At 38.7% G+C, this 538,559-nt stretch overlaps 7 protein-coding genes, 1 long non-coding RNA gene and 1 other non-coding gene across 14 annotated transcripts; 3 read left to right on the forward strand and 6 right to left on the reverse strand.

The window, feature by feature from the left end:
- Window positions 1-32,905: 32,905 nt before the first annotated feature.
- LOC134797040 (protein PALS1) lies at window positions 32,906-255,031 on the reverse strand. Of its 5 annotated transcripts, none has more exons than XM_063769250.1 (21): window positions 254,229-255,031; window positions 252,667-252,761; window positions 252,506-252,526; window positions 251,674-251,731; window positions 221,694-221,827; window positions 217,596-218,041; window positions 150,411-150,526; window positions 146,682-147,325; window positions 138,081-138,209; window positions 48,621-48,816; window positions 46,224-46,447; window positions 45,608-45,775; window positions 45,005-45,110; window positions 44,688-44,785; window positions 43,934-44,180; window positions 42,289-42,421; window positions 41,484-41,647; window positions 36,174-36,338; window positions 35,032-35,163; window positions 34,062-34,243; window positions 32,906-33,764 (listed from the first exon to the last, which is right to left on the reverse strand). In XM_063769250.1, exons 1-21 carry the CDS (start codon window positions 254,362-254,364, stop codon window positions 33,582-33,584), a joined length of 3,777 nt encoding a protein of 1,258 aa, XP_063625320.1. In that variant the 5' UTR covers window positions 254,365-255,031; the 3' UTR covers window positions 32,906-33,581. The 5 variants fall into 5 exon arrangements, with proteins under 5 accessions (XP_063625320.1, XP_063625324.1, XP_063625322.1 ...); XM_063769254.1 differs by having other exon boundaries at window positions 147,234-147,325; window positions 254,229-255,028; XM_063769252.1 differs by lacking the exons at window positions 251,674-251,731; window positions 252,506-252,526; window positions 252,667-252,761; window positions 254,229-255,031 and adding an exon at window positions 232,837-233,118.
- On the forward strand, window positions 238,800-250,024 carry LOC134797035 (odorant receptor 85a-like). The gene is made up of 5 exons (XM_063769238.1): window positions 238,800-239,635; window positions 242,474-242,573; window positions 243,174-243,275; window positions 244,949-245,104; window positions 249,934-250,024. The coding sequence occupies exons 1-5, from the start codon at window positions 238,800-238,802 to the stop codon at window positions 250,006-250,008; spliced, it is 1,269 nt and encodes a 422-aa protein (XP_063625308.1). The 3' UTR covers window positions 250,009-250,024.
- A 77-nt stretch (window positions 255,032-255,108) lies between the features above and the next one.
- Trnaq-uug (transfer RNA glutamine (anticodon UUG)) lies at window positions 255,109-255,180 on the reverse strand. The gene has a single exon. It is a non-coding gene; the product is annotated as a tRNA-Gln (tRNA).
- Window positions 255,181-256,297: 1,117 nt separating this feature from the next.
- On the forward strand, window positions 256,298-378,607 carry LOC134797078 (mitogen-activated protein kinase kinase kinase 11). The gene is made up of 11 exons (XM_063769302.1): window positions 256,298-257,347; window positions 345,095-345,234; window positions 360,751-360,943; window positions 365,229-365,404; window positions 366,779-366,968; window positions 368,274-368,444; window positions 369,283-369,432; window positions 375,133-375,243; window positions 376,031-376,166; window positions 376,765-376,885; window positions 377,634-378,607. The coding sequence occupies exons 1-11, from the start codon at window positions 256,660-256,662 to the stop codon at window positions 378,459-378,461; spliced, it is 2,904 nt and encodes a 967-aa protein (XP_063625372.1). The 5' UTR covers window positions 256,298-256,659; the 3' UTR covers window positions 378,462-378,607.
- A 2,260-nt stretch (window positions 378,608-380,867) lies between these two features.
- On the reverse strand, window positions 380,868-381,820 carry LOC134797093 (uncharacterized). The gene is made up of 2 exons (XR_010145038.1): window positions 381,777-381,820; window positions 380,868-381,673 (listed from the first exon to the last, which is right to left on the reverse strand). It is a non-coding gene; the product is annotated as an uncharacterized LOC134797093 (long non-coding RNA).
- Window positions 381,821-402,294: 20,474 nt separating this feature from the next.
- On the reverse strand, window positions 402,295-404,219 carry LOC134797036 (ELAV-like protein 1). Its single transcript, XM_063769240.1, has one exon. It carries the CDS (start codon window positions 403,860-403,862, stop codon window positions 402,717-402,719), a length of 1,146 nt encoding a protein of 381 aa, XP_063625310.1. The 5' UTR covers window positions 403,863-404,219; the 3' UTR covers window positions 402,295-402,716.
- A 450-nt stretch (window positions 404,220-404,669) lies between these two features.
- LOC134797075 (large ribosomal subunit protein bL33m) lies at window positions 404,670-406,121 on the forward strand. The gene is made up of 3 exons (XM_063769298.1): window positions 404,670-404,796; window positions 404,880-404,983; window positions 405,952-406,121. The coding sequence occupies exons 1-3, from the start codon at window positions 404,756-404,758 to the stop codon at window positions 406,008-406,010; spliced, it is 204 nt and encodes a 67-aa protein (XP_063625368.1). The 5' UTR covers window positions 404,670-404,755; the 3' UTR covers window positions 406,011-406,121.
- A 3,176-nt stretch (window positions 406,122-409,297) lies between these two features.
- On the reverse strand, window positions 409,298-524,717 carry LOC134797041 (1-phosphatidylinositol 4,5-bisphosphate phosphodiesterase). Of its 2 annotated transcripts, none has more exons than XM_063769256.1 (22): window positions 524,536-524,717; window positions 478,870-478,979; window positions 465,045-465,158; window positions 447,876-447,935; window positions 443,886-444,023; window positions 440,092-440,171; window positions 432,838-433,074; window positions 429,191-429,357; window positions 428,212-428,422; window positions 425,927-426,185; window positions 424,096-424,275; window positions 422,212-422,365; window positions 420,924-421,081; window positions 420,237-420,443; window positions 418,844-419,008; window positions 418,012-418,216; window positions 417,367-417,498; window positions 415,004-415,181; window positions 413,392-413,595; window positions 412,206-412,362; window positions 411,107-411,196; window positions 409,298-410,166 (listed from the first exon to the last, which is right to left on the reverse strand). In XM_063769256.1, the coding sequence occupies exons 2-22, from the start codon at window positions 478,924-478,926 to the stop codon at window positions 410,098-410,100; spliced, it is 3,222 nt and encodes a 1,073-aa protein (XP_063625326.1). In that variant the 5' UTR covers window positions 478,927-478,979; window positions 524,536-524,717; the 3' UTR covers window positions 409,298-410,097. The 2 variants fall into 2 exon arrangements, with proteins under 2 accessions (XP_063625326.1, XP_063625325.1); XM_063769255.1 differs by lacking the exon at window positions 440,092-440,171 and adding an exon at window positions 438,670-438,749 and having other exon boundaries at window positions 409,301-410,166.
- Window positions 513,344-518,765, reverse strand: LOC134796982 (uncharacterized). Its single transcript, XM_063769174.1, has 2 exons — window positions 518,757-518,765; window positions 513,344-514,048 (listed from the first exon to the last, which is right to left on the reverse strand). The coding sequence occupies exons 1-2, from the start codon at window positions 518,763-518,765 to the stop codon at window positions 513,344-513,346; spliced, it is 714 nt and encodes a 237-aa protein (XP_063625244.1).
- Window positions 524,718-538,559: the final 13,842 nt, after the last annotated feature.

Here is a 538,559-nt window from a genome sequence, read left to right on the forward strand (position 1 = left end):
TACCACGATGAAATGCACAATGGTTTCCCAGAAAAGTTATGCTAAGTCCGAATTCGATAGTCTGCCACGGCGGAACTTGCCGAAAGTACGAAAAAGAAGGCCACTTCCGGTGCGAAAAAAGGGGCTGATTTAACCCATCTGATACCGAGATAGTAGTTATGGCAGCAGTTAGAAATTTACATGTAGACACAGAAAAGCGAAGTCTGCCACTATTTTTTTTGCCGGAAGTGCTTGGCAGACGCTCTCAAAGGTGACCATCGGGACCCCTAAATTAACCCATCTGATACCACCATGAAACCAATGCCAGTCGGTAGGTATGAACTCTCATGTCAGGAATATATAAGTCTGCCAAGGCTTTTCCTGCCGAAACACCATGGCAGACGAGATTATGTAAGCAAGGTCGCCATCGGTTACCCTACACTAACCCATCTGATACCACCATGAAACCACTTCCATTCGGTAGGTATGAACCCCCATTTTAGGAATATATAAGTCTGCCAAGGTTTTTCCTGCCGAAACACCTTGGCAGACGAGATTATAAGCAAGATGACCATCGGTTACCGTACACTAACCCATCTGATACCGCCATGAAACCAATTCCAATCGGTAGGTATGAGCCCTCATTTCATGAATATATAAGTCTGCCAAGGCCTTTCCTGCCGAAACTCCTTGACAGACGAGATTATGTAAGCAACATCCGCATCCGTGGGACCGGTATACGTGATTACTGTAGGCTTATTTATTACTTTATGCTTTTACATATTTGTATATTATTATGTTATTAATGAAATATATTTATAATTTATTAAACCTAATACATTGGGAATTCATTAACTGCTTACGGCAGTAGTAGGGAGTAGTGGGTGAGTTCTGGCTCACTTAGCCAGGCCAACAGTCCCTCCCCCTTTTTTCCCTTGTTGAGGCCCTGCAACCTTACCTTGAACCCAACCTAATGTCATTGTAGCTCGAATCTAACCTAATCTTCTCATTTTTATTGCTTTTAGAAAATATTCTAATAACAATTATCTACTTTTGCAAAGTTAAATGTTGAATTCTATATTTCGCAAAATGGAATTTTAATGTGACTATAATGTATGTGTAATCTACTTAGAAACTGGGTTTAGAAATATAAAAACACACATTTGAGATATAGTAACATCATTACTTATTCTGTGTACAGTGGAGAAAACATGCAAGTTGACATTTTTCGTTTTAAAATAAAGATAAACTAAACAGTATTTGCCACAAACCGATGTTAAAAAACTTTGCAGTTGTTGGTTGGCATAATACCATCTCTTACAATTTCTCTTCATTAACATTTTATGATACCTTCCTGTTTTTATTTACTTATTTTAATTTTTTACTTTTTATGTGATCGGTACTTCATTTATTTTAGATTTTGGGCTAATATTAGTTTGTTAACCGACTTCCAAATCTCAAAGAAGGAGGTTATCAATTCGGTTGTATGTTTTTTTTATTTTTTATTTTTTTTATGTTTGTTACTCTATATCTCCGTCATTCCTGGACCGATTTTGAAAATTAGTTTTTTGATTGTATGTATATGCATACAGATTGGTTCCGTTTTTGTCAAAACCCAGTTCTGATGATGGGATCCATGAGGAATCAAGGGAACTCCTCAAATTTTAAACGCATACATATAGTGATTTTTGGGTTTTTATCATCAAATTAAGCATACACATTCAAAAAAGTGACATTTGATGAAGTGCAACTGCTGATGATGATCAGAACGGAACTCTTCAACGACGCATAGTTCACGTTTGGCGATTTGTCGTCTTCGTTATGTTTGTTAAGCAAGTCAAGTTTTTAAGCCACATTTTTGTCAAGCTCGAGTTCTGATGATGGGATCCATGAGGAATCGAGGGAACTCCTCAAATCTTAAAGGCATGCGTATAGACATTTTTGTATTTTCATCAGAAAATCAAGGATTTTCATTAAAAACTGGCGCATTTGATGAAGTGGAACTGCTGATGATGACCAGAACAGAACTCTTCAACCACGCATAGTTCACGTTTGGCGATTTTTCCTCTTCGTTATGTTTGTTAAGCAAGTCAAGTTTTAAAGTCACATTTTTGTCAAGCTCGAGTTCTAATGATGGGATCCATAAGGAATCGAGGGAACTCCTCAAATATTAAAGGCATAAGTATAGATTTTTTTTGTATTTCCATCATAAAATCAAGCATTTACATTAAAAACTGTCGCATTTGATGAAGTGGAACTGCTGATGATGACCAGAACAAAACTCTTCAACGACGCATAGTACACGTTTGGTGATTTCTAATTTCGATTTTGACTTGGACTGCGACCCGGACTCGGACCCAGAACCGGACTCATACCCGGATCCGGTTCGGACCCGGACTCGGACCCGGACTTGGAATCGAACTCGGACCCGGACTTGGACTCGGACACGGACTCGGACTAGGACCCGGACTCGGACTCGGACCCGGACTCGGAACCGGACTCGGACTCGGCCCCGGACACGGACTCGGACACGGATTCGGACCCGGACTCGGACTCAGACTCGGACCCGGACTCGGACCCGGACCTTGACCCGGAAAACCACTATAATATATATTATATTATAATTATTATTATTACACGTAAATTTGTTCACGAAGAAACCGTGTACCGACTCTTCATGCCATTATATTTTTAATTTGCTGTTATTCTCTACAAATCGACACTAAAAGTATCAAAATATCAAAATATGGAGTTCCGTTTGAGAAAGAAGCAAAACAATTTTGTCTTTGACAGTAATTGAATTATTGTGTGATTTTGAAAGCTAGACAATTCAAGATTTATATTTTTACTCACAAAGACAACACAGAAATTCAATCTCAAATGTAAACCTTCGAACAATTTCCATACATTGACGACATCACTCAAAATTCTTCTTCAAGTCAGATGCCCGCTGGGGCTGCACCGGAGCACACGTATAATTCTTCAAATAAAAATGACAGCTTGATTTGACATTAAATCATATACGCACACGAGAAAGTATACCAGTAGATAAATTGTATTTCAAAAAATAGGGTACATAAATATCAGCTCGCGTCTCCTTTAAATTTGATTTGCTGTTATTTACGGGTCATAATGGTTGAAAACCTCAGTAAACTATCTTAAAACAATACGATTACAGTCGAATTTAAGTATTATGTTCCTTCAAATCAAAACTCGCTTAAAATGAAAAAAGTTTAAAGACTCATCCTTTACTGATTGGGATTAATTTTCATTTTGCGTCATTTTAAAAACGTATTTGACTTCTGTACGTCAATTAATTTTGATGACAATTGTAATCTTGTAATATATTATAGAACTTTTATCTTAAAATATTGCCTATTAACAGGAAGCGTTATGTAATTCGTATAAGTAATACCTGAAAGTCTTGTACCTAGATCTGTAATACCATGGATTGCGACGAATAAATGATTATGATTATGCCGTTCGTTCCGTCTATATGTATAATGCGTGTACGTGCTGTTCTCTGAAAATCTTCAAGAAAAAATAACGGCTAGACCAGCACGAAGTACTAGCGAGTTTTTGCGGCTTTGGAGACCGAGATAAAGCTTACAGGCCAATACCGCTGTGGCCTGGTTATTGTTATGTATACCTATGTATCGAATGTTTTTAAAAAAAAAATACTATAAAAAGCAATGTTTTATTTCGATTAGGTCTACATTTTGTGCATATTGTATATCTGAAGTATTTTCGTACTAAACTTGAAACTTTCGTTGAAACTAAATAAAATAATTATTCCTAATATACAGTCACCTGCAATTTATGTTACACAACACACAACGAAGGCCGCAAAAATATCTGACACGATCTTATTTGTAGAACCATAAGAGCATGTCATATATTTCTGCGGCCTTCGAAGAGTAGGTACCGGTCATTATCACCAACTTTGCCCGCATTTAAAAAAAAACACGAATTTCTCAAAAAAAAACAAATCTAGACACGCGGCAGCGTGTCAAGCCAAGTTCAAGCAAAGGAACTGGCTAGCCAGCGCCGAGTGTATCTTTACACGAACCACTTGGTGCCACTTTTGACCCTTCTATAACTCAAAACATATTTAACGTAAACACATAAAACTACGTGTGTTTAATTATATCCATAAGGACATCTAGAAGCCTAAATTTCATGAAGCTAGCTCAAACGGTTATAAAGATATGAAGGTCAAAAAGTCGTAAATTTTGGGACTGACTGACTGACTTATAGTACCTAAACCTAACCTACTTCCAGATGACCTAGAAGGATGAAATTTGGAATCCAGCTCGGTTATTGTGTGTAAGCGTAGGAAAAAATCTAAAAATAAAAAAAAGTTAAAAAATAGGGGGGGTCCCCATACAAAAAAAACATTTTTTATTGTGACTGACATATAAGTACCTAAACCTAACCTACTTCCAGATGACCTAGAAGGATGAAACTTGGAATCCAGCTCGGTTATTGTGTGTAAGCGTAGGAAAAAATCTAAAAATTAAAAGAAGTTAAAAAATAGGGGGGGGGTCCCCATACAAAAAAAAAACATTTTTTATTGTGACTGACATATAAGTACCTAAACCTAACCTACTTCCAGATGACCTAGAAGGATGAAATTTGGAATCCAGCTCGGTAATTATGTGTAAGCGTAGGAAAAAATCTAAAATTTAAAAAAAGTTATAAAATAGGGGGGGTCCCCATACAAAAAAAAAAATTTAATTGTAGCGTTGGAACCGTTACAAGCAGATCTTTGAAACTATCCCAATATATGTATTATTATATTTGCTATATAAAAGAAATATAAAAATGAAGTTAAGTCAAAAAATAAGTGGTGTCCCCATACAAAAAACTTGTAATACGCGCTAAACGACCGGCCAACGGTGTGTCGTTGGCGGCGCGCGGCACCACATAATTAATACAAAGAACAGAAGTGAAAAAACATGCGGCGGAAACACAAGAAAAAACATTAAATCTCAATACCTGCCTTGTTTTCTTTACAAAAAGTATTGATATCCCATCAAAAACATAAATGTAAAAAAGGAGAGCCAAGTTCAATACAAAAATTATGCTTGGCTGTGGGGTTCGCCGCAAAAAGAATGGAGATCTAAATGAGTGCCAAGTTATATGCAAAATCCAAATATGTATTTATAAGAACAAAATAACATTATAAACAAGTATTAAACTCTATTTCTTTGCTTTATTGGATACCTATAACAATTGCTGTTATTTAAAAAAAATGTGAGATCTTAAAGTAGGTTAGATTTGGCTTGGCTAGTTTTTATCATAATTACAATATATATATATATATATATATATATATATATACAGGGTGAAATTTAATTCACTGGCCAAATTGAAACAACCGAAAGAACTCGAAAAAATATTAAACACGTGTTTTTTCTTTTAATACCGCTCAGTACATTTTTTTCGAAATAACTCATCATCAAGTTGTCCTAAAAACCTCGTACGTTATGGTGAACCGACAACTACCCACTACACCCGCTTCTCTCTTATCAGTTAAGGTCATTGACACCCCGCCCCTCCCGCTGTTTGCAATCGCGTCACCAATTATGAACCCTATTGCAGCGAGATTACCTACATAAGTTGCTAATTTTTCCTTTCATACTTTAACGGGCTTAGAACCATCAAAATGCAAAGGCAACCCATTTTTAATCTAAAATGTTATTTCTGACTAATGATTATTAACAAAACGTCCGTGGCTTAAAAACAATGAGTAAAAACTAGGTCAGGAATCTTTGCATTCAGGCGTATTTAAAAAATTGAATCAACTTACGTACATTTGATTAAAAATCGACGCAATTAACGAAAGTCCCACGAGATAAAAAAAAAATAAAAAAAAAAATAAAAATATTTTTATTGACAAAAACAAGTTACAGGTAGGTGTTGAAGTCCCTGACTTCTGAGCTAGGTAAAGACCTGTGTTACAGAAGTCAGTGTCCTCTCCCAGACAATAGAAACAGAATGAAGATTATCAAATCTTATTATTAACTACTAAATTTGAGATGGTACTCTTGGATTCAATCCTTGTCTGCGAAGGCGTGGAACGGATTCCATTTCGTATAATCTTTGTGCACCACGTAAACACTCACCACTTAATAAATAACACCGTACCACTTCGTAATATTCCCGGTTCGAAAACATTTTTTTAACCTTAGTACGCGCGCGATTATTATTTTAAGGTTGGCGAGTGACGAGTGACTAATCATTTATGCTTACCGTTATGTTTACCGCTAGCGCGGAATGGTTTAGTTTAGACTACCCTCGAAATTGATAAACTTGCCTACCATCGCCAACACTAACTGGGTGGACCCTATTGCAACGATTATAAGGTTTAGTGAAGGTCAGATAAGGGTTTTGCTGATGTTGTTGTTAAAACCTACTATTAGGTTTGTTTACATTTGTGGTAATAGGGTGACCACGACTCGTGGAAAATATTTAAAAATTGAAAAATTAAAATTAAAAAAAAATGTACTCTTTTTTTTCGCTAAATATGACTGATGTAATGAAAACTGGCCAAGTCAAATCTAACCTGCTTTAAGATCTCACATTTTTTTTAAATAACAGCAATTGTTATAGGTATCCAATAAAGCAAAGAAATAGAGTTTAATACTTGTTTATAATGTTATTTTGTTCTTATAAATACATATTTGGATTTTGCATATAACTTGGCACTCATTTAGATCTCCATTCTTTTTGCGGCGAACCCCACAGCCAAGCATAATTTTTGTATTGAACTTGGCTCTCCTTTTTTACATTTATGTTTTTGATGGGATCGTAATTACTTTTTTTGCTCAGCACGTCCATTGTGATCAAACGCATCAGTTTATTTGAAGAAAAAATATTTTTATCGTGTTTTTACCCATTTTTTTGCGTTTTAGAGGGTGGGCAAAGATATCCGGAGTTTTCGCCAACATTGCCCACGTCAATTTGGTATTCAAATACAGTTCGTATGATGATGATGTCTAAGGATCACTGGTTTTGGGCAATCCTACCATTCCCTGTTAATAACTTAGCGATAAGTGTAAAAACTTTTAAATAAATTTGCTGGGCAATGTTGCCTACCCGTTTTTGCTCATTTCCATATAAGGCTCGCCTAAGCATTTTACAAAGGCTAGGGTTGTCACTTTTGAGAAAATCTGTTACAATAGTTTAATGGCCAAAAATATGATTTTTGCTGTGTTTTCATTAGTTAACGGGATAAAACATCTAAGTAAAGGATAATAAGACAAATTAAATACAGTATATATTTATAAACTTACTTTAGTGTACAAACATAACCTTATTTTACATGCGAAGTTGGGTAAATTAGATGAAAGTGACAACCCTAATCCGTTTTTGGTGGTGGGCAATGTTAGAATGGATGCCAAATCACCGGATTACTTTGCCCACCGCTAAAACTCGCTAAAAATTACAAATTAAAGATATCTTATTGATACTGTTTTAACACCCCCTGGCACTGATTAAAATAACCGACTTGGTTTCACATTACATCTCAAAACTTTTTGAAGTGAAAATTTCTTTAGCGGCGTGTAATAGTGCCCTTGCGGCCTATTTGCTGAATAAATGTTGAAGTTTGAAGTTTGCATGCCAAGTTTCGTGCTTTCTGCCGGATGGGACAGGATTTAGGATGGGTCAGACCAGGACCGCATTTTTGCAGGTTCATCTTTTATTAGCCAGACTCTACCTCCATACTAAATCGAGCTAAGGAGTCGCACTATAAAGAAATATTGAACATTTTCTTTCAAGTTGATATACAGGGTGTCCATGCATTAGGGTATTTATATTCAATATTCAATAATTTATTCATAAAATCAATACAATTTTACACGTCAATGGTATTTAGAACCAGTATACAAAGTATCATAACAAATTACGATTTTTTTACTTTGGAGCAACCTGTATGTGTTAATAGCTCCTGAGGTAATAAATAGTATGACTAGATTTTGCCCTGTGCGCGGGGCCCGAGGGCCCCGCGGTCTTCTTGTAGTTTGTTGTTGGTGCTGTTGTTTTTGTTGTAGTAGTAGTAGTAGTAGTTTGTTTTCCAAAGGGAAAAAGAAATAAAGTTGTACTTTTGCTAGGACGAAAAGATCCGCGTGAAAGCACTACATTCCCGCAGCTCGGCCTGGCCTCGCGTGCTTGGGAACTCGTAAGGGACGCTCCGGGCCTTCGGCCCTACGCGGAGCTCGGCCTTCGTCCTTCGCTGGGTTTCGAAGCTCAGCGTCGGGCCTTCGGCCCGCCGCTTCGCTTATTAAAACAGTTGGGAGGGTTGGTTTTGCTTCGGGGCTTAAGCGGGAAGTTGGAGCTTAAACACGACCCAATAGGAAAAGTGTCTTAGACAAGCGAAACGGCGGGCCGAAGGCCGAAGGCCGTAGGCCAACTTCCCCCTCTCGTGTGACGCTTCGGGCCTTCGGCCCTACGCGGAGCTCGGCCTTCGGCCTTCGCGAGCCTCGACGCTTCGCCGTCGGGCCTTCGGCCCGCCGGCTTCGCTTATCAAGACAGTTGACTTTGTAGAACGCTTGGGGGAACTGCATTCACGCAGCTCGGCCTTCGGCCTCGCGTTTTGGGAGTCGGAATGGAGGCTCCGGGCCTTCGGCCCTCCGCCGGGGTCGGCCTTCGGCCTCCCGGCCTGAAGCTCGCCCTTCGGGCTCGCTTAACACACTTTTTGTATAGGGTTTTGCTTTGTTCGTCATTCCCGCAGCTCGGCCTTCGGCCTCGCCCAAAATTACTGGGGGCGGGGCACGCTTGGATATTCGGGGTGAAGCTCCTGACGGCCTGAAGCTCGCCCTTCGGGCTCGCTTAACCTACTTGGAAATTTGAATTTTGCCCGCCATTTTGGATTTTTCCAAAATTTTTTTTTACATGGTAATGCTGGGCCCCCTAGCTCGCCGCATGCCAAATCTCAGCGCACTCGGACCAAATTGAAAAATTAAAAAAAAAAAAGTCGGCCATTTTGAAATTTTTTAAATGCAGTTTGCTGTGTTTCGGGGCCCTCTATGACATTTGGTCGAGCACCCCCCACCTACCTCGCACCGTTTAAAAGTTGCCATACAAAATTAAAATGACCATTATTTCCGCCATCTTGGATTTTTTCCAAAAATTTTTTTTTCATAAGAATCTAGAGGCTTCTATCTCTCGCCATGCCAATCTCAGCGCGCTCGGACCAACTTGAAAAAAAAAAAAAAAAAAAGTCGGCTCGTTTGAAAATTTTTAAATGCAGTTTATTTTGTCTCGGGGCCCTCTATGACATTTGGTCGAGCACCCCCCACCTATCTCGCACCGTTTAAAAGTTGCCATACAAAATAAAAGGGGCCATTTTTTCCGCCATCTTGGATTTTTTCGAAATTTTTTTTCCCATACGAATCTAGAGGACCCCGAGATTCCGTGACCAAAATTTCAGCGCGCTAGGACAAACTTGAAAAAATTAAAAAAAAAAGTCAGCTATTTTGAAAAAAAATGGCGGCGTCAAAAACTGCCAGGGACCCTCTATGACATTTGGTCGAGCACCCCCCACCTACCTCCCACCGTTTGGCCGGGCCGTCGAACATTTTTCTGACCGGAAGCGGTAGGCCAAAAGTCGGAATTTTCTGAAGTCACGAGACCGCCCTCTATACGACCGTACCAAAGTCTAACACCCGACGAACCTCCTTCTGGGAGAACAATCATGTCAATTAATCAGTCGTGTTGCAGCTTTAAATAAGATTAACTAGTATTTGCCCTGTGCGCGGGGCCCGAGGGCCCCGCGGTGCGCGTCTTGTTGTTTGTGCTGTTGTTGGTATTGTTGTTTATGTGTTGTTGTTGTTGGTGCTGTTGTTTGTGCTGTTGTTGGTGCCGTAGTTTTGTTTTCCAAAGGGAAAGAGAAATGAATTTCTACTTTTGTTAGGACGGAAAGATCCGCGTGCGAGCACTTCATTCCCGCAGCTCGGCCTTCGGCCTCGCGTGCATGGGAAATCTAAAGGGACGCTCCGGGCCTTCGGCCCTACGCGGAGCTCGGCCTTCGGCCTTCGCTGGGTTCCGAAGCTCAGCGTCGGGCCTTCGGCCCGCCGCTTCGCTTATTAAAACACTTGGAGGGTTGGTTTTGCTTTGGGGGGTAAGCGGGAAGTTGGAGCTTAAACACGACCCAATAGTAAAAGTGTCTTGACAACCTCACGTCGGGCCTACGGCCTTCGGCCTTCGGCCCGCCGTTTCGCTTGTCTAAGACACTTTTCCTATTGGGTCGTGTTTAAGCTCCAACTTCCCCCTCTCGTGTGACGCTTCGGGCCTTCGGCCCTACGCGGAGCTCGGCCTTCGGCCTTCGCGAGCCTCGACGCTTCGCCGTCGGGCCTTCGGCCCGCCGGCGTCGCTTATCAAGACAGTTGACTTTGTAGAACGCTTGGGGGAACTGCATTCACGCAGCTCGGCCTTCGGCCTCGCGTTTTGGGAGTCGGGGTGGAGGCTCCGGGCCTTCGGCCCTCCGCCGGGGTCGGCCTTCGGCCTCCCGGCATGAAGCTCGCCCTTCGGGCTCGCTTAACACACTTTTTGTATAGGATTTTGCTTTGTTGGTCATTCCCGCAGCTCGGCCTTCGGCCTCGCCCAAAATTACTGGGGGTGGGGCACGCTTGGACATTCGGGGTGAAGCTCCGGGCCTGACGGCCCTCCGCGGGGTCGGCCTTCGGCCTCCCGGCCTGAAGCTCGCCCTTCGGGCTCGCTTAACCTACTTGGAAATTTGAATTTTGCCCGTGTCCGCCGCCATTTTGGATTTTTCCAAAATTTTTTTTTCACATGGTAATCTTGGGCCCCCTAGCTCGCCGCATGCCAAATCTCAGCGCGCTCGGACCAACTTGAAAAAAAAAAAAAAAAAAAGTCGGCCATATTGAAAATTTTTAAATGCAGTTTGTTTTGTCTCGGGGCCCTCTATGACATTTGGTCGAGCACCCCCCACCCATCTCGCACCGTTTAAAAGTTGCCATACAAAATTAAAATGACCATTATTTCCGCCATCTTGCATTTTTTCCAAAAATTTTTTTTTTCATAGGAATCTAGAGGCCTCTATCTCTCGCCATGCAAAATCTCAGCGCGCTCGGACCAACTTGAAAAAATTTAAAAAAAAAAGTCGGCCCGTTTGAAAATTTTTTAATGCAGTTTGTTTTGTCTCGGGGCCCTCTATGACATTCGGTCGAGCACCCCCCACCTATCTCGCACCGTTTAAAAGTTGCCATACAAAATAAAAGTGGCCATTTTTTCCGCCATCTTGGATTTTTTTGAAATTTTTTTTCCCCATACGAATCTAGAGGACCCCGAGATTCCGTGACCAAAATTTCAGCGCGCTAGGACAAACTTGAAAAAAAAAAAAAAAAAAAGTCGGCCATTTTGAAAAAAAAATGGCGGCGTCAAAAACTGCCAGGGTCCCTCTATGACATTTGGTCGAGCACCCCCCACCTAGGTTTCACCGTTACGCCGGGCCGTTGAACATTTTTCTGACCGGAAGCGGTAGACCAAAAGTCGGAATTTTCTGGAGGTCACGAGACCGCCCTCTATACGACCGTACCAAAGTCAAATACCCCACGAACCCCCTTCTGGGAGAACAATCGTGTCAATTAATCAGTCGTGTTGCAGCTTTAAATAAGATTAATAATTATTAATTATTAAATTATTAAATTATTAAATTAATTAAAACTTTCTTCGACCGTTTTGATTATCTTTTTTATTTATGACATTAATAAGATTCTGACTTTTGACAAATGTCATCATTGCCGCACATTTTCAAACAAATTGTCAAAAGCACTGCCAATGATTAATACAGTATGTTTCTTTTTGTTGTCGATTATTGGAATTAACTTTTGTTTGATAATTTAATGTTTTATCTTTTGTTCTAATTAAAAAGAAATTACCGTTAGAGCATTTCTGAGAAGTAACCCTATGTGGGATTTCAGGGTTTGTCCAATGGCTAAGGTCACCCTGTATTTAAAAACGTAAACGTTAAAGTTTTTGGGATATATGTATAGTAGACTATTTATACTCCACATTGATACCATAAGAAGTTAATAAAACTGCCTGAAAGTTAGAGAGGACTATGGAGGAGATTACTGTTTACTAGCTTTTGACTTAACTCCTGGCCCCTGTTTCACCAACGTGACAGGTGCGACGAATTGTAAAATCACTGTTGCTGACGTCACAGGCATCCATGAACTACGGTTACCGCTTACCATCGGGCGGGCCGTATTCCTGTTTGCCACCATCATTGTATTATTAAAAAAAAACTTTATGATATCGGAAAAAAACAGATATTTCTCTTGCTAAGTTTATGACAATTGTCACAGAAACACTGCAATTGTCACGAAATTCCGACATATAACTCATTACCTGTCAAGAATTACCTACAATTCTTCTAGATCTTTGACAATTGTCAGAAACTTCACAGGAGAAATATCTGTTTTTTCCGATATAATAAAGTTCTTTTTTTAATAATACAATGATGGTGGCAAACAGGAATACGGCCCGCCCGATGGTAAGTGGTAATCGTAGCCCATGGATGCCTGTGACGTCAGCGATAGTGATTTTACAATTCGTCGCACCTGTCACCGATGTGAAATTGGGGCCTGGCCTCTATTTCACTACGGTGGCAGGTGCGACACTTGTCGACATCACAGTTGGTACTGACGTTACAGGCCTCCATAGGCTACGGTAACCGCTTACCATCAGACGGGCGGTGTGCTTGTTTGCCACCAACATGTTAATAAAATAAAAACTCCATTATATCGCCAAATACTAAGTACTTATTTTGCGAAGCTAATGACAATTGTCACAAGAAACACGACAATTGTCGGTAATTCTTGACAGCAAATGAGTTCTGTGTAACACTATATGAGTAAAATGAATATAGGCGTGGAATCGAATGTATTTGCAGCCAACAAAATGCCAATGTTTGTTCAGCTACCTGTTCACCTGTTTAAATTGCTTATTATCAATTTAGATCCGGATTTTAAACCTGGCTGACATCGGATAGCCATTTATATTGATGTCCATGGTGTTGGTGAATATTTTAATTCATTCGGGCGAAAACCGGAAGGTTGGTTGGGTATCATAAAATGTTCATGGAGAGAAATTGTAAAGGCCCCAGTACACAATGGGCCATTGCCGGCCACTCCAAGGGACGCAGCCATGCGGTAGAATGAGATAGCAATATCATTTGCTCCCTCTAACGCATAAATGCGTCCCTTGGAATGGCCGGCGATGGCCCATTGTGTACTGGGGCCTTAAGATATGGTATTGTAATCAACAACTGCAAAGTTTTTTTTACATCGGTTTGTGGCAAATACTGTTTAGTTTATCTTTATTTTAAAACGAAAAATGTCAACTTGCATGTTTTCTCCACTGTACACAGAATAAGTAATGATGTTACTATATCTCATATGTTCAGAATATTACTTGAATAAACTTATTATCCTATATAAAATGTGTGTTTTTATATTTCTAAACCCAGTTTCTAAGTAGATTGCATTATAGTCACATTAAAATTCCATTTTGCGAAATAAAGAATTCAACATTTAACTTTGCAAAAGTAGATAATTGTTATTAGAATATTTTCTAAAAGCAATAAAAATGAGAAGATTAGGTTAGATTCGAGCTACAATGACATTAGGTTGGGTTCAAGGTAAGGTTGCAGGGCCTCAACAAGGGAAAAAAAGGGGGAGGGACTGTTGGCCTGGCTAAGTGAGCCAGAACTCACGCACTACTCCCTACTACTGCCGTAAGCAGGTAATGAATTCCCAATGTATTAGGTATAGGTTTAATAAATTATAAATATATTTCATTAATAACATAATAATATACAAATATGTAAAAGCATAAAGTAATAAATAAGCCTACAGTAATCACGTATACCGGTCCCACGGATGCGGATGTTGCTTACATAATCTCGTCTGTCAAGGAGTTTCGGCAGGAAAGGCCTTGGCAGACTTAAAAATTTCCGAAATGAGGGTTCATACCTACCGACTGGAATTGGTTTCATGGAGGTATCAGATGGGTTAATGTAGGGTAACTGATGTACACCTTGCTAACATAATCTCGTCTGCCAAGGTGTTTCGGCAGGAAAAGCCTTGGCAGACTTATATATTCATGAAATGAGGGTTCATACCTACCGACTGGAATTGGTTTCATGGCGGTATCAGATGGGTTAGTGTACGGTAACCGATGGTCATCTTGCTTATAATCTCGTCTGCCAAGGTGTTTCGGCAGGAAAAACCTTGGCAGACTTATATATTCCTAAAATGGGGGTTCATACCTACCGAATGGAATTGGTTTCATGGTGGTATCAGATGGGTTAGTGTAGGGTAACCGATGGCGACCTTGCTTACATAATCTCGTCTGCCATGGTGTTTCGGCAGGAAAAGCCTTGGCAGACTTATATATTCCTGACATGAGAGTTCATACCTACCGACTGGCATTGGTTTCATGGTGGTATCAGATGGGTTAATTTAGGGGTCCCGATGGTCACCTTTGAGAGCGTCTGCCAAGCACTTCCGGCAAAAAAAATAGTGGCAGACTTCGCTTTTCTGTGTCTACATGTAAATTTCTAACTGCTGCCATAACTACTATCTCGGTATCAGATGGGTTAAATCAGCCCCTTTTTTCGCACCGGAAGTGGCCTTCTTTTTCGTACTTTCGGCAAGTTCCGCCGTGGCAGACTATCGAATTCGGACTTAGCATAACTTTTCTGGGAAACCATTGTGCATTTCATCGTGGTATCAAGTCGGTTAGAAATTTTGCGGCCGGCTCTTCTACCATACTAGTGGCTCTGTGAGCTGTAGACCTCGCGAGCAGAGCTTGAAATAACATGGTGCTAAGAGCTTTAAATACACCGTGTTTTTTTTGATTTCCGTTAATTTCAAGGGTGCATTCCTGAGCTTAAATCAAGTAACTTTCTCAAAGACACCGATGTTCTAATTAAGTCCATTTCGGAGATAATCCATAATTTATTTTTTTACTATAAGGCCTCTACAAGCGTGTACACTTGCCTTAGGGCCGGCTTAAATATTGATTAGTGTTTAGAATGAGTTCATACATTTGCTACTAAACTTAAGTACAATCTCGGTCGATTGATGTACGAAATGACATTGATATGTCACAGATTTCAATTGTTTGGTTGAGTTAAATGTAATGCCCGTGTTACAACAACGCTATATGCTACATTTAATTACTTTTTAAACAAAAAAAAAACAAAAAAGAAAACAAAAAAAAAATATTTTTTTTGAAAATTAACTATGCCATTTAGTTCTTATAAACGTACTTAACTATACCCCGAAGTTAACGGAATTCAATAAAAACACGGTGTATAGTAAATTAAAGAAAAACAATACGAAATTTATGTGTAAAAAAATACAAAAAGTTATAATATCCCAGCATACAATTACTGGGGATCGAACCCAGACCCTCTGTGCAAACAGAAAAAGCGAACGTTTACAAACTGAGCCAAATAGTTCTTAGATGGGTTGACGAAATTTAGCTACTCCTTCTCAAATTAAAATTAGTTAAAATTAAATATCTAAATACCGCCTAAACCAGCGATAATTTTTTTCTGCATTTTTTGCTATTAACTCTGTAAACATGTTTCAAAAAGAAAAAAGTCTTATGATATCGATACGACTATTTGTTTAGGCGCCAGGTATCACGACTCCGCCATTTTTAAAAATTTCCAAAAACCGGATTGACAAAAAAATTTTATTTAGTCATAAAATTCGGTCACAAAATTTCACGAGAATCGGTTAAGAATTGCGACCTGTAGAGGAGAACATCCGGACATACGAAAGCAAAATGTCCGAGTCAAAACGTAGACCTTCGCTTCGCTTCGGTCAATAAAGCGCCCTCCAGACTATGCGCGTGAATCGCGAGCGAAGCCGCGAACGCGAGTGTGGCGTCGATTTCGCAGATTGTTCACGCCTTCGCGCCTTGTTCTCCGTTTTTTGTCGGTATTTCGGCCCGCGTCAAAGGAGACGCGAAGCGCGAACTTGCAAGACTCCACATTACACAATATTTTGGCTCCTCTGTGATAAATATTAATTATATTATGATATATTATATTAAGCAGCTATATTATACGGTTTTACAATAAAACAAAATGGAAAAACAGCTAAATAACGTATGATGCCATAGATAACTAACAGTTAAGAGCGCTCTTACAAGAAAAGTCGAAATAATGCAAAATTGATGATACTAGTCGACGAAATTCAGGACTTTGCGCTCATTATTAGAAACAATGAGTGCTTGTTCCAGTAAAAGCGTCTTCTTATCTTTATAAATATCGTTGTAAATATTAGAAAAAGGACTTATTAAATTAGTAATGATTTTTTTTCTGATGGTCGTTTCCGAAAAACCCCGTGAAGCACTGAATGGCGAGCTCTTATTTGGAAATGTTGAGAATTTTACTATGCTAAACCTGGCTATTTTGTATTACTAATACCCTGTACTTTAGGCATATCAAACTATATTTTTCCTACATACCTTTGAGAAAGAGAAAATCAAAGTAAAACGAACTCGATTTTCTCTCCGAAACAAGTGTCAATTCCTACGAAAATCTACTTAATATCGAAGTCATTTTCATACTCAAGCAATCTGCAACGTTTGCTTATACTGTTGGTATACATTAGTGTTTATGAAATTCTACTATAATTTTTTGGCAATTTTTTGAAAACTACTCTATATTACCGATGACGCGCGCTGCGCCAGCTCAGTGCCGCGGCAGAGCTTGTAGAGGCAGGACGTGTGTCGGTCGGCTCCGCACATTTTCAACGGCGACGACGAGGTTTTTTATCATTGTGTGCGGCGGGCGCCGTGTAAAACGCTATACTGTGTGCGTGTAAACCGCAACGAGAGACTTTGATCCTAGCACTGTTTTTATAGTATTATAATTTATAATGGTACAGTTTAATAAACTACCGGACAGGATTAAAAATATTTGAAACGACCTGACATTCTATATGTATTTATTTGACTCAAGATAGTACTCAGGGTCTGATGATGGAGCCGGAAGGTGGTCACCGGTACCAATCAACCATGCAACTAAACCACTTCGTGTTTAGGCTCGTTTTATTCATCTCAACAAGATCTTTGACACAAGATAGTACTCAGGGTCTGATGATGGAGCCGGAAGGTGGTCACCGGTACCAATCAACCATGCAACTAAACCACTTCGTGTTTGGGCTCGTTTGATTCGGCTCAACAAGATCTTTGACTTAAGATAGTACTCAGGGTCTGATGATGCAGCCGGAAGGTGGTCACCAGTACCAATCAACAATGCAACTAAACCACTTCGTGTTTAGGCTCGTTTTATTCGTCTCAACAAGATCTTTGACTTAAGATAGTACTCAGGGTCTGATGATGGAGCCGGAAGGTGGTCACCGGTACCAATCAACCATGCAACTAAACCACTTCGTGTTTGGGCTCATTTGATTCGTCTCAACAAGATCTTTGGCACAAGATAATACTCAGGGTCTGATGATGGAGCCGGAAGGTGGTCACCGGTACCAATCAACCATGCAACTAAACCACTTCGTGTTTAGGCTCGTTTGATTCATCTCAACAAGATCTTTGACACAAGATAGTACTCAGGGTCTGATGATGGAGCCGGAAGGTGGTCACCGGTACCAATCAACCATGCTACTAAACCACTTCGTGTTTGGGCTCGTTTGATTCGGCTCAACAAGATCTTCGACACAAGGTAGTACTCAGGGTCTGATGATGGAGCTGGACTGTGGCCACGGGTACCAGTCTACCATGTAACTGAACCACTTCGTGTTTGGGCTCGTTTGATTCGTCGCAATAAGATGTTTGACATAAGATACTACTCAGGGTCTGATGATGGAGCTGATGATGATAGACAGGTACCCGTCGCCACCTTCGCGCTCCATCGTCAGACCCTGAGTACTATCTTGTGTCAAAGATCTTGTTGAAACGAATAAAACGAGCCTAAACACGAAGTGGTTTAGTTGCATGGTTGATTGGTACCGGTGACCACCTTCCAGCTCCATCATCAGACTCTGAGTATCACCTAGTGTCAAAGATCTTGTTGAGACGAATCAAACGATCCTAAACACGATGTGGTTTAGTTGCATGGTTGATTGGTAATGGTACCTTCCAGCTCCATTATCAGACCCTGAGTACTGTCTTGTGTCAAAGATCTTGTTGAGACGAATCAAACGAGCCCAAACACGAAGTTGTTTAGTTACATGATAGACTGGTACCCGTGGCCACCTTCCAGCTCCATCATCAGACCCTGTGTATCTTCAGTGTCAAAGATCTTGTTGAGACGAATCAAACGAGCCTAATCATGTTACTACATGGTTGATTGGTATCCGTGACCACCTTAATCATCATCAGATCCTCAGTACCAGTTCGTTTTTAAACCCTCGTTGATACAAACTTTACAACCTATAGGTACCAAATGCAATGACGAAACATGTAAATAAGCGAGTAGGTACCTATAATTTCTTTCGAATATTACTCGATGGCGATTACCTTCATAAGTACGAGTATGGGGCTATTCATAAATTACGTCGTTTCAAATGGGAGGAGTGGGGGGGGGGGGTCTGGACATCGGATGATGGTAACATGACGTAGGAGGAAACAGATTCATCCGAAGCTTGATTTTTGGATGATTTGAGGGGGGGGGGGGGGTCAAAAATCGTCAAAAATAGATGACGTAATTTATGAACAGCCCCTATGTACATTTGCACTGCATTTAGTATTTTCGTACTTACCAAATAACAGTTTTAGAACTTTAAAAGTTAAGTACAGTTAGTGTTGTTATGGTTGATTTCAATATGCTTCGCGAAGGATCAAGAATGTTTAATCCATCATTGTAGTGCGAGTGTGGTAGAAGGGATCGGCATACTGAGCTCGCACGGCCTGCCGCAGCGCGTAAAATACCTAAACTCGCTCAACGCCGAAATGTAATAGCGCTCTTAAACTCGATCAGCTGATGCTTTTCCGCCATATTGCCGCAAACCAAACTGCGAAATCGCCGTGAAGCGTGCGAGTGTGGAGTCATACGTCAACTTCGCGATATGTTCGCTCCGCGACGTCGCGCCGCGATTCACGCACATAGTCTGGAGGGGGCTTAATACTCACTAGGATTATCATGAAGTTATATTGTTTAAACTGGAGCGAGTTGTCACTTTTTTTTGCCATACTAATTTGAACCTTATCACCGAGACAGAATGTTGTTCGTACCAGACTAGAGAAAACGGTCCACATGAGATAGAAAAACCCGAGCCCTGTGTCTCACTCGCACAAGTTGCCAATGTTAAAAAGATACCATTGTGGTAGAAATTATATCAATATACTACTGAAATTCATTACCTTCTTATACTATTTTAGTGCTATATTCCAATTACAGTTCTGATATCTTTTAAGTAATTTGTTAATTATATTGATGTTAATATTATTAACTGATTAAGCCAAGTATGTGCGCAACAAAAAAAACAGTAAATTGAATATGGTAGAAATTGTAGTAACTTTGAATATTAATTGGTATCCCCAGCTTGATGACGATTAGGGTGACCATGATGTCGGTACGATTTGGATCGGTCTTACAAAATTGTTATTTCATACTTAATGTAAAAATAACTTTACCTAAATAGTATACTAATAAATAAATAAAGATGTACTTACTTATTTCGGCATGTTTAATTATTCGGTTCACGTAATGAGAGCTACATAATTGCCAAAAATTAAATCCGAAGTCCTTGGACATTACAGACTCATATTTATACATAAAGCCCCCTCCTCACTCGTGCGCGAATCGCGGCGCGAAGCCGCGAACGCGAGTGTGGCGTCGATTTTCGCAGACAGCGAAATCGACTCCACACTCGCGTTCGCGGCTTCGCCCGCGATTCACGCGTATAGTCTGGATAGCGTATAGTCGGGGACTTAATATTTAATTACTGGAACGTTAATTCTAACTATTTATATTAAGGCCGTAACAGACTATCGCACCGCACCGCGACCTTGGAGCGGTTCTAGGAATAGCTCGTACTGGCGTGGGCTTCCACACTATAGCACAGAACCGTCAAAACGGTGCGATCCTAGCTTATGCCGGCTACATACGTAACGATAAATCGTTGCGATAAAACTGTGCAGTCCGACTGTGCAGATAAATCGAACCGTGTGTATGACAAATCGTTACGATAAATCGTTGATCGGTGGCAGTTGCAAATTATATCAGAAAAATCGTTGTCGAAGCGAACTGCACAGTTTTATCGTTGCGTGTGGATGACGACCGTTCATTTCGGCAGTACTTCACGTCGCTCGCTTGTGTGCGCACGTGGGTTACCTATTAATCCTATTATTCAAGTATGTACATTAATGAAAAAAATAAACTTTAGAATTTGGAAAGTAAAGAAAGTGAATTAAACTAACATTTATTATGTGTAATCAAATATATATACTGTTACTGTCTATCCTTCGGGGCCCCCTGAGGAACGGGGCCCTGTGTGCACGGGCCCCGTGTGCCCTTATGGTCAAGACAGCATTTAGTGCCAGTGACCCGATAGTAGGGTTCTCTGTTCGTAGTCGCTGTTTTTACAAGCTTTTATTTAGTTTCACCTGACTGTTGTCTGTCTGTTTGTCGGACTGTAATCAAATCTAGCAAGTTAAATTTGATCCACTTCCCGGTTTCCGATTGAGCTGATGTTTTTTTGTATTTGCATTGTATTTGTAATTTGCATGTATAAATCGGATGACAATCCAATATTATGGCACCATTGAGCTGATCTGAGGATGGAGACAGGAGGTGGCCATAGGAACTCTGTGATGAAACAACGCAACCTAATAGTGTTAGGGGTTTTTATAATTGTCTTGATGAGTATTAGTTGTCTGTTGTAAGAAAAGTACAGTCAGCAATAAAAGCTTGTACCAAAAATGAAATTTTTGGCAAAAACTTATTTATGTACTTACGGGATTTTTCATGTTTTCCTACGCTCATACTATAATTTTATTTAATCGTATGGCTTTACCTGCATTATACATCTGTATAATAGAGAAATCATAAATCTAACTCCAAAGCAGTGCCATTGTGGATGACATGTTGTTTCTGATGAGCTTTGCGGAGAACTGACGATCGGCTCCGATATCGGAGGCGTGTGGAGGCACTAGGAACGTTCGATTTATCGCACAGTCGGACTGCACAGTTTTATCGCAACGATTTATCGTTACGTATGTAGCCGGCATTATAGACTGCCGCACACGTGCGCCAGTGTTGCCAAGTGTCCCATATTTCCGTGTTTTTCAACGAATTTTTGCAATGGAATCCTTTAACACTTTCGCAACCAGGCAAAATTTCAAACAATACCCCAGAAACCGACAGTACTCGCTAGTCGGGCAACGACGTGCAACTCAATGCCGCACGCCGCGAACCCGCCAGTCGGGCAAGCGGCGGACGCTCAGGGCTGTGCCAAGTAACTTTCGTATAGGTACGTGGATAAAATTAAATCTGCTGTCTCATCTGTTTAGGCTCCCCGTTTTGTTCTTCTCCTAATTCTAACTCCTATTGATACATACCCGTGTATGCAATTTCACGTAACCAACTAATAAGAATTTTTATTTTGTAATCGCATTAGGTAAAGTAAGTAAAAATACAAAGTGAAGTAATAAAATATAATAATCAACTGTACCAACTTTTCGACCACATAATAATCAGAAGACTTACAATTTTTTCTGTTAGTGGCAGTGGCAGCCCTGAGGTAGTGAAGATGCAATGCTTGCCCGCCTGTCGGGCACTTCGGCGTCGCGTGTAGGTTTATAGCTCTTGCCCGACTAGCGGGTATGCCGGCATCTGAGTAAAGTTTACGAGTGCCCGAGAGTCGGGTACGCGGTGTCGAATCAGTCGAATGTGTTAAGATTGAATTTCAATTAATGTGGTTCCGCTTTTTTAGAGGTAGATGAAGGGCGTGAGGTAATATAATGCACCTTTTTCCATGAAAATCTTAAAAAATCTGTCTTTTTAAAGCACTGCTTCCACATTTTTGTTATTTCATCGACTGGCTACATTGCCGTCCCTGTCATAATTTGAAAATGACAGCTGTCAATCGGTGCGATGGAGCTTACACACTAGGGAAATTGGTACGGAGCGCACCAGTATTATTATTACCTGTCAGTTGGTGCGACGTGCATGCCCACCGCACCGCTATTAATAATAATTATGTGCGATGGAAGCTTACACACTATCGATAAATGCTCCGCACCGCACCAAGGTCGCGGTGCGGTGCGATAGTCTGTTAACGCTTTTATATATGTAATCGATTCTATATAGGTTGGGCCGACATTTCCGTCAGTATACAAAAGCGGCAAATTTGAAAATTTTGTTTCAATTACAGATCTACGATGACGCTTACGCTTAAAGAATAGCTAAAGTATGCAAAAGGGAAGTCATCACGTATATGAACACACCATGAGTATGATATTGATAGTGATAGGTATTTTGTTAAATTATGAATTATGAAGAGCATAAATAGTGTAGAATGCCGGTTTACACAGTTAAATGTAAGTTTTTATTTCGTCGTGTGCTAATATTTTATCATTTTAGTCAATAATCAAGATAATTTCGTGTAAAAAAATAAATTGTTACGCTACGCTAGGGCTTGACAAAATGACTAGTATCGATAACCAGTGGGCATAGTAATAATATAAATTTATTTGCGTTGCAAGTGTTGAAAGTAGGAATTAAATTCGCAACGAGTGGTGATAAATTAAAACACGACCGAAGGCAGCGTTTTTAATCAATACGATTTGCGAATTACCAAGTACAACTACAACCTTTTACCCGACCCTGGATATCTGTCTCGCTCTCTCTTATAGCTGTCTTTGATAGAAATAAATAGAAATAGAAAATATTTATTTGGCGTACAAAAACATACCTACATTACGGTAAGTACAACATAAAGTTAACAATACAGTAAACATACACCAAATAGGATGCCGCTCAGCATAAGCAGTGTCTGTAAGACACTACGCTGGTTTTCACCCAATACGTACGATGGACGTACGGCGGACCACCTTCCTCACAATCAACCATGATCGCATTGATCGCGATCCAATACGCCCATCCCATCTGTAACAGCTTTTATAACGACTAAAAGCTTTATAACGACTAAATTAAGTAAGGTTGTGTGAAGCGTTTTACAGAAGAGAAAAAAAACTATATCCATCTCTTTTCTGGGGCAATTATACTAGCATAGGGAAAATACAGTATGATTCTCTCTGATTATGCACGAATGAGAAAAGATCCTGGCCAAACTATACATTCCATCTTATGCTAATAATATCCCACATTCATAAGACTTATGGTCACCCTAATTAGAAAGAGATGGAGGGCTCAGGTTTGACCTCTCATGTGGACACACTTTTTGGCCAGTGTACACTATCCAGTTTACTCTCTACGTCCGTGAGGATTATTCGAGCAACGCCACGGACCTAGAGAGTAAACCGGATAGTGTACATTAGCCAAAAAGTGTGTCCACATGAGAGGTCAAGGTGGGCCGTTGCATCTCTTTCTAATTAGGGTGACCATAAGTCATATGTATGTGGGATATTAGGATAACATTGAATATATAGTTTGGCCAGGATCTTTTCTTATTCATGCATAGTTATATCAGTTATAAAGAATCATACTGTCTTTTCGCTGTACTAGTATTATGGCCTAAAAAGGGATGGATATAGTTTTTTTTTCTCTTCTTTACAACGCTTCACACAACCCTAGGTACTTAATTTAGTTGTTCTAAAAACTGTTATTAATAGGAGTAGATGCTGGACCACAGCATATATTGCATATATGGATATATGGATGCTGGTATAGTCATAGGTTAAAACAAACCATAATTTGCATGCCTAGATTATTGGCGAAATGTGCTGAACTCGCAAAATTGTATGTTAACATCAAATTTCTGTACCTACCACATTTCTAGCAAATAAATTTCTATTTCTATTTCTATTTCACAAACATGGTCGATCCTCAGGAAGGTGGTCCGCAGTAACGTCTGTCAAGAATACAGGTATGAGTGAGAGAGATAGAGAGACAGATATGCTGACAGAACCAGAGGGTCTACCGCGAACCGCATTCGACGTGTCGCCCCTCTGTCACACTTACGTACGAAAGTGCTACAAAGAGGCAACACGTCGAAAGCGGCTCGGGGTAGGCTCTCAGGACACCCCCACTGTCCTGAGAGCTTTTTACAGTATTTGCCGCGTTAGGTCCCAGGCCCTTTATAGCAAGCACTAGCCGCCCCTTTCTCAGCACCCATCATATAGACTGCCGCTTAAAATATCTGGCCGCCCTAGGCCCGGGCCTACTCGGCCTAAGGGCAAATCCGCCACTACCACAGGGTCGCGTGGGACCGCTACGCCCGTTTGCTATAGTTTTTAACTAGGACGCTTGTCACTGGAGCATAGACACCGAAGTTTGCATCGTTTGACAAGCATCTTTCTCTGTCTCTGTGATTACTCCTTTATAGGAGTAAAAGAGAAAGATGCCCGCAATTTGCGAGCCTCGGTGTTCACGGTGGTAGGGCATCTGTGCGAAAAGAGAAGAGTCGTGAAATGTAAAGAAACTAGTGATGTGCCGTTCCCAGTAAATTTTTCAAAGAGGGTAAATTCCTAGTAACGTTTCTGGTATCGTCCCAAAAGTCAGTAAATTACCATAAAGTTCTATTTTTCTTTTATTATCAATGTGTTTTTTTATAATTATTATTATAACAATGTATAAATGTGTCTGTAATGTTTTAATTTAAACATGCCGAAATAAATACATACCTATTCATATAAACTTACTTTTAAGTACGTAATAAGAATTGTGTAACACTGATTCTCATCGTGCCGACATCATGGTCACCCTAATGAGTTTGACAATGTTGACTTGTATTTTTATCGCAAAATGTAATAATTGTGGCTTCCTTGTGAAACAATATTCCACAATTAGAAATTCTTTCACTCCTACAACCTTTAACGCAACATTTATTCACCATTTTTAAGAAATTTTTCATTCACGTGTTTTGATAACATGTCATCACACGTTAGGGATACCAACAAAGTTACTATAATGTCTACCATATCAAAATTAATGTTTTTTTTGTTGTGCACATGCTTGGTTAAATCAGTTAATAATATTGACATCATAATTATTTACAAATTTCTTAAAAGATATCAGAACCTTACTCTAAATATAGCACTTAAATAATATAAGAAGGTATTTAACTTCAGTAGTATATTGATATAAATACTACCACAATGGTATATTTTTAACATTGGCAACATGTGCGAGTGAGACACCGCGACCCACCTTTGCTATCTCAAGTGGACCGTTTTCTCTAGTCTGGTAAGAACGTCTTTCTGGCTCGGTGATAAGGTTAAATTTAGTATGGCAAAAAAAGTGACAGTTCACTCCATCTTATAACTTCATGAGCAACGCCGGCTTCCGACTTCCGACATGTCGGAAGGGAGTAGCCCAAGCGATATCTTACCGTACAAATCGTACCATTTTTTCCGGGGGGAAACGTGCGCAGAGTCGCACTTTTCACTCACTACATATAAAATCCAATCTGTAATGACGACATATACTTACATAGAAGATGACACACGACAAAGACAAATCTTGCAAATCTCGATGTCTTTTTGTGTACAGATGAGTCACTTATTCATTTACACTGATTTACGCGCATCGCCATAGATACAGTTATAGAGTTACGCAAAAGTATAAATAACACTTGCACTGCGTGGCCTATCAAATCCCCTGCAGACTTTTCTTGGTCCGACTCTATCAGATGTTTCCGTCCTTATTTCTGCAGGTCTTCGAGCAACACCGGCTTCCGACACATCGGAAGGGAGGGGCCCAAGCGATATCTCATCGTACAAATCTTTCTGCCATTTTTCGCGGGGGGAAAGGTGCACACAGTCGCACTTCTCACACACTTACATACAAAATCCAATCTGTAATGACGACACAAATACATAGAAAATGACACACGTCAAAGACAAATCTTGCAAACCTCGATCTCTTTTTGTGTACGGACGAGTGACAAGTGTCACAACACGCACACTAACACATTTTCGTTGAAGTATGTTATTGTATTCTGAGAGATGAGAAGTCGGATTTGTTGCTCGACCGATCCGCAATTTGTACTGAGCGAGCAAAATCGATAAATCCAACAATTACATGAGACTAAAATATAATAATTGTGTTTGAATGTAATTAAACGTATGATATGTAAAAAAAAATATTACATGTGAAATGTAACACTTTCTATTTGTAAATTTGATGTCCCCGACCTCTTTTTATAACAAAAAACCGAGCAAAGAGGCATTTTTGTGCAGCAGTGTTCACGCGCGCGTCTGGACTCGGTCTAGTGAAAAATCCAAGTGCAACTAGTTTTATTACCCGCGCTAGATTAGATTGACGCGCTAATCTTGTACCTCGGCAGAGGGGAAATAGTGCGAATGCCGCCTCCCTTCCGTGTTGCTCGAAGCTGCAGGTAATCGCTTATAGAGTTAGACCAAGAAAAGTCTGCAACGATTTTGATAGCCCACGCCTTAGCCCAGCCCAACCCATAGGCAGTGTTATTTATACTTTATACGTCATAGTTTCATATTAAGTTTGACGTTTAAAATAACACTTGCACTGCATGGGCTATCAAAATCACTGCAGACTTTTCTTGGTGTGACTCTAATAAGTCGCACACTTTCGCATTAATACTATTAGTATGGAAGTATGGAGGAAATCCAATAGTAACTTCGAGCAACACCGGCTTCCGACACATCGGAAGGGAGGGGCCCAAGCGATATCTCACGAGCGAGCAAAATCGATAAATCCAACAATTACATGAGACTAAAATATAATAATTGTGTTTGAATGTAATTAAACGTATGATATGTAAAAAAAAAATATTACATGTGAAATGTAACACTTTCTTTTTGTAAATTTGATGTCCCCGACCTCTTTTTATAACAAAAAACCGAGCAAACAGGCATTTTTGTGCAGCAGTGTTCACGCGCGCATCTGGACTCGGTCTAGTGAAAAATCCAAGTGCAACTAGTTTTATTACCCGCGCTAGATTAGATTGACGCGCTAATCTTGTACCTCGGCAGAGGGGAAATAGTGCGAACACCGCCTCCCTTCCGTGTTGCTCGAAGAAATAGTAATTATACGTACGAGTATGCGGAGTATGACATACTCCTATAACTTATTTCCTCCTTATATATTAATCATTCTTTTTACTGGTATTCATAAGAACAGTCACAAAAATTGTAAGTACCTATATCATCTCTTTTGTAAGTTTCTGCATAGTTGATTAATTATTTATTATTATGTAAATCACATAGAACAAACGATAGCGCCTTCTATCTTACATGCAGAGCCATCTGTTATTAAATATTGTTACTAAAATATTAGTTTTAAGCCTGTGCCAACCACAACCACACAACCACAGTTTCTGCAACATGACCTTGGTAGAAAAACAGTGGTTTTAAGCCATGTAGCATGTGGTTGAAAACTAATTCTGCATGACCTTTAAACGCCCTTGGTCGACAGGCGTGCTCTGCCAACCATCTAGCCTATTGGCCATTTAAGAGAAAAGGGGACGACAGCTTACAAAACCTACACGTGTTTAACTTGTAATATCCGTTTTTGAAGTTGTTTCTTGTGAAAATCCCATTTAGATCCACTATCCAACTTACTGTATAATATTGCATGCGGTAGTTGGCGGCTTCCTTTCATGTGCCGCCTGAAGACGTATTTGGCCGTACCCGTAGGTCTCTCACCCTATTTATTCTACGCTATGTCACAGTTGGTAATCTTAATACATAGAGGTAATAGAAGTTCTAAAATATTTTGAGCCATGCCTGGATTGCCCGGCTTCCTGGGCCGTCATAATTAATCAATAGGTATCTATTAATAAGTATAAAGTAGGTACATAAAGAGATAATGTCAATATTATTGCGGATTCAGATGTTTTTGCATCAATATTTGCGTAACACGACGTTGATGTCGTGATAATAATGAAAGGATTTACCATCGCACTGTCAACTGTACATCAATGGACCTTAATACATTTTGTAATAAGGTCCACCGATGTCCAGATAGGAGTGTTGCAGTTTGTAGGCCGAGAAAGGTTATTCAATAATAGGGTACCAAATAAAACCATTGTTATATCTGATATTAAATTTAATATTCTATTATTTACATTAAATTGTTCTCTATTAACATGTTATTTATAATATTTATTTATCATTTATTCAGTTGTTAATAAATTATTTACAGGACTATTTATAAATTAGATAATATCAATACAATGAACTGACAAATCCACGTTTTATTGACCGGATGCATGACAAAACCTGTATACTTAGAGCCCGGCAAAAAAGAGTAGGAATTTAAAAGTGTTGCACTGTAGTGTCGTCTCGTTCTCTTATATATATTGATTTGAAAGGGACGACATTACAGTGTTGCCACTTTTTAATTACTACTTTTTTGCCAGGCTGTAAGTAAGTTCGTAAAGTAACAGCCTGTAATACCTAATATTTAATGACAGTCGAGGCATGCACCGCGCCAATACTTCGAATACAGAAACTGGGGATATATTGATGGTCTAATATAAGTACTTAGCACCCCTGCAGGTTACCTCCGATAATCTAATACCATTACAGTGTTACCAAAACGAGTCATCAGAATGTTTTCAGTGCAAATAAATGGGTTCAAAATTGGCAGAGCACATATAGGTACAATTATAGTCCGGCCAGCTAAAGAAATTCAAGAAATATTACATGGGAAGTCGACAAAGACTGAGTTTTTTGAATTTGTTTTTTTTATTGACAGCAACGGCTGGCCGGATTATAAAGTCCCTATGACACGGGGTATGGAGGGCCCAGTATCTAAGGCGGTGGAACTTGCATGGAAACTTCCTCTAAACTACGCCATCGTATGGTGTATTGGGCACTTAAGTAAATAATAATTGGTAGAGCCTCTTTGCTTATTTACCAATTGCTGCGTTTTAATTGGTACCTAACCAATTAAAAACCCAAATTAAATTTGCATCCGTGTTGATGCTTGTAATTTGTAGGTAGATAGATAGACAGAATACTCTTTATTGGAACACCTCAGTAAAATAAACAGCTTAAGGAAAAACAATAGATTAATGATAAAGGCAGAAAACAGGTGGTCTTATCGCTAAAGAGCGACTTCTATCTATCTATCTGGTTATCCTATACTCTGTATCATTAAGTATTTAAATAAAAGTAAACAAAATCTACTCTCAAATGGCTCCAAGCCAGTTGAGGGTAGATGAAAACATTACACGATCAAATAATGTAGGTCAGGTCAAGTCGTTCAGTGACAAATCCAGACGGTTTTGTATTTGGTTGGTTAACCAATAAATGTTATAACTACCCGAAAAGGTACAAATTGTTTGTTTACTTTTATTTAAATACCTAAAGATACAGACTACAGGAAAACGAACACTAGACAAACACTTCAAACGACTCGTCAATATATCACAAACTTAAAAACGAATACAAAGTTATGAATATGTTATGTCGAACAATAAAACATATGACAGGATCCCATTATCAGCATAACGTGGAATGGTAATGGTAAAACGAGCTATACAAATATAAATGAACATATTTAATTGTGATTACAATAAAGATGAAACGACCCTATTTCGGCCTAATATTTGGCACTAAGTTATTTGGAACGTACAATCTATCTACAAGATATATTGTAATGAAAATAATTCCAAGTTTATATCTTATCTCATTTATTACCGGACATTTAGAATATTGTGTCGTAAAGTTTAAGTATTGCATTAATTCACGCCATCTAAAATAGTGATGTATAAGTACGACTATAAATGTTAAAAACTTCTGAATCGGTCAAGCGATAACACAGTAACGCAACTACCCTAGTATCTTGTAAAGAGGTAAACGCGCCTAAAAGGAATCGATAACGTAGCACGGCACTATTTTTAGAAGTTTTAGTTTTGGGACCTTTTTAGTGCTTGATTTCAAACCTGCCAGAACTGAACTCTTAGACTTGTAGTACAAATCATCGGTGGACCTTGTGCATTTTGTAATAAGGTTTACGAACTGTCAGTTAACAGCTTGGGCGATAGTACTTGACTTGACAAGAGTTTTTTTTTGTACCTATATATACTTAATTGTGAAGAATTACATTGCAAGTATAGCAACGGAAGAATATTAAGCATAAATAATTTTCTACTTTTTTCCGCGGATAAATTGCGTATCAGATAACGGCTCGCAATTTGTACCATACGTAGAATCCCGAATTAATAGCTTTTTTTAAGTGCCTTGAAGATCTTAAAGACGGCACGAAAAATAAAACTTTCATACGGCCCCTTGACACATTTTGTAAAGAGTGGCGGAAGTGTGCATCGGATAGGATCAAATGGCGGGAAAGAGGGGAGGCCTTTGCCCAGCAGTGGGACACTCCTATGGGCTAATAAAAATAAATACGGTCCCTGGTTTTATCACTTCTAAAATCAGTGCCATTAGACATACTTTTATTATTTGAAATAGACACTATAAAAATCAGATATGTCGTTGTACAGTAGGCATCGGTTATACGGATACAAATTATTGCTTTTCTACTCACTAACAGCAGTGTTCGGTATATTTATTGTTTTTTTAAGACTTTTTTTTTAATTTTCCTACCACCAATTCATTTCTTTAAGAGAAGACCCACAATAGACTACTGGAGAAATCTTTCAAAAATCCTATTTAAGATCTAAAGTATAAATTTGGCAATAGAGAAATAGGTATTGTATTGTATAATCTTAGTGTCATTTATAGCGGTATTAATACTAACGATTTTGATCTAATTAATTCCGATTCATTTATTGTTTTTTAAGACTTGTCTGAGCAAGTCTAAGGGGATAGACACTGTCAGTCATAATGACAGTTCATGTTACGTCAGAACGTCACTGTCATGTAAATTAATACACGATAACTATGCCATTGCAACAGATATTGTCTAGCCACCTTAAGTATTATTAGTTTTTTAACGTTTTATTTTACGCGCAACGTTTTGAACATACGATTACAGAATGAATTATTCAATAGATTTAGATACTATGACGGATATTTGATAAGTAAAAAAAATCCTAATGATTGCTACTGACATTTCAATGATCAAACATAAAAAATGCAGCTTTACAACACATCGTTTCCCCCACAGAAAATACAAAGAATAATTTGTAAGTAATAGTTTAAATTCACATGTGAATTCGCTAGTAATGATCGCTTATATTTATAGGGGATATAAGACGATTTCATCAGTATTATTGACAGCGTGCATCCTATTTATTCACTATGACTTTAATATTTATAAAAATGTTCTAGCATTGCCAAGGTCTTATTTTATAACGCTCACAGTTACGAATTTACTCTAAACTGGCAACGTTGAAACAATTGACACGCACTTGACCAATCACGAGAGACTTCGTGTCCAGTGTTGCCAGTTTCTGGTAAACCTGTAAGTTTATAAAATGAGGCCCGTAAAAAAGATTTATCGCCACGCCAACTATTTATTTTGGCTACGCCAGATGGAAGGAATTATTGATTCAAGTGACTACTTGTAAACTACACGCCCTGTTTTAAATAATAAACTACGACTCTTACAGCAAAGGGTTTCTCTCTTATTTTCACCTACCGAAGTGAGTTATCGACTTAATATCCGCATACGCAGTCAAAATTAACTAAAGTCTGTCAAGCAATTTCCGTCAGTAGATATAAATGGCAAATTTAAAAAATGGAGGCGCGAAGGGTAATCGCCCTCATAGAAAATCTGTATTTCGCGCCTTTTTCTACTGACAAAGTTGTTTGACCGTCACAAATGCTGGTGAAACATATTGAAAGGAAAAGTAAGTCATATTGAAGAGTATTTATTACCTATATAGAAAAATTCTTCGCCCTTAAAACTTTGTCATCAACTCATCAACCTTAACATTCAAAGGATCTTTTAAGTTCGGTGATAGTTACCTGTAAAAGGTTTGCTTTTGAAATAAAGATATACTTTTACATTTAGACATAAAGATGCGAAGTGCCTCAAGTGCCTGAGTGAGTACATAGACCTGTTATTATACTCTGTATCTTTAGGTAGGTATTTAAATAAAAGTAAACAAAATCTACCCTCAAATGGCTCCTTAAGCCAGTTGAGGGCAGTTGAAAACATTACCTACATGATCAAATAATGTAGGTTAAAGTCAGGTCGTTCAGTGACAGATCCAGGCGGTTTTGTAGGTATGTGGTCGGTTAACCAATGAATGTTATAGCTACCCGAAAATTTACAAGTTGTTTGTTTACTTTTATTTAAATACCTAAAGATATAGACTATAGGTATATTATGTCCATGAGATTTATAGGTTGATCGATGTGTCTTTTTTGTGTTTTAGTATAGGTACGCTTTAATATGACTTACATATTTGAATGTGTTCATTTTCTATAAACAGATGGAAGACAGTGGTGTAATATTAAGGTGATCTATTAGACAGTTATATCAAAACATGAAAATCAATTGTTTATGTTATATAGATGTTCAAGCAAATCTTGTCAGTAGAAAAAGGCGCGAAATTCAAATTTTCTATGGGACGATATCCTTTCGCGCCTACATTTTTCAAATTTGCCGCCTTTTTCTACTGACAAGATCTGTATGACCCAGTATAGTTTATTGTATTTAGTTTTAAACAATTTCTATCCAGCTAATTGTCACCGTAATCCACCACTGGCTAAGAAAAGAAAACAAACTAAACTCGCATGATTATAATAACCTACCTATTTCTAACAGTTTGACGCCCAAAATTCCGTACGATATTAAAATTACATAACTTTTTATTCAGTAAGGCAGTATATTTTGTTAAATATCCAAAAAAATCCGCGTCACGTATGACAAATCCCTTATTTATACATCACGTATGCCCAAACTTAACCTAATCCGACGATAATGAATATTATTGCCCGTAAATTATGAAATGGAGACTATCGACTTACGAAACGTGGTCAACTATCATCACTGAATATAAATACGACTCTATTTCTCTCGTACATTTTATACAACTTCTATTCATTCATAAGCATCGCACCTTATTCTACACACGACATTAAAAACAATCGAACGGAATTGTCCAAAATCGAAACCACCAAACCGTCACGAACGAAAACACGACGATAGAAAACAATCACGCGGGGGACAACCTCCGCTCCGTACAGGAAGCGCGGACACTATTACCTACATCTACTTTAGAATCCCGCCCGAGCAGCCGACCCCACGAATCGTGGAGGTAGACGAGCAAATGTAAAACCATTCGCTTTATGATACCTATAACCAGGATGAGTTTGAACGCGTCGATCGCGCCACCGAGCTCGGTGTTGCTGATAGTCCTCACGGCGCGGGTGGGAGTGGCGCCGGCGTCACTGTGCCCGCCGGCGTCACTGTGCCCGCCGGCGTCGCTGTGCCCACCGGCGTCACTGTGCCCGCCGGTGTCGCTGTGCCCGCTGGCGGCAGGCATGGCACGGATGCCCCCGGGGACACGGCGCTAGGTGTGCTTGAGCCAGTGCGCCGGCACCCACTGCGGCTCGCGCTCCAGGCTGTTGATCTCGTTGAGCAGCTGCTGGTAGGCGCGCTGCGTGTCGTTGTTGATGATGATCATGTCGAAGAGATGGCCCCAGCGGAGCTCCATGTCTCGCGCTGTCGCTATTATCTCTTTTAGTTCCTCCTCCTGCAAAATGATAGAGGTAGTGAGCACTTGATGGCAAGGTTTCACAGTCCTCACGTTTAAGAGAGGTTGCGCATTAAGTTTTCGGGGTATTAATGGAGTTTCAAAACTCTGGGTGCAGTTAGGCCCGCCACACACAGACCGCTTGTAGCTGTCCGACTGCTTTAAAAACAACTTCTTACGAGAAGATCCGCGTACAAGAAAACTATTAAAAAGTAAAACTCGCAACACACGAGAAGTTAAGGGACCGAGTACTCTCCTATTCGGTAACTTTCCTAGATTATTCAAACAAAAATATACCTTAAAAGCCTCTCCATTCCTAATCTTCTTCTGCCTCAGCTTCTCCAAGCTGGGCGGCGCCACGAACACCGTGTAGGGCTTCAGGTCCGACGTCCGCAGGATCTTGAGCGACTGCGGGTGCAGGTTCAACACGCAGATCTTCCCGGAGTTGACTACTTCGCGGATCGCTTCTAGGGATGTGCCTGGAATATTGGATAACCTGATTAGATGTTGACAGGAAGAGTAACTAATATCAGTCGGCAGTTCAGGAAGCCATTGATTTTCTTGTAGTGAGAAAAAATAGTAACTCACGCACTAGACTAGACGTAATAACGTCGGTACCTACATATAATATACAGTTGTGTATTTTATTATACATTATATTTTGGAATACAACAGTAGGTAGGTACTGAGTCTTCTAGCCAGAAAGAAAATGAAATTTAATAGAACTTCGTCGTACTTTATAATAAACTTTCAGGGTCGAGCATCGGAAACTGAAATAATACCGTACATTGCAGAATAAGTGACCAAGGCATCCAATACCCAAGGCCAGATTTTAACCGATGTCTTCAATATTCACAACTAAAAATGGCCCAAAGTTTTTTGCCACACGATCACGTCGGCACTCATCCCCCATTTTCAGAATATAAAGTATGCAATCTTGAAAGGCTTCAACATATCAGCCGAAAGACGTCCACTGCTGGACATGGGCCTCCCCATACGGTCGTGCGCTGCCCTCATCCATCGGCTCCCTACGACTATAACCAGTTCGTCGTACCATCTTGTTATAGGTCTTTTCCTGCTGCGTTTTCCGGTTCGCGGTCGCCAATCAAGAACTTTTCTGCCCCATCGGCCATCGGGCTTACGAGCAATGTGTCCCGCCCACTGCCACTTACTCGTAAGTCTGGTAACTCTCTGAGCTATGGCAACAACCTTTCTCTTCCGGATTTCCTTGAAAGGCTCAGTGAATGTGTTATAATGTGTTTCTTACCATAATAAGCCTTCTCGTACTCTCCATGCTCGACGAACTTCCTGTTCAGTATGTCGGCCTCGAACTGCGTGCGCGAGATGAAGTGGTAATCCTGGCCCGGCACCTCGTGGTCTTTCCGCGGCCGTGACGTGTCTGAAATATTGGAGAAGATTCGTAAGAAATCTATTGTCAAAGTTAGAGAGGTGGAAAGGTAGGTATGAAAATGTAGCAGCGGCATTCCAGAAAAAGCCGATACTAAGTTGACATTTTCGTGGAATGTCCCATAGGTCCCAGCAGATGGCGTGGCGTAGCGAACTTGAATATCCTAAGATGCCTGTTCTTGCCAAGATACCACTGTACAAGGATAGACGGTGTTTGAAGTCTGGTATTAAATACTAACAGGTTTATTGCTCACACAAATCAGGATTTACGAGTATCAATTTCTTTTCAGGATAAAAATATTTGTTGGTTCAAAACTATGTGTGCTAAAAAATAGGTCCACAGTAAATGAGACAATACTTCAGGAAAAGTCTTAGTGGTACCTTAATAACAAATTTTTGGTGATGGATCGTTTTTAACGTAGTTAATGTTTAGCGAGACACTTACGCGGTACGGCGGCTGCGAATCACTCACTGTCTTCCATCGGCCTCTGTCTAAGCTCGTGCCGGCCGATGTTTGGAGGCCCGATTAAGACTATCGGCCTCTTGTGTGACGCACAAGTAGTAGAGCAGTAAGGAGTCTTTCGTCTCGTACCTCAGAATCTCTCCCAGTTATAGTGGAACACTTACGTGGTACGGCAGCTGCGAATCACTCACTGTCTTCCATCAGCCTCTGTCTAAGCTCGTGCCGGCCGATGTTTGGAGGCCCGATTAAGACTATCGGCCTCTTGTGTGACGCACAAGTAGTATAGCAGTAAGGAGTTTTTCGTCTCGTACCTCAGAATCTCTCCCAGTTATAGTGGAACACTTACGTGGTACGGCAGCTGCGAATCTCTCACTGTCTTCCATCAGCCTCTGTCTAAGCTCGCGCGGGCCGATGTTTGGAGGCCCGATTAAGACTATCGGCCTCTTGTGTGACGCACAAGTAGTATAGCAGTAAGGAGTCCTTCCTCTCGTTCCTTAGAATCTTTCCCAGTTCATAGGTGGTTATAGTGGGACACTTACGTGGTACAGCAGCTGCGAATCTCTCACTGTCTTCCATCAGTCTCTGTCTAAGCTCGTGCCGGCCGATGTTTGGAGGCCCGATTAAGACTATCGGCCTCTTGTGTGACGCGCGCGGGTAGTATAACGCCACTTCTTCGTATGTTAGGATCTCTTCTTGTTCGTAATCTGGAAGAAGGTTGATATATTAGCTTAACATATAGGTAAGAAATAAGAGAAAACGATAACAATCAAATAAACAGAAATAAGGACAGGTGAGTACAAAAAAATAAGCAAGAAGTTGACTTTAATGAGTCAAGATCTGATACTGTGATGGCAAAGATCTATAGCAATGATTCACGAAGACCAGTCCTATAAACGAATAAAACGTTTGCAAAACCCCTCCCCACCAACAATGGATTATCCCACCAAGGAAGAAAGACGCATCGATTGATTTTATTATCAAAATTAGCTCGGTAATTTAGACGAATCCATACATATTTTCTGCGGTTATAGAAAGAAAAGAAAAGAAAAGAAAATATTTATTAGTAACATCGTTACAAGTCGGTTTGTAAGTTTGCATTTAAGGCATTATAGTTATAACTAACATATCATTATAAGCATTAGTGTATAAATAACATCAGCATTAATGTAGATACTCGTATTACAATTTGTACATATATTTCATACATTTATTTATTATTTACTAATTCATTTACATCATAAAATTGCGCCTGCAGGAGCCATTTTTAAAGTTTGCTTTTAAATAAATGTGAGGAAGGTGCATCCCTGATACTGTCCGGTAGCTTACTGTATATTAGAGGGCCGAGGACGTAGACTGATCGTTTGGATTTCGCGAGCTTGTGGGGCACGGGGGCAAGCTGGTCCGCGTTTTTATTACTAAGCAGACTATATTTTGTGTTAGCTGATTTAGTTGCAAACTCTTTGCTATTATTGTGCGTAAATATTGCCACATTTTGGATTAATAAAGATGGAAGTATTAGTATGCTAAATTGTCAAAAGTACTCGCGAGCAGAGACATCGTCAGGGACACCTGCTATTGCCCGAACAGCTCGCTTTTGGAATACAAATACCCTGTGCCAGTCTGCCGTTGTAGCCCAAAGTTCGGTACCGTACGTGATATACGCGTGTACTGTGGCAAAGTAGCAGCTCCTGACGACATCTCTGGTCGCAGTACTAGCGAGGCGCTTCAGCGCGTAGCACGCGCTCCCCAGCTTGGCGGATAGCAGTCGGATAAAACAAATGAGCCCATTTCCAGTCATACCTAACAAAATCTGCATCTCTGTTCCCTCCTTCAGAAGTTTTATACATCCATAGACCGGGCCGGGGCCGGGCCGGAGCTTCCAGCGCTTCGTTTTCTATGGAAAGCACCACGTGATCACCAATCAACCGTCATAGATAATGCCGTATCGGACGCCTCGGCCCCGGCCGCAGCCCGGTTTAGTGAGGGTTACATATCAGAATACCGAAAGTTGATTTACCTAATGTCGAATCACCTATGCTCGATTGACCTATTTTTTTAAACACCTAATGGTTTATTAACCTAAGCTCATAACACCTAATGAACGAATTACCTAATGCACGTTTCACCTACAATTGTTTTACCTAAGCTCAGAATACCTATGGTCGATCTACCTAAACTTTATACACCTAATGCCTGAAATACCTAAAACCAATTTACCTAATACATGAAACACCTAAAGCTGACATACCTAATGGACGATTCACCTAAAGCTGATATACCTAATGAACGATATACCTAAAGTTGATTTACCTAATGGATAAAATACCTAAAACTGTTATACCTAACGAACGAAATACCTAAAGTCGATATGCCTAAAGGACGGAATACCTAAAGTCGATATACCTAATCCACGTAATACCGAAAGTCGATATACCTAATGTACGATATCCCTAAAGTTGATTTACCTATTGAACGAAATACCTAAAGTTAATATACCGAATGCACGTAACACATAAAGTTGATATACCTATTTACCTATTAGGTACAGTCAACTGTAAAAATATGGATGCACAAATCATCTCCTCCAAAAATATGTCCCATAGCTCTTATGTCAGCGAATTAAGAACTATGGGACATATTTTTGAAAAAGTTGGCTACACCCATATTTTTACTGTTGACTGTATCTTATGAACGAACGAACGAATCATTTACTGCAGATAATCTAAGTAAATATAGCATTAATAATAAAAATAAAAATAATATTATATGTAATTAATGGGGTCCCTTTGTTACCCATAAAGTTTTAAGTCATAATGTATTGTATGTCATATTATCGTTAGTCATAAAACTGAAACCGTTAACTTTTCAGGATTTTCGTAAGATTATTCTATAGATGGGTTAGGTTAGGTTAGGTTTATATTATGGCAATCCTGAAAAGTTACGCGTCTCTGAGAAAAACCAATTATGACTAACGAAAATTCGGACAATACATTAAACTTAAAACTATTTGGGAAACAATAGAGACCCGTAATTAGTAGATACCTATAATAAAATTATTAAATTAAAAATGATAAAATCTATACATTTATTGATTAAATTTATAAACGGGCTTCAATCATCAATTAGCTAGTAATCGTTTGTTTTTTCTGTCATTTTAACTTATGTATTTGTAAGAAAGCTGCCACTTCAAAGAAAACGAAATATTGCTGGAAAAGTGAGGTTAGGTTAGAACTACGACTCCCAAGAAAACGAACTGTTACCAGAAAAGTGGGTTAGGTTAGATTAGACCTGCGACCCCAGAGAAAATGAACTGTAGCCAGAAAAGTCGGTCATTCGATGTAATAAAAGTCGGTTCGCTGTTTGGTCGTAGTTCACCTAACACGCTCCTCCTCGCTTCGCTCGTCGTCGCACCTATCTTGACTCTGTGAACTCTGTGAAATGACTAGACGTTATCGTATTAATAAATAGCCAACTGAATAATTTGACCAAAGAAATGTACTTATTCCAAACGTTGTACACATAAAAATAATCTACTTAACAATAATTCTCTCAAGTAAAACGTTGTCATGATGAAAATTTGGCAAATGTTAGTTGCCAAAGTAAGTCATCTGCGAAAAGTTGGTTGGCAAGTGAAATTTGGACAATAAAACTTCGGAGACAAAGCAGAACACCGTAGTAAATATTGGTCCTTAAATAAATCATCTACTCCGTTATACACGGTGTAACATGAGGAAACCGAATAATTTTAACAGCGTATTCCTGATCATATTTAGAGATAAAAATGTCCTATAAACTTTTTTGAAATTCGCCTAGTTTCAGAGATAATATTAATTAAAAAAAATACAAGTTTTTATTGTTACATAGTGTAAAAGGCCTTTTTGATGGTGATGTTGCTGCTATGGGACGTGGTCTAAATATCCTTCCTTATTGATAGAACTCAAAAAGTGACAAGTAACACTGTGCAAAAAGTAGGTTTTACGAAAAAAACATGTAAAAATCAATTTTAAGTGACAAGTTTACCAATAACATTTATTTTTTATGTACAAATACATTCAAAAAATTGAAAAACCAAAACAAAAAAAAATTTTTTTTTGGCGAAATTGATCTAAACTCATATTACATTTTTTCCTTCTTTTGACCTCAGAAATGCGTGGTTAAAATTATTCGGTTTCCTCATGTTGCATCGTGTATACCTAAATATGTATTATGACATTCAGTCGACTTATAATTGTATTACGATTTCACACTAACTAATAAGAAGTCTCAACTGATATAGTTCTTAAGTGAAAAAAAAACATATTGGCATTGTTAAGTAATTAGCACGAACGGTAATTAATACAATAGAATCGGAGTCATTACTAAAATATTATTCAAGTGTTAGATCGCAACAAACTAGCATTTTTAGCAACAATATCCATATTAATTTAGTCAATAAAGTCTATACGATTTCAGTCAATTTCTGTACTATAATGGATTTGGGTTTTGTCAAGTTTTGTCCAAATAAAAGCTAAGTTCAGTTCGCATCTGAACCTTATCAGTATAGGCTTTGTAAATTCGCTACCCTACCTGTCTATTTGAAGGTAGTTAGGTATAATCTTAGATAAAATTAGCTATAGGTATTTCGTTCGTTAAAACATATACCAGCCTTAGGTATTTCGTGCATTAGGTATATCGACTTTAGGTGTTACGTGCGTTAGGTATATTAGCTTGAGATATTTCGTTCAATAGGTAAATCAACTTTAGGCATATCGTCCATTAGGTATATCGACTTTCGGTATAACATGCATTAGGTATATCGATTTTAGGTATTCCGTCCTTTAGGTATATCGACTTTAGGTATTTCGTTCGTTAGGTATAACAGTTTTAGGTATTTTATCCATTAGGTAAATCAACTTTAGGTATATCGTTCATTAGGTATATCAGCTTTAGGTTGATCGTCCATTAGGTATGTCAGCTTTAGGTGTTTCATGCATTAGGTATAATAGCTTTAGGTAAAACGTGCGTTAGGTAAAATGTGCATTAGGTAAAACGTTCATTAGGTGTTTCATCCATTAGGTTAATTGAGTTTAGGTATTATAAACTTAGGTCATTCAATGTTTAGGTAAAATGATCGTTAGGTAATTTAAAAATAGGTGAATCGAGCATAGGTGATTCGACATTAGGTAAATAAATTTTCGGTATTCTGATATGTAACCTTAGTGAGTGATCCTTTAGTCAAGTCTTGTCTTCACAGCGCATTTTATAACAAACGCTATAAACACAATCCAGACAACAGTAATATGAACAATGCTTTGAATAATTTTACAGTTTAGATTCACTTGTTTTAGTCACTCGCGCGACATGTTTCGGAGAGCCTAGGTCTCCTTTCTCAAGCACTAACAGTGCGAGCAGCGTTCACGACGGCCGTGTATCGCGTACTGCGGCGCACGTAAACTTATTCAATGTTAGTATGTCTCACAACAGTTTAAATTCGATTATGAACAATGGCCTCACCCTCACCTTCGCCGGTGGACGTGGAGTAGAGCGGGTAGCCGGCCTCGCTGGTGGCCTTCTTGCCCTTCTTGCCCGGTGGCTTCTTGGCGCAGAGCAGCGTGCCGCCCTTCCGCGGCTTGTCCCGGGCCACCACTTCCACATCGCTAGACAGTAATATGTACAATGGTCTCATCCTCACCTTCGGCGTTGGACGTGGAGTACAGCGGGTAGCCGGCCTCGCTGGTGGCCTTCTTGCCCTTCTTCTTCCGCGGTGGCTTCTTGGCGCAGAGCAGCGTGCCGCGCTTCCGCGGCTTGTCCCGGGCCACCACTTCCACATCGCTAGACAACAGTAATATGTACAATGGTCTCATCCTCACCTTCGGCGTTGGACGTGGAGTACAGCGGGTAGCCGGCCTCGCTGGTGGCCTTCTTTCCTTTCTTCTTGCGGGGCGGCTTCTTGGCGCAGAGCAGCGTGCCGCCCTTCCGCGGCTTGTCGCGGGCCGCCACTTCGCCGGCTAGCGTCAGCTTCATGGACTCTCGTCTGGAATTACAAATGTCGATGGCATTAAATTAAGAGATTTGTATAAAGTAGTCTGTAACTTTTTCACCTTTCAAACTAAGGGTCGGTTGCACCAACCACAGTTGACGGACTGATCAACATCACTCAGCACTGAACTAAGGAACTTTCCATAAAATAAGATTCAGCGAACGCTTTGACGGTGACAGACGGTTTCATTTCATTCATTTCCATTCTTATAAATATTTGTATGTCTCTTTCCAGCTAGGAATTTTATACCTACTTTTGTGTGTTGGGTCTTGAAATGTGAAAGAAACACAGTGTGTAAACTTCATTATGAGGTACCTAAGGGCGACAAGGGCGAAACACGTTTTGTCTTTCAACCGACCAAACTATTCATGACTTTCAATGCTTTCAACTCTGACTTTTCTTGCATTTTTCCTAACCAGAATTGTTAGGACTATTAACCCTTTACCATGCTAAGGGATATATATTTCTCACATACGCACTTCAAACATGTGTTCCATTTTCGATGAGTAAGACTGACATTCGATTGTCATTTTTGAAATGTTAGCCTGGTAAAGGATTAAGTAACAAAGAGTCGACTTTTTTTCGTTGCCAAATTAAAGGTTATTTGCCAAATTTAGGGTAACAAGAATACTAACTGATGCTGGAAGGCCTGGCTAGGAATGAGTCCGGCGAGGGTCTGGTCCTCCTCGCCTTCTCGGAAGGCCTGCCACCAGTTCGGGTCTTCCCTGCTGATCACGTGCAGAACGTCGCCCTTTTGGAAGCTGATACCTGTAAAAAATCGCTGGTTAGATCCTGATTGTAAGGTGACAATAAAGCAGGATTTTACTAGGGATTAAACCACTACGTGAGGTCAGAAATTAACCCTTCGACCAAACACGTCAACTGACGCGTGCGGCTACAGCCCAAATCAACCTTCGTACAGTCGACTGTAAAAATATGGGTGCACAAATCATCTCAAAAATATGTCCCATAGCTCTTGTCAGCGTATTAAGAACTATGGGACATATTTTTGAATAAGTTGGCTACACCCATATTTTTACAGTTGACTGCACATTCCGGCAAGGTTGACGGTGAAAAACAGTTCAATTGTCATAATTTACCTACTTATCTGTCATTATAGTACAACATTGTTACAATAGCAGTATTATCTAATTGACCGAAGCGTAGCGAAGGTCTACGTTTTGACTCGGGCATTTTGCTTTTGTTGACCGGAGCGTAGCGAAGGTCTACGTTTTGACTCGGGCATTTTGCTTTTGTATGTCCGGATGTTCTCCTCTACAGGTCACAATTCTCAACCGATTCTCGTGAAATTTTGTGACCAGATTCTATGAGTAAATATTTTTTTTTGTCGATCCGGTTTTTGGAAATTTTCAAAAATGGAGGAGTCGTGATACCTCGCGCTTAAGAAAATAGTCGTATCGATATCATAAGAGTATTTTCTTTTTGAGACATATTTACACAGTAAATGACAAAAAATGCGGAAAAATTGCACTGCTGGTTTAGGCGGTATTTAGATATAGTTTTTACTCGAGAATGAGTAGCCGAATTTCGTCAGCTTAGCTAAGAAATATCATGGCGCATTTTGCAAACATTCGCTTTTTTTTGTTTGCACACAGAAAGTCTGGGTTCTATCCCGTAAGACATAAGTTTTTGTATTTTTTCACTTAAGCTTCGTATTTTTTTTTAATAAATTAAAAATTTCGTATTGTTGACTGATCAAACCGCTGTGTGGCGCTGTCATCGTGCACGGTCCCAATAAGCTATGCTCGCGAGGTCTACAGCTCACAGAGCCACTAGTAGTACATCAGTCAATCAAACTGTCCATCTGTCGGTGTAGTGACTGGGAAATAAAAACAGTAAGTAGGTAAAGTTGACGAAATATAAAGTGAGCCGATCTTGTTCGAGAGATCGGTTCACTTTATATTTCGTCAACCTTACACTGTAGTGTGTGTACTACGCCTTAGGGCTCATTTAGACGATGCGAGAACTCGCATGCGAGTTTCATTACATTGCGGGTTTTGATCGGTCCGTTGAATTGGACGTAACCAACAGTCCGCAATGTAACTAAAATCGCATGCGAGTTCGCGCGCCGTCTAAATCAGCCCTAACTCACACACGTGCATAGCTTAGTATATAATGGCTCGTACTTTTTACTTAAGACAGAATAAACCCACCACACCACCACCACTCCAGAGATAGTTTTTGTCTTTTCGTCCCACCTCACATGGCGACCCTGCCACGATCAGATCAGGATCAGGTCTGTAACCTATTAACACTCACCTAACTCTCTACACGGTATGTAGACGTCGTCCTCGGGGTCGTAGTCGAAGTGCGCGCGCACGTGCAGCACGCGCGGCGCGGCGGCGGCGCGCGCGCGCTCCCCTCCTCCCGCTGCCCCTCCCCCTCCCCCTCCCCCGCCACCCCGCGCCGCCACCACCATGGCCAGCGTGCCCGACAGCGCGCCCAGCACTTGGCACACTTCGTGCACTGACTTCCCTCGCATGGCCACGCCGTTTACTTCTAAAAGCTGCAACGGATCAAAAATCATCATTAATAAATTTGTTTATGGAGACTTGATTGCTAAGAATACAATAAATAAAGATGATGGATGGATACTACTAATTTTGTCATCTTGGTTGATGTAACATTTCAATTTATATTTAAATTCATCTTCAAAATAATCTTTATAATTTCAAGCTTATTTATTAACTTACTATTCCTAAATCCTAACCTTTATTGTCATCGTCGTCATCACTATCGCAATCATTATCATCAACGATATAAAGTCATTTTCCATACTCATCATCTTATTCATCAATTTCATCATCATCGAAACTATATTATTTTTCTTACCGCCTTAATTACTGTCACCATCATCTCATTAATCTTCAGTATCTTCACCCTATTCTTCTTGATCATAAACTATAACATTTATCTTAACGCATACCCCTCCATCATCACCATCGCGTTTGTCAACGTCATCACATTAATCGTCATCTTCATCATCATCGTTATTAGCTATAGTTTCCCTTACCTCGTCTCCCTCGTGCAATAACCCTGACTTTTCGGCCGCGCCACCGCGCACTATCCTACCGATAATAACCGCTTCTCCTTCGTTTCTCACTGTAGCACCTGGAATCGACGTTTATATTGCTTAGTACAACATTTATTATATTGCAAAGAAAATCCAAGTAGCTTTTAACGTGATCCAACGTAAAACATCGTTATTACATTAAGCCCCCGTAACGTGCAACGAAAATTTACATTACCAATTCCATACATTATTTCACATTCAATTGGTGTTTTCTATTAACGATTGTGTCACTTAATAGGTATTAGAAAAAAACTTACCAAGTGGTTCATTAGTCTTTTCTATTTTGATGATTTTAATGTGCTCGCCGGGGTCGTCGGGCGCAGTTAAAGCTTTGTCGTCTTTGTGATTTAGATTGTTGCCAGTCTGCGGACAATATAAACACATTGTAAGTTTCTTGAATATTCTAGGTTTAGGCATTTCAGTACTTTTACCTGTGAGGGTGTTCTGCACAGAGGTGAATGGCTGGTTTACCGTGTTAAATAATAGGTGGGAAATGTTCTTGGTAATGGTGTCTGGGAGAATAAATATGCAATCGAGACCTAACTCTACTATGCAATTAAGACCTGAGCACGTGTAAAAATCCTGAATTCGGTACGCTTGATCAAAATGCAGAACCTCTGTGAGGCTTTCAAGTTTTTCTTTCTTTTCATAGCCTGCGTTTCCATAAGATAAGATAATATATTATTGTCAAAAATCTCTTTCTCGAAAAGCTCGAAGATCTTTTGCTCGTGAAGCTTGCAGGTTCCAACAGCGCTGCGGCCTGGTCTTGCGCCTGTAGAAGCTACTCTGGTTCCAAGCTTGCCAGTGGAGAATCAAGGAAGAGGATCATATGAAATTGATACTTCAGCCCACTATCTTACCTTATTTCTCTTCCTCGTGAAGCTAGCCGGGTCCAGGAGCGCTGCAGCTTGGTCATGTGCTTGTAGAAGCGACTCTAGCTCTAGCCCACCCAGCGCGGCTAGAAGTTCGGCACAGAGCGCCGCCGCCACTCCGCCGGTAGTTGTATGAGCGCCTACTACGTCCATACACTGAAATGAAACAATGAGGTTAGCAAAGCTGCTGAGGAGTGAGTGACGCGGCATGAGCTCGTGAAAGTTAAAGGTGGAAGACGACTGGAATACCATTGAAACAGCAACAAAAGTGTTGGATAAAGCCGCCAGAAAGAAAAGCCGCCTCAATAATTGTTTCTCTGGGCCTTGGTCTCCGATTGATGTCGTACGCCGTGAGACGCTTTCTTTGGCAATATTTCTCTCCTGCTTACGACCTACCTACATCCACTCTGACGTTGAAAGTAGTAGTAAGACATCAACCAGAGACCAAAAGCCTCCCGTACTATAAATCTTACGGGACATCTTTAGTTCAGGGCAGAGACTTTCTAGCAGATCCTAGTGCTTTTCACACACGATACTTTATGAATGAATTCATAATGTGTCAATGCAATTTTGCAGCTCACCGCTACTTGACTTATGTACTTACTTCTTTTAGCCGCTCCGTGGCCCTATGTGTAACCGGCGGCGCTAGCCCAGGCCGTTCATGCCTCGCTGTCGTCAGCACAGCGGTCCTCGTGCCTAACGCAGTACGCAGCTCGGGACATAGCAGAGCGCTGGCCGCGCCCGCCACCCGCGCCGCCAGCGCCGACTCCCCGGCTGCCCCGAGCGCCTTTTGGATGCGAGTGAGAGCTGATGATACTTCTTGGTAATCTGGAAAAAAGAGATTGAATAATTTAGATTTCTGAAGACTGATTATGATAGGAGGATTCACGAGGATTATAGTATTCCAAGAACAGTAATTACATAACATACATCATTCCCTACATTGCTGGAACAGGTATTTGCATAAATGTTAGACTCATGGATTCTAGGAAACATCACACAACCATTAACCCAGAGATTAATTGCCACATATTCGCACGATGGGATATTTTGGCTTCGTTAAAACAAGAACTTGATATGATGTTCCCTTAGTTAGCAGAAAAAATACGCCAGTCACGCGGAAGTAAGATTCACGTATTATTTTTAACAGATATCGTTATTCATTTTTACAAAGGAAAATTGTAATCGATTTATGCTGATTCTTGGATTTAACGAAAACCTTTGATATAGTCTCAATCCTCGTGTTGGTCAGGAAAATAACGGTTTAAAATGGTATCCATTCAACTTCTTAACACGTATTGGTATTTTAGTTATTCTAAGATAACTAGAATACTGATAAATATACAGAAGACAGCGTAATAAAATATTGCATAATGTGACAAGCGCCTGAAAGTCGTATTTAATGGGTGTACTACAGGGTAGTGTATTGGGCTCAACGACATTCATGTCTTTGGAGCTAAGAAATTGTCGTGGTGATTGCAAATGCAAGTGTGCAGTAACAAAACAGGTACAGATTAACTTACAATGAACATTGAAGTATTAACCTAATTAACGCCTTAAAGTCGTGACAAACAAATGACAATCGAGTCGTGACCATACTGTTGTTTACAATGATAGCAATACCATATGGCAGTCCAGATAAATATGGAAATGCATTTACACACAAAACAATACGAATCTAATTATAAAACAAAATCGCATTTGGTCTGCGTTTTATGATGAAACAAGTTTACTGACCCTCCATAAAAGGCATAGGCGTATTATATCACCATTAACAGTTCAAGGTTTGAAACTTGTGGGAAAACAATTATGATCATGTTTGTTCTATTTTGTTCGTTGTGTTCGGTTTGCACGGTTTGATACTGCCTACACTGCGAAATTAGCATAAGATAATAAGGTTTCTAATGTTATTATGTCTATCCTTATTAATGATATACATTGTTATTTAAATGAAGTCGAGAAAATAACGGTATGTTACTCGTACTCGTTCATTATTGAATATTCAGTTTTATTGTTTATTAAGATAAATAGGTATAGTACTCATAGATAAGATACCTATAAAATTATACTTAAATGAGTTAAATGCTTATTGCACGTTAGAATTTAATTAATTTTGTGATTTCGTCTCCGTGAAAATACTAAAAAGAAAAAGAATCTGGGTATTAAAAAGAAAAAGATAGTATCGGCATTTTGGAAGAAAAAAACTTTAATAATCAATACGAAATTACATCAGAAGAGGACTAGTCAGTGATCTGGAAGTGTAAACCTACTACGAATATTGTTTTCCTTGTAAACGGACCAGCGGTCTAGGCGTTAGACAGCCTTTGACAACCGCTCATGTGGATGATTCACATATGGGTCAATAGTTGCATAATTTAATGAGTCTACGTGCTGTAAATTATTGAGCAAAAATAACATACATTTCGAAAGTAACGGCAACGATGACAAAAGAGAAAACCGTACGCCTGGGGTCTAGCCAAGATGACAATCTTACATCGACAAACGGCATCGGGATGACAGATGAACGAAAATTCACGTAATCGTTGGCGTTTTCTATCAAAGATTGTCACTTATTTAGGCCCCTAGGATTCTAACGTGTTTAAAACAGAACTCACCAACAATATTAGTCGACTCGCCATCCAACTCGTCATCGTAGGGGTCGTAGGCATCGTTGACGAAGGCGGTCCCACCGCTGGCCGTGGACTCTAGCGCCTGGAGCTTGTTGAACCCGCTGAGCGAGTTGGGTAGGAACTCGCTCTAGACCATAATCTTCATCATTGGCCGCTTCATTTGAACATAACTCACCGACAATATTGTAAAGCGTCGACTCGCCATCCAGCTCGTCATCGTAGGGGTCGTAGGCATCGTTGACGAAGGCGGTCCCACCGCTGGCCGTGGACTCTAGCGCCTGGAGCTTGTTGAACCCGCTGAGCGAGTTGGGTAGGAACTCGTTCTAGACCATAATCTTCATCATTGGCCGCTTCATTTGAACATAACTCACCGACAATATTGTAAAGCGTCGACTCGCCGTCCAGCTCGTCATCGTAGGGGTCGTAGGCATCGTTGACGAAGGCGGTCCCACCGCTGGGCGTAGACTCCAGCGCCTGGAGCTTGTTGGACCCGCGGAGCGAGGTGCGTAGGAACTCGTTCTGGGCCGCCGCGCGTTCCTCCGCTTCTTTGCGTTGTCGAAGTTGTTCCTGGAAAGAAGAAAGAAGGTTTAGTCGTTTGTCGTACAACTAGAAACGAGAAAATGTGTTGAGAAATTATAAATAATTTGCGATAGAATATCTACCTACCTACTCGTATTATAGTAATTTAATTTTTAACAAGCAGTAACGTCTGCGAACGATGCTATTAAGCTTAGAATAAATTTAAAAGTGGAAAAATTATTGTCTTGGGTGAGACTTGAACTCGCGGCTTCTGGATCTCACCCAAGACAGTAATTTTTTCACTTTTAAATTTATTCGTATTATAGTATTTTTAAAACTTGATGGGTAGGTATGCTGACACCTGTCAGTTTTTTTAGGATACGAAAAAAACTGAACTAAACTGTGAAAAATATGCCACGTAACCACAACAAGTCCTGTTTATGACATTGATAGATAGTCATATTAATAATGACAAGGCACCAAAATATAGCATTAGCGATAGTGATATACTTAGGTACGTTAAAAAATAGAGATATATCTCTGCAGTTTGGGTTCAAAGAATCTGATACAAGATACACTCCACTACTATTAACAAAAATGCTGTTGATAATTTGAACTTGTTAGCGTTTGTCTATCATATTACTCTACATAATTGCGATACAGTTTGGCGTTTTTAGGTTATAAATGATATGGAGATGTCACCTGTCACCTTACTTATCGAATTTGAAAGTACTATAGACATCAGCGTCAAGTGCTGAAATGAAAAACTAACGTGTCCAAAAGAATGTCAAATTTGCGAACACATTGGGATATCCTTGCGGTGAGTAGTAGTTACATGTCATCGCTAGGATCCATAAAATAAAGTCGAACTACTCGTACTTGTCTTGTTGGCTTCGAGTGTATTTATTTAAAGACAACGTCCATTTGCGAAAACAAAAGCAAGTAGAGCAGCAACAACATTTGAAATTGCACATGCTTTATGCATTAAAGTGGTTGCTAAGTGAACGCAATTTCCTACAACTATGTAGGTGGTGTGCTGACGTGCCCAAAATGCGTTCGAGTATTTAGCTAGAAGATAGCTAGAAGTACGTGAGCCACCTAAGGGCGCATCAGAGAGTGGATCAGCTACACTCTAATAACACGAGCTAAAAATTGCTTACTCCAGAGCACACAGTCGCTGTGGCCGAAATCGGTCAGGAGAGCATCATCATCAGTGAACGCAAGTCCATCTCTCTTTTGACTATTATTTTGTTGTCATTTTATAATCGCAATTGCTTTTTAATTATTATCAGCTCTAAAATAAGCATGTAGTATTAAATAAATTCGATTGCATTAATTTGTCTGTTCGATCTCTTACTTTAGTACCTACGTGATTAAATTTTTAACAAGCAAAAACGTCTGCGAACTATGTTAAAAATTACTGTGAGCGCCGGAGTATCGATCCAGAGGCCGTGAGTTCAAGTCTCACCCGAGACAGTATTTTTTCCTACATGATTGGTACAAAAACAGAATAATTAAATAGTAAACTGGCCATTGATCATTTCAGTATTCCGGAATATTAAAACACATTTACACAACTTGCCATAAAACGTAAACCAATTTTGTAGGCTGTAATAGTGTTGTTGCATACAAACAGCAACACTCCTTATTGCCCATTGGTGGACCTTTATGCCTTTTGTAATAAGGTCCAATGACGGACAGTTAAAAGTGGGCCATGGTACAAAACATTCCATCATACCTCATCTTCTTCCTCGCGTTATCCCGGCATTTTGCCACGGCTCATGGGAGCCTGGGGTCCGCTTGGCAACTAATCCCGAGAATTAGCGTAGGCACTAGTTTTTACGAAAGCGACCGCCATCTGACCTTCCAACCCAGAGGGTGAACGAGGCCTTATTGGGATTAGTCCGGTTTCCTCACGATATTTTCCTTCACTGAAAAGCGACTAGTAAATATCAAATGATATTTCGTAGGTACATAAGTTCCGAAAAACTCATTGGTACGAGCCGGGGTTCGAACCCGCAACCTCCGGATTGAAAGTCGCACGCTCTTACCGCTAGGCCACCAGCGCACATCCATCATACCTAATGCAGCATAAAAGCATACGAAGATTTATACATTACCCCATAAACCGGAAGTGATCGATGGACCACTAATGGGTCCGTGTTTCCGGATGCGCATGTCAATTAACTGAACCATGCCCGTGACGAGGCCCCGGTCTGACAATGATCTATTATTAGAATGGCATTCAAACCCTAATCAAGTCTAGCCCTGATAACCTGATTTTTTAACCCTTTGTATATCCGCGGCGAAACTTAGAAATTATTTGACCGCTAAAGACGTCAACCAACATTCGTGCTGCTAATCGTGCAATCCTACAAGGTTCACAATGACACGCCGCACACGATATGCGTGGCGTTCATTTTTAGGGTTCCGAAACCAAAGGGTAAAAACGGGACCCTATTACTAAGACTTCGCTGTCCGTCTGCCTGTCACCAGGCTGTATCTCACGAACCGTGATAGCTAGGCAGTGGAAATTTTCACAGGTGATGTATTTCTATTGTCGCTTTAAAAACAAATACTAAAAACAGAATAATAAATATTTAAGTGGGGCTCCCATACAACAAACGTGATTTTTTTGCGTAGGTAATGGTACGGAACCCTTCGTGTGCGAGTCCAATTCGCACTAGGCTGGTTTTATTTTTCAACAATCATGGCCTAGATGCAAGTCCTTTAAGCCAACGTGGCGTTCAAAGGGTGAGCAGTTTCAATTGTTTAGTAAGATGAGCAGAACGAAAGACCATCAAAAATTTCGATTCTGCTGGAACGCCATCAATACGTTTAATTTGAATTTATTGTTAAATCCATTCATAAATATCTCTAACCTCGACTGTACCTTATTCTAGTTGTCGTAATCTACCTGCTCTATAAAACCAGTCTAGTATCACGTAATTTTGCGTAACAGTACAAATGCAGTAAATTGCGTTTAGTAATTGCATTAAAGGACCCAGTCCTTGGAAGTAAATTAATAGGACCGGTCCACTATTCCAAAGTTTCCAAAGGAAAAAAGAACTATTTATTTATCAATCAATCAATCAAAAATATACTTTATTCATGTAGGCCTAGCAACAAGCTCTTATGAATCGTAATTAATCTTAATCTAATTATCAGAGCAATTTATTGATGTTAATATTATTCCATAATAAAAGTTTAAGTGGTAGAGAACGGTAGAGGGCGGCTAACAGACATAAGAGGCCCACAGATTACCAGTTTGCCGGACGATATCAGCCTGTCTGTTATACGCAAGAAGTGACAGTCCCGAACAACTGACAGGCTGATATTTTCCGGCGAACTGGTAATCTGTGGGCCCCCTTAAGATATTTAGTCTAGGGTCAGCTGCAAAGTCGACATGGTTAGAGCATGACTCATTTTTGATAACTATAACTTATTTACCGCTTAATTTGGACACGTATACAGACATGACAAATATAATATTGTTAGACGGATAATAGAGGGAAAAATCGAAGGGATAAGGGGCAGAGGGAAAAGAAAAACAATTGGATGGATAACCTTAGGAGTTGGACGGGAATCGACGCTGCCACGCTAGGCAGAAAAACTGCAAATAGAGAAGAGTTCCGGACTGTGGTAGCCGACATCCGTAGAGGATATGGCACCTAAAGAAGAAGATAACTTATTTATTAGTCAGATATTGAAGAAGCGATATGAATAATGGATCTGTATAGACTAACAAAAAGTCAACAGTCTAGGTCATGCTTGGGTATTAAAAAAAATTGAGGAATAGGCGGAAAACTATTACCCCGAACATTTTTATAAACTAATTTCGGGTAGTTTAGTGGTGTTTTATTAATATCTCCGTTGACATTTGTTGGGACGTCAGTCTTTCCGTGACCACAGCTGGTGCAACTCAGCTGAAACGTCGGAATTAAAGGTAAACACAATGAAATTATATCGCGGTAGACCCGTTTGTGTAATTAAATATGGAAAACTATTCAACTGCCATAGCATTACACCGGCATTCCGGCACCAGTAAGTCCGCTACAGATGTAGTGCATAATTTTATTATTTTCCATCGTATTTTCACGGAAACGTAAGAACGTGTTTTGCTATTTCAGTCAGTCTCGGAACAAAAAGTACTGAGGTTGACTGAAGTAGCATGAGAAATACGAACGTTTCCGAGAAAATACGATGGAAAACAATTATGCACCATGGTATAATAATATACTCCGCCTGGTACTCCATTCCGAGATTCGCGTATGACCTAACTGACACGCGCCTACGTCATCATGCTGTTTACAGGTTCTCAAACTTTGAAATGTGGGAGAATTTTAACCAACGGTGAAAATTATTTTAACGGCATTAATTTTAAGTTATTCATGTAGAAACATAGTAAAATAAAACAAATCTAATGTATTAAATTAAACTTTATTTATCTATACAAGACAAACGTTTGAAAAACTAATTCACAGTTACACATTAATTACCAAGCTTACGGCGTGAAAAGTTTGGAAAACACTGCGACTGCTGACACTGAGCGAGAAGGAAATAACAATTAACACGCGTTCGACAAGGATGACGGTCAGGGCATGAAGTTATCTAGATCCGAATTGTCAAAAGTGCACAGCGCTATCCTGTGTTGCCAGTAGTATAAACAGAATTACCCGAAAGTCTGAAATTTCTTTCGTGAATCGGAAGATATTGCTAACGAGTAATTAAAAATGACGTGTTATTGTAAAATTTAAGCTAAAATACATATAAATGAAAATTATAAAATTATAAAGAAATATTTTAACTTATTAACTATAGGTATAATGTACCCATGTAACATGTTATGTTGAAATAAAGTGGCAATGTTATTGTGACGTAGGCCCGTGTCACTCTGGGAATGGAAGACCATGTTTTATTAGACCATGTTATGCACTACATCTGCACAAACTGTCATCAATTTCGAACGATTCTGGGCGTCGTATTTCGCAACCCCGCTTTCGATCATACCGGCTTTAATGACGTCCACTGTCTTTTGTTTACCGGGTACACACGACGGTAGTCATAGTAACATGACATCATACCAAACGCGGTGAATACAAAACATTCCCAATTCACAAACACAAGCCATTTTCAACCTTACCTAATTGGAATAGTGTTGAAAACAATTGTGTATGTGACTGCACATTATACATGCACATAATCATATGTTGTCCGTACCCCATTTAAATGAGGTTAGCCCTTTTTTTTATTTTACGATAATGTGAATAAGTTTTTTATTTTAAAAAGGGTAGTACATGGTTAGATGTTTAGGCTCGGCGAATTGCTGTATTGTATACTGTTATCAAGATTTATTTACGTAATTTAGACCCCTTTTATCTTCAACACACATAAACCCTTATAACATTACGCTTTTTTTGTTGGACAGACGTACAAAAAGGCAAACGGACAAATCTTGCTAGAGTAATCTTTCTATCTGTTTATTAACTAAGTAAGTATATGGCTATATGTGTTGTATTGCGAATTTTGTTATGTTTAAGGCGTGACAAGCAACGTCAATCACAATTATAATGGCGTACATTGAAGATAATATTTATTTCGTATGAAAAATAGAAATTCTAAAGACTACATAATTTTTAAAAGATATTGAACAAAAGTGTCACCGTTTGAGGAGTACAATCTATGTTTTGATTATTTGCTCGTGTTACAGGCCACACCGTGTATTACTATGTATATTAATTTATACTGTTTTAGGAGGTTGTTGCGCATAAGTTCGTATTCTCCAAACAAACTTGTCCTAACTACTGAACGTGTTGTTTTAGTTTGCAAAATGCCAGAAGTTTGAAAACCACACGTACGGCGTACGAACTCGGAGTGAGCTAACTTCAACAGCATGCGTTATGAGCTTACGAGCGGAGGTTTCCATCACGTTCTAACGGCTTGAGGAGTACCAGTTTATAATAATAATAAAGCCTTTATTCTCACAAAATATTACACTAACATTTAGGTTTAACACATCATACATTACGGTGAGGTACCCATTTTTGGGCAAAGGCCACCTCCAAGCCTTTCAATGATCTCTGTCTTTAGCTTGCCGAGTCCATGTATTTCCAGCTATCTTCGTCTTCGCTATATCATAGCGGCGTCTTGGTCTTTTCACCTCGCGAGGGTGCCAGTGTATAATATTCTCTCACTCCATCTATCATCATCATCTCTGATTCTCGCAACATGACCAGCCCATTTCCATTTCATTCTGCAGGCAAGTTCAGGAGTACCAGTTTACGGGTACAAAATCTCACTTTTGACACTGACAGATCGGTATCGTATCACTGTGACATCTTATAAGTATTGTTCGAATTGGGCCGTTAATGGCCTCTACTAACGTCACGGATAATAGCATGCGATTTGCAATACATTGCGGTATTAAATTAATCTATTGTACCTCCTTGCCCCTATTGAGCGTCAATTATCTAAAATCGCATGAACGAAAAATAGTATGAGCAACGTTAACTGGCGCGGCCCTTCTGACGCAGCATGCACCAGAGAAATAAACATAACATATTAAATGTATGAAACCTTTCTCATGCGACTAGAGACAGACAAGTCAGACGAATGTGAATCCGGCTTGTGCCGTGTATCGACAGCCGATGTGTTAGCTTATGTTGTAATGTTGTACATACTATGTTTACGCAACAACATAAGCATTAACACGGCGCGGCTACGCGGGGCCATACAACGCTCGTATTATCGAAAGGCATGCCTACTTGCCTAGACCGATTTTTTTTTATAAATATAAATATCAAATCGTACATAGATAGATCGACTTAGTAAACCTGAAGCTAGTTCCACAGTAACCAAGTGAATAGAGTGTATAAAGGTTATGGCCTTATGGCGCCATCGCTCGAAAAGATTGCGCCATATCTTTGGCCTACTATCGAGTAGATGGCGTTAATTTCAATATTTAACAAATTAATACATATAAATGAAAGAATAAGGATCGAAGTCAAATGGCGTTCTAACAGTTTTAATCTTCTGTCGAGAGATGGCAGTAAATTGACTGTGGCTACATAACTTACTTTGACAATCCGCCTCTATTTCAAATTTTCTTTGACGGTAAGTTCAATTATACTTGTGTTGTACTTGCTGGACAACGATATCTATAATAAATAGATATACTCGTACGAGGTTAAAATCACACCTCGGTATGACAGATACGAAAACTCACGTGTTTATTTCATACATTACTAAAAACGAGTGCCATCTTGGCTAGACCCTCTGATATGTGACCCCTATTTGCGTGCAATGTGAAGGTCGTCTTAGCCGTTTATTATTAATTTCAATGTCAATTGTTTTTAAGAATGTATCAATTGAAAAATCATTGTGAACCGCTCCGTGAGCCTTTGTATGCACGCGATTTCGCTCGTTCTCAGGCCCCACACGGATCACGTAATTTTAGTAATGTTTCAATAAGCCAGTTAGCTACATGACAATCCATTATTACCTGCTAAGTATATTGTTCAACTGTGTGAAACAAGTGGAAAAACAGCCAATGGCGAGGAATTTTACTATTGTTGTTTACAACATAGGTACGAATTCTTTTTAGCTTGAAAGAAAAAAACTAATTGTGATCTACTCCCTTACCTAATAACACAAGTATATATTTATGTTAAATCCGTTTTATTAAACGTAGGCTGGTAAATAACCCGTAATTATTATTTATTACTAGATTTCGCTCACTACCTACTTCACTTTGCAAAAAATCTTTCTTATACATATATAGAAGCTACTACAAATTGCAATGCCCTCGATGTTTTGGCTTTCCGTTGTATATTCAGTATAATTCCTACTAAATTATAAATGCAAAAGTAAAGTTTCCGTCTGTTCCTACTTAACGCTTAAACTGATGAACTGATTTGATGAAATTAGTGTAGAGATAGATTGCACGCAGACGAAGTCGCTGGCAGAAACTAGTGTCAATATAATTATAATATATATAGTAGTATACCCTATAATGGACACGGAACCAGTAATGGGACAAAAAAACACAATTCCTCTAAAATAAGTATATAAAAGTAGTTTATAAACACTGGATATATTTTTATCATAAATAAGAGTCCTAGAGCTGATTATGTTTGAATTTTTATTAAATTCGTTTATTTTTTAAGAAATGTGCGTCAACCCAAAAGTTGTCGTGCCACTGAAAAAAAATATCACTAAAAATTCTTAACAACTTCGCTAAGAGAGGTGAGTTAATTTATTAAATTTGAATTAATTAATACTTGATGAAAACTAGAATGTGTTTTGTTAATTGCATTTACCATGAGATAAGGTATACAACACACTATGTTGTGACTCCACAGATGTAAAAAAATTGTGGTATTTGGCCCAATCCCATTATAGGAGCTGTAAAACTGCATACCTCCTATGATGGGACAATTGACATAATGATGCTTGCCATGCCATAATTTCATGTTTTAAACAATACAGAAGTAAAATGTAGTTACGAAATATGTCAACCAGGAGGTATTCTCGGACTTAGGATAAATTAATATCGTTTTTGCAAACTTTTATTTAACTTGCCTTGTTAGTTAGTGTGGGTCAAATCTTGGTAGCTGAATTTGACCCACTTTTCGATTTCCGATTCAGTTGAAATTTTGTGTAAGTACGTAATTAAGTATGCAAATCGGATGATAATGCAATATTATGATAACATGGACTTGATCTGATGATGGAGACAGGAGGTGGCCATGGGAACTTTATCGCAATAAACCCTAACTAATTGTGTTTGTGTATATTAGAATTGTCTCGGTGAATCTAATACAATAATAATTGGCTGTGGAAAGAAAAATACATTCAGCGATAAAAGCTTATACCAAAAATTGATTTTTTTGCCATAACTTATTCCCCATTTCAATATTTTATACTGATAGAGCAATGTCCATTATAGGGGGCCCATTACTGGATCCACGTCCATTACCGGGGGCCCATTACTGGAGCTTTTGGTGTCCATGACTGGAGAAAAAAAGCATAGTTTTAATTTGTTAATTATGTGGAAACTCATTGCAGTATCTTTGATACAACACGCCTAAAACATGAAAGGCGGATAGGACTTTCATCTTTTAACACGCTAAGCGGAGAGAGTTTACATGTACAAGGGAAATATCATAAATACTCCAAATTTGCTCTTAAATGTCCCATGACTGGTGCTGTTACTATATAAGTGTCAATATAATTATATATAACACAGTCGTGTTTTATATAAATATTTTGCGAGGACTGTAAATGCTGATGAGCACAATACACCGTGTTTTTTTTTATTTCCGTTAATTTCAAGGGTGCATTCCTGAGCTTAAATTGAGTAACTTTCTCAAATACACCGATATTCTAATTAACTCCATTTCGGAGATAATCAATATTTTTTTTTTCCTATAAGGCCTCTACAGGCGCGTACACTTGCCTTAGGGCCGGTTTACATATTGATTAGTGTTTAGAATGAGTTCATACATTTGCTACTAAACTTAAGTACAATCTCGGTCGATCGATGTTCGAAATGACATTGATATTTCACAGATTCCAATTGTTTGGTTGAGTTAAATGTAATTCCCGTGTTACAACAACGCTATATGCTACATTTAATTAATTTAAAACTTTTTTTTTTCTAAAAAAAACAGCTAAAAAATATTTTTTTTTTGAAAATTAACTATGCCATTTAGTTCTCTTAAACGTACTTAACCATACCCCGAAATTAACGGAATTCAATAAAAACACGGTGTATATACGTAGGTATTCATAATCAGCAGATTCATTTTGTTAAACAATTTGCAATTTAACAAATTCCATCATGATTATGACATAATTGTCATACACACGCATATGTTAAAATTAGCGGTAGGTCATCATGTTTACGTGTGAAAATTCTAACATACATAGGAGCCGTCTGCCGTCTTCCAAACAGTTAACAGAGACAATTCAAACCTTATTGTAAACATGTAAGGTCTATTATTATTGACATTATTATCTACTAATGGTCAGTTAAGATTAGAGTGTTACAGAGTTTTATAGCTACAAGCTAGTGGTAGTGATTTCGTCCGCGTGGGATGATGATGATTGATATAAACTAACTATCCTATGTCGTTCCCGGGTTTAGATTTAAGACTATCTATAATATCTTTAAATACCAAATTTCATCTACATGAGATGCAGTTTCAGTAATCAGACCACACCCAATACCAACATATTCATAGATGGCCAGCCTTTGCCCAAAGTAAATCAACTTAAATATCTGGGATTTAAAGAGCCAACCCCAAATGAAGGGATAAGGCAAGGAAGAAGAAGAAGACCAAATTTCATCTACATACTTAAATCGATTTAGCGGTTTGAAGAGGTAACAATTAAGTACAGACAATTATAGCAAGGATAACCTAACCGCGAATTCGTCATACTTAAATGTTAAAATTACGAAAAGTTATAATTTCGCTCTGATTGCGGAAAAAAGGAAAAAACTTTATCCATTTACGTCGCGTATCAAGTATGAAATATAAGCAAAAATTTTGTTTTTTCCTGACCTTTTCAAGTACAGTTAGTTACCTGCAATAATATTTTACATAATTAAGGCCGCAAAAATATCTGACACGATCTTATTTGTAGAGCCATAAGAGCGTGTCACATATTTTTGCGGCCTTCGAAGAGTAACATATATTATTGGAGGTGACTGTACATAGAAAAATTAATTAAAACTGTATGATTACGAATCATGACGATTTTCACGACTTGTCATAGGCAATTTTAATGCTACATAATTAATGGGCATAAAACGACATGTAGTTAATTAATTAATAATCAAATTCGCGCTGTCATAATAGCCTGAAATTGGCCATTATCTCTTTAACGGCATGAGAACGGGAAATTGAACTCTACAACATTGAAATAATGTTCAAAATCATTGTGTGAATATATTCCCCTCTGCTTTGTAAGGCTTAACTCTAATAACCGTCCAAATCACCCATTTAGAGGTCCATAATTCCAGCCAAACTTATACAGGGTCATTTTTGGACCGTTAGCCATATTGTGCGAGGTGATTAGGTAGGCCATACTGAACAACTTTTTCTATGGGATCAACTGCGAAATCACAAAAATGTTTTCTGTCCGTTTCATACATTTTGGTCTACCTAGACTAGTGGATGTCGACGTTTTCTATGGGGAGCCCAAATTTTTTTTGGGATTTTGGGGTTGGTCCCGTAGAAAAAGTTGTTCAGTATGACCAACCTAATCACCTCGCACAATATGGCTAACGGTCCAAAAATGACCCTGTATAACACAGGCAAACCAAATTATTTTTCTAGATGTGATGGGATATGACTTTGAACCTTAATATATTGTCCATCCAAATGGTATATTAGTCTGAAGCTGGACAAAAGCAATGTTTTAACATGAAATGAGATCCAATTACAGGTTCCATTTACTATAACAACAAACTTAATACTTTGAAAAAAACTCGTATCTTGTCCTGTCAACCAAAAGAAAAATATCTATGTATTAGATGGATACAGAGTTTTTTTTTATACCACATCGGTGGCAAACAAGCATACGGCCCGCCTGATGGTAAGGGTACGGACCGTAGCCTATGGTTAGAGTTACTGCCTTTCGACTTTGAGTAGCAGTGTTAGATACGAAATTTTTTCAAAGTAGTGCCGATATTTCTGTTTGGCCTAATCTGTGACACAGATTCTGAATAATATTGACATTGACTAGCGAGATATTCAAGGATCGGTCAGTGACCGTGACGAAACTGAAAGTTATGTCAAATTGGTTAGATCAGAAATGGAAAACTCGGCGCATGGGTGTCATTTTAATTAGATCGATATAAACACAACTGGACAATTTGGTTCCAAATGGGCAATGTGGCAAATAGGTGTGATATTTTAAAAAACTTTTTTACCGAGACCTGGGATGACTGTTTTTTTTATAATATAGGAGGCAAAGAGAAGACTAATCGCCCGATTGTAAGCAATAACCGTCGCCAATGGATACCTGTAATACCAGAGGGGTTGCTATTGCGTTGATGGTCTGAGATGGGAGTAGTATTGTAAATAAATTACAGGCATATTTCTCAGAGACCGTTTTAAGTAAGTAGATAGCTAAAATTTGGAACAATTAATAACAACCACTAGCTGTACACCAGTGACTAAATCATATCGTTTTATTCTCTTTAAATGTCTACCTCATGGATTTTTTAACGCCATTGTATTGTGTTTTTTGCAACTGTGTGCTAATTTGTCATTTTGTTCTGTTGCAATAAAATTGTTTCCATTATATTATGAACCATAATTTTAAGGCTACACCGATGTTACTGCCATATTGGTTAACTTGCAATGTTATAAATTCATTTGCAAATTTTAAGCGTTAATACAATTCTCATATGATTGGATAAAGCTCGGACACGTTAAATGCAAACAAAACAAGCAATTTATCTACATAATTTATGGCCGCTAGCGTTTGTATAACACCAGCATTAAAATTAAAACAATCCCGTGAATTGCACACCAAAATGGGTTATAATATTGTTCTCTTTATGGCACAGTTTCCTTTCATTAGTCCAGTTCATAACCCAGTTAAATTTAGAAACAAACTTTCATACTGCATTATGCAAAGACTCATAACAACCTATAGAAAGTTGTTCCATTTTCATTCATAAGCTGCATAAAAATACAAACACAATAACAAATACTCACAGAGTAGGCTTTTATTCTTTCTGGGTCGACGTCATGTTGAGAGCGCGCCTGCGCGCGCGGCGATGACGACACCATGATCTATGGATCACGATTTAAAGATCCGCCGCTAATGGTTTATCCAGTATGTGGCGCCATCTTGTCATTTCGTAACTATCGTTTCATTGCACTGGCACTGTTTTGGAGGTTTTTTTAGTATGTTTGGCTGTTGTCGATCAAGTTAAAATACACGTGTAAGTATAACGACGTAATAATTATGTTTATCGCGTTATAATCACGTAATAAACATGTTTATCAATATCGTTTCTATTATGGCTTAATTAAAGCCAGGAAATTAGAAAGGAACTATAATTATGGCCCATACATTTGATTGTTCCTTGCAGTGCCAATAATATTAAGGCTGTACGAATATTGGGTTGCTGATTGGATACTAATTAACGTGTGAAATAAATGGTGATGTAAATGGAGTGTCGGCTTTTAATTTGTCGCAGCGAATACCAAATTGCATTAAGAAGTAAGTTTATGGAAATTAATATAACGGTATCCACAAAATTAAGTAAGTAACTTAATTGTAACGGGTTAAAAGAACATACAGTTGCAAATGTTTTAAAATCGTCTCTCCATTCCTTTATAGTTTATACATAATATTTATGTATAAACTATAAAGACACAATACACAAATAAATAGAAGAGGAGGTATATTTAATTACCTCTACATTAGATTTTATTTAAGAATGTGTCTAATTTGTGTCGATTACATGATTACTAAGAAAACGGATACATTTATTTGTCTAATAACTATTAAATTCCTTTTATTTCTAATAGATTAAGGATAAATGTTACAATAGTCGACAAAATACATGCTCCTCGTAGTTGTATGATGTATTGAAAAACTATAAAGTGTATTTATACATTATTACAAGACTATTGCAACTGTGAAGTAATCTTTATACACACAAGTGTGTTATTTACACCACACACACTAATGTATTTCTTACAATACTGAAGGTCACCAGTAGCATCTGACACTACGCATATAAATGTCCGGAGGTACCTAACATCACACAGGTAACTAACTAACTGACAATTGTGAGCCATATAACCAAGGGTTAAGGTTCATCTATGGTTAATAGTTGTTGGTAGAACTTGTGACCACAATCGTTACGTTTACAAGGTTGGTTAAAGAAGACGGTAAGGTAAACTGGGGTCTTGCAACTGGTATTGCAAGAACATTGGCAGTTTTAGTAACTATTAGGGACCCTCCTTGGTGCTTACGAAGCTGGCCGTCCAACCATATTTACATAGATAAAGTTAAGTTACATAGGTATATACCTACGTAAAATATGTACATATTGTGATAAGACTATTCAATTCGGCTATCACTGCTATCAGTCATTACATTGAGGTTGGAGGTAGAGCTTCACCATCGTTGAAGCAGAAAAACTGATCGTTCAACCTGTATAGTCAGTCAAAAGTATTTCTGTAATAACTTAACAAAAACAGATAGAGTCTGTGCGGAAAGAGAAGAGTCGTGGAATGTATGGGGCCCAATACATTCCACGACTGTTCTCTTTCCGAACAGACTCTACTCGTAAATATATGTAGAACAATTAGACTGAGACAGATACTTTTTGACACGAACTGTGGTAAAACATCCCTATTTGAAAAAGTTTTCCAGGATGCAGATACTTTTGGATCATTGTTTCATCCGCTACTATTTATACTATTAAGTTTATTGAATTTCGATACTTAAATGTTACGAAGCTATCAATAAATGCACTAACATAAAACACAATACATAAAGGTAAATACAAAAACATAAAATCGGTGTGTTTTACACCGCTCACGGACCGTATACGATTGATTTAATCGAGAGAAGATCGTAAAACACGCCAGAACTGGGTCAGGCGGGAGTTCTTCATGTTTTATACTTCAACCTAGGCTAACCAGAGTACGTTTGTAGAGAGTAGTCCAACTCCAACTAACCTAGAGCTAGACCTAGATAAGAAGCAACGATTTTGATAGCGCACGCAGTGCAACTGTTATTTTAAACGTCAAACTTCTATGAAAGTATGACGTATAAATAAATTAAATAACACTTACACTGCGTGCATGTGTTTTCAAAATCGTTCCAGACTTATCTTGGTCTAACTCCACATAAATATAGAGAACATACGCGGGCCACAAAGCAAGTGACAACACGCTACATGGAATATATGGACATGTTAGATAATTTTTAGGTGTTGTATTCTTAAAAATTTTAATATGTTATTTTCTATAAAAAAAATTAGACAGAGTTGAAAACATGCACTTGCATCAGCACTTAAGCCGAAGCAAAAGTAAAATATTATAATTTTATTAGCTATTTAATAATTTTATTCGTATTTACGATAGTTTTGTTGTTGATAGTACATAACAAAAACACATAACATAGCTTAACATTAATCACAATATATGACAAAACGTAACATAAAGAAAAGCTAATAAGAAAATTTACGACCATGAATAATGGTTAATTCTGGACCGTGACAAAAATGCTCATGGTGAAAGAACGCTGATGTTTTCATCTAACGTCGGATAATATGACGTAAGCAAACTCATGTATGCCTACTTGACAGCGGCATTAGTACGGCCAGACGGCCGTACAAGTGATAAAGAGACCTTTATCACTTGTCGCGTCTTGCGTCACTTTCGCACTCGCTTATTTTTTAGAACGTGACAGATATGGTAACAAACGATAAAGAGGCGGCCATGCTAACGCCGATGTTATGTTATGTTACTGTCTTTGTCCCTACACTGTGGTAGAACCAAAGGTAGTACGAATGCATAGGAAGGTATATTAAATTAACAGTATCTCGTATAGCGACGGAAAACCGAAGGTAAAAATCGAACGATGAAAGATTCTATTTAGTTAGGTATCCGTCGGGTTATCTTTAATATGAGCTAGATATGGCAGATATATCTATGAGCTTTTCGAGGGTCTAATTAGGAAGTTAATTATACTACAAGATAAATATAGGTAGTTTTAAGGTAAGTAAAACCATGTTAGAGAAGAGAAAACATATTAAAAAAGCGCGCACATCGAAAGAAACAAAACTAAAATGTCATTCTATGGAACTTGCTAACTATGTAAACAAACCGCCATATTGCTAGTCTCTGAATGATGAATTTACTAGTGACTTTTGTTTACATAGTTAGCAAGTTCCATAGAATGACACATTAAAGTTGGTACTTTCTCGTGTTAATGTGCGATGAGGCTTATAAGTATTGTAAACATTCGATAGCGTGACGTACGCGTTTGCGCTGTCTCATTTTGTATGGGGTTTTGAGTTTCCAAAACGTCCCGCTGGGCGCGCTGTTCAAAATCCTATACAAAATGAGACAACGCAAACGCGTACCTACGTCACGTCACGCTATCGAATGAAATGTACACGAGGGGTTAAGAATACAGCGGATGTAAATGTATGTATGTAGTTACTCTGCAGGGGCAAATTTTAAAAACCGGGCAAGTGCGAGTCGGACTCGCGCACGAAGGGTTCCGTACCATAATGCAAAAAAAAAAAAACGAAAAAAAGCAAAAAATAAACGGTGACCCATCCAAGTACTGACCACTCCCGACGTTGCTTAACTTTGGTCAAAAATCACGTTTTTGTTGTATGGGAGCCCCATTTAAATCTTTATTTTATTCTGTTTTTTTTAGTGTTTGTTGTTATAGCGGCAACAGAAATACATCATCTGTGAAAATTTCAACTGTCTAGCTATCACGGTTCGTGAGATACAGCCTGGTGACAGACGGACGGACGGACGGACGGACAGCGAAGTCTTAGTAATAGGGTCCCGTTTTACCCTTTGGGTACGGAACCCTAAAAATGGCTTATCCCCGTCCACTTATTTGTATTCGCTGCTTAGAGTATTTAGTAACTTTAGGCTGTCATTTTCTGTACAGTCAACAACAGAGCTATGAATACAGGCAAAGTGCCAAAAATATGTATACACGACCTTAATGTACAGGCAATAAAGTACTGTATACATATTTTTGACACTTTGCCTGTATTCATAGCTCTGTTGTTGACTGTACGAAACAGTCTGCCGATTTTTGCGGGGGAGGGGACGTCAAATGTGTTGCTATTTCTACATGATTTGTACGTAACGTACAAATAGCCATGTCAGTCCATACAAAAGATTGCACAATTGTGCAAGTTTTTCGGCAGCGGGGTAAGCTCTTAAAGGCGACTCCAGTTATTAAATGCTCTAAGATTCGCTGTCACCAAACTGTAATTTTCTCTTCAACAAACAACCTTCAAAGCGAATTTTGACATTTACGGTTAAATGTCAGTCGTAAAGTGAGTGAAATCTTTTACGCAGATCTTTCATCTGATGTGCATGGTGGCATCATAAAGGAGCTTGAGTAAAACTGCATTTTTAAAAGCTGAGCTGTTGGCATCTAAAACTTTTAAAACAGTTGTAAAACTATCGTTTTATGAAGTAACTGTTTTAAGGGGCAACACCTACACTGGAGAGCAATGAATATGGGTCATTTAAAATCTAAATTTAAAACTGAAAACCTCCAGATAATGTTATAACATTGCCAAATTATTATTAATAATGTTATCCAATAAATAATGCTTTATAAAGTGTCATTCTATGTAAACAAAAGTCACTAGTAAATTCATCATTCAGAGACAATTTCAATATGGCGGTTTGTTTACATAGTTAGCAAGTTCCATAGAATGACACTTTATGCACTTATACTTTCAGCCTACATTTATACTTTCAGTTTTGTAAATATTGTAAAAAATCCTTTTTCTCCAATTATCCTCAAAACAATGCATTACCTCTATTTAAGTATAGCTTCACTGTTCAATTAAAACTAAATTATGTCCCCGCCGCGCCGTTTCATAATTAAAAAGAAAACTTAACCACAGACTAAATTCGAGTCCAATTCCAGCCCGTCTGGCAGGTCTAATTAAAAAAATAAAAACAGGATCTGACGAGGACTTCATTTCCTGGGAGTTGACGCTTTTTTGCAAATTACAGCGATGAGTGGGCGTTCGTGAATGGACGGGTTTCGAATTAAAAACTGAGAGTTTGTAGCCATATAAATAGAATTTTAGTGGAGCTGAACTTTTTGAGCTAAGTGTAGAAAAGTGAAAAGTTGTAGCTCTTAACTAAAAGTTCAAAAATTTTGAGGTACGCCACATCTGGCGAACGCGACGCGAACGCCAAAGTGTTATTCGCGATTTTCGAGAACCATCTAAGCCAGTCAGGAACATAATGATGTGTTAAGGCTGTACACAATGGACCAGCGTGGGCCAGTCTGGGGGACGCATTTATGCGTTAGAGGGAGCAAGTGATATTGCTATCTCATTCTACCGCATGGCTGCGTCCCTTGGACTGGCCGGCGCTGGCCCATTGTGTACAGGGGCCTTTAGAAAGCTCGAATTAGAGTTCGAATAAACTAACTTTGCTCCGCTTTGGCAAACGACAGAGTATGGAAGCGCCACCATAAGCATCAAATATCTATGCAAACATGGCACTATATTTCGCTGCCAAGTCGGTACATTTAGCGTAGAAGGACACGGACTCCATATTGCGAATTCGGAACTACGACTAATGGTAAGCAGTCTCCGTAGCCTATGGACGCCTGCAACTCCAGAGGTGTTACATGCGGGTTGCCGACCCCAAAAACTCTGCACCCTCGTTGAGCTCTGGCAACCTTTCTCACCGGCAGGAACACAACGCTATGAGTGGGATCTATATAGTGTTTTTGTCATTATTTGGCTGCGATTATTCTTTTTCCTAGCTACAGATTTATTTATAAATTATAAATTTACCAGTTAACTAAAGGTAGAAGTAGAACAAGTCATCGTACGGAGCATAAGAGGAATCTCTAGATATCGGTTAATCTTCGGTCCGTTATCATTCGATTCTACGATAACTCTTATCAGTTTTATCGAGTGCTTATGCATTATTGCTCCCTGCTGTACCAAATCCGACCTTATTGCTATTTCGCTAAGTATTACATTTGTCAATTCAGGCAAGTTAGTTTGTACCTGATGGAATGTCTCGAAGAAAATTTAAAGGTCTTTTGAAGTTAGTACATATTCTGTATTGGCAATAATTAGGATACCACAGAGAATTAGTAAGCTAAGAGAATTGATGACTACAACTTGGAACCGTCTTCGTACCTAGGTATATACAGCAAAATATGTTCATGTACTTATATGTTTTCATTTAATTGTTTAAAATATAAACTATAGCAGATCTTGTCAGTAGAAATAGGCGGCAATTTGAAAAATGTAGCCGCGAAGGGACATCGTTTCATAGAAAATTTGAATTTCTCGCCTTTTTCTAGTGACAAGATTTGCTTGACCATCTATAATAAGAAGTTGGAAAAGTACAGCATCTTTGTTGTAGAATATGATTGATCTTCGTCGTTAGTTATGGAATCTATCAATACATATTATAAAACAAAGTCCACCACCGCGTCTGTATGTCTGTATGTATGTTCGCGATAAACTGAAAACCTACTGACAGGATTTTCACGCGGTTTTCACCTTTCAATAGAGTGATTCTTGAGGAAGGTTTAGGTGTATAATTTGTAAAGGTTTTGTTTAAATTACATGAACTACCCGTGCCAAGCCGGGGCAGGTCGCTAGTCAACAATATTTTACTTGTAACTCATTTGTCCTTATCACTTTATTACAAATATAATTTAAATATTATAATCGGTTAGGGCTGATTTAGACGGCGCGCAAACTCGCATGCGATTTTAGTTAGATTGCGGACTGTTGGTTACGTCCAATTCAACCGACCGATCAAAATGTAATGAAACTCGCATGCGAGTTCTCGTATCGTCTAAATGAGCCCTAAAATTTCACGTTTTGGTTTGACAAGAACCAGCCTGAACCAGTTATAGTATGATGACAATGACAGCTGTCCATCTGTCACGCTGTCAGCTGCTGCGCGGACGCAGAGGAATGCGAGAGGCAATTGTTTTTACAACCACTTTAACAAGAAACCATACTCAGATGACAGATGTCAATACTGAACCCCTGACTTTATTTATAAACTTTAAAGTCTATAACCGAAGACTGGAGATATTATGACAGTTAGACCAACTGGCATACGCTGTGCAAGTGTTGTTTAGTATCTTATAAGATTTGCTTGTGTATATAGATAAGAAAATGTATATGTATGTAAATTAATTTCAAACACAATGAAAATTGTTTATGAATAAACTATGACTATGACTATGACTACATCATAATTTTATAGAAGTTTGACGTTTATAATAACACTTGCACTGCGTGTGCTATCAAAATCGTTGCAGACTTGTCTTGGTATAACTTTACCTAATGAAAGTGATAGGTTCCAATATTGGTTGCTTTCAGAAACCATTTTCGATAAAGGCAATGTTAAATTCGTTCACATTTATTATATCTTAATAATGTTACTTATGGATTCTTTATAAGTTCGCAGTTATATTATCACACTTTTCTTATTGAAGACTGCAAAATAACATCTTGTTTTGAACATTTAACAGTTTATTGCAAACTAGAATTCATTGTATTACCATCTTCAATGATTTTGGACTAAAATAATACAATCGCAAAGACAACCCAAGTAGCACAGATTAGCTGTATAGCAGCCGCATAATGAAGTACGAATACGCTTGAAGCTGGAATATAAAAGCTGCATAAGAGCTGTATAAGCGTCTTTTCAGCTTTTATAACTCTTAAATGGGCACAAATTAGGCAGCCTTAAGTTCACATAGCTACTTAAGAGCATTGTAGCAGCAATTTAACGGAATTATAAGGGGTAACAGGAGTTATAAGAGATGTATATTGACTGGGTAAGAGACCACCAGTTACCCTTTATTCAGCTAATATGTCACATGTGCGCCCTAATACCGGGAAAGACTGACGTTGGGCTGAATAAAAGATAATTAATAACATACTTTTACACCTCTGCCTTAAAAATCAGCTATTATATTTCGTATAGTGAGGACGAACGCAGAGGTGAACATATTTATATTGAATCAAAAACGTTAAGCGCAACGACACCATAAGTCATTTTGTTAAAGTGTTTAGTTAAATGTTTGTACATGATCTTTTATATATTAATGCGAAAAAGATGTTTGGGAATGCAAGTTTATTGACATTATATATATACATTATCTAAGAAAATTTCAGTGCGCCACGAAAATAATCAGTATTTATTTAAATAAATGATATAAATAAGCTATGTGTAAAAACTATTTCAGTGGTTTGGACAGAATTATGACATAAAAAGTTAATAATACGTTATAGAAAGTACTAAACTAATGATTTAGGTTAAGAACTCAGGCAGAAAACCTTATTGTTACCCTTAAAAGTTGGAAAAGCAATTTCAATTTTGTAGGTTATATACAATAAAATGGCGGTCAATGTTAAAAAGCAACGTGAACCTTTAAAATTCTAATATGCAGCATAGGACTGTTATATATCTGACAAAGATACTTAAGTGAACCACTATACAGTCCAAGTCGTTATTTCGATACACGAGTGAACCTCTAAACAATTATAAGGCATCTTGTGGACGTTTAAACAGCCGCTATGCAGACAGTCCCAATCGTAGTATAATAGGCTGCTTAGCGGTAAACATGTTCAGCGCTAAGCCGTATTATGCGCCACATGTGTTCGATTATACGTCTATTGGTTCCATAATAGTTCACTCGTTCTCCCTTATAATAAGTCAGCGAAATAAAAGCTGCTTTAGCGGTAAACATGTTCAGCGATAAGCTGTATTATGCGCCTCATGTGTTCCATTATACGTCTATTGGCTTCATAATAGTTCATTCGTGCTTCCTTAAAAAGTCAGAATAATAAAAGCTGCTTAGCGGTAAACATGTTCAGCTATAAGCTGTATTATGCCCATGCCCCGTGTGTTCCATTTATACGTCTATTAGCTTCATATTAGTTCACTCGTGCTCCCTTAAAAGTCAGCGTAATAAAAGCTGCTTAGCGGTAAACATGTTCAGCGATAAGCTGTATTATGCGCCACGTGTGTTCCATTAAACGTCTATTGGCTTCATAATAGTTCATTCGTGCTTCCTTAAAAAGTCAGCGCAATAAAAGCTGCTTAGCGGTAAACACGTTCAGCGATGAGCTGTATTATGCGCCACTTGTGTTCCATTATACGTCTATTGGCTTCATATTAGTTCACTCATGGCCCCTTAAAAGTCAGTGTAATAAAAGCTGCTTAGCGGTAATCATGTTAAGCGACAAGCTGTATTATGTGCCACATGTGTTCCATTATACGTCTATTAGCTTCATAATAGTTCACTTGTGCTCCCTTAATAAGTCAACGTAATAAAAGTCCACAATTACCTCCTTATACAGCACATGGCGTAATTTTATCCACTAAACAGACCTTATAACGGTTAAAGCATTTGATAACCCTTAAAGCTGTATAGGGTCGTAGCAAATATACCTTTATATCACTCTTTGCATATTAATGGTAGTTTTCAGAGCCGTAATGCAGCTTTTAATCAGCCCTAAGCTATATAAATATTACTGAGATCTATTATACAGCTGTAGGACCACGAGTGTGCTCTTATAAGTGTCTTAATACGCACAGAGCGTTAGATAGAACTAAAAGTGAGTAGTTATAGAGCTATCTGTGCTACTTGGGAAGTGCTTATTATTTCCACAATATTGAATTCAGAACTGAATTGAAACAAAGAAAGATAATCAAGAGGAGAAGCGATACTTTCAGAGCAACGACACACTTCGAAATAGTTTCAACAATGTTTCAGAATTTGATTACCTATTTTATCTACAACGAGAAACGGTTTCCTTCGTCATAATTGATTTAAAAAGAAAATTACCTCATTCCTGTTACGGCATAGACAAAATTGCTTTAATCTATCAACAGTGATGCAGCACTTCGAAGGTTCTAGGATGAACACGTTCAAACTCTCAAAAACCTTGGTCATGATGCACGATTAAAAAAAAACACTGCCACCATATTCCCGCCGTATTTTCGAAAATGGAACGCGTGCTAGTGATGTGAAAAATGCGGTGTAACTAGCGTTATCAGAGAGTAATCTCGAGTTTGCCACGCCAGATATTATAACGCCTGATGTGCTGTGACGACGATAATTCTATATACATATACTGGGTTAGTTCAGTTTATGCAGTTTGCAGGGGCGTACGTATTAGATTATATGTGCTAATTTTCGCAAATAGTTATGAATGAAGGAAGAATTGTTTATGTTTATGACATACTCTTAACTTTAATATATAATCTTGTTGTGTGTGCTAAATTACTTTTGAATATAATCATATCAGTGAGATTCTGCCTTGTATTTGCGCAAAAACAGACAGACACAGCTACCTACCAACCAGAGAGTTACGTCACGCATTTATAATATGTATAGGTTTCAACAGTGTTATATATAAGTTTGATTATTAGAGATCAAAGAGGTTTTCGTAGCTACTTGAAACATACGTAAATTAATACATTAGGTTTAGGAAAGTAAGTATCGTTTATGGGTAGGTCTGCCATCCGTCCGGGTTTCCCCGGATTTGTCCTAATTTGGAGGCCGTCCGGGAGGGGTTTTCAAAAAGTGTCCGGGAAAAAAAGGACACTTTAATTGTGAGGAAACTTCTTATTGAATTTAATTATTTACCGGCATTATTATTGTGTACAAAGTAGGTAAAAACCGTATAAATAATAGGTACACGTCCGGGGAAAAAATGCGATTTACGGCAAATGTTCCGGGTTTTTATAGTCTTTGTCCGGGTTCGGCGAATTTAGAGATGGCAGCCCTATTTATGGGTAACCTTAAGAATGGCAAGCTCATATTGTACAGGTAGTCGCCATCAGATATATCGGAGCGGCCGAGGTGCTCGCACATATCTGAACATACGCCTCTATTGTCAAGGCGTTAGAGTGTGTTCAGATATCTTTGAGCACCTCGGCCGACTATACTATATATCTGATGGCGACTGTAAATATTGTTCTACAATCTAGGCAATTAGTTACTGAAATTAGACATACCTACATCGCAAAATGTACATTTTCAATATTGAAAATCATAATTATTAGTATTTATTAGTCTTGTATAGGTATAGATGGTCAAGCAAATCTTGTCAGCAGAAAAAGGTGCGAAATTAATATTTTCTACAATACCCCTTCGCGCCTACATTTTTCAAATTTGCCGCCTTTTTCTACTGACAAGATCTGCTTGACCAACTATAAATATAGTTTACAAGTTAATTTATTTGTTACATCACGTAATAATAGGTACGAGGAAATACTTTCGTTTTTTATTTCCCATACATGAATACATGAGTTCATTTTCATTCCATTGTTTACAATTTTAGTGAAAACAGACATTTGCTGATGCCGTTTTAATTAATAAGTTAATTAGGCGAGTTACTCAAATGTACGTGTAAGAATGACTGAAATGTAGACGATGTTTATGCGTACGGTATATCTCAAGGAAGGGATCTCCATAACGCATATGCATACCTATTTATTAACATACGTTGTAATTAATGTAAGTGTTGTTTTATCTCTGTTATCGATGTTATGAAAATCCTTGATAAGTATGGAGAAAATATACATTCAGCAACATTAATAGTGTAACGGTGCGTGTAACGGAACGTTACACTACCACCTTTCCTATTGCTACTGGCACATCCAAATTCTAAATTCCCTTTTAAATCAAATCCTTCTTCAAATTCCATTCCATGATTTTTATTTTCAGTTCGATCCAATACTTCGATCGATAAACATCATATTTTATTCTAACCGACTATACTTCCTAAGTTCGTAAAATATGGCCTAAAGCCTATCTAGTATTATTTTATTTAGTGAAACGTAAAATATATAGATGGTCAAGCAAATCTTGTCAGTAGAAAAAGGCGCGAAATTCAAATTTTCTATGAGACGATATCCCTTCGCGCCTACATTTTTCAAATTTCCCGCCTTTTTCTACTGACAAGATCTGCTTGACCAACTATATAAGTGCTGTGCAGAACTATAGTGCTCGTTTAGTGGCCCTGCGCACCTTCCAGATATCTACATCATCGTCAAGGCACATATTGTAAGTTATAGTAACTTTTCTAACCTTCTAAGTAAATTACGACAGTGTTTTCATACATATCTGTTATTTAGTTAACACGTAACCTGTATTGTTACAGGTGCCTTTTTATTAAAATTAATAAACACCTATCGTCGACCCTGCATGGTACCTGCCTTTAATTCCCATCATCCCTAGTGAGGCTCCAGCTGCCCCCTCACAAATAGCAGATGATTAACCTACTTATACCTACCTATAGTTACCTACTATTGTCACTGTAGATTTGCCCCTATTAGTACAATAGTTAGGAGGAAGCAAATACCTAATTTTGGTGCGTTGCTCTATCCGCTATTATTAAAACGTAAAGGGAATTTGGAATTCGTTTTTCGCTCCTAACTCTTACAATCTTCTTCCTCGCGCTATCCCGGCATTTGCCTGAGCCTGGGGTCCGCTTGACAACTAATCCCATGATTTGACGTAGGCACTAGTCTTTACGAAAGCGACTGCCATCTGACCTTTCAACTCAGAGGGGAAACTAGGCCTTATTGGGATTAGTCCGGTTTCCTCACGATGTTTTCCTTCACCGAAAAGCAACTGGTAAATATCAAATGATATTTCGTACATAAGTTCCGAAAAACTCATTGGTACGAGCCGGGGTTTGAACCCGCGACCTCCGGGTTGAAAGTCGAGCGCTCTTACCACTAGGCCACCAGCGCTATAACAAGTCATCGCTCCTATCACTTACAGCAGCGATCGGCAACCAGCGGCCCGCGAAATTCTCATTTGCGGCCCGCGAGCCTTCCTGGCTATTTTGTATGTAATATTGACAAATGACAATGTCTGATAAAGTCATAAATATTAACAGGTTGCGGCCCGCGTCCACTTCGTTAACTGCTATGTGGCCCTTGGCTGCTAAAAGGTTGCCGACCGCTGACTTACAGTAATCAAAAAAATCAAACGAAAGTTAATTTGTAACATAAAATTACGGGAAATAATTTCCATAATGTCAATATCCAGAAAGGAAAATGCGGACTACGTTTGTATGGAGAGCGGTCTTCCACTAGCCTCTTAACTCTCAATTTCGCGAGTGTACATTTAACACTGACTGTACAGTGTACAGTTAAGTGTAAAAATATGTGCACACATCATACTCAAAACTAGTGCCATACCTTTTATGTCAGTGAGTTAAGAACTATTGGGACATATTTTTGAATAAGTTATATGCACCCATAATTTTTACACTTAACTGTACAGAGTTTACAGTGTATAGTGCGACATAAAATAGTAGAAATTAAATAAAATGGAACTAAAATAATTCCATACTTCTTGCCATGTTTAAACATTTTACGTCAAAAATGAGACAGTTACGTACGAAGTGGCGGTCTCAATAATTTTCTACAATTTCTTGTCGGAATACTACAGTTTTGAAAAACTCCTTTGAATTAATTCTCGCGTAAACCAATCAGAGCCCGCAGTAATGAGCCCTCAGACATTAAATTAAAACGCGACACACGTAAAACCGCAAACGTTCCAAACGTAATTAAATAATCAAGCGATGCATTAAGAAACGTTTCGGTCATATTTCCACATGTCTTTAAATTTGAACTTTATATATTAACAGATAAAGTAGCTTATGCAATGGTCCTCATATTGGATGCGGACGCGGTCTGTGAGCGAGACAGCTATGCACGTATATAACAATGTCCCGCTCGCACGATACAATGTGAATACCGCCATATTGCTCTACGAAACTACCCTCATTTCGGAATCGGAAATTGGACTTTATACATAGTCTGATAAAGTAGATAATGCAATAACGCATATCGCTCGGTTCAACTATGTTAAAGCAACTCTTGTTTCTCTAGGCAACGAAATATATGAATATTTGGTTAAAATAATACGGCGTTTGGAAAATTGCGGTGAGATAGTCAACGTTCCGAAACATCACAAGTATTGACTACTTCACTTGAAATATTAGGCTTATGGCTTAAGAAATAAAGTAGTTTATGCAACGACGGGATCTAAGGTGATATGACGTTTTAAAATTGGGATTACCTTGATTAAGTATATTCCAGCTAAATTCTTCCGCTTCCGTTTAAATAAATAATAAGACAACTTAAACAGAATCCTTTGTTTAATAAGCAAAGTGCTAAAAGGGTCATTCCATAATAAACGCTACCAAGGGTTCAAAAATGAAAAATAGTTTAAGAAGTCAACACTAACCTATCCATAGAAAACATACCAAACCTTCATGTCAGAAAAAAAAACCGGAAAAAAATCAATTTTTACATATTTTTCATGTACTTGATCGCAACGTTTAAATGATAGGCGTAAAACTAATTTTATACAGCGATATTGGCAAGACTAATTAAAAAGAAAGTAACTGTAAACTGTTACAAATTTCCCGCAGTTATTTCAGGTAAAATATCGTAATTTTATAATTTGTCTTTAAAAATATTAAAAAGCATGGATTAATCGGTTTTTAGAAGAGTATTCTAGACTGTGGTCTCAAAGCAACACCCGAAACGAAAAAGAGATAAAAGTATGTGTAACTTTTCCCGTAATTAACTATAGCCAAACATGTTTTGCCAAAGAAAGGCTATGATGTGAACCTATGCAAATGTGTAATAGTTATTGTTTTAGCGTCTGCTTTAGTCGTATGTTTTAAAGTTTGAAGTTGTGTAACACCCGAAACGTGTTGATCGTCCGCCTGTCATTCCCCGGCTTTTCTCCGTGATGGTTAGTGCTAGAAAGCTGCAATTTGGCATGGATACATAAATCAATCATGGCGACAAAGTAGTAACACAAAAACTACAAAAAGAATTTTTTTTTAGGTTTGCTCCTGTACAAAATATTTTTAATTTTTTTGCGACTTTAATCCTGTGATGTGGGGTGTCGTTGGATAGATCTTTCAAAATGAATAGGTGTCACCATCAACCATTTTTTGATTAAGTGAATATTTTCGGTAATATTCGCATCGAGAGAAAAATAATTATGATATCTTCGAGAAACAGTTTTTATTGTTAAGATTAATGTATTTTATAATAATTCAGCATTTATTACTTATGTTTTTCATCGAATTTATTAAAACGACAATAATTTCAATAAAATGTGCCATAATTTCGTATAAATCTGTCTTAATTTCGTACTCGTAACACCCGAAACGAACCATGAGTAACACCCGAAACAGGTAATTTATTTTATTAAAATTAATTGAAAAGTGATACTAAGTGTTACTTCAGTGTTTCAGTAGACTATACTAACTATTATTACTTGACATAAATAAAACTGGAGGTTACTTGACAAAATTCGCTAAATTATGCATTTTGGTACTGATGGTCAGAAGGTATAGGCCAATTCCTGTAACGCCCGAAACAGCTACTTTTTAGTGATTCTCTCGTTATTGCTCTTATACTTTAATTATGTGTGTACAGGAAAAGAAAATATTATCAAAGTAGTAGATGAATCAATAGTTATAACCTCCTAGTTCCTGTTACAATATCGAATAAAACCTTATTTTAAGAGTTCAAGTGTAACACCCGAAACGGTGGAATGACCCAAAACAAGTGTAAATACCTATTGCAAAAAAAAGATAAAATCTTAAGCCCCTGCTACACGGTCGCCGACAAGCCTTCTAACCGTCTGACCTTGGTCTGTCCTTGGTCAGTTTTGGTCAAATTTTGTTGGTAACAACTGTCTACACGGTCCGGGACAGACCAAGGCCACGCGGTCTGAAGGCTTGTCGGCGACCGTATAGCAGGGCAGGGGCTTTAGCCCTTTTTACGGTGCGGTGGCAAAAGGCCTCTACAGACCATGCAACAAATCGCATGCGATTTTAGACAATCAATATCTGGGAAACCGAGCTTTGCTCGGATAAACATATAAAAACTCAAAAATCATCATCGAAATAGAGCCTTTTCCGAGATCCCCGAAATAAATAAATACTTAAACAAGAATGCTAGTTTAAAGGTATTAGATATATCAAATGCAGCATTGCAACGCAAATCGCATGCAATTATTGATAAGGTTAATTTTTCCAATTCAGGATGCCTAGCCAAGATGACATTCACATATTTAGTGCGGTAGTGACAGTTGCGTTTCTTTCGCTACTTAGAGGCACGTAAACGATTGGCATGTTGGCTACGCACCCAGGTGACAAAGGTTATGTTTTAATCGACTTCTAAAAATTAGAAGGTTCTATACAAAGAAAAAAAACCGTAGTTGGGATTCAATCTTTTTTTTAGTCTTATCTAGTTGATTTTAGACACCTATATAAAGGCTACTAAGCAAGAACCCGAATCCATCCAAATAACAAACTCCTTAAAGAATTCAGTAAGCAATCCCCGATTCCAGCCAAGAAGCATTTTAGACCAGGGAGTTTATGGTAACGTTGCGTTTCCATTTCTCCTTCTGAAAGCGTCGAACTCACTCGTATAAAACATCGTAAGTCACAAAGTAATCTGAGGCAGTTACGCCCTTTTTAAAACAAGTATGTGTCCTAAAACGTCGTAAGCGTCTTGCAAATATAAGGCACTTAAGTCGCTTTGATATAGAAGTGGCTAATAGTTAATGAACAGGCTATGGTACGCGTTCATTATTTACAAGACGTAATCCTAAAACCGTTGTAATATTTTATCCGGGATTATCATTTTGTTTTTGGGATTGGATTCGAGCAATGTAGGATGCGGAAACTAGGTATACAGTGGAACCTGATAGTACGAATCTCAATGGAAACGCCAAAAACTTCGTGTTAACGAGGATTTCGTCTTATCGAGGTTAGAGTTAGTGAGGTTCCACTGTATCTATTCTAATGGACTGGCCGTTGTTTTAGGGCAGGTACATACGGACTGCAACCCGACTGCAACTTGTATGGGAACTGCACGCCCACGCACATGATTGCACATTTATAATATTTAAGTAACTATGTAAGCGTAATATGATGGTTTTAATTTTTAGATATATTTCAATAAAATAAATTTCATCTTATCTTATGTGTCAAACTTTAGTAAAAGGTCCCATTTTTGCCGATACACATAGAGATTCTCCTCTTTGATCACTATTGATATATAATCTATCTATCTATATACGTAGCTTTTCATCAATAGGTACGTAGTTTTATTAGAAACTACTAAAACTCCATATCGACCAAGTCGGGCTTTCAACCAATAAATGACATTATGAAAGATTCTTTGTTTCTTATGATAATTTCCTGAAATTTCCGAGATATTTCGAAGTTTTTGGAAACTTTCCGCAAGTAGCGGACGTGACGTACTCGTTTGCGTTAAGTCTCATTTAGTATGGGATTTTGAATTTCAGGACGTTTTGGAAACTCAAAATCCCATACAAAATGAGACGTCATGCTATCGAATGAAATTGACACTAGGGGTTCTATAGCTGAGACGAACACTCGAAGACGTGCTGTTTATTTGACAGTCGGCAGCTGAAATAGTAGTTTATGTGACTGCTACATAATGAGAGGCATTAAAATACGAGTGTGGGTTTAAGAAACGAACGTTAGTGAGTTTCTTAATAGGATCACACGAGTGTTTTAATGCCTAATTATGTACAGTTACATACACTACTTACTTTATCTAAACACATACTTAAAACTAACTAAAAGATAAACTGTATTACTGTACGTCAAATGGCGGTGAATGAAAACTTTTTTCACGCATGTCACACATCCGTAGTTTTTTTTAATTCCTAGACAAAATAATGAAGTCCCTATTCTCATGTCACTCGAGATCAAATATCGTGCGGTTTATATTTAAAAAACATACTAAATTGACGTTTCAAATCGATAACTGTTTTAATATCTATGGATACTAGAATAGAGACCTACTTGAGTTTTGACTGCTGTTCCAAATTTAAACTCATAACCTACAAAAATCTATAATGTTATGTACATTAAAGTACAAATTTTCCTACTACCACAGATAAGAAAGTTCTCATAGTAAAATTGGTTGTAATAAAGCTTGTCATTTCCTACGGTTTCTGAACGCATTATAGAGCACTAATGACATGTGTGTAGATAAAACGAATAACGCAACCGCGGTGGCCCGTTAAGAGAGTTGCTGTTTCGCGAAACTTAAGTAGATTCCGCACTGTCTCAAACATTTTGTCATCCCAAGCCCCTTGGAGCACTAAATAGCCGGAATAGTTTCCGAGCGGTATGCTTCGCGCGCTCACCTTTACCGCATTGTTAAAGTTTTACTTGAAGAATCCCGGGACTTTGCAACTGTTTAGTTAATCCTTTTACTATCAAAGCTGGTCTTCAATGGAGTTGGCCGGTCGAAGTATTTAGTCTCTTCTTCCTCGCGTTATCTCAGCATTTTGCCACGGCTCATGGGAGCCTAGGGTTCGCTTGACAACTAATCCCAAGAATTGACATAGGCACTAGTTTTTACGAAAGCGACTGCCATCTGACCTTCAACCCAGAGGGAAACTAGGCCTTGTTGGGGTTAGTCCGGTTTCCTCACGATATTTTTCTTCACCGAAAAGCAACTGAACCAAACGCGCATTTTTGAGTTTTTATATGTTTTCCGAGCAAAGCTCGGTCTCCCAGATATTTTAAATTCAATAGGATATCCATTTAACTAATAATCAGATATCAACATCACATAGATACTGCAGATACAGAATCTAAAATCAGCAAGACACTAAAAGATTGCATGTTGCAATTTCTTTCGTTGTTCATCAGCAACGACGACGGACCAGGTACCATTAGAATGATGACGTTGCATTTGCAATTTTCTGGGGGAAAATAGAGATTTTCAGGTAGCAGGTTAAAAATTCTTTATAAGTATATCTATTGATTGGCAGAAGCGGAGTTGTTTATAATTTTTAGACTTAATTCATCACTATGAATATTATGTATAAAATTATTTTTTAATGACGTCATAAATGTCTACGTTATTTCATCAACAACACTTTCTGACCCAATTGGTTTGTGAACCCTCAAAGTAACAATTAAATAAGTCAATATACTAGCATTATACTAGCTTAACCTAGAGCTCCAGTTCTATACCCAAGAACTGAACACAAGCGAAGTGTTACGACAAAACTAGTTTGAAACCACCACAGTCCAGTTAGACGACGTCGAGACAAATGTGAGTCTAGCGGAAAATCGAACAGACGTCATTTCGGAGGCCATATCATGTGAAACGAACAAGGAACTTCGTACCTAGTTGGGAAATATTTTCACCGAATATTGGCATAAAATGTCAGTGTCATGGTACAAATTTACCCGCTTAGATGAAGAAAATGGAGCGAGCAGACGTCATTTCGGAGGCCTTGTCATCTACAAGGAACATGGTAGCTGTGGGATATTTCCACAGAATAATGGTATAACATGTTAGTGTCATAGTACAAGTTTACCCGCTTAGAAGCAGAAAATGGAACAGAACAGACGTCATTTCGGAGGCCTTGCCTTGTCATCTGTTTTGATATAATTTGTTTATTTAAATTATAGCAAAGACTATTGAATGACAGTGACTGACAAGCCATATTAAGGTAGTTGCGGGATATTTTCACAGGAAATTGGAATTAAAATTAAATGTATGTGTTATGGGACACAGGTACATATTTTTCTGATTAACTAAGCAGTACCTACCTATTAAGAGCGCTATTACATTTCGGCGTTGAGCGAGTTTAGGTATTTTACGCGCTGCGGCAGGCCGTGCGAGCTCAGTATGCCGATCCCTTCTACCACACTCGCACTACAATGATGGATTAAACATTCTTGATCCTTCGCGAAGCATATTGAAATCAACCATAACAACACTAACTGTGCTTAACTTTTAAAGTCCTAAAACTGTTATTTGGTAAGTACGAAAATACTAAATGCAGTGCAAATGTAAGTGTGTGCAGTGTTCATAAATTAATTTTTCATCTATTTTTGACGATTTTTGACCCCCCCACCCCTCAAATCATCCAAAAATCATGCTTCGGATGACTCTGTTTCCTCCTACGTCATACTACCATCATCCGATGTCCAGACCCCCCCCCCCCCCCTCCCTCCATTTGAAACGACGTAATTTATGAATAGCCCCATACTCGTACTTATGAAGGTATAAGTATTACTCGAAATAAATTATAGGTACTCGCTTATTTACATGTTTCGTCATAGCATTTGGTACCTATAGGTTGTAAAGTTTGTATCAACGAGGGTTTAAAAACGAACTAGTATTGAGGATCTGATGATAATGATGATGATTAAGGTGGTCACGGATACCAATCAACCATGTAGTAACATGATTAGGCTCGTTTGATTCGTCTCAACAAGATCTTTGACACTGAAGATACACAGGGTCTGATGATGGAGCTGGAAGGTGGCCACGGGTACCAGTCTATCATGTAACTAAACCACTTCGTGTTTGGGCTCGTTTGATTCGTCTCAATAAGATCTTTGACACTGAAGATACACAGGGTCTGATGATGGAGCTGGAAGGTGGCCACGGGTACCAGTCTATCGTGTAACTAAACAACTTCGTGTTTGGGCTCGTTTGATTCGTCTCAACAAGATCTTTGACACAAGACAGTACTCAGGGTCTGATGATGGAGCTGGATCTTCAGTGTCAAAGATCTTGTTGCGACGAATCAAACGAGCCCAAACACGAAGTGGTTCAGTTACATGGTAGACTGGTACCCGTGGCCACAGTCCAGCTGCATCATCAGACTCTGAGTACTAACTTTTGTCAAAGATCTTGTTGCGACGAATCGAACGAGCCCAAGCACGAAGTGGTTTAGTTGCATGGTTGATTGGTACCGGTGACCACTTTCCGGCTCCATCATCAGACCCTGAGTACTATCTTGTGTCAAAGATCTTGTTGAGACGAATCAAACGAGCCCAAACACGAAGTGGTTTAGTTGCATGGTTGATTGGTACCGGTGACCTCCTTCCGGCTCCATCATCAGACCCTGAGTACTATCTTGTGTCAAAGATCTTGTTGAGATGAATAAAACGAGCCTAAACACGAAGTAGTTTAGTTGCATGGTTGATTGGTACCGGTGACCACCTTCCGGCTCCATCATCAGACGCTGAGTACTATCTTGTGTCAAAGATCTTATTGAGACGAATCAAACGAGCCCAAACACGAAGTGGTTTAGTTGCATGGTTGATTGGTACCGGTGACCACCTTCCGGCTCCATCATCAGACCATGAGTACTATCTTGTGTCAAAGATCTTGTTGAGATGAATAAAACGAGCCTAAACACGAAGTGGTTTAGTTGCATGGTTGATTGGTACCGGTGACCACCTTCCGGCTCCATCATCAGACCCTGAGTACTATCTTGAGTCAAAATTAATACATATAGAATGTCAGGTCGTTTCAAATATTTTTAATCCTGTCCGGTAGTTTATTAAACTGTACCATTATAAATTATAATACTATAAAAACAGTGCTAGGATCAAAGTCTCTCGTTGCGGTTTACACGCACACAGTATAGCGTTTTACACGGCGCCCGCCGCACACAATGATAAAAAATCTCGTTGTCGCCGTTGAAAATGTGCGGAGCCGACCGACACACGTCCTGCCTCTACAAGCTCTGCCGCGGCACTGAGCTGGCGCAGCGCACGTCATCGGTAATATAGAGTAGTTTTCAAAAAATTGCCAAAAAATTATAGTAGAATTTCATAAACACTAATGTATACCAACAGTATAAGCAAACGTTGCAGATTGCTTGAGTATGAAAATGACTTCGATATTAAGTAGATTTTCGTAGGAATTGACACTTGTTTCGGAGAGAAAATTGAGTTCGTTTTACTTTGATTTTCTCTTTCTCAAAGGTGTGTAGGAAAAATATCGTTTGATATGCCTAAAGTACAGGGTATTAGTAATACAAAATAGCCAGGTTTAGCAGAGTAAACTTCTCAACATTTCCAAATAAGAGCTTGCCATTCAGTGCTTCACGGGGTTTTTCGGAAACGACCATCAGAAAAAAAATCATTACTAATTTAATAAGTCCTTTTTCTAATATTTACAACGATATTTAAAAAGATAAGAAGACGCTTTTACTGGAACAAGTACTCATTGTTTCTAATAATGAGCACAAAGTCCTGAATTTCGTCGACTAGTATCATCAATTTTGCGTTATTTCGACTTTTCTTGTAAGAGCGCTCTTAACCAATAAAGTCTCGTGAGTCTTTATGTTACCTAATGGACAAAAGTATCACATGATATTTTTTCTAATACATCAACGAAAAAAAAAATTTTCTCTTTTTTAGTGTATACCCAAATTCGAACGAAAAATAAATAAACGATTACCTTTCAATTCTCTTCCTTAAATTATTCAACTCCTCAATAAATAATTCTTCAGCCGCCAACTTTCTGTATATCCGTAGTATCCGTACCTATCGTACCCCCAAAGACATGTATAAACGCAAAGTTGTTTTCAGAATAAGCATAATAATGCAAGCATAACAGTTAGGAGTTTTTACTCAGTTAACTGTCCGTTTATTATTAAGAGGAAAGTGGGAGACCGCATCTCCATACAAAGGTCGCCGTTTTCCGCTCTGCTCTGGATATTAACATTAAGTATTAAAACAATATTTTTACACAATCTGATGTGTATTAACAACAGCTATGAGAGATAGGAGCTTTCAAATATGTTATATTTTTTATGTGTTTAATATACAAATAATATATTTTTTATAATAATATATTTTTCTAAAAATATTTTCTTTTATAATAATTAAAAAATTGAAAAAATGGCCAATTGCTATGGTGACTGGGTAATATATTACCCATACAATGTATACATCTAATTCTGTAATAATATGTCCTATATGTCAATATCCAAAGAGGAAAATGGGGTCTACGTTTGTATGGTCGTCAACTACCCACGTTTTAACTGCCCGTTTATTCTTAAACCGGGTTTATTCCGCTTTAGAGCGGGAAGACGTCCTTTAAAACGGACATGAAAATTTTAGTAACCCGCAATATGTGACACAGGCTTATAGCTCCGCAAATATGATTGCGTCATATATTTTTGCGCGCTACTGGTGCAAAATATAATAGCGGAAAGCATGGGCCTGTATAAAACTTTAACTTTATTTTAAGGATATCCAGGACTCGAATCTCCATCCGGCACTGTCTTACGTGACGTACACTCACGTCTGAAAATATCGATACGGACAAAGTGCCAAAATATGTATACATGACCTTATTGGCACTTTGTCTTCCGTATCTATATTTTCAGACGTGACCGCACTAGTTGACTGACCTAAAGTTTGACCGTCCACTGTCTTCCTCTGCTAATTCCTCGGCCCTACTATTCTGCCTCACTACTCACAGTACTCACTATTCTGCCGCTGTGTAAAATCGGCAGTAACGGTCAAAACATTACCGTGGTTGAAAACCAATGATTCGAGTATTTTCTGCTAACGTACTTATAATCGTAGCATAATAAGGCCCTACGCCAGTAGCATTGAGGTCAGCACCAAATCCGGCCTCGACCACATCACCGTCCATATCGCACACAAAAACTATAGTACATTCAAATAAAACACGTTTTTATACCAACCGGGCCCAGCCACAGAACTGTCATGAACAGCACTTTATCTCTGAACAAGCCGCGAACGAAGCAAAAGTACTGTGATTTTGTGGACGCCCTAGATGTTTTCCTTGATATACCTATTCTTTGAATGTAATTTAAATCAAAGCTGAAATTTAATAAACAACAACATATGTATAACCTTACAATAAAAAGTAACCTAAAATTAAAACTACCTGCAAAACTAATAAGTACTAAAAAAAACTAAAAATCTATATCTAAAGAGGGCCCCTGGGGCATAGTGCCAAAGATACTGGCAGCATTTCCTCGCTGAATCGCAACGCTTATTCGTTGAGCGAGGAAGCTGCCAGCTTTTTTGTCCCCAGTGACCAGCGACCTCAACCAGCCGTTTGGCCAAATCCCCAAATGAATGTAAAGTTAGTAAAGCAATGTTCTATTCCTATTAAAACACTGTCGTGATTCGTCAGTAACAATGCAAATAAATTGGAATCATTATTTTTATTTATGACATGTTTACATTGATAATTACTAAATAGGCCGGTCTACCTTGACATAATGATGATACGATGACATCATGACAAACCGACACGAACAATATTTTTTGTTAACTTTATGCAGTAGCCCTTTAATCATTCAGTTTGTGGACATACCGTAAAATGTTCTTCTCCAACAGTTTTTATATATGAAAACTTATCGATAATACAGCCTCATTTAAGTGTTACAAAATGATAGAAGAGAAATTGGTGAATATATATCAACATACATAGAGTTAAACCAAGATAAGTCTGCAACGATTTTGATAGCATACACAGTGTAAATGTTATTTTAAAAGAAAAAAATCTATGAAATTATGACGTATAAATAACACATGCACTGCGTATGCCATCAAAATAGTTGCAGATTTATCGTGGTCTAACTCTACCACTATTTATAATAACTTTAACTAATATTAACTCAGATTTATAGACGTACTTTATTTACCGACGTTTAAAATAAATCCCGTCTATAAATGTGAGTTAATATGAGTTCAAAACGCGAAAGTTTTATATATTAAACTTTAACTAAATTTCTAATTTTGGAGCAAAGGAGGCAGATTTTACGGTAACTTATATTAAGTGCCTATTTTTAAAGACACCCGAACCAAGTCAAGCTACTGGCAATCATTTCACTGTACAGTAGAGCCAGTGGAGCAAATGTACGTCATGTTCGTCATACGTTTTTATGGGACGACTCGACTTTATGTCCCTATCTCTTCCGCTAAACCTAGCCTCGCAGAAGAAACCGGAAAAATCTAGAGATACATATATATAGAAATGCTTTTAGTTAGTGTTCCTTATAAAGGAATTCCCTTGTTATGATTGCAGAAAAACTGGCCTTATTCTTAGATTAGGACCTGATTGTTGTTTGGTCAAGTTAGACCTTAGCTGATAAGTAAATATATGTCATGGTATAATAATATACTCCGCCTGGTACTCCATTCCCGTCTTTTCTAGGTCACCTAACTGACACGGGCTTACGTCATCATGCGACAGCGCTATATGATAATATGCGATAGCGCTATATATAGCGGCCATGTTGTTGTGACGTAGCCCCGTGTCACTCTGGGAATGGAAGACCATGTTTTATTAGACTATGATATATGTATAATGGTACCTACCCTAAATCACCCAAATTTACAGGGTGTCCCTAGCCATTGGGCAAAGCCGAAATGTACATATGCATTAGGGTATTTAGAACCAGTATACAAAATATCATAACAATCGGTGTAGCGGTTACGAAGAAATTAACAAATTACGATTTTTTTACTTTGGAGCAACCTGTATGTGTTAGTAGCTCCTGAGGCAATAAATAGTATGAAACCTTCTTCGACCGTTTTGATTATCTTTTTAGGGTTCCGTACCCAAAGGGTAAAACGGGACCCTATTACAAAGACTCTGCTGTCCGTCCGTCCGTCCGTCTGTCACCAGGCTGTATCTCACGAACCGTGATAGCTAAACAGTTGAAATTTTCACAGATGATGTATTTCTGTTGTCCGGTTTTTTATTTATGACATTAATAAGATTCTGACTTTTGACAAATGTCATCATTGCCGCACATTTTATGTTTCTTTTTGTTGTCGATTATTAGAAATAACTTTTGTTTGACAATTATTTTTTTTATCTTTTGTTCTAATAGGGAATATTAGGCAAAGCTCTGCGTAGGTGGGACCTTTGTAGCACATATAGTAAACAAACCACATTGACACATCACACGTCACGTCAATCACATGGCCTACCGCGAAACAAGAAAATCGAAATTTCGTTATCTAATCTCTCTATCACTCTTGCATATTCGAGCGATAAGGGGCTATTCATAAATTACGTCATTTCAAATTAGGGGGGGGGGGTCTGGACATCGGATGACGGTAGCATGAAGTAGGAGGAAATGGGGTCATTTGAAGCATGATTTTTGGATGATTATAGGGGGGGGGGGGGTCAAAACTCGTCAAAAATCGATGACGTAATTTATGGACAGCCCCTAAAGAGGCAGATAACTAAATTTCGATTTTATCGTTTACCGGTAGGACCTTTTTAACTAACCGCCTTGATGCATCAATGTCATATTTTATTATTGTCTGTGAAAACTTGTCAAAAAAAACAGTTTTAAGGCATAGTATGTATAAGTTAGTCTATGAATTTACTGAGTCGGTATATAGTGCTGCACTCTGGCGGCAGAACATTGCAGTAATATCCCCTATAAAAAAAAATATTACTGCTAGAGCATTTCTGAGAAGTAACCCTACGTGGGATTTCAGGGTTTGTCCAATGGCTAAGGTCACCCTGTATAATAGTCCAGTGGGGCGATTTTTTTATATTTGAGCGTTCGATTTCGTGTGGCTCCCTATATATCTCCACTACTAGGCATTTAAATCCTATATACAAATAGAATAGAAGACGAGTGGTCAATACAAAAAATATCTGAACACGCACTCTGACGCCTTGACAATAGAGGCGTGTTCAGATATTTGTGAGCACCTCGGCCGCTCCGATACATCTGATGGCGACTGTGTTCCGTATCCAAAGGGTAAAAACGGGAGCCTATTACTAAGACTTCGCTGTCCGACTGTCTGTCTGTCCGTCTCGTCTGTATGTCTGTCACCGGGCTGTATCTCATGAACCGTGATAGCTTAGGCAGTTGAATTTTTTACTGATTAAAAACAGAATAAAATAAATATTTAAGTTCGGGCTCCCATACAACAAACGTGTTTTTTTTTTTTGCCGTTTTTTGCGTAATGGTTCGGAACCCTTCGTGCGCGAGTCCGACTCGCACTTGGCCGGTTTTTTTACTAAACACAAAATACGAAAACTAGGTACATAAGAGCGTGTTCCCTCAACATTTCGTGTATTCATATCCCTCGGGGTGCTATGATCGTAAACCTAAAGCAGAATTCACATAAACAAAAGAGAGCAAATTGCAAAAACCGGGCAAGTGCGAGTCGGACTCGCGCACGAAGGGTTCCGTACCATAATGCAAAAAAAAAAACAAAAAAAAAGCAAAAAAAAAACGGTCACCCATCCAAATACTGACCACTCCCGACGTTGCTTAACTTTGGTCAAAAATCACGTTTGTTGTATGGGAGCCCCATTTAAATCTTTATTTTATTCTGTTTTTAGTATTTGTTGTTATAGCGGCAACAGAAATACATCATCTGTGAAAATTTCAACTGTCTAGCTATCACGGTTCGTGAGATACAGCCTGGTGACAGACGGACGGACGGACGGACGGACGGACGGACGGACGGACGGACGGACAGCGAAGTCTTAGTAATAGGGTCCCGTTTTACCCTTTGGGTACGGAACCCTAAAAATGACTAGTGGAAATCCAATAATAGCCACTGTGTTCGATTTTCCCTCAGGATATTAGGTAGCACAGACCATTTATTAAAGAGATAGGGATACTAGGATATGATGATTTCATGTAAAAATGTGTGGTAGTCACATAACCGTAGGTAATATAATAATGCTTTAACATTCACAGCCAAACGAGTAAAGTAAATGTGTCGTTTCCAAGCAAAAAGTCCCGCTTTGTCGCTTGATATAAGGACGATATGACAGATTCTTCGTATAAAGATACAAGCACGCGCCGTAAGTCGCTTACCATAAAGACGAGATTTCTTTATGGTAAGCGACTTACGGCGCGATTCGGGAAATGAATTAGGGATTCACTAGATTATCTTTACTATTTCATATCCAGTGAATCTCTAATTCATTTCCCGAATCGCGCCTAAAGTGGGACCTTTGACTAGCGACTGACCTATTACGCATTGCCTAATAAGTAATAAATGTATGTGACTAGACTTCGACACAAATAGTACCTATCTTGCTTTATAAAGTTGCCAAAGTACTCAAATTCAATTTTCAGGTTAGCTATAACATTTTGGTTGACTTAGTAAACTTTACTTCAAAGTGACAATGTTTCTAAATGAACACAACGGCAAGTCTTATATTTTTACTAAATGTCAGCAAGTCCAATGTCTACAGTATTTTATGTAGCCCAACGTATAATTGTAGAATACACCACATTTTTCGAGGCTTAATAGACAATCGTGATAATTTCTCCTCGTACTGACAGCATTGATTGATCGACCGTCAGTAATGGTGATTGGTCAATGTTTATTGATGAAGTTTGGAAAGTCGTAAGTGCGAGAAGTCTTTGAGGAAATGGATCCCCATTGATTGAAGGATATTTTTATTGTGAATAAACTACTGGAACACGAATATTGATTCTAGACATTATTGTTCAGGCGTTTTGTTATCTTTTGTAGTGCCAATAATAACGCTGGTGTCTGTTTCCTGATAATAAACGATTTTTTTAATGAGCTATGTGTCACGTAACACCAATAATATTTTTTGTTAAGAAAGTAGCCTATTAAGCTTAAAGTGTCATTTATGAAATTGGGTACTAATTTAATTACAACAATTTTTTCTCTGTAATTATAGTACGAGCGTGCAATCGATATTTAAGTCTCACGGGAGTAGGTATAATAGTTAAGGTGGATGTGTAGGGCTGTCCTGCCGACTAGCCACCAAAAGATGGCGTGATTGTGCACAAATTGCGGATTATCACTATTTCTTTCAAAACCCAAACAATTTTCTAAGATGTGTTAATATTGGCGCAAACAATAAAAAATATTACGTCTAAATCGAAATATATTCCACTCAACAGTGTCTCATTTCATCAAAATCTGACAAAACTGCAAAATATTGCAATTTCATGCATTCACGCACACTACCATATCCCCCAGTGTCAGTCTTGTGACCATTAAGCCAAAACAGACTAGAGGTCGCTAGTACAGAAGATGGCTTTTCTGATTACTCTCATTAGCTAACTAGGGACAAAAGTGTAAACTAGATGGCGCGGTGTAAGAGATGAATTTTTTTGCAAGATTAATTTAAGGTAAAGGCGCATCCAGACGAACTGAATTTAGCACCAGAATGGGCGGATTGTCTATGGTCACGGACGGTATATTCTGTAAGGCCTCGACAGACCTTGCTACAAATACCGGAATGGAACGGAAATCACATGCAATTATCGGTGAGGTATATAGAGGTCCATACAATAAATTCGTGACCGTATGCAGACCTTTATTATTCTTTTTTGCTCGACGCTGCCTTCGACTGCCATACATTTGTTATACTACCTACATAAGCAATACCCACATTATATGCACGTAGCGTACGTTTCGTGGCTCCTGGCCGAGGCGTTAGCTTGGTCCGATTTTAAGCTACCTACATTCCAAATTGTAAATTTCAAAGGTCACGATTACATACTTTCTACAATGTTTGTTTTCACACCGCAATGAATGATGAGTGTTTCCAAATGGTCCAAAAGAGCTTTTTCCAAAAAAAAAATAGACCTGAGTCTCACAGACCCTATATATTATAATAATTTGTTTATCTAGTTCTTCCAGCTCAAAATCACTGGCATATTCAATCCTGATAGTAAAAAAATCCTCTAAATATTTGTGGCTTTCCATTACAAATGGGTCCTTATACTTCAAGTGCAATAAGGTCCTTTCCAACTGAAATTCTTATAAAAAGGTTCTTATTGCACATGAAACATAAGGACCATTGCATTGTCTGAATGGAAAGCCACATTTGTATGGAAATTGTAGATTCCACTAAGTAGGTACGTCAAACCATGAAGTTATATTGTTTAAACTGGAGCGAGTTGTCAGTTTTTTTGCCATACTAATTTGAACCTTATCACCGAGACAGAATGTTGTTCGTACCAGACTAGAGAAAACGGTCCACATGAGATAGAAAAACCTGAGCCCTGTGTCTCACTCGCACATGTTGCCAATGTTAAAAAGATACCATTGTGATAGAAATTATATCAATATACTACTGAAATTCATTACCTTCTTATACTATTTTAGTGCTATATTCTAATTACAGTTCTGATATCTTTTAAGTAATTTGTTAATTATTATGATGTTAATATTATTAACTGATTAAGCCAAGCATGTGCGCAACAAAAAAAACAGTAAATTGAATATGGTAGAAATTGTAGTAACTTTGAATATTAATTGGTATCCCCAACTTGATGACGATTAGGGTCACCATGATGTCGGTACGATTTGGATCGGTCTTACAAAATTGTTATTTCCTACTTAATGTAGAAATAACTTTACCTAAATAGTATACTAATAAATAAATAAATATATACTTATTTTGGCATGTTTAATTATTCGGTTCACGTAATGAGAGCTACATAATTGCCAAAAATTAAATCCGAAGTCCTTACATTACAGATTGGACATTACAGACTCATATTTTTATACATAGTATTTAATTACTGGAACGTTAATTCTAACTATTTATATATATGTAATCTATTCTATATAGGTTGGGCCGACATTTCCGTCAGTATACAAAAGCGGCAAATTTGAAAATGTTGTTTCAATTACAGATCTACGATGACGCTAACGCTTAAAGAATAGCTAAAGTATGCAAAAGGGAAGTCATCACGTATATGAACACACCATGAGTATGATATTGATAGTGATAGGTATTTTGTTAAATTATGAATTATGAAGAGCATAAATAGTGTAGAATGCCGGTTTACACAGTTAAATGTAAGTTTTTATTTCGTCGTGTGCTAATATTTTATCATTTTAGTCAATAATCAAGATAATTTCGTGTAAAAACATAAATTGTTACGCTACGCTAGGGCTTCACAAAATGACTAGTATCGATAACCAGTGGGCATAGTAATAATATAAATTTATTTGCGTTGCAAGTGTTGAAAGTAGGAATTAAATTCGCAACGAGTGGTGATAAATTAAAACACGACCGAAGGCAGCGTTTTTAATCGATACGATTTGCGAATTACCAAGTACAACTACAACGTTTTACCCGACCCTGGATATTTGTCTCGCTCTCTCTTATAGCTGTCTTTGATAGAAATAGAAAATATTTATTTGGCGTACAAAAACATGCCTACATTACGGTAAGTACACCATAAAGTTAACAATACAGTAAACATACACCAAATAGGATGCCGCTCAGCATAAGCAGTGTCTGTAAGACACTACGCTGGTTTTCACCCAATACGTACGATGGACGTACGGCGGACCACCTTCCTCACAATAAACCACGATCGCATTGATCGCGATCCAATACGCCCATCCCATCTGTAACAGCTTTTATAACGACTAAAAGCTTTATAACGACTAAATTAAGTAAGGTTGTGTGAAGCGTTTTACAGAAGAGAAAAAAACTATATCCATCTCTTTTCTGGAGCAATTATACTAGCATAGGGTAAATACAGTATGATTCTCTCTGATTATGCATCGAATGAGAAAAGATCCTGGCCAAACTATACATTCCATCTTATGCTAATATCCCACATTCATATGACTTATGGTCACCCTAATTAGAAAGAGATGGAGGGCTCAGGTTTGACCTCTCATGTGGACACACTTTTTGGCCAGTGTACACTATCCAGTTTACTCTCTACGTCCGTGCGTCAAACACGTACAAGTGAAGTACTAAAACGTGACGTAATGGAACGGACATCTCGGGACATTTTTTTAAGTGGTAGTACGGAATGCTGACGGTGTAGAATGAGCCCAAAAATGTGCATGGACACAAAGTTAAATTTCAATGCAGAACTGAAATATTCATGTTTTAGTTTAGGGGAAAGTACCTACCTAACCTAATGCAAGCTTTAAAGCTACTAATATTCCATTCGCTTACCGAGCGCGTCGAATGGGATGACCGCTTGGGCTAACCAGTATGGTCGTATTTTCCGATTATTCACAGTTCTTAGATCTCTAGAGGGTTCAGCCAAGATGCCAATCATTTGCGACAGAGAGACGTCAGGGTTTCGTTCGCTATGGCGCAAACGATTGATATCTTGGCTAGGCACTCAGTTCACACTACGTTGGACAGCGGTGAGAGAAACTCAATTCCCTAGTACTCGCCCGATATTTGTTTTACTCTGCCTGCTTATTAATTAACGATTGATCCGACTTTCCTTCTTCAAAGAATAAGTATTTCAAGTTAATTACTAAAGTGATACAAAAAGCTTAATATCACTAATAGATATTAGAAGTACTTATACATGCAGAGTGTAGTCTAGTCGACAAGTTCAAAATGGTGAAAAATAGAGATACTACTAAAAATACGTGTGATACCTGGATTCGGATGATGTATAGAAAAATGTATTCGAAGCGTTTATTAGAACACAAAAAAAATCAAAAGTTATAGACATAAAAGGCGGAAAAGAGAAGATACCGTCAACCGGGATGAATAGGGATGATAGGGGTGATAGGGAAGGTCTTCTAATAAGACCGCGTTTTCGCGTAGCAGCACGGGATATGGTAGCTGCTCTCACTGACCCAAGAAGAAAATCCACCCTGTATGTATACCTTTTCGTTGCCTGACCTAATATTAAGTAAGTTTCAATAATTGGTCAATGCACAAATTTATAATTCTTACGTGCTATTTAGTAGCTACTTCATAATACCGCATGAGTTTGTGCCGCACCATAACGATAGTACCTTGTAGTCGACCGGGGTACCACATTACGATATTATATAATAATAGTAGACAGTATTAACAGATTCTGCCCCATGTTCCGGCCCTGCCCAACCTTACGTGTAGCAGAGGAAGAAAGTTGGAAAGGGGCAGAATCTGTGAATACTGTCTACTATAATATAATAATGTGATACTCCGCTCGACCGCAATGGTATAATGGTTATATATTTTTTGATTCATATATATTTTATATAATTGTCACAAGATTTAAAAGAATTTTGGGTAATTCTTAACAGGAAATGAGTTCTGTGTCGAAACTTCGTAACAATTGTCATGTTTCTTGTGACAATTGTCATTAGCTTCGCCAAATAAGTACCTACCTACTTATTTATTGTATAATAGTATGCTGACTAGGTATTTTTTTACACTTAAATTTCATAGTTTTTTTAAATATTTACTTATCTTGAAAAAATTAAAAACTTCGTAATGTTGATTGATCAAGTGCGGGCTAAGCGTATTCAGTGCACTCCGCGAGCTCTTGAGATTTGCCTCAAAAATGGCGTGAATGGCCGCTAAGACCGAAATACTTGTTTTTAAATAATTATGTCATGCGTCGCCTGTTTGGGTTTGGATATGTATATGTAGGGCACATACTGACTGATACCATGGACAATATTGTATGTATGGCCATGGGACAAAACGGAAACGTACACATGCATTAGGGTATTTAGAGCCAGTAGACAGTATCATAACAACCGGTGTAGTGGTAGTGGTTACGAAGAAATTAACTAATTACGATTTTTTACTTTGGAGCAGCCTGTATGTGTTAGTAGCTCCTGAGGTAACCTTCTTCGACCTTTCTGATTATCTTTCTTATTTATGACACTAATAAGATTCTGACTTTTAATAAACGTCATTATTGCCGCACATTTTCGAACAAATTGTTAAAAGCACTGCCAAGGATTAATACAATACAGGGTATATTGTTTCAAATAAATAAATCATTCATTATAGGGCATCAGGGCGAAACATTATTCCATACTTTATTCATTTTAGGCCCTGGGTAATGTTTAAGTAATCATAACTATTACAACACAGTAAACTAAAGAAAATAAAAGTATTTTCTTATTGTACTATTAAATTAAAAAAAAAACAACATATGATTTTACCAAATTTGAGTATATTTACAAATAGGTACTTATTTTTTTCATTTTCACTGGTTCTGTTGTGGCCAGGTGATATTTAGGAGTTCACTCCCGTAGGCAGGATATCGGTAGCGGATGTTTGTGTTTGATGATCAGCTAAAAAGGATCAAAATAGATAATATTAACTAATAAGGAATGAGGATAATAAATTTTAAGAAAATCTAGTTGAGACTGGAATAGTTTTAAAGTTACTTAAAATGAAATTACTATACTTAAGTTTTTATATTATTTACAATTAATAAGCTTATTTATTTATTTAATAACATTTATACAACTTTATAACAAAACACTAAAACTTATATAAAAAAAAACAATTAATTAAATTTGCCCTGTTACTATGTATGTTAGTTAGTGTATCTAGGTCAAATCTTGAAAGCTAAATTTAGGCTTACGGCTCGATTCGGAAAATGAATTAGATTTCTACTAGACTTCAACAAGTTACAATACGGATAATTTAAAGATATTTGTAAGGTAGATATGTCAAAGGTCATTGGGCGTTTTGTTCGGACATATGACCCACAGCGTACACAAACGAAATAGGGCTAGGTATGTAGGTAAATGTATCTGCTACCCACTGGTACAGTCGCCATCAGATATATCGGAGCGGCCAAGGTGCTCACAAATATCAGAACACGCCTCTATTGTCAGGGCGTTAGAGCGCGTGTTCAGATATTGTGAACACCTTGGCCGCTCCGATATATCTGATGGCGACTGTATGAGTCGCATTCTTGCAAGACATGGGAGAATTGAGAAAAAAATAAAAATAATTTCTCATCATTATAGCATTTTTGCAATGAATTAAGTCAGAACTATTGGAATTATTTCAAATATACTTTGAATAGCTGCTGTTAGATTACGTTGCTGTTGTTATATTGTTTAATATCAATAGGAACAAAAATAAAATCCAGTTCTAAAAAAACAATATTTTTATTCTGCTTGATCAAAATCAATTGTTAATTCGTCTAAAAAGGCAGCAGCAGGCGCGTCAATCACTTCTTGATGCCTGGCCCATGATAAAAAATAGACTACGCTTGCAGCATGTGCACAGCTTCCGACGGTTTAGGCGGAGTATGTCACTTTCTTAAGAGGGCACTTTCGAGTTAGGTCACGTTCTAAGGACGTCACTTTCTGAGGACGTCACATTCTGAGTTCGTCACTTTCTGAGGTCGTCACATTCTGAGCACGTCACTTTCTGAGAACGCCACTTTTCGTGGGCGTTACTTTCTGAGTACGTCACTTTTTTATAGTAAGATTTAAGCGTATACTTACACGAACAATGGATACCAGCAATCAGCTGTACGGCATACGGCCGCTTTTATGTATGACATATACAGGTTGTTTTTTCAGTCGCCATTGAAGGAAAATATGAATCTATAGAGGATAACGGGCGTCTGAATCCAAACGGCAACGACAGTTTCCTGTTATCGTCTATAGATTCGTATTTCCCTTCAATGGTCACTGAAAAAACATTCTGTATGTCATACATAAAAGTGGCCTTATACCGTACCGCTAATATAATTTCTGGTATCCATTGTTCGTGCAGGCGCACGGTGCACGTGCATGCTAAAAAAGTGACGTACTCAGAAAGTGACGAACTCCGAATGTGACGTCTTCAGAAAGTGGCGTTCTCAGAAAGTGACGTACTCAGAATGTGACGACCACAGAAAGTGACAAACCCAGAATGTGACGTCCTCAGACAGTGACGTCCTCAGAAAGTGACCTAGCTCGAAAGTGACCTCGTAAGAAAGTGACATACTCCGCCTAAACCCTTCCGACGGTAGTGCGATGGCCTTGTATACACGAGCAGTAATAGTTTTGAATACTATTTCTTCCAATAACAACACACAACACTAAGGGCCAGTTGCACCAACCACATTTGACAGACTGATCAACGTCAGCCGGCGCGCCCCGGCGCCTTACTATGAAACTTTCCATACATCAAAAATTAGCGAACTCTTTAACGGTACGAACAGTTTGGTGCAACTGACCCTAACACTATCTCGTACACATACTGTTGAATAACTTTTTTCTGCCGGTTGATACATAAAAAAAATTACATATTTAAAAAAGTGAGATTAAATCGGGGGGCACGGCAGTGCCCCCGCCAAGTCGAGCGCGAAGCAAATACTGCCGTACCATCCTTTACTGGAACCATTTCGCCGCATTTTCAGGTCCCTATTTGAGAACCTCTGGATAAGACCAGAACGCAGAAATTTTCGTCATCCAGTAAGCTATAATCACATACTTAAAATCCAAAATTTCAAGTCTGTAGGTCATTTAGTTCCGCAGTTAAGCGAAAGCAAAGTTTCGCATTTATGACACACACTCACTCACTTATGATCATCAGAATAGAACTAGTACTTCCCATAAACTCAGAGAGCTGAAATTTGGTACAGAGTTAGGGTTTAATGGCCACATAAAGGGAAAACTATAAAAACTAGGATAATCAAAGATCTGGAGTACCTGGTGACCCTGATTAGAAAACACAAGAGCCCAACCAAACTATTGGAGATCGACATACCTACCGCCTTTACAAAAAATATTCAAATTGGTGGGCCGCTTCATTTGATGTCAAAAATCGAAGGTCTGAAGTATCTGATGAAGAACCCTCAGCTGGTCTCAGCTGTATTAAGGCTCCGTCAGACATAGGCGTTTTGCTTGGTGCAACATATGTACACACTGTTTTGGTCATCCGACACGCCTTGATGAGCCTTTGGGAAAGTAGTACCCAAGATGGAGCTGATGCTGAACCCTGGCTGTACTTAGTGGAACTCAGGCTTGGTGCAACATATGCACACACTGTTTTGGTCATCCGACACGCCTTGATGAGCCTTTGGGAAAGTAGTACCCAAGATGGAGCTGATGCTGAACCCTGGCTGTACCTAGTGGAACTCAGGCTTGGTGCAACATATGCACATACTGTTTTGGTCATCCGACACGCCTTGATGAGCCTTTGGGAGAGTAGTACCCAAGATGGAGCTGATGCTGAACCCTGGCTGTACCTAGTGGAACTCAGGTTTGGTGCAACATACGCCCACGCTATTTTGGTCATCCGTCACATCTTGATGAGCACTTGGGAGAGCAGTACCCAAGATAGAGTTGATGCTGAACCCTGGCTGTACCTAGTGGAACTCAGGTTTGGTGCAACATAGGCCCACACTATTTTGGTCATCCGTTACATCTTGATGAGCACTTGGGAACGCAGTACCCAAGATAGAGCTGATGCTGAACCCTGGCTGTACCTACTGGAACTCAGGTTTGGTGCAACATAGGCCCACGCTATTTTGGTCATCCGTCACATCTTGATGAGCACTTGGGAGAGCAGTACCTGAAATAGAGCTGATGCTGAACGCTAGCTGTACCTAGTGGAACTCAGGTTTGGTGCAACATAGGCCAACGCTATTTTGGTCATCCGTCACATCTTGATGAGCACTTGGGAGAGCAGTACCCAAGATAGAGCTAATGCTGGACCCTGGCTGTACCTACTGGAACTTAGGTTTGGTGTAACATATAGGCCAACGCTAGTTTGGTCATCCATCACATCTTGATGAGCACTTGGGAGAGCAGTACCTGAAATAGAGCTGATGCTGAACCCTGGCTGTACCTAGTGGAACTTAGGTTTGGTGCAACATAGCCCCACGCTATTTTGGTCATCCGTTACATCTTGATGACCGCCTAGTGGAACTCTGCAACAGGCACACGACGACAAGTCGGTTAACCAAAACAAAGTGTGCCTATGTTGCACCAAACCTGAGTTCCACTAGGTACAGCCAGGGTTCAGCATCAGCTCTATCTTGGGTACTGCTCTCCCAAGTGCTCATCAAGATGTGACGGATGACCAAAATAGCGTGGGCTTATGTTGTACCAAACCTGAGTTCCACTAGGTACAGCCAGGGTTCAGCATCAGCTCTGTCTAAGGTACTGCTCTCCCAAGTGCTCATCAAGATGTGACGGATGACCAAAATAGCGTGGGCTTAAGTTGCACCAAACCTGAGTTCCACTAGGTACAACCAGGGTTCAGCATCAGCTCAGATCTATGTATACTAAAACCTTTACCAGAATGTAACAAACACTTTTCTGAAAACCGCATCAAAATCGGTTCAGCCAAACGCGAGATAATCGCGAACAAACATACATACGGGTCAAACTGAGAACCTTTATTTTAAGGCGGTTAAAAATACATCAACTTTGACATTTTTGGCAGTAATGCAGTCGGCAGCTATACTGCAGCAGGATTGCAGCATGCACTACTGCCGGCTGAATTACTGAGGTAAATATCAAAAATTCGGTCAGCATCATCGTATTTGACATTTGCTGCAGTAATGCAGTCGGCAGTATTGTCGCAATATACTGCTGCAGGCTACAAAACGCTCGTGAAACTATTCAACGTCCATGATCATGCTTTCCAACGTCCAACGTTCAGTAATCGAGTGACCGCCCGCAACACGCGCTGTGTTGTGTGTGACTGCGGGGGCGTGATCAAAGCGGGTCGCGCGCGCAGCGCGCCGGCGGGCCGCTGCGTCCAAGCGCAGATCGCGAGCGCCACGCGCTCGCGTCACGCTCGCATCGTGCCCCGCTCACGCCGCGCTTTGAAAACGCTCATGTGTGACGGAGCCTTTAGAGATATGGTAATAAAAAACTACTCCTAAAGAGAAAAAAAATGTGTCAAATAAGAAAATCTAATAAAATAAATCAATATGCCCACGTTTCTACAAAAAGAAGTGAAATCCCACCAAAAACATTCTGTAAAAAACTAGCCAAGTCTCGATGGAGCTGCTTGTTTATCTCTAAAAAGTAATGAAATCTAGACAAAGTCGTGCCAAGTCTAAGGTTCCTTACTGCGATTTCTTTATTATTATAGTTAATGTTGTGTGACTTGGCCGTTGAAGGGTACACAAGGGTACAAAACCAGGTGCTCCATGACACCAAACATACAGTATAAAAAATTATTTCCAGTACAGACGGACTTCTAATCATCGATAGAAGTCCGTCTGTACGTCTATTTTATGTTAGATCGATGGTCGATTTGACGCTTCAAAAAGAAGTGTTTGTTTCAGGCTCGCCTATACATAAGTATTATTGAAATACGCAGCTTTATCAAGCCTACAATTGACTGGTTATTGAATCAACGTTTTCCAAGTGGCAATTTTCCATCGTCAATGGGTAGCGGTTCTGGCGACAGATTGGTGCAATGGTGTCATGGAGCACCTGGTTTTGTACCCTTGTGTACCCTTCAACGGCCAAGTCACACAACATTAACTATAATAATAAAGAAATCGCAGTAAGGAACCTTAGACTTGGCACGACTTTGTCTAGATTTCATTACTTTTTAGAGATAAACAAGCAGCTCCATCGAGACTTGGCTAGTTTTTTACAGAATGTTTTTGGTGGGATTCTCTATTTTAAAACTAGTTTGGTCTCTGTACGGGAAAGTTCATAAAGCGGGTCAAAAACGCCCAATGACCTTTGACGTTTCCGCGATTCTGGAGGTCCTCTTGAACGATTTCGACAAGTTATGACTTAGATATCCAAGTCACATCTAGTCGATATCTAATGTAGATCTAGTTGATCTCTAAATCGTTGCAAGATCTTGTGATTATCTCGAAATCCGAATAGGCCTGTTACTTCCCGATTTCCGATTGAGCTGAAATTTTACATTCATATGTAACTTGGAGGTTATTCCCACTAGTTACCACCATGTTGTTACCACCATCGAACTTTCCGTTTTGGTTTCTTGTGAACAATATGATAAATAATTATTAAAGCGGCAGCTGCACGACGACGTACGTCCATGGTTCCTGAGTACAAACTGGTCGATCGTCGGATTGCTTGCCGCGCGCGGCTGCCGCGCTATAATTCAAGATGGTGCCAAAAATGGCTCGCGAGCCAAAATACAGATTTGCCGCGGTCGAACAATGCTTGCGCGGCCGCCGCGCGATATCGAGACGCGGCTTAAGAAAAAGTGACCAAGGCCTCCAGTGCCCCGGGGTGGAATCGAACCAGCGTCCTCTGCTAGGTCACGGCGGCAAGGGCGAATTTTTCTATGTACAGTCGACGTCTTTGATATGTTTACATTTTTCGGTTTATTACAAGGGAGTAAGGTGCAAACATGTAAACATATCTTTGACGTCGACTGTATGTACATATTATTATATATTTTAATGTTTGTTATTACCTATTTTAATTTGTTTGACATGCCTAGAATTAATTTGTTATTTTAGAATAAGAATTGCTGTGCCCTTACAGGGTCCATGTCACTGTACTCGAAATTGTATTGTAACACCTTTATGTAGCAACATGGAAATGCAATACACAATAAACAATGATGATCGGCCTAGCCTAGTCAAAAAGAATCTGAAGTAGATATGCATGATGCAGTTTGCAGGACAGGACCAGGTGCAAAAAAATATAAAGAATTAAATACGAATGTCACACATCGTGACAAACCATAAACGTTTATCGATTATATTATATATTCCTATACATATTTATACTCGCGCACGAAGGGTTCCGTACCATTAGGCCGCCGCCCCACTGCTGCGCACGCTATGTACACGACCCACGTTCCTATTAGTAGGAGATCCCACATATATGGTCGACCTTCACCAAACTGTCTGACGGATGAAACTATGAAAATATGAAAGAAAATATGTTCCAGAACATAAATAAGGGGTCATCCATTAATTACATCACACGTTTAGGAGGAGGGAGTGGGTCAAGAAAATGTGACATGTTGTGACAAGGGGGAGGAGTCACAAACTTTGTGACGTCACTTTAACTTCATCAGTAACCGAAAATTTATTTAAATTATTTTATACGCCAATATACATTTAAATAACAAGTCTTAGAAACGATAATCGTTTTTATTCGTTTAATTTTATTTCTTAATCAGTTTTGGGTTATAAAATTACTAATATTTCTTTTGTCAAAAATATTTTGATAAAATATTAAATAAATATTTGCCGATTTCGTTGATGTGACGTCACACCAGGGGGGAGGGGTTTGCCAAATGTGACCAAGTGTGACAAGGAGGGGGGAGGGGTAAAAAAACCTAGAAATTCGTGTGACGTAATTAATGGATGACCCGTAAATAGGGTTGCCTAAAGAAATATGGTCAAGGCTATTTTTAATAAACTTTTGAAAAAAAATTTTTTTTCGTCAAATTTCACCGATTTGTCTGACGAACGAAATAAGTTTCAATGGAAAGTATACAACTTGTACAACATAAATAAACTAGGTTGCCTATCTTTTTCCGGTCACTATTATGTGGTTGCCGTGTTTAAAGAGGTGATTTTATATCGATAATTGCACTCATCTATCTGACGCTTGAATTATACATCAAAATGATGGCAATTTTATTGCAAATACAATGGTATAGGGTTGCCTGCGAAAATCCGGTCACAAATAAGGGTTGCCAGGATTTTAAATAAAATAAGAAGGGAAGACTTTATCGATAACTCATAAACGGCTTAACTGATCAAGTTTGTTTTAATTTTATTTGAATGAGTTTTTTAGGCACTATTTTCATGATTTTTTTCATATTTTTTGTTTATATATATTATATTGTTTGCATATTTATCCAACGACATGTCACACTATGGGATTGAAGCGAAAAAAATGGATACATACATTTTTTTATTTTTCTTCGGTTGATACCTATGTTGTGATATGTCATTTGATATGAATTTTAAAATGAATAAGGTTCTTCAAAAATTTTTTTTGCTAAAGTGAATATTTTAGGAAATAATCGCTTCGAAAGAAACAAAATGTATGTGAGGATTTTTTTTTTTTCGTTTCAACCCTATGGTGTGGGGTGTCGTTGGATAGGTCTTCCAAAATTAATAGGGGTTTTGGAAGAACATTTTTTGATTAAGTGAATATTTTCGGAAATAATCGCTTTGAAAGAAACAAAATGTGTGTGACAATTTTTTTATCGTTTCAAACTTATAGTGTGGGGTGTCGTTGGATAGACCATTCAAAATAAATAGGGGTATATAAACAACATTTTTTGATAAAGTGAATCATTTCGGAAACAATCGTTTAGAAAGAAAAAAAATGGCTTTTCCTTCTAACTTTTGAACCATTAGTCCAAAAAATATGAAAAAAATCATGAAAATAGTGCCTAAAGAACTCATTCAAATAAAATTAAAACAAACTTGCTTAGTTAAGCCGTTTATGAGTTATCGCTAAAAGTCCTTCCTTCTTATTTTATTTAAAAGCCTGGCAACCCTTATTTTTGACCGGATTTTTGCAGGCAACCCTATACCATTCTATTTGCAATAAAATTACCATCATTTTGATGTATAATTCAAGCTTCAGACAGATGAGTGCAATTATCGATATAAAATCACCTCTTTAAACACGGCAACAACATAATAGTGATCGGAAAAAGATAGGCAACCTAGTTGATTTATGTTGTACAAGTTGTATACTTTCCATTGAAACTTATCTCGATCGTCAGACAAATCGGTGAAATTTGACGAAAAAATGTTTTTTCAAAAATTTATTAAAAATAGCCATGACCATATTTCTTTAGGCAACCCTATTTATTTATGTTCTGGAACATATTTTCTTTCATAAAATATAAGTTTCATCCATCAGACGTATTGGTGAAGGTCGACCATATATGTGGGATCTTAGACCATATACAAAATTTCGTGGGCTTGCCCACGGTTTGTATTAAAACGTGGGCCGTGGATGTAGCGTGCGCAGAAGTGGGGCGCCGGCCTTAAGCAAAAAACGGAAAAAGAATCACGTTTGTTGTATGGGACCCACTTAAGTATTTATTATATTCTGTTTTTAGTATTTGTTGTTATAACGGCAACAGAAATACCCGGAATGGTGGTGTGGTCTGGCCTAGTGGGTAGTGACCCTGCCTATGAAGCCGATGGTCCCGGGTTCGAATCCTGGTAAGGGCATTTATTTGTATGATGATACAGATATTTGTTCCTGAGTCATGGTTGTTTTCTACGTATTTAAGTATTTATATATTATATATATCGTTGTCTGAGTAGGTACCCACAACACAAGCCTTCTTGAGCTTACCGTGGGGCTTAGTCAATTTGTGTAAAAATGTCCTATAAATGTCCTATAATATTAAATACATAATTTGTATGAAAATTTCAACTGTCGGACGACAACGGAAGACGGACGGACGATCAAACGGACAGCGGAGTCTTAGTCTTCGCCGTATTCCTTGAAAGGGGTTATTCTATGGGTCATTTGCAATGATTTAAGTCCAGTCAACCAGGGGTCAAAACTCATTGGTTTTCAAGTTATATGAGTTTTTAGTTTTTTGTTTACAAAACCCGCCTTTCGACTAAAAAGTGGTAATTGTGAAAAAACTACTCAAATTTGGACGTAAAAAAACATTCACCTAATAGCCAATAAACTACTGATTACGTGAAATAAAAAAAGATTGCCAAAACTTTCCAAAATTTTCAAAAAAAAAGGATTTGAAGTCACAATGTTTTTGTAATTTTCCCCAAACTTTGTAACATTTTAAGGCATTACTTTAAAAAAAAGTATGACACTTTGCGTACAAAATACAGAAATGAGTTCCTCAGCTTTCCAAAAAAGTACGAATGTCGACATGTTCTCTTAAACTTTTTAAAATAATAATAATAATAGCAGAGCAGGTAGGTACCGAAGACAAAAAATGCTTACGTAGAAACTAATTACCGTAATGACTTGACATGTATTAGGTACTTACCGAAAATGTAAAATAAGTTTATGGCAAAAATTTCATTTTTGGTACAAGCTTTTATCGCTGACTATACTTTTCTTACGACAGACAACTAATACTCATTATAAATTCTAAAAACCCCTAACACAATTAGGTTGCGTTGTTTCATCACAGAGTTCCTATGGCCACCTCCTGTCTCCATCATCAGATCAGTTCGACAGTACCATATTATTGTATTGTCATCAGGCGGCTTAGCACGGTCGGTTTATCCCTTGTCACCATGCCTGTCACGTTCTAACAAGTATGTAAGTGCGAAAGGGACGCGCATAGTGATAGTCGATAAAAATGGAACCGTGCTGAGCCCGCAGAACTACATACAGCTGTAAATTTTCATGACGCTACGATCCTTGGAAGATGGTTAAATTAGTTACCTTAGATTCCATTACATAGTTAGTTACATACAGGTCGAGAGTTCCTATGGCCACCTTCTGTCTCCATCATCAGATCAGTTCGACAGTACCATATTATTGTATTGTCATCAGAACTACATACAGCTGCCAATTTTCATGACGCTACAATCCTTGGAAGATGGTTAAATTAGTTACCTTAGATTCCATTAAGTACATAGTTAGTTACATACAGGTCGACCTAATAAAAGCCTGTTAATGAGTTTTAGTTTAGGCGTCCGTATAAATAAATCCAGCGAGTAAACCACAACCACAATACTCTTGCGTACAATAGTCTAATTTACGGTGAACGGGAAAAAAATAGAGCGGTAGGTAGGTAGTTTAAAAAAACGTATGCAGAAAAACGCACAGCTTATCTATGGAATAAGTACCCTTCACACTCTCGCGGACTTAAAAATAATTTATTATAAATGTTATGATCTTATAAATTTGTAAAATCAATGAAAATTCATTTATAATTTATGAATATATAATTTTTATTTAAAATCATTGAAAAATTATCACCTTACTACCAATCCCAGTTTTGAACTGATAATTGATTAACAAAAATTCCTAGAAACCCTTAGAAAGCAAATCTGGCCTGACCTCCGATTAGGTAGTTACATGTACTAATGTAGGGATCAAATTTTAACGGAAATGGTTTGTAAGCTAAACTATTACAACATATTTTGTGAATTATATACCCTTACGTTATTACCATCTATTGAGTAAATTAGACACTACTTAGTTAGGTCACCTGTGTTAAAGTGACATCTATGTTGGTTATTATTAAACTGAATCTCGCCATCTTGTTTTACATGGATAGTGTAAAGATCACTCACACAAACAAGCGCTTAGCTAAAATCTTCGCATTTTTCAAATGGTTTTTAATTAAAAATATTGAATAATTGGTCATTATTTTTAACTTGGCGACGACAGACGATTATGCACTACCTAAACATCAAGGTTGTAAGTGCTGTAAATCTACGTATTAAGAGAAAATTGACCAATAAAATTGTATGAAATTCGCATAAGGAGAACCACCTTAAAGTCACGTCGTTATTTACTGTAATTAATACTGACAGTGTTTGTTCTACGTTAGACAATCATAAACAAACAAAAGATTTCTGTAACAAACATTCGTAACATCACACCTATTTTAACATCATACCTGATCATTCAATAGAAACATAAAAAATGGTTAGAATTGTTAGTTACTAATAACAACGGCAAAGTGAACAATGCTACCGAGTAAAAGTAACTTTATTCCCTATTCAATATCGAACCAATGCAGCCGGAAACGGGACGTGGCCATGGTGACAGAGACAATCCAATCTCTACTGTCCCCCTCCCACCAACCGGAACTAGCACTGGAGAGATAAGGGCAGTTGCGCACAATTCCAGTCCTCTCTCGAAGTTATGAATGGGAACAGAGCTATTTTTAGTTCGAAAGTTTGTTTGAATTAGTTCTTTATTGGAAAACTAGTTTAAAATTCCGGAATAGTTGAAAAATGTTCGTTTTGTGAAGAGGCGTTTAGAAATGATAATTCAATTAGTTTTACTCTCGTTTTCCTGATGTTTACAAAGTACGAAATCTATGAGATGGTAGCGGTACCTATACCTATGCCCATACTTGTCATAGTGATAGTGTGACAGCGTCTTTGTATGGTACATTTTTTCTGCGCGATTTTATTTCAAATTCCAGATTTAGATTATTGCAAAATAAACAACGTTGCTGAGTAATTACTAAAAAACTTAAATTAAGTATCAATCATCGATAACTTTGAAACACTTATTGCGCGTTTATCTATGAATCATAATTTAACTTCGTCACTAAAAATGAATCACATAAATATTATCGCAGAACAAAAGACAATAGATTTTACTTCCTCTTTTTATTGCCTATATTTCTTTCTACATGCTATAAACATTTTTATTTATTTATTGATAATAACGGTACATCTATGCTGTGGCAAAATGCCGGGATAACGCAAGGAAGAAGAAGAATAATGGTACATCTATCATAACAGTTGCCCAATGCGATAATGTAACAAAAAGAAATCTAGAGACATATATTTATATATGTCATATATTGATGTAATAGAGAGTCGCTACTATATTTAAATTTTAGTAACTTTACATAAAGCTAGTTTGTACTATAAATTTAAAACTATTTCAGTATATGTAAATTCTAGTTTCTACCAAGAAATAAACAATATAAATCCACCATATACACTGCAACCGAAAAGTTTACACAAAAGACCAACGTATCTCGGAGATACGTACGCCAAGCTTACCTAAATAATGACAGAGCGCGACATAACTCATATTTCCTAGGAGAAGATATTTGAGAATATTTTCGCAATTTATTTTACCGAATATCTTGGCCACTTGGCCGTTCAGCGTATTCGATGCGAGTAACCTCAGTATGGGAATTTTAAAAATGTATTTTAACATTTCATCTAGATAACTTAATCTTACGCAGTTGTAATAAATACAGGTGCATATTTAAAATTCAGTTTCTGCTAGATGGCAATAATTAATTTCATGTTCTACCTCGGAGTGTTCCACATTGGAGAAACAAAATAAACTTACCGATCTTTTTGTGAGTTTCTGCTATTTTTAAGGAAAAATAACATGTAAATTTTCAATCAGAAATAAATATTATCTATCTATGTATCTAAAAGTTAATATTTATAACACGCCGGTCAGTCGTATTTTGCTTGTAATATTTGATTTTATGATTAATAATTGCAACAAGGTAGACCATCTACCTAAAGATAAAAGCATTGGATTTCAAACAAAAGCGTTCCAGAATAACAACAAAAGAACTTATGGTCAAAGACACAAAGAAAGCAGTATTAGAAAATTTTATTGACTGTTAATTAAAACTTTAATCTTAATTTTTTTAATTATGTTTGGATAGAAACGTTGAGGCGTGACGAAGAGTATGCAGTCAAACAAGCCTTGGCCATCCCAGAGAAAACGAACGGCAAGGGGAGGCCGCTTACCACGTGGTGGACAACCGTTACCAAAGACATGGAGCGGGCGCAGATCAACACATCGACAACCCAGGACAGAAAAACCTGGCGCCTTCGTACGAGGAGGGCCGACCCCAAATAACGGGACATGGCAAAGAAGAAGAAGATTTGGATAGAAATCACTTCAAACTTCTTCTTGGACGCACTCTAGTCGCTCCCCAAGTCCCCACATTACACCGCTACGTCAAAAAATTACAAAAAAAACATTGGATCGACGAGCGTCTATACGACGTTTCCAATTAAGTATTACAGGTGGGCACGCGCTACACTGCCTTCATAACAAATATCTTAAGCGGCACAGTAATATACTGCACATATGCCCTTTTTTATTTAAATTTTCCAAACCATTATAAAAATGATTTAGGTACCGCTGTACTGGTTGGATATAGGACGTTTTCAAATAGAAAGGTTGTAAGGGACGGAAGCGAACACGGACGTCGCACGCGCAGCTCGCGTCTTCCATACAAACGCGATCATTACTGCATGAGACTGATTTATGACTGAAGTACAAGTAAATATATTATATTTAATTCTATAAATAAACCATGACTTAGGTCGCAGAAACTGATAGCCTACCTGACGTTGCCAATTACAATATATGTTAGTTAAATAGTACATTAGTACGTTTAATATAATCTAGCAATGCTTAAAGTACAGGATACAATGTGGCCTTCCGAGTCCCAGTTTCATTTTTGCAGTTTTGATGGAACCTTCTTTTCTTCCATTATAGTTTAAAACTCGATTAATTTCTTTCCTTTTTAATGAACATCGGGATCGGGACTTATGATGGTAAAGTACCTGTACTTACATAGAAATATAAATTTATTTGCTAGAAATCGATTACAAATCGACTCGATCGAATCGATTTGGATTATAATTAATAGATTACATTAAACAATGACCACCAGTGATTTGAAAGAAAACCGATTAATTACATATTTATGCCCTTTCAGCGGTGGTATCATAGTCGCATTTTTAACATTTGTCATGTCATGCGTCACTTTCGCACTTACATACTTGTTTGAACGTGACAGTCATGATGACAGATGATAAAAAACTGACCATCTTAGGGTCGGTTGCACCAAATCGCTTGTCACCGTTAAAGCGTTTGCAAAATTTTATTGTATGGGAATTTTCATAGTTCTCTTCCGAGTGATGTTGATCAGTCTGTCAAATGTGGTTGGTGCAACTGGCCTTTAGGCCTACAGATCCGTTTAGGCTAGGTTAGCTTCCTAAGTTCGGCGTCGAATGCTTCGTACAACTTTCTCTTTAAATCAAGAATGTCTCTGTTCTGTTATCTACGTATACAGTATCCATACTGTTTACCCCAGCACCGGATTTAACCCAACTATTTATTACCAGCAGGTTACCCTTATACGTAAGTAGACACGGATAAAGTGGTGGATTAATAAGATTTCACGGTTCGATTCGAAGTTCGACGGCGCGTGGCTGCAGTATTTGTTTAGTTTAGTTTATGGATCACAGTTACTTACGCAAGTGAAATATTCAGGTTGTTTTGTAAATAAGAAAATGTTTTGAAGTGGTTTATACGTTTATTATAACTAACAATTATTTCGGTTTTCGAGTCCTTTGCAACTTCGTGTGTATTTTATCAATTATATCAGGTATTGTGTTTTTGTAATGTTAATCCATCCTATTTTTAGTAAGCATTAAAATGAATCGAAGTAATTTATTGCTTTTGTAAGCTTGTTTATACGTTATATTTCAGAAATTTGTGAGTTAATAAAGTTACGTATACTTAAGTATTTTTAATATTTTCATTTTTAATGGGATTCTTATAGTTTTATGCCTGTATGACAAGCCACTGAAAAAGCTTTACAATGTAGGTATTTATTTTCATGTCCTAACAGTCGGGAGAACTGACATATGTTAGCATTACCGTAAGGTTCAATTTCCCCTAGCCCATTTTCCTCTAGAGCCGGCAAAGGGCACCGCATGTAGGTCTCCGTGAATAGGTTCTGTATCGGGACTAGGTCGCGCGGAACCGGTCCGCCCACTCGCTGGCCGAGGGCCCGAGCGAAGGAATTAAACTCTTCTATTGGCCGATTTGTACTTGATGCCTCGTAATGCACTTACAAATACACGGTTTGTCTATGCTGATTATTAAGACGAAACAGGAACTGAGTTTTAAATATTTTAGGTAAATATACCCGTCTCGCTAACGGAAGCGGCACCTAAAAGTAGTGCGATAAGGACAAGGCGAAAAATCCTGCGTAAAAATATCAAAAATCGAGGTTTCGTACTCCTCTGTTTCCTCCTCCAAAACTTAACCAATCGTAACCAAATTTGGAAATCTAAATGATTATGAAATTATCTGTGTCGGACCGTTTTGCTTTTTTGGCTAATTGATATCAGTTTTGAATGCCACGCCTCTCATTGCGGCATAGTCAATTAGGCCATTTTGGCCATTTTTGAAGGGCTCTAGCGCCTTAAAAAACAAAAATATCAAAAAAAGCAAAACGGTCCGACACAGAAATTGACAATATTAATCTGTGTTGAAAAAATCATTGCTCTAGCTTCAAAAACCACGGAGGAAAACTAGGAGTACGTTTGTATGGAGAAATGACCACTCCCGTTGGCTCTTAAAAATCATAAATTCTCAGATGAGCTGTTACACTTGACAGCTACGCTCATCTTCGAGGTAGCAATATATACGCAAGTCTAAATTAAACAAAAGTTTGGCGCATCTACGTTCCGAGTTCTGGGTGACTTGGCTCTTTAAAATGAAGAGTTGGTCTTCACTATCAGTCATTAGCGAACGTTCGAACGTTAAAGTACTCTCTGTTATTTGTACAAAAAACAAGATCAACAAAGCTAAAAACACAAATCCAGAGATAAATTAAGACAACACAACATAAGCTCAATTATGTGAATAGTAGCGGATGTCATATTGCGATTTAGAAATGAAGGAACAGATTGAGATGTAAAGTCAAGGGTCGTGAAAAGATGTCAAAACAAAGCTATTTCAAAAACTATGTCAGTGACCAGAGAATAGAGGCCTGTAAAGATGTAACATTAGTTGAACCCTTTTTTTCCATATCAATTATTGCTGCATACAGTTCTAAATGATAACCAGTACGGTTATAATCGTTCTTATCTACGTGACAGCGTGATAAAAACCGTTTTAATCTGTCACTTTCAATTGCGCTCTGTTAAAAAGTGACGGATATTTTGTCACGTGGTTAAAGCCATCCCAAATAGGCCTGCTGATTGTTTTTATTACACATACCTGCAAAGTAAACATTCACTCTCATTTCATGACATAAAACCAGAGCGGATATTAAATTGAACTCATTTGGTTCAGCAATTGAGCCAAATCCCGATATTAGACGAAGTCAGGCAAATCCTGCAATTTCGGCTGATAGCCGTTATTTTATAAATCTCCGAGTCAAATGTTTCGTTCATTAACATAACATCAGATATAAAGAGTAAAAGAGAATTAGGCCATTTGCTTTTCAAATTCCAATATCGGATTTAATTTCGGCGAAATATCACAAAGATAAAGAAAAAGAACAATTTCATTTCCGGTAAATGAAATGATAAAATATGGGCAAAGTTTAGGATAACCCGTAGGTAATAATACCGGTCTGTGCAAATAGCGATGTACTCGTATTAAATACACGTGGAGAAATAACTTTGGCATTCCCAATTGGATAGGGGTAGTAATGAGGCAAAAGGGAACTTGGTAATTCATTTTCCATCCACTTACAATGTTCAGAGTTCAATGTGCATTGAATATTTGCTAAGATGGAAATATATTGTACTAGCGACCCACCCCTGCTTCGCACGGGTTATACACTTACACTTAATTTTGGGTTAATTATACACTTAAACCACTCAGGAATGTTCATGAGATACAGACAGACGACACTGATGACAGACAGACAGACGGACAGTGGACAGTGGAGTGGTCTTAGTAATAGGGTCCAGTTTTTACCCTTTGGGTACGGAACTCTAATAACGGACAGTTGACGTAGGCTTTTACAAAAAATAGGGCCACATCGACCAGGGCAGCAGAAGCCGAAACAAACATCGTAAACCAAATTACGCAGACTTTCAAATGTATCGACCTACCCACTCGCCACGACCATAAACTGCTTTAAGGAAGCCTGTAAAAGTAAACGGGGCAATGGTATATCCAGAAAGATGTGATAAATCGTCTGGAAGGCCCAGGTTGGCCGCAAATAGCCGCGGAACCCTCACAGCTCACTGAATATAAAGCCTTGTTGAGATTAGCGTATCACGTTTTAAGGGATATCTACGACTTTCCCTTGAGTTGAGTACCTGTACAGGGTTTCCGTTTCCAGCGGCAGATTTCCGAATTCAAATTCAAATAATTTTCGAACGCGAATTGCGAGGGAGTAAATTAGTGACAATGGATGGCTGGCCAGCAGAACAGAGTGCTTATACTAAGTATATAGGGTATTTGACTATTAGTCAAATCAGTTTCTTTTTTCGAACTGTCAAAACGATTTGCTACTATGGAATTTATATGAAACACTAGCATGTGACGTCACGATCAAATTATCTACTCTTTATAGTTTTATACGGGTTTTAAAATAGAAATTGTGTCTAAAAATAGATGTTGTCTACGTTTCTCTATTAATCTTCTGGTGCATTATTTCTTGCATGGTGTAAAATAATTTATTTTAAATACAGTCAAATACCAGCGTATACCTAGTTCCAAAGGCTTTTCACTTGCTGCAAGGCGTAAGTTTTGCATTAATTTCGGAACATAATATATGGAAAAGTTTGGAGGAGTGTGTAGACAGCGAAGGTCGACATTTAGGTAATAATTTTGTAAAATAAAACATTCCAAATAATAAATGGCTTTAGTTTATGTTTAAGATTTTTTTTATGAAATTTTGAAATCGAAAGTCTGCCGCTGTTCTATTTACGCTCCTTGAGCTAGGCTGTTTTTGCAAGCTGATAGTGTTAAAAATTGGGTCGTAAAGGCAACTTGTAAAGAGATATCGAAATTTTAACTATACCTATAAAACGAAAGCGCTTACATATAACTCATTTTCGCCAAAATGTCCTTTACGCCTATTGTACCCAAAGGCATCGATATAATGATTGTTAAGGAGAACTGTTAGGTTATTGTTTATGGATTATTGTATTTGAATTATAACGATCAACTGTCATAAATTATCTTTATCAATTGAAATTAAACACATAATAATAGTAACTTACTATCAGGAATAGCTAAGTACAAGTATCCCCTTGAGGGATCTCTTTCAGTCAACCTGTATAAATAACCGTGGGTTTCTGACAATAAGAATGTTTCCCTAGTTCTCAGGGCATGCATTCGCGAAAAACAATTTCCAGCAGCCAATAAACTATTGTAACAAGCCCGAATGCACAACGAACTCGACAAATCCCGGCATTGTGTTTCTTCCGAAATCATGGCAAGAATCCGACGGACAGAACTGTGGAATACTGCCAAGAGCCTAAACGTTATGCTAAGGAAGTCACGCGAGATCATGAAATGGACTAAGAGCTAGGAAAAATTTCTAGAAAGACCCATTAAAATGGTACAGGGGTATCCTAGAAAAGTGTCGGGTATGTGACGCTACATATCTTTTTAGCACTTCTAATAAAGATAAGAAGACGATACTTGGCATGATAATTTAGCTTAAAATTCAACGGTATTATGCTTAATAAAGTTTTCTGCAGGTGCATATGCGTCACATCTCCGACAAAGTAGACCTTTTTGTGGAATGCCCCACATCAACGAAACTTGACAGTTAGTTTCCTAAAGGTACTATCATTATTACTGGATCCAGATCAGAGTGAAAAGACAGCCATAGCATAAAAAGGAATGCCAATTTATGAGAAAAATCTTGAAGTTATCATTAGAATAAATAATATTACGAATTATTGCAGAAACCAAAACCGCAGGCGATGATTCCATAATCACTTGTTCCCTCATCAGAAACGTCTGACAATGTTACCGTAATAGTAGCTGTACGTAGTATACACGACGTGGGCTTCGTTTCTAAATCTTGCACCTTTCAAGTGGCCTGCATTTTCTGACTTTCACCGATGAACAGATGTCAGTCACCTGAATCCAGTAATAAGGATAGTATAGCAAGGTGTCAAGTTTCGTTGCTCCCATTATGACGTACCGTTTTCCGTGGCTAGCTCTCCGTCTAAACCTTCTATCCTTTTCATTCTCGTACAGTTGAAGGATATAGAAACAATTTAGAGTTTAAGTTTAAGTTATGTGAGGGTTCAAGTGGGAATTTAGATAGTTTGTATGATGTCGAACGGTGTTGTTGTATAAAGTGCGCATTCAAGCAGAGACGTCAGAGAATGAGGTTTTACTCGACCCGTATAAGCACGTGTTGGGTGCAAGGTATGAACTTAATTTGCTGTCCTACTTTGGTTCTGAAGGTGTTGTACAAGGCCTTCAATTTCATATAAATTCTATAACATCAAGTTTAATACTAAAGAGCCTAAGTTCCCCTGAACCACTATGGCACCAACAGATGTAGTCCTATAGTTTAGTTCGGCGACTTTTATTTCTCCCTGGACAGACTAATTTATAAAACTGTCATGCATAACATAACTTCCTACTGAATGGTTTACCATAAAAAGGGGTTATTTACCCTCCTAAGTAAGCCATTTTTGGATAGGTATTTGAATTCGGAATCTTCTGTTATTCCATTACAGTTAAAAATTGATTTTGTCCATTTAAAAGGACATCGGGACTTAGGAGGTTACAGAAATAATTCTAATTTGAGCGATAGGTAAATAAGTGGAAGTATGTGCAAATGTGCATGTGCAATTCTTAGTATGTGAGCCGCCATGCACCCTTCACTTAGACCGCAACATTCTGCGAGGACGGATATTTCTGTCCGAGGAATGAGGACATCTGCCATTACGTAACTTCGGATCATCCCCACCGTCTCAGATATCCCCCTCCCTCCCTTTACTGGTCATATGACACTGTGGCAGTAAAAGCGGTTAAATTTTACAACCATTCGGCAGTGATATTATCTTTAGAAAGTTTGTTTTTTATATGCCGTTTTAACGGTGGTGGTAATATAGTTAATTAAGTTTCAGATATAACTATAACAGCTTTAACGTTTAATTGTAGAGTTTCTTTGAGGTAATAGGAAAATTTAATTAACTATTAGTCATATGTGGTAGTTTCATTCGAATAGTTCAAATGCTATTGACTAATTTTATTGCTAAGAAGACCATTACATTGAACTAAGAATTAACAAAGAATAATCAATCTAAATAATAAAGATGTAAAGATTTTAAATACAAAAAAAGATGAAAATGTTTGAGAACCAAACATGAAAGAAAAATATACACGCATTAGTAACAACAAAGATTAAACGAGGACCACATTAAGTAAAGACTGAAATAATGATTACTGATCCCATAAAAGCTGAGAGTTCAAAAGGAAATGTAGGAAAAAATGTCACCCAAATGATGAACTTAGTCGCCGTCGGAGTGGCGGTAATTGAGTAACTCGATTGACTCCCAATTCAGCAGAAATGTTCCCAAGGAGCATTTTATTCCTCTAATTTGTATAAGGGAATGTATTTATTCCGTTTTAGTATCAACTTAAGCAAACTTTATCTGTTTGAGGCTTAGAGCATTTAGTAACTGGAGACGTAAGGGCGTCATGGCTGTCATTTTCTGTACAAAACAGTCTGCCGATTTTTGCGGGGAGGGGACGTCAAATGTTTTGCTATTTCTACATGATTTCTACATAACGTACAAATAGCCATGTCATAATGTCAGTCCATACAAATGTTTGCATAATTGTGCAAGGTTTTCGGCAGAGGGGTAAGCTCTTAAAGGCGACTACAGTTATTAAATGCTCTAAGGTTTGAGGGGATATAGTCGCAATCAAAATACGATGTAACGAGCGGAGTATCAAAACGATTGTCAATAGAGTTGTGTTCAATGTTTGTGGACGCATTGTTATCTCAGATGTATTTGATGAAGACAGTAATGACAGTATCCGTGAAGCAATAGTTTACACGCTTTACTGTAGTGTTACTGTGTCGACATTTTGGTAAATATTTACTAAGTATCTAAGACGCATGAATACATCAAGAATATCAAGATAGAATAATACTCTTTAACCAAATGTCAAGCTCATTTCGAAGTCCGGAAAATTCTAAAATTGCTTGCACAACTTAGTAGCCAAACTTAGAGTATCATTTTGACTGAGCTTTCAGAATTTTGGACCTAAAATTTGCAAAATTCAAATTTCTAATACCATGCTTCACTGAGTTAAGTAAGGAAGTTAGTTAAATTAACACTTTCGTCGCCAAGCTACTCTGCTCTTTTATATAAAATGAACTCTCCTACCGGGTTCATGACAATTAAAGCGTTTGTTGAATTACATGAAGCTTCTCAAATTTATCTTCGCCATTTTTAGCGTGAGGAAATTTACGCTAAAATTGTCCTTTGTCCAGACTTTATTTATGTTGCTAAAGCGAGTCACGTATCAGTTTTTTAATTGTACTTATGTGGGTGATGATGACAATTGGAGATATGCCGCTATGTTGGGTGTTGTTTTTTTTAGTTTATTTTAAGTGTTTTAACAGGACAGTCTTATAGGGAATTTAGAAAACGGCGATCAGTACGGTTACCATCAGTTTGTCACTGAGATAAACGCCGTCGAGAACGTAATTTACTTTCTATACATCCCGTTTGCACTAATATGCGAGTGCGAGCGAGATGTATAGAAAGTAAATTACGTTCTCGACGGCGTTTATGTCAGTGACAAACTGATGGTAACCGTACTGGCCCCTATTTCACCACGGTGACAGGTGCGACAATTTGACAAATCTCACTGTTGCTGACGTCACGGGCATCCATGGGCTACGGTTACTGCTTACCATCGGGCGGGCCGTATTCCTATTTGTCACCATCATTGTATTATTTAAAAACACTTTATTATATCGGCAAAAAACAGGTATTTCTCTTGCGATATTTATGATGATAATGATGACAATTGTCACAAGATTTAAAAGAACTTTCGGTAATTCTTGACGTGAAATAGGGGCCAGGAATCATCGTATTAAGAGGAATTAACTAATTTAGTATCTTGTATGACGTTGAATTGCAAAAATGCAAAAGCAAGCGCCAGAAAAAACTTTACAAGCATGTAAAGAGGGAAGAATCAAATTTGGAGATAAAGTGGATATATGTACAGTCAGCAGCAGAAATTGCTAAGCGGGCCAAGTGTTCAAAATGATCTTGATGCGACTTTATTGTTAAGAGAATAAGAGCGTGTCAATGTCATTTTGAACACCTCCCCCGCTTAGCAACTTCTGCTGCTGACTGTATATCGACAATAATAGCCGATTGTTGTGGGCTCGGCAAAGATCGAGCATACTATAAACAAACATCTAAGGATATCAGTACCTAATACCTAAAGGGCTGATAGCGGACCATTTCCGATTTCCGGCACTTTTAACTTTGGGAGCAAATATTTTTGGTAGAACAATTTTGGAATGGAATGACAGAAACACAAAAGATCAAAGATTTACCTTAGGGTCTGTAAATTAAAAATATGTAAACGATAAAATAACTAAGACAGAGCCAGTGTTTATAGAACACACTGTACTCAATGAATATCTAAATAAATATAATAGTAAATAGCTAATATGCAATTATCCGGAAGTCCATTTTCGATACGAACGCCCGAACGTGCACAAATTGTATTAGAATTTCGTGAGCAAATTTTAATTACTTACACCCATTTAAGCTAAGTGGCATTTAAAGCTCACACTATAAGCAAAGCGTGACCTTTTGTTGTTACTACACATAAAGGAGGTCAAATGCAAAATGGAAGGCTTAGCATAGTTTTAACAGTAAAATATAATGCAACAATAGATGCTGTAGGTAATATAGTGAAAAATAAACAACTTATGATAAAATTAATAGTGTAGGTTATATTAAATTTAACTTGAGAACATTTTTTTTATTACAAAGAAGTAAGTTGAAAGGATAAATATTTAACTGACTAAATAATATATGATGAGTAGCTATTTCTATTTATAGAGTAGTAAATACATTTCACAAAGCTGCTTTTAATCCCAGATACTAACTTTGGCTCAGGACGAATGATTATCAAGGGCTTGTTAGGTTAGAGTAGACGTTTATAAATAAAAAACCGGGCAAGTGCGAGTCGGACTCGCGCACGAAGGGTTCCGTACCATAATGCAAAAAAAAAAACAAAAAAAAAGCAAAAAAAAAAAAAGGTCACCCACCCAAATACTGACCACTCCCGACGTTGCTTAACTTTGGTAAAAAATCACGTTTGTTGTATGGGAGCCCCATTTAAATATTTATTTTATTCTGTTTTTAGTATTTGTTGTTATAGCGGCAACAGAAATACATCATCTGTGAAAATCTCAACTGTCTAGCTATCACGGTTCGTGAGATACAGCCTGGTGACAGACGGACGGACGGACGGACGGACGGACGGACGGACGGACAGCGAAGTCTTAGTAATAGGGTCCCGTTTTACCCTTTGGGTACGGAACCCTAAAAACGCCATATGTTGAGTTCCATTTTAAAAGCCAATTTCCAACCACTATCGATTTGACAAATTCTGGCAATGAAACTGTCATTTTAGCATCTGGAACATAAAAACAAAGTACCTATAAGAAAGAAATTGCTTAAATCCGGTTAATGAAAGGTGCAACTTTTCAACTAAAATTCAATCAACATTCATCAATTGAAACAATACTATCATAATAAGCTCATATCAAACTCAATGAAAACCCCCACTTGACTAAACCTTCCCGTAATACAAGTAATACAAGGACGTAAATAAATCATGGATATTTTCGCCTAGGGGCGTTTCGGAGTAATGGTCACACTGGGACGATGTTTCGGGGCCCCACTGACGAGGGTTGGCGCGAAAATAAACCGTCTATGGAAATACGATATTTGAAAATAATCTATTGTTGCCTCGTTAGCGTACATTCATATTGTTATAATAAATTATGGACGATGAAAATGTCATCGTTAGTGTTGTTTTAGTTATTACTGACGTTAACTTTAAAAATTACTGAAGGGAGTGAAGGGGTACGACAAAGGGAATCACAGGAAAAAAAATCGGTCAGGAAAAAATTCGAACTACTTACAGGGATAAGATATTTGCCACTAGATTGAGGTAAAGACTCCGCAGTACTAACTTAGTCTTAAATAAAAAAACATTAGAAGTTAATATTCCGGGCATCCTAGTATGACCATCCTCTTCCACCCAAAAACAAACAAGTGTTGAAACAATATCTCGTAGAAAAAACCTATTACTCGGTCGACGAATACCTACAGAATAACAATAACTAATTACACAAATAATATTCCGGAGAAATACAGGCATCTCTCTATCTTTTGTTCCTACTCCAAATCTGTAAATGTAAAGTACTTATAGATTTCTTTTTACTCGTTTTATATTTAGCAGATGTAAATTGACATATAAAAATTATAATAATGTAATGAAATGACTAACTAGTTAATCAGTGACATATATCTTTTTGTTAATGCATGATAATTTGATGGCGACTGTACTATATCATTATTCATATCTGACGACTGTATTATATATATTTTATCTGTAAGTGAATTGCAGTGCCCTCTCAGGGTTGTGTTGAGACATAATTTAATTTATTAATAAGACCTACTGTACACACAAAGCAAGGAAATAAATGAAATGAAATGAAATGAAAAAAAGGGTACGAACCACACGATGTTCAAAATTTTCGGTTATGTGATGATCAATTCAATGGGGAGTAAGTAATTATTTCGCGTTTTTAGGGTTCCGTACCCAAAGGGTAAAACGGGACCCTATTACTAAGACTCCGCTGTCCGTCCGTCCGTCCGTCCGTCTGTCACCAGGCTGTATCTCACGAACCGTGATAGCTAGACAGTTGAAATTTTCACAGATGATGTATTTCTGTTGCCGCTATAACAACAAATACTAAAAACAGAATAAAATAAAGATTTAAGTGGGGCTCCCGCCTCCCATACAACAAACGTGATTTTTGACCGAAGTTAAGCAACGTCGGGCGGGGTCAGTACTTGGATGGGTGACCGGTTTTTTTTTTTTGCCGTTTTTTGCATTATGGTACAGAACCCTTCGTGCGCGAGTCCGACTCGCACTTGTCCGGTTTTTTTTGTAAAATTTTGTTGGCTTGACCCTGACTAAAACATCTATGTACCTACAAGTTTCTAAAATACTTACTCTACCGACTCTACTGTAGCCACTAGTATGTATTTCCAAAAAGAAGTATCTTCGTCGAATTGGTTTTATTCATTTAAAGTAAGGCAGTTAAATAAATTAATGGTCTCATCTCAACTAAAGTAGTTGAGAAACTTGCTTGTCAATTTGGCAATGGATAAGGAAATTGAATTGTAGGTATAGTAACTTTATAAACGGTATCGTCTTGGGTCGTCCCATTCGTTTTTCGTCAAGCTCTTAAATTAGTCCTATTCTGCTTTCATCACTCATTCTACATTTAAAGCCACCGACGATTGTGACGAATGTAGAATGTAGACGAAAAACGAATGGGACGACCCAAGACGATACCTTATAAACATATTCTTATTCCGAAAGATTTCCAAGTAGAAGACAATTTTCTGGTTTTAAGTATTACCATCAGATACGGAATGTTTATACATATTTTCCTGTTCTAATAGAAGTTCTTTATTAAATTTGTTTTCTGATTCATAAGTTTTTCACTTTAACAAGAAAACATCATCACAACTGTTAGATAAGTACCTATACTTCAAATACAAAATATGTAACATCCGAAAATTCAGAAAACGATTGATTGCATTTCGCGTCAATTTCCGGAAGACTTTTCCAACAAGGGAGCAAACTGATTTCCCACCTCTTCGCCTTTATGAATATCGAATACCGATAAGGTTTACCTACAATGTAGATGTAATGAGGTAATGACGGGTTTCCCGCTTAGCGAAGTTCAACATTTGCATTCATTTTATTTACGGGGTAAAAGGTACAAATCCGAGCAATTTGCCGCCGTTTATTCAGTCCGTTCAGTGTACTCAGAAATGTTGAAGTTTTTGACTGAATGATTTTGTAATTTTTAACCATGACCTAAAAAAAGGGGTGTGAACACGATCAGTTTAAGATGTATAGCTTTGTCTGGTGTATTCCCATTTGTCCCCGCCGGGCATAGATGGGAAGAGGCGCTACATATAAATCATACCCATTTAATTTGTATGTGGCATTGTAGGACCTCTCAAACGGAAAACCGATTTGATCACGGTTTTTTTTATGTACTATATGGTTCTTAGATATATTTTAACTCGTTAGATGGCCGTTTTTGCTTGAATGTTTGTTTACTTGAAGAACATATTTATTTATACCTACTTGTCATTGTCAATGGCATGACATAAATATATTTTCATAAACAAATACAGTCACGCATTCTCAAATTACAAATGGCGTGTTAAAACAAAGAGATTCGTCACAATATTGTCAATGAAAAACTTCTTCATTTTATACGGTACGATTTTTAAAGAGTTTTACTTTACCTACTCATTTGTCATAACTTCATAAGCATAAAATATTAGGTTAAAATGATCACACTTGTTTTAAATTGTAAAAAAAAGACCTTTTGAGAAGGTTTTTGTTTAAACTCTAAAAAAATATATAATTTCAGATACCTAGAACATTTTTCCCTTATCTTTTATCACAACCTCTTACTAAATGTTCGTATACTTAAATATTTAGATGCTTAGAGCCGGACCCATTGATATTTAAACGAAACGATTTTGATAAACACAATGTATAATTATGATTTTGTATTATATGAATCCCACTTCACTGTAAACATGTTACAAACCACTCAAACGTTGACAGAACACTTCTTTTGCAAACACAAATTCTTCACAAACAAAACAGTTAAATCAATCAACAACAGCCAAAAGTAAAAACAAAACGCAACACAAATTCAAAAACACAACACACTGAACGCATTCAAATTGGCGGCAAATAGTGACGTGACACTTGGCGGTACCAACCACGCGCACGTCGCTCCGAGGCGAAGGAACGCGGCATACTGCCACTGGGTCGGCAGTGACGTCGACACGACTAGTCAAACACGAATTCAAAAAGTTATTTTTCCTTCTACACCGATGTAGCTCAAGAGCATATTTACATTTACAAATTTAATTAATTAAAACTTTCAGACTCCACAAACAAAACACTTACGAGTTCTCATTGCGTAATATGATTTTCGGTAAGTATTTTTAGAAAGAGAACGTTGTATTGATTTCATTTAAAAATAGCGTTGATTTACCGTGAAAGGTTAATAATATATTCATGAAAATGGAATCGGATAACGTCATGCCATCAAGCAGGATTATCGTTTAGTGGTCCAACATTCGAGTGCTTTGTTTTTGGTGCAGTTAATTCAATCCTAGTGACATACCGGCAGCTGCCAAGCTGCGGAGCTTTAAATATTGAGATTGGATGTTGCTTATTCATTCACATAGCTTCTGCCCCCGACTTTGACCGCAAAAAACAACTTAGTTCGCTCTGAACACCGCGACACAGACATATTTGAAACTTAAAAATTGAACAAACCTATAGGTATATAAATTACAAGAACAGCTGAGAATTAGGTATTCAAGATATCGTCTAAAAATAAAATATCGTCTAGAAAAGTGAAAAATACAAGGTTTGTAATATCAAATCCCCATTTTATCATTCTAGGGCAGCGGTCGGCAACCTTTTAGCAGCCAAGGGCCACATAGTAGTTAACGAAGTTGACGCGGGCCGCACTTTGTTAATATTTATGACTTTATTAGACATTGTCGTTTGTCAATATTACATACAAAATAGCCAGGGAGGCTTGCGGGCCGCAAGTGAGAGGTTCGCGGGCCGCATGCGGCCCGCGGGCCGCCGGTTGCCGACCGCTGTTCTAGGGGATGAATTCCTTGGTATCATATATTGTATATCATATGCCAGTTGACAATTTATTTGTGTACCAAACTTCATCTCAACCCATCCCGAACTTACAGCGCCTTTGCGCAACAAACATCCAAAGATTCAAACGCGCAAACACTCACATTTAATATTAGTAGTATTCGAAAATCCGACTTCTGCAATCTCAAAACACCGAAGCTTACGCCAAGCGAGGCACTTGCAGACTAGTTGCAGTGAATTCAACGTGTATTTCGTGAATATTCTATCGGATTTAACGGATCTTCCGTTCGTTCTAAAAAACAACCTTCCTTTTTATCTCGTACGTGTAAAGGCTTTTAGACTTTATAAGTGAATCTAAAGGTTAGCATTAGCACCTTTAAAGGGAATAGTCCTGTCCTGTGTCGCCAGTCAGTTTGGTAGCTGGGCGAATTCCCTAAAATATAAGGACAGGTTAATGAAAACATTTATCTAATTATAATACTAGAATTTTTGAGATTTTATATGTTTTCCGAGCAAAGCTCGGTCTCACAGATATTCTAATTACAATACCAGAATACTAGGGGATCTATAGTGATTTAACCTTTTAAATGTAAGTAAGTAACACTTTATTGTACGGAAGAGAGAAATACAGATACATCAGATAGAACATAATTCTAGTCAAAAATAGTGGGTCCAAACCGCAGTTGTGCTGTATAGAGCAGAAATAATCATTCTCGAAAAAATAAAAGCAAACCATTCAGTCAGGATCATATACAGATAAGGGATCAGGATCATATAATTAAGGATGCGAAATGCGATGTATGCTTCTAAGTGGCTCAACAATTAAAGTCCGACTGTACTAAATTTCTAATGAAGGATCGTGCCGCACATATTCCTGTCACAGTTCATAAATAATGTCCTCATCTGACCCTAAATAATATTAGCCTTTTGCAAAGAACACATTCCACCGGTATTTCCCCTGAGAACACCTCTAAAATAAGAGACCGCAGAGGACGTATAGTATGTATTTCTTTATGAAACTCATCTTATACTTTTTTATCGTTTAATAGTTAGAGTTTGTGCGGAAAGAGAAGTGTCGTATAATGTATTGGATCTCATACATTAAATTTTACGACTCTTCTCTCTCCGCGCACACTCTAACGTAGTAATTTTTTATTCAAATACTTGCTAGCGTAGAGATTTTTATTTTCACCACAAAGTTTATCTGTATATTCAATTTATAGTGGAATTTCGAAACTACGGCAGGATTGAATTAAAATTAACATTGGCACCTAACTTGTACAAAGAAGCGATAGTTATTTTTACACTGAGGCAAAATTTTTGTTTAACTGCTATCTGAGCAAGCGTAACGGGTGGTTCGAAAAGTGAAATCATGAGTTTTGCGAGGGTCAAACAAACTTTGTTACCGAGAGAAAAATTCAAGGGTTCCTTTAATTCAGTTTTTGCTCGCTGAAGTGCTGATGCCGCAATGGATGCGCCAAATCAGCAGAGATCGCTCAAGCACTTAGCAGTTTCAGTCGAGCGGCGAAAGCGGAAAACGAGGGGATTTCAGTCAGTTCATTATGTTGTAACTAACATCGAGTCTTATCCTTATATTAGTTACTGTCGCATTTATAATACCTAATAACTGGGACACCGAGCTTTGCTCGGAAAACATATTAAAAACTCAAAAATGCGCGTTTTTCCAGAGATAAGACCTAGCTAGATCGATTTTTCGGCCCCGAAAACCCCCATATACCAAATTTCATCGAAATCGTTAGAGCCGTTTCCGAGTTCCCCGAAATATATATATGTATAAATAAATAAATATACAAGAATTGCTCGTTTAAAGGTATTAGATTAGTAATCCCTACTAATATTAATGTCTGTTACCTCTTGACGCGTAAATGAAAATTTGGTATGGGCTGTATGGAGATAGTTTGAGACCAGCATGCCCTTCCCGGCATACGGTATGTCCTTGGCGGCATTGGAGCGCTCTATGGTACCACGAAGCATTATACGGGCATCACAAAAATCGCTCGTACACTGAAGCGGCACGGCATACGGATCCACATCCAAGACCGCTCCGTGCCCACGGGAACCATTCGATTTTATTGACAATCGGAAAGAGCCTCAGTTTTACTTTTTAATTAAAATTTCCATGTGAGAAAACACACGATGCAGTTTTTAACGAAGTTACCTCTTTTATGAGTTTTATGATAAACGAGATGTTAATTAAAAAAGAAAGGAACTGGCTCCAATTTCACCACGGTGACAGGTGCGACAATTGTAAAACATCACTGTTGCTGACGTCACAGGCATCTATGGGCTACGGTTACCGCTTACCATCGGGCGGGCCGTATTCCTGTTTGCCACCATCATTGTTTTATAAAAAAAACTTTATTATATCGGAAATAAACAGATATTTCTCTTGCTAAGTTTATGACAATTGTCACAAGAAACACTACAATTGTCACGAAATTCCGACATATAACTCATTACCTGTCAAGAATTACCTACAATTCTTCTAAATCTTGACAATTGTCAGAAACTTCGCAAAAGAAATATCTGTTTTTTTCCGATATAATAAAGTTTTTTATAATAATACAATGATGGTGGCAAACAGGAATACGGCCCGCCCGATGGTAAGCGGTAACCGTAGCCCATGGATGCCTGTGACGTCAGCAACAGTGATTTTACAAATGTCGCACCTGTCACCGTGGTGAAATTGGGGCCTGGTGTGTAGTTTCTACCACGAAATTTTGTATACATTAAGATGCAAAAGTCGCTAAAATGAGAACTAGGTTCGGGAAAAACTTATTGAATGACATCCTAATAATTTCACTATTAACTAACTAATAAAGAACCGTTTTTCCTTTTGTCTATTCCTATATGGAATGGAGTACAGAAAGCTGAAAGATTGCCAGTCAGCACTGCGAAGGATTGGGGTGAGGTTGCATGTCCCAATAAGTGCATGAAGCTGGCGGCTCGACGTCTGAATGTAAAAGCCTTTTCAGTTATAATCTTGGCCAAACTAAAGAGCCTAGACTAGATCTTTTGGCGCTAGCTTGGGATTGGTTGACATACTTAAATCATGAGTGGGTAATAATACTTATGCAGCTGGTTATAAGGACGAGTTAGTGTTAGACCAAGCTAACTCTGCAGCGCAATAATTTGACAACCACTCTAGAATTCTTGGGGAAAGAAAATATGAATTTGACGTGTGTTCTATTATTTTTTGTAGGATAACTTTCTTCAAATTTGCATGTTATTGCTAATTATAAAAGAATCATTCAGCAGAAAGGGATATAATAACCATACCCATAATTATAGCAGGTTATTATATTATATCTCCAGTGCGCTAGCATGCAAATTCTTGAAATTAGGTTGCCGAGCGGAGAACAGGCTCCCTAAGTAACCCGAACGAGAATCTGTCTGAATGTAAGCTTCTTAGGCCCACTTGCACCATCCCACTAACCCGGGGTTAAGCGGTTAAACCGTTAACCCAGTGTCAAATTGTACTGGTAACCATGGTAACGCCAGGTTTAACCGGTTAACTTCCGTATTAGTGGAATGGTGCAAGTGGGCCTTAAAGTTAAACAATATTTTAAGAAGCATACTTTTAATTCCCTGTTAACCTACTACAATGTTAAAAGCTAAAACCAGATTCAGTTTCAGTTTCAACATTGTTTTAAGATTACTTATTCCGTTTACGAACATTTCAACGGCTGTTAAAAAATACATGAAACTTTAATTACACTAGCGCGTTAATTGAAATCCATTCGGGCACTGGAATGCGAGCAACGCTTTTATAAAATATCCAAATTCCCAAATTAATGAATGCAGAGCGAAAAATACCGCATATCTTTATAGTTCAACATTAATGGGAGTATTTTCATTCACGTCGAATGAAAAGGGAGGTCGCGTTCAAACCTCGGCTCAACCAATGACTTTTTCGGAACTTATGTACGAAATATCATTTGATATTTACCAGTCGCTTTTTGGTGAAAGATGGTGAGGAAACCGGACTAATCCCAATAAGGTCTACCTTACCCTCTGAGTTGGAAGGTCAGATGGCAGTCGCTTTCGTAAAAACTAGTGTCTAAGCCAATTCTCGGGATTAGTTGCAAAGCCGGAGGAAGATGATTTTCATTCACATTTAATATCACAAAAGTAAACAAAGAGTGTTGTGAGCTTTGAGAGAGATTAAAAGATGCAAAGGGGAATGTATAAAAAGGTCTTTTTGTGATGCTTGAGGGCTCTGTGGTGAAATATTTGGGGCTTCCGGACGTGTGGAGCTGTAAAGAGGCTAAGTTTTAATACCGGAAAGTAAAGAAAATGTGACAAAAACGACTATATAAAATTCAATATACAGGTACTTATACAGTTCTTTTTTAATCTCCGTTAATTTCAAGGTTGCATTCCTGAGCTTAAATTAGATAAGTTACTTTCTCGAAGACATCGGTATTGTAATTAACTCCATTTTGGATATAATCAATAATTTATTTTTATCTAAATAAGGTCTACAGTAGAATATCACCACTAGAGCTGCGCTGGGCGAGGAAACGTGATAGAAGTAAAATTCTATTGGTTCTTAACAAACACATCCCTCGCTACGCATCCTCGCACAGCTCTGGTGGAAACGCAACCTTAAAAACGACACAATATTTCGATTATTCTCAGCATTAGCCATTCTTTCTAGTTTTAAGAAAATACGCAAAGATTTATGAACCCTGAACCATTTAACTGACGCTCGCGTTTTTTAATTAGACATGTTAAAGAAAGAAAAGGGCAACAGACTGGAGGCCGATTTTTTTTAACGAGTTGATAACTTTTTGATCTTATTTTGATATGACCTTGAGTCCTGTCATCAGTTATCCCACGTGCACTGATAAATGCGAGAAAGATGACGACTCCTCCATTATATTTTAAAATTTAACGGCCTCATAAGCCCTGTCGGTAGTGACCCTGCCTACTACTGAAGCAGGAGGTCCCGGGTTCGAATCCCGGTAAGGGCTTTATTTCTGTGTTCATCAAGAATATTTGTTCCTGTACCCATAGTACAAGCTTTGTTAGTTTGGGGCTGTGTAAGATTGTCCCCAAATATTTATTTATTGCGTAAGCGGGTCAAAATTATTATCGTTGTCTTGTTTTATGTCCCCAAAAATGTGACGGAGTGGAGCTTTTTGTATGTGGTGAAATTTAGTTCTTATTTTTTTTCAAGATAATTATAATCTACAGCTAGAAATACATGCAATAGCACTCAACTTATTTTATTTATTTGATAAAAAATAAAAGCGTGACAGAGGGGTCAGAAACAAGACAACGGAAAGAATTTTGACCCAAGGACCATCTCTCTGTAAGATTTTACAAAATATCACAAAAAGCTTATTTAGGCTCACAAGATCCTAACGTTGGACCAATATAAGCCTATGTAGGCTTACAAGATACTTACGTAAAAGCGATATTAGCCTAAGGCAGCTTAAATTAGTTTTGGAAAAATTACTGTAAATGCAAACAGCATTCCATTAGACTGATATTAGAACGATATTAAAATAAATACGCTTATAATTTGTGCCCAAATCCGGGCTTATACGATGATATAAAATCAATATAAGAGCGAAAAAATTGTAGTCTAGAGACTGTTGTAAGCGTGTTTTTGCTAGTTGGGTGCAATCAACGTTAGCGGTTCACACTGATTGGGGCAGCGGTGAAGCTTACTCAAGGTCTCATCAAAACAAGATGAAAACCATATCAAATTTTAAAATCAGAATTGTCTCTCTGGTTCCTCGTAATGAGCTTCTTTCATCTCGTATGAGGCCCGATGAAATAGTACCTAGGCTTTTTACTTGCCATGTACTCATAATTTTATTTTTCCGTTCTTGATTCTGATTCCATATCTCATACGAATAGAATACGTTATACATAATCTTACCTTAATTATCTGGAACTTTTTTGTCTACACAGTAGTTGATAGTTGTTTATGAAAGGGTAACGTACCTGAAAATAAACAAAATACATTTTATTATTACATTGTTTGTATTTTGTATAATATCTAATAACCACAATTATAAGGACAGATAATTATACAGATTCAAAGGCAAATATACAGATAAAAATAAATAAGTTACACATTTGTCAAAATAAAACCGCACAAGTGTCGGACTCGCCCACCGAGGGTTCCGTACTTTTTAGTATTTGTTGTTATAGCGGCAACAGAAATACATCATCTGTGAAAATTTAAACTTTCTATCCCGGTTCATGAGATACAGCCTGGTGACAGACAGACAGATAGACGGACGGACGGTGGGGTCTTAGTAATAGGGTCCCGTTTTTACCCTTTGGGTACGGAACCCTAAAAAAGATTCATTTTTACAGGCAATATTAAACAAAAGCGGTCGAACCCTATCCTCTTAGCAATGCTGATATTCTTACATCAGAATTGATTCACATGTATAATTAAGGCAATAATTAAAGGACAACGGAAAATTTATACAAAATGTGAAACTCAATTGTGTACGAATTACGTGAATTAATTTTAAATAAAATTAAACCGTACAAACAACTCATAATGCAATTTAACTTTTGTGCGGATACAAAGTATCGTAAAAACATTCCATACAATGTAGAATGTTACACAACATTCAATTGAAAAAAAAGAGTACTCGTAGTGTAAATAAATTGTTTTACCGTTATTGATTAAACATTCAACAGTGTTAGTAACAAAAACAAAACACTGCGAGACAAATGACAGCAACCAAACCACGACTAGGGCCAAACAAAATTAAACCATTCGTCAAAGTTGTAACGGCGTTCACACATCACCTATTTGCTGAGTCTAACACAAACAAAAGAGACATGTCACGAAAGATATTTCAAATGTGGAATGAAAACGACCGTTGCAAAGTTTGTATTTGGAATGCATTTGTGCAGACATAAAGCTGTTCACTTTTGCGTATGCGATTGTCGCCTTGACAAAGAATGAAATTGTCTAAAGGCTGACCTAGATGTACGGCGTTCAGCCGTTTTAGCTCAATCTCATTACACGGCTTGCATTTTTAGGATTCCGCGCGTTACCTAGCCTCGCGATAAGTTTCATAACATACAAGTGTAGCGAGCAATCGTACATCGACAAACGAATAGAAAAAATGCATCGGGATAACAGATAACCTGTACTACGAAAAGTCACATTTTCATCCATCCATTATTTAAGTTTTTTTTATTATATTATATACACTTTATTTCAATTATTCGAACCTATTTGTAAAGTACCTATATCTAAAACTAACTTCGACTACCACGATGAAGAAGTAAATAATTAAATATTAATAAAATTTTGCTAAAATTTATAAAAATCTTATTTCCAACCGAGTGCCTTCATAACGCCGACAAAGATATAAATCGAGTTGCTACGAATGGAAATTCTAATTCAATAAGCTGGTTTTTATATATTTACATTTGACTGAGTTTCAACGAATGAAGCAGAAAAACGGTTGTACACTACTTTAAAATGTACTGTTAAACCATCTTTCTGTATAAATCATAGTATCCTTGAGTGATTTCACTCAATCTTACAACGTTATTATATTTTGCTAGATACAGAATCTAGTAATCTCAAAAGGGGCACATACACTGCCTCATATGGTTAAACCACAAGACCTGCTTAAAAGCAAACTTTAAGCCACCTTATACGGTTTTAGTACCAGCTGCGCCCATTGTCTGGGTGATGTCATAAAGCCGGCTATTCTTGCGGTTAACCAGTCACATGACACCTCATTTACTAGGGTTTACCCATATCACTATAACAAAGTACCTATTACGGTTGTATGTAATGTAACTAACAAAACTAAAAAAAAAAAATTATAAGCAATTATTGCGGTGTACCTCAGGGTACTGCCTTAAGGCCATCCTTTTTCAACACGAACCATTTTCTTCACTCGGACATCTCATAAATCAAAGGCATGATCGGGGACATTGTTTATGTCGTTGCCCGCATGTTTACGCGGTAAACAGAGTGTAAACAAACAATCCGGACAGCAAAAGTTGGGCGTCCCCGCGGGCCTGGAGGCCTAATTAACAGGAGACTATTGACTGCGTGGGTGTATGGAATTGACGTCGCTGTAGATAAGGAAACGTGAGACACAACACAGCGGGTCGGGTTGGTTCCGGGGAGAAAACTTTTAGTGTCAGGTTACAAAATAGTCCAAGGGTCTACGATAAACGTAGGTGGATCATACTGACACAGTTGGACAAGTACCAAATCTATAAATACCATTCCTTTTTTACATTACATAATTACATTAAACGTTAGCACCTGTATATATTGTATATTTTTTGTTCGTAAACGGAAAACTCTTTAGTATCAAATAAAATATCAAATGTTGCTATTTGTACAGTATTTGTGTAGAAAAACGTCCAGTTTTGTTACTCTCGTGTATACATGCCAATTCAAAGGAAATCGCCAGTTGTTTTTCCTTTTTTTTAGCGTCAAAATACGTCGGGTTTGTTAAAATTTTCCCAGTTTTAAACCGAGCCGCTTTGGTAAGTGTATAGCGTAATACAACATTCCACTGACCGTTGGCCTATTGTTTGGATTTGTTTCCTCTTCCTGTCCATTTTTAAACTTCGAATTTACACTTTTATTCGGAACTACTGTTTGTATCGTTACGCATTCTGCCTCAACACCCTTCAACTTTGTGATTAATTTAGCTCGCTGCCGCTTCCAACATGTTGGAAACAAGAATTTTTCGTTAGAATTTTCCGATATCATTCCCCGTAATGGGTTTCGATCGGTTTAAATCCGATCATCAATATTCCGGATACCAGTCAGTGGTGTAATTTCTCATTTTCGAAGCAGCAAGTCGCTTCGCGAAATTATATTTTCTCCTAACACAAACTACCTAAGCGTGAAATTTAGTTAGCGAACTCCATTCGGCGAGGTCCCTTGCGCGTAAAAATCAAAGTTGTTTATCTGTTTTTGACAGAAGAAAAATAAAAGGGTCCAAAAGGGGACCAGAAGACGAGTAGCCATACGGGATCTTTTCGAGGATTTTTAGGAGACAATCGGATTTGCACTTTTGCAGGAGCGTTTCTTTCCGTTATTCTTTCGTGTTTACGGGATAAATATATGCGCTTGTTTATATGCAGGATAATATTATCATAAATCATCTCAACGCCGCGTGCGACGTCGCGTCGTGTCGTTAAAGTGGCATAATTTCAGATTATCCTTACGTTTTTTCTAAATACTGTTTACGATCTCATATTTTGGGGTCGTTGCTGAAATTGCCTCTCAAAACATTACCACATAAACTTGAAGTTAATAAAATACCATATTTTAGAAAATACAAAAAGTAATCCTTTGCAAAGACAATATTGCTCTAAGAACAAATTTAATTACTTTCTGTGAAAATATTTTAATTTGTTTTATTTCAAGTCGACACACTACTATTTATTTTGGTTTACTATATTAGTAGCATTTTAACTGTCATTCCGCATTTTCATTTATTGACTTCGTATGGTCCAGTCGACGTCAAAGATATGTTTACACTTTTTGCCTTATTACAAAGGAGTAAGGTGCAAACGTGTAAACATATTTTTGACGTCGACTGTACCTACCTAACTATATTTTATGAACGAATCATTACGTAAATAATTAGTTCTTATAATCAAACCAATATATGTAGTTAAGTTAGAGTGAGAACTTGAGAAGTTAAAAACGAAATTGAAATAGTGCCAGTTGCAAAATGATAGAAACGAAATGAAACCCAAGGACTGAATGCTATTCTAGTTTCCAATAGAAGCCAGTGAAAATAATATAAATATGAACAGACAGACTTTACACGTGCCACAATCTCAAAGTAATGCGACGCAAGAAAAGGGACCAAGGAAAACCGTAAAGAGCTTTGAGGTGTGCTGGGATTATTCAGTAAACGTGGTAATTCCAGGATTTTGAAATTTAAATTATGCGCCACGGGCACCCTGGCAACATTATTCTAGACGCCATTTATCTGATTTTCCGCTGCCGTTAGCTCCAGTCGCTAGCATTACGTGTGTTACGCGAGCTGTACTCCGTGGCAACTGTTGTTTTGTGTGTTTGGTCCAAAATTCCAAATGCACATTAATTCATACGATAATAATTACACAGATACAGTCATATTTTTAAACGCGAGAACTTAGTTTCTAAAGCCAACATTTTTGAACAGTACGTTTATATAGCGTTCATTCAATTAGACAATAATGCCATCAGATTAAAGGATGGCTCATGCTAGACCGGGCCGGGGCCGGGCCGGAGCTTCCGGCGCTTTGTTTTCTATGGAAAGCACCATGTGATCACCGATCAGCCGCCGAAAATGACATGTCGGACGCCTCGGCCTGGGCACGGCCGGGTCTAGCGTGAGACATCCTTTAAGGAAAATTTCATAAGTTGTGGCTTTCGAATCCATCACGAACTCACCCAATAACCTTTGGAATAACCCTAACACACCTTATACGCTCAAAGTAACGGGAAAGCAGAACTTGACAGCTATCAAGTGAAAGATTGAAAAGATGAAACGATGAGCGAATCAAATACCGCGCTCGAGCGGATCGAACGGAAATACTATTAAAATTGCCACATTGAGAAAATTATTGAATAATCCAGGGTTCCCAATCTTTAACAGTCCGCAGCGCGCTTTCAAGTTTAAAATTTAATCTCGGCGCCCTAACCTAGCTAGGCTATTCGAAATAGATAGGTAACGTGGTGAGGAGGATTGCCTCACGGCGCCTCTCTTAACTGTCCAGGGCGCACCAGGGCGCCGCGGCGCACAGTTTGGGAACCCCTGGAATAATCACTTAAAGTCGGACCAAGTATAGTCTGCACGGCATTTGCAATGACAGTGTGGCAACGTCTTCATTAATGTCAAATTTCTATGAAAATAAGACGTTTAGAATGACACCTCTTCTTCTTTAACACTCTACCAAATCGCTATCTGATATTTAATTCTTCATAATGAGAAGAGGGTGATCGTTAAGAGGAATACAACATACCTACGCAGCTATTTGATAGAGAATCACTGTTTTAAGGGTTCCGTACCCAAAGGGTAAAAAGTTTTTACTTAAAACAGGACCCCATTACTAAGACTCCGCTGTCCGTCCGTCCGTCTGTCTGTCTGTCACCAGGCTGTAACTCATGAACCGTGATAGCTAGACAGTTGAAATTTTCACAGATGATGTATTTCTGTTGCCGCTAACAAATATGTACTAAAAACATAATAAAATAAATATTTAAGTGGGGCTGCCATACAACAAACGTGATTTTTTTGCCGTTTTTTGCGTAATGGTACGGAACCCTTCGTGCGCGAGTCCGACTCGCACTTGGCCGGTTTTATTTAGAAACAAGCCAGCCAATGTTTGGCATGGTAGGCAATGCTGATGAAGTTGACGGTAGTGCACAAATAAATTACAGGAATAAGAAAATTACACACACATTAATAAAGTGTTTCAGCATGGTTTCAGCCTATTTCGTCATGTTCGTGCCAAATGAAATGACAAAGATACCCTTCAAATCCCAATGTGTTCTCCAGGTGTTTTTATTCTCGTGTTAATGAATAAACCACAATATGTACATACGGTGAGATTGCGCCGGCGGTGTGGCAGGCGCCTAATTGGAATTTACTGGGTACAGTCACCGCAGTTAAATCTTACGGCCCGATTCGAAAAATGCTTATAAAAAGTCACGGCGGTACGATACCGATCTGTCAGTACCAAAAGTGACGTTTTTGGTTGAAGAAATGTCACTTTTGACAGTGACCGATCGTTATTGATGTACTATTAACGAGAGGTAAGGAAGTGCGAAGTAAGATCGACCGAGATAAATACCTATAATAGAGAGTTTAGCTATTTACCACGGTAAAGATAGCTAATTTTTAGGGGAAGCTTTGTAACCGTTCAACATTACGTAACCTCTTCGACGCCGTGTCAATCACAAAAGCTGTCACTAGGACGGCACGTCACCGAAGTGTCACTGAAATTGAACTTTATGCATATGCACGTAGGTCTATGTTGCTCTGTGGTCTAGCTGTGACGGATTAATCCGTCTTTGGCATTGGACCTGCGCTTCGAATATAGTCGTAGTTGGCGGCGAAAAGGCTAACTTATTTATAAACACTGCCGCGGAATATAATCTATGCTTCATCTTTCGAAACACTTATGAATGAACTATGATAGATGCCTCAATCGATCACTAAATTCACAATACGCTTTCAGCTGTTAGAGCCACGAACGACTTTCAACCTTCTTATAATCAGTATAAAGTTTAAAATGTATAGCATAACCATGGCATAACCAAAAGGCTATACAGGGTAAAAAAGCTCCGAACGGTCGGAAATGATATTAGAACCGTATCCTGAGTGGGAAAGGCTTCTTGGGAGGAAAGGTCAAATTATATTTGAGCCTTTGACATCTCACTTACAATAAATTACTTTAACTGACACGTGTAATGTAAGTCGTGCTAGGGCCTGAATCACGGAAGAAAGAATGAGCGCGCCGGTGGCCTGAATAATCCGCAAAGATAACTAACAAACTTTCGAAGCCTGATAGAAATAAAAGACCTAAATTAGGTTGGGGTCTCCAAATACACCTTTGACAAATATTTATTTATTTAACCTTTATGGCACAAAAGAAAACATTACAGTACAAAAGGCGGAAAGGTTTACGAAAGGCGGAGGGGGGAGGAGGGATATATCAAAGCGACATATCTTTTTGTAAGCCCTGGAATAAGCTCTCGAGACGAAAGAGGAATGGGGACGGCCGCTTCTCCATACAAACGTCCCCATTTTCCTCTTTGGATATTGACATTATGGAAAATATTTTTACATAATTTGATGTATGTTAACCATAGCTATAATATGCCCCTACGTATGATTTTTTTAGATTTTTTGGTTATAGCAAAAATTCGAAGCGGAGAACAGATTTAATACAAATTTTTAAATGCTCCTAACTTTTATAATAATTAAATATTAGAAAAAAAAAAACAAACGTAGGGGCATAGCTGTGGTTGATATACAACAAATTGTGTCAAAATATTTGTAAATAGTTAATATCCAGTGAGAAAAATCAGCACTACGTTTGTATGAAAGGGCGATTTCGCGCGGGTCTTAAGAAACGTGTTATCAAATCGCACTCTTTATTTCCTGATTCTCCATAATCTCAAATCGATATCACTCGTGACCGTCTCGAAACTATACGCATGTCAACTGTTTTTCACCCTTTTATCTTATTGCAATAGTAGACCTTATACTGTTCAAGTTAAAGTACCATTTCCGTAACAGAATTTAAGTGAGATAAGAGTTTTCAACGTCGTAATTTTTATATTCCGAAGCAGATTTCGTACTCGTTGGATATCACGTTCTGTCTGTGGGAAAAAAACGTCTGTAGGTTCTATGAAACTACGTGCCTGTGAATGTTTTTGATGTTTTTGTGAGATGCCGGCCAAGTCTACAACGGTTACTAGAGATATATATACCAGAAAAGTTGAGAAAAAAATGGTTGCACTGCAATGAATCCCGACAAAAAAGTTATGATAAGAATTGTCTTCGTCGAATTAAATCCTTGATGCCTTGAAAGATTATTTTAATGACAATGTAAAATGTAATCAAAGAATGCCAATGAAGGTTTAAAAAAATTATAAGTAAACATTTATATACGTAAACGTTTTAGTTCTATAGAAAATAGTCACGAACGACGCCAAAGACACGCACCAACAAGTAAATGTGAAATACCTAACATTGAATTGTTTTTGCTAAGACGTAGAAAAAACGTCGCGCTGCTTGGCACAGGCCTGTACGGTTACCATCAGTTTATCACTGACATAAACGCCGTCGAGAACGTAATTTACTTTCTATACATCTCGCTCGCACTCGCATATTAGTGCAAACGGGATGTATAGAAAGTAAATTACGTTTTCGACGGCGTTTATGTCAGTGACAAACTGATGGTAACCGTACTGCTCTCAGGCGCGAGAGGGTTTGGGCTATAGTCCCCACACTAGCCCAATGCGGGTTGGTGACTACACATACACCTTTGAACTTCTTCGCAAATGTATTATGCAGGTTTCCTTACAATGTTTACCTTCACAGAAAATCTAGTGGTAAATATCAAATGATATTCCTTACATAAGTTTCGAAAAACTAATTGACACGAAGGATTTGAACCCGCGACCTCCGGATTGAAAGTCGGACTTCAGATCCACTCTGCCACCACCGCTTCCAAGACCTAGATTATCTAGAAATAGTTTTTACTTTTACTGCTAACTGTTTATATCTCCTTGATCTGTTACTTTACGAACTTGAAAATAGACGAGAATTGGATAACGCAAAAAATCTGACAAAGTAACTTGCGTCAACATAGTTTAAAAATATATTAAAAAGTTAAAATGTTGGATTATATTTAAAAAAACTGGTCAAGTGCGAGTTCATTTAACGCAATGAGTGTTCCGAACAAACTCAAATATGCAACTTTTTACACGAAAGATTCTTGACCAGAAGTATACTTGTGTACAGCGCCACCTATCGGCAAATGGGCTCACTAATTTGCACGGCCTAATGTATGTATGCTCTCTGACATTTTACTTCGTCTCCATTTTTTAGTGCTACCTCCATTGTTAAAGCTAGCTACTAACCTGATATTTCTTGATAGACTCCATCTGCTCTTTAGTGACATCGTGTGCAGGCGGCCGCGGGGGTGCGTCACGGGGCGCCTCCCGCGGGGGGATGGCGGGGGCGGCTGTCTTCGCGGTGCCGTTCACCTGCTGCGGGAAAATGTGTTGTGAGATAGTGGGGTAAGGTTGTGTTTTGACTAGTAGATGGAATTTGAAACCAATCTAGTATCTATGCAGCCAGCATCAGATTTATCAGAAACATGTTCATTTATAATCCAAAGGAAATACTTTAACTAACGGCATAGTAGTCGTGACAGATGCTAGTATGATTATCCAGACCTCCTGATTTGATGCAGACTACTTCGAAATTCTCATCGTGCAGAAGGTATGGAACATTTCAAAGACAGGAAAAACTTCAGAGAGTCAGAAATTAAATGGAATGGAATTCCATTGAAATTCTTCGCGTTCATGTAATACGTTAAGTTACCATTTGTCGGATTAATTTATGTTGTATGTAATGCTTATTAATATCCTCTATAATATTTGCATACTGTTTAAAACAGTTGAAAAAGGTGAAACATATTTTATTTTTACACTAACACATGTAATCTTTACCCTTTTTCTGCGAATAAATTTTTGTTTGTTTGTTTGTTGGCATACTCCAGAACTATGTATTAAGTAAGCCAATAGACAACGCGTAAGACACTTTACAACTGCATCAAGATAAGAATATCAACTGTCAAGTTTGTTTGGATAAAATACATATACCTAACATAGTAAAGTTTCAGTTAACCCTAAAGGCCAGTACGGTACGGTTACCACCAGTTGACACTTGACGTTTACGTTCGCGACTGCGGAACTCGATCGCAGTCCATCTCGGCAATATCAAATGCCAACTCATGGTACGGCTACGGAATTAAAGGTGACTTTCAGCTGGCGACTTTCAGCAGCATTACTGTTGCATAATAGTACATTACGATACAAGTGCGAAAGACAGGAAATTACCTTTTCACACGTGTATTGTACAACGTTTTACAGTACATATGGCCTTTTAAATTTTCGACATAGGCACGTATTGTGCTAATTACCGACCTAGAGCGGTAAAGTTGCACCATAAATAATAATAATTTTAGCCTATATACGTCCCACTGCTGGGCACAGGCCTCCTTTCAAGCACGAGAGGATTTAGGCTATAATCCCCACGCTAGCCCAATGCGGCTTGGGGACTTCACATGCACCTTTGAATTTCTTCGCAGGTGTATTGCAGGTTTCATCACGATGTTTTCCTTCACCGAAAAGCTATTTAGTGGTAAATATCAAATGATATTTCGTACATAAGTTCCGAAAAACTCATTGGTACGAGCCAGGATTTGAACCCGCGACCTCCGGATTGAAAGTCGGACGTCATATCCACTCGGCCACCACCGCTTTATCTCTTTAGCACCATATGTACTGTAAAAAATATAAATAGTGACGGATAGAACGTTCTAATCGCGACAGTAATGCGACAACGACATCATCGCAATTTAATCAAGAAGTGACATCGCCCGAGATCCTCAACTCCTAATTAATCACTTAAAATTTAGTGTACGATCACCTGCGCTCGCGGTGTTGCACTCTTAGGGCTCATTTCGCGTGCGAGTTTCATTACATTGCGGGTTTTGAATTGGACGTAGCCAACAGTTCGCAATGTAACTAAAATCGCATGCGAGTTCGCGCGCCGTCTAAATCAGCCCTTAGGGCGATACTCGGAATTAAGGCTTAAGGCCTAAGGATTAAGGCAATTTTTTCTTAACTCGTATACCGCGAGCGCAGGCGATTGTACCTACAGTTATGTTAGTTAAATACCCAAATTATAATAATCACCAGCATACAAGTTGGTCTAAAAATACGTCGACAAAGATTTTTTACTGTGCCTATTGTTGAAAACTTGATAAACCTTGTTATTTATCAATCCATCTTCATTTTAGTATTTAAAAAATAAAACCAGAAATACAAAGAATATAGTAAAGAGTATTAAGCCAAATGAACCATTACAATTTTTAAACATGCTTACAAAATATTTTACCTACATAAATATTTTTACTTTAAGATTATGATAGAATTAAAATGCGCTACTTGATTATAAATTTAGATTTAAATATTTGCCTCCAAACTCCTGAAGCCGTTTTGCATAATCCCAAAAACCGGATAAGAATGGACTTGCCTAAAATCTTTAAATGTGCCATTATAAATATCAAGTTACTTAATTATTAGTTTTTATCCTTACATTTTGGATACTAAGTTCTGTGCCTACACTCACCTAGTCTTTTTAAACGTTTTATACTACTTATAAGAGTATATATATTTAAAGTTGCCCCTACACTTTTTTTTTAATTTGTGAAATTTTATGTTATTTCTACTCAGAATCACGAGCTCTTTCTATCCTAATAGGAGAAAAAAAGTGGAAAGGAAAGATCGAAAATTGTATGGAACTTTCTACGCAAGAAACAAATGAACGTTAGATAGTTAGAGACCTACTACCTACTGGTAATGAGCAGTACCTTAGGTTGGTATTCCACTTGTCCAATTTCAGGACAAATTGGACAGGTGGAATGGAATACCACCCTAATACCTATACAATATATTAACTCGTTAAAACTGGTTGATCCCACTGGAGTTCTAAACATGTATAGAAAAGTACAACTTCAGACGGATTGCGGTGCACGCATTCATTCTCAATTACGGATTACCTCAAGGATCGGTGTTAGCCCCCATATTATTCAATCTTTATATACATGACATCCCGGATACCCGGTCGAGAAAATTTGCCTACGCAGACGACCTTGCCCTCGTCTCACAAGATCGAAGTATAGAGGAGACAGAACGCACCTTGCAACAGGATCTTTCCACTATGAAGGATTACTTTGCCCGATGGCGCCTACGCCCAAATGGATCCAAAACCGAAGTGTGCTGCTTCCACCTCAGCAACCGCCTAGCCAGCAGAGAACTCAACATCCGATTTGGTGACACAGTCCTGACCCACAACCCTCACCCAAAATATCTTGGAGTCACACTGGACCGAAGTCTGACATATAAAGCCCACATGCAGAATATCGCAGCCAAACTGAGAACCCGAAACAGCATACTTCAGAACTTAACGGGCACCACATGGGGAGCGTCAGCGGACTGCTTAAGAACGACCGCTTTGGCTCTAGTCTACTCTACAGCAGAATACTGTGCCCCTACGTGGATAAACAGTGCCCACACCCAAAACGTGGACAGCCAACTTAACCACACCATGAGGCTAATTACCGGGTGCATGAATCCAACTCCTGGACACTGGTTACCGGCTCTCAGCAGCATTGCCCCACCACACCTCCGACGCCGCCAACACCTCCAAAAAGAAGTCGACAAAATTCGTGCAAGGCCCGACCTGCCCATTAACACAGACTTAAGAACTTTCAGATCGCCAAGACTTAAGTCCCGAAATCCACCAGCCTTACTCGTGCACGAGCCCTCGACTGATTGGAACGTCCAAACCGCCTGAATAGAGGAGTGGGCAGCAAAAGACGAAACCGCAGATATATTTCACCTCGATCCCCGTAAATTCCCGCGTGGTTTCAAAGAGGCCCGTCGTATCTGGTGTTCCTTAAACCGTATAAGAACCGGAATAGGTCACTGCGCCTACCTGCGTAAAAAATGGGGCTGGACTGACGCTGAGAAATGCGACTGCGGAGACCCTAAACAAACCGTGCACCACATGGTTTTCGAATGCCCCATAACCAAGTATGACGGGTCACCCATGGATTTCAAAGACCTCACGAGCGACGCTATCGACTACTTACGGAATGATATGCATGTTAATATTTAAAAACACAGTGTATAATGCCATACGATAAATAAATAATTCATAATAGTACTACTAGATGGCGCCACTAGTTTAGACTAAGTAAGAAATCCTGACCGAATTTCTAGTCATTATATTTGTAATGTTTTCGAGAAAGCGATTTTTCTGCTCTATACAGCACACCCGAGATTTGAACTCACGATTTTGAACTCACGAACCCACCGCTTTCATATGAAAGCGGTAGACGTTTCCTAACATTTTTTTTTCTGCCTAATTTTTTTATGACATAGGTAAAATTAAATGTAGGTACCTAGTAGGCTGTACTAAGATACCATATTGGTGTCTTCAATCTAAAACCTGCCTGGTAGACCGTGAAATAATTAATAAAAATACCCAAAATTATATGTAAGTTATCATTATTACGACAGAGACGGATTTTTGAGATCAGATCTGATTCATAACAATCATAACCTGTTATGAAAATCATAATACGCCTGACATTTTAGACTGGTAATTAGAAAAATAATTCATGAATTTGAGGTGACAACTTTTATTAAACTAATCAATACTTATTAAATAAATCTTAAATAGTTGGCACCGATATTAAGGAATACCTACTATTTAAACATAGCATTGTTGCCTAGCTATACATACACCTACGAGCAACCAAAATTGCTCCTTTGGGTTAAATGGATCAATAGTATTGCTCGTTAGTGTATTTTTTATTCCTTTAAACATGCTTTCCCCCTTAATTTAACAGTATCTTGCACATTCATATAAAGCGGATAGAATAGTCTTATCATAATAAAATAGCATGCACTTATATCGATAAAACCCTCATTATTATACACCTGCAAAAAAATATTCCGTTAGTTACTAGAAACTAAGATAATTATAAGTTTTTTACCAGGAATATACATAGAGTCCTGGGTTAGTAAAATATATTTTCCCAAATAATTTTAATAAACGGCGCAAACACCCCGAATACAAATTTGACAAAGTTGATTCTCAATTTCAAGCCTCTGCTTTGCCACCTTGACATATGTCACTTTTAACTGTAGGTAATAAACTTATTTTTTAAAGTACCTAGGGTGATTCGCCAGTAACTGGCCACAGGCCAATAACTGGCCACCCTAAACTAAAAATTCATTATATTCACCTATAAACACAATTCATACTGAAATTAATTCTGTTTATAGGTGGATAGAATTCATTTTTAGTTTACGGTGGCCAGTTACTAACAGGTGGCCAGTTACTGGCGAATTACCCTACCTAATATTAGCAAAGATAATCGCTAGATGTTGAAAGAGTTATTTTTTTACGCATAATTATAACATTTAAAATAAAATCATGTAGGTATATACGATTTAAAACTTTCACGTTTTTAACACATATTAAAATTTATTTTGTTACCCTTATTTCCGACGTTTCGACTCAGGTTACCACTGGTCGTGGTTATCTGATTATGAAATAAATAAATAAAGGTAACGAAATAAATTCGCAATTGACTCCATAAAATTATGTTTTAATTTATGGATAAATGTACATTTATCTAATATTATCAACATTGATAATAGTTAAGCGACAATTGTCAAGTTAGCAAAATTGGAGTGAGGCCAACTTTGACATAAAAATATAAACTGTCATTAGTAATGACAATATCATCACGCCGCGGACAGAGAGCTGTGCAGTCAAGCATGATTAATTAATGACGATGATTCAATGGATTCGTAATTAATTTCGTGACAGTGACGTCAATCGTGAGATGAGAGTGATCGATTGACGGTTCTATTAATCATTGTGCAGTTTTAGGTATGACAAACTAGAGCGTTTTAGTTTAGAGTAGTAATAATAAAAACTAAGGTATACGCGGCAGTAGAAATACCGTTTAGTCAAATACTCAGTTTATTTATGGTTTATTTTTATTATGACGAACATGTTACAATAAAAGCGAGTTAATATAAATGGCTGTTCTACTAGGTATCGTAATACTATTATAGTATTAAGAAGCACAAGCAGCCATAGGCCTAGGTATAATTTGACCTTAATCGACAGGGAATGAAGACACATTGATATTTTCAAAACTTGAAAATTTAGATTACACATATTCAGTGCCGAACACCCGACTATCGGGTATTTTAGGATTTCGTTCCCAGGCCGGACGACCCCGATAGTCGGGATCGTAGTACTACTGCTTTATATGATGAAATTGTTGTGGCCTAGCGCGGACATCTTGTTTGGCTGGGTGGCAATGAATGTGTTAATATTTCTGTGAATCGGTGAATCGCGTACACATTGGTCAATAATTGATTAACTAATTTGATTTTTTGGCCACTTTGTACCTTGCTTGTAAAGATGTCACAGTGGCATAATGATTTTCATATTAATTGTCACTGTGGCAAAGTATAACGTATAACAGGGCACTGTAGAACAGTGATTTATGATCTGTGTAGGGTAATAAATACTACGTTAATTTGATGTCATTTTGGTAGAAATAGGATAACATAATTTACTACTCATTATTCAAGTCAAATTCTTTTGGCTAAGTAAGTATACACGAATAAGCCATACTTTGTAGCCATAGCTTTTTGTTTGCTTAAGCAATATGCACTTCCCACAAATGTAAATAAACCTCGCTCTGCTTGCTCGTTAAGTATATTGAATTAACTGTGCAAAAGGACTTGTTATGAGCAAAGTTCTGTAATAGGGTGTCAATTATTTAGCGTCTTTAAAAATTAACAACGCATACCAAAAAATAATCTGATCGTTCCTGTATCACAAACCCGTTCCCAAAATACTCTAAATAGGAAATGAATAAGTGGGTATGCGTCATTACTTTCTGAATATCGTAAAATATAGGACACCCTATTCTGTAGACTTAGCACAAAGTAGTGTGTAATAACCACAAAATTCTCTACTAACCAGACTCGAGATTATTTTTTGTTGTATTGTCACAACTCTTTATTTTTATCTGAAATTCTTAAATTTCTGAAGCTACAGATATTTTCTATGACAGTTTTTTTGTCATCAAAATCACGAACGAAATGATTAAATTGTGTAACTTATGTAGTAGGTATGTGTATAAAGTGATATGTATACATAGATACAGTTATTGTAAGAAATTTTAATTATACATCTAAGTCTTATAGTATTCGATCGCACAATTAAAATATCTTAGTGATTATTTATTTAACGAACCTTTCCTTTATGTTAGATATTTAGTTACATATGACGTAATCTATGTGTTAATAGCCAATGTTAGTAAAACCTCCCTGATTATTTACAATATACCTTACCAATACCCATCCATATTACCTTTAGAACTGACATAATTGTTAATTTGCACATATTGCCTTACAAAAATAATCATAATTTAGTCCCTAGCATCAATCCAAGGTGTTGGTATTTGCAGATACCGAGACCATATTACGGCTCCAAATCAAGTGTTTCCATAATTTACAATATGTTGATGAATGTAATAATTAATTTAAAATTTATGACGATAATTTGTAATACATATTTGTATTAGTTTTCTTCGTAACTTAATATTTTAAAATTCCTGGTAAGTGTGTTGGTGAAAGCTGGAAACTTATGATAGAAAGTTGTGAAATAGACAATAATGTTGAAGCACTGTGTTGAAGAGTATCATGAATAATCTTGATCATCATCGTTCAAAATAGTCCTAATGAGTTGTACTTTATTTAAAAAGTAACTGAATTCACGATTGACGAACACAATTCACGATCATATTAATATTTATCAGTTTTGCTCACTAATTTAATTTAATTTTGTAATTGATTGATTGTGTTTTTTCTCATGTAGTGAATAATTGTTATTCTTATGAGAAATAAAGATCTTTAAACCGAACCGAATTTAAAGTAAATAGCCTCAATAGATTTATCACTGTTCGGCTTAACTAGTATGTAATAAATCTCAATCACCGCATATTGGCGAATAGATAACATTACTATGATTCGACCGTATTTGAAAGTTAAATGCAATTTCTTGCAACAAGCCAAATTCTGTGGCTAGTTGCCAAGCATTCAATTAACGGTATTATATCGTCATCCAATACATGAATAACAATTACAGTCGAATTCATTACCTATTACTTGTATGATAAGGATCCCGACCGTATTATTAGTCATCTTTTTTGTATTTTTTTAGGGAACGATATTAACTGCTCTACCGAGGTGAACTCATGATTATAGACTGCCACACATACACAGTGCTTTAATGTCACCTTTCATATACACGGTGGCCAAAAAATAAGTGCATTCCCGTTGCCAGGGAGGTTTTAGGATTATACTGAGCAACTTTTACTATGGGACCAACCCAGAATTCGCGAAAAAAAAAATTTAGCTGTTTCATACATTTTGGCTGGTCCATTTTCTATGGGAAGGTAATTTTTTTTTATTTCGAGGTTGATCCCATAGTAAAAGTTGCTCAGTATAATCCCAAAACCTCCCTGGCAACGGGAATGCACTTATTTTTTGGACACCGTGTATATGAAAGGTTCATATTAAAGCAGCTTAACAATAACAATATTTTTGAGTAGCAATCACAATAGCGATATTTTCTTTCTTTATGGGTCGTACATTCACAGCATTTAGATTCGCTGCTCTCCTATAGACATGCCAAGCTTCTTAACTATTGTCGACTGGAGTGACAACTATTGTTTTAAAATCTATTTACATACAATCCGCACGCATAGGCATGTGCATTATTAACAATTACATCAGTTCCTATCCCATGATACTACCACCAATGACCATGCGTGGAGTGCCTGTTACCTGCAAGCTCTTTCTGTCCACGGTACCCGGATATTTCGGGGTGGTTTTCACAATCTGGACAAACGAATCAGGGACATCCACAGCCACCTCCCTCCCGAGGAGGACTGGCGTTGTGTCGAAGCCAGGCGGGAGATTGTAAGACGCGTAGACCGCTTCACGTATGAGCACAGAATCCGTCCGCGCCGAGTATGAGACGCCTTCTCTACAATCTAGCAAAGAATCGTCGCCATTAGATATGAGTAGTTGGATCTTATGGTCGCTTAATGTGTGTGTAGTGTTCGATGCTACTGATCCTCTGTCGGATAGCAACTCGCATTTGGCTGTTTCTGAAGAGCCTTTCGATTTTTTGCTTCCAAAGCTAGTCCCAGATCCTTCGGAGCTCTGCGGTCCTGATAATAGTTCCATGGTGCTGTTGTTTTTATAGCTGGATCCGTCAGAGCTAGGTCCGGAGTCTACAGCGCTCTGCAGGACGGAGTGTTTGCTGCCGAAGCTGGTGCCGGAGCCCGAGGACAGCAGGAGGGTCTCGTCGTCCCTGGAGGGGCGCAGGCGTACCTGCGGCGGGCGCGGCGGGGGGTAGCGGGGCGGCGTCTTGTTGCGCGCGATGAAGCTGTCCGGAACGTCCACCGCCATCTCGCGGTGAGGACCTGGAATTAATATCGGATAGTGTTACAGTACAATCTCACTAATCCGGCACTAATGCTGAGCCGGATTACTGGAAGTTAGAGAAAATCTGCATATTATTGATGTGTTTTAGTATGTGGTAGAAATATATTTTACTAAAATACTAAATTCAAACAAAATTCTACTGTTATTGGAACATAGCCATTTATAAAGAGATTGAACGGCGAAAATGTAAGCGCACATAGTAAATTAGGAGATAGAATGATCATTTGTATGGGTATACCGGACCATCGAAGTGCCGGATTATCGAAATTTCACTGTACTTATTTATCTGGACACAATACCATGTTAAATAAACAGCATAACCTAAACGCGCCGAATTTTTTTCGGTTTCATCTAATCTTTGCTAAGTCCCCAGAATATTATCAAATAAATCCGCATCAATCTATCAGGGCTCAACAACCATTAACATTTATTAACATTAATTCCGTTTCCGAAATTTACAAGCGATGATTAATGTTCCCCGCTTATCGGGAGCACCGGCTCGTGGCGACAAATGGCCTGAGAAATGACCCGACGGCGCATTCAGACTTTACAGATCTGATATTGATATGATATGTTCTAAGTCTCTAGGTTGGTAGGTAGGTAACTAACTAACTAACATAAGCGCGAGAAAGATGCACTTGGAGTATCTGTTCATCTAATAAACATCATCATCTCAACCGAAAGACGTCCACTGCTGGACAAAGGCCACCCCCAAGGATCTTCACAGCGAACGGTCATTCGCTTCCCTTTGCATTGGGGGGTATTATTTTCCCTTTGCAAATCAAATTATTTTACTAAATATTTTAAGTACACTACCATATATAAGTTATATAAACTGAAACACACATACTCTATTAATATTCTATTAGAATACTTGTTATCCAGTAAGGGGTGATAATGGAGTGGACTAATAAGCGAGTGTGGACATTAAGGGCCACTTGCACCATTCACTAACTCGGGGTTAACCGGTTAAACCTGGAGTTGCCATGGTTACCAGTAGAATTTGACACTGGGTTAACGGTTTAACCGGTTATCCCCGGGTTAGTGGGATGGTGCAAGTGGCGCTAAGAGAGTTTGACGGGTTAGCTACTTCTACGCGGAAGAAGGAAGAAGTCGCGGACGGAAAGCAAACATTCATCAATGTCAGATTTGTGGAATCTGAACGCCGCTCCCAACCGGTGGCATAATTAGCGCACAATGTGCCCAGTGAACCGGCAAGCCACGCCCCTTCGACCATACGTGTTACGTTAGAATGTTGCAGGTCGATTCGTGGTGAGAGAACTGACAATATGTATGGTTTAGGAACTTTAGGAGGACTTGGCAATATTGTCATAGGATTCGCGGACTATTAAATATATTAAGAACGGGTCACTCACGTATCCTCACTCGCGGGTCCTCGGTACGGAGTGAAACATGTCGAGCGTTTTTCGACTTAAAATACGCGAGTGACCCGTTCTTAATATATTTAATATATCTGTGTCTCACGGAAGTTTTGTTATTGAAATCGCCTAGGCTGGGAGTCGGCATACTTTGAGAAGCAGAGCCACCGCAGTATAAATCACCAATTTTTGGGAATCTCAAAGAGCGCCAAATGTTTTTTTTTTTAAAGTGGTCTAAGAACTTTATGTTTTTGGCCGCTTTAAGAGCCGCAATAGCATCTACAAAGAGCCGCAAGCAGCTCGCGAGCCGCGGTTTGGCGACCCCTGCCCTAGGTTGTGCGAGCATACATATTTGAATGATGCAGTTCGATTCCCTGGAGCTGAGGGTGGTATTCGACATTTTCGAGGTGTTTTTGAAATTTGCTGGCTTATTTGCCAATTTTGAAATACTAATAGTAGTATAACTGTGCTCACCGGAAAATCGATTAGCTCGTTACCAATTAAATTTTCATTAAAATTTTCATTTTTTAAATCAGCTGTTGTCTGAGAGCTATCATACGAACTGAATAAATCTACTCAGACAAAAAAAAATACCCAATCATCATACCAATCTAATTTCAAGTAATTTTATTCATTACAAAATAAATTAGTAGGATTGATTTTTTTATGATAAGACTAACCACTATACTTGCCGCAAAACTAAGTGGCGAGTCAGGTCATAATGCCATCTCTTTCACTCTTGATTGGTCTTAACAAGGGTACAGGAGATAGCATTATGACCTCAGTCGCCAATTCGTATTGCGGTGAGTATAGGTTAATGTAGTCATAGAAAAACTTTAGGCAAATGGTACAACAATTAAAGATTCTTTCAAGAAGCGACTGCCGAATTTTTTGTCCCATTGTTCCGGTAAGGTCAGCCAAGGTAATGATTAGTTGACGCACAAAAAATTATAACTGAATTGTTTTTCGAGAACTAACTTGTGATGTGATGTTAGAAAACAGTGGAATAACAATGATTTATTATAGCTCAATATATGTTATAGGCGTTCCAAAATTGAAGCGCTTACCTTGTACCAATTGTACATGTTGCCTTTAGTCGCACTTTGGCAAGCGAGAAATGTGCTCGTGCAAGGAGCTCCCGCTCACCGAAAGAGACGGAGACAATGTGGAGACAAGCGGGAGGATTTGATGAATGGTGAGCTGTCTTGAATGAACTAGAAAACTACAGAAGTCTGACTAAAGCTCAAAACCGGACAAGTGCGAGTCAGACTCGCGCACGAAGAGTTCCGTGCCATTACGCAAAAAACGGCAAAAAAATCACTTGTTTTTTCCAACTCACAGCCAAGTGAGGATGCTGATTTTTTTTAGCAACTGCGCCATTTGTCTAGGGTTATGTTACACAAAGAAACATTCAAAAAAGTTCAAAAGTTTTTTTAAATAAATAAATTACCTAATTGCTTCACCCCGGAATTTCTTAACAAAAGTTAAAAAATTCATAACTCGAAAACTACGAAAAATCGGCTAAAATACATGGGATTTTGATAGCCCACGACGTGAGGAACAAAAAAAATTTGAACGTCAAGGTTTGGACCATTCTGTATACAGGGTGTATACAGAGTGTATACATGATGTATACAGAATGTATACAGAGTGTATACAAAGTATGTACAGGGTATATACTAACCGGTGTCTGCGGAGAGGGACAGCATAGTAAGCATGTCTTTGTCGTCATCCGGCGGCGGTCGTTTCTCGTCCTCGGCGCCCAGCACCACAATGCTCGAGCCCGAGCGGCGCCGCGGTCTGAAACATGTATGTTGCACGTTAAACATTTGTTGTACGTAAGTTTTTTTTTTGTATGGCTTAGAAAGATATAACCATTTCGCTGGCTCAATATTACAAAGTTCTATGTTACATTTTTAAGATAGTTGAAATTCGACCTATAATGTTCAAATTTCAGTTCGATAAAAGTGAAACATAGAACCCTGTAATATTAGGCCAGCGATTTACAGACGCCTAGTTAACATGACGCAAAAAATGGTTAAAATAGGGTATGGTGGAGAGAGTATCAAATTAAAAAAAAATAACATTTTATAATTTACACAAGCGTAAGGGCTTGTGCACAAATCACGCGAGGTTCGATGGGGAGGGGGGTCACGAATAAAATCACGAAAGATCACGTTGGGAGAGGATGGTATAAGGAAATCTCACGTGTATTTTTCTACAGTAAACGAAACTAAGAAAAAAAAACCTACCACATGAGTAGATACTTTTTCTCGGTTTCGTTAAATATAAATCTTCACTCTGCACTTCAAAATAGCGTGTCTATTTAACGAAAATAGAAAAATAAACAAGATTTCTATAGACAATACTATTTATCTTAAAATTAGGTCGAATGAAAAAAATTCAAAAAAATACACGTGAGGTTGTGTGGCGGGAGGGGGGGCAGCCAAAAACCTCACCAAATATCACCAAGGGGGAGGGGGGGTCAAAAAGTAGCCGAAAACACCTCGCGTGATTTGTGCACAACCCCTTAGTCAAACATGTCAATTGTTTATTAGACGTAAAACATTTGTTTCCAGCTAGAAGTCCAAATTATTTGTAGGTATGACTATGCTATGCAGCATAGGTATAAGAGTAGACCTATAGACTCGCTTCTAGGTCCCAGTTTGAGACGACTACTTAATACAAGTCAAAAATAAATTTAATTAGAGACTGCCTGTCTGACTTGTTAGTTTAAAAAAACCGGGCAAGTGCGAGTCGGACTCGCGCACGAAGGGTTCCGTACCACAATGCAAAAAAAATAAAACAAAAAAAAGCAAAAAAAAAACGGTCACCCATCCAAATACTGACCACTCCCGACGTTGCTTAACTTTGGTCAAAAATCACGTTTGTTGTATGGGAGCCCCATTTAAATCTTTATTTTATTCTGTTTTTAGTATTTGTTGTTATAGCGGCAACAGAAATACATCATCTGTGAAAATTTCAACTGTCTAGCTATCACGGTTCGTGAGATACAGCCTGGTGACAGACGGACGGACGGACGGACGGACTGACGGACGGACGGACGGACGGACGGACGGACGGACGGACAGCGAAGTCTTAGTAATAGGGTCCCGTTTTACCCTTTGGGTACGGAACCCTAAAAATAGCTTGTTAAAAAATGTACGGCCACTGCCGATACTACGAAATGTTCAAATCTATATACTTCAAGTAATAAACAGTAGGTATCAGACAGTAAATTCAGTGTTCTAGGCTATAACACAAATTTATTACCAATCGAAGAACACAGCAGTAGTAAGTACACTGTAGTAAAATATAGAAAAGCTGATAACACCCGACACCTACACGTAGGAAACCTGACAAATGCTACCACGGCTTGTCGCGTGCTGTTATAATTTACATGTCCGACTTATAGGACAGACTACTGACTACTATACTGCAAAACCATGGTATAATAATATACTCCGCCTGGTACTCTATTCCCGTCTTTTCTAGGTCACCTAACTGACACAAGCCTACGTCATCATGCGACAGCGCTATATGATAATATGCGATAGCGCTATATATAGCGGCCATGTTATTGTGACGTAGGCCTGTGTCACTCTGGGAATAGAAGACCATGTTTTATTAGACCATGTGCAAAACGTAATTCAAGACCAAAAAAAGCAAGACAATGTTGCCACTTTTTACTAGAGCGTCTTGTATTTATGTAAAAATAAATAAATAAAAGTACTTTTTTAAATCGTAGGAGTAAAATTATTAATAAATAAATTATCTTAGCGTGATTATTTATCAAAAGGAATTTACTATTTTACATACAAATTATTGCAGTGGCAACATTGTCTTATTTTTTTTTGGTCTTGAATTACGTTTTGTAGTTTAGAATATTTATATCTATACATATAATATACGAGTATATCTTTGTCTGTATACCCACGACACAAGCCTTCTTGAGCCTACTGTGGGACTTAAAAAAATCAAAGAGTGTTTAACTAATTAATAATTGGCCATTTTAAAGGACAGTTATTGGAAAATAACTGTTTGTGGAGGGGGAGAGGGCGATTAGTATTGATATATTAAATCTTATGGACATTAATAATAATAAGGCTAATCGAACCAAATGTGTAAATCTAAGGTATGCATGTAGTTTATTTATTTAAGTAATTAATAAGAGTAGACATAGAAAAAGAAAATAGAAACAATTTATTGTTTTTTTGTGCTTGTTATGTTTTGCAAGCATTATGAAATTAAATTCATCATTTTTTTATTGAAATTAAGATTCAAGACATAATACTAACACTTTTTAAATTACTTCTTAGATAAATAAATAAATCAGACATAATTATTTTAATCCAATAATTTAACAATTAAGACATAAATAAGTTTTTATTCAGTGACCATAAAGATTAAAGGTGGACAAACAAAATATTATACTTAGATTTAGATTCCAACATTTATCACATAAATGAAAAATATTTTTTAGTTAAAAAACTTAATTTCTTAAATCACTTAATTGCACAGTACAAACAGCAACTCTCTTAACTGTCCATGGGCCTTATGCCTTTTGTTGGCGCAACATAAGTACTCGTACGAAGACCGGTTGACGACACATGACGTCACACACATACGTCACGGCTCCCCGTTCCGCGTACCTACATTAGACTGCACCTTACAGCCGAAGCGGCTACACATATTTTATATAGATTTCCAAAAACCTAAACGTTATACCTGTATCTAGGCTATTAAGTTAATTAAAGAAGATAGTACTATCCTGGAGTTCTTCATTATTCACCGCAAGAGCTTAAATTGAGGAGTACATCGAACACCTTTTGTAATAAGGTTCACGAACTGTCAACAGTGTGGGCGATGATACGAGTAGCACAGTAAAGTTGCAGACGTTGCAGTATAACAGTTACCCAAGCAGTCTGCAATAAAGATCTCACGCAAAACCGCACGGTGAGCTGTGTCTATTCGTCAACTCGTTTTCTATGTCACCCAGTATACCTTGATCCCTACGTCTATACAGACACAGAATAACTAATAGTACTATACAGAGCCAAAGGAGAATATTTTGAAGATAGTACGTTTTGTTTCAGTTAAATATGATTGTACATTAGTTTTAATTTTTAATGACATTTTGTAATATTATGTATGATGTACCTACTTAAATGAGAAAAATAGTCCTTATTTTTTTGTCAATGTTTTTTTTTATTATTATTCAACTCTGTCGTTTCTATTTGTTGTCCGATTGATTTTGTTTAGTTTCAAGAGTCTCATACTTTATTCCCGATTCCCGACAAAGTGAAAATTGTCCCGAAAAACAGCTTCACGTTATAAAAGAATAATTTCAAATTCCGAACTGTCATCGCGTCGAGCCGCTCGCCGCCGCGATCTCAAAGAATTTATACGATTTTTATATAAAAACGTCTATGGGCAGAGCAGCTGATGTAGCGCCAATAATGTAAAATATCGTTGTTTTTAATACAATTACGAATTTGAATGTCTTTTTTTCCCCGATTTAAGTCCCAAAATCCCGAAAAATTTATATTTTTTCCCGATAATAGCGCCTTTCGATCTGGCAACCCTATATGTAGGTCATACTGAACGGTTTTTGCAATGGGAGCAATTCCGAATTAGCGAAAAACTGTCCCACAAAAATAAAACAACGTGTTGCACTCCGGGAGTGCCGGCAGAAGTGAAAACTCAATGACATTGTAACAGTTTTTCGATCAGGTCACGTGTCCGTCTTACGAATTTTCAATCTGTCGAATCTGTCGGTCACGTGACCTGACGCGTGTTTAACATTTTTTCCCCATCACAAAAAGTGCACAGCGCCGCTAAAGAAGTTTTCACTTTAAAAAATCGTAATTCAAATGGATTAAGTAGGTATATGAAATTACTTTTATTCGTGAATGCTCATTTATGCTTTATGAATAACGTCATAGGTTTGTATTTTACCTATAAAGTCAACTCGACCCCTGATGTATTCGTAATCTAAATCACTACACCTTATAAAACAAAGTCCCCCGCCGCGTCTGTCTGTGTGTATGACATGTATGTTCGCGATAAACTCAAAAACTACTGAACGGAATTGCATGCGGTTTTCACCTATCAACAGAGTGATTCTTGAGGAAGGTTTAGGTGTATAATTTGTTAAGGTTTTTGTAACGCGTGCGGAGCCGGGGCGAGTAGATAGTATATACTTGTCCGTCAGTAAATCGTACCAGTAAACGGTATCGTCTTGGGTCGTCCCATTCGTTTTTCGTCAAGTTCTTAAATTAGTCCTATTCTGCTTTCGTAACTCATTCTACATTGAAAGCCACCGACGATTGTGACGAATGTAGAATGAGTGACGAAAGCAGAATAGGACTAATTTTAGAACTTGCTGACGAAAAACGAATGGGACGACCCAAGACATACCGAGTAAACTTGATGAATAACTCCAGTATGAAACAATGCACCACCGTAACTGGAATAGAAAAGTGATTTGAAATTATAAAAGCCGTTACATAAGCCGCAGCTAGCGTGACGTCACGCGTCCGTGCGCTCGCGCAGGTAGACGTTTCCTTTCTTATCGTCTCGTGAACAGGTGTGGGGTCAAGTGGGATCTCATATGTGACGTTATCTATGAAAAGGGACCTTATTGTCGATGGCGCTTATGCCATTATTAACGATGCTCCGATATAAATACAATGCCGCGCGACTCGCGACGCTGTGCGACGTAAGCGCCATCGGCAATAAGGTCCCTTTTCATAGATAATGCCCCATATATATTGGGTCATCATTAGGACGTTTCAACTATGGTTGCGTATACATTTTTTTGGAAAATTAGAAGATTTCGATATTTGTTTGAGATATATTCATTTATTTATTATTATAAAAATTAAGCCTTAAGGGATCGAGTCGGAAACACCACGCTGCGCTCTAAAGGGGCCCACTGATTAACAGTCCGCCGGACGGTATCGGCCTGTCAGTTAGAACAAAATTTTGACAGTTCCGAACAACTGACAGGCCGATACCGTCCGGCGGACTGTTAATCAGTGGGCCCCTTAAGACTCGAATAATAGACGCAGCTCGGAAAGCGGCTAACGGCGCGATTCGGGAATGAATTAGAGATTAACTAGATACGATATAGTAAAGATATGTGACGTCCCACGGGTAAAGGTACCCTATGGCGTTTGACACTTGCGCTATAATTAACGCCGCTCCAATATTATTGCGACGCTATGCGACGTAAGCGCCAGCCGCCATAAGGTACCTTTTGCAGTGGAACGTCACATATCTTTACTATTTCGTATCTAGTGAATCTCTATTTCATTTCTCGAATCGCGGCGCCAGCCGCCATAAGGTACCTTTTGCCGTAGAACGTCACATATCTAGCGAATCTCTAATCCATTTCCCGAATCGAGCCGTCAGTTAAAACGGGACTGTGCTGGTCATGTCTGCCGAATGCCGGACGACTTGTGGGCCAAGTTAATCACAGAGTGAGAGCCCCACGAGTCTAACCGGGGAGCCGGCAGGCCTCGTCGGCGATGGCTTCTTGAGAGGCTGGCCAGATATAGCACTAAACAGAGACGAGTGGAGGAAGAGGGGGGAGGCCTTTGCCCAGCAGTGGGACACAGTGGGCTCGAGATATATTGTTGTAAGAATATGCCAACCGAAACTTATATAAATAATGTATGGAAATTGTCAAGTGTATTTCCGTAGCATATCCTATCCCGAGACATTTTTTCTTTCCAAAAGTTATAAAATAGGTAAGTAGATGATGGTAGAGGTAGTAGAGCATTAAGTTAATTATTGTCATAGTCTAATAAAACATGGTCTTCTATTCCCAGAGTGACACAGGCCTACGTCACAACAACATGGCCGCTATATATAGCGCTATCGCATATTATCATATAGCGCTGTCGCATGATGACGTAGGCTTGTGTCAGTTAGGTGACCTAGAAAAGACGGGAATGGAGTACCAGGCGGAGTATATTATTATACCATGGTTATTGTCAAAAACGAAGCCTAGAAGCTTGGTGGATTATTTGTTATTTTTTTCATGATTGTTTATACATCCATACACACACACACTCCTACTATAAGGTAGGTTAGGCATATAAGGCCCACCTTAATTCATCAGAAATAATGAGGATTTTATGAAAAACTCACTCAATAAAGATTTTTCATTTATTTAAGTTATTATACATACCTACCCCCCGGGCCTTATATGCCTTACCTACCTTACATATTATTTGTAGGTATGTACAGTCTTTTGCAGAAATATGTGAGATAACTTGACTACCCCTGCATAGAATTGTGTATGCAGGGGTGGTCAACCATCTCTGCAGCTGACTTTACATCCTCTACCTACATACTATGTTGCTGAAAATCTTTTACATAATAGGTTGTTTTAACACTATACGATATTACGTGAAATAATAAATTGTAATTGCAATGCAGAAATAAACGCAGAAAATTAGAACTAATTCGATTAGATCGGGCGAGCCTTGTGCGCATTTGAATAAAGAATAGCTAACGCCCATCCAATGAGAGCGCATTGTCAAACAAATGGCGGCTACAGCCGGCCAATAAGCTTGGGACTAGGGCGGAGTAAGGCATAAGCGGAAGCGATAGCGGGTATAGAGGTATCTTTGTAATCTTTGTTTGTCAATTAAATAGCGGAAGTCTAGCATAGCCGGCCAATAAGCCCTTACGGCCTGGCCACGACATTGCGCGACTAGCTTCGGCTAAGGCGACAACCATAGGTTGGAGCGAGACAGCGACCAGACCTTTCGTTCCCACCTATGGTTTTTCTCGCTTCGCCTTAGCCGAAGCCAGTCGCGCAATGTCGTGGCCAGGCCGTAGCTGTGGACTAGGGAGGAGAAAGGCATAAGCGCCAGTGATAGAAATACATAAAACATTTTTGTTTGACAAAATCCATCATATGTGGCCTAGATCTTACCCTATAGTGTAGTAAATGAAGCAAGTTGTTGTATGGAGACCCATGCATTAATTTCTCAGTCGATGAAATTTTGCTTGGTTATTGTATAGTATGAGCCGAAACTAACATATAAATATCCAAAAACAAAACACTTCTAAGTTAGGTATTTATACGTAAAAATACAAATCTGTTTATATATTGAACTGAGTAATTCCTCCGTCCAAATTATTTTACCAAATAAGTTATTTGTATCAGTATGTAATACTAGAAAAAAATCTAAAACTTTTGTCAAACATGACAATATTTTTTTATGATAATTTCTTTTTTTGTCGCTCATTTTCATCGAAAAATTGCTCTGTCATTTTTTTCTTCTTATATGATCTTAGAATATAATTTGGCTTAGTGGGTAAGAAAATCAAAAAAATAAATGCATACCCAAATTTATGTATTTTAGAACTATTAAAAACTGAGATTGGAAAATTTCTCAACCTGATTTCTTTTTAAATATGTACTAAGTAGTCCCGTATACACTTAAATCCAAAATATCCAAAAGAAATATCATCCCTTGTACACCCCGCTCCCTACACAATGCTCCCGATATGTTTAGTTTTTAATACGCTCGTTATTTTTTGGATGTTTTTATAGTTGAATAGAAAGACAACTGTGAACTTAATTCAGTAAATAAAATGGATAGATAAATTTTCCACAGCGAGTAAAAAGGAAATTTCTGAAAATAGTACAGTTATATGGTAATTTTTTTAGATTTTCATTTTATAGGTATAAAACTGCAATAAAATGGCATTCCAGTGAAAAAATTAGACGGAGCAATTTTCCGGTCCAAGACACGCCAAAAAAGTATATTTTATTAATATTGGTATTTCTGCTGGGATATTTTTTTTGATATTTCATATATTGTTGCAATACGTTACATGAATATGTCCGGTGAAGAAAGTTTGAACGGAGCATTTGTCCGTAAAAAGATATTAACGATTTAAGACTTTAGGTATTTACTTTAATTCTATTATTATTATTCTTTGGAAATGTATACAATACTTTTTATTTATTGATACTTTATCATACTGTAAAGTTTTTTCTGGCTGAGGAATTACTGCGGGGTCCACTACCTTTATTTACTACACTACTAGTCTTAAAGCATAAGCGATGGAGATAGTGGCCATTGCTATTTGTCAAACTAATAACGGCAAACCATCAAAGCCACCCTTCGAGCAACACGGAAAGGGAGGCGGCATTCGCACTATTTCCCCTCTGCCGAGGTACAAGATTAGCGCGTCAATCTAATCTAGCGCGGGTAATAAAACTAGTTGCACTTGGATTTTTCACTAGACCGAGTCGAGACGCGCGCGTGAACACTGCTGCACAAAAATGCCTGTTTGCTCGGTTTTTTGTTATAAAAAGAGGTCGCGGACATCAAATTTACAAAAAGAAAGTGTTACATTTCACATGTAATATTTTTTTTTACATATCATACGTTTAATTACATTCAAACACAATTATTATATTTTAGTCTCATGTAATTGTTGGATTTATCGATTTTGCTCGTTCAGTACAAATTGCGGATCGGTCGAGCGACAAATCCGACTTCTCATCTCTCAGAATACAATAACATACTTCAACGAAAATGTGTTAGTGTGCGTGTTGTGACACTTGTCACTCGTCCGTACACAAAAAGAGATCGAGGTTTGCAAGATTTGTCTTTGACGTGTGTGATTTTCTATGTATTTGTGTCGTCATTACAGATTGGATTTTGTATGTAAGTGTGTGAGAAGTGCGACTGTGTGCACCTTTCCCCCCGCGAAAAATGGCAGAAAGATTTGTACGGTGAGATATCGCTTGGGCCCCTCCCTTCCGATGTGTCGGAAGCCGGTGCCCAAGTAGCATGGAAGTGTCGGCAACATCAATATAGCAGCCAATTAAGAACTTAGAGTGATTTAAGGGACGTATAAGAGTGTCAGAAAAGATTTAAGCTGTATAAAAGGTACTTTACAGACATTATACAGCTCAAGCTGTATAAAATCATTATAAAGGATTCTGCGGAAGCATGGGGTGCTTTATCAGAATATAAAAAATCTACTATAAAACTAAAAGTGTTGTGAGAGACTACAAGCTAATTCTATCGTAAAAGCTGTATACAGGCTGTATTGTAGTAACACTTGGCACTTTTAGCTGTACAAAAGTATCTGTCAACTCCGTTTTAAAACATTAAGTGTTGTGAAACACTACAAGCTAATTTTATCGTAAAAGCTGTATACAGGCTGTATTGTAGTATCACTTGGCACTTGTAGCTGTACAAATGTATCTGTCAACCCCGTTTTAAAGCTATGTCTTATGGTGTAATCTTACTCTCCTATAAGAATAGTAGTTGTATAACTTCTGTCTGTAAGGGTATTATAAAACCAAATGAATAAATGGCAGCTATAGTACAGCTTTTTTCTGTATTACTGATAGAGTCGCTTATAACAATCTTTTGGCGTAATTTTACACTCGTATAAGTATAGTAGTGTATTGATTTCTGAAAATAAGTGTATTATAAAACTAAAGGAATATATGACAGTTACACTACAGGTTTTTTATTTGTTATGTACGGAGAACCGAAATACAGCCAAACGAATACAAGTATTCTATTATAAAGCTGTTTTAATTACAAAAGCTGTAAAAGACACTCCATTTATTACACAGCACAGCTACTAAGATTATAATGCTCTCCAACTGTCCTGTAGGCTGTTTAAAAATTGTCGCCATTTTACAATATAAAAAAAACGTATTTGTAATTATAATTAAAGAAATACTTGCAAATATTAAGCAGACTAACGCCGTGTTATGATTACCAGCTAAAATAAATGGTTTAGCCTTAGAATTAATATTTATAAATATTTTTGATACTCTAACCTTAAAAACAAACAGTAACTTTACCGATTTTTGATATTTTCCTTATGGTTTCTCTTTGTTATTTTGCAGGCGCGTAAAAATTTTGCCAGAAAAGATACACAGGTTCACAATAAATAATAATCCGCACTTACCAATAATGTAATATTCCATTCAAGTCCTGTATAATATTTACTTTTACTTTTACCATCCACTATAACACTTTATTGTCGCCATTACTATATTACGAATGAACAAGATTAAGACATTTTAGTTTCTTAAATGATTATTATTCTCTTGTAATTCTTTCTTATAACTCATTTAAAACGTATATTCTTATATCGTACTTTATAAGAGATTATCTGTAGTGTTAAGGTTTCCTGTTACACCGAAATATAGCTGTAATGTAGCTATTATGCAGCTTATGTATTGCTTATACAGCTACTCTACAGCTCTAATAACGCCAAAGGCTGTATAATTTGGGCCCTTTTTTTACTTATAAGGGCTGTATAAGCGCTTATACAGCCTTTGTACAGCCTAACTGTACAGCTTATAGTATACAAATAAACTTTAATACAGCTTATATACAGCTTGCAATGCTACTTGGGTGTTGCTCGAAGAAGCCACCCAATAAGCGCGCACGGAGAGGACTATGATCGAGATAATAATGAAAAATATTATTAAGGATAACATTAACACAGCTCACTTGTCAAAGCATACATTTTGTGAATATTGTATCAACATTTTTATACTTGGATTACTTGGTATTTTTATATTTCTTCTAAATGATATTAGGCATTTTTATATATCGACATGTTATCACGGCATAAAAAGATTCCGACTATTTTATTTTTACAAATTAGACATTTGTATACTCACCTAGTATTTTTTCCTTATAGGCCTTAGTCAACTAAAACATTTATGGGTATAAACAACGAAGGTATATATTATGTCGCGGCTTGATCTTAGAATTGATTATGTAGGTATTTCATAATGTGGTACTTAATCAATATTAATCATTTCATGACATGCCATTTTAGAATTGATCACTTCATTATAATATTAGATTTGGTTACCAAGAGTCACACACAACACACACAATACATCTTTTTCGCTATCTGGACATATAGGTATGGCACTCTACTCTAGTTAATAATGTAAAACATGGAAGATATTTCGATTAGTTTAAATTACCACGCAGTTAAAATTGTCCCCTGCACCTTATAGGTAGGTATTCTAATTTTCAGTGTGTCTGACACATTCAATACAACACAAACATTATCTTTGCTCCAACCACAAATCTGAATTTTCAGTCGCTGTGAATATGTGCCACCAAAACTAGTGATAACAATACCATTTGCACTTTTCAAATACCTACACCATTTCCCCAATCCCGTAAACGAAATAAACGCGTGTAAAGGGAGCATTGTTAAACAAACAGATGATTACGGGACCCTGTACTTGTATCCCAATAAAATGGCGGAACCGCCGGGAATATCCGACTCGTATATAGCATTTGGTGTAAGCAGTATAGGCAGTATAGCCAATAATCGCCGGGGGACTTCCTGGGGCGAGACATATATTGTGGTCCAAGTTATAGGCATTGGAGATTGTAAGATTAAGTTTTAACGGAGTAAAAATGGCGATTGTAATATTTGGATTAGTTGTCAATCCAGATGTTTGTGGTACTGTACGGCTACCGCCAATACCGAAAATCGTCAATTGCGGGCATTTTTCTCTGTCACTCTAATTACGCCTTCATTGGAGTAAAAGAGTAAGATCCCCGCAATTTGCGGATTTCGGTTTTCGCGGTAGCCCCTCTGAAAATATGACTCTAATAACATTTTTATTGACCTAGGAAGTAGGTAGGGACAATAAATAATGGTAGAATTGTTACAATATTGTTATTCTTTTTGTGTTAACTGATTCTATTTTCTGTTTTTAGACTTACTAAAGATAGAAAGAGAGAATAAATGGGGTTTGTTAGTATTTTTCAAAATGTTATCATAATTAAGTAACATTAAATAAATCAGCTTATCTGAGCATTCACCCTGTGACTACAGACAGAGATCTTCTATGACATTACTGTCGAATTCTAACTCTGATTGTTGTGATGCCGTGATTCTTCTCAGTTGTTGGTTACATCGGAAGATCAGTACTTGACTGGAAGTGGCCAGATACATGCTGAGGTGAGGCTTTTCACGTTTTCCTTGTATATGAATTGTATCTTTTGTGTTTGTGTTTAGGAATAAAAAATATTTTTATTTCTTAATAAGTATGACAATAATGACACCCATATTAAAATATTTTCCGCTCCTAATTTGTACCACAACCCAAAAGGGGAATATTCCCAATTTCAGCGCAAATAAAAATAACGCTACTAGTGTGACCACGGGGCGCGAGTCAGCGGGACACAGGACTTTCCAACAGGTTGGGGGACGTGTTGACACCCCCGCGGCGCTTTACGGCTTGCCCACGTTTGTGTTTCAAAACAAATGAATGGAGATTATTTACAAACTAGTCTCTAGAGTGTGTCCAACCAAGATAACTTTGCACCGATTTCAATAGAAGTAAGGGAGTGTCAATTTAAAAGTCGTTGAATTATACAATCAACTTCAATAGGGGGTATTACTGCAATGTCCTGCCGCCAGAGTGCAGCACTAGCTCCTCTAGTAAACCATAGAGTAAGTTATACATACTGTGCCTTAAACTGTTTTTTGACAAGTTTTCACAGACAATAAAATATGACCATTGGGGATCCTTTTAATTTACCGAAACTTTTTTGACCAAATTTCGTTTCCCAACCAAATTTTACCAACTGCACGTTTGTCAACTCAATCTTTCCCATATGAACATTTAACAAACTTAAATTCCGACAAATGATCATTTCCCAAACTATTACTTTGCAACTTTTATAAGACCAACTGTTTTTTTTCCAAATGTTTTACTTAGACTATAAATGTTCGCTCAAATTTATTTTCGTCAAATGAATCACTGGACAAAATTATTTTTTCCAAAAATATCTTTACTTAAAAAATGTTTGTTCAAACAAATGTATTGCAAAACCACTACTGGACAAATTATGTCTATCCAAAACATTAGGTTATTAAAAATGTGTTACGGCTAGGTTAGGTAAAGTGGGTGCTTAGTTTGGTTTGGGAAACTAAACAGCCCGAAAGCTGCCCAAAAAACCACTATTACCTAGGTAGGTTCGTGAGTTACCTTGTGTTCCTTAGAGCGGTTGCCAAGTCTCACTTGCTTTAAAAAAAGGGATTGTAATATGCAACAATTGTTTTTTTATTAATTAAGTCATACTTTAGAATATGTTGCGTTAGTCTAAACCACGCGAAAGCTACCAAAAGGGGGGACGGGGGGGCGAAGCCCCCGAAAGGGGGGCTCGGGGGGCGAAGCCCCCCGCATTGAAAAAACACTACAGTATTACGTATATTTCCACCTAGATAGGTTCGTTAGTTACCTTGTGTTCCTCAGAGCAGAAAATAGAAGCCCCGCGAAGCGGGGCTTCGTCGACCGGCTGCCGGGTCTCACTTACTTTAAAAAAAGGGATTGTTATCGGAGCTCCCCGCATTGTAAAAACACTACAGTATTACCTGTATTTTTACCTAGATAGGTTCGTTAGTTACCTTGTGTTCCTCAGAGCAGAAAATAGAAGCCCCGCGAAGCGAGAAGCGGGGCTTCGTCGACCGGCTGCCGAGTCTCACTTGCTTTAAAAAAGGGGATTGTAATATGCAACAATTGTTTTTTTATTAATTAAGTCATACTTTAGAATATGTTGCGTTAGACTAAACCACGCGAAAGCTACCAAAAGGGGGGCTCGGGGGGCGAAGCCCCCCGCATTGAAAAAACACTACAGTATTACGTATATTTCCACCTAGATAGGTTCGTTAGTTACCTTGTGTTCCTTAGAGCAGAAAATAGAAGCCCCGCGAAGCGGGGCTTCGTCGACCGGCTGCCGGGTCTCACTTACTTTAAAAAAAGGGATTGTTATCGGAGCCCCCCGCATTGTAAAAACACTACAGTATTACCTGTATTTTTACCTAGATAGGTTCGTTAGTTACCTTGTGTTCCTCAGAGCAGAAAATAGAAGCCCCGCGAAGCGAGAAGCGGGGCTTCGTCGACCGGCTGCCGAGTCTCACTTTTTAACGATTATTAATTAAGTCATACTTTAGAATATGTTGCGTTAGTCTAAACCACGCGAAAGCTACCAAAAGGGGGGACGGGGGGGCGAAGCCCCCCGAAAGGGGGGCTCGGGGGGCGAAGCCCCCCGCATTAAAAAACACTACAGTATTACGTATATTTCCACCTAGATAGGTTCGTTAGTTACCTTGTGTTCCTCAGAGCAGAAAATAGAAGCCCCGCGAAGCGGGGCTTCGTCGACCGGCTACCAGGTCTCACTTGCTTTATAAAAAGGGATTGTTATCGATGAAAAAAAAAACATAAATGAGCCACCCTACAGATAATAATTTTTGACATTTGTTCTGTAATATTTGCCATTACTAAATTTGGAATTATTTAAAGTATTTAATAAATAAATAACAAAATGTGAAATAATAATTGTCAAAATAAGAAAATGACAAAATACAATAGTTTGTCACGTTTAGTTTTGGTTTTTGTATTCTTTGGTAAGTACTCATTTGGAGAAATTAAAATTTGTTCAAATAAAAATTGGCAATTTCTTTTTTTGATAACTGTTACATTTGTCATGTTTTGTTATGGTTTTTGTATTCTTTGCCAACTAATACTTTCGAGTAATTAAAATTTGGTAAAATAAATGTTGCCAAAGTAAGGAAATGTCAAAATATTTTTTTGCATATCGTTCTCTTGGAAAATATTTTTTTTCGACTTGTTTAGTTGGGAAATGATTAGTTGGATTTTATATTTTTGGGATAAATTGTTTGGGATATGAAAATCTGGCAAAAATATTTCGGTAATCCATTAGTAACCCATGACATTGATGCATCAAGGCAGTTTGTTAACAAGGGCCTACCGAGAAACGCAAAAATATATTTAGTTATCTGCCTCTTTATCGCTCGAATATGCAAGAGTGATGAGAGGTTAGATAAATAAAATTTCGATTTTCTTATTTCGCGGTAGATCTCCAGATTGTGACGGATAGTGGTAGTGGCGCCTGCTACGCCCAGTTTCGCGTAGTATTCCCTATTATCATGCGTCAAATGTCATGTGCGTTCCGAAAATGTATAATTCGATACCCTGGTTCACAGTCGTACTATTTACTAATTAAGCGGAAAATTGCTTGTGCACAAATAGTACTAATTACAACATTTTTTTCTCCGTAATTAGTACGATTGTGAACTAGGATATCGAATTGATATATGGAACTAGTAAAACATATTGGTTTACCCGATTCGCCTACGCTACTAAAATGCCAGAGTTATGCACTAATAATCAAATTATTGAGTACCTGTTCAACTACACCTGGAATTCGTGTTTTTAGGGTTCCGTACCCAAAGGGTAAAAACGGGACCCTGTTACTAAGACTCCGCTGTCCGTCCGTCCGTCCGTCCGTCTGCCACCAGGCTGTATCTCATGAACCGTGATAGCTAGAGGCAGTTGAAATTTTCACAGATGATGTATTTCTGTTGCCGCTATAACAACAAATACTAAAAAGTACGGAACCCTCGGTGGGCGAGTCCGACTCGCACTTGTCCGGTTTTTACTTAAATACAAATTGAATTTCATTTGAATATAAATTTCATTACGTACTACTCTTAATTTAATTATTATTCAATTTGATTGTCTACATTTTAAACATATTCTATCAAATAAAACTGATCAGTCGGTTGGATAAAAAGCGTTATTTATCACTTATCAGCGATAGCAAATCTTAAACGACCTCCTAGCCTTGGCGATAGTGACTGCCTAGCTGTCTACGAAGCAGGAGGTCCCGGGTTCGAACCCTGGTAAGGGCATTTATTTTTGTGTTCAACAGGAATATTATCTGAAATATAGATAATATAGATGTTATCCATGTATTTGGGTATGTAGGTATTCATCTAAATAAGTATGTGTATCGTCGCCTAGTACCCATAGTAGGGTCGGTGCCCCAACTTAAGTACTCACGTTGCCATACTAATTCTATAGAAAAGTGGATACCTACTAATGCTAGGGAACCGACTGTACAAACTTTGTTAAGTTTGGGGCTAGGACGATCTATGTAAGATTGTCCTCAAAATATTTATTTATTTATAATTATTACAAAAAATCTTTATCATCCGCATGAAGTTGGCAACCCTACACGAAGTTTCCATCGTCTAAGGTGGATTAAGGGCCTCGCGACTCGCAGGCCCAATACAATTATCGTAAGCCAGCGCTAGGGCTGACAAGACTTCGTTACGGGATCTAATAACATTTCAAACGGTTTGGGCAACTTCCAGAGATTGCAGACAATTTATTTAACCAGTTATGGACAGTCATGATTTATTTTCCTCTTTTTTGGCTTTTATATTAGTGGATATCACAATAAAACTTTTTCACTAATATAACTGTCTCGTTAGGAATTGTAGTTCCAGTGAAGGCGTCCATATAGGTTTGCTTTTTATAACTTCACGACACTGAATCTTCAAGAAGAATAACTATGATTACAAATCATGCCTTCTCCAAGAAGAACTTTTAATATTCTTCCATCTTCTTGATTTACTGCTTTAACGCATTATTAACAACAAAAAATGTATGCATACCTCCTGGGATGGAGCATACTCGGATTACACGCATTTAGGACCAACTGAAAGTATTAAAATGATTTCCAGCTTGCTAGGAATGAATTCTTCGAAAAAATCGAATTTGTTCCGCCTTAAGGGGCCCCACTGATTACCAGTCCACCGGACGATATCGGCCTGTCAGTTAGAAGCAAAATTTGACAGCTCTGAACAACTGACAGGCTGATATCGTCCGGCGAAGTGGTAATCTGTGGGCCCCTTAAGAGCCAACGGGAGTGGTCATTTCTCCATACAAACGTACTTCTCGTTTTCCTCCGTGGTTTTTGAAGCTAGAGCAATGATTTTTTCAACACAGATTAATATTGTCAATATCTGTGTCGGACCGTTTTGCTTTTTTTGATATTTTTGTTTTTTAAGGCGCTAGAGCCCTTCAAAAATGGCCAATATGGCCTAATTGACTATGCCGCAATGAGAGGCGTGGCATTCAAAACTGATATCAATTAGCCAAAAAAGCAAAACGGTCCGACACAGATAATTTCATAATCATTTAGATTTCCAAATTTGGTTACGACTGGTTAAGTTTTGGAGGAGGAAACAGAGGAGTACGAAACCTCGATTTTTGAGATTTTTACGCAGGATTTTTCGCCTTGTCCTTATCGCACTACTTTTAGGTGCCGCTTCGGTTAGCGAGACGGGTATATTTACCTAAAATATTTAAAACTCAGCTCCTGTTTCGTCTATGCGATTATCTAAGACTTGTGGAACTATATGTACAGTTTGTACCGACAAGGCACGACATGACATGACAGACGGAGACCCCGTGAAAGTCATAGAAAGTTAATACTCATTCAATAGTAGGTATTTATTTTACGACTTCGTAATCGTTGTGTACTTGTGAATGATCATTATGGCTGATCATTGCTTGTGTTTATTCAATCAGAAAGGCAGCCTTCTTATAATGAATGGTTAAGAAGTTTAATTTAAACCAGGGATTGAATAACATTTTTCAAACAAATTAACCGATATTCCAATTCGGTATCTCGGTTGTTACCGTAATACCATTTTAGAATCGAAAACAAATATTGAGAAATTAGGGGATATTTTTATAATTATAATGGTAACGATTCTTGATTTAAACTGTAGTAAGTATATTATTTCAGGATGCCTTTTTTTAGTATGAAATTTACGTTTGTACTGCCTAGCAATCATTTATATTTAGGCAACCGAAGCTATATTGATTATATTTATATATATGTACTACATTAAAAAACTATATTACATATAAATTTACGTACTTACCTATAGTACCTACCTATAGAATTTTTACAATACATATTTTTCAGTCAGTAACAAAGGCGTTCCTAAGTAAATCTCCATAACAACGGTTAAATCCTTTTCTAATTTTTAAATTCAAAAACGTTCGAACGATCGCATCGAACAAATGAAAAGCGGTTAAGCGGTCCGCAAACCGCAAATTTATGAACTATCGATGGATTTGTCCCCATTCAATTGTTCCGGGTGAATGGAACGAATGAAAACATTTCCTGCTAGAGAGGAACGAATTAAATGCATTCAATTTTTAGGTGGGAAACCACTAACCACTTTTTCATTTTAATAACCGGACTGACTGGTCTATTTTTAACCGACTTCAATTTCATAGAAGGAGGAGGTTCTGTATTCGGTTGTAGCTATTTTTTTTTTTTCTATGTACGTTCACCGAATACTCCGACATCCGTAGTCCGATTTGAGTAATTCTTTTTTTGTTTGAAAGGAGCTACCTCCGAGTTGGTCCCATTTTAATTTGGTTCTGTTCTGATGATGGGATCCATGAGGAATTGAGGGAACTCCTCAATTTTTAAAGGCACATGCATGGTGTTTTGGGCATTTTCTTAAGCAACTCGAGCATTTTCTCTCGAAAACCACTTATTTGATGAAGTAGACCTGATGATGATGATTATTTTGATGATAATGATGATGATTTCTTTAAATGTAAATATGTTCAGCGATTACTCTGGCACCTGTGATCCGATTTGAGTAATTCTTTTTTTGTTTGGAAGAAGTTACCTCCAAGGTGTTTCCGTATTATTTTTGGTTCTGGTCTGATGATGGAATCCATGAGGAATTGAGGGAACTCCTCAATTTTTAAAGGCACGTGTTAAGTGATTTCGGGGTTTTCTAAAGTAACTCGAGCATTTGCTTCCGAAAACCACCAATTTGATGTACTGCAACTGTAGCCTTACCACGAGTTTGACATTGACATATTCGCTAACGTCTTAGGCATCTAAATGTAACTTTTTATGCATCTCGCTCACACTAAGGTTAGTACGAGCGAGATGCATAGAAAGTAAGTTACACACATGCTAGCGAATATATCAATGTCAAACTCGTGGTAAGCTGGTAAGGCTACTGATCGGGGGTTAGGGTTAGGAGTTAAGGGGTCAGAGATTAACGGGTCGGGGAATGGCGGTTGAAGGGTTGCTGGTTCAGGATCGAGGGGTTCGTGGATCAGGGGTTGATGTGCTGTGAGGTTGAGTGATCGGGGGGCTGAGGGATTGGGTCAGCGGCGGGGCGGGCGGATGGATTTAGTTGACAGGAATTATAATTTCCCAGACGGACTCGAGACAATTCCTGGTTCAGGGTCGAGGGGTTCCTGGATCAGGGGTTGATGCGCTGTGAGGTTGAGTGATCGGGGCGTTGAGGGATTGGGCCAGTGGCGGGGCGGAGGATGGATTTAGTGTAGTAGTGACAGGAATTATAATTTCCCAGACGGACTCGAGAAAATTCCTGATTACATACATATTTATTAAAGTAATAGGTACACGAATTTAGTGTTAAACATGATCTTGTTTTTCATTCATGCGTCGCGCTCTTAACAATGCGTTAAAACTAAAAATGGTAAAATAAAAACTTTTTACAAAAAAAAGCAAACCGACTTCAAAAAGGATGAAATAAAATATTATCCTTTTTGAAGTCTATGCGTTACCAACTGATATGTTTGAAGTCGGTGCCAAGCCAAGTAGTAACAATACCAGTCAAAATAATCAGCTTTATAGCTATAAATCCCATTAGAACTGCACTAATAACTATTACAAATGTGTACGTAATTTTGTCTGCCTCTTTGTCGCCTTTTCATGGCTAAACAACTGAACCGCTTTAGGTGAAATTTGGCAAGAAGGTAAATTTCTTAAATTGTTTTATATTTTGAAATGTAGTCCTCTGGATAAGGGACGGGAAATTACTCAGTCCCAATCTCACACTTGCGTGCTATAGACTGTTCGAGCATTAGTAAGAAATGCTCTTTAAAAAAACCGACGAAAAAAAAATGCATTGGATTTCCACTAATGTGCCGACAAACATGGTACAGACTGCGCCAAGAAGGTTTGATCGTGTGTTCTGAGGTGTGTTCTTAGATACAATCGACGTCAAAGATATATTTACACTTTTGCACCTTACTCCTTTGTAATAAGGCGAAAAGTGTAAACATATTTTTAACGTCGACTGTACCTACAGAAAGTACGTTCATTGTCGTCGTGTAAGGCAATCCAACGTAGGTACATCCTTATCGAATCGCACCAAAATCATGGTATGCTTCAAAATTTGGCTTGGCACCGACTTCAAACATATCAGTTGGTAACGCATAGACTTCAAAAAGGATAATATTTTATTTCATCCTTTTTGAAGTCGGTTTGCTTTTTTTTGTAAAAAGTTTTTATTACCTATATGTTAACGCATCCAACAGCTTCTACATGTTGTTGGATGCGTTATCAAGCCTAAGTTGAAGGGTAAGAAATAAGGAAATAAGACCCTATTCTATATAGTAGGTTAGGTATGTATATCTTTAAAAAGATTTTATATTTTAACCATAATTTACGAGCCGAATACGTAAGTGTAGTAAAGTGTAGTTTCTGAACAAATTTTACTATGGGGCGAAAACCAAAATCGTAAGATGGTCTGCCACATAAAATACAATGGTACTAAAATGGTAAGTACCAGAGTTGGGCAAAAATTAACTTAAATAAGAATAAGAATAAAAATAGAAATTTTATTCTTATTGAAATGGATTTGAATTAGAATAATTCTTGCACTAGTTATTTTAGAATAAAATTAAGGTAAATAAATCATGTGACTTTTATTTTAAATGCGGAATAAAAAACAGAATAATTATTCTAGAAGTGGGACTATTCTAAATAAGGTTTTATTCAATTAAAATGTTATTTAGAATTAAGTTAATTTTTGTAGTACAATCGGTTATATTTTGTAAGTTGATTTTCACCCTTCTATTTAAAACTTAGAGGATATAACCAACGGAGACGCCATGTCTAAAATTTTCGGTACAAAATAGTCTGCCGTTTTTTGCGGGGGAGGGGCACATCAAATGTATAGGTACGTCATGTCAGATAAACGTCAGTCCATACATATGGTTGACATGTGGTTGACCATTGGCCGCCTATTTTCGACAGAGGGGAACGCCTGTTAATGGCGGCTCCATTGTTAATTACTCCGAGATTTAAAAGTCGGATTGAATTGATATTTGTTACTTTAGTTTAGGTACAGTACACATTGAAGAGTTCCGCTATACACTATCTAGTTCTATCATCCGATCAGGGTGCTTAGCCAATATGCCAACGTTAACGCTCCGTAGAGTTGCGTATAGTCTCTTTCTATCACTCTTACATATATATTAGTGCGATAGAGAGACAGATAGCGTTTCATTGTCGTAGCACAAACGATTGCCATGTTGGCTACGCACCCAAGGTGTCTAGCCAAGATGACAATTTTTCTTTTTAATTTAATAACCAAATAATTAGGTAAATTTAGCTGTTCTGGGGGCCTAGCCAAGATGCCAATCGCTTGTGCTCCGACAACGAAGCACTTTCTGTCTCTATCACTCTTACATATTAGTGCGATAGAGAGACAGAGATAGCGTTTCGTTCTCGTAGCGCAAACGATTCGCATATTGGCTACGCACTCAAGGTGCCTAGCCAAGATGACAATTTTTGTTTTTAATAACCAAATCTTTGGGTACAATTTAGCTGTTCTAGGGGCCTAGCCAATATGCCAATAGTTTGCGCTCCAACAACGAAGGGCTTTCTGTCTCTATCACTCTTACAACTCACGTAATTAATGGATGACCCCTAACACTATAGAAAAAAAATTGTCTACAGAGTGTATTTTTTTAGCTTAGGTGATACAAGATATACCTATTATACGCGACTTCGTTACTGAAAACTACTTTTATTGTAAGAGCAACGCTGAAATCGCAAAAAAGATCAGTACGGTTACCATCAGTTTGTCACTGACATAAACGCCGTCGAGAACGTAATTTACTTTCTATACATCTCGCTCGCACTCGCATATTAGTGCAAACGGGATGTATAGAAAGTAAATTACGTTCTCGACGGCGTTTATGTCAGTGACAAACTGATGGTAACCGTACTGGTGTTCCATACTAAAGTTCAATTCGACACTTGCTGATCTTGGTCTTTATAACCAGGATTTTATTGTGATGTTAAAGTTACTGTTATTGTAAAAGTTGATCTTAGCACTGCAATGATTACAAACGCATAAGGTCACAACCGGGATAAATGCGTAACTTGCGGTAAATGCGCCTTTTGAAGATATCTTCTAAACGCAACATATTAAAGCTATTATAGCCGTCTACACTAAAAGTTCAGTAACCACACTTCGAACAGGGAGGGTTGCAATAGTTCTAAAATGTTCCATTTAGAAGAAACGTTTAATAGACGCATTTATTTCGGTTGACCCTACATACATATACTTATCTCTTATCACTTAAAAATGTCACCCACTATCTCTATCGGGCCCGTCCCTTAGGCACCTGTATTCCTGTATTATTTCCTATAATAGCCACACAGCAACATTACTATCAATAAGCACAAAAGCTCAGACTATAGACTTCCCCATGTCAGGCTGTCAGCCTTTGTGCGGGACATGTCCGGCGCTCGAAGATAGGATGTCTATGTCTGTGGCGGAGAATGTGTGTCATCTGTGACCGGAGAAATGGCGGCAAACGTAGGTAGATAGGGCTAATATACTGTACTATCCAGTATATAATGATTTTAATATGTCTGACCTCTGACCGTACTCTAAAAAGTGAATGTTCTAATGTCTAATGTCATACAAGGTGTAACAAAAATTGTGAGGATCCGTTTAAGGGCATATTTGACATCGTGTTCTGACTAGGAAAAAGGGGAAGAATTTTTTTTCTTGACGCAAATTATGTTAGTCCTTTGTATGGGGGTTGGCTGAAGTGGACGACATGCCCTATAGCAAAAGAAAATTATTTTCACGTCAAAAAACTTACGAATTTTGTTTTTCTACTTTTTCCTAATCAGAACACGACACCGAATATGTTAGGATCCCCACTATTTTTGTTCCATCCTGTAGATGTGCATGTTGAGGAAAATTTCCAAAAAGTTGGAAAAGTTTTCGGAAATTTCACAGGAAACAAAGGAAGCTTTTATTTTGTAATGGAACATTTTGATTCCTATACAAAAATATGAGCACTTTTTTTATTATCCAGCCGAAAAGTTAAAATATATAAGCACACTTAAATATCACATCATCGTTATCCGTGCAAAAAATTTCAGCTCAAAGTTCATCGCGTGCATAAAAAAACCGGGCAAGTGCGAGTCGGACTCGCGCACGAAGGGTTCCGTACCATAATGCAAAAAAAAAACGAAAAAAAAAAGCAAAAAAAAAACGGTCACCCATACAAGTACTGACCACTCCCGACGTTGCTTAACTTTGGTCAAAAATCACGTTTGTTGTATGGGAGCCTCATTTAAATCTTTATTTTATTCTGTTTTTAGTATTTGTTATTATAGCGGCAACAGAAATACATCATCTGTGAAAATTTCAACTGTCTAGCTATCACGGTTCGTGAGATACAGCCTGGTGACAGACGGACGGACGGACGGACGGACGGACGGACGGACGGACGGACGGACGGACAGCGAAGTCTTAGTAATAGGGTCCCGTTTTACCCTTTGGGTACGGAACCCTAAAAAACCTTTAAACAATAAATTTGCGAATTCCTGTTCATGCTTGTTAAAATATTCGAGAATTTTTACTCCGTTTTGCGTTTTGTTTTTTCACCGACCTGTGGTTCACTGGACAAAATTGATGCTGCGCTTTTAACTTAAAGGGGCCCACTGATTAACAGTCCGCCGGACGGTATCGGTCTGTCAGTTGTTCGGAACTGTCAAAATTTTGTTCTAACTGACAGGCGGATACCGTCCGGCGGACTGGTAATCAGTGGGCCCCTTAAACGATTTATTGAGTACGAGGATTGACTTGGACGTCTTTTGCCAAATTGCATTATTGGAAAATCGACCTTGTATTCTGTGAAATAAAGTTAAGTTTGCAAGGTTATCGAATTGGCATATAGTCAATAGTGTTACGAAATTGTGCAAGTATTCTTGATACATTTGCGGTATCCGTGCATTTCCGTTCTGTTATTGCAAATGTTTCCGTGCATTTGCGTTCTATTATTGCAAATGTTTCCGTGCATTTGCGTTCTGTTATTGCAAATGTTATTCAACACAGGCAGTTAATTGGTTAGCACGTTACGTTTGAGGTCAATTTATTTGTGTCTGCATGTTAGCCAACATTACGTGGAAATGCAATTCGTGTTGAACTAGGTAAAACAATAAACAAAACATGCTGTAAATTAATTTGTGCAATGCATTTCAGGCATGCATAAATCCGCATTATATCAGCCAAAAGGTGTGGGTAGAATAAATAAATAATATAGGATATTTTACACAAATTGATAAATTTATTCGGGGGGTGAGCAGGCAAACCCGATAAGTGGAGATCTTTTTTGTCCAATAAGAACTCCACGCACTTCACATATAGTTCCAATTTGAATGAAAAAATATCTCGAGTTATCGGGTTTGACTGCTCACCCCTCGCATTATTATATAAATCAATTTGTGTCGGTGTGTGGGAGTTGGAAGGGGGTAGACCTCGGCGGACTTTTTCTGATCAGATAGGGGAAATCCTGAAGAAAGGCCAGGTCAAGAGCAACCTAAACCGGCGAGCGTGTATGAGGAATGTTATGAAAGTGAAGGAAGCGAAAGGATCGTAGTAAATGGAAATCCGTGGTCTCTGCCTACCCCTCCGGGAAATAGGCGTGATTATATGTAAGTATGTATGTGTATTTGTGTAAAATGTCATATAATATTTATTTATTTATGCATATTTATTCAAATTCACACATTCCTTTCAAACAAAGCGTCGTTAACGTACAAAATCCGTCGCAAACAGCAAATCTATTATTATATATCATTTTATCGCTAAGGCGAGCCATTCACTAGCTCCGTACGTGATTTGATTCACAACTAAAGCCTTTACTACGATCTAAAACAAACCTTAACTTCAGGGTACAAGATCTATTTTTAGTCGACGTCGTACCCGATATTGGTTTTACTTTGTAGCCAGCCTGCGTTATTAAAAACTAGTATTTGTTTAGTTTTATATTAGTTAGTGGAAATATAGAATATTAGTTCCTTCGAGGATGTTTTCAGGGACAAGAAAACTTATTTTGACCTCAGTGTTATTTGTTTTAAGCATGACTAAAAACACAGCAAAATAGGTGTATAAGAACAGTATCCAATAAAACGCATTTCAAAATAAATCATCAAATAAAACTAAGAAGGCTGAAAATAATGAAAAAAATAGAGATATGAGTATGAAAATAATTCTGAAAAACATTTCTGCCCACCAAATAATGTGGCGACTAGTCAATTTAATTTTCACATCACCTATTCGGAAAAGGGCTTTTTCTTCCCCGCTAGGAGGGATCAAAGTGGCACTTTTCCTCCCTGCTAGGCTAGGGGGGATCAAAGTGGCACTTTTCTGTTCTAGGACACTGTTTTTGTTATTTTTGCATTCTTTTTTTAGCTTGAATAATATTTTGAAACATAATAATTTGTGTCAACACTAAGATTTTTTTATTTTCCTCATAGTTGATGTGAAAAACAGTATGTGTCACACGGTATGAAAATTATTTCGTCTTGGGCGTTAACACTTGAATCCCTCATTACGCTCAGGATTCGATGTACGCCCTTGACGAAAATATATCATTTTGTTACCTTGTAACACAAACTACTATTTAAAAACCACAATAATGTCCACAGAATAATGAGAACTGGTCCGACATTCGACATTTAATTAGGTACTTACTCCTGTTTCAATTAGGTACCCGTTAAACTAATTAAACTATACAAACAGTACTCACAACCGCACGTCCAAAAACAATAAATTAAGCATAATTAAAACGCAAACAAGAGACAAAACTACGCAGCGCAAATTCCATCGCCTAAATAAAAAAAAAAAAAACAGTTTCGAACGTGCGAAGACCGTTGCGTTTGAAATTGTCCTTCTCGTCACGTACCGTCAACTGTCAACAACAGTTTTAAACCTTATTTTAAGGAGATAAGGTACACCTATGATCAAAGAGTTTCAGTTAGTACTCGATCGTCCAAACTGTTTAGACCCTCAGCTTGTATAGAGTTGATTGTCATTGACAGATCAGAGTGTAATGGTTGAATCATTAATATACGCCCACATAAGAATGGCCTAAACTATTCACTTTTGTTTTTTACAGACAACGCTCATTCATACAAAATCAAGTGATATATACTTTAATCCTTTCTGGGCATTTCCGTTCCTAAAACTTTAATGTACAATTCCCACCGACCGGCTGGAGTCGGGCCGCGCCGGAGCGCATTTTCAAAGCACCTATACATTATGTTATGTAAGTATGCCAAAAGCGGTGGAGTGCGTCCGGAGCCGGTAACGCCCACGAGGAGCCGACCGGCTTGCGGCCGTACAAATGTGAAATGCGCGCCGACTCCGCCCGTCCGGTGGGAATCGTACTTTTATCACAGGACACAGTTGGATATAGCTTTATGATTGCTCGTGGCGTAAGCCATTGTAGGTTGTCAATTTGATATCAAAATTGTTATTTAGATACTATAAGTACTTTTAATGATTTCCATTCCGAGAAAATTTGTCTGGCCATTTCCCGCTGGCCACTTTTTACTATGGGTTCAACTTTAAAATTGCGGAATAAAATTGCTGTTCCATGGACTACATGGAAATGTTGCTTGAAACAGCGGATAGATCGAAAAAGTTGTTCAGTTTGACCTTATAGGGAGACTTGAATTGTTTGAGTCTAAGAGTAGGTATACTGCCTTTCACATAACCTCTAGGCGCTCAGACACCAAAACTTGCTTAGACAAATGCCATTTTGATTTTTCATAATAAATACTCATAATAGAATGGTATGGGAGACCTATTTATAGGCCCCTGGGCGCCATATTCAGATCTGTCATTAAATTAAGCCCTAGTTGTGCGAAATAAAAATTGCCTACTCCAGAGCACATAGTTGTTGTGGCCGATATCGGCCAGGAGAGCATCATCATCATCAGTTGTGCTAATAAAAGCGTGCTACAGTGATATGGTAAATAAGGCCACCGGTGACAATGCACTGACAATGGTGGCAATTTGGAGAGTAGCCACCGTAACCACGCGTAATCGCCCGCATGGCTTTCTCTATGATAACCACAGAAAGCCGGTTACAATAGTATTAAATGTAACCAATTACCATGGAAAATAGCATGGTAATAGTAACAGAGATAAAAGATTATGCGCAGAACTATTGGGGCTAGGATTCCTATTGCCATATGAAAAACTGGAACAGTCTTCACAAAAGTCCGAACATCACTTTAAAGTCCTGACATTTCTTGGACGGTGATTTCTTCCAAAATGGTCACAATTGATTCTTTATATCGTCCATCGTTACCATTATACCACGATATAAAATTATACAATACAGAAATTATAGGAAGGAGAAAGTGCCACGGAATGGTCACATCTCAGCATGATACTGGCGACTTTCAGCGCTGATTTTCCGATGCGACCATCCGGTGAAACGATCACGACGGGTAACAAAAACAAATAGACCTTTAAGTCCAAGCTTGAAAATCTATTTTTAAGGAAGTCCATTAGAAACTGTTGCTAACCAGAACATTTTAAAAAGTAATGACGGCTTTCAAGATAAGACCAGCAACTGCGTCCTTTCTATGGTTTCTGTTCTAAAATTCTCGAGAAATTTGGCCTAGGTTGAAAACGAAAATAATCTCTACTTCCCTAATAATATTATAAATGTGAAAGTATACGATACGATATCTTGACTGCAAACTGGAAGCCACCTTTTCACGTGATATTCAGAGAGTTGGCCGCAAACAAAAACTTAAAACGCGATGACACAGCTGACAACTTCATTACTTTTAACCCGCTCACCTGTTTCACTTAAGTAATTGCCTGAATTATTGATATTAGTAATATATAATATATGTATAATGTAGTATCCACTATGTAAATATACCCTACCCAAGTTTCCTATAAAGACCCCAATCAAAAGAATCAGCTGACACGACAAGGACGACACTATCAACTCGTCTCGCGACCGTCACGGTGCCGAGCACATTTCCGGTATTACTCGAATCAAACGTTTTTAGGCAGAATACCTGTTGTCGCTCGTTAAAAGTAAAGAGTCATGTTTGTTTACGTTCGGTTTTTGTGGCTTTGCGACTGTGCCATCGTGAGGGTTGCTAATGTTGCCATACGTCAGGATTTTCCCAGACATGTCAGGATTTTTGGTCCTTCATTCAGGTGGTTCAGGTTCCGGTTTGGTCCGATCAGGATTACGGTGGACTTGGCGAGTGTCAGGGTTTTTACAAACCTCAACTAACCACTAGGAGAGCTTAGTTTGGAGTTGGGCAAAGGAAAATGAAGGTTGTGCTGTAGAAATACGAGTTGTGGACGTTGTGGTCTAGTGGCCCACTAGGAATTTTTGGATTAGATAAAATAACCGTCCAGGCGGCGTAGCACGGTCGCGTTTTTATCCCTTGTCAACATGCCTGTCACGTTCTAACAAGTATGTAAGTGCGAAAGGGACGCGCATAGTGATAGACGATAAAAATGGAACCGTGCTGCGACCACAGGAAATATCAGAAATTTAGGGTGACGTCCTGACTCCTGTGACTCTTGTCAATATTCAATTTTTTCATCTGACAACCCTATTTGCAATGCCATTGTTGGCACAGTTAGTTGTAAACATTATTGCAAACGGATAAGGTGTATCAGTTGTCAATTGAGTGTGTTGTTGTTAATTGTTTATAGATGGAACCATCAAGTTGGACAATTTACACCTCCTACATTTTTATCACATGTTTTGGGAGGAGCGTTTCTACTTTTCCATTATTTCTAAGCATTTTGGTATCGTTTCTGCTTAATACAAAATTAATGTTGATACTTACCTCCAATTTATTTTTTACTCAATACTCAATATTACTATCAAGTCTAGCACAAGTTTTTAACTAAATAGAAAAGCGTAGGTTTAGACGGCTCATCCAGGTCAACAGGCATACAATTACATTAACTAACCGGATCGCATGAAGCCAAACAAACTCGAAAACTCACAAGTTTGCCAACCTTTGCCAATTACCACTTCGACGCGTAAGTATGCTTTTTTAAATATTTTAGTGAGAACAAGATACTCAGCAAATATTTTTGGTAAGTACAAACTATACGTCTTCTATCAAGTACTCCTCGGGACCTTTCTAAGGGTGGTATTCCATCTGACCAATATCTTTGTCCAATATGTATTGCGTCTCACATTAATGAGAGAGTGAGACGCAATGACATTGGACAAAGAAATTGGACAGGTGGAATACCACCCTAATGAGCCTAAACCCAATGTGTTTGTGTTTATCCATCGAAAAGTTCCTTGGGTTCCGAGTTCATCATCAGATCAAGTCCAATGTTATCATTATTAAGAAGTGTCCCAATCCCAAATTTCAACTCAGTCAGATTTCTTGAATTTGAACCATTTCCCAATGAATGGTTCAAATTCAAGGTTTGTACTTAATATATAAACATGATACAAACTTACAACCTAAAAAACCATTGCGTATTTTATGTTGCAATACTTATCAACAAAATCAACTCCTAAGATAGGTAGTAGGTAGGTAGTAGTTATGTAGCAACGGGATTATGCTATAACGGAAATAATACTCTCAAATAAAGCTTCAAACGACCTAGCTACTTTAAAAACAAATACCTTTCAGCATCCTCGACATTGTTTGTGAAAATTTCACAGAAAAACACCTTTTTCAACATAGATAAACACTAACACTTACACTGCACTAAAAAATACCTTTTAAAAACACTGACCACTAACAAACTTTATACCATGTCCTTAACTTTTATTTTTAACGATTTTTGAAATTGGAATGTTTTATTTTTAAAAGTGGGCGTATCAAACGACGCGCTGGCAGGTATGTCGCGGGCTGACTAATTGCTAGATAACAGCTCGACTGATAAAACAAAATGGAGGCACCATTAGCGTACCAACTAATGTGATTTACTAGGATTTAAGCCTTTGATAATGTAAAGCGTATTAGAAAGGAGTAGAACTCATAATTGAATAACTGAGGATGGTTTAACGTTGATTTTCCCGAATGACTGGTGAAAGATAGCGCAACTAATATTTGTATGGATACTGCGGTTACGTGCACGCACTAATCGATACTGATATTAAAGCCGCAATAATTATTAATAAAGCATGCGAAGTATGCCGATATTTTTGTATCAAATAAAGTACAATAGTACACAGTCAGTAGTAAAAAAATTAATCCTGTTCTGTGATCCTTATAATGAATGACTTGCTTATAAGAAAATATATATAAATAGAAATGAAGATAGGTTAAGAACAATTAATAATACATGGACTAAATATATACAACATCATCAACATCGACATTTCAAATACAGCGTGTAGTGCCAGCAATTCCAATAAACTATCAATAATTTGCACCAAGCAATTATAACTAATAGGACAATTAATTACACTACGTGTCGGTGGTATTAATCACACGACTAATGAATTTAATACATATGACATACAAAATGCAGTAGGTCATTAAATAAACTTTATCATCGAGAAATATACCTAGCTACTTATTTCTCTATGACTTTATAGTTTAAGTTAAGAACAAGTTTAACGCTAAGTTTTTTTTTCAACTCTTCCGCTTCGGGTTTCAACTTTAGGTGATAGTCTGATAGTATGTTTTCGAATAAATAAAAAAATCTAGCCACATGTATCTCGACTAAGTTAACAACAATAAAACGTCATCTAAAAGCAATTTATAATTTCACTTCTCCGCTCATCGCAGCAATTTGAACCTTTAGCGTATTGTTATAAGACACAAACATCGCATGACAGGTTTAATTGCTGTATCCGTTGCAGAACCTCAGCTGTTTCACAACCTAGACTGACTAACAGTGAAAACGCGCTAGAATGTTATGTTATTTATGAGTAGAGAATAGTTAACTTTGAATAACAAGTTCGCATAGCTTTGTTAATCATATCGAATGCTTTTGAAAAATCCAAGGTATACAAAATTGAAATCCATATCAAATCTTATTCCTGAATGCCCTTGTTAATAACTACCTTATGCAAAACACAGCTATTAAATTTGTCTCCCTAAGTACAACTTGAACTCTACAACTGATGCATTTAACTAGCCAAGTACATGGACATTTATAGCGTCCCTCAGGGGAGCGTTCTAGGACCCGTGCAATTAAATCACGGTATAGTTGCAAGTGTACACTCACACTAATCAAGCGGCACTCAGACAAATGCGCGCCCCATTAGACACGGGCTCTGGAGGGTCATTTAGTGAGCGTGGGTCCTGTGAGAGCGAAGAGCGAGCTGGCAGAGGTGGGGGCGGGAGCGGCAAGCAACAAGGAAGCAGAAAATTCTTCGCCATTAGTAGAATATGGGCTCTCGAGGCTTAATTAATGACTGTGGGTGCAGTAAGGCTGCCTGTCCACTGAAGCGGAGCGGGGATGTAATGTAATGTAGGGAATCAATCAATAGCATTGGTGGTAATCTGCACTCCGCTTGCTTGGACCTTAGAATCTTTAAACTGAGGAAGAACCCAAATTCTCTCTAAATCGTAAACCCTAAGAGGGCAATTATGTAATACAAAATGAGGGGCGGGGGCGGAGTGAGTGAGGGAGTGGTAGCGATTGCAGTTAGGCATTTTTATAACCTAATCCAGCGGAGCGGAGCAGAGTGGATTACAACCAATGTTGATTCACGTCTCCTCTCATCTCTGCCTTAGTGAAAAGGCAACCTTAGAAATTGTTTTTTTGTGAGTTTTCCGCGCTTACTCGCACCCCCTCCCCAACCTTCTGTGTAATGAAGGGGTTAATTACAACTGCGCGATATTATGAATGTCTCTGCCGGGAAACTGCCGTATTGCCGCTCCGGGCAGAAAGTGCCGCATTGTCGGCCGCGCGTGAGTTATCGCCGGTGGGCAGGTTTGTAGAGCTTTTAATGGGCGCTGAAAATTTCTTGTTTTATGGAGGAAAAGGTTAGAATTTTCATACCAAAAATTTGTCTGCTACAAATACGTGAATTCTTTTGAGTACAAGACAAGACTGAAGTAGCATGACAAATACAAACGTTTCCGAGAAAATACCATGGAAAACAATGTACTACATTTGTATGTCTCCTTTAGATATTAGATAATGTAGGTTTAATTAGTTTTAGGTGTGTATGTGATTTATTTTTATGTTTTTGACATGTATGTTTTTACCGTATCAAACGCTCTGAATCTGAATCTGAATCTGATACTTCTTAGAATAACACGATCTTGTTACTATCCGAAGAAATGAACAGAGACATATGATAGATAAGAGTAATGTACTTAGGGGCTATTCATAAATTACGTCATTTCAAATTAGGGGGGGGGGGGGTCTGAACATCGCATGATGGTAGCATGACGTAGGAGGAAACGGGGTCATTCGCAGCATGATTTGGGGGGGGGGGGGGGGGGGGGGGTCAAAAATCGTCAAAAATCGATGACGTAATTTATTGACAGCCCCTTACATACAACTAGATAGAGATACCAAGAAAAGTCTGCAGCGATTTTGATAGACCACGCAGTGGAAGTATCAATTTAAACGTCAAACTTCTATGAAATGATGACGTATGAATAACACTTGCTCTGCGTGTTGGGCTATCAAAATCGCTGCAGACTTTTCTTGGTCTAACTCTAGCAACAAAAATTGAGTAAAAAAATGATTAGGAATAAATCACCTTAAAATAAATAAACGTTCAACAGAACACGATAACAATACAATAGAAGATGTAAGAAAACCGTTACAAGTAATTATTTCAAACTAACAATTGCCGCCATTCATCTAAAGGCGTTTCCAGTAAAATCGATGATTCAGCAGATCTTACAACAACCTAACACACTTAATATAACCTTACTGCGTTAAATTTAGAGTTCATAACCGCGTGATGCGATTGCAATTAAGTTTGCAGTCGACGTCAAAAATATGTATACATGTTATGCCTTATTATAATGGAGTAAGGTTCAAATTTGTTAACTTTTCAACATCTCACAAGAAGCAATAAGGTTGGCCGTGGGAAAATGGTATAGTCTATGGAAACAGAATAATGGCGGATGTATGGCATTAGGTAGTTTATGTCGGATGAGATTGCGATAGATGAATGTTTAGCTCAAACGGTTTATGGTAAAAACGAGAAATTCTTCTCAAGAGCAAAATACTTAATATTCGAGTATTACCTACAGTCACCTGCAATAATATGTTATACAACGAAGGCCGCAAACATATGTGACACGCTCGTATGGCACTACAAATAAGATAGTGTCAGATATTTTTGCGGCTTTCGTTGTATAACATATTATTGCAGGCAACTGTACAAGAGTCCTGCACAATACAAAATTCAAATTTGACAGTATTCATAGAATATTTACCTGTCATCTCTATCTATGTAAATGTGTCATAATGCCGTGTATAGTTGTATTTATTCAAATGGACATGTTATTAAAAACACATATGTACGTAACGGATAAGATAAATACCCTACCTAACTATTCAAGTATCACTCGTTTCGTTTTAGTGCAGCTGCTACGATTAGAATATATAATTACATGATTACTATACGCTAATTTAATAAGAAAACAGCCAAGTGTGAGTCGGACTAGCGAGCGTTGAGTTCCGTAGGTCTCACAATGTTTTATTAACTCCGAACTCCGACTCAACCTTGATTTATTTAGTTAGATTATTTCATGATAAAAAACTGCAGTGTAAATTAGTTTAACTCAATGTACATGATCATCAATCATTCTTACATAATTTGGCATGCAAACATAAAATTATGTAATATCAACAATGATAATCAAATTGAGACTGCACGATCCCACAGTCAAACCGTGTAAACTGTTTTGTGGGACACTGTACTTGTGTATAAGCTCAGATAAGCTGTATATTTTTATGTTAATAAATGAATAAATAAATAAATCATACAAATTATAAAAACAAAACCAGGCAATTGTTAAGTAAAAAGGTAATTCAAAATGATCTTGAAATTCAAAACTAAAAAATGGATAGGTACCTAATGTCTATTCTATTCTATTAAATTATAATCATGTCTATTATACTTTACTATGATTTATCATAGGTATATAACAGCAAAATATAGTCTAAATCATGTTTTATTAAGTGAGTCCCTAGTTTACTCCCTTGCGTACAAATACGCACTTTGGGAACATTTTAATTGTCTCCCTACTATGGATTTTCAGATCCAGATCGCGCGTCAGGCGGACAAACAGGTAGACAGGCAGTCAGAGAAGGCTTACTAATTGGGTCCCGTTGGCATTTCGGGTACGGAACCCTAAAAATGTGAGAAAGTGTGAAAGGCGCGGACATTGTTCGAGAACGAGTTAGGTTTTAGACCGCAGACCGTTGAGATGAGGCGATAACATTCCTTAAAGCGATGTATGTTGTTTAGTTGATTTATCTCTATGTAAATGTAGCTAATTTAACTTTGTATCAAGCAGTAACGTCTGCGAACGATGCTATTAAGCTTAGAATCAAAGATGGAAAATTTCACAGCGATATTAGCTGTCTTCGGGGCTAGTGATAGTAGTGATCCAATATCGCGAGTTCGAGTAACACCCGAGACAGTGAATTTTTCCACTTTTAATTTACTTCTATAAGCTATAGCATCAGCAGATTACACCTACTAAATCATCATCAATGGCCACTGCATCCCTGACGGATGATTGTTGCAACTCTGTGTCAAGAGCGGTTGAGACGGCCAATGCATTTCCGCATTTCCTACTGGTATCTTTATAATATTAAGACTCTCAGAGTTTTTGTTAAACGTCTGGGTTATTTTTTCCATGATACATATTGGAGGAACATTTTTATCCAGCTATTAATAAGAAAATGAATAATCTAGCAGGTCGTGACCTCATAATGCCGATAAGAAAACTTCGCTTTTTCCCCTAGTGCAGTCCCTGGGGTCTTCAAGTAGATTTACTGAACAGGCTTCAGCCTGTCAAAGAACGAACAAAACACACGAATTAGCGTCACTTTTGTGACAAAGAAACCAATCAAAATAAGTATGTACGTGAAATATCATGTTGAAATAGATTACCAGCATGTAATAATACAGTAGATAGACTTGACAAGTATAAAAGCAGTCATTATTCAAAATATAAACAATAGGACAGTAGTGACAGTATGAAGTTTATATTGATGATTCAGTCTTATGCCGTCCAGACGCTATAAGTAATATGGATCTGACCGACCTGAATAGTTAAATTTCATTTCAATCACTACACAATCAATAGTATTAAATAATTAAATATTAAATAATAGCTACAAGAATGTTTCATTGATTGATTAGGAATCCACCTGTGAACTTCAAATCACCGTTTTTAAAACTTAACAATACACGGTGTAACATGAGGTAACCGAATAATTTTAACAGCGTATTCCTGATCTATTTAGAGACAAAAATGTCCTATAAACTTTTTTGAAATTCGCCTAGTTTCAGAGATAATATTAATTTAAAAAAATACAAGGCCTTTTTGATGGTGATGTTGCTGCTATGGGACGTGGTCTAAATATCCTTATTGATAGATGTCAAAAAGTGACACTTTGCAGAAAGTAGGTTTTACGAAAAAAACATGTAAAAATCAATTTTAAGTGACAAGTTTACCAATAACATTTATTTTGTATGTACAAATACATTTAAAAAATTGAAAAAACTAAACAAAATTTTTTTTTTGGCGAAATTGACCTAAACTCATATTACATTTTTTCCTTCTTTTGACCTCAGAAATGCGTGGTTAAAATTATTCGGTTTCCTCATGTTACACCGTGTATATATCAACGGTCCAATAATTTTCAACCAGGGGGCCGATTTATGAATTTCGATCGTTCGATTTCGAAAATCGGTGGAAAACGGCGAAATGCAAATTTTTGAAATACGAGCGATAGAAATTGGGAATCTAGTGGTATTGACCACTCGTTTTCAATTAGTAGAATTTAAATGCCTAGTAGTGGAGATATTATTGAACGAAATACACGAAATCGAGCGGTCGAAGTTCAAAAATCGGCCCCCAGGGGCCGATTGCATAATAAAATGAAAGCTGATAATATTCTATTATACAATAGGCTCCTGGTTTAAACTGCGAAGCATCGGCCGTACCTATTGGAATCTGAACAGTCGGAGTCTCCCACGCGCGCGGGTGTGTCTACATTGTTCCGTACAATGCGGTGCTCGGATTGATCTAGCATCGCATATATAGTTAACTGACATTTCCTACACCTTATTACAAGGGCATAACGTCTATCTATGGTCAGTTTTACTATTAGGACAATCGAATCTAGTAAATGGTAGACAGAATAATATTTTGTAAGCAGAAGCTCCTGTTTGTAGAAAAATACTTAAATATTCTTACTTCTAATCCGTTTGTCATCAACTTAATGAAATATCGATCTCGAAAGTCAGACGATCGACATCTCGAAACACCCAATCTCAAATCGGAACACCCAATCTCAAATTTTTCGCGCGCGGTCTCGAATCGCCAATCTTGCTTCGATTTTGCATTTCAAGCTTCCGAAGTAACGAAGCAGTAATAAAGCTAAATTTTCACCCAAAAGGGTCCTTATTGTCGGTTGTCAATAAGGCGCTATTTCCATATAGCTTCAATTTGAAATCAACTTTACCTTTTGATTGAAAACGCGACATTTTTTGACACTTTTGACTATCGGAGAAGCCACTAATAGTTACCTAGTTCTTGTTTATTCAGTCCTTTGGTTTCCTTGCAGTACGTTTTCATCATATGATGATGATGACGTTTTCTTTAAATTTTAAATAATTATTCTGGGTAATTATTATGTATCATTAAATTCATTTCCTGTCGTAAGGATATATATAGCATAGTCTACTATTTATGTAAGCAGAATGCTGTAGTATTAAATTTTCTTTCAACTTGTTTACCAATGTACGTAACACAACATATTTACTTGACCGCACCTAACCTAACAAGTTGCAAGTCGGCAATATCTTTATCAACAAGAACCTAGTAAATAACAATATAACCTGTGCACTGTGCTCGCCGAGTAGACTTCGACCGCGAAACTGCAAGGTAATGTTTACCGTTTCCAATTTCGTCACATGTTTACTTGGTTACAAGTAAATATTATTGTTCGATCAAATCAACAGTGTTGTGTTACTAGATATTAATTAATTTACAAAATTGCAAGGATAATAATAAGTGGTATTTAGGCGGAAATACTCACACTTTTTCGTTATTTGAGCGTTTCTTTTATTTTTTGCCATTTTTATATATTGTGACCTTTGTTGCCACTTTTGTGTTATTTCTACTCAGAATCACGAGCTCTTTCGATCCTAATGAGATAAAAAAATGTCCCAGAGTTTTTTTTCCTATTGTGTTACCATTTCCCCATATACCTACTTTGTATGGCGGTAACAAAAAGGAAAGTTTGAAATATGTATGGAAATTTTAGGACACTTTTTTTTTTCCTATAAGTATGGAAAGGGCTCGCGATCCTGACTAGAAATACATAACACAAAAGTGGCAAAAAAAGTCACAATATATAAATATGCCAAAAAATAAAAGAAACGCTCATTTATGCGGTCTACAAAAATATGTAGGTCAATGATATTGTGTGTAAAAAATAACGACATGATAATTAACTGCTAAGTTTTTTGAGATAACACAAATTACCTAAACATTATATTTGGGCAATAACACAATACTTAACAGTTTGGGGGAATATAAAAAGGCCCCTGTACATATTGGGCCAACGAGGCCAATCTAAGGGACGCAGCTATGCGGTGGAATGAGATAGCAATATCACTTGCTCCCTCTAATCTAACGCATAACTGCGTCATTTAGATTGGCCTACGTTGGCCAAATATGTACAGGGGGCTTAACAGTAGCTTCGTACCAGTAGGTATATGTAGACCACAGTAAGCGTTTCTTTTAGTTTTTGCCTTTTTTATATATTTTGACCTTTTTTGCTACTTTTGTGTTATTTTTAGTCAGGATCAAGCAAGCAAGCAAGCCCTTTTCATCTTTATAGGAGAAAAAAAGTATCCTAAAAATTCCATATTTTTTTCAAACTTTCCTTTTTGTTACCGCCATACAAAGTATATGGGGAAATGGTACACAATAGGAAAAAAACTCTGGGACATTTTTTTATCCCATTAGCATCGAAAGATCTCGTGATTCTAAGTAGAAATAACACAAAAATGGCAAAAAAGGTCACAATATATAAAAATGGCAAAAAATAAAAGAAACGCTAAGGTATGATATAATTATGTACTTACTTAAGTACGTGTGTATTGTACTTCACTTTAAATCAAAATTAATAACTCTACAAAACGCCAAGCCAATAAAACTGCACAATGGTAGTTAAAAACAATCAAGTGAGCACACGTGTTTATTTAAAAAAGATAACACCAATAACACCATTACCTTTGTATATAAACTTTGTTTTCAATAACAACCTGTCGAACGGCCGTTAGGCGGTGCTAAAACCAATTGAAGTGGCTTGTATAAACAAACCACGGCTGTTACATTAGTTGACATTAAATACATTGTATAGGTAGGTAATGTAAGGGGCAAATGTATAAACTACATTTTAAGGTTGTTTATATCTACCTTCAGCTGTGTATAGCGTTCCGACTGTTTCCTCCTCCAAAACTTAACCAATCCTAACCAAATTTGGAAATCTAAATGATTATGAAATTATCTGTGTCGGACCGTTTTGCTTTTTTGGCTAATTCATATCAGTTTTGAATACCACGCCTCTCATTGCGGCATAGTCAATTAGGCCATTTTGGCCTTAACAAACAAAAATATCAAAAAAAGCATAATGGTTCGACACCGACACAGATATTGACAATATTAATCTGTGTTGAAAAAATCGTTTCTCTAGCTTCAAAAACCACGGAGGAAACAGTCGAGTACGTTTGTATGGAGAAATGACCACTCCTGTTGGCTCTTAAGTACCGTAGTTTTAGGAACATATAAAAAAAAATTATGACGAAAATTATTGAAATGGTTTGGAGCAACGTGAACATACTTATAGGGCGGACAGTTGCCTAGTGAACATTCAAGGAGAGAATAGAGAGATACAAGAATTCTCCGCGATCACATAAGTCTAGGACTATTCTATCTGCCACCGACGGTCAACACTACGTTACAAGCCATTTTTACTGTCTTTCTCTCATAGTTTCCTTACGTATGGATCGTTCTTTGATTCTGTATGAATGAGATTTATTTAGGATTTTCTTTTTAACAGTTCGGTTTTTTGAAACTAATTTAGGCTTTAATGTTCTTAGGACTCATTTAGGATTTAGGATTCATTTATTTACAAACGCGCGCAAAACGGCATGCGGTTTTAGTTAAGTACATTGCGAAATATTGAGGTTACAACTTACATCCAACTCAGCCGACCGATCAAATACCGAAATATAATGAAACTCGCAATGCGATTTCTGGCTCACCGTTTAAATACGGTAACCCGTAGGTTCAAACAACTTTCTTACGTATATGTAACCGATTAAGTTACTCCAACTCAATCAAGGTCTAGCTTATTGAGACTACGAGGAGACTTGGTAATTCCGTACTTACGGTGACTAATACGTTAATAATCTGAAGCCGTCGACCGATAAGAGATCCTTGTTCATACTAAGTGCGGCCTAATCTATGTACCTGGTCTAAGTAACACGGGGCACAGTACGTCAGATGTGATTATTAACAGTAAAATATGTAGGACTATCGTTAAATCTCCCATACAACCATTTCCAGTCGCCGTTACGACGCGGTGTTGACACATCTTGTGTCGACACCGTCTGTTTCGGTCACAATTCCAGTCGCAGAGTCGTCGCCGTGTCGACACAGTTACCAGAAATGGGGAAGGGTCGACACATGACACAAAGTGACATAAAGTGTGGTCGCCGTGTGCACACATTGTTTCGGGTTTGCGACTACTTTATGCCAAAATCATTCGTTCATTCGTTCATTTTGTTCCTGTCAAATGGAAACTGTCAGATGGAAAAATACTTAAATAAAAATAAGTGACATTAATACGCCATCTCTAAAACGGATTACAAGACGTAATTATATATTGTTTGCATTTATATTACAATATGACTTAAATTATTATGGGGAATTAAACTGCTCGAGTGATTTGATAAACTAAGTGTAATATAATCAACGCGCCACCACATTGTTTTAGTTTAGCCGGAAATGAAATTGTTTACTTCTCAGTGTCTGTGTTCATAACTATATTATTTGAAGCATTTTTAGTACTTCGATGCGTATACTATACTTAAATAACAGAAATAACGCTTTACATACTACGAAACTTGTTAATTATGATGTATAAATATGGTTCAAGGCTGAGAAATATTGCAGTCACAAAGTAGTTGCAATGTTTCGACTTTGTGTCGACTCTGTGTTGACACATGACACGCGCTGTCAAAAGTAATAACAAAGTTACTGGTATGTTACTGGATTTGCAAAATGGCTCCTTGTGTTGATTTGTTTTCAGATATTCTCAAAGTGTAAAAATGCCGTGGTCAGAGATGGGCATTAATCGATTAACTGTTTATTCGACTAATTAATGGAATAAAAAAAGTTAATTCTCAAATTTTAATCGCGATTAGTTTAGTCGACCTAACATAGATTGAAATTGAATTAATCTGAATATTAATCGAATAAATTATCGATTAAATCTCGATTGAAAGTTGACAGGGGGCCATTTTTGTACGTAAAAATAATAGAAATGTCTTGCATGCAGATGGTAGCAAAACACTTTGTCATAAAAGTCGAGATAGGTGTCGATATATAGGTTTTAGGGAGTGCCGATTTCGAAAATAATGACCATTTTGGAATCCGAAATGGCGGCCATGCACTGTGTCATAAAAGTCGTCATGGATGTCGTTTTATACGTTTTAGGGGGCCCCAATTTTGAAAATGATGACCATTTTGGAATCCAAAATGGCGGCCATGCACTATGCCGTAAAAGTCGTCATGGGTGTCGTTTTATAGGTTTTAGGGGGCGCAGATTTCGAAAATGATAACCATTTTGGATTCCAAGATGGCGGCCATGCACTATGTCATAAAAGTCGTCATGGATGTCGTTTTATAGGTTTTAGGGGGCCCCGATTTAGAAAATGATGACCATTTTGAAATCCAAAATGGCGGCCATGCACTATGTCATAAAAGTCGTCATGGGTGTCGTTTTATAGGTTTTGGGGGGCGCAGATTTAGAAAATGATAACCATTTTGGATTCCAAAATGGCGGCCAAGCACTATGTCATAAAAGTCGTCATGGGTGTCGTTTTATAGGTTTTAGGGGGGCGCAGATTTCGAAAATGATGACCATTTTGGATTCCAAGATGGCGGCCATGCACTATGTCATAAAAGTCGTCATGTATGTCGTTTTATAGGTTTTAGGGGGCCCCGCTTTCGAAAATGATGACCATTTTGGAATCCAAAATGGCGGCCATGCACTATGTCATAAAAGTCGTCATGGGTGTCGTTTTATAGGTTTTGGGGGGCGCAGATTTCGAAAATGATAACATTTTCAATTTAAAAATGGCGGCAATGCACTATGTCATAAAAGTCGTCATGGATATCGTTTTATAGGTTTTAGGGGGCGCAGATTTCGAAAATGATGACTATTTTGGATTCCAAGATGGCGGCCATGCACTATGTCATAAAAGTCGTCATGTATGTCGTTTTATAGGTTTTAGGGGGCCCCGCTTTCGAAAATGATGACTATTTTGGATTCCAAGATGGCGGCCATGCACTATGTCATAAAAGTCGTCATGGATGTCGTTTTATAGGTTTTAGGGGGCGCAGATTTCGAAAATGATGACTATTTTGGATTCCACTTTTATGACAAAATACGTAGCCGCCATCTTGGATTATAAAATGATCATCGTTTTCGAATTCTGCACTCCCTAAAACCTATAAATCGACATCCGTGACGACGCAAGTTATCTTTATTTTCAGATCTAACAAATTGCTACAGAATACAAAGGACAAAAAAGAAGCGAGGAGGTAATGAAACAAGCAAAAATACAGATGATTCCTCGACGCAATTGGGTGATTCTTAAATTGTGTCCAGATTTTTTTTGTCATAAAAGTTTATATTTTTCACATATTACTAAATCTATGGCAAAAGTTATAATATTGCAATGGATTCCATCGCATGTAGGTATAAGTGGCAATGAGACAGCTGATGCATTAGCAAAACAGGCATGCAGCGATGGCATTGAATTTCACTTGAAACATTATATGGGGGCAATAATGACTATTTACATTTAGTCAAATTAAAGTGTCGCGAATTGTGGAAGGAATATTTCGACGAGAGATCTAGGGACAAAGGTATTTGGTATAAGACAATACAGCCACAACCCTTTAATTCTCCTTGGATTGATAATAGTGTGTTGTGTAGGCAGGATCTAGTTTTATTATTGAGATTGCGCTCTGGACACATTCCATTGAATAAGTTCGCCTACCTCATGCGTAAAGTGAATTCGGAATTATGCACCTTATGTAATCGCGTCGAGGATGTGTATCATATTTTAATGGAGTGTGTCCGAAATGAGCGACTTAGAAGACAGATATTTCATGACAATGACAGTTCCATTGGGTTATGTAATACCTACCTTTCGAACCCCATGTCTGAGGTTGTTGAAAAGGTACTAAATATTGTTAAGTGCGGTCTGAGGGACAGAAATGTGTGATGTAATTAAACTAGATGTAGCTATTTACTTTCTTTTAACTTTGTTAATTAAGTCTGTTTTTTATGGGGTGACATATTCGTTCAATCGAAAAAGCCCCTTAATAAAGGAAAAAAAAAAAAGTTCCGTGACATTTCGACCTTGTAATTTTTTAAGTAAATGTTTTTGTTTATCTATGAGGATCTCACTAGAATAGTATAATCAAGGTATGTTTATATTTGATGAATGAAATAGTAACGCAAAAAAAAAATATATTTGTGTCTTATATTCCTGCCGAAGACTTTTATTTTACCTTTTCCTTCTACACAAGTTTGGCCAAGTAATAAGAATTTAGGGCACTCAATTTTATTTTTACTTCTACAACAGTAAAGCTACGAGGCCATGTTTTGGTATCGTTTTCGTATAAATTCGCAGTACCAAATTTAGTTAAGGTATCACATTGACACCATTCCGAAGTAAAAACATATAAACTTATTAAAATACTTTCTTTTAAACTCCTCTTCACGCTTAAACTGCTGAACAGTTTTAATTTAAATTTGGTACACATATATTTTGAGTCCCGAGACAGGATATAATAAGTTATCTCAAAAATCACCCTTTAAAGGTGTGAAATGAGGTGTAGGGGGGAATTCAGAATTGACTTCTTGAAGTTAATACTGTTTAAGTTTAGGTTTGAAGTCATGTTTTTTCATCATTTTTAACTAAATCAAAGATGTAGACCATCCCAAATTTCATATAAATCGGTTCAGCGGTTATTGATTTCCCGTACAAATTTCCACGCCACTTTTCACACCTTCAAAAGATGATTTTGGTTATAAGATCTATCCTATGTCCTGTTCCGGGACGCAAACTATTTCTATACCAAATTTCAACGAAATCGGTTCAGCGGTTAAGCGTCAAGAAGAGTTTCAAAAAAACCGGCCAAGTGCGAGTCGGACTCGCGTATTAAGGGTTCCGTACATTAAGTCCGACTCGCGCTTGACTGCACATTTCTAATAGGTTTTCCTGTCATCTATAGGTAAAGAACTATTTTGTGTATTCAGACGGACATACATACAGACGCACGAGTGATCCTATAAGGGTTTCGTTTTTTCCTTTTGAGGTACGGAACCCTAAAAAGATTTATTTTTATTTTGTGGAATGGTGTCAATGTGATATCTTAAATGGATTCAGCACCCCAGATTTATACGAAAACGATACCAAACACGGCCTAGCACCTTCACTGATATAGATATATCAAGATAAAATTGAGAGCCCTAAATAAACTTTCAAGAGCGGATATCTCAAAAACTATTCAACATATCGAAAAAATTTACGGAATAAACTTGTAACAAATTAAATTAACTTTCATTTTGTATAAGTGGCCATGTCGCTGAGATGCATAGTTTCCGAGATATAATCGAAAAACGGGAAAATGGGACCTTCAAAGCCCCCTCTCTCCCCCCCGCTCAAGGGCTACGGCCGGGGACTTTTGATATGTTCACCTCCTAACTTGTCAAACCGAGTTACGGAGTCAAAAATTGTGTTCCGAGCATTTCCCTCTACAACTTTTGGAGCATTCGTTGCCTGACCTAAGTAGCTTATTGAATTTCTTTAAAAACTTTTCTGTAAAAGGTTGACGGGTGTTGGGTGTTTATATGGTTTCGGTCGATTATTATCATTTGCATTGCCCATGATGACTTACTATAATTACGAGCACACGAGACACTAATAGTAGTTTGACAAACCTTGGTTTTCAAGAGGTATTTTATATTGACATTTGCTGTCACAAATTTGCTGTCAGATTTAGTCGCAAACCGCACGCAAAGTGCACACAAATGTGTCGACACCTTGTTACGGAAAAGTGTAGACACGGCGACGACACTTTGTTTCGAAACAATTCTAGACACATTGTGTGGACTCTGTTACGACACATCTGACATTTAGTTACCACTTTGTGATTCTGCGACTGGAATGGTTATATGGGCTAGTAGTAGTATTATAGATAGATACATAGTCGAGACTTGAGATGCCCCAAATAGTGAATTTGGCCGAATACCGAATATTCGGCCCCCCTCTCGGCCGAATACCGAATATTCGGCGACCGAATTATTATGAAAACTGTTCGCCAACAAAGCACAACGTTTGCTAAGATTTATATTTATATGTTGAACAGAATTAATGAATGTAATTAGAGTCAATCAAATCAGACCCATGATAAATATAAAATATTTTGTAATCAACAAATGCTCAAAAACGTGCCTTCGTAATAGCTACTTTCCAAGAATACATATTATTTAATATTAAATATATTTACCTACCTAGTTTTTGGTTGTTTTTTTGTGTAATTTTTCTTTTTTTAGGTAGGTGCAACAGATATTCGGTATTCGGTCGAATAGTAGGCAACGTTCGGCCGAATACCGAATATTCGGCAAAGTGGCCGAATAGGCTGAATACCGAATAGTTGCCGAATATTCGTGGCATCTCTAGTCGAGACGATGAATCAAGATTACTGACTTTTCACCGACATGAACAGAACAGAATGGGAGTGTCTGACAAACGTCATATTTTTATAGAAATTAGACATTTCCACACTTTGTCATTGAACGTGACATGCAGTTAGCTAGGTCCAACTACCCTGATTTGACGGGTGCAATGATGTTTGACGTTCAAGTACGAAGACGTAAGAAAGAATATAAAACCAGTCTATGCTAACACTGCAGCAGCAATGCCAGTATTCCACTGGCGCTTGCCAAGTCAATGCCAAGTTAACATTGCTTAACCCTACTGTGTAATATATGTGATAATGCTTCAAAAATATCTACAAATAGCGTATAACACGCTCAGTATGCGGAGCGCTGCGTCGCGTCGTAAATAAGGGCCGTCTACTAGAAAATTCCCATTAAACTTGCAGCCGGGTATTTCGCTATTCCGGGCATTCTTCAGGGGGTTAATATACGCGTAACATGAGTAACTTTGCTCAGTTATTTATGAAATACCTATCTTGATGCTTTTTATTTATCACAGTTTGAATAATAAGTAATAACCCTAGCTTACGTCACTTCCTAAAATATAAATTCTCACGGATTCGCCAGAAACAGTAAGAGCAAAAAAGCAAGCATCCAAACACGAAAAGAAAAAGACACAATGCATCGCATACCACGCTAATCGAAGCCCAAAAAATGCGCCTCGCACTTAAAAAGTCATAAGATGACTTTACTATCATTCAATTTAGTAACTTTTTACTTTAAAATAGAGTTCATTTTTGAATGGGATGTGGCTCGGATAGGTCTTTTATTTTATACGTATTTTACAATCCAGGTAAGTCGAATGGTAGATGACGTAACGTACCGTGAATCCCAAAGCGGCTTCCCCATTTTTTACCCAAACGAAATACTCGTAATGTTACTGTCATTATTGTAAATAAACAATGCTTTTGTGTTACGGAAAATAGTGCGTGAAACACGTGTTTTAATTGAATTATCTAGTGATAAGGAGTGAGTAAGGAAATACAGTATTTTATGTGAATTGTCTTGAGGACATTAATATAAATCAAACATACAATAATACTAGCATTACTAGCAAGCTACGTCACACCACCACAAACGGTCGTCTATAGGACGTCATTTATAGGTATGTGAAATGTGGAATTGCGCGAAAAGGAACGAGTCATATTTGATTTTCAGTTTAGCTCGGTAACAATCACGTAAGCACTTATTTTATGCAAGAAACGCTAAGAATTTTAGAAACTTTAGAACTTAATTGTGTAATTTTGTATAGAAACGTCTGCGAACGATGCTAAAGGCCCATATGGTGGAAATATTTGCTGTCTTTGGGTGAGATCTTGGTAGCTCATGGCACGGCAATGGGCTAGCGATCCATTGTCGGGAGTTCAAGTCTCACCCAAGACAGTCAATTTTTCCAAGCTTACCTAACTCTACCACTATCACTGTAAAATTGTAGTGTGATGTCTCAACATAAAAATAACCGTTAATAGTGGAGAAGTAAACGGATTTATTTTTAAGTTGTGATACTAGAATAAGAAGTACGTCTAATTGTAGCAGGATATAGACTTTCTCCTAATTTAGCATGCTTTAAGTAGTAAGTAAATCGAGACCGAAAACTAGGTGTCTTAACGCGTGACACATGCTGCTTACTTAAACGCAGTTAGTCAACGATAAAATACCTATTATTGACAATAACTAAGACAATAGCATACTAAAAGCACCATCTGGTAAAGGGAAACTTGTGATCAAGACTATAAAATGATGGCATTTTACAAAATATTTGGGACATCGGTACTTATTTTTTATAAAACAATGAAGAATAGATACCTAACTTTAGGATATACCGACCTCGTAAAAGACTACCCCCAAGTAACGGAACACAGGTCGTAAAGTACCGTGAGGTCTACAGGGTCTACTCATGTTGGCATTTTCTAGCAATAAAATGTGGCGTTCCATTAGTAAAGGGTCCTTAGGCTTCATGTGCAATAAGGACCATTTTATCAGAATTTCTGCTGGAATTTCAGATAAAAAGATTATAATTGCACTCGGTGTATAAGGACCCTTCTGTAATGGAAAGCCACAAATTTACAGATGGTGAGTGTTGAATTCACACTTGTTACAAAACAAACTCTAAAATCACTGTAAAATTAAATTAGACAAAGCTAAAACAAACCATCTTCGCAATTGTAACAAAAGTAAAAGTTAGTGTATTGGTTTAACTTCTCAAAATCAGTTCCGCGAATCGCTAGATAGTTCCGGAAAACTTTGAGAAAACGGTCGTTAACTACCGACTAGGTAGTTAGTTTATATTATCTGAAGATAACGTTTCACTTCAAGTAGTAATACTAGTAATAAAACGGCTAAGACAAGACATTTAACTTAGTTTAATCACTAGTGGTCGGTAGGTTTAAGCATTTGATATTTACAGTCGCTTTTCGGTGAAATATCGTGAGGAAACCGGACTAATCTCAATAAGGCCTAGTTTAATCTCTGGATTGGAAGGTCAGATGCAGTCGCTTTCGTAAAAACTAGTACCTACGCCAATTCTTGGGATCAAGTGAACCCTAGGCTCCCATGAGCCGTGGTAAAATGACGGGACAACGCGAGGAAGATGATGAGGTTTAAGCCGATAAACAAGAATTTAAAATAACGAATATGGATTCAACGAAGCAATGGGTTAGGACTAGAGATTACTTATGTAGTACATAGTACCCACCTTCAACTATTAGCAAATTAGTGATCATAACTTAATGATAATGTATAGAGGCATACGATGTTACCCGTCGCTTTTTATCTAATACAGTTAAAAGAGAGGGTCGCTACTCGCTAATTATGGGATAATATTCCAAAGTTTATCCTTAGCCTAAGGAAAGTACGAAGAAATAATGCCTTAATCGCATAGTACGCTCAGTGAACAACACATAATTTCGTATGCTTAGAAGATAGGTAATAAAATTAAACTTATACTCTATGATTAAATGTCATTCACGTATCATAGACTAGACGGTGTTGCATAATAGTGCGTCCACACTGAGAAAAAGAACATTTAACGAATGATACGGGAGCACTTACATTTTATATCCCTAAAACAGTAAAATGACAATTCCATTGGTAAATCTACAATTGGATTTTGTGGTTGGACACTATAATTTGCCAGACTATAGCTATCTACTGTTAGAATGAGACAGCAGATTAATTTCCTCTGTGTGGACGCGCTGTCCCACAACGGTCACGACCATAGAGAATGACCATAAAGCGACGTCTGGCATTAATCGGCGACAGTCTTACCGTCGTGAGCTGCGATTAACACACGGTTGTGATTTTTGTTTCATTTTAGGTTCTTTTATTGGGCCATTTAGTCGTTTGTTACTAGAAGCTAGAAGTAGAACTAATGACATTTGTGGCTTTCCATTACAGAAGGGTCCTTTTGCGTCAAGTGCAAGGTCCTTATTATCTGAAAATCCAACAGAAATTCTGATAGAAAGGTCCTTATTGCACATGCATCATAAGGACCCTTCTTAGCTAGAAGGACACATTTTATCCAACCGTTAAAATGTTTTTAAATAATATGCAGTCACGTATTGGCTGCTACATACTTTCGAATTACATAAATTTGTACATTCCTTACATTCATAACGTTTCAGTTTAACATTTTAGGGTGGGAAAAGTGATATTGCTTAGTTGGACTTGTATTTATCAACAACATTATGTAGGTAATGTGCATTGGAGTAACTTCGAAAGCGGGGTAACGTGTATCCATGTAACTCAAATAGCGCTTAGTGCGCATAGATAATAACAACACGAGTTTGATTGTATGTTTCAATGGCGGATCTCAAGCTAAGTAATTAAATAGTGGATTTACATAAAGCAGTGTTTTATTAAGTAGAGAATATCATATTGGCGACGAGGACAAAAACAAAACCATGGCTATGATAGGCAATATAGAAAATTATCGCCAAGGAGGCGATTTTGTTGCCTACATTGAAAGGATGGAGCAATTCTTCATTGTTAACGACATCAAGGATGAACCGAAAAAGGTAGCATTGTTAATCACATTAATCGGGCCAGAATGTTACGGCGTGCTCAAGAATTTGTTGTCTCCTGATATACCTAAAGATAAGACTTACGCAGAGCTAATAAAAACGTTAAAGGAGCACTATGTCGAAAAAAAAAGTATAATTGCCTGGAGGTTTGATTTCTACCGATGCCAACAAAAAGAACAACAATCTATCAACGATTTTGTGGTAGAAATAAAAAGAGTAGCTGCTAAATGCGACTTTAAAACTTTCCTGGACGACGCATTAAGAGACAAATTAGTATGTGGATTAAAAAATGAAAACATTATTAGTAAACTATTAGCAGAGGAGAAGTTGACTTTAGAAAGGGCAATTAAGTTAGCGACTGCTCTAGAAAGCGCCGCAAAAGACACAAAAAATATTCAACCAGAGGCAGAAAAGATACAAATGCTAAACCAAAAGAAGAAAATAATCAACAGGACTCCGGCACCAAATAGGCCAGGATACAGCTCTTCCTACAACAATAATCCAGCCAATCCAGGGAGATTAGAATGCAGATGCTGTGGCGGCTCACATTCTACAGACAGATGCTACAAAAAAGATTGTGTTTGCTTTGTATGCAAGAAACAAGGGCATTTAGCTCACAAATGCCGTTATAGAAATATCAGAAATGTAGATCAAGGACCTGTGGCAACAGAATACAAGCCGGAGGAAGATGTAGTACTGGGCAGCATCGGCAATGTGTCGGAAGAGGATTGCGCAGAACTCCCTTTGTGACTAGGTAACAGAAAATTGAAGATGGAGATCGATACAGGAGCTTGCAAGTCGGTGATTCATCTGAAAGACTATAAAACATACTTTTCAAAGTATGAACTAAGAAAGTGTTTAATTAAGTTAAAGGCCGTTTCAGGAAATCCCTTGTTAGTGCTTGGGGCTATTAAGATAGAACCCAGAAATGTGAGAGACGATTTATACCTCATAGTAATTGACTGTGATAGGTATTTTAAACCTTTAGTAGGTAGAAATTGGTTGAAAATATTATTTCCTAACTGGCAAGAAAGATTTAAGTTTCACAAAGTAAGTTATATACAAAAAGAGGGGATAAATCAAGATAAAACTAAGTTGATTGAAAGTGTTAAAAATAAATATAAGTGTGTGTTTGATAAAGATAGATCCTCACATATTATAAATATGCAGGCTACTTTGAAGCTTAAGGATGGGGCAACTCCTATTTTTCATAGGGCTTACTCCATTCCTTATGCTAAGAAACAGGAAGTAGAAAATGAGATAATAAGTTTAGAAAAGGCGGGAATTATTCAGAGAGTAACACATAGTGATTGGGCTAGTCCTATTGTTGTAGTTCAAAAGAATGATAAAAAAATTAGAGTATGTGTAGACTATAAAGTGACATTAAATAAGATGTTAGACACAGATCATTACCCCTTGCCTCTTCCAGAGGACATATTTGCAGAGCTGGCAGGAGCTAAGGTATTTTGTGTCCTGGATCTGAGTGGTGCCTACCAACAATTGTTATTAGATGAGAAATCACAAGAATATATGACTATTAATACACATTTAGGATTATTTAGGCCCACTCGCTTACAATTTGGAGTATCATCAGGTCCATCAATTTTTCAGTGTGTTATGGACCAGATATTACAAGGGGTGACTAATGTTAAAGCATATATTGATGACTTGATCATAACGGGTACTAATTTAGAAGATTGTTATAAGAATTTAGAAAGTGTGTTAGAAAAACTAAAACAATATAAAGTCAAGGTAAATTTGGATAAATGCCAATTCTTCTGTAGTGAAATTAAGTTTTTAGGGCATTTAGTGTGTGAAGAGGGAATAAAACCATTACCTGAAAAAGTAGAGGCTATTACAAAGGCACCAGAACCTACATCCATTACACAATTACAGGCATATTTAGGACTATTAAATTATTATGGAAAGTTTCTACCTAGACTTTCAGATAAATTAGCACCATTACATGCCCTATTAAAAAAAAATGTTCCCTTTAAATGGACCAAGGAGTGTCATGAGTCTTTTGTAGCGAGTAGGAGGTTAATCACAGATTGTAATTTACTGGTGCATTATGATTGTAACAAAGAAGTGTTTGTGACCTCAGATGCGAGTCAATATGGCGTCGGGGCGGTTTTAAGTTTAATTATGATTTAATTATGAAACGGGCAAAGATCTACTAAATTAGAAGCACTTTCTACTCTCAGCAGGTCGCAAGAATCGCAAGATGCCAGATTAGCATTGCTTCTGGTTTTTAGATTTTTGCCTTTTTCATGATTACCCCGATTACGAAGTTACCAAAATTCACTTTCTATAAAAATCAATTAGGTATACTTATGGCTAATTTGCCTTGTGTCTATGGATGTCATCGGATACCGACGTTTTTGCCTAAGCGAACTGCAGAAATTAGACACAAGTGCATAATTTTTTGCCTGCGAAAAGCCCACTTTAAAGTTTTTTTACGTAAAAATGCACGCCGACTATTCGTTTAAAAGGCAGATAACAAGTGTTTCGTCTAGTTGACGCCATGTGAAAGTATCCAGTCGAGGGTCTAAGTGTTTACTTAAATCATACGAACGAGAGTTCAGAAAAAAAACACTTAACACGCCCGTGTTTTCGTCACGACACAAAAAGTCATATGTTACTCTATGGAACCTGACGCTTGTCAAAATTAGACGAACCAGTTTCAATGTGGTTTTTACTTACGAAGAAATATGAGGAATTCTAAGGTCTTAAGTTACTGGTCTTCCAAATTTAAATAAAAGGCTAGAAAAGTATGGCTTCTCTGCTTTTTTTACTTAGCATGGTGGCAATGTGAACTTGGAAATTTCGAATGGGAACATTTTTAACATGGTTATGGGGTTTGAGGCTCATAAGTAGGTGTCTCTAGTATTGTGGGTGGGAAAGAACTTGGCATTCGAGTATGTTTAGGTAAAAATGAGACAAGACTGGTAAATACGAAGTAGAATATTGTTCACTAGTAATACTAGTATTCAAAAAATATGTAGAGGACCAAGGGAAGTCTGCAACGATTTTGATAGCACACGCAGTGCAAGTGTCACTTATACGTCATAACTCATAATTTTATAGAAGTTTGACGTCTAAAATAACACTTGCACTGCGTGTGCTATCAAAATCGTTGCAGACTTCTCTTGGCTTCTCTAGACCTAAAAGGTATCTTAAATTGTCTATAATTATCTTGTTTATTACAAGATCTTGAAGGACTAATGAAAGGAATCTAAAGGTTACGTAAAGTTATAAATACAAATATAATCCGAAATATATTTTCTACTGTGTCGATAGCAATAATCCGCCGCCCCCGTAAACGTATTATCTAACCTATTCTCAATATTCTTATAAATACTTTCATGTAAAACGCAAGTAAATTTAAAAAGACACAAACCGACGCATCTCTAACCCAAAACCCAGGATCATATAATCCGGCACCATTCTCGAATATTAACTCGAAATCTTGGAATCTTGGGCGTCGGTAGAATACAGAACATCCCCCATTGTGTCTACGCTTACGTCGACATATAGCACAAGCGACAACTTCGTACACGGGAATTACAACTGTAACTTATTGGTGTAAGCTTCAATTTCGCTTGTGAGACTTATAGATGGTTTTGAAGAATAAGGATTGGAACAATGCAGGTTATGATACAATTACAAATTTGCTATTGTATCGCCGGTTGTTGTGAAAATTTCGTTCGACGGATATGAGTGGATCACATCACATACGCGTCATTATTGAAGACATGTTTACATTAAACAATTAGTTGGTTAATGGTTTATAAATTATACCTCGGAATTATCCTGCTAAAGGCATTGTCGTGTTTGTTCTTAATTGTGAACGACGTGGAATGGAATGTAGATTACTATGAAGGCAATAGGTACGTGAAATAGACATGGTAGATGGTATTGGTACTGCTTTGAATACGTTTTATCCTCCTGAGACGGCTGAGACCCAGAAGCAATTTTTTTGTTTTTAAAATTGGAACCCTTAGTTACACAATAAAAGTTCAAAATAGATTTTGGAATATGTACAAAAAATTGTACGCAGGGACTTAGGAGGTTATAATAAATTATTAGCACTTAAAGTTAATGGTAGTAGCACAGTTTGAATGAACCAATTTACGTAATTCCATTCAAAATCATGAGAAGGCATTTTCCTTTCCTTGTAAATAAATCTTTAGCTTCCTCAAACTACTGTTTTACTACAATAACAAGTCGTGCATCTCTGTAATAATTCTAACGATCGGTTCAAACAAAACATACTCATAAAGACTCTCGCGTAAAAAAAGTCATACAGTAACAGATATAATAACAGGTTTCATTCAAAGCAAATTAAACCTTATAAAAAACAACTAAGCTCCTATTTCATTTGAGATCAATCTTACCACTATTCCCAACGGTCGAACTGATCGCGTATTTAAGAATTTCAATCTAATGCGGAACAAGATAAGGTTCAATTTTATTTGAAGTAGGTCTTAGAAGCTTCCCATGCTTAAGGCGTGTGCACACGGGTTCTAATTACGGTATCTGGCTGCGGGCGATCGTGTGGAACTGGCCTCACGTTACTACGGCTTGGGAAAGTTTCATACTTTTGTATGTTTTAATATTTCTGTATTCGTAATTATAGGTGTGTAAATAAATGTGTGTTTAAGTGTCTTATTACACACTAATTTATAAGCTTGTCTTACAATATTAACCACTGAACAAGCTAGATATGCAAAGATGCAAATTCAGTCACACAGAATAACATACCCACGTAAGTATTCATAATCAACCTGCCAAAATGCCTGGATTCATGCAATTTCTTAAAGGTTAACCAAACCTTCCCACGTCCAGTAAAATGTCAAACCCTACGCATATTTCTCAAAGATTCCAACTAGTTTAATCATAACATAACAGTCCCTTTTGCGATCATCCTACCCCATAGTATATAAAGATAACATCCTACACTAAGTAAAGTTTGTATATTGTAATCTGCCACTTTCTTCTGGCTTTCGTGGCCGCTTTTGGATGAAAAAAGCGCCACAGGGCCTACAGCTAACACCGTAGTTAGCAAATTTCGGAATTCTTTCTCTTTTACTCCAATTAAGGCGTAATTAGAGTGACAGAGATGGATCATCTCAGATGGTTGCTCTCCAACTTCGACTTTCGCATCTGGCGTCCGTTAGCTTGTTGGGAGGACGACATTCGGAAGATAGCGGGGCACTTCTGGATGAGACTATCCCAGGACCAGGATAAGTGGCGTAAACGAAAGGAGGCATATGTTTATGGTCAGCACTAGCAGCACACCACAGCAGTCTAAAATAATGTGAATTGATGAATCTGCCACTGTTCTGTAGAAGCATTTCCTTTAGATGTGACTTACAACTCAATCTCTCTCCTCTTTTTAATTTTATTTGAATACTGAAAAGCCGAGTTATGGTTTGGCAAATTAAGCCAAGCTATAGAATAACATCGGACCAAAATTTTACTTGCTGCCAGACACAGCATATTCACAATAGCCAGACTTTCGTAAGGGATATGTGGAACTGTCCAACCAGTAATCCATTCTTGGGCTATAAATGCCGTTTCTATGGACTTCTTCTTAAGTCATTTTCATCTTCCAACCTATCTAGTTTAGCAGGGATGGTTAGGTTTGATGAAAAGACACTCGATATGTTTTTTTTTCATCTTACCTTGCGTATTAGATGTAATTGAATAAGGTGCATCAAAGGTCGAGATCATCACAGCTTGCGACCGGACCACCCGTGAGATAGACTGATCTAATTAAGATGCTGACGATAGACGCCCTTCTACATTTGTGCACAAGTTTGAAGGAATGGTGAAGGATTATTAGATTTCCCATAAGATTCTTGGCAACGAAATATATAACAAAATAGTAGAGAGAGTTACGAAAATCGGACCAGAGTTTTGTCCACTTTTGTATTCCGGCATCCGATTTGAGAAGCAAAGTTAAACGTAAAGGTTGTTCGGACAAAAACAGTTGCTGTCCTGACGTCCTCCAAGAATGAATTGTCATTGTCAACTGCGCTTGTTAGATCCTTGGTGACGTCAATCTTCGATATACCTATCTTGAGAATTTTTGAACCAATACAATTTCAATCTAACACCAAACTATGCTAAGACGTTGGTAAACAGGATGACAGCAATATTAAGCCATTGTGCAAGACAAAAACTATTTTAAGAAGATGACTGACCTAAGGTAATAATGGAAAGATACTTAAAGATAAACATGAACTGCGACTAATGGAAGTTCGTCTCATTGGTCTGTATAAAGAAGAACTTCCCGTACTATTTTTGCTACAATGTGAATATTTCCGAGCATATTGGAGAAGATTAAATTTATAGCAAAGCCAAGATCACGATAATGAGAAACACAGGACGGTAGCTGGCAGGGAGTGTATTTTCACTCCAATATAACACGACCATTCGAACAGAGTAAGGAATTCCCACCGACCAGCACTGGGAGAACTGGTTCCGAATGAGTGACACATGTTGGTGAGAGCCCATTACTGTAACAAGCCATTAACCATATTGACTGTTTCGAATCGTTAGGTAGGTACAATAGAAATTCTTCTCCAAAGTGTTCGATGTGTTCACTTCAGTTGCCTTCTTTTCGAAGCCAAAATTGAATTCATTGGTAATTTGGTATTTTGGACAAAGTGCGTCATAATTTTGATAATACAGCCTACAGGTACGCTTTACTAAACCTAGTTGTTAACTTGTTACCTACTATAATTTTATCCGTTAACTCTTTTGATTCTTACTATGTGCATCAATGTACATACACAGTAAGAAACATTATCGTTGTTTACTAATATCCTGATATTATTAAGACAATGTTTGTTAAATATGTTACTTTTAATTTTCTCTTGTTTTTGACTTAAATTTTTAAACAGAGTGTATGGCGCATAGGTACCTTCCCTAGCATAGTAGCATTATTTTTAGTTTTCGGAAACAATTATGTACCTACTAGTTACAAGACAATAATAGTTATAGGTACCTACATTATGGAGCATTCAAAACAAACATTTTCCTTATAAAAATCTTCCTTCAAAACATTAAACTATTAACCGCGTGAAGGTAGAAATAACAATAATAATGTAAGAGAGCGTTCACACAGACAGTACCTGCAAACAGAATCACACACAAAACACCAGTTGTGCAAACTATACGCAGTCACGTCTACATTACCTGAACAGTTGCTTGTAATGCATCCTTCACACTACACTATCACACACATAGCACAGCACGAATCTGATTACACAGGAATTTTAAACACAGAAACACGTTCCACAAACGTCCGGCGACAGGTAGGTTTGAAAAATTCTAAATAATAGGATAGCGGGGGTGGGGGGAGAGCGACCAGAACGGGTCTCGCGCAGGTAGAGGGGCGCACCGGCGCGGGCGCAGGGCACAGGTGACGCCGACAAGTGTCACTGTCTGTCAAACGCCGGCGCACTACTGAGCTAACTTTGCGCGTACGCAAGGCTAAGGCCATTTCCCACAGTTGAGAGTGTTGAGACTTGAGAACGTCCATTGATTGCGCGGCTAATGAAAACGTTGAGAGGGTCATGGCGTGTCGCGGACGCATTAAGGTTTCCACAACTGCACAATGATCGATAAAAGATATGGGTTGCAGAAAAGAAATGTCAATGACACAATTTTCAGAATTTCACCGCAATGGAGAATCTTGCATTGTGATATTAAGTATAAAATAAGCTGTTTTGACTTATTTACGTATTAAACTCTTTGTACGGAACACTAAAAATAAGACAGTTAAGATTTAACTTTAACAACTCATGCAACAAACGATTGTCTTATGTACCTAGGTACCAGATTTCTTGCTTTATTTTAAAATACTTATAGACAAAATACACATAACTAAATCAAAATAATTGTGAGTAAATCAATCATTCATTTTCATTTTCATTTTCATTCATTTTCATTTCATTTGTGTTAATTTTTTGACCTAGCTATAATCTATTCTGTTGTAATTTGTATCTTCTTCCAGATTTAGGATCATTAATGTTAATTGAAGGGATGTAACGATGTTATTTTAACATTACTCCTTCTAACATCTTCCAACACCAGTCTAGTAGTAGTACTTATCACAGACCACAGACCTGACAAAAACTGGAATAGGATAAGACCACTCGCCGGACACTATAATCTCAAGCGTGCAATTTATCGATAGACTGTGCAATGAGTGCTCTTACGTGGTAATTGGGGCTATCCGTTCACAGCGACGACGACGTACGTATAATTAGGTAGTATAATTACGGTAACATATATAGGTACATATACATGGATGAGACACACAGGAGATGAGTAGAGGAAAATGGTAATGTTTTTTACACCACACCAGCTCTTAAAAGCTATCTTTATTATTCAAAGACTGATGAGAAATTTGCATTGTATCCACAAAAGTAACACAGTTTATGTCAATTTTGAATTGTTACCTTATGTTGGCTGGTAGAATTGACCTATACCACATAATAAATAATAGTACTACCGTCCGGTAGTAGAAAGGACACTTCCTACTAAACCGAAGTTTGACAGCGATTCAGAAACGAATCATGATATCCATTTTTCTAATGTAGAAAAATGGATATCACTTCACTATCCCTTTCGGCTATTTAGGGTTGTCAAAATTTAAGTCATTATCTTATCGTCTGTGGTCGAGCACGCAAAAGGACGTCAAGTGGTGCCAACCCTAATAATTGCTCGGAGCCGAGTTTGCCCGAAGTCAGGAGTGTCCCCCCACTGCTTATAATTAATGATAAGTTTTTAATTAATTTGGATTTGATTTGTAATGTTTTACAGTTAGCAGTTTCCTCACGTTGGTGTGGTGAACATTTTTGTGTTTTCACTCGATATCAAAGTTTGTTCAAACCTTCCTGTCTTGAAACAGTTGAAACCCTTGCAATGCTCAACCTTTAAACAACAACTCTGCCTCATTGTAAAACAAAATAACTATTACCCATTTTAACATGAATACAACGAAAAAGTCCAGAAACCTTCAGAAATCTGCTGTATAAACATAAATAATAGTAACAAGATATACATCGACAACAAAGACGGTCATGTCATGTTCCTAATAAAAAGATCGAGGCTGCAAAACATAATCAATCATATCAGCCTACACAAGTCTGGGATGATTGAAACTTAAATGTATTGCTTTTGACCCATGGCCGATATTAAAACTTGGCATGGACATTTTGACTGCCCAATCGGCTATTTTTCATCTCGGTTGCGAGCTTGCAAAAAGGACGAATCACGGACCATGTAGACAGCTGTCAGACCCGCAGCGAGAAGGCGATTATGAATCGAGAATTAGCGTGTAACCGATGTCTATTGTCGTAATTTTATCAGTCTGTTGTCAGTCTGGACTGATCGTCTAACCGTGTTCATTTTCCATCATTCTGGCATCAGTCAAAAGTTTTGTTTGACTCAAAACTCGAATGGACTGATGGACTGAACTGACGCCAGAATTAGCGTGTAGGTATCCGATGTCTTAGTTAGACCAAGAAAAGTCTGCAAAGATTTTGATAACACACGCAGTGCAAGCTCTGCAAGTGTTATTTTAAACTTCAAACTTCAATGCAATTATGCCGTGGGTAGGTATCTCATAATAATATTAACATCAAATTATAATACGATTTAACTCACAACTTGTCACTTGCGCGGCATGTTTCGACCAAGACAACAACAAGACGTTACAAGACGTCATTTGTACGTAAAGTAAAGTGTTATTTATATGTCATAATTTCATAGAAGCTCGACGTTTTAAAATAACACATGCGTGTGCTATCAAAATCGTAGCAGACTTCTCTTGGTCTGACTCTACTCGCTTCTCGCTGACTGCTACCGGTCAGGCAGCGCCCTCAGCTGTAGAAATATTGCTGCAGACTTTTGATATTTACTGACCCAGTTCGAAAATAAAGGAATTCTCAGGTTTCAATATCGTGTGGTGCGATTTCTGTCACTCCAAAAATTTACGGATAAAAATACAGACAGACGATCTTGGAATTTGATGAAGTATTAAAATACCGACATACTTATGCACTGGAATGGTCATAGGCGATTGGTGAATAGTTATTTGTACAACAAGAGATTAAAGTTTGATATTTCTTCGAGTGCTTATTTTGAGTCCCGTGCAAGCGAAAGACTCGCTACGCTCGTGAATCTAATTTAGAATCTTGAGCGTAGTAAGGGATTCAAAAGCGCACGAGATGTAAATAACATTGATCTCGTGTAGTACACAAAATTTTTCACCCTAAGCAGTGAGAACATACCTAGAGGGACAGAGATAATAGAACCCACATATCGAACTTGTTGAAATGACATTTGACTATAAAGGTCACTTGAATGTCATTTTGTCTCACTCCGTGAGCAAAATGCGATTTTGCTCACTGAGTGAGACAAAATTACTCAGTGAGCAAAATCGCATTTTGCTCACTGTTTTTAAGAAGCAAAGTGCCCTTGTTCGAGCTGCTGAGGTGAAAAACTTATTACGGTCAGCTAGAGCGAAGTACAATCGCCTGCGCTCGCGATGTTCCAGTTAAGAATAATTTGCCTTAATCCTTACTACCTGCTACCTGCAAGGCGTTCAAGGGTCAAACAGATCACTGTGTTATGTCTTTCCTGTAGACATACACAAGAGTTAAGGGCTATAAAGGTTAATTTTCTTATTTAACCCTTATCCACGTGAAAAGGTCCTCCTTTTATTTAGAGAACTATGATAAAATCATTGCTTACATGCCCACAAGCTGTTAACTATTGCCCACAGGAGAGAAAAATGTACTGTTCGCGATAACACACTAGTTTTCTCTCCTGTGGGCAATAGTTAACAGCTTGTGTGAATGATTTTATCATAAGTAGTTCTCTAAATAAAAGGAGGACCTTTTCACGTGGATAAGGGTTAAATAAGAAAATTAACCTTTATAGCCCTTAACTCTTGTGTATGTCTGCAGGAAAGACATAACACAGTGATCTGTTTGACCCAGAGAGAAGCCACCCACCTAGATAATACCTAAGATGAAGATTTCAAAATCTGCAATCGCAATATTTGCAAAGCCAGTTTCTTGAGGTTAAATGGTGCTAGTTGCGGTCCAGAGGGGCTACCGCAAAAATCGAAGTTCGCAAATTGCGGGCATTTTTGTCTGTCATTCTAATTACGCCTTCATTGGAGTAAAAGAGACAGATCCCCGCAATTTGCGAATTTCGGTTTTCGCGGTAGCGCCTCAGCTTCCGCCGAAGATTGGTCATTTTATTAAAGGTAATGATTATCACGGGAAACGTGTCCCAATTGAGAAATAAACAAGTTAAAGGGCATTAAACTAATTTTACGGTTTACCTGTGTACATGTTTTTAATCACTCGCGTGATATGTTTCGGAGAGCCTAGGCCTCCATTTCTTAAGCACATTGAAGTTGATCAGATGACAATGGGACCAACAGTGAAGTTTAGCATTTAATTTAAAACATTAAAATAAATATTTTACATAAATGGCAGTCGTCGAGAAATCGGAGATTATAATATTAGGCACAGGTAATCGCAAGGCGATTAGTTTTGGACATTTGCGACAATGAATATAATTTAGAAATCACTATAGTAGTAGGTTTAGTAAGGAACACAAATGTATGGAACTGCATGCACTTTAGTCTCAGGCGATGCCGCTTGGCAAGAATGTTTCTTAGGTCAAACAAAGTTGATCTGGCCCGGTAGCCGGGAGATCGTACCATGCAGACCCCCCAAAAAGGGGGGGTGAAAGGGTCGGCTCCCCAGGTCCAAAGTCCAATCTATGCTATATTCCTTCCTAGTCTTAGCAACTAGGGCAAGTTATATATCATTTTCGTATAATTTAGGGACGGGGAATTCATTTTAGAAATAATTATTATACCATTCCATACAAAAAAAATATTTTCGTACAAAAAATGAAAATGTTATGTATTTTTTTGTGACAAGTTTGGGTGTTACAATCACAGTGTGGCGATTTGCACTAAATAAAAAATTGGTAGATGTAGCCCATGTATTGTTTATTCTGAAAAATATCACTTTATAGTAGGCATTCAGCCATTTTTTCGTAATAAAAAAATAATTTATAGCGCGTGGCGGTAACGATTTCTATACAAATGGAACTATGCCCAAAGTCAAAGATTAAAAATGTTTACTAAAACACTGGATTTGGCAGTTTAAAGTTTAAATATAATGTTTTAATAATTTTTCTATGCGTTTTTGCCCTTTTTTGGTACAAATTTGATATTTTTATTTTTCTTCCATACAAACTTTCTCTCCCCCATTTCCCCCCCTTAAGGGTTGATTTTATAAAATTTTATTATATCTTAAACTTAAACCTGATGCATTTAATTGATGTTGATAATTTCAGCTTCTTATCTTCAGGGGTTTAGATTGTATGATGTCTGGAAGTAAGCAGAGTTTTATTAGATATTATAATGTATGGGATATTATGAAATAAAATGTCTTTATCTCAAACACATGTAGATCCTAAACTACTGAACATTTTAACCTAAAAGTTTGAACATCGATTAATTATAAAAGGTATAAGTTAGTTATAAAAACAAATTTAAAAATATCTACCCTTAAGAGGGGAAATGGGGGGGGGGGGAGATAGTGTGTATGGAATAAAAATAAAAACAACAAATTTGTACCAAAAAAGGGCAAAAACGCATGGAAAAATCATTAAAACATTATATTTAAACTTTTAAAATGCCAAATTCAGTGTTTTAGCAAACATTTTTAATCTTTGACTTTGGGCATAGTTCCATTTGTATGGAAATCGTTACCGCCACGCACTATAAATTATTTTTTATTACGAAAAAATGTATGAATGCCTACTATAAAGTGATAATTTTCAGAAAAAACAATACATAGGCTACATCTTACCATTTTTTATTTAGTGCTAATCGCCACACTGTCATTGTAACATCCAAAATTGTCACAAAAAATTACATAACATTTTCATTTTTTTAACAAAAATATTTTTTTTGTATGGAAAGGTATAATAATTATTTCGAAAATGAATTCCCCGTCCCTAAATTATACGAAAATGATATATTACTTGCCCTAGTTGCTAAGACTAGGAAGGAATATAGCATAGATTAGACCTGGGGAGCCGACCCTTTCACCCCCCCCCCCCCTTTTTTGGGGGTCTGCATGGTACGATCTCCCGGCTACCGGGCCAGATCAACTTTGTTTGACCTAAGGAACAATCGTGCCAAGCGGCATCGCCTGAGACTAAAGTGCATGCTAAATGACCTTACTCAACCTACTAATAGGTACACCTTATAAAACTATTTAAGTCCCCGCCGGGTCTGTCTGTTTGTGTATGATGTATGTTCGCGATAAACTCGTAAACTACTGAACGGATTTTCATGCGGTTTGATAGAGTGATTCTTGAGGAAGGTTTAGGTGTATAATTTGTTAAGGTTTTGTCTAACACCTGTGAAGCCGGGGCGGGTTGCTAGTTAATAAAAAACACTAAATAACACGACTTTAAAACACCTATTTTGCGATGATGTATCTGAGCTATGTATACCTATTATATTGGCATATGTATCATAAGCCCCAATCTTAGTTAAGTATATGAAAGTTCCTCCGATCTGAAACCTAAAATGAAGTCTTCTGACATAGTGTTCACATGTACCTATATTTAATAAAATAATATAATTTACCCTACACAAACTTGTAAATTTCCAACTAGTTAGTCAAATCCAACATGGATCCGAAAGCGTACTCAATTCAAATACAGATGTTCAGAACAATGGGATTATTAGGCCGTCCATACATTTCGTAATTAGCACGTATTTCACGTGCGTGCGTGTTGTTCAAATATTAATTAGCTGCCATATGGATTTTAGTAAAACCATGAAATTATTTTGATGTGCTATGTATGGTTTAAATAAGGATTATGATGCCCACATCTCTGATGATCTGCATCTACAGGAAGCCATGCATATGGCGGGTGACAGAAGCCTATGGAAGAGACTGGTCAGCAACATGAGGACATGATGTCACGATCCTCAGCATTGAGGGAACGACTGATGATGATGATGATGCCCACATCTAACTGAAGTCATTCAGTTATCTTGCATTCGCTTCTACTTGTATACATTACATTACATTACACGCATGATAACTAAATAACATGATTCAAATATCATTCTGATGTCACTGTAAGTTTGAATTGGCCTGTCAGTCTCCAATAGCAGGTAAAAGATACTTGGAAAACCTTGGAGTATTGATTTTAAAACAGCGTCTGTTTAGGTTATAAATAAAGATAGCGCAGTAAATATTAAATGAGAATTTAGGTACTCTTTTTTTTCATTCAAGTGTTTGTAAGTCATTAAAAGCTTTCAAAGTATGGTGGGAAGAAAGTGTAGGTAGGAGGTGACCTTAGTTATATTTTTGTAAGGCTTTAGTACCTCCCACTTATGGAATTAACAGATTATTTCAGTAGACGTCTTTAAAAAAAAATATTTAAATTTAGAAAAGTAGAATAAACAATTCCTTTATAAGTATAGAAAGCTAATTTCACCCTAAAGTGATCATAACAAATACGTAAGTATTTATTTTTCATGTTCTCGTTGACTGAGATAATACATTATATAGCGTATTATAGGAATGAATAAAGGGTAGGTACTTACACAAATATTGCTACTGAAAATACAGAACCAATAGCATATACTCGTATTATCTAATTAGTAGGAGTCAATCACATCATTGGCGCCTGTTAAGTAAGGATCGCAAATTGTTTTAGGGCAACATTGTAGTTCAGCTTAGGTGCATTCGTCATCAGATATATCGGAGCGGCCGAGGTGCTCAAAAATATCTGAACAGGCACTCTAACGCTTTGACAATAGAGGCGTGTTCAGATATTTGTTAGCACCATGGCCGCTTCGATATATCTGATAGCGTCTGTACTAATTGAACTAATGTCGAACGTTGAATATTTTTCCCTAATAACTAAAGCCTCCCCGTACTTTTACTATAAAATTATGGTTAACATAATAAGCGTCGGGCCGGGTTTCCTAGTTCGTTCGCCTCCGAAGGCCAGCCGGCACATTCCTCCGTAATGCGATGTGAGATACGGCCATAACATAATGCTTACTAATAGTTCATTTTACTTTCGAGCATCACACGATTCACACGCCCACGGACGCGTCTTCCAAATACTTGCTATTGAACTATTACAAGTCGTTGAAATTGACATGGTTATATTTGTACGGGTAACCACGTAAATTCAATAAGGATTACCTTTTTTAGACTATGGCAATATTGTCCCGTGATTTTTTCGGCCTATGTTCTTATGTTTATCCTAACTTCCTGGCACCTAGAGACCCAGAGACAAGGCCGAGAATGAGCGTGTACATTACATACATACATATACTGGTCCCTTCTCGCTCTTACTCGTCTCGCCTTGCCCTTCTCCAATTGGGTCGGAGCGGTGCCGAGACTTTCAGTGAGATGCTCTAAACGAGTGTGTACAGCCGGCATAATATGTGCGGGTGAGATGCACTGAAACTGCCCGTAATAAATCAAATGAAACTAAGATTTTTAAAGTTCAAATAGGCTTCCCAGCGAGCAGTATTTTCACAGGAACTGTAATAATTTTCAGATTGTTACGTAATTTTTACATTATCCCCTTTCTCCTTCACACTTGGATGTCCATCATCAAAAACCGGCCAAGTGACCTATCTATAAAAACGGTCACCCATATAAGTACTAACCCCGCCCGACGTTGCTTAACTTCGGTCAAAAATCACGTGTGTTGTATGGGAGCCCCACTTATATCTTTATTTTATTCTGTTTTTAGTATTTGTTGTTATAGCGGCAACAGAAATACATCATCTGTGAAAATTTCAGCTGTCTAGCTATCACAGATCACGAGATACAGCCTGGTGACAGACGGACAGACGGACAGCGGAGTCTTAGTAATAGGGTCCCGTGTTACCCTTTGAGTATGGAACCCTAAGTATGGCGAAGAAAGACTAGGAAAGCCGACACCAAATGAAATGGGATGTGGCTAGGCAAACAGAGAGAGAGAGGTAATTTTTACATTCAAAAATAACTTCTAACCAAACGGACTACTATTATTGTCCACCGTTGATTCAACTTATACAATTTATTAGGTATTTAGGTATTATTTTTACGTATAGTAACTTTCAATCCGCGTACCCTTTGGTATTATTGGTAACTTTCAATTCGCCTTTGTCTCAAGCAGAACACTAGTGTGACTAATCCAAAGACATATAACTGTAAATAAATATGTCTGAAAGCGAATAATCTCTCAGAGAGGCGGGTAATAATTTTGCAATAGTTTATGTGTGACCAAATATTATGTAAGTGGCGATAACGGCGATTTGAGCCATTCACAATTTGAACCGCGGAATAAAACTATTTGAACGCTTTATTTTGTTTTGAGAAAAATGAACCAGCGACCCGCCTCGGCTTCGCACGGGTAGTTTAACCAATTTACATAAAACCTTAACACATTATACACCTAAACCTTCCTCAAGAATCACTCTATTGATAAGTGAAAACCGCATGAAAATCCGTTAAGTAGTTTTTGAGTTTATCGCGAACATACAGATAGACGCGGCGGGGGACTTTGTTTTATTTTATAATAAGGTATTGATATCAAAGAAAAGGGAATATAAGGCTTAAACGCCAAAGCTATCGTAGTCATAAAAATGACTGCCAATAACTCGGTGCAGGTTCTAGACCTGACCGTGTCGATTATTACAATCTTTTATTTTATTTACTTTCACCTGTCCCGTTTTCTGTCTGTAATAAAATCTTGCAAGTTAAATTTGATCCACTTCCCGGTTTCCGATTGAGCTGAAATTTTGCATGCATGTATAAATCGGATGACAATGCAATATTATGGTACCATCGAGCTGATCTGATGATGGAGACAGAAGGTGGCCATAGGAACTCTGTGATGAAACAACGCAACCTAATTGTGTTAGGGTTTTTTTTAGAATTGTCTCGATGAGTATTAGTTGTCTGTCGTAAGAAAAGTACAGTCAGCGATAAAAGCTTGTACCAAAAATGGAATTTTTGCCAAAAACTTATTTTGTTGAGTGAAAATAAGCTCAAATCTAGGCTACATAATGAAACAGAGCAAAAGTATGATGAACTTCTATTTAGACAATAATGGGAAAGATACGGAGGGACACCAAGACGAAAAGGCAAAAGAAAAACCTTCGGGAGTGTTTCAGGATGAGCACTTAATCTCTAAGAGACCTAAGCCTTCGCGATAGCCTGCTGTATTGGGAACTTCATGTATGAGCGAGTTGGTCTAGTGAAAGAGCCAAATAACTATCACTATTACTACTGGCGTGCCCTAGGAAACTTTTTCTTTGTTTTCTGTGAAACTTGCACATCTATAACTATCAGGACCAGATCATAGACCTCCAACAAGATGGGAGGATGATATTAAAAAGATTGCAGGCCCACTCTGGCGGAGAGAAGCACCAAATCGGGCTGCTTGGAGGAGATTTGGAGAGGCGTATGCCCAACAGTGGGTGCATACTCGCTGAGGAAGAAAGAACTATCAGTACTATCACTCACCCTTTCTCCCCTGGTCCAAGCTTATTATTCTCCACAACAGCCGACGCCCTGATCTTATAATCAGGCTCTCCGATCAGCTTCTCGCACCTCCCGTTACTGAGGTGCTCCCTGGCGACACTGTAAAGATCCTTCTCACTATTCACTTCACTATCAACACTATCCACTTGAACTTTCAAACTTTTCTCACTAATGTCCTTCTCATGTTTCTCCGGTTCCACTTTAACTTCGACAACTTCTTTGATAGGTTCTATTTTGTCTATTCCGTTGGCGATGATGGGGGTGGGTTTGGCCTGGAGGGATCTGGGGAGTGACTTGGGGGATGAGATGGTGGGTTTGGTCTCGATGGCTCCGTCCTCGTTGATGGAGGTGACGTAGACGGTGGAGTTGCCTATGTAGCCGTTCAGCTCTTGACGGTTCTCGGGCTGCGTTCGTTTTCGGCGATTCAACTGGAAATAAATGAAAACGATATTAGCAAGGGTCTGATTCTCGTCGTATTCTAGTGTGATACAGCACAATTATGTCATTGGACGGGTGATTGAGGTGTGGAAGATTACAGATTACAGTCGCATGAGCAAAAACGAGTGCGTAATTTCAATGTGCCTGACTTACTGAGTTAACTTGAACAAGTTCATTGCGGTATGCAAAGTATCCTTAATTACGAGTTACACTATACTAATTGCCGCAGCGAAGATGTTAAAGTACATAGGCTGACCTGTAAGTGTCACCAATTATTGGGAGTATGTCCAAGACAGTTCGCCTGCTAGATCCGCCACAATAAAGTTCGGTAATAGGAACTGATTACTTACCGATATTTTCAATCTGCTAGGAACCTAGCAAAACATTTTATTATCTAGAAGATATTGAAGTTTTCCGTATAACGGTTACCAAATAGGAAGTCAGTTGGTTATCTCAAGGGGCAAGTAGGGGCACAAACGCCTTTACTGCACTATAGCGGCCGTTAAAACCCCATTAAGATTACGTTGCCGGCCGGGACCTAATTGTATGTCGTAATATCGCAATAAGACACTTTAATTAAGGAATGGGAGACTGAAACACGAGACTGTTGAAGTGATTACACTTCGGGTACCGAGATTATGGCTCGCTAGATGATCGTGATTGTTGTAGAATATGTGAAAGCATTTTTATATTGCTTGACTTGTAGGTAGTTGGTATTATAAATGTATAAGTGTATGGATATTGGATATTCGTAATTGTTTTACACAAACATTCAGAACGAATTTGACTGAAATATGCCAATTTTGTAGCCTGACTGAGGGACATTTTATTTCAGAAATTATCTCCAGTGAGAGTGAAATAGGGAGTGAAAATTTATGATGCTCTTATTATGATATAAGTCATTCTAAGTACCAGAATTAATACAACGCAAGTCTATGTAAGATCTTATTCAAACGTATGTCAAATTGTTTAGGGTAAAACAAGTTTAGTTTTAGTAGAAACCAAATATAATTTATAGAACATATACTAATAGTGTATTGAAGATATAATATTCGTTCATTCCTTCACTTACATAACACACCAAAAGGCTAAGCCAAACCCAACTGTTGCTCACTAAAATATAAAACGTCTAATATAAGTGCTTTACCGTGTCCGTGGCCCATAAAAAATATGACCCCATTTAAAATAAGTTATTTATTGCTAATACCGCCCGGGTTTCGTAATAGTCCGAGTGGGGTGTAGGGGTTTAGAAGGACGGACCCCAAAATTGACTTTTACGCAATCGCTTTCCGGGTTTGTTTATGAATGGAACTGAATTTAGGTTAACAATATGCGTCCTTGATTCGACTTGGATTTGAGAGGTTTTTAAGAGGAAAATGACGGCCGCTTTTCCATACAAACGTAGTCTCCATTTTCCTCTCTGATCTTCATTGAGACTCCTAAGGCTCCTAGAGACTTATTGATCGTCTAATCTGGAATATTGGCGGATGACAATATTTATCACGGAAATCGAGATTTATGCGGGCTCAGCACGGTTCCATTTTTATCGACTATCACTATGCGCGTCCCTTTCGCACTTACATACTTGTTAGAACGTGACAGGCATGGTGACATGGGATAAAAACGCGACCGTGCTACGCCGCCTGGATTCCGTTGTGATAAATATTGACATCCGTCAATATACTAAACTACACGTACAGTAAATACATACTGCGAAATGTCAGTACGCATCGCAACAGCAACGGAGACTGACGACGGAACTCAGTCACTCAGAACTTGTGAGATTTCTTCAACCATAAACGTCACTTTTGACATTGACAGATCAGATCCATAACTCCAGCTCTAATTCATAAACCTGTTAGTAAAATCAGAATATGTCCGTTAGTTACACATGTCTGTTATGAATTGAATCGGAACCGACATGTAAATCTCGGCATGGGAAGCGGACACAATAGGACGGAGCGTTCATGTATTGTTCCTTTTAGATAAACAGCGGATGCTTAGCGAACAATCGAGCGATGTGCGATCAATGTTACAATATCGGCGACATTGTATTCAGCAAAAGATGTCATAAAATTCTCTATTTCTGCTATTGACTGAATTTTATTTTGTATTGGTCTCGAATAAACTCGATTTTTACGAGATTCGGTGCTAAAAAAGCTTCCGAGTCTTTTAAGTCAATTGAGTATTTTTAAGCGCAACTCAAAAGGACTCGGAACCTCCGAATAAAGACTCCGTCAACAATTTTGTAGATTTGATCTAAAAACTAGTTGCAGTAGGTAATTCTGCAGTAAAGAAAATAAGCGTTATATTATAGAGTACCTAACCCATAAATTTTATATATATATATTTTTAATAAGTGTCTTCTAACTCTAGGACTCAGTCTCTACAGCCGACTTGGGTCTCTAACAAGTTGAACATATACTAAAGTTTCGATTTATAAATAAGAGTTCAATAAACCGAGTATCAACCTCAAAGTACCTATAACTAAATTAATTTTATTCCGAGCATATTGTGTCCGACGTCCGACTGCTGCCGAGCTAGACCATTACTTTGGGCAGTATTTCATAGCTAAAAAAAAAACAAACTAGGTATATATTCCTAAGTAAGTAGAAAACGTTCTATGATCCAACGTGTGTCAACATCCATATTTGCATTAGCTAGTGGAGAAAGTGTGATAACTAGAGCGCAAATATGCGCTAAAAACGCATCGTCAAAACTGGTTTAATTAATCGTATGACAGTCACAGATAAAAAACTAGTCGGCACTCTCTCTGTGAACTAGGATGACGATTCATGTTCAAGTGATTTCATAATTCTTTCTGTATAAGCCTCGGAGCCCGCGGACTATCTGTATGAGGAGCTATAATTTTTATTAGTTTCATCTAGAAACAGAAATTACTTTTTGTTACGTGCTTGAGGGCGCTGCGCCCGCTCCTCACCGCGATGACTACAACATGTCAACATGTTCTCACCTCTACAGACAGCTTGGACATGTCCACCGGGATGATCCGCTTGAGGACCGACAGCCGCTGGAGGCGCTGCGCCGCCTGCTCCTATGACTACAACATGTCAACATGTCCTCACCTCTACAGACAGCTTGGACATGTCCACCGGGGTGATCCGCTTGAGGGCCGACAGCCGCTGGAGGCGCTGCGCCGCCTGCTCCTATGACTACAACATGTCAACATGTCCTCACCTCTACAGACAGCTTGGACATGTCCACCGGGGTGATCCGCTTGAGGGCCGACAGCCGCTGGAGGCGCTGCGCCGCCTGCTCCTATGACTACAACATGTCAACATGTCCTCACCTCTACAGACAGCTTGGACATGTCCACCGGGGTGATCCGCTTGAGGGCCGACAGCCGCTGGAGGCGCTGCGCCGCCCCTATGACTACAACATGTCAACATGTCCTCACCTCTACAGACAGCTTGGACATGTCCACCGGGGTGATCCGCTTGAGGGCCGACAGCCGCTGGAGGCGCTGCGCCGCCTGCTCCTATGACTACAACATGTCAACATGTCCTCACCTCTACAGACAGCTTGGACATATCCACCGGGGTGATCCGCTTGAGGGCCGATAGCCGCTGGAGGCGCTGCGCCGCCTGCTCCTATGACTACAACATGTCAACATGTCCTCACCTCTACAGACAGCTTGGACATGTCCACCGGGGTGATCCGCTTGAGGGCCGACAGCCGCTGGAGGCGCTGCGCCGCCTGCTCCTCGACCGCGATGAGGAACGCATCCTGGATGTTGCTGAGTCCGATGTCCGATACTGCGAAAGAAAATACATTGTCAAAAAAAGTGTTTATCACTATATATGTGGGCGAATCAACGTTTGGACCGACTCTTTTCACATCTTTGGCGTTACCAAAAATGTCTCTGGAGCTACCAAGAAACATTTATAATTTAATATATATGTCTAAATTTTAGTGCTTGTTAACGTACCTATGACATAAAATCACAAAAATTTACCCTCCCATAGAAAACGGACTAGCCAAAGTGTCGAGGTTGGTCCCATAGTAAAAATTGCTCATTAGAATCCCAAAACCTCCCTGGCAACAGGAATAATGCAGTTTTTAGCTACGTATAATGTCGTAGAAATGAATAAAGTGTTTATCCATCTATCCTATTTCACCACCGTAGTTAGAGATTGTTTACGAAGAGTGACATAGGTACGACCTCAGATTGATTCGCTCCAACCATTGCACAGAAGCACAGAAGTTTCAGGTTGTTTCCAAGTAAGTTCGTTAAGTTGCTCCCATTAATGTTTCATTGATATGGAGGTCTGACACTTCCCTTACGCGTGTCGGCGCTAGCTAGTGGTAACAAGTTAACTGCATGAAACTAATATACTTATGCCTCATTAGGTGTTAACGTGTTCTGATAAAGCTTCTAGGTTTCCCACTTCCCTAAAAATCCTTAATGTTAGTCAGCTGTTATACCAGCTAAGCCTTACCTTAGCTGCTACGAGTATGGTACCAAAGACTATCAAATGAGATTTCCATTTAATCGCCCGACGATCAGTGAAGAGAAACGTAAAACAGTGTAATTATTTATGTAATCCATTTTAATAGGCACGTACTTTGACCCAATAGTACATTACATATAGGGAGGTAATATGGGAGGCACAAACACCTGCGGTCTGGGGCTTTACGAATTACCGCCAGTGGTTTGTATAAAGTTTTACGTCTTGCCTTGCCAGGAAGTGAGATTTTCTTCCCGTCCCGTGGGAAGAAAATCCCACTTACGGGCCTAGGGTGACGTAAACATAAATGTATACTTAAAACGTAGCCTTGTAAAGACGTTTACACTACATATGGTGCTAGTGGTGCTACTTTACCGCCCTAGGACGGGATAAAGGACAATACGTGCATATGTCAAAAATTTAAAGGGCCATATGTACTGTAAAACGTGTACAATACACGTGCGAAAAGGTACTTCGAAACTCGTGTCGATTTAAAACACTCCCTTCGGTTGTGTTTCAATTTATCGCCTTTCGTTGCGAATTTCCTACTTTTCGTACTTGTATCGTAATGTGCTATTGTGAACTCGACTATACAACACACAATAACCTGCGTACTTATATATGTTGTTATCATAATCGTCGCCACAAAACCTGTATGATCTATGCATCAACTCAGGCTATCTGCATCAGCATCGGTGCGCCAGCGCAATCTGTATTCGATCCACGTGCTCGGCTGCGTGTTGAATTCACATAACTATTCACTTTTGCTGTACTTAAACCAGTATACTTACCTAAGCTATATGGGTCGATCAACTATTTCTTGTTGTTATTCTGTCCCATCAGCCAGGTGACAATAGTGTAGCATAGTTTGTTAGAAGAACTGCTGTACCATGTTCTACAAACGTGCTTAGTAGATGTCCCATCATTATGGAAAGGCCTTATAACTACCAAAAAATTCAAGATTGGTTCATTCAAATACGAAAAACTAGTATTTTAAGAGTGACCCAGGAGACCGTAACCATGGCAACTCGGGACAAGAAAAAGTTGATTCACCCATATAAATCTTTAACTTTCCATTAGGGTCTACATGTGCCTATGTATATACTTATATACTTACTCGGAAGTCAAAGAAAATAGGAAAACTAACCCCTCGTCAGATTTTTTCTTGTAGAACCTCCTCATTTTAACCGACTTTACATTTCAAATGGAGGTTCAATTTGATTGTATGTTTTTCCTCAGACCCCGTCATTACTCAACTAATAAAAAAAAATTTTAAGTGTATACTAAGTAATAGATGAGTATATTTTTTGGCAAAATCCAGTTCTGATGGATGTATGAGGAACTCCTCAAATTTTATAGGCATACATAGACATACTTAGTGGTTTTTGTATTTTCATCAACGAATCAAGCATTTACAAACCTCCTGAGTCCCTGAGGCCTTTATAAAGGATTTAATCCAAATGGAATTTTGAATTAAAATGGAATATAAAGAAGGTTGCAAATTCAAAACTGCAATAATGACAAGGGGGACTCAGGAGTGACATTAAGTAAACGTATTCATTTGTTTAATCATCACTTTAACTTACACTTAACTCTACAGTTAGTCAATTTTAGTTTTTAGTTAGCTTTATTTTAGCCTTCTGCTTTTCTACCAAATTATTTATAAAAACATGTATATTATATATTTTTTTTTTTTATTATGGCTTTTACTCCTCGCTAAATTTAGCAAGGTGGATTCTGCCAATGTCGAGGTGTAGACTTTTGACTTATGAGACGAGACTGACGACTTATACATTTAAAAAGGTAACGTATGTTTTATCTTTAATAAACTCAAACATTTCAAGACTAAAAAAGGGACATTTAATGAAGTAGAACTGCAGATGAAGACCAGAACGGAACACCTCAACGAAACGTATTTCATGTTTGGCGATAGGTGTTCCACGTTAAGGTACTTCTTTTTCGGAGATTTTTGGAAAAATATGACCGTACAAGAAATGACAAGATTTTTAGAATGATGCCTAGACTCAGGATATTCCATTTTTTATATGGCAACCCTATTTATCAACTTTTATAAGCTAACTTTTATTAACAAGAGGTCAAATTACAGCAGACAGCCGTCCAAAACCGCGGCAAATCACTTGATGAACACGCGCTGAGTCATACTTGAGCATTTATGACGCCTCTCCATTCAATGTATGAGTTTGATAGCGAATTGAACGTTGGTTTTAGAATTAGTTATGGTTGCTGTAGGATGACAATAGACTTCCTTGACAATGGTTGTCTTATATAAGCTTAATATATGTGGCTTGCGGTATGCGCATGAGATTATTGAACAGAAATGAACCGTTGGGCCTTGTGTGCTAGACGGATTGAGAGTATAAACTATAGATCCATACTTTTTCGCGCAGAATTCTATCTTATCTTTCAAAAGAGCAGGCGGGTGATTTGTATTTCGAGGCATTCGTTCGAGTCGAGAAGCTAAATGAGCGAATCAACATCGACCGTTTTGAGTGCGTTATTCAAAATGTTTCTGGAGTTACCAAGAAGCCGGGCTTCTAAAACATATTTGGTCAGTTTGAGTACTACTTTTTCTTTGATACTGACTGTACAATCCCGAAATAATAGGGTTTAATTAAAAGTATGTAATAATGTATCCCTAATGAACTCCCAGCCGTACGAACTCACTAAACCGAGCCAACTTTCTGAAATCACAAAGTTCATTCTTTCTTTATAGGCACCACATAAGTCGGCTAAAACAAAAAACTCCATGGTCTGCTAACAAACGCAGTACCGCTAATAAAGAGTACGATACGATGTCTATAATTATGTGTACATTTTAGAACTTATGTCAAAGGAAAAAAGTTGAAAATAGTATAGTATGCCGGTTTGTTTTAAAAGTTCTCTTCATTAATTCTGTAGCAACACTTGAAAAGGTTTTATTTCGTCTCTTTTCGTCGACAAGTCTTTTCCGACCCTTTACAATTTTTCACTACTCTTACAGTCAGTTTAATTTCTACTCTTTTTTGTCAGACTATACATGGCGATGGGTTTATTTATTCGTGAAGTTCGTTAGGAAATTAATTGCCGAGATACATACCTATTTAAAGACTTTTGAGCATTTGTTAAGAGCCCATCAACGTGCACACTAGCACTATTTAAGTACCTACCTTTTGATTACATCAAACTAGTTTTAATGTTGCTGGATTCGTCAATCTATGAACTCAAAACAAAAACGGCCGCTTTTAACTTTGGACGCATAAATTGACGAATCCAGTAACATAATAACTAGTTTGATGTATTCAAAAGGTACTTAAATACACAATGCAGTAGTACAGTACAGTAGCGGCCTCCTTTTTTAAATACCTTTCGTTAAATTTAAATAATCACGATTATTTAGCAGTGGATGCACGTTGATGGGCTCTTAATTAATTTTATAAGTACGGCAACGAACAGTGAATTCAGGTGCACTGACAATATTTCAGAAAACATAACAACTATTTGCAATTCGCTATTTTTCTATTTCGGGTTGCAATTTATTTAATTCCATTGGGACTGGATGGTGCGTGGCCGTTCTGTATGAAATATTACTCATTCTGTGTCGTACTTCTAAATCTAGAGCATTCCATTGAAAGCAGCTAATAAATATTAAAAGGGTGGCAATAAGCCTGTAATGAGAATGTTTCGTCACTTATTGCGAGCGTCCCGCCGCTGCAGGAATACTAACTAAGCAGACAGACCTTGCTGTACCACATTATTTATCTAAGTATTCTAAGTAATACCTAGTACCGTACCTAAGGGACATAGCACACTGCTTCGCACTTCGGAACGACATCCGATGCTGCCATTAACTTTGTAATGTAGAATCTCGATTTGTATGTAAAAATCGCACGGTACATACTTAACACATTGGCTCCGTCTAACCGTGCGGATCGCAAGACGATTCGTGCGTTCGGACGAAGATGCGGTGCGCGCCGCAGGGTAAGTATGCCACACCGAGCTCCATAGCACAGTACGGATTTTTGTACGTAGACGCGATTCGTCGCGCATCGCAGCTTCGGACGAAGATTACGAAGATATACGAAGAAAATAGCACCACCGGACCGTCGTCGCCGCACGCGAATTTGTCGCTTCGCACTTCGGAACGACATGCGACGGCACCGGCAGTGTGGTATGCCCCTAAAGCCAGCCAGACGGCATCGTGTAGTGCTAGCCAAGGTTGCCGCAATTATTGCAGGTGAATCAATAAAACAAAAGATAAAAGACATTTTATTCGTGACAATTACAAGCATGTAAATTTAAGGACATCCTAGCCTAATAGTTGGTTGTGACCCTGCGAAGCTGGGTTCGAATCCTGGTAAGGGCATTTATTTGTATGTTTATCAGAAATAATTATTTATTCCTAAGTAAGGTGTGGATGTTTTCTATGTGTATATAATACAGTATGATTATTTCCACTTTGAAACTCGGGACCTCTCGGTTGTAATTAACATAATCGTAAAGGTTCGTGTTTTTACATAGGATATGTACCAATATAAAATCCTAGAACTTACTTACATAAAATAAACAGATCTATTTAATTATGTAATATAATTAATAATTAAACCTCAACCTTAGTATAAAAACTTCATTAATATTCTAAATAGACTACAATCAACTTTTTATGACATAGAGACTATAATGGATTTGGTCTAGTTTCAAATATAATGTAATTTATTCCGAAATATTTTTTCAACGCTGTGCAAATTGCGTTTTCGATTGCGATGTTGCCAGACTTAACATCAATACATTAAGAAAAAGCTCGCTTTCATAATTGCATCAATAATAAAACTGTCTAAGTATGACTTGAAGTGGCGCGAGGAAAGGCTTTGCACTTCAAGAATGCAATTTCCATTGCATTTTATTCAAAAGAACATCAAAAACTTCCGCTGCATTTTCTAGTAGAGCATTCAAACGTCAGGAAATCGAGAAAATGAAGAAGAAATTCGCCAGATGCGCTATGATTTTATTATCTGTGCACAATTGAACTGCATTTACATGCGGACAATTGCAGCTTGCAGGGTATATCTTAAAATATAAAACGCAACGGAAATACATATTAAATCAGTAATTAAGTAACTTTGAAAATAACAGTTATTTCATCCAAAAAATGTAGGTATCTCATCCACAAAAATATACATAGGTTCAATAGGAATTGAAAATAATGTAAATAAATATGACATATAGTTAGTGAAACCAATTTGTCAGTCAGTAAGAACCAGGAAAACTATACTCATCCTTTTCTTTTGGGTGCTAGTACTAGTGTACGACAAAGATAGTATGATTCTCTCTGTCTATGTTTGAAATGAGAGTCCTTTGACAAACTATAGATACCATGTTATAGCGCGTTCCAGGGTTAGCCAATTAACTCGAAGTTAAACGTTTTATTTATTTATTTAAACTTTATTGCACAAAAGAAAACTTATCGTACAAAAGGCGGACTTAATGCCAAAAGCATTCTCTACCAGTCAACCTTAAGGCAAAGCAGAGAGATTGTGGGCGGTGCAACTGCTACTACTACTAACAAAATTTAATATAAGGACGCAACGCTAATTTAAAGAATTTTAACATACATACGCAAGTACATCAAAATATACACGATACATATAATATAAATATACATATAATAAAAATATAAATATACATATATATATATATATATACCTAACATTAAATATATACAATAAAATATATAACTTATATAACTAAAACTAGGAATCCTTCATTCTACCAGCAAAGAAAGCACGTAACGATTTCTTAAAAGCGAACTTGTTTGGGGCATTTTTAATACTAAGGGGGAGTCGGTTCCAAAGGCGCGCTGCCTGCACGCAGAACGAATCTGACATAAAGCCAGTGCGATGTGGAGGGATGGATAAGGACATATTGCCAGAAGAGCGAAGCTGACGGTTGCGAGAAACGCCGTAGTATTGAAAGAGGGACCTGAGGTATACAGGAGAGTGTGGATCGTTGAGGACAGAGTATAGAGTGCACAGCATGCGAACACTGCGTCGTTGACGGATGGGAAGCCAGCCAAGCTGGGAGCGGTATGAAGAGACATGATCGTATTTACGCAGACAAAAAATGAAACGAATGCAGTTATTGAGAAGGCGATCCAACTTATTGAGAAGTTCTTCAGTTAGGTCAGGATAACACACATCACCATAATCAATTATAGGTAGAATTAGAGTGTTTATAAGGAGAATTTTAGTCTTGATAGGCAAAAAGTGCTTTAGCTTATTTAGTGAATGAAGAGAACCCATAACTTTTCGGCTGTTAACCCTTAAAACGTTAACACAGGATTAAATTGTACTGGTAACTCCGGGGTTAATCCCGAGTTAGTGTCTACCCTGGATGGCGCAAGTGGCCCTAAGCTGGCTACTTTATTGTCTATTGACTTAATTTAATGTCTTCCATCAGACCCAGTATTTTTTTCCTCATGAAATTTGCAAAAAAATAAAAAAATATCAAATCTTTGAAAGACATCATTCAGAACGCTATAATAATTTCATCATATCTCTATGATTCATGTAGATAAGTTATTGTATGTAAATACAATTATAACCCAGCATCACATCAATGGTTACCTCTGATTATTCTCGTATGCAATGAACAATTTCATACCTTAAATCATAAGCGATAAGGTGCATATTTCAACTTGAACTTCAACCACACCTTTATTACAATGACGCTGATGTTTAGTACAAAATGAACACAATAAATTAAACCTTATTGTTAAGACATTATAGTTCTTATTAGATTGGTGGGTGTGGTAGAACCAGTTTGCAAGTTATGAACGGTACAGACTAACATTACATGTAAAGAGAGAATTGGGCTAAATGATTATTTCTTGAGCTGATACATAATGTTTTGTCTTTGAAGTTGATTTTTTACAAGATTTTTTTTACACGCCCTTTTAGTATGTATTTTTAGTGTGGCTGTGGGGCCTGTGGGTCAAATCTTAAAAGCTAAATTGGATTGGATCTTTCTTGGTACGAGCCGGGGTTTGAAGTTGAACCCGCGACCTCCGGATTGAAAGTCGCACGCTCTTACCGCTAGACCGCCAGCGCTTCACGAGATTTAATCAATTATTTAATGAAAAAGCCCAGGAAAGAAAAAAAAAGAAAGAAAGACCAGGTCAAGAGCACCCTAAACCGCGTGTATGAGGAATGTTATGAAAGTGAAGGAAGCGAAAGAGGTATGTCAGGATCCGTGGTCTCTGCCTACCCCTCCGGGAAATAGGCGTGATTATATGTATGTATGTATTTAATGAAAAAGCCCTTGGTTATCAGGTCACGAAGATAACATAAACAGCTCCTCAATTTGCGCCATTAGATATAAATGGCGTCATTAGACACGCCAAGAATTATTGCAAGAACGCACCAGTGGGCTTTGCGCACTGTTAAATTATCACTATATATCTTGAATATCTTGATTGCATTCCATTGCATGTGCTGCATTTAAATGCCTATAACTATTAACGACAAGTAAGTACTACTAAATTTACGTGTACATACGTTCCTTCACATGTACATACGTTCTATATACATATGAAGCGGTAGAGCGAGATCTGCAGCGATTTTGATAGCCCGGAGTGTGAAAGTGTTATATTAAACGTTAAACTTCTATGAAATTATGACGTATAACTAAACGTAAGTTGTCATTCAAGAAAAGTTACATATAATTTAAAAGTAACATAATACCAACATAAAACTGTAGATTCTTGATATAATTAAAAAGTGACTTAACTGCAGATTCTCATTTAGCGTGTGGTATATTAATTGAGCTATGACTAGAGGATGAGTCAGAGAAGCTTGCGTGACTTGACACCTAACATTACAGATATAATACCTAATAGCTGTTGAGGTAAGTTGAAAACGGGGGTAAGACAAAAAGTCCTCGATAATCCCATATCACGTGTAATATTTTTATTTTTAGTGCCAACAACATTATTCCAATTGCTATAATATTTAAATATTTTACAAACACCATGGCAGGGAACAATTTACAGTGTGGCTACCACCAGTTTGGCACTGGACGTAAACGCTATCAAGAACGTAATTTACTTTCTATGCATCCCGTTCGTACTCGCATATTATTACGAGTACGTAGACATTAGCATATATGTCAGTTTTGACACTGGCAGTGACTGGTACGGGTATAGGTTTATAACAACGCCGTACTGACATCCTAGTCCGTGGATCGAAGTTATTATGCGGTTATAATGATGTTATGGTTTTGCTGATGCTCGGGCCCAAGGCTAACCGGTCTGACGGATTCAGTTTTTATCGCCAGTTATACCTAAGGAGATACTGCCCGATTCGAACCTTAAGATACGTCAATTAATAGATCTAGAAACGATATGGATTACATGTGACAGTTTCAAAAGTGATGTTTTTGTTTGAAGAAACGTCACATTTGACACTGACACATCTAATCCATATCGTTTCTGGATCTATTAACTGACACATCTTAAAGTTCGAATCGGGCCGATAGACTTATATATTTAGAAGTGATTCTTTTCTATAGGAATAATACAAAATGTACCATGATTCACTAACAGTGTCAATACTGACATAAGAGTTGTCTAAGCTACGTAATTTACGTTCTATACAATCTATACACCTCGCTCGCACTAATATGTCCGAGCGAGATGCATAGAAAGTAAGTTAGAGTTAGACCAAGAAAAGTCTGCAGCTATTTTGATAGCCCACGCAGTGCAAGTGTTATTATAAACGTCAAACTTCTATGTAATTATGATGTATAATAACACTTGCACTGCGTGGGCTATCAAAATCGCTGCACACTTTCCTTGGTCTAACTCTATGTTCACGCTAGCGTTTATGTTAGTGCCAAACTCGCACTCTAAAAAATGAAGATCAACTAAGAGCAGTTTCTTCTTAGTTGACGTTAAGTTAATTACAACAATTACGATCTTATATAAATCAATGAAAGCTGATTATTTAAAACAATAAGTGTATCTGTGATTGAACTAATAAAGTAGGTATTGATTAATCCTAACAATTGTATACCTTGCATCTATTATTAACTTGTTGACATAATTATGTAACGTAGGTTGATTCAATAAATATCAAGCTTAGTTGATCTTACTAGGGTCAATTAGTTAGCATAATTCTTTTTCATGTATATATTGAACAAGATCTTAGTTGGCTCAGTTACATAACTATAGTAAAATCAATCAGAATTACCTTATTTGAAATGTCGAAGTCCTTGTTAGGCTCGTATGGAATCAAGATGCTTGATTACGACTATCAAAATATTGATAGGGCCAACCAAATTTTTTTTAGAGTGCGGTGACTCTACATTTAATTATTGTCTGGTCTTTGACTCCTGTTTTAAACATGTCTATTGAAAAAATACTGAAATGACACATGATGTTTCAACCAAAGAGTTATTGGTTGTTGGAGAGGTAGGGCCCGTTGGGATTTTAAAATAGACATCTATTAGATATCTTTTAGACATCACCAAGATACGATAACGATATGTTTAAGATCTAACCTGTCAAATATGACATTTGCGCGATTCTGGAGATACTCTTGAACGATTTCCTCAGGATATGACTTAGAGATCCAATTCACATCTCATAGATATCTTACGCTATCTAACGTAAAAGTGACATTGGTTGCCCGAATTGCGCTGCAAAAGAGAACTAGTTGATATCTAAACTATAACGTATCTAGAATAAATCTAGTACGTGTCGTCTCTTGTGAATATCTTGAAGTTCGAATACGGCAGGTAATGTCTAACAGAAAACGTGCCCCCTAGCTTAGTTGGACAGCGAAACAGATGGCGCTGTACTGCGCCATATGTTTTGTCGTCACTGAACTGTCAAACATCACAATCAAATTTATCTCATAACTTACAGAGCCATACAGCGCCATCTCGTTTAGCTGTCAAATTCGTAGCACGAATTTTTTTATACACTTTACAGTTACACATCGTACACAATCAATATTTAGATCTTTTACTTCAATTAAAATACTGTAACTTACATAATCATAAGTTTTGTTTTAAAGATTTAAACTCATTACAAACTTAGGTACTTTTACTAAGTGCTTGTAAGCAGTTTCTCACGTTTTGTTCAACAATATTTGATGATACGGCAATTCGTTGTGCAATTTAATTGACAATTTGATAGTCCATTTACCTCAATAAAACCACGTCAATGCCAATGCGCTTTAAAAAAAAAGAAAGCATTAAAAAACCGGCATTTTTCACAACACCACTCGGAAGGGCATCCTTGGACGCCACAGTTCACTCACCTTTCACAGAAAATGACCACTCAATCTACGCTCACAGAACTACACTTATACACTAAACACACTACTAGTCAACTTGGAAACAAAATCGATTGTTTAAACACTAACTTTGGGCAGCAAAACACGGGTTTTGTCGCCTAAATATGTTGGACGGAATTTAAAAACACTGCGCGGACGTACGGCGGCGACTGTTCTGAAACCTGTTTCCCTCTCTCTCGGTTTTGCGGGTTGCCATGATTGTTGTTAATGTTCCATTTTTTGTTTGATGACGTCAATGTTGTCATTGAAGCGTATGTTTTAAATGAACTGTTTCTAATAAGATTCTTATTGGAATTGGTAAAATATTTTAAGATGTTTTTAACAATTGTGTACTTAAATACTTTAAAATAATAATGTTTGCATATGACTCTACCATAGCGTTATGACTCTGCCATAGCTATGCGCCAATAGTGTTGGTTAAGGGTTAAAGGCGTCCGCTAGCTGGGGCGGGGTGAGCGGGTTAAGAAAAATAGTATGAGCAACAACGGTAAAGGGGCCCACTGATTAACAGTCCGCCGGACGGTATCGGCCTGTCAGTTGTTCGGAACTGTCAACATTTTGTTCTAACTGACAGGCCGATACCGTCCGGCGGACTGTTAATCAGTGGGCCCCGTAAGTGGCGCGGACGTATGCGACGGATTTTACCTACAATGGCACCCGCGTGCGTTCGCCCGCTCCGTGCACCCGCGCCATCTAGCGGACGCCCTAAGAATGTGTTTTTCAGACTCATATAATTAAGTCAGGCGTGGCTCACTCCGCGATTTCGTCGCTTTGCTACAGGTAGCTAAAAGTACATCCGTTCCACACCAATTTTGGTGGCTAGCCATAAGCCGCGCGTGGCGCTGTCGCCACCTAGCGGCCATATCTGTCCTTATCGTAACAGACGTGTTTTGTTAGAGAGTGAGTCTTCTGTACCTAGTACTATTATTTATTCTGTGATTAAGTCGAAACTCGAGTTCTTTTCAACTCGAGTCTTTAATAGACTGAGAGTCCCTTCCAGAGAACATTATACTCGTATTTTTTTACAAAAAAATCAAATTGCATCGTCTTCATATGGATGAGTAGAGTAACACAATAACTCTTAGTTTCTTTTACTGCTTTAGATTGTATTTAGATTAAACCTACAAAATTCTTGACGGAGTCTTTATTTGGAAGTCCTATTGTTTTTGAACTTATTACTCAATAAAGGCCTTGACTCGGGACTTTAGACTCGGATTTTTTTTTATTTACCTATACCTACTCAAAAGACTCCAGTTTCTACTAACACTAAGCGCCACCACATAGCCCATAGACATATGCTTCCTGTTTAAAGTTTGCTTAGTTTTTCATGTTTTCCGCTCTAACATCAAAATCCATATTCGAAAAAGCTTTTAAATTTACTTCAAACTAAAATATCAACCTGTTCCCTCAAAGTAAATTCTCACCCTCACCCTAACTGACACGATTACCTAAATCTAAAATAAATCGACATCAATGACCCAATAGGCTATAATTATCTCCCCTCATAACAACACTGACCATTAATAGCCCTTAGTCCCTTTTAATAAGGTCTATATTTTGTCAATCAACTGTTTAAACAATGATACTAACAGCAACACGTTTTAACTGAGGGCCTACCTCGAACACCGATGATCGCAAATTGAGGGCATCTTTCTCTGTCAGTCTAAGTACACCTTAATTGGAGTAAAAGAGGAATAAGATGCCAGCAATTTGCGAACTCCGGTCCGGTGTTCGCGATAGGCCTATCTAGGCAATAGGGATTAAATGATCAGTGAATTGTATATGAACGATGGTACGATGCTCGAATGGCCCCCTGTTACGTAATTTTGAGCACCCTAACCGTCAATTTATTTAATCGTGCGTATTTTTTGGAAAATTGGCTCTTGGACCGCTACGGAAAAATCCAGTATTAGACGAGATTTACAAAAAACCGGACAAGTGCGAGTCGGACTCGCCCACCGAGGGTTCCGTACTTTTTAGTATTTAAGAAGAAGAAGAAATAAACTTATTGTAACGCCACAAGCCACAACATAGTAATTGGAAAAATAAAAAGAAAAGCATGCAGACATAAGACATTTAACATTTAAAGGAATTTATTTTATTTATTGTTATAGCGGCAACAGAAATACACCATCTGTGAAAATTTCAACTGTCTATCTATTACGGTTCATGAGATACAGCCTGGTGACAGACAGACAGACGGACAGACGGACAGTGGAGTCTTAGTAATAGGGTCCCGTTTTTACCCTTTGGGTACGGAACCCTAAAAAGGAACATTGAGCATAAGTAGTTTACCTTACTTAAATTCTTTTTTTTAACTTCCAAGTAAAAGTAATTCTTTAAGGTATCCGAAAATGTGTCATTTACTCAACATTTTAATTAAGTATTAATTAGTATTTACAGCAAGGTGAAAATCTCAACGGCAAAATGATAACGGAACTTAATTTGCTTCATCGCGTCGTCAACTATATAGGTACCCAATTTTCATTCCCCATCTATGCTGACAAAAATGGAAATGCCTCTCAAAATGTCCCCAATCCGCGGGAGATTTCCAATTATGGCAACACTGTTTTAATATAACCTCAAAGGCTGTCATGTCCGAGCGAATACGTAGCCAGCGCGCTCAAACACGCGAACGGGCTGCACTACAACCTCAATTTACAGCGACAGGGTTCCAATAACGCCGTTACTCAACGACTTTAGAACTCTGTCGCATCGAGATACATACGCTGTTTTGAAGGCGCAAAGACGGACGTGAAGTAACGTACAAATACTGACGCGGCACCGCTGCAGTCGTTAAACACCTTCACATTCCAATTTAGCTCTTATGTTGATAGCTTTAAAGTTAGATTGGGTTTTGACAAGTGAAGAATTAAGTAGGTAATGTCAAAGTCATTCGTACTTACTTCATAATCCCATTATTTGCAAAGAGCGGCAGCTACAATTTGCAAGCAAGGAAACTGAATAGGTTTGTAAAATGTAGTTTTACTTTCTAGACAGGCTTCGAAATTAGGGCATGATTGAATTCGTTCTTAAAAGTTGGGGGATTGGAATTCTATCCTGGAAACTCTGGAAAACTTTGAGGAACTTCGGAAATTGGAAACGGAAGACGAATGAATAGGGTGCAATGTTTGAAAATCAGTTCGTGTAAAATTTATTTATTTATACATATTTATGACGTTTTTAAATTATACTTCGTTCGTCTTCAACCCGTTTTTCACCTCCTTAAGCAAAAAACAAATGTCCATATTTTTTTAAAAGCTCCTATAAACTCTTATGCCTAATAATTAAATAATCTAAAAAATCATAGAGTAACTCGTCAATTACTTGTCACCGCTTAATAACTGGCCATGCACCTTATACTAAAAATGAATTATATTCACCTATAAACAGAATTCATTTTAGTATAAGGTGTCAATAACTGGCCACCGTTCAATAACTAGCCACCTTATACTAAAATGAATTATGTCTATAAGTGAATAGAATTCATTTTTTTAGTATAATGTGGCCAGTTCCTCAAACCTCACCTTTAAGCGTGAAAAAAAAAATCTTTAGATTTTCTTTGTCTTTTGTGTCAGTCGGATAAAAAAGGAAACGTGACAAACTAAGAAGTTGAAGTACAAAGAAAACCGCTTAAATCAATTTTAAAATGGCATAAATTACACAAAGAATCAAATGGCGCAGCACCTACAGTATATTATTACGAGTAATGAAATGACTAACAAATAAGTGTCTTTTATTTTTCCGTTACGTCGCTTAAAAAAAATTAACACCTCCGATTAAATTATAGTGTCACACGTAAAGGTGTGATAACACTTATGATTCATAACTGTCATAAAGTAAACATTCCTACTCATACAAAATTGTTTTTATAAAGACGAGATTTAGAAATTTATGAATTCACGTTTGCTTAATTATCGCGTTGTATAACACGGTGTTTTTTAAACTCTGTTAATTTCGGGGTATGGCTAAGTATATATTAACGACACTAAATGGCATTAGGGTAATTTCGCCAGTAACTGGCTACCTGTTAGTAGCTGGCCATCCTAAACTAAAAATTAATAAACCTAACCTATTAAACAGAATTCATTTTAGTATAAGGTGGCTATAGTTATTGAAGGCTGGCCAGTTATTAAAACTTTATACTAAAATGAATCCTGTTTAGGTATAGGTGAATAGAATTATTATTTTTAGGGTGACCAGTTATTGGCCGGTGGCCAGTTACTGGCGAATTACCTAGTTAATTTTTAAGGTTCCGTACCTGAAAACGAAAAAACGGAACCCTTATAGGATCACTCGTGCGTCTGTCTGTCTGTCTGTCCTTCTGTCACAGCCTATTCTCGGAAACTACTGGACCAATTAAGTTGTAATTTGGTACTCATATGTAAACTAGTGACCCAAAGGTCGCTAGTTACATTATAACATCAGACATCAAACATCAACCATCAAACATCAACATTTATTCAGCAAATAGCTCACAAGGGCACTTTTACACGTCAACATGGAATTTACATAGGTACATGCAAAAAAAAACACATCAAATGTAACTTTTAACAAGCAGAAACGTCTGCGAACGATGCTATTAAGCTTAGAAAAAAAAAAAATAATAATTCTAAACTCATCAAAAATTATAAAATACATCTAATAAACCGCAAATATCAATTCAAACTAAAATATTACAATTACTTAGAGATGTATAAAGTCTCTAAATGTCGAATGTCGAAAAAACTATAATAATAATATTAAAAAAAAACAAACATACAAAAACAAAAAAACCGGGCAAGTGCGAGACGGACTCGCGCACGAAGGGTTCCGTACCATAATGCAAAAAACGGCAAAAAAACGGTCACCCATCCAAGTACTGACCCCGCCCGACGTTGCTTAACTTCGGTCACAAAAATCACGTTTGTTGTATGGGAGCCCCACTTAAATCTTTATTTTATTCTGTTTTTAGTATTTGTTGTTATAGCGGCAACTATCACGGTTCGTGAGATACAGCCTGGTGGCAGACAGGCGGACGGACGAACGGACAGCGGAGTCTTAGTAATAGGGTCCCGTTTTACCCTTTGGGTACGGAACCCTAAAAATGAATTCTATTCACGTATAAAAAGAATTAATTTTAGTATAAGGTGGCTAGTTATTGAAGGCTGGCCAGTCATTGAAACCTTATACTAAAATGAACTCTGTTTATAGGTGCATATAATTCCTTTTTAGTTTAGGGTCCTGTCCAGTTATTGGCCGGTGGCCAGTGACTGGCGAATTACCCTATTTTAGTTTAAAAGAAATCAACTGTCCAAATGAAACGCAATGTCAATGTTTTTATTCGAAAAAAAAAATCACGCACTTCAGGATTACGAACACTATAATTACGGACGCATTGCCGACGTTTATTAATCCTGCATGACGTATATTATTTGCGAAAATAGAAACTTATTTTAATTTTTTTCTTGATTTAAGTTATTTATTTATTACCTCAAAACTCATTTATTAATTTTATTATATAATAAGTGTTATAAAATGAATATAAAACTAAAATTAACTACAATTGAGATAACTAAAGCTAAAAAATTAAAAATACCTATCAAACTGCATGCGTATGTCATTTTACAATTTCAATGTGATAATACTGATAATACAAGTAAGTTAGTTTTTACAACCACATGAAAATAAAGTGGCAGTACGAGACTGTCTTTATATATTAATTCGTCATTAAAATTTTACCTGCATTTCAAAATTATGACATAAACGTAAGTGTAACTACCTTATATTTTGAAATGATCAGGTATTTATTTTCTAGTTTTTTTTTATGCTCATTAAGTACGAGTATTTCTAAAGAATCCAAAAGTTCCAGTTTGTAATCGCCTTTATGTAAGCGATATACTTCCTGAAAATGTCGGAAGTATTAACCCTTTTCTTTATTCCTCATCATGGCGCCCAAGCTATCTGACAGTTCTAAGTCGACCAGCTTCAAGCAATCTGACAGAATCAAGCAGTCGGATACTTGCAAATCTGACGGTTTCAAACAATCAGACAGTTTTAAGCAGAACCGGTTCTGCTGGTCTGTCTTCGGTCTATGGCCTGGAAAAATACCCGAAAAATATTATAAATTATTTTCTTTCGCCTATCTTATCATCAGCTTCGTCGCCTACAACGCCCTTTTGACTTTAAACCTCTATCACACCCCGCGACGAATCGAGACGCTCATACGAGAAATCATTTTCACGTTCACCGAAATCGCAGTGGGCAGTAAATTGTCTATGATACTTTTTAAAAGAAAAAAAATCGCCGCCATTTTCGAAATGATCGACCGCGAAGAATTCAAAGGAAACGACGATATTGGCAGAGAAATTGTTGTAAAACACAACGACTATTACAAGAAATACTTATTGTTAAACACCGTGTTGTCGAATTTCACTTATTTCTCTCAAGTGCTTTTCCCCGTTTTCGGTTTTTGGTTTTTTGGGAACACGCTGGACTTACCTATTTGCAAATATTATTTTCTGTCGGACCAAACGAGGGACGATTATTTTACTTCAATATTTCTTTATCAATCGTTCTTCATGTATGGTCACATGATGTACAATGTGAATATAGATACTTTGATCGCGGGTTTCATGGTGTTGGCCATAGGTCAAGTGAAGGTGCTGTGTCACGATTTGGAAAATTTGAAAATGGATAAATCTGTTCGCGGCCAATCAATAATAGACCTTCAACAACAATACAAACTGCGTAAAATTTTGAATCATTACGAGTTGCTTTTGGAGTAAGTATGTAGAGTCAGACCAAGCTAACTCGACAGCGATTTTGATAACACGAACTGTGAAAGTGTTATTTTAAATGTCAATCTTCTATGAAACACTTGCACAGTCTGTGCTATCAAAATCGCTGCCGAGTTAGCATGGTCGGACTCAATTTATATTATAATTTGATAGAAAAAATGTATTCGCTTTAATCACACGAACATACTTCGGGTCAAATATTTCATATTAGTTAATACCTACTTTAAACTTTAAACTACATTTTTTCCACATGAATACCCAAGAATAAATAAAATAATTTAGTTTTGCAAAATAATTTTATTAAGTATGTAAAATACTTAATGGGGAAGGTTTGTAAAACCTAATTGTAGATGGCGCTCTTCTAGATACCTTATATAAAAAGGACTGTCATCAACACTAGACCTGTAAGGCCACTGTGAGGCCTACAACAATATCTAGAGCAAGCAATCATATGAGACACATCTGTTTTTTAGAGCCATAAGAGCATATCCTATATCGGGACAGAACGAAGGACTTTTACGCTAACGGGGAATTGTTTAGGCTACGTACTTTATTTTTCACTTACCTATTAATAATCACGTTAATATTTCTAGCCATTTTTGAGATACAGTTTGTTAAACATTACTGCGAGATTCTATTGAAAGACATGAGATGTGTCAATTTAAAATGTACCATCACGCTCCGCGATTGTTATGCCATTTAGGGTCCTAGCTAAATTGGTTGTTCAATACTTGCGCTATGGAATTTCCAATTTAGCTAGAACCCTAAATGGCTTAACATTCCCGTGTGGTGATTGGCCTTAAATAACTTTGTAGGGTTGTCACTGATATAAAAGTATTTTAATGATCTTGTTTTACTTTTTAATTCAGTTTTACGATTATAATAACTCGATTGTAAATCACTTAGATAACACTATCCTTTCAGCTACGGCTCTAGAAATATTCCACCCTTCGCTCGCCATAAATACCTAATAAAACTATAAAAACATTTTGTTCGGTTCGCTGAAAGTTAGCCGAAATAGCCATTTTTTTATTAGGAAAGATTTTACACTCCGCGATTTCGTCGCGCCGCCGTTACAAGTACATGCGGCCACACCAGTTTTAGTGTCTAGCAATAGTAGTTGTCGCTAGGGCTGCCAGATTTTTTTTGAGATATATCTTCTTCTTCTTCCTAGCCTTATCCCATTTACTTGGGGTCGGCTCTCCTTATATGGCGTCGCCAGGAGCGTCTGTCCTGGGTCGTCTCTGGTGGTATTCTTTTTTCTTTAAGGTTCTTTTTTACAAGACCTATCCATGTTATCTTGGGCCTCCCGCGACCCCTAGGCTTCTCAATCATCTCTAGCACCTTTCTCGTCATGTGGTCTGGTGGGCGCCTCATGACGTGGCCATACCATCGGAGTCGATTTTCGGTGAGTTTTTCTTCGATTGGCCTTACTCTGAAACTGCCTCTAACGTGGATATTCTTAACATGATCCAACAGCGTTACTCCGCCAGCCCATCTCAGCATCCTCATCTCCGCTGCATGCAGTTTAGCGACTTGGTCTTTTTTGAGTGGCCAACACTCAGAGCCGTATGTCATTGCCGGGCGCACAGCTGCCTTATAAACTTTGCCCTTAATACGAACTGGCATTCGTTTATCGCAAAGAACGCCCGTGAGCTCACGCCACTTCACCCATCCAGTGTTGATACGGTTAACGATATCTGCATCTATAGATCCGTCGTTTTGCATGTTCGAACCAAGATATTTGAAGCTCGTTACTTCGTTCAGAGGATTGCCGTCCAAGTTAATTGTGCTGCGGATGTTGGCACCACTGAAGTTGCAGTGCATCACTTCAGTCTTCTGTCGGCTTACTCGCAGTCCGCCGTCCTCCAGGGCTGCTCTCCAGGTTTCTAAAATGTTTTGCAGCTCTTTTACGTCTTCGCTTATCAAAACTATATCATCTGCGTAGAGCAAATCCCATGGGGGTGGACGTTGTATGTGCGACGTGAGGTGGTCCATCACCAAATTGAATAATAACGGGCTGAGAGCTGATCCCTGGTGGACACCCACCCCCACATGGAATTCATCGCTATTGCCAGCAGGACTTCGGATGGTTGACTTCACGTCTTTGTACATGTCCATCACTATAGAAATATAGTATTCTGGAACATTTTTGGCGCGTAGTGAATGCCAAATGAGTTTTCTGGGCACGCGGTCGAAAGCTTTCTCCAGATCGATAAATACCATGTGGAGGTCGGCTTTGTTATCTCTGTAATTTTCAATCAGTAACCTGAGTGTGTGGAGAGCATCAGTAGTGGACTTTCCGGCTACAAAACCACATTGGTTCTCACTGATATTGGTCAACTGGCTAAGTCTTTTGCTTATAACGCGTTCCCAAATTTTGAAGGAGTGTGGTATTAGCTTTATTGCTCTGTAGTTCCCACAGTCTCTCAGATCACCTTTGTTTTTGAAAAACGAGATATATAGTATTTGGTGGTTTAATTTTTAAAGGATCAAAAAATAAAGTAGGTATACGCAGAAAAAATAAAGTATTTCTTTATTTCTTACACATTTTTTGCTAGTTCTAGTTTCAGTTTAAAATAAAGTATTTTAGCATACTTTATGTGTTTCGTATTTTATAAAGTATACGGAGGCCAAATAAAGTATAATACTATATATTATAGTATGTCTGACAACCCTAGTTGCCGCGCACGGCTATGGAACGGACGCCTGCTCGCGCTTGTGCCATCTAGTGGTCATATCTGTCGTAATAGTCGCGTTTTGTTAGAGAGTGAACTTTCTGTATTTAGTACTATTATTTATTCTATGACTGTATTTTTCAGGTACTGCGACAGATTTCAGGATGTGATCGGTGGTACGATGTTCGTTCAGTACGGGATCGGGTCCGGCATCATTTGCGTCATCATGTGCGGTTTACTTCTGGTAAATGCATAATTGCATATACACTCAGCATCTGCCTAAGCTAACTCTGCACCGACTTTGACAGAAACAAGTGTGGGAGTGACATTAACATACATCGGGGTTTTCGGTACGGGAATGTTTTACACTAGCCAAATAACAGGTAAAAACTGTAAAAAACGATACTAATTTAACATTTCTAAGCACATTTGGACTTACGTTTAATTCATAGTTTGGTAATTATTTTACAATAAACAAAGTTATAAATACACGAATTCATTCCCGCACGGAAAACCCCGATGTATGGACATCAATGATGATAGTTTCACACTTCGCCAGTTAGCTTGGTCCGACTGTACCTAGTAGTCAAAAATTACTCAAAATATGTACCGTTTCATAGGTAAGGTAGTAACTTTTAACACCTTCGCAGCGACAATTAACTCTTAATTAACCATACAATACTTTGCACGGGGTCTTTCGACCCCCTGCCACAGAATGCGTCTTTACTGATCTTGCGTGACCATATTAAATTGATCCTACTTCATAGCTATTCAATGCGCTTTAATATTTAAGTATTTATTGTATTTATTTATGTATGAATTTTATCGTAATTTTATCTTAAAGCCTTCATCACTGGAGACACAAATGTTCATGGTTGGCTACTTTATGGCAATGAACCTGCAGATCTTCGTCCCAGCCTGGCTTGGGACCCAGCTCACTTACGAGGTAAGTGGGTGGAGCAACTATTTCTTGTTCCTATTCTGTCCCATCGGCCAGGGGACAAAAGACGCATAATGTTAGAACTTCGTGTGTACTAGGTAACATGCCTGCAAAAGCCCGACATGATCTTGGCCGGTTTTTAGAATTACGTACCCAAAGGGTAAAAACGGGACCCTATTACTAAGACTTCGCTGTCCGTCTGTCTGTCTGTCCGTCCGTCTGTCACCAGGCTGTATCTCATGAAGCGTGATAGCTAGACAGTTGAAATTTTCACAGATGATGTATTTCTGTTGCCGCTATAACAACAAATACTAAAAAGTACTGAAACCTCGGTGGGCGAGTCCGACTCGCACTTGTTCGGTTTTTATTTCTTTTCGTTTGGCGTTTGTCGATGTGCCATTGTCTTCTTGGCTAGGCCCCCAACTTGATTAAAAAGATACTGCATTATGTAAAAGTTTACACATTTTTTTACATTTGTATTGTAATTTTTGTCCATTTTGCTATACAATTTTCTTTTCTATTGTAATTTTTGTGCATTTTACTATTCAATTTTCTTTTCTATTGTAATTTTTGTCCATTTTACTATTCAATTTACTTTTCTATTGTAATTTTTGTTCATTTTACTATTAGTAGGGGAGCCCACGATGCTAAATCAGGATATACTCGAGCGTCATACAGACCTATTGGAATCGAAATATTAGATGATAAGAAGAAAAAAAAGTTATATAAAGTTTTTTTTCCAGCGAGCCGGTAAGCGTCTACAATTTTTTTTAAATTTCGGGAGGTTGGTTGAGGGTTAAAAAATCGTTAAGCAGTTTGTGGGTTTGGTCGTTTTTGTCCACTTTAATGCTATATTTTTTCTATAACTTAATATAACACTTATTCGTAGGCATTTTCTTAATCTGACGAACACAAGTTTGACGCCTAATTTTTACATTGTAACCGTCAGATTAAGGAAATGCGTGCAAATAATTATCATATTTAGTAATAGCACAATTATAGCGTTAATTTGGACTAATATGACCAAATCCACAATCTGATTAACAATTTGTTGAACCCCCCACCAACCAAGGGCTCTACATAAAAGGCTAAAAGGGGTAAAGGTAGACTACACGGGGTAGCAAGATATCATTCATATCTTAGGGTCAAACAGATCACTGTGTTATGTCTTTCCTGTAGACATATACAAGAGTTAAGGGCTATAAAGGTTAAGTTTCTTATTTAAACCTTATCCACGTGAAAAGGTCCTCCTTTTATTTAAAGAACTATGATAAAATCATTACTTACATGCCCACAAGCTGTTAACTATTGCCCACAGGAGAGAAAACTAGTGTGTTATCGCGAACAGCACATTTTTCTCTCCTGTGGGCAATAGTTAACAGCTTGTGGGCATGTAAGCAATGATTTTATCATAGTTCTCTAAATAAAAGGAGGACCTTTTCACGTGGATAAGGGTTAAATAAGAAAATTAACCTTTATAGCCCTTAACTCTTGTGTATGTCTACAGGAAAGACATAACACAGTGATCTGTTTGACCCCTTAATCTGACACGCTCGAGTAAACACAAAAATCCCCTCTTGGGCTCCCCTACCATATTCAATTTCTTTTCTATTGTATTTTTTGTCCATTTTACTATTCAATTTTCTTTTCTATTGTAATTTTTGTCCATGCGTATGCAGAGTGAAGTATTGACAACGGCAGCGTACAAAAGCGAATGGCTGCCACGATCCGAGCGCTATAAGAGCAGCCTCAAGCTTTTGATGGGGAGAGCCAAGAACCCTGTCATCATCACTGGACTCAAGATATTTCCTCTCTCGTTGGCTACTTATATACAGGTACTCTCTCTCTCTCTGCTGGTCTGGTCCTAACGAATAATCATGATAAACATAGTGATTATAGAGAAGCGTTGACAACAGCAGCAGGGGTGTATGTAGGGTGCCTTACAGGCCAGTCGGGAATACCGATCGGTCTACGAAACTAGACGGTGTCCTTAAACTGGGCTGCAAGAGTGCTCTATAAATCTCTTCATTGGTGGCTCCACGTAGCTGTGTTGCACGCAGCGGCCACACCCCGGTAAACCGCGTCGATCCGCGGGCTAAACTCAGTGAAGGGGCTGTGTCCTACTCTAGGACGCGGTATAATGGGCTAATCCCCTCATATAGTGCCTCAAGCCTGCAACGGCTCGGGAGGCGATCACCGCTAGTACAGCAAATGATCCGGCGACCGGGGCGTTGCAGCAAGGCATCTGTGACATGCCTAAAAGGGCGCATGTCGGGATTCAAAGAGGCATGCGGCCAGTTACTGCATCCTCTAGAACTAACTAGTCGTAGCGGTCCTCCGCTCCACTGGTAATTAGGACTAGAGGACGAGAGAGTGGACTTGTGTCAGCGCAAATACTCGGCCACTATAATATATTCACGCGCTGATGACCCCTGGCAATAATTTAGAACAACGAGTGCATGCCCTGCGGCGATGGAGACTGGTGGTGGGGGTTGAACTGGTGAGTTTGATCCTTAGCTGGCTCTCTGCACGTAGGCGGTCGAGCGGTGATGGTCGCTCCAGAACTCAAACGAGGCGAGAGTACTGGTTCGGCAGCTCGCTGGACGACAAAGCAGCCCTATTTAGGGATAGCACTGCTTTCCTCAATCCGAGGAGGGGCCTAGAAAAGGTGGCCTAAACAAAGCTCGCCTCATCTTGTCCCAGACGGCTAACCGCGGCCGTTTGGTCACCAACCTCAGCGGTCGAAAGATACAGAATAATATAAACAAGTTCCTTAACATTGCCGCTTGGAACGTGAGAACCTTGTTAGACAATGACAGAAACCAGTGCCCCGAAAGGAAAACCGCGCTCATAGCCCGGGAACTATCTCGATACAATATCGATATTGCCGCAATCAGTGAGACACATTTGGCAGACAGCGGTGAGCTATGTGAGGACTTGGGTGGGTACACGTATTATTGGATAGGCAAGCCTGCGAATGAACGAGCTGCCAGTGGTGTCGGTTTTGCGATTCGGAACAACATCGCCCGCTCGCTGTTAGAGCTTCCGAAAGGGATTAATGATAGACTTATGACTTTACGGCTCCATATGGCACCCAGAAAATATCTACATCTTGTAAGCGTGTATGCTCCCACTATGACAGCCTCTGATGATGACAAGCTTTCGTTTTACGAAGATCTGCGCATAGTTTTGCAAAACATTCCATCCTGTGACAAGCTGATCTTGCTCGGGGACTTCAATGCGCGAGTCGGTACTGAGCACATTGCCTGGAAGGACGTAATAGGTAAACAGGGGGTCGGCAAGTGCAACTCCAATGGTGTGGCTCTTCTAACCCTGTGTTCGGAATTCAACCTTAGTATTACGAACACCTTCTTCAGGCAACCTGACAAGTATAAAACGTCCTGGAAGCATCCACGCTCTGGGCATTGGCATCTCCTTGATTACATCATAGTACGCAGGCGAGACCTGAGTGATGTACGTATTACAAGGGCGATGCGTGATGCTCAGGGCTGGACCGACCATCGACTTATCAGGTCCAGGATGCGGCTGAACTACAAGCTACCGCGTAGAGCAAATCACAAATTCCCTTCACGACTCAATTTTGCAAAACTAGTCCATGACGAAGAAACGAGGCACAAACTTGACGTAGAGTTCGATGCAGCTATGTCACATATCGTCAACATTCCATCAGTAGATGTCAAATGGCGTACTTACGCGGGGACTCTTTACGAGGCTTCTTTGCAGGTTTTAGGTAAACCGTTGAAGAAAAACCAGGACTGGTTCGATGAATCTGACACGGAAATAAGAAAACTTGTAGAAAGATCTCGTCTTGCTCTGAGGGGTGTTGTTGGTGTGGAGCAGCGCAACATCATACAACGTGAACTCAAGATAAAAATTCGCGAGCTAAAAGAGAGTTGGTGGCAACATAAGGCCAAGGAACTGCAGTGGCTGGCTGATACCAGTCAAACTGCTAAGTTCTTTGAAGGCCTGAAGTCTGTGTATGGGCCTCGTTGCAAGAAGACGGCACCAATTTACTCGAAAGACAAAACTATGAGGTTAACAGATCCTGAACAAATTCTCCTTAGATGGGCTGAGCACTTTAATGAAGTGCTTAATCCCGGGAGTCAAGGAGCAGATCTATCCTACATCAGTTCGCGGGATAATCTACCATCTGTTTCAAGTTTGGATGATCCGCCATCTTTCGCGGAGTTCAGTAGCGCGGTAAGTCGCTTAAAAACGGCAAATCACCTGGCTCAGACAGCCTGCCATCGGAAATTTTCAAATATGGTGGACCAAGTATTAGGTCAAGGCTGTTTGAGCTTATCAACTGCATATGGGACGTTGAGACTGTACCACAAGACTGGAAGGATGCTTCCATTACCAAACTGTACAAAGGCAAAGGGGACCTATCAGACTGCAGTTCTTTCAGAGGGATCGCCCTACTTTCTGTGGCTGGCAAAATACTTGCCCATATTATCAATAGGCGCCTTAATACACTCGCCGAGAGCTTCCTTCCTGAATCTCAATGTGGGTTTCGGCCAAATAGAGGTACGGTTGATGCCATCTTTGTTGTCAAGCAAATGCAAGAAAAAAGCCTTGAACAACACCGTGACCTCTATTTGTGTTTTGTGGACTTAGAAAAAGCCTTTGACCGTGTTCCTAGGTCAGCCCTGTGGACCGTCCTAGAGAAGTGCGGGTGCTCTGTGAAATTTGTCAACTTGGTGCGCCAATTTCACGAGGGCATGAGTGCCCGCGTGCGTCACGAAAGCGCTTACACAGAGCAGTTTCCGGTCACTAGCGGCGTTAAACAGGGCTGTGTCATGGCTCCGACCCTATTTGCTATTTACTTTTCCGCGGTAATGAACGATGCCCTTCAGAAATGTAACCATCAGATCATGGTAAATTCTCGAATGGACAAAAGTATATTTGACCTTGCGCGACTCAGAGCTAAACGAAAAGTCCACTCAACTGCAATCACAGAAGTTCTCTACGCTGATGACGTTTGCCTTATGGCACATACCCTAGAAGATTTGCAAAGGTAGGTATCTGGACAACTTAGACGATTCTTGTCGTAAGTTCGGATTGGTGATCAGCGCGTCGAAAACCCAGATTCTTAAACAACCTGCACGAGGCAAATCTGCGAACGACGCTGCTGTTTACCTTAGCGGCAATGCTTTGGATGAAGTAGGAACTTTTCGTTACCTTGGGAGTCTATTGCGAAGCGACAATCGTCTCGAGTCCGAGATATCTTCAAGGATCGCAAAAGCTGCTGCAGCCTTTGGCGGACTCAATCAACGAGTTTGGAAATCACACGACCTTAGCCTCCGGACTAAACTCGCCGTTTACAAAGCAATAATTTTACCTTTGTTGCTTTATGCTTCGGAGACCTGGTGCCTGTACAAGGGAGACATCAAACGTCTAGACTCTTTTCATTTAAAGTGTCTACGGGCAATTCTTCGGCTGAGATGGCAGGATCGTGTTCCAAACTCGGAGGTTCTGCGTCGTACTGGCATGTCGGGTATGGAATGCCTACTCATGAATGGTCAACTGCGTTGGTGTGGACACCTTGTACGCATGCCACCATCAAGATTGCCTAAAGTTGTGTTTTACTCCGAACTAGCTTCGGGTAAACGCAAGGCCGGTGGACAATATCTGCGGTACAAGGACGTCCTGAAACGCCACCTGTCGGCCACCGGCTTATCGTGTGAATCGTGGGAGGAGCTTGCAACTCGGAGATCGGACTGGCGAACTGCGGTCAACACTGGTCTCAACGACTTCGAAAGTGCACGCCTCGAAGATCTTGACGCTAAACGCCAGCTTCGAAAAGCTCGGCCCAAGCCCTCCTACACATACACTTACGACTCAAATGGCGAGCTTTACTGCATGTCTTGCGGCCGGAAGTTTAAAACAAAACTCGGTTTCGCAAGTCACGTTCGAGCCCATGCACGTCAGAATTTACAGAATACCTGATACTGATTTGTCCGGGTGTCGCCGTCGACGGATACGTCTGGGAGGACATCATCATCATCATCATCATCATCATATACAGGTACTCTCTCTCCCTCTGCTGGTCTGGTCCTAACGAATAATCATGATAAACATAGTGATTATAGAGAAGCGTTGACAACAGCAGCGTATAAAAGCGAATGGCTGACGCGCTCCGAGCGCTACACGAGCAGCCTCAAGCTCTTGATGGAGAGAGCCAAGAACCCTGTCATCATCACTGGACTCAAGATATTTCCTCTCTCATTGGCTACTTATATACAGGTACTCTCTCTCTCTCTCTCTAGTCTGGGTCCGTAGAAAACGAGACGAAACTGTCTTTACGATTTTTTTTGGAAACTTTTCGTATGTTTTTCAACTTTTACATCGGGACGGAAATTTTCTATTTCCAAGAACTTTTCCAACTTACTGGAATCTCCGCTCTAGCTGGCGCGGGGGCATGGAGCGGGTGAGTGGGTTAACGAAAAATAGTACCTATGATCAATGAATATCATTATTAAATCAATATCGACGTTAGCAACAATAACATTTTCAAAACTAAAAATAAGGTTATTACAAAACAGTTTGTCAGTTTATATTTATACTGGCCGTAATGTCCAGGTTTATTTGGACGTATCATGAAAGGTTTATGTGTAAAATATAATAGAAGTTTTCCTTTCAGATAATGAAAACAGCCTACTCCTGCTTCGCTTTGCTTCGAATCATCCAAGACCGCCAGGAACAAACTGGGGCATAATGCCTTAATTTTGCTTATAACTTTAATTTGCAATAAACTGCATGCAATTAAAAAAATAATTAGCTATAAAGTTAACAAGTAATTCAAGTAATAGTACATTACGATACAAATGCGAAAAATAGGAAATTCGAGTGGTGATAAATTAAAACACGACCGAAGGGAGTACGATACACGTTTGAATAGGTAATTCGCAACTCCTGTCGATTAAAAGCACTCCCTTCGGTCGTGTTTTAATTTATCATCACTCGTTTCGAATTTCCTCTTTTCCGCACTTGTATCGTAAATAACTATTTTGACATAGTTACGTAATGTGCTAATTATCGCACTAGTGCAGTTAGCACCATATGTACTGTAAAATTCTTGACTTTACCACTTTACTGTTATTTTTTTTATGTTGCATTTATTAGTTAGAGAGTCAGCCTTGGTAAAGTTAATGGTAATTGACTAATTGTGGTAGGTATAACAAATTAACAGAAGAAAAAGGACATAAAAAGATAGGTTCACGCAATAAAGATACGAGTATTGTAAATTTGTGCTTAAACTTAGCATAATCAATCTCTAAAAGATCTTGTTTAACACTATTAAAATATATTTTTTATATTTTATAAGTAGTTGCAATTATGCAAGTAACAATTTTATTTATGCGCAGACAAATGTAGTAAAAGTGCCGACTTAATCATAAGATGTATGGCTTATAAAATAAATAAGATTTAAAAAAAATGTGCAAAAGTTCTGCGATAAAACTCCAACTAACGTTTAAAGTGAGATAGTTACAATAAACAACATTAAATTTATGATAGGGGAATGCTAATGAATGTTTATCGGTATTGTGTATCATATAATATAATAACGATAACGTTATTAGGGATTTAATTTAATAATCCCCATAATTGCGGCTGAGCGCCTACTAGAAAGCAATGAGCAATAAATGTCAGCGCGGAGTATTTGGAGCGAGTCCAGGATTGGCGTATTTGAAACAAACTCGGTTCAAATTAAGTTTTAAATTGTTTTAATGGACAAAATAGTTTGATATTATGTGTGTAGTTATTACGGTGATTAAAATAATTAAAGAAAATATCTTAATAAGACCGTACTTTAAATATGTTTATATGTAATTATGTAACCTAGCTAATACCTATAATTGTCTCTCTAATCATTGACATAGATATCTAGGGACTGGTTTTACGGACAACAATAATGAGGCATGACAGGGGCCAGTACAGCGGTGTGACACCGGTACAACGCGAATGGTTGATGAGTTCGCATCACGCGCGCGATTGGTTGATGAAATCGCATCACGCGCGCTATTGGTCGCAACTAGTTGCGTTAGACTGCACGATTGGCTGGAATTCGTGAGTCACACCGCTAAACTAGTACCATTTTTAGTGCCCGTAAGGCCAGTCCATAGATATATACGTTAATGTCTCTAATACGATTTTTTCATTCACTTTACCTCTGTAACTCGGAACCTCTTTAAGGCGAATAAAAACCTATATGAACCTCTCTAAGTCAAGACCCTCTACAAAGAGGAAAACTCATTAACACGAACTTTTTGGCGTTTCCCTTCAGATTCATGCTATCGAGGTTCTTATAGGTACGTACTTAGGTGCGTACAGAGTACAGTAGGTATTACCTGCCTACGTATATAAGTATAAAAAAACTTACATAGTTTGGTTTCGCTACGTCGCTTCACTCGGAGTTTGATGAGACAGGACGAGATGCACTGCAACAACATATTTAAATATTCAATACTATTAAAACATGTTGTAAAAGGGCTTTTTATTTCCTAATACATCATCATCATTTTAGCCTTCAATACATACTCAAAATTAACCGTAAGTTGCAGCCAAATGGGGTTAATTACCCTATATCGAGTAAACCTACCCTGCTTCGGATAATTACCTAAGGGGTCATCCATTAATTACGTCACACGTTTAGGGGGAGGGAGGGGTCACGAAAATGTGACATATTGTGACATGGGGGAGGGGGGAGACACAAACTTTGTGACGTCACTTTAACTTCATCAGTAACCGAATTATTTTTTTAATTATTTTATTCGCTGTACATTTAAATAACAAGTTTTTAAAACGATAATCGTTTTTATTCTTTTAATTTTCTTTCCTAAGTAGTTTTGGGTTATAAAATTACTAATATTTATATCGTCAAAAATATTTTGATAAAATATTAATAATACTTAGGTACTTACTTAATTCGATTTGGCGATTTCGTAGAAAAAATGTGACATCACACTAGGGGGGAGGGGTTTGCCAAATGTGACCAAATGTGACAAGGGGGGGAGGGGTCAAAAAACCTAGAAATTCGTGTGACGTAATTAATGGATGACCCCTAATGGATATGTCCGATGACCTCCGTGTGGTTCATCTCGTCCAGCCGCGTCTCGTTCACGTCCATGATTTCGCTGGCAATTGTCTATGATCTAGCCAAATGGGGTAGATTACCCTATTTCGGGTAAACCTACCCCGATTCGGGTAATTACCTCATGGATGTGTCCGATGACCTCCGTGTGGTTCATCTCGTCCAGCCGCGTCTCGTTCACGTCCATGATTTCAACTATGCCAGTGAATGCGGGTAAAATTACCCTGTTTCGGGCAAATTTACCCTGTTTCGGGTAATTACCTCATGGATGTGCCCGATGACCTCCGTGTGGTTCATCTCGTCCAGCCGCGTCTCGTTCACGTCCATGATTTCGTCGGCGAGCTCGAGGTTGTCCATGTTCCCGGCGGACGGGGAGCCTGACACACAATATGGTATGAGGACGGTATATACCTATGAATTATGTCTAAATTAACCTTTCAACCGCTTAGGGCCACTTGCACCATCCCACTAACCCGGGTTTAAGCGGTTACACCGTTAACAGAATCAAATTGCACTGGTAACCATGGCAACTCCAGATTTAACCGGTTAACCCCGGGTCAGTAGAATGGTGTAAGTGAAGCTTATAATTTTTCATCGAGCGTGCTCGTGTCGGTGCCGGTACAAAGTTACACGAAGTTTGTCGTATTTATTAGATCGCGGCGGAATTAGCTGAATATTGTAATTGTATGTCTTTTACATGTATGTATGTATACCTATCAGTCTACGGCGGTTAAAAGGTTAATTGTATGGTGTAAACTTCGGAAGTGGGGAAATTTTGAAAACGGAAAATATCTACTAAAAACAGGAAGCGCTTTCTACTGTAGCAACAGTAAGGCCCACTTGCACCATCCCACTGACCCGGGGTTACGCGGTTAAACCGTTAACCCAGTGTCAAATTGTCCTCTGGTAACCATGGTAAGTCCAGGTTTAACCGGTTAACCCCGTATTAGTGGAATGGTGCAAGTGGGCCTAAGTAAACTAAGTTTAATATCTTGGAATACTTTAAGGTGGATATATCTAATGGCTCCTCTTCACCTTCTTCACTTCAGAGGAGCCTTAAAATACTAATGTCCTTTACCTCGCCTTACTTTATTTTTAATTCTTCGTTAATTTTTAAAATAGAAAGCGGCAGTCAAGAAATGACAACGAGAAATGACATTTTGACTGACAGCAATAACAAATTAATTTTTTTATATTAAAATTAGAGGTTTTGTCTTTTAAAAAAAGGTACGTAAGGCCGATCAAACAACTTTGTCAGTATGTCAGTATGTTTCTATATCTAGATGTGATCTAGATAATTTGCCATTCATGTACTATTACGTAGGTATACCCAGAAGTAAATGATTTAGACAAATTTGGGGGAATTTAAAATATTATCTTACAATTCTATATACAACATAAATATTACTCTACTACCACTAGTTTAGAAACTGTTAAGAGGAAAGGGGGCGACCGGTATCCACACAAACGTAGTCCTCATTTTCCTCTCCTCTCTGGATATTAATAACCTAGCCAGAGAGGATAGAGTGTTACGGAGTTATATATATCTTTGAGCTAGCTAAGTAAGCTAAGCCTGTTTTTTCGCTTTATTAATTACATAAAAGATAAAAAAAATAAAAAATCCTTTTATTTCTTGCATCAATTTTTACAAATGAAGTATGGTAGACATAAAAGAAATTTGTGTGTAATTTGTTTTTCGCTCATAATTCTTATAATGCTTACCAAACATCTGTAAGAATATTTTCCATGATTGCAATATCCAGGGAGGAAACTGGGACTACGTTTATCGTCTTAACGAATAGGGAAACTAGAAGTACTGTTATTCGACCGGCTAAAACACTTACCATACAACTTGACTTTGTTATCTTTGGTCTGAGCCACAATAATAACATATCCCTCCAGGTCCACCGATTTCGATTTTACTGTTGTCATTTTGTCTATTGCGTTTATTTGGGTAGTCGGGGCATTAAACGAATTCATCTTGAGGTTATTTTTTTAACTTATACTAAACTAGTTTTATAACGAACGTTCACGCGGCGCCAGCCTAGGCCAACGCTTCCTCCAGCACCATTTTAAACAGAATTTACGTTTAGAAAATGAATTTATCCCACACATTATGCTAGAACTCATATCTCACTTATCCAGGCGAGAATACTTCAGCCATGTCACTTTATCGTCCGCTCCCTACAGCACACGGCACTCAAAACACATGATTTTCTATTACTCTATGCAAGCCATTGGTGTCTAATTATTGATATTTAAGCGTATTGACGAGATTTTTGGTCGAAGATACTTCAGATCACTGGTCATGCTGGTTTTCTAGTTGGTGTTTCGGTTTTGTGGGTTTTTCAAACGCGCGCGGTGTTAACATTTTGGTTTTTGAGTCGCGAACGCTCCAGCGGGGACCGTTTTGTGCTATTTCGGTTTATTAAACTAACGTTAAAGGCCTAAAAGCGTGTTTTTGAGGTTGAGACGACGGTCCCACGTCCGCGGACTGGGTGCTCAGCGCGAATGGATACGTCCATCCCATTTTCGCACGATCAATAATGCTCCCTTCCCAGCATCCCTTAACTCCCACAGATACGCCGCCATTCACTATTCCATGTGCTCCCGGTAACATTTCTAAGATGACAGGAGACAATAATTTTTAACGCTGAAATTACGATTAACGATTATCGTAGCTGCAAAAAATAATAAATCAGAAATAAAAAAGGTTGTTTATCAAGGTCCCACCGAGATTTGAACTCGGATCGCTGGATTCAAAGTCCAGAGTGCTAACCATTACACCATGGGACCTCATGTTGAAGGGGCCGAAATAACGCAATACATTAAACAATGATAATGAATGAAATAATTTTAAATTTTTGAGTTGTATTTTAACTTTTTTATCACAGCATAAAATTTAAAAAAACACTACATACCGTATATGTATGAAAAACATCACTATAACTACATATTATACATTGTTCATTCGCTTATTTGAGGAAATCAGTTCCAAATACGTAGCCTAGATGGAGTTACTATGACCATGAAGTTTGTTGTTTTTGTATCATTTCCTAAGCTTTTAGCGCCATCTATGAATTTCACTTTGCAATGTAATAAAATGTTGCCAGGCCAAAAAAAATACAAAAAATGGGTAAATTTTACCACCCAAAATAAACATTCACTTTTTGTTTTAATGAGGTTCTTCTCTCACTCTCACTGAGCGTTATCTACTACACTCGCTCATGCGAGCGAGATGGCTGTGCGTGCCCAGGATCACGAATAATATCATGTTTATGAATTTAATTTTTCAAAACAAAAGTAATCGATAAGTTCGATCATAAATAACATTGCGCATTTTTAGAAGCATTTTCTTGTAATTAGCTTTTGCAAAAATAATTGTTACAATTTTTAGGTGCGTTTTAGACCTATGTTCGTGGTTTTTTTTCTATTGAGCGAATTAGGTACTAGAATATTGTGATCTAAAAAAGCGCTACGATTTCTTAAAATCTCTGCTGACTGAACCTACTGTACCTTAAATTCGTAATTTTTATATAAAACTAATCGTAGGACACATAATATATTTGTTTTATACTGATGTTTGTTTTATGTTGGATAGTTGCGATAAATGAGATGTTATACATTCTCTTTTGGTTTAGATATTTCGTGTTTGGCAAGGTTGCAATTACTTTGGCAAACTTTGATTTTAAGGTGTTTGTAAACTTGAACAAGCAACACTGCTTTGTCACAGCTCCCTATAAATTTTAAAAATTAGTTAATTAACACTCGCAACTTAAGATTATAAATATTATGGTCGTTCCAAAATAAATAATAATTGACTGTCGAATTGTCGATTAAAAAACATTGATTTCTCAATTACATAAAATGTGCAATTTTTTTCGCCTAGTGTGGAAAAAGTAAATCTTGTTATGGCAACACTGACGATAAAACGTCAGTTTGTCACTGACTTCGCTGTGGTAAGGTTGTCATTTCGTCTATCTGATAACGTGATAGATGAATGGAAAATAATTAACACCGTAGCAGCGAAGTTTAAGTGTTCAGTGACTCCGAATATATTCGCCGCGTGTGTTAAAAACAAGTGTAAACCTCAATACCATCGTCGTTTGAACCGCCATGATCAATGTGGGAAACAAAGATGGCGGAATAATACCGTGATCATAACCAAACGCGTCGTTGTTTTGTGGCGTCGTGCGTTATGTGCCGGGGTGGGCGCGAGCCGCAGCCGTGTCGGGGCGCGTGAGCGCGGGCGCGGGCGATGGGCGCGCCGGGCTGATGCCGCCGGCGGGCCGCGCGGCTATGGCGGCCGAGGAAGCACGTCCGTCGCTGTCTCTGTTCACCGCCGTCTTCGAGTACCAGGCGCAGGGCGGGGACGAGCTGACCCTCCGCCGCGGCGAGATCGTCGAGGTCCTGTCCAAAGACCCCAACATCTCGGGAGACGACGGGTGGTGGACGGGAAAGATCGGAGACCGAATAGGCATCTTCCCAGCTCAGTATGTGACCGAGGAGGATCCTCTGGCGGTGACATCGGTTATAGGGGATGTGGATCCGCCGCAAGTGTCGTTCTCGGAGCTGAAACTGGAAGAAGTGATAGGGGTGGGCGGTTTCGGGAAGGTATATCGAGGCTATTGGAACGATGAGGTGGTGGCGGTCAAAGCGGCGCGGCAGGACGCGAACGAGGACATTGAGGTTATTAAGGAGAGTGTGCTGCAGGAGGCGAAGCTGTTCTGGATGTTGCAGCACGAGAATATAGTGTCGTTGAAGGGTGTGTGTTTGGAGGAGCCCAACTTGTGTTTAGTGATGGAGTACGCGCGCGGGGGCTCGCTGAACCGAGTGTTGTCCGGCAGGAAGATCCGGCCAGGCATCTTGGTGGACTGGGCCATTCAGGTGGCCCGCGGGATGGCGTATCTGCATGTGGATGCACCTATATCACTTATACATCGGGATCTCAAAAGCTCTAACGGTAAGTGGATTTATTATTTATTAAGTTTTTGAAACTATTTAGCTGGTTTAAATAACTTGCTAGTTGATCCCGGGACTTCAAAGCCCTAGCCTATGTATATAGTGATTAAAACTTTGTTTTTAGGCCCCAACGTTTGTTTACAACTTTTCATCTCATTAATAAAAGTCACAGTAGCCTATGACAAAAAACAGAGGTGCTGTTATATATTGTGAAAATACCATTGATTCTAATTGGAAAAAGAAAACATAACATTTCAATGTTATTCTGTAGATAAATGTTTAATTGTTTGCTATATTTTACCCTTGAAAAGACATCCAAATACCTACAGAACAACCCTGATTGATGATGCATTCCTGTTATCCCTCATTAGGGACATAGGGCTCCCAGAAGAATCCTCCATTTGTCACGATCTTGAGCGGCTACTTCCAGCTCTTTCCAGCCAAGTCCAGTTGAACCAGCCTCTTTCTCAACTGATCACCGCCATGTAATACAAGGCCTCCCCGACCGTCTACTGCCGGCCGAATGCTAGCGGAGACCCTGCTTGGCCAGATGGCTGTCCGGCCTATGGAGTATGAGTCCGATCCAACGCTATTTCCTTTCAAGGATTTGCCATCCTATGGGTTTCTGTTCAGTCATCTGCCATAGTCTGACGTTTAAACCCTGATTGGAAGGCTAAAACCATTATCTATCAAGGCTCAGGAAGTCCCCGCATTCCTCAGATAACACCGATGATAAGGAACTTATCAATGATGTAAATATGTCAAAACAATTGACCTTATCTCGCCGCCAATTGGCAAATTGAATGTGAAGTGACAAGTGAATTTGTTATATTATTGTTAGTATTTTACTTGAGGACTTTTTACATGGTTTTTCAATGTTTTGTGTTTGTTTTGCTCTCGGACTTTAAGCTAGTTTTTTTTACTGACGAGTATGATCCCTTGGTTGGTTTGGCTAAGGGGGCTGCATCATCATAACAGTGGGAGACACGAAAAGCTTTGCAAATTGCTTGTAGCAATGACACAAGAAATGTCTGGTTTTATTGGAACACTATACAACCCACCCAACATTGTATATCATTGGGACAAATCTGGGTAATCCTGTGTGACTGAGGGTTGCGACTACACGAGGACATTGTTTGTGCACCAGGGTTTTCCATTTTGCCATCCTTATAATAGGCGCCTGTGTAAATCCTTGGCAGAGGCCTTGTAGGTTGGTGGATGTCCCCTGAGTGTGAGTTGATTGCCGCATCAAAAATGGTTAAATAAAATATGATTGGAACTAGCCAATAAAATAAATGTTGCACTTGAGTTAAGGTTAAAAATAAATAAACTAAAAAAAATATCCAAATATTGCTATCGCTTACTCAATAATTTATGATCATGTTACTTCTACAACTAAGATTGACCTTTTCTAAATCTGTTAACTCTGCAGAATGAGCCGATAATTATAAACACTCACCTTTCATGTTTCCTCCGGCAAATAATCATTAATTAATCAATAAAGACTACCTTGACCATAACTAACATCGAGAAATACCAATAATATCCATATTTGGTAAACATCAAAATTAATTTGCTGACCTTCAATAATCAAATTAATCAAAGCTTACTATAATTGGGGTCAAACATCTGTCCATTGGCAGGATTTTTATGGTCCTTATGCAATACTGTGGCATATTGTTCCACCCACATCAGCTTTTGTTAGTAGACACCAGAGACTGTTAAAAATGTAGACAGTTACAAGGCTTGGAACCGGTTTTTACTTCATACAAAAATTACCGGTAATAATAATATTACGTTTTATTTCGTTCTTTGGTTTATTATATAATTTTTAATGGAATATGTTTGACGAAGATGTTACCTAAATACATGATTCAGTCCTACGTATAGAGTATAGAGCATAAAATAATTAAAAATATTGGGCTATTTAGGGTCTTCTAAAAAAACCGGTTCCGAGCCCTGGACAGTTAAGCTCCGCTTAAAGTCATGCTCGATTGTAGGTGTAGTGCTGCCATCTATAGTCAAGTTAATATCAGTTTACTCCACCAGCCCAAGCCAAAAAGTTCACTTAATATTAGCTCTACTATCTGCAGGTATTCTCTTTAGAGCTCATCCGGGAAGTGTCTACTCTAGGCAATGTTTTGAAAACATATTATAGTCTTTCAATCTATGCTTAACACATTCAGGCTAGTTTTTTCTATATATCTGAGAAAATGTATATATATGCAACTGAGACCTCATTTGTATGATGGCACCTAATCAATTTGAGATACGCACCTTGTACGAAGAATGCTAGTCTTATTTTTAACTGGTCTTTTGTGAACACCCAGTAGGCAATGTTTTGAAAACATATTATAGTCTTTCAATCTATGCTTAACACAGTCAGGCTAGTTTTTAGGGTTCCGTACCCAAAGGGTAAAACGGGACCCTATTACTAAGACTTCGCTGTCCGTCCGTCCGTCCGTCCGTCCGTCCGTCCGTCCGTCCGTCCGTCCGTCTGTCACCAGGCTGTATCTCACGAACCGTGATAGCTAGACAGTTGAAATTTTCACAGATGATGTATTTCTGTTGCCGCTATAACAACAAATACTAAAAACAGAATAAAATAAAGATTTAAATGGGGCTCCCATACAACAAACGTGATTTTTGACCAAAGTTAAGCAACGTCGGGAGTGGTCAGTATTTGGATGGGTGACCGTTTTTTTTTGTTGCTTTTTTTTTGTTTTTTTTTGCATTATGGTACGGAACCCTTCGTGCGCGAGTCCGACTCGCACTTGCCCGGTTTTTTTTCTATATATCTGAGAAAATGTATATGCAACTGAGACCTCATTTGTATGATGGCACCTAATCAATATGAGATACGCAATTACGCACCTTGTACGAAGAATGCTAGTCTTATTTTTAACTGGTCTTTTGTGAACACCCACATCATTGAACCTTATTCTTGTTGTCAAATTATACTTTGAAAGTGTTAATTTGATGGTTACAAGGATAAAAAAAATGGCCTAGTCTGAAACAATAATGTGTCTTTTACAAGCTTCATTATGTGTTTTATTATTAAAAAATCTCAGGGCAATAAAACGTTTATTGACATATTCGTGTAGTTTTCTTTAACAATGCAAAGGTAATCATTATCACAAATATGTTAGGCTAATGAATACCCTTTTTATCTTGTAAGTGCTAAGAATATTCTTGGACAAATTTGTTTTCCACACAAAACATTGAAAGTTCTCATAAACAACACTCCAGTGCTTAAAATTCCTACTTACAATACTAGAATATAAGTACAAAAAAAAGGTTCAAGGAACTCTGAAAGTTTTTGTTTTTGTCATACCAACATAAAAATAGTATAAAGGCTCCATCACACAGTTGACATATAAAATGCTCACGCTCCGCCCGTAAAACGCGTCTGTGTGACGGAACCTTTAGGTGCCATTTGGTACAGTCGCCATCAGATATATCGGAGCGGCCGAGGTGCTCAAAAATATCTGAACACGCACTCTAACGCCTTGACAATAGAGGCGTGTTCAGATATTTGTGAGCACCTTGGTCGCGCCGATAAATCTGATGGCGACTGTACAGTTAGAGTTTGCACGACGGATCCGAAATGTATGGGAAGATCCGCGGATCCGGATCCAGATCCGGATAATTTCATACATTTCGGATCCGGATTGCAAACCCTAGGTACAGTTCTTACAATTAATCAAAAAATCTTTTGATAAACGGGCCCCTAGTCCGATAGATACATTTGATCTCGCTTAAAAGTAATAATATATTCATTTACTGACGCTGAGAAAATAATTCAACTGTTGCATCGTTTTTAATAATGAATGCATCGATTAAGCAAACATTCACATGCACAATAAAATCCTTGACACCATTATTACATTAAACACTACCCGGCGCGTCAAACAAAAAGTAGGAAAAAAGTACAATAGCAATCAAATAAATATTGACTTCCATATTTGTACCGGCCCTTTGTCATTTCCTTGTTTAATAATTCCACCGTAACTGTGGCTTTATTCAGCTGTTACAATAAGACTTAAACACCATAACTAGTTGAACAAGTTAGTGCTTTGGTCAATTAGTGCTCTATCTAGGCTACCTATTGTGATTTCTAAATGGGCCGCATCTTGTGCAACGCCTATTTCTGCATAAATGCAGTTAAATTATAAATGCATCAGCGTTTGTAATGTTACACGATATTATGCAGCTGATTGAGACAAAAACTTACAAAATGTATTGTTTGTATACTTACCTATTTTCTCAAGGCTTGGCTTGGTAAAATAAGTAGGCAGTCCTATTTTTTAGGGTTCCGTACCCGAGGGGTAAAAACGGGACCCTATTACTCAGACTCGACTGTCCGTCTGTGTCACTGATAGCTAGACAGTTGAAATTTTCACAGATGATGTATTTCTGTTGCCGCTATAACAACAAATACTAAAAACAAAATAAAATGAATATTTAAGTAGGGCTCCCATACAACAAACGTGTTTTTAATGCCATTTTTTGCGTAATGGTACGGAACCCTTCGTGCGCGAGTCCGACTCGCACTTGCCGGTTTTTAGATATTCTCTATCTGTTAAACATTGCGTTTAAAAGCTCAGGTAAAAATTATGCTTTTGATATGATAATTGTACAGTCGACGTCGAAACTTATTGTTTTAAGGTACTAAAGTGCAAAAGTGTGTACATATATGTGAGATGACTGAGATCGACTGTACGCGTACAGGCAGCAGCAAGTTATCAGCTACGCACACATGTAATTTGTATGTACATGCGTGTGTGCATGTCTGTGTGTAAATAACCTAACAACAAACACACTCCTTGTTTGTTAACTTTATTATTATGAATTAAGTTTTTTTACATCTACTATAAATTATATACAGCGTGTTATAAGTTATAAACGACGCGTCTTGCTTAGAGCTTACATTTTAGGTTTAGCTGCATAATGAAGTGTTCAATGGGGTTGGCAACTGTCAAACGTTTGCATAGATGGCGCCATCATAGGTTGCCCCTTTTTCTATGAGATTTGGCTTAAAGGGCTGGCATCCAGGGTATTAAAAAAACAAAAATTTGACACAATTCTAGGGATTGACAGGGCAAGCTATGATGGCGCCATCTGCTAAAAACTTCCACCGGCCAACCCCATTGTAAAATAAATCGACACAAATCAAGTTCTATAGACTTTGCTTTCCCCACTATTTGATTACCAAATCACCATAATACAACATATCCCTAATCTCGACTGATTCATTACACCAAGTTAAATAATAACAATAACATTACATAACAATAACATTACATAACAAAGATACATATTTAAACACCACATTATTCCTCCCTCGTAAACGGGGTGAAAACCCCTTTTCGCGATCCAATCATGTAAAAGCTTCCGACTGTGGATGTCATTCCAGTAGCTTCTCGAGTCGAGGTGACGACATCTCTTAGAAAATGCTTCCGCACCTCAATGGTGCCGGCACTTCATAGTGTTTAGTACAGTGACAGTACAGGTACAAGTTTAGTCCAGTGACAGGTACAAGTTGAAACCTGACCGCAGACGACAGCATCAGACGACGTGTCCGCGTTGACGTCGTGGCGTCATGTCGCTATGTTACGATTTCGAACCCGACAACAGAACGGCAGCGTCGTAATGCAGAGTGTGAGACGCACGACTGATCTGCGGTCGGGAGACAAGTGTCGTCGCTAATTTCGTGTAACTGACTGCGAATGGTATTTCATAGATACATAGAAACCAGTCGTGTCGCCGCGACACGTCGTCTGCGGTCGTGTTCCAAATTATATCTTAAACTATAAACAGAAGACTCGCCTCTACTATGTGAGCGAGTGGAACACCCGACTCGTCTTGCCAATTTCCACGTCGGCTAAGTAAAATGAAAGTGTCTCGGGACCCTTTCGCCTGACGGAGCTAATTTTTCACCAGAAATGTGCGGTGATTGTCTTGGGTAAACATTCGTAGGTGTGTCTTTAATCGTGTATAGCGTATGAACACATCAATGCATAAAATACGCTAAGAAGATTTTCAACTAAATGACGAATTCAACTTGCATCAGATTCCATGTGGTTAGTCCGTGTAATTGGTTCATATTAGTTCAATGAAATAAATCTTCTTTAATGTACATAATCATAATCACAGAATAAGTAATAGTACTACCGTACAGAAAGGACACTTCCTACAAAACCGAAGTTTGACAGCGATTCAGGGTCGAATCATGATATCCCTTTCTAGCTTATGGCACTTCCCTTTCGACTATTTAGGGTTGTCAAAATTCAAGTAATTATGTTATCTGTGGTCGTGCACGCAAAGGGACGTCAAGTTGTGTCAATGTCAACCCTTAATAATTGCTCGGAGCAATGCTGAGCCGAACGGAGCCGAGTTTGCCCGAAGTCAGGAGTGTCTCCCCACTGACATAATGCAATGCGAGTGGATTTTCTAAATGGGTCTAGATCCTGTGCTGATGCGCGTAAATTATATTGTCAGATTTTCTATAAGTAGGTAATGTTTTGTATGACAAATTGCTTTACAGATTTCTGAGAAAATATAGCTGAGCTGTATTTCAGTGGTACTCTACAGTTGAGTGGTGACATCGCAAGGATTCATCGGTAAGCTGGAGCCAATTTATATTTTCTTCTATACCATTAAGATGAGACTCTTAACTGTCTCAAAATAAACAAGTTTAAAGAATCGAGTTCATTTTTATATTGTTTTAAGGTTCCGTCACACAGGCGTGCTTTCCGGGCTGGGCGTGAGCGCGGCGTGAGCGTTTTGTATATAAAGGGGGCACGCCCCGCTCACGCGCTGCCCGCAAAACGCGCCTGTGTGACGGAGACTTTAATAATAAATAAATGTTATAGGGTTGAGACACATTGACTAAGCCCCACATCAAGGCTTGTATCTTGTGTTGTGGGTATCTACTTAGACAACGATATATATATCGTGTGTCGTGTATAGAAAACACCTATAACCCAGGAACAAATATCCGTGCTCATCACACAAATAAATACCCATACCGGGATTTGAAACCAGGACCGTAAGCTTCATAGGCGTTTTAATTAACCGAAAGATTCCTCTTTGATTCTACATACGTTAATCAGTGTTAAACCATCTCGCTCCAGCCAAACTATGCTAAATGTTTAATGAATAGTCACAAAGGCGAACTCGGAGCCCTAATTACAGGGGGGATTCAATTACGCCAGTGAGTGCCGGGCTTTATGGCTGCTGCGAATAATTGGGTTACAATATCGAGAACTAAAGAAGATAGAAAATGTTGAATAAAAGTTTAGTTAGCGTGTTGTATATGAAGCGTTATAAAAGACGTCACACACGCATACGCTAAAGCATCCTGTGTGCAATGACCTTTAGTCTTTATACCAGTTTTTTTTTAATTACTAATTGGAGACCATAACCTGTGTGTCTGATCCTGATGTGTGTGATAGCGGACAGACTTGACTGCCCGTATATGAGACACTGCTGCGAAATGCATGTTTCCAGCAGTGTATATATATATTGTAATAGTTAATTAGGTACTAACATTAGGAACGCGCATGCTTTCAGCTTTTCGATGCGTACGCATCTTCATACTAACGAGCAATTTCTCATATATAAAATGCGGCTCGATGCTGACAGATGTGATTCCACCCTAACAAATCTGTATGAGTCCATAGTTGCTCGAAATAAATGCTTTTCATCTCATTTTCATTTTTATAACTCGGCCGCAACGTATAGTCAAGTGTAAAAATATGGCTGCATACCTACCGCTTACGCAAAAATCTGTCTGTATTTTGTACAGTCAGCAGCAGAAGTTGCTAAGCGGAGGAGGTGTTCAAAATTACCTTGACACGCTCTTATTCTCTTAACAATTAAGTCGCGTCACGATCATTTTGAACACCTGGCCCGCTTAACAACTTCTGCTGCTGACTGTAGATCACCCAAAAAAATACACCCTATATAGTTTGGTGATGTCTCCCTATCTATGAGGTAATGGGTTTTTTTTTTTGGCAACATTTTCACGTCTCCCCGGGCTATACCCGCGTAAATCGAAGTTCGCAAATTTCGAGCGACTATCTCTGTCACTTTAATTACGCCTTTATTGGCGTAAAAAAGAAAGATGCTCGGAATTTGGGAACTTCGATTCGGTAGGCCCTCTGAAGTGGCTTCTTCGTTAAAATTCTCGACAGGCCTTCATAATGGCCCGACATTTCATACCAATTAAGATTACGAAACTTTTAATGAAACTATCGTAAAAATGAATAGTTCATGCTCGACCGTGTTTTATTATTTCGATAATGTCAATTACACTCGAAAAAAGCGGAATGGCTTTCGACAACCATTCTATATGGCTTTACGAATGTTAAACTCGTGTATATTGCAGAAAATTGTGGCGCTAATGATGATAATGACGTATAAAAAGTTGATACGATGTTCGAGTATTCATTGCTTACCACTATTACCGAAATCCGAAGGTTTTTCAAGCATCAAGGTAGGTACATATGTGTATATGCATGTACCTACAGAGATGAAGATTCATGAATGTCACAAATTGAATGAATATTTAATGATGTCGTTCTAGTTCTATTAGTAACCGAGACAAATTAGAACGTAAATGTATCATACAGACTAAAGACAGATTGCTTTGACTTTCAGATGCACTGATGCCGCAAGGTTAACCCTTTGACCGCTAGAGTCGTGACTCGTGGTATATTAGGCATGGCATTCAATGGGTTAATAATGCCGATTTTTGGAGCTCAGTCGAAACAAAAACCATTGAAAAAGTTAAAAGCAATAAACACAACTTACCAATAACTAACTAATAACTATACATTCCCAAAAAATATGTGCATTCCCGTTGCCAGGGAGGTTTTGGGAGTATACTGAGCAATAGGTCTGAGCGCGGGCAACTCCATTTCCCGCCGAGGTATGTATAGTGCTTTTCTCAAACATGCAATGAAATAAATAAAATAAAAAATCCACGAAATCCAAGTTTTATTTATAGAAAAAACTAAAAGTAAACTACACCCAAAATATAACCAACACGTACCTATACCATTATCACGCGTATGTTTTAAACGAGTCGTGTATTTTTACTACCCGTATATTTTCATGTATCTTTGATTTTTTCGCCTTGTATCCGTCTGACTGTCGTTTTCGTCATATAAGTTTACATAGTCTTTCATGTTCATATCATGTTTCACATACATCGTTGCTTTATGCATGGAGTAAATAAGTATAATTTCCAAAGTGTTGACGAATTTGTAGTTACATTCATTTAAAATATGCCACAAAACTGTTTCTAATAAACTGTAAGCCATTTTTCTTAGTTTCTCAAATAATAAAATTGCCATAAGCAACCATATACATACTTCGTCTTTGACTTGGCGGCAGAGGCAGGAAGTTATTAAAATCAATTCTGCTTACGCTGCCAATTCCAACACCTACAAATACAATTATTATTAATTTCATTATTTCCTCGGAACTCATATTAAAGTCAAAAAATCAACAACGCACCATAAATCCAATAAAACAGGATGAATATTTTTCAACTTTACCTCCATAACAATTTAAAAAATATAACTACGCGTGTTTGAGTAGACCTTTTTACCGCTAACGTTTAGATGAAATATTTTAAATGTTTTTATTTGTGTAGTTAAATTTATAATTTAAAATTATAGAATGTAATATTTATTAAGTTCATGTTGATTTTATACAAATACAACTGCAAATTATAGCAAACATTGTTTTTTGTCTTTTTTTTATATGCGTAGTGGCAGTGTCATTACGAACCATAAAGCAAATACTGCCTCTAGTTTTTTTTTATGGATGAATGCCAATGGCGGGAAAGAGGGGAGGCCTTTGCCCAGCAGTGGGACACACTAATAGGCTAAAGAAAAAAAAAAAAAAAAGAATGCCACGATGCTGTGTCACAAATATCTGTGAAATGAAAATTAAAAAAGAGGACTTTGCCGGCCTAGGCCTGCAAGATGTGTATGAAATTCCATTAACGACCTTTTGTCCTAGCCGCACCTGAAACGTCATACTTCGCAGCCTATTATAAGGAACATAATATCAATATTTCATTGCATGTTTGAGAAAAGAGTATTACTATCTATCTATCTGACCTACTCAATTAAATTTAAACTTTTATAACAAAAAAACATCGATTTGAGGTTAACTATTATGCAGTCGTATAATTTAATCGTTTGGAAAGTCTTAATCTATACATATAATAAAGCTGAAGACGGTCGAAAGTCTGTACATGGAAGATATTTGAAAAAAAGTTAGGTGGGGATACTTAGAATCGATAACAGAACACGTTCCAAAAGTTTTTAGAATTTTTGTCTGTTTGTCTGTTTATCTGTTTATCTGTTTGTCTGTTTATTTGAACGCGCATCACGTGAAAACGGCTGAACGGATTTTGATGAAAACTTTACTAATCTGTCGAGAAAATCCCCGGCCAGGTTATAGGCTATAAAAATTCAACCCCTAAAAGGGGGGGTAGCCACAACACTCGATTGACATAAGTTTGCCCCTGAATCTTATGGCGCTACTTAGGAAGGAGGGGCAAACTTTTTTCAAATATGTGCTACCACTATCGAGTACCCTGGTAAACTAACAGATGGCGCTGAATTTAATACTTTGTGACATGAATAAGACAGTAAGACACCGAGGAAAGATTTTGCCAAATTAACTCTAAGTTTAAAACAGGGCGTAGAGATATCAACAAAAATAATTGAATAATTATGTTGATTTAATAAATTGATAATACAACAAAATTAAACGACAGTAAATTAATTGCCCCTCATTCCACAGTCTTTTGGGGAACTGAGTAAACATTAATGAATAAAGAAAACTAAAAATTAGTTTACATAGTGGTAAAATAAACACACATAATTATCAACACGCGTATAATTGCATAATTATTTAAAATTATTAATTTTCTCCATCATGAATTATACTTAATAGTAATTATATCGCATCCATATCAAATCCATATTCATACAAGGTGGGTACTTTGAAAAAAAAAACGTTGACCTGTGTCATTTGCAGTGCCGGATTAACCCTTTTAGGCAAAATAAGCACTTGCTTGGGGCACCACGTCTAGGGGGCACCAAAACCGTAGGCAAAAAAAAGCGCAGGCTGCATCAGCATTGCAGTCGTCGTGGAGTAGGTACCTACATGAAACTTTTATACGTGTAAAAGTACCCATCTAATAACGTCCCATCCCTTCTCTGTATGAAATCCTGGATTCGCGCCTGGTTGGGACTAAAAGTAAAAATGTACAACTGTCTATCAAACTGCGTTATTTATATCGAAAAATTTTCGCGCTCGCTTCGCTCGCGTTTACAATAACATTATAAGTTATGATAAAAGTGACAATCGGGTGGCGACTGCAGCAGAATTACTCTGTTGTAACGTTACTCCTGCAGCACTGTTAATTTTCGTGATAAAATGATGTGACTGATTTCCATACTAAAAGTAAAAATGTACAAATGTCTATCCGATTGCGTTTATATGTCGAAAAATTTTCGCGCTCGCTTCGCTCGCGTTTTCAATAACTTTCCAAGTCAAATTGCGTTTTTTATATGGAAAAAATTTCGCTCTTGCTTCGCTCGCGTTTTCAGTAACATTCTAAGATATGATAAAGGTAACATTCGGGTGGCGACTGCAGTAGCATTACTCTGTTGCAACGTTATTGCTGCAGTACTGTCAATTTTCGTGATACTATGATGTGACTGATTTCCATACTAAAAGTAAAAATGTACAACTGTCTATCAAATTGCGTTTTTATATCGAAAAATTTTCGCGCTCGCTTCGCTCGCGTTTTCAATAATTTTCTGAGGTATGGCGACTGCAGCAGCATTACTCTGTTGCAACGTTACTGCTGCAGCACTGTCAATTTTCGTGATAAAATGATGTGACTGATTTCCATACTAAAAGTAAAAATGTACAACTGTCTATCAAATTGCGTTTTTATATCGAAAAATTTTCGCGCTCGCTTCGCTCGCGTTTTCAATTACTTTCTGAGGTATGGCGACTGCAGCAGCATTACTCTGTAGCAACGTTACTGCTGCAGCACTGTCAATTTTCGTGATAAAATGATGTGACTGTTTTCCATACTGAAAGTAGAAATGTACAACTGTCTATCAAATTGCGTTTTTATGTCGAAAAATGTTCGCGCTCGCTTCGCTCGCGTTTTCAATTACTTTCTGAGGTATGGCGACTGCAGCAGCATTACTCTGTTGCGACGGTACTGCTGCAGCACTTTCAATTTTCGTGATAAAATGATGTGACTGATTTCCATACTAAAAGTAGAAATGTACAACTGTCTCTCAAATTGCGTTTTTATATCGAACAATTTTCGGCCTCGATTTGCTCGCTTTTTCCGTAACTTTCTAAGATATGGCGACTGCAGCAGCATTACTCTGTTGCAACGTTACTGCTGCAACACTGTCAATTTTCGTGATAAAATGATGTGACTGATTTTCATACTAAAAGTAAATTTGTACAACTGTCTATCAAATTGCGTTTTTATATCGAAAAATTTTCGCGCTCGCTTCGCTCGCGTTTTTTATCACTTTCTGAGGTATGGCGACTGCAGCAGCATTACTCTGTTGCAACGTTACTGCTGCAGCACTGTCAATTTTCGTGATAAAATTATGTGACTAATTTCCATTCTCAGCTGTAATGCGGCAATGAACGTCACTCAAGTAACCAAAAACATTCAATGTAATCTCGATGACCCTAGGAAGAGGGGGCACCATGGTCTAGAAATGCTTAGGGCATCAAAACGGCTCTGGTCGTTTGCGGAGTCAAACGATTTGGGACTCGCATTTAATACGCATTACCATGCCTTCCAAAAAAAAATTCAATCATTCGCGAAAGTCAGCAACGCATTGAGGTTACAAGGGGCACGTGGTCTCCCTTAGGAGTCTGAAGAAGACCACAGTGAGTGGCGCTCTAGCCAGGCAGGCCGCTTCGCTTTCGCTCGCGCGCGTATACCTTACTGTATCGTCCGATATACATCTACTACTCTGTCGTTTAAATCACGTGTAAAATTTTAATTAGGGCGAAAAAAACTATTGATTTTGGAGTGTAGTTTTATTTAGTGGTACCTAATTGTAAAATATTTTATCTGGACTGCAGTTTTCTAGCATATCCATCTGTCAACTTTACTTCAAGTTCCGCCTCCAGGGGAGAGGGAGAGAAATTAGGATTAGTAATTAGCCGCTTACTGACACAGACCGAATTCCACGCGGGCGAAGCCGCGGGCACAGCTAGTATCCTAATAAAAGACTTTATTCGCCCAATCCGGAGTTATGTCTCTGTTTAGTGTCCGAATAATGAATATTTTGTACCGTTTCAGACAGAATGGAATTAATAATGTAAATTATTACTGTCCCGTACACGGAACAAGGAGCATTATTAACATTATTGTGTACTAGCGACCCGCCCCGCCATCGCACGTGTTAACAAATTATACACCTAAACTTTCCTGAAAAATCACTCTATTGAGATGAAAACCGCATGAAAATCCGTTTAGTAGTTTTTGAGTGTATCGCGAACTAAAAAACACACAAACAGACAGACGCGGGGGGACTTTGTTTTATAAGGTGCAGTGACTATTTATTTTAGTATTTTTATAATGCAATGTTTACCCAGTCTCTATCTATGGTTACCAAATACCAAAAACATACAATAGGTATAAGTAAATCCCGATATAAGGTCAATAAAGGGTTATGTCAACTTATGTCTCTTCATTACAGGTCATTTGTTTGGACATAATCGTGTTGTTTTTCGAACAACGGTTATTTTATAATTGTGCAATGAATATCTGCAAATTACTGCTTGCGTAAAATCAGGGACATGTACATATTAAAGACAGACAACGTCCAGTTTCTCATCATTGTTTTGTGTTTTTTTGTTTTCTAATATGTAATTGCAACTAAAGAAAGAAGAGAATCCAGAGCGGTACAAATTAAATAAATAAAAATAATAAATATTATAGGACATTCTTACACAGATTGACTAAGTCCCACAGTAAGCTCAAGAAGGCTTGTGTTGTGGGTACTCAGACAACGATATATATAATATATAAATACTTAAATACAAAGAAAACAACCATGACTTAGGAACAAATATCTGTGTCATCACACAAATAAATGCCCTTACTGGGATTCGAACCCAGGACCATCGGCTTCACAGGCAGGGTCTCTACCTACTAGGCCAAACCGGTCGTCCAAAAATTGGAAGACATTAACAATTTTAACATTAACTAGATTAGACTAAACACATCCTTTTACACTCTATTATTACTCGCGTCCGTTCATACTTATGTTATGGGACAATCTGACACAAATCAAATCAATATCACACTTAGTTGTAAATGGCATCACGCTGGCAAATCTTGGCACCACACTGTGATAACATTTCGTTTCACTTTTACTGCTTTTTTCCTCTTATGAAATTTCGATGATAAAATTGTCGTCAATGCGCTATACAAGTTTTACAACTAAAAGGTACTCCCTTTGAATTGTTTAAGCACAAATTACTCAAAAATGAAGTTTTTGTAATGATTTTTTACGTTTTAATCAGGCCATATCTTTTAACGCGAGTTTCATCTTTAATTTCCTTATAAAATTACTGGCTTTACGTCCTCTCTTAAGAGGGTCAGAGGGACGCGACTTTGTCTGGAGATTGACTGTCTTAATTATTTCCTGTCTGTGGTAAATGAAGTTGCGATGTTATGCCAAGAGCGAACATGCCGGTTTATTGGCGTAATACCGTTTAGTTTGAGATGCGAATTTTATATTAAATTGCTACTTCTGAAATATATAATTAAGAAATCAGGTTTACTAAGAAAATGTTCCCCGGCATATAATATAAAATAATAAATCGAACATTTGAATGGCAAAATAATTGCGAAACTCTACCGTAACTCGAAATAAGATATTTTATGATCTGAGATGCAGGTAACGGTAAGGTAGGGAGAATATTAAATTGTAAATTGCCTGGATTTCTAGAAAATGTCTAGATTTTAAAACCAGTAGTACCACATAAAAGTACAGTTGAGAGACTGATATAATTGCCATTAAATATAAAGCAAATCTTACTAAAGGTTCCGTAAGGTTTTACATACGCTCACGCCCCGCCCGGGAAACGCGCCTGTGTGACGAAGCCTTAAAGATGTCAAAACATTACGTACGGCATAGGACGATCTGCATTTGCACATATTATGTTACCTTATGATGTTTTAAAACTGATAGTCTATTTAAAAAAAACGCATTTCATTTCATTTAAAGGTTCAGTCACACAGGCGCGTTTTCCGGGCGGCGCGTGAGCGTTTTATATGTAAAAGCGGCGCGCCCCGCTCACGCCCCGCCCGGAAAACGCGCCTGTGAGACGGAACCTTTAACTAATTTGCAAGACCGAAGTGATCCCATAAGTGTTCCGTGAACAAAGGTTTATACGGAACACTAAAAACAGCCCGATTCGTTTGTTAGGGTGTATAATTATTATAACACCAAGCTTATTTAAAATTACAGAATAATATAAAAACCCTCATATATTTTATTTAAAAACTCTATTCTGTAAATGCCTGTAATACCTTTCCCTTTCATTACCATTAGTCAACATTCTTGTTTATATCTACAGCCGTTTCATTTCTAAGTTATAGTCTGGAAAAGGCTGACAAATCTATAGAGACATCAATCATGCCTAATAATAGTAATAATTCCATCCATTAGTTGTGACAATTCGAGGAAATAAAGAATACATCAGACAGGATAATTAGATACGCATCAAAAATGTAGCGCGGTAGTTTCGAACTGCCGCTTCGGCCAGAGGGCCTACCGCGAACCACGTTCGACGTGTTGCCTCCCTGTCACACTTACGTACGAATTTACAAGTGCGACAGAGAGGCTACACGTCGAACGTGGCTCGCGGTAGGCCATCAGGTCAGGGGTCAGCAAATCGCGGCTCTTTGGGGGCACAATAGTTACCGACCGTAACCGAAACTTCGGCCTTACATTACCGAAAATACAATTTCGGCGCGGCCGAAAGATTCGGCAGGTTTTTGGCCGAAATTGAACCGTTGGCCGAAACATGATTTTTATGCCGACACCTGCCGAAACCGAAATATTATAATTCGGTCTGACATTCTACTCGTACACCGTATAACCACCAGACCAGGCCACCAGAGGGCCTACCACGAAGCACGTACGAAGTGTTGCCTCCCTGTCACACTTACGTACGAATTTACAAGTGGGACAGAGAGGCAACACGTCGAACGTGGTTCGCGGTAGGCCTTCTGTAAACAAACCGCCTTGATGCCTCAATGTCATAATAAAAACTTGTCAAAAAACTGTTTAAGGCGTAATATGTATAAGTTACTCTATGGTTTACTAAACAAATTAGTGCTGCACTCTGGCGGCAGAACATTGCAGTAATACTCCCTATTACGTTCCCACGGACCAGTGGTAACAGAAAACAGACCCGTTCTGAAATCGAGGCTCGGCTAAATCCCAAGGCGGGACATTGGTGAATGCCATTGATTTCCATCAAACCTGCTCGCTATAAAATGTCGGAAAGAGAGATCGTGGGAGAGTGCGATGGAAATAAAATAGATAGTGTTTCTATGTCTGGAATGTTTTTATAGCTGTCTAGCGTGTATTAGACTGGTTTTAGGAATAATTACTTTATTAATATAGTAAGCTCTTAATATAGATGCTACCTACCAGGCAGTCAAATGATCATAAAACCGGGCTGATTGAAAAAGATTACATAACTTATCTTAAATAATTATGTACAGTCAGCTGCAGAGATAACTGACCCCCCTGCATAGAAAATAGATTTGCATTGTTGGGTTTGCGTCGGGGCAAATATGCTAAGATCAGAAAGTAGGAAGCAAAATCTAACAATTTAATCTTTTCTCTCGAAATAGGTACCTATTTATAAAATAATGAGATATAATAAGGGCTTGGTAATAATCACAAAATAACAATATTCGCATTCCCAATGCCAATGTTATGCAGCCACAGACCCTTATCTAATCGTCCACGTGGCTTTATCGCCGCACAACATCGACATAATTATCGTATGCTATGTCGCGTGTAAACGTAGCTTACCGGACGATAACGATAACCAGTGTAACATTATTGTTTTATTGAAATCCTGTTTCTACAGACTTGACCTGCTAGCATGAGTTGCGTTCTCGCGCGCGACTCCATACCAACATCAAGTGCGACTTTAAGTATGGACAGTCACCTGCAATACAAACAAAAAACATATTATTGCAGGTGACTGGACTCGCCTGCGAGAAGCAACTTATGCTAGACCGCTTGGACTGTTTTGGGTTTATACGACTCGCTATCGCTATCATTTCACATCCTACCACTGGAAATGTCTTAGATTCGCCGTACCCTTATATCACGTGCGCGTGAAAAGGTCATGTAATGGAAACTATAATTTGGGTCTTGGCACACATTTTTAGAACGACAAATACGATTTGGGTATTACTTCTAAAGCAAGAGCGAATATTAAGGCTGGCGGCCACATAGATTCGCCGAGGCGAATCAAATCGAATCGCAATAATTCGCCTCCTATATTTTTACACAAGAATCGGCGCGCCGCGGCCGGTCGTCAATGGACGCAGTTGCATAGAAAATATAGGAGGCGAATTATTGCGATTCGATTCGATTCGCCTCGGTGAGTCTAGTTGACGCCAGCCTTTACTGAACCGGTGTGGTACGCAAGGTGTACAAACCACACATTGACCGGCTAGCATGTTGCGTTCTCGCGCGCCAGACCATACTTGAAGTCGTGCTAGATGTATGGAGTCGCGCGCGACAACGCAAGTCATGCTAGCAGGTCTGTTGTGGTTCAACCGATACTGGATAACCTAAGCATTATACACGCACTCTTTAATAGCAGTAACACCCTTTTGCAAGGGCCGCCCCTAACAATATGTCCAGCTGTTTGAAATGACAATCACTCACGCGAGTCGCGATTTTTTCTTGATAGCTATTTTATTGCCACTCTAATTAGTGACACCCCTTGAATTATTAGCACGCCATGGACTGTGGCTTTTCATGATGTCCTATATTGGTAAATTTGGCATACCATTCTAACCTCGGTGACGATACAATGTTATGGTGAACCAGGTCGGATGATGTTGACCAGGAAGAGAAAAAAGTGTTGATAGGAAATTTCTGTAATAAAATAACGTAACACGCCTTAAGGCTTCGTCACACAGGCGCGATTTCCGGGCGGAGCGTGAGCGAGGCGCGCCGCTTTTACATATAAAACGCTCACGTCCCGTCCGGAAAACGCGTCTGTGTGACGGAACCTTTAGTTATTTATTAGAAAAGATTCACAGTTTTTTTTTTTATGAAATGGAAGTTGCCTTTGTGGTTTTAAGCAGGCATATTCTCAAAAAACATGAGAAATATGTCTTTAAAAGTTAACTATAAAAAAACCTTTGGAGCGCATAATTCAGATTTTGCGAATTGAAAATCAGCGGGCGTAGGTATTCATATACTAAACAACATACAGTACTGGTAGTCAGGTTTGCATTGTCTTGAGAACATAAATTGCATACCAAATCGTAAACATCGAGTTACATTAAGTGGGTCATTATGTCAGTAATAATGATGACTTCCAAAATATGTTTACAATTTATATAGTAGGTAGGTATTAAAAAGACACAGAGATGTGACTTATTTGAAATACTTGTAAATACCTATTTTGTATTTAAATACCTTTTGAAGAAAACTATTTTGTATTTTATTTGAAATAGTTTTTGGGACCTATTTTCTATTTTCAAAATACAAAATACTTTATAGTAGGTAATGTAGATAGGAGTTACAATCTCTTCTGATGTTACAATCCTGGCAACTCTTTCATTCTTTTAACATGGAACTGTTGAATCTGTCTAAACAGATTACACGTTACTAATAACGTCGCACATGACCACAAGCGTAGCGAGTGGTTAAAAAAGTGGGATCTTGAGTGTTGCGAGGGTTTCAAGGCACGAGAGGAAAACATACTTTTCTGCCCTGGTGTAACACAAACGAGACGTTTTCATCACACTAACGAGAGGCATTATACTAGCTGTAACACATTACAAATCTAAATGAATGCTTTAAAAATTGGCCGTTAAAAACCATCATCCATACATCTTACCGGTTAATATGAGCAAACAACTAGAAATTTTCACTTTAGATAGAGGACTGATTTCAAAGAATAAAGAGAGTCTTTTCAACTCGGAAATTCCGAGTAATACTTTTTAATTCAGACTAGGTATTTACTACTCAGAGTACCTTTTATCGAAAAGTATTTGTATTTTAAAAAAGTATTTTGAAAATACCTATTTCGTATTTTGTATTTTAAATACAAATTCAAAAACTATTTTGTATTTTGCATTTGAAATAGTATATCAAGGAAGTATTTGTATTTTGTATTTAAATACTTTTTATAAAGTATTTTTCACATCTCTGAAAAGACAGCTTGTAGCATTGTTATTCTGAATAATAATTCAAATAATAATACCAGTTCAATGCAAGCCAAAATGAACTTGAACTACATATGTTGAGAGTCCAAACTAAAATCACTTTAAGCGCGTGCTACTAAAATAATTGTGTAGGGCAGCCATTCTCTAAGTGTGTTCCGCGGAACCCTAGGGTTCCGCGACACCCCTGCAGGGGTTCCGCAAGAATTTAGAACACTATGCTTTAGTCGCCTCGAAAAATTGTACTATGCAAAAAACACACTTCTAAAAACTATTGTTTTATTGTAGGGTTCCATCAAGTATTTCGCTTTCCAAAAGGGTTCCGTCAAAAAAAAAAGATTGAGAACCGCTGGTGTAGGGACTAGGGACATAATATAATATAATAATATAATATAATTGCGGCAATTGCTGACAAAGTGACATATGACTTATGATGGATTGTATTGTCGGACGTGTAAAAAAAAAACAAAGATTGATAAGATAATAATAGACCAAATTAAAGTAAGTGTAAGCCGCAAAGCTATATTTAAACAAGAAATAATAGTATTGCGTGCCTGTAATACTGGTTAATACATACTCTTTCATTTGCGAAAAATCTAATGCCACCTTATCTCAAAATCTGTCAAAGCGAGCTACACGGCCTATGTCCAACGTCCTCTGGCTGATATGATGATGATGATGAGCTACACGGCACGTCAAAAAATATACTTCGCAAACATTACCCACGTTTCTTTTTCAATCGGGTAAAACTAACTAACAATTTGAACTCCCATCCTCTGAATTCAGTATCTATTCCGAATAATTTCCTCCGCCCTAGTGAAGATGAATGGATGGAGTCTGTCACTTAAGCTGCTATTTGGAAAAGGGTATTTTCCTTCTGTGAGTTTCGTTGAATTGAGATCGCTTTTTTTCTTATAAAATTTCGTAAAAAATAGTTAAATGTAAACTACTTAATACCTATCCGGCAGATAGATATACCTAACAGGCTGCCTTTCTTATGAGGCGGAGATAATGAATGAATGAATGAATGAATGAAAATATTTATTGTCAGGCAAATATTGGCCCATAAATAAATACCTTAAAACTAGCATACATATTATTATAAAATATATCATAAAACTATAAACACACAATTATGATAAAGAAAAACGTGCGGGATAGCCCCAATAGCATTGGTCTCAGTAGAAAGTCAGTCTAAGGGGTCGGGAAACCGCGGCTGGCGAGACATTGCGCCTCTCTGGAGGTACAGTCAGCTGCCGAGAGAGGTGACTGTATAGAAGTCTGTTTGCAGAGGGGGTCACATCTCTCTGCAGCTGACTGTACGATAATACGGTTGAGGCTCTTCAAGCCACCTAAAACACCCAAGAATTCTAACGAGACTGAAAACATTAGCGTCTCTTTGAGATTCCTAAACTAGTGATGGAGTTAAGAGTTTCGTTTCTTTCGTTTTAAATTAGTATATTTTTGGATTTTTAAGATCCATTTTAAGTAAAAACACACCTAAGCAGTGTTTTTATTTCGTAACTCTTTAAAAGCTTTTTAAGCGATCGCGTTAACAAGATTTGTTTACATATGTTTGTGGTCGACCTCGCTATCGCCGTGATGTGATACCTCGTCTGGCTATATGTCTGCGCGTTAATGTAATAAAAAATATATATATGTCTGCGCGTTGCTTAACATCTTCCTGTTTTGTTCTTAAATTAAACTATGTCGATGGTTTTTTTAACGGTTTAGTTACTAACATAATAATGTATGTATAAAGATAAGTAAGGACGGTTGCAGACTAGTGATTTTTATGCTCGTCGGTCGTTTCGGCATACGCGCGTACACGCGCACTATATTTCGCTACCAAGGCACGCCTATACACATGCTTCCAAAAACGAGCTTTTACGCGCGAATAAAACTGTTACATCGACTTCATAAATATTGAAATTATTGCGTAAGCAATTGCAATTTTACGATAAACTATCGTAACTATTCCCTATTGTAAATTCTAACGAATGGTTCATTGCACTGTATCTGAGAATTCATATTTCAAATTCCAATATGGAAAAATGAATCGCTGAATGCAAACCTAACGTCTTATTTCAAATTCGATATTGAAACGAATGGGCCATTGCACAGACATAAAGCACCTGCAACCAGGGCTATTATTAAAGCTGCTTAGCATACACTCGCCTTTCTCAAACCAGTATAAGTAAACCACATGAATTTGTTAAGGATCTGAAGGTCAAGTTTACATGTGCTTGCCGGAGTCGAGAACTCGTCAAGCGATGTAAATAATGACCCTGCATTGCGGAGCGGTTAGATTTAGATTTTTTGCGAATTTAATGGCACTTCTTGTTAGTTTTCGGGAGGTATTTTATTTTAGCAGTTTATAGTTTTAGTTTGCTTTCCTTAACATTTAGTTGAGTTGTTAAGAAAATTAGTGTCCTTTCTAGTTCGGAAGTGCCCTTATGGCCTATTTGCTAAATCTTTTTTTTATACCACATCGGTGGCAAACAAGCTTACGGCCCGCCTGATGGTAAGCAGTCACCGTAGCCTATGGACGCCTGCAACTCCAGAATAAATGTTAGATTTTTGAAATCTAAAGTATTTGCTAAACACCAAAATTTTAAATAGGTAATGTAGACAACGTAGTTTAATAAGCGATCACACAATCTTATTAACATTGTCATGCAAGTAAGTTAGAAAAAATCTATAGCACATTCGGTGTCCCCCCAAAATGTACACACTATAATGTAAATCGAGGAGTCATTATGTCACACTCTACAACGTGCAATAGTATCTCAAGTGTTTAAAAATCGAATGAACGTAAACCTCTTCGATGACACGAGACGAATCGGCGCACGCGCCCCTTACAACGTCGTTTTAAAAAGGACCCAAGTGATCATCGAATGTTAAGGTACAAGTTGGAACCCGACTGCAGAGGACAGCAGCAGACGAAGTGTCGTCGTGTTAACGTTGTGGCGTCATGACGCTATGTTACGGTTTTGTACCCGACCCGACAGAACGGCAGCGCCATATCTAGATGGTTCCGTCCGAGTGAGAGACGCACTACATCTGCGGATACTGCGGTCGGGCGACAGTATCGTCTGCCGTTCGCCGACACATCGCTAACATCGTGTCGCTAACTATGAATCGTATTTCATAGAAATACATAGAAACTAGTAGTGCCGCAGCGACTAACGGCCCGATTCGAACTTTAAGATACGTCAAATATTATGTCTAGATACGATATGGATTAGATGTGTCAGTGTCAAAAGTGACGTCTCTTGACTGACATATCTAATCCATATCGTATCTAGACGTAATATTTGACGTATCTTAAAGTTCGAATCGGGCCGCACGTCGCCTGCTGCTGTCGTCTGCGGTCGGGTTCCAACTTTCACCTTTAGTGACATGTGTAGATTGTGTGTTATTGTAACGTTAGCTTTATTGAATCGCTGTTTATACGCAGTCCATTCTTCAGGTAATCCGAGAGTAACGTCAATAGTAAATACCGTGGAAGGTTCTTTAGAGTTCGTGGTAGTTTTGATGAGCACCTGGGGTTCCCATTGTTTTGTGGAATTGTGGAATCCTGTTTGAAAGTTTAATGTCATCGCGAGATATGATAAGTTAATGCAGTCTGAATCGTGTGCGTACTTTGACATATGTAAATTTATTAATTACCCAAAGGTTATCTGGAAGAGATCGCTATTTAGCGATAGGACCGCCTGTTGTTTACCTCTACTTGTGTTTTCTTTTGTATTGTTTTCTTTTATTGAGTGTGCAATTAAGAGTATTTATATTGATTTGTATTGTACTTTTTCTAGCTAGGTGAGCCAATTCGATTCTTGTCTTTATATCTTAAAGAACGAAGGGCAGTGAAAATTATGACAAACGTTTTTTTGGACAGGTCTGCAGTCAGGACAATCTATCTTGTTGGATATGTTTACTGTACCTAACCTTTTGGAAATACAACCATAAAGTGGCCTACCAAGTTAGGACTAAAAATAGATATTTTAAGTACCGTATAATTAATCCATTATGTAAACTTTAAGAAATATGAATTAAGCTTGTAGTTTATGGAATTTTATGCAATTTTGAGGGTTCCGTACATCAAAAAGAAACAACGGAACCCTTATAGGATCACTCGTGCGTCTGTCTGTCTGTCCGACCATTCCCCCTCCCCCCTTTATCTCCGAATCTACTGGGTCTAAAATTTCGAAAAAAAAAAATTGTTCTTTACTTATAGATGACAGGAAAACCTATTAAAATGTACAGTCAAGCGTGAATTGGACTTAATTACTTAGTTTTTGATCCGACCCCTACGGGTTTTTTAAAGACAGTTCATTCACGTTCCACATAAAAAAATACATTGTTAAAAATTGGGTAATGTAGGGAACCCCTGGAACGCGAGCCTTCTCGCACTTGACCGGTTTTTTTTGGACAGGTCAGGACAGTCTATACTTGTTGGACAGTCAACAGCAGAAGTTGCTAAGCGGGTGAGGTGTTCAAAATTACCTTGACACGCTCTTATTCTCTTAACAATAAAGTCGCGTCAAGATCAATTTGAACACCTGGCAGCTTAGCAACTTCTGCTGCTGACTGGACATGTTTACTGTACCTAACCTTTTGGAAATGCAACCATAAAGTGGCCGACCAAGTTTTTAAGAGGCCGTGTACGATTTTAGAGCAGAAATGTGAAATTGATGGATTTGGTCGTTGAAATTGTACACCTTTTGTTACGTAATATCTAAATAGCAAATATTGGTTTCTATTAGCACGTCTTTTCATCTTGGCTTTTAATAATGAGGTCGAGAGCGTGCGTCACCGGTTATACATGACGAGAAGGGGCAGTTTTTAAAAATTCATTATAAAATTATGGTGGTAAATTATACTAAATGATGTATAAGAACAGTTTCAGGAAATGTTGTCGATTGTTTAAGTATCAAAATTACGTTGAAATTAAGTCGAGTTTCAAAGAAATTCTCACCTGTTTTGAAGTAATTTCTGGAGAAAATTGATTTCGTCTAACTTTCATTTACACTACTTCAAAGTCATAATATCAAAAATGTAGTCTGATAAAGTACAAGTACAGGATATGTGTAATACAAAATTACCATTTTTAGCAGTCCAAACTTTACGAAATTTACAAATAAGTTCGTCAAAATCAGTGCTTTACGCGCGATTACCTAAAAGTCCTTCAGAAAAAAAATTATTACTAATTTAGTGAGTCTCTTTTCAAAAAAATGATCTATTAAAGTACAAGATGGGAAGACGTGCGAATAGAAACCAGTACTTGTTATTTCTATTAGGTAGCACAAAGTGTAGAATTTCTTCGTCAAAATCTATCAATTTTACATTTTTGCGACTAAAATCGATAACGGCCTCTAACTTGCTATGGATGTCTAAAAATAGGTATATTAAATACCGTATAATTTATCCATTATGTAAACTATAGGAAATATGAAATAAGCTTGTAGTTTATGGAATTGTATGCAATTTTCTGCACGTGCTACCTCGATTAGTGTAGGGTGTATACGGGTCACTGAGTACTCTGACCGGTACGCGTGCCTTTTTAAAGATCTTACGATAATTAATACACATGAGTGATTTTGCACGAGTGACATGACAAGCTGTATACCTAAATAAATAAATGGTATGCGAGATGCCGGCGAATCAGTTACATATCTCAAACATAATAAATTAACTAAAATTACTAATTAATAAAAATAGTACAGTAAATAAATTATACTTGGATATGGAAGAGTGCTGCCTCCTAGCACAGGTTATTTTGTAAATAACTTACAAGATTTTTTTTATTAGCCTAATTTAGTGTCTCACTGCTGGGCAAAGGCCTCCCCTCGCTTCCTCCACTCAACCCTGTCTTTTGTAGTTTCCGGCCAGTCCGGATAAAATGCGTCCAAGTCGTCGTCCCGCCATCTCCTTTCGATCTGAAAGCATCAAAGCAATTGAAAGAAATAAAGATTTCTTTAATGATAATTTAATTATAAAATAAACCCTCTGTAGAAGCCTTTCAATAATATAATATTTGTGTGTTGCGGTCAGTGGAGGGTGCTCATGGGCCAGAAGACAGCTGTTCAGATCCCGCGATAATACCCACGAGTGGTTTAACACGAGGGACATGACGACAGGCCAAGGTCTTCGCTTTAAATAGTTTAAATATATTTACAATGCGGGTGGACATTTCTAGAAGAAATAATTTTCTATTACGATGGAAATTGATAGATGTTTTCCAGCACCGGTTGATTTAAATGTTATGGTAAGGTGCTACTTAGAAAGCGGGATGATTTCGAAAATCGCTAACGTCTATTACACCAGAAGCACTTAATACTATTTTGGCCGTTGGCGAAACTTACGAATACGCTACTGCAAAGCTTAATTGCTTACTCAGGTATAGTCTGACAAAAAAAAGAGTAGAAATGATCTTGTTGCTACAGTAGAAATTGCTTCCAGTTTAGTAGATATTTGAAAATTTCAAAATTACCTCACATCCGAAGAAGGAGAATTACTTACCTATAATTTTATTAGGCAGAATGTTTGGACTAAGAAAATTATTTAAAAGAATACATATTTTTGCCATTGTGCAATTGCAACTACATATAGCAGAAGCAGCGATTTATTTGGGTATAAATTAACGGCTTATTAAATTATTACCCATTACTCTCATCAATGCCACAATCGGTTTAAGGCAACAACATTCAGGAAACCATAATAAATAATGGATAACTTTACTAGGCATAACACTACCAACGCCCACTTGGAATTATTTATGTTGGCCGCTTTACAACCAAACAATCCGTTCAAATAGCAACTTTATTCTCAAAGCTAGAAGATTCAAATCTTACTAACAGTGGTCTTAAGACTCGGCCAAGCAATAACTCCAAGTATACAAGTACATATAAGGGCCGTGGGAAAAATAACGCCATTCTTAGTAAGTCGTGTTTTTTTCTTGGAACTGTGACGTCATAAGAGTTATTATTTAATGCCATTCAGTACCTACACCTATTACCCGTAGCTCAATGTCTGGCGATTGATGTATTGATGATTTAATAAGTTATGATACTATATTGAGCTTTTTGTCTGAAAGTCAGCGTTATATATATATATATATATACCTACATGCTGTCCCTAAAACCAACTCCAAGACTTAAAGGGCAGCTGATGGGCTACAAGATTAAGCAATTTTACCCTTAATGAAAATCTAATTTCTTTGAGATATTGGCACTTTTAGAAGAATCCTGGTTATAAAATATATAAAGTGCCGGTATCATAATCATATTTATTTGCAGAAAAAGGGTTAGTTACAGGTCTTAGGTTAGGTTAGTAATAAATGATCCACCTCGATCCGCTCATGACAGCATGCAAATTTAAAATTATTCTTAAAACTACATTCTACAACATTCATATAGGTATTTACAAAGTACATTTGCTATATACAATTTATGAACAATGTCAAGTTATATGCCAAATAATAAGAAAACGTAAAATAAAAAATCAATACATTTTTCAAGTCATCATGTTTATTTGTTTATCTCATAAACTATGAGATGTACTTATTTTAAAGCTGACATGTTTCATTAAATTGAAAAAAATGAAATGAAAATGAAAAATGATTTATTTCCTTATTAAACTTATACAAATTGCCATCAGTGGTTGGGACTTCCTTTTAGGTGAGTGAACCTGTATCAGGATGCCCCGCTCCTCCATAACTAAACAGTCTTGTTGTTAATTATAGGAAATCTTATACATAAGCAAGTAACTTATTTTATTTATAAACTACTTATAACTAATATTTTCTATTTTTTATTTTAAAGAATGTTTTAGGTATTTATGCTATTATTTAGTATTCTAACCTAATTAAATACTATGTTTAAATTACTTTCCAAAAGAATCGAACTGGCTACCTCAAGCCGGTCAGACCCACCGCTATATAAATCTCATCATTACTTTCTATTTGATTACAGTGGCCACTGAAACTTGATATATTGACGATATTGTGATAAAAATGATAAAGTATGTATTCTTAAAATTATTTTATATGAGAACAATTCACAAAAACCTTAAATACAATTTGTATCTTCTTGCCAAGAACATAAGGTTGTTATTTCAAAGGATCACTTTTTCAAAACATACAGTTCAGGTTAATGAGAAATTGCCCATAACATCGATAACCTGTAATGAACGATCAATATTCGCGGGCACGAACTGAAAGTTTCGAGCCATCAGTATTATGGGTAGACATTCATCTTGTGAGCCAGAAATTTGATTATTTATTCACACCATCTACGGCAACGGCTTTATGATGTTTAAAAGCCAATACATATCGGATGAGTATGCAACAAGCCTGCTAAGCTAAAAAGCAGTATATTAAATGAAAATTGAATACAAAAATTTACTTTATAACCAATCAATCAATCAATCAATCTTAATCTGAAAGGTAAATTTTCAAGTTTATTTGTTTTTAGTTACCGCCTTTTGGAGAGCCTTTTGGAGAGCCGCACTCTGCGCAGACAGTAGATGCACATCGGCGCGTGTTCGCACAAGTATATAGGTGTGACACTGCTTGCGTTTTGTACCAGTAATGTAACAGCATAGGCCAAATGATAAGACAGTTGAGCGTCAGGATCGGACTTACCTCATACCTTTTGGTCATAGCCACATGGAATCATCAGTAAGCTCGATGGTATATTACTAGTAGTTCGCCCCGAACTGAGAACTCGCGGTTCGCCAAAGAGATCAATTGAATGCAGTGCTACTTAGTCGTCAAAGGATCGAAAACCGCATGCGATTTATTGCAAGATCTGTGGAGCTCTTCATTGATAAATTTAAGTCACCATAGAGATTAAAATAAACTTGATCTGTGGTAAGCCGTAATCTTTGTTGTCAAATGTCAAATACTAATATTATGTTTATTTTATTTCGTTTTTATCTTGCTAATTACTGTAAAATCTTAAATTAAAAAACAGTATTATAAATGTGTAAACCGAGCACTTTCATTTGATACCAAACTCGACCATACTTTCTTGCAATTAAAATGACCAGAATTGCAAGACCCCTCACAAATAGCTTTTTAGCATTTTAAGCTCTTCTAGCTCAATTACCTCTTGATCGAGCCTGCTCAAAATTTAATGACTAAAATATAATGCCCTCAACTATACGTTCACCCAATTTCATTTAAATTAGAACAAATTTACTTAAGTTATTGTGTATCAAACTATCCTCTGATAGTTCCGCTTAAAAACATCGAAATGCCGGGACGTGCCCCTAGCCAGCCGCGTGTTCCAAGTTGAATGTAAGAACTTCACTTCGCTTCGCTCGCTCGTTCGATAATATTGCATAAATTGCATTGTCTTGTCACCGAACACGAACATACATACAAACATTGCAAATTAAACTTGTAAAAACACCAATACCACTGTACAAAGATGATTGTAAGTGGAGCTGATACTTACTTTATAGTCGTTTATTAAATGCTAATTGACACATGATTTATCAAATTAGTCTGCCATTGACGCTCGCTCCCGGCCTAATCAGCTGGGTTTTCCCTGACAAGCGGGCAGTGCGCGAGTGCAGTTGTTGAACTATCAATAAAGGCCTGTGCACACCGCCTTGCGTGTGCGTGACGTGCACGTGCGTGTGCGCTAAAATGTTGGAGCCGTACACGCACACGTCACGCAAGCGGTGTACCGTCTCTCATAAGTATCTGTATACTACAACGCCGCACGCGCATGTGCACGTCACGCACACGCAGCCGGTGTGCACAGGCCTTACCAGTTTATCTGTTCTTTGAATTGAACTGTAACCTTCCCTTCTGTTCTTTATACAAACTATGTAGTAGTTGCTAAGTGGACATACGAAATAAAGTGAAAATAGAACAAACGCTGAGTACCTAACATTTAGATTTTGAAACTTTTGCGATTTTAACCTTTTTGATACTCATATTTTAATGCCCACGTGTTCAGTCGAAAATATAATCGTTGCGTCGCGTTAAACATATTGTTCATCTCGTCATTTCTTATGCGGTATTAAACTTCTGTCATCTACAAATAATCGTGATGACATATGACAAGGCCGGTGCACACCGACTGCGTATGCGTAGACGTGCTAAAATGTTGGGGCCGTGCACGCATATGCCACGCAAGCGGTGTGCCGTGTCTCATAAAGGGACCGTATAACACAACAGGCAATTGCACGTCTACGCACACGCCGGATGTACATAGGCCTTAAATAGCTAAGACATGCATGTGGCAGTACTATTTAACACGACTGCCTATTCTCAAGGGGGCCCATTAGACCCAGCGCATTAATATGTCAACATCAAGTAGCTATACACATGTAACCTAACACGCATGAATATTCATTGAAAATCATTAGCGACCCAATTCCTAATGGTAATCCTAATCGGATTAATTAATTAAAGTCCATTCCAGCGTAACCGTATGTAAATGAGAGGTTTTTCGCAGAACGACCCACATCTGTCAATCAGCGAGAATGGTTGTCAATGGTTATATTTCGGTAAACAAGACTTGTGCAACCCTTCAACCCAAACAAAATATACACAGTATTTTGACCAATATGTCGAATTATCCGCATAAAAAGAATTCGGAACCTTTTTATAATGAATTTGGATACCGAAATATTCCATTTCCGAAATGGATGTTTCCTTTGTTTCCAGTAAGATTTTCCGACTCTTTTTGAATATGTACCTACTTTCCGCAACTTGCACATCTGTAATGACAGTAAAATCTTAAAAATTCTCGTGTAATGCGAGTGTTATAGGTACATTTAAATAGGGAAGGTTTTGTATTGAACTTATATCCAAACTAATCATCAAGGGTAGATAGATAGATAGAATACACTTTATTGGCACACCTCAGTAATAAAAAGATACAAAAGAAAAGAACAATGTGTACAATTAAATGTAGAGGCAGACAACAGGCGGTCTTATCGCTAAAGAGCGATCTCTTCCACAGACAACCTTTGGGTAGCGGAAACAGAGAAATAATCGAAAAAGTAGGTGTTGCAAAAACATTATGGAGCCGACGTTTACACACACAATCACAAAAAATGGGTATTTGCCATGTCAAAAATTCACGCGGAAAGTAGACTATATGCTAGGGCAGACTCTAATCAAAACCTTAACCCGTGGAGCGCCCTAGTATCACACGTGTGATACTAACTCAATTTGGGTCGTAGCTATTCGGTATCAGACGTGTGTTACTACAGATCAATATGGGTCAAATTGCTCGACTCACCGTAAAGTACTGAGTGCGGGCGAGTCGAACGCTACAGAACCAGTCTAAAATGTGTCATCGAGATGCGTAACAAAGGCGCGTTATCGGACTTATTGGAGAGCGCACCTACACTGGTTTTTTGAGCGTTGGACTAGCCCGCGCTTGGTCCCAAATAGAATAATTAAGACCCTTTTTTTCAGGTAAGTAGCACGTGCGGTTTTACTTAACAATAGACAAAGAATTAGCCGTCGGGGTCTATAGAAAGCTACAAACTATATGATGGTCGTACGACCATCATACGGCGTACCACGTACGACGGTTAAAAGGTTAAATTTGGCTCGATAAAAAAAAGATGTTCAGAGTAATTGAGATACTCGTAAAAGGTTAAAACCCGCGCGATTTCTTCCATCGCAAGTTTCGCGCGCAATACTGTCAGCAATATTGAAACTAGACATGTGCGCCGCGCCGCCGCGCCGCCGCCGCCGACGATTTTTCCACGCCGCCGCCGCCGATAAATTTGACCGGCGTATAATCGGCGTGGAAAATTTTGATACCTATCGTGTATTATTGCATGTTGCGTAGTGACTAGATAGTGTCAGAGGTATAATTTAAAAATCCTTACGCTTTGTCGCTTATTATTTGCCAGAGAAATCAATTAGCATCTTTTTTGTCGTTGCGGTGTTAGCTGTGATAACGATTTAGCGTTAATTTAAACAAGATCTAGTTTCTGAATTACAGTATATAATTTGATATTTTATCGCACAGCTTTTTTATAGAACGCAGTTTGTTTACGTCTTTTGATTGTCAATTTAATCAGTGAACTAATGTCAAGAAAATACCAGTTCAGATCCTAGGACATAAACATGCTATTTTCATCTTAGAATCTCCAGCCAGCTGTCACCACGATTATAATTGCTTATTTTATGATTTTTCGTGTGATGCTGATGTTGACACGCATAAAGGTCATCATATGATTATATGACTTGATTTATTTATCACAAAATATATAATTTCACTTTACACTGATTTATTTATCACATAATATATAATTTAAAATTACACAAGATCAATTTTATTATTAGTCATTTTATGGTGATTATCAACTTCTTTTACTTTACAATATATATTTCAGTCAAAATTATAAAAGTCTAGTTATACTTATAGGAACTTAAATCACCAAGGGTTATCATTAAGTTTGCAATTAAGAAAACAAAGTAAACCTTAATATTCCATAAAACTCTTTTTTATGAAATACAATGTACCTATCTCATAAAAAGTTTTTAGAGCGACTCTTAAATTTTCCGTCTGAGGGCTCGTCTTTCAAATCTTTGGGTAGTGGCTCGCAGTATGTAGGTCTGAAGACACGCGGGTTTTACCCTGCAAGTGTCATGCAATACGGGACACTTCTAAGGTATTCTGTTGAGAGAATCAACCTGGCAGAGATGTTTAATTTCGAAAACGACAACATCTTTATATATATTCTTTATTCTAACATACATTTCTGATAAACTCCAGTTCAGATAAATGTAAAGTAAGTAGTTCACCATTATTTCGTAACAAATCAAAAGGTGAGGCGACAGCGGCTGGGAAAAGTCAATATAGTTTTTTTTTAACTTAGGACTTAACTTATAAAGACATTTTTTTGTGTTTTATTTGTACTACGCTTACAAAGTCATTATACTCCCTAAAATGTAGTGTTTTAAAGTGTAATTTTTAATCTTTTTATGTTAATATTTAAACATAGATACCTTTAGTATTATAACCGTAAACTATTTTAATACTAATATTTGGCAATAATTTAGAAAACACACATAATATATTTTGTATAGCCTAGTAAATACTCAGAAGAAGGCTTTAATATAGAGTTTCTAAAGCCACGTTCTCATTAAGTATCAAAAATTATGCCACGCCGATTTCACGCCGATCACGCCGCCGCCGCCGGTCAAAAAATCATCGGACGCCGCCGCCGATGATTTTGCCATCGGCGCACATGTCTAATTGAAACCGTACAAGTCGAGAAATTGTGCAAGCGGATCAGATAAAACAAACACGAGCGGGCTCCGTCAAACGAGCCGCGCATTAACATGCACAACAACCATTTCATTGTCCGTTCACACTCACTTTTACAACGTTTTTGAAGTGAAAACTTCTTTAGCGGCGCTGTGCACTTTTTGTGATGGGGAAAAAATGTTAAACTCGCGACAGGTCACGTGACCGTAAGATTCGTAAGACGTAAGATGGACACGTGACGTGATCGAAAAACTGTTACAATGTCATTGAGTTTTCACTTCTGCCGGCACTCCCGGAGTGCAATCCGTTGTTTTTTTATCATACATATGTGACGTTCCACGGCAAAAGGTACCTTATGGCGGTTGGCGCTTACGTCGCATAGCACCGCAATAGTACAGGCGTTAATCATAGCGTAAGCGCCAACCGCCGTAAGGTACCTTTACCCGTGGGACGTCACATATTCAGCAGCAGCACAAATTCAGACACGAAGCCCTCTTCTGTTGAGATTTTTATAGGCAAATGAGCAGACGAATCGCTTGATTGTACGGGATCACCGTCGCCCATGGACTTCGGCAACACCGTAGGGGAGAAAGGAGTACGCTCTTTTCTTGAAGCTTTGAAATAGTGCATTTTAGAAAGGGCGCTTAAAAGGAAATTCGTACCTTGACTCGCCTGTTCCTATCTCTATCGCACGCGTATAATCATATTGCTGTCCTGCTCGCAGTGTCATTGGCAGTGTGACAGTGGGCGCGACAGCAATATAATTACGCGCGTGCAATAGAGACAGGAACAGGCGCGTCAGTGTACAAAATTCCTCGTGCTAAAGGGGCCCACAGATTACCAGTTCGCCGGACGATATCAGCCTGTCAGTTGTTCGGAGCTGTAAATTTTTGCGTTTAACTGACAGGCCGATATCGTCCGGCGAACTGGTAATCAGTGAGCCCTTAAAATTTTGCGTTTAACTGACAGGCCGATATCGTCCGGCGAACTGGTGATCAGTGGGCCCCTTAAGCGTCTTTTTATACTTGTTCATACAGGTCACCTCTACGCCCACACGCCAGGTGTGATTGACCCGTCTTTGTCTTTAATTAAAGGGACCTAACGGTTTTTAGATTAAACCTTGCCTTTTACGGTTCTCGTGATTTTAGGGTGAAGACACTTATAAGACCATTAGAGTTGTTTTTATCGTGTCGTGTTACGTGTAGTTGCAAAGATATCTTGGAAAACGAATTTGATACGCTTTATGTATATTGTATACAAAACACCTACCTATCCTATCTACCCATCCTGTCCTATCCTGTCTATTCTGACCTATCAGGGCTAGAACTCTAGCATTTTTATACGTACTACGTACATACGTCGCTTGGACACAGTCGGAAAGGACGAGCTTCTGTAAGTGGAGTATGTATGTGTACAAATTAGTTAAAAGCGAAGAAAGAGATTAGACGGTCTTCACCACCACCACATTAACCTTAGCTTTTAAGCGAAGCTGGAAGTCGAACATAAAACTATTCAGATATTATTAATATAGACATGCCATCAAACAATGAAACTGTCGCAATTGCAACCTGTACTCGTACCACTCGAACAAAACGTCGTAAGCGCCGTAAAATTCATGGCGCTTACGCGTTTAGGTCGCGAGACTCACGCTCCGCTTCTATGGTTTGTTGTCAAAACAAAATCAACTCATGGCACAAAATACTGGTTCTGTGTGCTGGTTCTATACGTTAGTAGGTATGTAGGTAATAATAGTTCAATAAAACTTGTGATATTGGTATTAAACATAATCACAATGTTGAATACAGATTTGTTATTGTTGCATCATTTCATGTCATTTGTAGATGTCATTATCATAAGTTATGTATGTTACAATCGCTCGTGCCGTTCTAATAATAGAATAGTCGTAGTCTCTGAGACCCATATGGCCGTATGTATGACAAATATGTACACATTTTCGACTTAATAACCATGGCATAAGGTGCAAACAGGTATACATTAATTTTGACGTTTATCAGTATTTTCATACAACATTGTATCAGGCTATCTATTATGTATTCCCTTATATGTCCCAATATTAGTTGCCATGAAAGGAAGTAACGTAAAATGCCAATAATACAGTCAGCTGCAAAAATTTCTATGCAGAAGGGGCCAGTTATCTCTGCAGCTGACTGTACTCGTATTATTGAATGATGTACCTAATACCATAGAGAAAAAAATACATAGAGTGCTCCATACATCAGTTTTAGGACCAAAACGACTTAAATTTTTGTAGTCGACATCTAGCATTGAGTAGCGGAATTATCAGTACTGCTACTTGACAATAGATGTTGCAAGTTGCAACGACCAAAAAGTCTAATGCTCAACAATTTTCTACTAATATTAGAACCGGATTAACCGGAACTCTATTTTCAACTCGTTCTGCTTTTAATATTAGTTGTAAATTGTTGTTCAATACAATTTTCATGAGTCGCGACATTAGAGAATTCTAGTATCAAGTAGCGGTACTGATAATTCCGCTACTCGATGCTAGATGTCGACTGCGAAAATAATAGTCTTTTTGGTGAAAAATTATGTATGGAGTGAGCACTCTATTCTTACTATATTTTTCTATGCTAATACTAAATAGTTTGATTTGTTTTCTAGTTATACTACTTGTAGTATGAAAATCCTACTTTATACTCTGGTTCCTCGTGCTGATCCCATACATTTTCTACAATCTGTAGTGTACTGTAAAGGGCCCCACTGATTACCAGTTCGCCGGACGATATCAGCCTGTCAGGACAACAACAAATTTAACGAAACAAAAGAAATGCAACTCTGTTTCAATTGAATATGATTTAAATTTCATCGAACTGAAGAATTACTATAGGTAGGACCTTGGGCCTTAGGAGGTTAGAGCAGAAGGAGTGAATCTCGTTTTTCTGACTGTCCGAGCGACGTACGTAATAGTGCGCAATATACACATACAGGGGCGTATTTACCCTAGGGCCATCCGGGCCATGGCCGATTGCATTTTGTTTTTCTTCCTTGACTTCTGGGGCGCCGAAACGTGCCAATGCCCGGGGCGCCAAATTTCAAAATACGCCCCTGTACACATACGAGAGAGAGTTAGTATACAGGCTGATATCGTCCGGCGAACTGGTAATCTGTGGGCCCCTTAACCCTTGGAGCGCCCTAGCATCACACGTGTGATGCTTCGTAGCGACTCAGTATCAGACGTGTGTTACTAGTGTTACTACAAATCTATATGGGTCAAATTGATTTGCATCAATTTGTTGTATGGTGGGCGTTTGACGGGTTAAGTCAGTTTCGCTCTTGATCAGCCGCCAGCTACCCGTTATTCCGATCGTGACGTCTGTCCAGTTTCAGTCCAACTTTTACACTGGAAACATCAGTTATTTCGACTAAACTATCACGGAGTGACTCACATCCACACTTTTACATCTTCATAGTGTATGAATCACTACGGAAGCTGCTTTCCATTTGACAAATATTACATTACATATCATAACATCGTATACGTTTTCTGGTTCCATAAAATTTACTACCTTTTTCGATTGCGATGTAAGTCTGTATGCTAAACATTAGCACTTCGTTAATGGTCTGTGGTTAATTTAAATCTTTCTTAATGCCAGTAATCAGTAGTTTGGTCCAATGAGTCATAATGGTTTATTTTAAATTGGCAAACGGTTGAGCGAAACTAGTTTTTGATGATATATAATTGCCTTCTCTTTTAAAAATACTTCGTAGCTGATCTTTATTAAATTACACATAAACAGATTGGTAAACAAGTGCAATTGCGGATTAATTATTAGTATTATTACATAATATGCAAGGAAATATGCAGTGCATATATTATTGAGAATATCACTTGGAATTCCAAGAATCATCATCATTTGCGGCTCTTTGACATTCCTAAATAAAAAAGGTGGTTTCTACTTTGATTGGTTCGTCTCAAAAGTTTGCCGAACCTATGGTTACCAGATCCAAATTTGGAATTTCCTGACAAAATTCCTGATTTGCGAATATTTTTCCTGACGCGCATAATATCGGCGGGGGGCCTGCCGTAAGCGATATCTATATATGCTTGATACATTAAATTTGTTTTGGATTTATGTAAGTAAATTTGAATAATGTACCTTTTTAGTAGGGTTGCCAACCGTACTATATTATATAGTATTGTACTATATTTTGGCCCTCTGTACTATATACTTTTGGAAAAATACTATATAATATATAGTACGCTAAAATACTATATTTCCGATTAAAAGTATATTACACTCATGTTTAGTATTTTATCTAAAAGTACTATATTTTTGAAATGTACTATATTTTTGATGCCTTATTCGGGAAAATACTATATTCCACCAAAAAAAAGTTGGCAACCCTACTTTTTAGGTAGGTACATAATAGAAAAGTCTGTTAATTCACTAAAATTCCTGACATTTTCGTATTCCTGCCGCCTTCCTGACAAACGGCCAAAATTCCTGACATCTGGTTACCCTAGCCGAACCCTGCTCTAGCGAGATCTTTGACTAAGTAAGTAATTGATAATTATAACTTTACCCAGTCAGCAAATTTTAGCCCCACCACGAAACAAAGGGTTCGCTTTTGTTTTTGTACCCTTTTCCCTTGTCATAATATAACCATTATCCATACGTGTATTGTTCCCTTTGACTTATCGTGACCTGCCATTTAAAATTGTATTGTCCCGCGAAAGTTTGCATAGTTTTTAGGGTTCCGTACCCAAAGGGTAAAAACGGGACCATATTACTAAGACTCCGCTGTCCGTCTGTCTGTCACCAGGCTGTATCTCATGAACCGTAATAGCTAGGCAGTTGAAATTTTCACAGATGATGTTTTTCTGTTGCCGCTATAACAACAAACACTAAAAACAGAAGAAAATAAATATTTAAGTGGGGCTCCAATACAACAAACGTGATTCTTTTGCCGTTTTTTGCGTAATGGTACGGAACCCGTCGTGCGCGAGTCCGACTCGCACTTGGCCGGTTTTTGTGTCTGCAATTATTTACGCAACCAACGCGGCCGTCATCGTCACCGTGACTCTCGTTTTCAGGGACCGTTAGTGGCCGATGGCCGAACGGTCGGTGTTCGCAAATATTGTGTTTGACTCTTGCAAATTTGCCTACGCGCAAAACGGTACACCACCAAATTATGTAATTTATACTAAGTAAACCAACGTGTGTACGGAATATCATTTTATATATTCATCTATCATTTCTGTGAAGGAAACTGCATATTTAATAGTGAAGTCCTGAACTAGAAGATACATAGATATTTAGAAGATTAGAATACTCTTTATTGGCACACCTCAGTAAAAAGATACAAAAATCAAGAGCTGTCGTTCTTGAGAGGAGCTCTGTGTCTTTCGTGGGATGATTACTGCTGGTTATTTAATAAAATTTATGTTTTTTTTTTTGCATTGGTACATTTGGTACATACACACTCTGTTCGTATAGGTTTTATGGTTATTTTACTCCTCAGAAACCTACGAGCTTTTAAACTTAATGATTTCCTAAACACAAGTGGAATAAATGAAAGCACACATACACATGTAGGACATACACATGTAATTATTCATCATTACTATGCCCAGGGTTAATCTTCGACACTTTGAATCCTTGTAAAAACGTGATTCAATAACTATACCGACACTGATTTGTAACACAAGCACGCGTATATATATTTTACGGAATTCTTGCATTTTATCAGTGTTTTCCTTCCTCTGGCGCACCGTCGACAGATTTAGTGCCGAAAGTTCATTGTTCTTATAAATCTTATACCAACTAAGTACCTAACTGTTAATTATAGTATATAGCTAAGTAATTCAAAATTGATCTTATCAGGTCTTGATTATTGTTCTACATAATTATAATATTCTATACCTCCTACTGTAAATAACACTTCAAGCTTTAATTTTCAAAGAAATACCTGTGTCAGCTTCTGCAATCTACAAGACGCCACTGCGACTTATACCACTGCCAGTCTACCCAATGTGCTTGCAACACAGCACCGCAAACCTGCTGGATTGCCCCTCGTGCCCGCACTCCTGTGCCCTGAATCTGCCCTGAGAGATACCACGGTCCGGGCTGTCATCAGCACCGCTGCTTTCTGGGCATCCACTGTTTAGTTTAGGGGAACCTCGACACGAGAGAAGAAGAAGACGTTATAATGATCTCCCTGTCTTCTAATCTTCCAACAGTATTTAAGTAAGAGAGACAATTTTCAAAAGTCCACGCGCGTCTAACGGTACTACAGCCTTGGCCTCCCGTGCCATGCGCGGCCCGGCACCCGCGTCGCGTGCGAAATGTCAGCGACGCCACTTTACATTCTAAAACGTCGGATCTAAATACAACTTGGATACTGACTTACGACCTTTCAGATTTAAGAGCGGGTTCGTCCCTGTCGAAGTAAAAAGCTGCTGCCTTAGGACGATGTAATAGAGGTACGGTTCGGTAATAGTGTTGTTTCATTAGGGAACAGCTGATGATTAGTTACGTTGACCCCATTTGAAGGACACGTTAATGTCAGAATAGAATAGAGAGCGTTTATTCGAAGCAAAATGAAAGATGAAAACAACACGTAACATAACATATAAGTGAATATTGGCGTTAGCAGTTGTGCGTAAAGTATTAGGTACCGTACCTGGCCAAGATGGGACACTCTGACAACACCGATTGTCGTATGTGTGGCGAAGAGGAAGATACAGTAAAACACTTAATGTGTGAATGTCACGCCCGCGCCAGACAAAGAATGAAGGACTTTGGAGCAGGATATCTGGAACCAAAGGACTTTAAAACGCTACCCATGAACTCCCATCATCCGTCACATGGATATGGTGGGAAAAGCTCTTGAGTAGTTGACGGATTTTTTCTAAGGGGCTGTCCATAAATTACGTCATCGATTTTTTACCCCCCCCCTAAAATCATCAATCATCCAAAAATCATGCTTCGAATGACCCCGTTTCCTCCTACGGCATGCTACCATCATCCGATGTCCCCCCCTAATTTGAGAAGTAATTTATGAATAGCCCCTAAGGGGTAATTGCACAAAAGATCTCTATGGGTCGAAGTGTATCCGCAAGGGCCCCCGAAAACAATAAGATAAGGTACCGTACCGCCTATTTTAACTATCGATTTGCTTCAATCATCTGTGTGCCTTTCTTTTTTGCATGCCAGTTTAAAATGTGGTAACTATAAACCAGAACCACGGATTTGCGCAATTTTCATGTAGGTAAACTTTTTGCTATGAGTCAGTACGGCAATCAGAACTTGTGTATTTAAATATTTATTGGTCTGGCATTTAAAACTAATTAAACAAACTGACCGTATAAAGCTATCAGCACACTTTAAAGTTTAAACCGAATGTCGGTCAAATTCCATGCTTATTTGTATTACCAGCGCCATAAACTTTAAAGTACGTGTGACGAACTCAATTGGTCGCAGTTGCCCAACTAAACCTTGTTCTGAAATGATATTGTCGCTTAGAAAAGCGTTCGCCACTGGAATACTAGTAAACTGTAAAAAAGTAATGAAAAAATGCATTTGTATCTGTATTTTTGTATTTGCATATTAATGTGTGACTACTTCTAGGGTCATAGATATGTATTTGCAAATTTTCATAACTACTCCGATGCACCTTTACTCAAAACACACTTCGCGCATCGGGAAATCGGGATAAGTATACTTACAAATGTTTCTCTCTTCGACATTCAACTTTACACGGTTTGGATAAAGTCGTATTTCAACTAACCTCATGCTAGACAAGTCCTTGCGAAAGCTACTCAGTACTCCAGAACATAAGGCCGTAGTAAAAAACTGATCGGAATGCGTTGGTTATATCCGATTCGAATCACTTGAAAACGAAAACAGACCTTATCGACTACGATTTAAAGTCGTAAATGTATTGCGCGTTCACTTGTTTACGTCGAAGAAGCTGTCGAAACGTGCCCCATAAGGTGTGCACTGTGCGGTCACATAGTACCACCGTCAACACATAACTACTGGTAATCCTTATTGCAAAGGTATAAGGTTTATCTAAGGTCAAATAAAAGTGTTGTTGTTAGTACGAGATGAATGCAGACAATTAGCCATTCAACTTTGGAGAGTTGCTCCCGCACGCTCCTGCGGCGCCATATGTGTATTGCCAATGTTGATTTTTGATTTAGGAATGCTCAAGAATGTCCGTTATTTTTGGATGTTGTGTTCGCATGTGGTGGTGTTTTGTTGACCTCTAGCGGGATATTATAGGTAAAATAAATATAAGGATCAAATCTGCTAACCATGAATAAGATCATGCCATTTTTATGGTAGATCTCGGTTTCTCAGTTTAAGTTCCTTGTCCCTTCTGGAGAGTTATTTTGTGTTTTGTATGTAGGAACCTATCAATACCTCTTACGCATAGGTTCCTTAATTTTTTTTAATCGCGTCACTTCACAATAAAGCGTATTTATTAGGTATTGACTGTGTGTGTTGTAGTGTACGAATGGTATACCAGCTATTCTAATATGTTTTCTTTTGTTTACAGGTAAGTTGCAGCTCGATCGGCGAAAGCGAATGACCACCATAACAATCTGGTAAAAAACGTAAAGTTTACATTTTTACTACAAAAAAAATTAAGAAATATGCATCTCTGTCCTCGATTGCAGTCTTGACATTTTGACCAAATTTTGACTTGATTTCTCTCAAATCAGGTTTTTATATTGCAACGATTTGCATTCTAAAGCTCAATTAAATTTAAACGGACCTCTTTGTTTAAAGTTTATTTCAGCGGATGTCGAGTTAATGTCAATTTGCCTTAAAAGAGCGGCCTGTTTCGGTCGCTGCCAAATGGAGACGAATTTATTACCCTACCGCGCCTTAACGACGTGTCTAGTGACACTTGGATAGTTTCAATGCAGTTTAAGTATCGTCAGTATTGTGAATCTGGTGAAGGAAAACATCGTGAGAAAACCGAAGTAATTCCAATAACAAACTGTGATGGATCAGATGTCATATACCTACTCAATAAAGAGTAACCAAGCCCTGCAGTGCCCGAGACAGGATTCAAACCTGCGTCTTCAGCTTTTATGGCTAACGCTATAACCTCTACGCCACCCGGTCACGGCTACATCCGTCCCAATATCTCAATTAACTTCGTGCGGTCTTTGAAAGGCTAGGCGCCTTTGACTTTTCTATTGTTCATTTGTGAACCCTACACCAATTCCTGCCTGCCTACACCAATTCTTGGTATTAAGGTTCCTATATCCCGATATGCCTGAGGCCCGCCTCAGGCATTTGTAGTACGTAACCTGGTAATGGTAAGTAAAAACCTTTCATAAACTCAGCAAAAAATTGTTATGTTTTATTTCTTTCTATCAACCACAAATGTCTAAATGATGGATATCAGAGGCAAACAATCAACGGCGTGTTTTAATTGGCAGACCTTTATGAATATTGCCAGATGCCTTCATCACATACTATACTTGGTAATGCTACTTACGATGCTGGTTATGCGTATACTGTAGTTCCTCGGTATGAAGCTGTGAAGAAAGCCAGATGAAACCAGAGATTTATTGCACGGGAGCACAATTAAGATAAGGAACTATATAAGGCTTAATCGGCACCGCACCCGCACTGGCCGTGGATTCTTAAGCCGGCTACACACTGCTGCAGGGATATTGGGAATTGTGCCCTCAATCGTCTCTCTAATTGTGACGTTGTATGGTATGCAAGCAGAAGCAACTTAACACTGACCGGCGACAACGTGTCAGGAGCGCGAGACTTTCCTAGTTCCCTAGATAACCTCTGTCACATTAATAGCTGTGTGTTGTTTGTAACATGTGTACGATTTGTACGAGTAAGATACATATTGGAGCAACTTATAGATGTTGCCCCAACATCTTACTCGTAGACTTGGTATAGACCATAGACTAGGAATCCTCTACGGAGTTTAGAGCAATTATTTCATGAAACCGACGCTGCCAAAAATACGGGGTTGCGGGGGACGAGGTGAGCGAGTTCCCGTGCCGTGATTGGTTCGTTCAAAGACACAGACGTCACACAAAGACACTTTCGACTCGAAAATGGAGTAAAACTACCGTATTTGTGGCAGAGGGGGTAGAGCTACTATGCTCAGTCTGGAGGATGTCTTGTCTGTGGTATAGACCAAAGAATCAGAACAGAACGTATGTTCAGCGGAAAGTTAGACGCCTATGACAGCAGGCATACACATGCCTAATGCATGTGTAGACATCCTGAAATTGTTGTGACCGTATCGCGGCCAAAATTGACTCAGCGGAAGGTGTGTCGGCTTTATTTCTTATATTGAGCATGAGCGTGCGAGTGTTCCATAACGTCAAGATCAATAACAACTATTGAAAAACGCAGTGAAAGTTACACCCCTGTTAGCTTTCGACTACCGGCAGAACAGAACCTATTGATCAGTTAATGCTTCGAGAATCGAAACATGATTATTATAGGGCTCATTTAGACGATGCGAGTTTCATTATATTGCGGGTTTTGATCGGTCGGTTGAATTGGACGTAACCAACAGTCCGTAATGTAACTAAAATCGCATGCGACTTCGCGCGCTGTCTAAATCAGCCCTATATCGCTATATCTTTGAGACGTTTTAACATGATGAGTACCTAAGTGTATTCGTAGTAACTCACTCTCCTAGTCGACAAATCAGATCACAAGATGTTGTAATTACGATGTTAAATTTCACTGAGAATTGACAGCGTATCATCAAGTCCTGATGAAAATAATCCACTCAAAGCTCTATACACCAAAGAAATCCGGCCCCATCCGTACGCTGATAAACGTCATCGCTGACCGCACTAAAACAAATCCTTAGCTCGTAAACCCAACGGTTTAAATTAATCGACCCGTTTTATCGCGCGTTTGTCGCGGAGACGATTAATAAAATCAGGAACCTCGCTAATCTCTTCCGCCGGCCGTTTACTTGAACACCGCCCTCTATTATACTGTTACAAACATAATTGCCAAATTTTCTTTTCATAAATCATTTTTATAAAAGCGTCTATTGCTTGTAGCGTTTCTTTGCGGTTTTCAAACCATCGATTATATTAAATGATGCATAGACGCAAATAAAGATGGTAATTTGTAGCTGCTGTCATTTTTAATCGATGTGGTTATACCTACCTATATATACGTATGTGTGTCTGTCCGTCAGTACTCCTATCCCAAATGGATGAACTGATAGAGTGTGTTTTTAGGGATTTCAGTCGAAAGTATTGGCTAGTCACAGAATCTCAACCAAAGAGTTGTATTTACAGTCAGTGTGTATTAGATCATTTCAAGTCGCTAAAAAATAGCCTATCACTCACAACATAAAAACGAATCGATTGACACAGGAATGTGTGTCATACCAATAAAACTATATATTACTAAAATACGAGTAGCAAGTGTAGCAACACTAAAAGGGGAAACAGTTTTAATTATTATTTTAATACAACTTCTTACTTATGTACTTATTTCCTTTTTATTCGCTAACAAACTGTTCTGCAGTTTGGCGAAATTTCAAGGCTGTAAAATTTGTTTATTGTGTATAACTATTAGAAAAAAAAAGTCTCACGGAAGTTTTGTTACCTATCAAAATTACTAAAAAGGTAATTTCCAATTCCTATCTATCCGCAATAGCATTAACGCCACTAAGTTAAAACTACATACATATCTTCCTCGCTACACAAACAATCTCTTTCGCAAATTAAACCCGGACCCGGTCGGACGGGAAGCGCGTCAACCGGACAGACTGGTCCGGACACGCGACCCTTATCCCGGCTATAGCCTAGGCCCTTGATAAATACCTAGGCTATTTATGAAGTATGCCGTGAGGATTTCTTCATTAAAAACCGAGGACAGACATTTGGTATCAGTATCACTATTGAGTGCGAAATTTTCTAATGTATAATTTTATTAATAAAATGTCTTATATTCTTAATATATATTGGTGAAATATAAAACCCTAAAATTAAAATCTTAATACATATTACCTTTTGAGCTTGATTCGAAAACCAACGGCATGCAAAAACTCAAAGATCAATGTAAACACAGTTTACACGTTTCACCGTTACTCCCGCCAAAAAAGCAACGCCATTTTGTCGTCCAACAAAACTAGGAATCAAGCCGTTAACAATAAAAGAAGCGCACCCAAATAGAACGATTTTGAATTGTCTACACGTGTCCAGTCTAGTCGCCCGCAACAAAAAGTGTCGCGAAGATACGTTGACTCCGTTTCCGAGAAACGGTAATGTAACGAGATTGCATGAGATCAACGCTCCGCGCGATGTAAACGTCCTTGCCTAGTCTATGCTCATGTCAATATTGTCAATAGGCATGCTGCGCTTAGAGTTGTAAGGTATTTTTAAGGTTCGGGGCATGTGATTTGGTTTTAACAAACCAGGGGGCAGATTTTTGAATTTCGATCGCTCGATTTCGTCACCCGAAAATCGGTGGCAAACGGAGAAATGCTAATTTTTGAAATACGAGCGATCGAAATTTGGAATCTATTGGTATTGACCACTCGATTTCAATTGTATTAGTAGAATTTAAATGCCTAGTAATGGAGATATTTTTTAACGAAATACACGAAATCGAGTGGTCGAAATTCAAAAATCGCCCCCCAGTATAAAATTAAACACTATCACTTGGAAGTCCAGTCGCCATCAGATATATCGGAGCGGCCAAGGTGTTCACAATATCGGAACACGCACTCTAACGCCCTGACAATAGAGGCGTGTTCAGATATTTGTGAGCACCTTGGCCGCTCCGATATATCTGATGGCGACTGTCCACAACTGAAGTCGAAGAACACGAAGACAGTGAAGTGGATCAGACTTAACAGCTCTAAGTGCAATAATTAATACAAACAGTCTTATTCTTACATACTTATGTTTAAGTGACAATCAGCTTATAACTTAATATAAGTAGAATGTATGTTAATTCGTCTTTCTTTCAACCTGTGAGCAACGGTTCGATACAATACAACTTAATACAGTTACATTAAGTAGGTTACTAGTTTATAGGTAGGTTGGAGTGTGAAAGGGTCTATTTATCTACCCGAAAATAAACGCATCCCCGAGAGACACGTGAACCACACTGGCTGAAGCTAATTTATGTTACGGTGGATTTTTGCAAAAGGGTATATGTACGCGTAGGGAAGATCTCAAGAATATATAGCAACGTTGTAGAATATTCACATAACAGACATATATTTACTAGCTTTTGCCCGCGACTTCGTCTGCGTGGACTTAGTGACAGCAGCTAAAGTAGGTATAGCGCCTGGATAATGCTAATAGCAATAATTCAATTCGCGCATTGCTTACTTCAATTATTAGGCAATGCATTAACTCTTTCAATTCCACCCCCCTTTGCACTTTCTTCAGAGATGATTTCTGACATAAAAACTATCCTATGTCCTTCCCCGGGACTCAAACTATCTCTATACCAAATTTCAACTAAATCTGTTCAGCTTTCAGCTTAAGCGTGAAGAGGTAACAGACAGACAGACACACTTTCGCCTTTATAATATATTAGTATGGATATACATACGCATATATTTTTGCACTATGGACTTATGTCTGCCGCTCTACAGCAACAGCAACTAAACTAAGATGATTTATTATAACCGCATTCTTGAATTAGCTGCACATACTTAAGCCTCATCATTTATGGCGAGCGTTTCTCAAGCTCACCCGATTACGGCCATTCCGAGAGCTAAAACTGGTCTAGGATCGTTATGAAATTCTTCCCAGTCTGTTTTAGACTGAGAGAAACAAGATCGGCAAATAAAAAATGGCTGTGATTGTTTTTACCTTCTTTAGAGATCTAGAGACAAGTATCCTCTACTGGTGTTTTTGGGTTTTAATAATCCTTGCACCAACGAACCGAGCGGGACAAAATTGTGCGGAACATTTTGAATTTATAAAATTTCTTCTAAGGTCAAGGCGGTCAAGATTAAGACGGCCTGTCAGGTAAGACCGTCTACAAGCTCTTTTGTCACTTCTATTAGGTAGCTCTTGTGTTTAACGTACACATACTCTTAAAGATGGGAGGTAAAGCAGAAGGAGCGAAGCTTTTCCTTTCTGACTGTGTATATGCGAGTTCTCGTCCTCTGAAGACCTACCTCTAGGAAGACCCAACCAAAATGTTGTACGCCGGTATTCTCCACATTGACCTTATTCTGTTTATTTTGTGTACCTATTTATACACCACGTTATAATTTCCGATAAATACACTAGCGCCTCCCGGCAGTAGGGGCGGATTTCCGCTTGATTGCGAATCGAATAATATTTGCATCAGAGTTGCTCGAGCGAGATAATTTGCCCGTGACTTTTGTCACTTACGAATGTTGTCACAGTTTGTACAGTGGCAGCTTTTGCTTTTGGGTAGTCTACAAAAAAGCTGACATACTTACTTACAAACATTAATCTGTAAATAATTAAAATATCCCTCCCTTTTTATTATTCTGTCTTCGTTTTGTACCCTTGTCCTAAATTATTATCTTAGTATCAATATTGTACCAAAACCTGTCTAGCAGAACAGAGTAGAAACTGAACATCACTCGTCACACACGAGTTTATGACGTAAACATTAAACACCCAAAGCGATCCGTTAGTGGCCCGATAAACGAAAACTCGTGACCGTTTCACTATTTATTGCTTTAAAAGTTAACGACGACAGAATGTAAACTGGCCTAGTGGTGTGTTCTTCCATTGGTTGAGCGAGCGCGGGCATCTCGCATACGAGAGTCTAGCCAAGATCACTATCCTACATCGGTTAACACGAATCGAAAAGAAATCGTACATCGATAAACACGAATCGAAAAGAACAATGTGTCGGGATGACAGATGCAACGAAAAATTACGTGACTATTTCCATGCATTATCTACATCTAGGGTTGCCAGATGGTCGGGATTTGGCGGTATTCTCCCGATTTTTAGCATGTGTTCCCGATTCCCGACCAAGTGAAAATTGTCCCGAAAAACAGCTTCACGTTAACGAAAAAGGCGAAAAAATTGTAAAATCTGTAAAAAGTTACATAAAATACATGTGGCAAGGGCAAACTAAGAAATAAATTAGTTACATATTTTTTTTGATTATTGATACCTAATAAGTATGATAAATTATAATATAGGTAGATAATGAGCAGACATTTTTTTTGTTTGTTCACGATCTCGAATAATTTATACTATTTTTATATAAAACGTCTATGGGCAGAGCAGCTGACGTAGTGCCAATAATGTAAAATATCGTTTTTTTTGACACAATTACTTTAATTTGAATGTTTTTTTTTTCGACTAAGTCCCAAAATCCCGAAAAATTTATATGAATTCCCGATAATAGCGCCTTTCGATCTGGCAACCCTATCTACATCTCAATTGGCCTTTTCTGTCAACGTGTATTCTTAGCCCTAGCTAGAGGTCCTAACCTCTGGCACCTACTAGGTTCACATACACGCCCATTTCACAAACCCTCGCAACATCGGGATTTCTATTTACTTGCAAGGTTACAAGTGTACACATACTTAAGGGGCCCACTGATTAACAGTCCGCCGGACGGTATCGGCCTGTCAGTTGTTCGGAACTGTCAAAATTTTGTTCTAACTGACAGGCCGATACCGTCCGGCGGACTGTTAATTAGTGGGCCCCTTTAGCGGCAGTAGTGTGGCAGCGTAGCAGGGCGGTAAGGACAATCTAGGGAGTTACAAGAAACAGGGCGAATCTGGAAATTACCCCGGCGGTAGGTGTATGTACCGATAACATTGATAACCTGTTACATTCTTTCCCGAGATTTGAATGTCCTTTATCAACTTCCTATTAAATAAGTATTGGCAGAGCTCTCTAAAACGGCTCGGCCACGACATTGCGCGACTGGCGACGGCGGCGGCGGCAACCATAGGTTGGGGCGAGTCACAGCGATCGGACCTTTCGTTCCCACCTATAGTTGCCGCCACCGCCGTCGCCAGTCGCGCAATGTCGTGGCCGTGCCGTTAGCCTTCTACCTGCTTGGTAAGTTATTGGAATAGCGATCTATTACCTACTTACCTGCGAGTATATTTACGGTGGCATAATGGATTCATAAATATGTCGATACGATTATGTGATGACCGGAAGCTATTGGTGTTTTATCTATAGTTTTTATGATGATTCTTTAAAAGGCTATGTAAACGTAAGCCATAGCCATAAGGTACCTTTTAAGGATACATTTTAGGGCCACTCGAACAATTCACTAACCCGGAGTTAACCGGTTGAACCTGGAGTTACCATGGTTACCAGTACAATTTGACACTGGGTTAACGGTTTAACCGCTTAACCCCGGGTTAGTGGGATGGTGCAAGTGGCGCTTAATAGAATATTTTTCCTTTCCATGTAGGATGAACCAATTATTAACCAGAGATTTTATTTGAGTATTAGTATCCGAACGAAACCGGATTTATTTCCAAAACCGAAACCGTGTTTTACTCTAGTTTTGGCCGAAACCGACTCGCCCGAAATATGATTTACAGTACATATGGTCCTATTTTCCCGCACTAGTGCGTAAAATAGCACTTTTCGTGCGTATGTTAAAAGTTTAAAGGGCCATATACAACGTTGTACGATACACGTGCGAATAGCTAATTCGCAACTCGTGTCGAATTAAAACACGACCGAAGGGAGGGAGAAGGGAGAGAGTTATCGCCACTCGTTTCGAATTTCCTCTTTTCCGCACTTGTATCGTAAATAACTATTTTATGCCGAAACTGAAACCATAAATATTAACTGCCAATTATTTAACAGATTGAACTGATAGACATTAAAAACCACAAACCCTTATTACTTCAATAAAATGTGTTGTCTACTGCAAGAAGAGCTATTGCAATATGGCGTGACTTTACTAATCGTCAAATAATGTTCTCATCACTGCACCTTATAAAACAAAGTCCCCCGCCGCGTGTCTGTTTGTGTGTTTGTATGTTCGCGATAAACTCAAAAACTACTGAACGGATTATCATGCTGTTTTCACCTATCAATAGAGTGATTCTTGAGGAAGGTTTAGGTGTATAATTTGTTAACCCGTGCGAAGTCGGGGCGGGTCGCTAGTTTATTATAATCCTGTATACTTGTATAGTAATGCGTACTGCCATTATCCTAACCAACCCGCTTGTTTAACACAGGCTGTTCTCTCTAGTTCTAAAACGGTATATCTCCATAACCATTAAAGTACCATTAAGCCTAATTATCCATTAAAGGTTATGATTATGATTAAGCGCGGGTGGTCGCCGGCGCCGGCGCCTCACTAACCGCAGATTTTGTAAAAAAAATGTGTTAAGTTATTATTTCTGCTAATGGGGTTTTGTGCGTAATTCTAACAAATGTTTCTAGTTATAGTTTGTCAAAGGACTGTCTCATTTCAATCATAGACAGAGAGAATCATACTATCTTTGTCTTACACTAGTACTAGCACCCAAAAGAAAAAGATGGGTATAGTTTTCCTGGTTCTTACTGACTGACAAATTGGTTTGACCAACTATAAATATCAATTCGTAAACTTTTTCTCACTAAAACCTTTATACCGTTATACATAAATAAGACAGTGGTAAGTCTAATTTTACCCTCCGAAGTATAAGCTGTTATAATGTGACAGTTTTCATACGTACGAGTATTACAAAGCTACAATTCAAACACGATAAATTACTGTACCCACAACAATGAGACACACGTGGTGTTGTAGGAAGATTGTCAATCTTCTATTCTATATCTACAGGCCTTTACCTCAAACAAAGAGAATAGATAGTATAGAGGGGTTCTGTCATAGTAAATTTTGTAGTCACAGTAAATTTACTGCCATCTATCGACACACGACTAAAACTCAAAATGATAACGTATAAAATTATCAAATAATGTATATACAGGGTGATTCATGAGACGTGAGCAGGACTGCACACTCAGTAACTGATAATTGATCGATCACCGTCGTATTTAGGTGAAACAGCCAGATTTTTTCCTATTTTTTAACTTTTTGGTGAGGGCAAATTTAATCCTCTACAATCATGGTCACCCTACAAGACCTAATTAATAAGCATAAAACCTCTTTAATTTTTGATTACGAAGAAAATAAACTGTCAAACTTGAGTGAGATACGAGTTTTCAAAAGTAACCAGACCGCGATGACAGTGGTGACATTCAATTTGACACAGAATATCGGTAGTTTAGTATTCTTATTTTAGGGTGACCACGCATGTCGTAAATAAATTAATAACTTTTTTTTTCAACACGACTAGAAAATTAACGTTAACCTCACTAATACTGACACGAAAGTGTTGCTTATAATCTACGAAATGCGCAGTATTAGTCCTGCTCACGTCTCCTGAATCACCCTGTATATGGATAAATGATTTTATTATTTTTATATCATTTTGACCTATGTTCATTCACTGATATCTATGTGTTAAAATTGTTAAATATGAAACGGTGTCGTCACGCCATCTAGCCGTGCTTAGGCTAAAGGTGTGTGCGCCATCTATCCGAGAATGACTTTTTCTTGATTTCCGAGGCAAGTTTTTTCCTTAGACTTTATTCATCTTATTCGCTGGGTGCGCGATGACAGCGCCAACTAGCGGTTACGATTACGGCGGACTTTGAAATGTCAAATGGCTGGATGTCATTACAAAGAGTAAGTAAACAATCAAATAATTTCAATGAAATATCGTAATTTACATATATTCTATTCGATCATTGACATCTATAGTGTCGATAATAACGTTGACCTTTTTTATTTCCCGTCTAAAATGGCACAATCAATAAATTTCAGGTAGCACACACGGACTTTCTCATGGCGGACTTCACGAGAAGTAAGTGAAGAAATAAACAAATTTAATCGAATAACGCATATCATATATATTGCAGACGATCATTAATGATTGTAACGTCGTTAATAATGCATACTTTTTGTGTATTTTCAGTTAAACATGGCCAAATTAATTATAAAAACTGGATTTCGAGCAATCACTCACGACATCGCTTTCCAACCACAAACAACAATAAAAGGAAAACAATTAGTCTTGGCTCAACATGTGCAAGATGTAAAAGAAGTCAAATGTGAAGATCAAATGAACCACACCATCGGAGCTCGTATAATTCGTCAAACTTCTGTGACATCGACGCCATACACAACATCCTTGAATGTAAGCTTTTTTTCTGTTTTTGCAATCTTTGACGTAGTTACATACATACTATGATGCATTTTAATGTAATAATGTAATAGAAAGTAAAGAAATCATTTATTTTTTACAGATTGATTCTAGTCGATATGTTACGAGCGGAAAGTGTGATTGTGTGTACAATCAGAGTGGCAGATGTAAGCATATTGCGGCTCTGATATATTACATCAACCATGAAGAAAGCTTCTCGAAAACTAGTGAAGAGCAGCAATGGGGTAGACCTAGTGCCAGACAGTTCGCCAAAGAAAAGTACTCAAAAGGGAAATACTTTGATGAAATGTATCCACCGGCAAAGAAAATTAGGTGTGATCCTTTGCCATTAGATGTTTCTGAATTGAAGGGAAAGTCATCATTAAAGCTAATAATGGAAGCTCATGCTTTGTGTTTTAATAAAGAAGAAAATGATGAATGCATTACCGAAGTTGTTAAAAATTTAGTTGACCAGATTGAGATTAATTTTCAAATAGAAGATTGCATTGAATGTTTCAATAACTTTTGTATTTTTAAAGAAGAGTTTGTAGTTTATAAAAGTGATAAGATAGAAATTAACCAAAATCTAAAAGAGTTTTATGAAGCAAATATTGTGATGGAAGATGAGAAAATTATTGATTTATGTTGTAAAACTATCGAACAGTCAAAGTGCAAAGAGTGGTATACTGCCAGGAGATTAAGAATCTCGTCCAGTATCAATGTACATCATATAAAAGTGCGAAAAACAAAATCAATTGATAGTTTAGTGCAAAATATGCTGTTCCCGAAATTAATTGATTGTGAGGCTACTAATTATGGTAAACGTAATGAAAGTCATGCGCTAGAACAATACCAAAAGGTTTACAACTGTCGTGTGATAACCGTAGGAGTAATTGTGAGTAAAATTCAGCCTTGGCTATGCACAAGCATAGACGGGGTTGTCATACACCATGGATGTATTACAAAGCTGGTAGAATTTAAATGTCCAATATCTTGCCAAAAAAAGGCTATTGTAGATTTTGTCAGTAAACTTTGTAATGTGCAATATCTGGAGTTTGTTAATGGTAACATAGAATTAAAGAAAAAACACTCATATTACACCCAAATACAAACACAGATGTATCTCACTGGTATGACAATATGCGATCTTTTTGTTTATTCTCCAGTCGAAAACGGTAGTTGCACAGTAAGAGTAGATAGAGATGAACATTTTATAAAAGATGCCATTTTGAAAAGTGAAGAATTTTATTTTAATCATTATTTACCACGTTTGTATGTGTCGATTGGTAATGAGGAACTAAACGATAAAAATAATAATAACCAAATTCTGCCAAAGCGTAGTTTTACTGGTAAGAACATAATTAATCTATGAAAAATTATAAACGTAGGGCCACTTTTACCATCCCACTAACCCGGGGTTAACCGCTTAAACCTCGAGTTACCATGGTTACCAGTACAATTTGACACTGGGTTAGCGGCTTAACCCCGGGTCAGTGGGATGGTGAAAGCGGGTCTTTAGGCCCACTTGCACCATCTCAATAACCCGGGGTTAAGCGGTTAAACCGTTAACCCAGTGTCAAATTGTCCTGGTAATCAAGATAATTCCAGGTTTAACCGGTTAACCCCAGGTTAGTGGAATGGTGCTAGTGGGCTTTAGGTGATTAATGTGGTTAAACATTCATAATTTATTAGTGTTTGTTACATATAATTAATAAGGGTAGGTAATGTTAATTGTTCACAATATTTATAATAAAACATTTTATTTACTGTTTATGCTATTGTTGTGTTATTAAATAAAAGTAAACTATGGTATGAAATTTTTTATTTAAATTCTATCCTTCATCATTATGAAAATGTAGAAAACAATCCCAAAAACATACATGGGTTTATTTGTTAGAAAATATTGAGGACTGCAAATTTACTAATACACAGCAAATATGCAAAATATCATCAATATGGCAAAACAAGTTTTGAGGAATTTTATTTAATATTTGATAGAGTCTCAGCCGTTGCATTATCCTCTCTACATGAATCCTGACCCGAGCTATACTGTAAGTAGCATCTGTCTCATCTCTTGAAAAATTCATATTATTCTTTAGAAAAGGTGGCATAACAAGTCCTATTTCTTTTCCACTTTCATCTAAAATTTTTTTGATTTGTGGAAATCCTTTGTCAGCCAAAACAATGTCTCCATTTTCTAAAAGATCAACCAATCCTGATTCAACTGTTATTTGCGAATCGCTTTTCCTCCCACCGGCCACTTTAGATTTAAATGAAATAAAGCCTCCTGGTGTAATACCTATGAGCACCTTTGCAGTAAAACCCTTTTTGTAATGTGAATAGCACCACACACGATTATCAACTGTAGATGGCACTTCTATTTGAAACTCTGTGCAATCAATAATCACTCGAGTGTTAGAGTAATTTGGATGAAAGCAGTCGGGCATTGTTCTTTGTACAACACTTTTACTGGGCCAAAAAATCAAATTAGATGTTGCCGATGCTAATTCTTCAAGATACAAATAAAATATTCTTGATACTGTTGTTCGATGTACACCAAACAAGACACTCAGAGCTGAAAATGTCACACCTAGTTTCATTTTCATCAAAAAAATGAGAAGTCTATCTTCTTTGGCAACCATATATTTGTGTTTGTCCACTGTTCGTTTTAATAAAAAACGAAAATTATCAAGAGTAACACCGGCAAGATCAATGAGTTCCTCATCTTCGCCAATTGATCGAAACCCAGTAAAATATTTATTCTCTGTTATGGTTGCTTGATGAGCGTAAATCTTTTCAATAGTATTACATCCTTGGTGTTTCGTCTTCTTGTCATACTTAATAATCTTCGAATTACTTGATATTTCAGTTTGAACTTCACAGTCACATATTTCTTTGTCACTATATATATACCTATTACAAATGAATGTTTTTCCTTCATTTTCAACACTCGAAAATATTTCAATTTGGCATTCTTTATCAATATTTGTGCTAGGAGTATTTTCTATTATTTCAAATGTACTTGAATCAATATTGGGTACATTTGCTGTATTTCTTTCTTTCTTGTTACTGCGTTCCATATATCGTTGGTATCTTGACATGGCTAAATTTGCATTAACCGTTGCAGAGGTGTATGTAGCAGGAAATATTCTTGGGACGTAACTAGGACTGTTCTGTTCATCAGCTTTTTCGCCTCCAATGAAGTGCGCACTGCAAATCCTGTCATGTGGCTTTGGGTACCATGGCGATCCATCGGCACTGAAATAAAACAACAAATAAATTATAGTAACTTAACCATTGTAACGTGCTACTTCCTACAACATACAAAATATGTATAATATTAAAAATGTTGCTTTATAGGTTAGCTTACTTACTTTTTCCTCTTGACAGCGATTATCCATTTCATTCGTTGTTCTCGTTTCCAACTTGCTTGTGGAAATTTATAGAATTTGTGATCACTGTTTTTGCCGTTGTTCTTGCAGTTAACTACGCAGCAGGTTTCGTGACGCATGTTTATTTATTTTTACTTAAAATTCACCACAAATGCACGGATACGTAAATTTCGCTAGTAAAAAGTGACAGTCGGTCTGCCGAAAGTTCCTTTTTTGGCCACGGTGCGCGCTGCGATCGATTCTTGGTTCCCCCACCTCCTACTTCGCACCCAGCGAATACGAAGTTACATATGTCTTTGCCTCAAATAAAACTACAGTCAACAATTGTAGTCTTTATTATTTACGAGTTTTCGTTCAAAGCTAACGCATATCACGCTGATACGGATCCATACGCCGCTCCGGTGTGTAAGCGGGACAGCGTATTCTTATATAGCATTGTCCCGCTCGCACATCGGAACGGCGTGCGGATCCTCAACCAATGTGAAGACACTTGCCACCTGGCGCGCCCCACTCAGATTAATTGGCGTCTGGGTGCGTACGCCGTACGTTTTTGGGGTTCCGTACCCAAAGGGGAAAAACGGGACCCGATTACTAAGACTTCGCTGTCCGTCCGTTTGTCTGTCTGTCACCAGACTGTATCTCATGGACCGAGATACTAAAAACAAAATATAAAAATATTTAAGTGGGGCTCCCATACAACAAGCGTGATTATTTGCCGGTTTTTGCGTAATGGTACGGAACCCTTCGTGCGCGTGTCAGACTCGCACTTGCCGGTTTTTAACAAATACGACGAGTGCTACAAGGGCGGCTAAGTACTTCGCAGAAAAGTGCGATGTTGTGTTTTACATACATATATTACATAATATATATACACGGTGTTGCTGTTGAGTTGTGAAAATTTCGATTTTTTGTACCGTTACAAAATAGACAATAAACTTTTGTAAACGACCTTACTCTAAATATTACATTAAGCGCTCCCTTAAGGTGGCCAACCAGAGTTGGGCTTAAACATGAACTATTGACAATAGCTGACACTGACAATGACATGACGACTAAAGTTCCGATTCCTGATAAAAAAACCATTCGACCCGAAATTGTTCTTAGTGTTTTTAAAAACGAACCCTTATTCAAAACCTGCTACAGTAAGTGTGATATTACGGCAGAACACGTGATACAAACTTATCCATAAAAATAGACAGACTACTAATAAACAGTCCTTTGGAATTCGTGTGAAACGCAGCAGTCTTAAAAGTTCAAACTGATATTCGACTTAGAAAAATACTCACACTTTTATAGTGCCTATAGGAATTATGTCGCATAGTTTTCCGAGCCGAACAAAAACACCCTGTAATTAGCTCATTAGCCATGCGTAAGTGGTGTGACGAAAGCCGGAATGGCTTTATTTCCTCGCTAATTCGACTGTACGAGGTACACTCGGCGCCGGAAATGGCGGAAACGTGTTTCAAGAGCTAGCTAGAATTTGGCTGATGATTGATGATTTCCTTTACGCTTTAAGAACTTAAACTTACCCTCTTATGCCTAAAACATAACCTCTTATAAACCATGGTTAGATTTTGTCTTTCTAACAAACAGAAATGTCAAAATGAGGCATAGGGACAAACGATTATCAACGGTTTCTTAGATTTGTTCGAAAAAAATATTTAGTGACTCCTCCTCACTTTACACGAAATGAAACAAATTTTGAGAAGTTTTGTTACAACAATGAGATATTACGTAAATAAACACAGTATTACATCGTAAAACACCAAGGTTTTCCCGCTAAACCGCAGTCAAACGAAGCAAGGATTGATCGCCCGTTTAATATAGGGCAACAAACACCTATTAGTTTATTAGGGCGGACTTTCACAAACGGCGAAACAACAGGAAGGCCCCATCACCGTTCGGTTCGCGAGCTCGACGTTGACAAACGACTTCTGAATAACTAACGTTGTGGAAACGAGTTGCGGACTTTTATTGTCACGCGTAAATGCCTTGTTTTAGGACTATTTGTTCCGTAAAACCACCCAACTATATTCCAAAGGCTCTAAACTATGATCAAAAATTAACTCAAACTTCTTCGTTCTGGTTGGTTGGGAAACTCTGTGTGTTCGTAAAACCGTCAAGGTTGCATTTCGTTTCGACTAAAAGACAGTGTTAATACCTAAAAAGGTACATTATTCAAATTTACTTAAATAAATCAAAAACAAATCAAATTTAAACAATGTATGATTATGAGCCAATATGAGCGTCAGGAAAAAAATCGCAAATCAGGAATTTTGGCAGGAAATTCCAAATTTGGATCTAGTAACCGCGCGCGCGAGCTCGACGTTAACAAACGACTTCTGAATAACGTTGAGGAAACGAGTTGCGGACTTTTATTGTCACGCGTTATATGCCATTTTTTGGGACAATTTGTTAATTTTCATTAGTGTCCGCGCCCGACCTAAGTTTCGACTTCGAAATTAGAGACTCCACACTAGCGTCTCTTGAGCGTAGGCGGTCTAGTCAACTCTATGACTGCTGCTCGACGCAACGTCGGCGCAACTGCTCAGCAACGGCATTTTCAATTGCGCTGACTATTAGACGCCGATGCTCAAAAGACGCCAATGTGAGGTGGCCCTAAAAATCACGTTTCGGCCGGAGATACGGTTTCGGCCTAGAACTAGAGCAAAACCGATTTCGCTAAAAAATGGTCGATCGGTCACTCCTTTTTATCGCACACCGTTGGCAAACGAGCTTAAAAGAGGTAAGTATAAGATATAACTCCAAGTTTTAACTCAGGGATGTTGCGAATGCAGACTTTTTGACATCCGCGGATGCGGATGCGGATGCTGATATTTAAAGGCTCACATCCGCGGATGCGGATGCGGATGTCAACATTAGGTACTTAGAAAACTTCAAATATTACATTTTTTGTATTTTTTTATTAAAAATAACGAAACGTTTAGTATTTGAGCAAGAATATAGGTGCGTTATATTTAATAAACAGTAACTCCGTCTTTTCTGGATCTAGACGATTTCGTTATAGGTAATGACGAAATTACCAAGCACTTACGCCGCCGCGAAGACGTTCCTGTACCGACTTGTTCGACATCCGCATCCGCATAAGCTCCGCATCGGTTTTATGCGGATGCGGATGCAGATGCGGATGTTGAAAATAATGCGGATGTTCCGCGGTTGCGGATGCGGATGTTCGCAACAAACATCCCTGTTTTAACTCTATCTATGACCTCTTCAGTACTACAACTTATTTTCTCTATTCACTACCACTTTTAGCTTCTTACCTTTACTTTAAAGTTTAGCTTTTAATAGTCTATAAACTTGTCCTTACCTGGGTAAGTAACTTGATCCAGAATAATCTTGAGCCCGGTGAAACCATTAATATTTACAAAGTTCCCAACTTTCAAGTCCTTGGAAATTTGAGTGCCATTAAAAAGAACTTAGCAACATGACATGAGGCAACTTTTACTTGGAACGTAAGACTAAGACCTTTTTACTTTATCTAATATTAGAAATAATGTATTAAAAAAAACAACGCACCTTACCTATATCACCACACCTTATAAGTCCCCCGCGCGTCTGTCTGTTTGTGTGTTTGTGTATTAGCGATAAACTCAAAAACTACTGAACGCATTTTCATGAGGTTTGCACCTATAAATATAGCTATTCTTGAGAAAGGTTTAGATGTATAATTTATTAAGGTTTGGTTCAACCCAAGCCGGGTAATTTTAGGTAATAAATAAATATTTTTTATGTTAAACATAGACAAACATAAACATCATGTAAAGATAGGGTTGCCATACGTCCGGATTTGTCCGGACATGTCCGGATTTTTGACCCTTTGTCCGGATTACGGCCGGACTTGGCATGTGTCCGGATTTTTAGGAATGACCTTATAAAAATAAAATGCGCGCCCGGGGAGGGGCCTACGGGATCGGGCGAAGGGAAAGGGAAAAGTAGATCCACGATACAGTACACCGCAGAGAGCAGCGCGCCGCCGGGGCGTCGTTCAAGTTACGCCAAATCTCTGCTACAAGAAATGTCCGGATTTTTAGGGTGATGTCCGGATTTTTATTAGGACATTATTTCTTCCATATGGCAACCCTATGTAAAGACAGCTTGAATTTAATGTGCCGTACTGCCTACTCCTTATTTCATGAAAATGTATTGGAATCCAAATGGAACACTGCATTGAAATCCAAATAAATGTATTGGAATCCAAATGGAACACTGCATTGAAATCCAAATAAATGTATTGGATTGGAATCCAAATGGAACACTGCATTGAAATCCAAATAAATGTATTGGAAATTGGAATGGAATAAATTGAACCTTAAACCGTAACGGACGATTACAGTTTACGATTCAATTTGAAATGAAATGAAATGAAATGAAAATGCTTTATTGCCACAAAGAAGTACAAAATATAAACTAAACTAACTTAATTTATAATGGTTAATGGCCAGCATTTTCAATTTGCATTAACTTTCGGCTAACACTGGTATGTATAATGAAAACAAAAAAGATCTCGTGACTAGGTCACATATTTCTGGTAAAACACATATTTATGTCCCCCATATGGAAAGCAAACATAAGAATAATCTTATATCTTCATGTACATAGAATTAATTACAGGTCAAAACATGTAACGGTTGGTTTTGTTGCTAGTAATAAATTATACATTTCCTATAAAGGAATTATATTCAATTAATTCCCACGGCTACGTTAGTATAAAATTATAAATGCTTAAACCTGTAAAGGAAATTAAATATTTTACTATCAACCAACCTGCTACCGAACATACACATTATGTTGTAAAATAAATTGTAAAAGTTTATCCAGTGACATATTTATTTATTTAATATATTTATTTCGGATAACAAGATCCATACATTTCATATTCCATATTGGTCCATATTGGTAAACGACGGACGCCGGTAGCGACGTGAAATTGTCGACATAAAAGTGGCCATAAATGTCCTTCTGCGTGGACATTGCTATAAAAAATGTAAAATTGGACATCGGGGCTTCGGATATAAGTCACATCAGTGTCACTGCGTTGGTGGTTATCATTCTGAATTATCATTATCAATGTGTGTACTTGCATATTAAGTTCTTATTTGGAATGAATTGGGCTCTTCTTTATACAACTAATACGTATTTAAGAGGATTAAATCCCGACATGCGCTAGATGCATTAGCAGAAAAGCTCCGGCTCGGTACATGTACAACAGCGAGTTACAAAAATGAATAGGTAATATAGGTATAGGTACATTAGGTACCCCACTTTATGAATTAATTCCATTATAATATGCACTTTTGCAGATATGTGTAGTGTACATACACCCGCTGGTTGAAGTACATGCAATCATATGATATACGTTACATCACTTGCGTTGCATGTTGCCATAGGTCCGCACTTACGCATCCTATTTTATTTACCGACGAGTGCACACAGGACCAGTTCATTTTTTTTGCCATGTGTTTATATTTAAAATGTCATTTATCTTAATACTCCTGTTTTAGAAAGTTCACCTTTAGGGATATTTGTCTGTGCAAGACATTTATTTTCATACATATTTTATAATAGTAAACAAACTGCAGTGTTACGTATTTTATTAACCATAACTCCTAATTCATGTCTCCATCTCCATGAAATTCCTTTTATCTTCATTTGCAACTTACCTTAAACTTGCATAACACTTTATATTCATATCGGAAAATGTTAGAATAGCAAATGAAGAAGAATTGTTACCTAGCCAAAACGGAGGGAATATCCCCTCTCAATAGAAACTTCGCAGCTATAAGCAGAGTCTACAATTGGCAAAACACAAACTTGGCGAACCCTCCCAGGGGCTCTGTGAGACCGATTGTGTTTTAACAATTGGATATGGTTTTCTTCTTGTTTTGATATTACGATCTTGACCGTGAGCACCAATCAGTGTCAACCGCTAACGCAATCAGGAATCATCTCATAAGGCATTTCGCTCGCACCTATTGGTGCGCGTGAGATGCCTGTTAAGACATACAAGGTTGTATCAAAATGGGATGAAAACCATATTAAATGGGGTTGGCAGGTTGAAGTATTTCACAGATGGCCCCAGCAGCTGCTGCAGCATAGGCTTTATTTACCTATCAATCCTACTGAAAGTGTCAGATGCTTTGTTTTTGGAATTTTAAGGCCTGGATGCTAGTCATTTTAGCTAAATCTCAACAACAACAACAGAATCGGCCGTAACGGTTAATTCCTTAGCAAGCTCGCAACCTTGCCAAACCTCTGCGCAAATCCCTCATTATTCTGAAAATACAGCTCTAAAGAGAAAAGCTTTTATATTACCGCGGGTATAATGTCGATATTGTAGAAAGCATGGCACAATGCATTGTTTCAGTCAATTTAAAGCAGCCAAAAACTTGCAGGTCATGTTCCAATCGCAATGGAAGCAGGCGATCTTTCGTATCTTCATTACGCATTACCGTTGCCAATCTCGTGTTTTGTACTAAGTTTTGAGTAACTTATAATAATTTATCTCCATGCTCTGGAGAAAAAAAGAAAAAATAATGCCATAGAGCATTTTTTTCGATTTGTTTAGATCTCAAGGACACAATTACAGGGTGTCCCTCAAACGTTTTAACATTATTTATTTTTCATTAGTATAATTCCCGTAATGGAAGGGAAGGGAACACAACAATTCAAATGTAAACTGAGTCTTATTTCTTCTGGATATAAACTAAGCTTCATCTCTTATAAATATTTCCTGTTGAGGTCACTAAAGATACAAACAGCTGTTAAAAAATTAATTCCAACTCCACCCAACACTGGTTCATCCAACAATTCGACTCGCCTACACTTTCGAAACCAACAACACTCGGCCAGGAGGCGTGTAGCCGCCGCGATAACATACACCGTTTCATTAAACGCCTTTTGGCTATCTGTAAACAAAATTTCACCTTGTTTACCATATTATCTACCCTTTCACCGCATAAAATATCCGTTCCGCGCCCGGCCTCGAGATAACAATATCCCAAGGTATGCACCCTCACCCTTCTTTATTCTTGATTGTATATAACTATGGCTTTCTGTAAGGGACGCGTGACGATTCATATTGCTTTCTATATTAATCTGGCGCATTATTTGAGTGACAATACTGTCATTATTGTATCAATTATGTTTGAAAGATCGTGAATTTTATCGGAGGCAATGTTAATCGAAGATAACGTGTTTACTTATGCTGAGTTACACAACTAACACATTTAGATTATTGCGTCATTTGGGAATAATAAACTGAAATATGGCACTAATTATGGATTATTTTATTCTCATTATTCAGCTGGATTAATTCAGAGAACAGTGTTTTTTGTATTTTGTTTGGATATGTCAGATGTTCAGTTCGTTTGCCTAAGTTTTTCGGATTAATTTGTCAAAAAAACAGAAACATTGTGTACCCATTTTTATAAAACTGATCTGTAATTTAAAAAAAACTTAAATGTAATCATACCGACAACTCTTGAAATTATGCCACCTGAAGGGTTAGGTTAGGACATTGACATTCTGAAACCTTTTGAAACACCCGTCGCGTCGTCAAACACATTTGCCGACTAAAGTTCACACCTTGACTTTCATGAAAGGCCACGTGGCTGTTTGCGATCTAGGTCTTCTAGTAATTGGATTATAAAACATAAATAAACAGTTCAGTTAAACCCTACAGAGCCATCTTTCTAACTTAGGTATACTATATTAGCCTTTCATATGCGTTTGGTGACCAAAAATCGTGGATTCAAAACTCGGTTGTCCTGTATAGAGGAGAGAAAATTGTTGCAAAAAAATTAAAAAAAGATGAGCAATAATTCAGTCAGGATCCATTTCATACTCGGACAAGAGGTTAAGAACTAGTTTCTTTCCGTCACTTCGTGTGCGTAGATTTAGTACTTAGGGTCATGTTAACTAAATCCACTCACTGTGTCACTAAACCCACAGTTTATATCAATTATTGCTTTTCTTTAATAAATTCGTGTCCTTCCTTTTCATCCCCAAACGGGAATATTTTCGTGAAAAAACTATCCTATATCCTTTGCTGGGACTCAAACTATCTCAAAACATACGAAATTTCATCTGATTCGGGTCTGCTGTTTAACTGTGAAGACGCAACCGACAGACAGATAGAATTACTTTCGCATTTATCTTATACCTTTAAACGAGCAATTCTTGTATTATATATTATAATAATATAAACGGCTTTAACGATTTTGATGCAAATTTGCTATATGGGAGTTTTCGGGGGCGTAAAATCAATCTAGGTCTTATCTTTGGGAAAACGCGCATTTTTTAATTTTTTAATGTTATCCAAGCAAAGCTCGGTCTCCCAGATGTATGATAGTAGGTGTAAGGTTAGGTAAGGGCAGACTGGGTGTCTTTAGGCATTATCTACCAGTCAACCATAAGGCTAAACAGATTAGTTTACTGCAGTGTCCTCAAGATGACAAAACATACCTACTAGGTAACAAAAAACAATAGATAAACATTTGTGGAGTTCCTAGAATCGGGTCATTGCACGCTACGAAGGACACTTACCTATTTGCATGATATTTGTAAACATTTCTAGAAAACACGTTAATTTAAATATTGCGTCTTCTTAAAAAATATAAAAATACACATTACAAAACAATGGACTAGCCATTTTAAGTCTGTGAATTTAAATTTGTTTCTCGTGACTCGTGTCAGATTTAGACATCGCTTTTCTTTAAAACGCTTTTGTACCTATTCCTGGTACATATTTAATTCTTAAAGATGTCAGACGTTCATACTGTATGCGAGGAGGATAATAAGCAACTCTGTATTCGCTGCAAGTGTTGCAAAAACGCCGTGTTTAACGTGATGTGAATAGGCTCTTAAGAAGACGATTTATTACGAGTACTTAAGTTGATTCCACCGCACACGATGTAATTTGAAATCTTAAATTGAAATCCATTTTAAAAGTACTCGCGACTTAAAAGAGTATATTTTTAATTGAAACTCCTAAGACTTGTGTCTTTAAGACGAAACATAGGGTAATTCGCCAGTAACTGGCCACTTTTAGTAACTGGCCGCCTTAAACTAAAAATGAATTCGATGCATCACCTATAAAAAGAATTCATTTTAGTATAAGGTTTCAATAACTGGCCACCTCATACTAAAATGAATTATAGTTCTCATTTTCCTCTCTGGATATTGGCATTTGACATTATAAAGTATTGACACGAAAAAATCTGGTCGTGCAGTACTCTGACTCTACCTAATTAATTTGGGCTTAATAGTTTAAACACTTCTAGCTGGACGTTTTAAGGCTTCGTCACACAGGCGTGTTTTCCGGGCGGCGCGTGAGCGGGGTGCGCCGCTTTTACATATAAAACGCTCACGCCCGCCCGGAAAACGCGCCTGTGTGACGGAACCTTTAACGTCCACGCAAGAGGAACCGGATCTATATCCTGTTGGCTTTACTTCCCGCGCTTCTTGTGAATTATTCAACGCGAGTACTCCACGTCTAGATCCCCTCTTAATAGATCCCCCATTATAATGTTTGTCGGCCGCTTGTCGGCGTCGGCGCGAATGCGCTTTTTGTCATGAGTCGCGTTTTTACGAAAGCTTCTAAATAGTATTACAAGCAGAGTTTTGAAGGAGTCTACCGCTTGTTATTAAAGTATTGGAACTTAGTATATGGCCGTGTTCGCAAAATCTCCAAAAGAGATAATGATGAGCAGTTGCATTTTGTGTTACGTAGCGCCAGTCGGCCGCTGAATGAGTAGACGGTGCCGTACCGACGAGGTCCTCGACCAATATGTCATAATACCTAATCACCTTGCTCATAAAGTACCATATTTTAATTCGTTGTGTATTTTCTTTCATAATTTCATATTGTTTCTTCTTTTAAATATTAGTGACCGCTACAGTCGAGTTCATAATTATGTAAACATTTTTTCATCTTATTGCTATGGATTAAGGTGAAGAAATGTATACATAGTTATGAACTCGACTGTACGAATGCTTTGTCTAGTGACAGGTAATCAACGACTCCAATCCTCTATCTCCGGCCGCCAATGCGATTGAATTCGTATCAGAGATGCCCGCCATCCTCCGCGGCCGTGGAAGGTCGCATCCGCTAATTTAATTAAAACTTTTACTAGGGTATGAATGGGATGAGTTTGAAGCCATCATATTGGAATTGAATCTCGTCTCGAATGTAGCGAGCATATGATGGTTGAGTGTAATAGTGTCTTTCAGGTCGTCCGTCCTGAGCGGCTACCGCGAAAACCGAAATTCGCAAATTGCGGGGATCTTTCTCTTTTACTCCAATGAAGGCGTAATTAGAGTGACAGAGAAAAATGCCCGCAAATTACGTACTTCGGTTTTCGCGGTAGCCGCTCTGATCCGCTGTCTGTCGTGAACTGCTCTCGTTTTGTCTTCTGGCTGTCATGTCTAATTTAAAAGGCCGTAGTTCCAAAGTTCCAAATATCAGTCAGTTAGCGAGTCAGTGGGTCTATGTCAGGTCGCCACGGAGGTCGGAAGCCACGACAGTTGAGCTTATAGGACAACAACGACTATATAAATCTTTCGTCGTTTTTTGACACCACCGCCAAACCAAAAGAAATAATTGGCCAAGCACGAAGTCAAGACTACGGTGTTCAGAGCACCGTTCCCTTTTTCTATACGCCTTACTATACTTGGTCAAGCAGATCTTGTCAGTAGAAAAAGGCGCGAAATTCAAATTTTCTATGAGACGATATCCCTTCGCGCCTACATTTTTCAAATTTGCCTCTTACTCTATGTGCTCTATTGTGAAAAAAAAAAACACAACGACAGTGAAGAACGGAATTCTTAATTTGAATTTTTTCAGATAAACTGCAATAATAAATATGATTCTTACTGAGCACATTGATAGTCAATTGGTTGGAAAGCCCGTTCGAAATTTAAACTTATTTGCAATATAATAAGGTTGTATTTTGTAGATCTCTCTCATACTTATAGTAGGCTATTCAGAAAAAAAATTAATATCCCACAAAAATAAGCAAGCAGAATTAAACTTTGTATCAAAGACATAAGTCATAAATTTCAATGCCAAAGTTTTAACTAAGGATCTTTCTCGCTAAAACTACTTCCTAATATGAAATGACCAGTGTAAGCATCAGTTAGCTAGCCCTAAGCAACCAAAGATCAGGCTGCAGTTGAAAAACTAATAAAGATAAAGTTAAGCTGATAATTTTCCCGCCGTCTCCATGCTTCTTTAAGTTGGGTATCGACTGGTCAGCTGCCTGTTAGCTATAGTTTTCGCGAAAATCGCCAGGACAGAGGTGAAAATTTTTGTATGAAAACTTGCAACTTTAAATGCATTTTTTATCGAAACTATTGCACTCTAAAATGAAGTCAAAATGAGTCCATCGACTCAATTTTTTGCAAGCTTTCTAATGGTACCCCACACGATTCTTACAAATAAAAAAAAATCAGGCTACCCCTCTCAACCCCCTAAATTTCCCCCTAAAATCAGAAATAAGCAGTTTTGACTTATTCACAGTGTTAGTGATGGTACTTGCCATAACTATTCCAAATTTTAGGTACCTACATCAAACGGTCTTTGAGAAAAACGCATTTAACCGATTTGCAAGACCGAAGTGATGCCATAAGAGCACCGTGAACAAAGTTTTGTACGGTGCTCTAAAAATGTATTGTGGGATGACAGATGTTACCAAAGGTCATGTGACTATTTCCATACATAATTTAAGTTTCGTATGGCGCTTGCTATCAACGTTTATCTTCTTGGCTAGGCCCTGTACGGATATATTGGTCGGTCTTGTCTTCGTGACAGCGTTATAAAACGGTGTCCGTCACTGTCAATCCGTCGGCGTTAAAAAGTGACGGTAATTTTATCACGTGGACACCTGCTGTGACAATGCTATGTATAAACGCTTTGTCATCCTTCATAAATATATTAGCAATTTCTCAGTTGCATAATAAAGGCTCTAACCGGTGACATCAGATTTGCTACTGCTTAAAGACGGACCTTCACAATCTATGTTCAGAAAATGAACGTTTGTATATTTGGATTCAATTCTCATCTAAAAGTTCTCGGGTCGTATTTACGAACCATTTTCCAGACCGCTTGCTAGTTCTATTATCCGCACATATCACGATTAGATAGCACAAACTCTTGCCAAATTGTCACGGCATACCCATTCGATCATGTAACTTCGGGATGATGCCAGATGTCTCGTAAACCGTCTAGTTTACGGTGATAGTTCTCGAAATGTTTGCTCAGAGCCAAATGGCGAGTCGGTTACTCTTTATTGTCGGCGAAAATGTCGGTTTATGCTCGTCTATAAGAATAAGAATATTTATTTAAAGGAAAAAACCTTATTAACATTTGTCCATGTAAATGGTAAGAGGGAAAATAAGTTGTATAGAACAACTAAAGGCTGCACTGCAGTGTGGCTTGAATTAAACGCAGCGCACCGGCGCTACCACTACCACCAGCAGCCGCCTGCAGTGTGGCATATACTCCATCTATAAAGGGGCCCACTGATTAACAGTCCGCCGGACGGTATCGGCCTGTCAGTTAGAACAAAATTTTGACAGTTCCGAACAACTGACAGGCCGATACCGTCCGGCGGACTGTTAATCAGTAGGACCCTTATGAGTCTCGAGAGTATCGGTATCGAGTCTCATGGGAGTTTTATAAGTAGTTTAAATCATAGGCGCTAATAAATGAATCTATTGTCTAACGCTATTATCGATAAAGAACTTTTTCACGTCTTAACATATGCGTCTACCTATAACAATACGTGTTTCGTTCTTACTTTTTGGTTCTTACGCGACATGAATAAATGACTACACAACAACGGACGGCACTCGCATACCCATCAAAAAGTGAAAGGGGAGCCTATGGTTTTTAGGGAGCCGTACCCAAAGGGTAAAAACGGGACCCTATTACTAAGACTCCACTGTCCGAGTGTCCGTCTATCTGTCACCAGGCTGTATCTCATGAACCGTGATAGCTTAGCTTAGTTAGACAGTTGAAATTTTCACAGATGATGTATTTCTGTTGCCGCTATAACAACAAATACTAAAAAGTACGGAACCCTCGGTGGGCGAGTCCGACTCGCACTTGTCCGGTTTTTTATACGAGACCATACGCTTGTTCATCGTTATTTCCATGACCAACTATCGGTATCGATATATTGTCTTTAGAAAGCTGCCCTGACATTTACCCGCAACCTATTATTAAAATGTAAAATGCATGAAGTGGTTGACCGATCGATACGTTACACCAGTTTCGACTGCACCAAGCATAGCTGCAAATAATTATCATGTGTTGATGAACGTTGGGCAGTCGCCATCAGATATATCGGAGCGGACGAAGTGCTCAAAAATATCTGAACACGCACTCTAACGTCTTGGGAATAGAGGCGTGTTCAGATATTTGTGAACACTTTGGCCGCTCGGATATATCTGATGGCGACTGGACAAACAGGATTTTCTCTCAATAACGCGTGTTGATAACATCAAATATTGTAAAGCCGCCCAGGAGGTTTGACACATATAATTTTATTTTAGCCAATTAAAATTTTATTGAGCAATCACACCGGTTTTTTTTATACTCAAAGTTGTGGGCGCGGTATATTTATGAAGAAGGGATATCAGTGATATGTTTGTCACATAAGTCATATGAACCGTTTTTCGCTCTCAAAAACGCATTAAGAGCTTCGTCTGTATGTACCATTTCGCCATCATATCTACTCGCACGTTGAATTTGTGCGTAACCAGCCCTGAATCTAGCAATTCCAGCATCCAGCACGCGATCGTTAATTAACTGCGTTAACCTGCATATCGGAATGGGAGGAATCTGGTTTGCCGGACGCGATGCGGTAAACCCGCGGATTTATCGCGATGGCTCCTGCGAGGAATGCGAGCGCGGACGGGCCGTTTCACACGGTTCTTTTTGTTTGGTAGCTGTGCCCTTTTTATCAAACGCAATTGTAACTTGTAATACAAGTGGAAGTCCCTTTCTAACAACAGCTGTCAAAAAGGGACTTCTACTTGTATTACAAGTTACAAGCTTTTGATAAACAGGGCACTGGTCTTATTAACGCTTTTGTCCGCTACTGCTACTCTTTTATTTTGAAGCTAGCTTATAAAAACTATCCTGTCCTTAGGGACTTCAAACTATATCCATACCAAATTTCATCTGAATTGGTTCAGCGGTTTAAGCGTGAAGTGGTAACAGACAGAGTACCGTTATACCACCAGCGAATATGCGAAATTAATGTCTTCATTCCATTTATATCTTCTGTACCTATTTCATTTGCAGGTTTAGATTTAAATCGTCCAATCTAAAACATTGCCAATAAAGTCTAATCCGCAAATGCGTCCGATTTATATTGCTAAATGTAAATTACTTAGATTTATCTTAATACTGCCAAGAGAGAAATGCGATCACAATTTTCTAAGAATTCGTGTTTTAATTTTTTCGTAATTTCGTTTCGACACTATTCGACTGTGAAGCAGATATATTTAATCACACAAACGGGTCTACCGCGATATAATTTTCGGTAGACCCATTTGTGTAATTAAATATGTGTACAAAACGCGAGAGTTTAAAGTGTTATAGTGAAGCAGATAATTTAGACTACTACTGTATGTCATTCGATACCTCTCTATTAATAGAGAGGTATGAGAGGCCGTGCCCGCCTTTCGGCTGCGACGGCTGTGGCGGGTCGCTCCCCACCGCGTGGGGAGGTCAGTGGACGTCAATTTTAGGACGTCAGTGCTGCTGGTGTAGGCCAGCTTTTTCGCCACCGATCGTTTATCCAACCCCGCGACCCCTAGCCCGGTGATACCGTTTGAGCGGGGCCGGGCATCGGGGACGCAGGGAAGGCGACCGGCAGCTTAGGCTGGCGTGTGTGGCGTGGTGATAATTTAGATTTTTATATTTGGCGGTAGGCCTTCTGGACTCTTCATTGAGGGTTTGAGGGTGCTGGCGAGAGGTCTAGCTGTCATAATCCACCAATCATGTTTAACCATGTTTTTTTTTATTGGTGGATTTTGACAGCAGCTGTCAAAAAGACCTGTCGTCACGGTGCTGTCATCTAGTGAAAATCTCGATCGCGGAGACCCTCTGTACACATACCTGCGTGTCTGTGGTTGGTCAAATCCCCTGCCAAAGGTAATTTGTCCCACACTGAGGACACTCAAATGACCGCTTTGTCACTCGTGCTCGATATTTAACGCGATTAATTAATCACTGTTCTCCCAGAAGCACTACCACCAGTTTTAACATTGACATATTCACTCACGTTTAAGTAACTTACTTTCTATGCATCTCGCTCGTACTCGCATATTAGTGCAAGCGAGATGTATAGAAAGTAATTTACGTAGACGCGAGTTAATCTGTCAATGTCAAAACTGGTGGTAGCCGTACAGAGCCTCTACCATCAGTTTTAACATTGACATAACGCTCACGTCTACGTAATTTACTTTCTGTACATCTCGCTTGCACTATTGCTCGCATATGCGAGTACGAGCGAGATGCATAGAAAGTAAGTTACGTAAACGTGAGCGTTATGTCAATGTCAAAACTGGTGGTAGCCGTACAGGAGTCACGAGCGTGAGGGGTTCCACACTTTATTTAAAAGTTCCAAATTACTGTATTTTTTGCGTGTTTAGTGAAACACTCCTAAAACAATGTTAATTTTACCTACTTTATGTGTGTCCAAAATTATAATATATAAATGGTCAAGCAAATCTTGTCAGTAGAAAAAGGCGCGAAATTCAAATTTTCTATGAGACGATATCCCTTCGCGCCTACATTTTTCAAATTTGCCGCCTTTTTCTACTGACAAGATCTGCTTGACCATCTATAGTAATATGTTCATTTTTAGTTGTCTTTCGCCTTTTAGTGTTTGTTCCTCTCTCATTTTCTCAAAGGTTAGCTGGAAGAGATCTCTATTAGGGATAAGTTCGCCTTTGTACATAATACTTACATCTTTTGCTCTGGTTATTTCTGTTTTTTGTAAACTTGTTTATGTGCAATAAAGTGACATACCTACATACATACATACAATGTTAATTTTAATTACACTCAAGAGACAAAAACATAGTCAACAATTTGTACAGATTTTTTCATTAATCTCTTGTCTGTTTATGATAATTGATAAGGATCCTGACCGAATGTTTAGTCACCTTTTTGCATTTTTTCGAGAACGTCTTTAGGGTTCCGTACCTAAAGGGTAAAAACAGGACCCTATTACTAAGGCTCTGCTGTCCGTCCGTCCGTCTGTCTGTCTATCTGTGACCACGCTGTATCTCATGAACCGTGATAGCTAGGCAGTTGAAATTTTCACAGATGATGTGTTTCTGTTGCCGATATAACAACAAATACTAAAAACAGAATATAATAAATATTTAAGTGGTTACAACAAACGTGACTTTTTTGCAGTTTTTTGCGTAATGGTACGGAACCCTTCGTGCGCGAGTCCGACTCGGTTTTTTTCTACTCTATTCAGCACAATCCGAGGTTTCAACCCAAGAGAGTTGACCACCACAGACATATGAATAGTTGATATATTTGTATATTGCTACCGACAGGCAACCTCAACCTAGTGGTTTTAAGAGCCCATGAACTCAAAACAAAAACGGCCGTTTTAACTTTGGACGCATTGATTGACGAATCCAGGAAAATAAAAACTAGTTTGATGTATTCAAAAGGTACTTAAATACAAAATACAGTACGTAGCGGCCTCATTTATTAAATATCTTTCGTTAAATTTAAATAATCACGATTATTTAGCAGTGGCGCTAGTGTGCACGTTGATGGGCTCTTGATATAATGCTTATGGCCATATTGGACACACACGCTGCGATGGGTCGGTAAAAGACAAATGAAATCGGCATGCGCGATATTCCGGACCACACTCAGTAAGCTATGTATTATAGCTTACTATAAGTTATTTAAGATATACTACCTAATTTTGAATTTGTCATCAGGACCCCCCTAGTCGTAAATAGCCTGAGTCACATCACTAAAGTCGGGAATTTTAGCATGAGACATATTTTAACAGACACCTTTTCAAGGCAAAATAAAGCAAGATAATTTTATTGTAAATCAACAAACAGAAAAGCACCGGCTTTCCTATTTCCAAACAGTCGACGAGACTGTAAATACTGAATAGGACCTATTTTTAAGGTTGACCCAGTTTGGTCTTATATTACGAGACGGGGCCAGGCCATTTCCTTCGTTTCCAACGGCTGTCGAAGTGTCTAAACTAGACAATTTCTGCAGACCTAAAACTATAGCTTTTATACCTACGGTACTTTTTTGGAAACTAATGCTTATTTTTTTGCGACACCACACGATACCTGCTGACTGGCGCAGAAGACGGTTAAAGTATTTCGACTTTATGTAAATACTCGCGACTGACCCCGGCTTCGCACGGGTTACACAAAACCTTAACAATGTATATACTTTAACCCTTCCTCAATAATCACTCTATTGATAGGTGAAAACCGCATGAAAATCCGTTCAGTAGTTATTGAGTTTATTGTGGCAGGGGACTTTGCTTTTAGTACTAGCGGTTGACCAAAATCAGCTGCAAATGGTGTTAAAAGTATGAAAATCGGCACGATTGATCTTTAGGCCATTTGAATTAATTTGACCCGTAGCACCAAAAAAAGAAAACAAACGGAAAGGAGTTATGACGTCATCATTTTTTTGTATGGAAAATAAAAAAAAATTGTTCAGAAACCTATCGTGTGTGGTATTAAATGAAAGGGCATTTTGAGCCGGTTCTAAAAATATATCACATTATTATATTTCCGTCACTTGCATTCAATTAAAATTAAAATAATTTTCAAAACATACCAAGTTTGGGCTCCTCCAGATACGAAACCGTTGAATTATTTTTTGTAAAATAAACCTCAACTAGTACCCAATATCCTCATATCTAATTCAAATGGCCTAAAGATCAATCGTGCCGATTTTCATACCTTTAACACCATTTGCAGCTGATTCCCGAATTTCAGGTTGTACCGCTATATGGCTATTTATAAAGTGTAGTGATTTATTTTGCTCTATCTCAGACATGAATATAACAAAAAAATTAAAATGATGGAGATTAAAACGTCCGAATTGCAAAGTTTGCTGTAGGCCTCATGAGTAGGTGCATGAGCCATGATGAGGCTCGAAACAAGGCCGTATCGATTCATCTGTCAGTCAAGACGCGCACAAAGCGACAGGACGTCGGCTTGACGCGCCACAGTCGCTGAGTCGCTGACATGGTAATGCGATCTAAATCGCGAATGCTTTATAAACGTGTCGAAATATGCGTGAAGTATGAAGTATTTCTGTACGTCTACCATCAGTTTTGACATTGACATATACGCTCACGTCTACGTAAGTTACTTTTTTACAATTAATTTTGCTCTATCTCAGAATATAACAAAGGATGGAGATTAAAACTTCCGAATTGGAAACTTAGCAGTAGGCCCCCTGAGTAGGTGCATTTGGGCCATGAGGCTCAGAACGAGGCCGTATCGATTCATCTGTCAGTCAAGACGCGCACAAAGCGACAGGACGTCGGCTTGACGCGCCACAGTCGCTGAGACGCTGACATGGTAATGCGATCTAAATCGCGAACGCTTGATAAACGTGTCGAAATATACGAGTACGTGAAGTATGAAGTATTTCTGGTTTAGTAGGTAGATATAGTATGTAGGTAGCCAAACAAGGTGGGCAGGTCAAGTCCGTTCTACCCTGGACACCCAACTGCATGTCGCGCTTCATGATGCCAAAAACAGGCACAGATGGCGGGACACCCTCAAAGAGAAGCTGGTTCCATGGGGATTTCACGACCCTCAGCAATGAGGAACACGACGCGAGGAGGAGGAGGTAGATATTAGCCATTTTCAAAATTGCCCCGCTGACGAAGATACCCCAATGCTCATTAATTATTAATACCTCTACCTACGTTATTTCCGTATCCCTGTTAGCGACAAGTAGAAAATGACCGACGAAATGGTGGATATAATAACTATGTATTTGAATGAAATAACCTACAAAAATATATGAACAATATATTGACAATTATAAAATTAACGCATGAACTTATAACTCTGTATCTTTAGGTATTTAAATAAAAGTAAACAAAATATACCCTCAAATGGCTCCTTAAGCCAGTTGAGGGTAGGTAGATGAAAACATTACATGATCAAATAATGTAGGTCAGGTCGTTCAGTGACAGATCCAGGCGGTTATGTTTTTGGTTGGTTAACCAATAAATGAAAATGTACAAATTGTTTGTTTACTTTTAGGTATTTAAAATACCTAAAGATACAGACTATAGATCGACGATCGCGACTAACAATATGATGATTATTTTGCTTTGATCAATGCAATATACCTAGCCATTTTGAAAACCCATTCACACTTCATAAGGCAAAGTTCAGACAGGCAAACCGCGAACTTTAATCAAGATATCTGAATACAGCAAGTTGAATAATTAACCGTTTGTTCTTTGTTTACACTCGTTGTGGCCAGAGGGTATAGTTACGATCTTATCTGATTACCCGGAGACCATTTTGGATGCACTTCGATCAACTCGGCGGCGTTTTAAATATTTCGATGGTCCATCTTGCCCTTATGGCTATCTGTCCCGGAATTTCTCCAATTAACTTTGTATGTATTTACGGGTCAAATCTTGCAAGTTAAATTTGACCCAATCCCGACTTCTTTGAAGCTGATGCATACATATGTAAGTCGCGTGACAATGCAATAATATGATACCATCGAGCTGATCTGATGATGGAGACAGGAGGTGGCCATAGGAACTCTGTGATAAAACAACGAAACCTAATTGTGTTTAGGGTTTTTAGAATTGTCTCGATAGGTAAGTATTAACCTTTTCGACGCCGTGTCAAACACAAAAGCAGTCGAACGCCACGTCACCGAAGTGTCAAAACTGAAATTGAACTTAATGCATATGCACGTAGGTCTATGTTGCTCTGTGGTCTGTGACGACTGTGACCGATTAATCAGTCTTTGGCGTTGAACCTGCGGTGCGGATATATCGGTCATTGTTGTCCAAAAGGTTAAGTAGTTGCCTGTGTGAAAAGAAGTATAGTCAGTGATAAAAGCTTGTAACAAAAATGAAATGTTTGCCATAAAGCTTATTTTATAAGGTAAAGTTCACGCGGCCACACAAACCGCGAGCACAGAATAAATAATAGTACATACTAGGTACAGAAGACTCACTCTCTGACAAAACGCGTCTGTTACGATCAGGACAGATATGGCCGCTAGGTGGCGACAGCGCCACGCGCGGCTTATGGCTAGCCACCAAAATTGGTGTGGAACGGATGTACTATTAGCTATTACTAGTAGCAAAGCGACGTAATCGCGGAGTGAGCCACGCCTGCCGCGAGCTTCAATCGAACGATCCGAGTATAGCAAGCTGCGTGTGAGTTGTATAATGAGCCTATTGTTTTTTGTTTACACTCTCATTGTGTCCAGAGGGTGTTGCGATCTTATCTTATTTGTCGAAGGCCATTTTGAATGCACTTTGAACGACCCGACTGGGTATCTTGCACACCTTACTGACCTTACTGTCCAAGAGACCTTTAAATTAACTGATCGGCGATTGGCTCTAGTCACACCTGATGGAAAGTGAAGACAGAGCCTAAAGGCTCCGTCACACAGGCGCGTTTTCCGGGCTGCGCGTGCATGAGCGTGGCGCGCCGCTTTTACACATAAAACGCTCACGCCCCGCCCGGAAAACGCGTCTATGTGACGGAACCTTTAGATGGAGCTCACCGGTTCAGTAATAGCCTATTATTCACTGTGCTTTAAAGAAGTCATATTTCTCAGGGAATACACATTGTCTTTTAATACTTTGGCTTGCTATACTACTACGCTATACTACTATGCTACGCTACTATACTAATACGCTTGGCAACGAATCCTAAGAATTGGCGTGGGCACTAGTTTTTACAAAAGCAATTGCCATCTGACCTTTCAACCCAGAGGGTAAACTAGGTATTATTGGGATTAGTCCGGTTTCACGAAAAAGCTACTGGTAAATATCAATTGTTATTTCGTACATAAGTTCCCAAAAACTCATTGGTACGAGCCGGGGCTTGAACCCGCGTGCTTAAAATACTATAAACAGTTTGTTCAACGACTCTATAAATTTTAAGCTTATAAACTTTCACCCCATTTCGTTGGCCAAATAAGACAGCGCCAATGAATGGAGTTTATGTGCCGCGCTCCTTAGTGTCGCACCTCAAGACTCTAATTAAGTCGATAAATATGGATAAGCCATTCACACGGCGACGTTGCGTGTTAACTATATCTCGGGCCCTAGCTTCAAACACACCGCTTTGTGTGCAAATAAAGTAACGATCACACTGAGTAGGTAACTATAATTAGTATACTCGTAACTTGATGGTGACAAAATTTTTCGATCCTAGATGAACTACTGTGACCAGTTTTCTAACCGTTTTTGAGATACAGTTTAGTGCGAAAATCTGTATGTTTCAACCCTAGCAAGTAGATCCTATTGAATGACATGACATGTGTCAATTTAAAATGTATATAACTTTGTAGGGTTGTCACTGATATAAAAAAAAGTTTTAAATCCAGCTTTACGATTATAATAACTCGATTGTAGATCACTTAAATAACACTACCCTTTCAGCTCAGTCTCTACAAATGTTCCAACCTGTATACTGAAGATATACACGTGCATACACGCCTTATCGTCCAATTGAAACGCGCGGCACTTTGATCGCGCATTTTGCCGCTCGAAATATTGGGCTAATAGAAGCATAATGGCGTATTGTGCGCAAAAACGTGCGCAGAATCGTAATTTATGCGGTTTAACCGATAATGTGGCAATGGGGTTTCTGTCCTCAAGGTTCTATTAGCTAATATTTCCTATTGATGTTTTCGGATAGTTCTTTAAAAATGATTTTGGAAATTCCCAACGATTTTGGACGTTAGTAGATAAATGTTTATTATGTATAACTTTAGTGGTTAAAATTGACTTACTTCTAGTTCTGGGTCATGAGCATGCAATTTACAAAACTATTTATTTTTATTTACAACTGACGATTGACAAATGAGTCGCATAACTTCAAACTAGGTTAAATTCATCTGTCAGATTATGGTATTAAGAAAATTTAAGATTTAAGAAAGATATTTGCTGAGAGGGTCGAATGGATTTACCCGAGTTTGAAGTTAAGCGACACAAATTTTACAGCATCTGCAGTGACAGTGACAACTCATGTGTCACATTCACAGTGATTCTAAGTTGCATAAAGTCAGCCCTATGAAATGAAAGCTGCAGATCGTTGGAGTTTAAAAAGTTAAATACAGTCAGAAGCGATGATACTGCTGCTATCTACGCAGCTTCTGTCTGTGCAGCTGTTTACGATTTTACAAACATTATAATATTTAAAACTTTCGCGTTTTGAACACATATTAACTCACATTTATAGACGGGTCTATCGGGAATTAGCCGGTGCGGGTTAGCCGCGACCACGACCAGTGAAACCTGTGTCGAAACGTCAGTAAATAAAGGTAATAAAATAAATTCGCGGTAGGCCCGTCTATAAATGTGAGCTTACGAACATTTTCATTTATTTTCTCTGGAGTCTGAAACTTAGTTAGAACTAATAGTTATATACCTACACGTATCGTGCCGTGTGGTGCCGGCATCAGAAAAGAATAGCACCACCCCATCTCGTCCCGTGGGTGTCGTATAAGGCGACTAAGGGAAAACTGGCGACAGATATGCATATGAGCAAGGCTCGCCCGTATCCTTAGCGGGGTCCTTGCTCACAAGACCTGTGCGCGCGCCACATCGAAAAAAAAAAAAACCTACACGTATCGGCTTTAAGGGAGGGAAACCCATACAACAATCAGGTTCAAACTTAGAGAATATAACCGACGGAGTGGTCTTTACCAGGCGTTCCCCTCTGTCTAAAATAGGCGGCCAATGGTCAACGACATGTCAACCACATGTATGGACTGACGTTTATCTGACATGGCTATGTTTACGTTACGTATACATTTGATGTGGCCCTCCCCCGCAAAAAACGGCAGACTATTTTGTACCGAAAATTATAGACATGGCGTCTCCGTTGGTTATATCCTCTAAGGGTTCAAAGGTCCAACGTAAATCGGAATCCAATCACATTGTTTTTCCTTAATTGAACGTTTCTCCACGATGGCGCCGTATTTAGAGAGAGCCGAGCAGGAAACACTGGGATCAACCGCGTAACAACCACCCACAATGACACAAGTAACTTAGCCGACAGTACTTTAACTATTATTTACTAATATCTGAGAGACCGAGCTTTGCCCGGAAAACATATAAAAACTCTAAAATGCGCGTTTTCCCAGAGATAAGACCTAGCTAGATCGATTTATCCCCCGAAAACCCCCGAAAACCCCCATGTCGCAAATTTCATTGAAATCGTTAGAGCCGTTTCCGAGATCCCTGACAAAATATATAGGTATAAATAAACAAGAATTGCTCGTTTAAAGGTATTAGATTTACTATACACAGGACACGACATAACTCTCTCAACTTTATTGTCGCAAGCGCTATATGATGCTATTTTGACGCTAATTTAGCATTTGAACCTAAAATAATACTTCAAAAGTCTATTTATTTTGTCTTAGGGCCCAGTGGGTTCAGTTCAGATTCTTCTGTCACTTTCGTGCGTGCCCGGGATCGCGAATATCATGTTTTTAACTTTTAATTATTTGTAAGGTTTAACAAAAAAACTAGGTAATCGATGAGTTCAATAAAAAATAAAATTGCTCATTTTTAGGGTTCCGTACCTCAAAAGGAAAAAACGGAACCCTTATAGGATCACTCGTGCGTCTGTCTGTCTGTCTGTCTGTCTGTCTGTCTGTCCGTCTGTCACAGCCGATTTTCTCCGGAACTACTGGACCAATCAAGTTGAAATTTGGTACACATATGTAAGTTTGTGACCCGAATACGGACATGTAACGTAAACAAATGAATTTTAAACATGGGGGCCACTTTTGGGGGGTAAATGAAAAAATGAAAAAAAAATTTTTCCTAACTATATCATGTTACATATCAAATGAAAGAGCTTATTGTAAGGATTTCAAATATTTTTTTTTTATAATTTTCGAATCAACAGTTTAGAAGTTATTCAAGAAAATAGGCAAAAAATGACCATTCCCCCCCCCTTATCTCCGAAACTACTAGGTCTAAAATTTTGAAAAAAATACATAAAATAGGTCTATACCTATAGATGACAGGAAAACCTATTAGAAATGTACAGTCAAGCGTGAGTCGGACTCAATTACAGTTTTTAATCCGACCTCTACGGATTTTTTAAAGAGATTTCACTCACGTTTCACATAAAAAATACATTGTTAACAGTGCCGGATTACTTAGAGTAGTAGTTTTCTTAGAGTAATTGGTGATAATTTTCTGATAAGATAATCATTTTAAATATTTAACGGTCTTACCTACTTACGAGTAATTGTAAGGTCAAATTAAAAATAATGTTTAAAAAAAATGTTAAATTGAGAGCTAGCTTAAAGTTTTTTGTACTCGTCGACTTTAACACATTCAATACCACTAAGTGCTACGGGTTACGCTCGTAGCGCGTAGCCACGGTTTCGTCGTATGTAGCGCGTAGTCGCTACGAACAGTGTACCCGACAGTCGGGTTCTTGGTGTTGAATGTGTTAATGGTTGAATTAATAAAGACTTTGTAACCAATAAGCAAAACAAGCACGTGCTTACGGCACCACGTTCAGGGAGGGCACCAAAATGCCAGGTTGAAAAAGGTGAACAAATTTTAAAATTAGGGACAGACACATCGTTTTTACCACACGATTTTTTTAGCTGTCCAAAAGCTAATTTGCAAGAATAATGGCGCGTAATTCTTTGGGAAACAATCGGTAGCAGTAGAAGAGTCGTGATTACATGCATAGATTCGATTTCAACCCACTCTTTTGCGGTTCGGCGTTAGGTCTTATGCGAGGCCTTCTGCCTTACGGCAAAGTTGATCTTCTGCCTTAATTACACTTGGGCGTGGATCCAAATCCAAGCTTTCCTCTTTCGCAGCTGGGCCTACTGCCTTTCTCACACTTCGCCAATTCAATTCCAAGCTCTCTGCTTTCTTGCATATTTTATGCATGAAAACAACCTCGCTGAGACCCTTAAATATCGAGCCCTATGTGAAGCTAGGCTGATAGAAAACTGTCCCATCCCTTCTCTGTATGAAATCCTGGATTCGCGCCTGGTTGGGACTAAAATTAAAATTGCGTTTTTATATCGAAAAATTTTCGCGCTCGCTTCGCTCGCGTTTTCAATTACTTTATAAGGATATATGATAAAGGTGACATTCGGGTGGCGACTGCAGCAACATTACTCTGTTGCAACGTTACTGCTGCAGTACTGTCAACTTCCGTGATAAAATGATGTGACTGATTTCCATACTAAAAGTAAAAATGTACAACTGTCTATCATATTGCGTTTTTATATCGAAAAATTTCCGCGCTCGCTTCGCTCGCGTTTCTATTACTTTCTACGCTATGATAAAGGTGACATTCGGGTGGCGACTGCAACAGCATTAGGTACTCTGTTGCAACATTACTGCTGCGGCACTGTCAATTTTCGTGATAAAATGATGTGACTGATTTCCATTCTCAGCTGTAATGCGGCAATGAACTTCTCTCAATTTACCAAAAAATCAATGTAATCTTGATGACCCTAGGGAGAGGGGGCACCTAGAAATGCTTAGGGCATCAAAATATCTTAATCCGGCACTGATTGTTAAAAATTGTGTAATATACGGAACCCTTGGAACGCGAGTCCGACTCGCACTTGGCCGGTTTTTAGAAGCAATTTTCATTCAGAAGGTTTCGAATCGATGATCTTATACTAGAGAAAGGCCTCAATATTGCTAATAAAAATGTTGGCAACCGCATTGTGAATATTGTGATCTAAAAAAGCGCTACGATTTTTCACAAACTGCTGGTTGAACCTCTCCTTCTTCTCTCTTCTTCCTCAGCGAGTATGCGCCCACTGTTGGGCATACCTACACTGTTGTACACTGTTGGTTGAACCTACTGCACCTTAAGTGTTAAACTGTTAGTTACCTATTGTATTTGTGCTATATCCACGTCTCGTTTTTGAGGAAAGGAAAACTATTTGTATATAAAACAGTTTACATAAGTGGAGTCAATGTACTGTATCCTCAATCTTATGTACTGTATAAAGATGGTAGTTTACGGACTTAATGCCAGCTGGTAGAGGCACTAGACACTGGAGGCATCGTAAAGTTTAAGCCAGTGCCTTGATAGATACGGAAATCACTGGCTTTATTGTTATTATTGGCTTTGGATTATGATGCCGGTATTTCATTACAAATTAAAATACCTACCTATTATGTTTTTTTATGCATATTAAATTAAATATGGGGTCCCAGCGCGCATAAGTTGTTCGCAGAAATCGCGAAGCGTCTGGTTGACGTAACTGGTGACCGAAGAGCTGGCGGCTACCTCGCACAACGTATCAGCATTGCGATGCAGCGAGGAAATGCCGCCAGCATGCTTGGTACAATGCCTCAAGGGCCTATTTTAGATTTAAGCTAGTTATTAATTTCGTTTAGTAGTACCTCTGTATATATATTGTATGTAAATAAATGATTTTGATTTACATAATTAAATATTATTATAGGGACATTCTTACACAAAGTCAATTTGTGTAAGAATGTCCTATAATATTTATTTATTAAAAAAAATAACATATGCTAAATGCTAAATCGATCTAATCTCTAATTTAGATCGCCTGACCCACTGAAATGTCACTGATTGAAGACATAAGCAATGTAGCCAGCAAAGTAGTCGCTGGTCGATGAATAAGAAATGTCCAAGCTATTCCGAGGTGTACTCTGTAAATCAGGTATTGCACGCTAATGTAACAGAACACATGTTTACAAAGCAGTATTGTATAAAAATACAAAATGGTTTATTTGGTTTAACTTAAAATACACAAAACATAAAAGGCTGGAATCTCCCATTAAGTATAACAATAAGTATAACAATAGTTGTGTCGAGACTTCTTCTTCTGGCAACTTCACTGGTTCATGTATTGAATAATATTAATATCTGTAAGTATTATTGTACCGTTTGTGCCCAAATAAACATTAAAACATTAAAACTTCGGGAGACCCCGCTCTTCCATTAGGAAATGGGATAAAAACCTAAAAACCAACAAACATTACAGTGTCGAACAAAAATATATCACATTATTTTAAATAACTTTTTAACAGGTAGCCCCCTCTTTGAGATTTCGAGGACTATCCCAAGTAACATTTTAGTCCTATAATTTTAGTTTTTATCGCTAAAAGCTTGTATAGACGTCGTATTAAGGTTTCAGAGATGACCACCTGTCGTATAAAAGCGCTTGGCAACACCTTTTTGCTCTATAGGCTTATACAGCTAATATATTCTATAAGCAATTGATGTAAAGGTTTACATCATCATTTTATAGAGCCGTTACAGGCGTGTACTATAACAGGTTCAAATATAATCACTATAGAGCAATATTACTGTATAATAGTATTTGGAATCACTTTTATGCAACTAATTTGCGCTATTAAGGTTCCCTGCCAAGCCGCTATAGTTTTGTGTTTTAATAGTGACAAAAACCCAACTATACAACGATTTTAGGATATAGTGGCTTTAGAGATGACTGCTATAGTACATAATACTTTAGTAGTTTGCGCTATTAAGGTTCCCTGCAAGCCGCTATAGTTTTGTGTTTTAACAGTGAGAAAAACCCAACTATACAACGATTATAGGATATAGTGGCTTTAGAGATCACTGCTATAGTACATAATACTTTAGTAGTCATATGAACACTATTATAGAACTGTTTTGCTCTATAGTAGCGTTTTTGGGACATATTTATAGCGTTAAAAAGCGCTTTAGTAGTTTTTAAATCCCTATTATATCTCATCGCTGTAAACGTCACAATGACTCTTTTATATCACAAAACTGTTGTATAGTGGTTTTGTTTTTTCTTTTAAAAGACAACAGCGTTATAGCTGAGTTTTTATGTCTTTTATAAACCGAGTTAGATACATAAAGGTAGAAAACGACTACTTGTAAATGATCAATTTGATCTGTAATGGCTACTTATATCTTGCTTATATAAGTTCAGGCCTAAGCCACATAATGTGGTTCCGTACAAAATATTTTTATATTTTAATGAATTGATAAAAAAGACCCCAGTGATATTAGTGATTGTAGGTGAGATTTATCATCAATGATTTAATACAAGCATAAAATCGTGACGGTTTAGATATTTATCGACATCCATTATTAGCACATTTTTTTTACCAATCTCATTGAAAAAGGAAACAACAGTAATGACTACATCTAAATTTAAAAAAAATCCTATATCTTTCTAAAGAGTTTGTAGGTGCAACTGGGTCACAGCAAAATTCTTTTGGAACCCTAATTTTAATCATGATGGCGGTGAATATTTCGTCCTAAGTTCTATAGTTAGCCTATAAAAGCGTCGGATTTACTTCTTGGCTGTATAGTAGTAACTATGGTGAATATCATAATATTTTATTAAATTATTTAATTAAAAACATAAATAAATCGAGGGGGCATTTAAAATTCCTCATTAACCTAATACTATTCTAACGGTAAAACTTCCGTCCCATATACTTTTTGCACTAAAGACCGAATTATTCGACATCTAAATGGCGCATATTAATATAACGTCTTTATTTATCACCATTTTACTTAGTACCGTTTTTGTGAAGTAAACACACAACAAGTAGTAAAGGAACTATGAATTCTACAATAGTATAAAAAAGCACTATAATAGAATTTCAAATACTAGTATAGTATAAAACAAGCACTATAATGGAATCTCAAATGCTACTATAGTATAAATTAACACTATAATGGCGTTTCTGACAACAAATTAGCACAAGAGTCATGCATTACATCACTTTTATAGACCTAAAACGTCACGGCTGACACTGCTACAGGTCTACTATATCACTGAATGGCACTAAAGATGCGCCATTTCGGCTTTATACAACCTTCTTAGGTCTTTTATAGGACCTTAGGTGGTATTTAGGAAACGTTCTATTGACCACTATAGTACCACAAATTGTTACTTGGGTAATCGCTTCGTATCTACACATTTCATATCCTCTTAAATGTTAAGAGAAATAACTGATGATATAAATAGTAGATTGTGTCATAAGGGAGCAAAATTACATATTTAGGGCGAGGGCGCACATTGAATCCTGAACGAAGCGAAGGATTCTATAATAGAATCCGGAGAGTAGCGAGTAAATTGCCATAATTTAATTCATAAGGTGTCCATGTAGTTTTGCAGCTCTGTACATCCACCAAGTATTGCACTGAAAATAACCATGAATAGCTGAATAGGACTGTATGACGAAAGCGTCATACAGACTATAGTAAAAAGTACTATAGTCTGTATCTTTAGGTATTTAAATAAAAGTAAACAAACAATTTGTTCATTATCAAACTGCACAACGGGACTTAATCGCGTATTTAAGCAGGGAGCCTAAGGTCACCGAAGGACGTTATTCCGTTCCAGTCACCTGGCGTTTATAAAATAGATTGCAGTTGTGGTAGTTCCTATATCGGAGAAACTAAGCGCACCATAGCAGAAAGAGTTAAGGAACATATCGCAGCTGTCAAAAATCGTCAGGTGAACAAGTCTGCGGTGGCTGAGCATTTGCTGGAGTCAGGACCAAACCACTGGATTGAGCTGCATAACCCTAAAATCCTCTCCACGGATCGCCATTTCTACAGTAGAAAAGTGCGGGAAGCCATTGAAATCAAAAAACATTGCAATTTTAATCGGGACGAGGGTTTTAAGATCTCATCCACATGGAATCCAGTCATTAGTAAATGTAAGCGGAAACGAATATCGACAGTCGATAAATCGAATATCGTTAGTGTTGTGTGTCGACAGAGTGACATCCCTAGTGCGCAAAACGTTCAAACTGATAAACAAGACCAAGTGCGGGTAGTTCGAAAAACTCGCGCGGCTAGAAGATGTTGATGTCAACTTGAGCCAGTCTTCTCCGAGACCACGGGGACAACGCCGTCCTCGAAACGTCGGAGGTAAATCTTAAAACTTAAATACGCGATTAAGTCCCGTTGTGCAGTTTGATAATGTTTAATAATCGTGAAAGTTTAAATCAATTTGTTCATTTTCGGACAGTTATAACATTTATTGGCTAATCACAACCAAATACAAAGCCGCCTGAATCAGACACTGAACGATCCGAGTTTAACCTACATTATTTGATCATGTAATGTTTTCATCTACCCTCAACTGGCTTAAGGAGCCATTTGAGGGTAGATTTTGTTTACTTTTATTTAGTATTTAAAGTATGATTAAAGACTAGTCTTTAATCATACTTTCGCAATCACAATGATAAACAGAATTCCTTAATCATTGAAACTAAACAGAAACGCACTGGAAAACCCCCTCCAAATAAATACGTGTAACTGAAACAGCTTGTAGACTGATTTATAGCACAGTTCGTAGTACGATGAGTGTAGAGTAACTCATGCGTACGCGCACCTATACTAACAGCAACTCTCTTAATAGCTGACCATATGTGTACCTTATCTCGTCGCAATAAGGTTTACGAACAGAGATTATGTTAGTTGAGATTTGTGCATGTTGAAATTGAAATGGAATAGGAAAGAGGGTATGTATAGTCAGCATCCAATATATATATTTATTTATTTGTATATTTCGGGCTTCTCGGAAACGGCTCCAACGATTTCGATGAAATTTGCTATATGGGAAATTTTGGGGGCGAAATATCGATCTTATCTCTGGGAAAATCTATCTATCTATATGTTTTCCGAGCAAAGCTCGATCTCCCAGATATTATTTATTTATTTTAGCTGTCACTATGTATTCAATGCTGATTGTACGACGATATGATGCGTGGTATTGCCACAATTAAAAATCTCAGTACGTCTGTGACAGTGGTGCTTGGATCTTTGCCGAAATATCAGGAACTTGCAATAGAAAAATGGTCCTGTTTTCAACTGTAGGTAGTTATACGATCGCAAGCACTGGGGGAAAACCGTGGGTGAAGGGGTAGTTGCACATGATGAAGCGTGGTATAGCCTTCTTCACACTAGGCGAGAACTAGAGACACCAGCGCGCCGCTCTCCCACCTTCGTCACCGGGCACAGCATTCTCCTGCCAGCTATGCGGCCGCGGCTGCCGCTCTCGCATTGGTCTTAATAGTCATTTACGAAAGTGCCGCACTCTTATGGACCCTGTTTAAACCATCATCTTATTGATGTTACAGGCCAATGATGATGAGTTATAATGTAATTTCAATAATATAGTGTAAATGTTAATGTTAGGTATCTTGAACTCGTATAATGTGTACTGTAGACAAGCTCTCAATTTTCAATGAGCCGTCGCTGTTGCCATCGTAAAACTGCTTGTTCCCCCGGTCACGCTCGCGGTGGGAAATACGCCCCGCTTTGTGGTTACATGCGGACTTATATACTATATAAACAGTACTTATGTATAGCCGTAGAGTGACCGCAGCGTTTACGAGCATTTGACATGCTGACAAAAAGAAGACCGATAACTTTGTCAGAGCATGCCGGCTACGCATGCTGCATGTTACGCATCCGCGGTCTGCATCGCTGGCCTTCAACCAATCTTCAAAAATGGGTGAAACAAAAATTTGTGAAGCCATGTGTTATGCCAGATGGCCGCGTACGAACGCATGCCACAGTAGGTAAATCTGGTAAAGGCTCGTTGGTTTATCTACGTGGCTCACTCGCCAAATAGTAGGCCTTATTCGCCTCCCATTACCCAATTTTCTTAAGGCTTTGGTGCTATCCGCTGCGTACTGCTTCTCGCCCTATAGAAATATTGTCTTCCTGTACAATGTGACGCTTCATGCAGCGTTCTTTGTCAAGAGACCTAAGACTAAGCGATAAACAGCAATTATAAGCCCACACCTGTTTGCATTTATTTTGCACATGTTGTGGCCATATCACCAAAACTGCATAGCAAAAAGCATTAATTTATTCTACATAATAACCTCCAAAACCTACGTGCTTAGGTCACATTTAGCCTATTGACAGCCCACAGCTAAGCCTACGTCGTGAATATATATATTCTTGTCAATTATTGATTTAAAACACTCATTACATATTGAGATCATTCAGTTTTTATGATTGTTACTTTGTTAAAAATATTAAAACGTTTCGGTTGCTACTTTCGGCAAGTCGGCATTCTAAATAAATTGTTAATTTCTTTTTTCCAGTTCTCCTGAGCGAAGCAATCCTTCCTGACGACAACCTAGAAGACAAGACGCTCAAAATCACAGACTTCGGGTTGGCTCGCGAGGTGTATAAGACCACCAGAATGTCTGCCGCGGGGACCTACGCCTGGATGCCTCCGGAGGTTTGTTCCTTTCTTGTCTTGTTCTTGTGTCGAGGCGGTTTAGTCATATGATAACTAAGAGACAAGACGCTCAAAATCACTGACTTCGGGTTGGTTCGCGAGGTGTATAAGACCACCAGAATATCTGCCGCGGGGACCTACGCCTGGATGCCTCCGGAGGTATGTTCCTTTCTTGTCTTGTTCTTGTGCCGAGGCGGCAAAATCACTGACTTCGGGTTAGCACGGGAGGTGTTTACTCGTAAGACCATCAGGATGTCTGTCGCGGGGACCTACGCCTCCGGAGGTATGCATTTAATTTATCCCTCTAATTGTATCTTGTGTCGAGGACATCTAATCAGGTGGCAACTTGAAGACAAGTAACTCAAAATCACCGACTTCCAGCTGGTTTGGAAGGTGTATATCTACTTAAAATACGTACAAAGTAGGGTTTATTAATTTTCTAAAGGCTCATTACAGTCATTAACCAAAACATCGCTCGAAATCGATAAAGTATCTGGTTAAAATCCTGGAAAATCCCAGCGGATATTTTGCGAGTCGGACTTGGATAGTTAACTAATATTCGGCGTCCGTCCTTGATAATGCTTACGCTTCATTTACGCTTTTCCCATGGCAAAAGTTCGAAACGTATGATACAATTTAATAGGCCATACCTATCTAACAGAACAATGCTTGTTAACTAACCAAGTAACCAGTTCCGTTTCTAATAGTTGAACAAATGACACAAGCTACTTGTAATCCACTTGATGTTTCCAAGAAAATCTTTAACACTAAATACCTAAGCTTGCCCGACACTCTTATATGATCCTTATATCAGTTTATTATCCCTTTAGCTGTCTCGATTGAGGTCGTAAAATTTTACGAGTCTTGTTCTGGTATTCCTTGAGAATACTTCGCTTTGTTCTGATTCAGAGATAAAGTCTGAGATTGTAAGTGTCAGTACAAATAGATTCTAGTACCAGGCGTGGCTCACTCCGCGATTTCGTCGCTTTGCTACAGGTAGCTAAAAGTACATCCGTTCCACCCCAATTTGGTGGCTAGCCATAAGCCGCGCGTGGCGTTGTCGCCACCTAGCGGCCATATCTGTCCTGATCGTCACAGACGCGTTTTGTTAGAGAGTGAGTCTTCTGTACCTAGTACTATTATTTATTCTGTGCTAGTACTTAAATCAATTTCTACTTAGCTTACTAAAAACACGTTGAAAACTTACTATCATAATTTGTAAAAATACCTTAATAATGCATAATTTGCAGACTTTGAAATAAACAATAAAAGACGTGTCGAAGTTTCATACCTGTTTGACAATATATGATATACCTAGTAGATCATTCTAGTGCACTATATTTTTTAACCGACTTCAATTTCATAGAAGGAGGAGGTTCTGTATTCGGTTGTGGCTATCTTTTTTTTTTTCTATGTACGTTCACCGATTACTCCGACATCCGTAGTCCGATTTGAGTAATTCTTTTTTTGTTTGAAAGGAGCTACCTCCGAGTTGGTCCCATTTTAATTTGGTTCTGTTCTGATGATTGGATCCCTGAGGAATTGAGGGAACTCCTCAATTTTTAAAGGCACATGCATGGTGTTTTGGGCGTTTTCTTAAGCAACTCGAGCATTTTCTCCCGAAAACCACCAATTTGATGAAGTAGACCTGATGATGATGATTATTTTGATGATAATGATGATGATTTCTTTAAATGTAAGTATGTTCAGCGATTACTCCGGCACCTGTGATCCGATTTGAGTATTTCTTTTTTTGTTTGGAAGAAGTTACCTCCAAGGTGTTTCCGTATTATTTTTGGTTCTGGTCTGATGATGGAATCCATGAGGAATTGAGGGAACTCCTCAATTTTTAAAGGCACGTGTTAAGTGATTTCGGGGTTTTCTAAAGTAACTCGAGCATTTGCTTCCGAAAACCACCAATTTGATGTACTGCAACTGTAGCCTTACCACGAGTTTGACATTGGCATATTCGCTAACGTCTTACGCATCTAAATGTAACTTTTTATGCATCTCGTTCACACTAAGGTTAGTACGAGCGAGATGCATAGGAAGTAAGTTACACACATGCTAGCGAATATATCAATGTCAAACTCGTGGTAAGCTGGTAAGGCTACTGATCGGGGGTTAGGGTTAGGAGTTAGGGGTCAGGGATTAAGGGGTCGGGGAATGGCGGCTGAAGGGTTGCTGGTTCAGGATCGAGGGGTTCCTGGATCAGGGGTTGATGTGCTGTGAGGTTGAGTGATCGGGGGGCTGAGGGATTGGGTCAGTGGCGGGGCGGGCGGATGGATTTAGTTGACAGGAATTATAATTTCCCAGGCGGACTCGAGAAAATTCCTGGTTCAGGGTCGAGGGGTTCCTGGATCAGGGGTTGATGCGCTGTGAGGTTGAGTGACCGGGGCGTTGAGGGATTGGGTCAGTGGCGGGGCGGAGGATGGATTTAGTGTAGTAGTGACAGGAATTATAATTTCCCAGACGGACTCGAGAAAATTCCTGACATATTTATTAAAGTAATAGGTACACGAATTTAGTGTTTAACATGATCTTGTTTTTCATTCATGCGTCGCGCTCTTAACAATGCGTTAAAAAAAATGTTAGAAGTTCCGTCAGGTGGTAAAAATTATTATGGAAAAAGGAGTAGGAAGTACTTGATCCCAAAATTGTATAATGAAATACCGTATGATATAAGGGAATGTAAATCAGTTAGGATGTTTAAATTTAAAATGAAAATGTTTCTATTAAACAAAATTAAAAACAAAATTAAGATAAAGTTACCAGCATAAGCAATAAGATGTATATAAGTTAACAATTAATTAGGCAATTAGCTAAGTCTACCCATCTATGTTTTAAGGGAGTTCCCTCTGCCAACAAACTGCCCTGCAGTTTGGCAGAAGAAAAAAAATCTGTATAATAGGGTTTTTTTCAAAAAAAAAAAAAAAAAAACAACTAAAAATGGAAAAATAAAAACTTTTTACAAAAAAAAGCAAACCGACTTCAAAAAGGATGAAATAAAATATTATCCTTTTTGAAGTCTATGCGTTACCAACTGATATGTTTGAAGTCGGTGCCAAGCCAAGTAGTAACAATACCAGTCAAAAATAATCAGCTTTATGGCTATAAATCCCATTAGAACTGTACTAATAACTATTACAAATGTGTAAGTAATTTTGTCTGCCTCTTTGTCGCCTTTTCATGGCTAAACAACTGAACCGCTTTAGGTGAAATTTGGCAAGAAGGTAAATTTCTTGAAGTGTTTTATATTTTGAAATGTAGTCCTCTGGATAAGGGACGGGAAATTACTCAGTCCCAATCTCACACTTGCGTGCTATACTTAGACTGTTCGAGCATTAGTAAGAAATGCTCTTTTAAAAATACGACGGAAAAAAAATGCATTGGATTTCCACTAATGTGCCGACAAACATGGTACAGACTGCACCAAGAAGGTTTGATCGTGTGTTCCGAGGCGTGTTCTTAGATACAAATGATACAATCGACGTCAAAGATATACATACATATTTACACTTTTGCACCTTACTCCTTTGTAATAAGGCGAAAAGTGTAAACATATTTTTAACGTCGACTGTACCTACAGAAAGTACGTTCATTGTCGTCGTGTAAGGCAATCCAACGTAGGTACATCCTTATCGAATCGCACCAAAATCATGGTATGCTTCAACATTTGGCTTGGCACCGACTTCAAAAATATCAGTTGGTAACGCATAGACTTCAAAAAGGATAATATTTTATTTCATCCTTTTTGAAGTCGGTTTGTTATGTCATTTACTTCTTAGTATGTCAACGTTGTTTCACGCATTAGTTTTTTTTGCGGATTAAGTTTAAATAAGTACATGGCTTGCCATATCAAACCAACCGTATAGCGACCATCCCCACAAGTAAATACAAGAAAACACTATTTCGCTTACCATAAGGACGATATTTGCTTTTATCTTTATACGAATAACCTGTCAAAGCGTCCTTATGGCAAGGGACAAAGTGGGAAAAATACTACCTTTATGTAAAATTCGTATTTAATTTAACCTTATTGTTACAACAACAATAAACTAAGATGAGATACAAAACACTGCACTAAGTATCAAGATAATGCCTCTACAAATAAATGCTTAAGAGTTAAAGTTAAACACTACACGAGATATATATACCCATTATAATCGAGAAACGTGATGTGAACACAATAACGTTTCATACCTATACCCTCATTTTTGTGCAAAACGGCGTATTGCTATGGAAAAGTCCTATCACTTAAGCCTTTCTGGAACTGAGGTCAGAATAACAAGAAGTTAAGAGTGTAGTTATAATATAATCTATGCGTATTGATTAGGTAATAAATCCGTAAGGTCAATGTCCATGCCACTTATAAAGTCGGATGATGTAATAATCTTATTTAGATCATAGATGACATTTATTATTTGCCTGCTTAGTATCTGGTTTACAATTGCGTATCTTAGTTTTTGCCATTAGCCGATCTAATTAAGAAGAAAGTAGTCGACCTGCCCGAAACTTCGTTTTCGTTAAAAAGAAACTTGTTGATGTCGTTTGTTCTATCCTTTGGCTTTATCCTCTTGATCGCGGCGAGACGTGATCGTTCAAATTCATTACAGTTCACTAAAGCGTTTCGTAATGAAGTCACTATAGTTGAGTCGACAACCCATAGTGAGAAGTATGCGATTATAGTTTGGTGTACGAAGTCTTAATTCAACCATTAAAGTCGACGAGTAGAAAAAGTAATTATCAGTAGGCGTGCCTTTCGTGATAACGTGTAGATAATTTTGCTAACCTTGAACCGTGAGACTGTGGTCATTAGACTTTATAATGGACTAGTATTTAGGCCTCAAACCACGTGTAGGGATCGAGGACTGGAAACGTAGATTTATATCACTTGAAAACACGTTTTGGCTATTTTGGGATGTCGTCCTCAGAGTGCCAACAACATTGTAGTTGATATTATTTATGTGCTGTAGCGTTAGGTATCTAACATCTACATAATAAACTAAACAGTGTCTGCCCATGAGATGTTTCGACGAGGTTTTGCTGGTTTTCTAGAACTTTTCCTCTTGAATACCAAGCCAACTGGATTTCACAGTAACATCTAGCTTAATAAGAATAACAACTTCATTATCTTCCGTTATTCTTTCTGTCATTTCCGATTCCATCATTCTAATCAGTTCACTGTCAATAGTAATGTCCATTACATTGACATAACTCCAATACTGAAGCAAAATATTTAAATAAACTTAATTACTTGCCGTCAATTCCTTCATGTCAATCACTAAAAATGAAATTTCTTCAAAGTAATGTGAGTAATGTCTTTATTCATGATAGTGTCGGGACTTTAGAGCAACGAGTGCGGAGAAACGATGAGTATGTATCACGCACGTTTGTGTACGGCTTTATCTAACAAATCTAGTGATAATTAAGTGTAAGTAAATATTTGTAACAGACACTTTGTCACTACGATTCAGTTACACGTTTAACCGTCTAGGGGTCATTCATAAATTACTTTACACGATTGTAAAGATTTTTTGACCCCTCTCCCTTTCGAATTTGCCTGTCAGATCCCGTTTTAGTTCACGGCCGCCCTGCCAGATTTCGATCTGTTCGGAAATGGGATTATTATTCACCACACCAGCCAGTGGGAGGCGCTGACGCCTCTCGCATTGCGTACGCGCACATTGTCGCACTAATCTCGTTGCTCGAATTACTTGACTAAGAATTTAGAAGAGGAGATTGTTGGAGCACAATTAGCCATTGGGGAGCAAAATAGGCACATTTTGCGGCATGGTCTTACCACTCTTACCCATACACCAGACTAGGATAGTAGCATAACTATGTTTACAGAAAATCATGCAACTGCAGGTATAGTATATTCGTTTTGCTTATCATTTATCAAAATTGCATAGGAAATTGAGTATAGAATATTTTAAGTACTTATGAGTTATGAGGAAAGATTGTACAGTAAGTAAACTGCAGAGATAACTAACTGACCCCCCTATACAGAATACAATTAAATGTAAATCCACAGAATAAAGGGGCCCACTGATTACCAGTCCGCCGAACGATATCGGCCTGTCAGTTAAACGCAAAAGGTGACAGTTCCGAACAACTGACAGGCTGATATCGTCTGGCGAACTGGTAATCTGTGGTCCCCTTTACATATGATATCATCTGCATATCTAGAATGATTGAAGTTGACTTTGATCCAAATATATTATTAGACGTTTACACATAACGTACATTACAATTGCTTTCTCGGTACGAATATGACGTGGACGTGTCTAATGCCGTTATCTGTATGTCGTCATTACCGTACACGTGATACACGTACACAACTACACATACACATATAACCATAATGTTATACACCATGCGTTAATTAATCGGAAGCAAAACACATTTATCCTCTAGCCGCCCAGAGACCTATAAAAAGGTCTCCTGTTCCATTCTATATAATTTGAACTTTGTGTGAACAAAATAAAATTTCATTTTGCTTGGCTTGGGTTTGACGTATGGGCGGCAAGAGGTTATTACGTTATAAATAAAATAAGAAGCATTTTCATTTGATATGTGTAATATTACATGAATATCTTGTTATTAAAACATTACCACATGAACATTAAACATCAACATTAAAGAAGCTGTGGCTCCTAGTATGTTGTTCTCAGTGCTATATTTGTATACTATTCTTCATCAATTTTCATCTACTCAAAGGTTAACTGAACGCCAAACGGCGCATCCATATGCCGTGCCACTGACTAAAATTTAGTTTTGTGAATAAATAATGCCAATCTAAAAGCGGGGTGCTTTTCAGTAAATAGATATTCATTAAAAAACGATCGACGTCAAATGCCGTCTTTGGCGTCGTTGTCACGATTTTGCGTTGACGTCAATTGCCGTCTGTGGCTATTGAACTCTCAACGCCCAATATAGCCGACGATAGCAGTTGGAGAAGGTAACTGGTCTACTGGCGCCTCGCTCGAAACCGCAGTCGCCCCAGCCTACTAGATGCCCATGTGCGAAGCCCTCGACGAATATCTTCAACCGCCTCGCGATAAGGAATAAACTACACGATTTAAAAAACTGACTTTTATTTACGCGGTACAAATATAAAAATACTCCTACAACGATTAGGCGGTACAGCTTCGGATCCCTCAGGTCTTCCTTGGTTTTCTTCCTTTGGTTTTCTTCCTTTTGGTTTTTCCTTTTCGGCTGCTCCTGGTGTACTGTACGATCCGAAGCGGTTCCGTCTTACTTTTATACGAAAAATCAAGAAAGAGAGTCACCTACGATAGGGAGATAAAATCATGTCTTAATTCGCGGAATTAATCGGCCTGTGATTGGTCGCTTACGTCATACGGTCATTTTCGGGTGAATTTTCATTATCCCGCTATCGTTCTGCGACTCATATTACATATATCCGATTAATTACTAACTTAAAACTATTACAAATAGTTAACTACGTTCATTAGTTATAAAAACAAACGATAACAAGTTCACTAGTCCTTACGACTTGGCTTACAATAGATAGGAAAGCGGCCGAAATGAATACAATGGATGGTTTATGGCCCTTTTACCGACTCGCAGGCCTTTGTCTACCTGTGACTGCCTTATGATTCTTATCTAACTAGGTGACTAGGTTAACGACCTATAATATCTACAAATATTGTTATGATGTAACTTTAACAGGTTACGAATTAATTAATGAAACGTGTATGTTTCTAAGTGAAAATTACGCTGTATCGGAGCGCTGAGCTCGAATTTGGCCGACCAATGAGAAGCGGTCAGTCTGTCCCTTTCATATTGAGACTTCCTTGTCTTGATCCGCCTTTCTTTGGTTAACCAATGACAGAGCCTACATTATTTTACCAAGTTTATAGTGATTACTTGGGAATTGGGAAATAGGTTTAACCATGTTTTTTCCTAACTTACTGGGTGACCTAAAACTTATTACGAACCTACGAGTTAAATAATGGATATTTTGAATACTTATGACTACTGACAATCTAATCGCGGTTTTCCCTACCTATCAATTAAATCTTTATTGAGAATACAGTCTTAATCGAATTTGATCTTAATCTAACTTATAATTATCCGCGTCTTGTCGTAGCGTCGCTAACATTTTGTCCCCGCAGTCGAAGACTCCTGGTGCATGGGTTGCGACGCGATGACCGCCAGCTTGCAGCTCGGCCTGCGTAGCGTCCCGTGCCTCGTTCTGACGTCTGCGGAGCGAACCCTCCCGTCGGGTCCATGATAGACGGTCTCGACGACTCCTTTGGGCCACACGCTGCGTGGTCCGTTGGGTTCAGAAATGATGACAACATCTCCCGGCTGGATCTGTCGCCCTCCGTCGTCGGATGATTTGCGTGGTGCCAGCAGTGGAAAGTACTCCTTGGTCCAGCGCCGCCAGAAGTGGTCTGCTAGCGCCTGGGCAGCCCTCCATTGTCGCTTGTCGTTTTCTTCGTAAGCGCCAATCATAGGTAAGTTAGCGTTATGAAGTAGAAGAAAGTGCGCAGGTGTGAGACTTTCTTCGCTCTCTGGGTCGACGTTCACGTGTGTTAACGGCCTTCTGTTAACGATATTCTCGATCTCTGCCAGTAGAGTCTCGAACACTTCGGTTTTCGGTGCTCTAGTGTTGAAGGTATAGAGCATCGCTGTCTTCACGGTGCGTACCATCCGCTCCCAGGCTCCGCCTGCAGATGGGTTGCCGGGGGGAATGAATTTCCAATCCATTCGTCGCTGCACGCCGTAGTGTTGCAATTGCGGAAGCCATTGCCTGTAGGCCTCGCGCAGCTCGTTCGATGCCGCCTTGAAGCAGGTTGCGTTATCGCTATACATAACGCTCGGCCATCCTCTTCGTGCGGCGAAGCGCCTTAGCGCCAGTAGAGCGCTATCCGTAGACAGGCTATGTACAGTTTCGAGGTGAATAGCCCGGGTTACTAGGCATGTGTACAGACACACCCAGCGTTTCTCTCGTCGTCGTCCTATGGTCACGTACATAGGCCCGAGGTAGTCTTGCGCGGTGTATGTGAATGGCCTCTGGTAAGCCTGTAGCCGCTCGGGTGGTAGATCGCCAAGGGGCTGCGCTCGCGGTGAAGCTCGACGTAGCTTACACAGCGCGCAGTCTCGCGCTACAGCTTTCACGGTAGGTCGCAGTTGTAATATCCAGTAATGTTGTCGTAGCTGATTTACCACTGCCTCGTTATGAATGTGCGCCATTCGCCTGTGTGCGCGTTGGACCATTAGTCTGGTAAATGAGTCCTTGCCGTCCAATATTACGGGTCGTACCGATGTGTACAACACTGGAGCGTTTCCTAACCTCGTCTTCATTCGCAGCACGCCGTCGTCGCACAGCTCGGGTGCTAGATTGTATATTCGCGATTTCTTGTCCAAATCGCGTCCTGCGCTTAGAGTGCGCAGCTCGTCCGGGAAACTTCTTCGTTGGCTATTCTGTAGCCACATATGCTCGGCTCGCTTTATGTGGTTCACTTGCAGCTGCAGCGTCTTGTTCTTATTTTTCATCTTATCTATGAAAAGTAGAACGTAGGCCGTCGAATTCATTAGCCTATCGTAATTACTGAAGCGTCGTATGTCAGGTAGCACGCTCGACGGATCTGACTTTGACGTAGTAGTAGATAACGTAGTCTCTACTGTGACTCCGCTTTTCCTTTCAGGAAGGTCTTCAGTCGGTCTGCCTATTTCTTGACTCGGCCATTCCACTTCTGGTCGGTGAAGAAATGACGGTCCTTTGTACCATTCGTCGTGAGCGGTGATTTTCCTCGCCGGCTTCCCTCTCGTAGCGTGGTCTGCGGGGTTCACGTCGGTTGGCACGTACATCCACGCCCGCCGGTCCGATTTTTCAGCTATTTCAGCCAAACGGTGTGACACGAACGGCTTGTAGTTTCTTGCGTCGTCTTTGATCCATCCTAGCAATACTCGAGAGTCCGTCCAGTAGATGATTTTCTCGACGTTGTATCGTTGCTCCTTTTTAATCGTCTCGGCCAGTCGAACTCCGATTACTGCGGCTGTGAGCTCTAGTCGTGGTACTGACAATACTTTCAGGGGGCAAACTCTGCTTTTGCCCGCTGCTAGGCTGACTCGTACATCTTCTTTGTTCTCGATACGCCAATACGCCACGGCGCAATAGGCTTCAGTTGACGCGTCGGTAAAAACGTGTAGCGTGTATCTCGTAGCTCCGCCCGGTGACTCATACCTTCTAGGTATGCGTAGCGCCGCTACGTGTTTCAGTGCGTTCTGCCACTGAAAAAAGTCTTCAGCTTCTTTGTCTGGTAGCGGTGCGTCCCACGTAGTGCCTTTTGTCCAAACTCGCTGAAATATTATTTTAGCGCTGATGACGTAGTGGGCGATAAGTCCCATGGGGTCGTATATGGACATTATCGCGCTGAGAAGTTCCCTTTTTGTCGGCGGCCGTTTTTGCGTCTTCACAGCCTCGGGAACTCGCAGCATTTTCGTGTTGTAGCCCAGAGTGTCCGTCCTAGGGTCCCACGTCATGCCTAGAACTGTAGGTTGACCTTCGCCCAGATGCGTCGGTCCTTGCGCTGCGTGTAGTGAGTGCTCGACGCTTGCCAGCATTCGCGTACTGTTGCTCGCGTAGCCTCGTAGATGAAAACTGCCCTCCGCGTGCGAGTCTCGCACTTGTTGTGATACTCGTAGCAGCTCATCCTCGGTCTCGTACGATGCCACGTAATCGTCCATATAATGATTATTGTGGATGTCGTAGACCGCGTCCGGATATTTGTCCTGGTTGTCGAGCGCGTTCCTATCACGCACCGAATGCGCGAGGAAAGGCGATGACACGTTGCCAAAACAAACTCTGTTTAGTTTGTACACCTGGGGCTCCATATCTCTTCTAGTGCCGCGCCACAGGAAGAGTTGGCTCTGTTGATCTTCTTCTCGCATTTGAATTTGCAGGAACATTTCTTGTATGTCCGCGACCACCGCGAAATTCCATTCGCGGAATCGTAGCAAAATTCCTAATAGGCTTCGTAGTAGGTCTGGCCCCGATAAAATATAGTCATTCAGACTATTTCCTTGACTTTTTGCCGCGCAGTCAAAAACGGCTCTTCCTTTGCCTTTATTTAAATTAAATACATTAAAGTGCGGCAAAAACCAGGTTCGGTCGGTCTGCGGCGGCTCCATGATACGTTCCGCGTATCCTTTCTGTAGTAACTTCTGAATTTGGGCTTCGTAGTCTTCAGCGAGGTCCTTGTTGCGCCGCATTTTCATCTCCAAGTTGCGTAGCCTCGACCGCGCCATTACGTAACTCGGTGGTAGCTTCACGTTGTCCGACGCCCACAGTTGACCGACCTCGTATCGGCCCCCTGCAGTCTTGCGTACCGTAGCGTTGAAAATGTCGATGGCTCGCTGGTCGCTCGGACTGACGTTTTCTTTATTCGTTACTCCTAACGCTTCGATCGACCAATGCTTCTTAACTTGATCGATTAATTCGTCGTCTTCTGTGCGGCAATGAAGTACGGTTTGCTCGATCGTGCGAATGATGCGCGGCATTCGCCCAAAAAATACCCAACCCAAGGGTGTCTTCATTGCGCAAGGCTCGTCCTCTCCGCCCTGCCTGATCTCGATGGGAGTCTTCAGGTGGCAGAAATCGCCTCCAATCAGCATCTGCGGTACTCCTGTACCCACGTAGCATTCATCGCCCAAATCTTCTAAGTGTTTGTGCTTCATCAATTCGGCCTTGTTGAGTGATTGCGATCGTATGCCAAGTCCTTCTACGGTCTTCATGACGATCTCGTGCACGGTGCCTCCTCGCAGCGGTCCCACTTGCGCCTTTACAGTTTGCGTGATAGATGTGTGCTTCAGGTTTCTTATCCCACGTAGACAGAGAGGTTCGTCTTCGCCTACTGCTCCGATTTCATCTGCGACGTCTTGATCTATCATGGAAAGCGTTGACCCGTCGTCGAGGAAAGCGAATATTTGAGCCGTACCCTTCGGCCCCGTGACTGTTACAGGCAGCACCTTCAGTAGCACGTTGAAGTTTGGGGTTGACGACACGTAGACGCGCGGATCGTTGTCCTCTCGTTCTGTAGGCCGCGACTCCGTTTCGGCCGCTGCCGCAAACGATGACGTCACTCTCGGTGAGGCGACCGCTCGATGCGTCGACTGAGCTACCGCTATTGTAGCCCCACTGCTGTTGTTCGCCTGTGTAGGCTCGGTGTGCAGCAAACGGTGATGCGTGTGCGGGCAGCCTGTCACGCCGCACCCTTTCGCGTTGCATTGCGACTTCAAATGTTTCGCGTCCATACATCTGAAGCATATACGATTGAGTCTTGCCCATTCCCATCTAGCGCCTATACTCTGTGCGGCCAGCTTGCGACAATCTGTAGTAATGTGATTGCCACCGCAGTACAAACACGTGCTCTTCGCTGTGATTTGTCGAGCCGCATACGTCGCCTTCTGCCCTCCGCTGCATCGATTTGCGGCCGGAGCTGGAGTGGGGATGGGATAGCGCGGCGCGGGCGCGTTCAGTCTAGCGCCAGGCGCGCGCGCGTACGGTGCTGTCATCGGTCCCTGCGCGCGCTTCGCTGGTGCGCGCGCGTGACAGAATGACATCTCTAGCTCGCTCTCTTCCATCAGAAAATCAGCCAACTGCAGGATCTCGGGGTCGTCGGTATCGCGATGTCTGTTGGCGTAGTCGCACCATCTGCTTCGTAGATGAGGCGATAATCGATCGGTTACTTCCCGTATCAGCATCGGGTTGTCGGCGTAGTGTCTTCTATCTATGTCCATGATAGTAGATACGACGTTCATAATCTTGATCGCAAACGTATTGAGGTCGTTCGCGCTCGGCCCCAACGGTGGCAGTCTTCGTAGGTCCTCGATTGCTTTATCCAAAAGCACCTCGCTTCGGCCAAACTGCTTCTTCAAAATACGTATAACCATGTCTGGACGAGTAGCTGTAGACAGGACATGTGACACGCACATCTTAGCGTCCCCGCGTAACGCCATACGCAGTCTTGCAACGTTCTCGTAGTCGGTGAACTTGTAGCGCTTCGATGTCTCGATGTAGGTATTGTAAAAGCTTCGCCATTCGCTCACATCTCCGTAGAAGTGAGGTAGCTCGAAGATATCTTTAGGTGCTGGACGAGCCGCCATCTGCATCTTCTCGAACAAATGCAGCATAGACTCCGCAACTGTGCCTTCTTGCGTGTGTTGCGTACGCGCCGTGTGCGGCGTACGGGGCTCCTCCGGTGGCGATTCCGATCGCCGTTGACGTTCCTCGCGGCTCGGTGAGCGGCGTCGCATATGTCGCTCGTCCCGCAGAGGCCGTCTAGGAGTCTCGTAGTCCGGTGGTGGCTCGTTGGCTAACCTCTTCTTAACTGGCTCGGTTATAGTCTTGTCATCCTGAGAGTCGTCCATCCACTTCAGGATTCGTTTCTGTTGTGGCTCGATGTCACCCGCATCTGAGACTGCGCCCGTGCTTCCTTCCGCTATAATCTGTGATTTCTGCGCCTCTAGCCTCTTCTTTATTAAGTCGGCTTCGATCCGCAACTCTTTTCGCTGAATTTCTGCTAGACGTTCGCTCGCCTCAAGCTCCACTTGAGATAGCCTTGCCTCGATGACCGTACTAGCGCATGAGTGCACGGACTGAGTAGGGGCAGGTGCATACGGAGTGCTCGACTCCATAGTGCCTCCCTGCTGCGTAGCTGCGACGTCCTTAAGTTTCGTTCTCGCCCGTCGCAGTGGTAACGGTGTGGGCCTCGCAAGTCGTCGTAACCGCTTGCGGAGCTCTCTGCTCCACAGCAGTGTATTTACTTGCGAGGGAGACCCCGGTGGCCTCGTGAAGTCGTCCGCCCTGAGGGAGTGCTGTGGTGCGGCCGCTACGCCAAACGGCTCGGCGCTAGCGGCGCGCGGACGCTCGCTGAGCGCGTCGGACGACGTTACAGGGGTGAGGAGGGGGCGCGCCGCCTCGGCGCCCTCCGACCTCTCGGCGTCCGCGCGGGCAGCCCTCTGAGCCGCTGCCGCGCCCTCCGCTAGGTAACGCCGCCTATCTTCGTCGCTCTGCATCGACGCAGCCTTTCGCGAACGCGTACCGACCATTTTATCGGTCATTTGTGACGTTTCTTCGCAGCAAGTGTAGACTTGAGCACGACGTCCCGGTGCGCTGACAGTAGATCCGGCTCGAAGGACCAGAAAATATTGAACTCTCAACGCCCAATATAGCCGACGATAGCAGTTGGAGAAGGTAACTGGTCTACTGGCGCCTCGCTCGAAACCGCAGTCGCCCCAGCCTACTAGATGCCCATGTGCGAAGCCCTCGACGAATATCTTCAACCGCCTCGCGATAAGGAATAAACTACACGATTTAAAAAACTGACTTTTATTTACGCGGTACAAATATAAAAATACTCCTACAACGATTAGGCGGTACAGCTTCGGATCCCTCAGGTCTTCCTTGGTTTTCTTCCTTTGGTTTTCTTCCTTTTGGTTTTTCCTTTTCGGCTGCTCCTGGTGTACTGTACGATCCGAAGCGGTTCCGTCTTACTTTTATACGAAAAATCAAGAAAGAGAGTCACCTACGATAGGGAGATAAAATCATGTCTTAATTCGCGGAATTAATCGGCCTGTGATTGGTCGCTTACGTCATACGGTCATTTTCGGGTGAATTTTCATTATCCCGCTATCGTTCTGCGACTCATATTACATATATCCGATTAATTACTAACTTAAAACTATTACAAATAGTTAACTACGTTCATTAGTTATAAAAACAAACGATAACAAGTTCACTAGTCCTTACGACTTGGCTTACAATAGATAGGAAAGCGGCCGAAATGAATACAATGGATGGTTTATGGCCCTTTTACCGACTCGCAGGCCTTTGTCTACCTGTGACTGCCTTATGATTCTTATCTAACTAGGTGACTAGGTTAACGACCTATAATATCTACAAATATTGTTATGATGTAACTTTAACAGGTTACGAATTAATTAATGAAACGTGTATGTTTCTAAGTGAAAATTACGCTGTATCGGAGCGCTGAGCTCGAATTTGGCCGACCAATGAGAAGCGGTCAGTCTGTCCCTTTCATATTGAGACTTCCTTGTCTTGATCCGCCTTTCTTTGGTTAACCAATGACAGAGCCTACATTATTTTACCAAGTTTATAGTGATTACTTGGGAATTGGGAAATAGGTTTAACCATGTTTTTTCCTAACTTACTGGGTGACCTAAAACTTATTACGAACCTACGAGTTAAATAATGGATATTTTGAATACTTATGACTACTGACAATCTAATCGCGGTTTTCCCTACCTATCAATTAAATCTTTATTGAGAATACAGTCTTAATCGAATTTGATCTTAATCTAACTTATAATTATCCGCGTCTTGTCGTAGCGTCGCTAACAGTGGCGTTCAAAGGGTTACAGGGATATGTTCGCCTTTGTACTGCCTGTCTTGTGCCATTTGTGTTTTGAGTTTATATATTATACATTACATTAACCGAATCCTTCTCAAATTTCCAGGTGATAAAGAACTCCACCTTCTCGCACGCGTCCGACGTGTGGTCGTACGGCGTCCTGCTCTGGGAGCTGCTGACAGGCGAGACGCCATACAAGGGGATTGATGCGCTGGCCGTGGCGTACGGCGTCGCCGTCAACAAGCTGACGCTGCCCATCCCCAGCACGTGTCCCGAGCCGTGGCGGAAGCTGATGCAAGGTAAATGAGAGAGAGAGCTGACAGGCGAGACGCCATACAAGGGCATCGACGCGCTGGCCGTGGCGTACGGCGTCGCCATCAACAAGCTCACGCTGCCCATCCCCAGCACGTGCCCCGAGCCGTGGCGGAAGCTGATGCAAGGTAAATGAGAGAGAGAGATGACAGGGGAGCGCCGTACAAGGGCATCGACGCGCTGGCAGTGGCGTACGGCGTCGCCGTCAACAAGCTGACGCTGCCCATCCCCAGCACGTGCCCCGAGCCGTGGCGGAAGCTGATGCAAGGTAAATGAGAGAGAGAGAGATGACAGGGGAGCGCCGTACAAGGGCATCGACGCGCTGGCCGTGGCGTACGGCGTCGCCGTCAACAAGCTGACGCTGCCCATCCCCAGCACGTGCCCAGAGCCGTGGCGGAAGCTGATGCAAGGTAAATGAGAGAGAGAGATGACAGGGGAGCGCCGTACAAGGGGATCGATGCGCTGGCAGTGGCGTACGGCGTCGCCGTCAACAAGCTGACGCTGCCCATCCCCAGCACGTGCCCCGAGCCGTGGCGGAAGCTGATGCAAGGTAAATGAGAGAGAGAGATGACAGGCGAGACGCCGTACAAGGGCATCATTGCGCTGGCCGTGGCGTACGGCGGCGCCGTCAACAAGCTCACGCTGCCCATCCCCAGCACGTGCTCCGAGCCGTGGCGGAAGCTGATGCAAGGTAAATGAGAGAGAGGGATGACAGGCGAGACGCCGTACACGGGTATCGACGCGCTGGCCGTGGCGTACGGCGTCGCCATCAACAAGCTGACGCTGCCCATCCCCAGCACGTGCCCAGAGCCGTGGCGGAAACTGATGCAAGATAAATGAGAGATAGAGATGACAGGGGAGCGCCGTACAAGGGGATCGATGCGCTGGCCGTGGCGTACGGCGTCGCCGTCAACAAGCTGACGCTGCCCATCCCCAGCACGTGCCCCGAGTCGTGGCGGAAGCTGATGCAAGGTAAATGAGAGAGAGAGAGAGATGACAGGCGAGACGCCATACAAGGGCATCGACGCGCTGGCTGTGGCGTACGGCGTCGCCTTCAACAAGCTGACGCTGTGCATCCCCAGCACGTGATGCCAGGTACATTAAATGTAAAAATATAAAGTGGATAAAGATGGAGATACCAAGTACACGGTCGGAAGTCATCAGGACAACACTATCGCAAAGTTTCTCCCAGTGACAGCTTTTATCTGACATAAAATTCACTAGGGGTTTCTTATAAGATTTGGATATTTTGGATTGCTCACTGGTCTGCCCCTACGGCATGTTGCTTTGGGAGCAGTTCACATCATAGGACAAACCGCAAGCCGTTGCCGTGACGTTTGATACAATATGCGCCGCGAAATATGAGGTCTACAGTGATTTGACTTAGAGGAGGAAGGAATTGTACTAGAGATTTTTTAGCTAACAGGTATCAATATCATAATATGCCATTTTCTCTTGTTTTTTTCTTTAATATTGAGATATGTTTACTGCATATGTATTAATGACCTCCAACCTCAGTCGACGTGTGACATCAACACGTGTAAGACAAATTTGTGTTGAAACGCAATCACCACTTTGGATTTTCCCAAAGTTGACGTAAACCGTAAACCCCAAATCACAAAGGGAGGTCAACGCGCGTCGCACACTGTTTTGCAATCCACCTCATATTAACTACTGGCTCTGTGAACTGTAGACCTCGAGACCCTCGGCTCCGCTATTTAAAAAAAAACCTGCTCACAAAATTTCACGAGAATCAGTTGAGAAATGTATCCTGAATTATTATGTCATTAAAAAACAAAAAGTCTTCTGGTTACGATGGTCTAACAATTGATTGCTTAAAATCTGTCGCTATACATATCGCTATTCCATTATCATATATTATAAACCTATCTTTTGAAAATGGTGACTTTCCAGAACAACTTAAAATGTCAATCATAAAACCGTTATATAAAAAAGGTTTGAAAGACGATAAAAATAACTATAGACCAATAGCCCTGATACCAACATTATCAAAGATTTTTGAAAGGATTATGTATAATAGAATGTTAGATTTTTTTGATAGACACCACGTATTAATCCCAGAACAGTTTGGCTTTAGACGCAATAAATCAACAACGTTAGCTGGATTTGTTTTATTAAAACATATTTTAGATAATTTAAACGACAAGAAGTTGACATCGGGATTGTTCTTAGATTTAAGCAAAGCCTTCGACTTTGTAGATCACACCATTCTACTCGGAAAGCTGCAGACCTATGGTATACGAGGACCAGCGTATGACTGGCTAAAATCTTATTTATTAAATAGAAAACAAATAACACGAGTAACTAAGTTAGACAAACTGTCAAGTACTGTAAAAGATTATGACTCAAATGCTAAGGTAGTAATTAGAGGGGTACCCCAAGGAAGTATCCTGGCACCATTGCTTTTTCTTATATATGTCAATGACCTCCCACGAGCGACAGAACAAAACTGTATACTTTTTGCGGATGATGCAACAATAATGTTTCAAGGCAACGACCTTAATTCCTTTGAGTCCAACATCAATACAGCCCTGAGGAGTGTCATAGCATGGTTATCAAATAATAATCTTGAAATTAATTTAGGGAAAACCAAATTAGTTTATTTTTCCGCAAATCGAAACAGAACTCCAGAATTGAATATAGTGTATGAAAACCAGAAAATTGAACAAGTTGACAGCACTGTGTTTCTAGGTATTCATATAGATGATCATCTGACATGGAATAATCACATTGATATGCTATGCAAGAAATTAAACAAATTCATTTACGCATTGAAAACTGTTAAAAAGACCAGTTCAGTAGAAACAGCTATTTCAGTATATCATGCCTATGTGTGCTCCCAATTACGTTATGGGATCGTATTGTGGGGGAATTGCTCTGAAGCAAATAGAGCATTTGTCGCACAAAAAAAATGCTTGAAAGCAATTTGGGGTCTAGGCACAATGGAGTCATGTTATCCAATTTTCATTAAAAATAAATTTATGACGCTACCGGGCATGTATATCTTTGAAACAGCTAAACTAGTAAAGGCAAATATGTCACTATTTAAGCCGAACGACAATTTCAACCGGAGAGCTGAAACTCAAGTTAATTTAACCATGCCCGCCCCAAGACTAAAACTGTACCGCAAAAACTGCTACTACATGGCCTGTTTAATCTATAACTCTATACCAAAACAAATAACGGACATGGATTATAACAATTTTTGCAAAAAACTTAATTTATGGTTGAAAGAGCAGTGCTTTTACTCAGTCAAGGAATTCTTAAAAGAAACCAACTGTAGATTTAATAATTATGCGCAATAAAGGGCTGCAAATGTAATTCTATGTAAAATGGTTTATCTAATTATAATTTAATTAATGCAAGTATTCTGTAGGACATCCGTTAATGTAATTATTCTCATTTTGGTAATGAACTATTTATAAATATTGACATTGTTATTAAGCAATAATTAATCTGTGAAATGTAAATATATGTAGAGTAAATGCATGTTAGTAATTAAGTATGTATAGTAAAATTTGCACGCCGTAAGTCGGCAGAATTGTGCTGGACTTATATTTCTATCTAACATCTATGTAACCATGATTCTAGCAAATAAATAAATAAATAAAAATAAAATAAATTACTTACGGCTCCTGTGAATGAGAACAGCCGGACATACGTAAGTATTTTTGCTGAGACGGAGACGCTTTGCTTTCGACTCGTTCAACTAGTCTATGTTAAAATGTCAGTAATGCAAAATTACCAACATAAAGTGCACTTAGTGGGTGAGACCGGATTTTACGATTGTTGTCCTTGTAGCGGCGGGCGTTCAGATTGATAAGGCTTGATAGTGCGATTCAAGGTTTAGGAAATATGATGCAAGCAGGACCGGGATAAATGCATCTGTTGTTTCTATATTGATTTCCTGTATAAGGATGAGGATGATTAGGGGTAAAAATTCTCATCCTCGTGTAAAATTTACACTATTCGGTCCTTAGTTACACAATTTGTAAACTTTATTGCAACATTATAAACAACGTTTTGAAATTACCAGTTATATGTTTTAGTTGTATTTTACCGCACTAGTTTCATACTTTCTGTCATACAGTTAAACCATTAAAAATCCCTGCAAGTTGCAAAATTATTTTGTTGAGGAGTCTTCATAGTTTATTATCTGCTGTGCGTCGTTGATCAGTCCGATCATAGTGCAACTGACCTGGATGAGTATTAGAACTATGTAAAGTAAACATTTTATTTTTTTGTTCGTAGCTTGCTGGGACTCAAGTCCACGCTCGCGGCCGCTCTTCCCCGAAATCCTGATCCAACTAGAGCACATCAGACAGTCAGAGTTCACGCGGGCACCCCACGAATCCTTCCACACCATGCAGGAGGACTGGCGAGTCGAGATCGAGGAGGTTCTGCGGGAACTGAGGAGGAAAGAAAAGGTAAGTTACTCAGTGGAGCTCAAGCCCGTACCCTCGGCCGCTCTTCCCCAAGATCCTGACCCAGCTGGAACACATCAGACAGTCAGAGTTCACGCGAGCACCCCACGAGTCCTTCCACACTATGCAGGAGGACTGGCGAGTCGAGATCGAGGAGGTTCTGCGGGACCTGAGGAGGAAAGAAAAGGTAAGTTACTCAGTGGAACTCAAGCCCGCGCCCTCGGCCACTCTTCCCCGAGATCCTTCCCAGCTGGAACACATCAGACACTCAGAGTTCACGCGAGCACCCGATTATAGATATAACTTTATTACAACTGACATTTTAGAAAAGATAATGAGTCAGTCTTACTGTAACTAACAAATAACTAACAAAGCATATTAATTGGTTAAAATACCTAAATTATATAATACTCCCAGAATGGTGACTAATGTAATATTCCAGGAAGTATTGAACAATATCGTTTGCCTACCAACCAGACCATTCTTCCTTCAGTAAGCTCACAGTAAAGTGTTATCATTTTTTAAGTGTTGGCTTTTTAAGTCAGAATGGTATCTAATTAATATTGTACTAATTTTAGGTTTATTGCTTTATATTCTGCTTAACACTTTCGCAACCGGGCAAAAAACGGCGCACTACCCCAGAAACCGGTCGTCTATATCTGCGTACAAAACAACCCGCTGGGCGGGTTGTCCGGCATCTGAGTAAAGTTTACGAGTGCCCGAGAGTCGGGTACGCGGTGTCGAATGTGTTAAGAATTTTGATAGTGGTTAACCACTGGTTAATAGGATATTTCAAGGTTTCAGAATTTTTGAATTCAACGCCATTTGTTTTTTCTATGTCTAATCTTAACCCTACAAACATAACTTGTCTTTTTCACACATTTTTAGGTTTCATATTCAATTGTATCTTCAAAAAGCTACTGCTACTGACGCTTACTATTGTTAAATTATTTCTATAACTCACTAACATACTGCAAATGCTCGGTACCTCACCAAGTGTATTTCAAATGTGTATTTATTTGTACTAACGCTCTGTTTCCTTTGTAACGCTTGCAATAGGAATGCAAAACTATAGAGGAGGTTAGTAGTATTTGTTGTGATTCATTTTAGCACATTTCTCTGTATGTTTTGTCGTATAAGTACCTACTTATAATTTACCTGTTGTTTGTACTATCATATAATTTTATTTGCATTACATGTTGTTATTTTTACTAATCCTCTATTGTTAAACGCATCATCATAGTGACATTACAATCCTTTTGAATGTAATTACAATTATATCATTTAAATCAGACTCAAGCATTTTTCTAATATTTTATTTTTAAGTTAACCAATGCTCTTTCATACTTCGTTTTTAAAATTTCTTCCTTTTTCTAGGAACTCCGATGTCGCGAAGAAGAGCTCTCCAGAGCGCAACTCCAGCAGCGACTGATCGAGCAGAACCTCGCGCAGAAGGAGAGGGAACTCGAGATGAGGGAGTTTGACCTCGCGGCCAGAGAACTGCACATCCTTATAGTTGCGAGCAACATGTCCCACACGCAGCCGCCGCAGCCTAATAAGAGGAAGGGTAAGTCAGTTTACAGCTCAGTTCGGCCACATAATAAGAGAGAGTGTTAGCATCTGTCAAAGGTTTTTATAGCTGGCACCAAGAAAGGGCTTCGACCATCCAACTCCATTGAGCTTGAGGTATATAGATTCGGGTAGTTAGTCACATGTTCAGACAAAACTTTAGAAAAGCAAGCAACTCCAGCAGCGACTGATCGAGCGGAACCTCGCGCAGAAGGAGAGGGAACTCGAGATGAGGGAGTTTGACCTCGCGGCCAGAGAACTGCACATTCTTATAGTTGCGAGCAACATGTCCCACACGCAGCCGCCGCAGCCTAATAAGAGGAAGGGTAAGTTTTCAGTCAGTTTGGCCACATAATAAGAGAGTGTTAGCAACTGTCAAAGGTTTTTATAGCTGGCACCAAGAAAGAGCTTCGACCATCCAACTCCATTGAGCTTGAGGTATATAGATAGAGTCACATGTTCAGTCAAAACTTTAGAAAAGCAAGCAACTTTAGCGGGGACTGATCGAGCAGAACCTCGCGCAGAAGGAGAGAGAACTAGAGATGAGAGAGTTTGATGTCGCGGCTAGAGAACTGCACATCCTTATAGTTGCGAGCAACATGTCCCACACGCAGCCGCCGCAGCCTAATAAGAGGAAGGGTAAGTCAGTTTACAGTTCAGTTCAGCCACATAATAAGAGAAAGGGTTTGCAATTATCAAGAGCCCAACCCCAAGGGAGACTGATCGAGCAGAACCTCGCGCAGAAGGAGAGGGAACTCGAGATGAGGGAGTTTGACCTCGCGGCCAGAGAACTGCACATCCTTATAGTTGCGAGCAACATGTCCCGTTTACAGGTAAGTCAGTTTACAGTTCAGTTCAGCCACATAATAAAGGAAAGGGTGTGCAACTGTCAAGAGCCTAACACTAACAGAGACTGATCGAGCAGAACCTCGCGTAGGAACGAGATGAGAGAAGCCTAATAAGAGATAGGGTAAGAGTGTTTTGTGTGGAGTCATGTTGTGAATGTCACATGTTCAGCTGTTGCGACAGAAAACGAAGGATGACAGAAAAATGAGGCGGAAAGAGAGATAGATCTGACAAGATCTGTTGTAGCCCGTAAGAAGAGACTTTTTTACACGCGCAACAGTAATAGCCTATGACAAAAAGGGATAAGAGTTGAGAGTAGAAGCTTCGGTTGCTCACGTTCCAAATTGTATAACATGATTAGTCGCAGTTGAATTTAATTAAATTACTTGATATTCGGATCACATTTGTGGAAAATCGTAAACGCACTAAAACTCAGCTGTCTGTTCTTCTTTTTCAGGCAAATTCAGCAAGATCAAACTACTCAAGAAAGATACGATCTCCTCTCCCGTGGACTTCCGTCACACTCTCACAGTGCGGCCTTCGGAAGACGAGTCCAGCGTCAAGCAGCTTGTCGCCGTCGCCAAGGATACTCCGCCAGGATCACCCGCCATCATGCGAGCTATCGCACGTAAGTATATTATTTCGAGCACTTAAAATATTGATTTGCTGTTGAAAAGTTTTCAAAGTTGCGAAAACATCATTTGGAAATTTTGCGAAATTTCAATTTTTTTTCTATTTTTCGACTGTAATTGTTGAATTAAGATTTCGTATACCAAACTGCAATTGGGTACTTTTAATGTATAGGCTCCCAACTCAACTATAACATTCATTTCGAAACGGTTTAGTCAACTATAATGAAATTGACCAATCACAGCTCGCCAAAATTGAGAAAAAAACTGTCTAAAAATTGAATTTAGCGCGGAGCAAGTACCAGGGCCTCATGAGTTACGAGAAGGTGTCGTTGTTGACCAACCCGTCTGGCCGCAGCGGCCGCGGCGCGTACGAGCATGAAGGTATCCCGGCTGCTCGCGTATCTTAGCTGTATAACTTTGGTTGGTTTACCTATATGTATGATTCTACTAGTTTAAAGTATTATTTTTGTTGACTCGTAGAAAAAGTATTGTATATAATAGTGATATAATCAAGTTTTTCAATCTCGTACCTCACTTAGGCAACTCAGCAAGCTTCGTTGCCTAAACACGGTACTCGACTGAAAAGCTTTCTATTATATCACGATTGTATAAAATACTATTTTAACATAATAAAAACACAAAAAACGTATAAATAAAAAATGTTACCGGGGGGGCAGTTTTTTTTATATAGAAATCACAATTTTGTATTTCCAAAATGAAAGTTTTCTGTGTTTCTTGGGATATTTTCTTGATTTTTCCGATTTCCTACTTTATGGAGACTTTCCGCAACTTGCACATCTGTATTTAAAAACAATATACTGTTTCGCATTCCAGTGCCAGCGGACGGCGTGAAGGGCAAGACGTGGGGCCCGTCGAGTGTGCACCAGAAGTCGCGCGGGCACCTGCCGCTGCCCGCGCTGGCGCGTCCCCGCCCCTCGCACCGCTTCTCGTCGTCCGCGCCCGACCTGCCGCCGCCGCCCACAGGTACCCGCCCGCGCAAGTCCAAATCCCAGGTCCGCACGCCCAAGAACACCGACCTCAAGAAGCGCGCCGGCAGCCACGACGACCTCCTCTACGAGAACACCAAGCCGAGAACCAAATTCAGCATCTGCCCGATCTTCACCTCGACGTCCGATCTCCCGCACCACTACGACACGGTCTTCGACCAGAAGCCGCAGGGCAAGCGGAAGGGGAGCCACGGGGAGGTGAAGAAGACCTTCTTCAAGGGGTTCAGGTCTCACAGTCTGGCTGGCGGTTTGCTCTCGAGCAATTTGAGCTCGGAGACGACTGAGCTTTTGCGGGACGAATAGTTTGGGATGGAGTTCCGTTTTCGGTCAGTCGAAACATGTTTTCGAAACGTACTCCATTTTTTTTTTCAATTAATAAATTTAATGGTACCTAGTCTGTTTAACTTTTCAAAATCTAAGGTTTGATTAAAATTGAACCATAAAATAGTACAATGAAATTACAAACAATAACATTTTTTAATATTTAGGTCACCTTTTCAATCGTAAAGCACAAAATTATTTTTTTAACTGTAAGCCGATCCCAAATTCAGTTAAGATATTGTACAAAATGTTGCCATATTTTAGACATATCATTTTCTACTCATAACCACATTCCTACGTTAACACTTGAAAATTAAACTCTATCCCAAACGAGAATTTTAAGTCGTCATAACCTTTTTTTTACAAAAAAAAAGTATAATTGACCCGAACGATTCGATTCGACTTTAGGTGTAAATATATTCGCTAGATCTATTCGAAGGATTTGAAGTAATTTTAGTTAGTTGTTAAGTAAATAAAAAGTGTAAAAAAGACTTATTTCTTAGTTTTAAAAGTAAAACCAGTGTCTGTTTTTGATTCTTTACCGCAGTTGATACATGTATCATAATAACCTAATAAACCAATACACAATATAACACAGTATAACAAGAACAGTATACCACAGTATAACAATAACAGTATATTAGCGGTTCTGGTGAACTTCATACCGCCCCAGTCAATGAATCCAAGACGATTTTACGAAAAATACATGTCTTCGACCTTAGGTATAATAAAAATGGCCATAATTTTCGAAATCCGTACCCCCGAGAATCTAAAAAATGATAGATTTTTACGTAAAAGTAAATGTCCACCATCTTGGATTCTAAAACGGTAATAATTTTAGAAACCCGCACCCCCGAGAACCTAGAAAACGATGTCCATAAAGACTTTCGAAATACTTTCGCAATAAAATACTTGTCACCCATAATTATTCAAACAATTCTAATGATTAATCCGATATTTATCTGTTACAGGCCCCACCCGGTATATCAATTAAAATGCTCAATTGCACTGATACATCTATCAAACTGTACGAACACGTAATGCAATTTCGTATCCATTGTGATGTACCAAAACTAAGTAAAATTATCTCCTACCCGTATTTTACATACAAACAATTTTACGTACAAAAGTTCTGGAGGACATCACAAGAATGCATTTATCTCATTTCATTGTTAGTTAATTTATTTTTAATTGATAGTTATCATTTTTTTGTTAGGATTATGATAAAAGACTTTTAAATTAAATGTATTTTTGAGGATTGTTTAGGTTCTTGCCAAGTTGTATTTAAATATTGCGAAAGATCGCAGTGTAACGGCCGTAATAAGAAGAAAAAATAAAAAAAATTGGCTGTGCAAAACACCCTGTGGTCTTTTGCAATTGTTTCCAAGATTCGTTTTTTTAGGTTAATTTAGGTGACGTCAATGTTAGCCAACAATATTGGAACTTCATAACTATAAGCACACTTTTATAGCTATTTTAGTACCTATAAATAATAATAAAAATATTACGTAACAATGATAAAAAATTTTTCACGTGACGTCATCAAAACTACCCTAAGATTTACCGACCTTGGATCTAGCAAATTGAGTGACCGTAGAGAATTGTTTTGACATAACAAGGTTATTCCATAGACATCTCATTATTGTGGGCAACCAATTTTATCCACGCTCATCAAATTTATAGTCATAAAAGTCAAAATCTTACTATTCAGCTAGTTCATATGAGAAGACTCCTGCATTTACTCACAAGTTCACTTTTAGATTAAGGTCAACATGGCAAAGACCGTCTATAAAGGTAGACCGTCTACAAGCTCGTCGCTTTTATTTATTTATTTAAAGTTTTAAATCGGGTAAATACCTTACAGACTAACACATATATGCATTTTATAAACTTAAAAACTAAACACTATTTAGGCGACAAAACGGCGTGGCTCCGTTGAATTGTCTGGTCTTGTGTCGGATTGGGCAGTTTGCCCCGAAACCTCCTAAACACGACACCCTTCGGCCAGAAGTCGGCGCACTCGATGGTCCCCTGCAGCGGTCGCGGCACGCGCACCACAAACGAGTTGAAGTGCACGTGGCGATCGAAGCTGGAACACCCTCAGCGTGTAGCCGGTCTTCTGGTGTACATCACCACTTCAGCACCTAACTCTTGCTATGGCCAGTAGAGCAGAAGGAGTGAAGCTCTTCCTTTCAGACCCTTTCTGAGCGACGTACGTATTACAAGTACGAGAGTACTCGCTCTATGACGGTCTTTTCCACATTGACCTTATGATTTATGAAGCATTCGTTTTGTGACTACAGTAGTGACTTGTCTATGATATCCAGTTATGTGTATGTTGGTATGACAATGACTTTGTTTCCCTTCGCTGCAAAGGAGCCTCGCACGACAACCTGCCCTATGCCTGTAAGTATGTTTTTGTGTTTACGAAAACGCCTAAATTATCCATGGTTATATACCAAACCTTTTTTGAATATCGAAGCTAAAACAACTCTTTCGTTCTTTGTAAGCAATGATTTTGATCTAGCAACACTAAGGTAAATCAACCAAATCTAAATAGGTAGATAAATCTCTGGAACATTAGTACAATTTATTTAGTAAAATATGTCTAAAAAAAATCATCTCATGTCTTCGAGCAACACGGAAGGGAGGCGGCATTCGCACTATTTCCCCTCTGCCGAGGTACAAGATTAGCGCGTCAATCTAATCTAGCGCGGGTAATAAAACTAGTTGCACTTGGATTTTCACTAGACCGAGTCCAGTCGCGTGCGTGAGCTGCTGCACAAAAATGCCTGTTTGCTCGGTTTTTTGTTATAAAAAGAGGTCGGGGACATCAAATTTATAAAAAGAAAGTGTTACATTTTACATGTAAAATTTTTTTTTAGATATCATACGTTTAATTACATTCAAACACAATTATTATATTTTAGTCTCATGTAATTGTTGGATTTATCGATTTTGCTCGCTCAGTACAAATTGCGGATCGGTCGAGCGACAAATCCGAATTCTCATCTCTCAGAATACAATAACATACTTCAACGAAAATGTGTTAGTGTGCGTGTTGTGACACTTGTCACTCGTCCACACACAAAAAGAGATCGAGGTTTGCAAGATTTGTCTTTGACGTGTGTCATTTTCTAATGTTAATCAATATTTTAGTTTTGATATGATTCATTTCAATTCTTATTTATAGTCTGTCAAGCCATTTCCGTCAATATAAAAAACGTCAAATTTAAAAATAAAATGGCGCGAAAAGTTATCCTCCCATAGAAAATTTGAATTTCGCGCCTTTTTCTACTGACTAAACTTGTTTGACCGACAATAAATTATATTTTGATGTACCACAGATATAAAATTGGTTTGGTACATTCTAAACGGATGTTTAGGCTTGACATGTGTCACAAAAAAAACAATGTCTCTATGGTTTTATGATTGTGAGATAACGAGGGAACATTTCGTTAGATTCCAAACTTGTTCGCTCCGGTGAAAAATATATTTTATTGTATTTTTTTTTTTCAAAGAAACTTATAATTGTATTTTTAGTCATTTTATTTTTTACTGACTGATGGAAATAGTGTTGTTGAAAGGAATTGACTCATATTATTATTATTTTTTTAATATTTGAAAGCATTTTAAAACTAGGTTCGTTTTTCCGGAGCGGACATTTTTGACACTATTATTAAGATATTAGTGTTCAAGTAGACTTAATTATGGAATTGAATGTAAAAATTGTATGTTTCATTGGTTTTTTATATTTTGTGTGGCACATTACGTGCGTTAAGTAGAGATATTTCTAGAAGTTTGTATTGTTTATATGTTCTAGCCGTTTGACTTGATTTTTTTGTAAATTGTAAGCATTTGTTTGCTTTCAGCCGTTTAAGTTAAGTGCTATGCATGCTTAGCAGTTCATAGTGTATGCTATATCCTACGGTTTAAGTGATATAATTATATATGTATACGTCGTACTTACTTATTGATAGTTATCGCTTGGTTTCACCACATCTGGCACGCCTTCAAATGTTTACAATTAATTTTTAATTTCCTTATGTATTTTGGAAGTCAATGTGATATCAAAGATTATAAATAACTATATAAATCAAATCTTTATCAATGATTTTTCTATGACTTCGCATGAAATCATGATTATTAGGTTTATTTTAGGTACATGTTTGGATTTTAAATATTTTATTTTAAATTAAAAGATATTTTTCTCAGACTTTAACAAAGACAAATATGGTATACCTTATCTACCTACAAGTACGTAAGTAAGTACCAAGTCAATATTTGTTTATTAATTTTCATATAAAAAAATATATTTTTCACACGGGCTTCCAATCTGTAGACCAATCTGTACGATGCCGACCGTGTAACACGCGTAATCTCTACAGTGGTGGTGGACTAGTATTAAAAAATGAGGCTCAGATGTAAAAAGAATGTTAAAAAATCTCCGCAGAGCGTAACAGAACTAAAGATCTCTGCCAATGTGAAACTCTGGTGATCCGGTTCTTTATATCCTTTTTATATATTAAATAAACCTTTTCCATGAAATCGATTCTGGTGTATTCTTTTAACATGGGTTTACTAATATTTTAGAACTAACAAACCCCTTAACAGTTTTTAAATGAGCCGTATAAATAAACGATTAAAAAAATAAACCACTTGGTGCTGGGAACAAAAAAAAAGAAATCTAAATCCGCTTCCGCTTTTCTTTCGGCTCTAATATCGGGAAGGCAGAGACAACGTAATTTTTTTTTAATCAAAAGTGCTAGTTTTAAGTTTTGCACATGTAAGTATGATTTATTTGTACACCTTGCTTTTGATTTTTATAATGAACTGTTTAGCATGTGTAGTTATTATTTGAAATATTTCAGTGCATGTTGTTTTGCTAGAAACATTTTTAGGAATCATGTAGCTTCTAAATATGTCTTGTGTTTTTGTTATATTTATATCATTTAAAATAGCTGTGATTTAGAATAGTTGTTTTTCATGATTTGTTATTTATAATAATTTCTATCATAATTTCATTTCACTGTTCGCAAACTCTTCATATGTCATTCAAATTAACTTTATATTTACCTATAACCAAGTAAGAATATGTAACTCATAATATGAGACGTGAGGAGTTTGCAATACAATAACCTAACGAATAGATTACTTTGGAAACGAATTGTCTGTTTTTTAATGTAACAAAAAAATTAATACCTAATTTGAGTAACTATTTTAAATATAGCACGTTACATTTAATAATTCATAAGAAAATTTATAACAGTAAGATTCCATCCGTTTCCACATCTATTCGCCAGCTACAATCGGCCACCGCACCTCGTAACTAACTGCCTATGTTTCATTCACATAGGTTGTTTTGTTCCTTACGCAGACTTCAGCCCCGAGGAGTGGGGCCCCGAGTACCCGCTCAGTACGTCGTCGCGGTACACGATACCCATGCCCACGCTTTATAGTACTGAAGGTAAATATTATTTATACTTATAGTTAGCGATCTCTGGATTTACTTAGGGCCACTTACACCATCCCACTAACCCGGGGTTAACCGATTAAACCTGGAGTTACCATGGTTATCAGCACAATTTGACACTGGGTTAACGGTTTACCCCGGGTTAGTGGGGTGCAAGTAGGGTTTAGACAACTGGGCTCTAGGTTTAGAGAACAACAAGAGACTTTTAGTAGTAAAGTAGGGGGCAGCACAGAAGCCCTTCGTTTATTAGAGCGAATTGATAATGTCAAGTTTAAATTTACGATTTATGCCACGAAATGGCAGACTTTCCAACGGACAAGGGAGCATTTGTGAAATGCAGGGTCATCACTAGCTTATTGGTGTGAAATATGAATGTCTTTAAATATTCGAATTATAACACAAAGTCCTTCATCAGGCACGATTTCTGCATTTCTTATTACTTTATCAAAGCACTGAGAACCGAACTATTCGTGTCAGTTGTGCCTATGGCGACAGTTGATTGTGATTAAAGGGGCCCACTGATTACCAGTCCGCCGGACGACATCGTCCTGTCAGTTAAACGCAAAATTTGACAGCTCCGAACAACTGACAGGCTGGTATCGTCCGGCGAACTGGTAATCTGTGGGCCCCTTAACTGTGACATTCACACTGACATTTACGAAAATTTGCCTTTGAAAAGTATTCTCATTTGAAGCGATATTTTTTTTAATTTATTGCAAGAAAGATTACTTCGTTACCCAATGTTTACGGTTAGCAAAATTAATAAAATTCTCTGCACCAGGATACAAATTCAAGAAGCCATCGATTATTGAGCTGGTTCTCTACAATATGGCGGCACTTTTGGGCGGCGTTGCGGCCGGATACGACGTCCGAGTTAGCAACGTCAGTCCGCTACACCCCACCTTACAACCACACAGGTACGAACCACGGTTTACTATAGACGATTGTTACAAATTCAAGAAGCCATCGATTATTGAGCTGGTTCTCTACAATATGGCGGCACTTTTGGGCGGCGTTGCGGTCGGATACGACGTCCGAGTCGGCAACGTCAGTCCGCTACACCCCACAGGTACGAACCACGGTCTACTATAGACGATTGTTACAAATTTAAGAAGCTATCAATCATCGAGCTCGTGTTGTACAACATGGCCGCGCTATTAAGGCCAGGCGTTAAGGTATCCTTAAAAAATAGGCTTGCGCCAAAAACCATTAAAGAACACAATTTTTCAATGGTTTTCAAATCATAAAAATTGGGCCGAGGGCCAAATGTGAGTCGGTTCCATAAATTTATATATTTTTTAATGTATGTACTTACGTTTGACCCTCGTTTATCTGTAATCGATAGCTAAAGAAGGTTTTTTTATTCAAAACTAGACCCAGGACTTTTGGGAGATGGGAAAATGGTCATTTTATCTTAAAATTATAGAAAATGATACATATTTATTTACTTGCGTTGCGTCACACGTTACGGGGCACCGACTTACTAGCAAGTAATATTTTGGTTGTAATTTCCAGGCCGGACCTAGAGCCGGAGCCGCCGAGCGCGGCGTACGAGGGCTTCGTGTTCGCGCACAACACCTACCACGGCCCCGCGCGCCACCTGCGCGCGCCGCTCAACGCCATCACGGGCGCGCCGGTGAGTGCCACACACACACACACACACACACACACACACACACACACACACACACACACACACACACACACACACACACACACACACACACACACACACACACACACACTTGCCTGGTGTGGCGCCTGTGATGTGCTTTTTGCGCAACTCTCTGATTCCATAATATTTATCAATTTTGTCATAGGCCCGCTTACCCCGCCCGATGCCACCGGCTCGTCGGAGAGTTACTATAGTATAGTGTGTGTACAGTCAGCAGCCGCCAGGTGTTCAAAATGATCTTAACGCTACTTTATTGTTAAGAGAATAAGAGCGTGTCAAGGTAATTTTGAACACCTCGCCCGCTTAGCAACTTCTGCTGCTGACTGTACTATGCCTCACCCCCACACGCCCGTAGATGTAGTATATAATAGCACGTACGCGATATTTTAACCTTTTATACGTTTATACTCGAACCTAGTTGTTTGTCTTTACGTCACACCTCACATGGCGACCCTGCCAGGAGTTGCTCGATAGTAATTGAATCCGGTATGTGTACGTACGTGACTGTTGAACAGTGGTCGGGGAGGCTTTCGGGTTCGTTTATGATCTATGCGCCATACTTTTAAGATTCTGAAAAAGGAGTATCTTTTTCTTTACTACCTGACAATAGTTTCTTGATATTCTTAGCACATTACGATAGACGTGGTTAAGATTATACTTAAAAGTAAACTCTACTTTGAGTATACTTAAAAATCATGTTTCATTTCAGATCACCAGTCTCCAAGCAGAAGAGCAGAAGCCGATCAGATTCACTGACTCCCCGAGCCACAACCCGCACCCTTCCTACTCCTCCTACACCCACTCCGCACAACCCCTCTCCGGCACCTCCGGTCTCGGCACCACCTACACCTCCACGCAACCCCCCACCCCCTCCCCTAGAAGAACCTCCTCGGCCACCTCAGAACATCTCGCCGATCTCTACCACAACTACAGAGAAAACTTCCAACCGACACAAGAACGGGACTTCTACTATAGAGAACCTTACGGGTACGACAGGACAGCCGACTACGTAGTCAAACATCCATATTTCCCGTACGATGAGAGCTACGAATATAAGGAACCCGCGCCGGACTATAGACCACAGTTTTTAACTCACAGAAGAACGCCTTCAAACTCCTCAGCTACAAACTCACACGCGGAGGAATTCTCCCCTTCGAGGCAGTACAGTGGGAAATACAGTAAGAGTGAATATCGGACGCCTATAACGGAATATCCGAGGAAAACCTCAGATTATTCTCTCCCTAGAGACTTTTATAGACAGGAGGAGGTTGAGCGACCTGCTAATTTAGGTTTAGAACTCGCTCCAACAAAACTACGTTCCAGTTTAAAAAAATACAATAAGAAATCGAGCGCATCAGGAGGCAGTTCCGGCGGTGGCACACCAACTAACCCAACTCCCCCGGACAGTATAACGAGTGAGACGGACAGCTCGTACGTATCGGCTAGGGATGCCTCGACAGGTTCAGTTTCTCGAGTCCGCTTCAGCCCGGAATCATTGCCCGGCGGGGTGGAGAGGCGGCCCTCCAAACACTCGTAGCGAAGGCTAAAGAAGTTCGACGACTACCTGGTCTGACTGTACACGGAGGTTTAACGGCCCGTTCGCATAGACAACTTTATTAGATTATGCAGTTGAAAGTTTGAGTGGTGAAAACTCTAGATGGCGCTGCACGGCTTCCGTTCATTTTGGAGTAACTAAATGTCAAGCGCTAATGTATGAGCCTAGGTTCATATCGAATTAATTCAGCTTCTCTTTATCACATTCGAAACAGTTTGATAGTGTAAACACAACATGTAACTTCACAGTCAACTTCGTCATACTTATAAGTTTTTGTTAATTTAACATCAATATAAAACAAAAACATGTTTGACTATATTTTTCAGTGTATTTTAATAACTCCGTGAAATTGTTAATTTACTCTATAAAACTAGTACATTATCACAAAATGTATCACATCCTACAGCGCCATTTAGTTTACGATATATTCGACTGTGTACATCTGCTATAATTACTTTGTCTATGCTATACCTGTAGTTACTACCCGGCCAATAATGAACTATTTGGCACTATCATAGGGCTCGGTGGTAACTACTAAGAATAGGCAGTTAGAAGCCTACCTTGTGTGAGTGTACAATGTACATAGGCGGTAGCGTGGAACGCTTGCTTTTTAGCAAATTGGTTGCCGCGGCGGAATGGCACTGAGAAGCATTGTTCAAATAAAATCTTATCGTTTGAAGGTAATATTTTCATGGAAGATACTATTATTAACATTGCGAAGCTACATTGGCAACGGTTGTGAATGAAGTCGTATTTGTCGATTATAATTATTATAAATCCGCTCTAATTGTATTTATAAAGAGTGGGTATACTTTAATATGTAACAAGTTTTTTTTTTTAAAACGGGTCACTCACTTAAAATAAGTCTATTATCGCTTGTAAGAATGTGAGTGACCCGATTTAAAAAAAAAATATGTCTCGTAGGAGTTTCATAATTAAAATGTAGCAAGAAAATAACGAAAAAACAGATACCTACAGCTTTTATTATTTTCTCAGTTAATTTGAACTCGCTTTTCAGTGGCGCCATCTTCCGCGGCTCAAGTACGAGTGTATACTCGATTTATTGCATAAGAGGTCGTAATTTAAATAAGTTGCTTAGCGTTTGAGAATAGTGTTACACCTACTTATCGTGTGACGTCACGTTTTAAGTAATATTTAACTTAAGTGGGTGTCTTGATCCGTGTACCTATAGATGTCGCTACGTGATCCAGTACGGATATGATGGTCGTTCTTGTCTACCTGACAGCGTGATAAAACGGTGTCCGTCACTTTCTATCGCACAGTATTTAAAAAGTGACAGTTATTTTATCACGTGGATAAAACCATCCATAATACGCCTGCAGAAATGTCCAGGGTTTTCTTAAACTGTGACCTTTTAGGCAAAACACATTGTGTATAAGGGGTCATCCATTAATTACGTCACACGAATTTCTAGGTTTTTTGACCCCTCCCCCCCCCCTTGTCACATTTGGTCACATTTGGCAAACCCCTCCCCCCTAGTGTGACGTCACATTTTTTCTACGAAATCGCCAAATCGAATTAAGTAAGTACCTAAGTATTATTAATATTTTATCAAAATATTTTGACGACATAAATATTAGTAATTTTATAACCCAAAACTGCTTAGGAAAGAAAATTAAAAGAATAAAAACGATTATCGTTTTAAAAACTTGTTATTTAAATGTACAGCGAATAAAATAATTTTAAAAAAAAATCGGTTACTGATGAAGTTAAAGTGACGTCACAAAGTTTGTGTCTCCCCCCTCCCCCATGTCACAATATGTCACATTTTCTTGACCCCCTCCCTCCCCCTAAACGTGTGACGTAATTAATGGATGACCCCTAAGGTCTATTTCTAAATAATTTTGGCAGTAGCGTCTTTCTGACTATCGACAATAAGTGTGTGTTTGCTTAAAACAACACAAATAGGCATTGATTTAAAATATAAAAATTACAAAATGCATTAGAAAAATAAATAAAATGATTTCTGGTTATTGAAGCCATATACCAAATTATGATGAAGCGTGGTTTAGCCTTCTTCACACTAGGCGAGAACTGAGACACCAGCGCGCCGCTCTCCCACCTTCGTCACCGCGCACGGCATTCTGCCAGCTCGCGGTCGCGGCTGCCGCTCGAGCATTGGACTTAATAGTCATTTGCGGAAGTGCCGCACACTTAATATGGACGCTGTTTAAACCATCATCTTATTGATGTTACAGGCCAATTATGATACGAAATTATTATATCTGTCGTGTTGAAGATTGTGCCATCAGAATTCATAAATTCAGAGCTGCGGTTTTCACGATAGTTTTATTATCATTGTGCATCCAACGTCCATAACGACCATAACAGTGACTTGTGGTCGTCATAACATTATAAAGTATTTACTTTATATTGTGGGTAAACTACGAAAGCGTAGCGACATCTACAATTCTATATCGACCTCTGCGGCTTTGTATCAGCTGAATATCACTGATCTTTATGCTAATATTATTTTTCACCAACAGATACAAAATAATTCTTTCACTAATTATTGGCTTTATAGTTACATCTAAGAGATTTGATTTGCGTACAGTGACGGGCAAAGCAATTATTTTCTTTATGTTAAATTTTTTCAACCTTTTAAAAATCGAATTCAAGTGTGTTATAGCTTTCTGTCTAGCAATGGCAAAAATAATAGGTAAAATAGACGCAGTATATTTTCATTTTTCATAATTTGTTCAATATTAGGATAAAGATGAGTGGTCAGCTCCCGGCCTTTGGGCCCAGCCTTGTATAAATGCAATTGTGTTCATTAATTAGTGACGTGTAGAGCTGTACATTTGTATAAAACGTGTATGCGTGTTTGGGTGCGTGACAGTGCCTGTTACCCACTAAATATTACTCCCCATAGACGGCAGCACTTGATTCGTAACAAAAATGTTGACTGTCAAATTGACTACTATTTTTCATTTCTCATAAATTGTTTTGGATAGCGTCACTTTGGCGATATCACAGTATGGTGATTTATGTATGGTGTTTCCACCAGAGTTTCAACAGATGGCGTTATAGGTACGTTTTGATGTAAAAAAAGGAACATGCAGAAATAAGACCATGCTAAGGTGACGCCATCTACATATAACAAAGTACTTTTTAATTTTGGAGTGAGCAAATAAAAGCCGTCTTTATTATTTACAACGATAAGGACAAATCAACTCCACGTAAAGGTTCCGTCACACAGGCGCGTTTTCCGGGCGGGGCGTGAGCGTTGTATATGTAAAAGCGGGGCGCCCCTTCCACAAAACGCGCCTGTGTGACGGAGCCTTAAGTATTACTAGTTTGTGCTTTGTGGGAAAAGTAAACCATCAAAAAGAAACATCACAATGTTTCATTTAAGAAGAATAAGAATAAGAATAAGAATAAATTTATTATCAAAAGAACACATAACAGAGTATGGCAGGGGTCTCCGCACTAGGCTACGCCTGTATCGCGGGGAACCAGTTACAGTTTAAATAAGAGATCTAAGTTACACAATCAAGTCCAGTAATATCTTAGGTATGTTTTTGATATAATATAACAGACTTAAAATGAGAACTTATAACATACTTATAAGTAAGAAAAAGATATACATTTCTATGGCAAAACATGAAAAATAAACCTAAATTATTTTAACTAAAATATCTTCTGTCTCGGCATAGTTAAGTGATTGTAAAAAAATAAATAGGAGTTTCTTTGCTTCGACGATGGTGCAGTCTTTAAGGTTGCAGTGTTTAAGCATGGCGTTGTAAGTGGTTACTCGGATTCGTTCACCAAAACGTTTACCAAAAACGGAACGTACTTCTGGAATCGGTAAGTTAAAGACACGTTTTTTAATTAAAGAACTATAGCAATGTAATAATTTTGAGAATTTGTGAGTGTGTAAAGAAATTTTCATTAAAAATAATTGACGTACGGTTAAGACGTTTGCTTGAGCATAGAGATCAATGGTTGGAAATCGAAAGGGCTTTTTAAGTATCACTTTTAAAACAGAACGTTGAGCCCTTTCAATTTCTAGCATAAAAGTCTTTGCTGCACTTCCCCAAACTGTGATGCAATAGCTAATTACAGACTGACAGAGCGCGGTGTAAACCATTTTAAGTATAGAATAATCGGCAGAGTTACGTAGCTTTTTGAAAATATAAATGGACTTTCTTATTCTGGCAGAGAGTTTATGTATGTGGTTTTTAAAGTTCAGTTTTTCATCAACTAAAAGACCAAGATATTTTATAACATCAGTATTCTGAATGGAATCGCAGTTACATGAGTTAGAAGTAGGGTAGTCTGTGCATGAATGGATTTTTATAATAGGAGGAAGAAGTGGTTTAGATAGGGCGGTTTTATAGAAACAAAGGAATTTAGTTTTTTTGCAGTTCAGGGTTAGAAGGTTGGAACGGAACCAGTCAGATGCAATTTTCATACCCTTTTCTGTAGTAGCGATTGTGTTCTTCCAGCATGTGTCATTAAAAAGTATAACGGTATCGTCTGCGTAACAGAGAATTTCAGACTTAGGAATTGTTAAATTTAGAACTTCATTCATGTAAACCGTAAAAAGGGTGGGACCAAGAATACTTCCTTGCGGAACACCGAATTTAATATTTTCTGTCGAACTAGTAAAGGAACCTACTCTGACAAGTTGCCTTCTCCCTGTCAAGTAACTTTCGAACCACGACAGCGGGATACCGTGTATCCCTAGATTTTGTAGTTTGCGGAGCAAGATCGGTATCGACACGGTATCAAAGGCTTTAGCCAGATCCAAAAAGACGCCAATACATTTTAGATTTTTGTCTAAATATGATGAGATTAGGTTGACGAGAGTTGATGTGGCATCTTCCGTGGATTTATTCCGCCTAAACCCGAACTGTCTATCCGATAAGAGGTTGTAGCTCTCAAGATACTTGACTAGGCGAGTGTTAACTATTTTTTCTAAAATTTTTGAGAATGCGCTGAGCAGCGATATCGGTCTGTAATTACTGGGAATTGTTTTTGGGCCTTCTTTGTGTATAGGAGTAACGGATGCTATTTTCCATTTGGAAAGGTTATTTGAGCTGCTAAAAATGTAATGATTCAAAAATTAAACATTTTCTAGTAACAAGCAAACGTGTGTAAACTCGTGTAATTTCAGTAATTTTTAAACATTATTTATTCTATTAATTTAAACTATAAATTCATACTCGAAAATTGTCTTAAAATGAATTGATTGAGGTAGAGAAATGTTTTTATACCCAGTGATAACTAGAGGAACAAAAAGGCACAAATAACAAAAAATGTACAAAATGTAAATATTCCCTGAAGCTGCAGCTTTCCCGGGGTTATTCCCACTTGTTACCACCAAGTTTTTACCAGTGGTAACTACTGGGAATTTTTTTCCCACCTTCTACCACTGTTAACTACTGGGAATAATAGTTACCAGTGCAGTGGTAAAAGGTGGGAAAAAAATTCCCATTAGTACCACTGGTAGCAACTTGGTGGTAACTAGTGGGAATAACCCCTTTCCCGGCATTTATTTTAATTTGTTGCGGTGCTAACGCACCATTTGCATTGTTATTTTTATTAAATTATAAATAGTACAAATATATTTTTAAGTACAATACGAACGAATTGAATAGAAATTATTTACTTTCCACATTACGGTAACTAACAGTTATGTACGTCGGACAGTGTATGGATTTTGTACAAAATCGAATGTTAGATTATTTTTTACTAAAATATCAGTAAATATAGGTGTAGTGACCAGTTTTGTATCCCACGATAATTAATTAGGTAAAAAAAACTAGTCGGAGTTTTGCAAAATGTAAATGTACCCAAATATTGCATATCCTGCGATTGATATTATATTCGATATTATGCTTTCTGTACTCAGGAACACTGGTTTTCTTACAGCAACTGTATTTGTATAGAAAATTGGTATGTATTCGAATATCTTTTCGACTTCGAAGGCCTATGGAGCAAGTTTTGAAAATTAGACACACGTTATCGTCATCACTAAATCTAGGTATTGTAATGTATTTATATCAAATTTTAAATGTAACTTAGCTTTGATATTTTAGCGAAACCAGTGCCTAACGTTTGGATCGTCAGAGATTACGCAGGTTGTAGGACTTGTAGGTCTTTCCTCAGTACACTTTGTTTCTGGCCTTGGCCAGTAAAGCGAATGTTGTAATTATTTATATTAATTTTCGTTTCTTGTGCAATAATTGAAATTGTTTTGCGTCCATTTTATTTTTTATTATACTTTTAATTTGTTATTTATGAAACGGAAATCGTGAATGTAGCAGTATTTCAGCAGTATTCGAGATTCATTACCACTATATTTTATATAAATATTGGAATTTTTATATGGATATGTATGTTGTAGTATATTGTATGATTTGTTGACACGCCAGTGCCAACCTGATGTTCTAGTGCTCCGTTTCCAAACTTGTTTTTAGTGCAAGCCAAATCCTAACCAAATTATTATAAGAATCTCTTTATAATAAATAAGTTTCAAATACTGGAGTCACAAATTATTTTCAAGTAAAATGAATTTATTAACAGTTTTTTTTAACACTGTAAATATATATGTTTAATTATATTGTATGTATTGACTCATGGCACGATTACTTAAAAATACTCTAGTCTTGAAAATATTTAATTTTAATATCTGGCTTGTATGTATTGGAGGTACGAACGGTGTAGGCATCATACTTCGGGCATTCCATATTTCTGTGAAAATGACATTCCATATAATTTAACGGAAGTGATATTGTGCTCAGATGCAGTCATTAGTCGACGGATGTGAGATGGTTCTTTGTGCCAATAACAAGAAGGAAAAATGCCTTAAGTACGTTGAAATAAATTGACAAATAAAACTAGATTAAGCTTTTTATGGAGTCTTGTTATTTCTGCCCCCCTCAGACCCCCTTGTCGAATTGGCTGGAACTTTGCCAGCTTTTTTAACCCTTTACCAGGCTGACATTTCAAAAATGGCAATCTAAAATACAACACATGTTTGAAGTGCCGTATGTGGGAGATATATATCCCTTCGCCTGGTAAAGGGTTAATATGATTGCCAACAGGAACAAAACAAGGCACATACATTGTAAAAGTGAGACGTACAAGATGATGAGCCCTGGCAGTGGTGGTGGTGTGGCGGAATAAGACAGCTTCAGGAAACTTCAGATACTTTTATTATATTAAATATGAGCTTACATACGTGCAGACGAGTGCAGGTGCATTATGAAAAGAGGGACTATAGATAACACAGACAGCCCTTATAAACTATTAAACCATAAACAATGTAGAAGGGTGGATAAATAATTTAAAGATTTCCATACATTGTCACAAGAATCTTGTAATTGTGAGGCCGAGTAACTGCGTCCAAATGTTCGTAAAAGGAGGCGGCGGCGAGGTCCTCGGGCGACAAGACTTGCGGCACCAAACCTTTATTCAGCATTTCGCGAACAGTTTTGCGGCCATCACCCAAGTTACGCTGGCGTCCAAGCTCGTGTTCGTTCAAGACGTCAATCATCTCGGCGATACGTTCACGGGTGGACGACATGGTACTGTACATAAACACACAAAAAAACTAAGATATAACAACAACAAGTACATAGAAGTTAAAGCACATTTAACATTATTCCCACTAGTTACCACCAAGTTCTTACCAGTGGTAACTACTGCTACTACTAGTGGTTTACCACTGGTAACTACTGGGAAAAAAATTCCCACTAGTTACCACCAACCCGGCTTACATATTTTCATATTTCCGGGTACATATTTTACAAAATAATAAAAGTTAAATACAAAAAAAATACTTTATACGAAGTGTACGAATAGTACCTGATGCCCCTCTGGTAGAGTGTTATTACCATCCCGTTAGCGTGGGTGTTTAAGCAATCGAGCCAACCAGCGTAACATGACCGAGCGATGTACTACCCGAGCGTAATTCGAAAGCGAGCCTATGCTGGTTAGTCCGAGCAGTCAGCCCATCCGTAGCGCGCCCTAAGTGGTTTAAATAACAACCATGCCCTGTACTTATTTAGCCTGACTAGAAATTATGAATACCTACATATTCCAGCTCTGCGTCGTGTTATTTTATAATAGAACGAAATGAAGTAGCTGTAAATAATAAAACGAAATCAGTTCTGTCGGTTTTTGACTGATTTCTTTGTTCGTTTGTATAAATATGTAATTCAATTTACAGTTAATAAGATACATTTAATCCGGATAAAAAGTTAATTTCTACTTAAATAGAATGAGACTCTTCTATATTAGTTTTTACACTTATACCGGGAAAACTGTTTAAATATTTTTGATCACTTTTAAAGCAGTTTACTGAATCACTAACTGACACATAATACACACTACATCACGCTACATTTATACTATACTATTTATACGGTTTTTATTAGTATTGAATTCTAACAATATTTTGGTGGTAACTACTGGCAAGAAAAATTCCCACCTTTTACCAGTGGTAACTACTGGGAATAAAAATTATGGGTTATAAAAATTCCCAGTAGTTACCACTGGTAAGAACTTGGTGGTGGTGGTACCTAGTGGGAATAACACTTTGAAAGTTAATATTTAAAAGACTTACCAATCCAAAAGCTAGATTAAGCTAATGTAACTAAAACACAAAACTCGCCTACTAATACAGTAAAATTATACATTTAGCGTTTGCGTCAAATCCGGTAGTTCTGATTTTTTGCAGACTTATTTATGATATTGGTCCAATGAATAATCCAAGTTGGTGACCTCGAGCGCCGAACGCAACTTTGTCAAAAATCTAAAAACCTGCGAAAATTTCGGTTTTTGTTTAGTTTTGGGCGATTCTAACCCTAAAGGACTAGTTTCTGATAGTACCTTCCTTAGACTTTTTTTAAAGAAGACTAAATTTGCTACAATACGAGAGTAGAACTGTCCCTGTAGATTGAATAGTTTCCGAGATAAAGGCTTTCAAAATTTATATTTTTTTTAAATTGAGCTCGTAAGCTAAGTGAGTGCAGTGAGTATGCACTTTTGACTCAGGCGATGCCGCTTGGCACGATTGTTCCTAAGGTCAAACAAAGCTGATTTGGCGCGGTAGCCACGATATCGTACCGTGCCTACCCCCCAAAAAGGGAGGGGAAAGGGTCGGATCCCCAGGTCCAATCTAAGCTATATTTCTTCCTGCTCTTAGCAACTAGGGCAAATTATATATGATTTCATATAATTTAGGGCTTCCTTATTCTATAAAGTATCACTTCAAAACAGGCATTCATACATTTTTTTGTAAAAATATGAAGCGGATTGAGTGACGATTTCCATAGAAATGTAATTATGGCCAAAGTCAAAAGTTAAAAATCTTTAAAAAACATTTATATTGGCGTTTTAAAAGTATGAATATAATGTTTTCATCCCTAAATTATATGAAAATGATATATAACGTGCCCTAGCTCCTAAGAGTAGGAAGAAATATAGCAAAGATTGGACCTGGGAATCCGACCTTTCCCCTCCCTTTTTGCGGGGTATGCACGGTACGATCTCGTAGCTACTGGGCCAAATCAGCTTTGTTTGACCTTAGGAACAATCGTACCAAGCGGCATCGCCTGAGTCAAAAGTGCATACCCACTGCACTCACTTAGCTTACAAGCTCAATTTCAAAAAAATCTAAATTTTGAAAGCCTTTATCTCGGAAACTATTCAATCTACAGAGACAGTTCTAATCTCGTATTGTAGCAAATTTAGTCTTCTTTAAAAACGTCTAAGGACAAAACCTAGTCCTTTAGGGTTAGAATCGCCCAAAACTAAACAAAAACCGAAATTTTCGCAGGTTCCTAAGGTCAAACAAAGCTGATTTGGCCCAGTAGCTACGAGATCGTACCGTGCATACCCCGCAAAAAGGGAGGGGAAAGGGTCGGATCCCCAGGTCCAATCTAAGCTATATTTCTTCCTGCTCTTAGCAACTAGGGCAAATTATATATGATTTTCATATAATTTAGGGCTTTCTTATTCTATAAAGTATCACTTCAAAGCAGGCATTCATACATTTTTTTGTAAAAATATGAAGCGGATTGAGTGACGATTTCCATAGAAATATAATTATGGCCAAAGTCAAAAGTTAAAAATCTTTAAAAAAACATTTACCTATATTGGCGTTTTAAAAGTATGAATATAATGTTTTCATCCCTAAATTATATGAAAATGATATATAACGTCCAAAGTGTACCTAATCGAATAGTGTAGGTACCAATTCACCAGTCGGGTCGGTAATATTTATTCTATAAAAGTGGCACATGGCCGAAGTTTTCCCCTTATCACAAACTGTCATTTAAACGGAGTTTTTCCATTTGTCCCCGTTGGGCACTGATGGGAATAACTTTATATAAATCATTCCCATTTGTCTCATGTAGGTATGGCGGTGGTTACGTGGGGCGGGGACAAACGGGAATATACCATTTAAACAAGTTGAATTTTCCTCCAGTGTAACAAGAAATAAGTCAAAAGTATCTTAAAAGTTCAATTCAACCCATTATTTCCCTTTGACGACTTAAATACATTATTTACTTATTTATAAAACCTTTTATTCATAAAATCATACATGCATTATATATTATTGAAATATGTGAAGTCCCCAACCCGCATTGGGCCAGCGTGGGGACTATAGCCCAATCCCTCTCACGCATGCTCTGCTTATTGGATGCCTGTGCCCAGCAGTGGGACGTATATAGGCTGAATTATTATTATCTTCTTATATATTATTCGCTATATGCATTATATATTATTGCCATTATTGGCTAAATGTATTATTCGGCCTTGCTTGGGAACACAAAGATTTATTTGGCGACAGTCTGAGCAGTTTCTGTCCTTGGCTAGGTAAACACTTATATATCCCTTTGGTACCCATACAAATAGTAAATACGAAGGCGATATGTAGATTTAAACTTACATACGTAGCTACATGTATAAAGTGTAAGCCACATACCCATAGTAAGTACGTATGTACATAATAAGTAAATATCACAGTTGAGTTTTAGGCAGTTTTTGGTTAAGTATACGTACTTAATATAACAAGGATAAAGACAGGATAATAAATAACATAGACAATGTATAAAAAGAACAATTTATTAAATACTGGGTATCATTAAAATATTATATCAGTGCAGTGTAAAAATACTTATATAATATAAAATGTGCTCTTATACTCTACTTATATACTCATACACCTGCTTAGAATCGTGTCATAAAAATACAAATCACGATCATCAGTGTATTTCTCTTCGCATTATTGAGAAAAAACAGCAAGTAAATGTCGGTAGTAACCATTTACAACACAAATCCAAGCGGTCATAAAATATGCTTTATCTTACACTAAAATTGGTTTTCTTATCCTAAGTCCGAACTGCGTTCCACTGATACATGAATCAATCAAATTTCGAATCGAAAACTCACAAAATAAAAAATATAAAACACCTGTTTAGTTCAGTCCAATAAGACCATAATAATTTAGGTTTTTAACCAAATTCTTAACTATGCCAAGGAAGGCCTGGCTTATCACAATGATCAAATGTACAGTTAGGACTATTTCTATGAATCGACTTACTTGCTAAGGGAATAGGGCCTGACTAGCGGTCCTGAGGCCAATTCTACAGAAAACAGTTATCTTGACCATCTAGTTTCTATCGTATGTCTACACCCCGCATAATATTATGCCAATGAATCCGCAATGGTAGATCCCGTCAAGCATAGTAACTTATCTAGCAGATCTTGATGGTCCAAAATAGTTGGTATTTCCGCTAGACGATTTTATTAAACCGGTTTTATTTGAGACCGAGTATCCTTTGTATATAAACGATTCGCAGATGGAGTGACAAAAATAATGCTTTAGTGGCCTATATTTGCATGGAATAAAATGAATAAAATCTGCTGATCATGACTGGCAGTTCGATCGACAAACTGTGTTGTGTGTTGCGACTCTTTAGACGTGTCGCTCGGCGCCTAAGAACCTAATGTCCCATTTATGTCGAACGGGAAGGAAAGTACCTATAGAGGCACTCACATATAAACGCCAGATTCCTAGTCAATCAATATTCCTCGCAAATTTAAAGCGCTATCTGATCTGACATACTATATATTTGAGAATTAAAACAAATGAGATATTGTCCTTAAAATTTTGGGAATTTCAAGCTTTAGGTCTATCTGCGAGTCGATATGGAATGGACAACACGACTGTTATACCTACTATACCTACTTTGGATTGGGACCCCCAACATCTAGACCAGCGGTCGGCAACCTTTTAGCAGCAAAGGGCCATATAGTAATTAACGAAGTTGACGCGGGCCGCACTTTGTTAATATTTAATCAGACATTGTCGTTTGTCAATATTACATATAAAATAGCCAGGGAGGCTCGCGGGCCGCAAGGCCCGCAATCTAGAGGTTTGCGGGCCGCCTGTTGCCGACCGCTAGCTGATCTAGACAATTCTACAAGAACTATTAACCAAGAGGTAGGTTACTCAAACCATCATCAAATTCTTTCACGTTAAACGTGTTTTAGATACATTTGCGTTCTTATACGGAACTATGATGCCTACGCCTAACCAATTTATGAATTTTATGATTACGTTAATACATTGTATAAGCTATGCTGTTACAATTTGAGCGTGAATTTCTATTTTCTAAAACTGCCTAGGTATCGTGTGTTGACGGGCGTAGAAAAATATAATCTGTTTGCAAAGTTACATCATGTTAAAATACAAGAAACCCGATAACCTATCCGTAACCATACTTTTTTGGTCCAAATACATCAAGCATCATTTATGGTCCATTAAATATGGCACTAACTACCTATGCCAACCTATTCTCATGTCTTAACATTAAAGTAAGCAAAAGTTAGGATTCAGAGCTTTAAGCTCCCTAAAATTGTATAATTTTAACGTCATTTATTTTGAAGACGGCAATTGATAATTCGTCTTTGTAATTTTAGTAATAAAAAGCATGGAATAAGATTCATGGAACCGATGTACGCCTAGATAACTTTTACCTTAGTCAAGATTCAAAAGAAAATAAACTTCTAACTTCATTATCGTCAAATACTATGAGACTACGTGAAGCGCTGGTGGCCTAGCGGTAAGAGCGTGCGACTTGCAAACTGGAGGTCGCGGGTTCAAACCCCGGCTAGTACCAATGAGTTTTTCGGAACTTATGTACGAAATATCATTTGATATTTACCAGTCGCTTTTCGGTGAAGGAAAACATCGTGAGGAAACCGGACTAATCCCAAATAAGGCCCTAGTTTACCCTCTGGGTTGGAAGGTCAGATGGCAGTCGCTTTCGTAAAAACTAGTGCCTACGTCAAATCATGGGATTAGTTGTCAAGCGGACCCCAGGCTCCCATGAGCCGTAGCAAAAATGCCGGGATAACGCGAGGAAGAAGAAGAAGACTATGAGACTACGTATTACCGACCGAAGTCAGGCAATATTTGTTACACGTAAACATTTTTATTGCCTCTTCCACCATCTTTAGTTCTTCACTTTAGTCGTCAAATATTTCCTCAGTAATATCCTTTTTATGTACTAGTCTGATGTGAACTCGTTCAATGAGATTGGGTCGGTGCTCGGTCACAAAACCGTGCGTATTTTAGAAAACCGGTTTTCGGTTATTGTGAAACTGCAAAACCGGGTTACCGGTTTTTTCGGTGATTTCGATTTTACGTATAATTTGTAAAATAAGCAAGTATTTTTAGGATCAATGCTGTGATAGTAATATCGTAATCGGAATCGTATCGGAAGACGTAAGTCTTCCACGACATTTCTATTTACTTTATCTTTACCAAGACCATATCAATAAATCAATCCAAATCCATCCATAAGATTTTAAATAAGCAGCAATTCTAAAACGGAATGCCTAAGCAACCTATTATATGACAACGGTTTTGACATAGTCCTCCTTCTGGAAATACACCGCTTATGATGCCCAACTCGCTAAACGAGGTAAAATACCGGGATTTGATTTGGTAGCGGCATTATACCATAAACAATTAATATAGAACTTCCGAGATATGGCCGGTCTTCTCTTACTGCCGTGGTCAACGTGATTTCAAATAACATCGATGGCAACAACATCGCCACCACGATTATTCAAATCGGCGAAACGCGGATATGGAGCATATATAAGCCTTCACGTAGCTGCTGGCCTACTCCACGCCTTCCTTACTTGGAACACCCATCCCTTTACATTTGAGACTTGAATAGCCACCATACCAGCTGGGGATATAGGAAATCTGACGCCAACGACGAGGCGATCATGGACTGGGCAGATAGGAACAACACTGTTTTAGTCGTTTCTCACAAAGGCAAAGGAACGTTCACATCAGCTCGATGGAGAAGTGACCTTAGTGACCACAACCCGGATCTAGTCTTCACAACAAGCGCAATAGACGGTACCCCAGTAGCCGCCGAGCTATACAGTCAGCCAAGAAAGTGGTCTACCACTTTCCGACTCTATCAATCAGATGATAGAGTCGAAAAGTGGTAGACCACTTTCTTGGCTGACCGTACGTGCTAGCGGATTGTCCACACTCTCAACACCGCCTAGTACTTATTAGTTGTCATAGGTCTGAAAATACCGATGGTTGAGTCGTAATATCCTTCCAAACACCACATCGCGGAAGTTTGCTTATGCTGATGACCTGCCCCTTGTGACACAAAAAGACAGCTTGGAAATGCAACTAAATAGCCTGGAAAAGGACCTGAATCTATTAGATGACTATTTCTCTCAGTGGCGTTTGTGCCCCAGCACTTATAAGACCGAGGTGTTTTGCTTTCACCAGTGCAACAAACTATTAGCCAACAAGGAGCTGAGAGTAAAATTCAGGGGCAATCTTCTCCGACACAACTTCCTTCCTAAATATCTCCGAAGCATCCTGGATTGAAGCCTTAACTTCAAGCTGCTTCAAGGAGCACCTAGGCAGCCTATCTGCAAAACTGGTCAAATAGATATAACGTTGGCGACTAAAAAGCTGTTCATTTATACAATTAGTGCGTATAATGTATTGTTTTTTTAATTTGCTCTTCAAAATAATTAACCTATGTATGTTTACAAAACTGTAAAATCGAAAAACTCGAAAAAGCCGGTTTTATTAAAGTGAAAACCCGGTTTTGGCAATTGGCTGTAAACCCGGTTTTTCCGGTTTTTTCGATTTCGGTGAAACCGGGTTTGTGACGCCTAGTCGGTGCTGATAGGTCCTACGCAGTCTACACTACATGATGTCTGTCTACAAACATTTTGCAATCGTTTGTTTTGTCCTGACTTATATAGTTGGATTCCCAGATTCGTAATAACTGCACGTAATCCGTGGTCGAATCTACTGGTCCGCTTGTAGCAAAGCGGTTGGGTCTTTTCGCGAATTCCAGCAGAAATGCCTGGGTCAAAATATTATTCGAGGCCGTGAGACCGATTTCAATTTCATTACTTTCAGGAACTTAAGTTTTTCGATCTTATCACGTTAGACCGACTTATGTAATTGCTTATTACATTTTTGGGGAATAACTTCCTATACGACGCTAGACAACAGTTTTGTGTATGTCACAACAGTAGTAGGTGTATGTATAACTATGTAGGTTAACTAACGCTACGCAACTTGAACTTTCGCGAATTCACAGAAGCATGTAAGCAATTACGAATGTTGTTTGACGAAAATTTCATTGGATTATTGAAGTTTAATGATTCATTGATAATGAACTACCTATCTATACATATGCCATCAATGTTCATTTCAAACAAGCAATCATAACTAGAATAATTATTAGAATACTGTAACGGAAGAGTTGCGAACGTTGGGAGACAGTTATGGAAGATTCGAACTTTAGACATGTCAGGTGCGTTGAACCATTATCGTTTCGATCACGAGCAGGTGGCTAGCGAACCCCTGAATTAATACATAATTGGAGTGCGTCGTTTTTTCTATATTCGAAATATACTTACTATCGGTAGAAGACCCTTAGTCGATAAGGGAAGGATGGCAAATAGTTTCTGCTCTTACTTTTCCTTATGACAACAACACAATAAGTTGTTATGGTAACAATTTTACCAATTTGTGAGTACAAATATAATTATCATATATCATATCAAAGAGTCTGCGTCTATGTTTGTATTTTTACTAAATAAGAAAGTGCGGGTGTAACAATGTTTTTAGGCGTTATATCTAAAATGGACGACTGATATTTACTGAAATAGTTTATGGGTTAGAGTAATTAAAGTATCTACTTTAATCACGAAACTATACGTTTGTCAAAGTATACAGATCAATCAGGAGAGCTGTTACGAGTGGTGTGAATTAAAAAAATAACGTTCATAATAATCGTAATGATTCGCACCGTGATGTGTGTAAAATAGATATGAGCGCCGATAGGCATTTAGCCGGCGGCGGCGCGCCGGTCAAAATCGGTCGGCGGCGGCGGCGAATCGGCGGCGTGGCCTTGAAACACCTTTGATTAATGAAAAACGAATTCAAACCAAAATTTTACCCGTTAACATGTTTTTGCTGTAAGGAAGTTATAAAATAAGTGTATTTTTCAATTTCAAGCAAAATTTATTCAATAAAGGTACGAAAAAAGTTTTATAAAGTATGAACAGTATCGCGCGGCATCAGAGGCGGTCTTAATCTTGGCGAGGCCCTGGCCGGAAGATCTTTGCGAGGCCCTTATCTTTTGTGCTTAGTAAAAAGTAGCGGATTGACTGTATCAGGGAAACGTCTGGTCGACAGTCCAAAGAGCCGAAGTGAGGAAAATCAAGCTCCGTCATTAACCAATTACGACCCAAAAAACAGATTTATGTCAAAAAGTGAGGTCCAGGGCCGAGCTCCACCTAACACCGAAGACCTGTTTCCGACGCCTTCCCATGCGAGGCCAGAAGCTGCAGGTAATGCCAAGTGTGAGCTTGGCTGACGGCCGAATGCCCGGAGCGCCGATTACGGCGCGCCTCTGTGCGAGGCCGAAGGCCAAGCTGCAAGAGAGCAGAGCTTGGAATTGAACTATAGGTCCAGTGTAAGCAAGTCCGAAGGCCGATAAAGACCGAGGCCATAGTGTTAAAGACCTGGAGCTTTCCTGCAGGTGCATTGGTGCGAGGTTAAAGGCCGTGCTGCAGTGAAGCTAAGATCGGAGAAGATCTAATGATCAAGCATTTATTTTAAAAGTAAGGCCGAAAGTTAGGCTCCAAACAGGGCCGAAAACTTGGAGGTTCAGATAGCGTTTTACTTCTATGCGAGCGATGCGAGGCCAAAGATTGGGCTGCGAGAAAGCAAAGCTTGAAATTTGAACAATGGCCAAGCTTATATGAGACCAGATTCCGTTTCCGAGGCCCTTCCGTGATTCCGTGCGAAGCCAACGGCCGGACCTTTGGGCGTGAAAACACTTAATATCTGAAATTAACCCCTTTTAAAGACATTCAATCCATGCTTGCAATGATTAAATTCGCGGTGAATGACGGATGAGCACGCAGAGAAGATGGCCGATGGGGTCGAAAAGTGCTCGAGTGGAGACCACGGACTAGCAAGCGCAGCGTAGGACGTCCACCCACAAGATGGACAGACGACCGTATTAATGTCGCCGGAAGACGCTGGATGCGGGTCGCTTCCAACCGGTACGTATGGAGGTCCAAGGGGGAGGCCTATGTTCAGCAGTGGACGTCTTATGGCCGAGATGATGACGGATGAGCTAGCCAGCTGGCAAAATTAGTCATTTCGTTGCCCTAACAGTACTAGCGCGGTTACCAAACAGAAAAGTTTGAATTTACCATCAATATTTTTTAATTATATGGACCTATAATTATTTATTTATTTATTTAGTTATTTATTATACAATAAGTTACAACTTACAATACCTTTTGAATGTATATAAGCTATTCAGACTGGCGCTGTTAAAGATCTAAACTAAATAAAATATATATTTCTGATTCTGAAAGTAGTACTATCTAACAAGGTCACGCCGATGCCACGCCGATAGCGCAGCGTCGGCGGCGGCGGCGCGAAAATTTTGTCGGCGGCGGCGGCGCGCCGGCGCGGCGCTCATATCTAGTGTAAAATGACGTTCTAGACAAACGTAAGCTCTGACCCTATCATATCAATCTGTACCTAACGTAACCATCTCGACATACATATAGGTACTCTCTTTCAATCCATTAACGCACCAGTTTTCACGAATGGCTCCGAATCGAAACTTTTTTATTAGACGTAAAACTTAATTTTATTGTTATACCCTAGCAATCCTATCATGTGCTGGTTTAGGCTTTAAAATGTAGCCAAATAGTTAACGTTTGTTTTTAAATATTTACACGAAAGTCCGTTATCGGGAACGTTTTTGACCTGTATATTTGAAACACGGGACATCCTGGGTGAAAACGCAGGTGAGTTAGTCAAAAGTTACGAAGGGCTCAGGATAGTTGTTTACAACAAACAGCCCCGAATAATGGCTTGACACAACCTTCGCGGCTATCATTATAAATTCACCCACATGAACTATATCGCTTGCGTTATCTTGTTGTTCAGTCAGACGGATATTTTCACGAAGTCTAGTTTTTTGGGTTCTGTATTATTAGTAATCATAAAATGTCTGTTTGTTGTTTGTGTCATTACCTATGTTTGTGTTGTCAGCTAGTGATTCAAAATTGCGAGTACTCAAAATACTTCATATTTTCGCCATATGCTGAAATCACACGCCGCATGAAAGCGCAAATCTTTTCCAATTAATGAAGATATTAAGAAGAATAAGAAGCCATGGGTAAAAGGAAGCATAATTCCTAATCTGATCCACCTTTACGTGAAGATTCGGGTCTCCATGAACCTCTGAATCTGCAATCAGAAATTTTTCGATGCAGCGCAAGATTGTCTTAGGGAACCCCAATTGAAGCGTGTCCAATCCAACACAAGTTTCAGCATTCTATTATATGAAATGTGAACGTCCCTTTTACACGTCAAGTTTTTATTTAAATTTACCTTCGTCTACTAAATTCGTGTACCTAAGCTAGACCTGCATTTTCGTCTATTGTCGGAATGTTCTTCAGAAACAGCTAAACACACTCAATTACGAATTCAGTGTATGTAGCCGTACAGTACGCAAGAAGGCTTACGTAACGTGTTTATAATTCTCTATTCTCAGACAATTCGTTGTTTTCAATGTCAGAGACGACGAGTCTTTTGTCTTTTAATTTGACAACGAAAAACGACCGAAATTGCTAATTATTTCATTACTTTTAAATTTTAGATTTGCACCATTATCTGACCGTGAACCTGACATGTTCTTGGTTCGGTGCAAAAGGTAGATTTCTCAACCGTGACCTTCTGTTTGCCGACTTTACGACTTTTAACACGTGAACGTCACACGTCTCCTGGCAGTCTACATTTACATTAAAAACCGGACAAGGCTTCGTACTTTTTTAGTATTTGAATGGAAGACGAAGTTATTGTCTATCTATAACAATCTTCTGCTAAACGTAAGTCATCCAACATTTTCTGTCTCATCTCACCTAGAGTGTTCAGAATAAATGTACCTACAGCATACTACAAACCCGTTGATAGGGTTACTGTGTAGTAAACCGGAAGTTAATCGATTCTATTCAAGTGTCAGCCTGAATCAAATCGCAATTAATCAGCCTCCACGATTTTTCCATTACAGTAACTTTTCATGAACGTTTTAGTACCGTTATCGTAATCGAATTAATCCTTGACCTTAGCTTAAAATAACTACTTAAGCAATGTAGAACTTGGAAAACGAGTTATATGCTCCCCTTGGTCAACCCTCGCGTTTCAACGGATGTGGTATTGTTTTTGCGGTAACTTAGTTGTTTGCTGGGCATTGTAAGCCAGACGAAGCCGTATTGACGTCTAGCTACTGACGTCTAGAATGATGTTAATAAGTTAATAACCCTTTGGTAATTTGAGCGTCACAGCATTAAAGTGGTAAAAAAATCATCAGTCGCTGTTATGCCAATCGATTCAAAAATAAAGAGATAATAAAAAAGCAGACGTGGTTCCTTATCATGCGACAGGTACTGATGGTAAGGGTAAGACATTTTTAAGCGTCTCAAAATAACTTACCTGTCATCCCATTAGATAATACTGGTGAATGACTTTCATGGTGAATCTATAGTAAATAGATGTATGAAAACGAAGGCCATTAGGCCTTATTTTTATAATTTTCGTCAAGACAGTCCTCGTCAATTTAATTGCCAATTCGGCTCGAATATTGCACGAATTCGGTAAAAATTCGTCATTAACAAGCGTCGGATGCAGTGAAAAAAAAAGAACCAGTCCCGAAGCCTGGTTCCGACAGGTAGGTAATTATAATACCGTCGGGGACCATAAAACGTGATAAAAGCGGTGGACGCAGCACCTATCTATAGAGTGGGATTCGTCTCGCGTATTGCCATTATAATAGCGTCGCTTCTCATGTTTTGAACCGACTTTAAAATTTCGAACGAGGAAATTATAGAGAATAGAGATTCGTCGGGATCCTTTTTTTATGTTACCCGAAACTCAGAAGATGGCTCAATTGATTAAAACAATATTATATAAAGGGTTTTTCACTGTAGATCCTATTATTTTTAGGTATCTGATGACAGTATCCTGGAGAAATAGAGGGAACTCGTCATATTTTATAGGAGCACCTTTGTTGAACTAGATACTTTTATAGTAACTCTCAGAAAGCACCGTTTGGTTAAGTGGAACTTGTCATATATACTGGTACTGCCAACTGAACATTTGAATGATAATTGTTTTTAAAAGAACTACTCAAGTTAATTGGAGATATTTTACCGGAAAAACCGTAAGTATGCCTTCAAGCAGCTGAGATAACAAAGTGTATGACTATTAGAAGCATGATAGCATTGATAGCTAATAATTGCTTCATACGCGTGGAATAATAAAACGAATGAATTTAATGCTGCCAACAAATCGGGAGTCATATGCGTGAATTAATTTCCATTAAAAATCAGTAGGTAGACTAGGTATGTACTTAAAACTGCGAATCTCGATATGATGCGTAGGCAACGGTACATAATTGTTACCTAGCAGATAACGGGCGGCAGAACGAACTATTAACGAGCAGATATTTTGGCCATACGCATTGTATGGCGATAACGTGAGTGCGACTGTTCATTGATTGAGCGGGCGTGCTAAAACGTCGAGACCTTGAAGCACTGTCACATCTTCAAACATTTAATGACGCACTGCAAGTGTGAATTGACTCTCTTGAAAACCTCAACGTTGTTTCAAATACTGCCATGTCTTTAACTATCAGAAACAAGAACCTTAACTTGTGGAAGCAACCACGAAGCAACGAGTGAAGTATTTCATTTGCAAATGACAAATTTTGCGCCCTCTCAACATTGTCAAGAGGCGTCAACACGGAAAGCGACATCTGAAAGCCTTGTGGCAAACAATACCGTGTCGACACAATACCTACAGTAAACACAGCCTGCGTCAATCGATCCAGCCTCTAATTAGCGAGGTCAACCACCCTTTCTGGGGGTTACACTAACCACCATTAACCATAATCTTTTGAAATTAAAACATTTGAAACCGGTTCCATAGAATTCCTGTCTACATGGAAGCGCTTGCCGCTTTTTATGCTGTTTAAAAACATGCTCATCGAGTTTATGTGACATTTAGAGCGATAAAATGGTGGATGCTTTGATAATCATGTAACAGGAAAATCATTATTATATGCCGCGAGTTATATACGATGTGGATGTGGTTTTGTGGATAACTGATTTATTTTATTATACGGGATTAAAAATAAAGATTGAACGGCAGCGAAAGCTTTGTGAATGATGTCTTTAAGACACTGTAATATAACTGGAGTGTGATTCACTGTAACATAACAATGCCTTATAGTTCTGATTCTGAAGGCTATCATTAGTTTGAGTCACGTTTAGACTCCTGTATTTAGGCGAGCTAGGCTCCACTGTCTCGTGAGATAAACTTCTCCTTCCTGTTATTTCCAAAATCAACCTAATTCATAAACTAACTCGGGCAATCGTGCCCTAACTAAGCGACCATGACCATTATTTTAACTGCTAATACACCGATTTTTTACCCTGTTCTAAAACTTGATGCGCCATCAATAGTTACGCATATTGCCCGTCAAAGCTCTACAGTCACCTAATACTAATAACTAGCTAAGAAATTCGACGCCAAATCCATCGATTCCATGTAATACGGTCCCATTTATGGAGAGTCAATGAATCAGGATTCAGTCTCAAAGCGTATTTTCCAAGCCCCGGCAGTTAATAAATCAAAAACTGTCAAGCTAGGGTTACCACATACAATCGTTAAGCTCTCAAACAAGCAAATCCAGCAGTCGGTACATTGTCGTATTTATTTGCACTGAAATTTCGATTTTTATAGACCCTTAATTGTTTCTGGTATTTTAGATACATTGCATTTGGGTCTACGGTTTCAGAAATGGTTTGCCAGTCCGCGTGCAGGTGACTTGTAGGTATGTTGCAACTTGCAGATCAAATGCAGTCAATTTTAGACCGACGTTTAGTACTTACTCTAGTATCTATAAAATACTTTGCAATGAGTTTTTTTTCTTTTCCCGAAGTCTGATTATCTGGTAACCCTAGCAGAAGCGAGGTCGGGGGGTCGACGCATCGGCTGCGACGCGAGACGTCCTTGAGAAGGGCATCCCGGCCATATCTCCGCAGCCTACGGTATCTACTACAAATATTGAGCTTTGCAGTGCCTCTGCGGACCGCTGTTATCGCTACCCACCTGACGCTAAAGCTATCTACACCTTTTTTGGTTTCATTAGAAACCTACAACTAACATAACCTACCTATACGATAAAAAGTTTCCAAAAATTGAAAAGATCTTTAAGTACCTATGTGGACTAGAATATCTGAAAGTCTGGCATTTATATTTCGAAAATATAAACTCACCGTTGATGACATTATACTTACTTTCTACTTTCTCTCCTAACTCGTGGTATGATACAACTAATTATCCCAAGTAATTGATATGGGAGGATGGATCTGCCGCGACATTCTATTGTCTTTCGCCAAGCATAGACAATGAAATAACTTTTTGAAATTTAATTTCGTTATGCAAAGGATCCAACTGCAAATTCCACAGTAGACTGTATGCTAATTGAGACATACGGCACGTCGCGTCTGCGACGCTGGTGCATGGAAACGGCTATTTTAGCACAATTGCGTTAGGAATTGCAAAGAGAAGTATCGAGGCAGACCCGGGATAGGCAAGGCACCTAACACTACGTTGTGGCAGTCTATTTACTCCTTACATTGTTAATTTGGCTTTGAAAATGGACAGCAATGTTTTAATCTTATCTAGTGCCCCGCGGGTAGATAACCGCTGTTCTAAGGCTCGGCGCTGCGCGCTTCGCCTACCCATGACCGTAGGCTCAACAATACGTTATGCTAAAGTTATGTACGTATAAAAATATGAATATAGATCATTCTTTCAATATTTCTCACGGCGGCGAGCAAACTAACTTGATTTATAGCCTGTCGTAACATTTCAGAAACGTTGCGCCAAAAATAATATAGATTAAGATACTAGTGACGGACAAACAATAACGACAGACATAACCCGCCATAACATAAACAAATAAAACTTATTTCTGTTGCTACACGCATGCAATATTGAAGCAATACAGTGACCTGCCGCGACAAGTGACAATACACACAAGATATACTACATTTAGGTACAAACACTACTGCCACAAATATTATATTGTATATAATGTAAGTAAATAAGGACACGACGGGGAAAGGATAAAATCGTATATAGAAAAAAATAGAGAAATATACAATAAACTCTATTTAAACATGAAATTTATTAAAGAGTAAAAAACATACAATGGTTTGTTTTACACAAAATAAAATACCTGGAGGGTAAAGGCGGGCCGAGCGCGGGCCGCAGGCCTGGGGCTCCGCGCCCGGCCCCGGGACGTGCGACAGGCCCATACATAGTTCATAATATAATACCATACAATAGAAGTACACATATATGATACTGTCAAGCCAACTAAACCAACTCACAGATAGTCATGTCGCGCTCTCGCGATTATAAAACTATGTTAAATCTTACAAAAATACTTATGCGACTAATCTGAAATGCACATAGAGGATCTCGCGTCTCGACTACAAAAATATTTTGAGATTGGAATGAATCTTTCTTTAAGCTTTCGGCCTCCGAACGATCACAACGAGACGGCGTTTTTAACGTCCGTTCACATTCTAATTGCTTCTCTTCTGCGTCTTAAAGCTAACGGATAGAACCTGTCCATTGAGCGTGTAGCCGTTGAGTGCCTGGATGGCCATCGCGGCCTCGTCGTACTCGCGCATGTTTACGAACGCGAACCCTTTGTTTTTCTTAGTCTCGGGGTCCTTGATCACCTTTATCGAGTCAATGGCTCCATAGGGACCGAAGAGCTGCCAGAGCGCTAGCTCCTCGGTGTCTTCCCCGATGTTGTATACATACACTGTGGTTTGATGTGGCGCAGGCGGCGCCCCCAGCAGAGGGACGGGGCTCGCGGGCGCGCCCAAGAGTGGCAGCGGGGAGTGGTTGGCCGCCGCCATGGGATTGAAGCGTTGCTGGCCCTTGTTGATGAAGGGCAGGGCCTTGCCGGGCGACGGCAGCAGCGGCGGCGGAGAGGCCTGCGGGAAGCCGGGAGCGAAAGCGGCGGGCCGCGCACCGAAGGCGGCGCTGAGGTTGGTGCCGTTGAAGGCGGCGGGCGCGGCGCCGTTGAACACGGCCGAGCCGTTGTAGGCGAGCGGCGCCGCCACGGCCATGCGCGGAGACGGCCGCGGCGCGTTCTTGTTGGCGTTGGGCTTGTTGGCGAATTTCACCACCACGGCGCCCGCACCCGGCAGCGGCGTGCTGCCGTTCACCTGTGCGATGGCCTCCTCGGCCTGTGCGCGCGTCTCGTAGCAGACAAACCCGATACCTTGCGACACTCGGCTGTTTGTGATCACCCCGAACTGTCCAAATAGTACGTTGAGTCTCTCTAAAGTCATGTCGGGCGGCAGGTTACTAATGTATAGGTTGGATTCCGTATCCGGCTTGTGACTAGCCTTGTTTTCGGGATTGAGCAGCGCGAACGACACTTTGAGCGTCTTGCCTTGCATGAGCAGCCCGTTGAAGGCGGCTCGCGCCTTCTCGGCGTCCTCGTGTTTCTCGTACTCCACGAACCCGTAGCCGCGGTTTGCGATGAGCTTACAGCTCTCGATCTTGCCCATTGCCGAAAACAGCGCGTACATCATGTCGCGCGTCATCAGCTCCGGAATATAATTCACCATCAGCTTGGTCGGTGACACATTAGAATTATTGGCGTCGCCGCCGCCATTCTCTTCACGTTTAACGACGCTCATTTCGTTTTTCATTGTTCTTTATACGTAAAAACTACACTACGGAAAACAAAATACTATTAAAACTCACACTATAGGCGCTTGATTATTTCATTTGCGACACGGTAAATGAACAAAGAACGAACACAAAAAATAGTAGCCGCACGAAAACGCCAACGACGCCGGTTCACAAGTTCATCATCATCGCAGTTTGTTTTTCGAATGTTACCAGGATATCGCACCCTTTTCATCAAATATGTAACTAAGAACTCTGTTACATTTCAAGAATTCTTCCACTAATGCTAAACTCCACAAGTATTGTTTTAACTTAGAGATATAACACTAATTTGCACGTGTAGCAAATCTTCTTCTGTCAAATAATAATTAAATTAGTTTTTGCATATACGTGGCATTATTTAAAAAATATTTTGTCTATGCGATTTTTATTTTTTAACTTTGGTGTTACAGATAAAAAATATGTATATCAATCAACACGCAATAAAATTTCTCGAGGACGACTTTACAGCTTGGCAAAAAAGAGTAGAAATTAAAAAGTGGCTACACTGTAGTGTCGTCCCGTTCTCTTATATGTGATGGTTTGAAAGGGACGACACTACAGTGTCATTATATTGTCTAACATGGTCTGGTAGAGTAAGAGTCGTGGAATGTATTGGGCCCAATACATTCCACGACTCTTCTCTTTCCGAACAGACTCTACCATATTGTTTTCCTCGTTATCAGCCATCAGCTTACAAACCTTAGTACCTTTTTTATTATAGCAACATTAGGCATCCCTTTTTTGGTCAACTATCATTGTCAATGTCAGTGTCAGGTGACTCAGGTGTTCTATGGTTCTTCTTGCTGTATTTATTTCTTGTTGAGATTTATAATTGAAAGCGAAATAAACTTGAAATTAATTACTAAAGACCATGTTTCTAACAAATATATTATTTAAGAAAGCTAAAAGCAAGTAAGGAATCATCAAATATTTTCGCTTCGCTAGGTTAGATTTGTATTTTCGAAGTAAAATGAGTAATTCATTTCTTATTTTAGGCACATTATGGTGTTAATGGAGAGCATGGTGTCGGGCCATAAGTTTAACGCTATTCGGGAACGACTGGCGGACAAATTAGAATTAATACGATTCGACCCTTACAGTAAGTATCCTATATATTTACAAGTTCCTCTATTTATAATTTGAAAGCATAACAACTGCAAGACACAGAGTGTATAAACAGTGTGTAGTATTAATAAGTCTATATTGTCTGAATATATTGTCAAAAGCTAACAAAGTAGTTAGTCAATCAGGGACTCTGATATTTTGTCAGAGAGGTTGTTTTGTTTAGCCATATAATTGCTACCTATTTTAATTTGATTTTGGGCATAAGAAACCAAGGAGGTCACATAATGCTGAGTTTATAATATACTAAGATCTTATAAAGTCAACTACTTTTTTTTTAACCTTTTGAACGCCAATTGCGCATCCATTTGCGGTGCCACTGACGCCACGGGGGTAAAATTGAGTTTTGTGAATAAATAATGCCAACCTAATAGTGGGGTGTTTTTCAGTACATTTTCATCAAAAAACGATCGACGTCAAATGCCGTCTTTGGCGTCGTTGTCACGATTTTGCGTTGACGTCAATTGCTGTCTGTGGCGTTCAAAAGGTTAATGTCTTTCCTTAGGGACTTAGAGACTCATCTTCTCGCATTCGCATGGGGGAAAATAAGACAAAATTTTCCAGTATCCTCCTTAGGGAGACTGTCTTAGAAGATATGTATGGAATAAGCCTATTTAACTAAATTATCAAGTGATGTCAAAGAATCGTCTCATTTAATAATATGACAAATTGAAGGTAGGTTAGGTTAGGTAGGCCAAGGATGAACATTCTCATTGTTTGGTTTTTTAATTTTTTACTTCTTTTAATAATTCATCATCTTCCTCGCATTATACTGGTATTTTGCCACAGCTCATGGGAGCCTGGGGTCCGCTTGGCAACTAATCCCGAGAATAAGCGTAGCCACTAGTTTTTACGAAAGCGATTGTCATTTGACCTTACAACCCAGAAGAGGGTAAACTAGGGTGGGCTAGACTTTTTAAATAATTATTTTATTATTGATTTCAGTTCGGCACCTAAGTCTGTACAAGGAAAGGAAGAAGATTAGGAGCATCAAGTCATCATAAAACATTAATGTAGGTAGTCCGTAAACTTAAATAATAGCCAGTGTTGTGTTTAAAATGTTTTCATTTAATTATTGTACATTAAACAAGAAATAAATCTTTGGATACAACATATTTTTATTATAGCTATTTCATGGTTAAGTACTGTTGAATGGTTAGCATTTTTCAGTTATAATTATGCAATCAATGCACAAACTCTAGCTTAAGAAATAGATGTATTGTCTATGAAATGGCAGATGGCATCCCTTAAGCTCTGGTTTCCTAGGATAGTGGTGCCGTCATATAGCGGCTGTCTCCATACAAAATACTACTCATCCTCATTAAGCAGTTATTTTAAGACGGCCGCTATATGACGGCACCACTTTCCTAGAAAAACCGAGCCTCACATGATATTTATAGTGTGGCCAACCCATTTCTGTTTCTAAAAAAAGGTGATAAATTGAAAATATATATCAATGAAACTTCTGTGTTTTTGAATTTCAAATTTGTTATAGTATCAAAAATAATTAGCCAGACTAAAAAGGATGCACTCATACCATAAATAAACTCTACATTATAAATGCTAGCCATTCTGTAAATCCGCTTTTTAATTAAAACCCTCTGATAATATAATATGCAGAGCTTTGCGTTAAACTATGCTCAATAGGTACAATACAATGAATTTAGAATATATGCTTTACTTTGACCCTTAACGCTACTCGGTTCATACGGCATGCAATCAAAATACAAAATACATCAAGTGCCAATACATACTGCTCAGAAAGTGCCTTATATATATCAAGCTCTTACAATGCTAATTGAAAATGATTAAATTTAGTAAAATAAAGATACCAAAACGTTTGACACTCTCATGCCCAGTCCCTAATTTCGTAAACAATCCTAAAAATGTTTTCAAGATCTCCGTGAATCTTAAATTCACTCCAGTAGGCCAATTCTGGATATCCCCCCTACTTATATCACAATTCCAAAAACTAGCTAATTTCAAAATGTTAAATTTCGTTTCATCAACAACTACGAAATAGTTATTTACGATACAAGTGCGGAAAAGAGGAAATTCGAAACGAGTGGCGATAAATTAAAACACGACCCAAGGGAGTGTTTTAAATCGACACGAGATACGAATTACTTATTCGCACGTGTATCGTACAACGTTTTACAGTACATATGGCCCTTTAACCCTTGGGACGCCTAGTGCCATATCCGTACCAGTCCTGTCAACTGCCGGAGGGTCTTCAATTTTTGTACCCGTCAACTGCCTAGTCCCAGATCTGTACAGTGTCTCAACTGCCTTGTGCCTTATCAGTCACCAAATTTATTGTATTATATTTTTACAATTTTGAGATCTAAACACTTACAAATAGAGTTTTATATCATTTGCACAATAGCACTTTTTTTTTATCGCGGCAGTTGACGGGTACAAAAATTGAAGACCCTCCGGCAGTTGAGGGGGATGGGACGGATCCGGCACTAGGCATCTGACGGGTACAAGTACGTTTGTCGGTTCGGCGTTCCAGGGGTTAAACTTTTGACATTGCACGAAAAGTGCTATTTTACGCACTAGTGCGGGAAAATAGGACCATATGTAAAGATTCTTTTGTTCACATTTACTCAATACCTAATACAGTTTTATTATCAAATTCAATAAAGTGCGATCGTAAATATTAGTTTTACAACATAATATTGATTAATAATTGTAAATTTTTTGAAATAAATTTTTATTACGTTAAGAAACACTTATGATTTATTCTCACTATCTTTTTTAAATCTATAATTTAGAATAAATATATTTTAGAAAAAAAAAAATTATATAACAATTTTAACGACCTAAGATTTTCTACAATGTTATTAGATTTAAGTAATTCATAAATATAATCTAAAGTAGAATGTCAACCACTTTATGTGGTAAGTATGTCAAAATATGTAAGTAGTGCATCTTTTTTTATTTACGATACAATTGAACTTACATCATGTACTTTTATCCTATAATGAAATTGACTAGAAATCAACAGATAGGTACCTCGAATAGACACCTAAGTAAGTTTTACTCTACATAGTGGTGAATTCAACCACAGATTGACAAACGAAGAAATACAGTTTTCAAAATATATTCCTAATTAATATTGACATCAAAAGAGTCCACCTACACTAATAATTGATTTGAAATCAAATAAGTAGTTCAAATATATTGATTGAATAATTAATTTAATCTCTTTGGCTTATTATTACGTCATTACAGTTATTTAATTTATGTATATTACTTAGTATTAGACTTATGACAACAGTTAGTGTAACTAAAAGTTAATATTCAGTATCTTGAAATAGAGAAGTTTGGTCCACTAGCAACGAGAAAAGTATGAGAGTATAAAATTGGAATGGAATGATAGTATATTTATACTCTTAGATACCTCCATACATTTTTAGGAAACAGTATGAAATATGAATAGTATGTTTTTAAGAGTCTAAAACTACGAAGTATCTTTTAAAAAATGGCATTACATGCTATAGTTTCGGTCGAAGTCTAAAAAAAAAACAATTTTTAACGAATATAGATTCATATTATATAATCATAGATCCATAGATTATTTTTGACATTGGGGCAGTACAAAGTACAACTAGCTGGACATGTATAAAAACTACTAGAATATGATTTATCTCTACATAACCTGTTATTGCAATTTCAACCCTATACTTTACAGTGATTTTGACACTTCTACATTTTAATTCTTCGATGGGATCCACAGAATACAAGGCCATTATTCAAAATATTGCTTTCAAGTAATTTTAGACCACTCAAAAATTAAACTATACTTAATTAATTAAGTAAGTATAGGTACATATTTCCCCAATCCTTTCATGACATCTGAAAAAACACTAAGTATTTATTATTTAATTTTCAGTGATCTCATGCAATAGGGCTGGTGAATGCTATTATTTAAAATTTCACAACTATAATTTTATTATTTTCGTGAAATATTTTTGGCATTTGATCCCTTACCAACATTTAAAATTAATATTTCGCTTACTTATACTTTTATAAGTACTTTCAATAATATAAAGATAAAGTTATACATACATTGTCATGGGGATAGGAAAATATACTGTTAAAATTAATAAATGTGGGTATATCTTACCTATTGCTTTCATTAATAATAAAACTAGCGTATAATTGTCAAATAGTCATTTTCAGAGCCACAGGAAACCGCCGCCAAAAAGCCGCTCCTATACAATCGAAGTAATGTTCCCATTTTGAAACGACATACTTAAATTATATGTTACTTGATATTCATAATATTTCAGAATGCCGTTTTAAAATCTGAGCGTAACTTGTATTGTATGGCGGCGGCTAGATTCGTATGGCTTTTAAAAAAGGAAGAAATCTAAAGAGAAGACTAGTATTTTACTGGAAGTGTCTAAACTAAAAGGGATTAAATATTACCCGTAGAAAGAACATGATATTCCCCATTGCCACACAACTTACAATGTAAAGTTTGCTTATATTTAGTCAATTTTAATGTTTAATAACCGAAAAAGGCCGAAAAAACAGATTTCAGTTCGTCAATATTTCTCGTTAAATTTCTCGTTCCAATTTTGATTAACAATTTATTAATTACTTTCTAAAATATATGCTAATAAATAATGTCGCTGAAAATTATTTATACTTAAATAAATTGTTCAATGCTTAAATATAATAAGGGCGAGTTTACAACGAACAAATGAAAATATTGACATTGACAGCTGTCATCATACCACATAGGTACAAAATACCTAAGATTTAGTGGTAACAGTTTGCACTAAATAAAATAAACGCCTCTTATATATGACGTACATATATCTTAAATATAACGAGGTGAATTAAACACACTTATTTAAATTTTCTAAAAAAATATATGAAAATTCATCTAAACCTCAAACAAATGGTCACTCTGGAACTTTGGATTGACATGGAATTAATCTTAGGTAATAAATATATTAATTTATTTTATGAAGAGATCACTTCACACTTGCCAGTTCACTGGCTCGAGTCACTCGCTTCAGTGGCCATTGGCACACAAGTCAATTGCTCGAAAAGAGGAGCAATGTCGGGGTACTTTCATGCGAAGAACTCCGTTTTGCTCGAGTTGTCGAACTCTGACTCCTCCATCTTGTACAGCTCGATCAGCTGAAAAAGCGAGACGATTTAAAAAAAAATCCGACCGAAAGGGGCGGCAAAAAATTTCGCGCCTTTTTTATTGACAAAGTTGGCTTGCCCGAGTATAAATGTGTTGCTTAACTTCAAACTCTGATAAATCCATCCGACCCGCTTAGGAAATATCTATTACCTTTTCTTAATACCAAAATCTGACAGTTGGATTTATCCGAGTTTGAAGTTAAGCAACTGATATAGGCATTTTGGGACCAAGTTTTTTTGAAATTTAGAACAAATAAAGACTATGGCATTATGATATTAAGTTAATTGTAATGAAACCAAAGCAGCTGTCATTGCTCATACCAAATATACATTGATTAAAGATGCGTAGAAAAAAATTAGACAATTTCGTGCTTCGAATTTGACATGGCGTAGTAAACGAGATGGCGCTGTTTGTACAGCTCAATACTTTTGACTGTCAAAAGTTTATGTTTGACAGTTTACTGACCGCAAAACAAATGGCGCAGTACAGCGCTAGAGTTAGTCCAAGAAAAATCTGCAGCGCTTTTGACAGCACACGCAGTGCAAGTGTTATTTTAAACGTCAAACTTCTATGAAATTATGACGTATAAATAATACTTGCACTGCGTGGGCTATCAAAATCGCTGCAGACTTTCCTTGGACTAACTCTTATCTGTTTTGGACATCAAACTAAGGGGCACGTTTTTTTCATAGACTTTACCTCTCTATTACCTACAATCAATGGGGCAGGACGGTCGAAGTATTTAGCAGATGGCGCCATTATAGCTTGCCCTGTCAATCCCTAGAATTGTGTCAAATTTTTGTTTTTTAATACCCTGGATGGGCTGGTGCCCTTTAAGCCAAATCTCATAGAAAAAGGGGCAAGCTATGATGGCGCCATCTATGCAAACCTTTGACAGTTGCCAACCCCATTCTCTTTGCTCTTACTTACGTTGTCAACGTCCTTGGAGAGCTCGTCCATCTGCTTGTCGTGCGTGACCTTGAGCTTCTCCTTCTCGCGATTCTGCTTGATCGTCGCCCCCTGAGAACATAAACATAACAAATTATGTTATTTACAGACATAGAAGCTTTTGTGGCAAATAAAGTGATTCACTGATTTAAACTTTCACGGTTATTACACGTTATTAAATTGTACAACGGGACTTAATCGCGTAGTTAGCTTTTAAGATTTACCTCCGACGTTTCGAAGACGGCGTTGTCCCCATTGAGGGTACATCACTCAGCCGAGCGATCAAATAACGCAATGTAATGAAACTCGCATGCGAGTGCTCGCACCGTCTAAATGAGCCCTAAGAGTGCGGCACTTCCGCGAATGTCTATTAAGTCCAATGCTCGAGCGGCAGCCGCGACCGCGGAGCTGGCGGGAGAATGCCGTGCGCGGTGACGAAGGTGGGAGAGCGGCGCGCTGGTGTCTCAGTTCTCGCCTAAAATGGTTCATTTCATTACTTTTTGACGGCGCTGGTGGCCTAGTGGTAAGAGCGTGCGACTTGCAATCCGGAGGTCACGGGTTCAAACCCCGGCTCGTACCAATGAGTTTTTCGGAACTTATGTACGAAATATCATTTGATATTTACCAGTCGCTTTTCGGTGAAGAAAAACATCGTGAGGAAACCGGACTAATCCCAATAAGACCTAGTTTCCCCTCTGGGTTGAAAGGTCAGATGGCAGTCGCTTTCGTAAAATCTGGTGCCTACGTCAATTCTTCGAATTAGTTGTCAAGCGGACCCCAGGCTCCCAAGAGCCGTGGCAAAATGCCGGGATAACGCGAGGAAGAAGATTATTTTTTGACGGGGATTTGTACATGCATGAGGGAGTTTGGACCGTAAGCCCACCACGCTGGTCCAGTGCGGGTTGGTAGGTCGTCAAGAGCTTCGTTCGTTGTTCAGCAGGGTATACCACGAGCAGGAGAGGTTGATTCTGTGGCGACTGGCGGGAGCATGCACTAGCCGTGACGAGTGGCGAAAGACAGGGGAGGCCTTTGCCCAGCAGTGGGACACAATACAGGCTACAAAAAAAATTGACCAACTCACTTTCCGTTCCTCCATGAACTTCTTGGTGTTGTTTTGCTTCTTCTCCCGGAGCCGACGGTCCTTCTCCTGCTTGGTCTTCAGCGTCTTGTCGTTGGCCACCTCCTTGCTGGTCTCCATGCTGATCTTGGCCTGCCGCCCGTTCATGTCTTTCAACTCCCTGGAAACAAAAATTCCATTTACCTCTCTCTCTCTCTCTAACCTGATTACGGCCTGGCCACGACATTACGGATTGAGTTGGAGTGAGACACAGCGATCGGGCCTTTCGTTCCCACCTATGGTTTTCGCCTTAGTCGAAGCCAGTCGTGCAATGTCGTAGCCAGGTCGTTACGGATTTTGCCAGTAGAACACTACACGCAGAGTAGTAAATGGATAAGATGGATACAGGCAGAGTGATGGCAGATAGACCAAATATTAACGGAATTGTGGCCGCTTTCGGACGAAAGGAGCGTCAAGCGTCCGCTGGCTCGTTGGGTGGACGACATATGACATTCGGACGATTGTGGGTCACTTCTAGATGAGTTTAGTTTTAAAAAATTGGCGTACTCGGAGAGAGGTATGCTCAATTGCTCAGCAGTGGACAAAAGGCTGATATGATGATGACGAGGAGAACACTAAGGCCATAAAAAGAAAGATTGACACACATCATCATATTCGGCTTAATAGGTTCCAACGCCCGCTGGGTTTCACTCCATGTTTGCTTAGTCTTTGATCTAATGACGTACAAACAGCAACACTCCTAACTGTACGTCGGTGGACCTTATTACAAAAGGCATAAGGCCCACCCATGTACACTTAATAGTGTGGGCGATGGTACCTCTTGATGATGGTGCTTAGCCTCCAGCTGCTTCATTTGCACTGCTGCTGGGTCGTCTCCATCATCTTCTTGAGCAGTTCTCGCTGCTCGTCCAACCGTCTGCGGGCTGAGCTTTACTCTTCAAGGCAGTACTTGACCATTCCTGGTCTGGTGATCTCTAGTGACCCCAGGTCTGGTAGACTGGTGACGTACCTTTCATGCTTGGCTTCAAGCTTCTATATTTACACCTTCTGCGTCGTCTCCATCTTCTTGAGCAGTTCTCGCTGCTCGTCCAGGTGGCTTCGCTCCGAACTCCACTCTTCAAGGCAGTACTTGACCATTCCTGGTCAAGTGATCTCTAATGACCCCAGGTCTGTTGGACTGGTGACGTACCTCTCATGCTTGGCTTCGAGTTGCTTCATCTGCACCTGTTGGGTCGTCTCCATCATCTTCTTGAGCAGTTCTCGCTGTTCGTCCAACCGGCTGCGGGCTGAGCTCCATTCCTCGAGACGGTGTTTAGCCACCAGCTCGCTCCACGCCGCGGATTGGTCGGTGACAAGCTTGCGGAAGGCCGCGTCGTTGCTTAGCTGCTCTTTGCTGGAAATTAAATTAAATTTTAGTTAGGCATGTAGTTTTTAGGATATATGTGGTCTTTTGTTGACGCTGTACTCTGCGTATAATGTATTATTGTATAAAATGTACCTAAAGAACATCAGGGCCCTAGAAGGCGCAGACTTTGTCATAGGTGATGAAGATAATTTAGTAAGTAAGACAACACGGAGAACAAGTACCCTATTTTGTTTTAACTGATCGTCTTTCCGAAACTCAATTGTTCCATTCCTATAATCGCTTTCTGGAAGACCAATTTTTCCTTGTCATGACATGGATACCACTTCTTTACATGTAATAGTAAAGAAGGTGCTGCCACTTTCAAATTATTAGCGTCTCCTTAATAACTTCGTCCAGTCTGTACATATCACATGCTCCTTAGTCACTGTCCCCGAATCTAGAACCAGGATAGGATATAAAGCAATCACGCCACTCCTTGCACAAATGTCTTGCCACGTCATCGAAAAAAACTCTAATATTGGTAGATTAGAGTTTATTTCAGTGTTTCTGTGGTTTGTAGTACATACTTCTTGTCCTTGATAAGTTTATCAAATCCGCTGAACTACGTCTTCTGCATCATGTGACTGCATGGCGAGTTTCTTCTTAGCGTGAGTAGCGTGACGCTTGCACATGGTCTCCAGCTCCTTCTCCATACGGCCAGTTTGACGGCATCAAACACCACCCTAATCTAGATAGTAGTACTCACTTCTTGCCCTTGATGAGTTTCTCAAGCGCGCTGCACTGTGTCTTATTCTTGGCGTGGCGCTTGCACATGGCCTCCAGCCCTGCTTGCGGCCAGTTTGACGGCATCAAACACCACCCTAATCTAGATAGTAGTACTCACTTCTTGCCCTTGATGAGTTTCTCAAGCGCGCTGCACTGTGTCTTCTTCTTGGCGTGGCGCTTGCACATGGCCTCCAGCCCTGCTTGCGGCCAGTTTGAAGGCATCAAACACCACCCTAATCTAAATAGTAGTACTTACTTCTTCCCCTTGATGAGTTTCTCAAGCGCGCTGCACTGTGTCTTCTTCTTGGCGTGGCGCTTGCACATGGCCTCCAGCCCTGCTTGCGGCCAGTTTGAAGGCATCAAACACCACCCTAATCTAAATAGTAGTACTTACTTCTTCCCCTTGATGAGTTTCTCAAGCGCGCTGCACTGTGTCTTCTTCTTGGCGTGGCGCTTGGACATGGCCTCCAGCCCTGCTTGCGGCCAGTTTGAAGGCATCAAACACCACCCTAATCTAAATAGTAGTACTTACTTCTTCCCCTTGATGAGTTTCTCAAGCGCGCTGCACTGTGTCTTCTTCTTGGCGTGGCGCTTGGACATGGCCTCCAGCCCTGCTTGCGGCCAGTTTAAAGGCATCAAACACTACCCTAATCTAGATAGTAGTACTCACTTCTTGCCCTTGATGAGTTTCTCAAGAGCACTGCACTGTGTCTTCTGCATGGCGAGTTTCTCTTTAGCGTGGCGTTTGCGCATGGCTTCTAGCTCCTTCTGCTGCTTGCGGCCCGTTTTGACGAAGCCTTTCTCTTGGCGGAGGGACTCAACTGTGATTGGCTCGAATACTAGAGGCTCTGTAAAGAATACGGATGGTCAAATATTTATTGTATAAGCAGAAGTATACATACGGTTACTATGCGTGGTGTGGTGAGGCAGTATACTTCTTACGTTGCTTACCTGTCTCAATCTCAACTATCCTTACAGTCTTAACGGTTCTTTGATATCTGAGCATCTTGACACCACAATTTATATTAAATGAACACACCACAATTTATATCTATGCAAAAAAATAATTAAGACTTAGACCAAGAAAAGTCTGCAACGATTTTGATAGCAAACGCAGTGCAACTGTTATTTTAAACGTCATTCTTCTATTAAATTATAACGTATAAATAACACGTGCACTGCGTGTGCTATCAAAATCGTTGCAGACTTGGTCTAACTCTAAATGTTAACTACACTATTTCGACTAGTACTAAGCTAACGGGATGTTCAAAATCCGAAACTTTCATCAAACTGAAGTTTTCGCTCGAACTGCAGGGAATTTTCGAATCGTTTATTTATTTAAATATCGGTTCGAACTCACAGGCAATAGCGGTTTTCGAGAGCGAAATTTATTATACAATTTGTATTTTCAATAATGAACTACTTAGCTAGTTTCACATATTTAATTTCATTAGGTACGATTGTAATAGTAGAATTTTGCACCTTGAATAAAAAAACAGTAAAGTACAACTATCGTGCCTTCCATACAGACATACATATATACAAGTTTTATTGCATAATATACAATATAACACATAAAAATAATTACCCACCTATATAAAATCCTATGAATCTTCATTCTTTACCAGGTATAAAATTTGTTCACGTTTCACATTTAATGTTAAACGTAATATATTGAATGTTAAATCGTTTAAGGGTTCCGCCACATATGTCGACGCGGAATCGGCAAAATCCGACAGGAAATAGCTTTATGTCTACGCAATAAGAGCGAAAAGTCGTCGTTCGGCTCGGCTCGCATTGGCCGGCCGGAATAAGAATTCGTATATTGTTTACAGTTGTTGTGAATTCGCTCTTATTGTGCGGACATGATAAAGATTTTTCCTGACGGATTTTGCCGAATGCGCGTCGATATATCTGTCGGTCTAGCATGAGTTGCGTTCTCGCGCTCGAGTCCATACTTGAAATCGCGCTGGATGTATCGAGTCGCGCGCGAGAACGCAACTCATGTTAGCAGGTCTGGGGAGACCCTTAGTGACAGTAACCTTCGTTTCGTTTTCGTTCGTACCTTAACGTTTGGTTTGGACATTATGATAGGTCGGGAGATAGCAACGCTTCAGCTCTCATCTTAGACCAACCTGAATAAATGAAGCATCTGAAAATATCTCTTACGCGGCCGGTGTACGCTCCAGTTCAATATAAATTATGATTCCACGGCTATTTGCGATTCGTAAACATATCTCAGATATTATTATGACCTTGGACGGATGGAGGCGTGAAAGTTCAGATTTTGGTTTACATGTGTTTTGGTTTTTGTTTTTATTAGGCCACATTTAATACGGACGTCTGCGAATAATCGTTAAAATGCGAATGTTCGGTTCTTTTTCACCCCGGGTAAGGGTATTTTTTTGTGTAATAAGTAGGAATGTACAAGTACAAGCCTTCCTAAGCTAGGTTTAGGCAAAGCCAGTGCCAGCGCTGGCGTGTTATTGGCCTCGTATAAACAGTTTTTCAAGACAAGCCAGCAATGGCGGGAACAGAACGCTTGTCTATTCGCGCCAGCGTTACTGGCTTCGTCTAAACCTAGCTTTAGTTTATCTGTAAAGATTGTAAATCTGTAGTAAGCAGGTAGTAAGATTGTCTGTAAATATTTATTTACGTATCTATTATCTTCCGACGAGAAGTTTCGCACGTATCGAGCCCTAGAGGTTATGGTATGAGCGGTGAAAGCTGAAAACGGTGGTCTTGACCCGGTCTCGGGCACTGGAGGGCTTCATCACTTTTCCTTTAGCGTGAGTTGTGCTTTTTCATTTCAAACCATTCTTGTCCTGTATTTACCTTCTTCTTGGGCTCGCTCTCGGATGTGATTTTTGGTGCGGGAAAGTTTTACACTGGCCAAAGAATTGGTAAAAACTGTAAAAACCGATCCTATTCCGGATCCGAAATGTATGAAATTATTTGGATTCGGATCCGGATCCGCGGATCTTCCCATACATTTCGGATCCGTCAAACCCTACCTCCCATGACTATACTGACCTTCCTTCTTGTCCTCGATCTGCACCTTCTTCTCGGGGCCGCTCTCCTCGATGCCCATCTGCTTCATGTTGTCGGTGCGCTCCTTGGCGGCGCCCATGAACGCGCGGGGGTCGGACAGGGCCGCCATGAAGTCTGCAAACAGAATGTGACTTACGTTTTTTTTTTGCATAAGCAGACATCACAGTACACAAAGCACGCGTTGTCACAAGCTCGATTTCAAACCTTTATACACAAAGATTTACTGTGTTGACAGGTTAAAGGTCCTATTAAAACAAAATTGTAATAATCTTAGATGATAAACAAAGATGATCTGAAATTCTGAATAACTATATCAGCAATTTAAAGTCCTGTTCTTTTTAGTTTAGCAACGTTTTGGTACTAAGAGCATCAAGTAGTTGTTAATGTTTGCAATGAGTTTCTTGGCCGATGCCGAGTCGAGCAATCCGATGATGATCGCACCTTCGAAGCCGTCCGGTACGTAGATTTTCAGCTCGATATTACAGAATTTACAGAACAGCATGAGCAGCGACATGGGGAAGTTGGCTTCAGTCCGCAGCGAGATGTGACGGTAGCCGGCTTGTAGCCCGTCCAATGGTAGGATTCTTTGGCCGAGGAGTTGGATGATAATTTTTCGTCAACACTAACCTTCAAAGCCATCCGGTACGTAGATCTTCAGCTCGATATTACAGAACAGCATGGGCAGCGACATGGGGAAGTTGGCTTCTGTTCGCAGCGAGATGTGACGGTAGCCGGCTTGTAGCCCGTCCAGGGGTAGGATCCGTTGGCCGAGGAGTTTGCCGTTCTCATCGTAGACTCCGAAACGGAGGACGGCCAAGTCTGGGAGGACAACCTGGGGACAGAAATTAAAACTTAGTCCGAAAGTGAAACTGATCCCAAAATAATTCGGGTAGTGCCTAGCAATGTAGCTGGTCTAGTGAAACGGCCAAGGTGATTGGCTTCCTGAAGATCCCACCTTCGCAACTTAGCATTCGGAACAGAAATCGTTCTTTATAGTGCACAGACTTGAGTCGCGATTAAAAATGTCTGTGGTGTACTTGGAATTCGTTTATAAATACTGCTACATAAGACCATATAAGACTCACATTTTGAAACTGTCTCTGACTTGAGCCCATTAACTGAGACCAATCGCCTTAAACTTTTAGTGAATTAGCTACTTATAATACCACCCATTCGACCTGTTCAATTTCTTTGTCCAGTGTGTATTTTGTCTCACATTTTACTTAATGAGAGAGTGAGACGCAATGACATTGGACCAAGATTTTAGACAGATGGAATGCCACCCTTAACCTTAGTTTTACTTACCTACTGCATAAGACCCACCTTTCAAAATATAAACGGTACTTCATTGTAGGCTACATTCAGCCCGTTAGCGGGGACCATGCGAGATCTGAACTCTGCGAATGGCGTCGCTGTTATCACTCTAATCTCAACCTTAATAACACATCATAAGACTCACCTTTCGGAATAGGAACGGTTCTTCATTGTACACAGGATTCAGTCCGTTAGCGGGCACCATTCGTGTTCTAAACTCTTTACGGATGGTGTCGGTTGGTAAACCATACATATCGACTTCTACGTATGTGCCGATCTTCTTGTCTGACAAGAACTGGCCGGCAATTACCTGGTAACGAAATAGATATTAATTTCAAAATGTTATTTAAAAATATATATACTGAGAGGTAGTAAATTTGTCAATGCCAAGGGAAAACGGCCGGGTGTACCTAAGGGCCGGGCTGGGTATACTAGGTCCTACTTATTTTCTCTGGGTGTACCGCAGGGTACAGAACATTGAGCCGCGATCAAACCGTCAACCGGAGCATCGGCAAAAGGGTCGAAGCTCCTGTCTGCGCGCCTCATGAAGTCCGGTTTGAGAAGGTATCCGCAGTTTTCGTTGTATTCGTACTTGCTTTGGGTGTACCTAAGGGTACTACACTAAGTCTTACTTATTTGCCCACGGTGTACTCCAAGGTACTCCACTAGGTCCAACTTACTTGTACAGAACATTGGGCCGCTATCACACCGTCAACCGGAGCATCGGCAAAAGGGTCGAGGCTCCTGTTAGCGCTCCTCTTGAAGTCAGGTTTAAAAAGATATCCACAGTTTTCGTTGTATTCGAACTTGCTCTGGGTGTACCTAAGGGTACTACACTAAGTCCTACTTATTTGCCCACGGTGTACTCCAAGGTATTCCACTAGGTCCAACTTACTTGTACAGAACATTGGGCCGCTATCATACCGTCAACCGGAACATCGGCAAAAGGGTCGAAGCTCCTGTTAGCGCTCCTCTTGAAGTCAGGTTTAAAAAGATATCCACAGTTTTCGTTGTATTCGAACTTGCTCTGGGTGTACCTAAGGGTACTACACTAAGTCCTACTTATTTGCCCACGGTGTACTCCAAGGTACTCCACTAGGTCCAACTTACTTGTACAGAACATTGGGCCGCGATCACACCGTCAACCGGAGCATCGGCAAAAGGGTCGAGGCTCCTGTTAGCGCTCCTCTTGAAGTCAGGTTTAAAAAGATATCCAGTTTTCGCTGTATTCGAACTTGCTCTGGGTGTACCTAAGGGTACTACACTAAGTCCTACTTATTTGCCCACGGTTTACTCCAAGGTACTCCACTAGGTCCAACTTACTTGTACAGAACATTGGGCCGCTATCACACCGTCAACCGGAACATCGGCAAAAGGGTCGAAGCTCCTGTAAGCGCTCCTCTTGAAGTCAGGTTTAAAAAGATATCCACAGTTTTCGTTGTATTCGAACTTGCTCTGGGTGTACCTAAGGGTACTACACTAAGTCCTACTTATTTGCCCAGGGTGTACTCCAAGGTACTCCACTAGGTCCAACTTACTTGTACAGAACATTGGGCCGCGATCACACCGTCGACCGGAGCATCGGCAAAAGGATCGAAGCTCCTGTCCGCGCGCCTCATGAAGTCCGGTTTGAGGAGGTATCCGCAGTTGCCGTTGTATTCGAACTTGCCCTGGTTGAGCTGCATGGGGAGGTCTGAGGTTTGGAAGTTGAGGGACACCATTTGGCAGCCGGCGTTCCAGAACACCTGGGGACAGCGAATAAGCTTGTTAATTGTATACTGTGTACAAAAGGGGAACTTATTTCTTTATGGGATCTGTACTGTTAACACATTCACTGTTTACGAGCGTAGAGGATAACACGAGTTTTCCGCTTTGTAGCGGAAAGCGCCTACGAACAGAGAACCCCGCCTAGCGAGTAGCTGGCAGTGTGCAAATGTTTTAGTAGGTTAAAAACGGAAAACTGACGCACCAATTATTTTATTAGACCCGTAATAGCCATTCGAAAACTAAGCAAAATTTATAGAGCGAGTTGACGGTAAACAACGCTGTTGCAGATGTAGTGCATAATTATTATTCATCGTATTTTCTCGGAAACATACGAACGTGTGTTGCTATTTCAGTCTGCCTCGGTACAAAAAGTACTGAGGTTGACTGAAGTAGCATGACAAATACGAACGTTTCCGAGAAAATACGAAGGAAAACAAGTATCACGTTATTTTTCATACCTGAGGCATGTAGTTGGAAGAGTCAGCCCGTGTGCCCTTGGGGTAGATCCTGGACATCTGCCTCTTGTTGTAGTTGACGAAGTCTATGGCTTGCTGCTTCAGGTAGTTCATGCCGGTGGTCTCGGCGAAGGAAGACATGTTGTGGTAGATGTTCTTTTCTATAAGCAAAAGTTTGCGATTAAAAAAAAAACAGGGTTGGGCACAGGCCTCTCCCCTTGTCTTCAACGAAAATAAAAACTGGACAAGTGCGAGTCGGACTCCCGCACGAAGGGATGCGTACTATTACGCATAAAACGGCAAAAAAAGACACGTTTGTTGTATGGTTGTTGTTGTATTTGTTGTTATAGCGGCAACAGAAATACATCATCTGTGAAAATTTCAACTGTCTAGCTATCACGGTTCGTGAGATACAGCCTGGTGACAGACGGACGGACGGACGGACGGACGGACAGCGGAGTCTTAGTAATAGGGTCCCGTTTTACCCTTTGGGTACGGAACCCTAAAAATAGAGATAAGAATTACTTTTTAACCGCCGTTTGTCACATCAAAAAAGTCTATGCAAACTCCAACATCATTGATACTAATAAAGGTTACTTTAAAATCAATTCGTACAGGTCCCAATCCATCGTTCGCGCTAGTTGTTAGTACAGTACGTGTCAATAGAAGATAGATCCTCAGTTGTTTAGTATAGCAAAGAGATCTTTTCGAGCGATGGCCCCATACCTTTGGCCTATACACGAGTAGATGGCGACAATTTTTGATATTTAAAAAATTTAACATATATCAGTGAAAGAATAAGGATCAAAGACAAATGGCGTTCAAAAAGTTTAAAAAATCTGTCAAAACATGGCAGTAAATTTACTGTGACTACACAATTTACCTTGACAATCCGTCTCTGATTCTAATTCTCTTTGCTCTAAGCATCCTCGAAGCCTATCTTGAAGCGTGCACTCCTAGCTGTCTCGTAGACAGCCAGGAGTGCACGCTTGGGCATACGCAATGGTTGTATACTGGTAGTCTTGCCAACGGTCTTTAGTTGGCGCTGGAACACCTGGAGCCTTGATACACGGCGGATTAGAGCGAGTCTTTGCTAGATGTCTTCCTAACTGTTTCTAGATGGCGCTAGTAGTACTTACTGTCAGCCTCTTCGAATCCTTGGAACTTGATGGGCTGCGCGAAGACAATCAGGGATGCTCCATGATGGTGTTGTCTTTATATATAGGCGCGACGCGAGTCGTCGCCTACCAAGTTTTCATAACTGTCAATAGATGGCGCTAGTAGTACTTACTGTCAGCCTCTTCGAATCCTTGGAACTTGATGGGCTGCGCGTAGTTGACCATGGAAGACAGCCAAGGATGCACGTTGGTGGTGGAGCCGGTGTACGCTACGGGTGGAGGCGCGTCGTCGCCAGCTGTCGCTGCTTCCGCCACTATTTCTTCGGGCTGGAAAGGTTATTTTTGTGATTAATACACAAAAATAACCGGCCAAGTGCGAGTCGGACTCGCGCACGAAGGGATGCGTTAGTACGCATCCCTAAATAGTTTACGCATAAAACGGCAAAAAAAGACACGTTTGTTGTATGGTTGTATGGGAGCCCCACTTAAGTATTTATTTTATTCTGTTTTTAGTATTTGTTGTTATAGCGGCAATATATATCAGAAAGAAATACATCATCTGTAAAAATTTCAACTGTCTAGCTATCACGGTTCATGAGATACAGCCAGGTGGCAGACAGACAGATGGACAGACAGACAAACAGACGGACAGAGGAGTCTTAGGCCTCCTAAGGCCCAAGTATATACCTATAGTACTTCTTCAGTTCGATGAAATTTAAACCATATTCAATTGGAACAGAGGTGCATTTCTTAAGATTCGTTAAATTTTCAAAGAAATAAAAAACAACTCTATTCCCTGCACTATAGGTTTGGGTTTTTCATTTGTATGGCTTATAGGGCTTGCAATTCGAATATTCGAATATTCGAATTTGTCGAATATTCGGCCTGTTTTGATATTCGAATATTCGGCCGCTCAGGTTTCGAATATTCGAATATTTTTTATTACTATAAAAAATCTATTTAATCCGCTGCAGTTACAGTTTCTGTGTGTTTTCCGGGTATTTACAGTGAATGAGTAATGGTAGGTACCCAAATACGAAGGAAATAATATTTTTACTGTATTCCTCTCGATAGACTTCGTGAATACAGTGAAACCTAACTCAATTTGAAAGAAAACGAAATCAAAAAGTATGTTATTTTTACGGTGCATAAGTTTTAAGTTAAAGGGTCATTCTGTTTATTAAGACTAAACCTTGCCCGCACTTATCGCAATTCTCAAATTTGATCATACCAAACCTGCCCAAGTGCCCAACTAGGTACTTAATCTAACTATGCACCTTTAGCTGACAAATAATCCAGTAGTCAACTAACTTTTTCCCTTAAATATTCCAATATTATATAATTAAGCCGACCATTAATTAAGGCCTCTGAGTGACTACAAGTTAATTTAAATCAGAAAATAATTACCTACTAAAAAAAATTTCTTACATACCTAGGTTTGGTTTAGATGATTAAAGTTATATTATTTCACTCAACGGCGCATTTATAATAAAAGTTTTATCTAGAAATATTGAATACGTCTTATTTTGGCGTTTTACTTGTTTTTATAAATGTGGGCATCTCATAGTATGATGATAAAATCTAGTCAATTAAGTGGATTTCTGCAAAATATCATTAGTTTTAGCAATATGTGAAATAAGCTTTTGAATAAAACGATAATAAACCGATTTCTCGTTCTTTTTCTTATTTTTTATAATATTCGAATAATTATTCGAATATTCGAATATGTCGTCAGAAAAAGTCGAATATTCGAATACCTGAAAGTTTCGAATATTTGCAAGCCCTAATGGCTTAGGGGTTGTGCACAGGCACACGCGAGGTGTTTTCGGCTACTTTAAAGACTCGCTATTTTAAAGTGCGGAGTGAAGATTCATGTTTAACAAAACCGAGAAAAAGTGGTAGGTATTTTTTCTTAGTTTTGTTCACTGTAGAAAAATACACGTGAGGTCTCCTTATACCCCCCGTCCCCCAACGTGATCTGTCGTGATTTTTTCGTGACCCCCACCCCCCCTATCGAACCTCGCGTGATTTGTGCACAAGCCCTTAGAAGGCTATACCTTTTTATCGGGCACGGCGACCGCTGACGCGTCTTCCTTAACCTCGTCTTCAATAACGAACTGTCCCTGCCGGAACAGCTCCAACTCCTGCCGCTCCACCTCTGGCTTCAGCCGCTTATTCTTGATCATGATCTTCCTCTTCAGCGCTGAAGGTGGTGGGAGGGGCTGGCCCGGTTCCAACTGGAATGTAAGGAATTCTATGAAATAGCCCTTAAACTAGTACAAAAATTCCATCAGATGATGGCTTCAAATGCCCATCTAATATATCTGAGGAAGCCTGGTGGACGGCCAGCATTTTGGTCTGATATTGGATTAATTGGACCCAGATTGCATTATCAGAGAAATCATAAAGATTAGGGGTTTCTCCTCTCTTGAAGAGGATGTAACACTTGACGCTTGTAGATTTAGAGATGTCACATGAACACTGTCAATTCTTTTAAACCTCTTTTAAAGAATCAGAACTACATATTGAAGTCCCTTGGGAATTAAGCAGAGAGCAGTCCAGAGATGAAGCGTTCGCGGGAGGAAGTCTCTAAGAAAAACTTAAATAGTCTGTAACATTAAATTAAGATAAATTACCAAATAAAGCCAGCCAGTTAGTTAGCCAGGATAGCGAAAAGTGGAGGAAAGCAAGTAGGAAAGCGGACCCTGGCAAAGTCCGGGATAACGCTAGGTCTTCTTCTTCTTAGTCGGCGTCTTCATTGCTGAAGGTCGTGTCTAGTTTGAAGAGTTTCCTGCGCGATGTACCATGCTTTTCCAAGTGTTCCTGTCCTCGGCGGTCTTAATAGCTTCAGGTATTGGCAAGCCGGTGATGGTTTTTATCAAGTCTGACCAGGGTAGGCGATCGACCGCGTCCTCGTTCCCCTTCGACCTTGCCAACTACCATTAGCTTTTCTAAGCTATCCGGTTCTCTACGAGCGACGAGTCCGAAATACATAAGGATTCTCTGATAGCAGATAGTGGACAGCCTTGTGGTTATTCCGAGCTCCTTGAGTATGGACATGTTGGTCCGGCGTGCGGTCCAGGGAATTCGCAGCATACATCTCCAACACCACATCTCAAATGCGTCAATTTTCGCTCTTTCTTTCTGCCTTATTGTCCAGGATTCGGCGCCATAGAAGAAGATTGAGAAAACTAACACACGCACCAGTCTGACTTTAGTTTTACGGGATATGTTGCGGTCTTTCCATACCCTATTAGTAAGTTTTTCTTTCCTTGATAACGCCCCATGTCTCATTTGATAACCATGAGCTACGGGGTAAGTCGCGTACTGGAACCTGGCTTTCTTTGTGGGTAGCGAGCAACAGTTCTTTGATCTTTCTCCAGTTCTCGTCAACACTCATGGCGTCATCCACTTGTACTTCTTGTAACCTTTTGCTGAAATTTGTCTTTTCTCCTGGTGTCAGCCTACGCGTTCGCTTGTCGACAATTCGATGGCGTTTCTTAAGCCTGATTGCTATTTTTGCAACAAGCAATTGATGATCGGTTCCGCAGTCGGCCCTGGGTACGTTTTAGTGTTCATTATGCATGATTTCCATCTCTTGGGTATGGCAATGTAGTCAATTTGGTTTCTCCATCTGCCTCCTGGCGACACCCATGTATAAAGTCGTCGAGAATGCTGCTCAAACCAGCTGTTCATTATGGACAACGAAACGCTAGGTAGAAGAAGAAATTACCAAATAAAACAGACGATGAATGAAGAACTTTTCTCCGCTAAGCACTGTCTGTTTTACGTTACGAGCAATTCTGACTGACTTTGGAGTAGTTTGGAAAGTAACTAAAGAATAGGATATGGAAAGCCTGAAACGTGGTACGAAATGTGAATACTCACAGGGTGATCTGGCAGCTGTTCTTTCAACAGCAAATCCCCCAAGATCTCATCGCAGTATTTGGCCAGCTTGTACTGCTGGGCCTTGCAGCAGTGGTTCTCGAACGACAGTATGATGGGGTAGTCTGACGTCACGAAAGCGGTGTCTCGGAGCGCGTAGATCACGTCTTTGAAGAGGATGTCTGTGCACATAGCCATGCCGTGGGTTATGATTGGTTCCTCGTCTTCGCCTTTGCCGTCCCAGCAGTCGAGTTCTACGCAGCTGAAAAGGATTGACAAGGATTTTAGAGAATCATGTATCAGAAAATCAAGACAAAAGTCTGTAAGTCTGTAAGGTATTTGTAATATGGGCCTTGTTGCCTGACTTAAATTTTAAATAAATAAAACGCACTGATAGTCTACGTCACAGGACTAAGTACAGAATAGATAGACTAAGGGCCACTTGCACCATCCGGAATTAACCAACTAACTCTGAGTTAGCCGCTAACACAGGGTTAAACTAATAATTTGTGTTGCACCGTTAAAGGTTAAGGTTTAACTCTGAATTAAACTGTTCAGTATTTAACTCACCGACGGAGCAGGGTTAAATCGCTAACTCTGGGTTAGTTTAGTACCGAATTATTTTGAAAAACGAATAGCGGATCATTTGTTGTTTCTTGGCGCGAAGTAAAATTATTATATTGTTTGTGGTTTTACGACACAACTATGATAAATGATTTATTATTATATTCCGATGACGATGAAGAAATTATCGATTATATTGCCACGGATTTATATAACAGAAGATTTGCAGAACGAACTGATTATTTTAACTCGCAAAGAGATAAAGAGTTTCACAGAAGGTTTCGACTTGAAAAACACAGTGTAGTATATCGCACATTACCAGCAAATTATCACTTTGAGTGAAATTTGGAGCACGCAATCGAGGTTTCTTATCCATTTCTTTTGATAATCGAATTAATGTCGCACAAACAAACCAAAGAGCAAAGAATTGAAAGGAAAGAATTAAGGCGCCAACGAATGACAGAAGAAGATACGCTTTAAACCAAATGTCACGTCATGTTGCTTTAGAGAAAGAAAGTCTTATACCCCACATTGTAGTGTAAGAGAGATAGGCATACATTTTCATTCATCGTTCGTTCTTTCTTATTTGGCTGCTTTATAGAACGGAATGCATTAACGTATATATCTATGGACTGGCCTTACGGGCACTAAAAATGGTACTAGTTTAGCGGTGTGACTCACGAATTCCAGCCAATCGTGCAGTCTAACGCAACTAGTTACGACCAATAGCGCGCATGATGCGAACTCGTCAACTAATCGCGCGCGTGATGCGAACTCATCAACCAATCGCGTTGTAGCGGTGTCACACCGCTGTACTGGCTCCTGTCATGCCTCATTATTATTGCCCGTAAGGCCAGTCCTGAGATATCTATGTCAATAACGGAATGGAAATGTAATAATGTTGCCTGTTTACAATTAAAAACTGTCAGGTTAACTAACCACGAGTTACTTTTTAATGGTGCAAAACAAGATTGGGGTTAAAATCTAATGAGTTAACCTCGGGTTGGTTAACTTCGTACTTATTTATTTAACCATTTGTTCGGTGCAAGTGCCCTAAAGGATGAAATAATATCTCTAGACATTTTTTTATTCCAGAAATTCCTTTCGAAAAATTGGTTCGAAAAGACATTTATTATTTATTTATTTTTGGTGACCGAGTTTTGGGTTTTTCCCAATTTTTGTTTGTTTTCGGCTTTCTTATGTCAGTGAGCTTGGGTAATTTATTGGATTACACACCGACACCCAACTAACAGCACATGTCGGTATCTCTCCACAAAGCTTTTGCCACAATTGCCACCAAACTGTCGCCCCGAGAGATATGTGTTGTGGGAGGAGTTGTAATAATGAGCCAACGGCTGTTTCATATCTATATAGTAATGTCAAGTAATGTACTCGTAGTTTTCAAGAAATACTCACCGACATCCAGCTAATAACACTTATCGGTAGGTACATCTCCACAGAGCTCTTGCCGCCGAACTGTCGTCCCGAGAGATACGTGTTGTGGGAGGAGTTGATATAATAATGAGCCAACGGCTAGTCCTTGTCCAAGTAGTTGTCGAAGAATACTCACCGACATCCAGCTAATAACACTTATCGGTAGGTACATCTCCACAGAGCTCTTGCCGCCGAACTGTCGTCCCGAGAGATACGTGTTATGGGAGGAGTTTATGTAATAATGAGCCAGCGGCTGGTCCTTGTCCAAGTAGTTGTCGAAGAATACTCACCGACATCCAGCTAACAACACTTGTCGGTACATCTCCACAGAACTCTTGCCACCGAACTGTCGTCCCGAGAGATACGTGTTGTGGGAGGAGTTTATGTAATAATGAGCCAGCGGCTGATCCATGTCCATGTAGTTATCCAATCTGTCCAGGAATACGGGGGCGTTCTCGTCGGACATGAGGTAGCGGATGAGCCCGTCTTTCGTTAGGCATTCTGGAAAAATGAGATTGATGTCAAAAATATGACGTTGAAAATGATTAATGTGTAGTAATGCTGTAGTCTATAAAGGTCATTTGCACCAACAATAATTGAAGGACTGATTGACTCCACACAGTAGCCTATGAAATCACTCATATAATAAACATTTAAACTGAGACAGACGGTTTAGTGCAATCGACCCTTAGAATGGTATTCCGCCTGTCCAATTTCTTGGTCCAATGTCATTGCGTCTCACTATCTCATTAAGCAAAATGTGCAAGCACATTGGACCAAGAAATTGGACAGGTAGAATACCAACCTTAGATGCTCGCATAAGGCTAATCAGACTTAGGTACAGTTAGTATGAGATCATCTAGATCTGAATTCGGATGACACAAATAGAATACGTAATTGAATTCATGAACATTTTTGTTTCATGAACTTTGTACAAGTTCAGTACTCACTTTCGTTCTTCGCAGCCTCATCCTGTTCATACGCCGCTCTCTCGTCGTAGTACAAAAGGTACAGGATCTCGTTTAGGCGGGGGTCTCGCTGCTTCTCGTTCAGGAAGTTCAGCAACTGGTCCAGGCGGCTTAGCACGGTCGCGTTTTTATCCCTTGTCACCATGCCTGTCACGTTCTAACAAGTATGTAAGTGCGAAAGGGACGCGCATAGTGATAGTCGATAAAAATGGAACCGTGCTGAGCCCGCAGGTTGATCTTGTATAGTTATGTTAATGTTGTTAAACCCCTTCCTAATATCTATAACTAGTCCGTTACTTACTTTCGTTCTTCGCAGCCTCATCCTGTTCATACGTGTTGATAATCTCCGCCGCTCTCTTGTCGTCGTACAGAGGGTACAGGATCTCGTTTAGGCGGGGGTCTCGCTGCTTCTCGTTCAAGAAGTTCACGAACTGGTCCATGTTGATCTTGTCGGATTTGCCTTGAGTTCTGAAAAAATTGAAAACTTTGTGAATGATGTATTAAGTACAAGTTACGCAACGCATCTATCAATATATCGCGTCGTTAATAGAATTAGATTTATGCTACAAGCTATTATAAAACTATATGAAAGTGAGTTAAGGCCTACATTTCCATTTACTGCCTACACTGCTCAAGGCGGGAGTCGAACTGACATCTTCGGTATTCGCGAATAGAGTCTGGCTACTGAAATATTACACACATTTTTGGCGGAAAATTCTAATCTTGGACTGGTCACACTTTGTGTAGTTGGAATTATAGTTTTGATACTATAGAATATTTTTGATTTTCTGTGCACACGTAAGGTACCTAAAGAAATAAGTTAAATACATATGACGTTGACGTGCACTCAAAGTCAGCTCCCATAATTTCTACCACTATTTAAAATACAGTCAACGAAAAACACATAAATGTTTACGTTCCAATGTTTTGATTTTATTGATATTTTCCAGAACTTCTAGTATATCCGTTTTTAGGGTTCCGTACCCAAAGGGTAAAACGGCACGCTATTACCAAAGACATATGTAACTTCGTATAAGATGAATAAAGTCTAAGGAAAAAACGTGCCTCGGAAATCAAGAAAAAGTCATTCTCGGATAGATGGCGCACACACCTTTAGCCTATGCTCGGCTATATGGCGTGACGACACCGTTTCAGATTTAACAATTTTAACACATAGATATCAGTGAATGAACATGGGTCAAAATGATATAAAAATAATAAAATCATTTATCCATATATAAGTACATAATTTTTTTTGGCTGCTATTTAACTGATCACCAGATTTAGTAAAATTTAATACCAAAAAAATCTATTTTACCACCCTAAAATCATGAATGATCACCAAAATTATAACACCATTTTAATGTGAAATGATTACCAATTTTATTACATTTTACTATCCTTATAAAGGAAATGACACCAAACTAATCATTATTAACCCAAAAATAGTCAATGATTACCAAATTTCAAACCCCATTTTAATGTGAAATGATAACCAAATGTTTACATCTTGCTATCCTATTAAAGAAAATGACACCAAAATAATCATTGTAAACCCAAAAATAGTAAATGACCACCAAAATTAGAACTCCATTTTAATGTAAAATGATAACCAAATTTTTAATTCTTGCTATCCTATTAAAGCAAATGGCTCCAAAATAATTATTGTAAACGCAAAAATAGTAAATGATCACAAAAATTGTAACCACATTTTAATTAAAAATGTGCAAACATTTAATATATCGTTATCCTATTAAATTAATGAATCCACTTCGTCACCTTTTTCTAGTAGCATTTTATTTCTGTAACAGTCGCAGTTCTAACCTAACCTAACCCACTTTTCTAGTAGCATTTTGTTTCTGTAAGGGTCGCAGTTCAAACTTAACCTAACCCACTTTTCTAGTAGCATTTCGTTTCTGTATGGGTCGCAGTTCAAACCTAACCTAACCCACTTTTCTAGTAGCATTTCTTTTCTGTAAGGGTCGCAGTTCAAACCTAACCTAACTCACTTTTCTAGTAGCGTTTCGTATCTGTATGGGTAGCAGTTGAAACTTAACCTAACCTACTTTTCTAGTACCATTTCGTTTCTGTAAGGGTCGCAGTGCTAACCTAACCCACGTAACTGATAGCAGTTTAACTTACTTTTCTAGTAGCATAACGAAATGCTACTAGAAAAGTAGATTAGGTTACGTAGGTATGCGGTGCGGGCTACGGGGGGTTGAGCGGGAGGGGCTAGTAATTTTGGCATCAGTTTACTTTATTTGGTAATATGTATACATTTTTTGGTAATCATAGTGGTTTATTTAGGTGAAAATATCGCATTAATTTGGTCTTCAAGATTTGGTGATCATTAATGATTTTTGGTGATCATTCAATATATTTGGTATTTGAATACAATTTGAAGTGCAGTCGTAATTAAAGTGGTGGTACTTTTGTATTTTTAGGCCTTATTTTTTTGGTGTTCAGTAATTTTTTTTGGTAAGCATGATTTTTTTATTTAGGGTACCAAAGTATTTTTTGGTGGTCATTATATTTGTAGCCATTTTTTTTTGATAATTTTATACGTTTTCATTTTGAGTTTTAGTCGTGTGTCGATAGATGGCAGTAAATTTACTGTGACTACAAAATTTACTATGACAGGACCTCTCTATACTATCTATTCTCTTTGCTATTACTAAGACTCCGCTGTCCGTCCGTCCGTCCGTCTGTGACCAGGCTGTATCTCGTGATCTGTCATAGCTAGACAGCTGAAATTTTCACAGATGATGTATTTCTGTTGCCGCTATAACAACAAATACTAAAAACAGAATAAAATAAAGATTTAAGTGGAGCTCCCATACAACAAACGTGAAATTTGATCGAAGTTAAGCAACGTCGGGCGGGGTCAGTACTTGGATGGGTGACCGTTTTTTGGTACGGAACCCTTCGTGTGCGAGTCCGACTCGCACTTGCCCGGTTTTTTTTTACACACTTGTCCTGTTTATGAGATTCAGGTATTCATAAATTCACGTACTTAATCTAAATTTTAGGCAAATGTTAGAACTAGTACTTAAAGTATCAAAATATTAATAGACCACCAAGCACCAAGCACCAACCTACTAAATTAAATTGTTTACGACTTGTAAACATTGCAGTTTTTCGTTATACAACGCTTCACGTCGACTTCGCACATTGTGTATTTACGAGCTTAAATAATACGTTGCGGACCTCACTCGCTATAGTCATTATTAATATTATTTAAAATAAACGCCTTATAAACCGCGAACCATTTGAATGAATGATAAACTGACAACTTACTATACATATATTATTATACTCTTTGCTAACAACAGACTTTTAACTTTTTTTTTAATCATAGACAATTGGTGATATAACATGGATATCTGTCGACAAAATTTGGCTAGAGTTAGACCTAGAAAAGTCTGCAGCGATTTTGATAGCCCACGCAGTGCATGTGTTATTTTAAACGTCAAACTTCTATGAAATTATGACGTATAAATAACACTTGCACTGCGTGGGCTATCAAAATCACCGCAGACTTTTCTTGGTCTAACTCTAATAGCGAGACTCTATCCCCATTACTTTGGAACACCCAGTCCATTAGGTACTGGACTTTTATTGTGTCATTGATTACTTAAGAACAAGCATTTCTTATATCAAAGCGTATTCGCGGCTAGAGTGTAATAGGCTTCACGGCCAGATTTCTTCAGATAAAGGTGAATTTCATAAAATTAGAAGCATAATCAATGTTATATTGTACAGTCGACGTCAAAGATATGTTTACATTTTTCGCCTTATTACAAAGGAGTAAGGTGCAAAAAAGTAAACATACATTTGACGTCGACTGTACCACTGCACAGTCCTAAACAGTTCCTCTATGATATTCTTCGGACATATCTTATGATACAGCGCCGTATCTTATGGTATGGCAAAGGATGAGATACTTACATGGATCTAAACAGTTCTTCAATATCATTTCTCGGACAGATCTTATGGTACAGCGCGTAGAACTTGTCAAAAGTAAAGGCCTCCCTCTCCATAGCTTCATTCTTCCCTGATGGAAGCCCCAGCTCCGACAGACACTGGTAAACCAGCTTTTCAGTCTTGCCTGATGCGAAGGTTCGGGCCACCACCTTGACAGGGACCTTGCCTTTGGGGTCCGTGAGGAAGCAGAGACGCATCCAACTAGAAGAAGGTTATGGGATTAGAGAGTCTGTCATTGGTGATTGTTCCTGTCAAGTCGGTAATAGTTTTGAAATAAATAATTGTGTAACATCATTATATGTATATTACGTGCAATCAAGTTTATACTAATTCTTATAATGTGACTTTCAGTCAGTTTCAGTTGGCGCAATTTGCCAAAAAAAGATTTAAGTTGAAATTTTCCAACCTGTCGTGGTTATTCATATGTACATTAAGTTCGATGAGTAGGTTTAAAGTACTTCTATGAGTGTGATTTACAAAAAAAGCGCAAATTATTATTTAAAAAATAAAGATAGTATTAACTTCTACTTAGGGGTCATCCATTAATTACGTCACACGAATTTCTAGGTTTTTTGACCCCTCCCCCCCCCCCTTGTCACATTTGGTCACATTTGGCAAACCCCTCCCCCCTAGTGTGACGTCACATTTTTTCTACGAAATCGCCAAATCGAATTAAGTAAGTACCTAAGTATTATTAATATTTTATCAAAATATTTTTGACGATATAAATATTAGTAATTTTATAACCCAAAAGTGCTTAGGAAAGAAAATTAAAAGAATAAAAACGATTATCGTTTTAAAAACTTGTTATTTAAATGTACAGCGAATAAAATAATAAAAAAAAAATTTCGGTTACTGATGAAGTTAAAGTGACGTCACAAAGTTTGTGTCTCCCCCCACCCCCATGTCACAATATGTCACATTTTCTTGACCACCTCCCTCCCCCTAAACGTGTGACGTAATTAATGGATGACCCCTTATACCTAAGTGGACAAGTATTTACATCCATTAATATAATTTTATAACAATAAAACTGACAAAGCAACTCAAAGAAGGTTTCGTGAAACATTGTTAAGACTTCCAAATCCTAAGCCAGAGTTTAGCTACGTTATAAAGTAATTACGTTATGTTCTCCAAAAATTAACAACAAAATTTAAGCATTCAATTGTTTCGTCCTTGCCTGTCTTTATATTTAACAGGTACATAATTATCTTGTAACTCAGTGGAGTTTATGGTTTACGCCCGCGGTTTCACGTAGTTTTGGTCAGGACTCGAGTCTCATGAGACTCGACTGTGTTTTTCAGACTCATATAATTAAGTAGAAAACTTGTAACAGAAGAATTTAGGTCAAAAATTGTTACCGACCCGAGTCTTTTTCAGAAAACTCTAATTTTTTACCAAAATAATCAAAATGCATTGTACCTATTCTAAGTAAAATTAAAGTGAATAAATCATACACTAAAGCTTATTTTCTTTACTGCTACTAGTGTTTGGATAAAATCTACAAAATCTTTAACGAAGTCTTTGATCGGAGGCTTTAGTCCTTTAAGTTGTTCTTAAAAGTACTCAATATAGGACTTTACTCGAAACCTAAAAGACTCTTTTAGGTCAGAATCTCGTAAAAACGAGTCGAGTCTTCAATCTTCATATTATATTGAGACTCAAAAGACTCGAGTTCCTACCAGCACTAACTTCACGTGTAGTTTAAGCAAATAAGGCCTCGGGCGCGACTTCAACTCTTTTTGGATTCGAAAAGGGTTCGCAATATTCTAATATTTATGTTTCTTTTGTCTTTCTTGTCTTTGACGACTGTGAGATAAATAAGCAGCTTTTTAGAAAATATTTCTTGGTTTTTTGACGGCCTCCTAGCCTTGTCGGTAGTGACCCTGCCTACGAAGCAGGAGGTCCCGGGTTCAAATCCTGGTATGGGCATTTGTTTGTGTGTTCATCACAAATATTTGTTCCTGAGTTATGGATGTTTTCTATGTATAAGTATTTATATATCTGTGTATATTATATATATCGTCGTCTAGTACCCACAACATAAGCCTTATTGAGCTTACTGTGGGACTAGGTCGATCTGCGTAAAATTGTCGTATAATATTTATTTATTTATCTAGTCTTTTTGAAGTCTTATTTTTTTAGATACTTAACTGGAAAAATGATATAAGCCATAGGTTAAGACGCCTATGACCATAGAAGTGACAAAACAAGATTAGGTATTCTAGAATCAGACCAAGCTAACTCGGCAGCGATTTTGATAGCACAGACTGTGCAAGTGTTATTTTAATCGTCATAATTTCATAGAAGTTTGCACTTTGCCGTTTAAAATAACACTCGCACTGTCTGTGCTATCAAAATCGCTGCTAAGTTAGCTTGGTCTGATTATTCGAGGATGAACAACCATCTTTGTATTGAAAAGGTCAGATTTTTTATATATAATTTTTCAGGGTCAGATGTTCCTCGTATAAGTGAAAAGGTCTCGACTTATTTTTTAAATTAATTCTAACCCTCTATAATACAAAAATAAGCCACCGTGTAAACCGCTTCTTTTATGAAATCCTCCTTTGTTAGGGATCTCAAGCTACGATATTGCTTTTTTAAAGTATATCGTGGTCTCGAATAAATTAGGTTACTTGGATATTAAATTTTACTTTACATTATACCACTCGTAACAGGTAATGTAAATGTTACATGGGTAACTTAATAACTTTCGCTTAAATGACACCGTATTTTAAGCACGTAATAAAAAAATGAAAACGCTCAAAACCTGGCCCTGTTACAACATATATACAAAATTTAAATACAAATATATTATTTTTGTTATTTATTTTGATTCGTAAAAACATGCAAACACTTGAACATTCGTGCAGATATTGAAATATAAACACCACATTTAATTAAAATAAATTGTTTCATAAAACTTAACGTTAAACATACATAATTATTTATTAAAATTATAAACAACTAAAACAGCGCAAAAAGCGTTAAATGTGTTATGTTACATGTTTTTTGATTTGTTGTTAGGCCTTTTTCTAAAGTGCTTGATACTGAGGGCTCAATGTAGACGATGCGAGAACTCGAGTTTTATTACAATGCGGGTTTTGATCGGTCGGTTTAATTGGACGTAACCAACAGTCCGCAATGTAACTAAAATCGCATGCGAGTTCGCGCGCAGTCTACATCAGCATTAACCTTAGTTAGTATTGTGCTATATTGTTAGGTAGGTATCCCTCGAGTAAATTGTGTTCCAATAACACATTTTGCGTGTACCTACTTAGACTTCCTGTACCTACGGCTATCACCAGTTACACACTGACATATTCGCTAGTGTGTGCGTAACTTACTTTCTATGCATCCCGCTCGTACTCGCATATTATTGCGACCGATGTTTGCTTTTAAGTAATACTACTGACAAAGAATTACACTTACAAAACACGTATCCAATTACATTAAGCAAATATGTACTAAGCACTAAGTTTGAAGTCTTGTTTATTTACTTTTAACCTTATTTCGTGTCTTTCCTTTGTCTTAAAGACACGATAAAGATATACTAAGAATCACATTTCAGGTCGTCTTCATTCCCAACTGTCTACAAAATGTTTGCGGCGACCAAACACTGAATTCAACTCAAAAGCGCCATGTCGCAACTCAAACTGAACTATGTAACTCAAAGTGGAACTAAATTAGGAGCCACAGAAACTCTGCAGTCGAGGGGTTTGTTCGTTGTAGGGTTCCGGACCCTAAGGGTAAAAACGGGACCCTCCACTGTCCGTCTGTCTGTCCGTCTGTTGTCTGTCACCAGCCTGTAACTCATGAACCGTGGTAGCTAGACAGTTGAAATTTTCACAGATGATGTATTTCTATATATGTCTATATTATATATATATATCGTCGTTTAGTACCCACGACACAAGCCTTATTGAGCTTACTGCGGGACTAGGCCGATCTGTGTAAAATTGTACTATAATATTTATTTATTTATTAATCTTGTTTGTGAGAGCGTTTAAGGAAGTAAGTGTTCATCTCTTTAATAAAATTATGTACTTACCTAACAATGTAACCTATTATCCTGTCGCATACTTCTGTTGTTTCTCCAATAAATAAAATAAAAAATAATATTTATTTATTCTGTTGCCGCTATAACAACGAATACTAAAAACAGAATAAAATAAATATTTAAACAAACGTGATTTTTTTGCATAATGGCACAGTCAGCGTCCGAACTCTTTGAATACTTTTGGATGCTACCTACTATTATACCTACTAAGGTAGCATCCAATGTATTCAAATAGTTCGGTACGCCATACATATTATATGGTGTAGCGAACTACTTATTTTAATACTTTGGATGCTAACCTACTATACGACGCTGACTGTACGGAACCCTTCGTGCACGAGTCCGACTCGCACTTAGCCGGTTTTTTGTCTGCAATCAGTGTTGCCAACTAAAGTCATTTGAATTAGCGGAATTGGATTACTTTTTAGCTGTGCCGTGTGAAATTAGCTACGTGTTTTATTGACATTTCGTTTTAAATGTTAGTTTAAAATACTGGTGGCATAAAAAATATTTTTGCAACGAAAAATATTATTTAATTAAACTATGCTAAGTTTATTTGGATGCTCTGTTAGCTTTTAAACTCTTTTAGCCCGTACATTTTTAAGTAAAGATTTTCTGTCGCAATGTTTTCTTTTAAAAAATCCGAATAAAAATATTCTGTAATAAGTAAGCCTTTAACAATATCTTAATATTATTTTGCCAAAACAACAGACTGGCAAATGAAAACAGACAAACATATGAAGATAAATAAAAGTTTGTAAGAAAATATTTTTCATCAGCATACCTTTTTCACGTCCGAAAACAAACTGCAAAAATTCTCTTCAATGTTTCGTCTACAAAAGAATTTGGGAGCCTCGTTTTTATTAGAATTCTTATATTTTTCTTTTCTTTTCAAACGGAACATCAGACATGACGGAATTGGAAATCTCTGAATTTCGTATAAATGAGGGAATTTATTTAGGAGTCTTCAAAAGAACAATTATAGATGGTCAAGCAAATCGTGTCATAGACAAAGGCGCGAAATTCAAATTTTCTATGAGACGATATCCCTTCGCGCCTAAATTTTTCAAATTTGCCGCCTTTTTCTACTGACAAGATCTGCTTGACCAACTATAGGTAATTTCTATGTTACACACTTGTATCGTTGGTAATGTACTATCACATTACAACACATTTAGCTGTTTGAGCCGTTTGAGGAAACGCGAGAAAATAACTCCCTAAAAATAAGGGCGGTGTTTTTGTTTTATTATCATCCACAACTAAAATGCATGAAAATCTGGTGTCCAATATCATGGTCCAATGTCATTGCGTCTCACTCTCTCATTAAGCAAAATATGAGACAATTTAGATGGAATACCACAGTTACCTACATGACACAGCGTCGTCTATTCTTGTTATTTCTCGCATTAAAAACTTCCAGAGGCTACAAATTGCTTCCAGTCCTACGTGTCGCTAACTTTTCTCATAACAACGATGAAATATATATTAAAACACGTGGTTTTTATGCTGCTAGTCAACAGAATGTAGGTCAATTTTAAGTAAACGCTTTTTAATATTTATAGATGGCAACACCGCCATCTTTTACGCACCTTTTTTTTAATTTCGCAAAAGCTTTGGTCAATTTACAAATGAGTTTTGATAATTTAGGTCACTGTAAGCACAATATAATGCCAAAAATCTGGAACGGGTTTTCCTGTAATTTTACAGTAAGGCAAATAAAAATCAATTCTACGTACTGTTTCATAAGGTTGGTTCTTGGACAGACATTGTTGATTTTGTTGTTGTGAGTGATGGCTCGGAGACTCTCCTTCCATACCTTTAGCAGAAAGCGATTAAACAAACAAATGTACATGCAATTAATACGTGCTAGAAAACCTGCGTACAGTAAAAACTTCACCTACTTGTATAAAACTTTAAAAAACGTAGAGATCTACCGCGAAAATTGGAATTGCGTCATCTGCCTCTCTATCGCTCTCGAGAAATTTCGATTTTCGTTAGCCCTTTGACTTGGCAGATACGATGGCGTGGGACCACTACCATGTACCGAGCTGCATAACCGCTTTATGAATGTAATTCACTGAAAATACTATGGAAATAGGACTCAATAGTGACCCTGCTATATTTTGATTTTACTAAGTCAGTACAGACTGACAGAGTAAGCTTAGTCTTTACTTTTATACTTTAGGAAGGTTTTTAATTGTACGCAAGTTATGCAACATAAAAACTAAAATACGTTAAGCGTGAATAATATCCCAAAACATAAGACAATATTTAGATAATACAATTTTAATACAACTCCACTTTATTCAACCAACAATTAAAATATACAGAAAACATTTTATTATAAAGGCACAAACGCCAGCATAATAATGTTTTATTCATTTTCGTGATTTTCGCGCGCAAATGTTATTAACTTGGTTATTTCCACTTGCTATTTCGAATACAGAATACTGCCCGCTCCGTCACTCAAAACCGTTGAAAGTTAGGCATCTTGAACTGAGGTTCCTTATTTGAATTACAAAAGCTTCTATGTATCTACTAGAGTCTGTGCGGAAAGAGAAGAGTCGTAGAATGTTTGGGTTCCCTTACATTTCACGAGTCTTCTCTTTCCGCACAGCCTCTATTTTGTATTAATCATTCACTCTTTTACCCTGACGATTAATTTCACCATCTTCATGTCTATATTTGACAATTTATATGGAGATTGAAAAAAACATTAATATCCGTGGCCATAGGCCAGTAAAAAATGTAATTGTACTTTTATCGCCTATCGTGCGTCACTTAAGTGACGGGACAGCCACAGTGACAGACGATATATTTTATTTTAATATTTAGGTTGCACACGTTCAGACAATGATCAACTGGTGGCAACTAAGCCATTACTGTCGGCCATGGACACCTGTAACACATCACATCACAACACATCAGAGCCTTAAGATGAGACTATGCTCTTTTTTTGAAGGATTGAAGGTCGTATAGGTACACCGCAGGCGACAGTTCATTCCACAGTTTAGCTGTGCGGAGCAAGACGTTTCTGCTCGAGGACTGCCAACCATCTAAGTGAGTTCTAAATGATTTCTCTAAATATTCTATTTGTTGGTTGAACCTAACAACAACCTACACACAAAGCCATGCGGCGGGCATGCCACGCGACTTACTGCTTCTTGAGACACGTCATAGGACACACGTTGTTCGCTTTCACATTGTGGGTGATCCTCCTCAGGCCTTCCAGCCACACCTTACGCAAAACACGTTAATGTTTGGGAAACCCAGAGAATTGAACCAAAGATAAAGGTAAAGTTTCATTGAAGAAAATATAAGCACAAATACAGAAGATAAATCAACATACAGAAGAGAAAATCAAACAAAAAAGGAAAACATAAGAAGGAGAAAGTGCCAAGAAATGATCTCATCACAACATAATGCTGGCGAATTCCAGCGTTGATTTTCCGATGAGACCATCCGGTAAAATAATCACAGCAAGTAACAAAAATCAACAAAAACAGGAATAACATACAATAGACAGACAGAATAATAAAGGTACCAAAGAAGAGGTCTATACTCAGCAGTGGGTGGATACAGGCTGAATAGATAGAAGGTTTCATTCGGATGAAGACTGCAGCAGTGTTGCTGTTGCTGCAGTTTTGGCCCGGGAATGTCAATCACCTTAGTAAAGCATTGAGCGTTCTAATCGCGGCAGCAAGACAAAGACAAAGCTTTTTGTAAATTTAATTGACAGTGACATCACCCTCTTATAGGTGCCCCAACGCTGCTGCAGTTACAATCCAAATCTTTATAAACTTAACCGACTTACTCCTGAAGCCTGAAGCGAATTCGCATGTGTTCATTTGTACTGGTATGACAAAATATTTAGCTAGGGTATGTCTTGAATCATCCTTCCCTTTCTATTAAAGTAGGCGTGTAAGAGACTTCAAGTGCTTATTTTTCTAAATTCTGTACGAACCGAAAAGGGTTTAAGACTAAGCATCTCTTGACAACGCCGTCTTTCAACTTTTTACGCTTATTCGTCCGTATATAACAATATAATGTGTGTTTCTTCGTCCGTTCGTATATTCAACAAATGTTATATGATATCTACATACACGTAAACCTTTTTCTATTCATTATTGTTTGACGGAATGAAAAGGGTGGTCCGATGTTTTTCAAAGTGCAAACGGATGTTTTCTTTGAATTCTCTCTAAGAACCCTTGTTAAATGGTGACGCCGATTGATTATTAAATTGAATATATGTATTATAAAGAGATATGATATATTCAGGAGGCATGTAATATATGTATAGATGTACCTAAACATAATTGGAGCTACAGAAACCTTGATACCCATTCGTAAAAACCTATTTTCGTGCCGAATATCTTCCGACGCGGACACGAGCTACTGTGACTTTTATAACGCTATAAAATGGAGGTGTATACGAGATTTCAGCTTATTATCTCTCGTTCCGAGGTGAAACCCTTTATTTGACTGTGAGGCCCAATCAAACTTACATTGTGAAATCAAAATTATATATAAATAGTATTAAATAGGAAGTATTACTGCAATGTTCTGTCGCCAGAGTGCAGAGAACTATTTTGTTTAGTAAACCATAGAGTAGCTTATACATACTAGGCCTTAAACAGTTTTTTGACAAGTCTTCACTATGACATTGATGCACCAAGGCGGTTTGTTTACGGTGACCTACCGCGAAAATCGAAATTTCGTTATCTGCCTCTCTATGGATCGAATAGGCAAGAGTGATAGAGAGGCAGAAACCGAACTTTCGATTTTCGTGTTTCGCGGTAGATCCTGTGCTTGCGCTTGTGACGCCCTCTACGCAGTTTTGAGTAATATTCCGTATTGATGGCATTCGCGTGTCCATTTCGCTCGTACCTACTTCTGTCACAGAATAAATAATAGTACTAGGTACAGAAGACTCACTCTCTAACAAAACGCGTCTGTTACGATCAGCAAAGATATGGCCGCTAGGTGGCGATAGCGCCACGCGCGGCTTATGGTTTCCCCAAAATTGGGGCCGAACGGATGTACTTTTAGCTACCTGTAGCAAAGCAACGAAATCGCGGAGTGAGCCACGCCACACAAGCATAGAGAAATATGTTTGGCCAACTGTAAACCCGTTTACGGCTTGCCTTCCGGTTTCCTTGTCTATAAAGCGGGCAGGGTATTATTCGATTTTTAAAACTCTCATGTTAATCGAAGGTGAGTGGAGATGAGAGCGCAAATAGCATTGTTTGTAACCATCTCCACTCTCCGCTCTCCAGATCTCTTCTACGCTCTGCCGGATGGTCTGATTCCCGAACGTCTCATCTTCAGTTGGAAGGCAGTCTAAGGCAAGCCAGAACTAATTAGACTTTTCTTTTCTTCATGAACTGTTGGAAAAGTAAGAAGCCGCCACTGATCTACAGCAAATTATTGTCATTATTGATGCTAACTGTACTAGTAAGCGCGGCCAAGCAGAAAATTGCAATATTCCAAGCTTATCCGGAAATTATACTTCCCGAGGAAAAAAACATGTTTTACAGTTTAACTTTGCAGTCTAGTAGTCTCTTTCACGCCGAACCAGTAGAAAGGGGAAAGGGATGGTGTTTTTGCTGCGAGTGTGTAATCAAAAATAAATTCAATAGACCCTCAATCTCGTACAGAACTAAATTGTATGAAAAAATTGAAATACCTATCTACCTATGTATTTTTTATGTTACGATACGAACAAAAAATATCGATAAAGTAAATACGAGTATCTATTTATCTACTAGCCAACGAAGTAGGGGGTCTCCAAAGTTTTTGACCTGAGGGCCACGGCCAGACCTTAAGCTCTCCCCTCTCAGCGGGCCAAAGGTTACCGGGCGGATTTGAGATCAACAAGAAGGTAATTTATAGGTAAAACCACCCAACTACAGTTATTATAGTCCAAAATTAACTCGGATATCTTCAGGTTTTACTATTATTTGAATGTCCCAGTTCTAAGACATAATATTTTTAGAATTGAAAGAAAAAACTCACACACAATCAAAAACTTAGAAAAGTAGGCAAGCTTAAAAACTGTGCCTTCTTTGGTGCAGGTACCTTTCGTTTTGAAGTTGTGGACCACAGTTCATAGTTCAGTCATAGTTCGGTAGTTTTACGGTATTACATAAAGTGTGTAGCTTTGAAATAGAGCTCGACGGCTAATCCTATTGTCTATTGTTTAGTAAAACCGCATGTGCTACTTACCTGCAAAAAACGGTCTTAATTATTATATTTGGCATCTGAGCGCGGGCTAGTCCAACGCTCAAAAAACCAGTGTAGGTGCGCTCTCCGACAACGCGCCTTTGTTACGCATCTCGATGACACATTTTAGACTGGTTCTGTAGCTTTCGCCTCGCCGGCACTCAGTAACCGAAGTACGTATTTTTTATGCAGGTGGTTGTGGCACGTGCCAAGTAATGCTGGGTCAGATAGCGGACGTAAAAAGACCTGTAGGGCGCCCAACTCTACGGTTTAAGGGCTCATGTAAGCGTGACATGGACAGTTTTGGCATTCGGACCGAGGTCTGGGAGAAACGCGCCGAAATGAGACCGGAGTGGCGTCATGACATTCAAGTCGGAACTTCTAAACATGACGATGACTGGCTGGAGAACCTTAAGCGGAAATGTCTTCGTCGTGCTCTACCATACTGCAGACTCGCGTTTTGTGTGCGATCGATGTGGCAAGAAATGCCGCGCTGCTATAGGAGTTTATAGCCATCAACGGCGATGCGGGACCCCATAAACACACAAGCGCCGCAACAAACATCTACAACAGATGATGTAGCCGATGATGATGATGATGGTTGTGGCACGTGGCACGAGCGGTTTTACTTAACAATAGACAATAGGATTAGCCGTCGAGCTCTATTTGAAAGCTACACACTATACCTACTTATTTATTTGTATTCAAAAAGTATCAGCTACCAAGTTACCTTGGCAGTGTTGGCGTCGGGGCAGACCACGTGCTGGTAGTTGATGTTGATGTAGTCGGTGCCGCTGCAGATGGTGAGGGACTTGTCTTCCAGCGTGTCCCCGTGCTTGTTCACCAGGTTCGTGCTCAGCTTCGAGTCCTGGGGAGAGGTGGTTTCTTAGATATGTAGACCTTGGCTACTCTGACCTCCTGGGCCACTTGCACCATCCCATTAACCTGAGGTTAACCGGTTAAACCTGGAGTTACCATGGTTACCAGTACAAATTGACACTGTGTTAACGGTTTAAGGATGACTCACGTTAGACCGGGCCGTGTCCGGGCCGGAGCTTCCGGCGCTTTCTTTTCTATGACATGACAGGCGATCACGTGATGATTTCCATAGAAAACGATGCGCCGGAAGCTCCGGCCCGGACACGGCCCGGTCTAACGTGACTAACGTGAGTCGAGTGAGTCATCCTTTAATGGGTTAACCCCGGCTTAGTGGGATGGTGCAAGTGGCCCAGTAGGTCAGGGTAGCCAAGGTGACAATCGCAAACAAACGCTTTGTCTCTCGCTTATTTTCAGAAATGGGAGATAACCCCAGATAAAACCCAAAACGAACATTGGTATGGAACATTCATGCTTGCTGTTCGTTTTATCTGGTTTTATCTTTATTTACCTTAGATATAGTGAATAATCCTCTACCATCGTACTTTCACGCGAACCGCGCGAACGTGAAATGCTATTTCAGTCAGTCTCAGTACAAAAACCGGGCAAGTGCGAGTCGGACTCGCGCACGAAGGGTTCCGTACCATAATAAAAAACAACGGAAAAAATGCAAAAAAAAACGGTCACCCATCCAAGTACTGACCACGCCCGACGTTGCTTAACTTTGGTCAAAAATCACGTTTGTTGTATGGGAGCCCCATTTAAATCTTTATTTTATTCTGTTTTTAGTATTTGTTGTTATAGCGGCAACAGAAATACATCATCTGTGAAAATTTCAACTGTCTAGCTATCACGGTTCGTGAGATACAGCCTGGTGACAGACAGACGGGCGGACGGACGGACGGACAGCGAAGTCTTAGTAATAGGGTCCCGTTTTACCTTTTGGGTACGGAACCCTAAAAAGTAGTGAGGTTTATAAAAAAATCTCTAATAAATAAATTGAGTTGCATTACAATCATCGATGCTAAAAGCTTATCATAGCAACGCGAAACAACATTAAAGAAGTGCGAGTTGGACTCGCCCACCGAGGGTTCCGTACTTTTTAGTATTTGTTGTTATAGCGGCAACAGAAATACATTTATGTGTTACGTGTTAAATACAAATTTCAACAGCCTAGCTATCATGGTTCATGAGATACAGCCTGGTGACAGACGGACGGACAGCGGAGTCTTAGTAATGGGTCCCGTTTTTACCCTTTGGGTACAGAACCCTAACAAGGTGATGGCCTTCAAAATGATTATGAAACATTAAGTTAATTTAAACAACAAATCATGTAAAGTGTGTCATTAAGTTCCATCAAAGTTTACAACAACATTGAAGTAGTCCGCATGATATTTAATGGCCTCCGGGAGTTGCCCTACTTTCAGGGAGTTTACAACTTTATATTATGAGAGAGACATTATGCCAAAATTACACATTAAGAGAGTGAATTCACCGTAATTTACAGTTAAAATATCATCTCGTGTGTACATTACGTGGGTACATTAAAAAGATGGGATAATTTATGACACTGGTTCATTACGTAAGAAGCTTACACCACAGGGTCCACAGATCTTAGTAAGAAAGTCTGAACTCCATTTTAGGGTCATTCTTTGAGAATATGTCTGCGTGGTTGCGTCTAATTGCCACTTGCCACGACTCTTTTCATAGGGTGTCATTCTGAATCCCTAACAACGTTTGTCCTAAAGTCACTTGCCCTAACTGGTTTGTCCTAATGGGCACACGCCCTAACGATTATTTTCCATAATGTAAGGTTCTGAAAAATAGTTAGGTTTTAGAACTTGCTGCCACAAAAGTAGGTTAGGTTAGAGTTAGAACTGCGACCCTCGCAAAAACGAAAATATGCTTAATAACATTAGGATAGGTTAAGTTAGATTAAGGAAAACAAAATTAGGGTTTTTAGTGTTAGGACAACTGATCATTATGACAAACAATATTAGGGAATGCAAAGATAGGAGAAATGACTTTAGGGATTCAGATATAGATCCTTTTCATACATTTTGTATAGGTTGCAGCAAATATACCGCACACATGTTTTTTGAGAATGACCCTTTAAAGTTACGAGTACAAATACAAATATATATGTGTAAAACGGTGTTTGACACGCGCTTGGTCAATGCCGAGAGGCGTTCTGGTCAGTGGCTGACCTAGCGTTCTGGTCAGTGGCTGACCTGGCGTTCTGGTCAGTTGTTGATCAGTTAAATTGTTACTCATATTTTTTTACTTATCTAGGAGGTCATTTGATAGTGACAACATCCATTCCTCTTTGGGGTCATCCATTAATTACATCACACGTTTAGGGGGAGGGAGGGGGTTAAGAAAATGTGACATGTTGTGACAAGGGGGAGGAGGAGTCACAAACTTTGTGACGTCACTTTAACTTCATCAGTAACCGAAAATTTATTTAAATTATTTTATACGCCAATATACATTTAAATAACAAGTTTTTGAAACGATAATCGTTTCTATTCGTTTAATTTTATTTCTTAATCAGTTTTGGGTTATAAAATTACTAATATTTCTTTTGTCAAAAATATTTTGATAAAATATTAAATAAATATTTGCCGATTTCGTTAAAGAAATGTGACGTCACACCAGGGGCGAGGGGTTTGCCAAATGTGACCAAGTGTGACAAGGAGGGGGGGAGGGGTAAAAAAACCTAGAAATTCGTGTGACGTAATTAATGGATGACCCCTTTGGAGGTAAGATTGCGGTTCTTCAAGTCATTCAAAAATGAACACTAGGAGTTTTATTATACCTCTGAAAACCACTTTCGCGGCTCTTTAACAAATTTCTACTGCGGATGCATCTTCTCAAAAGTTTGCTGACCCCTATACCTCGTTTTTTTTAGCATTAGAAAAATGGTAATAAATCTTTCATGACATGTCTTTTTATAGAAAAACAGAATGTAAATGAAAATATAATAAGCTAGTTATATAAATGTTTGCTGTGACTTATTTTTCAAAAGTGTTTTTCAATAAAAAGACTTACCAAGATTGTTTAGGTACCTTTTTTCTAATGCTAAAAAAACGAAGATTAGTCTAGGCCAGTGGTTTTCAAACTGTGGGTCGCGACCCCCTGGGGGCTCGCGAAGCCTCTGCCAGCCTTAAAACAATACATGAGCGAAACATTTTGTTCGTACTAAGGGGGTCGCGTCATGAAAAAGTTTGAAAAACACTGGTCTAGCCTATAGCCTCTATCATCATCTATAGATGATTTGTAAGGGGTTGTGCACAAATCACGCGAGGTGTTTTCGGCTACTTTTTGACCCCCCTCCCCCTTGGTGATATTTGGTGAGGTTTTTAGCTACCCCCCCCTCCCCCCACACAACCTCACGTGTATTTTTCTGTTTTTTTTTTCATTCGACCTAATTTTAAGATAAATAGTATTGTATATAGAAAATCTTGTTTATTTTTCTATTTTCGTTAAATAGACTCGCTATTTTGAAGTGAAGAATGAAGATTTATGTTTAACGAAACCGAGAAAAAGTATCTACTCCTGTGGTAGGTGTTTTTTTCTTTGTTTCGTTCACTGTAGAAAAATACACGTGAGGTTTCCTTATACCCCTCCTCCCCCAACGTGATCTATCGTGATTTTTTCGTGATCCCCCTCCCCCTATCGAACCTTGCGTGATTTGTGCACAAGCCCTAAGTTCTTTACCATCGCGAAAAATCTAAAAGTGACCGTAACTTAACACCCATCTACTCGTAGTAAGAATAGAAAGCGTTATCGTAGAATAACGATGACGGATGGTTTCCGTTTCCGACCATAAACTACAGCTCACCTTTGGCACACCTCCAGCGCGGATGTCACTGACTTGGCACAGCTCGATGACGTCACCGTCCTGCGGCAAAAAGAGGCTTAGTTTAGTTTATGGTATAGTAAGAACGCGAAGCACGGAGAATTTCGTACATTGACCCGATATTTCCTATCTCTATCGCACGCGCATAATATTGCTGTCTCGCTCGCACAGTGGGATTGACCGCCGGCATCAACGCCCTACTTAACAGTTCGGCCACGACATTGCGAGACTGGCGACGGCGGCGGCGGCAACCATAGGTTGGAGCGAGACACAGCGATCGGACCTTTCGTTCACACCTACGGCTGCCGCCGTCGCCAGTCGCGCAATGTTGTGACAGTGCCGTAAGAGTTTGAAATATATAGCAGTTTAGGCGAGAAAAACTGTTTTTTCATGCCAGGCAATGCTTAATTGGCACAGTGGCAGGGAACAGCCACTGGGTAGAAAGCGGCGCACACCTCTCGACACCCCTGAGCCGCTTACACCAGTGTTGCTCCTGGTCGTCTTAACGACGACAGTTTCAGGGGCCCACCTAGTTAGTGGCAAGTCACCGCCTGCCTCGATAACGTGTAGAAACATTTGTTATGGCAGGAGTCCGGACCTCTCAGCAATAGCCCATTCTTTTGACCAGCCTAACTTCAACACCATAACCGGTACTCTTCTCCACTGTATTTACAATAGCTTCTATGTCAGCTGGGACCGATTTACGGGTATCTATTTGTACCCGTATGGAAAGACATACATGTTAACATGTTGCAACGTTGAGGAAGATTAAACTCAGGAGTACATAAATATCTGTCGAAATTGCCATGATGCTGGAATTTCACCTGTAAATAACATCAAAATGTGGACCCGGAACGTAATATTACCGAATACTTGAGTCCTCGAAACTTGTTTTAAGTATGCAAATGTAGAAACTTTCGCCGTTTACGACACAGGATAGCAAATATTACGTAGCCGTCTTGAAACTTATGTCGTAACTGGCTTTTACTGAGCATGTTTCTTTAGCTCCCCCCATCCACATTGTCCCTCTTATTAGTAAATCCGTACTAATCCATACTAATATTATAAAGGCGAAAGTGTGTCTGTCTGTCTGTCTATTACCTCTTGACGCTTAATTAAGCCGCTGAACCGATTTAGTTGAAATTTGGTATAGAGATAGTTTGAGTCCCGGGGAAGGACATAGGATAGTTTTTATGTCGGAAATAATCCCTGAAGAGAGTGCAAAGAGGGGTGGAATTGAAAGAGTTAATGAATTGCCTAATAATTGAAGTAAGCAATGCGCGAATTGAATGATTGCTATTAGCATTATCCAGGCGCTATACCTACTTTAGCTGCTGTCACTAATTCCACGCAGACGAAGTCGCGGACAAAAGCTAGTAAATAAATATGGGGTCCCCACTGAAATAAATAGAAGCCTTTCCTAAATTTCTCTCAACAAATTGCAGTTTTTTACCCTATTGGGTTGTTTGAGATTGAGTTTTAACTCAAAAACTCCACTAAATCCTTGCAGATTTTAATTATTCTCGCCAAGACCCCAAACGCTCTAGCTCAGTAGGTAATTAAAGCACAGGCCACAGAGTACACCCGACACTTGCTTTGTAGACCGGTCGAATTTCGGGGCCCGGGACCGGCGATGTTCCATCGTCTGTTGATCGAGGGAGAGTTGATAGGACTACAGAACCAGTAAGTATTTAAAGTCTGAGATGAAGGCTGTGAAAACGCTAGGAGACGTAGAAATTAGAAACTGTTGTATCTGCGTCTCTGTCGTTTGTATATGCAAGATAAGAGATATAAAGACATAATAACACTGAAATAAATAGAAGCCTATCCCAAATTTCAAGTATTTGCCGTTTTTTACAATTTTTACCCTATTGAGCTGCCGCGATTCTAAATCTCCACTAAATCCTTGTAGATTTTAAGGTGCCCACAGATTACCAGTTCGCCGGACAATATCAACCTGTCAGTTGTTCGGAGCTGTCAAATTTTTCGTTTAACTGACAGGCCGATATCGTCCGGGAGACTGGTAATCAATGGGCCCCTTTAATTATCCTCAAGTCTTCGAACGCCGTCCTAGCTCAGTAATGAAGAGGATAGTGGACGATCACTTCTCTACACCGTGTTTTTTTTGATTTCCGTTAATTTCAAGGGTGCATACTTGAGCTTAAATCAAGTAACTTTCCCAAAGACACCGATATTCTAATTAACTCCATTTCGAAGATAATCAATATTTTATTTTTTTCCTATAAGGCCTCTACAAGCTTGTACATTTGCCTTAAGGCCGGTTTACATATTGATTAGTGTTTAGAATGAGTTCATACATTTGCTACTAAACTTAAGTAAAATCTCGGTCGATCGATGTTCGAATTGACATTGATATGTCACAGATTTCAATTGTTTGGTTTAGTTAAATGTAATGCCCGTGTTACAACAACGCTATATGCTACATTTAATAACTTTTTAATATTAATTTTTCTGAAAAAAAAAAGCAAAAAAATATTTTTTTTTTTCAAAATTAACTATGCCATTTAGTTTTCTTAAACGTACTTAACCATACCCCGAAGTTAACGGAATTCAATAAAAACACGGTGTATACAAACGTAGTCCTTACTTTCCTACCTGATGGATATTGACTAATGGATAAAAAAAAATCACAATTTATTGTGTAACCACAGCTATGGCTTCTTTTGACTTTTTGAATTAAGAGCGAAAAACAAATTTTTAAAAGCTCCTAACTCATGATACCTAATTAAAAAATCCAAAGATAGGCTATAAATGTGGTTTTCTACAATGTCAATATCTAGAGAGGAAAATGGGGACTACGTTTGTATGGAGAAGTAATCGTCTCCTTTCCTCTTAATTGGTTCCGAGAACTCAAATCACCCACGCTCTTGCAATCAAGGAGAATTGGCGACCGGCTCAACTTTCAAACGGGGAACGAACGATTTGTTAAACAACGAAAAACTTTTGTTGTTTAACAATAATTGGCAGAAACGTTACAATCACAAAGTTAATGGTTTTTCTTTGTAGGTACTTTGACAAGAATTGTTGTTATTGTTGATTTCAAAATGAATTTTAACTTGTTTTCTCACAATGTAACTTGTAACCCGTGTAAAAGTTTAGTACTTATAGCAGTACGAATCTATAAACGCTATACTAGACACAAATTTGCAAACTGTTAATAATTAATTTACTGGTTAACTAACTACTTTTAATTATTAAACTATAAGGAACATGGTTTCTGAACGCTTTTATCATGTATTTCTGTTATTGCCAGCCACTTCGTAAAATTCAAAACTTGATGATCAATGTTTCCCCGGGATTCAAAGTAACCCCAGTTTACGGTACTTTCTCTAATCTAGACACGAGATCACATACATAGGTATGAGGAGGAGGAGACTAAGACAAAGTTACCAACTCAGCTCAAAGCGACATTTCCTGAAAAATCGCAAGTTAATTAAACATTAACTAGAACCTTCATTATCGCCCGGAAACTGGGCTTCCTCAATCAAAGTGCCCCCGGGGCTCGAACCCGGGACTCCACAAAAGGGGCCATCGCAAGTTATACCGGTCACTTTGCCAACTTGTCGCTCGCTCTCTGTACTAATTAATGAGTTAAACTGCGTTTAGCGTCTAACAAAGTTTAATCAAGTCGACAGATGTTGACCTCCTTCAAGGATGACTCACGCACCGGGCCGTGCCCGGGCCAGGGCTCGGAACCGGTATTTTTAAAAAACCCCGAAATAGCCCAATATCTTGAATTATTTTATGCTCTTTAGGTAGGACTGAATCAAGTATTCAGGTAACGAGTTTGAGTTATTAGATTGGCCCATTAAAAATTAAATAATAAACCAAAGAACGAAAAAGAATATTAATCTGGCTCTCTTGTGTCAGCATTAGTGCCGGATTAGTGAGATTGTACTGTATAATATCCTTTAAGTTAAGACCCCTACTCGGTTTTTACCCTCAAAAACTTCCTACTTCTGCCTCAAAAGAAAATCCATTTCCTTGGACGGAATTGGACAATAAGAATGTAATAAATCGTCATGTCAGTCTACCAGCTGTCATTTCCACTTGGCTTGTCATTCCAACTCATTTGAGGAAATGGAGTTCCGGGAAATGCATCCTATGACACGGGATTATAAAATACTATCTTCTTGGATGTTAGTTTTTAATAAAGTTTTTTTTATGATATATGAGAGAAATGAGCAGACGGATCGCGGGGCGGTAAGCGATAACTGTAGCCCATGGACACCCGCAACACCAGAGGGATTGTAAGTGCGTTGCCGGATTTTAAGATGGGATCTCTTTTCTTGAAGATTTGAAACGGTATTTAATAGTAAGAGTCGCATTAAACATCATTTTGACGTTTAGCAGTAGTTTATTATTAGGCTTATAATAATAATATTTACTAGGCTTAAGGAGCCATTTGAGGGTAGATTTTGTTATAACATTACATGATCAAATAATGTAGGTTAGTCAGGTCGTTCAGTGACAGATTCAGGCGGTTTTGTATTTGGTTGGTTAACCCATGGTATAATAATATACTCCGCCTGGTACTCCATTCCGAGATTCGCGTATGACCTAACTGACACGCGACTACGTCATCATGCTGTTTACAGGTTCTCAAACTTTGAAATGTGCGAGAATTTTAACCAACGGTGAAAATTATTTTAACGGCATTAATTTTAAGTTATTCATGTAGAAACATAGTAAAATAAAACAAATCTAATGTATTCAATTAAACTTTATTTATCTATACAAGACAAACGTTTAAAAAACTAATTCACAGTTACACATTAATTACCAAGCTTACGACGTGAAAAGTTTGGAAAACACTGCGACTGCTGACACTGAGCGAGAAGGAAATAACAATTAACACGCGTTCGACAAGGATGACGGTCAGGGCATGAAGTTATCTAGATCCGAATTGTCAAATGTGCACAGCGCTATCCTGTGTTGCCAGTAGTATAAACAGAATTACCCGAAAGTCTGAAATTTCTTTCGTGAATCGGAAGATATTGCTAACGAGTAATTAAAAATGACGTGTTATTGTAAAATTTAAGCTAAAATACATATAAATGAAAATTATAAAATTATAAAGAAATATTTTAACTTATTAACCATAGGTATAATGTACCCATGTAACATGTTATGTTGAAATAAAGTGGCAATGTTATTGTGACGTAGGCTCGTGTCACTCTGGGAATGGAAGACCATGTTTTATTAGACCATGGGTTAACCAATAAATGTTATAACTACCCGAAAATGTACTAATTGTTTGTTTACTTTTATACCTAAAGATACAGACTATAGGTGAAGGAAAAAATCGTGTGGAAACCGGACTAATCTCAATGATGCTTAGTTGCCATCTTAAGGGGCCCACTGATTAACAGTCCGCCAGACGGTATCGGCCTGTCAGTTGTTCGGAACTGTCAAAATTTTGTTCTAACTGACAGGCCGATACCGTGGGCCCCTCTAGTTGAAAGATCATGGCTATTGCTTTAGTAAAAACTAGCGCCTCACTCGTACATATATTTGTGTACTTGATTGATAGATATTTTGGGCATGAAGGGTAGAAATATCAGGTACATTATGTCTAAAAACAAATGGAGCGACCTTGGAAGAAGTTTCGTTGTTGAAACAAATTAAAACAACATTTATTATTCTGTTAATAATTAGGCTCGCGAACAGGCTAAACCACACGTACGTCGCATGTCGCTTTCCCCGCTGAATAAAATATCACTTACAAACTGCGAACATGTCGCCAATTTTACTAAAATGATAAATTCCGTTCGCTTTTTCAAACTCACATCCCTAACACATTACTAACAATATAAACCTTGTAACGTAAGCTTTAGAGTTCTTTAGTAAGTCACGCGGTCCAGTAAGGTAATGCTTTCGGACTGGACAGTATTAAATATTCAAGGTTTTACCTTTGGGAAATAACTGGTGGTAATGGAGGCACATTTGCGAGGCATTAAATATGACGGATGAGTGTGGGTGCCGCGTTAAGTCAGGTCCGGTAGTTTGGAGTAGAAGCAGTAAATTTGAGGGAGATTTAACTTGTTTATCTTAGTGAAAAGTGGAATTCGGTTCCGCTTTATGTATTATTGACATTATTGTGCAATAACAAGCAGCTTCTTGCCATCTCAACATAAATACCTTTCTCAATTTTTGTCACATCTTCGTTCAGTCCACACTTTTCCCTTATCACACTGTTTAACAATATACCATAAACATAATACCCTTGTACAGTCGCCATCAGATATATCGGAGCGGCCAAGGTGTTCACAATATCTGAACACGCGCTCTAACGCCCTGACAATAGAGGCGTGTTCCGATATTTGTGAGCACCTTGGCCGCTCCGATATATCTGATGGCGACTGTACGACAAGACATTACTTCTGAGTCAGCAAAAAACGCCCAAAACATTTAAAAAAAGATATACCGGGCTCCCATATTGTTGGCTAAGGGACGAAAGCTATACATTCTAAGAGAAAATTTAGGGCAAGATAAAATTAATGTTTGCAGCCGAGAAAAGAAAATGAAAAGAATTATATCGTCGGGTGACAAGCAAAACTCACTAAGCACTATCAAAAAATTAAAGTAACAATGCACTTTATTACACTTGTAACACGGTTTATTGTCCAATAATTTCAATGTTAGTTAGTGACTTTTGCTTGTCATCCGACGATATTGGCTTAGCCTATTTGGTTTGAAAATTTAGTGTTTGGAAAAATAATTGGGTTACAGTTCTATTTTTCTAAGTAGGTATTTAGATCGCAGAATTTGTCAATCAGTCAATCAATCAAATTTTATTTGCTATAGGTAAGCACAGTTGCATGCATGCAAATACAGTTCATTTCACTTATAATAAGTCGTACCTACTTATAATAAGTTGTAAACGATAAGGGGCTGTCCATAAATTACGTCATCGATTTTTGACTATTTTGGACCCCCCCCCCCCCCTATAATCATCCAAAAATCATGCTTCAAATGACCCCATTTCCTCCTACTTCATGCTACCGTCATCCGATGTCCAGACCCCCCCCCCCCCCCCCCCCCCTAATTTGAAATGACGTAATTTATGAATAGCCCCTAAGCCTTCTTTAAAGGGTGACTTATTAATAATAACTACTACAAGAAGTACAAGATGTCCTATCTCCTATTTTCTACTAATTTAGTTGATCTGATATGATCAAAATGATTTCATTGAAAAAAAAAAAATTGTTCCTACATTTGACTTAACAAATAAAAGGCTGCTATTTAACTGATCACCAGATTTAATAAAATTTAATACCAAAAAAATCTATTTTACCACCCTAAAATCATGAATGATCACCAAAATTATAACACCATTTTAATGTGAAATGATTACCAATTTTATTACATTTTACTATCCTTTTAAAGGAAATGACACCAAAATAATCATTATTAACCCAAAAATAGTCAATGATTACCAAATTTCAATCCCCATTTTAATGTGACATGATAACCAAATTTTTACATCTTGCTATCCTATTAAAGAAAATGACACCAAAATAATCATTGTAAACCCAAAAATAGTAAATGACCACCAAAATTAGAACTCCATTTTAATGTAAAATGATAACCAAATTTTTAAATCTTGCTATCCTATTAAAGCAAATAGCTCCAAAATAATCATTGTAAACGCAAAAATAGTAAATGATCACAAAATTGTAACCACATTTTAATTAAAAATGTGCAATCATTTAATATATCGTTATCCTATTAAATTAATTAATCCACTGCGTCACCTTTTTCTAGTAGCATTTTATTTCTGTAACAGTCGCAGTTCTAACCTAACCTAACCCACTTTTCTAGTAGCATTTTGTTTCTGTAAGGGTCGCAGTTCAAACCTAACCTAACCCACTTTTCTAGTAGCATTTCTTTTCTGCAAGGGTCGCAGTTCAAACCTAACCTAACCCACTTTTCTAGTAGCATTTCGTTTCTGTATGGGTCGCAGTTCAAACCTAACCTAACCCACTTTTCTAGTAGCATTTCTTTTATGTAAGGGTCGCAGTTCAAACCTAACCTAACCCACTTTTCTAGTAGCGTTTCGTATCTGTATGGGTAGCAGTTGAAACTTAACCTAACCTACTTTTCTAGTACCATTTCGTTTCTGTAAGGGTCGCAGTGCTAACCTAACCTAACCCACTTAACTGATAGCAGTTTAACTTACTTTTCTAGTAGCATAACGAAATGCTACTAGAAAAGTAGATTAGGTTAGGTAGGTATGCGGTGCGGGCTACGGGGGGTTGAGCGGGAGGGGCTAGTAATTTTGGCATCATTATTTGGTAATATGTATAAATTTTTTGGTAATCATAGTGGTTTATTTAGGTGAAAATATCGCATTAATTTGGTCTTCAAGATTTGGTGATCATTAATGATTTTTGGTGATCATTCAATATATTTGGTATTTGAATACAATTTGAAGTGCAGTCGTAATTAAAGTGGTGGTACTTTTGTATTTTTAGGCCTTATTTTTTTGGTGTTCAGTAATTTTTTTTGGTAAGCATGATTTTTTTATTTAGGGTACCAAAGTATTTTTTGGTGGTCATTATATTTGTAGCCCAAATAAAATACAAAACCTTATTAACCGTACTAAAAATAAGGGAAGGTACACAATCCGCTATAAAATTAAAATACAACATTTCGCATTTCGATTCAGTAAGTATTTATTTTACATTTGTGCGCTACCAGTACGGATATAATAGTCGTTCTTGTACTTCTTGTCTACGTGACAGCGTGATAAAACGGTATCCGTCACTTTCAATTGCGCTCTGTTAAAAAGTGGCGGATATTTTGTCACGTGGATAAAGGGATAAAGCCATCCATAATAGGCCTGCTGTATATTTTAAGCAGGCACTTAAGTAGGTATGTATTTAGGTTATGTAATTCTTATTCACGATATAATAACAATGTCAGAGTTACAGTATTGTCCTGAAATCTAAATGCCTTCGGCATTTTCCCTTGTACATCCCACGCGTATTTCCAGATACCCCGACGGCTTTGGCGAAACTTAGATATTGTACACAAAATGGGCTAAGTACCTACCTACTCATATAAGTACTTTATTTGAGCAGGTATTTAATTTATGAATTCAGTAATTTAATTAAATTTGTCTATTCCTATAAAAACAGACAAGTGCGAGTCGGACTCGCCCACCCGTCCCGTTTTTACCCTTCGGGTACGGAACCCTAAAATTACAAATGGGCCATGCACATTTTATTGTGTGCATAATAACTCTTTTGCGTCTTTCCTGTAGACATCGCAAAGCTGAGAATCAAAACTCAAATAAGCAAAACGTGATATATATGTATTCGGGTCATTAATTATTGTTTTGTCCATAGAAGGGACTTTTTTGCAAAATGTGTGCGAAGTGCGAATCATTTATACTATATTTTGTTGTAACAAACTATTCCGTTTTGTGAAAATTTCCAGATTACATTCGTAAAAACGACATGACACGTAAAACGGCTGTCTTACGAGTATGACATTTTCGGGCATAGTTAGGGCCGTGTTCGTACTTACAGTTCGACTTGAGCTCAACAAGGGCTCGTTAGTGCAAGGGCAAGAGCAAGGGGTAGGACTGGGCCAAGGGAAAACTTGAGTGTGCTTGCTCGCCTCGCTTCTAAATCTAAATCTTAAATACGTGTCTATAGGTACTACGAGTATATCTCGCGTCTATAGCGTCGAATGATACTCCTTAATAAGACAGTTCATTTTACAGTTGTCATGTATAATAGTAATAATAAATCCGTGTATACGTTTAGTTATAATTATTTTCCATCGTATTTTCACGGAAACTTACAAACGTGTGCTATTTCAGTCAGTCTCCGTACCAAAAGTACTGACATTGACTGAAGTAGCATGACAAATGCGAACGTTTCCGAGAAAATGCGATAGATAACTAGTATTTGGTCGACCCGATCTTTCCACCACAATAAAGAGATATTGTGCCCTAAGTAGATTTCAATCGAAATATAATATTACGATTATTACGAATGCATAATTATTATTTAAAAACTTACTCCAGCAAACAGGAAAACTGCCTCCCAGAGCTCATCACAACACGCCTGTGCTTTGAATGGCATAATAAGCATTCAAGCCTTTATAAAGGCCGTCGGGACTCGTATCGTGGCGGCTGACAGGCGATAACGACACGTAGGCGTTCTTTGTCAAGCACAAAGAGTCCTAACGAGGCCAGGGGCCTAGTTGGCTATATCATACAGAAATATGTAAGCTTAGAGTGCTCTCTAAATACTGCATGTTATGTAATGGGTCCTCTACACGATGGGCCAACGCCGGCCACTCCAAGGGACGCAGCCATGCGGTAGAATGAGATAGCAATATCACTTGCTCCCTCTAACGCATAAATGCGTCCCTTGGAGTGGCCGGCGTTGGCCCATCGTGTAGAGGAGCCCTAAGATTTTGGAATAATAAAGGTTTTTTTATTTTATTTCTCATTCCATACCTATTTAGGGGAGATCGAGGTGAGCAGGGGGGCGAAACTTAAAAGAGGGGTACCTTATACATGGAAACTAGCGCAGTCAGCGTTATGTTTACAACAAACATTTCCTCACCTGATGCTTCCATATAAATCAACTAGATGGTGTCACCGCTGAAAAACATGTTTGCTCCTTTGTCTGTGGTGTCTTAAAAAACACGCATCCAGGCCATAATTGTTAAAAAGAAAAAAAACTTTGTCTTTGCATTTTTATCACAAATTCCGTTTCAAGTATGAAACGTTTAAAATTTTCAGTAATTTAGGTACCTCACATTTTTTAATCGTTTTAATATAATTGTATTTATATTAAAATAATATAATCGTTTTTATTAAGAACAACTAACTAAATAGTTTCGCCAAGTGCCTTACGTGAAAGGAAACGTTAAAACAAAAAACATTAGTAACCGTCAAACTATAAAAGTCAAACAGAAGATTCTAATTTATTGTAATTTTAATTAATAATTTAAAGTATAATCACTATAAATTGATGAAAATGAGTGCGCCTGGGAGAAAGAAACGTTATTGCCTTTTCGGCTGTGCGAATTAAAACAACATGACTCCAAAATGCATCAATGCTTCGTGGCTCGTGCTAGCTAGTCAAATTTAAGTCCAAGTTTTAATAGTGGATTTGTATTATTTCGAACTAATTTACTAAAATAAGTGGAACCCTTAGAAAATATTTTTTTGGTTTGTGACGCATGTAAGTAATGAAAAATAAATGATATTTTTACACATCGTGTTTTTACTTTTGCGACTAAAATATTCTTTGGTATGAACATTTATAAAATACTGGTCTAGGTAGTAAATCGTCACTGAATGAATAGGTATTATAGTACATAATATATTGGCGCCTTTTTCCTTGACCGTGTACAGTGCACTACAATGAGGAATATTCATTTTTCACGTGATTGCTTTGCAAGAAGGTGAAAGAATGGAACCCTCATTGTAGTTCACTGTAAACGGCCAAGGAAAAGGCGCCATAGTCTTTATTACTATGCATGTGTGCCACGCACACATACGTAAAGGTTTGTAACAAAAATCCGCTAGGAGCGTTAGTGTCGACGTTTTTTGACATTTACTCGCGAGTTGGCTCTCTTTTACTATACATATATTATTATACTCTTTGGAGGTGAGTTAAAACAGAGCTAGGTTGAAACACTTGAAACAACGTCCATTTTGAGACATCTATAACTGTTATCGAGCTGGAAAAAACGATGTATAGCCTCTTCCCGACGTTCGCCGATCCCTCAATATGCGTCCTTGCCTCAAGATGATAATGAATACCGCAAAATTGTCTCGTAAAGGGGCCCACCGATTACCAGTTCGCCGGACGATATCAGCCTGTCAGTTGTTCGGAGCTGTCAAATTTTGCATTTAACTGGCAGGCTGATATCGTCCGGCGAACTGGTAATCTGATAGCCCCTTTATAGACGCGTTTTGTTAGAGAGTGAGCCTTCTGTACCTAGTACTATTATTTATTCTGTGACGTAACGCAAACGCGAACGAACGTCACGATATTGAATGAAATGTACACTAGGGGATCTGTACGGTTACCATCAGTTTGTCACTGACATAAACGCCGTCGAGAACGTAATTTACTTTCTATACGTCCCGTTTGCACTAATATGCGAGTGCGAGCGAGATGTATAGAAAGTAAATTACGTTCTCGACGGCGTTTATGTCAGTGACAAACTGATGGTAACCGTACTGTACCATATTCTGTGACCTTTCACGTAAATAAAGATCATCACGTCTCGATTAGGGTCAGTCGGTCATATGTGAGCAATGCCTCATCTGGCGATAATGTTGACGTAGTTATCTATACAGGGGATTATAAAGGTTATATTGAATAACTTACTATGGAGTCAACACCGAAATCGCGAGGGCAACATTGACAAATGATTCGCTGAAATGTAGACGGCATCGGCAGATTGTATAATTTATGGATAATTATACATTATATTACGTATATTATAGTAATAGATATGTGATCGGCGTATGGGGGTCGTCCAGAAATCATGTGATTGTTTAGAGGGGGGGGGGGGGTAAGAAAAATATCACGAACGATCACGATGGGGGAGGGGGGTTCAGAGATGATATCACGTGTATTTTTTTTTCAAAGCGGGAAAGACGAAAACAACGTGATCACGTGATCCTGTGGCAGGGGGGGGGGGTTGCGTTTAAATCACCAAATATCACCAAGGGGTAGTGGGGGGGGGGGGGGGGGGAGTCAAAAGTACGCCAAATATGATCACATGATTTCTGGACGACCCCATACTGATGTAGTGCATAATTGTTTCCGATGGAATTTTCTCGGAAACGTTCGTATTTGTCATGCCAATTCAGTCAATGTCAGTACTTTTTGTACTGAGACTCACTGAAATAGCAAGACACGTTCGTAAGTTTCCGTGAAAATACTGTGGAAAATAATTATGCACTACATCTGTATAAATGAAAGTAAGGTGATGATATTATATTTATTTGCTTGTTTAAGAAAAGTTACTTTTTTTTCACATTTACTGAGGGTGTACAAAGTTTTATCTACATTCGTTGTTATATTATATTAATTTGCGTATTTCTTTTTGGTATGGTGAATATTAACTTGTTGGTACATGGTACTAATTGACGAGCAAGTAATTTTACTAATTAGCAGAGTATAAATGCAATATTTATTACTATGGAATTTCGCAAAGTAACACCTGACTCAATAAATTTAGTACCTAGATAGTAGGTACATAGTGATATTTCAGAAGATATTAGATATTCAGTGGTTTCAATACATCTAGCTTTATATTATAAGATATTCTGATATAATTTGATATTCGGTTGCCAACGATCTATCAAATCAATTATATGGAGCGAAGAACTGAAATTAAGCACATCAAAGGAATTTAGAACTAAAATTAAGTAGATTTATCTTTAGATACGTTCAGACACTTAAAGAAGATTTAAATTAAATTTGAATATTTAAACTTTGATGAAAGAGAGATAAAATTAAACGGCGTCCCTCATTAATTAAAAAAATACATTCGATCTTAAAAAAATATTAGTCCTTTGTAATTAGGTATTATCGATCTGAACTTAATACTTAAATCATCAGCATCAGTTATCATAAACATGCCAATTATCATAAAATGATACCTTTACGACCCGATTCGAACTTTGGGATACATTAAATATTACGTCTTTAATCAATGTGTGTTACCAGTGATGACTTACGGCTCCGAAACGTGGTCTTTCACTATCGGCCTCATCTCAAAACTCAAAGTCGCTCAACGAGCTATAGAGAGGGCTATGCTCGGAGTTTCTCTACGTGATCGAATCAGAAATGAGGAGATCCGTAGACGAACTAAAGTCACCGACATAGCCCACCGGATTAGCAAGCTGAAGTGGCAATGGGCAGGCCACATTGCACGCAGAGAAGATGGCCGATGGGGTCGAAAAGTGCTCGAGTGGAGACCACGGACTAGCAAGCGCAGCGTAGGACTTCCACCCACAAGATGGACAGACGATCTTGTTAAGGTCGCCGGAAGACGCTGGATGCGGGTCGCTTCCAACCGGCACGTATGGAGGTCCAAGGGGGAGGCCTATGTTCAGCAGTGGACGTCTTATGGCTGAGATGATGATGATGATGAAATATTACGGCTAGATACGATATAGATTAGATATGTCAGTGACGTCAGTCAAAAGTGACGTTTTTGTTTAAAGAAACGTCATATTTGACACTGAGATATCTAATCTATATCGTATCTAGACGTAATATTTCACGTATCTTAAAGTTCGAATCGGGCAGTTAGTTAACGAGCATTTTGCTCTTACTTATCCGTATGTTTTTTTTTTACTATTATTATAGTTGTAGGTGAGCTTTCAATACGGGCGGCCTATAACTATTACCTATTACATAACTATTACTTCGTTTCATTCGTTTTTATGAATGTATTATTATGCAGTTTATTAAGGTATATAAAATATTATAAATATAATTATATTTCCCGGGAAACTACAAAAGACAGGGTTGAGTGGAGGAAGCGAGGGGAGACCTTTGCCCAGCAGTGGGACACTTAACCAGGCTATAAAAAAAAAAATTAGTCAGTTTATTTAGGTATATAAAATATTATATCTGTTTATGTGTTATTAAATTTTTCTTTTACAATTTATCCGTATATGTATCGGCGCAGCAAGACGCCCGATAGCGAAATGACATCATTTAGATATCATTCTGATGTCATTGTACCTACGTTCGAATTGGCGTGCAAGTTAAGGTTTTAAAGGATCGCAGCTTAAGCAAAGGCTACGTGTGTTACGCTGTAGACTTGTAGAGTCTACAGTGTAGATCGGTAGCAGCGGGTTTTCAATATTAGCACCAAATAGAATAGAGTGTATAGAGACGGATTGTCAAAGTAAATTATGTAGCCACAGCCACTGTAAATTTGCTGCCATCTTTTGACAGAAGATTAAAACTGTTATAGAACGCCATTTTGATCCTTATTCTTTCACTGATATGTGTTAATTTGTTAAATATTGAAATTAACGCCATCTACTCGACTGTAGGCCAAAGGTTATGGCGCCATCGTTCGAAAAGATTGCACCATACCTTTGGCTTACTCTCAAGTAGATGGCATTAATATTAATATTTAACAAGTTAACACATATCAGTGAAAGAATTAATGATCAAAGACAAATGGCGTTCTAACAATTTTAATCTTCTGTCGAAAGATGTACTGTAGCTACGTAATTTATCATGAGAGTAACTCTCTATTTCAAATTCTCTTTGTTAGCACTTAACAGAAAATTGTGTTCAGGCGGTTAGACTTTTTCCCCCTGTTCCGCTTTATGCCAAAAGCATGCCACAACAGCGCGATAAATGATTTAGAAAAGGTCAACAAATGTCAACGATAACGAAACATTTTCAGTTTTCAGCTAATTCCAAATGTCAATAACCATTACGAGGCATTTCCAACTAAATGTCAATGTATGTGATGAAATGTACATAAACTTAGATTCTTCGGACAGATGCGGTCTCCAGCGGCGCTATCATTTGGTTGTAGTTTTATCACTTGCGCCATGTCATGTCTTGCGTGCGTTATGTCATGCGTTACTTTCGCACTTACACACTTGTTAGAACGTGACAGGCATGATGACAGATGATAAAAAACCGACCTTCTTAGCCCTACTGTTGAGAACGCAATCTTTTATTTGTATAAAATCCTCATGCAGTAGCTAAACGCAGCCGTCGGGCTCGGCTAGTATTTGGAAGCTTTTTCTAAAGCACCAATAGGAGCGCTCCACATACCCTGTATCGCGGCCAATTAGATGCACCTAAAACTAAACCACTATTTGTACTTTCAAATTATGCAAATCACTCTTTCATAAGCCTCCATACAATAACCACACCACTTCTACATTTAACCGTTTAGTCAAGAAAGCCCGTGTAACCAGTACCTATTGAAAATTATAATAGTTTACTTCAAATCGAAGCTTTTTATTGTAGTCGTCGAGATCCTGACCTGCACGGCGGCTACACCTACAGTACGGATATGATGGTCTTTCTTGTCTACGTGACAACGTGATAAAACGGTATCCGTCACTTTCAATCGAGCTCTGTTAAAAAGTGACAGATATTTTGTCACGTGGATAAAACCATCCATAATAGGCCTGCTGCGCATGATATGGAAACATAATTTTAGGCCGAATGAATGGGAAACGTGCTCAACGTGGGGCACGTAGAAATGGTCACACGCTATGAAAAGGTCGGCTGGAGCAATCTGAGGGCCTACCGCGAACCACGTTCGACGTGTTGGCTCTCTGTCGCACTTGTAAATTCGTACGTAAGTGTGACAGGGAGGCAACACGTCGAACGTGATTCGCGGTAGGCCCTCGGCACCGTGCAGTCCACATGGCTTATTATCGCACAAAATAGAGACAACTTCCATGTCGCGATCCTCAGCAATGAGGGTACGAGAAAGAAAGATAAAGATAATAGTTATTTGTTTCACTCGGGGGCAAAGTTGTTGTTTAACCGCTCGTGCTAATATTGATACCCGAGCAAGCGAAAGATTCCAAAATTGAACCACGAGCGTAGCGAGTGGTTCGAAAAATGGAATCTTGAGCGTTGCGAGGGTTTCGAAGCACGAGGGTTAAACAAAATTTGCCCCCGAGTGAAACACAAAATTTTTCACCCCACCAACCCGAGGCAAATATTAAATGTAAAAATCAAACGAAATCAAACCAAATCAAATCCAAATTAATTTTATTAAATATTTATCATCCAAAATCATCATTAAAAAGTCAATTCTACCAGCAAACATAAGAAAACAACTCAAAATTTGCATTTGATTACTTTGCCTCACATGTGAATAAAATTCAACTTTGCTATCAGTTTTTGAAGTGCAAAATAAGCCTTTCCGAGCTGGTGTGGTGAAAAAGTAGTTTATTATTCAAATAGGCATATTAGGTACCTACAATGCGCTTATGAACGTCAAATAAAGCTACACCGGCTCCAACCCTACACCTCTGCCTCGAGAAGATTTAAGTCCCCCCTCAATTGGAGGAGGGTATCCCAATATGGGAACGGGCACAAACTCGGCGGGATACAGGGACAGAAAGAGATAAAAACGTACCTTTCCATCGCTCTTCCAGTAGATGAAAAAGCCATACTCGTCCACTTTAAACGTGCAGTTCTGTTCGAGCTCGGTGTTGTCTTTCTCCTCTGTCCATCGGTCGAACACCGCGCCCTGGAACAATACACAATTACACACATAAGTGAACTGTAACAATACACAATTACACACACAAGTGTTTCTAGCAATGTGCAATTTGCAGAGCATTCGCAAAAACCGGACAAGTACGAGTCGGGCTCGCTCACCGAGGGTTCCATATTTTTTAGGGTTCCGTACCCACAGGGTAAAAACGGGACCCTATTACTAAGAGTCCGTCTGTCTGTCTGTCTGTCACCAGGCTGTATCTCATGAACCGTGATATCTAGGCAGTTGAAATTTTCAAAGATGATGTATTTCTGTTGCCGTTATAACAACAAATATTTGTTGTATTGTATACATCATCTGTGAAAATTTCAACTGTCTAGCTTTCACGGTTCATGAGATACAGCCTGGTGACAAACAAACGGACAGTGGAGTCTTAGTAGTAGGGTCCCGTTTTTACCCTTTGGGCACGGAACCCTAAAACCTGATAATATCTGGATGCTTTCAAGAGAAAACAGGCTATTCCACATTTTTTTTTGCGCACCTGCATGTGCACGCATCCGGCGTGCACATGCCTTCAATATACAAAACACGTCACAATTACCGATAAACAAATACATTGTGTGCATTGTTATTTGTGTTACGTCTATATTTAACCACAAAACTATGTTCACGTGAACGCTGCCATTGACAGGAATTTCAATGGGATTTCATTGATGCGGTTCACGAGTCTATAAATAGGCAATACTTATCGCGTGAATCAGAGCCAGAGATTATCTGATGTGTATGTATCTCATCGTCATTCTTGCCGAATGGAACGGCCATTGATATAATTCTCATTTAGAGAGCGCGACCTGCGCGACCAAATCTCTATGGCTTCAGAATATTAATATAGGTTGGAAAATTTTATTTAATAATCAACTACAAAAGCTATATATAAAATTACTTTATAATAAAATTAAAAACTATACTAATCTAAATTAAAATACATCTAAATAAGGCCCCCTCGGCATTGTGCCAAAAAAATGCAGGCAGCATTCCCTTGCTGAATGGCAATACTAATGCGCTGCGAGAGAAAGCTGCCAGCTCTCTGGTCACCGGTAGTATCGACGAGAATTTAGGTTAGTATTGTGTTTTATGGCTCCTCTACACGATGGCCCAGCGCTGGACCAGCGAGATGGCCATCCGATGGTTGATAGCACGCAATATGGCATTAATTGTATGTAAAATATACGCAAGTAAGTATAACGGGTTAGCACCTACGTCCTACGTGTTGTTTAAGCGGAGCAGGCCAGGATAACACGAGCGGTACTCAGGCAGGGGGGTGTCACTACGCAGTTTAGGTATATTTGGCCGGCGCACCTCCCGGGCAGGGCAGGCGTATGGCAGTGCAGGCCGCTCGGCTCGCACGATAGTCGTGTCACGTGGCACTCGCGCAAAGAAGATTCATGGTTCGTGCGCGGTTATAAGTTTCAATTTTGTTGCAGGCGGCGAGTATAGGTATAATTTTATACCTAAATCTGACTTTTGTGAAGGAGTGAATTTTCTGTACGGTAGTACTATTAGTTATTCTGTGACTCAGGCCAGGCCAGGCCAACACGGGCATGTTTGTCACAGGCCACGGTGGTTCAATTAAGGCATGTCGGTATGCAGATCACTACACGGACAGGAGTTAATAAGTCTACCAATGGTGTTTTAGGCTAAAGTGGCGAAAATGGTTCGTCGTAGGTAGGGATTGCAATCCGGTCCGGCGGATCCGGTAATCCGGCCGGATCCGGCACTTTTTACTAGCTACCGGATCCGGTTGAAATCACCTGATCCGGACCGGATCCGGGAAAATAGAAAAAAAGACCGCACGCAGCACCCACTGCGCGTTTTAGGTGAGATAAAGGCGACGGATAGAAGAAAGAAGTTAAACAGAATAAAGAACGAATGAAAAAATCCAAATTTAGTAAAATAAGAAGATATTTAATATGACGATGATTGAGAACAAAAGAGGATTTCCTCTTCTTTCATGTTGGTGGCACGAATCGGCACGATACGACGATTACTTAAATAATTAGAAGTAAAAATTAAAGGATGGAGATGCAATGGAAGGCATTTGTAACGACCGGTCTGGCCTAGTGAGTAGTGACCATTCAGTGACCCTGCCTATGAAGCCGATGGTCCTGCTGGGTTTGAATACCGGTAAGGGCATTTATTTGTGTGATGAACACAGATATTTGTTCCTGAGTTATGGGTGTTTTCTACGTATATAAGCATGTATTTATTAATATACTATACGTATATATATCGTCGCCTAGTAATACTACCTAGAGCTAGCTAGTACCCATATTACAAGCTTTGCTTGGTTTGGGGCTACGAGTAAAATTGTCCCAAAATATTTATTCATGAATTATTTATTTATTTGTGATTTAGGCTATAAAACTATTTTCAGGGATAAAAAATGAAAGCAAGATAATATTGGAGCGCATTTCATACAATTTTGGTTAAAAGTAAAATATCTTGTTACTAGAATGGATGTCAGCGTTACAAATAATTCCATCAAAGTACAGTTACGAAAACTTGTCCTTTCAAGGAGTTCCATTTCCCATCCCATAATTATCCCATTAACAGGCTTTGGAATCTAAAATTTTATTTTTAAATTGAGATTGACTATGTGACACTTTTTAATACTTAGTTTTATTTTATTGTTAAAAGGTTATTTCTTATTAACTTTAAATTGTTGTTTTATGAATACATTTGTGTAAATACCCTTTGTTTCTCATATAACGCATAAAACTTGAAAAATATGTCATTTAATTAACTTTAATATCCTTATACCTAACCGGATCCGGTCCGGCCGGATCCGGCCGGATTGAGGCCAGAATCCGGCCGGATCCGGCCGGATTGAAAATCAATCCGGTTTGCAATCCCTAGTCGTAGGTTTCTTTATGGAGTATTATATGATGTAACAAGTTGAGACGTAAAATAATTACTGATTAGTCTTTTGAGTCCCATGGACGTGATGGACGCGATATCGAGGCGGGAAAGAGATTCAAAATTTTAATCCAACTTTTTTGTTGGCAAATTTCAAACATGTTAGTACCGCCGGCGCCATGGTTGGGACTGCAACATAATACTCGCGTGCAATAGAGATAGGAACAGTTCGGTCAATATCCGCAGTTCTTTGTTCTTAGCGTCCATACTTTAGAGCACATAGCTGCACGTCGTGCAATAAAAATCTTTACGATGTTACGAATTGAGTAATGAGTACATTTAGTAGATTCCCTTGTTTTTCAAAGAGTACAAAACCTGTATAAAAACCAGTTCCATGTAAGATAAAACTTCAGACACTGCCAGTCTGCCATTGGTCCTAAAATGGTGCATTGAAGTATTTTATGGCAGCCAGGACTCTAAAATAGTCGTTATTCTGCCATTAAACGTTGCAAAACGAATGACAATGTGTTTAACTGGATGTTTAAGGCAGGGGCATCAGATCATGTCCTCAGTATAAAAAGTTAACAGTCAACTGTAAAAATATGGGTGTACAAATCATTTCAAAAATATGTCCCATACCTAAATAAATAAATAAAATAAATATTATAGGACATTCTTACACAGATTGACTAAGTCCCACAGTAAGCTCAAGAAGGCTTGTGTTGTGGGTACTCAGACAACGATATATATAATATACAAATACTTAAATACATAGAAAACACCCATGACTCCGGAACAAATATCTGTATCATCATACAAATAAATGCCCTTACTGGGATTCGAACCCAGGACCATCGGCTTCGCAGGCAGGGTCACTACCCACTAGGCCAGACCGGTCGTCACCTAACTCTTATGGCAGTGAATTAAGAACTATGGGACATATTTTTGAGTAAGTTGTCTACAGCCAGTTGACTGTTCCTACCTACTGTACAGGTTGATTTCTGGGTGGCCACAACCGGTGCATCTGCCCTACTCGTAAACGTCTTTAATAGTACCTAAAGACTATTTTTAGGGTTCCGTACCCAAAGGGTAAAACGGGACCCTATTACTAAGACTTCGCTGTCCGTCCGTCCGTCCGTCCGTCTGTCTGTCACCAGGCTGTATCTCACGAACTGTGATAGCTAGACAGTTGAAATTTTCACAGATGATGTATTTCTGTTGCCGCTATAACAACAAATACTAAAAACATAATAAAATAAAGATTTAAATGGGGCTCCCATACAACAAACGCGATTTTTGACCAAAGTTAAGCAACGTCGGGAGTGGTCAGTACTTGGATGGGTGACCGTTTCTTTTTTTGCTTTTTTTTTTCGTTTTTTTTTTTTCATTATGGTACGGAACCCTTCGTGCGCGAGTCCGACTCGCACTTGCCCGGTTTTTTTTGTACGTCCGAAAAGCCGAGATTATTTGCGTAAGTAGACATTACATATTTACAGAGCACTTAGCCGGTAAACAAATTGCCTCCATTAAGATTATTGGATCACTCATGTGCTAAATATTTATGTTCCATTTTACTAGCGATGAATTATTAAGAATATTTAAATAAGGGGCGCCATAGGGCAAAGTTTTATACTTTTACGTTACGCGGGGTTGCCAGGTGAATTAACATCGTATTTACCTAAGTCAAAATAATCGTACCGATTAAAAATTATCGTACCTACGCCTATCAAAAAGGCACAACCCCTGTATTTATATGCGTACTTTTGCGTGCGATAATGCTCACTGGATCGTATATCGTACCGGAGCCCAAATTATCTTACATGTATAATTATCGTACGGTAATGTGTGTTACGGAAAATCCCACTCAACTCCAAACACTTGTATTGCACCGATTGCACGTCCCAATTTCCGTGGTAAATCAATCATACATCATACGGATATAGACGGCCATTTGCAATCCACTTCATATCTCAATCGGTTTCAAAATAATCGTTAGCTGTGTTGCCTGTGTTGAGCAATCTGTACGACTTGAGATTTAGAGCATTTTGTGGATATTTGTTCAAAAACATTTGCAAGATTGCTAATTTTAACAATGTTGTTTCATAGACGCGGTGTTAACGTGTAGACTACATGATAATTCGTTATGGGTCTGCCGGCATACACAGGCTTATTCTGAGTTTAATAACAGGTTATGAATTAGTTATGGATCTAATCAGAATACGCCGCCATAGAATCAATCCAAATAATCCTTTAAAAAACATTAAAACAGTTAGTCTTAAACATTTTAACATAACTACGAAAGGTCCAAAAATTCTCAGAATGGAGATGTTATCATTTAAATATAAAGACATTATACTATTATTTTTCAATGTCTTAAGAACTGCGTTCCAGAACTGGCATTGTGGATGTGGGCATGAAGGCCGCTAAGCTGAAATGGGACTGGGCAGGGCACATCTGCCGAATGCACCCAGAACGCTGGGCCAAAGTATCCACGGACTGGATCCCACAGGATGGATCTCGGGGCAGAGGAAGACCCAAACGGAGATGGCGGGACAACCTCGGTACATTCTGTGTGTAGTGGCGGGAGTGTGCATTAGACAGAGCCAAGTGGCGGGAAAGAGGGGAGTGGGATACACTAATAGGCTAAATAAAAAAAAGGTTAATACACTTATGAGATCGGGATACTGATTTTTGTAAACCTTAGCTGTCGTCATGAGCCAACATTGTTCGTCGAAATCATAGAGGCTTTTACCCTTTAAAAGATATAGTAAAACATCAAGAATCATAAATATCAAAGCATTGAGTACCTGTATTAGTGTTTGCAAAGCTGAACAGACAGCTATGCACATCGTGTGCAGTCAGGTGCGCATTTCCATCCGATTGCATTGCGATTAGGTGCAACCCAGATAGCATCGCCATCGCAGGTGATCATCTGTCTCGATTTTTATATTAAAGGAAAAAATGGAAAAATATACGCTTCCGGCAGGACTTGACCCGCGACCTCCGCAATCCGTGCGTTTGCTCTAACCAATTGCGCTACGGAAGCCTACCAGAACCTCGCGAATGATTAGAGCAAACGCACGCATTGCGGAGGTTGCGGGTTCAAGTCCTACCGGAAGCGGTTTTTCCATTTTTTCCTTTATTATAAAATTTGGAATATCGCTCGCAGACGTATTCTGCTTGTTTAAAAATTGATCTGTCTATTGAGAGAGATCTGTCAATTGCAAATACAACACAAGTCTAGTGCATAATTATTTTCCATCGTATTTTCACGGAAGCGAACGAACGTGTCTTGCTATTTCAGTCAGTCTCGGTACAAAACAGTATTGAGGTTGACTGAAGTAGCATGACAAATACGAACTTTTCCGAGAAAATACGATGGAAAACAATTATTCACTACATAGCACTGCCCTCTGATGTTGCCGGTGTCCATGGACGACGGTAATCGCTTACCATCAGGCGATTCGTCTACTCGTTTGCCTCCTTTTTTTCTTCCTCGCGCTATCCCGGCATTTTGCCACGGCTCATGGGAGCCTGGGGTCCGCTTGACAACTAATCCCGAGAATTGGCGTAGGCACTAGTTTTTACGAAAGCGACTGCCATCTGACCTTCCAACCAGGGATGTTGTGGATGCAAATTTTTAACATCCGCGGATGCGGATGCGGATATTTAAAGCCTCACATCCGCGGATGCGGATGTCAAGATTTGGTACTTAAAAAACGTCTAATATTACACTTTTTACCCGACTACGGCAACGCAAAAGGAGGGTGGGTTATGATTTTGACCGGTATGTTTGTGGGTATGTATGTATGTATGTATGTTCATCTGTTCCCTCATAACTTCTAAAGTACTCATTGAAATTTGACAAACGACGTGTCATTCGAATCGTCTTAATCGTCCGCTGGTTATAGGCTATATGACGTCACAAAAAAATGAACACGGCGCCCTCTAGAGGTCATAAAGTCACGAACCAAAACCCGACGTACGAGGCTCGCTGTACGCGTTCCAAAACGGGGCGCCTTCGGCGCCCTCATACTAAAAGAGTCGGGCGTAGCCCGACGTTCGAAGCACGATGTACGCGTTCCAAAGCCGGGAGCCTTCGGCGCCCTCATACTAAAAGAATCGGGCGTAGCCCGACGTACGAGGCAAGATGTACGCCTTTATTGTAAGTAACGAAATCCTGACCCCAAAATTAATTAAATAAAAAATAAGTTCAAAAACTAAAACCCGACTACTGCAAATCGCGCTCTAAAAAGTATGAAACAAGATAGAATTCTTATCTGAAATTATCATATAGGAAAATTATAAGAGTTATCATTTTTTTATATATTTACAGAGATTCAGAGGATAACCGTGGTCGTATGCCACTTTACCTTAAAGTTTATAATCGTGGCATACGTCCACGGCGATCCTTTGAATATCTCTGTAAATATATAAAAAACCGGGCAAGTGCAAGTCGGACTCGCACACGAAGGGTTCCGTAGCATAATGCAAAAAAACGGCAAAAAAAAAACGGTCACCCATCCAGGTACTAACCCCGCCCGACGTTGCTTAACTTCGGTCAAAAATCACGTTTGTTGTATGGGAGCCCCACTTAAATCTTTATTTTATTCTGTTTTTAGTATTTGTTGTTATAGTGGCAACAGAAATACATCATCTGTGAAAATTTCAACTGTCTAGCTATCACGGTTCGTGAGATACAGCCTGGTGACAGACAGACGGACGGACGGACGGACAGCGGAGTCTTAGTAATAGGGTTCCGTTTTACCCTTTGGGTACGGAACCCTAAAAAATGATAACTCTTATAATTTTCCTATATGATAATTTCAGATAAGAATTCTATCTTGTTTCATACTTTTTAGAGCGCGATTTGCAGTAGTCGGGTTTTAGTTTTTGAACTTATTTTTTTTTTTCATACTGATCTGAAATATAACACTTTAAACTCTCGCGTTTTGTACACATACTCGTATACATATATCGCGGTAGACCCGTTTGTGTAATTAAATATGATCTGAAATAGTATATAGAATTTTAGATCGGTTTAGCCAGTGGGTGGACAACTGGGCAATGCAGTGACACAATGACAATAACAAATGTGTGTCTCTGACAACGACCTGCTGAGATGCAAAATGGCGATAAATATGCTTGTTTGCGTATACGAGTACAAATGCATTTTAAATAACATTGTGGTAGGTTACTTGTTTAAGTTGTGTTTGATCCATTTGTCTAAAGGTGCCACTTTGCCACTGACGAGCCATGCAACAGTCCAAATAGTGTGGCTGCAATCCAAAATCGGTCCGTGAATGTCAATATTACAATGTTTAATATTAGGATGCCGTCCATTTGGATGAATCCATTGTCACGGCATCCATTTGGAAGGCTCGTCAGTGGCCTGCTTAATATACTGAAAGAATGATTGATTTATAAATACATACCTATTAGCTTTTTCTCGCGATACCGTAAATGGGGTGAGTAGGGACAAAACTGACATTCAAACCTCGATAACATTTTATTTTTACATTTTATGCAAACTTAATTTTATTAATAAATGTTCCGGCCGTTAGTATTTTAGTTTTTTTTTATGATTTTAGGTAGTTCCATTTCATAACTTTAACGATAAACACAAAATCCCTCTTCACCCCGTAGTCCCTCGTAGTTGGAGTGAAATGGGATTTCATACAAAAGTTGATTTTGAAACGTTGTTGAATCGATTTTTTTATTAAGAATCCGGTTTTGATCTCAAGATTGCAAAAATTTAAGATGGAAAACTGCTGGCTGAACCTACTGCGCCGTAAGAAAACATGAACTGACTAGTAAGTAGGACCTTTTGGGTCTCCCCAGATATATCGACATCGACGCGCAATCGGCAAAACCATTGCGAGCGCGGACTTCTGGCCGAAGGGTATGGTGTTTCGGCGGTTCCGTGGGAATCTGCCAAATCCTACACCGGAACATGCGACACAACTGAAAACCGCCGTGTCGCCGAAATAATTTTTAAATCATAAATCATAAATCATAAATTATTTATTTGCGTGAATAGGGTCAGATTACAGTTGTTATATATACATAAAGTTCCTCCTAATTCAACCGTCCACAAACAGCATGCAAATATTTGTTGTATTTCTTAAGCTAAGTATTTATTACATTATATACATTATGTACTACAATATATCATTGAAATAATCGTGAAGTGAATAAAACATTTTATTTAACAGCCACTCATGTAGGGTTTTCTTAATTTTTTTCATTGGCAAGCATTTAATGTCAGGTGGCAACTTATTAAATATTTCTACACACATAGCAGGGCAGTTTTTGTTAAAAATAGCAGTTTTTTTTTGCATTCCAACTACAAGTCGTTCACCATTTCTAGTATTTCTAGGGTATATGTCACTAGCTGTAATAAATAATTCAGGGTGTTGTTTAACAAATTTGGCTACTTCAAAAACATACAGGCAAGGAAATGGCAGGACTTTAAGCTTGAGAAACATCGGCCTACATGACTCGAGAGGGCTAATACCACAGATTGCACGAATACATTTTTTTGGGATCGCAGTACTCTTATAATATCTATCCCATTACCCCAGACCGTGAGTCCATATCTGAGAATTGATTCGACATATCCGTAATAGGCAGCCATGGCAGTTCTGTGATCAGATGTTCTACGCAATCTATTAAGGACAAAAACAAATCTATTCAGTCTTGCGCATACAGTCTCAATATGTCCATTCCAGTTTAGCTTATTATCTAAATGTATTCCTAAAAATTTTACTATAAATTTTAGCTTGTAAGATTTTGGATTTCACGAGCCTATAAATCCCCAGAGATTTTTATTATTATATGTATGTTCGTTTGTAAGGTATGTATCTATGGGCCTTAGTTGCCTGATAATAAATAAATGATATTTAATTTTAATTAATAAGAGAGTATTTTTAATTAGAAAAAGTTGACGTTCGGCTTGCTCGCATCGGCCGGCGCCTGCCGACGCGCCGACGGATTTTTCGCAGTTATTGCGCAGACATTAAAAGGTTTAACCTATCTGCTTTTGCCGATTGCGCATCGATGTATCTGGGGAGACCCTTACCTACCATACGTTACGTGTTACGGGCATCCATTAATGACTCGCCGGTGCCGTACAGTTTACGGTTTATATTAAACCGACTCGAGGTTGCTCAACGTAAATATTCACGTCTGACAGATTAGTTAGATTAGTTGCTGGTGAATCCCTAGTACTACGAGAGACGTTGTTCCTCGCTCACAGACGCTGCATAAATCATCTGTCAAGCTGTTAAAGGCCTGAATGAGAGAGGTAAATACAGAAGACTGACAACCATTACAGAATGTCAGTGTATCGGCGTTGTTGTAAGTGGTCCTATTTAGTAAATTTAGTAAAGGGTGGCCCAAAAATATTACATTAACATTTTTTTTTAAATTGTGTAAAAGACGTCTCGTTTTTGTCTCGTGTAAATAAGACAAATATTCCTAACTAAAAATGATTTTTACTTTCCTGTATTTTTGCATATTAGCTTTATGCGTATGAAACTAGAACCACCTAATAGAAAAATGAAGACTAAGTACTTGAAAGCAAATATTTTCTTAGAACACATTTATTTTTAAAGTACTAATGTATTTGTAGCTTTTTATTTTTATTACTTCGAGAGCGATATAATAGAAATAATGTTAACCAACAGTTCACCACAAAGATTCGTTTAAAAGACTCGTATCTCACGTGCCCAGGCTGTTTCAAAAGCAACCTTACTGCTATAGAGATAAAAGTTAAACTTGAATAAGATTTAAATAACAATAGTGACTTGTGTTGTGTTGATTGGTTGCCAAACATATGACGATCGTAGAGTACATTGACACGTAAGATAAAGATCAGGGTTGCTTCCGATTTGATACGTCCAGCTCTGAATGTCGAGGTCGAGACTTAAGGTTACATTTGGCAACTGTCAAAGGTTTGCATAGATGGAGCCATCATAGCTTGCCCCTTTTTCTATAAGATTAGGCTTAAAAGGCTGGCATCCAGTTGTCGTTGTTGCCGCTGTCTCTGTCAATTTCCTTGATAAAATGAGTGACGTTCGCCGCCGCATTAATGCCGCGATTATGACGTTCATTCCGTCACTCAGCTTAACAAGAAAATTGACAGGTAAGCGGCGACGCTGCATGATTACATTGGAATAAATCACCTTAGCGGGCGCGCTGATGTTTGTATTATTTGTTTGTATCGCTATCGCTATAGATTATTACGAGTAATGTTAAGATAGGACATCAGTATACAGGATGTCCCTAGCCATTGGACAAAGCCGAAATGTACAAACCCTACGTGGGATTTCAGGGTAAGTATGTACAATCGCTAATGACACCATGTATAAGCACTCACTAACTATAACTTGCTAATTTTAGTCATGGTATAATAATATACTCCGCCTGGTACTCTATTCCGAGATGCGCGTATGACCTAACTGACACGGGCCTACGTCATCATGCTGTTTACAGGTTCTCAAACTTTAAAATGTGGGAGAATTTTAACCAACAGTGAAAATTATTTTAACGGCATTAATTTTAAGTTATTCATGTAGAAACATAGTAAAATAAAACAAATCTAATGTATTAAATTAAACTTTATTTATCTATACAAGACAAACGTTTGAAAAACTAATTCACAGTTACACATTAATTACCAAGCTTACGACGTGAAAAGTTTGGAAAACACTGCGACTGCTGACACTGAGCGAGAAGGAAATAACAATGAACACGCGTTCGACAAGGATGACGGTCAGGGCATGAAGTTATCTAGATCCGAATTGTCAAATGTGACAGCGCTATCCTGTGTTGCCAGTAATGTAAACAGAATTACCCGAACGTCTGAAATTTCTTTCGTGAATCGGAAGATATTGCTAACGAATAATTAAAAATGACGTGTTATTGTAAAATTTAAGATAAAATACATATAAATGAAAATTATAAAATTATAAAGAAATATTTTAACTTATTAACCATAGGTATAATGTACCCATGTAAAATGTTATGTTGAAATAAAGTGGCAATGTTATTGTGACGTAGGCCCGTGTCACTCTGGGAATAGAAGACCATGTTTTATTAGACCATGATTTTAGTGATTTAATTATGTCATGCTCACAGCTAACTTAAAAACTTATATTGTCCTTCAATATCTTATCAAAAAGGCAATAAAACCTTGGCAATAAATACCAACTTTGACTATATTTCGCTCAAGAAACAGAATTGTGCCAACCTTGATCCATTTCACAAGGTCGATTGGCGAAAATTAAAAAGCTAAGCAATCGAAATCACGTTAAAAACGTTCTAGGGTCATCAGCTGTGCGTTTGACAGCACTTCAAGTCGAGGGAAATTGTCCGAAGGTTTTAAATTTACAGGAAAATTAAAAATAAAGTTGATCGAGTATTGAATCAAGTCAAGGGTTAGAATTAGATGAAAGGATTTATTTATAACTTATATCGATATCGGCCTGTCAGTTACAAAAACCGGACAAGTGCGAGTCGGACTCGCCCACCGAGGGTTCCGTACTTTTTAGTATTTGTTGTTATAGCGGCAAGGGGTCATCCATTAATTTCGTCACACGAATTTCTAGGTTTTTTTACCCCTCCCCCCCTCCTTGTCACACTTGGTCACATTTGGCAAACCCCTCCCCCCTGGTGTGACGTCACATTTCTTCAACGAAATCGGCAAATATTTATTTAATATTTTATCAAAATATTTTTGACAAAAGAAATATTAGTAATTTTATAACCCAAAACTGATTAAGAAATAAAATTAAACGAATAAAAACGATTATCGTTTTAAAACCTTGTTATTTAAATGATAATTAGCGTATAAAATAATTTAAATACATTTTCGGTTACTGATGAAGTTAAAGTGACGTTACAAAGTTTATGACTCCCCCCTCCCCCTTGTCACAACATGTCACATTTTCTTGACCCCCTCCCTCCCCCTAAACGTGTGATGTAATTAATGGATGACCCCCAACAGAAATACATCATCTGTGAAAATTTCAACTGTCTAGCTATCACGGTTCGTGAGATACAGCCTGGTGACAGACGGACGGACGGACGGACGGACGGACGGACGGACGGACGGACGGACAGCGGAGTCTTAGTAATAGGGTCCCGTTTTACCCTTTGGGTACGGAACCCTAAAAAAACAGTGGCGAATAACTGACAGGCTGGTATCGTCCGGCGAACTGGTAATCTGTGGGCCCAGAGATTCCATTTATACCTATTAAGTTTATTACATTTTTAGTCGAGAGACAATTAACATTGAAGCCTTGTGAGTCGAATTTTTATTTGTTGACAATTTTGTCCATTCTTTTCGATTGATTTGTATTTCGTTAGGTTTATTCAAGAAACGACGAAATATAGAAATTTTGATTCAGTCCTTAACAAAAATTTATGAAGCTTTCCTTTGCGTTACGAAAATAAAAAATATCATACATTTTCGTATTTCAGACAAAACATTTTTCAAAATGTTCGCATTTCATGCCGAATATTCGGCGCTTCGGCCGAGCGAGGGGCCGAATATTCGATATTCGGCCAAAACCAGTAATCTCTAATTTTTAGGCCATACTTATACGGTAAGATTGTGAAAAAAATATATCTAAGAGTAAGTATAGTAAAAATATATCTATAGGGAACTCTATCTGTCCACCAAATTTTATTGAACTTTGACGAAAAAACAACATTAATAAATAATAGATTGTGCTTCATATTACCATAAACATCAATGTATTCAAATTAATCTGATCAACAATCGCCATCTAAATTTATAAATAAATAAAAAATCTGTTACCTGCAGTAGCGGCTCGGGCACCGGGATCTGCCAGTTGAATTCGAACCTTTTCGTCATCGCGTAGAGTTCAAATCAGACTGGCAGAATCAACGAGACATCTTCGAAGAAATCTGCGAAAGAAATAGATCTTATAAATTATAAATTTAAAAATAGCTGGAAAAAAAAATACAAAGTTAACCTCGGTTCTCCGAAATACTTTGCGCGAGGGAAGTTGAACTGTAAAATCAATATGTACTAATATATGTATTATAAATTCGAAAGTGTGTCTCTCTCTAACCTCTTCACGCTTAAACTGCTGAACCGATTTGGACAAAATTTGGTATGGAGATAGTTTGGGCCCCGAGAAAGGACATAGGGTAGTTTTTATCAATAATAACCAATCATCATAGTGATTTAATGACGTCATTTTATTTTTAGGGTTCCGATAGGGTAAAAACGGGACCCTATTACTAAGGCTCCACTGTCCGTCTTTTTGTCGCCAGGCTGTATCTCATGAAGCGTGATAGCTAGACAGTTGAAATTTTCACAGATGATGTATTTCTGTTGCCGCTTACAAATACTAAAAAGTACGGAACCCTCGATGGGCGAGTCCGACTCGCACTTATCCGGTTTTCTTTGTTTAAAGTTTCGCACAACAATCCCCCGATTATATTCTGCTCGTAACAGGGCTCAGCCTGTACAAATAACAACACCCCTAACTGTACATACGTGGACCTTATTACAAGTGGCATAAGGTCCACTGTTGTACAGATAACAGTGTGGCCGTATAATCAAAACATTTCAGTTATGCACGTTCGGTATTTAGGCTAAGTGGAAATTTATACCCCATTAAATATTAAACGAGCCTTAGACATAACTAAAATCATTAACGAAAATGGGGGAGGGTCCGTTTTATGGAGGAAATTCCAAATTGTTGCGGATTTAAGGTCTTTAAGAGAACACTTGTGAAATTAGGATTTTGGGAATTTTACACCTGGTACCTGGTGGTTAGGTAAATAAATAAATATTAAGGGACAACATACACAGATCAAACTAACCCCAAACTAAGCCAAGCTTTGAACTCTCGCGTTTTGTACACATATTTTATTTAATTTATTACACAATTATGTGAATTATGGTCTTTCCGTGACTACAACTGGTGCAACTCAGCTGAAATGTCGGAATTTAAGGTAAAAACAATGAAATTATATCGCGGTAGACCCGTTTATGTAATTAAATAAAGAGAGTACACTCAGAGTCCTCTCTTAAATGACGACAACGCGCTTGCAACCCGTCTGGTGTTGGAGGTGTCCGACGACGGTAAAGGTCTGTGCACACCGGCTGTGTGTGCGTAGACGTGCACGTGCGCGTTGTAATATACAGATCATTATGAAAGATGCCACACCGGTTGCGTGACGTGTGCGTGCGCGGCTCCAACATTTTAGCGCACACGCACGTGGACGTCTACGCACACACAGCGGTGTCCTCTGGCCTTAATTGCGATCGTCTGACAATACGTCATTCTCGTTTGCCTCCTTTTTTTTACTAGCCTGTGTATGTCCCACTGCTGGGCAAAGGCCTCCCTCTCTCCCTTTCCAATCCTCCCTCTGAGCAAGATCCCGCCAATCCCGCTGGAATGCATCCAAGTCGTCCCGCCATCTCTTTCTCGGTCTGCCTCTGCCACGACTACTCTGGGGATGCCAGCTAGTGGCTATTTTGGCCCATCTGTCATCATCATGTTTGCCTCCTATATCATAAAAAACAATCCATAGCATTCTAATTAGCCGCTCCTTTTGTCTGCCAAATTATAATTGTTCGAGTTGAGTTAGAGTGCGTAGGTGAAAACGAAAATACAAATTAAATACTTATTAGGTATCACACCTACTTTTCCTTTTCGAAATTGGGTAGGGTATTAAAGTCTCATGGGAGTTTTATAATTGGAATTGTGTTGCGTATGTGTATTGTGTAATGGCTCCTCTACACTATCGGCGATGATAAACGATGACTGGCGAGTACAATATCTTAACTATGCCGTCGTTGTACATTTTAGAAGTAAGCACTTTCGTTAAAAACAATATTTCCCTTTTCTCACAGTACACTCGTCCATCAAACTTACGACCCAATACTTATAGATTAGCCCGCCCTAACTCCAACATGAAAATGATCCACTCTGGTCCATTTGCTATGTCAGTCAATATTTATAATAAATTACAAAATCAATACAGGTAGAAACAAACATAAATAGATTTAAAGTGCAATTAAAGCGACATTTAATTAGCATAGCATATTACTGTATCCAAGAGTTTTTAAATGAGAACTATTAGATGTTTTAGTTTAGATTTAATTAGTTTTACGTTGCTATACCCTCGCAGGGTTCATGTTAAAACTGTACTTAGCCCTATGATCCTCTGTACACATGAAATGCAATAAAATATATGAGTATGAGTATAGTATAGAGGGCATATTCGGCATTCCCCGCGAGTCCTCGTCTATCGCAGGGCTCTCCAAACCCCGGCCCGAGAAGCGTTTTAATCCGGCCCGCCGAAAGCGGTCCAATCCGGCCCGCGGGAGCCAGGCTCCAGGTGTTCAGCCCTAACAAGCAGCAACCAGAACCCCCTCTTGCACTTATTTTTTGGCCACTGTGTGTATGTGGTGACCACTGTGACCACATATTGTCTCGTATGCTTCATCTATATACGAGTGATCTTTACTCGAAGTTCAAGTAGACTGGTACTAGTTTATTCAAGTGGAGTAGTGCTACTTGAGCTTGGCGCTCCACGCTTTGGGCCGAGGCTATTGGCTGGGGGGCTTCTTTAGTTAGGTTAGGTCAGCTCGCCAAACGTTTTGACTTATTCAGTCCTGAATCGTCTGCAACGTTTCAAAAATATATTTACACGACCTTATTGTCAGTGTAGAGGAACGTTGGTTTATAAAGATGTTTGTAAATTCAACCGTACCTGCGCTGTATAAAAACACTTTAGCGCCGGAAAATCTTATCTTACTGAAGGCTTCCGAAGATCTGGAGGGGTACGTCGACCCCTGAACGAGGTAATAAAAACATCCGACCGTCGACCCGTCTTTACCTGCACCAGCCTTAGAGCATTTAGTAACTGGAGACGTCATGGCTGTCATTTTCTATACGAAACAGTCTGCCGATTTTTGCGGGGGACGGGACGTCAATTATATTGTACTTCTACATGATTTGTACGTAACGTACAAATAGCCATGTCAGTCCATACAAAAGTTTGCACAATTGTGCAATTTTCGGCAGAGGGGTAAGCTCTTAAGAGCCAACGGGAGTGGTCATTTCTTCATACAAACGTACTCCTCGTTTTCCTCCGTGGTTTTTGAAGCTAGAGCAATGATTTTTTCAACACAGATTAATATTATCAATATCTGTGTCGGACCGTTTTGCTTTTTTTGATATTTTTGTATTTTAAGGCGCTAGAGCCCTTCAAAAATGGCCAAAATGGCCTAATTGACTATGCCGCAATGAGAGGCGTGGCATTCAAAACTGATATCAATTAGCCAAGAAAGCAAAACGGTCCGACACAGATAATTTCATAATCATTTAGATTTCCAAATTTGCTTACGATTGGTTAAGTTTTGGAGGAGGAAACAGAGGAGTACGAAACCTCGATTTTTGAGATTTTTACGCAGGATTTTTCGCCTTGTCCTTATCGCACTACTTTTAGGTGCCGCTTCCGTTAGCGAGACGGGTATATTTACCTAAAATATTTAAAACTCAGCTCCTGTTTCGTCTTAAAGGTGACTCCAGTTATTAAATGCTCTAAGGCACCAGCACAGTTAGCTAGGGATATATACATATCATACTGTGCACGTGAAATCTTATTAAGGTTCAGCACCTCAAAAGGAAAAAACGGAACCTTTGTAAGATCACTTTGTTGTCCGTCCGTCTGTCTGTCAAGAGAATATCTCGAGAACGCGTGGAGGTATCAAGTTGAGATTTAAACCATATACATACTCAGGTCCCTTGAAGCTGTGAAAAAATCAAACTTCTAAGTTTACGTAAAAAAAATACGGCCGTTTATGCCGCAAAAAAACGTATATTTCGACACTCTCAGGGGAATCAAAATTGATAGGGTACTTCCCGTTGACCTAGGACTATGAAATTTGGAAAGTAATATCGTCTTTCACTACAAATACAGTCAAAAAACTGTAAATTTGTAAAAAATATAAATAAATAGTTACGAAACCTTCGGTGGGCGAGTCCGACTCGCAACTGGCCAGTTTTTATGATATAGGAGGCAAACGGGCAGACGAATCACCTGCAGGTAAGCAATCTCGGGCTTTAAGTGCGCTATTTGTCCAACTTTGCAATAATTAACCATTTTCCTTCCATTTAGTAGCTAATTCAAATAGCTAATTTTGTATTCAATTAAATTAGTGATATTTAGTTATTAATTGTATTGTGATATGCCTATTATGTTAACTTTTTCAATTATTTCAATTTGACATTTTATATTTATTTAAATTTATGATTATAATGATGAATTTGCACGCTTGCATACAAACTAGGTACACGGTCTGTAACACTATATATTGTAACATCCCCATACTGTATCAATGCAAATAAATAATTTCTGATTTCTGATTTATTCCGTAGAAGGGGATGAATACACAGAAGAATCACTGCTGAGGTCTCCAGGGAAATCAACCCCAACGTCTAATAGATTGCATACACAATCTACTTAAGAAAGGTCAGAACATAAACTGTTTATCATAATAACTGACTTATTAGTTACTGGCTTGTGCCCGCGGCTTCGTCTGCGTGGGATGATAATGATTATTGATAAAAACTATCCTATATGTCCTTTAACGGTCCTCAAACTATCTCCAATATCATATAAAAACTCAAAAATGCGCGTTTTCCCAGAGATAAGACCTAGCTAGATCGATTTTTCGCACCCGAAAGCCCCCACATAGCAAATTTCATCGAAATCGTTAGAGCCGTTTCCGAGATCCCCGAAATATATATACCTATTTATACAAGAATTGCTCGTTTAAAGGTTCAAGATACCAATAAGATACCAATTCATCTAAAGGATGACTCACGCTAGACCGGGCCGGGCCCAGGCTGAGGCGTCCGGCATGTCATTTTCAATGACGGCTGATCGGTGATCACGTGGTGCTTTCCATAGAAAACGAAGCGCCGGAAGCTCCGGCCCGGCCCCGGCCTAGCGTGAGTCATCCTTAAAGCGGTTCAGCGGTTTAAGCGTTAAAACTGTTAAAAGGTAAGAGACAGACTTGTGACTTTCCAATTCACGAACATTTCCAACAACTTCACCCCAATGCACCTCAACTATTTTCATTCCACGCGAACTTTTAAAACGTTCTATTTTCCTCCCCACAGCCGGTCAATATCGGTTGCGGAAACTTCGCAGCTAAGTGGGAAGTTCGCAACTAATGGCAGCGACCGCAGTTGCGGAACTCACACTTACAAGTTTACTGGGAAAAGTTATCTTGGTGACAGCCGAGCAATACTCGTATTCTTAAAGGGCATTGTTTTGAACAGATATAGTTCATATGTTATGTAGTATAATACCTATAATAATGGTAACATATTTCGTCAATAGGCCTTTGGATACGGGTATACTTAAGAGCCAACGGGAGTGGTCATTTCTCCATACAAACGTACTCCTCGTTTTCCTCCGTGGTTTTTGAAGCTAGAGCAATGATTTTTTCAACACAGATTAATATTGTCAATATCTGTGTCGGACCGTTTTGCTTTTTTTGATATTTTTGTTTTTTATGGCGCTAGAGCCCTTCAAAAATGGCCAAAATGGCCTAATTGACTATGCCGTAATGAGAGGCGTGGCATTCAAAACTGATATCAATTAGCCAAAAAAGCAAAACGGTCCGACACAGATAATTTCATAATCATTTAGATTTCCAAATTTGGTTACAATTGGTTAAGTTTTGGAGGAGGAAACAGAGGAGTACGAAACCTCGATTTTTGAGATTTTTACGCAGGATTTTTCGCCTTGTCCTTATCGCACTACTTTTAGGTGCCGCTTCCGTTAGCGAGACGGGTATATTTACCTAAAGTATTTAAAACTCAGCTCCTGTTTCGTCTTAACTTGTGTGGAATTAGTTATCCGGATAGCATATGCAAGTTGCAGAAAGAAAACATTCTCAAAACTTTCGCAGTTTCTAGGAATTTTCATGAGAAATTCTCATGCAAGTTTCCACTGAGAAAGTTCCCGTTCAGATTAGGTGTCATTGCACTCATTGTTCTTAATTGTTGACGACTTCCTTTACTCTTTGGTGAATATTTAAGTGCCATAGAAATCGAAACTAACTGTACAGTAAAGTAAGAAGGTTTGGCAAAACGAATAAACGCGCAGAAAAAAAATACCGAGACCATTTTCTGGAAACATTGCAAATTTATAATTGGCACGTTGCTACCTAGAACAAAAATGTATCAAATCACCAACAAAGTCGTTACGCAGGCTAAATTACCCATTAATTGGGGTAATACTGTGGCGGGGCGCGTGCCCACGTGCCTCTTACGTAAATGGTTACGGTTACTGGAAAGGATTGGGCGTTCGTGGACCAACATGTGCACTGGGTAGGAGCAGAAATAGGTGAGCGGACGACGCGTCACATTTTAAACACGTAAGAGATAGACCAAGAAAAGTCTGCAGCGATTTTGATAGCCCACTCAGTGCAAGTGTCATTTGAAACGTCAAACTTATATGAAATTATGACGTAAAAAAAAACACTTGCACTGTGTCGGCTATCAAAATCGTTGCAGTCTTTTCTTGGTTTAACTTTACGTTCCTTTTAACGGCCTAGTTAGTAGTGACCCTGCCTAAGAGCCTGCAGTAGTTACTGCAGGCTGCAGGCTTTAATAAAAAAATAGAAGTGTATTTTTCTGCCGAAAATACGTCAACCTATTTGAGACAGCTAAATAGTCGCGGTACTAATCATCTGTTTGGCTGTTTAATGGGCCTGTGCCTTCATTTGATATAGCCATTTCAAGTTTTAAAAAGTTCGGAACTCGACAAATAATGTAATTTGTATGCAACATTGCAGTCCCAAAATCCTGCAAAATCAGTTACTCCAGTTGGAGTAGCCTTATAATATGTCGTATATGCGTAAAAAAATGTCTGCCGAATTTTACGGGGAAGTGAAGAAATATAAAATATAACACAGGCAAAAAATACTCATAGATAATGAGATTAATGAGTGTCATTAAACAGGTACATTTAAAAGGTCCTGGGTTCAAATTTTGGTACGGGCATTTATTTGTGTGTTCATCGCAAATATTTGTTATTTAGTTATGGATGTTTTCTACATATTTAAGTATTTACCTATAGTCGCCTAGTACTCACAACACAAGCCTTCTTGAGCTTACTGTGGGACTAGGTACATTTGTGTATTGTGTATGATTGTCCCATCATAATATTTATTAGATTATTACTATTCTTTTTTTAATGTAACTCCTGTGTTCCTGTTGACATATTTAGTATGTAGTCTGTGCCACCTGAGAGCATATGCACAAGTTGACCGACTTAGAAGTTGCACCGAGAGCCATATGTAGTGAAACAATTATATGCAGATGCAGTACGTTGAGCGAAATAAGCGGGAACTATTTAAGTTGCTGTCTGAAAAATTTCCAGCTGAACGAATTTTTTTTTAAATTATGTTATATTACAAATTGACCGGCGATTGACCCTAGTCACACTTGATGGAAAGTGAAGACAGAGCCTAAGATGGAGCTGACCAGTTCAGTAATAGCCTATTCATTCATATTTGTCAGGGAATACGGATGGCGGGAGCGCATTCCATTCCTTAGCAGGCCGCATCGGCACCTATCCTTTTTCAGAACACTTTCTGCTGATAATAACAGAAAGAGGTATACAAGACGTCTACTGACGTGGGAGATTTTTGCCGTAGGCAAAATTAAAAGTGGGAATATGACAAGGACAAACGAAAATATCGCTTCTTGCCATATTCTCTGCCACGCCTATTGAAATTTCCATAAGACCATCCCGTCCCGACGTTGCCATCTCTGTATCGTAAGTATACGGGCTTTTAGTGTAGGTACTTCTGTGACTGTAGGTTTGCCTCATGTTGGTGGCACCACAAGTCGCTTTATATTTCAAGTTGAGGTACTGTACTGTCTTCTAATACTGCGTTTCGCTTGAGATGGGATATGATCTTAATAGGATAAGGAACTAGGTGCAAACTTTATTACAAGACGTCTCAGAAGTGTCTCTGCGAGTGCACTAATTGTAGGTATGGATCGGCTTGACTATATACATAATAAGAAGATCTAGAACTTTTTCTAGCAAAAACGAGAAATTGATAACATAAATATCGATATAAAGTTATTTGGTCTCAGACTCGCAGTAGGTACTATTTTTAAGAACAAAACATTTATGAGCCATTTTATCGAATAACTGATAAAATGTAAATGTCGCTTTTCGGTGAAGGAAACCGGACTAATCCCAATAGGGTCTAGTTTACCCTCTGGGCTGGAAGGTCAGTCGCTTTCGTAAAAACTAGTGCCTACGCCAATTCTCCCATGATCCATGGCAAAAAAAGGAATGGAATGAATGGAGGAAGAAATGTCAAATGATTTAATTTTCACTGTCAAGGAGTATACATATAGGTACCGTCGCGTCTTCCGGGTAATAAATTCTAATTCACGCCGAGTCAATAAATTCTTATTACTGAGCTGTTAGCGCTGAGGGATTTGGCGTTTAATGTATAAATAAAAGCTTTGCTTTACCATGGTGGTTGTAAAAATGGTTTCACCACAAGTAGAAATTTTAAATTTATAAACCCTTACAGCCGTTACAGCCTTACAGCCCGTACATGCACGCGCCCGGGCACTCCCTAAAAACAAACATACTTAGGTATTAAATATGATTGAAGCATCGAAATTTGACTTTATCGATATAGGAAAGGAACTCCCAGCCTGTCAATAAATTATGCCTCCTAGAATCCGAAGGTCTGTTTCATTAAATCTGCATGACATTTTCCGTTCGCTGACTGCCTATCACGTGTGGCCAAAACGGGGCTTTTATCTTTGTCACGCGCTCACGCGACATTCGTCTATCACATTACCTGTATAGCGCGTTTAAAATCCAATTGTCCCAACGGCATTACAGAAGCCCCTTAACGCGATTAGACCGAGAGCCCGACCCAAGGCCGAGTAATCCATTTAGACAAGTAGACGCAAAACAAATCATGATTAGATACTGAAGGTTAGGTCCTAAGGGATAGTGTGGAAGCACATAGGTAGTATGATCACTATCTGGATTATGGTATAGACGCGGAAAGATTTCATTCACAAATTAAGGATAGGTACAGGGCAAGAAAGGCTTCCTTTAAAGTTGAAAATTCTTGACTATTTTTAACGTTTAATATCTGGGTTCACACACATGTTGTAAACCAGAGTGAGGGAATTATGTAGTTTGTGTGATTGGCACAACTATGTGTAAGGAACACACAGCAAATTATTATTTACTAGTCTAATATAATCGCCCGAGCAGACACATTCATAACATACACTTTTCGTCGGGTAGTTACACAATCTCTGTTTTGACATTTTGCTTCTAGCCGTTACCCGCGACCACGACCAGTGAAACCTGTGTCGAAACGTCGGTAAATAAAGGTAATAAAATAAATTCGCGATAGACCCGGTTGTAAATGTGATTTAATATGTGTTCAAAACGCGAAAGTTTTAAATGTTATAAAATATTCAAAGTTTTTAAGATAACGCGGGCGGAGGGTAATCGGTTTATAAATGAGAGGTTATCGTGAGATTATCTATAACACCATCAGATTAGCGAGCTCGTTCGCTGCAAGCTTCGGATTAGCCGGATATCCGGCAGCGGAGCTTTAGGATGGAGCTTCGAAGTAGAAGTAAGGCAGGGACAAGCTGAGCCCACGCAAAGCAACGTATGCAATGCATTGGACCCTGAAATTTGTCATACGCAACGCAATGCAATACAAGTACGTCAACCGGGGTGAATAAGGCTGGCTGGGGTGAATAGGGACAAAACTTTAAATGTGATTTACCTAACCATTTCTTAATAATGGCCCACACAAACTGTTTCATACATAATCTACTATTTTCAATCGGATGATTCATTTGGTGTGGGTAGTTATAAAGAAATTGTCAGGTAAATCACATTTTAAGTATTGTCCCTATTCATCCCAGTCTTCCCTATTCACGCCAGATATCCCTATTCACCCCAGCTGACGGTACCTATGTTGCAGGGTGCAGATTACATAATGCATCGCACGTTGCGTTGCGTGGACCCAGTTTGCAAAAAATTATCATAAATAACAGATTTCTTCGTAGCTAGAGGTAGGTATATAAATAAATAATGGACGTATTGTTTGTGCTCCTTATGTATCTGCAGGGGGGCAATTTAGACTGCGGGTTAATTTAAACTTATCGAAATATCTTCCATGTTTTACATTATTAACTAGATCACACACAACACATCTTTTTCGCTATACAGGGTGTCCCATAAGTGACACGTCACAGTGACACTGGAGATAGACCAGGCCAAGAGGACCCAAACCAACTTAACATGACCCCAGTAAAAGTGGCACGGTTTTCGAGTTATTGCCAAATTAAGGTTTTTCATGAATTTTGACCGTTTTTAACATTGTTAGTGCCAGTGTGCACTCGGAAAGGTCTCGAAGTTAGTTTTTTTTATGTGTACGGCATCATGAATAGTTAATTAAGATAACAAAATAGGCATTTTATCAATAAACAATGTAAAATGCAAAAAAGTACTAGTTTAATCTTGAATTAAATTCACAGCGAAACATTAATTTCGACTATGACCACCTGTCGTGAAAAAAGTGCCACAGACAAGTACAAGACAGTGCCAAGCGTATATCTGGACATATATGGCACTCTAGTTAATAATGTAAAACATGGAAGATATTTCGATTAGTTTAACCCTTTATAAGGCAGAGACGATTTGGAAACCACTTAGTTAATAAACATTTACGGAGAAGAACATCCTCTTTTTTATTTAACTATAATGGTATTATATAGCGAATATATCAGGCTTTCTTTCCTCATTCATACTTTTTCGGTCAGTATTTAATTTTAGTGTAATTAATTAATCTATAGTATGTGGTCAATTTATGCAATATGCCTGTCAAGGGAAGCAAGCTATCGTCATTGTTTCCATTATACTATTAAAAATATACACGTCGCTGTATCTAATAATTTGAATTATAGCTCTTGCAATTCACGATGGCGAGTGGCGAGACTCTTATTGGTATGATGACAAGGTCTAATTTTGATAAATCCACTCTCCATCGTGAATTGTAACGGGCCACAGGTTATAATTTTTTCAGTGATATTCGTATATTATTCCTAGTATTCCTACCCACTACAAGATACACAATAATGTTCGATTTACCGTATATAGTTAATTAAACGCCAGTCTGTACAGAGCACCTTATGTTTGTTATGTCAATGTCAGTGAATAGGTGTATTGGAAACAGATCATCTGAAAACCCAAGTGCACTAACAGGCTGAGTGCATATATTGACCACGTTTTTCTTAATCATTTAGTTTTTTTTTGCCGTAGATGTGTTCCCCAGTGCATTACAAACATGGTAGTGTATTTAACTTTCACGTAGCATATCTGTAGAACTGGGGCCTTATAAAGGGTTAAATTACCCCGCAGTCTAAATTGCCCTGCACCTTATCTATAGTTACATAATATCATTTCTCGAAACCAATAGAACAAAGATCCATGAGGTGGTATTTTATAGGTGAATAGAAGGTGCGGGCGGCGAGCCCCCGCCGCCCTTAGTCGTCCTACCCCGGCGCCCCCGTACCGCGCAGGCGAGGACTCATTTAAGCGGTCGGTCTATAGTATCCCTTTGGGATTAACTTAGTAAACACTTTGTCTTGACGTACGAACTGACCTTTAAAACAGCAATAACTATACTTAATCTGAGATCTCGCTATGCTGGTGGTTTTGAGCCGATAACAAGAGTGAGCCCTGAAGGCAACAAAATTTGACATCTTGGATTAGCAGAGAAACTTAGCTGTGTCGTCGAGATTTTGGAGATGAGAACGGACTTAAACGAATTATGTAATATTCTGTTGATGTTTAGGTTTAATTTTCTTGTCAAATGTTATAATTTAAAACCGATAATTAGGACGAAAATCGTGTTTCTATAAAAATAGAGAAAAAATAAGCTTACGAGTGCTCACTCCAAACATTAATAAAAAACAACGGGTTGCACTCCGGGAGTGCCGGCAGAAGTGAAAACTCAATGACATTGTAACAGTTTTTCGATCAGGTCACGTGTCCGTCTTACGAATCTTACGGTCACGTGACCTGTCGCGAGTTTAACATTTTTTCCCCCATCACAAAAAGTGCACAGCGCCGCTAAAGAAGTTTTGGCTTCAAAAATTCATTTATAATAAGTTTTAATTGAACATCGTGAGGAAACCTGCATACATGTCCCCAATCCGTATTGGGCTAGCGTGGGGACTAAAGTATAGCCAAAGCCCTCTCGCGCATGAGAGGAGGCTTGTGCCCAGGGTTGGGCAAAATACTGGCTTCCACGTATTTCAAATACAAATTACAAAATACATTTTTAAAAGTATTTGAAATACCAAATACAAACTACTTTGGTGACTGGTATTTGAAATACAAAATACAAATTACAGTGTTTAAAATAATGTATTTCAAATACAAGATACAAAATACTTTTCTTTTTTTTTTGTTTAATCATTTAGTTTTTTTTAACGAATATCCTTTCCTAAAAACTTATAGGGTCATTGCGCTTGTTTTCGTCCACTTGACGAAATTTGAATATAAACCTACATTGCTGCACAAATTTGGACTGATTTCAATCCTTAGCTAAACAATATATCTGTCTACATATAAAACATACATTTCGCAAATAGTAAATTAAAAATGAAATATATTATATGCTAATCTGTCAAGTGGTCGAAAACTAGAGCATGGACGGAAACTACTACAATGACTCTATCCCCTGGCTGTTGACGAAAAGTTCTGCGCAGAATAGCTCGCGCAATGTACCTATTTGCGCTCGTACAAGTCGTACATTATATTTAAAAAAATGTTCCATTTTAGGATCATAGAATTTAATAAAATGTATTTTGTAGAAATGTATTTTGAAGCTTGAAGTATTTGAAATACAAAATACAAAATACATGTGAGTGCAGTATTTGAAATACCAAATACAAAATACTTTTCCAGGTAGTATTTGAAATACAAATACAAAATACTAAAATGTATTTCAAATACATGTAATTGAAATACTGCCCAACCCTACTTGTGCCCAGCAGTGGGACGTATACAATAGGCTGAATTATTTATTTATTTAATCGAGCTTTACGAAAACTATTTCTAATAAGAGTTAAACTACCTAAGTATCATGTTTAAACGCGCTTAAAACTTATTCAATTATAGGTATTTTATGCCCTCTTTTTAAGGCTGCCAAGAGGTGAATCCCGGATTTGGAAGTTTTTGTTAGGCGGCTTGGAGCCCAGTCAATTTTGGGAACCACTGCTTCAGAGCAAAATTGCAAGTTTATGTTTTTAATTATTAACGTGCCTGTAAGGTGTCCCACTGCTGAGCAAAGGCTTCTTCCCCTAGACTTCCAATCCTCCTGATTAACTGCAGCATCCGTTCAGTTGCTGAGAAATGCGTCCAGGTCGTCCCGCCGTCTCCTCTTAGGCCGACCCTGCCGGCGTTTACATTGTGGCACCCACTCCCGTACATGGCCTGCCCAGCCCCACTTTAGCCTGGCGGTTTTGACCCCAATGTCGACGATGCCTGTTTTGGTGCGCAACGTAGTGTTTCGGATCCGGTCAATATTTATAGTATATGTAGTAAATATATAGTATATTTAAAGTATAATTATCTATTTTTAATATATATACCTAGAGCAACAAACCCTAGAAAACAACACTAACTTACAACACGGAATCAATAGGTACATTACCGATGCCCCTGGATTACCCACGGTTTGTGACAATATGGGTATTGTTCAAATGCTCATTGTTCAGAGTATTCAGCTTGGTCAATAATAAATGAACGTGCATTTTTGACTGTGACGATCCGTGAAAAATACCATCGGATTCAAGGTTAAAATTGATGTGAAAATTTAAAACTGTTCTAATGTCGTCGGTCACGTCGAGTAGCTCGCAGTCTCGGCAACAAACCGACCTATTCAGAAAAAGGTTTGACGAGACGAGAAGGAAGCAATATGTACACACTCGTTCTCGGCCTGTTTAGGGGTCTTTCGACGAGTGTGTACAGCCGGCGTAAAAAATACAGTAAATAAGTCCCACTTCAATCACTACGACCCACTAAGAACGATCCGAGTGGGTCAAGACGATCCAATATTTCAGTTTTCTGTAGAAAGCATCACGTGATGACTGATCACCAGATATAGAATACGAAGTATCGGACGCCGAATTCAAGGCATAAAAAATTCTTATTACTTAAATACAACTCGTAAAACTAATTGTAAGTTTTCATAATACGCTGTTCTCAATTCCACAGTACTCTGCTATTTTCGTAAAATAATATCAACAAATTCTTCGTCCGTTCATTTTATTCATTCACTTTAAGGAAATTCTGCGTGCAACGGAGCGTCTCCGGAAAATGGCGGGAAAGCGAACGAATCAATCAAAGTGGGGCCGGGGACTTAAAAACTGAATAGAGAATGATAAATTTAAGGGGCTTTAGCAAAAAATAAGAATGTGGCGACTTTAAGGAAAATAGATATTTAATTTTACTTGCCGCATAAAGTAGACATTTTCTACCTAAGGTAGTTATTGACTTATTGTATTAGACAGGGTTGTATTAGACAGGGATAGGTTTATAAGTTAAAAGGGAAGCTTACAAAACATCACATCCTGTAAAATAATTAGTACATTACGATACAAGTGCGAAAAGTACGTGTGTTTTAAATCGATACCAGTTGCGAATTACCTTTTCGCACGTGTATTGTACAACGTTTTACAGTACATATGGCTCTTTAAATTTTCGACATACGCAAGTATAAATAATTATACAACTTTGTTCAGCGATCTCTGACTATCTTTTAACTCTGCGGAGTCAATAATGGGGGCAGAATGCCAGTCACTAGGTCAGGAATGCCTTGATAGTTGTAGCGCCGAACTTCAAAGAACACGAGGCGGATCATGGCGGTTTCTTAATTTATGACAGCACTAAATCCCGCTCTAATGAGAAGCTAAATCAATTTATAAATATAGGTAGCCTTGCGCATTCAATGTTTAGGCCAAATTCTTTGGCTGGATAGAGCGATCAATATGATAGATTTTTTTATACCACGACAGTGCAATGGCAAAGAAATGTACGCTCTAAAGGGACAGACGTCACCGATAGTTGGATGTGATTTTCGTGGCTCATTTGTTTTCATTCAATGGAGTACAAGTTTTTTTGTAGGCGAAAAGAAACACTCTTCATATTTAATTTTTATAAATAATTAATGTAAATTATCGTTGGTTTTTAAAATCTAAACATTTTCCGCATTCTTTCTGCTGTTATTTTTACACATTTTACCCCTAATGTTTCCCTCGAACAAGCAAAACGGTTCGACAGATGTTTGCCAATAAAGTTGTTGTTTTGTTCTAAAGCAAAACAGTTCGACAGATGGTTATCAATTTTGTTATTTTCAATTTTCTCCCAAAGTTTGAGATTCCGGGACAAAACTCTAACTCTTTTAGTGACAGCTGTATTGTCACGGATAGGAAATCTTAACCTTCGTAGCATTGGAAAATCTGAGTAGAAATTAGCATGTATTTTAGTAGACTATAGGAATATTACTCCCAAACCGCTTCTGTGGTGGTAAAGATAAGAATATGCAGCATGTTTACTATTTGAGAGTACGTCGTTTTAAGCAAGGCTTTCGTCCGCTAGTGCTAAGGGTTGTCAAAACTTTCTGTTAATTCTGATATCAAATACAATGTCCTTTCTATGGTAACAATTGCTCAATGAGCACTAAAGTCAAACCTACACACAGGTTAAGTAGGCTCTATATATTTTTTCTGTTCGCGAAAAAGAAACATCGGTAGAAGAAATACTGGTTTTGGTTTAAAACTACGTCGTCGTGATGTTACAGATTAGGCTCCACTATCCTTAACTCCTTAGTTTTCATGGAAAGAAGAGCCATGTTTTGATTTACTGCGTGTGTTTGACTCGTTTTCATGTCTACATTACAATTACATACCCTATTCTCTGAAATAACAAAATTACATCTAGACGTGAGAATGAAGTTTTTTCCTTTTCAATTGTGACAAGGTGACAACCCTAGCTCGCACTTAACTATTGCATAACTCGTGTCTTTATGCTTAAGTAGGGCGCTGCAAGTGGTACACAAAGGAGCCGTTTAAATGACTATCACTATACACCGGAGTTATACAGAGTGGAGCCGGTGCAGGAGCAAAAGTAGGACTATCTCCAATTGGGTCCTACGACAAAATTACTGTCCACAGGACAGTGATTGTGTTTTTCCCTGGCGTTGTCCCAGCTTTTTGCCATGGCTCATGGCAGCCAGGGATCCTTTTGGCAACTAATCCCAAGAATTAGCGTCGGCATTTAATGTTTACTGCGACTACCGTCTGACCTCCCCAGCAAGGCTAATATGGACGCCTATTTATCATCTGTCACCATGCCTGTCTAACAAGTATGAAAGTGCGAAAGTGACACATGGCAAGTGATAAAAATGCGATCCGATATCCGTGCAGAGAAAAAACCAGGCTTGGGATTAGGATTACACCGGTTTGCCTTCACCGAAAAGCGACTGGTACCTAATTATCTAAATGCGACGTATGCAAACGGAACCAACCCACACAATACTCATTGAAAATCGAACCTTAATGTTAAAACAATGTAGTAAACATTTGAATGAGTATTTGGTGTGGGTTGGTTCCCATTTGCAAAAATACGTCCAAGATATCGTACACAAAAGTTAAGAAAAACTCAATGTTTGAAACCAGGGTTTGAAACCCGCGACCTCCGGATTGAAAGATGCACGACCTCACCGCTAGGCTACCAACGCGTATTCATGCAGTGCACCCACAGAACCAAGATTGTTATTGTCATATTATGTACTAGCTGTGCCTGCGGCTCCGCCCGCGTGGTCTTCGGTCTGTGTCAGTAAGCGGCTAATTACTAATCCTAATTTCTCTCCCTCTCTCCTGGAGGCGGAGCATGAAGTAAAGTTGACAGATGGATATGCTAGAGGACTGCAGTCCAGATAAAATATTTTACAATTAGGCACCACTAAATAAAACTACACTCCAAAATCAATAGATTTTTTCGCCCTTATTCAAATTTTACACGTGATTTAAACGACAGAGTAGTAGATGTATATCGGACGATACAGTAAGGTATACGCGCGCGAGCGAAAGCGAACCGGCCTGCCTGGCTAGAGCGCCACTCAACGTGGTCTTCTTCAGACTCCTGAGGAAGACCACGTGCCCCTTGTAACCTCAATGCGTTGCGAGACTTTCGCGAATGATTGAATTTTTTTCTGGAAGGCGGTAATGCGAGTCCCAAATCGTTTGACTCCGCAAACGACCAGTGCCGTTTTGATGCCCTAAGCATTTCTAGACCATGGTGCCCCCTCTCCCTAGGGTCATCGAGATTAGGTACATTGAATTTTTTTGGTTAGTTGAGTGACGTTCATTGTCGCATTACAGCTGAGAATGGAAATTAGTCACATCATTTTATCACGAAAATTGACAGTGCTGCAGTAGTAACGTTGCAACAGAGTAATGCTGCTGCAGTCGCCATACCTTAGAAAGTAATTGAAAACGCGAGCGACGCGAGCGCGAAAATTTTTCGATATAAAAACGCAATTTGATAGACAGTTGTATATTTTTACTTTTAGCAAAAAGAATAGATAGTATAGAGGGGTCCTGTCATTGTAAATTTTGTACTCACAGTAAATTTACTGCCATCTATCGACACACGACTAAAACTCAAAATGAAAACGTATAAAGTTATCAAAAAATATATATATATGGATAAATGATTTTATTATTTTTATATCATTTTGATCCATGTTCATTCAACTAATATCTATGTGTTAAAATTGTTAAATATGAAACGGTGTCGTCACGCCATCTAGCCGAGGATAAGCTAAAGGTGTGTGCGCCATCTATTCGAGAATGACTTTTGCTTCAATTCCGAGGCACGTTTTTTCCTTAGACTTTATTCGTCTTATACGAAGTTAGATATGTCTTTGCTTTTAGTATGGAAATCAGTCACATCATTTTATCACGAAAATTGACAGTGCTGCAGCAGTAACGTTGCAACAGATAAATGCTGCTACAGTAGCCATACCTTAGAAAGTTATTGAAAACGCGAGCGAAGCGAGCGCGAACATTTTTCGATATAAAAACGCAATTTAATAGACAGTTGTACATTTTTACTTTTAGTATGGAAATCATTCACATCATTTTATTACGAAAATTGACAGTGCTGCAGCAGTAACGTTGCAACAGATTAATGCTGCTACAGTCGCCATATCTTAGAAAGTTATTGAAAACGCGAGCGAAGCGAGCGCGAAAATTTTTCGATATAAAAACGCAATTTGATAGACAGTTGTACAGTTTTACTTGTAGTATGGAAATCAGTCACATCATTTTATCACGAAAATTGACAGTGTTGCAGCAGTAACGTTGCAACAGAGTAATTCTGCTGCAGTCGCCACCCGAATGTGACTTTTATCATATCCTATAATGTTATTGTAAACGCGAGCGAAGCGAGCGCGAAAATTTTTCGATATAAAAAACGCAGTTTGATAGACAGTTGTACATTTTTACTTTTAGTCCCAGAAGGGATGGGACGTTATTAGATGGGTACTTGTAGGTACCTACTCCACGACTGCAATGCTGATGCAGCCTGCGCTTTTTTTTGCCTACGGTTTTGGTGCCCCCTAGACGCGTGCCCTAAGCAACTGCTTATTTTGCCTAAAAGGGTTAATCCGGCACAGCAAATGACAGAGGTCAATGTTTTTTTTTTTCAAAGTACCCACCTTGTATGAAAATTGGATAATTCATGATGCAGAAAATTAATAATTTTAAATAATTATGCAATTATATGCGTGTTGATAATTATGTGTGTTTATTTTACCACTATGTAACTATGTAAACTCATTTTTAGTTTTCTTTATTAATTAATGTTTACTCAGTTCCCCAAAAGACTGTGCAATGATTTATTAATTTACTGTCGTTTAATTTTGTTGTATTATTAATTTATTAAATCAACATAATTATTCAATTATTTTTGCTGATATCCGTACCCCCTGTTCTAAACTTAGAGTTAATTTGGCAAAATCTTTCCTCGGTAGCTTATTCATATCACAACGTATTAAATTCAGCTCCATCTGTTAGTTTACCAGGTTACTCAATAGTGGTAGCATATATTTGAAGAAAGTTTGCCCCTCCTTCCTAAGTAGCGCCATAAGATTCAGGGGCAAACTTAAGTCAATCGATTGTTGTGGCTACCCCCCATTTTAGGGGTTAAATTTTTATAGCCTATAACCTGGCCGGGGATTTTCTCGACAGATTAGTAAAGTTTTCATCAAAATCCGTTCAGCCGTTTTCACGTGATGCGCGTTCAAATAAACAGACAAACAGATAAACAGACAAACAGACAAAAATTCTAAAAACTTTTGGAACGTGTTCTGTTATCGATTCTAAGTATCCCCAGCCAACTTTTTTTCAAATATCTTCCATGTACAGACTTTCGACCCTCTTCAGCTTTATTATATGTATAGATTAATCTGTGTCATAATATTCCTGGCGTTGTCCCGGCCTTTTATCCCGGCTCATGGGAGCCTGGGGTTCACATGGCAACTAATAATTGGTGTTAGATTTAACGCTACATTTATTATCCGTCATTTAACCCAGAAATCCGGGTGCATTCGGCAGACGTATTCCGCCCAATCCCACTTGAGCTTGGCGGCCTTAACACCCACATCTACGATACCAGAGTTATAATACCTAACCGTGAAAATTTAAGTTCTCAAATTGCGGGCATCTTAGTCACTCTAGTTACGCCTTGATTCACCCTTGAATGGAGTAAAAGAGAAAGATTTGAACGCAGTTTTGGAACGCAGTTCGGTGCAAACAATCAGGCACAAAAAGTGTCTGCGAATCTCCGGCAGATCTGTGCCTGACTTCAGACAGCTGTGACGGACAAGCCTGCACGTATATCTAGATATATAAGCGGACAATCCAGTAATACCATTAGAGTAATCACTGTAATTGCACAAAAAATGTTTTCGAGCGAACTGATTTCCGGCAGATCTGTGCCTGACTTCAGACAGCTGTGACGGACACGTCTGCACATATAATGTATATCTAGATATAAGCGGACAATCCAGTAATACCATTAGAGCAATCAGCGACGATAAGGCCAATCGTTAAGGTGCATTAGGCTGATGGGAGGATGGATTGTATCACGCAATCTCAAGGAAGGAGACCAGCGGAAACAAACGATTATATCATGGATAGCGATGCTTGGCAATTCTCAATATTAGCACGATGGGTAAATAGCAAATTATACTTAAAAACCGGGCAAGTGCGAGTCGGACTCGCGCACGAAGGGTTCCGTACCATAATGGAAAAAAAAACGGAAAAAAAATGCAAAAAAAAAAAAACGGTCACCCATCCAAGTACTGACCACGCCCGACGTTGCTTAACTTTGGTCAAAAATCACGTTTGTTGTATGGGAGCCCCATTTAAATCTTTATTTTATTCTGTTTTTAGTATTTGTTGTTATAGCGGCAACAGAAATACATCATCTGTGACGTGGACGGACGGACGGACAGCGAAGTCTTAGTAATAGGGTCCCGTTTTACCTTTTGGGTACGGAACCCTAAAAATGTAGTGCATAATTGTCATCATCAGTATTTAAGAGCTATGCTCTTGTCGGTGGAGTAATCGCTACTCTTCTTATTGTATTCCATCGTATTTTCTCGGAAACGTTCAACGTCTACGTCAGTACTTTTTGTACCGAGACTGACGAGAAATAGCAAGACACGTTCGTACGTTTCCGTGAAAATACGATGGAAAATGATTATGCACTACAACTGTACATACATGATGTGCAAGTTTCGGAAAGTTTAAAAAAAAGTTGGATATAGGCGGAAACATTAGGAAAATTTCATAGGACGTTAAGGAAACTTTCATTTTGGAAACAAAAATCTTCGATCCCGATACTAAAATATGTAAGTTCCCGAAATTATTTAATGCGGAAACTTCGCAATTTTGGAAACTTACGCTACCTTATTAGAGTTATTAGGCAAATGACTATTATTTTGATCTCAACACATAGGTAATAATCGGAAATCTATATTTAGGTTATTAATATTAGTTTATATGATTAATAGGTAAACAAAGTATTTATCTCATCACGCTCTTTTCAAGCTAAATTTAATTATTTGTCCTTGATTTTAACAACAGGAAGAACTGATAAGCGCTGATCCGTAACCCAGTCAGAACCTACAACCCGCTTAAGGTATACCTACATTCAGATGTCAACTACATCAGGGGCCCATTTACCGAATGTGTTGCCATGGTAACCCATAAAATTTGACAGTTCGTGGACTAATAGTATTAGGGGCCCATTTCTTCCACAGTACGGATATGATGGTCGTTCTTGTCTACGTGACAGCGTGATAAAACGGTATCTGTCACTTTCAATCGCGCTCTATTAAAAAGTGACGGATATTTTGTCACGTGGATGAAGCCATCCATAATAGGCCTGCAGTATTTGTCTAATATTCTTCGTGTGTTGCCATGGTAACCCACATGACTTGACAGTTCGTGGACTAATTTAGTCTTTATCACTGACTCTACTTTTCTTTCAGCTGTATCTGCCAATTTCCTGCTAACCCATTCAGCGCTAATGACGACACGTTGTCGTTTTGCCTCTACGAAGCATTTCCGCTACATACTCTCATGAGTTCTCTCTGCAGCTGACTGTACACGCTACACGACAAGATTTATTGTCAACACGTGAACACAATGTTATTTGATCCATTATATAACCATCGTAAAACATGACAGTAAAGCGCATCAGTCATAAAGTAAAGCTAGTCGCACGCAAGGGTGCGTTTAATAGCAATGACCTTCGGTCAAATGACAATAAAGATGTATTATTTATCGACATTGTCATAGAGAAAAAAATACATAGAGTGCTCACATACATCAGTTTTAGTACCAAAACGACTATTATTTTCGTAGTCGACATCTAGCATCGAGTAGCGAAATTATCAAAAATGCGACTCGAAAATGCGACTTCAATTCAGTCGCGCATGTATTTAGCTTGCACCTGACAAGTTTATAATGAACGCCTATAGCTCATTAAACTGTATTCATTTATTCATATTACTGTCTAGTAATTACCTTGTAATACATTATGTTAAATAAAGAACTTATAAAAGAAAACTGAGATGCAGGGGTGGAAAAATTAAGTTGTTCTACTGCTAGGACCTTCCCTTCAGACAAGACATATTTTCTCCTAAATTCGGCTCTGTCGTATGCATTGGTTGATGTATTGGTTATAGGTTTTTTTTTTATATATAAAGTTTTCTTTTTTATATAAAGAGGACAGAATATAAAGAATGTAAGAAGAAAGCAAAGCGTGCAGTTGCTATAGCCAGAACAGCAGCACAGGACCATTTGTACGAGTCTTTAGATAGTCCTAAAGGCGAAAAGCAGCTGTACCGCCTAGCCAAAGCGAGAGAAAGAAGTTCCCGGGATATGTCTCATATAAAATGTGTGAAAGATGATGCAGGTAAGGTGATTACGAAAGACGAAGCGATAAAAGAACGTTGGAAAGTCTACTTCGAAAGGTTGATGAATGAGGAAAATGAATGGAACAGGGTACTACAGCACAGGATGATAAATATGGGTGCAGTGAAAGAAATATGTATGGACGAAGTAAGAACGGCTGTGAGAAGTATGAAAAATGGGAAATCTGTAGGACCAGATGATATACCAGGAGAGGTATGGAAGTTACTGCGTGAGGATGGATGTAAGTGGCTGACTTTGTTCTTCAATAAGTTGTTGCATGAAGAAACCATTCCCGACGAATGGTGCGACAGTTTGCTGGTGCCCATTTTTAAAAACAAAGGGGATGTACAGGAATGCAACAACTATAGAGGAATAAAACTCATGTCACATAGCATGAAAGTATGGGAAAAAGTGATAGAGAGACGCCTGAGAGATGAGAGTGATATAACACAAAACCAGTTCGGGTTTATGCCGGGGAGAGGTACAACAGACGCCATTTTTGCACTTCGCCATCTGTGCGAAAAATACAGACATGCCAAAAAGAACCTGCATATGGTGTTTGTTGACCTCGAAAAAGCATACGACCGAGTACCCCGAGAGGTTTTGTGGTGGGCTCTGAAAGAGAAATGCGTGCCTGGGAAGTATGTAGAGCTAATCCGGTCAATGTACAACCGATGTTGTACACGCGTCCGGTCAGCTGCTGGCACCACCGACAAGTTCAGTGTCACGGTAGGCTTGCACCAGGGATCGGCTTTAAGCCCTTACCTCTTCCTGCTTGTTATGGACGCTCTGTCGTCGGACATACAGGAGGAGGCACCCTGTGGCCTATTTTATAAAGCTACAAGTTACAATTTACAAGCGGAAGTCTCGTTCTAATAGATAGGGTTAGAAAGAGACTTCCGCTTGTAAATTGTAACTTGTAGCTTTATAAAATAGGCCTCTGGTGTATGCTGTTTGCCGATGACATTGTGCTTGTTGGTGAAAACGAACTCGAGGTGCAGAGCAGACTTGAGAAATGGCGGCAAAAATTGGAGAATGTTGGCCTGAAGATCAGCAGATCTAAAACAGAACACATGTTCTGCGATTTTGGCGGTCTCTCCAGTTTTGCTGCCATAGAACTCGACGGCGTTACATTGCCGGTCTGCTCCGACTTTAAGTACCTCGGTTCGCTCGTACAGTGCGATGGCGATATTGACCGTGACGTTAAAAACCGGATTAGCACAGGATGGATGAAATGGCGACAGGTCACGGGAACCATTTGCGACGCCCGAATGCCTCTTCGGTTGAAGGGTAAAATTTATAAATCAGTCATAAGACCTGTCGTCATGTATGGATCAGAGTGTTGGGCCCTAAAGGTGACGGATGAAAAGAGATTGCATGTAGCGGAGATGCGAATGTTAAGATGGATGTGTGGCGTGACGAGAATGGATAGGATAAGGAATGAGTATATAAGAGGAAGCCTGAAAGTTGCACCCATAACAGAAAAAGTAAGGGCAAATCGCCTAGCATGGTACGGGCATGTGATGCGGAGGGATGAAAGTCATGTGACGAGAAAGGTATTACGAATGAATGTGGAGGGAAGTACGAGGAAAGGAAAACCGAGGAAAAGGTGGATGGACTGTGTGAGAGATGATATGAAACGAACGCAAGTGAATGATGAAATGACGGGCGACAGAGAGGTGTGGAAGAGAAAGACATGCTGCGCCGACCCCAAGTGAATGGGACAAGGGCAAGAGAATGATGATATAAAGTTTTCTTACATCTTTTAACTTCATTGGTTTGTATGTTCCTCGTAAAAACAAGATTCAGTTAGTTAAAACTCAATTCCCCATTGCAACTTGCACTTCCAACGGTTCCTATTTAGTATTCCGTGTCCGTGCAATAATTGCATTTGCTCGCAAAGTTCGCTTTCAATGGCACATTCACTACCTCGAAGTTCTAAAAAGTTAACGTTAATACATAGACGGGTTCTTTAGTTTCTTATTCAACTACGGAGGTAAAGTTATAGTAGTGAAACTACGCGTCTAGAGCATCCTACCATTTACTGACAGATTACAAAATATAGGTAGAGTTACAAGAACAGTCTGCAGTAGGGTTGCCAGATCGAAAGGCGCTATTATCGGGAAACAATATCAATTTTTCGGGATTTTGGGACTTATGTCGGGAAAAAAAATACATTCAAATTAAAGTAATTGTATTAAAAACACGTCTCTAGCAACTGGCACACCAAGGCTCAAGACAGAGGGAGCTGGCGCAAACTGGGAGAGGCCTTTACTCACGAGGAGGTCCGCTCATTCAAATAAAAAGTAAAGATATAAATTGTATTATGTAAATATTAAAAATAAGTTATATGTAACCTTAGTTTGTAAACTTTAGTTAGTAATGAGTTGGAATAAAAGGCTTGTTTATTTTTTTATTTTTTATTTTATTAAAATCAAACGATTTTTTACATTATTGGCACTACGTCAGCTCGCTCGCTCGACGACAGTTCGGAACTTGAAATTATTGTTTTATAACGTGAAGCTGTTTTTCGGGACAATTTTCACTTTGTCGGGAATCGGGAACACATGCTAAAAATCGGGAGAATCCCGCCGAATCCCGACCATCTGGCAACCCTAGTCTGCAGCGATTTTGATAGCATACGCAGTGTGTTATTTATACGTCATAATTTCATAGCAGTTTGACGTTTAAAATAACACTGCATGTGCTATCAAAATCGTTGCAGACTTTTCTTGGTCTAACTTTAAAACAACGTTATAAAACGAAGTCCCTCAGCCCGTCTGTCTGTTTTTTTTTTGTTTGTATGTTCGCGATAAACTCAAAAACTACTGAACGGATTTTCATGTGGTTTTCACCTATCAATAAGAAGGTTTAGGTGTGTAATTAGTTAACCCCTGCAAAGCCGGGGCGGGTGGCTAGTTAGGTATAAGAGTATAGGCACACACATACCCCACAGTGTCAAATTTGACAACCGGGAGGTCCAATTGGCGGATTTAAACTATGGTATCGATAAAACTCCATCCAGTCCGATTGCTGGACGTTTTGATTAATAACGAGGAGCTTCAACAGGAGCCACACGCGTTGGCGGACCGATGCAGATAAAGGTAGAAGTTTTTAAACATATCACGAAATGAAAATCGAGTGCTTCATGGTTCTATGTTAAATCACCTACTTATTCAAATGTAATTACGTTTTATTTCTACAATAAAATATTAAAGTGAATTAAGTGAACGTAAAACGGATTTCTCATCGCGAAGCTAATTAAGTATTTCCCATTGAAAAGTGGATTTAGTACCTTATTAACAAACTGGCTTAACGAATATTCTATGGCTGGTTAAGATTAAACTCTTTGTCTTATTTAATTACTCTCTTAAGAGGTATTTTAATTAAGTAAATCACGAGAAATCTTATACAAATTATACAACCCGCCGCCCCGGCTTCGCACGGGTAAACCTTAACAAATTATACACCTAAACCTTCCTCAAGAATCACTCTATTGATAGGCGAAACCGCATGAAAATCCGTTCATTAGTTTTTTAGTTTACCGCGAACATACAAACAGACAGACGCGGCGGGGGACTTTGTTTTATAAGATGTATAGATTTATCTCAGGGCGTCGCTCTCGCAGTAATATTGTGAGTGATATGATGAAGATTTTACCGAACCTTCGGCAAACCGAAACTTTGGTAGGACGGACACTACCGAAAAATGAGAAAAACAGTGGACGTGGCCGAAAGGTTCGGCGGTTATTTGGCCGAAACCGAACTTCGGCCGAAACATGGTAATTCCGAAATCGAAACTTCGGTCCGACACTACGTAGGGTAGACTGGGGTCAATAGAAACACGTCTTGATTGAAACAAGTCAAATTTCTCGAAAACTATAATACCTACGCGTCTGACGCAACACTCGGTACATAACACGCGGTCGGCCATGTTTGAATCCTTGACCAGTAGGGCTCGAGCGATGGTGCGAGACAGGGGTGTCCACGAGCTAAACCAGTTTTTCGCGGTAAAAAGTAAGAACTTCCGCTCTCGTATATTTTCTTATGACTTCGTTTACTCTTGTATTTTGACTAATCAAATTATTTTGGTATTCGAGTTAGGAATAAACGATTGCTTTTAATGGCCATTGATCAGCGTTCGAGCCTTTCTTATATATAATATTTGACTTTGAAGTGATACACGAGGTGTGGGAACGATAGAAACAACTTGCTTGTGGACGATTGAAACGTTTCAATCGTCCTCGCGTTTTAATCGTCCCCAAAAGTAGCCGACTTCAAAATATAAGGAGGTTCTGTATTTGATGCACATATTTGTTCTATTGATGTTCACTATTATTTATGTAGTTTTTGACCTAGTTCATAAATTATGGATCTACGAAGTTTTTTTTAGAAATCTGCAGTTTTTTTATGTGAACATTTGTTTTTAACAGACTTAATAAAAAAGGAAGTTCTCAGTTTGACCCGTATGTTTGTATGTATGTTTGATCGCGATATTTCGCGTTCGGCTAAACCGATTTTGATGCGGTTTTCAGAAAAGTATTTGTTATATTCTGGAGAAGGTTTTGAAGGGACGGAGGATCTCTGTTTGTGAACCGTATGTTTGTAGGTATACAATATTACAAATGGTTAGTAACTCATGCACTTGCTCTCGAAAAGATTCATTTGGTGATTGTGACGATAAGCTGATGATGAAAGCAAAAAAATAATATTTTTAATGAAAATATAATGAAACTTAGATAAAATCATATTTAAAAAATAACGGCCTTAAATAAAAACTGACAAACGAAAAATAATCCGTTCATTTAGGTACAGATTACATTTTAATCACGTTTTAAAGTCGGTGACAAACCTTACGTAATAGTTATTCATTTTATAGAGTTTAGGATTTTTTTATTTGGCATATCGCCATGTTTTTGTTTAATAAAACAATTTAAACTGATTATTTTATTGCGTCTATTATTTCATTTTACATCCCGACGTTTGCAACACTCGTTGAAACATTGTTATAGTTGAAACAAGCACTTTTGTATGAAACATGATTATGCTTTTTTCTGCGATTCTATATCGTTATATTTTATAATTGCATTAAAACTACTTTGGTTAAGATAAATGTATAAGGTAGCAGCAACAAAGAAAACTGAAAGTCGTATACTTTTTCTTTTTCCCCGCGTGTTTTTCGAGATGTTCAGTGGCTCATAAATTGAGAAATATTTATTTTATGCTTGCGAACTTTTGATGAGCTCATTGTATGCAGAGGTAGTGATGAAAAATATTAAAACAGATATAAGTACTTTCATTGTGCCGAATATATTCGAGTGTTTCAATTGACCTTACATAGTGTTTCAATTGACAGTCATGTGAGGTCAATTGAACCATGCTGCCCCATTCTCCTTATTAAATGATTGTCAAAAAACTATGGATTATAGACCATCCAAATACATTTCATTTAGGAACCAGATAATTAACCTTGAAATATTTTGGGCGTACATCTTTCTACTCATAAAAATATAACAGTTACAGGCGGTTAAAGGAAAATTGTTTCTATTGTCCCCGGTCTCCCCTAATAGATAGCAAATGCACATACAATATAATACAATACCTCAATACTTTGATCAAACGCAAATAAAACGAGTAACTACGTAGGTACAATCATCGAATAATTATATTGGAAGGGAAAATCTCATTTACCGTTTCGATTGTACTCGTTTCCAAGCGCCACAGACAATAGACTTGCCGCCATGACACCTTTCATGCTGTCAATTTGTATCGTGTTGTATTGTCCCTGTCTTGTTACAGATACCAGAGAGAATTTGATAAAGAGGAATATTGTCAAAGTAAATTATGTAATCAGTACATTTACAATGATTAAAACTTTTAGAACGCCATTTGACTTTGATCCTTATTTTTTCACTGTTAAATTTGTTAAATATCAAAAAGTATCGCCATATACTCGAGAGTAGGCCAAAGGTATGGCGCCATCGCTCGAAAAGATGGCACCAGTCTAAATTCTCTTTGTAGATACTGAGCTTCATACGTAAATAGTTACTGAAGTTACAATAATGGTTGTGAAGAGAAAGACAACGTTGGAGGTTTTAGTGCTTGAAAATAAAGGCCTAGGCGCTCTAGTGCGAGTAACTGAAAACATGCGAGTTAAGTAATAATTTTAACTTCAGGGGGGCTATTAGAATTTGAAAAATTACATTTTAAACTGTAATTGATGTCTACGCACCTACATCTTCAGTCAGTCAACACTTATGTTGTTTTAGGATGATATTTTATTTAAAAGTTGAAATTGACCTCAAGTACTTGAAGGCCTCACCTTTCAAACTCGACTCAGGTTAAAACTCAAGATATATTATGTTTAAACTCGAGTTTTTTATTTACTGTGAAACATAGACTGAAGGTGAATCTTCTGTAGACTCGAGTATTTTCTAAAGTAGAATATTTTTTTTACTAAAAATATTAATTTATATGGTTTGTTTATGAATTCGGATAATATTACCCACCCATACTGGAATCAGTTTCCTTAGAAATAGGTCATCCACATATTACGTCACAGCAACGGTGGATGTGGGGGGGAGGGTCATGCCAAATGTGACAGTACGTACAAGCTTTTTCCTATCTACGCATAGTCTACTCGTAATAAAACATGATCTTCTCTTCCCAGAGTGACACAAGCCTACGTCACAATAACATTGCCACTTTATATAGCGCTATCGCATATTATCATCTGTCAGCGCTGTCGCATGATGACGTAGGCTTGTGTCAGTCACGTGACCACGAAAAGACGGGCAGAGAGTACCAGGCGGAGTATATTATTATACCATGCTATCTACGTAAGTATAAAAAGTCTGACAAGGGGAGAGGGGGCTCCAAACAACCGAAATTTTGTGTAATGTAATAAATGGACCTCCCAAAATGTTTTCCTTTCTCATAATCTAACTCTAATACACACCGAACTGAACAACGTTGGAGAAAACAAGTAATTAAGCTGATAGTAATTAACACCTAGCATCTAATAATGTTATAAGGACACCTAGGTCTCAAGGCACTTGTGACCTAGGCTTAGCATTGAGGCGAAGCGGGCGTGAATACATATCGTTGTTAGATTCATATTTGTTTACTACACTTTAAAGCAATTAAAACGGGTCACTTTTTATATTCCTCGATTAGTTAATTAATGTTTTATCCCGTACAACTTCCAAATCAATCAGGAATATTCGTTACGATACAAAGGCAGTGGGGCGACACTCCTCCTTTCGAGCATTCTCGGCTCCGTTCCGCTCTACATTGCTACGAGGAATTAAGGCCAAGCCACACCGGATGCGTATGCGTAGACGTGCACGTGCACGTACGCGTCCCGATGCGTTGTATAATACGAAAACTCATACGAGAGGACACACCGCTTGCGTGACGTGTGCGTGACGTGCGCGTACGCGTGACTTGCACGCAACGCAGCTCCGACGAGACAAACCGGCTGCGTGCTGCGTGCACGCGTCCACGCACCGGAGCGGCAACGTCGCTTCGTTGCGTGCAGTGATGACGTTGTGTTTAACTGCGTTCCCTATGAGAGGGCGAACCGAGCAGGTTCGGACACGCACAGCTCGGTGCTGCATAGGTGCTGTGCGTGTACACGCGCAGCTCGCTTGTATTTATTTACAACTCGGCCGGTGCGCGTGCTGGTTTTTAATATGGATTCAGTGATAAAAGAAAAACTAATTAATATATTCGTCAATACGAATGTATATTTACAACATATAGCACAAAGATTCCAAAAAAATACGTCTTATAAAAATTTGGCCTGTGGGAACAAATCGATGTTAGGTACTAATAATACTATTGGAAAACAAGGTTGTTGTATTGTGAACTTAATAATAATATTATGTACTCTGAATTATCTCGATTCAAATATGACACATTTTTTTCCTCTAATTGCAATGTCGGCATTCTGTGAGCTGCTTCCATTTGCAACAGGAGTATAATAGAATAGAATACCATTTATTTCAGTATAAGTAACAGTATAATAACATGATGTACTGTCGCAGGAGTGTATTTTATTTTACTGCACGCATGACCGAGCTGCAGCGTGCGCTTGCGTGACGTGTACAGCACACTGCGTGGCGTGCGCTGCGTGACGTGCGCGTCACCCGGTGTGACAGGGGTGCTGCGCACGTCTACGCTTACGTCGACGCACACGTGCTGCACACGCAGCCGGTGTGGCTCGGCCTTTATTAGGATTTGGGCAACTTGACGTTCCTTTGCGTGCACACTGCACTACCAGCACAACCACAGATAATGACTCGAATTTTGACAACCCTAAATAGCCGAAAAGGATCGTGCGATACATTAGAAAGAAACAGCGTGATTCGTCCCTGGATAGCTGTCAAACTTCGGTTTTGTAGGAAGTTTCCTTTCTGTACAGCAGTAGGTAGGGGAGACCGAGGTGAGTTGTGACATCGTCGATTTTTTGGAATCTATTAACTAGAAACTAGGTCGCAATAGCGCGCGTTTGTTAGTTCAAGTTACGAGCTAACAAACGCACACTGTTGCGACTTAGTTTCTTGTTAATAGATTCCAAAAAATCGACAATGTTACAACTCTCCTCTGTCACAACTCACCTCGGTCTCCCCTACTATTAAACCTGACCAGTAACATTTGAAGGGTACACGGAAAGAACATGTCTAGTCCATTTTTTTGAAAAATGAGATTTTAATCTCAAAATGTAGAGCTCTCAATGAACTATTAGTAACAACTTCGGTTACCTGTGTAATCATAAATATAACTCCTTTTTTTCTTACTTTAAAAACACCTATACACGAAATTAATATGGTTAATTATGTACATCGTTCCTTTCAAACCGCGATAACTCAAAATGTTGTCAGAGTGACTATTAGACATGTTCTTTCCGTGTACCCTCCATTTGATCATTATTAAGACTGTCAAGAGGGCGCTGTTATTCTCATATACAGTTCAGTGTAGTATAATAAAAAGCGGCCAAGTGCGAGTCGGACTCGCGGTTCTAGGGTTCCGTACATAAGTCCGACTCACGCTTGACTGCACATTTCTAATAGGTTTTCCTGTCATCTATAAAGAACTATTTAGTGTATTTTTTTGAAAATTTTAGACCCAGTAGTTTCGGAGATAAAGGAGGGGGAATGGTAATTCTTCGGCTATTTTCTTAAATAAATTCGAATCTATGTATTTTAAAATTATAAAAAAAACATGTCCATCTTTGGGTGACTAATTTACATATGCGTACCAAATTTCAACTTAATTGGTAAAGTAGTTTCCGAGAAAATAGAAAACGTGACAGACGGACAGACAGACAGACGCACGAGTGATCCTTATAGGATCACCCTTATAGGGTTCCGTTTTTTCCTTTTGAGGTACGGAACCCTAAAAAATTAGATCCAGTGAAATTCCGCAACATGGCGCGTGTTCACATATATATTACTGGTCAGGCTTTACATTATTCTGATACTAAGGGTCAATATATAACCGCTTGCTTAATGAATAAAACTACAGTATGCCCGTGCATTAAATATAGCTTCGATCTAACCGCCATGAATTGTTAAACGCAACGTGCCTGGTTTCGTACACCGGCGGTACACGGTGTATAAATAATGTCGCTCCACCATAAAACTAGAGCTCACATATACAAGGTGGCTAAAAAATAACTGCATTCCCGCTGCCAGGGAGGTTTTGCAATTATACTGAGCAACTTTTACAGTGGGACCAACCCCGAAATCGCGAAAAAAAAATTGGTTGTTTCATACATTTTGGCTGGTCCATTTTCTATGGGAGGGTAATTTTTTTTTCACATCACCTATTCGAAAAAGGGCTTTTTTTCCCCGCTAGGAGGGATCAAAGTGGCACTTTTCTTCCCTGCTAGGAGGGATCAAAGTTGTACTTTTCTGTTCTAGGACACGATTTTTTCTTTCTTGCATACTAAATTTTTTTTTGGTCAAATAATACATATTTTGGAACATAACAATTTCCTCATAGTTGATGTGAAAAGCAGTAATATGTGTCACACGGTATCAAAATTATTTCGTCTTGGGCGTTAACACTTGAATCCCTCATTACGCTCAGGATTCTAGGATGGATTGTAGAATCCATCGCTTCATTCAGGATTCAATGTACGCCCTTGACGGAAATATATCATTTACATCCCTTGTAACACAAACTACTATTTCGCGATTTCGGGGTTAGTCCCATAGTAAAAGTTGCTCAGTATAATCCCAAAACCTCCCTGGCAACGGGAATGCAGTTATTTTTTAGCCATATAATTTATAAGGTTTTTATGGGTTGGTTTCCGCTTTCGGATAAAACCCGACGTACAGTCGCCATCAGATATATCGGAGCGGCCAAGGTGCTCAAAAATATCTGAACACGCACTCTAACGCTTTGACAATATAGAGGCGTGTTCAGATATTTGTGAACGTCTCAGCCGCTCTAATAGGTACCTATATTTATCCGATGACGATTGTACATACCTACCCAGTTGGATTAGTTAGAAGTGTAGAAGAAAAATTTGGGAAGGGTATCGCCTTGGCTACCGGTGGATTTGGACACTTTTTTAGGGTTCCGTACCCAAAGGGTAAAAACGGGACTCTATTACTAAGACTCCGCTGTCCGTCTGTCTGCCACCAGGCTGTAACTCACGAACCGTGATACATAGGTATAGCTACACAGTTGAAATTTTCACAGATGATGTATTTCTGTTGCCGCTATAACAACAAAATACTAAAACCAAAATAAAATAAACATTTAAGTCCCCCACAAAAAGTTTAAATAAGGAGCCCCCCACAAAACTAACATGTTTTTTTTTTTGCCGTTTTTTGCGTAATGGTACGGAACCCTTCGTGCGCGAGTCCGACTCGCGCTTGGCCGGTTTTTTCTGATATGACATCTATTTCATTTATTAAGTACAATTCTAATTATAAAGACCTCGTTCATACCCGGCCGTCCAACTAATCGTCATAGTTTATTTCTATTTTTGCGTCCACCGAGATTCGAACCCCTGCCTACCGACGCGTGCCACCCCACTGCCATTTACTGTACTGAGGTACTGACCCATATTGACGCATTTACCTCATAACCGGTGACCCACGAGGGTAAACGTGCCGTGGAGGCTTTGCATGGATACTTGCACTTCAACATTAACTGGACACTTAAGGGGTGAAGTATAGTAAATAATGATATAAAATAGAGTTCAATAGATATGGTTTTAATATGAAATATTTTATTTTCAGGCAACTATTGGACCATAGATAAATACTTTAAAGGTGCAAATATATTTTATAATAATATGTATACCTTCTTCTTCTTCCTCGCATTGTCCTGGCATTTTGCCACAGCTCATGGGAGCCTGGGGTCCGCTTGACAACTAATCCCAAGAATTGGCATAGGTACTAGTTTTTACGAAAGCGACTGCCATCTGACCTTCCAACCCAGAGGGTAAACTAGGCCTTATTGGGATTAGTCCGGTTTCCTCACGATGTTTTCCTTCACCGAAAAGCGACTGGTAAATATCAAATGACATTTCGTACATAAGTTCCGAAAAACTCAGTGGTACGAGCTGGGGTTAGAACCCGCGACCTCCAGATTGCAAGTCGCACGCTCTATGTACTACTACCTCTCTCTCTCTTCCGGGCTATATATCCCACATGGTGATGGGGTCAGCTTTCCGTGTTATTTGCTTCCACTTCGCCCTATCCTCGACGTCGTTTTCGGACACTTTGCACTCAATCATATCTTTTAGCACTACGTCCTTCCATCTTGTTTTCGGTTTACCTCTGCCTCTTTTACCGGGGATGGAAAGTCGTAGTGCTAAATTTCCGACGTAGTCTGGTGGTCTCCTTCTAACGTGGCCATACCATCGCAGCCTACTCTCCTGCATTTTGTCGGCGATGTCACGCACGCCCAGGCTGCCTCGCACGTACTCGTTGCGGATTTTGTCAAGCCTGGTAACGCCGCACATCCACCTCAGCATCTTCATTTCGGCAACTTGAATGGTATGCACGTTCTTTTGCGTAACTGCCCACGTCTCGCTGCCATACATCAGTACGGGCCTTATGATACTTTTATATATCAAACCTTTCAGTTTGACCGGCATTCTTTTGTCACAGGTGACACCCGTTACTTCCCGCCACTTCAGCCATGCAGCGGCTATTCGGTGCTGAATGTTGCATTCTATATCCCCAGAAATGTGCATCATACCACCCAGATATTTGTACTGATCGCACATGGTGACTAGTTGCCCATCGATGGGTATCGGACTATCGTCGCGTGGGCTTGGTTCATTCAGGGATAAAAACTGGGTCTTGGCAACACTCAACACTAGGCCTCCGGCTTGCAACTGGTATGGTTGCAACTTGTACTGGTAATCTATGTACTACTACCTAATAGTCCTAATACATATTATTATAAAATATATCTTAAATCTAAAAACACACAATTGAATGTAAACGATCGGTGCAGAGTAGAACAGAGAAGCCACTTAGTAATGCATCGCTTCGGAAAATCGTTAACTATTATATTCTCCAAAGAAACCCTAGTGTATAAATTTCATTCGATAGCGTGACGCGAGTCGCGACGTATATTTGCGTTACGTCTCATTTTGTGTGGGATTTTGTGTTTCCAGAACGTCCCGCGCGCTGTTCAAAATCCGGAAAATCCCATACTAAATGAGACATAACGCAAACGCGTACGTCGCGTCACACTATCGAATGAAATTTACACTAGTACATCTACCACCAGTTTTGACATTGACATAACGCTCACGTCTACGTAATTAACTTTCTGTACTTCGCGCTTGCACTAATATGCGAGTACGAGTGAGATGCATAGAAAGTAAGTTACGTAGACGTGAGCGTATATGTCAATGTCAAAACTGATGGTAGACGTATAGGGGTACCTACAGGAAAGCGAGCGTTTCTTTGGACAGTATAATGGTTAACGATTCCGGAACGATGCTGCATTACTAAGTGGTTTCTCTGTTCTACTCTGCACGTGTATGTTTAATTGTTTAACATACGGTACATATGTAACGTTGTTATGTACAAACATGGCCATTCACGTGTGCACGTGTCTGGATTCCAATTAGATTCTGAATATGATTGTGGGAATGCTTTCATTATGTCAGTTAGTGGATTGTTAATCTATCAAATGGGAGTTTAAGAGGAAACATGCTTAAGAGGAAAGGGGACTACCGCTACTACATACAAACGTAGTCTCCATTATCCTCTGGATATTGACATAATCACTACACCTTATAAAACAAAGTCCGCCGCCGCGTCTGTCTGTTTGTGTGGTTGTTCGCGATAAACTCAAAAACTACTGAACGGATTTTCATGCGGTTTTCACCTATCAATAGAGTGATTCTTGAGGAAGGTTTAGGTGTATTTGTTAACCCGTGCGAAGCCGGGGCGGGTCGCTAGTAGAAAATATTTTTACATTATTTGTTGTATATTAATCTTAGCTATGCCCCTTAGTGTGCTTTATTAGATATTTTTGATTATTGTAAGATTTGTAAGTATTTAATTTATTTACTATAATTTTTCACTGTTTCTGGGAAAAATAAATAAACCGATACATCATCATCATCATCATCATCATCAGGCTATAGTAGTCCACTGCTGGACATAGCCCTCCCCTAAAGAGCGCCATAGCGCCCTGTCCTCAGCTTGACGCATCCAGCATCTGCCTGCAGTCTTTCGCAGATCGTCATCCCACCTGGTCGGAGGGCGTCCTACACTACGTTTGCCAAGTCGCGGTCTCCACTCAAGAACACGTTTACCCCAGCGGTTGTCGGTTCTTCGTGCGATATGGCCAGCCCACTGCCACTTCAGCTTGCTAATTCTTAGAGCTATGTCGATAACTTTGGTTCTCTGTCGGATGTATTCGTTACGAATCCTATCCTTCAGAGAAACTCCGAGCATAGCTATATACCATATATATACATTATATGGTATATAATTAATTTTCGCCAAAATGTCCTTTACGCCAATTGAACCCAAAGGTATCGAAACAATTATTACTCCGCGATAAAAAAAACCGAAGTTTGGGAAGGCAAACAATAATATAATTATGTAAGTAGAAAAAGGCAGCCAATTTGAAAAACGTATGTAGACGCGACGAACTGGAGTCCCATACAAATTTGCGCCTTTTTTCGATGACAGACTATACCTATACATATTCTAATATTTCATATCAAATAAAGTCAGTATCAAGGACGTACTACCGGTATACCGGTAATAATTGTATGTTATATATTGTCTGCATATTATGCATGAAGTGACTCATAATATAATTATGGTTTTTATGAAACTGACTAAATAAGGAAAACGGTCAAATCGAGGCGAGATATAATTTAACGCACGATTACTCGTTAGTTTTTTCTTCGCTTGGCTAGATGTACTTAGATGACTAAAGAAATTAACTTTATGATGGCAGGTACGGGGTTCAAAGTTGAAGGCAAGAGACCTCAAGGCCCTCCTAAACCTCGTCTTCAGCAGAAGGTTATGATGTCACGGTCCTCTAGGCCTCTAGGCGTCTGAAGAAAAAGAAGAAGACAGGGTTCAAGTTTGTGTTTTTTTTTGTTTGGCGTAGCAATGTGCGAAAATTTTGTGAACATTTTTACGAGAAATTTGTCATGCAACTTTTCACTTAAAAAGCACCCGTTCAGATTAGGGATTATTACTCAATGTTCTTAACTGTTTCATTTAATATTTACGTTACTCATTGGCGCATATTTCAAGTGTCATAAATAAATTAAATAAATAAATATTATAGGACATTCTTACACAGATTGACTTGACTAAGTCCCACAGTAAGCTCAAGAAGGCTTGTGTTGTGGGTACTCAGACAACGATATATATAATATATTGTAAATACTTAAATACATAGAAAACAACCATGACTCAGGAACAAATATCTGTGTCATCATACAGATAAATGCCCTTACTGGGATTCGAACCCAGGACCATCGGCTTCACAGGCAGGATCACTACCCACTAGGCCAGACCGGTCGTCAAATCATAGAAATCGAAACTGTGAGATTGAGAATAAACATGCAGAAAAAATACCGAGAACATTCCATGGGAACTTTGCAATTTTTGAAAGATCTCTTTGGCACATAGCTAGAGTTGAACCAAGAGAAGTATGCAACGATTTTGATAGCACACGCAGTGCAAGTGTTATTTTAAACGTCAAACTTCTATGAAATTATGACGTATAAATGACACTTGCACCGCGTGTGCTGTCAAAATCGTTGCAGACTTCTCTTGGTTGAACTCTATCTGTGTTCAATAATCATTGGAGATAAACACAGCCAACCCTACCACTGACCAACTGCGCCGCATCGGCCGCTATGTAGGGCACGTAAACAGATTGTCCAAACACGGCGGCCGACGGGTTAACAATCGGTCACCCGATATTTTAATTGCTTTTTTATGATATTGGCTTTGGTTTCACGACTACTACAATATTTTATCTACAATTCTACACACATATCATGATGATGATGATGTTCCAAAACCGCAAATTACGGCCAGCATAAAGATTAGTTATTTTCGATACAAGTCCGAAATCCGCAACGAGTGGCGAATTATAAACACACCGAAGGGAGTGTTTTAAATCGACACGACATCACAGAATACATAATAGTACTAGGTACAGAAGACTCACTCTGTAACAAAACGGGTCTGTTACGATCAGGACAGAAATGGCCGCTAGGTGGCGACTGCGCCACGCGCGGCTTATGGCTTTCCCCAAAATTGGTGTGGAACGGATGTACTTTTAGCTACCTCTAGCAAAGCGACGAAATCGCAGAGTGAGCCACGCCACGCCTGACGACATGCGAATTACCTATTCGCACGTATACCGTACAGCGTTTTACAGTACATATGGCCCTTTAAATGTTCGAACGCAGTTACGTAATGTGCTTATTATAGCACCGGTGTAGTAATGTAGCACCAGATGTACTGAAATAGTACATTAAGTAACATGGGGCGTAAGTTAAATATTGCAAACGAGAGTAAGTTAAATCGCGACGGCTTGCCAGAGCGATTTATAGACTCGAGTTTGCAATATTATTACGCCCCGAGTTACACACAATGTTTTTCATCACACTAGCGATACAAAAATTAAATTGGCACTAGAAACTTCATAACTCCCTAGGGAAAACGCTTTTTCTATAACTCCCGCTAAACCTGCGTGCAATTCCACATTTACTGAGCGAGTGTGATGAAAAATAATGACTTAAATTAAACTTCGAATTTTGGCACATTTTACGTTTGGCCAGATAACCTTTTTTATTAGGTTTAAGTCAACTAGAAACTAGAGATGCACCGGATATTCGGTTACTATCCGGTATCCGGCCTATCCGGCCAATAATTCTATATCCGGCCGGATACCGGATAGTGCCTTACTATCCGGCCGGATACCGGATAGTGCCTTACTATCCGGCCGGATACCGGATAGTAACATTGCTTGATTTCGGAGTAAACAAATTGGATTAAAGAAACAGTCACGGTCATAATCGTACTTGTTTATTATTTTACTTACATTAGTTGCATCTCTACTAGGAACGTAAAACGATGAATAACAAAACCAAATGATTACTAATTAAAAAAAAATTACCCTCCCATAGAAAATGGACCAGCCAAAATGTATGAAACAGCCTTTTTTCGCGATTTCGGGGTTGGTCCCATAGTAAAAGTTACTCAGTATACCTAATCCCAAAACCTCCCTGGCAACGGGAATGCACTTATTTTTTGGCCACCGTGTATAACTTAGATGTTTAGTTTCCATTTTGGTTAAATGTAAACAGTTCCAGTGAAACATAATTAATAAATTTTAATGAAATGGTTGAAATAATTAAGCTCTTATTATTCAAGATTATGCAAATATCTGCATGATACGTCGGTTCAACCGACTCGGTTGTTTAGGTAAGTATACATAATTTACAAGGGTTCTTATGTAGGTAAATAAGGACTATTTCTAATTACCTCAGATTTGGTAATTAAAATCATTTTATTCTAGATACTGTCTATTTACGTTTTTACCTGTTCCATCTTCCTAGTAGAATTTGAAAGAAAATCAAGTATTTCATCCACAGCGACAAAGCTCTAACTGATTGATCAGCATTGGGTTAATTTAATCGTGTCGTATGTAGAAAGTGACAAAAAAAATCTACAAATACGATAATTTTGAATTACCTATTGTATTGTTCGCGTCCGTACTTCCGTCAAACAAACAGGTTAACCAAATATCATTAGATGGCGCTGGACCGGGAGCGCCGATTTCTACATCGCGCTAACGATATTTTTATTGGAATTGTATAGGTATATGAGGTTGGGTATATTTTTATAGTATAAGTATCCCCGGGACGTCCCTGCATTAGAGAATGGAGGAATCTACAAACTTAACAGACTATTAAATAAAATATAGGCCTGGGGGCCTACCGCGAAAACCGAAATTCGCAAATTGCGGGGATCTTTCTCTTTTACTCTCATTAAGACGTTATTAGAATGACAGAGAAAGATCCCCGTAATTTGCGTATTTCAGTTTTCGCGGTAGCCCCTCAGGCCTAATTTGCGACCGATTTCACACAAATCACGCGCAGGTTATTTAATTTTATAGTTATAGGTTCAATTGTAAAGAGCACCCTTTTTGAACGAGTTAGGGGTCCAATTATCGTGGGACTGGGAGTAATTGTTATCTATCATTAGTCACATAAGAACGGCTCGTGTTATTGTTTAGCTGGTGAAGCAATTGATTGCTCAAGTAGCTTATTTATCTTTCTTGCCTGTAGGCTGTATGTTAGATTATTAATAGTTCATTGTTGTTGATTTTCAACACCTGAACTGGATTAAATCATAGTTTGTAGACTGACCAAAGCTATAATGGCTCCTCTACATGATGGCCTAGCGCTGAACCAGCGAGATGGCTATGCGATGGTATAGTTAGAGTACTTGAGAGCACGCTGAGCACGCACTATGGAATGGGCCAGTGTAGATACGTTGTCGCCATCGGCCCACTACCTTTGATGAGTTTGATGTGCGGACGAAAAACCGACAACGTGGCCATCCCATCGCCATCCCTCCGCGCCATAAGCCATCCGACACCACTACCCTCTCTACACGGCTTAGTGGGCCAATATGATGGCCCATTGTATAGAGGAGCAATAACCGCGAAAATCGAAGTTCGCAAATAACGCGCATCTTTCTCCGTCACTATAATTAAGCATTCATTGGAGTAAAAAAGAAAGAATATAGAGGGAAGGAAGTGGACAATCGCGCGCGAGAGAAAAATGGGGACTACTTACTTCCACTATCCTCTTAAGCTTGTTTCATACACAAATGACTTAGAGCAGTGGTTCCCAAACTGGTCTCCAAGCCACCTAACAAAACCGGCCAAGTGCGAGTCGGACTCACGCACGAAGGGTTCCGTACCATTACGCAAAAAAAACGACATTAAAATCACGTTTGTTGTTATAGCGGCAACAGAAATACATCATCTGTGAAAATTTCAACTGTATAAGTGTATAGCTATCACGGTTCTCGAGTTACAACCTGGTGACAGACAGACAGACGGACGGACAGACGCACAGAGGAGTCTTAGTAATAGGGTCCCGTTTTTACCCTTTGGGTACGGAACCCTAAAAACTGCCAAATTTGGGCCCACCTCTTGGCCGTCTTAAAAGGGGATTTAAAATATTATTTGCAATTTTTATATTACGTAGTAGTTTCTGGACTTTCAGGGCCCACTCAATACTCGCTCGCGACCCACCAATGGGCCGCGACCGCGACCCATAGTTTAGGAAATTCTGACCTAGAGACAGATTAACAGTACTCGTATACGCTTATCTACCTCTTATCAAACCGGACCATGTTGTCCATGTTATACATGTTTATATGGGGATGTACCGTTATAATATACGGGCTGATAGTACCTACCCACTATGTAATAGCAAAAAGAATAGATAGTATAGAGGGGTCCTGTCATTGTAAATTTTGTAGTCACTGTAAATTTACTGCCATCTATCGACACACGACTAAAACTCAAAATGAAAACGTATAAAGTTATCAAAAAATGTATATATATGGATAAATGATTTAATTATTTTTATATCATTTTGATCCATGTTCATTCACTGATATCTATGTGTTAAAATTGTTAAATATGAAACGGTGTCGTCACGCCATCTATCCGAGGATAGGCTAAAGGTGTGTGCGCCATCTATTCGAGAATGACTTTTGCTTGAATTCCGAGGCACGTTTTTTCCTTAGACTTTATTCGTCTTATACGAAGTTACATATGTCTTTGCTATTACCAAAGACATATGTAACTTCGTATAAGACGAATAAAGTCTAAGGAAAAAACGTGCCTCGGAATTCAAGTAAAAGTCATTCTCGAATAGATGCCGCACACACCTTTAGCCTATCCTCGGATAGATGGCGTGACGACACCGTTTCATATTTAACAATTTTAACACATAGATATCAGTGAATGAACATGGATCAAAATGATATGAAAATAATAAAATAATTTATCCATATATATACATTTTTTGATAACTTTATACGTTTTCATTTTGAGTTTTAGTCGTGTGTCGATAGATGGCAGTAAATTTACAGTGACTACAAAATTTACAATGACAGGACCCCTCTATACTATGTACAGATGTACAGTCAACTGCAGAGATAACTGAGGTTCCCTGCATAGAAATTTGTACTATCCGTGCAGAAAAAACCGGTCAAGTGCGAGTCGGACTCGCGCACCAAGGGTTCCGTACCTACATTTAAGAAAAAACCGGGCAAGTGCGAGTCGGACTCGCGCACGAAGGGTACCACAATGCAAAAATAAAATCGGCAAGAAAAAAAAACGGTTACCCATCCAAGTACTGACCCCGCCCGACGTTGCTTAACTTCGGTCTAAAATCACGTTTGTTGTATGGGAGTCCCACTTAAATCTTTATTTTATTCTGTTTTTAGTATTTGTTGTTATAGCGGCAACAGAAATACATCATCTGTGAAAATTTCAACTGTCTAGCTATCACGGTTCGTGAGATACAGCCTGGTGACAGACAGACGGGCGGACGGACGGACGGACGGACAGCGGAGTCTTAGTAATAGGGTCCCGTTTTACCCTTTGGGTACGGAACCCTAAAAACTACCTACCGTCTTTTCCATAAGGGCACACGACGGGGCCCGTGCCCAGGGCCCCCAATGGGGGCCCCGAAGGACAGACAGTAACAGTATATTTGATTAAGTATCCATAATAAATAGAAGATCTTAGTAGAAAAATGTTAGTTTGATTCGCTTTCTTTACTTTCCAAAAGGGCCTTTCCTATGTGCCCAAGGGCCCCAGCGACGGCCCTGCCTAAGAAATGTGTACATTGCCAAAAGAACACATTTCGTACATGGTCAATACCGTCTGTTATTTCTTATTTACTTAGGGTCATTGCGCTAGTTTTCGTCCGGCTCTAGTTTTCGTTCACTTGACGAAATTTGGATATAAACCTTCATTGCTCCACAAATTTGGACTTATTGCAATCCTTATTAGGCATCTTTACAATTTATCTATCTACACAAAAAATGTGACGTCCCACGATCAAAGGTACCTTATGGCGGGTATGGAGTTATGCATACCCCAGTAATCTACAATAAATAACCTATCGATAACACAAAAGATCAACCTTCTAGGTTGCGTAGTTACAGAGATATGATTTTTTGAAAATAATGTTGTGAAATGAGCAACTTTACGATAGAGAAGTTTTAAGTTTAGCCGCCTAAAAAACTATGTTCCTGAAGTAAGTTACATAGTTGACTACAAATAATAATGCCTTATATATCTGAGATTAAAAAAATATTGCGACTTGTTCTGTAATGCAAATAGAAACTTTTGATATCGACTGATTTATGTGTATACTAACCAATCTCTTGAAAATAAAGTTTTATTTCATTTTCACGATTGATTGCAATGAGCTCTCAAGATTTAAATTTTATCTATTAGAAAACGACACTGACAGACAGTTTAAGCAAAAAACAATACCGATTTAGAGGTGAAAATGTATTTTCTGACTTTTTCATATAAAATCACAAAATTGAATATTTTTACTTTTAATGTGACACACAATCAATTTTTCTGAGCACATATGAAAGAAATTCTGTCATTCAAATGAAATAAATCCTAAAACCCCAACTAAATACTATATTTAACCCCTTATGCCACTTTAAACTTACATAACAATAACAGTATTTGCTCCATACATTTACGAAAAGGTACCTTATGGAAATAAATCTAATAATACATCACTACAAAATATCAATCATATTATAGTTTATCTTTTATGAATAGAAAATATTAATTTACATTAAACTGCCCCCAATTTAATTAGTTCTTCGTCATAATAATCTTAAAAAAGACCAATAATTTGTATGTAATGAAAAGGTACCTTGTGGTCAAGTTACATGATGAGGCATGATGATGATGGAACAGTTAGGATAAACTAATAATATTTTGGGGTTAAGATGGTATAAATCGTCTATTTCTTATCAATAATATATTTCGGTTGCTATTGAAGATAAGCGGCATTGAGGTTCAATGACCTCAGATATTCCATAAGGTAATGCGTCGGGCATTGGCATTTTTCAGCAAACCAATGGCTGATTTACTGCATGCGACCAAACCAAATGAAGATTATTCTAGTTAAGAAAGACTTGACGAGAGTAACTTTGGTATAATAGCAGTCTACTTGGATTTGTGATGTCGGTCTATGTACGGTTATAATATTTGCGAGGCGCCCCAACCAGAACTGAAATTATCAAATTAGTTTTGCAGAATGCTAATACAGTTCTCTACCAAACTTCTTTTCCCGTATTGACTAGTTTTTTTGGGAATTTTCAATCTTTTTTCCATAAGGTACCTTTTCTACTAAACTCTGAGACGACATTACTAGGCTTATAACTAACTTATAACAAAAATAAAAACAGGTAAACAAACGTTACGCATTAAGGTTTCAGATCACACAATAAAAAAAAATTGAGCATTTTTTCACCTCTTTACAAAACATTTAATATCTCCGAAACTAGAAACCCTCATAAGGTACCTTTTCCCGTGGAACGTCACAAATATATTTCGCAAGTAGCAAATTAAAAATGAAATGTATTATTTGCTAATCCGTCAAGTGGACGGAAACTGACACTGGACGGTAAACTGATGCAATTACCCTACACATCTACATAATTATAAATATAAAATAAGTACATACAGTTTGAATGGTACTCGCCGCGGGTCTTATGTTTATATTTCATGTGTTTACTACGTTCGAAATTAGCATATGTAAATAGTGAACTGGTTTTTAATAGGTAATTTTGAGAACTAAACTAACATATTATCTCAAATTAAATTTAATAGTCTTCTTGCCATTAGGTACGTATTTGACACCGACAATAAGTCAACTTTGACAGTTGACAATATCACAATAATGTTTTTGGCATGCAAAGTTGACAGACAACAAAACATTTCGACAATAGGACAATAGTTGCTATGGCGTGTCAACTGTCAAAGGCCAAGCGGTTGTCAGGGGTCGCGAACCTTCGCCGCTCGGTTTAAACAAATACGTGTTTTCATCATGTTTTTCCTACTCAGTCTATCTTTAAACACCGTTAACAAGATCGAATGCAGAATGTTTAGACAAAGATATCCTTCAGCTGTTATTTCGAGTGTTCGTACTAGCTATAAAGCAATGGAACACACAAACAAACCCTGTATGGAGTAACTATTAGCGCATTGAATTGTCGAAACGTGACAGCTAAGATAATTGCCATCAATACTAACCTTATATGAGAAAATCCGCGTCCGCGCGAGCTGTTACACTCACTATTTAACTTTAAACAGTTCTTGTGATGCTAAACAAGGGTTATTTCAGTGTATTTGGTTGATGTATGGTTTCGCGTTTGGGTTTTGCTGCGTCGCAGCGTCAGAGACGTGCGTTCAACGCGGCGTTCTTTCGCAGACTGAACTGAAGAACGAAGTCGAAGAACGGACGGAACGGAGCGAAGCGCGCGCGGGTCGAGGCGCCTCGCGCCTGCGCGCGTGCAAGGTCGAATCCAGATAGATATGCGAAGTGCTGAAAAATGGGCTGTCATTGTAGTTCCTTATGTAGCCGTTGGCGCTAATAGTTTGATTTATGCTAGAGGCTCTACGGCGAAAATCTAAATTTCTGTGTACTTTGACGATTCAAAAGAGATTGTAAAATTCTACTTCATTAAATGAGATTCTTTTTTATTTGAAATTAGAATTAATTTCTAAGTTTACTGAGCAGCTGAGCAATTTAGTAACTATACTTGGTCAAGCAGATCTTGTCAGTAGAAAAAGGCGGCAAATTTGAAAAATGTAGGCGCGAAGGGATATCGTCCCATAGAAAATTTGAATTTCGCGCCTTTTTTTACTGACAAGATTTGCTTGACCGTCTATATAATCGCCGAGAGATGTCTCTGCGTGCAATTTAGATGGCGTTATCGTTAGGTTTTCGCGTCTGGCTTAAGATCCGTCTGCATTGCTAATGTTGATATCTAGGATACATAGCTCTATGAACTAATCAATTTTTGCTCCTATTCTTATTAATTCCAGTAAGAATGGGTACAAGATCATTAATTTCTCCTCTCAGTCTCACTGAGATCTGAATTTCCTTATTTTCAAATTTTTAATTATTATTTATGATTATAATGTTAGGATGGATCACTGAAAATTTTGCATGCAATTATTTTTCACTCTTGTAATAAATAATAAGACAATCGAAAAAACGATCAAAATAAGGGTATACTGTCCTTTATTTTGGCTTTTTTACTGCGGTACATTTGACATAATTATTCATTATTAAATTATTATTATATCAAAATTATTGAAATTAAGTATGTAAAATTATTTTCTATAATCTCGTGAATCTAAATCTATGTACATATTTGTAGCAATCTAATTTGAACCTTTCATAAAACACATAAAAAGTATTTATTTTGTTAAAATAAACGAAATTCGTTCCAATTACTTATAGAACAAGGTTCAAATAAAAAATTGGAAATTTTTCTATGGTGGGTCTTACGAGGGTAATAATACCAATAGGTATCCAAAGAGGAAAATAGGGTTAACCTTTGTATGGAGAAGCTGTCGTCTCCTTCTCTTAAATGGCCATAGACACAGAACTATTAGTACTACCGTACAGAAAGGAAACTGCCTACAAAACCAAAGTTTGACAGCGGTTCAGGGTCGAATCATGCTGTCCCTTTCTAATATATGGCACTATCCCTATCGGCTATTTAGGGTTGTCAAAATTCAAGCCATTATCTTATCTGTGGTTGTGCACGCAAAGGGACGTCAAGTTGTGCCTATCCCTCATAATTCCTCGGAGTAATGCTGAGCCGAACGGAGACGAGTTCGAGTTTGCCCGAAGGGAGGAGTTTCGCACCCCTGCCATAGCAATTAGTTTTAAAACTAATATTTTAGTAACAATATTAGTTTACAGATGGCTCTGCATGTAAGTTAGAAGTAGGGCTTGCATTCCGGAATTCCGGAATTTCGAAATTCCGGAATCTCGGACAAATTTTCCGATATTACAATTCCGGAATTGAGACCAGTGAATATCGAAAATTCCGGAATTGGATTTAAGTACTTTTATTAGATTTACTATTGAAAAGTGCCGAGAAACTACACTATGCTGGTGCTATTAGCCGTGGCTGACATAAGTCTGAAGTCTAGCAGCATGCATCAACATTTTATTAACACTTTATTAACCATCGAATTTTTACTTTTCATACCTTCTTGTTAATGCAAAACCATACATTTACTTGTCCAGAATCCTACCTACGGGAAACCTTTGAATTTTAAATTTATAAATATTAGGATATTTTATTCTCAATTCAGAAAGAAATTTCCTCAATTAAAGATTTCGGATTCTGTAGTGTAGCAGCAGCAGCACATTATTTATATTCTGAAGCGCTAATGAAATCATTTAGCCCATTTGGTTTAATTTCAATAAGGCTTGCGTTTTGGGCACTAGTCGGCAATGCATAAAGGTAATAGGTATGAGTAGCTGAATAGGTAGTTACTTTAATACATTAAAAACAACCTTAACTCAGGAACAAATAATCGTTATACCTTAACACATTAAATGCCCTTACCGAGATCGGAACCCCATCAGGACCTTCATCTTCGTAAACAGAGCCACTACGTAGTCTACGAGGCCGTTACATTTAGAGATTATATAAAACTAGACATCAAATGGTTTGCCAGCATTCGTAGTTTCCCCAAATACATATATACGCCGTATCATTGAAGTGAATAAAAGTGACCATAGTATAATAAGGTGCTAAAATAAGAGGTGCAAAGATGGCACTAGCCGCACTACTCAATTTATTGATATTTTTCGATTAATAATACTTCAAATTAAATTCCACTAAAACAAATACTTTCTTGAATAAACGTAAAGTATCAGAACTTCACATTTTTTGTTGATTTTTATTAAAAAATCTAATAAAAATATGATTAACCCTAATTCCGGAACCAGTTCCGGAATTCCGGAATTAGGACCGAGTATCGAAAATCAGTTCCGGAATTGGAAACCGTCCGATATTGCAAGCCCTAGTTAGAAGGCGCTATCGCTTGCTCTTTGCGATTTACATAAATGCATTAATGCACACAACATATACAGGGTGGAAAGGCACGACGATCCTTTCCGGAAATGGGAGATAGTTTAGCCTAAGCTCTATATTTTCTCCATAGAAACTATGTTAATATGGGCAACCGTTTCTAAATTATGACCTTTTAAACATCCACGCAAAAAACTACTTTGTTCTAACCCTAACAGGTGACAGGGTCAATGAACTTACTTGTAAACAATCAGTATTCGACAGGAAATTATGCTAATTTGTTGCCATCTAACCATTTTTAGGTCTGCTTACAGCACGGTAAGAATCATTGCAGGATTTTCGCTTTCTTAGTGGTTCCACTTGTTCAATACTTGAATGAAATAGTTATGTTATTCCTTAATATTAATAATACTAACCACAACATTGTTTACAACGACAGTTCAAATGGTGACATTGACAACCACTCAAAAGTACGCAATCGTCTTATAAATATCTCTGGTTTCCTTAACTGATAAAAAGGTTTTAGTTTCTTAACACGTTTCACAAAATTATTTTCGAATAATTGGAAACTATTTAAAATAATAAAAAATTACATGTAGGTTGTGTTAGTTGCACCAAATGAACTTGCAAAAATGAAATACTAAGAATAAATCAAGAATAAATACTTCTTCAATACCAAACTAACAAACCTTCTTGCGTGGTAGGAAATAGACAAGACGTCTGATGTTTGAAATTAAATTTTCATTGAACTATACTTATTGAATGTCATATTCTTCAAATAAAAATGTTAGATGCTCGTGGCTATTTAAATTTGTGGGGCTGTGTAAAAGATATGGTGTACCAAACCAAACGGAATGTGAAACTGCGGACGAAATGAGACAAAGGCTAATTGGTGCTTTCTGCGGAGGATAAATGACGAAGAGCATACACTATATCGCATGTGCATCGACATACTCGGGTACGGGCTGCGGCGGCGTTGTAATACACGGAGGTACATTTGAACACCGTATGTGAAAAGAAGATAGTATTAAATATTGGAAAAAAGTAATTATCTAAGAAAGTAATAAAATTGTTTGTAATATTTTTGCATGCATTTGATTTATTTGACATTTATGCGTCATTCATACATCATTGCGATACTGTCAACGATCGGAAAAAAGTGTAAAGTCCCGAGCTTTCCCGACGGAGATCCTTAATCTAGCCGTCATGTGCACATGCTATAGGGTTATCACCACAGTTAAAAAGTAGTATTTTTGCAATTTTTATTTTTTACTCAATTAACGATTCTTACCATTACCAATAGTCTCTGTATCACTTAAACGACCTAATACTTCCGGGAAGGATCGTCGTGCCTTTCCACCCTGTATATAAAACAAATTCGGTTCGAAGATCAAATTACTTACTTTTTGTGACTTCTTGTTCTTATTAATACCAGTAAGAATGGTTAAAGGAGGAAATCCATACTAATAGCAGTGGTCGGCAACAGGCGGCCCGCGGACCTCTCACTTGCGGCCCGCGAGCGTCCTTGGCTATTTTGTATGTAATATCAAAAAGAATAGATAGTATAGAGGGGTCCTGTCATTGTAAATTTTGTAGTCACAGTAAATTTACTGCCATCTATCGACACACGACTAAAACTCAAAATGAAAACGTATAAAGTTATCAAAAAAATTATATATATGGATAAATGATTTTATTATTTTTATATCATTTTGATCCATGTTCATTCAACTAATATCTATGTGTTAAAATTGTTAAATATGAAACGGCGTCGTCACGCCATCTAGCCGAGGATAGGCTAAAGGTGTGTGCGCCATCTATTCGAGAATGACTTTTGCTTCAATTCCGAGGCACTTTTTTTCCTTAGACTTTATTCGTCTTATACGAAGTTAGATATGTCTTTGTTAATATTGACAAACGACAATGTCTGATAAAGTAATTTATGACTGAACAGAGTGCCGCCCGCGGCGGCTGTTTCAGCTCCGTTGTTGTATACGTTCGTGTGCTCGCATGTGGCTCGCGTAGCCGATTTTATTTGCGAAGACCCGTGCGCATGACGGGCAGGAAAGCACACCATTGACGTAATTATACCTAATAGCCGCTGGTGGGCGGGCCTTCAGCTCATCCCGTCTGATATCGAGTTCCACAAGTCGACGGGATTCAAAGTCATTCGTTTGCTTAAAGACGAAAGATCTCCATACAGGGCGGTCGGCTGCCTGCTTCTCCCCTTCTGCGACCTGTCGCGCGCGTTCGAGATGATAGACCACTCCCTCCTCCTTAAAAAGCTATCTGTCTACGGCTTTGATGGAAGCTTCCATGACACAATCGCTTCCTTTTTAAAGGACCGTAAACAAAGTACTTGCGTCCAAAACGCAAGGTCTCAGCTGGAACCAGTAGGCGGATGCGCAGTACCCCAAGGCTCGAGCATGGGAAACAACCTATTTCTCATGCTAATAAACGATATCACCTCTGCGTCGTCTGAGCCTGAATACGTTATATATGCCGACGATACATGTATCATACTACACGCTGAAAACATTGATGATCTGGTCTCAAAACTGAGTCAAACCATGATAGAGGTCGATAAGTGGTTTTCTGCAAACGGAATGCTCCTCAATCCAGACAAAACAAACATTGTGCACTTCAGGTTAAGGAGCACTGACATATCCCAGCTAAATATTAAAATAAATAACATTAAAGTCCCACAAGTAAACCAAACTAAATATCTGGGATACTTAATCGACTCGGGACTTACATGGTCCCCGCACATTGATCAGTTGTGCAACTCGCTTTCGTCGGCATGTTTTGCCTTGTCTAGGCTCGCGCCCACCCTATCGGCAGATAACCTAAGAAAGGCCTATTATGGATACTTCCACTCGATTGCAATCCGCGGTGTTGACCTTTGGGGCCTGGCTGCGAGTCGGGACAGTGTATTCAAAGTACAAAAGCGGGCGCTGCGGATAATATCTAAGAAACCTTACGACCACCCAGCTAAGGAACTATTTACACACAACAAAGTGTTAACGCTACCATCGGTCTACATATTAGCAGCGTGTCAGTACGTCAGGTCAAACCTCGCTAGGTATAAAACTAATTGTAGCCGCGCTGGGAATAACCGCAGACAGCCAATGCTGGTTGCCCCCGTAAAGAGACTAGCCAAACTCAGGAACTCACTCAGTGTCATTGGGGCAAAAATCTACAACTCAGTTCCGCCCGATATAAAATCAGCGAAAAGTGACATTGAGTTTACCAGGAAACTTAAATCGCTACTAATTGCGCAGGCGTGCTACAGCGTAGACGAGTTTCTTCGTGGAGATCATTAGATTTAAGTAAAAATTGTAATATTATTATTTATGGTGTTGAATGAATTACGTAGCTTAAGATTTGGTTGTAAATGTTATAATTTGTAAATATTAGTATTTTAATCTCATTATGTAAATATGTACAAAACCTTGACTTGTAAAACAACAAATTTTACCAATAAATAAATCAATCAATCAATCAAAGAAGCGGGGATTTTAGCGGGTATTGGGTAACATTGGTTATAGGTCTTCATGTGGCGCTTAAGCACATCCTTATACCCAGGGCCGGATTAAGCATGTCGGGGCCCCTAGGCAGTGCGAGGCTCGGGGCCCCCTAATACAATCAATTCTGCACACAGCATATTCAGTACAGGGAAATAAGTTTGCGTTTTTAATTTCAATCTTCGGGTTATTCCCACTAGTTACCACCAAGTTTTTACCAGTGGTAACTACTGGGAATTTTTTTCCCACCTTTTGGTGGTTGAACGAGTTGGTGGTAACTACTGGGAATTTTTATTCCCAGTAGTTACCAGTGGTAAAAGGTGGGAAAAAAAATCCCAGTAGTTACCACTGGTAACAACTTGATGGTAACTAGTGGGAATAACCCCAATCTTCAGGCGTCGGCCGAGCCGATCCAAATCGAACGATGTCTTTTTCGCTCTTATTGCGTGGACATAAAGCTTTATTGTATCGGTTTTTGCCGATCCCGCGTCGCGTCAAGTGTGGGGAGAGCCCTTTAGGCTTAAGGCCATTCCCAGTGGAATACCAAAGATGTGAGCTTCAGCGTCACTTTCTATCATACCTCTAATGGCAAATTTTAAGCGAGGCTAAAGGCTAAGCTCAACTACTTAGTGCCCCAAAGTTGATTTTCTCAATAGTTAATATTTTGCGAGGCTGAACAGCGATTGTCCGACCATAAGACCATACGCCGAGCCACATGATTAGAATCAACCTAATAATAAAGAATTTCCACATGTTAAAATTACTTAAATTACTCGAGTTAGACCATGATAAGCCTGCAACAATTTTGATAGCACTCGCAGTGCAAGTGTTATTTTAAACTTCTATGAAATTATGACGTATAAATAACACTTGCACTGCGTATGCTACCAAAATCATTGCAGACTTGGTCTAACTCTATTCATTTACCAGTCAAGCTAACATGTAGATGATACGGGGTCAACTAAAAAAGCAAAAATAAACGCGAGCGCAGCGAGCGCGAAATTTTTTGATAACAATATCGCAAATTGTGAAAGCGTGTTAAAAGGCCGGGTATCGATCTTCATCTGGGCCTAAAAGTCCGAAGTGCCCCAGTGAGGCGAGCTTTCATGCGAAGTCAAAGCCATGCTTCATCAGGCTTCAGGATGAATAGCTGAGGACAGACACGAACCAATGTCCATTGTATTAAAAAACGAGACCGCAGGCCGAGCTTGGCGCAGCGAGGCCAAAGGCTAAGCTGAAGTAGAGGAAATGTGGAACACCCAATAATAAATAAAAAAAATAAAACATAAAAAAACACAAACCAATGGTAAATTGAGGTAAAAAGTGAGCCTTGAAGGTCGAGCATTCCTATGAAAAACTGGGGACACGTTCGTCTTCTTTCTTTTTCTTTGTTTTAATCAATAGTCCTCGTGATTCTAATCAATAGTCCTCGTGAGTCGAAATAACCCAAAAGTTGTTGGTTGTTCGAAAAAAAGTGAACCATTTTTCCTGAAAACCCCTATTATTACAACTTTACAACAGGTACGCAGAATACGCCCCGTAAACTGTAACGTAATGCTTCAATTTGGTGCGTGCTGAGCCGCCGGGGCCCCCTAGCCGAGGCGGGGCCCCTAGGCAGTTGCCTACTTTGACTTAGGGTTAATCCGGCCCTGCTTATACCTGAGAAGTTGCGCGCCATGCTTTCGCTTGCCCTCCTCCAGCTCCGAGTAAAAGATGCGCTTAGCCACCCGACCCTCTGCCATCCTTCAAACGTGGCCGCCCCAACGAAGTTGTCGTCGCATAATATAAACTTCGATCCCACCCACTTTAGCTCTTCGCAAAACTTCGGTGTTCCGTACGCGATCGGACCAGCTGATGTTCAAGATTTTGCGAAGACATTTTAGGTGGAATCGGTCTAAAGTGCGGATGTGACGACGGTATATGGTCCACGTTTCCGAAGAATACAAGATGTTAGGAAGCACAACAGCCATATATTAGGTCCTTACCTATGAAATTGGCGTTTTTGTTCATAGATATAAGTCTGATCCTAGTTTTTTTTTTTTTACAAAAGTACATACACAATTACAATAAAACTACAGTGCACTCAATAAACAACGATTTTACATACAATTAATTGTTATTTTTTATTGTTAAGTGTTCAGAATTAAGCCTTGAAAATAGGTCTTTTCATGTGCTGTCGGTTCGAGTATTAAAATTACTTATATTTTTCTAATGGTACCAATTTTCAAGAAATGGAGATATTGAAAACATACCTTAAAGGTGTCAAAAATTACTGGAAAAATTTTGTTTGGTTTGAATTAGCCATCAAAAAAATATCCGCAAAATTAATTGTATGGAAATTCGTGTTTCGTTGAAATTCTCCCTACAAAACGCCAATTTCATAGGTAATGACCTAATATATGGAGATCTTTGTCGCCAATGTCAGGTCATGTGAACGGAAGACCTTTCCATCCAACTTACCAAATGCCGCAGCAGCGGCACCGATTCTGATGTTTATCTCAGCGTCAAGGTCGCACGTAGAAGTTACTGTGCTCCCCAGGTACCGGAACTTATCTACCTGTTTCAGGAAATCCTCCCCAAGTCTGACAGTCAGTGTCTCGCGACCATGGATGTCTAATGACATTACTTCCGTCTTTTTGATTTTCAGTCCAAACTTGCAGCAGGAATCGTGAAAGTCGGTCAAAAGTTGCTGTAGGTCACCAGGGGATTCCGCAATGAAGCACAAGTCATCCGCATACATGATCTTGGTGATCACAGCGTACGAGACCTTAGTGCGAGCCTTAAATCTGGCCAAGTTGAAAAGACTACCGTCAGTGCGGAAACGGATGCGAATTCCATTCGACGAGCTCTGCCTCTGCAAGACTTCACGGACAGCCACAGCAAAGTAGAGAGCAAAGAGTGTTGGCGCTAGGACGCAGCCTTGGTTCACCCCACAGGTAACGGGGAAGAAGCTAGACTCTTCGCCATCCACAGCAACGCAGCATTCCATATTGTCATGCAGAAGTCTCAGGAGTCGAACGAACTTATCTGTGCACCCTAACTTTCTTAGTACTATCCACAGAGCTTCACGGGGGACACTGTCGAACGCCTTCTCAAGGTCAACAAAGCAAAAGTACAGCCTTTGTCCCTGTTCCCTGCTTTTTTCCTGCAGTTGACGCAACGAGAAGATGCCTTCACAGGTACCCCGATTAGGACGGAAGCCAAACTGTGTTTCCGGCAGGGCAGAGCTTTATAAGGCGGTTCAAGAGAACTCTGGCAAAGACTTTTCCAGGAACTGAGAGAAGCGAAATACCACGGTATGAGTTGCAGTCCGCACGGTCACCTTTGTTCTTGTAGAGGGCCTTAATTCGTGAAAGTTTAAAACTAGAGGGAACATGTTCTTCCTCCCACATACGAACAAAAAGTGCCCAAACCGACGAGTGCAACTTCTCACCTCCGTACTTCAGCAATTCACCTGGAATAGAGTCAATACCGACCGCACGCTTATTCTGCTGCTGTTTGATGGCAAGAACTACCTCGTCACGCGATAGAGGCTCGTCCAGCTCTATAACAGTGGAGAGCTGAGGTATTAAACTAATGTGCGATAGATCTGCTGTACGATCTACATTGAGCAAAGCGTTAAAATGTTCAGCCCATCTGTTCAGCACATCATCCCTAGTTTTCAGAAGACACTCACCATCGACTGACTTCAGCGGTATCTTAGCATGGGAGTTTGTGCCGATTAGCTTTCTGACCTCCCCATAAAACTCTCCGAGCTGGTTTGAGTCAGCGAGCCACTGCATATGACGAGCCTTGTTCTGCCACCATCTTTCTTTGGTTTCACGGCATAGTTTTCTCAACTCCAGTTCACTACGTCTAATATCTCCATCTCGACGCTCTCTTCTATGCTCTCGTAGGAGACGACGGTGTTCGTGCAATGCCTCTGTCAGAACACTGTCATTTTTGTCAAACCAGTCCTCATTTTTACGGACTGCTAGACCAAGCGTAGTTTCTGCTGCGACCAAAATATGAGAGCACAGAGACTCCCAGAGAGCATCGACATTCAAAGTCCAAAGTCTCATCAATCGGCGACGGAAGCGCACAGGACAAGATTTCGGCATAGTTCTTCCTTACCTCTGGATCTTCTAGTCTATCAATATTTGTGCATATAGACTGAACAGAGTGCCGCCCGCGTCATCTTCGTTAACCAATATTTGGCCCTTGGCTGCTAAATATCATTTGGACAAAATGTGGTATAAAGATAGTTTAGGGCCCGAGAAAGGACATAGGGTAGTTTTTATCAGGGTTCCGTACCCAAAGGGTAAAAACGGGACCCTATTACTAAGACTACTGTCCGTCTGTCTGTCACCAGGCGGTATCTCATGAATCGTGATAGATGTTGAAATTATAACAGATGATGTATTTCTGTTGCCGCTATAACAGGCGTGGCTCACTCCGCGATTTCGTCGCTTTGCTACAGGTAGCTACAAGTTCATCCGTTCCACACCAATTTTGGTGGCTAGCCATAAGTCGCGCGTGGCGCTGTCGCCACCTAGCGGCCATATCTGTCGTGATCGTAGCCAGAATAAAATATGATTTATTTGTAAGATGTACGATGCAGGTGTTAAATTACAATCAATTTGTGAATTTACTTAGGTACCTTCGTAATTCATTGTCCCAATTAAGTGCCACTTGCACCATCCCACTAACCCGAGGTTAACCGGCTAAACCGTTAACCCAGTCTTAAATTGAACTGGTAACCATGGTAACTCCAGGTTTAACCGGTTAACCCCGTGTTAGTGGAATGATGCAAGTGGGCCATAGTCTGATGTTATCTGACACCGAGTTGCTAAACACAGCCACATCACCACCATTACGCTACTGTTCAATAAATTAAATTAAATTTAGTGTCTGTAATAATTAGGTAGGTAGAGTTAGACCAAGAAAAGTCTGCAGAGATTTTGATAGCCCACGCAGTGTAAGTGTTATTCTGCAGAGATTTTGATAGCCCACGCAGTGCAAGTGTTATTTTAAACGTCAAACTTCTATGAAATTACGACGTATACATAACACAGAACACTAGCTTGCACTACCCGGGCCAGGCGTGGCTCACTCCGCGATTTCGTCGCTTTGCTACAGGTACCTAGCTAAAAGTACATCCGTTGGGCCCCAATTTTGGGGTTTGCCATAAGCCGCGCGTGGCGCTGTCGCCACAACTAGCGGCCATATCTGTGCTGATCGTAACAGACGCGTTTTGTTAGAGAGTGAGTCTTCTGTACCTATAGTTCGTTTTTTTTTAGCATTAGAAATAAGGTAAACAATCTTGATGTGTCTTTTAATTAAAAAACACATTTTAAAAATAAGTTACGGCAAATATGTAACAATTATGAATCTAATACGATTATTTATATTCTTCTGCTTTCATAAGTAATAGTTACTGATTTCTAAAAAGCGTTTTTCAATTAAAAGACATGTCAAGATCGCTTACCTTCTTTCAAGTTCTTTCTAATGCTAAAAAAACGAACTATAGTACTATTATTTATTCTGTGCCCGGGCTGGCAAAATCGCTGCAGACTTTTCTTGGTCTACTAACTCTATTAAAATTGAAAATACTCTCAGTCTTCATAACCCCTAGTAGATTGTAGATAGTGTAGATTTCATTCGATAGCGTAACCGACGTTTCTCATTCTCATCTCATTTTGTATGGGATTTTGAAGAGCGCGCCAAGCGGGACGTTTTGGAACCTCAAATCCCATACAAACGGGTGCGTCACCGCTATCGAATAGAATTTATAATAGGGCTACAGACACACTTCTGAAGTGTCTTTTTTATTTGTTGATGTAGAAAATGCATAAATAATAATATTAATTAGTAATAATATTTGAAAACAGATGTCTCTGCATGTAATATAGAAGGCGCTATCGTTTGCTTTATGCAATTTACATAAGTCCAATAGTGCACGCACTCATAACAGGTAGAAGGACCAAATTTATGGGTATTTTTGTAACTGTTCTTATTAATTCCAGTAAGAGGGTGGATTTCAAAATCCTGCGAAAACTTATGGTTCGGTCTTTATAAAAAGAACTAGAAGGTTGTGCGAGTTGCAACTTTTTTATATGTTTTTAAGAACTATTATCTTCATGTTCCTTCAATTACCATCTCCAATAACTTAATAGTTTTTTTTATATAAAATGTTTTATGTGTCTAAAATCATCACCGTCTACCGGAAAAATCTGAACCTTTTTGTTTGCAGTGAAAATTATAGCATACCTATCGTACGATTGCGATTTTTCTTTTACTTATATCTTTTCCATGTTGTTGTTTAACACATGAAAAAATATGCAATAATTCCTTCACCGAGAAAGTACATTTAAAAATATTTAAAATTTTGTCACGAATATTCGTCAACACCGTCATGGTAATGTCAATGTGAGCTTATCTCCGTGTATGAACAACGAAATACCGCTAAAGGTCCTTGCCCTATTTTTCACTTTAATATAGAATTCCAAAAATTATTTCTCTATAAAGTCACATCATTGAATCGTGAGAAATATTACGAACAAATTTGTGAAACGTAGTTTGTCACAACAGAGCATCATCACCGTTATGCTTTGGTTTAAAAAAGTTACAAATGATATATTAGAAATAATTACTGAAATGAATGACAAACTACATGAAGTTTATTGTGTAGCATAGACATTAACTACTATTATTCGTATTCTAGAAATAAAAACAAGAAACTCTCAAATCGTCAACACCATACCCATCATCACCGGGAAAAAATGACGACCGGTGATGATTTCATGTGTATTTTGATGACGGTTCTCAGAAACTTTTTTAGTTAAATTGCTATAATTCATTATGAAATTAAGCTGTATGTTTGAAAAACGTTCTCTATGTCTTCTAACACTATATAATTTCTACCTTATAAATGTAGAATAAATGTAGAAGAAGATATAACTATTTCTTTCACACTAGAGGATGGTTAGTTTTTAAATAACATTTTGACTGAAGTAGGCAAAATTTAGGTCACTTAGAACATACAAATGTTTTTTTTTATAATCTAATAATGTAAATCGTGCAACTTAGAGTCTGTAATTGCATGTTAGTCGTGTTAAAACAAAGTATTTAAACAAGCAACATATATTAAGTTTTAAGCGACCATAGGCTACGGTACTGGCTCACTATCGTGATGGCCTTATGTTTTTTGATGATATTATATTAATTGATGTATATAATTACAGCAATTAATAATTATACCATTGGGTAGTCACCGGACCCAATACCTAACATTTTGTAACTTATGACATGCATTACAAGTAGGGGTCTTGCAACTTATAAAACACTGATAATATATTAATGTTTAGCTATTAAACAACATATATATGGATTTAAATCATTATAGTTATTTTTAAAGTTAATTTATAAAACAACAAAAATACAAACTTATGCAATGAATCAAATTATCAAAAAAAAAGTAATATATCATAAAAATTAAGCTCATTGGTAAGCCAGGAATTTTACAATATGATATAAATACCAAGTTATGCAGTAGATAAAAGAAGATGTGGGTTTAAACTGATAATAAGAGTACAATATTGTTTATATGATTTAACATTGAAAAAACCCAAAAAAATAATTCAATACATAAATTGCCTATTTCGGAATATAAATTATTTAAAATTATACAATTATAATACTTTTTATATATTTA

This window comes from Cydia splendana, chromosome 14 (genome assembly GCF_910591565.1).
Source record: "Cydia splendana chromosome 14, ilCydSple1.2, whole genome shotgun sequence".
Classification (NCBI taxonomy): domain Eukaryota; kingdom Metazoa; phylum Arthropoda; class Insecta; order Lepidoptera; family Tortricidae; genus Cydia; species Cydia splendana.

Bases quoted from the DNA above. Each gene is read 5' to 3' on its own strand.
- LOC134797078 (XM_063769302.1), top strand. From the start codon at position 256,660: ATGCCGCCGGCGGGCCGCGCGGCTATGGCGGCCGAGGAAGCACGTCCG. The intron at 360,944-365,228 runs GTAAATGAGAGA...TTTTGTTCGTAG, and splicing joins GTGGCGGAAGCTGATGCAAG to CTTGCTGGGACTCAAGTCCA. The intron at 369,433-375,132 runs GTACCCGCCCGC...TCATTCACATAG, and splicing joins CCTGCCGCCGCCGCCCACAG to GTTGTTTTGTTCCTTACGCA.
- LOC134797075 (XM_063769298.1), top strand. From the start codon at position 404,756: ATGTTTCTAACAAATATATTATTTAAGAAAGCTAAAAGCAA. The intron at 404,797-404,879 runs GTAAGGAATCAT...TTCTTATTTTAG, and splicing joins TTTAAGAAAGCTAAAAGCAA to GCACATTATGGTGTTAATGG. The intron at 404,984-405,951 runs GTAAGTATCCTA...TATTGATTTCAG, and splicing joins AATACGATTCGACCCTTACA to TTCGGCACCTAAGTCTGTAC.
- LOC134797041 (XM_063769256.1), bottom strand. From the start codon at position 478,926: ATGACGAAAAGGTTCGAATTCAACTGGCAGATCCCGGTGCCCGAGCCG. The intron at 433,075-440,091 runs GTAAGTCGCGTG...ACCTTCTTCTAG, and splicing joins ATGACGTGTCTCAAGAAGCA to TTGGATGCGTCTCTGCTTCC. The intron at 412,363-413,391 runs GTACGTCACCAG...TTTTGTTTCCAG, and splicing joins CTCGAAGCCAAGCATGAGAG to GGAGTTGAAAGACATGAACG.
- LOC134797035 (XM_063769238.1), top strand. From the start codon at position 238,800: ATGGCGCCCAAGCTATCTGACAGTTCTAAGTCGACCAGCTTCAAGCAA. The intron at 242,574-243,173 runs GTAAATGCATAA...TTTATCTTAAAG, and splicing joins TCATGTGCGGTTTACTTCTG to CCTTCATCACTGGAGACACA. The intron at 243,276-244,948 runs GTAAGTGGGTGG...ATGCGTATGCAG, and splicing joins GGACCCAGCTCACTTACGAG to AGTGAAGTATTGACAACGGC.
- LOC134797036 (XM_063769240.1), bottom strand. From the start codon at position 403,862: ATGAAAAACGAAATGAGCGTCGTTAAACGTGAAGAGAATGGCGGCGGC.
- LOC134797040 (XM_063769250.1), bottom strand. From the start codon at position 254,364: ATGAATTCGTTTAATGCCCCGACTACCCAAATAAACGCAATAGACAAA. The intron at 44,181-44,687 runs GTAAGGGAAACT...GATCCGTTGCAG, and splicing joins TATTGCACGAGGGAGACGAG to CTTTTAGAAGTAAACGGCGT. The intron at 35,164-36,173 runs GTAAGTGTCCCA...CCAATATTTCAG, and splicing joins ATTCGCAGCTGCTGTACCAC to ACACGTCACGGCCGCGGAAA.